This window comes from Leptosomus discolor, chromosome 27, assembly GCF_034619465.1.
Source record: "Leptosomus discolor isolate bLepDis1 chromosome 27, bLepDis1.hap2, whole genome shotgun sequence".
NCBI lineage: Eukaryota > Metazoa > Chordata > Aves > Leptosomiformes > Leptosomidae > Leptosomus > Leptosomus discolor.
Genome location: NC_141417.1, coordinates 3,459,887 through 4,036,602, shown reverse-complemented (window position 1 = coordinate 4,036,602; position 576,716 = coordinate 3,459,887).

Below are 576,716 nucleotides of genomic sequence, written 5' to 3'. Positions count from 1 at the left end.
TTACCTCCAGACGTTGGGCTTTACCTCTAGATATCTGGCTTTACCTCTAGATGTTGGGTTTTACCTCTAGATATTGGTCTTTATCTCTAGATTTTGGGCGTTAGATCTAGAATTTGGGCTTTACATCTAGATTTTGGGCTTTAGATCAAGAAGTTGGGCTTTACATCTAGATTTTGGCCTTTACATCGTGATATTGGGCTTTACCTCTTGATTTTGGGTTTTAAATCTATATATTTGGCTTTTCCTCTAGATGTTGGGCTTTACCCCTAGATATCTGGCTTTACCTCTAGATATCTGGCTTTACCTCTAGATGTTGGTCTTTACCTCTAGATTTTGGGTTTTAAATATATATATATTTGGCTTTTCCTCTAGATGTTGGGCTTTACCTCTAGATTTGGGGTTTTACATCTAGATGTTTGCCTTCACCTCTGTAATTTGGGCTTTACCTGCAGACATTGGGCTGTAGGACTAGATGATGGGCTTTACCTCCAGACGTTGGGCTTTACCTCTAGATATCTGGCTTTACCTCTAGATGTTGGGTTTTACCTCTAGTTATTGGTCTTTACCTCTAGATGTTGGGCTTTAGATCTAGAAGTTGTGCTTTTCATCTAGATTTTGGGCTTTACGTCTAGATATTGGGCTTTAGATCTAGATTTTGGGTTTTATATCTATATATTTGACTTTTCCTCTAGATGTTGGGCTTTACCCCTAGGTATCTGGATTTACCTGTAGATGTTGGGCTTTACCTCTAGATTTTGGGTTTTCCATCTGGATTTTTGGCTTCTCTCTAGAATCTGGGCTTTACCTCCAGACGTTGGGCTTTACCACTAGATGTTGGATTTTACCTCTAGATGTTGGTCTTTAGGTCTAGATATTGGACTTTACCTCTAGATGTAGGGTTTTACATCTAGATGTTTTGCTTTACATTTAGATGTTGGTCTTTAACTCTAGATGTTGGGTTATACCTCTATATGTTGTGCTTCACCTCTAGATGTTAGGCATTACCTCTAGATGTTTGGATTACATCTAGATGTTTTGCTTTACATTTAGATGTTCGGCTTTATCTCTAGATTTTGGGTTTTAAATCTATATATTTGGCTTTTCCTCTAGATGTTGGGCTTTACCGTCAGATATCAGGCTTTACATCTAGATTTTGGGCTTTAGATCTAGAAGTTGGTCTTTACATCTGGATTTTGGGCTTTAGGTCTAGATATTGGGCTTTACCTGTAGATTTTGGGTTTTAAATCTAGATGTTTGCCTTCACCTCTGTCAGTTGGGCTTTACCTGCAGACATTGGGCTGTAGGACTAGATGATGGGCTTTACCTCTAGAAGTTGGGCTTTACATCTAGATTTTGCGCTTTACCTCCAAATGGTGCGCTTAAACTCTAAATATTGGGCTTTACCTCTAGATGTTGGGCTTTAGATTTAGAAGTTGGGCTTTACATCTATATTTTGGGCTTTAGATCTAGAAGTTGGGCTTTACATCTAGATTTTGGGCTTTACGTCTAGATATTGGTCTTTACCTCTTGATTTTGGGTTTTACCTCTAGATGTTGGTCTTTAGGTCTAGATATTGGACTTTACCTCTAGATGTAGGGTTTTACATCTAGATATTTTGCTTTACATTTAGATGTTGGTCTTTATCTCTAGAATTTGGGTTATACCTCTATATGTTGTGCTTCACCTCTAGTTGTTAGGCTTTACGTCTAGATGTTTGGATTACATCTATATGTTTTGCTTTACATTTAGACGTTCGGCTTTATCTCTAGATTTTGGGTTTTAAATCTATATATTTGGCTTTTCCTATAGATGTTGGGCTTTACCCCTAGATTTCTGGCTTGACCTCTAGATGTTGGGCTTTACCTCTAGGTTTTGGGTTTTAAATATATATATATTTGGCTTTTCCTCTAGATGTTGGGCTTTACCTCTAGATTTTGGGTTTTACATCTAGATGTTTGCCTTCACCTCTGTAAGTTGGGCTTTACCTGCAGACATTGGGCTGTAGGACTAGATGATGGGCTTTACCTCCAGACGTTGGGCTTTACCTCTAGATATCTGGCTTTACCTCTAAATGATGCGCCTAAACTCTAAATATTGGGCTTTACCTCTAGATGTTGGGCTTTAGATTTAGAAGTTGGGCTTTACATCTAGATTTTGGGCTTTAGATCTAGAAGTTGGGCTTTACATCTAGATTTTGGGCTTTACGTCTAGATATTGGGCTTCACCTCTAGATTTTGGGGTTTAGATCTATATATCTGGCTTTATCTCTAGATGTTGGGCTTTACCTCTACATTTTGGGCTCTACCTCTAGGTATTGGTATTTACATTTAGATTTTTGACTTTAAATCTGGAAGTTGAGCTTTACATCTAGACTTTGGGATTTAACTCTAGATGTTGGGATTTAACTCTAGAATTTGTGTTTGAAATCTATATATTTTGCTTTTCCTCTAGATGTTGGGCTTTACCTCTAGATATCTGGCTTTAACTCTAGATGTTGGGGTTTACCTCTAGATATTGGTCTTTACCTCTAGATGTTTGGCTTTAGATCTAGAAGTTGTGCTTTTCATCTAGATTTTGGGCTTTACGTCTAGATATTGGGCTTTACCTCTAGATTTTGGGTTTTATATCTATATATTTGGCTTTTCCTCTAGATGTTGGGCTTTACCCCTAGATATCTGGATTTACCTGTAGATGTTGGGCTTTACCTCTAGATTTTGGGTTTTCCATCTGGATTTTTGGCTTCTCTCTAGAATCTGGGCTTTACCTCCAGACGTTGGGCTTTACCACTAGATGTTGGGTTTTACCTCTAGATGTTGGTCTTTAGGTCTAGATATTGGACTTTACCTCTAGATGTAGGGTTTTACATCTAGATGTTTTGCTTTACATTTAGATGTTGGTCTTTATCTCTAGATGTTGGGTTATACCTCTATATGTTGTTCTTCACCTCTAGATGTTAGGCTTTACCTCTAGATGTTTGGATTACATCTAGATGTTTTGCTTTACATTTAGATGTTCGGCTTTATCTCTAGATTTTGGGTTTTAAATCTATATATTTGGCATATCTCTAGATTTTGGGCTCTAACTCTAGGTATTGGTGTTTACCTCTAGATTTTGGACTTTAACTCTGGAAGTTGGGCTTTACCTCTAGATGTTGGGATTGAACTGTTGTATTTGGGTTTGAAATCTATATATTTTGCTTTTCCTCTAGATGTTGGGCTTTACCTCTAGATATCTGGCTTTACCTCTAGATGTTGGGTTTTACCTCTAGATATTGGTCTTTACCTCTAGATTTTGGGTGTTAGATCTAGAATTTGGGCTTTACATCTAGATTTTGGGCTTTAGATCTAGAAGCTGGGCTTTACATCTAGATTTTGGGCTTTACGTCTAGATATTGGGCTTTACCTCTAGATTTTGGGTTTTAAATCTATATATTTGGCTTTTCCTCTAGATGTTGGGCTTTACCCCAAGATATCTGGCTTTACCTCTAAATGTTGGGCTTTACCTCTAGATTTTGGGTTTTAAATATATATATATTTGGCTTTTCCTCTAGATGTTGGGTTATACCTCTATATGTTGTGCTTCACCTCTAGATGTTAGGCTTTACCTCTAGATGTTTGGATTACATCTAGACGTTTTGCTTTACATTTAGATGTTCGGCTTTATCTCTAGATTTTGGGTTTTAAATCTATATATTTGGCATATCTCTAGATTTTGGGCTCTATCTCTAGGTATTGGTGTTTACCTCTAGATTTCGGACTTTAACTCTGGAAGTTGGGGTTTACCCCTAGATGTTGGGATTTAACTCTAGAATTTGGGTTTGAAATCTATATATTTTGCTTTTCCTCTAGATGTTGTGCTTTAACTCTAGATTTTTGGTTTCAAATCTAGATGTTTGCCTTCACCTCTGGAAGTTGGGCTTTACCTGCAGACATTGGGCTGTAGGACTAGATGATGGGCTTTACCTCCAGACGTTGGGCTTTACCTCTAGATATCTGGCTTTACCTCTAAATGATGCGCTTAAACTCTAAATATTGGGCTTTACCTCTAGATGTTGGGCTTTAGATTTAGAAGTTGGGCTTTACATCTAGATTTTGGGCTTTAAATCTAGAAGTTGGGCTTTACATCTAGATTTTGGGCTTTACGTCTAGATATTGGGCTTCATCTCTAGATTTTGGGGTTTAGATATATATATCTGGCTTTATCTCTAGATGTTCGCCTTTACCTCTACATTTTGGGCTCTACCTCTAGGTATTGGTATTTACATTTAGATTTTTGACTTTAAATCTGGAAGTTGAGCTTTACATCTAGACTTTGGGATTTACCTCTAGATGTTGGGATTTAACTCTAGAATTTGGGTTTGAAATCTATATATTTTGCTTTTCCTCTAGATGTTGGGCTTTACCTCTAGATATCTGGCTTTACCTCTAGATGTTGGGTTTTACCTGTAGATATTGGTCTTTACCTCTAGATTTTGGGTGTTAGATCTAGAATTTGGGCTTTACATCTAGATTTTGGGCTTTAGATCTAGAAGCTGGGCTTTACATCTAGATTTTGGCCTTTACGTCTTGATATTGGGATTTACCTCTAGATTTTGGGTTTTAAATCTATATATTTGGCTTTTCCTCTAGATGTTGGGCTTTACCCCTAGATATCTGGCTTTACCTCTAAATGTTGAGCTTTACCTCTAGATTTTGGGTTTTAAATATATATATATTTGGCTTTTCCTCTACATGTTGGGCTTTACCTCTAGATTTTGGGGTTTACATCTAGATGTTTGCCTTCACCTCTGTAAGTTGGGCTTTACCTGCAGACATTGGGCTGTAGGACTAGATGATGGGCTTTACCTCCAGACGTTGGACTTTACCTCTAGATATCTGGCTTTACCTCTAGATGTTGGGTTTTACCTCTAGCTATTGGTCTTTACCTCTAGATGTTGGGATTTAACTCTAGAATTTGGGTTTGAAATCTATATATTTGGCTTTTCCTCTAGATGTTGGGCTTTACCTCTAGATTTTGGGGTTTACATCTAGATGTTTGCCTTCACCTCTGTAAGTTGGGGTTAACCTGCAGACATTGGGCTGTAGGACTAGATGATGGGCTTTACCTCTAGAAGTTGGTCTTTTAATCTAGATTTTGGGTTTTACCTCTAAATGATGCGCTTAAACTCTAAATATTGGGCTTTACCTCTAGATGTTGGGCTTTAGATTTAGAAGTTGGGCTTTACATCTATATTTTGGGCTTTAGATCTAGAAGTTGGGCTTTACATCTAGATTATGGGCTTTACGTCTAGATATTGGGCTTTACCTCTAGATTTTGGGTTTTAAATCTATATAATTGGCTTTTCTCTAGATGTTGGTCTTTACCTCTAGATTTTGGGTTTTAAATCTAGATGTTTGCCTTCACCTCTGTAAGTTGGGCTTTACCTGCAGACATTGGGCTGTAGGACTAGATGATGGGCTTTACCTCTAGAAGTTGGGCTTTACCTCTAGATATCTGGCTTTACCTCTAAATGATGGGCTTAAACTCTAAATATTGGGCTTTACCTCTAGATTTTGGGGTTTAGATCTATATATCTGGCTTTATCTCTAGATGTTGGGCTTTACCTCTACATTTTGGGCTCTACCTCTAGGTATTGGTATTTACATTTAGATTTTTGACTTTAAATCTGGAAGTTGAGCTTTACATCTAGACTTTGGGATTTACCTCTAGATGTTGGGATTGAACTCTAGAATTTGGGTTTGAAATCTATATATTTTGCTTTTCCTCTAGATGTTGGGCTTTACCTCTAGATATCTGGCTTTACCTCTAGATGTTGGGTTTTACCTCTAGATATTGGTCTTTATCTCTAGATGTTGGGCTTTAGATCAAGAAGCTGGGCTTTTCATCTAGATTTTGGGCTTTACGTCTAGATATTGGGCTTTACCTCTAGATTTTGGGTTTTATATCTATATATTTGGCTTTTCCTCTAGATGTTGGGCTTTACCCCTAGATATCTGGATTTACCTGTAGATGTTGGGCTTTACCTCTAGATTTTGGGTTTTCCATCTGGATTTTTGTCTTCTCTCTAGAATCTGGGCTTTACCTCCAGACGTTGGGCTTTACCACTAGATGTTGGGTTTTACCTCTAGATGTTGGTCTTTAGGTCTAGCTATTGGACTTTACCTCTAGATGTAGGGTTCTACATCTAGATGTTTTGCTTTACATTTAGATGTTGGTCAATATCTCTTGATGTTGGGTTATACCTCTATATGTTGTGCTTCACCTCTAGATGTTAGGCTTTACCTCTAGATGTTTGGATTACATCTAGATGTTTTGCTTTACATTTAGGTGTTCGGCTTTATCTCTAGATTTTGGGTTTTAAATCTATATATTTGGCTTTTCCTCTAGATGTTGGGCTTTACCGTCAGATATCTGGCTTTACGTCTAGATGTTGGGCTTTACCTCTAGAAGTTGGGCTTTAACTCTAGAATTTGGGCTTTACCTCAAGACGTTCGTCTTTAACTCTAGCTGTTGGGCTTTAACTCTAGATTTTGGGCCTTACCTCTAGAAGTTGGGGGTTATATCTATATGCTTGGATTTAACTGTAGATGTCAGGCCTTAACACTTGATTTTGGAATTCACCTCTAGATGTTAGGCTTTACATCTAGATTCTGGGCTTTCCCTCTAGATGTTGGGCTTTAACTCTAGATTTTGGGCTTTACTCTAAAGGATGCGCTTTAACTCTAGATATTCGGCTTTACCTCTAGATGTTGGGTTTTACATCTAGATGTTTGGCTTTAACTGTAGGTGTCGGCCTTTAACACTAGATATTGGAATTCACCTCTAGATCTTAGTCTTTACCTCTACATGTTGGGCTTTACCTCTAGAGTATTTGGCTTTAGATCTAGCAATTGGGCTTTACATCTAGATTTGGGGCTATAGCTCTAGATGTTGGGCTTTACCTCCAGATTTTGGATTTTAAATCTATATATCTGGCTTTATCTCTAGATGTTGGGCTTTATCTCTAGATTTTGGGCTCTAACTCTAGGTATTGGTGTTTACCTCTAGATTTTGGACTTTAACTCTGGAAGTTGGGCTTTACCTCTAGATGTTGGGATTGAATGCTAGAATTTGGGTTTGAAATCTATATATTTTGCTTTTCCTCTAGATGTTGGGCTTTACCTCTAGATATCTGGTTTTACCTCTAGATCTTGGGTTTTACCACTAGATATTGGTCTTTACCTCTAGATTTTGGGTGTTAGATCTAGAATTTGGGCTTTACATCTAGATTTTGGGCTTTAGGTCTAGATATTGGGCTTTACCTCTAGATTTTGGGTTTTAAATCTATATATTTGGCTTTTCCTCTAGATGTTGGGCTTTACCTCTAGATTTTGGGTTTTACATCTAGATGTTTGCCTTCACCTCTGTAAGATGTGCTTTACCTGCAGACATTGGGCTGTAGGACTAGATGATGGGCTTTACCTCTAGAAGTTGGGCTTTACATCTAGATTTTGGGCTTTACCTCTAAATGATGCGCTTAAACTCTAAATATTGGGCTTTACCTCTAGATGTTGGGCTTTAGATTTAGAAGTTGGGCTTTACAGCTATATTTTGGGCTTTAGCTCTAGAAGTTGGGCTTTACATCTAGATTTTGGGCTTTACGTCTAGATACTGGGCTTCACCTCTAGATTTTGGGGTTTAGATCTATATATCTGGCTTTATCTCTAGATGTTGGGTTTTACCTCTACATTTTGGGCTCTACCTCTAGGTATTGGTATTTACATTTAGATTTTTGACTTTAAATCTGGAAGTTGAGCTTTACATCTAGACTTTGGGATTTACCTCTAGATGTTGGGATTGAACTCTATAATTTGGGTTTGAAATCTATATATTTTGCTTTTCCTCTAGATGTTGGGCTTTACCTCTAGATATCTGGCTTTACCTCTAGATGTTGGGTTTTACCTCTAGATATTGGTCTTTACCTCTAGATTTTGGGTGTTAGATCTAGAATTTGGGCTTTACATCTAGATTTTGGGCTTTAGATCAAGAAGCTGGGCTTTACATCTAGATTTTGGCCTTTACGTCTTGATGTTGGGCTTTACCTCTAGATTTTGGGTTTTAAATCTATATATTTGGCTTTTCCTCTAGATGTTGGCCTTTACCCCTAGATATCTGGCTTTAACTCTAGATGTTGGGCTTTACCTCTAGATTTGGGGTTTTACATCTAGATGTTTGCCTTCACCTCTGTAAGTTGGGCTTTACCTGCAGACATTGGGCTGTAGGACTAGATGATGGGCTTTACCTCCAGACGTTGGGCTTTACCTCTAGATATCTGGCTTTACCTCTAGATGTTGGGTTTTACCTCTAGCTATTGGTCTTTACCTCTAGATGTTGGGCTTTAGATCTAGAAGTTGTGCTTTTCATCTAGATTTTGGGCTTTACGTCTAGATATTGGGCTTTACCTCTAGATTTTGGGTTTTATATCTATATATTTGGCTTTTCCTCTAGATGTTGGGCTTTACCCCTAGATATCTGGATTTACCTGTAGATGTTGGGCTTTACCTCTAGATGTTGGGTTTTCCATCTGGATTTTTGGCTTCTCTCTAGAATCTGGGCTTTAACTCCAGACGTTGGGCTTTACCACTAGATGTTGGGTTTTACCTCTAGATGTTGGTCTTTAGGTCTAGCTATTGGACTTTACCTCTAGATGTAGGGTTTTACATCTAGATGTTTTGCTTTACATTTAGATGTTGGTCTTTACCTCTAGATGTTGGGTTATACCTCTATATGTTGTGCTTCACCTCTAGATGTTAGGCTTTACCTCTAGATGTTTGGATTACATCTAGATGTTTTGCTTTACATTTAGATGTTCGGCTTTATCTCTAGATTTTGGGTTTTAAATCTATATATTTGGCTTTTCCTCTAGATGTTGGGCTTTACCGTCAGATATCTGGCTTTACGTCTAGATGTTGGGCTTTACCTCTAGAAGTTGGGCTTTAACTCTAGACTTTGGGCTTTACCTCAAGACGTTCGGCTTTAACTCTAGCTGTTGGGCTTTACCTCTAGATTTTGGGCCTTACCTCTAGAAGTTGGGGGTTATATCTATATAGTTGGATTTAACTGTAGATGTTAGGCCTTAACACTTGATTTTGGAATTCACCTCTAGATGTTAGGCTTTACATCTAGATTCTGGGCTTTCCCTCTAGATGTTGGGCTTTAACTCTAGATTTTGGGCTTTACTCTAAAGGATGCGCTTTAACTCTAGATATTCGGCTTTACCTCTAGATGTTGGGTTTTACATCTAGATGTTTGGTTTTAACTGTAGGTGTCGGCCTTTAACACTAGATATTGGAATTCACCTCTAGATCTTAGGCTTTACCTCTACATGTTGGGCTTTACCTCTAGAGTATTTGGCTTTAGATCTAGCAATTGGGCTTTACATCTAGATTTGGGGCTTTAGCTCTAGATGTTGGGCTTTACCTCTACATTTTGGGCTCTACCTCTATGTATTGGTATTTACATTTAGATTTTTGACTTTAAATCTGGAAGTTGAGCTTTATATCTAGACTTTGGGATTTACCTCTAGATGTTGGGATTTAACTCTAGAATTTGGGTTTGAAATCTATATATTTTGCTTTTCCTCTAGATGTTGGGCTTTACCTCTAGATATTGGTCTTTACCTCTAGATTTTGGGTGTTAGATCTAGAATTTGGGCTTTACATCTAGATTTTGGGCTTTAGATCTAGAAGTTGGGCTTTACATCTAGATTTTGGGCTTTAGGTCTAGATATTGGGCTTTACCTCTAGATTTTGGGTTTTAAATCTATATATTTGGCTTTTCCTCTAGATGTTGGGCTTTACCTCTAGATTTTGGGTTTTACATCTAGATGTTTGCCTTCACCTCTGTAAGATGTGCTTTACCTGCAGACATTGGGCTGTAGGACTAGATGATGGGCTTTACCTCTAGAAGTTGGGCTTTACATCTAGATTTTGGGCTTTACCTCTAAATGATGCGCTTAAATTCTAAATATTGGGCTTTACCTCTAGATGTTGGGCTTTAGATTTAGAAGTTGGGCTTTACAGCTATATTTTGGGCTTTAGATCTAGAAGTTGGGCTTTACATCTAGATTTTGGGCTTTACGTCTAGATATTGGGCTTCACCTCTAGATTTTGGGGTTTAGATCTATATATCTGGTTTTATCTCTAGATGTTGGGCTTTACCTCTACATTTTGGGCTCTACCTCTAGGTATTGGTATTTACATTTAGATTTTTGACTTTAAATCTGGAAGTTGAGCTTTACATCTAGACTTTGGGATTTACCTCTAGATGTTGGGATTTAACTCTAGAATTTGGGTTTGAAATCTATATATTTTGCTTTTCCTCTAGATGTTGGGCTTTACCTCTAGATATTGGTCTTTACCTCTAGATTTTGGGTGTTAGATCTAGAATTTGGGCTTTACATCTAGATTTTGGGCTTTAGATCTAGAAGTTGGGCTTTACATCTAGATTTTGGGCTTTAGGTCTAGATATTGGGCTTTACCTCTAGATTTTGGGTTTTAAATCTATATATTTGGCTTTTCCTCTAGATGTTGGGCTTTACCTCTAGATTTTGGGTTTTACATCTAGATGTTTGCCTTCACCTCTGTAAGATGTGCTTTATCTGCAGACATTGGGCTGTAGGACTAGATGATGGGCTTTACCTCTAGAAGTTGGGCTTTACATCTAGATTTTGGGCTTTACCTCTAAATGATGCGCTTAAACTCTAAATATTGGGCTTTACCTCTAGATGTTGGGCTTTAGATTTAGAAGTTGGGCTTTACAGCTATATTTTGGGCTTTAGATCTAGAAGTTGGGCTTTACATCTAGATTTTGGGCTTTACGTCTAGATATTGGGCTTCACCTCTAGATTTTGGGGTTTAGATCTATATATCTGGCTTTATCTCTAGATGTTGGGCTTTACCTCTACATTTTGGGCTCTACCTCTAGGTATTGGTATTTACATTTAGATTTTTGACTTTAAATCTGGAAGTTGAGCTTTACATCTAGACTTTGGGATTTACCTCTAGATGTTGGGATTTAACTCTAGAATTTGGGTTTGAAATCTATATATTTTGCTTTTCCTCTAGATGTTGGGCTTTACCTCTAGATATCTGGCTTTACCTCTAGATGTTGGGTTTTACCTCTAGATATTGGTCTTTATCTCTAGATTTTGGGCATTCGATCTAGAATTTGGGCTTTACATCTAGATTTTGGGCTTTAGATCAAGAAGCTGGGCTTTTCATCTAGATTTTGGGCTTTACGTCTAGATATTGGGCTTTACCTCTAGATTTTGGGTTTTATATCTATATATTTGGCTTTTCCTCTAGATGTTGGGCTTTACCCCTAGATATCTGGATTTACCTGTAGATGTTGGGCTTTACCTCTAGATTTTGGGTTTTCCATCTGGATTTTTGGCTTCTCTCTAGAATCTGGGCTTTACCTCCAGACGTTGGGCTTTACCACTAGATGTTGGGTTTTACCTCTAGATGTTCGTCTTTACCTCTAGATTTTGGGTGTTAGATCTAGAATTTGGGCTTTACATCTATATTTTGGGTTTTAGATCTAGAAGATGGGCTTTACATATAGACTTTGGGCTTTACGTCTAGATATTGGGCTTTACCTCTAGATTTTGGGTTTTAAATCTATATATTTGGCTTTTCCTCTAGATGTTGGGCTTTACCTCTAGATTTTGGGCCTTACCTCTAGAAGTTGGGGGTTATATCTATATGGTTGGCTTTAACTGTAGATGTCAGGCCTTAACACTTGATTTTGGAATTCACCTCTAGATGTTAGGCTTTACATCTAGATTCTGGGCTCTCCCTCTAGATGTTGGGCTTTAACTCTAGATTTTGGGCTTTACTCTAAAGGATGCGCTTTAACTCTAGATATTCGGCTTTACCTCTAGATGTTGGGTTTTACATCTAGATGTTTGGTTTTAACTGTAGGTGTCGGCCTTTAACACTAGATATTGGAATTCACCTCTAGATCTTAGGCTTTACCTCTACATGTTGGGCTTTACCTCTAGAGTATTTGGCTTTAGATCTAGCAATTGGGCTTTACATCTAGATTTGGGGCTTTAGCTCTAGATGTTGGGATTTACCTCTACATTTTGGGCTCTACCTCTATGTATTGGTATTTACATTTAGATTTTTGACTTTAAATCTGGAAGTTGAGCTTTACATCTAGACTTTGGGATTTACCTCTAGATGTTGGGATTTAACTCTAGAATTTGGGTTTGAAATCTATATATTTTGCTTTTCCTCTAGATGTTGGGCTTTACCTCTAGATATTGGTCTTTACCTCTAGATTTTGGGTGTTAGATCTAGAATTTGGGCTTTACATCTAGATTTTGGGCTTTAGATCTAGAAGTTGGGCTTTACATCTAGATTTTGGGCTTTAGGTCTAGATATTGGGCTTTACCTCTAGATTTTGGGTTTTAAATCTATATATTTGGCTTTTCCTCTAGATGTTGGGCTTTACCTCTAGATTTTGGGTTTTACATCTAGATGTTTGCCTTCACCTCTGTAAGTTGGGGTTAACCTGCAGACATTGGGCTGTAGGACTAGATGATGGGCTTTACCTCTAGAAGTTGGGCTTTACATCTAGATTTTGGGCTTTACCTCTAAATGATGCGCTTAAACTCTAAATATTGGGCTTTACCTCTAGATGTTGGGCTTTAGATTTAGAAGTTGGGCTTTACAGCTATATTTTGGGCTTTAGATCTAGAAGTTGGGCTTTACATCTAGATTTTGGGCTTTACGTCTAGATATTGGGCTTCACCTCTAGATTTTGGGGTTTAGATCTATATATCTGGCTTTATCTCTAGATGTTGGGCTTTACCTCTACATTTTGGGCTCTACCTCTAGGTATGGGTATTTACATTAAGATTTTTGACTTTAAATCTGGAAGTTGAGCTTTACATCTAGACTTTGGGATTTACCTCTAGATGTTGGGATTGAACTCTAGAATTTGGGTTTGAAATCTATATATTTTGCTTTTCCGCTAGATGTTGGGCTTTACCTCTAGATATCTGGCTTTACCTCTAGATGTTGGGTTTTACCTCTAGATATTGGTCTTTATCTCTAGATTTTGGGCATTCGATCTAGAATTTGGGCTTTTCATCTAGATTTTGGGCTTTACGTCTAGATATTGGGCTTTACCTCTAGATTTTGGGTTTTATATCTATATATTTGGCTTTTCCTCTAGATGTTGGCCTTTACCCCTAGATATCTGGATTTACCTGTAGATGTTGGGCTTTAACTCTAGATTTTGGGTTTTCCATCTGGATTTTTGGCTTCTCTCTAGAATCTGGGCTTTACCTCCAGACGTTGGGCTTTACCACTAGATGTTGGGTTTTACCTCTAGATGTTGGTCTTTAGGTCTAGATGTTGGGCTTTACCTCTAGATTTGGGGTTTTACATCTAGATGTTTGCCTTCACCTCTGTAAGTTGGGCTTTACCTGCAGACATTGGGCTGTAGGACTAGATGATGGGCTTTACCTCTAGAAGTTGGGCTTTACATCTAGATTTTGGGCTTTACCTCTAAATGATGCGCTTAAACTCTAAATATTGGGCTTTACCTCTAGATTTTGGGCTTTAGATTTAGAAGTTGGGCTTTACAGCTATATTTTGGGCTTTAGATCTAGAAGTTGGGCTTTACATCTAGATTTTGGGCTTTACGTCTAGATATTGGGCTTCACCTCTAGATTTTGGGGTTTAGATCTATATATCTGGCTTTATCTCTAGATGTTGGGCTTTACCTCTACATTTTGGGCTCTACCTCTAGGTATTGGTATTTACATTTAGATTTTTGACTTTAAATCTGGAAGTTGAGCTTTACATCTAGACTTTGGGATTTACCTCTAGATGTTGGGATTGAACTCTAGAATTTGGGTTTGAAATCTATATATTTTGCTTTTCCTCTAGATGTTGGGCTTTACCTCTAGATATCTGGCTTTACCTCTAGATGTTGGGTTTTACCTCTAGATATTGGTCTTTATCTCTAGATTTTGGGTGTTAGATCTAGAATTTGGGCTTTACATCTAGATTTTGGGCTTTAGATCAAGAAGCTGGGCTTTACATCTAGATTTTGGCCTTTACGTCTTGATAATTAAGCTTTACCTCTAGATTTTGGGTTTAAATCTATATATTTGGCTTTTCCTCTAGATGTTGGGCTTTACCCCTAGATTTTGGGTTTTAAATATATATATATTTGGCTTTTCCTCTAGATGTTGGGCTTTACCCCTAGATATCTGGCTTTACCTCTAGATGTTGGGCTTTACCTCTAGATTTTGGGTTTTAAATATATATATATTTGGCTTTTCCTCTAGATGTTGGGCTTTACCTCTAGATTTGGGGTTTTACATCTAGATGTTTGCCTTCACCTCTGTAAGTTGGGCTTTACCTGCAGACATTGGGCTGTAGGACTAGATGATGGGCTTTACCTCCAGACGTTGGGCTTTACCTCTAGATATCTGGCTTTACCTCTAGATGTTGGGTTTTACCTCTAGCTATTGGTCTTTACCTCTAGATGTTGGGCTTTAGATCTAGAAGTTGTGCTTTTCATCTAGATTTTGGGCTTTACCTCCAGAAGTTGGGCTTTACCACTAGATGTTGGGTTTTACCTCTACATGTTGGTCTTTAGGTCTAGATATTGGACTTTACCTCTAGATGTAGGGTTTTACATCTAGATGTTTTGCTTTACATTTAGATGTTGGTCTTTATCTCTAGATGTTGGGTTATACCTCTATATGTTGTGCTTCACCTCTAGATGTTCGGCTTTACCTCTAGATGTTTGGATTACATCTAGATGTTTTGCTTTACATTTAGAAGTTCGGCTTTATCTCTAGATTTGGGTTTTAAATCTATATATTTGGCTTTTCCTCTAGATGTTGGGCTTTACCGTCAGATATCTGGCTTTACCTCTAGATGTTGGGCTTTACCTCTAGAAGTTGGGCTTTAACTCTAGACTTTGGGCTTTACCTCAAGACGTTCGGCTTTAACTCTAGCTGTTGGGCTTTACCTCTAGATTTTGGGCCTTACCTCTAGAAGTTGGGGGTTATATCTATATGGTTGGATTTAACTGTAGATGTCAGGCCTTAACACTTGATTTTGGAATTCACCTCTAGATGTTAGGCTTTACATCTAGATTCTGGGCTTTCCCTCTAGATGTTGGGCTTTAATTCTAGAATTTGGGCTTTACTCTAAAGGATGCGCTTTAACTCTAGATATTCGGCTTTACCTCTAGAAGTTGGGTTTTACATCTAGATGTTTGGCTTTAACTGTAGGTGTCGGCCTTTAACACTAGATATTGGAATTCACCTCTAGATCTTAGTCTTTACCTCTACATGTTGGGCTTTACCTCTAGAGTATTTGGCTTTAGATCTAGCAATTGGGCTTTACATCTAGATTTGGGGCTTTAGCTCTAGATGTTGGGCTTTACCTCCAGATTGTGGATTTTAAATCTATATATCTGGCTTTATCTCTAGATGTTGGGCTTTATCTCTAGATTTTGGGCTCTAACTCTAGGTATTGGTGTTTACCTCTAGATTTTGGACTTTAACTCTGTAAGTTGGGCTTTACCTCTAGATGTTGGGATTGAACTCTAGAATTTGGGTTTGAAGTCTATATATTTTGCTTTTCCTCTAGATGTTGGGCTTTACCTCTAGATATCTGGCTTTACCTCTAGATCTTGGGTTTTACCACTAGATATTGGTCTTTACCTCTAGATTTTGGGTGTTAGATCTAGAATTTGGGCTTTACATCTAGATTTTGGGCTTTATGTCTAGATATTGGGCTTTACCTCTAGATTTTGGGTTTTAAATCTATATATTTGGCTTTTCCTCTAGATGTTGGGCTTTACCTCTAGATTTTGGTCTCTACCTCTAGGTATTGGTATTTACATTTAGATTTTTGACTTTAAATCTGGAAGTTGAGCTTTACATCTAGACTTTGGGATTTACCTCTAGATGTTGGGATTTAACTCTAGAATTTGGGTTTGAAATCTATATATTTTGCTTTTCCTCTAGATGTTGGGCTTTACCTCTAGATATTGGTCTTTACCTCTAGATTTTGGGTGTTAGATCTAGAATTTGGGCTTTACATCTAGATTTTGGGCTTTAGATCTAGAAGTTGGGCTTTACATCTAGATTTTGGGCTTTAGGTCTAGATATTGGGCTTTACCTCTAGATTTTGGGTTTTAAATCTATATATTTGGCTTTTCCTCTAGATGTTGGGCTTTACCTCTAGATTTTGGGTTTTACATCTAGATGTTTGCCTTCACCTCTGTAAGATGTGCTTTATCTGCAGACATTGGGCTGTAGGACTAGATGATGGGCTTTACCTCTAGAAGTTGGGCTTTACATCTAGATTTTGGGCTTTACCTCTAAATGATGCGCTTAAACTCTAAATATTGGGCTTTACCTCTAGATGTTGGGCTTTAGATTTAGAAGTTCGGCTTTACAGCTATATTTTGGGCTTTAGATCTAGAAGTTGGGCTTTACATCTAGATTTTGGGCTTTACGTCTAGATATTGGGCTTCACCTCTAGATTTTGGGGTTTAGATCTATATATCTGGCTTTATCTCTAGATGTTGGGCTTTACCTCTACATTTTGGGCTCTACCTCTAGGTATTGGTATTTACATTTAGATTTTTGACTTTAAATCTGGAAGTTGAGCTTTACATATAGACTTTGGGATTTACCTCTAGATGTTGGGATTTAACTCTAGAATTTGGGTTTGAAATCTATATATTTTGCTTTTCCTCTAGATGTTGGGCTTTACCTCTAGATATCTGGCTTTACCTCTAGATGTTGGGTTTTACCTCTAGATATTGGTCTTTATCTCTAGATTTTGGGCATTCGATCTAGAATTTGGGCTTTACATCTAGATTTTGGGCTTTAGATCAAGAAGCTGGGCTTTTCATCTAGATTTTGGGCTTTACGTCTAGATATTGGGCTTTACCTCTAGATTTTGGGTTTTATATCTATATATTTGGCTTTTCCTCTAGATGTTGGGCTTTACCCCTAGATATCTGGATTTACCTGTAGATGTTGGGCTTTACCTCTAGATGTTGGGTTTTCCATCTGGATTTTTGGCTTCTCTCTAGAATCTGGGCTTTACCTTCAGACGTTGGGCTTTACCACTAGATGTTGGGTTTTACCTCTAGATGTTGGTCTTTAGGTCTAGCTATTGGACTTTACCTCTAGATGTAGGGTTTTACATCTAGATGTTTTGCTTTACATTTAGATGTTGGTCTTTACCTCTAGATGTTGGGTTATACCTCTATATGTTGTGCTTCACCTCTAGATGTTAGGCTTTACCTCTAGATGTTTGGATTACATCTAGATCTTTTGCTTTACATTTAGATGTTCGGCTTTATCTCTAGATTTTGGGTTTTAAATCTATATATTTGGCTTTTCCTCTAGATGTTGGGCTTTACCGTCAGATATCTGGCTTTACGTCTAGATGTTGGGCTTTACCTCTAGAAGTTGGGCTTTAACTCTAGACTTTGGGCTTTACCTCAAGACGTTCGGCTTTAACTCTAGCTGTTGGGCTTTACCTCTAGATTTTGGGCCTTACCTCTAGAAGTTGGGGGTTATATCTATATAGTTGGATTTAACTGTAGATGTTAGGCCTTAACACTTGATTTTGGAATTCACCTCTAGATGTTAGGCTTTACATCTAGATTCTGGGCTTTCCCTCTAGATGTTGGGCTTTAACTCTAGATTTTGGGCTTTACTCTAAAGGATGCGCTTTAACTCTAGATATTCGGCTTTACCTCTAGATGTTGGGTTTTACATCTAGATGTTTGGTTTTAACTGTAGGTGTCGGCCTTTAACACTAGATATTGGAATTCACCTCTAGATCTTAGGCTTTACCTCTACATGTTGGGCTTTACCTCTAGAGTATTTGGCTTTAGATCTAGCAATTGGGCTTTACATCTAGATTTGGGGCTTTAGCTCTAGATGTTGGGCTTTACCTCTACATTTTGGGCTCTACCTCTATGTATTGGTATTTATATTTAGATTTTTGACTTTAAATCTGGAAGTTGAGCTTTACATCTAGACTTTGGGATTTACCTCTAGATGTTGGGATTTAACTCTAGAATTTGGGTTTGAAATCTATATATTTTGCTTTTCCTCTAGATGTTGGGCTTTACCTCTAGATATTGGTCTTTACCTCTAGATTTTGGGCGTTAGATCTAGAATTTGGGCTTTACATCTAGATTTTGGGCTTTAGATCTAGAAGTTGGGCTTTACATCTAGATTTTGGGCTTTAGGTCTAGATATTGGGCTTTACCTCTAGATTTTGGGTTTTAAATCTATATATTTGGCTTTTCCTCTAGATGTTGGGCTTTACCTCTAGATTTTGGGTTTTACATCTAGATGTTTGCCTTCACCTCTGTAAGTTGGGGTTAACCTGCAGACATTGGGCTGTAGGACTAGATGATGGGCTTTACCTCTAGAAGTTGGGCTTTACATCTAGATTTTGGGCTTTACCTCTAAATGATGCGCTTAAACTCTAAATATTGGGCTTTACCTCTAGATGTTGGGCTTTAGATTTAGAAGTTGGGCTTTACAGCTATATTTTGGGCTTTAGATCTAGAAGTTGGGCTTTACATCTAGATTTTGGGCTTTACGTCTAGATATTGGGCTTCACCTCTAGATTTTGGGGTTTAGATCTATATATCTGGCTTTATCTCTAGATGTTGGGCTTTACCTCTACATTTTGGGCTCTACCTCTAGGTATGGGTATTTACATTAAGATTTTTGACTTTAAATCTGGAAGTTGAGCTTTACATCTAGACTTTGGGATTTACCTCTAGATGTTGGGATTGAACTCTAGAATTTGGGTTTGAAATCTATATATTTTGCTTTTCCGCTAGATGTTGGGCTTTACCTCTAGATATCTGGCTTTACCTCTAGATGTTGGGTTTTACCTCTAGATATTGGTCTTTATCTCTAGATTTTGGGCATTCGATCTAGAATTTGGGCTTTTCATCTAGATTTTGGGCTTTACGTCTAGATATTGGGCTTTACCTCTAGATTTTGGGTTTTATATCTATATATTTGGCTTTTCCTCTAGATGTTGGCCTTTACCCCTAGATATCTGGATTTACCTGTAGATGTTGGGCTTTAACTCTAGATTTTGGGTTTTCCATCTGGATTTTTGGCTTCTCTCTAGAATCTGGGCTTTACCTCCAGACGTTGGGCTTTACCACTAGATGTTGGGTTTTACCTCTAGATGTTGGTCTTTAGGTCTAGATGTTGGGCTTTACCTCTAGATTTGGGGTTTTACATCTAGATGTTTGCCTTCACCTCTGTAAGTTGGGCTTTACCTGCAGACATTGGGCTGTAGGACTAGATGATGGGCTTTACCTCTAGAAGTTGGGCTTTACATCTAGATTTTGGGCTTTACCTCTAAATGATGCGCTTAAACTCTAAATATTGGGCTTTACCTCTAGATTTTGGGCTTTAGATTTAGAAGTTGGGCTTTACAGCTATATTTTAGGCTTTAGATCTAGAAGTTGGGCTTTACATCTAGATTTTGGGCTTTACGTCTAGATATTGGGCTTCACCTCTAGATTTTGGGGTTTAGATCTATATATCTGGCTTTATCTCTAGATGTTGGGCTTTACCTCTACATTTTGGGCTCTACCTCTAGGTATTGGTATTTACATTTAGATTTTTGACTTTAAATCTGGAAGTTGAGCTTTACATCTAGACTTTGGGATTTACCTCTAGATGTTGGGATTGAACTCTAGAATTTGGGTTTGAAATCTATATATTTTGCTTTTCCTCTAGATGTTGGGCTTTACCTCTAGATATCTGGCTTTACCTCTAGATGTTGGGTTTTACCTCTAGATATTGGTCTTTATCTCTAGATTTTGGGTGTTAGATCTAGAATTTGGGCTTTACATCTAGATTTTGGGCTTTAGATCAAGAAGCTGGGCTTTACATCTAGATTTTGGCCTTTACGTCTTGATAATTAAGCTTTACCTCTAGATTTTGGGTTTAAATCTATATATTTGGCTTTTCCTCTAGATGTTGGGCTTTACCCCTAGATTTTGGGTTTTAAATATATATATATTTGGCTTTTCCTCTAGATGTTGGGCTTTACCCCTAGATATCTGGCTTTACCTCTAGATGTTGGGCTTTACCTCTAGATTTTGGGTTTTAAATATATATATATTTGGCTTTTCCTCTAGATGTTGGGCTTTACCTCTAGATTTGGGGTTTTACATCTAGATGTTTGCCTTCACCTCTGTAAGTTGGGCTTTACCTGCAGACATTGGGCTGTAGGACTAGATGATGGGCTTTACCTCCAGACGTTGGGCTTTACCTCTAGATATCTGGCTTTACCTCTAGATGTTGGGTTTTACCTCTAGCTATTGGTCTTTACCTCTAGATGTTGGGCTTTAGATCTAGAAGTTGTGCTTTTCATCTAGATTTTGGGCTTTACCTCCAGAAGTTGGGCTTTACCACTAGATGTTGGGTTTTACCTCTACATGTTGGTCTTTAGGTCTAGATATTGGACTTTACCTCTAGATGTAGGGTTTTACATCTAGATGTTTTGCTTTACATTTAGATGTTGGTCTTTATCTCTAGATGTTGGGTTATACCTCTATATGTTATGCTTCACCTCTAGATGTTCGGCTTTACCTCTAGATGTTTGGATTACATCTAGATGTTTTGCTTTACATTTAGATGTTCGGCTTTATCTCTAGATTTTGGGTTTTAAATCTATATATTTGGCTTTTCCTCTAGATGTTGGGCTTTACCGTCAGATATCTGGCTTTACCTCTAGATGTTGGGCTTTACCTCTAGAAGTTGGGCTTTAACTCTAGACTTTGGGCTTTACCTCAAGACGTTCGGCTTTAACTCTAGCTGTTGGGCTTTACCTCTAGATTTTGGGCCTTACCTCTAGAAGTTGGGGGTTATATCTATATGGTTGGATTTAACTGTAGATGTCAGGCCTTAACACTTGATTTTGGAATTCACCTCTAGATGTTAGGCTTTACATCTAGATTCTGGGCTTTCCCTCTAGATGTTGGGCTTTAACTCTAGAATTTGGGCTTTACTCTAAAGGATGCGCTTTAACTCTAGATATTCGGCTTTACCTCTAGAAGTTGGGTTTTACATCTAGATGTTTGGCTTTAACTGTAGGTGTCGGCCTTTAACACTAGATATTGGAATTCACCTCTAGATCTTAGTCTTTACCTCTACATGTTGGGCTTTACCTCTAGAGTATTTGGCTTTAGATCTAGCAATTGGGCTTTACATCTAGATTTGGGGCTTTAGCTCTAGATGTTGGGCTTTACCTCCAGATTGTGGATTTTAAATCTATATATCTGGCTTTATCTCTAGATGTTGGGCTTTATCTCTAGATTTTGGGCTCTAACTCTAGGTATTGGTGTTTACCTCTAGATTTTGGACTTTAACTCTGTAAGTTGGGCTTTACCTCTAGATGTTGGGATTGAACTCTAGAATTTGGGTTTGAAATCTATATATTTTGCTTTTCCTCTAGATGTTGGGCTTTACCTCTAGATATCTGGCTTTACCTCTAGATCTTGGGTTTTACCACTAGATATTGGTCTTTACCTCTAGATTTTGGGTGTTAGATCTAGAATTTGGGCTTTACATCTAGATTTTGGGCTTTATGTCTAGATATTGGGCTTTACCTCTAGATTTTGGGTTTTAAATCTATATATTTGGCTTTTCCTCTAGATGTTGGGCTTTACCTCTAGATTTTGGGTTTTACATCTAGATGTTTGCCTTCACCTCTGTAAGATGTGCTTTACCTGCAGACATTGGGCTGTAGGACTAGATGATGGGCTTTACCTCTAGAAGTTGGGCTTTACATCTAGATTTTGGGCTTTACCTCTAAATGATGCGCTTAAGCTCTAAATATTGGGCTTTACCTCTAGATTTTGGGCTTTAGATTTAGAAGTTGGGCTTTACAGCTATATTTTGGGCTTTAGATCTAGAAGTTGGGCTTTACATCTAGATTTTGGGCTTTACGTCTAGATACTGGGCTTCACCTCTAGATTTTGGGGTTTAGATCTATATATCTGGCTTTATCTCTAGATGTTGGGCTTTACCTCTACATTTTGGGCTCTACCTCTAGGTATTGGTATTTACATTTAGATTTTTGACTTTAAATCTGGAAGTTGAGCTTTACATCTAGACTTTGGGATTTACCTCTAGATGTTGGGATTGAACTCTAGAATTTGGGTTTGAAATCTATATATTTTGCTTTTCCTCTAGATGTTGGGCTTTACCTCTAGATATCTGGCTTTACCTCTAGATGTTGGGTTTTACCTCTAGATATTGGTCTTTACCTCTAGATTTTGGGTGTTAGATCTAGAATTTGGGCTTTACATCTAGATTTTGGGCTTTAGATCAAGAAGCTGGGCTTTACATCTAGATTTTGGCCTTTACGTCTTGATATTGGGCTTTACCTCTAGATTTTGGGTTTTAAATCTATATATTTGGCTTTTCCTCTAGATGTTGGCCTTTACCCCTAGATATCTGGCTTTACCTCTAGATGTTGGGCTTTACCTCTAGATTTGGGGTTTTACATCTAGATGTTTGCCTTCACCTCTGTAAGTTGGGCTTTACCTGCAGACATTGGGCTGTAGGACTAGATGATGGGCTTTACCTCCAGACGTTGGGCTTTACCTCTAGATATCTGGCTTTACCTCTAGATATCTGGCTTTACCTCTAGATGTTGGGTTTTACCTCTAGATATTGGGCTTTACTCTAAAGGATGCGCTTTAATTCTAGATATTCGGCTTTACCTCTAGAAGTTGGGGTTTACATCTAGATGTTTGACTTTAACTGTAGGTGTCGGGTTTTAACACTAGATATTGGAATTCACCTCTAGATCTTAGTCTTTCCCTCTATATGTTGGGCTTTACCTCTAGAGTATTTGGCTTTAGATCTAGCAATTGGGCTTTACATCTAGATTTGGGGCTTTAGCTCTAGATGTTGGGCTTTACCTCCAGATTTTGGATTTTAAATCTGTATATCTGGCTTTATCTCTAGATGTTGGGCTTTATCTCTAGATTTTGGGCTCTAACTCTAGGTATTGGTGTTTACCTCTAGATTTTGGACTTTAACTCTGGAAGTTGGGCTTTAACTCTAGATGTTGGGATTTAACTCTAGAATTTGGGTTTGAAATGTATATATTTTGCTTTTCCTCTAGATGTTGAGCTTTACCTCTAGATATCTGGCTTTACCTCTAGATGTTGGGTTTTACCTCTAGATATTGGTCTTTACCTCTAGATTTTGGGTGTTAGATCTAGAATTTGGGCTTTACATCTAGATTTGGGGCTTTAGATCTAGAAGTTGGGCTTTACATCTAGATTTTGGGCTTTAGGTCTAGATATTGGGCTTTACCTCTAGATTTTGGGTTTTAAATCTATATATTTGGCTTTTCCTCTAGATGTTAGGCTTTACCTCTAGATTTTGGGTTTTACATCTAGATGTTTGCCTTCACCTCTGTAAGTTGGGGTTAACCTGCAGACATTGGGCTGTAGGACTAGATGATGGGCTTTACCTCTAGAAGTTGGGCTTTTAATCTAGATTTTGGGCTTTAACTCTAAATGATGCGCTTAAACTCTAAATATTGGGCTTTACCTCTAGATTTTGGGCTTTAGATTTAGAAGTTGGGCTTTACATCTATATTTTGGGCTTTAGATCTAGAAGTTGGGCTTTACATCTAGATTTTGGGCTTTACGTCTAGATATTGGGCTTTACCTCTAGATTTCGGGGTTTAGATCTATATATCTGGCTTTATCTCTAGATGTTGGCCTTTACCTCTACATTTTGGGCTCTACCTCTAGGTATTGGTATTTACATTTAGATTTTTTGACTTTAAATCTGGAAGTTGAGCTTTACATCTAGACTTTGGGATTTACCTCTAGATGTTGGGATTTAACTCTAGAATTTGGGTTTGAAATCTATATATTTTGCTTTTCCTCTAGATGTTGGGCTTTACCTCTAGATATCTGGCTTTACCTCTAGATGTTGGGTTTTACCTCTAGATATTGGTCTTTATCTCTAGATTTTGGGCTTTAGATCTAGAATTTGGGCTTTACATCTAGATTTTGGTCTTTAGATCAAGAAGTTGGGCTTTACATCTCGATTTTAGCCTTTACGTCTTGATATTGGGCTTTACCTCTAGATTTTGGGTTTTAAATCTATATATTTGGCTTTACCTCTAGATGTTGGGCTTTAGATCTAGAAGTTGTGCTTTTCATCTAGATTTTGGGCTTTACGTCTAGATATTGGGCTTTACCTCTAGATTTTGGGTTTTATATCTATATATTTGGCTTTTCCTCTAGATGTTGGGCTTTACCCCTAGATATCTGGATTTACCTGTAGATGTTGGGCTTTACCTCTAGATTTTGGGTTTTCCATCTGGATTTTTGGCTTCTCTCTAGAATCTGGGCTTTACCTCCAGACGTTGGGCTTTACCACTAGATGTTGGGTTTTACCTCTAGATGTTGGTCTTTAGGTCTAGCTATTGGACTTTACCTCTAGATGTAGGGTTTTACATCTAGATGTTTTGCTTTACATTTAGATGTTGGTCTTTACCTCTAGATGTTGGGTTATACCTCTATATGTTGTGCTTCACCTCTAGATGTTAGGCTTTACCTCTAGATGTTTGGATTACATCTAGATGTTTTGCTTTACATTTAGATGTTCGGCTTTATCTCTAGATTTTGGGTTTTAAATCTATATATTTGGCTTTTCCTCTAGATGTTGGGCTTTACCGTCAGATATCTGGCTTTACGTCTAGATGTTGGGCTTTACCTCTAGAAGTTGGGCTTTAACTCTAGACTTTGGGCTTTACCTCAAGACGTTCGGCTTTAACTCTAGCTGTTGGGCTTTACCTCTAGATTTTGGGCCTTACCTCTAGAAGTTGGGGGTTATATCTATATGGTTGGATTTAACTGTAGATGTCAGGCCTTAACACTTGATTTTGGAATTCACCTCTAGATGTTAGGCTTTACATCTAGATTCTGGGCTTTCCCTCTAGATGTTGGGCTTTAACTCTAGATTTTGGGCTTTACTCGAAAGGATGCGCTTTAACTCTAGATATTCGGCTTTACCTCTAGATGTTGGGTTTTACATCTAGATGTTTGGTTTTAACTGTAGGTGTCGGCCTTTAACACTAGATATTGGAATTCACCTCTAGATCTTAGTCTTTACCTCTACATGTTGGGCTTTACCTCTAGAGTATTTGGCTTTAGATCTAGCAATTGGGCTTTACATCTAGATTTGGGGCTTTAGCTCTAGATGTTGGGCTTTACCTCTACATTTTGGGCTCTACCTCTATGTATTGGTATTTATATTTAGATTTTTGACTTTAAATCTGGAAGTTGAGCTTTACATCTAGACTTTGGGATTTACCTCTAGATGATGGGATTTAACTCTAGAATTTGGGTTTGAAATCTATATATTTTGCTTTTCCTCTAGATGTTGGGCTTTACCTCTAGATATCTGGCTTTATCTCTAGATGTTGGGTTTTACCTCTAGATATTGGTCTTTACCTCTAGATTTTGGGTGTTAGATCTAGAATTTGGGCTTTACATCTAGATTTTGGGCTTTAGGTCTAGATATTGGGCTTTACCTCTAGATTTTGGGTTTTAAATCTATATATTTGGCTTTTCCTCTAGATGTTGGGCTTTACCTCTAGATTTTGGGTTTTACATCTAGATGTTTGCCTTCACCTCTGTAAGTTGGGGTTAACCTGCAGACATTGGGCTGTAGGACTAGATGATGGGCTTTACCTCTAGAAGTTGGGCTTTACATCTAGATTTTGGGCTTTACCTCTAAATGATGCGCTTAAACTCTAAATATTGGGCTTTACCTCTAGATGTTGGGCTTTAGATTTAGAAGTTGGGCTTTACAGCTATATTTTGGGCTTTAGATCTAGAAGTTGGGCTTTACGTCTAGATACTGGGCTTCACCTCTAGATTTTGGGGTTTAGATCTATATATCTGGCTTTATCTCTAGATGTTGGGCTTTACCTCTACATTTTGGGCTCTACCTCTAGGTATTGGTATTTACATTTAGATTTTTGACTTTAAATCTGGAAGTTGAGCTTTACATCTAGACTTTGGGATTTACCTCTAGATGTTGGGATTGAACTCTAGAATTTGGGTTTGAAATCTATATATTTTGCTTTTCCTCTAGATGTTGGGCTTTACCTCTAGATATCTGGCTTTACCTCTAGATGTTGGGTTTTACCTCTAGATATTGATCTTTACCTCTAGATTTTGGGTGTTAGATCTAGAATTTGGGCTTTACATCTAGATTTTGGGCTTTAGATCAAGAAGCTGGGCTTTACATCTAGATTTTGGCCTTTACGTCTTGATATTGGGCTTTACCTCTAGATTTTGGGTTTTAAATCTATATATTTGGCTTTTCCTCTAGATGTTGGGCTTTACCCCTAGATATCTGGCTTTACCTCTAGATGTTGGGCTTTACCTCTAGATTTGGGGTTTTACATCTAGATGTTTGCCTTCACCTCTGTAAGTTGGGCTTTACCTGCAGACATTGGGCTGTAGGACTAGATGATGGGCTTTACCTCCAGACGTTGGGCTTTACCTCTAGATATCTGGCTTTACCTCTAGATGTTGGGTTTTACCTCTAGATATTGGTCTTTACCTCTAGATGTTGGGCTTTAGATCTAGAAGTTGTGCTTTTCATCTAGATTTTGGGCTTTACGTCTAGATATTGGGCTTTACCTCTAGATTTTGGGTTTTATATCTATATATTTGGCTTTTCCTCTAGATGTTGGGCTTTACCCCTAGATATCTGGATTTACCTGTAGATGTTGGGCTTTACCTCTAGATTTTGGGTTTTCCATCTGGATTTTTGGCTTCTCTCTAGAATCTGGGCTTTACCTCCAGACGTTGGGCTTTACCACTAGATGTTGGGTTTTACCTCTAGATGTTGGTCTTTAGGTCTAGCTATTGGACTTTACCTCTAGATGTAGGGTTTTACATCTAGATGTTTTGCTTTACATTTAGATGTTGGTCTTTACCTCTAGATGTTGGGTTATACCTCTATATGTTGTGCTTCACCTCTAGATGTTAGGCTTTACCTCTAGATGTTTGGATTACATCTAGATGTTTTGCTTTACATTTAGATGTTCGGCTTTATCTCTAGATTTTGGGTTTTAAATCTATATATTTGGCTTTTCCTCTAGATGTTGGGCTTTACCGTCAGATATCTGGCTTTACGTCTAGATGTTGGGCTTTACCTCTAGATTTTGGGCCTTACCTCTAGAAGTTGGGGGTTATATATATATGGTTGGATTTAACTGTAGATGTCAGGCCTTAACACTTGATTTTGGAATTCACCTCTAGATGTTAGGCTTTACATCTAGATTCTGGGCTTTCCCTCTAGATGTTGGGCTTTAACTCTAGATTTTGGGCTTTACTCTAAAGGATGCGCTTTAACTCTAGATATTCGGCTTTACCTCTAGATGTTGGGTTTTCCATCTAGATGTTTGGTTTTAACTGTAGGTGTCGGCCTTTAACACTAGATATTGGAATTCACCTCTAGATCTTAGTCTTTACCTCTACATGTTGGGCTTTACCTCTAGAGTATTTGGCTTTAGATCTAGCAATTGGGCTTTACATCTAGATTTGGGGCTTTAGCTCTAGATGTTGGGCTTTACCTCTACATTTTGGGCTCTACCTCTATGTATTGGTATTTATATTTAGATTTTTGACTTTAAATCTGGAAGTTGAGCTTTACATCTAGACTTTGGGATTTACCTCTAGATGATGGGATTTAACTCTAGAATTTGGGTTTGAAATCTATATATTTTGCTTTTCCTCTAGATGTTGGGCTTTACCTCTAGATATCTGGCTTTATCTCTAGATGTTGGGTTTTACCTCTAGATATTGGTCTTTACCTCTAGATTTTGGGTGTTAGATCTAGAATTTGGGCTTTACATCTAGATTTTGGGCTTTAGGTCTAGATATTGGGCTTTACCTCTAGATTTTGGGTTTTAAATCTATATATTTGGCTTTTCCTCTAGATGTTGGGCTTTACCTCTAGATTTTGGGTTTTACATCTAGATGTTTGCCTTCACCTCTGTAAGTTGGGCTTTACCTGCAGACATTGGGCTGTAGGACTAGATGATGGGCTTTACCTCTAGAAGTTGGGCTTTACATCTAGATTTTGGGCTTTACCTCTAAATGATGCGCTTAAACTCTAAATATTGGGCTTTACCTCTAGATGTTGGGCTTTAGATTTAGAAGTTGGGCTTTACAGCTATATTTTGGGCTTTAGATCTAGAAGTTGGGCTTTACATCTAGATTTTGGGCTTTACGTCTAGATACTGGGCTTCACCTCTAGATTTTGGGGTTTAGATCTATATATCTGGCTTTATCTCTAGATGTTGGGCTTTACCTCTACATTTTGGGCTCTACCTCTAGGTATTGGTATTTACATTTAGATTTTTGACTTTAAATCTGGAAGTTGAGCTTTACATCTAGACTTTGGGATTTACCTCTAGATGTTGGGATTGAACTCTAGAATTTGGGTTTGAAATCTATATATTTTGCTTTTCCTCTAGATGTTGGGCTTTACCTCTAGATATCTGGCTTTACCTCTAGATGTTGGGTTTTACCTCTAGATATTGGTCTTTACCTCTAGATTTTGGGTGTTAGATCTAGAATTTGGGCTTTACATCTAGATTTTGGGCTTTAGATCAAGAAGCTGGGCTTTACATCTAGATTTTGGCCTTTACGTCTTGATATTGGGCTTTACCTCTAGATTTTGGGTTTTAAATCTATATATTTGGCTTTTCCTCTAGATGTTGGGCTTTACCCCTAGATATCTGGCTTTACCTCTAGATGTTGGGCTTTACCTCTAGATTTGGGGTTTTACATCTAGATGTTTGCCTTCACCTCTGTAAGTTGGGCTTTACCTGCAGACATTGGGCTGTAGGACTAGATGATGGGCTTTACCTCCAGACGTTGGGCTTTACCTCTAGATATCTGGCTTTACCTCTAGATGTTGGGTTTTACCTCTAGATATTGGTCTTTACCTCTAGATGTTGGGCTTTAGATCTAGAAGTTGTGCTTTTCATCTAGATTTTGGGCTTTACGTCTAGATATTGGGCTTTACCTCTAGATTTTGGGTTTTATATCTATATATTTGGCTTTTCCTCTAGATGTTGGGCTTTACCCCTAGATATCTGGATTTACCTGTAGATGTTGGGCTTTACCTCTAGATTTTGGGTTTTCCATCTGGATTTTTGGCTTCTCTCTAGAATCTGGGCTTTACCTCCAGACGTTGGGCTTTACCACTAGATGTTGGGTTTTACCTCTAGATGTTGGTCTTTAGGTCTAGCTATTGGACTTTACCTCTAGATGTAGGGTTTTACATCTAGATGTTTTGCTTTACATTTAGATGTTGGTCTTTACCTCTAGATGTTGGGTTATACCTCTATATGTTGTGCTTCACCTCTAGATGTTAGGCTTTACCTCTAGATGTTTGGATTACATCTAGATGTTTTGCTTTACATTTAGATGTTCGGCTTTATCTCTAGATTTTGGGTTTTAAATCTATATATTTGGCTTTTCCTCTAGATGTTGGGCTTTACCGTCAGATATCTGGCTTTACGTCTAGATGTTGGGCTTTACCTCTAGATTTTGGGCCTTACCTCTAGAAGTTGGGGGTTATATATATATGGTTGGATTTAACTGTAGATGTCAGGCCTTAACACTTGATTTTGGAATTCACCTCTAGATGTTAGGCTTTACATCTAGATTCTGGGCTTTCCCTCTAGATGTTGGGCTTTAACTCTAGATTTTGGGCTTTACTCTAAAGGATGCGCTTTAACTCTAGATATTCGGCTTTACCTCTAGATGTTGGGTTTTCCATCTAGATGTTTGGTTTTAACTGTAGGTGTCGGCCTTTAACACTAGATATTGGAATTCACCTCTAGATCTTAGTCTTTACCTCTACATGTTGGGCTTTACCTCTAGAGTATTTGGCTTTAGATCTAGCAATTGGGCTTTACATCTAGATTTGGGGCTTTAGCTCTAGATGTTGGGCTTTACCTCTACATTTTGGGCTCTACCTCTATGTATTGGTATTTATATTTAGATTTTTGACTTTAAATCTGGAAGTTGAGCTTTACATCTAGACTTTGGGATTTACCTCTAGATGTTGGGATTTAACTCTAGAATTTGGGTTTGAAATCTATATATTTTGCTTTTCCTCTAGATGTTGGGCTTTACCTCTAGATATCTGGCTTTATCTCTAGATGTTGGGTTTTACCTCTAGATATTGGTCTTTACCTCTAGATTTTGGGTGTTAGATCTAGAATTTGGGCTTTACATCTAGATTTTGGGCTTTAGATCTAGAAGTTGGGCTTTACATCTAGATTTGGGGCTTTAGGTCTAGATATTGGGCTTTACCTCTAGATTTTGGGTTTTAAATCTATATATTTGGCTTTTCCTCTAGATGTTGGGCTTTACCTCTAGATATTGGGTTTTACATCTAGATGTTTGCCTTCACCTCTGTAAGATGTGCTTTACCTGCAGACATTGGGCTGTAGGACTAGATGATGGGCTTTACCTCTAGAAGTTGGGCTTTACATCTAGATTTTGGGCTTTACCTCTAAATGATGCGCTTAAACTCTAAATATTGGGCTTTACCTCTAGATGTTGGGCTTTAGATTTAGAAGTTGGTCTTTACAGCTATATTTTGGGCTTTAGATCTAAAAGTTGGGCTTTACATCTAGATTTTGGGCTTTACGTCTAGATACTGGGCTTCACCTCTAGATTTTGGGGTTTAGATCTATATATCTGGCTTTATCTCTAGATGTTGGGCTTTACCTCTACATTTTGGGCTCTACCTCTAGGTATTGGTATTTACATTTAGATTTTTGACTTTAAATCTGGAAGTTGAGCTTTACATCTAGACTTTGGGATTTACCTCTAGATGTTGGGATTGAACTCTAGAATTTGGGTTTGAAATCTATATATTTTGCTTTTCCTCTAGATGTTGGGCTTTACCTCTAGATATCTGGCTTTACCTCTAGATGTTGGGTTTTACCTCTAGATATTGGTCTTTACCTCTAGATTTTGGGTGTTAGATCTAGAATTTGGGCTTTACATCTAGATTTTGGGCTTTAGATCAAGAAGCTGGGCTTTACATCTAGATTTTGGCCTTTACGTCTTGATATTGGGCTTTACCTCTAGATTTTGGGTTTTAAATCTATATATTTGGCTTTTCCTCTAGATGTTGGGCTTTACCCCTAGATATCTGGCTTTACCTCTAGATGTTGGGCTTTACCTCTAGATTTGGGGTTTTCCATCTAGATGTTTGCCTTCACCTCTGTAAGTTGGGCTTTACCTGCAGACATTGGGCTGTAGGACTAGATGATGGGCTTTACCTCCAGACGTTGGGCTTTACCTCTAGATATCTGGCTTTACCTCTAGATGTTGGGTTTTACCTCTAGATATTGGTCTTTACCTCTAGATTTTGGGTTTTAAATCTATATATTTGGCTTTTCCTCTAGATGTTGGGCTTTACCCCTAGATATCTGGCTTTACCTCTAAATGTTGGGCTTTACCTCTAGATTTTGGGTTTTAAATATATATATATTTGGCTTTTCCTCTAGATGTTGGGCTTTACCTCTAGATTTGGGGTTTTACATCTAGATGTTTGCCTTCACCTCTGTAAGTTGGGCTTTACCTGCAGACATTGGGCTGTAGGACTAGATGATGGGCTTTACCTCCAGACGTTGGGCTTTACCTCTAGATATCTGGCTTTACCTCTAGATATCTGGCTTTACCTCTAGATGTTGGGTTTTACCTCTAGATAATGGTCTTTACCTCTAGATGTTGGGCTTTCGATCTAGAAGTTGTGCTTTTCATCTAGATTTTGGGCTTTACGTCTAGATATTGGGCTTTACCTCTAGATTTTGGGTTTTATATCTATATATTTGGCTTTTCCTCTAGATGTTGGGCTTTACCCCTAGATATCTGGATTTACCTGTAGATGTTGGGCTTTACCTCTAGATTTTGGGTTTTCCATCTGGATTTTTGGCTTCTCTCTAGAATCTGGGCTTTACCTCCAGACGTTGGGCTTTACCTCTAGATGTTGGGTTTTACCTCTAGATGTTGGTCTTTAAGTCTAGATAATGGACTTTACCTCTAGATGTAGGGTTTTACATCGAGAAGTTTTGCTTTACATTTAGATGTTGGGCTTTATCTCTAGATTTTGGGTTTTAAATCTATATATTTGGCTTTTCCTCTAGATGTTGGGCTTTACCGTCAGATATCTGGCTTTACGTCTAGATGTTGGGCTTTACCTCTAGAAGTTGGGCTTTAACTCTAGACTTTGGGCTTTACCTCAAGACGTTCGGCTTTAACTCTAGCTGTTGGGCTTTACCTCTAGATTTTGGGCCTTACCTCTAGAAGTTGGGGGTTATATCTATATGGTTGGATTTAACTGTAGATGTCAGGCCTTAACACTTGATTTTGGAATTCACCTCTAGATGTTAGGCTTTACATCTAGATTCTGGGCTTTCCCTCTAGATGTTGGGCTTTAACTCTAGATTTTGGGCTTTACTCTAAAGGATGCGCTTTAACTCTAGATATTCGGCTTTACCTCTAGAAGTTGGGTTTTACATCTAGATGTTTGGCTTTAACTGTAGGTGTCAGGCTTTAACAGTAGATATTGGAATTCACCTCTAGATCTTAGTCTTTACCTCTACATGTTGGGCTTTACCTCTGGAGTATTTGGCTTTAGATCTAGCAATTGGGCTTTACATCTAGATTTGGGGCTTTAGCTCTAGATGTTGGGCTTTACCTCCAGATTTTGGATTTTAAATCTGTATATCTGGCTTTATCTCTAGATGTTGGGCTTTATCTCTAGATTTTGGGCTCTAACTCTAGGTATTGGTGTTTACCTCTAGATTTTGGACTTTAACTCTGGAAGTTGGGCTTTAACTCTAGATGTTGGGATTTAACTCTAGAATTTGGGTTTGAAATGTATATATTTTGCTTTTCCTCTAGATGTTGAGCTTTACCTCTAGATATCTGGCTTTACCTCTAGATGTTGGGTTTTACCTCTAGATATTGGTCTTTACCTCTAGATTTTGGGTGTTAGATCTAGAATTTGGGCTTTACATCTAGATTTGGGGCTTTAGATCTAGAAGTTGGGCTTTACATCTAGATTTTGGGCTTTAGGTCTAGATATTGGGCTTTACCTCTAGATTTTGGGTTTTAAATCTATATATTTGGCTTTTCCTCTAGATGTTAGGCTTTACCTCTAGATTTTGGGTTTTACATCTAGATGTTTGCCTTCACCTCTGTAAGTTGGGGTTAACCTGCAGACATTGGGCTGTAGGACTAGATGATGGGCTTTACCTCTAGAAGTTGGGCTTTTAATCTAGATTTTGGGCTTTAACTCTAAATGATGCGCTTAAACTCTAAATATTGGGCTTTACCTCTAGATTTTGGGCTTTAGATTTAGAAGTTGGGCTTTACATCTATATTTTGGGCTTTAGATCTAGAAGTTGGGCTTTACATCTAGATTTTGGGCTTTACGTCTAGATATTGGGCTTTACCTCTAGATTTCGGGGTTTAGATCTATATATCTGGCTTTATCTCTAGATGTTGGCCTTTACCTCTACATTTTGGGCTCTACCTCTAGGTATTGGTATTTACATTTAGATTTTTTGACTTTAAATCTGGAAGTTGAGCTTTACATCTAGACTTTGGGATTTACCTCTAGATGTTGGGATTTAACTCTAGAATTTGGGTTTGAAATCTATATATTTTGCTTTTCCTCTAGATGTTGGGCTTTACCTCTAGATATCTGGCTTTACCTCTAGATGTTGGGTTTTACCTCTAGATATTGGTCTTTATCTCTAGATTTTGGGCTTTAGATCTAGAATTTGGGCTTTACATCTAGATTTTGGTCTTTAGATCAAGAAGTTGGGCTTTACATCTCGATTTTAGCCTTTACGTCTTGATATTGGGCTTTACCTCTAGATTTTGGGTTTTAAATCTATATATTTGGCTTTTCCTCTAGATGTTGGGCTTTACCCCTAGATATCTGGCTTTACCTCTAAATGTTGGGCTTTACCTCTAGATTTTGGGTTTTAAATATATATATATTTGGCTTTTCCTCTAGATGTTGGGCTTTACCTCTAGATTTGGGGTTTTACATCTAGATGTTTGCCTTCACCTCTGTAAGTTGGGCTTTACCTGCAGACATTGGGCTGTAGGACTAGATGATGGGCTTTACCTCCAGACGTTGGGCTTTACCTCTAGATATCTGGCTTTACCTCTAGATGTTGGGTTTTACCTCTAGCTATTGGTCTTTACCTCTAGATGTTGGGCTTTAGATCTAGAAGTTGTGCTTTTCATCTAGATTTTGGGCTTTACGTCTAGATATTGGGCTTTACCTCTAGATTTTGGGTTTTATATCTATATATTTGGCTTTTCCTCTAGATGTTGGGCTTTACCCCTAGATATCTGGATTTACCTGTAGATGTTGGGCTTTACCTCTAGATTTTGGGTTTTCCATCTGGATTTTTGGCTTCTCTCTAGAATCTGGGCTTTACCTCCAGACGTTGGGCTTTACCACTAGATGTTGGGTTTTACCTCTAGATGTTGGTCTTTAGGTCTAGCTATTGGACTTTACCTCTAGATGTAGGGTTTTACATCTAGATGTTTTGCTTTACATTTAGATGTTGGTCTTTACCTCTAGATGTTGGGTTATACCTCTATATGTTGTGCTTCACCTCTAGATGTTAGGCTTTACCTCTAGATGTTTGGATTACATCTAGATGTTTTGCTTTACATTTAGATGTTCGGCTTTATCTCTAGATTTTGGGTTTTAAATCTATATATTTGGCTTTTCCTCTAGATGTTGGGCTTTACCGTCAGATATCTGGCTTTACGTCTAGATGTTGGGCTTTACCTCTAGAAGTTGGGCTTTAACTCTAGACTTTGGGCTTTACCTCAAGACGTTCGGCTTTAACTCTAGCTGTTGGGCTTTACCTCTAGATTTTGGGCCTTACCTCTAGAAGTTGGGGGTTATATCTATATGGTTGGATTTAACTGTAGATGTCAGGCCTTAACACTTGATTTTGGAATTCACCTCTAGATGTTAGGCTTTACATCTAGATTCTGGGCTTTCCCTCTAGATGTTGGGCTTTAACTCTAGATTTTGGGCTTTACTCGAAAGGATGCGCTTTAACTCTAGATATTCGGCTTTACCTCTAGATGTTGGGTTTTACATCTAGATGTTTGGTTTTAACTGTAGGTGTCGGCCTTTAACACTAGATATTGGAATTCACCTCTAGATCTTAGTCTTTACCTCTACATGTTGGGCTTTACCTCTAGAGTATTTGGCTTTAGATCTAGCAATTGGGCTTTACATCTAGATTTGGGGCTTTAGCTCTAGATGTTGGGCTTTACCTCTACATTTTGGGCTCTACCTCTATGTATTGGTATTTATATTTAGATTTTTGACTTTAAATCTGGAAGTTGAGCTTTACATCTAGACTTTGGGATTTACCTCTAGATGATGGGATTTAACTCTAGAATTTGGGTTTGAAATCTATATATTTTGCTTTTCCTCTAGATGTTGGGCTTTACCTCTAGATATCTGGCTTTATCTCTAGATGTTGGGTTTTACCTCTAGATATTGGTCTTTACCTCTAGATTTTGGGTGTTAGATCTAGAATTTGGGCTTTACATCTAGATTTTGGGCTTTAGGTCTAGATATTGGGCTTTACCTCTAGATTTTGGGTTTTAAATCTATATATTTGGCTTTTCCTCTAGATGTTGGGCTTTACCTCTAGATTTTGGGTTTTACATCTAGATGTTTGCCTTCACCTCTGTAAGTTGGGCTTTACCTGCAGACATTGGGCTGTAGGACTAGATGATGGGCTTTACCTCTAGAAGTTGGGCTTTACATCTAGATTTTGGGCTTTACCTCTAAATGATGCGCTTAAACTCTAAATATTGGGCTTTACCTCTAGATGTTGGGCTTTAGATTTAGAAGTTGGGCTTTACAGCTATATTTTGGGCTTTAGATCTAGAAGTTGGGCTTTACATCTAGATTTTGGGCTTTACGTCTAGATACTGGGCTTCACCTCTAGATTTTGGGGTTTAGATCTATATATCTGGCTTTATCTCTAGATGTTGGGCTTTACCTCTACATTTTGGGCTCTACCTCTAGGTATTGGTATTTACTTTTAGATTTTTGACTTTAAATCTGGAAGTTGAGCTTTACATCTAGACTTTGGGATTTACCTCTAGATGTTGGGATTGAACTCTAGAATTTGGGTTTGAAATCTATATATTTTGCTTTTCCTCTAGATGTTGGGCTTTACCTCTAGATATCTGGCTTTACCTCTAGATGTTGGGTTTTACCTCTAGATATTGGTCTTTACCTCTAGATTTTGGGTGTTAGATCTAGAATTTGGGCTTTACATCTAGATTTTGGGCTTTAGATCAAGAAGCTGGGCTTTACATCTAGATTTTGGCCTTTACGTCTTGATATTGGGCTTTACCTCTAGATTTTGGGTTTTAAATCTATATATTTGGCTTTTCCTCTAGATGTTGGGCTTTACCCCTAGATATCTGGCTTTACCTCTAGATGTTGGGCTTTACCTCTAGATTTGGGGTTTTACATCTAGATGTTTGCCTTCACCTCTGTAAGTTGGGCTTTACCTGCAGACATTGGGCTGTAGGACTAGATGATGGGCTTTACCTCCAGACGTTGGGCTTTACCTCTAGATATCTGGCTTTACCTCTAGATGTTGGGTTTTACCTCTAGATATTGGTCTTTACCTCTAGATGTTGGGCTTTAGATCTAGAAGTTGTGCTTTTCATCTAGATTTTGGGCTTTACGTCTAGATATTGGGCTTTACCTCTAGATTTTGGGTTTTATATCTATATATTTGGCTTTTCCTCTAGATGTTGGGCTTTACCCCTAGATATCTGGATTTACCTGTAGATGTTGGGCTTTACCTCTAGATTTTGGGTTTTCCATCTGGATTTTTGGCTTCTCTCTAGAATCTGGGCTTTACCTCCAGACGTTGGGCTTTACCACTAGATGTTGGGTTTTACCTCTAGATGTTGGTCTTTAGGTCTAGCTATTGGACTTTACCTCTAGATGTAGGGTTTTACATCTAGATGTTTTGCTTTACATTTAGATGTTGGTCTTTACCTCTAGATGTTGGGTTATACCTCTATATGTTGTGCTTCACCTCTAGATGTTAGGCTTTACCTCTAGATGTTTGGATTACATCTAGATGTTTTGCTTTACATTTAGATGTTCGGCTTTATCTCTAGATTTTGGGTTTTAAATCTATATATTTGGCTTTTCCTCTAGATGTTGGGCTTTACCGTCAGATATCTGGCTTTACGTCTAGATGTTGGGCTTTACCTCTAGATTTTGGGCCTTACCTCTAGAAGTTGGGGGTTATATCTATATGGTTGGATTTAACTGTAGATGTCAGGCCTTAACACTTGATTTTGGAATTCACCTCTAGATGTTAGGCTTTACATCTAGATTCTGGGCTTTCCCTCTAGATGTTGGGCTTTAACTCTAGATTTTGGGCTTTACTCTAAAGGATGCGCTTTAACTCTAGATATTCGGCTTTACCTCTAGATGTTGGGTTTTCCATCTAGATGTTTGGTTTTAACTGTAGGTGTCGGCCTTTAACACTAGATATTGGAATTCACCTCTAGATCTTAGTCTTTACCTCTACATGTTGGGCTTTACCTCTAGAGTATTTGGCTTTAGATCTAGCAATTGGGCTTTACATCTAGATTTGGGGCTTTAGCTCTAGATGTTGGGCTTTACCTCTACATTTTGGGCTCTACCTCTATGTATTGGTATTTATATTTAGATTTTTGACTTTAAATCTGGAAGTTGAGCTTTACATCTAGACTTTGGGATTTACCTCTAGATGTTGGGATTTAACTCTAGAATTTGGGTTTGAAATCTATATATTTTGCTTTTCCTCTAGATGTTGGGCTTTACCTCTAGATATCTGGCTTTATCTCTAGATGTTGGGTTTTACCTCTAGATATTGGTCTTTACCTCTAGATTTTGGGTGTTAGATCTAGAATTTGGGCTTTACATCTAGATTTTGGGCTTTAGGTCTAGATATTGGGCTTTACCTCTAGATTTTGGGTTTTAAATCTATATATTTGGCTTTTCCTCTAGATGTTGGGCTTTACCTCTAGATTTTGGGTTTTACATCTAGATGTTTGCCTTCACCTCTGTAAGTTGGGCTTTACCTGCAGACATTGGGCTGTAGGACTAGATGATGGGCTTTACCTCTAGAAGTTGGGCTTTACATCTAGATTTTGGGCTTTACCTCTAAATGATGCGCTTAAACTCTAAATATTGGGCTTTACCTCTAGATGTTGGGCTTTAGATTTAGAAGTTGGGCTTTACAGCTATATTTTGGGCTTTAGATCTAGAAGTTGGGCTTTACATCTAGATTTTGGGCTTTACGTCTAGATACTGGGCTTCACCTCTAGATTTTGGGGTTTAGATCTATATATCTGGCTTTATCTCTAGATGTTGGGCTTTACCTCTACATTTTGGGCTCTACCTCTAGGTATTGGTATTTACATTTAGATTTTTGACTTTAAATCTGGAAGTTGAGCTTTACATCTAGACTTTGGGATTTACCTCTAGATGTTGGGATTGAACTCTAGAATTTGGGTTTGAAATCTATATATTTTGCTTTTCCTCTAGATGTTGGGCTTTACCTCTAGATATCTGGCTTTACCTCTAGATGTTGGGTTTTACCTCTAGATATTGGTCTTTACCTCTAGATTTTGGGTGTTAGATCTAGAATTTGGGCTTTACATCTAGATTTTGGGCTTTAGATCAAGAAGCTGGGCTTTACATCTAGATTTTGGCCTTTACGTCTTGATATTGGGCTTTACCTCTAGATTTTGGGTTTTAAATCTATATATTTGGCTTTTCCTCTAGATGTTGGGCTTTACCCCTAGATATCTGGCTTTACCTCTAGATGTTGGGCTTTACCTCTAGATTTGGGGTTTTACATCTAGATGTTTGCCTTCACCTCTGTAAGTTGGGCTTTACCTGCAGACATTGGGCTGTAGGACTAGATGATGGGCTTTACCTCCAGACGTTGGGCTTTACCTCTAGATATCTGGCTTTACCTCTAGATGTTGGGTTTTACCTCTAGATATTGGTCTTTACCTCTAGATGTTGGGCTTTAGATCTAGAAGTTGTGCTTTTCATCTAGATTTTGGGCTTTACGTCTAGATATTGGGCTTTACCTCTAGATTTTGGGTTTTATATCTATATATTTGGCTTTTCCTCTAGATGTTGGGCTTTACCCCTAGATATCTGGATTTACCTGTAGATGTTGGGCTTTACCTCTAGATTTTGGGTTTTCCATCTGGATTTTTGGCTTCTCTCTAGAATCTGGGCTTTACCTCCAGACGTTGGGCTTTACCACTAGATGTTGGGTTTTACCTCTAGATGTTGGTCTTTAGGTCTAGCTATTGGACTTTACCTCTAGATGTAGGGTTTTACATCTAGATGTTTTGCTTTACATTTAGATGTTGGTCTTTACCTCTAGATGTTGGGTTATACCTCTATATGTTGTGCTTCACCTCTAGATGTTAGGCTTTACCTCTAGATGTTTGGATTACATCTAGATGTTTTGCTTTACATTTAGATGTTCGGCTTTATCTCTAGATTTTGGGTTTTAAATCTATATATTTGGCTTTTCCTCTAGATGTTGGGCTTTACCGTCAGATATCTGGCTTTAAGTCTAGATGTTGGGCTTTACCTCTAGATTTTGGGCCTTACCTCTAGAAGTTGGGGGTTATATATATATGGTTGGATTTAACTGTAGATGTCAGGACTTAACACTTGATTTTGGAATTCACCTCTAGATGTTAGGCTTTACATCTAGATTCTGGGCTTTCCCTCTAGATGTTGGGCTTTAACTCTAGATTTTGGGCTTTACTCTAAAGGATGCGCTTTAACTCTAGATATTCGGCTTTACCTCTAGATGTTGGGTTTTCCATCTAGATGTTTGGTTTTAACTGTAGGTGTCGGCCTTTAACACTAGATATTGGAATTCACCTCTAGATCTTAGTCTTTACCTCTACATGTTGGGCTTTACCTCTAGAGTATTTGGCTTTAGATCTAGCAATTGGGCTTTACATCTAGATTTGGGGCTTTAGCTCTAGATGTTGGGCTTTACCTCTACATTTTGGGCTCTACCTCTATGTATTGGTATTTATATTTAGATTTTTGACTTTAAATCTGGAAGTTGAGCTTTACATCTAGACTTTGGGATTTACCTCTAGATGTTGGGATTTAACTCTAGAATTTGGGTTTGAAATCTATATATTTTGCTTTTCCTCTAGATGTTGGGCTTTACCTCTAGATATCTGGCTTTATCTCTAGATGTTGGGTTTTACCTCTAGATATTGGTCTTTACCTCTAGATTTTGGGTGTTAGATCTAGAATTTGGGCTTTACATCTAGATTTTGGGCTTTAGATCTAGAAGTTGGGCTTTACATCTAGATTTGGGGCTTTAGGTCTAGATATTGGGCTTTACCTCTAGATTTTGGGTTTTAAATCTATATATTTGGCTTTTCCTCTAGATGTTGGGCTTTACCTCTAGATATTGGGTTTTACATCTAGATGTTTGCCTTCACCTCTGTAAGATGTGCTTTACCTGCAGACATTGGGCTGTAGGACTAGATGATGGGCTTTACCTCTAGAAGTTGGGCTTTACATCTAGATTTTGGGCTTTACCTCTAAATGATGCGCTTAAACTCTAAATATTGGGCTTTACCTCTAGATGTTGGGCTTTAGATTTAGAAGTTGGTCTTTACAGCTATATTTTGGGCTTTAGATCTAAAAGTTGGGCTTTACATCTAGATTTTGGGCTTTACGTCTAGATACTGGGCTTCACCTCTAGATTTTGGGGTTTAGATCTATATATCTGGCTTTATCTCTAGATGTTGGGCTTTACCTCTACATTTTGGGCTCTACCTCTAGGTATTGGTATTTACATTTAGATTTTTGACTTTAAATCTGGAAGTTGAGCTTTACATCTAGACTTTGGGATTTACCTCTAGATGTTGGGATTGAACTCTAGAATTTGGGTTTGAAATCTATATATTTTGCTTTTCCTCTAGATGTTGGGCTTTACCTCTAGATATCTGGCTTTACCTCTAGATGTTGGGTTTTACCTCTAGATATTGGTCTTTACCTCTAGATTTTGGGTGTTAGATCTAGAATTTGGGCTTTACATCTAGATTTTGGGCTTTAGATCAAGAAGCTGGGCTTTACATCTAGATTTTGGCCTTTACGTCTTGATATTGGGCTTTACCTCTAGATTTTGGGTTTTAAATCTATATATTTGGCTTTTCCTCTAGATGTTGGGCTTTACCCCTAGATATCTGGCTTTACCTCTAGATGTTGGGCTTTACCTCTAGATTTGGGGTTTTACATCTAGATGTTTGCCTTCACCTCTGTAAGTTGGGCTTTACCTGCAGACATTGGGCTGTAGGACTAGATGATGGGCTTTACCTCCAGACGTTGGGCTTTACCTCTAGATATCTGGCTTTACCTCTAGATGTTGGGTTTTACCTCTAGCTATTGGTCTTTACCTCTAGATGTTGGGCTTTAGATCTAGAAGTTGTGCTTTTCATCTAGATTTTGGGCTTTATGTCTAGATATTGGGCTTTACCTCTAGATTTTGGGTTTTAAATCTATATATTTGGCTTTTCCTCTAGATGTTGGGCTTTACCCCTAGATATCTGGATTTACCTGTAGATGTTGGGCTTTACCTCTAGATTTTGGGTTTTCCATCTGGATTTTTGGCTTCTCTCTAGAATCTGGCCTTTACCTCCAGACGTTGGGCTTTACCACTAGATGTTGGGTTTTACCTCTAGATGTTGGTCTTTAGGTCTAGCTATTGGACTTTACCTCTAGATGTAGGGTTTTACATCTAGATGTTTTGCTTTACATTTAGATGTTGGTCTTTACCTCTAGATGTTGGGTTATACCTCTATATGTTGTGCTTCACCTCTAGATGTTAGGCTTTACCTCTAGATGTTTGGATTACATCTAGATGTTTTGCTTTACATTTAGATGTTCGGCTTTATCTCTAGATTTTGGGTTTTAAATCTATATATTTGGCTTTTCCTCTAGATGTTGGGCTTTACCGTCAGATATCTGGCTTTACGTCTAGATGTTGGGCTTTACCTCTAGATTTTGGGCCTTACCTCTAGAAGTTGGGGGTTATATCTATATGGTTGGATTTAACTGTAGATGTCAGGCCTTAACACTTGATTTTGGAATTCACCTCTAGATGTTAGGCTTTACATCTAGATTCTGGGCTTTCCCTCTAGATGTTGGGCTTTAACTCTAGATTTTGGGCTTTACTCTAAAGGATGCGCTTTAACTCTAGATATTCGGCTTTACCTCTAGATGTTGGGTTTTCCATCTAGATGTTTGGTTTTAACTGTAGCTGTCGGCCTTTAACACTAGATATTGGAATTCACCTCTAGATCTTAGTCTTTACCTCTACATGTTGGGCTTTACCTCTAGAGTATTTGGCTTTAGATCTAGCAATTGGGCTTTACATCTAGATTTGGGGCTTTAGCTCTAGATGTTGGGCTTTACCTCTACATTTTGGGCTCTACCTCTATGTATTGGTATTTATATTTAGATTTTTGACTTTAAATCTGGAAGTTGAGCTTTACATCTAGACTTTGGGATTTACCTCTAGATGTTGGTATTTAACTCTAGAATTTGGGTTTGAAATCTATATATTTTGCTTTTCCTCTAGATGTTGGGCTTTACCTCTAGATATCTGGCTTTATCTCTAGATGTTGGGTTTTACCTCTAGATATTGGTCTTTACCTCTAGATTTTGGGTGTTAGATCTAGAATTTGGGCTTTACATCTAGATTTTGGGCTTTAGATCTAGAAGTTGGGCTTTACATCTAGATTTTGGGCTTTAGGTCTAGATATTGGGCTTTACAGCTCTAGATTTTGGGTTTTAAATCTATATATTTGGCTTTTCCTCTAGATGTTGGGCTTTACCTCTAGATTTTGGGTTTTACATCTAGATGTTTGCCTTCACCTCTGTAAGATGTGCTTTACCTGCAGACATTGGGCTGTAGGACTAGATAATGGGCTTTACCTCTAGAAGTTGGGCTTTACATCTAGATTTTGGGCTTTACCTCTAAATGATGCGCTTAAACTCTAAATATTGGGCTTTACCTCTAGATGTTGGGCTTTAGATTTAGAAGTTGGGCTTTACAGCTATATTTTGGGCTTTAGATCTAGAAGTTGGGCTTTACATCTAGATTTTGGGCTTTACGTCTAGATATTGGGCTTCACCTCTAGATTTTGGGGTTTAGATCTATATATCTGGCTTTATCTCTAGATGTTGGGCTTTACCTCTACATTTTGGGCTCTACCTCTAGGTATTGGTATTTACATTTAGATTTTTGACTTTAAATCTGGAAGTTGAGCTTTACATCTAGACTTTGGGATTTACCTCTAGATGTTGGGATTGAACTCTAGAATTTGGGTTTGAAATCTATATATTTTGCTTTTCCTCTAGATGTTGGGCTTTACCTCTAGATATCTGGCTTTACCTCTAGATGTTGGGTTTTACCTCTAGATATTGGTCTTTACCTCTAGATTTTGGGTGTTAGATCTAGAATTTGGGCTTTACATCTAGATTTTGGGCTTTAGATCAAGAAGCTGGGCTTTACATCTAGATTTTGGCCTTTACGTCTTGATATTGGGCTTTACCTCTAGATTTTGGGTTTTAAATCTATATATTTGGCTTTTCCTCTAGATGTTGGGCTTTACCCCTAGATATCTGGCTTTACCTCGAGATGTTGGGCTTTACCTCTAGATTTGGGGTTTTACATCTAGATGTTTGCCTTCACCTCTGTAAGTTGGGCTTTACCTGCAGACATTGGGCTGTAGGACTAGATGATGGGCTTTACCTCCAGACGTTGGGCTTTACCTCTAGATATCTGGCTTTACCTCTAGATGTTGGGTTTTACCTCTAGCTATTGGTCTTTACCTCTAGATGTTGGGCTTTAGATCTAGAAGTTGTGCTTTTCATCTAGATTTTGGGCTTTACGTCTAGATATTGGGCTTTACCTCTAGATTTTGGGTTTTATATCTATATATTTGGCTTTTCCTCTAGATGTTGGGCTTTACCCCTAGATATCTGGATTTACCTGTAGATGTTGGGCTTTACCTCTAGATTGTGGGTTTTCCATCTGGATTTTTGGCTTCTCTCTAGAATCTGGGCTTTACCTCCAGACGTTGGGCTTTACCACTAGATGTTGGGTTTTACCTCTAGATGTTGGTCTTTAGGTCTAGCTATTGGACTTTACCTCTAGATGTAGGGTTTTACATCTAGATGTTTTGCTTTACTTTTAGATGTTGGTCTTTATCTCTAGATGTTGGGTTATACCTCTATATGTTGTGCTTCACCTCTAGATGTTAGGCTTTACCTCTAGATGTTTGGATTACATCTAGATGTTTTGCTTTACATTTAGATGTTCGGCTTTATCTCTAGATTTTGGGTTTTAAATCTATATATTTGGCTTTTCCTCTAGATGTTGGGCTTTACCGTCAGATATCTGGCTTTACGTCTAGATGTTGGGCTTTACCTCTAGAAGTTGGGCTTTAACTCTAGACTTTGGGCTTTACCTCAAGACGTTCGGCTTTAACTCCAGCTGTTGGGCTTTACCTCTAGATTTTGGGCCTTACCTCTAGAAGTTGGGGGTTATATCTATATGGTTGGATTTAACTGTAGATGTCAGGCCTTAACACTTGATTTTGGAATTCACCTCTAGATGTTAGGCTTTACATCTAGATTCTGGGCTTTCCCTCTAGATTCTGGGCTTTAACTCTAGATGTTGGGCTTTACTCTAAAGGATGCACTTTAACTCTAGATATTCGGCTTTACCTCTAGAAGTTGGGTTGTACATCTAGATGTTTGGCTTTAACTGTAGGTGTCAGGCTTTAACACTAGATATTGGAATTCACCTCTAGATCTTAGTCTTTACCTCTACATGTTGGGCTTTACCTCTAGAGTATTTGGCTTTAGATCTAGCAATTGTGCTTTACATCTAGATTTGGGGCTTTAGCTCTAGATGTTGGGCTTTACCTCCAGATTTTGGATTTTAAATCTATATATCTGGATTTATCTCTAGATGTTGGGCTTTATCTCTAGATTTTGGGCTCTAACTCTAGGTATTGGTGTTTACCTCTAGATTTTGGACTTTAACTCTGGAAGTTGGGCTTTACCTCTAGATGTTGGGATTGAACTCTAGAATTTGGGTTTGAAATCTATATATTTTGCTTTTCCTCTAGATGTTGGGCTTTACCTCTAGATATCTGGCTTTACCTCTAGATGTTGGGTTTTACCTCTAGATATTGGTCTTTACCTCTAGATTTTGGGTGTTAGATCTAGAATTTGGGCTTTACCTCTAGATTTTGGGCTTTAGGTCTAGATATTGGGCTTTACCTCTATATTTTGGGTTTTAAATCTATATATTTGGCTTTTCCTCTAGATGTTGGGCTTTACCTCTAGATTTTGGGTTTTACATCTAGATGTTTGCCTTCACCTCTGTAAGTTGGGCTTTACCTGCAGACATTGGGCTGTAGGACTAGATGATGGGCTTTACCTCTAGAAGTTGGGCTTTACATCTAGATTTTGGGATTTACCTCTAAATGATGCGCTTAAACTCTAAATATTGGGCTTTACCTCTGGATGTTGGGCTTTAGATTTAGAAGTTGGGCTTTACATCTAGATATTGGGCTTTACATCTAGATATTGGGCTTCACCTCTAGATTTTGGAGTTTAGATCTATATATCTGGCTTTATCTCTAGATGTTGGGCTTTACCTCTAGATTTTGGGTTTTAAATCTATATATTTGGCTTTTCCTCTAGATGTTGGGCTTTACCTCTAGAAGTTGGGTTGTACATCTAGATGTTTGTCTTTAACTGTAGGTGTCGGGCTTTAACACTAGATATTGGAATTCACCTCTAGATCTTAGTCCTTACCTCTGCATGTGGGCTTTACCTCTAGAGTATTTGGCTTTAGCTCTAGATGTTGGGCTTTACCTCCAGATTTTGGATTTTAAATCTATATATCTGGCTTTATCTCTAGATGTTGGGCTTTATCTCTAGATTTTGGGCTCTAAATCTAGGTATTGGTGTTTACTTTTAGATTTTGGACTTTAACTCTGGAAGTTGGGCTTTACCTCTAGATGTTGGGATTGAACTCTAGAATTTGGGTTTGAAATCTATATATTTTGCTTTTCCTCTAGATGTTGGGCTTTACCTTAGATATCTGGCTTTACCACTAGATGTTGGGTTTCACCTCTAGATATTGGTCTTTATCTCTAGATTTTGGGCGTTAGATCTAGAATTTGGGTTTTACATCTAGATTTTGGACTTTAGATCAAGAAGTTGGGCTTTACATCTAGATTTTGGGCTTTACGTCTAGATATTGGGCTTTACCTCTAGATTTTGGGTTTTAAATCTATATATTTGGCTTTTCCTCTAGATGTTGGCCTTTACCCCTAGATATCTGGCTTTACCTCTAGATGTTGGGCTTTACCTCTAGATTTGGGGTTTTACATCTAGATGTTTGCCTTCACCTCTGTAAGTTGGGCTTTACCTGCAAACATTGGGCTGTAGGACTAGATGATGGGCTTTACGTCCAGACGTTGGGCTTTACCTCTAGATATGTGGATTTACTTCTAGATGTTGGTCTTTACCTCTAGATGTTGGTCTTTAGTTCTAGATATTGGACTTTACCTCTAGATGTAGGGTTTTACATCTAGATGTTTTGCTTTACATTTAGATGTTGGTCTTTATCTCTAGATGTTGGGTTATACCTCTATATGTTGTGCTTCACCTCTAGATGTTGGGCTTTACCTCTAGAAGTTGGGCTTTAACTCTGGACTTTGGGCTTTACCTCAAGACGTTCGTCTTTAACTCTAGCTGTTGGGCTTTACCTCTAGATTTTGGGCCTTACCTCTAGAAGTTGGGGGTTATATCTATATGGTTGGATTTAACTGTAGATGTCAGGCCTTAACACTTGATTTTGGAATTCACCTCTAGATGTTAGGCTTTACATCTAGATTCTGGGCTTTCCCTCTAGATGTTGGGCTTTAACTCTAGATTTTGGGCTTTACTCTAAAGGATGCGCTTTAACTCTAGATATTTGGCTTTACCTCTAGAAGTTGGGTTTTACATCTAGATGTTTGGCTTTAAATGTAGGTGTCAGGCTTTAACACTAGATATTGGAATTCACCTCTAGATCTTAGTCTTTACCTCTACATGTTGGGCTTTACCTCTAGAGTATTTGGCTTTAGATCTAGCAATTGGGCTTTACATCTAGATTTGGGGCTTTATCTCGAGATGTTGGGCTTTACCTCCAGATTTTGGATTTTAAATCTATATATCTGGCTTTATCTCTAGATGTTGGGCTTTATCTCTAGGTTTTGGGCTCTAACTCTAGGTATTGGTGTTTACCTCTAGATTTTGGACTTTAACTCTGGAAGTTGGGCTTTACCTCTAGATGTTGGGATTGAACTCTAGAATTTGGGTTTGAAATCTATATATTTTGCTTTTCCTCTAGATGTTGGGCTTTACCTCTAGATATCTGGCTTTACCTCTAGATGTTGGGTTTTACCTCTAGATATTGGTCTTTATCTCTAGATTTTGGGCGTTAGATCTAGAATTTGGGCTTTACATCTAGATTTTGGGCTTTAGATCAAGAAGTTGGGCTTTACATCTAGATTTTGGCCTTTACGTCTTGATATTGGGCTTTACCTCTAGATTTTGGCTTTTAAATCTATATATTTGGTTTTTCCTCTAGATGTTGGCCTTTACCCCTAGATATCTGGCTTTACCTCTAGATGTTGGGCTTTACCTGTAGATTTTGGGTTTTAAATCTATATATTTGGCTTTTCCTCTAGATGTTGGGCTTTACCTCTAGATTTGGGGTTTTACATCTAGATGTTTGCCTTCACCTCTGTAAGTTGGGCTTTACCTGCAGGCATTGGGCTGTAGGACTAGATGATGGGCTTTACCTCCAGACGTTGGGCTTTACCTCTAGATATCTGGCTTTACCTCTAGATGTTGGGTTTTACCTCTAGCTATTGGTCTTTACCTCTAGATGTTGGGCTTTAGATCTAGAAGTTGTGCTTTTCATCTAGATTTTGGTCTTTAGGTCTAGATATTGGGCTTTACCTCTAGATTTTGATTTTAAATCTATATATTTGGCTTTTCCTCTAGATGTTGGGCTTTACCTCTAGATTTTGGGTTTTACATCTAGATGTTTGCCTTCACCTCTGTAAGTTGGGCTTTACCTGCAGACATTGGGCTGTAGGACTAGATGATGGGCTTTACCGCTAGAAGTTGGGCTTTTAATCTAGATTTTGGGCTTTACCTCTAAATCATGCGCTTAAACTCTAAATATTGGGCTTTACCTCTAGATGTTGGGCTTTAGATTTAGAAGTTGGGCTTTACATTTATATTTTGGGCTTTAGATCTAGAAGTTGGGCTTTACATCCAGATTTTGGGCTTTACGTCTAGATATTGGTCTTTACCTCTAGATTTTGGGTTTTACATCTAGATGTTTGCCTTCACCTCTGTAAGTTCGGCTTTACCTGCAGACATTGGGCTGTAGGACTAGATGATGGGCTTTACCTCTAGAAGTTGGGCTTTACATCTAGATTTTGGGCTTTAATTCTAGATATTGGGCTTCACCTCTAGATTTTGGGGTTTAGAGATATATATCTGGCTTTACCTCTAGATGTTGGGATTTAACTCTAGAATTTGGGTTTGAAATCTATATATTTTGCTTTTCCTCTAGATGTTGGGCTTTACCTCTAGATATCTGGCTTTACCTCTAGATCTTGGGTTTTACCTCTAGATATTGGTCTTTATCTCTAGATTTTGGGCGTTAGATCTAGAATTTGGGCTTTACATCTAGATTTTGGGCTTTACGTCTTGATATTGGGCTTTACCTCTAGATTTTGGGTTTTAAATCTATATATTTGGCTTTTCCTCTAGATGTTGGGCTTTACCTCTAGATTTGGGGTTTTACATCTAGATGTTTGCCTTCACCTCTGTAAGTTGGGCTTTACCTGCAGACATTGGGCTGTAGGACTAGATGATGGGCTTTACCTCCAGACGTTGGGCTTTACCTCTAGATATCTGGCTTTACCTCTAGATGTTGGGTTTTACCTCTAGCTATTGGTCTTTACCTCTAGATGTTGGGCTTTAGATCTAGAAGTTGTGCTTTTCATCTAGATTTTGCGCTTTACGTCTAGATATTGGGCTTTACCTCTAGATTTTGGGTTTTATATCTATATATTTGGCTTTTCCTCTAGATGTTGGGCTTTACCCCTAGATATCTGGATTTACCTGTCGATGTTGGGCTTTACCTCTAGATTTTGGGTTTTCCATCTGGATTTTTGGCTATTCTCTAGTATCTGGGCTTTACCTCCAGACGTTGGGCTTTACCACTACATGTTGGGTTTTACCTCTAGATGTTGGTCTTTAGGTCTAGATATTGGACTTTACCTCTAGATGTAGGGTTTTACATCTAGATGTTTTGCTTTACATTTAGATGTTGGTCTTTATCTCTAGATGTTGGGTTATACCTCTATATGTTGTGCTTCACCTCTAGATGTTAGGCTTTACCTCTAGATGTTTGGATTACATCTAGATCTTTTGCTTTACATTTAGATGTTCGGCTTTATCTCCAGATTTTGGGTTTTAAATCTATATATTTGGCTTTTCCTCTAGATGTTGGGCTTTACCGTCAGATATCTGGCTTTACGTCTAGATGTTGGGCTTTACCTCTAGAAGTTGGGCTTTAACTCTAGATTTTGGGCTTTACTCTAAAGGATGCGCTTTAACTCTAGATATTCGGCTTTACCTCTAGAAGTTGGGTTTTACATCTAGATGTTTGGCTTTAACTGTAGGTGTCAGGCTTTAACACTAGATATTGGAATTCACCTCTAGATCTTAGTCTTTACCTCTACATGTTGGGCTTTACCTCTAGAGTATTTGGCTTTAGATCTAGCAATTGGGCTTTACATCTATATTTGGGTCTTTAACTCTAGATGTTGAGCTTTACCTCCAGATTGTGGATTTTAAATCTATATATCTGGCTTTATCTCTAGATGTTGGGCTTTATCTCTAGATTTTGGGCTCTAACTCTAGGTATTGGTATTTACCTCTAGATTTTGGACTTTAACTCTGGAAGTTGGGCTTTACCTCTAGATGTTGGGATTTAACTCTAGAATTTGGGTTTGAAATCTATATATTTTGCTTTTCCTCTAGATGTTGGGCTTTATCTTAGATATCTGACTTTACCTCTAGATGTTGGGTTTTACCTCTAGATATTGGTCTTTATCTCTAGATTTTGGGCGTTAGATCTAGAATTTGGGCTTTACATCTAGATTTTGGGCTTTAGGTCTAGATATTGGGCTTTACCTCTAGATTTTGGGTTTTAAATCTATATATTTGGCTTTTCCTCTAGATGTTGGGCTTTACCTCTAGATTTTGGGTTTTACATCTAGATGTTTGCCCTCACCTCTGTAAGTTGGGCTTTACCTGCAGACATTGGGCTGTAGGACTAGATGATGGGCTTTACCTCTAGAAGTTGGGCTTTTAATCTAGATTTTGGGCTTTACCTCTAAATGATGCGCTTAAACTCTAAATATTGGGCTTTACCTCTAGATGTTGGGCTTTAGATTTAGAAGTTGGGCTTTACATCCAGATTTTGGGCTTTACGTCTAGATATTGGTCTTTACCTTTAGATTTTGGGTTTTACATCTAGATGTTTGCCTTCACCTCTGTAAGTTCGGCTTTACCTGCAGACATTGGGCTGTAGGACTAGATGATGGGCTTTACCTCTAGAAGTTGGGCTTTACATCTAGATTTTGGGCTTTACGTCTAGATATTGGGCTTCACCTCTAGATTTCGGGGTTTAGATATATATATCTGGCTTTACCTCTAGAAGTTGGGATTTAACTCTAGAATTTGGGTTTGAAATCTATATATTTTACTTTTCCTCTAGATGTTGGGCTTTACTTCTAGATATCTGGCTTTTCCTCTAGATGTTGGGTTTTATCTCTAGATATTGGTCTTTACCTCTAGATTTTGGGTGTTAGAATTTGAATTTGGGCTTTAGATCTGGAAGTTGGGCTTTACATCTAGATTTTGGGCTTTACGTCTAGATATTGGGCTTTACCTCTAGATTTTGGGTTTTAAATCTATATATTTGGCTTTTCCTCTAGATGTTGGGCTTTATCTCTAGATTTTGGGCTCTAACTCTAGTGATTGGTGTTTACCACTAGATTTTGGACTTTAACTCTGGGAGTTGGGCTTTACCTCTAGATGTTGGGATTTAACTCTAGAATTTGGGTTTGAAATCTATATATTTTGCTTTTCCTCTAGATGTTGGGCTTTACCTCTAGATATCTGGCTTTACCTCTAGATGTTGGGTTTTACCTCTAGATATTGGTCTTTACCTCTAGATTTTGGGTGTTAGATCTAGAATTTGGGCTTTACATCTAGGTTTTGGGCTTTAGATCTAGAAGCTGGGCTTTACATCTAGTTTTTGGTCTTTAGGTCTAGATATTGGGCTTTACCTCTAGATTTTGGCTTTTAAATCTATATATTTGGCTTTTCCTCTAGATGTTGGTCTTCATCTCTAGATTTTGGGTTTTAAATCTAGATGTTTGCCTTCACCTCTGTAAGTTGGGCTTTACCTGCAGACATTGGGCTGTAGGACTAGATGATGGGCTTTACCTCCAGACGTTGGGCTTTACCTCTAGATATCTGGCTTTACCTCTAGATGTTGGGTTTTACCTCTAGCTATTGGTCTTTACCTCTAGATGTTGGGCTTTAGATCTAGAAATTGTGCTTTTCATCTAGATTTTGGGCTTTACGTCTAGATATTGGGCTTTACCTCTAGATTTTGAGTTTTATATCTATATATTTGGCTTTTCCTCTAGATGTTGGGCTTTACCCCTAGATATCTGGATTTACCTGTAGATGTTGGGCTTTACCTCTAGATTTTGGGTTTTCCATCTGGATTTTTGGCTTCTCTCTAGAATCTGGGCTTTACCTCCAGACGTTGGGCTTTACCACTAGATGTTGGGTTTTACCTCTAGATGTTGGTCTTTAGGTCTAGATATTGGACTTTACCTCTAGATGTAGGGTTTTACATCTAGATGTTTTGCTTTACATTTAGATGTTGGTCTTCATCTCTAGATGTTGGGTTATACCTCTATATGTTGTGCTTCACCTCTAGATGTTAGGCTTTACCTCTAGATGTTTGGATTACATCTAGATCTTTTGCTTTACATTTAGATGTTCGGCTTTATCTCTAGATTTTGGGTTTTAAATCTATATATTTGGCTTTTCCTCTAGATGTTGAGCCTTAACGTCATATATCTGGCTTTACCTCTAGATGTTGGGCTTTACCTCTAGAAGTTGGGCTTTAACTCTAGACTTTGGGCTTTACCTCAAGACGTTCGGCTTTAACTCTAGCTGCTGGGCTTTACCTCTAGATTTTGGGCCTTACCTCTAGAAGTTGGGGGTTATATCTATATGGTTGGATTTAACTGTAGATGTCAATCCTTAACACTTGATTTTGGAATTCACCTCTAGATGTTAGGCTTTACATCTAGATTCTGGGCTTTCCCTCTAGATGTTGGGCTTTAACTCTAGATTTTGGGCTTTACTCTAAAGGATGCGCTTTAACTCTAGATATTCGGCTTTACCTCTAGAAGTTGGGTTTTACATCTAGATGTTTGGCTTTAACTGTAGGTGTCGGGCTTTAACACTAGATATTGGAATTCACCTCTAGATCTTAGTCTTTACCTGTTGGGCTTTACCTCTAGGTCATTTGGTTTAGATCTAGCGATTGGGCTTTAGATCTAGATTTGGGGCTTTAGCTCTAGATGTTGGGCTTTACCTCCAGTTTTGGATTTTAAATCTATATATCTGGCTTTATCTCTAGATGTTGGGCTTTATCTCTAGATTTTGGTCTCTAACTCTAGGTATTGGTGTTTACCTCTAGATTTTGGACTTTAACTCTGGAAGTTGGGCTTTACCTCTAGATGTTGGGATTTAACTCTAGAATTTGGGTTTGAAATCTATATATTTCGCTTTTCCTCTAGATGTTGGGCTTTACCTCTAGATATTGGTCTTTACCTCTAGATTTTGGGTGTTAGATCTAGAATTTGGGCTTTACATCTAGATTTTGGGCTTTAGATCTAGAAGTTGGGCTTTACATCTAGACTTTGGGCTTTACGTCTAGATATTGGGCTTTACCTCTAGATTTTTGGTTTTAAATCTATATATTTGGCTTTTCCTCTAGATGTTGGGCTTTACCTCTAGATTTTGGGTTTTAAATCTAGATGTTTGCCTTCACCTCTGTAAGTTGGTCTTTACCTGCCATCATTGGGCTGTAGGACTAGATGATGGGCTTTACCTCTAGAAGTTGGGCTTTACATCTAGATTTTGGGCTTTACCTCTAAAAGATGCGCTTAAACTCTAAATATTGGGCTGTACATCTATATTTTGGGCTTTACGTCTGGATATTGGGCTTCACCTCTATATTTTGGGGTTTAGATCTATATATCTGGCTTTATCTCTAGATGTTGGTCTTTACCTCTACATTTTGGGCTCTACCTCTATGTATTGGTATTTATATTTAGATTTTTGACTTTAAATCTGGAAGTTGAGCTTTACATCTAGACTTTGGGATTTAACTCTAGATGTTGGGATTTAACTCTAGAATTTGGGTTTGAAATCTATATATTTTGCTTTTCCTCTAGATGTTGGGCTTTACCTCTAGATATCTGGCTTTACCTCTAGATCTTGGGTTTTACCTCTAGATATTGGTCTTTATCTCTAGATTTTGGGCGTTAGATCTAGATTTTGGGCTTTACATCTAGATTTTGGGCTTTAGATCTAGAAGCTGGGCTTTACATCTAGATTTTGGCCTTTACGTCTTGATATTGGGCTTTACCTCTAGATTTTGGGTTTTAAATCTATATATTTGGCTTTTCCTCTAGATGTTGGCCTTTACCCCTAGATATCTGGCTTTACCTCTAGATGTTGGGCTTTACCTCTAGATTTTGGGTTTTCCATCTGGATTTTTGGCTTCTCTCTAGAATCTGGGCTTTACCTCCAGACGTTGGGCTTTACCACTACATGTTGGGTTTTACCTCTAGATGTTGGTCTTTAGGTCTAGCTATTGGACTTTACCTCTAGATGTAGGGTTTTACATCTAGATGTTTTGCTTTACATTTAGATGTTGGTCTTTACCTCTAGATGTTGGGTTATACCTCTATATGTTGTGCTTCACCTCTAGATGTTAGGCTTTACCTCTAGATGTTTGGATTACATCTAGACGTTTTGCTTTACATTTAGATGTTCGGCTTTATCTCTAGATTTTGGTTTTTAAATCTATATATTTGGCATATCTCTAGATTTTGGGCTCTAACTCTAGGTATTGGTGTTTACCTCTAGATTTTGGACTTTAAATCTGGAAGTTGGGGTTTACCCCTAGATGTTGGGATTTAAATCTAGAATTTGGGTTTGAAATCTATATATTTTGCTTTTCCTCTAGATGTTGGGCTTTACCTCTAGATATCTGGCTTTACCTCTAGATGTTGGGTTTTACCTCTAGATATTGGTCTTTACCTCTAGATTTTGGGTGTTAGATCTAGAATTTGTGTTTTATATCTAGATTTTGGGCTTTAGATCTTGAAGCTGGGCTTTACATCTAGATTTTGGGCTTTACGTCTAGATATTGGGCTTTACCTCTAGATTTTGGGGTTTTACATCTAGATGTTTGCCTTCACCTCTGTAAGTTGGGCTTTACCTGTAGACATTGGGCTGTAGGACTAGACGATGGGCTTTACCTCCAGACGTTGGGCTTTACCTCTAGATATCTGGCTTTACCTCTAGATGTTGAGTTTTACCTCTAGCTATTGGTCTTTACCTCTAGATGTTGGACTTTATATCTAGAAGTTGTGCTTTTCATCTAGACTTTGGGCTTTACGTCTAGATATTGGGCTTTACCTCTAGATTTTGGGGTTTATATCTATATATTTGGCTTTTCCTCTAGATGTTGGGCTTTACCCCTAGATATCTGGATTTACCTGTAGATGTTGGGCTTTACCTCTAGATTTTGGGTTTTCCATCTGGATTTTTGGCTTCTCTCTAGAATCTGGGCTTTACCTCCAGACGTTGGGCTTTACCACTAGATGTTGGGTTTTAACTCTAGATGTTGGTCTTTAGGTCTAGATATTGGACTTTACCTCTAGATGTAGGGTTTTACATCTAGATGTTTTGCTTTACACTTAGATGTTGGTCTTTATCTCTAGATGTTGGGCTATACCTCTATATGTTGTGCTTCACCTCTAGATGTTAGGCTTTACCTCTAGATGTTTGGATTACATCTAGATGTTTTGCTTTACATTCAGATGTTCGGCTTTATCTCTAGATTTTGGGTTTTAAATCTATATATTTGGCATATCTCTAGATTTTGGGCTCTAACTCTAGGTATTGGTGTTTACCTCTAGATTTTGGACTTTAACCTGGAAGCTGGGCTTTACCTCTAGATTTTGGGCCTTACCTCTAGAAGTTGGGGGTTATATCTATATGCTTGGATTTAACTGTAGATGTCAGGCCTTAACACTTGATTTTGGAATTCACCTCTAGATGTTAGGCTTTACATCTAGATTCTGGGCTTTCCCTCTAGACGTTGGGCTTACACTCTAGATTTTGGGCTGTACTCGAAAGGATGCGCTTTAACTCTAGATATTCGGCTTTACCTCTAGAAGTTGGGTTGTACATCTAGATGTTTGGTTTTAACTGTAGGTGTCGGCCTTTAACACTAGATATTGGAATTCACCTCTAGATCTTAGTCTTTACCTCTACATGTTGGGCTTTACCTCTAGAGTATTTGGCTTTAGATCTAGCAATTGGGCTTTACATCTAGATTTGGGGCTTTAGCTCTAGATGTTGGGCTTTACCTCCAGATTGTGGATTTTAAATCTATATATCTGACTTTATCTCTAGATGTTGGGCTTTATCTCTAGATTTTGGGCTCTAACTCTAGGTATTGGTGTTTACCTCTAGATTTTGGACTTTAACTCTGGAAGTTGGGGTTTACCCCTAGATGTTGGGATTTAACTCTAGAATTTGGGTTTGAAATCTATATATTTTGCTTTTCTTCTAGATGTTGGGCTTTACCTCTAGATATCTGGATTTACCTCTAGATGTTGGGTTTTACCTCTAGATGTTGGTCTTTAGGTCTAGATATTGGACTTTACCTCCAGATGTAGGGTTTTACATCTAGATGTTTTGCTTTACATTTAGATGTTGGTCTTTATCTCTAGATGTTGGGTTATACCTCTATATGTTGTGCTTCACCTCTAGATGTTAGGCTTTACCTCTAGATGTTTGGATTACATCTAGACGTTTTGCTTTACATTTAGATGTTCGGCTTTATCTCTAGATTTTGGTTTTTAAATCTATATATTTGGCATATCTCTAGATTTTGGGCTCTAACTCTAGGTATTGGTGTTTACCTCTAGATTTTGGACTTTAACTCTGGAAGTTGGGGTTTACCCCTAGATGTTGGGATTTAACTCTAGAATTTGGGTTTGAAATCTATATATTTTGCTTTTCCTCTAGATGTTGGGCTTTACCTCTAGATATCTGGCTTTACCTCTAGATGTTGGGTTTTACCTCTAGATATTGGTCTTTACCTCTAGATTTTGGGTGTTAGATCTAGAATTTGTGTTTTACATCTAGATATTGGGCTTTAGATCTAGAAGCTGGGCTTTACATCTAGATTTTGGGCTTTACGTCTAGATATTGGGCTTTACCTCTAGATTTTGGGTTTTAAATCTATATATTTGACTTTTCCTCTAGATGTTGGGCTTTACCCCTAGATATCTGGCTTTACCTCTAAATGTTGGGCTTTACCTCTAGATTTTGGGTTTTAAATATATATATATTTGGCTTTTCCTCTAGATGTTGGGCTTTACCTCTAGATTTGGGGTTTTACATCTAGATGTTTGCCTTCACCTCTGTAAGTTGGGCTTTACCTGCAGACATTGGTCTGTAGGAATAGATGATGGGCTTTACCTCCAGATGTTGGGCTTTACCTCTAGATATCTGGCTTTACCTCTAGATGTTGGGTTTTACCTCTAGCTATTGGTCTTTACCTCTAGATGCTGGGCTTTAGATCTACAAGTTGGGCTTTACATCTAGATTTTGGCCTTTACGTCTTGATATTGGGTTTTACCTCTAGATTTTGGGTTTTAAATCTATATATTTGGCTTTTCCTCTAGATGTTGGCCTTTACCCCTAGATATCTGGCTTTACCTCTAGATGTTGGGCTTTACCTCTAGATTTTGGGTTTTCCATCTGGATTTTTGGCTTCTCTCTAGAATCTGGGCTTTACCTCCAGATGTTGGGCTTTACCACTAGATGTTGGGTTTTACCTCTAGATGTTGGTCTTTAGGTCTAGCTATTGGACTTTACCTCTAGATGTAGGGTTTTACATCTAGATGTTTTGCTTTACATTTAGATGTTGGTCTTTATCTCTTGATGTTGGGTTATACCTCTATATGTTGTGCTTCACCTCTAGATGTTAGGCTTTACCTCTAGATGTTTGGATTACATCTAGATGTTTTGCTTTACATTTAGATGTTCGGCTTTATCTCTAGATTTTGGGTTTTAAATCTATATATTTGGCTTTTCCTCTAGATGTTGGGCTTTACCGTCAGATATCTGGCTTTACCTCTAGATGTTGGGCTTTACCTCTAGAAGTTGGGCTATAACTCTAGACTTTGGGCTTTACCTCAAGACGTTCGGCTTTAACTCTAGCTGTTGGGCTTTACCTCTAGATTTTGGGCCTTACCTCTAGAAGTTGGGGGTTATATCTATATGGTTGGATTTAACTGTAGATGTCAGGCCTTAACACTTGATTTTGGAATTCACCTCTAGATGTTAGGCTTTACATCTAGATTCTGGGCTTTCCCTCTAGATGTTGGGCTTTAACTCTAGATTTTGGGCTTTACTCTAAAGGATGCGCTTTAACTCTAGATATTCGGCTTTACCTCTAGAAGTTGGGTTTTACATCTAGATGTTTGGCTTGAACTGTAGGTGTCGGCCTTTAACACTAGATATTGGAATTCACCTCTAGATCTTAGTCTTTACCTCTACATGTTGGGCTTTACCTCTAGAGTATTTGGCTTTAGATCTAGCAATTGGGCTTTACATCTAGATTTGGGGCTTTAGCTCTAGATGTTGGGGTTTACCTCCAGATTTTGGATTTTAAATCTATATATCTGGCTTTATCTCTAGATGTTGGACTTTATCTCTAGATTTTGGGCTCTAACTCTAGGTATTGGTGTTTACCTCTAGACTTTGGACTTTAACTCTGGAAGTTGGGCTTTACCTCTAGATGTTGGGATTGAACTCTAGAATTTGGGTTTGAAATCTATATATTTTTCTTTTCCTCTAGATGTTGGGCTTTACCTCTAGATATCTGGCTTTACCTGTAGATGTTGGGTTTTACCTCTAGATATTGGTCTTTACCTCTAGATTTTGGGTGTTAGATCTAGAATTTGGGCTTTACATCTAGATTTTGGGCTTTAGATCTAGAAGTTGGGCTTTACATCTAGACTTTTGGCTTTACGTCTAGATATTGGGCTTTACCTCTAGATTTTGGGTTTTAAATCTATATATTTGGCTTTTCCTCTAGATGTTGGGCTTTACCTCTAGATTTTGGGTTTTACATCTAGATGTTTGCCTTCACCTCTGTAAGTTGGGCTTTACCTGCAGACATTGGGCTGTAGGACTAGATGATGGGCTTTACCTCTAGAAGTTGGGCTTTACATCTAGATTTTGGGCTTTACGTCTGGATATTAGGCTTCACCTCTAGATTTTGGGCTTTAGATCTATATATCTGGCTTTATCTCTAGATATTGGGCTTTACCTCTACATTTTGGGCTCTACCTCTAGGTATTGGTATTTACATTTAGATTTTTGACTTTAAATCTGGAAGTTGAGCTTTACATCTAGACTTTGGGATTTACCTCTAGATATTGGTCTTTACCTCTAGATGTTGGGCTTTAGATCTAGAAGTTGTGCTTTTCATCTAGATTTTGGGCTTTACGTCTAGATATTGGGCTTTACCTCTAGATTTTGGGTTTTATATCTATATATTTGGCTTTTCCTCTAGATGTTGGGCTTTACCCCTAGATATCTGGACTTACCTGTAGATGTTGGGCTTTACCTCTAGATTTTGAGTTTTCCATCTGAATTTTTGGCTTCTCTCTAGAATCTGGGTTTTACCTCCAGACGTTGGGCTTTACCACTACATGTTGGGTTTTACCTCTAGATGTTGGTCTTTAGGTCTAGATATTGGACTTTACCTCTAGATGTAGGGTTTTACATCTAGATGTTTTGCTTTACATTTAGATGTTGGTCTTTATCTCTAGATGTTGGGTTATACCTCTATATGTTGTGCTTCACCTCTAGATGTTAGGCTTTACCTCTAGATGTTTGGATTACATCTAGACGTTTTGCTTTACATTTAGATGTTCGGCTTTATCTCTAGATTTTGGGTTTTAAATCTATATATTTGGCATATCTCTAGATTTTGGGCTCTAACTCTAGGTATTGGTGTTTACCTCTAGATTTTGGACTTTAACTCTGGAAGTTGGGGTTTACCCCTAGATGTTGGGATTTAACTCTAGAATTTGGGTTTGAAATCTATATATTTTGCTTTTCCTCTAGATGTTGGGCTTTACCTCTAGATATCTGGCTTTACCTCTAGATGTTGGGTTTTACCTCTAGATATTGGTCTTTACCTCTAGATTTTGGGTGTTAGATCTAGAATTTGGGCTTTACATCTAGATTTTGGGCTTTAGCTCTAGAAGCTGGGCTTTACATCTAGATTTTGGGCTTTACGTCTAGATATTGGGCTTTACCTCTAGATTTTGGGGTTTTACATCTAGATGTTTGCCTTCACCTCTGTAAGTTGGGCTTTACCTGTAGACATTGGGCTGTAGGACTAGACGATGGGCTTTACCTCCAGACGTTGGGCTTTACCTCTAGATATCTGGCTTTACCTCTAGATGTTGGGTTTTACCTCTAGCTATTGGTCTTTACCTCTAGATGTTGGGCTTTATATCTAGAAGTTGTGCTTTTCATCTAGATTTTGGGCTTTACGTCTTGATATTGGGCTTTACCTCTAGATTTTGGGGTTTATATCTATATATTTGGCTTTTCCTCTAGATGTTGGGCTTTACCCCTAGATATCTGGATTTACCTGTAGATGTTGGGCTTTACCTCTAGATTTTGGGTTTTCCACCTGGATTTTTGGCTTCTCTCTAGAATCTGGGCTTTACCTCCAGACGTTGGGCTTTACCACTAGATGTTGGGTTTTACCTCTAGATGTTGGTCTTTAGGTCTAGATATTGGACTTTACCTCTAGATGTAGGGTTTTACATCTAGATGTTTTGCTTTACACTTAGATGTTGGTCTTTATCTCTAGATGTCGGGCTATACCTCTATATGTTGTGCTTCACCTCTAGATGTTAGGCTTTACCTCTAGATGTTTGGATTACATCTAGATGTTTTGCTTTACATTTAGATGTTCGGCTTTATCTCTAGATTTTGGGTTTTAAATCTATATATTTGGCATATCTCTAGATTTTGGGCTCTAACTCTAGGTATTGGTGTTTACCTCTAGATTTTGGACTTTAACCTGGAAGCTGGGCTTTACCTCTAGATTTTGGGCCTTACCTCTAGAAGTTGGGGGTTATATCTATATGGTTGGATTTAACTGTAGATGTCAGGCCTTAACACTTGATTTTGGAATTCACCTCTAGATGTTAGGCTTTACATCTAGATTCTGGGCTTTCCCTCTAGATGTTGGGCTTTAACTCTAGATTTTGGGCTTTACTCTAAAGGATGCGCTTTAACTCTAGATATTCGGCTTTACCTCTAGAAGTTGGGTTTTACATCTAGATGTTTGGCTTTAACTGTAGATGACAGGCTTTAACACTAGATATTGGAATTCACCTCTAGATCTTAGTCTTTACCTCTACATGTTGGGCTTTACCTCTAGAGTATTTGGCTTTAGATCTAGCAATTGGGCTTTACATCTAGATTTGGGGCTTTAGCTCTAGATGTTGGGCTTTACCTCCAGATTTTGGATTTTAAATCTATATATCTGGCTTTATCTCTAGATGTTGGGCTTTATTTCTAGATTTTGGGCTCTAACTCTAGGTATTGGTGTTTACCTCTAGATTTTGGACTTTAACTCTGGAAGTTGGGCTTTACCTCTAGATGTTGGGATTGAACTCTAGAATTTGGGTTTGAAATCTATATATTTTGCTTTTCCTCTAGATGTTGGGCTTTACCTCTAGATATCTGGCTTTACCTCTAGATCTTGGGTTTTACCACTAGATATTGGTCTTTACCTCTAGATTTTGGGTGTTAGATCTAGAATTTGGGCTTTACCTCTAGATTTTGGGCTTTAGGTCTAGATATTGCGCTTTACCTCTAGATTTTGGGTTTTAAATCTATATATTTGGCTTTTCCTCTAGATGTTGGGCTTTACCTCTAGATTTTGGGTTTTACATCTAGATGTTTGCCTTCACCTCTGTAAGATGTGCTTTACCTGCAGACATTGGGCTGTAGGACTAGATGATGGGCTTTACCTCTAGAAGTTGGGCTTTACATCTAGATTTTGGGCTTTACCTATAAATGATGTGCTTAAACTCTAAATATTGGGCTTTACCTCTAGATGTTGGGCTTTAGATTTAGAAGTCGGGCTTTACATCTAGATTTTGGGCTTTAGATCTAGAAGTTGGGCTTTACATCTAGACTTTGGGCTTTACGTCTAGATATTGGGCTTTACCTCTAGATTTTGGGGTTTACATCTAGATGTTTGCCTTCACCTCTGTAAGTTGGGCTTTACCTGCAGACATTGGGCTGTAGGACTAGATGATGGGCTTTACCTCCAGACGTTGGGCTTTACCTCTAGATATCTGGCTTTACCTCTAGATGTTGGGTTTTATCTCTAGCTATTGGTCTTTACCTCTAGATGTTGGGATTTAACTCTAGAATGTGGGTTTGAAATCTATATATTTGGCTTTTCCTCTGGATGTTGGGCTTTACCTCTAGATATCTGGCTTTACCTCTAGATGTTGGGTTTTACCTCTAGCTATAGGTCTTTACCTCTAGATGTTGGCATTTAACTCTAGAATTTGGGTTTGAAATCTATATATTTGGCTTTTCATCTAGATGTTGGGCTTTACCTCTAGATATCTGGCTTTAACTCTAGATGTTGGGTTTTACCTCTAAATATTGGGCTTTACCTCTAGATGTTGGGCTTTAGATTTAGAAGTTGGGCTTTACATCTAGATTTTGGGCTTTACGTCTAGATATTGGGCTTCACCTCTAGATTTTGGATTTTAGATCTATATATCTGGCTTTATCTCTAGATGTTGGGCTTTATCTCTAGATTTTGGGCTCTACCTCTAGGTATTGGTATTTACATTTAGATTTTTGACTTTAAATCTAGAAGTTGAGCTTTACATCTAGACTTTGGGATTTACCTCTAGATGTTGGGATTGAACTCTAGAATTTGGGTTTGAAATCTATATATTTTGCTTTTCCTCTAGATGTTGGGCTTTACCTCTAGATATCTGCCTTTACCTCTCGATGTTGGGTTTTACCTCTAGATATTGGTCTTTATCTCTAGATTTTGGGCTTTAGATCAAGAAGTTGGGCTTTACATCTAGATTTTGGCCTTTACGTCTAGATATTGGGCTTTACCTCTAGATTTTGGGTTTTAAATCTATATATTTGGCTTTTCCTCTAGATGTTGGGCTTTACCCTTAGATATCTGGCTTTACCTCTAGATGTTGGGCTTTACCTCTAGATATTGGGCTTTATCTCTAGATTTTGGGCTCTAACTCTTTGTATTGGTGTTTACCTCTAGATTTTGGACTTTAACTCTGGAAGTTGGGCTTTACCTCTAGATGTTGGGATTTAACTCTAGAATTTGGGTTTGAAATCTATATATTTTGCTTTTCCTCTAGATTTTGGGCTTTACCTCTAGATATCTGGCTTTACCTCTAGCTGTTGAGTTTTACCTCTAGATATTGGTCTTTACCTCTAGATTTTGGGTGTTAGATCTAGAATTTGGTCTTTACATCTAGATTTTGGGCTTTAGATCTAGAAGTTGGGCTTTACATCTGGATTTTGGGCTTTAGGTCTAGATATTGGGCTTTACATCTAGATTTTGGGCTTTAGGTCTAGATATTGGGCTTTACCTCTAGATTTTGGGTTTTAAATCTATATATTTGGCTTTTCCTCTAGATGTTAGGCTTTAGCTCTAGATTTTGGGTTTTACATCTAGATGTTTGCCTTCACCTCTGTAAGTTGGGCTTTACCTGCAGACATTGGGCTGTAGGACTAGATGATGGGCTTTACCTCTAGAAGTTGGGCTTTACCTCTAGATATCTGGCTTTACCTCTAAATGATGGGCTTAAACTCTAAATATTGGGCTTTACCTCTAGATGTTGGGCTTTAGATTTAGAAGTTGGGCTTTACATCTATATTTTGGGCTTTAGATCTAGAAGCTGGGCTTTACATCTAGCTTTTGGGCTTTACGTCTAGATATTGGGCTTTACCTCTAGATTTTGGGGTTTAGATCTATATATCTGGCTTTATCTCTAGATGTTGGGCTTTACCTCTACATTTTGGGCTCTACCTCTAGGTATTGGTATTTACCTTTAGATTTTTGACTTTAAATCTGGAAGTTGAGCTTTACATCTAGACTTTGGGTTTTAAATCTAGATGTTGGGATTGAACTCTAGAATTTGGGTTTGAAATCTATATATTTTGCTTTTCCTCTAGATGTTGGGCTTTACCTCTAGATATCTGGCTTTACCTCTAGATGTTGGGTTTTACCTCTAGATATTGGTCTTTATCTCTAGATTTTGGGCGTTAGATCTAGAATTTGGGCTTTACATCTAGATTTTGGGCTTTAGATCAAGAAGTTGGGCTTTACATCTAGATTTTGGCCTTTACGTCTTGATATTGGGCTTTACCTCTAGATTTTTGGTTTTAAATCTATATATTTGGCTTTTCCTCTAGATGTTGGCCTTTACCGCTAGATATCTGGCTTTACCTCTAGATTTTGGGTTTTAAATATATATATATTTGGCTTTTCCTCTAGACGTTGGGCTTTACCTCTAGATTTGGGGTTTTATATCTAGATGTTTGCCTTCACCTCTGTAAGTTGGGCTTTACCTGCAGACATTGGGCTGTAGGACTAGATGATGGGCTTTACCTCCAGATGTTGGGCTTTACATCTAGATATCTGGCTTTATCTCTAGATGTTGGGTTTTACCTCTAGCTATTGATCTTTACCTCTAGATGTTGATCTTTAGATCTAGAAGTTGTGCTTTTCATCTAGATTTTGGGCTTTACGTCTAGATATTGGGCTTTACCTCTAGATTTTGGGTTTTATATCTATATATTTGGCTTTTCCTCTAGATGTTGGGCTTTACCCCTAGATATCTGGATTTACCTGTAGATGTTGGGCTTTACCTCTAGATTTTGGGTTTTCCATCTGGATTTTTGGCTTCTCTCTAGAATCTGGGCTTTACCTCCAGACGTTGGGCTTTACCACTAGATGTTGAGTTTTACCTCTAGATGTTGGTCTTTAGGTCTAGCTATTGGACTTTACCTCTAGATGTAGGGTTTTACATCTAGATGTTTTGCTTTACATTTAGATGTTGGTCTTTATCTCTAGATGTTGGGTTATACCTCTATATGTTGTGCTTCACCTCTAGATGTTAGGCTTTACCTCTAGATGTTTGGATTACATCTAGATGTTTTTGCTTTACATTTAGGTGTTCATCTTTATCTCTAGATTTTGGGTTTTAAATCTATATGTTTGGCTTTTCCTCTAGATGTTGGGCTTTACCGTCAGATATCTGGCTTTACGTCTAGATGTTGGGCTTTACCTCTAGAAGTTGGGCTTTAACTCTAGACTTTGGGCTTTACCTCAAGACGTTCGGCTTTAACTCTAGCTGTTGGGCTTTACCTCTAGATGTTGGGCCCTACCTCTAGAAGTTGGGGGTTATATCTATATGCTTGGATTTAACTGTAGATGTCAGGCCTTAACACTTGATTTTGGAATTCACCTCTAGATGTTAGGCTTTACATCTAGATTCTGGGCTTTCCCTCTAGACGTTGGGCTTACACTCTAGATTTTGGGCTGTACTCGAAAGGATGCGCTTTAACTCTAGATATTCGGCTTTACCTCTAGAAGTTGGGTTGTACATCTAGATGTTTGGTTTTAACTGTAGGTGTCGGCCTTTAACACTAGATATTGGAATTCACCTCTAGATCTTAGTCTTTACCTCTACATGTTGGGCTTTACCTCTAGAGTATTTGGCTTTAGATCTAGCAATTGGGCTTTACATCTAGATTTGGGGCTTTAGCTCTAGATGTTGGGCTTTACCTCCAGATTGTGGATTTTAAATCTATATATCTGACTTTATCTCTAGATGTTGGGCTTTATCTCTAGATTTTGGGCTCTAACTCTAGGTATTGGTGTTTACCTCTAGATTTTGGACTTTAACTCTGGAAGTTGGGGTTTACCCCTAGATGTTGGGATTTAACTCTAGAATTTGGGTTTGAAATCTATATATTTTGCTTTTCTTCTAGATGTTGGGCTTTACCTCTAGATATCTGGATTTACCTCTAGATGTTGGGTTTTACCTCTAGATGTTGGTCTTTAGGTCTAGATATTGGACTTTACCTCCAGATGTAGGGTTTTACATCTAGATGTTTTGCTTTACATTTAGATGTTGGTCTTTATCTCTAGATGTTGGGTTATACCTCTATATGTTGTGCTTCACCTCTAGATGTTAGGCTTTACCTCTAGATGTTTGGATTACATCTAGACGTTTTGCTTTACATTTAGATGTTCGGCTTTATCTCTAGATTTTGGTTTTTAAAACTATATATTTGGCATTTCTCTAGATTTTGGGCTCTAACTCTAGGTATTGGTGTTTACCTCTAGATTTTGGACTTTAACTCTGGAAGTTGGGGTTTACCCCTAGATGTTGGGATTTAACTCTAGAATTTGGGTTTGAAATCTATATATTTTGCTTTTCCTCTAGATGTTGGGCTTTACCTCTAGATATCTGGCTTTACCTCTAGATGTTGGGTTTTACCTCTAGATATTGGTCTTTACCTCTAGATTTTGGGTGTTAGATCTAGAATTTGTGTTTTACATCTAGATTTTGGGCTTTAGATCTAGAAGCTGGGCTTTACATCTAGATTTTGGGCTTTACGTCTAGATATTGGGCTTTACCTCTAGATTTTGGGTTTTAAATCTATATATTTGACTTTTCCTCTAGATGTTGGGCTTTACCCCTAGATATCTGGCTTTACCTCTAAATGTTGGGCTTTACCTCTAGATTTTGGGTTTTAAATATATATATATTTGGCTTTTCCTCTAGATGTTGGGCTTTACCTCTAGATTTGGGGTTTTACATCTAGATGTTTGCCTTCACCTCTGTAAGTTGGGCTTTACCTGCAGACATTGGTCTGTAGGAATAGATGATGGGCTTTACCTCCAGATGTTGGGCTTTACCTCTAGATATCTGGCTTTACCTCTAGATGTTGGGTTTTACCTCTAGCTATTGGTCTTTACCTCTAGATGTTGGGCTTTAGATCTAGAAGTTGGGCTTTACATCTAGATTTTGGCCTTTACGTCTTGATATTGGGTTTTACCTCTAGATTTTGGGTTTTAAATCTATATATTTGGCTTTTCCTCTAGATGTTGGCCTTTACCCCTAGATATCTGGCTTTACCTCTAGATGTTGGGCTTTACCTCTAGATTTTGGGTTTTCCATCTGGATTTTTGGCTTCTCTCTAGAATCTGGGCTTTACCTCCAGATGTTGGGCTTTACCACTAGATGTTGGGTTTTACCTCTAGATGTTGGTCTTTAGGTCTAGCTATTGGACTTTACCTCTAGATGTAGGGTTTTACATCTAGATGTTTTGCTTTACATTTAGATGTTGGTCTTTATCTCTTGATGTTGGGTTATACCTCTATATGTTGTGCTTCACCTCTAGATGTTAGGCTTTACCTCTAGATGTTTGGATTACATCTAGATGTTTTGCTTTACATTTAGATGTTCGGCTTTATCTCTAGATTTTGGGTTTTAAATCTATATATTTGGCTTTTCCTCTAGATGTTGGGCTTTACCGTCAGATATCTGGCTTTACCTCTAGATGTTGGGCTTTACCTCTAGAAGTTGGGCTATAACTCTAGACTTTGGGCTTTACCTCAAGACGTTCGGCTTTAACTCTAGCTGTTGGGCTTTACCTCTAGATTTTGGGCCTTACCTCTAGAATTTGGGGGTTATATCTATATGGTTGGATTTAACTGTAGATGTCAGGCCTTAACACTTGATTTTGGAATTCACCTCTAGATGTTAGGCTTTACATCTATATTCTGGTCTTTCCCTCTAGATGTTGGGCTTTAACTCTAGATTTTGGGCTTTACTCTAAAGGATGTGCTTTAACTCTAGATATTCGGCTTTACCTCTAGAAGTTGGGTTTTAAATCTAGATGTTTGGCTTTAACTGTAGGTGTCGGCCTTTAACACTAGATATTGGAATTCACCTCTAGATCTTAGTCTTTACCTCTACATGTTGGGCTTTACCTCTAGAGTATTTGGCTTTAGATCTAGCAATTGGGCTTTACATCTAGATTTGGGGCTTTAGCTCTAGATGTTGGGCTTTACCTCCAGATTGTGGATTTTAAATCTATATATCTGGCTTTATCTCTAGATGTTGGACTTTATCTCTAGATTTTGGGCTCTAACTCTAGGTATTGGTGTTTACCTCTAGACTTTGGACTTTAACTCTGGAAGTTGGGCTTAACCTCTAGATGTTGGGATTTAACTCTAGAATTTGGGTTTGAAATCTATATATTTTGCTTTTCCTCTAGATGTTGGGCTTTACCTCTAGATATCTGGCTTTACCTGTAGATGTTGGGTTTTACCTCTAGATATTGGTCTTTACCTCTAGATTTTGGGTGTTAGATCTAGAATTTGGGCTTTACATCTAGATTTTGGGCTTTAGATCTAGAAGTTGGGCTTTACATCTAGACTTTGGGCTTTACGTCTAGATATTGGGCTTTACCTCTAGATTTTGGGTTTTAAATCTATATATTTGGCTTTTCCTCTAGATGTTGGGCTTTACCTCTAGATTTTGGGTTTTACATCTAGATGTTTGCCTTCACCTCTGTAAGTTGGGCTTTACCTGCAGACATTGGGCTGTAGGACTAGATGATGGGCTTTACCTCTAGAAGTGGGGCTTTACATCTAGATTTTGGGCTTTACGTCTGGATATTAGGCTTCACCTCTAGATTTTGGGCTTTAGATCTATATATCTGGCTTTATCTCTAGATATTGGGCTTTACCTCTACATTTTGGGCTCTACCTCTAGGTATTGGTATTTACATTTAGATTTTTGACTTTAAATCTGGAAGTTGAGCTTTACATCTAGACTTTGGGATTTACCTCTAGATATTGGTCTTTACCTCTAGATGTTGGGCTTTAGATCTAGAAGTTGTGCTTTTCATCTAGATTTTGGGCTTTACGTCTAGATATTGGGCTTTACCTCTAGATTTTGGGTTTTATATCTATATATTTGGCTTTTCCTCTAGATGTTGGGCTTTACCCCTAGATATCTGGACTTACCTGTAGATGTTGGGCTTTACCTCTAGATTTTGGGTTTTCCATCTGAATTTTTGGCTTCTCTCTAGAATCTGGGCTTTACCTCCAGACGTTGGGCTTTACCACTACATGTTGGGTTTTACCTCTAGATGTTGGTCTTTAGGTCTAGATATTGGACTTTACCTCTAGATGTAGGGTTTTACATCTAGATGTTTTGCTTTACATTTAGATGTTGGTCTTTATCTCTAGATGTTGGGTTATACCTCTATATGTTGTGCTTCACCTCTAGATGTTAGGCTTTACCTCTAGATGTTTGGATTACATCTAGACGTTTTGCTTTACATTTAGATGTTCGGCTTTATCTCTAGATTTTGGGTTTTAAATCTATATATTTGGCATATCTCTAGATTTTGGGCTCTAACTCTAGGTATTGGTGTTTACCTCTAGATTTTGGACTTTAACTCTGGAAGTTGGGGTTTACCCCTAGATGTTGGGATTTAACTCTAGAATTTGGGTTTGAAATCTATATATTTTGCTTTTCCTCTAGATGTTGGGCTTTACCTCTAGATATCTGGCTTTACCTCTAGATGTTGGGTTTTACCTCTAGATATTGGTCTTTACCTCTAGATTTTGGGTGTTAGATCTAGAATTTGGGCTTTACATCTAGATTTTGGGCTTTAGCTCTAGAAGCTGGGCTTTACATCTAGATTTTGGGCTTTACGTCTAGATATTGGGCTTTACCTCTAGATTTTGGGGTTTTACATCTAGATGTTTGCCTTCACCTCTGTAAGTTGGGCTTTACCTGTAGACATTGGGCTGTAGGACTAGACGATGGGCTTTACCTCCAGACGTTGGGCTTTACCTCTAGATATCTGGCTTTACCTCTAGATGTTGGGTTTTACCTCTAGCTATTGGTCTTTACCTCTAGATGTTGGGCTTTATATCTAGAAGTTGTGGTTTTCATCTAGATTTTGGTCTTTACGTCTAGATATTGGGCTTTACCTCTAGATTTTGGGGTTTAAATCTATATATTTGGCTTTTCCTCTAGATGTTGGGCTTTACCCCTAGATATCTGGCTTTACCTCTAGATGTTGGGCTTTACCTCTAGATTTTGGGTTTTCCATCTGGATTTTTGGCTTCTCTCTAGAATCTGGGCTTTACCTCCAGACGTTGGGCTTTACCACTAGATGTTGGGTTTTACCTCTAGATGTTGGTCTTTAGGTCTAGATATTGGACTTTACCTCTAGATGTAGGGTTTTACATCTAGATGTTTTGCTTTATACTTAGATGTTGGTCTTTATCTCTAGATGTTGGGCTATACCTCTATATGTTGTGCTTCACCTCTAGATGTTAGGCTTTACCTCTAGATGTTTGGATTACATCTAGATGTTTTGCTTTACATTCAGATGTTCGGCTTTATCTCTAGATTTTGGGTTTTAAATCTATATATTTGGCATATCTCTAGATTTTGGGCTCTAACTCTAGGTATTGGTGTTTACCTCTAGATTTTGGACTTTAACCTGGAAGCTGGGCTTTACCTCTAGATTTTGGGCCTTACCTCTAGAAGTTGGGGGTTATATCTATATGGTTGGATTTAACTGTAGATGTCAGGCCTTAACACTTGATTTTGGAATTCACCTCTAGATGTTAGGCTTTACATCTAGATTCTGGGCTTTCCCTCTAGACGTTGGGCTTACACTCTAGATTTTGGGCTGTAATCGAAAGGATGCGCTTTAACTCTAGATATTCGGCTTTACCTCTAGAAGTTGGGTTGTACATCTAGATGTTTGGTTTTAACTGTAGGTGTCGGCCTTTAACACTAGATATTGGAATTCACCTCTAGATCTTAGTCTTTACCTCTACATGTTGGGCTTTACCTCTAGAGTATTTGGCTTTAGATCTAGCAATTGGGCTTTACATCTAGATTTGGGGCTTTAGCTCTAGATGTTGGGCTTTACCTCCAGATTGTGGATTTTAAATCTATATATCTGGCTTTATCTCTAGATGTTGGGCTTTATTTCTAGATTTTGGGCTCTAACTCTAGGTATTGGTGTTTACCTCTAGATTTTGGACTTTAACTCTGGAAGTTGGGCTTTACCTCTAGATGTTGGGATTGAACTCTAGAATTTGGGTTTGAAATCTATATATTTTGCTTTTCCTCTAGATGTTGGGCTTTACCTCTAGATATCTGGCTTTACCTCTAGATCTTGGGTTTTACCACTAGATATTGGTCTTTACCTCTAGATTTTGGGTGTTAGATCTAGAATTTGGGCTTTACCTCTAGATTTTGGGCTTTAGGTCTAGATATTGCGCTTTACCTCTAGATTTTGGGTTTTAAATCTATATATTTGGCTTTTCCTCTAGATGTTGGGCTTTACCTCTAGATTTTGGGTTTTACATCTAGATGTTTGCCTTCACCTCTGTAAGATGTGCTTTACCTGCAGACATTGGGCTGTAGGACTAGATGATGGGCTTTACCTCTAGAAGTTGGGCTTTACATCTAGATTTTGGGCTTTACCTATAAATGATGTGCTTAAACTCTAAATATTGGGCTTTACCTCTAGATGTTGGGCTTTAGATTTAGAAGTCGGGCTTTACATCTAGATTTTGGGCTTTAGATCTAGAAGTTGGGCTTTACATCTAGACTTTGGGCTTTACGTCTAGATATTGGGCTTTACCTCTAGATTTTGGGGTTTACATCTAGATGTTTGCCTTCACCTCTGTAAGTTGGGCTTTACCTGCAGACATTGGGCTGTAGGACTAGATGATGGGCTTTACCTCCAGACGTTGGGCTTTACCTCTAGATATCTGGCTTTACCTCTAGATGTTGGGTTTTATCTCTAGCTATTGGTCTTTACCTCTAGATGTTGGGATTTAACTCTAGAATGTGGGTTTGAAATCTATATATTTGGCTTTTCCTCTGGATGTTGGGCTTTACCTCTAGATATCTGGCTTTACCTCTAGATGTTGGGTTTTACCTCTAGCTATTGGTCTTTACCTCTAGATGTTGGCATTTAACTCTAGAATTTGGGTTTGAAATCTATATATTTGGCTGTTCCTCTAGATGTTGGGCTTTACCTCTAGATATCTGGCTTTAACTCCAGATGTTGGGTTTTACCTCTAAATATTGGGCTTTACCTCTAGATGTTGGGCTTTAGATTTAGAAGTTGGGCTTTACATCTAGATTTTGGGCTTTACGTCTAGATATTGGGCTTCACCTCTAGATTTTGGATTTTAGATCTATATATCTGGCTTTATCTCTAGATGTTGGGCTTTATCTCTAGATTTTGGGCTCTACCTCTAGGTATTGGTATTTACATTTAGATTTTTGACTTTAAATCTAGAAGTTGAGCTTTACATCTAGACTTTGGGATTTACCTCTAGATGTTGGGATTTAACTCTAGAATTTGGGTTTGAAATCTATATATTTTGCTTTTCCTCTAGATGTTGGGCTTTACCTCTAGATATCTGGCTTTACCTCTCGATGTTGGGTTTTACCTCTAGATATTGGTCTTTATCTCTAGATTTTGGGCTTTAGATCAAGAAGTTGGGCTTTACATCTAGATTTTGGCCTTTACGTCTAGATATTGGGCTTTACCTCTAGATTTTGGGTTTTAAATCTATATATTTGGCTTTTCCTCTAGATGTTGGGCTTTACCCTTAGATATCTGGCTTTACCTCTAGATGTTGGGCTTTACCTCTAGATATTGGGCTTTATCTCTAGATTTTGGGCTCTAACTCTTTGTATTGGTGTTTACCTCTAGATTTTGGACTTTAACTCTGGAAGTTGGGCTTTACCTCTAGATGTTGGGATTTAACTCTAGAATTTGGGTTTGAAATCTATATATTTTGCTTTTCCTCTAGATTTTGGGCTTTACCTCTAGATATCTGGCTTTACCTCTAGATTTTGGGTTTTAAATATATATATATTTGGCTTTTCCTCTAGACGTTGGGCTTTACCTCTAGATTTGGGGTTTTATATCTAGATGTTTGCCTTCACCTCTGTAAGTTGGGCTTTACCTGCAGACATTGGGCTGTAGGACTAGATGATGGGCTTTACCTCCAGATGTTGGGCTTTACATCTAGATATCTGGCTTTATCTCTAGATGTTGGGTTTTACCTCTAGCTATTGATCTTTACCTCTAGATGTTGATCTTTAGATCTAGAAGTTGTGCTTTTCATCTAGATTTTGGGCTTTACGTCTAGATATTGGGCTTTACCTCTAGATTTTGGGTTTTATATCTATATATTTGGCTTTTCCTCTAGATGTTGGGCTTTACCCCTAGATATCTGGATTTACCTGTAGATGTTGGGCTTTACCTCTAGATTTTGGGTTTTCCATCTGGATTTTTGGCTTCTCTCTAGAATCTGGGCTTTACCTCCAGACGTTGGGCTTTACCACTAGATGTTGAGTTTTACCTCTAGATGTTGGTCTTTAGGTCTAGATATTGGACTTTACCTCTAGATGTAGGGTTTTACATCTAGATGTTTTGCTTTACATTTAGATGTTGGTCTTTATCTCTAGATGTTGGGTTATACCTCTATATGTTGTGCTTCACCTCTAGATGTTAGGCTTTACCTCTAGATGTTTGGATTACATCTAGATGTTTTTGCTTTACATTTAGGTGTTCGTCTTTATCTCTAGATTTTGGGTTTTAAATCTATATGTTTGGCTTTTCCTCTAGATGTTGGGCTTTACCGTCAGATATCTGGCTTTACGTCTAGATGTTGGGCTTTACCTCTAGAAGTTGGGCTTTAACTCTAGACTTTGGGCTTTACCTCAAGACGTTCGGCTTTAACTCTAGCTGTTGGGCTTTACCTCTAGATGTTGGGCCCTACCTCTAGAAGTTGGGGGTTATATCTATATGCTTGGATTTAACTGTAGATGTCAGGCCTTAACACTTGATTTTGGAATTCACCTCTAGATGTTAGGCTTTACATCTAGATTCTGGGCTTTCCCTCTAGACGTTGGGCTTACACTCTAGATTTTGGGCTGTACTCGAAAGGATGCGCTTTAACTCTAGATATTCGGCTTTACCTCTAGAAGTTGGGTTGTACATCTAGATGTTTGGTTTTAACTGTAGGTGTCGGCCTTTAACACTAGATATTGGAATTCACCTCTAGATCTTAGTCTTTACCTCTACATGTTGGGCTTTACCTCTAGAGTATTTGGCTTTAGATCTAGCAATTGGGCTTTACATCTAGATTTGGGGCTTTAGCTCTAGATGTTGGGCTTTACCTCCAGATTGTGGATTTTAAATCTATATATCTGACTTTATCTCTAGATGTTGGGCTTTATCTCTAGATTTTGGGCTCTAACTCTAGGTATTGGTGTTTACCTCTAGATTTTGGACTTTAACTCTGGAAGTTGGGGTTTACCCCTAGATGTTGGGATTTAACTCTAGAATTTGGGTTTGAAATCTATATATTTTGCTTTTCCTCTAGATGTTGGGCTTTACCTCTAGATATCTGGCTTTACCTCTAGATGTTGGGTTTTACCTCTAGATATTGGTCTTTACCTCTAGATTTTGGGTGTTAGATCTAGAATTTGTGTTTTACATCTAGATTTTGGGCTTTAGATCTAGAAGCTGGGCTTTACATCTAGATTTTGGGCTTTACGTCTAGATATTGGGCTTTACCTCTAGATTTTGGGTTTTAAATCTATATATTTGACTTTTCCTCTAGATGTTGGGCTTTACCCCTAGATATCTGGCTTTACCTCTAAATGTTGGGCTTTACCTCTAGATTTTGGGTTTTAAATATATATATATTTGGCTTTTCCTCTAGATGTTGGGCTTTACCTCTAGATTTGGGGTTTTACATCTAGATGTTTGCCTTCACCTCTGTAAGTTGGGCTTTACCTGCAGACATTGGTCTGTAGGAATAGATGATGGGCTTTACCTCCAGATGTTGGGCTTTACCTCTAGATATCTGGCTTTACCTCTAGATGTTGGGTTTTACCTCTAGCTATTGGTCTTTACCTCTAGATGTTGGGCTTTAGATCTAGAAGTTGGGCTTTACATCTAGATTTTGGCCTTTACGTCTTGATATTGGGTTTTACCTCTAGATTTTGGTTTTTAAATCTATATATTTGGCTTTTCCTCTAGATGTTGGCCTTTACCCCTAGATATCTGGCTTTACCTCTAGATGTTGGGCTTTACCTCTAGATTTTGGGTTTTCCATCTGGATTTTTGGCTTCTCTCTAGAATCTGGGCTTTACCTCCAGATGTTGGGCTTTACCACTAGATGTTGGGTTTTACCTCTAGATGTTGGTCTTTAGGTCTAGCTATTGGACTTTACCTCTAGATGTAGGGTTTTACATCTAGATGTTTTGCTTTACATTTAGATGTTGGTCTTTATCTCTTGATGTTGGGTTATACCTCTATATGTTGTGCTTCACCTCTAGATGTTAGGCTTTACCTCTAGATGTTTGGATTACATCTAGATGTTTTGCTTTACATTTAGATGTTCGGCTTTATCTCTAGATTTTGGGTTTTAAATCTATATGTTTGGCTTTTCCTCTAGATGTTGGGCTTTACCGTCAGATATCTGGCTTTACCTCTAGATGTTGGGCTTTACCTCTAGAAGTTGGGCTATAACTCTAGACTTTGGGCTTTACCTCAAGACGTTCGGCTTTAACTCTAGCTGTTGGGCTTTACCTCTAGATTTTGGGCCTTACCTCTAGAATTTGGGGGTTATATCTATATGGTTGGATTTAACTGTAGATGTCAGGCCTTAACACTTGATTTTGGAATTCACCTCTAGATGTTAGGCTTTACATCTATATTCTGGTCTTTCCCTCTAGATGTTGGGCTTTAACTCTAGATTTTGGGCTTTACTCTAAAGGATGTGCTTTAACTCTAGATATTCGGCTTTACCTCTAGAAGTTGGGTTTTACATCTAGATGTTTGGCTTTAACTGTAGGTGTCGGCCTTTAACACTAGATATTGGAATTCACCTCTAGATCTTAGTCTTTACCTCTACATGTTGGGCTTTACCTCTAGAGTATTTGGCTTTAGATCTAGCAATTGGGCTTTACATCTAGATTTGGGGCTTTAGCTCTAGATGTTGGGCTTTACCTCCAGATTGTGGATTTTAAATCTATATATCTGGCTTTATCTCTAGATGTTGGTCTTTATCTCTAGATTTTGGGCTCTAACTCTAGGTATTGGTGTTTACCTCTAGACTTTGGACTTTAACTCTGGAAGTTGGGCTTAACCTCTAGATGTTGGGATTTAACTCTAGAATTTGGGTTTGAAATCTATATATTTTGCTTTTCCTCTAGATGTTGGGCTTTACCTCTAGATATCTGGCTTTACCTGTAGATGTTGGGTTTTACCTCTAGATATTGGTCTTTACCTCTAGATTTTGGGTGTTAGATCTAGAATTTGGGCTTTACATCTAGATTTTGGGCTTTAGATCTAGAAGTTGGGCTTTACATCTAGACTTTGGGCTTTACGTCTAGATATTGGGCTTTACCTCTAGATTTTGGGTTTTAAATCTATATATTTGGCTTTTCCTCTAGATGTTGGGCTTTACCTCTAGATTTTGGGTTTTACATCTAGATGTTTGCCTTCACCTCTGTAAGTTGGGCTTTACCTGCAGACATTGGGCTGTAGGACTAGATGATGGGCTTTACCTCTAGAAGTGGGGCTTTACATCTAGATTTTGGGCTTTACGTCTGGATATTAGGCTTCACCTCTAGATTTTGGGCTTTAGATCTATATATCTGGCTTTATCTCTAGATATTGGGCTTTACCTCTACATTTTGGGCTCTACCTCTAGGTATTGGTATTTACATTTAGATTTTTGACTTTAAATCTGGAAGTTGAGCTTTACATCTAGACTTTGGGATTTACCTCTAGATATTGGTCTTTACCTCTAGATGTTGGGCTTTAGATCTAGAAGTTGTGCTTTTCATCTAGATTTTGGGCTTTACGTCTAGATATTGGGCTTTACCTCTAGATTTTGGGTTTTATATCTATATATTTGGCTTTTCCTCTAGATGTTGGGCTTTACCCCTAGATATCTGGACTTACCTGTAGATGTTGGGCTTTACCTCTAGATTTTGGGTTTTCCATCTGAATTTTTGGCTTCTCTCTAGAATCTGGGCTTTACCTCCAGACGTTGGGCTTTACCACTACATGTTGGGTTTTACCTCTAGATGTTGGTCTTTAGGTCTAGATATTGGACTTTACCTCTAGATGTAGGGTTTTACATCTAGATGTTTTGCTTTACATTTAGATGTTGGTCTTTATCTCTAGATGTTGGGTTATACCTCTATATGTTGTGCTTCACCTCTAGATGTTAGGCTTTACCTCTAGATGTTTGGATTACATCTAGACGTTTTGCTTTACATTTAGATGTTCGGCTTTATCTCTAGATTTTGGGTTTTAAATCTATATATTTGGCATATCTCTAGATTTTGGGCTCTAACTCTAGGTATTGGTGTTTACCTCTAGATTTTGGACTTTAACTCTGGAAGTTGGGGTTTACCCCTAGATGTTGGGATTTAACTCTAGAATTTGGGTTTGAAATCTATATATTTTGCTTTTCCTCTAGATGTTGGGCTTTACCTCTAGATATCTGGCTTTACCTCTAGATGTTGGGTTTTACCTCTAGATATTGGTCTTTACCTCTAGATTTTGGGTGTTAGATCTAGAATTTGGGCTTTACATCTAGATTTTGGGCTTTAGCTCTAGAAGCTGGGCTTTACATCTAGATTTTGGGCTTTACGTCTAGATATTGGGCTTTACCTCTAGATTTTGGGGTTTTACATCTAGATGTTTGCCTTCACCTCTGTAAGTTGGGCTTTACCTGTAGACATTGGGCTGTAGGACTAGACGATGGGCTTTACCTCCAGACGTTGGGCTTTACCTCTAGATATCTGGCTTTACCTCTAGATGTTGGGTTTTACCTCTAGCTATTGGTCTTTACCTCTAGATGTTGGGCTTTATATCTAGAAGTTGTGGTTTTCATCTAGATTTTGGGCTTTACGTCTAGATATTGGGCTTTACCTCTAGATTTTGGGGTTTAAATCTATATATTTGGCTTTTCCTCTAGATGTTGGGCTTTACCCCTAGATATCTGGCTTTACCTCTAGATGTTGGGCTTTACCTCTAGATTTTGGGTTTTCCATCTGGATTTTTGGCTTCTCTCTAGAATCTGGGCTTTACCTCCAGACGTTGGGCTTTACCACTAGATGTTGGGTTTTACCTCTAGATGTTGGTCTTTAGGTCTAGATATTGGACTTTACCTCTAGATGTAGGGTTTTACATCTAGATGTTTTGCTTTATACTTAGATGTTGGTCTTTATCTCTAGATGTTGGGCTATACCTCTATATGTTGTGCTTCACCTCTAGATGTTAGGCTTTACCTCTAGATGTTTGGATTACATCTAGATGTTTTGCTTTACATTCAGATGTTCGGCTTTATCTCTAGATTTTGGGTTTTAAATCTATATATTTGGCATATCTCTAGATTTTGGGCTCTAACTCTAGGTATTGGTGTTTACCTCTAGATTTTGGACTTTAACCTGGAAGCTGGGCTTTACCTCTAGATTTTGGGCCTTACCTCTAGAAGTTGGGGGTTATATCTATATGGTTGGATTTAACTGTAGATGTCAGGCCTTAACACTTGATTTTGGAATTCACCTCTAGATGTTAGGCTTTACATCTAGATTCTGGGCTTTCCCTCTAGACGTTGGGCTTACACTCTAGATTTTGGGCTGTAATCGAAAGGATGCGCTTTAACTCTAGATATTCGGCTTTACCTCTAGAAGTTGGGTTGTACATCTAGATGTTTGGTTTTAACTGTAGGTGTCGGCCTTTAACACTAGATATTGGAATTCACCTCTAGATCTTAGTCTTTACCTCTACATGTTGGGCTTTACCTCTAGAGTATTTGGCTTTAGATCTAGCAATTGGGCTTTACATCTAGATTTGGGGCTTTAGCTCTAGATGTTGGGCTTTACCTCCAGATTGTGGATTTTAAATCTATATATCTGGCTTTATCTCTAGATGTTGGACTTTATCTCTAGATTTTGGGCTCTAACTCTAGGTATTGGTGTTTACCTCTAGATTTTGGACTTTAACTCTGGAAGTTGGGCTTTACCTCTAGATGTTGGGATTGAACTCTAGAATTTGGGTTTGAAATCTATATATTTTGCTTTTCCTCTAGATGTTGGGCTTTACCTCTAGATATCTGGCTTTACCTCTAGATCTTGGGTTTTACCACTAGATATTGGTCTTTACCTCTAGATTTTGGGTGTTAGATCTAGAATTTGGGCTTTACCTCTAGATTTTGGGCTTTAGGTCTAGATATTGCGCTTTACCTCTAGATTTTGGGTTTTAAATCTATATATTTGGCTTTTCCTCTAGATGTTGGGCTTTACCTCTAGATTTTGGGTTTTACATCTAGATGTTTGCCTTCACCTCTGTAAGATGTGCTTTACCTGCAGACATTGGGCTGTAGGACTAGATGATGGGCTTTACCTCTAGAAGTTGGGCTTTACATCTAGATTTTGGGCTTTACCTATAAATGATGTGCTTAAACTCTAAATATTGGGCTTTACCTCTAGATGTTGGGCTTTAGATTTAGAAGTCGGGCTTTACATCTAGATTTTGGGCTTTAGATCTAGAAGTTGGGCTTTACATCTAGACTTTGGGCTTTACGTCTAGATATTGGGCTTTACCTCTAGATTTTGGGGTTTACATCTAGATGTTTGCCTTCACCTCTGTAAGTTGGGCTTTACCTGCAGACATTGGGCTGTAGGACTAGATGATGGGCTTTACCTCCAGACGTTGGGCTTTACCTCTAGATATCTGGCTTTACCTCTAGATGTTGGGTTTTATCTCTAGCTATTGGTCTTTACCTCTAGATGTTGGGATTTAACTCTAGAATGTGGGTTTGAAATCTATATATTTGGCTTTTCCTCTGGATGTTGGGCTTTACCTCTAGATATCTGGCTTTACCTCTAGATGTTGGGTTTTACCTCTAGCTATTGGTCTTTACCTCTAGATGTTGGCATTTAACTCTAGAATTTGGGTTTGAAATCTATATATTTGGCTGTTCCTCTAGATGTTGGGCTTTACCTCTAGATATCTGGCTTTAACTCCAGATGTTGGGTTTTACCTCTAAATATTGGGCTTTACCTCTAGATGTTGGGCTTTAGATTTAGAAGTTGGGCTTTACATCTAGATTTTGGGCTTTACGTCTAGATATTGGGCTTCACCTCTAGATTTTGGATTTTAGATCTATATATCTGGCTTTATCTCTAGATGTTGGGCTTTATCTCTAGATTTTGGGCTCTACCTCTAGGTATTGGTATTTACATTTAGATTTTTGACTTTAAATCTAGAAGTTGAGCTTTACATCTAGACTTTGGGATTTACCTCTAGATGTTGGGATTTAACTCTAGAATTTGGGTTTGAAATCTATATATTTTGCTTTTCCTCTAGATGTTGGGCTTTACCTCTAGATATCTGGCTTTACCTCTCGATGTTGGGTTTTACCTCTAGATATTGGTCTTTATCTCTAGATTTTGGGCTTTAGATCAAGAAGTTGGGCTTTACATCTAGATTTTGGCCTTTACGTCTAGATATTGGGCTTTACCTCTAGATTTTGGGTTTTAAATCTATATATTTGGCTTTTCCTCTAGATGTTGGGCTTTACCCTTAGATATCTGGCTTTACCTCTAGATGTTGGGCTTTACCTCTAGATATTGGGCTTTATCTCTAGATTATGGGCTCTAACTCTTTGTATTGGTGTTTACCTCTAGATTTTGGACTTTAACTCTGGAAGTTGGGCTTTACCTCTAGATGTTGGGATTTAACTCTAGAATTTGGGTTTGAAATCTATATATTTTGCTTTTCCTCTAGATTTTGGGCTTTACCTCTAGATATCTGGCTTTACCTCTAGATTTTGGGTTTTAAATATATATATATTTGGCTTTTCCTCTAGACGTTGGGCTTTACCTCTAGATTTGGGGTTTTATATCTAGATGTTTGCCTTCACCTCTGTAAGTTGGGCTTTACCTGCAGACATTGGTCTGTAGGAATAGATGATGGGCTTTACCTCCAGATGTTGGGCTTTACCTCTAGATATCTGGCTTTACCTCTAGATGTTGGGTTTTACCTCTAGCTATTGATCTTTACCTCTAGATGTTGGGCTTTAGATCTAGAAGTTGGGCTTTACATCTAGATTTTGGCCTTTACGTCTTGATATTGGGTTTTACCTCTAGATTTTGGGTTTTAAATCTATATATTTGGCTTTTCCTCTAGATGTTGGCCTTTACCCCTAGATATCTGGCTTTACCTCTAGATGTTGGGCTTTACCTCTAGATTTTGGGTTTTCCATCTGGATTTTTGGCTTCTCTCTAGAATCTGGGCTTTACCTCCAGATGTTGGGCTTTACCACTAGATGTTGGGTTTTACCTCTAGATGTTGGTCTTTAGGTCTAGCTATTGGACTTTACCTCTAGATGTAGGGTTTTACATCTAGATGTTTTGCTTTACATTTAGATGTTGGTCTTTATCTCTTGATGTTGGGTTATACCTCTATATGTTGTGCTTCACCTCTAGATGTTAGGCTTTACCTCTAGATGTTTGGATTACATCTAGATGTTTTGCTTTACATTTAGATGTTCGGCTTTATCTCTAGATTTTGGGTTTTAAATCTATATATTTGGCTTTTCCTCTAGATGTTGGGCTTTACCGTCAGATATCTGGCTTTACCTCTAGATGTTGGGCTTTACCTCTAGAAGTTGGGCTATAACTCTAGACTTTGGGCTTTACCTCAAGACGTTCGGCTTTAACTCTAGCTGTTGGGCTTTACCTCTAGATTTTGGGCCTTACCTCTAGAATTTGGGGGTTATATCTATATGGTTGGATTTAACTGTAGATGTCAGGCCTTAACACTTGATTTTGGAATTCACCTCTAGATGTTAGGCTTTACATCTATATTCTGGTCTTTCCCTCTAGATGTTGGGCTTTAACTCTAGATTTTGGGCTTTACTCTAAAGGATGTGCTTTAACTCTAGATATTCGGCTTTACCTCTAGAAGTTGGGTTTTACATCTAGATGTTTGGCTTTAACTGTAGGTGTCGGCCTTTAACACTAGATATTGGAATTCACCTCTAGATCTTAGTCTTTACCTCTACATGTTGGGCTTTACCTCTAGAGTATTTGGCTTTAGATCTAGCAATTGGGCTTTACATCTAGATTTGGGGCTTTAGCTCTAGATGTTGGGCTTTACCTCCAGATTGTGGATTTTAAATCTATATATCTGGCTTTATCTCTAGATGTTGGACTTTATCTCTAGATTTTGGGCTCTAACTCTAGGTATTGGTGTTTACCTCTAGACTTTGGACTTTAACTCTGGAAGTTGGGCTTAACCTCTAGATGTTGGGATTTAACTCTAGAATTTGGGTTTGAAATCTATATATTTTGCTTTTCCTCTAGATGTTGGGCTTTACCTCTAGATATCTGGCTTTACCTGTAGATGTTGGGTTTTACCTCTAGATATTGGTCTTTACCTCTAGATTTTGGGTGTTAGATCTAGAATTTGGGCTTTACATCTAGATTTTGGGCTTTAGATCTAGAAGTTGGGCTTTACATCTAGACTTTGGGCTTTACGTCTAGATATTGGGCTTTACCTCTAGATTTTGGGTTTTAAATCTATATATTTGGCTTTTCCTCTAGATGTTGGGCTTTACCTCTAGATTTTGGGTTTTACATCTAGATGTTTGCCTTCACCTCTGTAAGTTGGGCTTTACCTGCAGACATTGGGCTGTAGGACTAGATGATGGGCTTTACCTCTAGAAGTGGGGCTTTACATCTAGATTTTGGGCTTTACGTCTGGATATTAGGCTTCACCTCTAGATTTTGGGCTTTAGATCTATATATCTGGCTTTATCTCTAGATATTGGGCTTTACCTCTACATTTTGGGCTCTACCTCTAGGTATTGGTATTTACATTTAGATTTTTGACTTTAAATCTGGAAGTTGAGCTTTACATCTAGACTTTGGGATTTACCTCTAGATATTGGTCTTTACCTCTAGATGTTGGGCTTTAGATCTAGAAGTTGTGCTTTTCATCTAGATTTTGGGCTTTACGTCTAGATATTGGGCTTTACCTCTAGATTTTGGGTTTTATATCTATATATTTGGCTTTTCCTCTAGATGTTGGGCTTTACCCCTAGATATCTGGACTTACCTGTAGATGTTGGGCTTTACCTCTAGATTTTGGGTTTTCCATCTGAATTTTTGGCTTCTCTCTAGAATCTGGGCTTTACCTCCAGACGTTGGGCTTTACCACTACATGTTGGGTTTTACCTCTAGATGTTGGTCTTTAGGTCTAGATATTGGACTTTACCTCTAGATGTAGGGTTTTACATCTAGATGTTTTGCTTTACATTTAGATGTTGGTCTTTATCTCTAGATGTTGGGTTATACCTCTATATGTTGTGCTTCACCTCTAGATGTTAGGCTTTACCTCTAGATGTTTGGATTACATCTAGACGTTTTGCTTTACATTTAGATGTTCGGCTTTATCTCTAGATTTTGGGTTTTAAATCTATATATTTGGCATATCTCTAGATTTTGGGCTCTAACTCTAGGTATTGGTGTTTACCTCTAGATTTTGGACTTTAACTCTGGAAGTTGGGGTTTACCCCTAGATGTTGGGATTTAACTCTAGAATTTGGGTTTGAAATCTATATATTTTGCTTTTCCTCTAGATGTTGGGCTTTACCTCTAGATATCTGGCTTTACCTCTAGATGTTGGGTTTTACCTCTAGATATTGGTCTTTACCTCTAGATTTTGGGTGTTAGATCTAGAATTTGGGCTTTACATCTAGATTTTGGGCTTTAGCTCTAGAAGCTGGGCTTTACATCTAGATTTTGGGCTTTACGTCTAGATATTGGGCTTTACCTCTAGATTTTGGGGTTTTACATCTAGATGTTTGCCTTCACCTCTGTAAGTTGGGCTTTACCTGTAGACATTGGGCTGTAGGACTAGACGATGGGCTTTACCTCCAGACGTTGGGCTTTACCTCTAGATATCTGGCTTTACCTCTAGATGTTGGGTTTTACCTCTAGCTATTGGTCTTTACCTCTAGATGTTGGGCTTTATATCTAGAAGTTGTGGTTTTCATCTAGATTTTGGGCTTTACGTCTAGATATTGGGCTTTACCTCTAGATTTTGGGGTTTAAATCTATATATTTGGCTTTTCCTCTAGATGTTGGGCTTTACCCCTAGATATCTGGCTTTACCTCTAGATGTTGGGCTTTACCTCTAGATTTTGGGTTTTCCATCTGGATTTTTGGCTTCTCTCTAGAATCTGGGCTTTACCTCCAGACGTTGGGCTTTACCACTAGATGTTGGGTTTTACCTCTAGATGTTGGTCTTTAGGTCTAGATATTGGACTTTACCTCTAGATGTAGGGTTTTACATCTAGATGTTTTGCTTTATACTTAGATGTTGGTCTTTATCTCTAGATGTTGGGCTATACCTCTATATGTTGTGCTTCACCTCTAGATGTTAGGCTTTACCTCTAGATGTTTGGATTACATCTAGATGTTTTGCTTTACATTCAGATGTTCGGCTTTATCTCTAGATTTTGGGTTTTAAATCTATATATTTGGCATATCTCTAGATTTTGGGCTCTAACTCTAGGTATTGGTGTTTACCTCTAGATTTTGGACTTTAACCTGGAAGCTGGGCTTTACCTCTAGATTTTGGGCCTTACCTCTAGAAGTTGGGGGTTATATCTATATGGTTGGATTTAACTGTAGATGTCAGGCCTTAACACTTGATTTTGGAATTCACCTCTAGATGTTAGGCTTTACATCTAGATTCTGGGCTTTCCCTCTAGACGTTGGGCTTACACTCTAGATTTTGGGCTGTAATCGAAAGGATGCGCTTTAACTCTAGATATTCGGCTTTACCTCTAGAAGTTGGGTTGTACATCTAGATGTTTGGTTTTAACTGTAGGTGTCGGCCTTTAACACTAGATATTGGAATTCACTTCTAGATCTTAGTCTTTACCTCTACATGTTGGGCTTTACCTCTAGAGTATTTGGCTTTAGATCTAGCAATTGGGCTTTACATCTAGATTTGGGGCTTTAGCTCTAGATGTTGGGCTTTACCTCCAGATTGTGGATTTTAAATCTATATATCTGGCTTTATCTCTAGATGTTGGGCTTTATTTCTAGATTTTGGGCTCTAACTCTAGGTATTGGTGTTTACCTCTAGATTTTGGACTTTAACTCTGGAAGTTGGGCTTTACCTCTAGATGTTGGGATTGAACTCTAGAATTTGGGTTTGAAATCTATATATTTTGCTTTTCCTCTAGATGTTGGGCTTTACCTCTAGATATCTGGCTTTACCTCTAGATCTTGGGTTTTACCACTAGATATTGGTCTTTACCTCTAGATTTTGGGTGTTAGATCTAGAATTTGGGCTTTACCTCTAGATTTTGGGCTTTAGGTCTAGATATTGCGCTTTACCTCTAGATTTTGGGTTTTAAATCTATATATTTGGCTTTTCCTCTAGATGTTGGGCTTTACCTCTAGATTTTGGGTTTTACATCTAGATGTTTGCCTTCACCTCTGTAAGATGTGCTTTACCTGCAGACATTGGGCTGTAGGACTAGATGATGGGCTTTACCTCTAGAAGTTGGGCTTTACATCTAGATTTTGGGCTTTACCTATAAATGATGTGCTTAAACTCTAAATATTGGGCTTTACCTCTAGATGTTGGGCTTTAGATTTAGAAGTCGGGCTTTACATCTAGATTTTGGGCTTTAGATCTAGAAGTTGGGCTTTACATCTAGACTTTGGGCTTTACGTCTAGATATTGGGCTTTACCTCTAGATTTTGGGGTTTACATCTAGATGTTTGCCTTCACCTCTGTAAGTTGGGCTTTACCTGCAGACATTGGGCTGTAGGACTAGATGATGGGCTTTACCTCCAGACGTTGGGCTTTACCTCTAGATATCTGGCTTTACCTCTAGATGTTGGGTTTTATCTCTAGCTATTGGTCTTTACCTCTAGATGTTGGGATTTAACTCTAGAATGTGGGTTTGAAATCTATATATTTGGCTTTTCCTCTGGATGTTGGGCTTTACCTCTAGATATCTGGCTTTACCTCTAGATGTTGGGTTTTACCTCTAGCTATTGGTCTTTACCTCTAGATGTTGGCATTTAACTCTAGAATTTGGGTTTGAAATCTATATATTTGGCTGTTCCTCTAGATGTTGGGCTTTACCTCTAGATATCTGGCTTTAACTCCAGATGTTGGGTTTTACCTCTAAATATTGGGCTTTACCTCTAGATGTTGGGCTTTAGATTTAGAAGTTGGGCTTTACATCTAGATTTTGGGCTTTACGTCTAGATATTGGGCTTCACCTCTAGATTTTGGATTTTAGATCTATATATCTGGCTTTATCTCTAGATGTTGGGCTTTATCTCTAGATTTTGGGCTCTACCTCTAGGTATTGGTATTTACATTTAGATTTTTGACTTTAAATCTAGAAGTTGAGCTTTACATCTAGACTTTGGGATTTACCTCTAGATGTTGGGATTTAACTCTAGAATTTGGGTTTGAAATCTATATATTTTGCTTTTCCTCTAGATGTTGGGCTTTACCTCTAGATATCTGGCTTTACCTCTCGATGTTGGGTTTTACCTCTAGATATTGGTCTTTATCTCTAGATTTTGGGCTTTAGATCAAGAAGTTGGGCTTTACATCTAGATTTTGGCCTTTACGTCTAGATATTGGGCTTTACCTCTAGATTTTGGGTTTTAAATCTATATATTTGGCTTTTCCTCTAGATGTTGGGCTTTACCCTTAGATATCTGGCTTTACCTCTAGATGTTGGGCTTTACCTCTAGATATTGGGCTTTATCTCTAGATTTTGGGCTCTAACTCTTTGTATTGGTGTTTACCTCTAGATTTTGGACTTTAACTCTGGAAGTTGGGCTTTACCTCTAGATGTTGGGATTTAACTCTAGAATTTGGGTTTGAAATCTATATATTTTGCTTTTCCTCTAGATTTTGGGCTTTACCTCTAGATATCTGGCTTTACCTCTAGATTTTGGGTTTTAAATATATATATATTTGGCTTTTCCTCTAGACGTTGGGCTTTACCTCTAGATTTGGGGTTTTATATCTAGATGTTTGCCTTCACCTCTGTAAGTTGGGCTTTACCTGCAGACATTGGGCTGTAGGACTAGATGATGGGCTTTACCTCCAGATGTTGGGCTTTACATCTAGATATCTGGCTTTATCTCTAGATGTTGGGTTTTACCTCTAGCTATTGATCTTTACCTCTAGATGTTGATCTTTAGATCTAGAAGTTGTGCTTTTCATCTAGATTTTGGGCTTTACGTCTAGATATTGGGCTTTACCTCTAGATTTTGGGTTTTATATCTATATATTTGGCTTTTCCTCTAGATGTTGGGCTTTACCCCTAGATATCTGGATTTACCTGTAGATGTTGGGCTTTACCTCTAGATTTTGGGTTTTCCATCTGGATTTTTGGCTTCTCTCTAGAATCTGGGCTTTACCTCCAGACGTTGGGCTTTACCACTAGATGTTGAGTTTTACCTCTAGATGTTGGTCTTTAGGTCTAGATATTGGACTTTACCTCTAGATGTAGGGTTTTACATCTAGATGTTTTGCTTTACATTTAGATGTTGGTCTTTATCTCTAGATGTTGGGTTATACCTCTATATGTTGTGCTTCACCTCTAGATGTTAGGCTTTACCTCTAGATGTTTGGATTACATCTAGATGTTTTTGCTTTACATTTAGGTGTTCGTCTTTATCTCTAGATTTTGGGTTTTAAATCTATATGTTTGGCTTTTCCTCTAGATGTTGGGCTTTACCGTCAGATATCTGGCTTTACGTCTAGATGTTGGGCTTTACCTCTAGAAGTTGGGCTTTAACTCTAGACTTTGGGCTTTACCTCAAGACGTTCGGCTTTAACTCTAGCTGTTGGGCTTTACCTCTAGATGTTGGGCCCTACCTCTAGAAGTTGGGGGTTATATCTATATGCTTGGATTTAACTGTAGATGTCAGGCCTTAACACTTGATTTTGGAATTCACCTCTAGATGTTAGGCTTTACATCTAGATTCTGGGCTTTCCCTCTAGACGTTGGGCTTACACTCTAGATTTTGGGCTGTACTCGAAAGGATGCGCTTTAACTCTAGATATTCGGCTTTACCTCTAGAAGTTGGGTTGTACATCTAGATGTTTGGTTTTAACTGTAGGTGTCGGCCTTTAACACTAGATATTGGAATTCACCTCTAGATCTTAGTCTTTACCTCTACATGTTGGGCTTTACCTCTAGAGTATTTGGCTTTAGATCTAGCAATTGGGCTTTACATCTAGATTTGGGGCTTTAGCTCTAGATGTTGGGCTTTACCTCCAGATTGTGGATTTTAAATCTATATATCTGACTTTATCTCTAGATGTTGGGCTTTATCTCTAGATTTTGGGCTCTAACTCTAGGTATTGGTGTTTACCTCTAGATTTTGGACTTTAACTCTGGAAGTTGGGGTTTACCCCTAGATGTTGGGATTTAACTCTAGAATTTGGGTTTGAAATCTATATATTTTGCTTTTCTTCTAGATGTTGGGCTTTACCTCTAGATATCTGGATTTACCTCTAGATGTTGGGTTTTACCTCTAGATGTTGGTCTTTAGGTCTAGATATTGGACTTTACCTCCAGATGTAGGGTTTTACATCTAGATGTTTTGCTTTACATTTAGATGTTGGTCTTTATCTCTAGATGTTGGGTTATACCTCTATATGTTGTGCTTCACCTCTAGATGTTAGGCTTTACCTCTAGATGTTTGGATTACATCTAGACGTTTTGCTTTACATTTAGATGTTCGGCTTTATCTCTAGATTTTGGTTTTTAAAACTATATATTTGGCATTTCTCTAGATTTTGGGCTCTAACTCTAGGTATTGGTGTTTACCTCTAGATTTTGGACTTTAACTCTGGAAGTTGGGGTTTACCCCTAGATGTTGGGATTTAACTCTAGAATTTGGGTTTGAAATCTATATATTTTGCTTTTCCTCTAGATGTTGGGCTTTACCTCTAGATATCTGGCTTTACCTCTAGATGTTGGGTTTTACCTCTAGATATTGGTCTTTACCTCTAGATTTTGGGTGTTAGATCTAGAATTTGTGTTTTACATCTAGATTTTGGGCTTTAGATCTAGAAGCTGGGCTTTACATCTAGATTTTGGGCTTTACGTCTAGATATTGGGCTTTACCTCTAGATTTTGGGTTTTAAATCTATATATTTGACTTTTCCTCTAGATGTTGGGCTTTACCCCTAGATATCTGGCTTTACCTCTAAATGTTGGGCTTTACCTCTAGATTTTGGGTTTTAAATATATATATATTTGGCTTTTCCTCTAGATGTTGGGCTTTACCTCTAGATTTGGGGTTTTACATCTAGATGTTTGCCTTCACCTCTGTAAGTTGGGCTTTACCTGCAGACATTGGTCTGTAGGAATAGATGATGGGCTTTACCTCCAGATGTTGGGCTTTACCTCTAGATATCTGGCTTTACCTCTAGATGTTGGGTTTTACCTCTAGCTATTGGTCTTTACCTCTAGATGTTGGGCTTTAGATCTAGAAGTTGGGCTTTACATCTAGATTTTGGGCTTTACGTCTTGATATTGGGTTTTACCTCTAGATTTTGGGTTTTAAATCTATATATTTGGCTTTTCCTCTAGATGTTGGCCTTTACCCCTAGATATCTGGCTTTACCTCTAGATGTTGGGCTTTACCTCTAGATTTTGGGTTTTCCATCTGGATTTTTGGCTTCTCTCTAGAATCTGGGCTTTACCTCCAGATGTTGGGCTTTACCACTAGATGTTGGGTTTTACCTCTAGATGTTGGTCTTTAGGTCTAGCTATTGGACTTTACCTCTAGATGTAGGGTTTTACATCTAGATGTTTTGCTTTACATTTAGATGTTGGTCTTTATCTCTTGATGTTGGGTTATACCTCTATATGTTGTGCTTCACCTCTAGATGTTAGGCTTTACCTCTAGATGTTTGGATTACATCTAGATGTTTTGCTTTACATTTAGATGTTCGGCTTTATCTCTAGATTTTGGGTTTTAAATCTATATATTTGGCTTTTCCTCTAGATGTTGGGCTTTACCGTCAGATATCTGGCTTTACCTCTAGATGTTCGGCTTTACCTCTAGAAGTTGGGCTATAACTCTAGACTTTGGGCTTTACCTCAAGACGTTCGGCTTTAACTCTAGCTGTTGGGCTTTACCTCTAGATTTTGGGCCTTACCTCTAGAATTTGGGGGTTATATCTATATGGTTGGATTTAACTGTAGATGTCAGGCCTTAACACTTGATTTTGGAATTCACCTCTAGATGTTAGGCTTTACATCTAGATTCTGGTCTTTCCCTCTAGATGTTGGGCTTTAACTCTAGATTTTGGGCTTTACTCTAAAGGATGTGCTTTAACTCTAGATATTCGGCTTTACCTCTAGAAGTTGGGTTTTACATCTAGATGTTTGGCTTTAACTGTAGGTGTCGGCCTTTAACACTAGATATTGGAATTCACCTCTAGATCTTAGTCTTTCCCTCTACATGTTGGGCTTTACCTCTAGAGTATTTGGCTTTAGATCTAGCAATTGGGCTTTACATCTAGATTTGGGGCTTTAGCTCTAGATGTTGGGCTTTACCTCCAGATTTTGGATTTTAAATCTATATATCTGGCTTTATCTCTAGATGTTGGACTTTATCTCTAGATTTTGGGCTCTAACTCTAGGTATTGGTGTTTACCTCTAGACTTTGGACTTTAACTCTGGAAGTTGGGCTTAACCTCTAGATGTTGGGATTGAACTCTAGAATTTGGGTTTGAAATCTATATATTTTGCTTTTCCTCTAGATGTTGGGCTTTACCTCTAGATATCTGGCTTTACCTCTAGATCTTGGGTTTTACCACTAGATATTGGTCTTTACCTCTAGATTTTGGGTGTTAGATCTAGAATTTGGGCTTTACCTCTAGATTTTGGGCTTTAGGTCTAGATATTGCGCTTTACCTCTAGATTTTGGGTTTTAAATCTATATATTTGGCTTTTCCTCTAGATGTTGGGCTTTACCTCTAGATTTTGGGTTTTACATCTAGATGTTTGCCTTCACCTCTGTAAGATGTGCTTTACCTGCAGACATTGGGCTGTAGGACTAGATGATGGGCTTTACCTCTAGAAGTTGGGCTTTACATCTAGATTTTGGGCTTTACCTATAAATGATGTGCTTAAACTCTAAATATTGGGCTTTACCTCTAGATGTTGGGCTTTAGATTTAGAAGTCGGGCTTTACATCTAGATTTTGGGCTTTAGATCTAGAAGTTGGGCTTTACATCTAGACTTTGGGCTTTACGTCTAGATATTGGGCTTTACCTCTAGATTTTGGGGTTTACATCTAGATGTTTGCCTTCACCTCTGTAAGTTGGGCTTTACCTGCAGACATTGGGCTGTAGGACTAGATGATGGGCTTTACCTCCAGACGTTGGGCTTTACCTCTAGATATCTGGCTTTACCTCTAGATGTTGGGTTTTATCTCTAGCTATTGGTCTTTACCTCTAGATGTTGGGATTTAACTCTAGAATGTGGGTTTGAAATCTATATATTTGGCTTTTCCTCTGGATGTTGGGCTTTACCTCTAGATATCTGGCTTTACCTCTAGATGTTGGGTTTTACCTCTAGCTATTGGTCTTTACCTCTAGATGTTGGCATTTAACTCTAGAATTTGGGTTTGAAATCTATATATTTGGCTGTTCCTCTAGATGTTGGGCTTTACCTCTAGATATCTGGCTTTAACTCCAGATGTTGGGTTTTACCTCTAAATATTGGGCTTTACCTCTAGATGTTGGGCTTTAGATTTAGAAGTTGGGCTTTACATCTAGATTTTGGGCTTTACGTCTAGATATTGGGCTTCACCTCTAGATTTTGGATTTTAGATCTATATATCTGGCTTTATCTCTAGATGTTGGGCTTTATCTCTAGATTTTGGGCTCTACCTCTAGGTATTGGTATTTACATTTAGATTTTTGACTTTAAATCTAGAAGTTGAGCTTTACATCTAGACTTTGGGATTTACCTCTAGATGTTGGGATTTAACTCTAGAATTTGGGTTTGAAATCTATATATTTTGCTTTTCCTCTAGATGTTGGGCTTTACCTCTAGATATCTGGCTTTACCTCTCGATGTTGGGTTTTACCTCTAGATATTGGTCTTTATCTCTAGATTTTGGGCTTTAGATCAAGAAGTTGGGCTTTACATCTAGATTTTGGCCTTTACGTCTAGATATTGGGCTTTACCTCTAGATTTTGGGTTTTAAATCTATATATTTGGCTTTTCCTCTAGATGTTGGGCTTTACCCTTAGATATCTGGCTTTACCTCTAGATGTTGGGCTTTACCTCTAGATATTGGGCTTTATCTCTAGATTTTGGGCTCTAACTCTTTGTATTGGTGTTTACCTCTAGATTTTGGACTTTAACTCTGGAAGTTGGGCTTTACCTCTAGATGTTGGGATTTAACTCTAGAATTTGGGTTTGAAATCTATATATTTTGCTTTTCCTCTAGATTTTGGGCTTTACCTCTAGATATCTGGCTTTACCTCTAGATTTTGGGTTTTAAATATATATATATTTGGCTTTTCCTCTAGACGTTGGGCTTTACCTCTAGATTTGGGGTTTTATATCTAGATGTTTGCCTTCACCTCTGTAAGTTGGGCTTTACCTGCAGACATTGGGCTGTAGGACTAGATGATGGGCTTTACCTCCAGATGTTGGGCTTTACATCTAGATATCTGGCTTTATCTCTAGATGTTGGGTTTTACCTCTAGCTATTGATCTTTACCTCTAGATGTTGATCTTTAGATCTAGAAGTTGTGCTTTTCATCTAGATTTTGGGCTTTACGTCTAGATATTGGGCTTTACCTCTAGATTTTGGGTTTTATATCTATATATTTGGCTTTTCCTCTAGATGTTGGGCTTTACCCCTAGATATCTGGATTTACCTGTAGATGTTGGGCTTTACCTCTAGATTGTGGGTTTTCCATCTGGATTTTTGGCTTCTCTCTAGAATCTGGGCTTTACCTCCAGACGTTGGGCTTTACCACTAGATGTTGGGTTTTACCTCTAGATGTTGGTCTTTAGGTCTAGATATTGGACTTTACCTCTAGATGTAGGGTTTTACATCTAGATGTTTTGCTTTACATTTAGATGTTGGTCTTTATCTCTAGATGTTGGGTTATACCTCTATATGTTGTGCTTCACCTCTAGATGTTAGGCTTTACCTCTAGATGTTTGGATTACATCTAGATGTTTTTGCTTTACATTTAGGTGTTCGTCTTTATCTCTAGATTTTGGGTTTTAAATCTATATGTTTGGCTTTTCCTCTAGATGTTGGGCTTTACCGTCAGATATCTGGCTTTACGTCTAGATGTTGGGCTTTACCTCTAGAAGTTGGGCTTTAACTCTAGACTTTGGGCTTTACCTCAAGACGTTCGGCTTTAACTCTAGCTGTTGGGCTTTACCTCTAGATGTTGGGCCCTACCTCTAGAAGTTGGGGGTTATATCTATATGGTTGGATTTAACTGTAGATGTCAGGCCTTAACACTTGATTTTGGAATTCACCTCTAGATGTTAGGCTTTACATCTAGATTCTGGGCTTTCCCTCTAGACGTTGGGCTTACACTCTAGATTTTGGGCTGTACTCGAAAGGATGCGCTTTAACTCTAGATATTCGGCTTTACCTCTAGAAGTTGGGTTGTACATCTAGATGTTTGGTTTTAACTGTAGGTGTCGGCCTTTAACACTAGATATTGGAATTCACCTCTAGATCTTAGTCTTTACCTCTACATGTTGGGCTTTACCTCTAGAGTATTTGGCTTTAGATCTAGCAATTGGGCTTTACATCTAGATTTGGGGCTTTAGCTCTAGATGTTGGGCTTTACCTCCAGATTGTGGATTTTAAATCTATATATCTGACTTTATCTCTAGATGTTGGGCTTTATCTCTAGATTTTGGGCTCTAACTCTAGGTATTGGTGTTTACCTCTAGATTTTGGACTTTAACTCTGGAAGTTGGGGTTTACCCCTAGATGTTGGGATTTAACTCTAGAATTTGGGTTTGAAATCTATATATTTTGCTTTTCTTCTAGATGTTGGGCTTTACCTCTAGATATCTGGATTTACCTCTAGATGTTGGGTTTTACCTCTAGATGTTGGTCTTTAGGTCTAGATATTGGACTTTACCTCCAGATGTAGGGTTTTACATCTAGATGTTTTGCTTTACATTTAGATGTTGGTCTTTATCTCTAGATGTTGGGTTATACCTCTATATGTTGTGCTTCACCTCTAGATGTTAGGCTTTACCTCTAGATGTTTGGATTACATCTAGACGTTTTGCTTTACATTTAGATGTTCGGCTTTATCTCTAGATTTTGGTTTTTAAAACTATATATTTGGCATTTCTCTAGATTTTGGGCTCTAACTCTAGGTATTGGTGTTTACCTCTAGATTTTGGACTTTAACTCTGGAAGTTGGGGTTTACCCCTATATGTTGGGATTGAACTCTAGAATTTGGGTTTGAAATCTATATATTTTGCTTTTCCTCTAGATGTTGGGCTTTACCTCTAGATATCTGGCTTTACCTCTAGATGTTGGGTTTTACCTCTAGATATTGGTCTTTACCTCTAGATTTTGGGTGTTAGATCTAGAATTTGTGTTTTACATCTAGATTTTGGGCTTTAGATCTAGAAGCTGGGCTTTACATCTAGATTTTGGGCTTTACGTCTAGATATTGGGCTTTACCTCTAGATTTTGGGTTTTAAATCTATATATTTGACTTTTCCTCTAGATGTTGGGCTTTACCCCTAGATATCTGGCTTTACCTCTAAATGTTGGGCTTTACCTCTAGATTTTGGGTTTTAAATATATATATATTTGGCTTTTCCTCTAGATGTTGGGCTTTACCTCTAGATTTGGGGTTTTACATCTAGATGTTTGCCTTCACCTCTGTAAGTTGGGCTTTACCTGCAGACATTGGTCTGTAGGAATAGATGATGGGCTTTACCTCCAGATGTTGGGCTTTACCTCTAGATATCTGGCTTTACCTCTAGATGTTGGGTTTTACCTCTAGCTATTGGTCTTTACCTCTAGATGTTGGGCTTTAGATCTAGAAGTTGGGCTTTACATCTAGATTTTGGGCTTTACGTCTTGATATTGGGTTTTACCTCTAGATTTTGGGTTTTAAATCTATATATTTGGCTTTTCCTCTAGATGTTGGCCTTTACCCCTAGATATCTGGCTTTACCTCTAGATGTTGGGCTTTACCTCTAGATTTTGGGTTTTCCATCTGGATTTTTGGCTTCTCTCTAGAATCTGGGCTTTACCTCCAGATGTTGGGCTTTACCACTAGATGTTGGGTTTTACCTCTAGATGTTGGTCTTTAGGTCTAGCTATTGGACTTTACCTCTAGATGTAGGGTTTTACATCTAGATGTTTTGCTTTACATTTAGATGTTGGTCTTTATCTCTTGATGTTGGGTTATACCTCTATATGTTGTGCTTCACCTCTAGATGTTAGGCTTTACCTCTAGATGTTTGGATTACATCTAGATGTTTTGCTTTACATTTAGATGTTCGGCTTTATCTCTAGATTTTGGGTTTTAAATCTATATATTTGGCTTTTCCTCTAGATGTTGGGCTTTACCGTCAGATATCTGGCTTTACCTCTAGATGTTCGGCTTTACCTCTAGAAGTTGGGCTATAACTCTAGACTTTGGGCTTTACCTCAAGACGTTCGGCTTTAACTCTAGCTGTTGGGCTTTACCTCTAGATTTTGGGCCTTACCTCTAGAATTTGGGGGTTATATCTATATGGTTGGATTTAACTGTAGATGTCAGGCCTTAACACTTGATTTTGGAATTCACCTCTAGATGTTAGGCTTTACATCTATATTCTGGTCTTTCCCTCTAGATGTTGGGCTTTAACTCTAGATTTTGGGCTTTACTCTAAAGGATGTGCTTTAACTCTAGATATTCGGCTTTACCTCTAGAAGTTGGGTTTTACATCTAGATGTTTGGCTTTAACTGTAGGTGTCGGCCTTTAACACTAGATATTGGAATTCACCTCTAGATCTTAGTCTTTCCCTCTACATGTTGGGCTTTACCTCTAGAGTATTTGGCTTTAGATCTAGCAATTGGGCTTTACATCTAGATTTGGGGCTTTAGCTCTAGATGTTGGGCTTTACCTCCAGATTTTGGATTTTAAATCTATATATCTGGCTTTATCTCTAGATGTTGGGCTTTATCTCTAGATTTTGGGCTCTAACTCTAGGTATTGGTGTTTACCTCTAGACTTTGGACTTTAACTCTGGAAGTTGGGCTTAACCTCTAGATGTTGGGATTGAACTCTAGAATTTGGGTTTGAAATCTATATATTTTGCTTTTCCTCTAGATGTTGGGCTTTACCTCTAGATATCTGGCTTTACCTGTAGATGTTGGGTTTTACCTCTAGATATTGGTCTTTACCTCTAGATTTTGGGTGTTAGATCTAGAATTTGGGCTTTACATCTAGATTTTGGGCTTTAGATCTAGAAGTTGGGCTTTACATCTAGACTTTGGGCTTTACGTCTAGATATTGGGCTTTACCTCTAGATTTTGGGTTTTAAATCTATATATTTGGCTTTTCCTCTAGATGTTGGGCTTTACCTCTAGATTTTGGGTTTTACATCGAGATGTTTGCCTTCACCTCTGTAAGTTGGGCTTTACCTGCAGACATTGGGCTGTAGGACTAGATGATGGGCTTTACCTCTAGAAGTTGGGCTTTACATCTAGATTTTGGGCTTTACGTCTGGATATTAGGCTTCACCTCTAGATTTTGGGCTTTAGATCTATATATCTGGCTTTATCTCTAGATATTGGGCTTTACCTCTACATTTTGGGCTCTACCTCTAGGTATTGGTATTTACATTTAGATTTTTGACTTTAAATCTGGAAGTTGAGCTTTACATCTAGACTTTGGGATTTACCTCTAGATATTGGTCTTTACCTCTAGATGTTGGGCTTTAGATCTAGAAGTTGTGCTTTTCATCTAGATTTTGGGCTTTACGTCTAGATATTGGGCTTTACCTCTAGATTTTGGGTTTTATATCTATATATTTGGCTTTTCCTCTAGATGTTGGGCTTTACCCCTAGATATCTGGACTTACCTGTAGATGTTGGGCTTTACCTCTAGATTTTGGGTTTTCCATCTGAATTTTTGGCTTCTCTCTAGAATCTGGGCTTTACCTCCAGACGTTGGGCTTTACCACTACATGTTGGGTTTTACCTCTAGATGTTGGTCTTTAGGTCTAGATATTGGACTTTACCTCTAGATGTAGGGTTTTACATCTAGATGTTTTGCTTTACATTTAGATGTTGGTCTTTATCTCTAGATGTTGGGTTATACCTCTATATGTTGTGCTTCACCTCTAGATGTTAGGCTTTACCTCTAGATGTTTGGATTACATCTAGACGTTTTGCTTTACATTTAGATGTTCGGCTTTATCTCTAGATTTTGGGTTTTAAATCTATATATTTGGCATATCTCTAGATTTTGGGCTCTAACTCTAGGTATTGGTGTTTACCTCTAGATTTTGGACTTTAACTCTGGAAGTTGGGGTTTACCCCTAGATGTTGGGATTTAACTCTAGAATTTGGGTTTGAAATCTATATATTTTGCTTTTCCTCTAGATGTTGGGCTTTACCTCTAGATATCTGGCTTTACCTCTAGATGTTGGGTTTTACCTCTAGATATTGGTCTTTACCTCTAGATTTTGGGTGTTAGATCTAGAATTTGGGCTTTACATCTAGATTTTGGGCTTTAGCTCTAGAAGCTGGGCTTTACATCTAGATTTTGGGCTTTACGTCTAGATATTGGGCTTTACCTCTAGATTTTGGGGTTTTACATCTAGATGTTTGCCTTCACCTCTGTAAGTTGGGCTTTACCTGTAGACATTGGGCTGTAGGACTAGACGATGGGCTTTACCTCCAGACGTTGGGCTTTACCTCTAGATATCTGGCTTTACCTCTAGATGTTGGGTTTTACCTCTAGCTATTGGTCTTTACCTCTAGATGTTGGGCTTTATATCTAGAAGTTGTGGTTTTCATCTAGATTTTGGGCTTTACGTCTAGATATTGGGCTTTACCTCTAGATTTTGGGGTTTATATCTATATATTTGGCTTTTCCTCTAGATGTTGGGCTTTACCCCTAGATATCTGGCTTTACCTCTAGATGTTGGGCTTTACCTCTAGATTTTGGGTTTTCCATCTGGATTTTTGGCTTCTCTCTAGAATCTGGGCTTTACCTCCAGACGTTGGGCTTTACCACTAGATGTTGGGTTTTACCTCTAGATGTTGGTCTTTAGGTCTAGATATTGGACTTTACCTCTAGATGTAGGGTTTTACATCTAGATGTTTTGCTTTATACTTAGATGTTGGTCTTTATCTCTAGATGTTGGGCTATACCTCTATATGTTGTGCTTCACCTCTAGATGTTAGGCTTTACCTCTAGATGTTTGGATTACATCTAGATGTTTTGCTTTACATTCAGATGTTCGGCTTTATCTCTAGATTTTGGGTTTTAAATCTATATATTTGGCATATCTCTAGATTTTGGGCTCTAACTCTAGGTATTGGTGTTTACCTCTAGATTTTGGACTTTAACCTGGAAGCTGGGCTTTACCTCTAGATTTTGGGCCTTACCTCTAGAAGTTGGGGGTTATATCTATATGGTTGGATTTAACTGTAGATGTCAGGCCTTAACACTTGATTTTGGAATTCACCTCTAGATGTTAGGCTTTACATCTAGATTCTGGACTTTCCCTCTAGATGTTGGGTTTTAACTCTAGATTTTGGGCTTTACTCTAAAGGATGCGCTTTAACTCTAGATATTCGGCTTTACCTCTAGAAGTTGGGTTTTACATCTAGATGTTTGGCTTTAACTGTAGATGTCAGGCTTTAACACTAGATATTGGAATTCACCTCTAGATCTTAGTCTTTACCTCTACATGTTGGGCTTTACCTCTAGATTATTTGGCTTTAGATCTAGCAATTGGGCTTTACATCTAGATTTGGGGCTTTAGCTCTAGATGTTGGGCTTTACCTCCAGATTGTGGATTTTAAATCTATATATCTGGCTTTATCTCTAGATGTTGGGCTTTATTTCTAGATTTTGGGCTCTAACTCTAGGTATTGGTGTTTACCTCTAGATTTTGGACTTTAACTCTGGAAGTTGGGCTTTACATCTAGATGTTGGGATTGAACTCTAGAATTTGGGTTTGAAATCTATATATTTTGCTTTTCCTCTAGATGTTGGGCTTTACCTCTAGATATCTGGCTTTACCTCTAGATCTTGGGTTTTACCACTAGATATTGGTCTTTACCTCTAGATTTTGGGTGTTAGATCTAGAATTTGGGCTTTACATCTAGATTTTGGGCTTTAGGTCTAGATACTGCGCTTTACCTCTAGATTTTGGGTTTTAAATCTATATATTTGGCTTTTCCTCTAGATGTTGGGCTTTACCTCTAGATTTTGGGTTTTACATCTAGATGTTTGCCTTCACCTCTGTAAGATGTGCTTTACCTGCAGACATTGGGCTGTAGGACTAGATGATGGGCTTTACCTCTAGAAGTTGGGCTTTACATCTAGATTTTGGGCTTTACCTATAAATGATGTGCTTAAACTCTAAATATTGGGCTTTACCTCTAGATGTTGGGCTTTAGATTTAGAAGTCGGGCTTTACATCTAGATTTTGGGCTTTAGATCTAGAAGTTGGGCTTTACATCTAGACTTTGGGCTTTACGTCTAGATATTGGGCTTTACCTCTAGATTTTGGGGTTTACATCTAGATGTTTGCCTTCACCTCTGTAAGTTGGGCTTTACCTGCAGACATTGGGCTGTAGGACTAGATGATGGGCTTTACCTCCAGACGTTGGGCTTTACCTCTAGATATCTGGCTTTACCTCTAGATGTTGGGTTTTATCTCTAGCTATTGGTCTTTACCTCTAGATGTTGGGATTTAACTCTAGAATGTGGGTTTGAAATCTATATATTTGGCTTTTCCTCTGGATGTTGGGCTTTACCTCTAGATATCTGGCTTTACCTCTAGATGTTGGGTTTTACCTCTAGCTATTGGTCTTTACCTCTAGATGTTGGCATTTAACTCTAGAATTTGGGTTTGAAATCTATATATTTGGCTTTTCCTCTAGATGTTGGGCTTTACCTCTAGATATCTGGCTTTAACTCCAGATGTTGGGTTTTACCTCTAAATATTGGGCTTTACCTCTAGATGTTGGGCTTTAGATTTAGAAGTTGGGCTTTACATCTAGATTTTGGGCTTTACGTCTAGATATTGGGCTTCACCTCTAGATTTTGGATTTTAGATCTATATATCTGGCTTTATCTCTAGATGTTGGGCTTTATCTCTAGATTTTGGGCTCTACCTCTAGGTATTGGTATTTACATTTAGATTTTTGACTTTAAATCTAGAAGTTGAGCTTTACATCTAGACTTTGGGATTTACCTCTAGATGTTGGGATTTAACTCTAGAATTTGGGTTTGAAATCTATATATTTTGCTTTTCCTCTAGATGTTGGGCTTTACCTCTAGATATCTGGCTTTACCTCTCGATGTTGGGTTTTACCTCTAGATATTGGTCTTTATCTCTAGATTTTGGGCTTTAGATCAAGAAGTTGGGCTTTACATCTAGATTTTGGCCTTTACGTCTAGATATTGGGCTTTACCTCTAGATTTTGGGTTTTAAATCTATATATTTGGCTTTTCCTCTAGATGTTGGGCTTTACCCTTAGATATCTGGCTTTACCTCTAGATGTTGGGCTTTACCTCTAGATATTGGGCTTTATCTCTAGATTTTGGGCTCTAACTCTTTGTATTGGTGTTTACCTCTAGATTTTGGACTTTAACTCTGGAAGTTGGGCTTTACCTCTAGATGTTGGGATTTAACTCTAGAATTTGGGTTTGAAATCTATATATTTTGCTTTTCCTCTAGATTTTGGGCTTTACCTCTAGATATTTGGCTTTACCTCTAGCTGTTGAGTTTTACCTCTAGATATTGGTCTTTACCTCTAGATTTTGGGTGTTAGATCTAGAATTTGGGCTTTACATCTAGATTTTGGGCTTTAGATCTAGAAGTTGGGCTTTACATCTAGATTTTGGGCTTTAGGTCTAGATATTGGGCTTTACATCTAGATTTTGGGCTTTAGGTCTAGATATTGGGCTTTACCTCTAGATTTTGGGTTTTAAATCTATATATTTGGCTTTTCCTCTAGATGTTAGGCTTTACCTCTAGATTTTGGGTTTTACATCTAGATGTTTGCCTTCATCTCTGTAAGTTGGGCTTTACCTGCAGACATTGGGCTGTAGGACTAGATGATGGGCTTTACCTCTAGAAGTTGGGCTTTACCTCTAGATATCTGGCTTTACCTCTAAATGATGGGCTTAAACTCTAAATATTGGGCTTTACCTCTAGATGTTGGGCTTTAGATTTAGAAGTTGGGCTTTACATCTATATTTTGGGCTTTAGATCTAGAAGCTGGGCTTTACATCTAGCTTTTGGGCTTTACGTCTAGATATTGGGCTTTACCTCTAGATTTTGGGGTTTAGATCTATATATCTGGCTTTATCTCTAGATGTTGGGCTTTACCTCTACATTTTGGGCTCTACCTCTAGGTATTGGTATTTACCTTTAGATTTTTGACTTTAAATCTGGAAGTTGAGCTTTACATCTAGACTTTGGGTTTTAAATCTAGATGTTGGGATTGAACTCTAGAATTTGGGTTTGAAATCTATATATTTTGCTTTTCCTCTAGATGTTGGGCTTTACCTCTAGATATCTGGCTTTACCTCTAGATGTTGGGTTTTACCTCTAGATATTGGTCTTTATCTCTAGATTTTGGGCGTTATATCTAGAATTTGGGCTTTACATCTAGATTTTGGGCTTTAGATCAAGAAGTTGGGCTTTACATCTAGATTTTGGCCTTTACGTCTTGATATTGGGCTTTACCTCTAGATTTTTGGTTTTAAATCTATATATTTGGCTTTTCCTCTAGATGTTGGCCTTTACCGCTAGATATCTGGCTTTACCTCTAGATTTTGGGTTTTAAATATATATATATTTGGCTTTTCCTCTAGACGTTGGGCTTTACCTCTAGATTTGGGGTTTTATATCTAGATGTTTGCCTTCACCTCTGTAAGTTGGGCTTTACCTGCAGACATTGGGCTGTAGGACTAGATGATGGGCTTTACCTCCAGATGTTGGGCTTTACATCTAGATATCTGGCTTTATCTCTAGATGTTGGGTTTTACCTCTAGCTATTGATCTTTACCTCTAGATGTTGATCTTTAGATCTAGAAGTTGTGCTTTTCATCTAGATTTTGGGCTTTACGTCTAGATATTGGGCTTTACCTCTAGATTTTGGGTTTTATATCTATATATTTGGCTTTTCCTCTAGATGTTGGGCTTTACCCCTAGATATCTGGATTTACCTGTAGATGTTGGGCTTTACCTCTAGATTTTGGGTTTTCCATCTGGATTTTTGGCTTCTCTCTAGAATCTGGGCTTTACCTCCAGATGTTGGGCTTTACCACTAGATGTTGAGTTTTACCTCTAGATGTTGGTCTTTAGGTCTAGATATTGGACTTTACCTCTAGATGTAGGGTTTTACATCTAGATGTTTTGCTTTACATTTAGATGTTGGTCTTTATCTCTAGATGTTGGGTTATACCTCTATATGTTGTGCTTCACCTCTAGATGTTAGGCTTTACCTCTAGATGTTTGGATTACATCTAGATGTTTTGCTTTACATTTAGGTGTTCGTCTTTATCTCTAGATTTTGGGTTTTAAATCTGTATGTTTGGCTTTTCCTCTAGATGTTGGCCTTTACCGTCAGATATCTGGCTTTACGTCTAGATGTTGGGCTTTAACTCTAGACTTTGGGCTTTACCTCAAGACGTTCGGCTTTAAGTCTAGCTGTTGGGCTTTACCTCTAGATGTTGGGCCCTACCTCTAGAAGTTGGGGGTTATATCTATATGCTTGGATTTAACTGTAGATGTCAGGCCTTAACACTTGATTTTGGAATTCACCTCTAGATGTTAGGCTTTACATCTAGATTCTGGGCTTTCCCTCTAGATGTTGGGCTTTAACTCTAGATTTTGGGCTTTACTCTAAAGGATGCGCTTTAACTCTAGATATTCGGCTTTACCTCTAGAAGTTGGGTTTTACATCTAGATGTTTGGCTTTAACTGTAGGTGTCAGACTTTAACAATAGATATTGGAATTCACCTCTAGATCTTAGTCTTTACCTCTACATGTTGGGCTTTACCTCTAGAGTATTTGGCTTTAGATCTAGCAATTGGGCTTTACATCTAGATTTGGGGCTTTAGCTCTAGATGTTGGGCTTTACCTCCAGATTGTGGATTTTAAATCTATATATCTGGCTTTATCTCTAGATGTTGCCCTTTATCTCTAGATTTTGGGCTCTAACTCTAGGTATTGGTGTTTACCTCTAGATTTTGGACTTTAACTCTGGAAGTTGAGCTTTACCTCTAGATGTTGGGATTGAACTCTAGAATTTGGGTTTGAAATCTATATATTTTGCTTTTCCTCTAGATGTTGGGCTTTACCTCTAGATATCTGGCTTTACCTCTCGATGTTGGGTTTTACCTCTAGATATTGGTCTTTATCTCTAGATTTTGGGCTTTAGATCAAGAAGTTGGGCTTTACATCTAGTTTTTGGCCTTTACGTCTAGATATTGGGCTTTACCTCTAGATTTTGGGTTTTAAATCTATATATTTGGCTTTTCCTCTAGATGTTGGGCTTTACCCTTAGATATCTGGCTTTACCTCTAGATGTTGGGCTTTACCTCTAGATATTGGGCTTTATCTCTAGATTTTGGGCTCTAACTCTTTGTATTGGTGTTTACCTCTAGATTTTGGACTTTAACTCTGGAAGTTGGGCTTTACCTCTAGATGTTGGGATTTAACTCTAGAATTTGGGTTTGAAATCTATATATTTTGCTTTTCCTCTAGATTTTGGGCTTTACCTCTAGATATCTGGCTTTACCTCTAGCTGTTGAGTTTTACCTCTAGATATTGGTCTTTACCTCTAGATTTTGGGTGTTAGATCTAGAATTTGGGCTTTACATCTAGATTTTGGGCTTTAGATCTAGAAGTTGGGCTTTACATCTAGATTTTGGGCTTTAGGTCTAGATATTGGGCTTTACATCTAGATTTTGGGCTTTAGGTCTAGATATTGGGCTTTACCTCTAGATTTTGGGTTTTAAATCTATATATTTGGCTTTTCCTCTAGATGTTAGGCTTTACCTCTAGATTTTGGGTTTTACATCTAGATGTTTGCCTTCACCTCTGTAAGTTGGGCTTTACCTGCAGACATTGGGCTGTAGGACTAGATGATGGGCTTTACCTCTAGAAGTTGGGCTTTACCTCTAGATATCTGGCTTTACCTCTAAATGATGGGCTTAAACTCTAAATATTGGGCTTTACCTCTAGATGTTGGGCTTTAGATTTAGAAGTTGGGCTTTACATCTATATTTTGGGCTTTAGATCTAGAAGCTGGGCTTTACATCTAGCTTTTGGGCTTTACGTCTAGATATTGGGCTTTACCTCTAGATTTTGGGGTTTAGATCTATATATCTGGCTTTATCTCTAGATGTTGGGCTTTACCTCTACATTTTGGGCTCTACCTCTAGGTATTGGTATTTACCTTTAGATTTTTGACTTTAAATCTGGAAGTTGAGCTTTACATCTAGACTTTGGGTTTTAAATCTAGATGTTGGGATTGAACTCTAGAATTTGGGTTTGAAATCTATATATTTTGCTTTTCCTCTAGATGTTGGGCTTTACCTCTAGATATCTGGCTTTACCTCTAGATGTTGGGTTTTACCTCTAGATATTGGTCTTTATCTCTAGATTTTGGGCGTTAGATCTAGAATTTGGGCTTTACATCTAGATTTTGGGCTTTAGATCAAGAAGTTGGGCTTTACATCTAGATTTTGGCCTTTACGTCTTGATATTGGGCTTTACCTCTAGATTTTTGGTTTTAAATCTGTATATTTGGCTTTTCCTCTAGATGTTGGCCTTTACCGCTAGATATCTGGCTTTACCTCTAGATTTTGGGTTTTAAATATATATATATTTGGCTTTTCCTCTAGACGTTGGGCTTTACCTCTAGATTTGGGGTTTTATATCTAGATGTTTGCCTTCACCTCTGTAAGTTGGGCTTTACCTGCAGACATTGGGCTGTAGGACTAGATGATGGGCTTTACCTCCAGATGTTGGGCTTTACATCTAGATATCTGGCTTTATCTCTAGATGTTGGGTTTTACCTCTAGCTATTGATCTTTACCTCTAGATGTTGATCTTTAGATCTAGAAGTTGTGCTTTTCATCTAGATTTTGGGCTTTACGTCTAGATATTGGGCTTTACCTCTAGATTTTGGGTTTTATATCTATATATTTGGCTTTTCCTCTAGATGTTGGGCTTTACCCCTAGATATCTGGATTTACCTGTAGATGTTGGGCTTTACCTCTAGATTTTGGGTTTTCCATCTGGATTTTTGGCTTCTCTCTAGAATCTGGGCTTTACCTCCAGACGTTGGGCTTTACCACTAGATGTTGAGTTTTACCTCTAGATGTTGGTCTTTAGGTCTAGATATTGGACTTTACCTCTAGATGTAGGGTTTTACATCTAGATGTTTTGCTTTACATTTAGATGTTGGTCTTTATCTCTAGATGTTGGGTTATACCTCTATATGTTGTGCTTCACCTCTAGATGTTAGGCTTTACCTCTAGATGTTTGGATTACATCTAGATGTTTTGCTTTACATTTAGGTGTTCGTCTTTATCTCTAGATTTTGGGTTTTAAATCTATATGTTTGGCTTTTCCTCTAGATGTTGGCCTTTACCGTCAGATATCTGGCTTTACGTCTAGATGTTGGCTTTACCTCTAGAAGTTGGGCTTTAACTCTAGACTTTGGGCTTTACCTCAAGACGTTCGGCTTTAACTCTAGCTGTTGGGCTTTACCTCTAGATGTTGGGCCCTACCTCTAGAAGTTGGGGGTTATATCTATATGCTTGGATTTAACTGTAGTTGTCAGGCCTTAACACTTGATTTTGGAATTCACCTCTAGATGTTAGGCTTTACATCTAGATTCTGGGCTTTCCCTCTAGATGTTGGGCTTTAACTCTAGATTTTGGGCTTTACTCTAAAGGATGCGCTTTAACTCTAGATATTCGGCTTTACCTCTAGAAGTTGGGTTTTACATCTAGATGTTTGGCTTTAACTGTAGGTGTCAGACTTTAACAATAGATATTGGAATTCACCTCTAGATCTTAGTCTTTACCTCTATATGTTGGGCTTTACCTCTAGAGTATTTGGCTTTAGATCTAGCAATTGGGCTTTACATCTAGATTTGGGGCTTTAGCTCTAGATGTTGGGCTTTACCTCCAGATTGTGGATTTTAAATCTATATATCTGGCTTTATCTCTAGATGTTGCCCTTTATCTCTAGATTTTGGGCTCTAACTATAGGTATTGGTGTTTACCTCTAGATTTTGGACTTTAACTCCGGAAGTTGGGCTTTACCTCTAGATGTTGGGATTGAACTCTAGAATTTGGGTTTGAAATCTATATATTTTGCTTTTCCTCTAGATGTTGGGCTTTACCTCTAGATATCTGGCTTTACCTCTAGATGTTGGGTTTTACCACTAGATATTGGTCTTTACCTCTAGATTTTGGTTTTAGATCTAGAATTTGGGCTTTAGATCTAGAAGTTGGGCTTTAGATCTGGAAGTTGGGCTTTACATCCAGATTTTGGGCTTTACGTCTAGATATTGGGCTTTACCTCTAGATTTTGGGTTTTAAATCTATATATTTGGCTTTTCCTCTAGATGTTAGGCTTTACCTCTAGATTTTGGGTTTTACATCTAGATGTTTGCCTTCACCTCTGTAGGTTGAGCTTTACCTGCAGACATTGGGCTGTAGGACTAGATGATGGGCTTTACCTCCAGATGTTGGGCTTTACATCTAGATATCTGGCTTTATCTCTAGATGTTGGGTTTTACCTCTAGCTATTGATCTTTACCTCTAGATGTTGATCTTTAGATCTAGAAGTTGTGCTTTTCATCTAGATTTTGGGCTTTACGTCTAGATATTGGGCTTTACCTCTAGATTTTGGGTTTTATATCTATATATTTGGCTTTTCCTCTAGATGTTGGGCTTTACCCCTAGATATCTGGATTTACCTGTAGATGTTGGGCTTTACCTCTAGATTTTGGGTTTTCCATCTGGATTTTTGGCTTCTCTCTAGAATCTGGGCTTTACCTCCAGATGTTGGGCTTTACCACTAGATGTTGAGTTTTACCTCTAGATGTTGGTCTTTAGGTCTAGATATTGGACTTTACCTCTAGATGTAGGGTTTTACATCTAGATGTTTTGCTTTACATTTAGATGTTGGTCTTTATCTCTAGATGTTGGGTTATACCTCTATATGTTGTGCTTCACCTCTAGATGTTAGGCTTTACCTCTAGATGTTTGGATTACATCTAGATGTTTTGCTTTACATTTAGGTGTTCGTCTTTATCTCTAGATTTTGGGTTTTAAATCTGTATGTTTGGCTTTTCCTCTAGATGTTGGCCTTTACCGTCAGATATCTGGCTTTACGTCTAGATGTTGGGCTTTAACTCTAGACTTTGGGCTTTACCTCAAGACGTTCGGCTTTAAGTCTAGCTGTTGGGCTTTACCTCTAGATGTTGGGCCCTACCTCTAGAAGTTGGGGGTTATATCTATATGCTTGGATTTAACTGTAGATGTCAGGCCTTAACACTTGATTTTGGAATTCACCTCTAGATGTTAGGCTTTACATCTAGATTCTGGGCTTTCCCTCTAGATGTTGGGCTTTAACTCTAGATTTTGGGCTTTACTCTAAAGGATGCGCTTTAACTCTAGATATTCGGCTTTACCTCTAGAAGTTGGGTTTTACATCTAGATGTTTGGCTTTAACTGTAGGTGTCAGACTTTAACAATAGATATTGGAATTCACCTCTAGATCTTAGTCTTTACCTCTACATGTTGGGCTTTACCTCTAGAGTATTTGGCTTTAGATCTAGCAATTGGGCTTTACATCTAGATTTGGGGCTTTAGCTCTAGATGTTGGGCTTTACCTCCAGATTGTGGATTTTAAATCTATATATCTGGCTTTATCTCTAGATGTTGCCCTTTATCTCTAGATTTTGGGCTCTAACTCTAGGTATTGGTGTTTACCTCTAGATTTTGGACTTTAACTCTGGAAGTTGGGCTTTACCTCTAGATGTTGGGATTGAACTCTAGAATTTGGGTTTGAAATCTATATATTTTGCTTTTCCTCTAGATGTTGGGCTTTACCTCTAGATATCTGGCTTTACCTCTCGATGTTGGGTTTTACCTCTAGATATTGGTCTTTATCTCTAGATTTTGGGCTTTAGATCAAGAAGTTGGGCTTTACATCTAGATTTTGGCCTTTACGTCTAGATATTGGGCTTTACCTCTAGATTTTGGGTTTTAAATCTATATATTTGGCTTTTCCTCTAGATGTTGGGCTTTACCCTTAGATATATGGCTTTACCTCTAGATATTGGGCTTTATCTCTAGATTTTGGGCTCTAACTCTTTGTATTGGTGTTTACCTCTAGATTTTGGACTTTAACTCTGGAAGTTGGGCTTTACCTCTAGATGTTGGGATTTAACTCTAGAATTTGGGTTTGAAATCTATATATTTTGCTTTTCCTCTAGATTTTGGGCTTTACCTCTAGATATCTGGCTTTACCTCTAGCTGTTGAGTTTTACCTCTAGATATTGGTCTTTACCTCTAGATTTTGGGTGTTAGATCTAGAATTTGGGCTTTACATCTAGATTTTGGGCTTTAGATCTAGAAGTTGGGCTTTACATCTAGATTTTGGGCTTTAGGTCTAGATATTGGGCTTTACATCTAGATTTTGGGCTTTAGGTCTAGATATTGGGCTTTACCTCTAGATTTTGGGTTTTAAATCTATATATTTGGCTTTTCCTCTAGATGTTAGGCTTTACCTCTAGATTTGGGGTTTTACATCTAGATGTTTGCCTTCACCTCTGTAAGTTGGGCTTTACCTGCAGACATTGGGCTGTAGGACTAGATGATGGGCTTTACCTCTAGAAGTTGGGCTTTACCTCTAGATATCTGGCTTTACCTCTAAATGATGGGCTTAAACTCTAAATATTGGGCTTTACCTCTAGATGTTGGGCTTTAGATTTAGAAGTTGGGCTTTACATCTATATTTTGGGCTTTAGATCTAGAAGCTGGGCTTTACATCTAGCTTTTGGGCTTTACGTCTAGATATTGGGCTTTACCTCTAGATTTTGGGGTTTAGATCTATATATCTGGCTTTATCTCTAGATGTTGGGCTTTACCTCTACATTTTGGGCTCTACCTCTAGGTATTGGTATTTACCTTTAGATTTTTGACTTTAAATCTGGAAGTTGAGCTTTACATCTAGACTTTGGGTTTTAAATCTAGATGTTGGGATTGAACTCTAGAATTTGGGTTTGAAATCTATATATTTTGCTTTTCCTCTAGATGTTGGGCTTTACCTCTAGATATCTGGCTTTACCTCTAGATGTTGGGTTTTACCTCTAGATATTGGTCTTTATCTCTAGATTTTGGGCGTTAGATCTAGAATTTGGGCTTTACATCTAGATTTTGGGCTTTAGATCAAGAAGTTGGGCTTTACATCTAGATTTTGGCCTTTACGTCTTGATATTGGGCTTTACCTCTAGATTTTTGGTTTTAAATCTGTATATTTGGCTTTTCCTCTAGATGTTGGCCTTTACCGCTAGATATCTGGCTTTACCTCTAGATTTTGGGTTTTAAATATATATATATTTGGCTTTTCCTCTAGACGTTGGGCTTTACCTCTAGATTTGGGGTTTTATATCTAGATGTTTGCCTTCACCTCTGTAAGTTGGGCTTTACCTGCAGACATTGGGCTGTAGGACTAGATGATGGGCTTTACCTCCAGATGTTGGGCTTTACATCTAGATATCTGGCTTTATCTCTAGATGTTGGGTTTTACCTCTAGCTATTGATCTTTACCTCTAGATGTTGATCTTTAGATCTAGAAGTTGTGCTTTTCATCTAGATTTTGGGCTTTACGTCTAGATATTGGGCTTTACCTCTAGATTTTGGGTTTTATATCTATATATTTGGCTTTTCCTCTAGATGTTGGGCTTTACCCCTAGATATCTGGATTTACCTGTAGATGTTGGGCTTTACCTCTAGATTTTGGGTTTTCCATCTGGATTTTTGGCTTCTCTCTAGAATCTGGGCTTTACCTCCAGACGTTGGGCTTTACCACTAGATGTTGAGTTTTACCTCTAGATGTTGGTCTTTAGGTCTAGATATTGGACTTTACCTCTAGATGTAGGGTTTTACATCTAGATGTTTTGCTTTACATTTAGATGTTGGTCTTTATCTCTAGATGTTGGGTTATACCTCTATATGTTGTGCTTCACCTCTAGATGTTAGGCTTTACCTCTAGATGTTTGGATTACATCTAGATGTTTTGCTTTACATTTAGGTGTTCGTCTTTATCTCTAGATTTTGGGTTTTAAATCTATATGTTTGGCTTTTCCTCTAGATGTTGGCCTTTACCGTCAGATATCTGGCTTTACGTCTAGATGTTGGCTTTACCTCTAGAAGTTGGGCTTTAACTCTAGACTTTGGGCTTTACCTCAAGACGTTCGGCTTTAACTCTAGCTGTTGGGCTTTACCTCTAGATGTTGGGCCCTACCTCTAGAAGTTGGGGGTTATATCTATATGCTTGGATTTAACTGTAGTTGTCAGGCCTTAACACTTGATTTTGGAATTCACCTCTAGATGTTAGGCTTTACATCTAGATTCTGGGCTTTCCCTCTAGATGTTGGGCTTTAACTCTAGATTTTGGGCTTTACTCTAAAGGATGCGCTTTAACTCTAGATATTCGGCTTTACCTCTAGAAGTTGGGTTTTACATCTAGATGTTTGGCTTTAACTGTAGGTGTCAGACTTTAACAATAGATATTGGAATTCACCTCTAGATCTTAGTCTTTACCTCTATATGTTGGGCTTTACCTCTAGAGTATTTGGCTTTAGATCTAGCAATTGGGCTTTACATCTAGATTTGGGGCTTTAGCTCTAGATGTTGGGCTTTACCTCCAGATTGTGGATTTTAAATCTATATATCTGGCTTTATCTCTAGATGTTGCCCTTTATCTCTAGATTTTGGGCTCTAACTCTAGGTATTGGTGTTTACCTCTAGATTTTGGACTTTAACTCTGGAAGTTGGGCTTTACCTCTAGATGTTGGGATTGAACTCTAGAATTTGGGTTTGAAATCTATATATTTTGCTTTTCCTCTAGATGTTGGGCTTTACCTCTAGATATCTGGCTTTACCTCTAGATGTTGGGTTTTACCACTAGATATTGGTCTTTACCTCTAGATTTTGGTTTTAGATCTAGAATTTGGGCTTTAGATCTAGAAGTTGGGCTTTAGATCTGGAAGTTGGGCTTTACATCCAGATTTTGGGCTTTACGTCTAGATATTGGGCTTTACCTCTAGATTTTGGGTTTTAAATCTATATATTTGGCTTTTCCTCTAGATGTTGGGCTTTACCTGTAGATATCTGTCTTTACATCTAGATTTTGACTTTACGTCTAGATATTGGTCTTTACCTCTAGATTTTGGGTTTTACATCTAGATGTTTGCCTTCACCTCTGTAGGTTGAGCTTTACCTGCAGACATTGGGCTGTAGGACTAGATGATGGGCTTTACCTCCAGATGTTGGGCTTTACATCTAGATATCTGGCTTTATCTCTAGATGTTGGGTTTTACCTCTAGCTATTGATCTTTACCTCTAGATGTTGATCTTTAGATCTAGAAGTTGTGCTTTTCATCTAGATTTTGGGCTTTACGTCTAGATATTGGGCTTTACCTCTAGATTTTGGGTTTTATATCTATATATTTGGCTTTTCCTCTAGATGTTGGGCTTTACCCCTAGATATCTGGATTTACCTGTAGATGTTGGGCTTTACCTCTAGATTTTGGGTTTTCCATCTGGATTTTTGGCTTCTCTCTAGAATCTGGGCTTTACCTCCAGATGTTGGGCTTTACCACTAGATGTTGAGTTTTACCTCTAGATGTTGGTCTTTAGGTCTAGATATTGGACTTTACCTCTAGATGTAGGGTTTTACATCTAGATGTTTTGCTTTACATTTAGATGTTGGTCTTTATCTCTAGATGTTGGGTTATACCTCTATATGTTGTGCTTCACCTCTAGATGTTAGGCTTTACCTCTAGATGTTTGGATTACATCTAGATGTTTTTGCTTTACATTTAGGTGTTCGTCTTTATCTCTAGATTTTGGGTTTTAAATCTATATGTTTGGCTTTTCCTCTAGATGTTGGGCTTTACCGTCAGATATCTGGCTTTACGTCTAGATGTTGGGCTTTACCTCTAGAAGTTGGGCTTTAACTCTAGACTTTGGGCTTTACCTCAAGACGTTCGGCTTTAACTCTAGCTGTTGGGCTTTACCTCTAGATGTTGGGCCCTACCTCTAGAAGTTGGGGGTTATATCTATATGCTTGGATTTAACTGTAGATGTCAGGCCTTAACACTTGATTTTGGAATTCACCTCTAGATGTTAGGCTTTACATCTAGATTCTGGGCTTTCCCTCTAGACGTTGGGCTTACACTCTAGATTTTGGGCTGTACTCGAAAGGATGCGCTTTAACTCTAGATATTCGGCTTTACCTCTAGAAGTTGGGTTGTACATCTAGATGTTTGGTTTTAACTGTAGGTGTCGGCCTTTAACACTAGATATTGGAATTCACCTCTAGATCTTAGTCTTTACCTCTACATGTTGGGCTTTACCTCTAGAGTATTTGGCTTTAGATCTAGCAATTGGGCTTTACATCTAGATTTGGGGCTTTAGCTCTAGATGTTGGGCTTTACCTCCAGATTGTGGATTTTAAATCTATATATCTGACTTTATCTCTAGATGTTGGGCTTTATCTCTAGATTTTGGGCTCTAACTCTAGGTATTGGTGTTTACCTCTAGATTTTGGACTTTAACTCTGGAAGTTGGGGTTTACCCCTAGATGTTGGGATTTAACTCTAGAATTTGGGTTTGAAATCTATATATTTTGCTTTTCTTCTAGATGTTGGGCTTTACCTCTAGATATCTGGATTTACCTCTAGATGTTGGGTTTTACCTCTAGATGTTGGTCTTTAGGTCTAGATATTGGACTTTACCTCCAGATGTAGGGTTTTACATCTAGATGTTTTGCTTTACATTTAGATGTTGGTCTTTATCTCTAGATGTTGGGTTATACCTCTATATGTTGTGCTTCACCTCTAGATGTTAGGCTTTACCTCTAGATGTTTGGATTACATCTAGACGTTTTGCTTTACATTTAGATGTTCGGCTTTATCTCTAGATTTTGGTTTTTAAAACTATATATTTGACATTTCTCTAGATTTTGGGCTCTAACTCTAGGTATTGGTGTTTACCTCTAGATTTTGGACTTTAACTCTGGAAGTTGGGGTTTACCCCTAGATGTTGGGATTTAACTCTAGAATTTGGGTTTGAAATCTATATATTTTGCTTTTCCTCTAGATGTTGGGCTTTACCTCTAGATATCTGGCTTTACCTCTAGATGTTGGGTTTTACCTCTAGATATTGGTCTTTACCTCTAGATTTTGGGTGTTAGATCTAGAATTTGTGTTTTACATCTAGATTTTGGGCTTTAGATCTAGAAGCTGGGCTTTACATCTAGATTTTGGGCTTTACGTCTAGATATTGGGCTTTACCTCTAGATTTTGGGTTTTAAATCTATATATTTGACTTTTCCTCTAGATGTTGGGCTTTACCCCTAGATATCTGGCTTTACCTCTAAATGTTGGGCTTTACCTCTAGATTTTGGGTTTTAAATATATATATATTTGGCTTTTCCTCTAGATGTTGGGCTTTACCTCTAGATTTGGGGTTTTACATCTAGATGTTTGCCTTCACCTCTGTAAGTTGGGCTTTACCTGCAGACATTGGTCTGTAGGAATAGATGATGGGCTTTACCTCCAGATGTTGGGCTTTACCTCTAGATATCTGGCTTTACCTCTAGATGTTGGGTTTTACCTCTAGCTATTGGTCTTTACCTCTAGATGTTGGGCTTTAGATCTAGAAGTTGGGCTTTACATCTAGATTTTGGCCTTTACGTCTTGATATTGGGTTTTACCTCTAGATTTTGGGTTTTAAATCTATATATTTGGCTTTTCCTCTAGATGTTGGCCTTTACCCCTAGATATCTGGCTTTACCTCTAGATGTTGGGCTTTACCTCTAGATTTTGGGTTTTCCATCTGGATTTTTGGCTTCTCTCTAGAATCTGGACTTTACCTCCAGATGTTGGGCTTTACCACTAGATGTTGGATTTTACCTCTAGATGTTGGTCTTTAGGTCTAGCTATTGGACTTTACCTCTAGATGTAGGGTTTTACATCTAGATGTTTTGCTTTACATTTAGATGTTGGTCTTTATCTCTTGATGTTGGGTTATACCTCTATATGTTGTGCTTCACCTCTAGATGTTAGGCTTTACCTCTAGATGTTTGGATTACATCTAGATGTTTTGCTTTACATTTAGATGTTCGGCTTTATCTCTAGATTTTGGGTTTTAAATCTATATATTTGGCTTTTCCTCTAGATGTTGGGCTTTACCGTCAGATATCTGGCTTTACCTCTAGATGTTGGGCTTTACCTCTAGAAGTTGGGCTATAACTCTAGACTTTGGGCTTTACCTCAAGACGTTCGGCTTTAACTCTAGCTGTTGGGCTTTACCTCTAGATTTTGGGCCTTACCTCTAGAATTTGGGGGTTATATCTATATGGTTGGATTTAACTGTAGATGTCAGGCCTTAACACTTGATTTTGGAATTCACCTCTAGATGTTAGGCTTTACATCTAGATTCTGGGCTTTCCCTCTAGATGTTGGGCTTTAACTCTAGATTTTGGGCTTTACTCTAAAGGATGCGCTTTAACTCTAGATATTCGGCTTTACCTCTAGAAGTTGGGTTTTACATCTAGATGTTTGGCTTTAACTGTAGGTGTCGGCCTTTAACACTAGATATTGGAATTCACCTCTAGATCTTAGTCTTTACCTCTACATGTTGGGCTTTACCTCTAGAGTATTTGGCTTTAGATCTAGCAATTGGGCTTTACATCTAGATTTGGGGCTTTAGCTCTAGATGTTGGGCTTTACCTCCAGATTGTGGATTTTAAATCTATATATCTGGCTTTATCTCTAGATGTTGGACTTTATCTCTAGATTTTGGGCTCTAACTCTAGGTATTGGTGTTTACCTCTAGACTTTGGACTTTAACTCTGGAAGTTGGGCTTAACCTCTAGATGTTGGGATTGAACTCTAGAATTTGGGTTTGAAATCTATATATTTTGCTTTTCCTCTAGATGTTGGGCTTTACCTCTAGATATCTGGCTTTACCTGTAGATGTTGGGTTTTACCTCTAGATATTGGTCTTTACCTCTAGATTTTGGGTGTTAGATCTAGAATTTGGGCTTTACATCTAGATTTTGGGCTTTAGATCTAGAAGTTGGGCTTTACATCTAGACTTTGGGCTTTACGTCTAGATATTGGGCTTTACCTCTAGATTTTGGGTTTTAAATCTATATATTTGGCTTTTCCTCTAGATGTTGGGCTTTACCTCTAGATTTTGGGTTTTACATCTAGATGTTTGCCTTCACCTCTGTAAGTTGGGCTTTACCTGCAGACATTGGGCTGTAGGACTAGATGATGGGCTTTACCTCTAGAAGTGGGGCTTTACATCTAGATTTTGGGCTTTACGTCTGGATATTAGGCTTCACCTCTAGATTTTGGGCTTTAGATCTATATATCTGGCTTTATCTCTAGATATTGGGCTTTACCTCTACATTTTGGGCTCTACCTCTAGGTATTGGTATTTACATTTAGATTTTTGACTTTAAATCTGGAAGTTGAGCTTTACATCTAGACTTTGGGATTTACCTCTAGATATTGGTCTTTACCTCTAGATGTTGGGCTTTAGATCTAGAAGTTGTGCTTTTCATCTAGATTTTGGGCTTTACGTCTAGATATTGGGCTTTACCTCTAGATTTTGGGTTTTATATCTATATATTTGGCTTTTCCTCTAGATGTTGGGCTTTACCCCTAGATATCTGGACTTACCTGTAGATGTTGGGCTTTACCTGTAGATTTTGGGTTTTCCATCTGAATTTTTGGCTTCTCTCTAGAATCTGGGCTTTACCTCCAGACGTTGGGCTTTACCACTACATGTTGGGTTTTACCTCTAGATGTTGGTCTTTAGGTCTAGATATTGGACTTTACCTCTAGATGTAGGGTTTTACATCTAGATGTTTTGCTTTACATTTAGATGTTGGTCTTTATCTCTAGATGTTGGGTTATACCTCTATATGTTGTGCTTCACCTCTAGATGTTAGGCTTTACCTCTAGATGTTTGGATTACATCTAGACGTTTTGCTTTACATTTAGATGTTCGGCTTTATCTCTAGATTTTGGGTTTTAAATCTATATATTTGGCATATCTCTAGATTTTGGGCTCTAACTCTAGGTATTGGTGTTTACCTCTAGATTTTGGACTTTAACTCTGGAAGTTGGGGTTTACCCCTAGATGTTGGGATTTAACTCTAGAATTTGGGTTTGAAATCTATATATTTTGCTTTTCCTCTAGATGTTGGGCTTTACCTCTAGATATCTGGCTTTACCTCTAGATGTTGGGTTTTACCTCTAGATATTGGTCTTTACCTCTAGATTTTGGGTGTTAGATCTAGAATTTGGGCTTTACATCTAGATTTTGGGCTTTAGCTCTAGAAGCTGGGCTTTACATCTAGATTTTGGGCTTTACGTCTAGATATTGGGCTTTACCTCTAGATTTTGGGGTTTTACATCTAGATGTTTGCCTTCACCTCTGTAAGTTGGGCTTTACCTGTAGACATTGGGCTGTAGGACTAGACGATGGGCTTTACCTCCAGACGTTGGGCTTTACCTCTAGATATCTGGCTTTACCTCTAGATGTTGGGTTTTACCTCTAGCTATTGGTCTTTACCTCTAGATGTTGGGCTTTATATCTAGAAGTTGTGGTTTTCATCTAGATTTTGGGCTTTACGTCTAGATATTGGGCTTTACCTCTAGATTTTGGGGTTTAAATCTATATATTTGGCTTTTCCTCTAGATGTTGGGCTTTACCCCTAGATATCTGGCTTTACCTCTAGATGTTGGGCTTTACCTCTAGATTTTGGGTTTTCCATCTGGATTTTTGGCTTCTCTCTAGAATCTGGGCTTTACCTCCAGACGTTGGGCTTTACCACTAGATGTTGGGTTTTACCTCTAGATGTTGGTCTTTAGGTCTAGATATTGGACTTTACCTCTAGATGTAGGGTTTTACATCTAGATGTTTTGCTTTATACTTAGATGTTGGTCTTTATCTCTAGATGTTGGGCTATACCTCTATATGTTGTGCTTCACCTCTAGATGTTAGGCTTTACCTCTAGATGTTTGGATTACATCTAGATGTTTTGCTTTACATTCAGATGTTCGGCTTTATCTCTAGATTTTGGGTTTTAAATCTATATATTTGGCATATCTCTAGATTTTGGGCTCTAACTCTAGGTATTGGTGTTTACCTCTAGATTTTGGACTTTAACCTGGAAGCTGGGCTTTACCTCTAGATTTTGGGCCTTACCTCTAGAAGTTGGGGGTTATATCTATATGGTTGGATTTAACTGTAGATGTCAGGCCTTAACACTTGATTTTGGAATTCACCTCTAGATGTTAGGCTTTACATCTAGATTCTGGACTTTCCCTCTAGATGTTGGGTTTTAACTCTAGATTTTGGGCTTTACTCTAAAGGATGCGCTTTAACTCTAGATATTCGGCTTTACCTCTAGAAGTTGGGTTTTATATCTAGATGTTTGGCTTTAACTGTAGATGTCAGGCTTTAACACTAGATATTGGAATTCACCTCTAGATCTTAGTCTTTACCTCTACATGTTGGGCTTTACCTCTAGATTATTTGGCTTTAGATCTAGCAATTGGGCTTTACATCTAGATTTGGGGCTTTAGCTCTAGATGTTGGGCTTTACCTCCAGATTGTGGATTTTAAATCTATATATCTGGCTTTATCTCTAGATGTTGGGCTTTATTTCTAGATTTTGGGCTCTAACTCTAGGTATTGGTGTTTACCTCTAGATTTTGGACTTTAACTCTGGAAGTTGGGCTTTACCTCTAGATGTTGGGATTGAACTCTAGAATTTGGGTTTGAAATCTATATATTTTGCTTTTCCTCTAGATGTTGGGCTTTACCTCTAGATATCTGGCTTTACCTCTAGATCTTGGGTTTTACCACTAGATATTGGTCTTTACCTCTAGATTTTGGGTGTTAGATCTAGAATTTGGGCTTTACCTCTAGATTTTGGGCTTTAGGTCTAGATATTGCGCTTTACCTCTAGATTTTGGGTTTTAAATCTATATATTTGGCTTTTCCTCTAGATGTTGGGCTTTACCTCTAGATTTTGGGTTTTACATCTAGATGTTTGCCTTCACCTCTGTAAGATGTGCTTTACCTGCAGACATTGGGCTGTAGGACTAGATGATGGGCTTTACCTCTAGAAGTTGGGCTTTACATCTAGATTTTGGGCTTTACCTATAAATGATGTGCTTAAACTCTAAATATTGGGCTTTACCTCTAGATGTTGGGCTTTAGATTTAGAAGTCGGGCTTTACATCTAGATTTTGGGCTTTAGATCTAGAAGTTGGGCTTTACATCTAGACTTTGGGCTTTACGTCTAGATATTGGGCTTTACCTCTAGATTTTGGGGTTTACATCTAGATGTTTGCCTTCACCTCTGTAAGTTGGGCTTTACCTGCAGACATTGGGCTGTAGGACTAGATGATGGGCTTTACCTCCAGACGTTGGGCTTTACCTCTAGATATCTGGCTTTACCTCTAGATGTTGGGTTTTATCTCTAGCTATTGGTCTTTACCTCTAGATGTTGGGATTTAACTCTAGAATGTGGGTTTGAAATCTATATATTTGGCTTTTCCTCTGGATGTTGGGCTTTACCTCTAGATATCTGGCTTTACCTCTAGATGTTGGGTTTTACCTCTAGCTATTGGTCTTTACCTCTAGATGTTGGCATTTAACTCTAGAATTTGGGTTTGAAATCTATATATTTGGCTTTTCCTCTAGATGTTGGGCTTTACCTCTAGATATCTGGCTTTAACTCCAGATGTTGGGTTTTACCTCTAAATATTGGGCTTTACCTCTAGATGTTGGGCTTTAGATTTAGAAGTTGGGCTTTACATCTAGATTTTGGGCTTTACGTCTAGATATTGGGCTTCACCTCTAGATTTTGGATTTTAGATCTATATATCTGGCTTTATCTCTAGATGTTGGGCTTTATCTCTAGATTTTGGGCTCTACCTCTAGGTATTGGTATTTACATTTAGATTTTTGACTTTAAATCTAGAAGTTGAGCTTTACATCTAGACTTTGGGATTTACCTCTAGATGTTGGGATTTAACTCTAGAATGTGGGTTTGAAATCTATATATTTGGCTTTTCCTCTGGATGTTGGGCTTTACCTCTAGATATCTGGCTTTACCTCTCGATGTTGGGTTTTACCTCTAGATATTGGTCTTTATCTCTAGATTTTGGGCTTTAGATCAAGAAGTTGGGCTTTACATCTAGATTTTGGCCTTTACGTCTAGATATTGGGCTTTACCTCTAGATTTTGGGTTTTAAATCTATATATTTGGCTTTACCTCTAGATGTTGGGCTTTACCTCTAGATATTGGGCTTTATCTCTAGATTTTGGGCTCTAACTCTTTGTATTGGTGTTTACCTCTAGATTTTGGACTTTAACTCTGGAAGTTGGGCTTTACCTCTAGATGTTGGGATTTAACTCTAGAATTTGGGTTTGAAATCTATATATTTTGCTTTTCCTCTAGATTTTGGGCTTTACCTCTAGATATCTGGCTTTACCTCTAGCTGTTGAGTTTTACCTCTAGATATTGGTCTTTACCTCTAGATTTTGGGTGTTAGATCTAGAATTTGGGCTTTACATCTAGATTTTGGGCTTTAGATCTAGAAGTTGGGCTTTACATCTAGATTTTGGGCTTTAGGTCTAGATATTGGGCTTTACCTCTAGATTTTGGGTTTTAAATCTATATATTTGGCTTTTCCTCTAGATGTTAGGCTTTACCTCTAGATTTTGGGTTTTACATCTAGATGTTTGCCTTCACCTCTGTAAGTTGGGCTTTACCTGCAGACATTGGGCTGTAGGACTAGATGATGGGCTTTACCTCTAGAAGTTGGGCTTTACCTCTAGATATCTGGCTTTACCTCTAAATGATGGGCTTAAACTCTAAATATTGGGCTTTACCTCTAGATGTTGGGCTTTAGATTTAGAAGTTGGGCTTTACATCTATATTTTGGGCTTTAGATCTAGAAGCTGGGCTTTACATCTAGCTTTTGGGCTTTACGTCTAGATATTGGGCTTTACCTCTAGATTTTGGGGTTTAGATCTATATATCTGGCTTTATCTCTAGATGTTGGGCTTTACCTCTACATTTTGGGCTCTACCTCTAGGTATTGGTATTTACCTTTAGATTTTTGACTTTAAATCTGGAAGTTGAGCTTTACATCTAGACTTTGGGTTTTAAATCTAGATGTTGGGATTGAACTCTAGAATTTGGGTTTGAAATCTATATATTTTGCTTTTCCTCTAGATGTTGGGCTTTACCTCTAGATATCTGGCTTTACCTCTAGATGTTGGGTTTTACCTCTAGATATTGGTCTTTATCTCTAGATTTTGGGCGTTAGATCTAGAATTTGGGCTTTACATCTAGATTTTGGGCTTTAGATCAAGAAGTTGGGCTTTACATCTAGATTTTGGCCTTTACGTCTTGATATTGGGCTTTACCTCTAGATTTTTGGTTTTAAATCTATATATTTGGCTTTTCCTCTAGATGTTGGCCTTTACCGCTAGATATCTGGCTTTACCTCTAGATTTTGGGTTTTAAATATATATATATTTGGCTTTTCCTCTAGACGTTGGGCTTTACCTCTAGATTTGGGGTTTTATATCTAGATGTTTGCCTTCACCTCTGTAAGTTGGGCTTTACCTGCAGACATTGGGCTGTAGGACTAGATGATGGGCTTTACCTCCAGATGTTGGGCTTTACATCTAGATATCTGGCTTTATCTCTAGATGTTGGGTTTTACCTCTAGCTATTGATCTTTACCTCTAGATGTTGATCTTTAGATCTAGAAGTTGTGCTTTTCATCTAGATTTTGGGCTTTACGTCTAGATATTGGGCTTTACCTCTAGATTTTGGGTTTTATATCTATATATTTGGCTTTTCCTCTAGATGTTGGGCTTTACCCCTAGATATCTGGATTTACCTGTAGATGTTGGGCTTTACCTCTAGATTTTGGGTTTTCCATCTGGATTTTTGGCTTCTCTCTAGAATCTGGGCTTTACCTCCAGACGTTGGGCTTTACCACTAGATGTTGAGTTTTACCTCTAGATGTTGGTCTTTAGGTCTAGATATTGGACTTTACCTCTAGATGTAGGGTTTTACATCTAGATGTTTTGCTTTACATTTAGATGTTGGTCTTTATCTCTAGATGTTGGGTTATACCTCTATATGTTGTGCTTCACCTCTAGATGTTAGGCTTTACCTCTAGATGTTTGGATTACATCTAGATGTTTTGCTTTACATTTAGGAGTTCGTCTTTATCTCTAGATTTTGGGTTTTAAATCTGTATGTTTGGCTTTTCCTCTAGATGTTGGCCTTTACCGTCAGATATCTGGCTTTACGTCTAGATGTTGGGCTTTAACTCTAGACTTTGGGCTTTACCTCAAGACGTTCGGCTTTAAGTCTAGCTGTTGGGCTTTACCTCTAGATGTTGGGCCCTACCTCTAGAAGTTGGGGGTTATATCTATATGGTTGGATTTAACTGTAGTTGTCAGGCCTTAACACTTGATTTTGGAATTCACCTCTAGATGTTAGGCTTTACATCTAGATTCTGGGCTTTCCCTCTAGATGTTGGGCTTTAACTCTAGATTTTGGGCTTTACTCTAAAGGATGCGCTTTAACTCTAGATATTCGGCTTTACCTCTAGAAGTTGGGTTTTACATCTAGATGTTTGGCTTTAACTGTAGGTGTCAGACTTTAACAATAGATATTGGAATTCACCTCTAGATCTTAGTCTTTACCTCTACATGTTGGGCTTTACCTCTAGAGTATTTGGCTTTAGATCTAGCAATTGGGCTTTACATCTAGATTTGGGGCTTTAGCTCTAGATGTTGGGCTTTACCTCCAGATTGTGGATTTTAAATCTATATATCTGGCTTTATCTCTAGATGTTGCCCTTTATCTCTAGATTTTGGGCTCTAACTCTAGGTATTGGTGTTTACCTCTAGATTTTGGACTTTAACTCCGGAAGTTGGGCTTTACCTCTAGATGTTGGGATTGAACTCTAGAATTTGGGTTTGAAATCTATATATTTTGCTTTTCCTCTAGATGTTGGGCTTTACCTCTAGATATCTGGCTTTACCTCTAGATGTTGGGTTTTACCACTAGATATTGGTCTTTACCTCTAGATTTTGGTTTTAGATCTAGAATTTGGGCTTTAGATCTAGAAGTTGGGCTTTAGATCTGGAAGTTGGGCTTTACATCCAGATTTTGGGCTTTACGTCTAGATATTGGGCTTTACCTCTAGATTTTGGGTTTTAAATCTATATATTTGGCTTTTCCTCTAGATGTTGGGCTTTACCTGTAGATATCTGTCTTTACATCTAGATTTTGACTTTACGTCTAGATATTGGTCTTTACCTCTAGATTTTGGGTTTTACATCTAGATGTTTGCCTTCACCTCTGTAGGTTGAGCTTTACCTGCAGACATTGGGCTGTAGGACTAGATGATGGGCTTTACCTCTAGAAGTTGGGCTTTACATCTAGATTTTGGGCTTTACCTCTAAATGATGAGCTTAAACTCTAAATATTGGGCCTTGCCTCTAGATGTTGGGCTTTAGATTTAGAAGTTGGGCTTTACATCTATATTTTGGGTTTTAGATCTAGAATTTGGGCTTTACATCTAGATTTTGGGCTTTATGTCTAGATATTGGGCTTCACCTCTAGATTTTGGGTTTTAAATCTATATATTTGGCTTTTCCTCTAGATGTTGGGCTTTACCTGTAGATATCTGTCTTTACATCTAGATTTTGGGCTTTACGTCTAGATATTGGTCTTTACCTCTAGATTTTGGGTTTTACATCTAGATGTTTGCCTTCACCTCTGTAAGTTGGGCTTTACCTGCAGACATTGGGCTGTAGGACTAGATGATGAGCTTTACCTCCAGACGTTGGGCTTTACCTCTAGATATCTGGCTTTACCTCTAGATGTTGGGCTTTACCTCTAGATTTTGGGTTTTAAATATATATATATTTGGCTTTTCCTCTAGACGTTGGGCTTTACCTCTAGATTTTGGGTTTTACATCTAGATGTTTGCCTTCACCTCTGTAAGTTGGGCTTTACCTGCAGACATTGGGCTGTAGGACTAGATGATGGGCTTTACCTCTAGAAGTTGGGCTTTACATCTAGATTTTGGGCTTTACCTCTAAATGATGCGCTTAAACTCTAAATATTGGGCTTTACCTCTAGATGTTGGGCTTTAGATTTAGAAGTTGGGCTTTACAGCTATATTTTGGGCTTTAGATCTAGAAGTTGGGCTTTACATCTAGATTTTGGGCTTTACGTCTAGATATTGGGCTTCACCTCTAGATTTTGGGGTTTAGATCTATATATCTGTCTTTATCTCTAGATGTTGGGCTTTACCTCTACATTTTGGGCTCTACCTCTAGTTATTGGTATTTACATTTAGATTTTTGACTTTAAATCTGGAAGTTGAGCTTTACATCTAGACTTTGGGATTTACCTCTAGATGTTGGGATTTAACTCTAGAATGTGGGTTTGAAATCTATATATTTGGCTTTTCCTCTGGATGTTGGGCTTTACCTCTAGATCTTGGGTTTTACCACTAGATATTGGTCTTTACCTCTAGATTTTGGGTGTTAGATCTAGAATTTGGGCTTTACATCTAGATTTTGGGCTTTAGATCTAGAAGTTGGGCTTTACATCTAGATTTTGGGCTTTAGGTCTAGATATTGGGCTTTACCTCTAGATTTTGGGTTTTAAATCTATATATTTGGCTTTTCCTCTAGATGTTGGGCTTTACCTCTAGATTTTGGGTTTTACATTTGGATGTTTGCCTTCACCTCTGTAAGTTGGGCTTTACCTGCAGACATTGGGCTGTAGGACTAGATGATGGGCTTTACCTCTAGAAGTTGGGCTTTACATTTAGATTTTGGGCTTTACCTCTAAATGATGCGCTTAAAATCTAAATATTGGGCTTTACCTCTAGATGTTGGGCTTTAGATTTAGAAGTTGGGCTTTACAGCTATATTTTGGGCTTTAGATCTAGAAGTTGGGCTTTACATCTAGATTTTGGGCTTTACGTCTAGATATTGGGCTTCACCTCTAGATTTTGGGGTTTAGATCTATATATCTGGCTTTATCTCTAGATGTTGGGCTTTACCTCTACATTTTGGGCTCTACCTCTAGGTATTGGTATTTACATTTAGATTTTTGACTTTAAATCTGGAAGTTGAGCTTTACATCTAGACTTTGGGATTTACCTCTAGATGTTGGGATTGAACTCTAGAATTTGGGTTTGAAATCTATATATTTTGCTTTTCCTCTAGATGTTGGGCTTTACCTCTAGATATCTGGCTTTACCTCTAGATGTTGGGTTTTACCTCTAGATATTGGTCTTTATCTCTAGATTTTGGGTGTTAGATCTAGAATTTGGGCTTTACATCTAGATTTTGGGCTTTAGATCAAGAAGCTGGGCTTTACATCTAGATTTTGGGCTTTACGTCTTGATATTGGGCTTTACCTCTAGATTTTGGGTTTTAAATCTATATATTTGGCTTTTCCTCTAGATGTTGGCCTTTACCCCTAGATATCTGGCTTTACCTCTAGATTTTGGGTTTTAAATATATATATATTTGGCTTTTCCTCTAGATGTTGGGCTTTACCTCTAGATTTGGGGTTTTACATCTAGATGTTTGCCTTCACCTCTGTAAGTTGGGCTTTACCTGCAGACATTGGGCTGTAGGACTAGATGATGGGCTTTACCTCCAGACGTTGGGCTTTACCTCTAGCTATGTGGCTTTACCTCTAGATGTTGGGTTTTACCTCTAGCTATTGGTCTTTACCTCTAGATGTTGGGCTTTAGATCTAGAAGTTGTGCTTTTCATCTAGATTTTGGGCTTTACGTCTAGATATTGGGCTTTACCTCTAGATTTTGGGTTTTATATCTATATATTTGGCTTTTCCTCTAGATGTTGGGCTTTAGCCCTAGATATCTGGATTTACCTGTAGATGTTGGGCTTTACCTCTAGATTTTGGGTTTTCCATCTGGATTTTTGGCTTCTCTCTAGAATCTGGGCTTTACCTCCAGACTTTGGGCTTTACCACTAGATGTTGGGTTTTACCTCTAGATGTTGGTCTTTAGGTCTAGATATTGGACTTTACCTCTAGATGTAGGGTTTTACATCTAGATGTTTTGCTTTACATTTAGATGTTGGTCTTTATCTCTTGATGTTGGGTTATACCTCTATATGTTGTGCTTCACCTCTAGATGTTAGGCTTTACCTCTAGATGTTTGGATTACATCTAGATGTTTTGCTTTACATTTAGATGTTCGGCTTTATCTCTAGATTTTGGATTTTAAATCTATATACTTGGCTTTTCCTCTAGATGTTGGGCTTTACCTCAAGACGTTCGTCTTTAACTCTAGCTGTTGGGCTTTACCTCTAGATGTTGGGCCTTACCTCTAGAAGTTGGGGGTTATATCTATATGGTTGGATTTAACTGTAGATGTCAGGCCTTAACACTTGATTTTGGAATTCACCTCTAGATGTTAGGCTTTACATCTAGATTCTGGGCTTTCCCTCTAGATGTTGGGTTTTAACTCTAGATTTTGGGCTTTACTCTAAAGGATGCGCTTTAACTCTAGATATTCGGCTTTACCTCTAGAAGTTGGGTTTTACATCTAGATGTTTGGCTTTAACTGTAGGTGTCAGGCTTTAACACTAGATATTGGAATTCACCTCTAGATCTTAGTCTTTACCTCTACATGTTGGGCTTTACCTCTAGATTATTTGGCTTTAGATCTAGCAATTGGGCTTTACATCTAGATTTGGGGCTTTAGCTCTAGATGTTGGGCTTTACCTCCAGATTGTGGATTTTAAATCTATATATCTGGCTTTATCTCTAGATGTTGGGCTTTATCTCTAGATTTTGGGCTCTAACTCTAGGTATTGGTGTTTACCTCTAGATTTTGGACTTTAACTCCGGAAGTTGGGCTTTACCTCTAGATGTTGGGATTGAACTCTAGAATTTGGGTTTGAAATCTATATATTTTGCTTTTCCTCTAGATGTTGGGCTTTACCTCTAGATATCTGGCTTTACCTCTAGATGTTGGGTTTTACCTCTTGATATTGGTCTTTACCTCTAGATTTTGGGTGTTAGATCTAGAATTTGGGCTTTAGATCTAGAAGTTGGGCTTTAGATCTGGAAGTTGGGCTTTACATCCAGATTTTGGGCTTTACGTCTAGATATTGGGCTTCACCTCTAGATTTTGGGTTTTAAATCTATATATTTGGCTTTTCCTCTAGATGTTGGGCTTTACCTGTAGATATCTGTCTTTACATCTAGATTTTGGGCTTTACGTCTAGATATTGGTCTTTACCTCTAGATTTTGGGGTTTACATCTAGATGTTTGCCTTCACCTCTGTAAGTTGGGCTTTACCTGCAGACATTGGGCTGTAGGACTAGATGATGGGCTTTACCTCTAGAAGTTGGGCTTTACATCTAGATTTTGGGCTTTACCTCTAAATGATGAGCTTAAACTCTAAATATTGGGCCTTGCCTCTAGATGTTGGGCTTTAGATTTAGAAGTTGGGCTTTACATCTATATTTTGGGCTTTACATCTAGAATTTGGGCTTTACATCTAGATTTTGGGCTTTACGTCTAGATATTGGGCTTCACCTCTAGATTTTGGGTTTTAAATCTATATATTTGGCTTTTCCTCTAGATGTTGGGCTTTACCTGTAGATATCTGTCTTTACATCTAGATTTTGGGCTTTACGTCTAGATATTGGTCTTTACCTCTAGATTTTCGGTTTTACATCTAGATGTTTGCCTTCACCTCTGTAAGTTGGGCTTTACCTGCAGACATTGGGCTGTAGGACTAGATGATGGGCTTTACCTCCAGACGTTGGGCTTTACATCTAGATATCTGGCTTTACCTCTAGATGTTGGGTTTTACCTCTAGCTATTGGTCTTTACCTCTAGATGTTGGGCTTTAGATTTAGAAGTTGGACTTTACAGCTATATTTTGGGCTTTAGATCTAGAAGTTGGGCTTTACATCTAGATTTTGGGCTTTACGTCTAGATATTGGGCTTCACCTCTAGATTTTGGGGTTTAGATCTATATATCTGGCTTTATCTCTAGATGTTGGGCTTTACCTCTACATTTTGGGCTCTACCTCTAGGTATTGGTATTTACATTTAGATTTTTGACTTTAAATCTGGAAGTTGAGCTTTACATCTAGACTTTGGGATTTACCTCTAGATGTTGGGATTTAACTCTAGAATTTGGGTTTGAAATCTATATATTTTGCTTTTCCTCTAGATGTTGGGCTTTACCTCTAGATATCTGGCTTTACCTCTAGATGTTGGGTTTTACCTCTAGATATTGGTCTTTATCTCTAGATTTTGGGCGTTAGATCTAGAATTTGGGCTTTACATCTAGATTTTGGGCTTTAGATCAAGAAGCTGGGCTTTACATCTAGATTTTGGGCTTTACGTCTTGATATTGGGCTTTACCTCTAGATTTTGGGTTTTAAATCTATATATTTGGCTTTTCCTCTAGATGTTGGGCTTTAACCCTAGATATCTGGCTTTACCTCTAGATGTTGGGCTTTACCTCTAGATTTTGGGTTTTAAATATATATATATTTGGCTTTTCCTCTAGATGTTGGGCTTTACCTCTAGATTTGGGGTTTTACATCTAGATGTTTGCCTTCACCTCTGTAAGTTGGGCTTTACCTGCAGACATTGGGCTGTAGGACTAGATGATGGGCTTTACCTCCAGACGTTGGGCTTTACCTCTAGATATCTGGCTTTACCTCTAGATGTTGGGTTTTACCTCTAGCTATTGTTATTTACCTCTAGATGTTGGGCTTTAGATCTAGAAGTTGTGCTTTTCATCTAGATTTTGGGCTTTAAGTCTAGATATTGGGCTTTACCTCTAGATTTTGGGTTTTATATCTATATATTTGGCTTTTCCTCTAGATGTTGGGCTTTACCCCTAGATATCTGGATTTACCTGTAGATGTTGGGCTTTACCTCTAGATTTTGGGTTTTCCATCTGGATTTTTGGCTTCTCTCTAGAATCTGGGCTTTACCTCCAGACGTTGGGCTTTACCACTAGATGTTGGGTTTTACCTCTAGATGTTGGTCTTTAGGTCTAGATATTGGACTTTACCTCTAGATGTAGGGTTTTACATCTAGATGTTTTGCTTTACATTTAGATGTTGGTCTTTATCTCTAGATGTTGGGTTATACCTCTATATGTTGTGCTTCACCTCTAGATGTTAGGCTTTATCTCTAGATGTTGGGTTATACCTCTATATGTTGTGCTTCACCTCTAGATTTTAGGGTTTACCTCTAGATGTTTGGATTACATCTAGATGTTTTGCTTTACATTTAGATGTTCGGCTTTATCTCTAGATTTTGGGTTTTAAATCTATATATTTGGCTTTATCTCTAGATGTTGGGCTTTATCTCTAGATTTTGGGCTCTAACACTAGGTATTGGTGTTTCCCTCTAGATTTTGGACTTTAACTTTGGAAGTTGGGCTTTACATCTAGATGTTGGGATTTAACTCTAGAATTTGGGTTTGAAATCTATATATTTTGCTTTTCCTCTAGATGTTGGGCTTTACCCCTAGATATCTGGCTTTACATCTAAATGTTGGGCTTTACCTCTAGATTTTGGGCCTTACCTCTAGAAGTTGGGGGTTATATCTATATGGTTGGATTTAACTGTAGATGTCAGGCCTTAACACTTGTTTTTGGAATTCACCTCTAGATGTTAGGCTTTACATCTAGATTCTGGGCTTTCCCTCTAGATGTTGGGCTTTAACTCTAGATTTTGGGCTTTACTCTAAAGGATGCGCTTTAAATCTAGATATTTGGCTTTACCTCTAGAAGTTGGGTTTTACATCTAGATGTTTGGTTTTAACTGTAGGTGTCGGCCTTTAACACTAGATATTGGAATTCACCTCTAGATCTTAGTCTTTACCTCTACATGTTGGGCTTTACCTCTAGAGTATTTGGCTTTAGATCTAGCAATTGGGCTTTACATCTAGATTTGGGGCTTTAGCTCTAGATGTTGGGCTTTACCTCCAGATTGTGGATTTTAAATCTATATATCTGGCTTTATCTCTAGATGTTGGGCTTTATCTCTAGATTTTGGGCTCTAACTCTAGGTATTGGTGTTTACCTCTAGATTTTTGACTTTAACTCTGGAAGTTGGGCTTTACCTCTAGATGTTGGGATTGAACTCTAGAATTTGGGTTTGAAATCTATATATTTTGCTTTTCCTCTAGATGTTGGGCTTTACCTCTAGATATCTGGCTTTACCTCTAGATGTTGGGTTTTACCTCTAGATATTGGTCTTTACCTCTAGATTTTGGGTGTTAGATCTAGAATTTGGGCTTTACATCTAGATTTTGGGCTTTAGATCTAGAAGTTGGGCTTTACATCTAGATTTTGGGCTTTAGGTCTAGATATTGGGCTTTACCTCTAGATTCTGGGTTTTAAATCTCTATATTTGGCTTTTCCTCTAGATGTTGGGCTTTACCTCTAGATTTGGGGTTTTACATCTAGATGTTTGCCTTCACCTCTGTAATTTGGGCTTTACCTGCAGACATTGGGCTGTAGGACTAGATGATGGGCTTTACCTCTAGAAGTTGGGCTTTACATCTAGATTTTGGGCTTTACCTCTAAATGATGCGCTTAAACTCTAAATATTGGGCTTTACCTCTAGATGTTGGGCTTTAGATTTAGAAGTTGGGCTTTACATCTATATTTTGGGCTTTAGATCTAGAAGTTGGGCTTTACATCTAGATTTTGGGCTTTACGTCTAGATATTGGGCTTTACGTCTAGATTTTGGGGTTTAGATCTATATATCTGGCTTTATCTCTAGATGTTGGGCTTTACATCTACATTTTGGGCTCTACCTCTAGGTATTGGTATTTACATTTAGATTTTTGACTTTAAATCTGGAAGTTGAGCTTTACATGTAGGCTTTGGGATTTACCTCTAGATGTAGGGATTTAACTCTAGAATTTGGGTTTGAAATCTATATATTTTGCTTTTCCTCTAGATGTTGGGCTTTACCTCTAGATATCTGGCTTTACCTATAGATGTTGGGTTTTACCTCTAGATATTGGTCTTTACCTCTAGATTTTGGGTGTTAGATCTAGAATTTGGGCTTTACATCTAGATTTTGGGCTTTAGATCTACAAGTTGGGCTTTACATCTAGATTTTGGGCTTTAGGTCTAGATATTGGGCTCTACCTCTAGATTCTGGTTTTTAAATCTATATATTTGGCTTTTCCTCTAGATGTTGGGCTTTACCTCTAGATTTTGGGTTTTACATCTAGATGTTTGCCTTCACCTCTGTAAGATGTGCTTTACCTGCAGACATTGGGCTGTAGGACTAGATGATGGGCTTTACCTCTAGAAGTTGGGCTTTACATCTAGATTTTGGGCTTTACCTCTAAATGATGCGCTTAAGCTCTAAATATTGGGCTTTACCTCTAGATGTTGGGCTTTAGATTTCGAAGTTGGGCTTTACAGCTATATTTTGGGCTTTAGATCTAGAAGTTGTGCTTTACATCTAGATTTTGGGCTTTACGTCTTGATATTGGGCTTTACCTCTAGATTTTGGGTTTTAAATCTATATATTTGGCTTTTCCTCTAGATGTTGGCCTTTACCCCTAGATATCTGGCTTTACCTCTAGATGTTGGGCTTTACCTCTACATTTTGGGCTCTACCTCTAGGTATTGGTATTTACATTTAGATTTTTGACTTTAAAACTGGAACTTGAGCTTTACATCTAGACTTTGGGATTTACCTCTAGATGTTGGGATTGAACTCTAGAATTTGGGTTTGAAATCTATATATTTTGCTTTTCCTCTAGATGTTGGGCTTTACCTCTAGATATCTGGCTTTACCTCTCGATGTTGGGTTTTACCTCTAGATATTGGTCTTTACCTCTAGATTTTGGGTGTTAGATCTAGAAGTTGGGCTTTACATCTAGATTTTGGCCTTTACGTCTAGATATTGGGCTTTACCTCTAGATTTTGGGTTTTAAATCTATATATTTGGCTTTTCCTCTAGATGTTGGGCTTTACCCTTAGATATCTGGCTTTACCTCTAGATGTTGGGCTTTACCTCTAGATATTGGGCTTTATCTCTAGATTTTGGGCTCTAACTCTTTGTATTGGTGTTTACCTCTAGATTTTGGACTTTAACTCTGGAAGTTGGGCTTTACCTCTAGATGTTGGGATTTAACTCTAGAATTTGGGTTTGAAATCTATATATTTTGCTTTTCCTCTAGATTTTGGGCTTTACCTCTAGATATCTGGCTTTACCTCTAGCTGTTGAGTTTTACCTCTAGATATTGGTCTTTACCTCTAGATTTTGGGTGTTAGATCTAGAATTTGGGCTTTACATCTAGATTTTGGGCTTTAGATCTAGAAGTTGGGCTTTACATCTAGATTTTGGGCTTTAGGTCTAGATATTGGGCTTTACCTCTAGATTTTGGGTTTTAAATCTATATATTTGGCTTTTCCTCTAGATGTTAGGCTTTACCTCTAGATTTTGGGTTTTACATCTAGATGTTTGCCTTCACCTCTGTAAGTTGGGCTTTACCTGCAGACATTGGGCTGTAGGACTAGATGATGGGCTTTACCTCTAGAAGTTGGGCTTTACCTCTAGATATCTGGCTTTACCTCTAAATGATGGGCTTAAACTCTAAATATTGGGCTTTACCTCTAGATGTTGGGCTTTAGATTTAGAAGTTGGGCTTTACATCTATATTTTGGGCTTTAGATCTAGAAGCTGGGCTTTACATCTAGCTTTTGGGCTTTACGTCTAGATATTGGGCTTTACCTCTAGATTTTGGGGTTTAGATCTATATATCTGGCTTTATCTCTAGATGTTGGGCTTTACCTGTACATTTTGGGCTCTACCTCTAGGTATTGGTATTTACCTTTAGATTTTTGACTTTAAATCTGGAAGTTGAGCTTTACATCTAGACTTTGGGTTTTAAATCTAGATGTTGGGATTGAACTCTAGAATTTGGGTTTGAAATCTATATATTTTGCTTTTCCTCTAGATGTTGGGCTTTACCTCTAGATATCTGGCTTTACCTCTAGATGTTGGGTTTTACCTCTAGATATTGGTCTTTATCTCTAGATTTTGGGCGTTAGATCTAGAATTTGGGCTTTACATCTAGATTTTGGGCTTTAGATCAAGAAGTTGGGCTTTACATCTAGATTTTGGCCTTTACGTCTTGATATTGGGCTTTACCTCTAGATTTTTGGTTTTAAATCTATATATTTGGCTTTTCCTCTAGATGTTGGCCTTTACCGCTAGATATCTGGCTTTACCTCTAGATTTTGGGTTTTAAATATATATATATTTGGCTTTTCCTCTAGACGTTGGGCTTTACCTCTAGATTTGGGGTTTTATATCTAGATGTTTGCCTTCACCTCTGTAAGTTGGGCTTTACCTGCAGACATTGGGCTGTAGGACTAGATGATGGGCTTTACCTCCAGATGTTGGGCTTTACATCTAGATATCTGGCTTTATCTCTAGATGTTGGGTTTTACCTCTAGCTATTGATCTTTACCTCTAGATGTTGATCTTTAGATCTAGAAGTTGTGCTTTTCATCTAGATTTTGGGCTTTACGTCTAGATATTGGGCTTTACCTCTAGATTTTGGGTTTTATATCTATATATTTGACTTTTCCTCTAGATGTTGGGCTTTACCCCTAGATATCTGGATTTACCTGTAGATGTTGGGCTTTACCTCTAGATTTTGGGTTTTCCATCTGGATTTTTGGCTTCTCTCTAGAATCTGGGCTTTACCTCCAGACGTTGGGCTTTACCACTAGATGTTGAGTTTTACCTCTAGATGTTGGTCTTTAGGTCTAGATATTGGACTTTACCTCTAGATGTAGGGTTTTACATCTAGATGTTTTGCTTTACATTTAGATGTTGGTCTTTATCTCTAGATGTTGGGTTATACCTCTATATGTTGTGCTTCACCTCTAGATGTTAGGCTTTACCTCTAGATGTTTGGATTACATCTAGATGTTTTGCTTTACATTTAGGTGTTCGTCTTTATCTCTAGATTTTGGGTTTTAAATCTGTATGTTTGGCTTTTCCTCTAGATGTTGGCCTTTACCGTCAGATATCTGGCTTTACGTCTAGATGTTGGGCTTTAACTCTAGACTTTGGGCTTTACCTCAAGACGTTCGGCTTTAAGTCTAGCTGTTGGGCTTTACCTCTAGATGTTGGGCCCTACCTCTAGAAGTTGGGGGTTATATCTATATGCTTGGATTTAACTGTAGTTGTCAGGCCTTAACACTTGATTTTGGAATTCACCTCTAGATGTTAGGCTTTACATCTAGATTCTGGGCTTTCCCTCTAGATGTTGGGCTTTAACTCTAGATTTTGGGCTTTACTCTAAAGGATGCGCTTTAACTCTAGATATTCGGCTTTACCTCTAGAAGTTGGGTTTTACATCTAGATGTTTGGCTTTAACTGTAGGTGTCAGACTTTAACAATAGATATTGGAATTCACCTCTAGATCTTAGTCTTTACCTCTACATGTTGGGCTTTACCTCTAGAGTATTTGGCTTTAGATCTAGCAATTGGGCTTTACATCTAGATTTGGGGCTTTAGCTCTAGATGTTGGGCTTTACCTCCAGATTGTGGATTTTAAATCTATATATCTGGCTTTATCTCTAGATGTTGCCCTTTATCTCTAGATTTTGGGCTCTAACTCTAGGTATTGGTGTTTACCTCTAGATTTTGGACTTTAACTCCGGAAGTTGGGCTTTACCTCTAGATGTTGGGATTGAACTCTAGAATTTGGGTTTGAAATCTATATATTTTGCTTTTCCTCTAGATGTTGGGCTTTACCTCTAGATATCTGGCTTTACCTCTCGATGTTGGGTTTTACCTCTAGATATTGGTCTTTATCTCTAGATTTTGGGCTTTAGATCAAGAAGTTGGGCTTTACATCTAGATTTTGGCCTTTACGTCTAGATATTGGGCTTTACCTCTAGATTTTGGGTTTTAAATCTATATATTTGGCTTTTCCTCTACATGTTGGGCTTTACCCTTAGATATCTGGCTTTACCTCTAGATGTTGGGCTTTACCTCTAGATATTGGGCTTTATCTCTAGATTTTGGGCTCTAACTCTTTGTATTGGTGTTTACCTCTAGATTTTGGACTTTAACTCTGGAAGTTGGGCTTTACCTCTAGATGTTGGGATTTAACTCTAGAATTTGGGTTTGAAATCTATATATTTTGCTTTTCCTCTAGATTTTGGGCTTTACCTCTAGATATCTGGCTTTACCTCTAGCTGTTGAGTTTTACCTCTATATATTGGTCTTTACCTCTAGATTTTGGGTGTTAGATCTAGAATTTGGGCTTTACATCTAGATTTTGGGCTTTAGATCTAGAATTTGGGCTTTACATCTAGATTTTGGGCTTTAGGTCTAGATATTGGGCTTTACCTCTAGATTTTGGGTTTTAAATCTATATATTTGGCTTTTCCTCTAGATGTTAGGCTTTACCTCTAGATTTTGGGTTTTACATCTAGATGTTTGCCTTCACCTCTGTAAGTTGGGCTTTACCTGCAGACATTGGGCTGTAGGACTAGATGATGGGCTTTACCTCTAGAAGTTGGGCTTTACCTCTAGATATCTGGCTTTACCTCTAAATGATGGGCTTAAACTCTAAATATTGGGCTTTACCTCTAGATGTTGGGCTTTAGATTTAGAAGTTGGGCTTTACATCTATATTTTGGGCTTTAGATCTAGAAGCTGGGCTTTACATCTAGCTTTTGGGCTTTACGTCTAGATATTGGGCTTTACCTCTAGATTTTGGGGTTTAGATCTATATATCTGGCTTTATCTCTAGATGTTGGGCTTTACCTCTACATTTTGGGCTCTACCTCTAGGTATTGGTATTTACCTTTAGATTTTTGACTTTAAATCTGGAAGTTGAGCTTTACATCTAGACTTTGGGTTTTAAATCTAGATGTTGGGATTGAACTCTAGAATTTGGGTTTGAAATCTATATATTTTGCTTTTCCTCTAGATGTTGGGCTTTACCTCTAGATATCTGGCTTTACCTCTAGATGTTGGGTTTTACCTCTAGATATTGGTCTTTATCTCTAGATTTTGGGCGTTAGATCTAGAATTTGGGCTTTACATCTAGATTTTGGGCTTTAGATCAAGAAGTTGGGCTTTACATCTAGATTTTGGCCTTTACGTCTTGATATTGGGCTTTACCTCTAGATTTTTGGTTTTAAATCTATATATTTGGCTTTTCCTCTAGATGTTGGCCTTTACCGCTAGATATCTGGCTTTACCTCTAGATTTTGGGTTTTAAATATATATATATTTGGCTTTTCCTCTAGACGTTGGGCTTTACCTCTAGATTTGGGGTTTTATATCTAGATGTTTGCCTTCACCTCTGTAAGTTGGGCTTTACCTGCAGACATTGGGCTGTAGGACTAGATGATGGGCTTTACCTCCAGATGTTGGGCTTTACATCTAGATATCTGGCTTTATCTCTAGATGTTGGGTTTTACCTCTAGCTATTGATCTTTACCTCTAGATGTTGATCTTTAGATCTAGAAGTTGTGCTTTTCATCTAGATTTTGGGCTTTACGTCTAGATATTGGGCTTTACCTCTAGATTTTGGGTTTTATATCTATATATTTGGCTTTTCCTCTAGATGTTGGGCTTTACCCCTAGATATCTGGATTTACCTGTAGATGTTGGGCTTTACCTCTAGATTTTGGGTTTTCCATCTGGATTTTTGGCTTCTCTCTAGAATCTGGGCTTTACCTCCAGACGTTGGGCTTTACCACTAGATGTTGAGTTTTACCTCTAGATGTTGGTCTTTAGGTCTAGATATTGGACTTTACCTCTAGATGTAGGGTTTTACATCTAGATGTTTTGCTTTACATTTAGATGTTGGTCTTTATCTCTAGATGTTGGGTTATACCTCTATATGTTGTGCTTCACCTCTAGATGTTAGGCTTTACCTCTAGATGTTTGGATTACATCTAGATGTTTTGCTTTACATTTAGGTGTTCGTCTTTATCTCTAGATTTTGGGTTTTAAATCTATATGTTTGGCTTTTCCTCTAGATGTTGGCCTTTACCGTCAGATATCTGGCTTTACGTCTAGATGTTGGGCTTTACCTCTAGAAGTTGGGCTTTAACTCTAGACTTTGGGCTTTACCTCAAGACGTTCGGCTTTAACTCTAGCTGTTGGGCTTTACCTCTAGATGTTGGGCCCTACCTCTAGAAGTTGGGGGTTATATCTATATGCTTGGATTTAACTGTAGTTGTCAGGCCTTAACACTTGATTTTGGAATTCACCTCTAAATGTTAGGCTTTACATCTAGATTCTGGGCTTTCCCTCTAGATGTTGGGCTTTAACTCTAGATTTTGGGCTTTACTCTAAAGGATGCGCTTTAACTCTAGATATTCGGCTTTACCTCTAGAAGTTGGGTTTTACATCTAGATGTTTGGCTTTAACTGTAGGTGTCAGACTTTAACAATAGATATTGGAATTCACCTCTAGATCTTAGTCTTTACCTCTACATGTTGGGCTTTACCTCTAGAGTATTTGGCTTTAGATCTAGCAATTGGGCTTTACATCTAGATTTGGGGCTTTAGCTCTAGATGTTGGGCTTTACCTCCAGATTGTGGATTTTAAATCTATATATCTGGCTTTATCTCTAGATGTTGCCCTTTATCTCTAGATTTTGGGCTCTAACTATAGGTATTGGTGTTTACCTCTAGATTTTGGACTTTAACTCCGGAAGTTGGGCTTTACCTCTAGATGTTGGGATTGAACTCTAGAATTTGGGTTTGAAATCTATATATTTTGCTTTTCCTCTAGATGTTGGGCTTTACCTCTAGATATCTGGCTTTACCTCTAGATGTTGGGTTTTACCACTAGATATTGGTCTTTACCTCTAGATTTTGGTTTTAGATCTAGAATTTGGGCTTTAGATCTAGAAGTTGGGCTTTAGATCTGGAAGTTGGGCTTTACATCCAGATTTTGGGCTTTACGTCTAGATATTGGGCTTTACCTCTAGATTTTGGGTTTTAAATCTATATATTTGGCTTTTCCTCTAGATGTTGGGCTTTACCTGTAGATATCTGTCTTTACATCTAGATTTTGACTTTACGTCTAGATATTGGTCTTTACCTCTAGATTTTGGGTTTTACATCTAGATGTTTGCCTTCACCTCTGTAGGTTGAGCTTTACCTGCAGACATTGGGCTGTAGGACTAGATGATGGGCTTTACCTCTAGAAGTTGGGCTTTACATCTAGATTTTGGGCTTTACCTCTAAATGATGAGCTTAAACTCTAAATATTGGGCCTTGCCTCTAGATGTTGGGCTTTAGATTTAGAAGTTGGGCTTTACATCTATATTTTGGGTTTTAGATCTAGAATTTGGGCTTTACATCTAGATTTTGGGCTTTATGTCTAGATATTGGGCTTCACCTCTAGATTTTGGGTTTTAAATCTATATATTTGGCTTTTCCTCTAGATGTTGGGCTTTACCTGTAGATATCTGTCTTTACATCTAGATTTTGGGCTTTACGTCTAGATATTGGTCTTTACCTCTAGATTTTGGGGTTTACATCTAGATGTTTGCCTTCACCTCTGTAAGTTGGGCTTTACCTGCAGACATTGGGCTGTAGGACTAGATGATGGGCTTTACCTCTAGAAGTTGGGCTTTACATCTAGATTTTGGGCTTTACCTCTAAATGATGAGCTTAAACTCTAAATATTGGGCCTTGCCTCTAGATGTTGGGCTTTAGATTTAGAAGTTGGGCTTTACATCTATATTTTGGGCTTTACATCTAGAATTTGGGCTTTACATCTAGATTTTGGGCTTTACGTCTAGATATTGGGCTTCACCTCTAGATTTTGGGTTTTAAATCTATATATTTGGCTTTTCCTCTAGATGTTGGGCTTTACCTGTAGATATCTGTCTTTACATCTAGATTTTGGGCTTTACGTCTAGATATTGGTCTTTACCTCTAGATTTTCGGTTTTACATCTAGATGTTTGCCTTCACCTCTGTAAGTTGGGCTTTACCTGCAGACATTGGGCTGTAGGACTAGATGATGGGCTTTACCTCCAGACGTTGGGCTTTACATCTAGATATCTGGCTTTACCTCTAGATGTTGGGTTTTACCTCTAGCTATTGGTCTTTACCTCTAGATGTTGGGCTTTAGATTTAGAAGTTGGACTTTACAGCTATATTTTGGGCTTTAGATCTAGAAGTTGGGCTTTACATCTAGATTTTGGGCTTTACGTCTAGATATTGGGCTTCACCTCTAGATTTTGGGGTTTAGATCTATATATCTGGCTTTATCTCTAGATGTTGGGCTTTACCTCTACATTTTGGGCTCTACCTCTAGGTATTGGTATTTACATTTAGATTTTTGACTTTAAATCTGGAAGTTGAGCTTTACATCTAGACTTTGGGATTTACCTCTAGATGTTGGGATTTAACTCTAGAATTTGGGTTTGAAATCTATATATTTTGCTTTTCCTCTAGATGTTGGGCTTTACCTCTAGATATCTGGCTTTACCTCTAGATGTTGGGTTTTACCTCTAGATATTGGTCTTTATCTCTAGATTTTGGGCGTTAGATCTAGAATTTGGGCTTTACATCTAGATTTTGGGCTTTAGATCAAGAAGCTGGGCTTTACATCTAGATTTTGGGCTTTACGTCTTGATATTGGGCTTTACCTCTAGATTTTGGGTTTTAAATCTATATATTTGGCTTTTCCTCTAGATGTTGGGCTTTAACCCTAGATATCTGGCTTTACCTCTAGATGTTGGGCTTTACCTCTAGATTTTGGGTTTTAAATATATATATATTTGGCTTTTCCTCTAGATGTTGGGCTTTACCTCTAGATTTGGGGTTTTACATCTAGATGTTTGCCTTCACCTCTGTAAGTTGGGCTTTACCTGCAGACATTGGGCTGTAGGACTAGATGATGGGCTTTACCTCCAGACGTTGGGCTTTACCTCTAGATATCTGGCTTTACCTCTAGATGTTGGGTTTTACCTCTAGCTATTGTTATTTACCTCTAGATGTTGGGCTTTAGATCTAGAAGTTGTGCTTTTCATCTAGATTTTGGGCTTTAAGTCTAGATATTGGGCTTTACCTCTAGATTTTGGGTTTTATATCTATATATTTGGCTTTTCCTCTAGATGTTGGGCTTTACCCCTAGATATCTGGATTTACCTGTAGATGTTGGGCTTTACCTCTAGATTTTGGGTTTTCCATCTGGATTTTTGGCTTCTCTCTAGAATCTGGGCTTTACCTCCAGACGTTGGGCTTTACCACTAGATGTTGGGTTTTACCTCTAGATGTTGGTCTTTAGGTCTAGATATTGGACTTTACCTCTAGATGTAGGGTTTTACATCTAGATGTTTTGCTTTACATTTAGATGTTGGTCTTTATCTCTAGATGTTGGGTTATACCTCTATATGTTGTGCTTCACCTCTAGATGTTAGGCTTTATCTCTAGATGTTGGGTTATACCTCTATATGTTGTGCTTCACCTCTAGATGTTAGGGTTTACCTCTAGATGTTTGGATTACATCTAGATGTTTTGCTTTACATTTAGATGTTCGGCTTTATCTCTAGATTTTGGGTTTTAAATCTATATATTTGGCTTTATCTCTAGATGTTGGGCTTTATCTCTAGATTTTGGGCTCTAACACTAGGTATTGGTGTTTCCCTCTAGATTTTGGACTTTAACTTTGGAAGTTGGGCTTTACATCTAGATGTTGGGATTTAACTCTAGAATTTGGGTTTGAAATCTATATATTTTGCTTTTCCTCTAGATGTTGGGCTTTACCCCTAGATATCTGGCTTTACATCTAAATGTTGGGCTTTACCTCTAGATTTTGGGCCTTACCTCTAGAAGTTGGGGGTTATATCTATATGGTTGGATTTAACTGTAGATGTCAGGCCTTAACACTTGTTTTTGGAATTCACCTCTAGATGTTAGGCTTTATATCTAGATTCTGGGCTTTCCCTCTAGATGTTGGGCTTTAACTCTAGATTTTGGGCTTTACTCTAAAGGATGCGCTTTAAATCTAGATATTTGGCTTTACCTCTAGAAGTTGGGTTTTACATCTAGATGTTTGGTTTTAACTGTAGGTGTCGGCCTTTAACACTAGATATTGGAATTCACCTCTAGATCTTAGTCTTTACCTCTACATGTTGGGCTTTACCTCTAGAGTATTTGGCTTTAGATCTAGCAATTGGGCTTTACATCTAGATTTGGGGCTTTAGCTCTAGATGTTGGGCTTTACCTCCAGATTTTGGATTTTAAATCTATATATCTGGCTTTATCTCTAGATGTTGGGCTTTATCTCTAGATTTTGGGCTCTAAATCTAGGTATTGGTGTTTACCTCTAGATTTTTGACTTTAACTCTGGAAGTTGGGCTTTACCTCTAGATGTTGGGATTGAACTCTAGAATTTGGGTTTGAAATCTATATATTTTGCTTTTCCTCTAGATGTTGGGCTTTACCTCTAGATATCTGGCTTTACCTCTAGATGTTGGGTTTTACCTCTAGATATTGGTCTTTACCTCTAGATTTTGGGTGTTAGATCTAGAATTTGGGCTTTACATCTAGATTTTGGGCTTTAGATCTACAAGTTGGGCTTTACATCTAGATTTTGGGCTTTAGGTCTAGATATTGGGCTTTACCTCTAGATTCTGGGTTTTAAATCTCTATATTTGGCTTTTCCTCTAGATGTTGGGCTTTACCTCTAGATTTGGGGTTTTACATCTAGATGTTTGCCTTCACCTCTGTAATTTGGGCTTTACCTGCAGACATTGGGCTGTAGGACTAGATGATGGGCTTTACCTCTAGAAGTTGGGCTTTACATCTAGATTTTCGCTTTACCTCTAAATGATGCGCTTAAACTCTAAATATTGGGCTTTACCTCTAGATGTTGGGCTTTAGATTTAGAAGTTGGGCTTTACATCTATATTTTGGGCTTTAGATCTAGAAGTTGGGCTTTACATCTAGATTTTGGGCTTTACGTCTAGATATTGGGCTTTACGTCTAGATTTTGGGGTTTAGATCTATATATCTGGCTTTATCTCTAGATGTTGGGCTTTACATCTACATTTTGGGCTCTACCTCTAGGTATTGGTATTTACATTTAGATTTTTGACTTTAAATCTGGAAGTTGAGCTTTACATGTAGGCTTTGGGATTTACCTCTAGATGTAGGGATTTAACTCTAGAATTTGGGTTTGAAATCTATATATTTTGCTTTTCCTCTAGATGTTGGGCTTTACCTCTAGATATCTGGCTTTACCTATAGATGTTGGGTTTTACCTCTAGATATTGGTCTTTACCTCTAGATTTTGGGTGTTAGATCTAGAATTTGGGCTTTACATCTAGATTTTGGGCTTTAGATCTACAAGTTGGGCTTTACATCTAGATTTTGGGCTTTAGGTCTAGATATTGGGCTCTACCTCTAGATTCTGGTTTTTAAATCTATATATTTGGCTTTTCCTCTAGATGTTGGGCTTTACCTCTAGATTTTGGGTTTTACATCTAGATGTTTGCCTTCACCTCTGTAAGATGTGCTTTACCTGCAGACATTGGGCTGTAGGACTAGATGATGGGCTTTACCTCTAGAAGTTGGGCTTTACATCTAGATTTTGGGCTTTACCTCTAAATGATGCGCTTAAGCTCTAAATATTGGGCTTTACCTCTAGATGTTGGGCTTTAAATTTCGAAGTTGGGCTTTACAGCTATATTTTGGGCTTTAGATCTAGAAGCTGGGCTTTACATCTAGATTTTGGGCTTTACGTCTAGATATTGGGCTTCACCTCTAGATTTTGGGGTTTAGATCTATATATCTGGCTTTACCTCTAGATGTTGGGCTTTACCTCTAGATTTTGGGCTCTACCTCTAGGTATTGGTATTTACATTTAGATTTTTGACTTTAAAACTGGAAGTTGAGCTTTACATCTAGACTTTGGGATTTACCTCTAGATGTTGGGATTGAACTCTAGAATTTGGGTTTGAAATCTATATATTTTGCTTTTCCTCTAGATGTTGGGCTTTACCTCTAGATATCTGGCTTTACCTCTAGATGTTGGGTTTTACCTCTAGATATTGGTCTTTACCTCTAGATTTTGGGTGTTAGATCTAGAATTTGGGCTTTACATATAGCTTTTGGGCTTTAGATCAAGAAGCTGGGCTTTACATCTAGATTTTGGCCTTTATGTCTTGATATTGGGCTTTACCTCTAGATTTTGAGTTTTAAATCTATATATTTGGCTTTTCCTCTAGATGTTGGCCTTTACCCCTAGATATCTGGCTTTACCTCTAGATGTTGGGCTTTACCTCTAGATTTTGGGTTTTAAATATATATATATTTGGCTTTTCCTCTAGATGTTGGGCTTTACCTCTAGATTTGGGGTTTTACATCTAGATGTTTGCCTTCACCTCTGTAAGTTGGGCTTTACCTCCAGACGTTGGGCTTTACCTCTAGATATCTGGTTTTACCTCTAGGTGTTGGGTTTTAGCTCTAGCTATTGGTCTTTACCTCTAGATGTTGGGCTTTAGATCTAGAAGTTGTGCTTTTCATCTAGATTTTGGGCTTTACGTCTAGATATTGGGCTTTACCTCTAGATTTTGGGTTTTATATCTATATATTTGGCTTTTCCTCTAGATGTTGGGCTTTACCCCTAGATATCTGGATTTACCTGTAGATGTTGGGCTTTACCTCTAGATTTTGGGTTTTCCATCTGGATTTTTGGCTTCTCTCTAGAATCTGGGCTTTACCTCCAGACGTTGGGCTTTACCACTAGATGTTGGGTTTTACCTCTAGATGTTGGTCTTTAGGTCTAGATATTGGACTTTACCTCTAGATGTAGGGGTTTACATCTAGATGTTTTGCTTTACATTTAGATGTTGGTCTTTATCTCTAGATGTTGGGTTATACCTCTATATGTTGTGCTTCACCTCTAGATGTTAGGCTTTATCTCTAGATGTTTGGATTACATCTAGATGTTTTGCTTTACATTTAGATGTTCGGCTTTATCTCTAGATTTTGGGTTTTAAATCTATATATTTGGCTTTTCCTCTAGATGTTGGGCTTTACCGTCAGATATCTGGCTTTACGTCTAGATGTTGGGCTTTACCTCTAGAAGTTGGGCTTTAACTCTAGACTTTGGGCTTTACCTCAAGACGTTCGGCTTTAACTCTAGCTGTTGGGCTTTACCTCTAGATTTTGGGCCTTACCTCTAGAAGTTGGGGGTTATATCTATATGGTTGGATTTAACTGTAGATGTCAGGCCTTAACACTTGATTTTGGAATTCACCTCTAGATGTTAGGCTTTACATCTAGATTCTGGGCTTTCCCTCTAGATGTTGGGCTTTAACTCTAGATTTTGGGCTTTACTCTAAAGGATGCGCTTTAACTCTAGATATTCGGCTTTACCTCTAGAAGTTGGGTTTTACATCTAGATGTTTGGTTTTAACTGTAGGTGTCGGCCTTTAACACTAGATATTGGAATTCACCTCTAGATCTTAGTCTTTACCTCTACATGTTGGGCTTTACCTCTAGAGTATTTGGCTTTAGATCTAGCAATTGGGCTTTACATCTAGATTTGGGGCTTTAGCTCTAGATGTTGGGCTTTACCTCCAGATTTTGGATTTTAAATCTATATATCTGGCCTTATCTCTAGATGTTGGGCTTTATCTCTAGATTTTGGGCTCTAACTCTAGGTATTGGTGTTTACCTCTAGATTTTGGACTTTAACTCTGGAACTTGGGCTTTACCTCTAGATGTTGGGATTGAACTCTAGAATTTGGGTTTGAAATCTATATATTTTGCTTTTCCTCTAGATGTTGGGCTTTACCTTAGATATCTGGCTTTACCTCTAGATGTTGGGTTTTACCTCTAGATATTGGTCTTTATCTCTAGATTTTGGGCGTTAGATCTAGAATTTGGGCTTTACATATAGATTTGGGGCTTTAGGTCTAGATATTGGGCTTTACCTCTATATTTTGGGTTTTAAATCTATATATTTGGATTTTCCTCTAGATGTTGGGCTTTACCTCTAGATTTTGGGTTTTACATCTAGATGTTTGCCTTCACCTCTGTAACTTGGGCTTTACCTGCAGACATTGGGCTGTAGGACTAGATGATGGGCTTTACCTCTAGAAGTTGGGCTTTGCATCTAGATTTTGGGCTTTACCTCTAGATGTTGGGATTGAACTCTAGAATCTGGGTTTGAAATCTATATATTTTGCTTTTCCTCTAGATGTTGGGCTTTACCTCTAGATATCTGGCTTTACCTCTAGATGTTGGGTTTTACCTCTAGATATTGGTCTTTACCTCTAGATTTTGGGTGTTAGATCTAGAATTTGGGCTTTACATCTAGATTTTGGGCTTTAGATTTAGAAGTTGGGCTTTACATGTAGATTTTGGCCTTTACGTCTTGATATTGGGCTTTACCTCTAGATTTTGGGTTTTAAATCTATATATTTGGCTTTTCCTCTAGATGTTGGCCTTTACCCCTAGATATCTGGCTTTACCTCTAGATGTTGGGCTTTACCTCTACATTTTGGGCTCTACCTCTAGGTATTGGTATTTACATTTAGATTTTTGACTTTAAATCTGGAAGTTGAGCTTTACATCTAGACTTTGGGATTTACCTCTAGATGTTGGGATTGAACTCTAGAATTTGGGTTTGAAATCTATATATTTTGCTTTTCCTCTAGATGTTGGGCTTTACCTCTAGATATCTGGCTTTATCTCTAGATGTTGGGTTTTACCTCTAGATATTGGTCTTTACCTCTAGATTTTGGGTGTTAGATCTAGAATTTGGGCTTTACATCTAGATTTTGGGCTTTAGATCAAGAAGCTGGGCTTTACATCTAGATTTTGGCCTTTACGTCTTGATATTGGGCTTTACCTCTAGATTTTGGGTTTTAAATATATATATATTTGGCTTTTCCTCTAGATGTTGGGCTTTACCTCTAGATTTGGGGTTTTACATCTAGATGTTTGCCTTCACCTCTGTAAGTTGGGCTTTACCTCCAGACGTTGGGCTTTACCTCTAGATATCTGGTTTTACCTCTAGATGTTGGGTTTTAGCTCTAGCTATTGGTCTTTACCTCTAGATGTTGGGCTTTAGATCTAGAAGTTGTGCTTTTCATCTAGATTTTGGGCTTTACGTCTAGATATTGGGCTTTACCTCTAGATTTTGGGTTTTATATCTATATATTTGGCTTTTCCTCTAGATGTTGGGCTTTACCCCTAGATATCTGGATTTACCTGTAGATGTTGGGCTTTACCTCTAGATTTTGGGTTTTCCATCTGGATTTTTGGCTTCTCTCTAGAATCTGGGCTTTACCTCCAGACGTTGGGCTTTACCACTAGATGTTGGGTTTTACCTCTAGATGTTGGTCTTTAGGTCTAGGTATTGGACTTTACCTCTAGATGTAGGGTTTTACATCTAGATGTTTTGCTTTACATTTAGATGTTGGTCTTTATCTCTAGATTTTGGGTTATACCTCTATATGTTGTGCTTCACCTCTAGATGTTAGGCTTTATCTCTAGATGTTTGGATTACATCTAGATGTTTTGCTTTACATTTAGATGTTCGGCTTTATCTCTAGATTTTGGGTTTTAAATCTATATATTTGGCTTTTCCTCTAGATGTTGGGCTTTACCGTCAGATATCTGGCTTTATGTCTAGATGTTGGGCTTTACCTCTAGAAGTTGGGCTTTAACTCTAGACTTTGGGCTTTACCTCAAGACGTTCGGCTTTAACTCTAGCTGTTGGGCTTTACATCTAGATTTTGGGCTCTACCTCTAGGTATTGGTGTTTACCTCTAGATTTTGGACTTTAACTCTGGAAGTTGGGCTTTACCTCTAGATGTTGGGATTTAACTCTAGAATTTGGGTTTGAAATCTATATATTTTGCTTTTCCTCTAGATGTTGGGCTTTACCTTAGATATCTGGCTTTACCTCTAGATGTTGGGTTTTACCTCTAGATATTGGTCTTTATCTCTAGATTTTGGGCGTTAGATCTAGAATTTGGGCTTTACATATAGATTTGGGGCTTTAGGTCTAGATATTGGGCTTTACCTCTATATTTTGGGTTTTAAATCTATATATTTGGCTTTTCCTCTAGATGTTGGGCTTTACCTCTAGATTTTGGGTTTTACATCTAGATGTTTGCCTTCACCCCTGTAACTTGGGCTTTACCTGCAGACATTGGGCTGTAGGACTCGATGATGGGCTTTACCTCTAGAAGTTGGGCTTTGCATCTAGATTTTGGGCTTTACCTCTAGATGTTGGGATTGAACTCTAGAATTTGGGTTTGAAATCTATATATTTTGCTTTTCCTCTAGATGTTGCGTTTTACCTCTAGATATTGGTCTTTACCTCTAGATTTTGGGTGTTAGATCTAGAATTTGGGCTTTACATCTAGATTTGGGGATTTAGATTTAGAAGTTGGGCTTTACATGTAGATTTTGGCCTTTACGTCTTGATATTGGGCTTTACCTCTAGATTTTGGGTTTTAAATCTATATATTTGGCTTTTCCTCTAGATGTTGGCCTTTACCCCTAGATATCTGGCTTTACCTCTAGATGTTGGGCTTTACCTCTACATTTTGGGCTCTACCTCTAGGTATTGGTATTTACATTTAGATTTTTGACTTTAAATCTGGAAGTTGAGCTTTACATCTAGACTTTGGGATTTACCTCTAGATGTTGGGATTGAACTCTAGAATTTGGGTTTGAAATCTATATATTTTGCTTTTCCTCTAGATGTTGGGCTTTACCTCTAGATATCTGGCTTTATCTCTAGATGTTGGGTTTTACCTCTAGATATTGGTCTTTACCTCTAGATTTTGGGTGTTAGATCTAGAATTTGGGCTTTACATCTAGATTTTGGGCTTTAGATCAAGAAGCTGGGCTTTACATCTAGATTTTGGCCTTTACGTCTTGATATTGGGCTTTACCTCTAGATTTTGGGTTTTAAATATATATATATTTGGCTTTTCCTCTAGATGTTGGGCTTTACCTCTAGATTTGGGGTTTTACATCTAGATGTTTGCCTTCACCTCTGTAAGTTGGGCTTTACCTCCAGACGTTGGGCTTTACCTCTAGATATCTGGTTTTACCTCTAGATGTTGGGTTTTAGCTCTAGCTATTGGTCTTTACCTCTAGATGTTGGGCTTTAGATCCAGAAGTTGTGCTTTTCATCTAGATTTTGGGCTTTACGTCTAGATATTGGGCTTTACCTCTAGATTTTGGGTTTTATATCTATATATTTGGCTTTTCCTCTAGATGTTGGGCTTTACCCCTAGATATCTGGATTTACCTGTAGATGTTGGGCTTTACCTCTAGATTTTAAGTTTTCCATCTGGATTTTTGGCTTCTCTCTAGAATCTGGGCTTTACCTCCAGACCTTGGGCTTTACCACTAGATGTTGGGTTTTACCTCTAGATGTTGGTCTTTAGGTCTAGGTATTGGACTTTACCTCTAGATGTAGGGTTTTACATCTAGATGTTTTGCTTTACATTTAGATGTTGGTCTTTATCTCTAGATTTTGGGTTATACCTCTATATGTTGTGCTTCACCTCTAGATGTTAGGCTTTATCTCTAGATGTTTGGATTACATCTAGATGTTTTGCTTTACATTTAGATGTTCGGCTTTATCTCTAGATTTTGGGTTTTAAATCTATATATTTGGCTTTTCCTCTAGATGTTGGGCTTTACCGTCAGATATCTGGCTTTATGTCTAGATGTTGGGCTTTACCTCTAGAAGTTGGGCTTTAACTCTAGACTTTGGGCTTTACCTCAAGACGTTCGGCTTTAACTCTAGCTGTTGGGCTTTACATCTAGATTTTGGGCTCTAACTCTAGGTATTGGTGTTTACCTCTAGATTTTGGACTTTAACTCTGGAAGTTGGGCTTTACCTCTAGATGTTGGGATTGAACTCTAGAATTTGGGTTTCAAATCTATATATTTTGCTTTTCCTCTAGATGTTGGGCTTTACCTTAGATATCTGGCTTTACCTCTAGATGTTGGGTTTTACCTCTAGATATTGGTCTTTATCTCTAGATTTTGGGCGTTAGATCTAGAATTTGGGCTTTACATATAGATTTGGGGCTTTAGGTCTAGATATTGGGCTTTACCTCTATATTTTGGGTTTTAAATCTATATATTTGGCTTTTCCTCTAGATGTTGGGCTTTACCTCTAGATTTTGGGTTTTACATCTAGATGTTTGCCTTCACCTCTGTAACTTGGGCTTTACCTGCAGACATTGGGCTGTAGGACTAGATGATGGGCTTTACCTCTAGAAGTTGGGCTTTGCATCTAGATTTTGGGCTTTACCTCTAGATGTTGGGATTGAACTCTAGAATTTGGGTTTGAAATCTATATATTTTGCTTTTCCTCTAGATGTTGGGTTTTACCTCTAGATATTGGTCTTTACCTCTAGATTTTGGGTGTTAGATCTAGAATTTGGGCTTTACATCTAGATTTGGGGCTTTAGATTTAGAAGTTGGGCTTTACATGTAGATTTTGGCCTTTACGTCTTGATATTGGGCTTTACCTCTAGATTTTGGGTTTTAAATCTATATATTTGGCTTTTCCTCTAGATGTTGGCCTTTACCCCTAGATATCTGGCTTTACCTCTAGATGTTGGGCTTTACCTCTACATTTTGGGCTCTACCTCTAGGTATTGGTATTTACATTTAGATTTTTGACTTTAAATCTGGAAGTTGAGCTTTACATCTAGACTTTGGGATTTACATCTAGATGTTGGGATTGAACTCTAGAATTTGGGTTTGAAATCTATATATTTTGCTTTTCCTCTAGATGTTGGGCTTTACCTCTAGATATCTGGCTTTATCTCTAGATGTTGGGTTTTACCTCTAGATATTGGTCTTTACCTCTAGATTTTGGGTGTTAGATCTAGAATTTGGGCTTTACATCTAGATTTTGGGCTTTAGATCAAGAAGCTGGGCTTTACATCTAGATTTTGGCCTTTACGTCTTGATATTGGGCTTTACCTCTAGATTTTGGGTTTTAAATATATATATATTTGGCTTTTCCTCTAGATGTTGGGCTTTACCTCTAGATTTGGGGTTTTACATCTAGATGTTTGCCTTCACCTCTGTAAGTTGGGCTTTACCTCCAGACGTTGGGCTTTACCTCTAGATATCTGGTTTTACCTCTAGATGTTGGGTTTTAGCTCTAGCTATTGGTCTTTACCTCTAGATGTTGGGCTTTAGATCTAGAAGTTGTGCTTTTCATCTAGATTTTGGGCTTTACGTCTAGATATTGGGCTTTACCTCTAGATTTTGGGTTTTATATCTATATATTTGGCTTTTCCTCTAGATGTTGGGCTTTACCCCTAGATATCTGGATTTACCTGTAGATGTTGGGCTTTACCTCTAGATTTTGGGTTTTCCATCTGGATTTTTGGCTTCTCTCTAGAATCTGGGCTTTACCTCCAGACGTTGGGCTTTACCACTACATGTTGGGTTTTACCTCTAGATGTTGGTCTTTAGGTCTAGATATTGGACTTTACCTCTAGATGTAGGGTTTTACATCTATATGTTTTGCTTTACATTGAGATGTTGGTCTTTATCTCTAGATGTTGGGTTATACCTCTATATGTTGTGCTTCACCTCTAGATGTTAGGCTTTATCTCTAGATGTTTGGATTACATCTAGATGTTTTGCTTTACATTTAGATGTTCGGCTTTATCTCTAGATTTTGGGTTTTAAATCTATATATTTGGCTTTTCCTCTAGATGTTGGGCTTTACCGTCAGATATCTGGCTTTATGTCTAGATGTTGGGCTTTACCTCTAGAAGTTGGGCTTTAACTCTAGACTTTGGGCTTTACCTCAAGACGTTCGGCTTTAACTCTAGCTGTTGGGCTTTACATCTAGATTTTGGGCTCTAACTCTAGGTATTGGTGTTTACCTCTAGATTTTGGACTTTAACTCTGGAAGTTGGGCTTTACCTCTAGATGTTGGGATTGAACTCTAGAATTTGGGTTTGAAATCTATATATTTTGCTTTTCCTCTAGATGTTGGGCTTTACCTTAGATATCTGGCTTTACCTCTAGATGTTGGGTTTTACCTCTAGATATTGGTCTTTATCTCTAGATTTTGGGCGTTAGATCTAGAATTTGGGCTTTACATATAGATTTGGGGCTTTAGGTCTAGATATTGGGCTTTACCTCTATATTTTGGGTTTTAAATCTATATATTTGGCTTTTCCTCTAGATGTTGGGCTTTACCTCTAGATTTTGGGTTTTACATCTAGATGTTTGCCTTCACCTCTGTAACTTGGGCTTTACCTGCAGACATTGGGCTGTAGGACTAGATGATGGGCTTTACCTCTAGAAGTTGGGCTTTGCATCTAGATTTTGGGCTTTACCTCTAGATGTTGGGATTGAACTCTAGAATCTGGGTTTGAAATCTATATATTTTGCTTTTCCTCTAGATGTTGGGCTTTACCTCTAGATATCTGGCTTTACCTCTAGATGTTGGGTTTTACCTCTAGATATTGGTCTTTACCTCTAGATTTTGGGTGTTAGATCTAGAATTTGGGCTTTACATCTAGATTTTGGGCTTTAGATTTAGAAGTTGGGCTTTACATGTAGATTTTGGCCTTTACGTCTTGATATTGGGCTTTACCTCTAGATTTTGGGTTTTAAATCTATATATTTGGCTTTTCCTCTAGATGTTGGCCTTTACCCCTAGATATCTGGCTTTACCTCTAGATGTTGGGCTTTACCTCTACATTTTGGGCTCTACCTCTATGTATTGGTATTTACATTTAGATTTTTGACGTTAAATCTGGAAGTTGAGCTTTACATCTAGACTTTGGGATTTACCTCTAGATGTTGGGATTGAACTCTAGAATTTGGGTTTGAAATCTATATATTTTGCTTTTCCTCTAGATGTTGGGCTTTACCTCTAGATATCTGGCTTTATCTCTAGATGTTGGGTTTTACCTCTAGATATTGGTCTTTACCTCTAGATTTTGGGTGTTAGATCTAGAATTTGGGCTTTACATCTAGATTTTGGGCTTTAGATCAAGAAGCTGGGCTTTACATCTAGATTTTGGCCTTTACGTCTTGATATTGGGCTTTACCTCTAGATTTTGGGTTTTAAATATATATATATTTGGCTTTTCCTCTAGATGTTGGGCTTTACCTCTAGATTTGGGGTTTTACATCTAGATGTTTGCCTTCACCTCTGTAAGTTGGGCTTTACCTCCAGACGTTGGGCTTTACCTCTAGATATCTGGTTTTACCTCTAGATGTTGGGTTTTAGCTCTAGCTATTGGTCTTTACCTCTAGATGTTGGGCTTTAGATCTAGAAGTTGTGCTTTTCATCTAGATTTTGGGCTTTACGTCTAGATATTGGGCTTTACCTCTAGATTTTGGGTTTTATATCTATATATTTGGCTTTTCCTCTAGATGTTGGGCTTTACCCCTAGATATCTGGATTTACCTGTAGATGTTGGGCTTTACCTCTAGATTTTGGGTTTTCCATCTGGATTTTTGGCTTCTCTCTAGAATCTGGGCTTTACCTCCAGACGTTGGGCTTTACCACTACATGTTGGGTTTTACCTCTAGATGTTGGTCTTTAGGTCTAGATATTGGACTTTACCTCTAGATGTAGGGTTTTACATCTAGATGTTTTGCTTTACATTTAGATGTTGGTCTTTATCTCTAGATTTTGGGTTATACCTCTATATGTTGTGCTTCACCTCTAGATGTTAGGCTTTATCTCTAGATGTTTGGATTACATCTAGATGTTTTGCTTTACATTTAGACGTTCAGCTTTATCTCTAGATTTTGGGTTTTAAATCTATATATTTGGCTTTTCCTCTAGATGTTGGGCTTTACCGTCAGATATCTGGCTTTATGTCTAGATGTTGGGCTTTACCTCTAGAAGTTGGGCTTTAACTCTAGACTTTGGGCTTTACCTCAAGACGTTCGGCTTTAACTCTAGCTGTTGGGCTTTACATCTAGATTTTGGGCTCTAACTCTAGGTATTGGTGTTTACCTCTAGATTTTGGACTTTAACTCTGGAAGTTGGGCTTTACCTCTAGATGTTGGGATTGAACTCTAGAATTTGGGTTTGAAATCTATATATTTTGCTTTTCCTCTAGATGTTGGGCTTTACCTTAGATATCTGGCTTTACCTCTAGATGTTGGGTTTTACCTCTAGATATTGGTCTTTATCTCTAGATTTTGGGCGTTAGATCTAGAATTTGGGCTTTACATATAGATTTGGGGCTTTAGGTCTAGATATTGGGCTTTACCTCTATATTTTGGGTTTTAAATCTATATATTTGGCTTTTCCTCTAGATGTTGGGCTTTACCTCTAGATTTTGGGTTTTACATCTAGATGTTTGCCTTCACCTCTGTAACTTGGGCTTTACCTGCAGACATTGGGCTGTAGGACTAGATGATGGGCTTTACCTCTAGAAGTTGGGCTTTGCATCTAGATTTTGGGCTTTACCTCTAGATGTTGGGATTGAACTCTAGAATCTGGGTTTGAAATCTATATATTTTGCTTTTCCTCTAGATGTTGGGCTTTACCTCTAGATATCTGGCTTTACCTCTAGATGTTGGGTTTTACCTCTAGATATTGGTCTTTACCTCTAGATTTTGGGTGTTAGATCTAGAATTTGGGCTTTACATCTAGATTTTGGGCTTTAGATTTAGAAGTTGGGCTTTACATGTAGATTTTGGCCTTTACGTCTTGATATTGGGCTTTACCTCTAGATTTTGGGTTTTAAATCTATATATTTGGCTTTTCCTCTAGATGTTGGCCTTTACCCCTAGATATCTGGCTTTACCTCTAGATGTTGGGCTTTACCTCTACATTTTGGGCTCTACCTCTAGGTATTGGTATTTACATTTAGATTTTTGACGTTAAATCTGGAAGTTGAGCTTTACATCTAGACTTTGGGATTTACCTCTAGATGTTGGGATTGAACTCTAGAATTTGGGTTTCAAATCTATATATTTTGCTTTTCCTCTAGATGTTGGGCTTTACCTCTAGATATCTGGCTTTACCTCTAGATGTTGGGTTTTACCTCTAGATATTGGACTTTACCTCTAGATTTTGGGTGTTAGATCTAGAATTTGGGCTTTACATCTAGATTTTGGGCTTTAGATCAAGAAGCTGGGCTTTACATCTAGATTTTGGCCTTTACGTCTTGATATTGGGCTTTACCTCTAGATTTTGGGTTTTAAATATATATATATTTGGCTTTTCCTCTAGATGTTGGGCTTTACCTCTAGATTTGGGGTTTTACATCTAGATGTTTGCCTTCACCTCTGTAAGTTGGGCTTTACCTCCAGACGTTGGGCTTTACCTCTAGATATCTGGTTTTACCTCTAGATGTTGGGTTTTAGCTCTAGCTATTGGTCTTTACCTCTAGATGTTGGGCTTTAGATCTAGAAGTTGTGCTTTTCATCTAGATTTTGGGCTTTACGTCTAGATATTGGGCTTTACCTCTAGATTTTGGGTTTTATATCTATATATTTGGCTTTTCCTCTAGATGTTGGGCTTTACCCCTAGATATCTGGATTTACCTGTAGATGTTGGGCTTTACCTCTAGATTTTGGGTTTTCCATCTGGATTTTTGGCTTCTCTCTAGAATCTGGGCTTTACCTCCAGACGTTGGGCTTTACCACTACATGTTGGGTTTTACCTCTAGATGTTGGTCTTTAGGTCTAGATATTGGACTTTACCTCTAGATGTAGGGTTTTACATCTAGATGTTTTGCTTTACATTGAGATGTTGGTCTTTATCTCTAGATGTTGGGTTATACCTCTATATGTTGTGCTTCACCTCTAGATGTTAGGCTTTATCTCTAGATGTTTGGATTACATCTAGATGTTTTGCTTTACATTTAGGTGTTCGGCTTTATCTCTAGATTTTGGGTTTTAAATCTATATATTTGGCTTTTCCTCTAGATGTTGGGCTTTACCGTCAGATATCTGGCTTTATGTCTAGATGTTGGGCTTTACCTCTAGAAGTTGGGCTTTAACTCTAGACTTTGGGCTTTACCTCAAGACGTTCGGCTTTAACTCTAGCTGTTGGGCTTTACATCTAGATTTTGGGCTCTAACTCTAGGTATTGGTGTTTACCTCTAGATTTTGGACTTTAACTCTGGAAGTTGGGCTTTACCTCTAGATGTTGGGATTGAACTCTAGAATTTGGGTTTGAAATCTATATATTTTGCTTTTCCTCTAGATGTTGGGCTTTACCTTTGATATCTGGCTTTACCTCTAGATGTTGGGTTTTACCTCTAGATATTGGTCTTTATCTCTAGATTTTGGGCGTTAGATCTAGAATTTGGGCTTTACATATAGATTTGGGGCTTTAGGTATAGATATTGGGCTTTACCTCTATATTTTGGGTTTTAAATCTATATATTTGGCTTTTCCTCTAGATGTTGGGCTTTACCTCTAGATTTTGAGTTTTACATCTAGATGTTTGCCTTCACCTCTGTAAGTTGGGCTTTACCTGCAGACATTGGGCTGTAGGACTAGATGATGGGCTTTACCTCTAGAAGTTGGGCTTTGCATCTAGATTTTGGGCTTTACCTCTAGATGTTGGGATTGAACTCTAGAATTTGGGTTTGAAATCTATATATTTTGCTTTTCCTCTAGATGTTGGGCTTTACCTCTAGATATCTGGCTTTACCTCTAGATGTTGGGTTTTACCTCTAGATATTGGTCTTTACCTCTAGATTTTGGGTGTTAGATCTAGAATTTGGGCTTTACATCTAGATTTTGGGCTTTAGATTTAGAAGTCGGGCTTTACATGTAGATTTTGGCCTTTACGTCTTGATATTGGGCTTTACCTCTAGATTTTGGGTTTTAAATCTATATATTTGGCTTTTCCTCTAGATGTTGGCCTTTACCCCTAGATATCTGGCTTTACCTCTAGATGTTGGGCTTTACCTCTACATTTTGGGCTCTACCTCTAGGTATTGGTATTCACATTTAGATTTTTGACTTTAAATCTGGAAGTTGAGCTTTACATCTAGACTTTGGGATTTACCTCTAGATGTTGGGATTGAACTCTAGAATTTGGGTTTGAAATCTATATATTTTGCTTTTCCTCTAGATGTTGGGCTTTACCTCTAGATATCTGGCTTTACCTCTAGATGTTGGGTTTTACCTCTAGATATTGGTCTTTACCTCTAGATGTTGGGCTTTACCTCTAGATTTGGGGTTTTACATCTAGATGTTTGCCTTCACCTCTGTAATTTGGGCTTTACCTGCAGACATTGGGCTGTAGGACTAGATGATGGGCTTTACCTCCAGACGTTGGGCTTTACCTCTAGATATCTGGCTTTACCTCTAGATGTTGGGTTTTACCTCTAGCTATTGGTATTTACCTCTAGATGTTGGGCTTTAGATCTAGAAGTTGTGCTTTTCATCTAGATTTTGGGCTTTACGTCTAGATATTGGGCTTTACCTCTAGATTTTGGGGTTTATATCTATATATTTGGCTTTTCCTCTAGATGTTGGGCTTTACCCCTAGATATCTGGATTTACCTGTAGATGTTGGGCTTTACCTCTAGATTTTGGGTTTTCCATCTGGATTTTTGGCTTCTCTCTAGAATCTGGGCTTTACCTCCAGACGTTGGGCTTTACCACTAGATGTTGGGTTTTACCTCTAGATGTTGGTCTTTAAGTCTAGATAATGGACTTTACCTCTAGATGTAGGGGTTTACATCTAGATGTTTTGCTTTACATTTAGATGTTGGTCTTTATCTCTTGATGTTGGGTTATACCTCTATATGTTGTGCTTCACCTCTAGATGTTAGGCTTTACCTCTAGATGTTTGGATTACATCTAGATGTTTTGCTTTACATTTAGATGTTCGGCTTTATCGCTAGATTTTGGGTTTTAAATCTATATATTTGGCTTTTCCTCTAGATGTTGGGCTTTACCGTCAGATATCTGGCTTTACGTCTAGATGTTGGGCTTTACCTCTAGAAGTTGGGCTTTAACTCTAGACTTTGGGCTTTACCTCAAGACTTTCGGCTTTAACTCCAGCTGTTGGGCTTTCCCTCTAGATTTTGGGCCTTACCTCTAGAAGTTGGGGGTTATATCTATATGGTTGGATTTAACTGTAGATGTCAGGCCTTAACACTTGATTTTGGAATTCACCTCTAGATGTTAGGCTTTACATCTAGATTCTGGGCTTTCCCTCTAGATGTTGGGCTTTAACTCTAGATTTTGGGCTTTACTCTAAAGGATGCGCTTTAACTCTAGATATTCGGCTTTACCTCTAGAAGTTGGGTTGTACATCTAGATGTTTGGTTTTAACTGTAGGTGTCAGGCTTTAACACTAGATATTGGAATTCACCTCTAGATCTTAGTCTTTCCCTCTACATGTTGGGCTTTACCTCTAGAGTATTTGGCTTTAGATCTAGCAATTGGGCTTTACATCTAGATTTGGGGCTTTAGCTGTAGATGTTGGGCTTTACCTCCAGATTGTGGATTTTAAATCTATATATCTGGCTTTATCTCTAGATGTTGGGCTTTATATCTAGATTTTGGGCTCTAACTCTAGGTATTGGTGTTTACCTCTAGATTTTGGACTTTAACTCTGGAAGTTGGGCTTTACCTCTAGATGTTGGGATTGAACTCTAGAATTTGGGTTTGAAATCTATATATTTTGCTTTTCCTCTAGATGTTGGGCTTTACCTCTAGATATCTGGCTTTACCTCTAGATGTTGGGTTTTAATTCTAGATATTGGTCTTTATCTCTAGATTTTGGGCGTTAGATCTAGAATTTGAGCTTTACATATACATTTTGGGCTTTAGGTCTAGATATTGGGCTTTACCTCTATATTTTGGGTTTTAAATCTATATATTTGGCTTTTCCTCTAGATGTTGGGCTTTACCTCTAGATTTTGGGTTTTACATCTAGATGTTTGCCTTCACTCTGTAAGTTGGGCTTTACCTGCAGACATTGGGCTGTAGGACTAGATGATGGGCTTTACCTCTAGAAGTTGGGCTTTACATCTAGATTTTGGGCTTTACCTCTAGATGTTGGGATTGAACTCTAGAATTTGGGTTTGAAATCTATATATTTTGCTTTTCCTCTAGATGTTGGGCTTTACCTCTAGATATCTGGCTTTACCTCTAGATGTTGGGTTTTACCTCTAGATATTGGTCTTTACCTCTAGATTTTGGGTGTTAGATCTAGAATTTGGGCTTTACATCTAGATTTTGGGCTTTAGATCTAGAAGTTGGGCTTTACATCTAGATTTTTGGATTTACGTCTAGATATTGGGCTTTACCTCTAGATTCTGGGTTTTAAATCTATATATTTGGCTTTTCCTCTAGATGTTGAGCTTTACCTCTGGATTTTCGGTTTTACATCTAGATGTTTGCCTTCACCTCTGTAAGTTGGGCTTTACCTGCAGACATTGGGCTGTAGGACTAGATGATGGGCTTTACCTCTAGAAGTTGGGCTTTACATCTAGATTTTGGGCTTTACCTCTAAATGATGCGCTTAAACTCTAAATATTGGGCTTTACCTCTAGATGTTGGGCTTTAGATTTAGAAGTTGGGCTTTACAGCTATATTTTGGGCTTTAGATCTAGAAGTTGGGCTTTACATCTAGATTTTGGGCTTTACGTCTAGATATTGGGCTTCACCTCTAGATTTTTGGGGTTTAGATCTATATATCTGGCTTTACCTCTAGATGTTGGGCTTTACCTCTAGATTTTGGGCTCTACCTCTAGGTATAGGTATTTACATTTAGATTTTTGACTTTAAATCTGGAAGTTGAGCTTTGCATCTAGACTTTCGGCTTTACCTCTAGATGTTGGGATTGAACTCTAGAATTTGGGTTTGAAATCTATATATTTTGCTTTTCCTCTAGATGTTGGGCTTTACCTCTAGATATCTGGCTTTACCTCTAGATGTTGGGTTTTACCTCTAGATATTGGTCTTTACCTCTAGATTTTGGGTGTTAGATCTAGAATTTGGGCTTTACATATAGATTTTGGGCTTTAGATCAAGAAGCTGGGCTTTACATCTAGATTTTGGCCTTTATGTCTTGATATTGGGCTTTACCTCTAGATTTTGAGTTTTAAATCTATATATTTGGCTTTTCCTCTAGGTCTTGGCCTTTACCCCTAGATATCTGGCTTTACCTCTAGATGTTGGGCTTTACCTCTAGATTTTGGGTTTTAAATATATATATATTTGGCTTTTCCTCTAGATGTTGGGCTTTACCTCTAGATTTGGGGTTTTACATCTAGATGTTTGCCTTCACCTCTGTAAGTTGGGCTTTACCTCCAGACGTTGGGCTTTACCTCTAGATATCTGGTTTTACCTCTAGGTGTTGGGTTTTAGCTCTAGCTATTGGTCTTTACCTCTAGATGTTGGGCTTTAGATCTAGAAGTTGTGCTTTTCATCTAGATTTTGGGCTTTACGTCTAGATATTGGGCTTTACCTCTAGATTTTGGGTTTTATATCTATATATTTGGCTTTTCCTCTAGATGTTGGGCTTTACCCCTAGATATCTGGATTTACCTGTAGATGTTGGGCTTTACCTCTAGATTTTGGGTTTTCCATCTGGATTTTTGGCTTCTCTCTAGAATCTGGGCTTTACCTCCAGACGTTGGGCTTTACCACTAGATGTTGGGTTTTACCTCTAGATGTTGGTCTTTAGGTCTAGATATTGGACTTTACCTCTAGATGTAGGGGTTTACATCTAGATGTTTTGCTTTACATTTAGATGTTGGTCTTTATCTCTAGATGTTGGGTTATACCTCTATATGTTGTGCTTCACCTCTAGATGTTAGGCTTTATCTCTAGATGTTTGGATTACATCTAGATGTTTTGCTTTACATTTAGATGTTCGGCTTTATCTCTAGATTTTGGGTTTTAAATCTATATATTTGGCTTTTCCTCTAGATGTTGGGCTTTACCGTCAGATATCTGGCTTTACCTCTAGATGTTGGGCTTTACCTCTAGAAGTTGGGCTTTAACTCTAGACTTTGGGCTTTACCTCAAGACGTTCGGCTTTAACTCTAGCTGTTGGGCTTTACCTCTAGATTTTGGGCCTTACCTCTAGAAGTTGGGGGTTATATCTATATGGTTGGATTTAACTGTAGATGTCAGGCCTTAACACTTGATTTTGGAATTCACCTCTAGATGTTAGGCTTTACATCTAGATTCTGGGCTTTCCCTCTAGATGTTGGGCTTTAACTCTAGATTTTGGGCTTTACTCTAAAGGATGCGCTTTAACTCTAGATATTCGGCTTTACCTCTAGAAGTTGGGTTTTACATCTAGATGTTTGGTTTTAACTGTAGGTGTCGGCCTTTAACACTAGATATTGGAATTCACCTCTAGATCTTAGTCTTTACCTCTACATGTTGGGCTTTACCTCTAGAGTATTTGGCTTTAGATCTAGCAATTGGGCTTTACATCTAGATTTGGGGCTTTAGCTCTAGATGTTGGGCTTTACCTCCAGATTGTGGATTTTAAATCTATATATCTGGCCTTATCTCTAGATGTTGGGCTTTATCTCTAGATTTTGGGCTCTAACTCTAGGTATTGGTGTTTACCTCTAGATTTTGGACTTTAACTCTGGAAGTTGGGCTTTACCTCTAGATGTTGGGATTGAACTCTAGAATTTGGGTTTGAAATCTATATATTTTGCTTTTCCTCTAGATGTTGGGCTTTATCTTAGATATCTGGCTTTACCTCTAGATGTTGGGTTTTACCTCTAGATATTGGTCTTTATCTCTAGATTTTGGGCGTTAGATCTAGAATTTGGGCTTTACATATAGATTTGGGGCTTTAGGTCTAGATATTGGGCTTTACCTCTATATTTTGGGTTTTAAATCTATATATTTGGCTTTTCCTCTAGATGTTGGGCTTTACCTCTAGATTTTGGGTTTTACATCTAGATGTTTGCCTTCACCTCTGTAAGTTGGGCTTTACCTGCAGACATTGGGCTGTAGGACTAGATGATGGGCTTTACCTCTAGAAGTTGGGCTTTACACCTAGATTTTGGGCTTTACCTCTAGATGTTCGGATTGAACTCTAGAATTTGGGTTTTAAATCTATATATTTTGCTTTTCCTCTAGATGTTGGGCTTTACCTCTAGATATCTCGCTTTACCTCTAGATGTTGGGTTTTACCTCTAGATATTGGTCTTTACCTCTAGATTTTGGGTGTTAGATCTAGAATTTGGGCTTTACATCTAGATTTTGGGCTTTAGATCTAGAAGTTGGGCTTTACATCTAGATTTTTGGATTTACGTCTAGATATTGGGCTTTACCTCTAGATTCTGGGTTTTAAATCTATATATTTGGCTTTTCCTCTAGATGTTGAGCTTTACCTCTGGATTTTCGGTTTTACATCTAGATGTTTGCCTTCACCTCTGTAAGTTGGGCTTTACCTGCAGACATTGGGCTGTAGGACTAGATGATGGGCTTTACCTCTAGAAGTGGGCTTTACATCTAGATTTTGGGCTTTACCTCTAAATGATGCGCTTAAACACTAAATATTGGGCCTTACCTCTAGATGTTGGGCTTTAGATTTAGAAGTTGGGCTTTACAGCTATATTTTGGGCTTTAGATCTAGAAGTTGGGCTTTACATCTAGATTTTGGGCTTTACGTCTAGATATTGGGCTTTACCTCTAGATTTTGGGGTTTAGATCTATATATCTGGCTTTATCTCTAGATGTTGGGCTTTACCTCTACATTTTGGGCTCTACCTCTAGGTATTGGTATTTACATTTGGATTTTTGACTTTAAATCTGGAAGTTGAGCTTTACATCTAGACTTTGGGATTTACCTCTAGATGTTGGGATTGAACTCTAGAATTTGGGTTTGAAATCTATATATTTTGCTTTTCCTCTAGATGTTGGGCTTTACCTCTAGATATCTGGCTTTACCTCTAGATGTTGGGTTTTACCTCTAGATATTGGTCTTTATCTCTAGATCTTGGGCTTTAGATCTAGAAGTTGTGCTTTACATCTAGATTTTGGGCTTTAGATCAAGAAGCTGGGCTTTACATCTAGATTTTGGGCTTTACGTCTTGATATTGGGCTTTACCTCTAGATTTTGGGTTTTAAATCTATATATTTGGCTTTTCCTCTAGATGTTGGCCTTTAACCCTAGATATCTGGCTTTACCTCTAGATGTTGGGCTTTACCTCTAGATTTTGGGTTTTAAATATATATATATTTGGCTTTTCCTCTAGATGTTGGGCTTTACCTCTAGATTTGGGGTTTTACATCTAGATGTTTGCCTTCACCTCTGTAAGTTGGGCTTTACCTGCAGACATTGGGCTGTAGGACTAGATGATGGGCTTTACCTCCAGACGTTTGGCTTTACCTCTAGATATCTGGCTTTACCTCTAGATGTTGGGTTTTACCTCTAGCTATTGGTCTTTACCTCTAGATGTTGGGCTTTAGATCTAGAAGTTGTGCTTTTCATCTAGATTTTGGGCTTTACGTCTAGATATTGGGCTTTACCTCTAGATTTTGGGGTTTATATCTATATATTTGGCTTTTCCTCTAGATGTTGGGCTTTACCCCTAGATATCTGGATTTACCTGTAGATGTTGGGCTTTACCTCTAGATTTTGGTTTTTCCATCTGGATTTTTGGCTTCTCTCTAGAATCTGGTCTTTACCTCCAGACGTTGGGCTTTACCACTAGATGTTGGGTTTTACCTCTAGATGTTGGTCTTTAGGTCTAGATATTGGACTTTACCTCTAGATGTAGGGGTTTACATCTAGATGTTTTGCTTTACATTTAGATGTTGGTCTTTATCTCTTGATGTTGGTTATACCTCTATATGTTGTGCTTCACCTCTAGATGTTAGGCTTTATCTCTAGATGTTTGGATTACATCTAGATGTTTTGCTTTACATTTAGATGTTCGGCTTTATCTCTAGATTTTGGGTTTTAAATCTATATATTTGGCTTTTCCTCTAGATGTTGGGCTTTACCGTCAGATATCTGGCTTTACGTCTAGATGTTGGGCTTTACCTCTAGATGTTGGGCTTTAACTCTAGATTTTGGGCTTTACTCTAAAGGATGTGCTTTAACTCTAGATATTCGGCTTTACCTCTAGAAGTTGGGTTTTACATCTAGATGTTTGGCTTTAACTGTAGGTGTCGGGCTTTAACACTAGATATTGGAATTCACCTCTAGATCTTAGTCTTTACCTCTACATGTTGGGCTTTACCTCTAGAGTATTTGGCTTTAGATCTAGCAATTGGGCTTTACATCTAGATTTGGGGCTTTAGCTCTAGATGTTGGGCTTTACCTCCAGATTTTGGATTTTAAATCTATATATCTGGCTTTATCTCTAGATGTTGGGCTTTATCTCTAGATTTTGGGCTCTAACTCTAGGTATTGGTGTTTACCTCTAGATTTTGGACTTTAACTCTGGAAGTTGGGCTTTACCTCTAGATGTTGGGATTGAACTCTAGAATTTGGGTTTGAAATCTATATATTTTGCTTTTCCTCTAGATGTTGGGCTTTACCTCTAGATATCTGGCTTTACCTCTAGATGTTGGGTTTTACCTCTAGATATTGGTCTTTACCTCTAGATTTTGGGTGTTAGATCTAGAATTTGGGCTTTACATCTAGATTTTGGGCTTTAGATCTAGAAGTTGGGCTTTACATCTAGATTTTTGGATTTACGTCTAGATATTGGGCTTTACCTCTAGATTCTGGGTTTTAAATCTATATATTTGGCTTTTCCTCTAGATGTTGAGCTTTACCTCTGGATTTTCGGTTTTACATCTAGATGTTTGCCTTCACCTCTGTAAGTTGGGCTTTACCTGCAGACATTGGGCTGTAGGACTAGATGATGGGCTTTACCTCTAGAAGTTGGGCTTTACATCTAGATTTTGGGCTTTACCTCTAAATGATGCGCTTAAACTCTAAATATTGGGCTTTACCTCTAGATGTTGGGCTTTAGATTTAGAAGTTGGGCTTTACAGCTATATTTTGGGCTTTAGATCTAGAAGTTGGGCTTTACATCTAGATTTTGGGCTTTACGTCTAGATATTGGGCTTCACCTCTAGATTTTTGGGGTTTAGATCTATATATCTGGCTTTACCTCTAGATGTTGGGCTTTACCTCTAGATTTTGGGCTCTACCTCTAGGTATAGGTATTTACATTTAGATTTTTGACTTTAAATCTGGAAGTTGAGCTTTGCATCTAGACTTTCGGCTTTACCTCTAGATGTTGGGATTGAACTCTAGAATTTGGGTTTGAAATCTATATATTTTGCTTTTCCTCTAGATGTTGGGCTTTACCTCTAGATATCTGGCTTTACCTCTAGATGTTGGGTTTTACCTCTAGATATTGGTCTTTACCTCTAGATTTTGGGTGTTAGATCTAGAATTTGGGCTTTACATATAGATTTTGGGCTTTAGATCAAGAAGCTGGGCTTTACATCTAGATTTTGGCCTTTATGTCTTGATATTGGGCTTTACCTCTAGATTTTGAGTTTTAAATCTATATATTTGGCTTTTCCTCTAGGTCTTGGCCTTTACCCCTAGATATCTGGCTTTACCTCTAGATGTTGGGCTTTACCTCTAGATTTTGGGTTTTAAATATATATATATTTGGCTTTTCCTCTAGATGTTGGGCTTTACCTCTAGATTTGGGGTTTTACATCTAGATGTTTGCCTTCACCTCTGTAAGTTGGGCTTTACCTCCAGACGTTGGGCTTTACCTCTAGATATCTGGTTTTACCTCTAGGTGTTGGGTTTTAGCTCTAGCTATTGGTCTTTACCTCTAGATGTTGGGCTTTAGATCTAGAAGTTGTGCTTTTCATCTAGATTTTGGGCTTTACGTCTAGATATTGGGCTTTACCTCTAGATTTTGGGTTTTATATCTATATATTTGGCTTTTCCTCTAGATGTTGGGCTTTACCCCTAGATATCTGGATTTACCTGTAGATGTTGGGCTTTACCTCTAGATTTTGGGTTTTCCATCTGGATTTTTGGCTTCTCTCTAGAATCTGGGCTTTACCTCCAGACGTTGGGCTTTACCACTAGATGTTGGGTTTTACCTCTAGATGTTGGTCTTTAGGTCTAGATATTGGACTTTACCTCTAGATGTAGGGGTTTACATCTAGATGTTTTGCTTTACATTTAGATGTTGGTCTTTATCTCTAGATGTTGGGTTATACCTCTATATGTTGTGCTTCACCTCTAGATGTTAGGCTTTATCTCTAGATGTTTGGATTACATCTAGATGTTTTGCTTTACATTTAGATGTTCGGCTTTATCTCTAGATTTTGGGTTTTAAATCTATATATTTGGCTTTTCCTCTAGATGTTGGGCTTTACCGTCAGATATCTGGCTTTACCTCTAGATGTTGGGCTTTACCTCTAGAAGTTGGGCTTTAACTCTAGACTTTGGGCTTTACCTCAAGACGTTCGGCTTTAACTCTAGCTGTTGGGCTTTACCTCTAGATTTTGGGCCTTACCTCTAGAAGTTGGGGGTTATATCTATATGGTTGGATTTAACTGTAGATGTCAGGCCTTAACACTTGATTTTGGAATTCACCTCTAGATGTTAGGCTTTACATCTAGATTCTGGGCTTTCCCTCTAGATGTTGGGCTTTAACTCTAGATTTTGGGCTTTACTCTAAAGGATGCGCTTTAACTCTAGATATTCGGCTTTACCTCTAGAAGTTGGGTTTTACATCTAGATGTTTGGTTTTAACTGTAGGTGTCGGCCTTTAACACTAGATATTGGAATTCACCTCTAGATCTTAGTCTTTACCTCTACATGTTGGGCTTTACCTCTAGAGTATTTGGCTTTAGATCTAGCAATTGGGCTTTACATCTAGATTTGGGGCTTTAGCTCTAGATGTTGGGCTTTACCTCCAGATTGTGGATTTTAAATCTATATATCTGGCCTTATCTCTAGATGTTGGGCTTTATCTCTAGATTTTGGGCTCTAACTCTAGGTATTGGTGTTTACCTCTAGATTTTGGACTTTAACTCTGGAAGTTGGGCTTTACCTCTAGATGTTGGGATTGAACTCTAGAATTTGGGTTTGAAATCTATATATTTTGCTTTTCCTCTAGATGTTGGGCTTTATCTTAGATATCTGGCTTTACCTCTAGATGTTGGGTTTTACCTCTAGATATTGGTCTTTATCTCTAGATTTTGGGCGTTAGATCTAGAATTTGGGCTTTACATATAGATTTGGGGCTTTAGGTCTAGATATTGGGCTTTACCTCTATATTTTGGGTTTTAAATCTATATATTTGGCTTTTCCTCTAGATGTTGGGCTTTACCTCTAGATTTTGGGTTTTACATCTAGATGTTTGCCTTCACCTCTGTAAGTTGGGCTTTACCTGCAGACATTGGGCTGTAGGACTAGATGATGGGCTTTACCTCTAGAAGTTGGGCTTTACACCTAGATTTTGGGCTTTACCTCTAGATGTTCGGATTGAACTCTAGAATTTGGGTTTTAAATCTATATATTTTGCTTTTCCTCTAGATGTTGGGCTTTACCTCTAGATATCTCGCTTTACCTCTAGATGTTGGGTTTTACCTCTAGATATTGGTCTTTACCTCTAGATTTTGGGTGTTAGATCTAGAATTTGGGCTTTACATCTAGATTTTGGGCTTTAGATCTAGAAGTTGGGCTTTACATCTAGATTTTTGGATTTACGTCTAGATATTGGGCTTTACCTCTAGATTCTGGGTTTTAAATCTATATATTTGGCTTTTCCTCTAGATGTTGAGCTTTACCTCTGGATTTTCGGTTTTACATCTAGATGTTTGCCTTCACCTCTGTAAGTTGGGCTTTACCTGCAGACATTGGGCTGTAGGACTAGATGATGGGCTTTACCTCTAGAAGTGGGCTTTACATCTAGATTTTGGGCTTTACCTCTAAATGATGCGCTTAAACACTAAATATTGGGCCTTACCTCTAGATGTTGGGCTTTAGATTTAGAAGTTGGGCTTTACAGCTATATTTTGGGCTTTAGATCTAGAAGTTGGGCTTTACATCTAGATTTTGGGCTTTACGTCTAGATATTGGGCTTTACCTCTAGATTTTGGGGTTTAGATCTATATATCTGGCTTTATCTCTAGATGTTGGGCTTTACCTCTACATTTTGGGCTCTACCTCTAGGTATTGGTATTTACATTTGGATTTTTGACTTTAAATCTGGAAGTTGAGCTTTACATCTAGACTTTGGGATTTACCTCTAGATGTTGGGATTGAACTCTAGAATTTGGGTTTGAAATCTATATATTTTGCTTTTCCTCTAGATGTTGGGCTTTACCTCTAGATATCTGGCTTTACCTCTAGATGTTGGGTTTTACCTCTAGATATTGGTCTTTATCTCTAGATCTTGGGCTTTAGATCTAGAAGTTGTGCTTTACATCTAGATTTTGGGCTTTAGATCAAGAAGCTGGGCTTTACATCTAGATTTTGGGCTTTACGTCTTGATATTGGGCTTTACCTCTAGATTTTGGGTTTTAAATCTATATATTTGGCTTTTCCTCTAGATGTTGGCCTTTAACCCTAGATATCTGGCTTTACCTCTAGATGTTGGGCTTTACCTCTAGATTTTGGGTTTTAAATATATATATATTTGGCTTTTCCTCTAGATGTTGGGCTTTACCTCTAGATTTGGGGTTTTACATCTAGATGTTTGCCTTCACCTCTGTAAGTTGGGCTTTACCTGCAGACATTGGGCTGTAGGACTAGATGATGGGCTTTACCTCCAGACGTTTGGCTTTACCTCTAGATATCTGGCTTTACCTCTAGATGTTGGGTTTTACCTCTAGCTATTGGTCTTTACCTCTAGATGTTGGGCTTTAGATCTAGAAGTTGTGCTTTTCATCTAGATTTTGGGCTTTACGTCTAGATATTGGGCTTTACCTCTAGATTTTGGGGTTTATATCTATATATTTGGCTTTTCCTCTAGATGTTGGGCTTTACCCCTAGATATCTGGATTTACCTGTAGATGTTGGGCTTTACCTCTAGATTTTGGTTTTTCCATCTGGATTTTTGGCTTCTCTCTAGAATCTGGTCTTTACCTCCAGACGTTGGGCTTTACCACTAGATGTTGGGTTTTACCTCTAGATGTTGGTCTTTAGGTCTAGATATTGGACTTTACCTCTAGATGTAGGGGTTTACATCTAGATGTTTTGCTTTACATTTAGATGTTGGTCTTTATCTCTTGATGTTGGTTATACCTCTATATGTTGTGCTTCACCTCTAGATGTTAGGCTTTATCTCTAGATGTTTGGATTACATCTAGATGTTTTGCTTTACATTTAGATGTTCGGCTTTATCTCTAGATTTTGGGTTTTAAATCTATATATTTGGCTTTTCCTCTAGATGTTGGGCTTTACCGTCAGATATCTGGCTTTACGTCTAGATGTTGGGCTTTACCTCTAGATGTTGGGCTTTAACTCTAGATTTTGGGCTTTACTCTAAAGGATGTGCTTTAACTCTAGATATTCGGCTTTACCTCTAGAAGTTGGGTTTTACATCTAGATGTTTGGCTTTAACTGTAGGTGTCGGGCTTTAACACTAGATATTGGAATTCACCTCTAGATCTTAGTCTTTACCTCTACATGTTGGGCTTTACCTCTAGAGTATTTGGCTTTAGATCTAGCAATTGGGCTTTACATCTAGATTTGGGGCTTTAGCTCTAGATGTTGGGCTTTACCTCCAGATTTTGGATTTTAAATCTATATATCTGGCTTTATCTCTAGATGTTGGGCTTTATCTCTAGATTTTGGGCTCTAACTCTAGGTATTGGTGTTTACCTCTAGATTTTGGACTTTAACTCTGGAAGTTGGGCTTTACCTCTAGATGTTGGGATTGAACTCTAGAATTTGGGTTTGAAATCTATATATTTTGCTTTTCCTCTAGATGTTGGGCTTTATCTTAGATATCTGGCTTTACCTCTAGATGTTGGGTTTTACCTCTAGATATTGGTCTTTATCTCTAGATTTTGGGCGTTAGATCTAGAATTTGGGCTTTACATCTAGATTTGGGGCTTTAGGTCTAGATATTGGGCTTTACCTCTATATTTTGGGTTTTAAATCTATATATTTGGCTTTTCCTCTAGATGTTGGGCTTTACCTCTAGATTTTGGGTTTTACGTCTAGATGTTTGCCCTCACCTCTGTAAGTTGGGCTTTACCTGCAGACATTGGGCTGTAGGACTAGATGATGGGCTTTACCTCTAGAAGTTGGGCTTTTAATCTAGATTTTGGGCTTTGCCTCTAAATGATGCGCTTAAACTCTAAATATTGGGCTTTACCTCTAGATGTTGGGCTTTAGATTTAGAAGTTGGGCTTTACATCTATATTTTGGGCTTTAGATCTAGAAGTTGGGCTTTACATCCAGATTTTGGGCTTTACGTCTAGATATTGGTCTTTACCTCTAGATTTTGGGTTTTACATCTAGATGTTTGCCTTCACCTCTGTAAGTTCGGCTTTACCTGCAGACATTGGGCTGTAGGACTAGATGATGGGCTTTACCTCTAGAAGTTGGGCTTTACATCTAGATTTTGGGCTTTACGTCTAGATATTGGGCTTTACCTCTAGATTTTGGGGTTTAGATATATATATTTGGCTTTACCTGTAGATGTTGGGATTTAACTCTAGAATTTGGGTTTGAAATCTATATATTTTGCTTTTCCTCTAGATGTTGGGCTTTACCTCTATATGTTTGGCTTTAGATCTAGAAGTTGTGCTTTTCATCTAGATTTTGGGCTTTACGTCTAGATATTGGGCTTTACCTCTAGATTTTGGGTTTTATATCTATATATTTGGCTTTTCCTCTAGATGTTGGGCTTTACCCCTAGATATCTGGATTTACCTGTAGATGTTGGGCTTTACCTCTAGATTTTGGGTTTTCCATCTGGATTTTTGGCTTCTCTCTAGAATCTGGGCTTTACCTCCAGACGTTGGGCTTTACCACTAGATGTTGGGTTTTACCTCTAGATGTTGGTCTTTAGGTCTAGATATTGGACTTTATCTCTAGATGTAGGGTTTTACATCTAGATGTTTTGCTTTACATTTAGATGTTGGTCTTTATCTCTAGATGTTGGGTTTTACATCTAGATGTTTTGCTTTACATTTAGATGTTGGTCTTTATCTCTAGATGTTGGGTTATACCTCTATATGTTGTGCTTCACCTCTAGATGTTAGGCTTTACCTCTAGATGTTTGGATTACATCTAGATGTTTTGCTTTACATTTAGATGTTCGGCTTTATCTCTAGATTTTGGGTTTTAAATCTATATATTTGGCTTTTCCTCTAGATGTTGGGCTTTACCGTCAGATATCTGGCTTTACCTCTAGATGTTGGGCTTTACCTCTAGAAGTTGGGCTTTAACTCTAGACTTTGGGCTTTACCTCAAGACGTTCGGCTTTAACTCTAGCTGTTGGGCTTTCCCTCTAGATTTTGGGCCTTACCTCTAGAAGTTGGGGGTTATATCTATATGGTTGAATTTAACTGTAGATGTCAGGCCTTAACACTTGATTTTGGAATTCACCTCTAGATGTTAGGCTTTACATCTAGATTCTGGGCTTTCCCTCTAGATGTTGGGCTTTAACTCTAGATTTTGGGCTTTACTCTAAAGGATGTGCTTTAACTCTAGATATTCGGCTTTACCTCTAGAAGTTGGGTTTTACATCTAGATGTTTTGCTTTAACTGTAGGTGTCGGCCTTTAACACTAGATATTGGAATTCACCTCTAGATCTTAGTCTTTACCTCTACATGTTGGGCTTTACCTCTAGAGTATTTGGCTTTAGATCTAGCAATTGGGCTTTACATCTAGATTTGGGGCTTTAGCTCTAGATGTTGGGCTTTACCTCCAGATTTTGGATTTTAAATCTATATATCTGGCCTTATCTCTAGATGTTGGGCTTTATCTCTAGATTTTGGGCTCTAACTCTAGGTATTGGTGTTTACCTCTAGATTTTGAACTTTAACTCTGGGAGTTGGGTTTGAAATCTATATATTTTGCTTTTCCTCTAGATGTTGGGCTTTACCTTAGATATCTGGCTTTACCTCTAGATGTTGGGTTTTACCTCTAGATATTGGTCTTTATCTCTAGATTTTGGGCGTTAGATCTAGAATTTGGGCTTTACATCTAGATTTTGGGCTTTAGATCTAGAAGTTGGGCTTTACATCTAGATTTTGGGCTTTGCCTCTAAATGATGCGCTTAAACTCTAAATATTGGGCTTTACCTCTAGATGTTGGGCTTTAGATTTAGAAGTTGGGCTTTACATCTATATTTTGGGCTTTAGATCTAGAAGTTGGGCTTTACATCCAGATTTTGGGCTTTACGTCTAGATATTGGTCTTTACCTCTAGATTTTGGGTTTTACATCTAGATGTTTGCCTTCACCTCTGTAAGTTCGGCTTTACCTGCAGACATTGGGCTGTAGGACTAGATGATGGGCTTTACCTCTAGAAGTTGGGCTTTACATCTAGATTTTGGGCTTTACGTCTAGATATTGGGCTTTACCTCTAGATTTTGGGGTTTAGATATATATATTTGGCTTTACCTGTAGATGTTGGGATTTAACTCTAGAATTTGGGTTTGAAATCTATATATTTTGCTTTTCCTCTAGATGTTGGGCTTTACCTCTATATGTTTGGCTTTAGATCTAGAAGTTGTGCTTTTCATCTAGATTTTGGGCTTTACGTCTAGATATTGGGCTTTACCTCTAGATTTTGGGTTTTATATCTATATATTTGGCTTTTCCTCTAGATGTTGGGCTTTACCCCTAGATATCTGGATTTACCTGTAGATGTTGGGCTTTACCTCTAGATTTTGGGTTTTCCATCTGGATTTTTGGCTTCTCTCTAGAATCTGGGCTTTACCTCCAGACGTTGGGCTTTACCACTAGATGTTGGGTTTTACCTCTAGATGTTGGTCTTTAGGTCTAGATATTGGACTTTATCTCTAGATGTAGGGTTTTACATCTAGATGTTTTGCTTTACATTTAGATGTTGGTCTTTATCTCTAGATGTTGGGTTTTACATCTAGATGTTTTGCTTTACATTTAGATGTTGGTCTTTATCTCTAGATGTTGGGTTATACCTCTATATGTTGTGCTTCACCTCTAGATGTTAGGCTTTACCTCTAGATGTTTGGATTACATCTAGATGTTTTGCTTTACATTTAGATGTTCGGCTTTATCTCTAGATTTTGGGTTTTAAATCTATATATTTGGCTTTTCCTCTAGATGTTGGGCTTTACCGTCAGATATCTGGCTTTACCTCTAGATGTTGGGCTTTACCTCTAGAAGTTGGGCTTTAACTCTAGACTTTGGGCTTTACCTCAAGACGTTCGGCTTTAACTCTAGCTGTTGGGCTTTCCCTCTAGATTTTGGGCCTTACCTCTAGAAGTTGGGGGTTATATCTATATGGTTGAATTTAACTGTAGATGTCAGGCCTTAACACTTGATTTTGGAATTCACCTCTAGATGTTAGGCTTTACATCTAGATTCTGGGCTTTCCCTCTAGATGTTGGGCTTTAACTCTAGATTTTGGGCTTTACTCTAAAGGATGTGCTTTAACTCTAGATATTCGGCTTTACCTCTAGAAGTTGGGTTTTACATCTAGATGTTTTGCTTTAACTGTAGGTGTCGGCCTTTAACACTAGATATTGGAATTCACCTCTAGATCTTAGTCTTTACCTCTACATGTTGGGCTTTACCTCTAGAGTATTTGGCTTTAGATCTAGCAATTGGGCTTTACATCTAGATTTGGGGCTTTAGCTCTAGATGTTGGGCTTTACCTCCAGATTTTGGATTTTAAATCTATATATCTGGCCTTATCTCTAGATGTTGGGCTTTATCTCTAGATTTTGGGCTCTAACTCTAGGTATTGGTGTTTACCTCTAGATTTTGAACTTTAACTCTGGGAGTTGGGTTTGAAATCTATATATTTTGCTTTTCCTCTAGATGTTGGGCTTTACCTTAGATATCTGGCTTTACCTCTAGATGTTGGGTTTTACCTCTAGATATTGGTCTTTATCTCTAGATTTTGGGCGTTAGATCTAGAATTTGGGCTTTACATCTAGATTTTGGGCTTTAGATCTAGAAGTTGGGCTTTACATCTAGATTTTGGGCTTGACGTCTTGATATTGGGCTTTACCTCTAGATTTTGGGTTTTAGATTTAGAAGTTGGGCTTTACATCTATATTTTGGGCTTTAGATCTAGAATTTTGGCTTTACATCTAGATTTTGGGCTTTACGTCTAGATATTGGGCTTCACCTCTAGATTTTGGGGTTTAGATCTATATATCTGGCTTTATCTCTAGATGTTGGGCTTTACCTCTACATTGTGGGCTCTACCTCTAGGTATTGGTATTTACATTTAGATTTTTGACTTTAAATCTGGAAGTTGAGCTTTACATCTAGACTTTGGGATTTACCTCTAGATGTTGGGATTTAACTCTACAATTTGGGTTTGAAATCTATATATTTTGCTTTTCCTCTAGATGTTGGGCTTTACCCCTAGATATCTGGTTTTACCTCTAGATGTTGGGCTTTACCTCTAGGTTTTGGGTTTTAAATCTATAAATATTTGGCTTTTCCTCTAGATGTTGGGCTTTACCTCTAGATTTGGGGGTTTACATCTAGATGTTTGCCTTCACCTCTGTAAGTTGGGCTTTACCTGCAGACATTGGGCTGTAGGACTAGATGATGGGCTTTACCTCCAGACGTTGGGCTTTACCTCTAGATATCTGGCTTTACCTCTAGATGTTGGGTTTTACCTCTAGCTATTGGTCTTTACCTCTAGATGTTGGGCTTTAGATCTAGAAGTTGTGCTTTTCATCTAGATTTTGGGCTTTACGTCTAGATATTGGGCTTTACCTCTAGATTTTGGGTTTTATATCTATATATTTGGCATATCTCTAGATTTTGGACTCTAACTCTAGGTATTGGTGTTTACCTCTAGATTTTGGACTTTAACTCTGGAAGTTGGGCTTTACCTCTAGAAGTTGGGCTTTAACTCTAGACTTTGGGCTTTACCTCAAGACGTTCGGCTTTAACTCTAGCTGTTGGGCTTTACCTCTAGATTTTGGGCTTTACTCTAAAGGATGCGCTTTAACTCTAGATATTCGGCTTTACCTCTAGAAGTTGGGTTTTACATCTAGATGTTTGGCTTTAACTGTAGGTGTCGGCCTTTAACACTAGATATTGGAATTCACCTCTAGATCTTAGTCTTTACCTCTACATGTTGGGCTTTACCTCTAGAGTATTTGGCTTTAGATCTAGCAATTGGACTTTACATCTAGATTTGGGGCTTTAGCTCTAGATGTTGGGCTTTACCTCCACATTTTGGATTTTAAATCTATATATCTGGCTTTATCTCTAGATGTTGGACTTTATCTCTAGATTTTGGGCTCTAACTCTAGGTATTGGTGTTTACCTCTAGATTTTGGACTTTAACTCTGGGAGTTGGGCTTTACCTCTAGATGTTGGGATTTAACTCTAGAATTTGGGTTTGAAATCTATATATTTTGCTTTTCCTCTAGATGTTGGGCTTTACCTCTAGATATCTGGCTTTACCTCTAGATGTTGGGTTTTACCTCTAGATATTGGTCTTTACCTCTAGATTTTGGGTGTTAGAGCTAGAATTTGGGCTTTACATCTAGATTTTGGGCTTTAGGTCTAGATATTGGGCTTTACCTCTAGATTTTGGGGTTTAAATCTATATATTTGGCTTTTCCTCTAGATGTTGGGCTTTACCTCTAGATTTTGGGTTTTAAATCTAGATGTTTGCCTTCACCTCTGTAAGTTGGGCTTTACCTGCAGACATTGGGCTGTAGGACTAGATGATGGGCTTTACCTCCAGACGTTGGGCTTTACCTCTAGATATCTGGCTTTACCTCTAAATGATGCGCTTAAACTCTAAATATTGGGCTTTACCTCTAGATGTTGGGCTTTAGATTTAGAAGTTGGGCTTTACAGCTATATTTTGGGCTTTAGATCTAAAAGTTGGGCTTTACATCTAGATTTTGGGCTTTACGTCTAGATATTGGGCTTCACCTCTAGATTTTGGGGTTTAGATCTATATATCTGGCTTTATCTCTAGATGTTGGGCTTTACCTCTACATTTTGGGCTCTACCTCTAGGTATTGGTATTTACATTTAGATTTTTGACTTTAAATCTGGAAGTTGAGCTTTACATCTAGACTTTGGGATTTACCTCTAGATGTTGGGATTTAACTCTAGAATTTGGGTTTCAAATCTATATATTTTGCTTTTCCTCTAGATGTTGGGCTTTATCTCTAGATATCTGGCTTTACCTCTAGATGTTGGGTTTTACCTCTAGATATTGGTCTTTATCTCTAGAATTTGGGCGTTAGATCTAGAATTTGGGCTTTACATCTAGATTTTGGGCTTTAGATCAAGAAGTTGGGTTTACATCTAGATTTTGGGCTTTACGTCTTGATATTGGGCTTTACCTCTAGATTTTGTGTTTTAAATCTATATATTTGGCTTTTCCTCTAGATGTTGGCCTTTACCCCTAGATATCTGGCTTTTCCTCTAGATGTTGGGCTTTACCTCTAGATTTGGGGTTTTACATCTAGATATTTGCCTTCACCTCTGTAAGTTCGTCTTTACCTGCAAATATTGGGCTGTAGGACTAGATGATGGGCTTTACGTCCAGATGTTGGGCTTTACCTCTAGATATGTGGATTTACTTCTAGATGTTGGGTTTTACCTCTAGATGTTGTCTTTAGGTCTAGCTATTGGACTTTACCTCTAGATGTAGGGTTTTACATCTAGATGTTTTGCTTTACATTTAGATGTTGGTCTTTTTCTCTAGATGTTGGGTTTTACATCTAGATGTTTCGCTTTACATTTAGATGTTGGTCTTTATCTCTAGATGTTAGGTTATACCTCTATATGTTGTGCTTCACCTCTAGATGTTAGGCTTTACCTCTAGATGTTTGGATTACATCTACATGTTTTGCTTTACATTTAGATGTTCGGCTTTATCTCTAGATTTTGGGTTTTAAATCTATATATCTGGCTTTACCTCTAGCTGTTGGGCTTTACCTCTAGATTTTGGGCCTTACCTCTAGAAGTTGGGGGTTATATCTATATGGTTGGATTTAACTGTAGATGTCAGGCCTTAACACTTGATTTTGGAATTCACCTCTAGATGTTAGGCTTTACATCTAGATTCTGGGCTTTCCCTCTAGATGTTGGGCTTTAACTCTAGATTTTGGGCTTTACTCTAAAGGATGCGCTTTAACTCTAGATATTCGGCTTTACCTCTAGAAGTTGGGTTTTACATCTAGATGTTTGGCTTTAACTGTAGGTGTCGGCCTTTAACACTAGATATTGGAATTCACCTCTAGATCTTAGTCTTTACCTCTACATGTTGGGCTTTACCTCTAGAGTATTTGGCTTTAGATCTAGCAATTGGGCTTTACATCTAGATTTGGGGCTTTAGCTCTAGATGTTGGGCTTTACCTCCAGATTTTGGATTTTAAATCTATATATCTGGCTTTATCTCTAGATGTTGGGCTTTATCTCTAGATTTTGGGCTCTAACTCTAGGTATTGGTGTTTACCTCTAGATTTTGGACTTTAACTCTGGAAGTTGGGCTTTACCTCTAGATGTTGGGATTTAACTCTAGAATTTGGGTTTGAAATCTATATATTTTGCTTTTCCTCTAGATGTTGGGCTTTACCTCTAGATATCTGGCTTTACCTGTAGATGTTGGGTTTTACCTCTAGATATTGGTCTTTACTTCTAGATTTTGGGTGTTAGATCTAGAATTTGGGCTTTACATCTAGATTTTGGGCTTTAGATCTAGAAGTTGGGCTTTACATCTAGACTTTGGGCTTTACGTCTAGATATTGGGCTTTACCTCTAGATTTTGGGTTTTAAATCTATATATTTGGCTTTTCCTCTAGATGTTGGGCTTTACCTCTAGATTTTGGGTTTTAAATCTAGATGTTTGCCTTCACCTCTGTAAGTTGGGCTTTAGCTGCAGACATTGGGCTGTAGGACTAGATGATGGGCTTTACCTCTAGAAGTTGGGCTTTACATCTAGATTTTGGGCTTTACCTCTAAATGATGCGCTTAAACTCTAAATATTGGGCTTTACATCTATATTTTGGGCTTTACGTCTGGATATTGGGCTTCACCTCTAGATTTTGGAGTTTAGATCTATATATCTGGCTTTATCTCTAGATGTTGGGCTTTACCTCTACATTTTGGGCTCTACCTCTATGTATTGGTATTTACATTTAGATTTTTGACTTTAAATCTGGAAGTTGATCTTTACATCTAGACTTTGGGATTTACCTCTAGATGTTGGGATTTAACTCTAGAATTTGGGTTTGAAATCTATATATTTTGCTTTTCCTCTAGATGTTGGGCTTTACCTCTAGATATCTGGCTTTACCTCTAGATGTTGGGTTTTACCTCTAGATATTGGTCTTTATCTCTAGATTTTGGGCGTTAAATCTAGAATTTGGGCTTTACATCTAGATTTTGGGCTTTAGATCTAGAAGTTGTGCTTTACATCTAGATTTTGGGCTTTACGTCTTGATATTGGGCTTTACCTCTAGATTTTGGGTTTTAAATCTATATATTTGGCTTTTCCTCTAGATGTTGGGCTTTACCCCTAGATATGTGGCTTTACCTCTAGATGTTGGGCTTTACCTCTAGATTTTGGGTTTTCCATCTGGATTTTTGGCTTCTCTCTAGAATCTGGGCTTTACCTCCAGACGTTGGGCTTTACCACTAGATGTTGGGTTTTACCTCTAGATGTTGGTCTTTAGGTCTAGCTATTGGACTTTACCTCTAGATGTAGGGTTTTACATCTAGATGTTTTGCTTTACATTTAGATGTTGGTCTTTATCTCTAGATGTTGGGTTATACCTCTATATGTTGTGCTTCACCTCTAGATGTTAGGCTTTACCTCTAGATGTTTAGATTACATCTACATGTTTTGCTTTACATTTAGATGTTCGGCTTTATCTCTAGGTTTTGGGTTTTAAATCTATATATTTGGCTTTTCCTCTAGATGTTGGGCTTTACCTCTAGATTTGGGGTTTTACATCTAGATGTTTGCCTTCACCTCTGTAAGTTGGGCTTTACCTGCAGACATTGGGCTATAGGACTAGATGATGGGCTTTACCTCCAGACGTTGGGCTTTACCTCTAGATATCTGGCTTTACATCTAAATGATGCGCTTAAACTCTAAATATTGGGCTTTACCTCTAGATGTTGGGCTATAGATCTAGAAGTTGTGCTTTTCATCTAGATTTTGGGCTTTACGTCTAGATATTGGGCTTTACCTCTAGATTTTGGGTTTTATATCTATATATTTGGCTTTTCCTCTAGATGTTGGGCTTTACCCCTAGATATCTGGATTTACCTGTAGATGTTGGGCTTTACCTCTAGATTTTGGGTTTTCCATCTGGATTTTTGGCTTCTCTCTAGAATCTGGGCTTTACCTCCAGACGTTGGGCTTTACCACTAGATGTTGGGTTTTACCTCTAGATGTTGGTCTTTAGGTCTAGATATTGGACTTTACCTCTAGATGTAGGGTTTTACATCTAGATGTTTTGCTTTACATTTAAATGTTGGTCTTTATCTCTAGATGTTGGGTTTTACATCTAGATGTTTCGCTTTACATTTAGATGTTGGTCTTTATCTCTAGATGTTGGGTTATACCTCTATATGTTGTGCTTCACCTCTAGATGTTAGGCTTTACCTCTAGATGTTTGGATTACATCTACATGTTTTGCTTTACATTTAGATGTTCGGCTTTATCTCTAGATTTTGGGTTTTAAATCTATATATCTGGCTTTACCTCTAGAAGTTGGGCTTTAACTCTAGACTTTGGGCTTTACCTCAAGACGTTCGGCTTTAACTCTAGCTGTTGGGCTTTACCTCTAGATTTTGGGCCTTACCTCTAGAAGTTGGGGGTTATATCTATATGGTTGGATTTAACTGTAGATGTCAGGCCTTAACACTTGATTTTGGAATTCACCTCTAGATGTTAGGCTTTACATCTAGATTCTGGGCTTTCCCTCTAGATGTTGGGCTTTAACTCTAGATTTTGGGCTTTACTCTAAAGGATGCGCTTTAACTCTAGATATTCGGCTTTACCTCTAGAAGTTGGGTTTTACATCTAGATGTTTGGCTTTAACTGTAGGTGTCGGCCTTTAACACTAGATATTGGAATTCACCTCTAGATCTTAGTCTTTACCTCTACATGTTGGGCTTTACCTCTAGAGTATTTGGCTTTAGATCTAGCAATTGGGCTTTACATCTAGATTTGGGGCTTTAGCTCTAGATGTTGGGCTTTACCTCCAGATTTTGGATTTTAAATCTATATATCTGGCTTTATCTCTAGATGTTGGGCTTTATCTCTAGATTTTGGGCTCTAACTCTAGGTATTGGTGTTTACCTCTAGATTTTGGACTTTAACTCTGGAAGTTGGGCTTTACCTCTAGATGTTGGGATTTAACTCTAGAATTTGGGTTTGAAATCTATATATTTTGCTTTTCCTCTAGATGTTGGGCTTTACCTCTAGATATCTGGCTTTACCTGTAGATGTTGGGTTTTACCTCTAGATATTGGTCTTTACTTCTAGATTTTGGGTGTTAGATCTAGAATTTGGGCTTTACATCTAGATTTTGGGCTTTAGATCTAGAAGTTGGGCTTTACATCTAGACTTTGGGCTTTACGTCTAGATATTGGGCTTTACCTCTAGATTTTGGGTTTTAAATCTATATATTTGGCTTTTCCTCTAGATGTTGGGCTTTACCTCTAGATTTTGGGTTTTAAATCTAGATGTTTGCCTTCACCTCTGTAAGTTGGGCTTTAGCTGCAGACATTGGGCTGTAGGACTAGATGATGGGCTTTACCACTAGAAGTTGGGCTTTACATCTAGATTTTGGGCTTTACCTCTAAAAGATGCGCTTAAACTCTAAATATTGGGCTTTACATCTATATTTTGGGCTTTACGTCTGGATATTGGGCTTCACCTCTAGATTTTGGAGTTTAGATCTATATATCTGGCTTTATCTCTAGATGTTGGGCTTTACCTCTACATTTTGGGCTCTACCTCTATGTATTGGTATTTACATTTAGATTTTTGACTTTAAATCTGGAAGTTGATCTTTACATCTAGACTTTGGGATTTACCTCTAGATGTTGGGATTTAACTCTAGAATTTGGGTTTGAAATCTATATATTTTGCTTTTCCTCTAGATGTTGGGCTTTACCTCTAGATATCTGGCTTTACCTCTAGATGTTGGGTTTTACCTCTAGATATTGGTCTTTATCTCTAGATTTTGGGCGTTAAATCTAGAATTTGGGCTTTACATCTAGATTTTGGGCTTTAGATCTACAAGTTGTGCTTTACATCTAGATTTTGGGCTTTACGTCTTGATATTGGGCTTTACCTCTAGATTTTGGGTTTTAAATCTATATATTTGGCTTTTCCTCTAGATGTTGGGCTTTACCCCTAGATATGTGGCTTTACCTCTAGATGTTGGGCTTTACCTCTAGATTTTGGGTTTTCCATCTGGATTTTTGGCTTCTCTCTAGAATCTGGGCTTTACCTCCAGACGTTGGGCTTTACCACTAGATGTTGGGTTTTACCTCTAGATGTTGGTCTTTAGGTCTAGCTATTGGACTTTACCTCTAGATGTAGGGTTTTACATCTAGATGTTTTGCTTTACATTTAGATGTTGGTCTTTATCTCTTGATGTTGGGTTATACCTCTATATGTTGTGCTTTACCTCTAGATGTTAGGCTTTACCTCTAGATGTTTGGATTACATCTAGATGTTTTGCTTTACATTTAGATGTTCGGCTTTATCTCTAGATTTTGGGTTTTAAATCTATATATTTGGCTTTTCCTCTAGATGTTGGGCTTTACCGTCAGATATCTGGCTTTACCTCTAGATGTTGGGATTTACCTCTAGAAGTTGGGCTTTAACTCTAGAAGTTGGGCTTTAACTCTAGACTTTGGGCTTTACCTCAAGACGTTCGGCTTTAACTCTAGCTGTTGGGCTTTACCTCTAGATTTTGGGCCTTACCTCTAGAAGTTGGGGGTTATATCTATATGGTTGGATTTAACTGTAGATGTCAGGCCTTAACACTTGATTTTGGAATTCACCTCTATATGTTAGGCTTTACATCTAGATTCTGGACTTTCCCTCTAGATTTTGGACTTTAACTCTGGAAGTTGGGCTTTACCTCTAGATGTTGGGATTTAACTCTAGATTTTGGGTTTTATATCTATATATTTGGCTTTTCCTCTAGATGTTGGGCTTTACCTCTAGATATCTGGCTTTACCTCTAGATGTTGGGTTTTACCTCTAGATATTGGTCTTTACTTCTAGATTTTGGGTGTTAGATCTAGAATTTGGGCTTTACATCTAGATTTTGGGCTTTAGATCTAGAAGTTGGGCTTTACATCTAGACTTTGGGCTTTACGTCTAGATATTGGGCTTTACCTCTAGATTTGGGCTTTTAAATCTATATATTTGGCTTTTCCTCTAGATGTTGGGCTTTACCTCTAGATTTTGGGTTTTAAATCTAGATGTTTGCCTTCACCTCTGTAAGTTGGGCTTTACCTGCAGACATTGGGCTGTAGGACTAGATGATGGGCTTTACCTCTAGAAGTTGGGCTTTACATCTAGATTTTGGGCTTTACCTCTAAAAGATGCGCTTAAACTCTAAATATTGGGCTTTACATCTATATTTTGGGCTTTACGTCTGGATATTGGGCTTCACCTCTAGATTTTGGGCTTTAGATCTATATATCTGGCTTTATCTCTAGATGTTGGGCTTTACCTCTACATTTTGGGCTCTACCTCTAGGTATTGGTATTTACATTTAGATTTTTGACTTTAAATCTGGAAGTTGAGCTTTACATCTAGACTTTGGGATTTACCTCTAGATGTTGGGATTTAACTCTAGAATTTGGGTTTGAAATCTATATATTTTGCTTTTCCTCTAGATGTTGGGCTTTACCTCTAGATATCTGGCTTTACCTCTAGATATTGGGTTTTACCTCTAGATATTGGTCTTTATCTCTAGATTTTGGGCTTTAAATCTAGAATTTGGGCTTTACATCTAGATTTTGGGCTTTAGATCTAGAAGTTGTGCTTTACATCTAGATTTTGGGCTTTACGTCTTGATATTGGGCTTTACCTCTAGATTTTGGGTTTTAAATCTATATATTTGGCTTTTCCTCTAGATGTTGGGCTTTACCCCTAGATATCTGGCTTTACCTCTAGATGTTGGGCTTTACCTCTAGATTTTGGGTTTTCCATCTGGATTTTTGGCTTCTCTCTAGAATCTGGGCTTTACCTCCAGACGTTGGGCTTTACCACTAGATGTTGGGTTTTACCTCTAGATGTTGGTCTTTAGGTCTAGATATTGGACTTTACCTCTAGATGTAGGGTTTTACATCTAGATGTTTTGCTTTACATTTAGATGTTGGTCTTTATCTCTAGATGTTGGGTTATACCTCTATATGTTGTGCTTCACCTCTAGATGTTAGTCTTTACCTCTAGATGTTTGGATTACATCTACATGTTTTGCTTTACATTTAGATGTTGGGCTTTATCTCTAGATTTTGGGTTTTAAATCTATATATTTGGCTTTTCCTCTAGATGTTGGGCTTTACCGTCAGATATCTGGCTTTACCTCTAGAAGTTGGGCTTTACCTCTAGAAGTTGGGCTTTAACTCTAGTCTTTGGGCTTTACCTCAAGACGTTCGGCTTTAACTCTAGCTGTTGGGCTTTACCTCTAGATTTTGGGTCTTACCTCTAGAAGTTGGGGGTTATATCTATATGGTTGGATTTAACTGTAGATGTCAGGCCTTAACACTTGATTTTGGAATTCACCTCTAGATGTTAGGCTTTACATCTAGATTCTGGGCTTTCCCTCTAGATTTTGGACTTTAACTCTGGAAGTTGGGCTTTACCTCTAGATGTTAGGATTTAACTCTGGAATTTGGGTTTGAAATCTATATATTTTGCTTTTCCTCTAGATGTTGGGCTTTACCTCTAGATATCTGGCTTTACCTCTAGATGTTGGGTTTTACCTCTAGATATTGGTCTTTACCTCTAGATTTTGGGTGTTAGATCTAGAATTTGGGCTTTACATCTAGATTTTGGGCTTTAGATCTATATATCTGGCTTTATCTCTAGATGTTGGGCTTTACCTCTACATTTTGGGCTCTACCTCTATGTATTGGTATTTACATTTAGATTTTTGACTTTAAATCTGGAAGTTGAGCTTTACATCTAGACTTTGGGATTTACCTCTAGATGTTGGGATTTAACTCTAGAATTTGGGTTTGAAATCTATATATTTTGCTTTTCCTCTAGATGTTGGGCTTTACCTCTAGATATCTGGCTTTACCTCTAGATGTTGGGTTTTACCTCTAGATATTGGTCTTTATCTCTAGATTTTGGGCGTTCGATCTAGAATTTGGGCTTTACATCTAGATTTTGGGCTTTAGATCAAGAAGTTGGGCTTTACATCTGGATATTTGATTTTAAATCTATATATTTGGCTTTTCCTCTAGATGTTGGGCTTTACCCCTAGATATCTGGCTTTACCTCTAGATTTTGGGCTTTACCTCTAGATTTTGGGTTTTACATCTAGATGTTTGCCTTCACCTCTGTAAGTTGGGCTTTACCTGCAGACATTGGGCTGTAGGACTAGATGATGGGCTTTACCTCCAGACGTTCGGCTTTACCTCTAGATATCTGGCTTTACCTCTAGATGTTGGGTTTTACCTCTAGATATTGGTCTTTACCTCTAGATGTTGGGCTTTAGATCTAGAATTTCTGCCTTTCATCTAGATTTTGGGCTTTACATCTAGATATTGGGCTTTACCTCTAGACTTTGGGTTTTATATCTATATATTTCGCTTTTCCTCTAGATGTTGGGCTTTACCCCTAGATATCTGGATTTACCTGTAGATGTTGGGCTTTATCTCTAGATTTTGGGTTTTACATCTGGATTTTTGGCTTCTCTCTAGAATCTGGGCTTTACCTACAGATGTTGGGCTTTACCACTAGATGTTGGGTTTTACCTCTAGATGTTGGTCTTTAGGTCTAGTTATTGGACTTTACCTCTAGATGTAGGGTTTTACATCTAGATGTTTTGCTTTACATTTAGATGTTGGTCTTTATCTCTAGATGTTGGGTTATACCTCTATATGTTGTGCTTCACCTCTAGATGTTAGGCTTTACCTCTAGGTGTTTGGATTACATCTAGATGTTTTGCTTTACATTTAGATGTTCGGCTTTATCTCTAGATTTTGGGTTTTAAATCTATATATTTGACTTTTCCTCTAGATGTTGGGCTTTACCGTTATGTATCTGGCTTTAAGTCTAGATGTTGGGATTTACCTCTAGAAGTTGGGCTTTAACTCTAGACTTTGTGCTTTACCTCAAGACGTTTGGCTTTAACTCTAGCTGTTGGGCTTTACCTCTAGATTTTGGGCCTTACCTCTAGAAGTTCGGGGTTATATCTATATGGTTGGATTTAACTGTAGATGTCAGGCCTTAACACTTGATTTTGGAATTCACCTCTAGATGTTAGGCTTTACATCTAGATTCTGGGCTTTCCCTCTAGATGTTGGGCTTTAACTCTAGATTTTGGGTTTTCCATCTGGATTTTTGTCTTCTCTCTAGAATCTGGGCTTTAACTCCAGACGTTGGGCTTTACCTCTAGATGTTGGGTTTTACCTCTAGATGTTGGTCTTTAAGTCTAGATAATGGACTTTAACTCTAGATGTAGGGTTTTACGTCGAGATGTTTTGCTTTACATTTAGATATTGGGCTTTATCTCTAGATTTTGTGTTTTAAATCTATATATTTGGCTGTTCCTCTAGATGTTAGGCTTTACCTCTAGATGTTTGGCTTTACATCTAGATGTTTGGCTTTACCTCTCTAAGTTTGGCTTTACCTGCAGACATTGGGCTTTACGACTAGATGTTGGGCTTTACCTCTAGATGTTGGGCTTTACCTCTAGACGATGCGCTTTTACTCTAATATTGGGCTTTAACGCTAGATGTTGGGATTTATATCTAGAGGTGGTTCTTTATATCTAGATTTTGGAATTTACCTCCAGGTGTTGGGCTTTACATCTAGATTTTGGGATTTAGCTCTAGATTTTGGGCTTTACCTCCAGATTTTGGGGTTTAAAACTAGATTTCTGGCTTTTCCTCTAGAAGTTGGTCATTACCTCTACATGTTGGGCTTTACGCCTAGATTCTGGGCTTTCCCTCTAGATGTTGCGCTTTACCTGCAGACATTGGGCTGTAGGACTAGATGATGGGCTTTAACTCTAGAAGTTGGGCTTTACATCTCGATTTTGGGCTTTACCTCAAATTGATGCGCTTAAATTCTAAATATTGGGCTTTACCTCTAGATTTTGGGCTTTAGATTTAGAAGTTGGGCTTTACATCTAGATTTTGGGCTTTACGTCTAGATATTGGGCTTTACCTCTAGATTTTGGGTTTTAAATCTATATATTTGTCTTTTCCTCTAGATGTTGGGCTTTACCCCTAGATATCTGGCTTTACCTCTAGATGTTGGGCTTTACCTCTAGATTTTGGGTTTTAAGTATATTTATATTTGGCTTTTCCTCTAGATGTTGGGCTTTACCTCTAGTTTTGGGGTTTTACATCTAGATGTTTGCCTTCACCTCTGTAAGTTGGGCTTTACCTGCAGACATTGGTCTGTAGGACTGGATGATGGGCTTTACGTCCAGACGTTGGGCTTTACCTCTAGATATCTGGATTTACCTCTAGATGTTGGGTTTTACCTCTAGATGTTGGTCTTTACCTCTAGATGTTTGGCTTTAGATCTAGAAGTTGTGCTTTTCATCTAGATTTTGGGCTTTACGTCTAGATATTGGGCTTTACCTCTAGATTTGGGGTTTTAAATCTATATATTTGTCTTTTCCTCTAGATGTTGGGCTTTACCCCTAGATATCTGGCTTTACCTCTAGATGTTGGGCTTTACCTCTAGATTTTGGGTTTTAAATATATATATATTTGGCTTTTCCTCTAGATGTTGGGCTTTACCTCTAAAAGTTGGGCTTTAACTCTAGACTTTGTGCTTTACCTCAAGACGTTCGGCTTTAACTCTAGCTGTTGGGCTTTACCTCTAGATTTTGGGCCTTACCTCTAGAAGTTGGGGGTTATATCTATATGGTTGGATTTAACTGTAGATGTCAGGCCTTAACACTTGATTTTGGAATTCACCTCTAGATGTTAGGCTTTACATCTAGATTCTGGGCTTTCCCTCTAGATGTTGGGCTTTAACTCTAGATTTTGGGCTTTACTCTAAAGGATGCGCTTTAACTCCAGATATTCGGCTTTACCTCTAGAAGTTGGGTTTTACATCTAGATGTTTGGCTTTAACTGTAGGTGTCGGCCTTTAACACTAGATATTGGAATTCACCTCTAGATCTTAGTCTTTCCCTCTACATGTTGGGCTTTACCTCTAGAGTATTTGGCTTTAGATCTAGCAATTGGGCTTTACATCTAGATTTGGGGCTTTAGCTCTAGATGTTGGGCTTCACCTCCAGATTTTGGATTTTAAATCTATATATCTGGCTTTATCTCTAGATGTTGGGCTTTATCTCTAGATTTTGGGCTCTAACTCTAGGTATTGGTGTTTACCTCTAGATTTTGGACTTTAACTCTGGAAGTTGGGCTTTACCTCTAGATGTTGGGATTTAACTCTAGAATTTGGGTTTGAAATCTATATATTTTGCTTTTCCTCTAGATGTTGGGCTTTACCTCTAGATATCTGGCTTTACCTCTAGATGTTAGGTTTTACCTCTAGATATTGGTCTTTACCTCTAGATTTTGGGTGTTAGATCTAAAATTTGGGCTTTACATATAGATTTTGGGCTTTAGATCTAGAAGTTGGGCTTTACATCTAGATTTTGGGCTTTACATCTAGATATTGGGCTTTACCTCTAGATCTTGCGTTTTAAATCTATATATTTGTCTTTTCCTCTAGATGTTGGGCTTTACCCCTAGATATCTGGCTTTACCTCTAGATGTTGGGCTTTACCTCTAGATTTTGGGTTTAAAATATATTTATATTTGGCTTTTCCTCTAGATGTTGGGCTTTACCTCTAGATTTGGGGTTTTACATCTAGATGTTTGCCTTCACCTCTGTAAGTTGGGATTTACCTGCAGACATTGGGCTGTAGGACTAGATGATGGGCTTTACCTCCAGACGTTGGGCTTTACCTCTAGATATCTGGATTTACCTCTAGATGTTGGGTTTTACCTCTAGATGTTGGTCTTTACCTCTAGATGTTGGGCTTTAGATCTAGAAGTTGTGCTTTTCATCTAGATTTTGGGCTTTAGGTCTAGATATTGGGCTTTACCTCTAGATTTTGGGTTTTAAATCTATATAATTTTCTTTTCCTCTAGATGTTGGACTTTATCTCTAGATATCTGGCTTTACCTCTAGATGTTGGGCTTTACCTCTAGATTTTGGGTTTTACATCTAGATGTTTGCCTTCACCTCTGTAAGTTGGGCTTTACCTGCAGACATTGGGCTGTAGGACTAGATGATGGGCTTTACCTCCAGACGTTGGGCTTTACATCTAGATATCTGGATTTACCTCTAGATGTTGGGTTTTACCTCTAGATGTTGGTCTTTAGGTCTAGATATTGGACTTTACCTCTAGATGTAGGGTTTTACATCTAGACGTTTTGCTTTACATTTAGATGTTGGTCTTTATCTCTAGATGTTGTGTTATACCTCTATATGTTGTGCTTCACCTCTAGATGTTAGGCTTTACCTCTAGATCTTTGGATTACATCTAGATGTTTTGCTTTACATTTAGATGTTCGACTTTATCTCTAGTTTTTGGGTTTTAAATATATTTATATTTGGCTTTTCCTCTAGATGTTGGGCTTTACCTCTAGATTTGGGGTTTTACATCTAGATGTTTGCCTTCACCTCTGTAAGTTGGGCTTTACCTGCAGACATTGGGCTGTAGGACTAGATGATGGGCTTTACCTCCAGACGTTGGGCTTTACCTCTAGATATCTGGCTTTACCTCTAGATGTTGGTGTTTACCTCTAGATATTGGTTTATATCTCTAGATTTTGGGCGTTAGAGCTAGAATTTGGGCTTTACATCTAGATTTTGGGCTTTAGATCTAGAAGTTGGTCATTACCTCTAGATCTTGGGCTTTACCTCTAGATGTTGGGCTTTACCTCTAGATTTTGGGGTTTATATCTATATATTTGTCTTTTCCTCTAGATGTTGGGCTTTACCCCTAGATATCTGGCTTTTCCTCTAGATTTTGGGCTTTACCTCTAAAAGTTGGGCTTTAACTCTAGACTTTGGGCTTTACCTCAAGACGTTCGGCTTTACCTCTAGCTGTTGGGCTTTACCTCTAGATTTTGGGCCTTACCTCTAGAAGTTGGGGGTTATATCTATATGGTTGGATTTAACTGTAGATGTCAGGCCTTAACACTTGATTTTGGAATTCACCTCTAGATGTTAGGCTTTACATCTAGGTTCTGGGCTTTCCCTCTAGATGTTGGGCTTTAACTCTAGATTTTGGGCTTTACTCTAAAGGATGCGCTTTAACTCTAGATATTTGGCTTTACCTCTAGAAGTTGGGGTTTACATCTAGATGTTTGGCTTTAACTGTAGGTGTCGGCCTTTAACACTACATATTGGAATTCACCTCTAGATCTTAGTCTTTCCCTCTACATGTTGGGCTTTACCTCTAGAGTATTTGGCTTTAGATCTAGCAATTGGGCTTTACATCTAGATTTGGGGCTTTAGCTCTAGATGTTGGGCTTTACCTCCAGATTGTGGATTTTAAATCTATATATCTGGCTTTATCTCTAGATGTTGGGCTTTACCTCTAGATTTTGGGCCTTACCTCTAGAAGTTGGGGGTTATATCTATATGGTTGGATTTAACTGTAGATGTCAGGCCTTAACACTTGATTTTGGAATTCACCTCTAGATGTTAGGCTTTACATCTAGGTTCTGGGCTTTCCCTCTAGATGTTGGGCTTTAACTCTAGATTTTGGGCTTTACTCTAAAGGATGCGCTTTAACTCTAGATATTTGGCTTTACCTCTAGAAGTTGGGTTTTACATCTAGATGTTTGGCTTTAACTGTAGGTGTCAGGCTTTAACACTAGATATTGGAATTCACCTCTAGATCTTAGTCTTTCCCTCTACATGTTGGGCTTTACCTCTAGAGTATTTGGCTTTAGATCTAGCAATTGGGCTTTACATCTAGATTTGGGGCTTTAGCTCTAGATGTTGGGCTTTACCTCCAGATTTTGGATTTTAAATCTATATATCTGGCTTTATCTCTAGATATTGGACTTTATCTCTAGATTTTGGGCTCTAACTCTAGGTATTGGTGTTTACCTCTAGATTTTGGACTTTAACTCTGGAAGTTGGGCTTTACCTCTAGATGTTGGGATTGAACTCTAGAATTTGGGTTTGAAATCTATATATTTTGCTTTTCCTCTAGATGTTGGGCTTTACCTCTAGATATCTGGCTTTACCTGTAGATGTTTGGTTTTACCTCTAGATATTGGTCTTTACCTCTAGATTTTGGGGTTTACATCTAGATGTTTGCCTTCACCTCTGTAAGTTGGGCTTTACCTGCAGACATTGGGCTGTAGGACTAGATGATGGGCTTTACCTCTAGAAGTTGGGCTTTACATCTAGATTTTGGGCTTTACGTCTGGATATTGGGCTTCACCTCTAGATTTTGGGCTTTAGATCTATATATCTGGCTTTACCTCTAGAAGTTTGGCTTTACATCTAGATTTTGGGCTTTACCTCTAAATGATGCGCTTAAACTCTAAATATTGGGCTTTACCTCTAGATGTTGGGCTTTAGATTTAGAAGTTGGGCTTTACATCTATATTTTGGGCTTTACCTCTAGAAATTGTGCTTTATCTCTAGATGTTGGGCTTTACCTCTACATTTTGGGCTCTACCTCTAGGTATTGGTATTTACATTTAGATTTTTGACTTTAAATCTGGAAGTTGAGCTTTACATCTAGACTTTGGGATTTACCTCTAGATGTTGGGATTTAACTCTAGAATTTGGGTTTGAAATCTATATATTTTGCTTTTCCTGTAGATGTTGGGCTTTACCTCTAGATTTTGGGTTTTCCATCTGGATTTTTGACTTCTCTCTAGAATCTGGGCTTTATCTCCAGACGTTGGGCTTTACCTCTAGATGTTGGGTTTTACGACTAGATGTTGGGCTTTATATCTGGAAGTGGTGCTTTATATCTAGATTTTGGGATTTACCTCCAGATGATGGGCTTTACATCTAGATTTTGGGCTTTAGCTCTAGATTTTGGGCTTTACCTCCAGATTTTGGGTTTTAAATCTAGATTTCTGGCTTTTCCTCTAGAAGTTGGTCATTACCTCTCGACGTTGGGCTTTACCTCTAGATGTTGGTCTTTAAGACTAGATATTGGACTTTACCTCTAGATGTAGGGTTTTACATCGAGATGTTTTGATTTACATTTAGATATTGGGCTTTATCTCTAGATGTTGGGTTATACCTGTATATGTTGTGCTTCACCTCTAGATTTTTGGCTTTACCTCTAAATGATGCGCTTTAACTCTAGATATTGGGCTTTACCTCTTGATGTTGGGCTTTAGATCTAGAAGTTCGGCTTTACATCTAGATTTTGGGCTTTAGATCTAGAAGTTGGGCTTTACATCTAGATTTTGGGCTTTATGTCTAGATATTGGGCTTTACCTCTAGATTTTGGGTTTTAAATTTATATATTTGGCTTTTCCTCTAGATGTTGGGCTTTACCCCTAGATATTGGGTTTTACATCTGGATTTTTGGCTTCTCTCTAGAATCTGGGCTTTACCTCCAGACGTTGGGCTTTACCTCTAGATGTTGCGTTTTACCTCTAGATGTTGGTCTTTAAGTCTAGATAATGGACTTTACCTCTAGATGTAGGGTTTTACATCGAGAAGTTTTGCTTTACATTTAGATGTTGGGCTTTATCTCTAGATTTTGGGTTTTAAATCTATATATTTGGCTGTTCCTCTAGATGTTAGGCTTTACCTCTAGATGTTTCGCTTTACATCTAGATGTTTGGCTTTACCTCTCTAAGTTTGGCTTTACCTGCAGACATTGGGCTTTACGACTAGATGTTGGGCTTTACCTCTAGATGTTGGGCTTTACCTCTAGACGATGCGCTTTTACTCTAATATTGGGCTTTAACGATAGATGTTGGGTTTTACATCTAGATGTTAGGCTTTACTTCTAGAAGTTGGGATTTATCTCTAGATGTAGGGCTTTATATCTAGAGGTGGTTTTTTATATCTAGATTTTGGGATTTACCTCTAGGTGTTGGGCTTTACATCTAGATTTTGGGATTTAGCTCTAGATTTTGGGCTTTACCTCCAGATTTTGGGGTTTAAAACTAGATTTCTGACTTTTCCTCTAGAAGTTGGTCATTACCTCTAGATGTTGGGCTTTACGTCTAGATGTTGGGCTTTACCTCTGTAAGTTGGGCTTTACCTGCAGACATTGGGCTGTAGGACTAGATGATGGGCTTTACCTCTAGAAGTTGGGCTTTACATCTAGATTTTGGGCTTTACCTCTAAATGATGCGCTTAAATTCTAAATATTGGGCTTTACCTCTAGATGTTGGGCTTTAGATTTAGAAGTTGGGCTTTACATCTATATTTTGGGCTTTAGATCTAGAAGTTGGGCTTTACATCTAGATTTTGGTCTTTACGTCTAGATATTGGGCTTCACCTCTAGATTTTGGGGTTTAGATCTATATATCTGGCTTTATCTCTAGATGTTGGGCTTTACCTCTACATTTTGGGCTCTACCTCTAGGTATTGGTATTTACATTTAGATTTTTGACTTTAAATCTGGAAGTTGAGCTTTGCATCTAGACTTTCGGCTTTACCTCTAGATGTTGGGATTTAACTCTAGAATTTGGGTTTGAAATCTATATATTTTGCTTTTCCTCTAGATGTTGGGCTTTACCTCTAGAATTTGGGCTATACCTCTATATGTTGGGCTTTACCTCTAGATTTTGGGGTTTACATCTAGATGTTAGGCTTTACCTCTGTAAGTTTGGCTTTACCTTCAGACATTGGGCTTTACGACTAGATGTTGGGCTTTACCTCTAGATGTTGGGCTTTACCTCCAGATTTTGGATTTTAAATCTATACGTCTGGCTTTATCTCCAGATATTGGGCTTTATCTCTAGATTTTGGGCTCTAACTCTAGGTATTGGTGTTTACCTCTAGATTTTGGACTTTAACTCTGGAAGTTGGGCTTTACCTCTAGATGTTGGGATTTAACTCTAGAATTTGGGTTTGAAATCTATATATTTTGCTTTTCCTCTAGATGTTGGGCTTTACCTCTAGATATCTGGCTTTACCTCTAGATGTTGGGATTTACCTCTGGATATTGGTCTTTATCCCTAGATTTTGGGCGTTAGATCTAGAATTTGGGCTTTACATCTAGATTTTGGGCTTTAGAACAAGAAGTTGGGCTTTACATCTAGATTTTGGGCTTTAGGTCTAGATATTGGGCTTTACCTCTAGATTTTGGGTTTTAAATTTATATATTTGGCTTTTCCCCTAGAAGTTGGCCTTTACCCCTAGATATCTGGCTTTACCTCTAGATGTTGGGCTTTACCGTCAGATATCTGGCTTTACCTCTAGATGTTGGGATTTACCTCTAGAAGTTGGGCTTTACCTCTAGAAGTTGGGCTTTAACTCTAGACTTTGGGCTTTACCTCAAGACGTTCGGCTTTAACTCTAGCTGTTGGGCTTTACCTCTAGATTTTGGGCCTTACCTCTAGAAGTTGGGGGTTATATCTATATGGTTGGATTTAACTGTAGATGTCAGGCCTTAACACTTGATTTTGGAATTCACCTCTATATGTTAGGCTTTACATCTAGATTCTGGACTTTCCCTCTAGATTTTGGACTTTAACTCTGGAAGTTGGGCTTTACCTCTAGATGTTGGGATTTAACTCTAGATTTTGGGTTTTATATCTATATATTTGGCTTTTCCTCTAGATGTTGGGCTTTACCTCTAGATATCTGGCTTTACCTCTAGATGTTGGGTTTTACCTCTAGATATTGGTCTTTACTTCTAGATTTTGGGTGTTAGATCTAGAATTTGGGCTTTACATCTAGATTTTGGGCTTTAGATCTAGAAGTTGGGCTTTACATCTAGACTTTGGGCTTTACGTCTAGATATTGGGCTTTACCTCTAGATTTGGGCTTTTAAATCTATATATTTGGCTTTTCCTCTAGATGTTGGGCTTTACCTCTAGATTTTGGGTTTTAAATCTAGATGTTTGCCTTCACCTCTGTAAGTTGGGCTTTACCTGCAGACATTGGGCTGTAGGACTAGATGATGGGCTTTACCTCTAGAAGTTGGGCTTTACATCTAGATTTTGGGCTTTACCTCTAAAAGATGCGCTTAAACTCTAAATATTGGGCTTTACATCTATATTTTGGGCTTTACGTCTGGATATTGGGCTTCACCTCTAGATTTTGGGCTTTAGATCTATATATCTGGCTTTATCTCTAGATGTTGGGCTTTACCTCTACATTTTGGGCTCTACCTCTAGGTATTGGTATTTACATTTAGATTTTTGACTTTAAATCTGGAAGTTGAGCTTTACATCTAGACTTTGGGATTTACCTCTAGATGTTGGGATTTAACTCTAGAATTTGGGTTTGAAATCTATATATTTTGCTTTTCCTCTAGATGTTGGGCTTTACCTCTAGATATCTGGCTTTACCTCTAGATATTGGGTTTTACCTCTAGATATTGGTCTTTATCTCTAGATTTTGGGCTTTAAATCTAGAATTTGGGCTTTACATCTAGATTTTGGGCTTTAGATCTAGAAGTTGTGCTTTACATCTAGATTTTGGGCTTTACGTCTTGATATTGGGCTTTACCTCTAGATTTTGGGTTTTAAATCTATATATTTGGCTTTTCCTCTAGATGTTGGGCTTTACCCCTAGATATCTGGCTTTACCTCTAGATGTTGGGCTTTACCTCTAGATTTTGGGTTTTCCATCTGGATTTTTGGCTTCTCTCTAGAATCTGGGCTTTACCTCCAGACGTTGGGCTTTACCACTAGATGTTGGGTTTTACCTCTAGATGTTGGTCTTTAGGTCTAGATATTGGACTTTACCTCTAGATGTAGGGTTTTACATCTAGATGTTTTGCTTTACATTTAGATGTTGGTCTTTATCTCTAGATGTTGGGTTATACCTCTATATGTTGTGCTTCACCTCTAGATGTTAGTCTTTACCTCTAGATGTTTGGATTACATCTACATGTTTTGCTTTACATTTAGATGTTGGGCTTTATCTCTAGATTTTGGGTTTTAAATCTATATATTTGGCTTTTCCTCTAGATGTTGGGCTTTACCGTCAGATATCTGGCTTTACCTCTAGAAGTTGGGCTTTACCTCTAGAATTTGGGCTTTAACTCTAGTCTTTGGGCTTTACCTCAAGACGTTCGGCTTTAACTCTAGCTGTTGGGCTTTACCTCTAGATTTTGGGTCTTACCTCTAGAAGTTGGGGGTTATATCTATATGGTTGGATTTAACTGTAGATGTCAGGCCTTAACACTTGATTTTGGAATTCACCTCTAGATGTTAGGCTTTACATCTAGATTCTGGGCTTTCCCTCTAGATTTTGGACTTTAACTCTGGAAGTTGGGCTTTACCTCTAGATGTTAGGATTTAACTCTGGAATTTGGGTTTGAAATCTATATATTTTGCTTTTCCTCTAGATGTTGGGCTTTACCTCTAGATATCTGGCTTTACCTCTAGATGTTGGGTTTTACCTCTAGATATTGGTCTTTACCTCTAGATTTTGGGTGTTAGATCTAGAATTTGGGCTTTACATCTAGATTTTGGGCTTTAGATCTATATATCTGGCTTTATCTCTAGATGTTGGGCTTTACCTCTACATTTTGGGCTCTACCTCTATGTATTGGTATTTACATTTAGATTTTTGACTTTAAATCTGGAAGTTGAGCTTTACATCTAGACTTTGGGATTTACCTCTAGATGTTGGGATTTAACTCTAGAATTTGGGTTTGAAATCTATATATTTTGCTTTTCCTCTAGATGTTGGGCTTTACCTCTAGATATCTGGCTTTACCTCTAGATGTTGGGTTTTACCTCTAGATATTGGTCTTTATCTCTAGATTTTGGGCGTTCGATCTAGAATTTGGGCTTTACATCTAGATTTTGGGCTTTAGATCAAGAAGTTGGGCTTTACATCTGGATATTTGATTTTAAATCTATATATTTGGCTTTTCCTCTAGATGTTGGGCTTTACCCCTAGATATCTGGCTTTACCTCTAGATTTTGGGCTTTACCTCTAGATTTTGGGTTTTACATCTAGATGTTTGCCTTCACCTCTGTAAGTTGGGCTTTACCTGCAGACATTGGGCTGTAGGACTAGATGATGGGCTTTACCTCCAGACGTTCGGCTTTACCTCTAGATATCTGGCTTTACCTCTAGATGTTGGGTTTTACCTCTAGATATTGGTCTTTACCTCTAGATGTTGGGCTTTAGATCTAGAATTTCTGCCTTTCATCTAGATTTTGGGCTTTACATCTAGATATTGGGCTTTACCTCTAGACTTTGGGTTTTATATCTATATATTTCGCTTTTCCTCTAGATGTTGGGCTTTACCCCTAGATATCTGGATTTACCTGTAGATGTTGGGCTTTATCTCTAGATTTTGGGTTTTACATCTGGATTTTTGGCTTCTCTCTAGAATCTGGGCTTTACCTACAGATGTTGGGCTTTACCACTAGATGTTGGGTTTTACCTCTAGATGTTGGTCTTTAGGTCTAGTTATTGGACTTTACCTCTAGATGTAGGGTTTTACATCTAGATGTTTTGCTTTACATTTAGATGTTGGTCTTTATCTCTAGATGTTGGGTTATACCTCTATATGTTGTGCTTCACCTCTAGATGTTAGGCTTTACCTCTAGATGTTTGGATTACATCTAGATGTTTTGCTTTACATTTAGATGTTCGGCTTTATCTCTAGATTTTGGGTTTTAAATCTATATATTTGACTTTTCCTCTAGATGTTGGGCTTTACCGTTATGTATCTGGCTTTAAGTCTAGATGTTGGGATTTAGCTCTAGAAGTTGGGCTTTAACTCTAGACTTTGTGCTTTACCTCAAGACGTTTGGCTTTAACTCTAGCTGTTGGGCTTTACCTCTAGATGTTTGGCTTTACATCTAGATGTTTGGCTTTACCTCTCTAAGTTTGGCTTTACCTGCAGACATTGGGCTTTACGACTAGATGTTGGGCTTTACCTCTAGATGTTGGGCTTTACCTCTAGACGATGCGCTTTTACTCTAATATTGGGCTTTAACGCTAGATGTTGGGATTTATATCTAGAGGTGGTTCTTTATATCTAGATTTTGGAATTTACCTCCAGGTGTTGGGCTTTACATCTAGATTTTGGGATTTAGCTCTAGATTTTGGGCTTTACCTCCAGATTTTGGGGTTTAAAACTAGATTTCTGGCTTTTCCTCTAGAAGTTGGTCATTACCTCTACATGTTGGGCTTTACGCCTAGATTCTGGGCTTTCCCTCTAGATGTTGCGCTTTACCTGCAGACATTGGGCTGTAGGACTAGATGATGGGCTTTAACTCTAGAAGTTGGGCTTTACATCTCGATTTTGGGCTTTACCTCAAATTGATGCGCTTAAATTCTAAATATTGGGCTTTACCTCTAGATTTTGGGCTTTAGATTTAGAAGTTGGGCTTTACATCTAGATTTTGGGCTTTACGTCTAGATATTGGGCTTTACCTCTAGATTTTGGGTTTTAAATCTATATATTTGTCTTTTCCTCTAGATGTTGGGCTTTACCCCTAGATATCTGGCTTTACCTCTAGATGTTGGGCTTTACCTCTAGATTTTGGGTTTTAAGTATATTTATATTTGGCTTTTCCTCTAGATGTTGGGCTTTACCTCTAGTTTTGGGGTTTTACATCTAGATGTTTGCCTTCACCTCTGTAAGTTGGGCTTTACCTGCAGACATTGGTCTGTAGGACTGGATGATGGGCTTTACGTCCAGACGTTGGGCTTTACCTCTAGATATCTGGATTTACCTCTAGATGTTGGGTTTTACCTCTAGATGTTGGTCTTTACCTCTAGATGTTTGGCTTTAGATCTAGAAGTTGTGCTTTTCATCTAGATTTTGGGCTTTACGTCTAGATATTGGGCTTTACCTCTAGATTTGGGGTTTTAAATCTATATATTTGTCTTTTCCTCTAGATGTTGGGCTTTACCCCTAGATATCTGGCTTTACCTCTAGATGTTGGGCTTTACCTCTAGATTTTGGGTTTTAAATATATATATATTTGGCTTTTCCTCTAGATGTTGGGCTTTACCTCTAAAAGTTGGGCTTTAACTCTAGACTTTGTGCTTTACCTCAAGACGTTCGGCTTTAACTCTAGCTGTTGGGCTTTCCCTCTAGATTTTGGGCCTTACCTCTAGAAGTTGGGGGTTATATCTATATGGTTGGATTTAACTGTAGATGTCAGGCCTTAACACTTGATTTTGGAATTCACCTCTAGATGTTAGGCTTTACATCTAGATTCTGGGCTTTCCCTCTAGATGTTGGGCTTTAACTCTAGATTTTGGGCTTTACTCTAAAGGATGCGCTTTAACTCCAGATATTCGGCTTTACCTCTAGAAGTTGGGTTTTACATCTAGATGTTTGGCTTTAACTGTAGGTGTCGGCCTTTAACACTAGATATTGGAATTCACCTCTAGATCTTAGTCTTTCCCTCTACATGTTGGGCTTTACCTCTAGAGTATTTGGCTTTAGATCTAGCAATTGGGCTTTACATCTAGATTTGGGGCTTTAGCTCTAGATGTTGGGCTTCACCTCCAGATTTTGGATTTTAAATCTATATATCTGGCTTTATCTCTAGATGTTGGGCTTTATCTCTAGATTTTGGGCTCTAACTCTAGGTATTGGTGTTTACCTCTAGATTTTGGACTTTAACTCTGGAAGTTGGGCTTTACCTCTAGATGTTGGGATTTAACTCTAGAATTTGGGTTTGAAATCTATATATTTTGCTTTTCCTCTAGATGTTGGGCTTTACCTCTAGATATCTGGCTTTACCTCTAGATGTTAGGTTTTACCTCTAGATATTGGTCTTTACCTCTAGATTTTGGGTGTTAGATCTAAAATTTGGGCTTTACATATAGATTTTGGGCTTTAGATCTAGAAGTTGGGCTTTACATCTAGATTTTGGGCTTTACGTCTAGATATTGGGCTTTACCTCTAGATCTTGCGTTTTAAATCTATATATTTGTCTTTTCCTCTAGATGTTGGGCTTTACCCCTAGATATCTGGCTTTACCTCTAGATGTTGGGCTTTACCTCTAGATTTTGGGTTTAAAATATATTTATATTTGGCTTTTCCTCTAGATGTTGGGCTTTACCTCTAGATTTGGGGTTTTACATCTAGATGTTTGCCTTCACCTCTGTAAGTTGGGATTTACCTGCAGACATTGGGCTGTAGGACTAGATGATGGGCTTTACCTCCAGACGTTGGGCTTTACCTCTAGATATCTGGCTTTACCTCTAGATGTTGGGTTTTACCTCTAGCTATTGGTCTTTACCTCTAGATGTTGGGCTTTAGATCTAGAAGTTGTGCTTTTCATCTAGATTTTGGGCTTTACGTCTAGATATTGGGCTTTAGGTCTAGATATTGGGCTTTACCTCTAGATTTTGGGTTTTACATCCTGGTGTTTGCCTTCACCTCTGTAACTTGGGCTTTACCTGCAGCCATTAGGCTGTAGGACTAGATGATGGGCTTTACCTCTAGAAGTTGAGCTTTACATCTAGATTTTGGGCTTTACCTCTAAATGATGCGCTTAAACTCTAAATATTGGGCTTTACCTCTAGATGTTGGGCTTTAGATTTAGAAGTTGGGATTTACATCTATATTTTGGGCTTTAGATCTAGAAGTTGGGATTTATATCTAGATTTTGATCTTTACGTCTAGATATTGGGCTTTACCTCTAGATTTTGGGTTTTATATCTATATATTTGGCTTTTCCTCTAGATGTTGGGCTTTACCCCTAGATATCTGGATTTACCTGTAGATGTTAGGCTTTACCTCTAGATGTTTGGATTACATCTAGATGTTTTGCTTTACATTTAGATGTTCGGCTTTATCTCTAGATTTTGGGTTTTAAAACTATATATTTGGCATATCTCTAGATGTTGGGCTCTAACTCTAGGTATTGGTGTTTACCTCTAGATTTTGGACTTTAACTCTGGAAGTTGGGGTTTACCCCTAGATGTTGGGATTTAACTCTAGAATTTGGGTTTGAAATCTATATATTTTGCTTTTCCTCTAGATGTTGGGCTTTACCTCTAGATATCTGGCTTTACCTCTAGATGTTGGGTTTTCCCTCTAGATATTGGTCTTTACCTCGAGATTTTGGGTGTTAGACCAAGAATTTGGGCTTTACATCTAGATTTTGGGCTTTAGATCTAGAATTTGGGCTTTACATCTAGATTTTGGGCTTTACGTCTAGATATTGGGTTTTACTCTAGGTTTTGGGTTTTAAATCTATATATATTTGGCTTTTCCTCTAGATGTTGGGCTTTACCCCTAGATATCTGGATTTACCTGTAGATGTTAGGCTTTACCTCTAGATGTTTGGATTACATCTAGATGTTTTGCTTTACATTTAGATGTTCGGCTTTATCTCTAGATTTTGGGTTTTGAAACTATATATTTGGCATATCTCTAGATGTTGGGCTCTAACTCTAGGTATTGGTGTTTACCTCTAGATTTTGGACTTTAACTCTGGAAGTTGGGGTTTACCCCTAGATGTTGGGATTTAACTCTAGAATTTGGGTTTGAAATCTATATATTTTGCTTTTCCTCTAGATGTTGGGCTTTACCTCTAGATATCTGGCTTTACCTCTAGATGTTGGGTTTTACCTCTAGATATTGGTCTTTACCTCTAGATTTTGGGTGTTAGACCAAGAATTTGGGCTTTACATCTAGATTTTGGGCTTTACATCTAAATATTGGGCTTCACCTCTAGATTTTGGGGTTTAGATCTATATATCTGGCTTTATCTCTAGATGTTGGGCTTTACCTCTACATTTTGGGCTCTACCTCTAGGTATTGGTATTTACATTTAAATTTTTGACTTTAAATCTGGAAGTTGAGCTTTACATCTAGACTTTGGGATTTACCTCTAGATTTTGGGATTTAACTCTAGAATTTGGGTTTGAAATCTATATATTTTGCTTTTCCTCTAGATGTTGGGCTTTACCTCTATATATCTGGCTTTACCTCTAGATGTTTGGTTTTACCTCTAGATATTGGTCTTTACCTCTAGATGTTGGGCTTTCGATCTAGAAGTTGTGCTTTTCATCTAGATTTTGGGCTTTACGTCTAGATATTGGGCTTTACCTCTAGATTTTGGGTTTTATATCTATATATTTGGCTTTTCCTCTAGATGTTGGGCTTTACCCCTAGATATCTGGATTTACCTGTAGATTTTGGGCTTTACCTCTAGATGTTGGGATTGAACTCTAGAATTTGGGTTTGAAATCTATATATTTTGCTTTTCCTCTAGATGTTGGGCTTTACCTCTAGATATCTGGCTTTACCTCTAGATGTTGGTTTTTACCTCTAGATATTGGTCTTTACCTCTAGATTTTGGGTGTTAGATCTAGAATTTGGGCTTTACATCTAGATTTTGGGCTTTACATCTAAATATTGGGCTTCACCTCTAGATTTTGGGGTTTAGATCTATATATCTGGCTTTATCTCTAGATGTTGGGCTTTACCTCTACATTTTGGGCTCTACCTCTAGGTATTGGTATTTACATTTAAATTTTTGACTTTAAATCTGGAAGTTGAGCTTTACATCTAGACTTTGCGATTTACCTCTAGATTTTGGGATTTAACTCTAGAATTTGGGTTTGAAATCTATATATTTTGCTTTTCCTCTAGATGTTGGGCTTTACCTCTAGATATCTGGCTTTACCTCTAGATGTTTGGTTTTACCTCTAGATATTGGTCTTTACCTCTAGATGTTGGGCTTTCGATCTAGAAGTTGTGCTTTTCATCTAGATTTTGGGCTTTACGTCTAGATATTGGGCTTTACCTCTAGATTTTGGGTTTTATATCTATATATTTGGCTTTTCCTCTAGATGTTGGGCTTTACCCCTAGATATCTGGATTTACCTGTAGATTTTGGGCTTTACCTCTAGATGTTGGGATTGAACTCTAGAATTTGGGTTTGAAATCTATATATTTTGCTTTTCCTCTAGATGTTGGGCTTTACCTCTAGATATCTGGCTTTACCTCTAGATGTTGGTTTTTACCTCTAGATATTGGTCTTTACCTCTAGATTTTGGGTGTTAGATCTAGAATTTGGGCTTTACATCTAGATTTTGGGCTTTAGATCTAGAAAATGGGCTTTACATCTAGATTTTGGGCTTTACGTCTAGATATTGGGCTTTACCTCTAGATTTTGGGTTTTAAATCTATATATTTGGCTTTTCCTCTAGATGTTGGGCTTTACCTCTAGATTTTGGGTTTTACATCTAGATGTTTGCCTTCACCTCTGTAAGTTGGGCTTTACCTGCAGACATTGGGCTGTAGGACTAGATGATGGGCTTTACCTCCAGACGTTGGGCTTTACCTCTAGATATCTGGCTTTACCTCTAGATGTTGGGCTTTACCTCTAGATTTTGGGTTTTAAATATATATATATTTGGCTTTTCCTCTAGACGTTGGGCTTTACCTCTAGATTTTGTGGTTTACATCTAGATATTTGCCTTCACCTCTGTAAGTTGGGCTTAACTGCAGACATTGGGCTGTAGGACTAGATGATGGGCTTTACCTCCAGACGTTGGGCTTTACCTCTAGATATCTGGCTTTACCTGTAGATGTTGGGTTTTACCTCTAGATATTGGTCTTTACCTCTAGATTTTGGGCTTTAGATCTAGAAGTTGGGATTTTCATCTAGATTTTGGGCTTTACGTCTAGATATCTGGCTTTACGTCTAGATGTTGGGCTTTACCTCTAGAAGTTGGGCTTTAACTCTAGACTTTGGGCTTTACCTCAAGACGTTCGGATTTAACTCTAGCTGTTGGGCTTTACCTCTAGATTTTGGGTTTTCCATCTGGATGTTTGGCTTCTCTCTAGAATCTGGGCTTTACCTCCAGACGTTGGGCTTTACCACCAGATGTTGGGTTTTACCTCTAGATGTTGCTCTTTAGGTCTTGATATTGGACTTTACCTCTAGATGTAGGGTTTTACATCTAGATGTTTTGCTTTACATTTAGATGTTGGTCTTTATCTCTAGATGTTGGGTTATACCTCTATATGTTGTGCTTCACCTCTAGATGTTAGGCTTTACCTCTAGATGTTTGGATTACATCTAGATGTTTTGCTTTACATTTAGATGTTCGGCTTTATCTCTAGATTTTGGGTTTTAAATCTATATATTTGGGTTTATCTCTAGATGTTGGGCTTTATCTCTAGATTTTGGGCTCTAACACTAGGTATTGGTGTTTCCCTCTAGATTTTGGACTTTAACTTTGGAAGTTGGGCTTTACATCTAGATGTTGGGATTTAACTCTAGAATTTGGGTTTGAAATCTATATATTTTGCTTTTCCTCTAGATGTTGGGCTTTACCCCTAGATATCTGGCTTTACATCTAAATGTTGGGCTTTACCTCTAGATTTTGGGTTTTAAATATATATATATTTGGCTTTTCCTCTAGATGTTGGGCTTTACCTCTAGATTTGGGGTTTTACATCTAGATGTTTGCCTTCACCTCTGTAAGTTGGGCTTTACCTGCAGACATTGGGCTGTAGGACTAGATGATGGGCTTTACCTCCAGACGTTGGGCTTTACCTCTAGATATCTGGCTTTACCTCTAGATGTTGGGTTTTACCTCTAGCTATTGGTCTTTACCTCTAGATGTTGGGCTTTAGATCTAGAAGTTGTGCTTTTCATCTAGATTTTGGGCTTTAAGTCTAGATATTGGGCTTTAGGTCTAGATATTGGGCTTTACCTCTAGATTTTGGGTTTTACATCCTGATGTTTGCCTTCACCTCTGTAAGCTGGGCTTTACCTGCAGCCATTAGGCTGTAGGACTAGATGATGGGCTTTACCTCTAGAAGTTGAGCTTTACATCTAGATTTTGGGCTTTACCTCTAAATGATGCGCTTAAACTCTAAATATTGGGCTTTACCTCTAGATGTTGGGCTTTAGATTTAGAAGTTGGGATTTACATCTATATTTTGGGCTTTAGATCTAGAAGTTGGGATTTATATCTAGATTTTGATCTTTACGTCTAGATATTGGGCTTTACCTCTAGATTTTGGGTTTTATATCTATATATTTGGCTTTTCCTCTAGATGTTGGGCTTTACCCCTAGATATCTGGATTTACCTGTAGATGTTAGGCTTTACCTCTAGATGTTTGGATTACATCTAGATGTTTTGCTTTACATTTAGATGTTCGGCTTTATCTCTAGATTTTGGGTTTTGAAACTATATATTTGGCATATCTCTAGATGTTGGGCTCTAACTCTAGGTATTGGTGTTTACCTCTAGATTTTGGACTTTAACTCTGGAAGTTGGGGTTTACCCCTAGATGTTGGGATTTAACTCTAGAATTTGGGTTTGAAATCTATATATTTTGCTTTTCCTCTAGATGTTGGGCTTTACCTCTAGATATCTGGCTTTACCTCTAGATGTTGGGTTTTACCTCTAGATATTGGTCTTTACCTCTAGATTTTGGGTGTTAGACCAAGAATTTGGGCTTTACATCTAGATTTTGGGCTTTACATCTAAATATTGGGCTTCACCTCTAGATTTTGGGGTTTAGATCTATATATCTGGCTTTATCTCTAGATGTTGGGCTTTACCTCTACATTTTGGGCTCTACCTCTAGGTATTGGTATTTACATTTAGATTTTTGACTTTAAATCTGGAAGTTGAGCTTTACATCTAGACTTTGGGATTTACCTCTAGATTTTGGGATTTAACTCTAGAATTTGGGTTTGAAATCTATATATTTTGCTTTTCCTCTAGATGTTGGGCTTTACCTCTAGATATCTGGCTTTACCTCTAGATGTTTGGTTTTACCTCTAGATATTGGTCTTTACCTCTAGATGTTGGGCTTTCGATCTAGAAGTTGTGCTTTTCATCTAGATTTTGGGCTTTACGTCTAGATATTGGGCTTTACCTCTAGATTTTGGGTTTTATATCTATATATTTGGCTTTTCCTCTAGATGTTGGGCTTTACCCCTAGATATCTGGATTTACCTGTAGATTTTGGGCTTTACCTCTAGATGTTGGGATTGAACTCTAGAATTTGGGTTTGAAATCTATATATTTTGCTTTTCCTCTAGATGTTGGGCTTTACCTCTAGATATCTGGCTTTACCTCTAGATGTTGGTTTTTACCTCTAGATATTGGTCTTTACCTCTAGATTTTGGGTGTTAGATCTAGAATTTGGGCTTTACATCTAGATTTTGGGCTTTAGATCTAGAAGTTGGGCTTTACATCTAGATTTTGGGCTTTACGTCTAGATATTGGGCTTTACCTCTAGATTTTGGGTTTTAAATCTATATATTTGGCTTTTCCTCTAGATGTTGGGCTTTACCTCTAGATTTTGGGTTTTACATCTAGATGTTTGCCTTCACCTCTGTAAGTTGGGCTTTACCTGCAGACATTGGGCTGTAGGACTAGATGATGGGCTTTACCTCCAGACGTTGGGCTTTACCTCTAGATATCTGGCTTTACCTCTAGATGTTGGGCTTTACCTCTAGATATTGGTCTTTACCTCTAGATGTTGGGCTTTAGATCTAGAAGTTGTGCTTTTCATCTAGATTTTGGGCTTTACGTCTAGATATTGGGCTTCACCTCTAGATTTTGGGGTTTAGATCTATATATCTGGCTTTATCTCTAGATGTTGGGATTTACCTCTACATTTTGGGCTCTACATCTAGGTATTGGTATTTACATTTAGATTTTTGACTTTAAATCTGGAAGTTGAGCTTTACATCTAGAATTTGGGCTTTACATCTAGACTTTGGGCTTTACCTCTAGATGTTGGGATTTAACTCAGAATTTGGGTTTGAAATCTATATATTTTGCTTTTCCTCTAGATGTTTGGCTTCACCTCTAGATATCTGGCTTTACCTCTAGATGTTGGGTTTTACCTCTAGATATTGGTCTTTATCTCTAGATTTTGGGCGTTAGAGCTAGAATTTGGGCTTTACATCTAGGTTTGGGGCTTTAGATCTAGAAGCTGGTCTTTACATCTAGATTTTGGGCTTTACGTCTAGATGTTGGGCTTTACCTCTAGATTTTGGGTTTTACATCTAGATGTTTGCCTTCACCTCTGTAAGTTGGGCTTTACCTGCAGACATTGGGCTGTAGGACTAGATGATGGGCTTTACCTCTAGAAGTTGGGCTTGACATCTAGATTTTGGGCTTTACCTCTAAATGGTGCGCTTAAATTCTAAATATTGGGCTTTACCTCTAGATGTTGGGCTTTAGATTTAGAAGTTGGGCTTTACATCTAGATGATGGGCTTTACCTCTAGAAGTTGGGCTTTACATCTAGATTTTGGGCTTTACGTCTGGATATTGGGCTTCACCTCTAGATTTTGGGCTTTAGATCTATATATCTGGCTTTATCTCTAGATGTTGGGCTTTACCTCTACATTTTGGGCTCTACCTCTATGTATTGGTATTTACATTTAGATTTTTGACTTTAAATCTGGAAGTTGAGCTTTACATCTAGACTTTGGGATTTACCTCTAGATGTTGGGATTGAACTCTAGAATTTGGGTTTGAAATCTATATATTTTGCTTTTCCTCTAGATGTTGGGCTTTACCTCTAGATATCTGGCTTTACCTCTAGATGTTGGGTTTTACCTCTAGATATTGGTCTTAATCTCTGTATTTTCTGCGTTCGATCTAGAATTTGGGCTTTACATCTAGATTTTGGGCTTTAGATCAAGAAGTTGGGCTTTACATCTATATTTTGGGCTTTACGTCTTGATATTGGGCTTTACCTCTAGATTTTTGGTTTTAAATCTATATATTTGGCTTTTCCTCTAGATGTTGGGCTTTACCTCTAGAAGTTGAGCTTTACATCTAGATTTTGGGCTTTACCTCTAAATGATGCGCTTAAACACTAAATATTGGGCTTTACCTCTAGATGTTGGGCTTTACATCTATATTTTGGGCTTTAGATCTAGAAGTTGGGCTTTACATCTAGATTTTGGGCTTTACGTCTAGATATTGGGCTTCACCTCTAGATTTTGGGGTTTAGATCTATATATCTGGCTTTATCTCTAGATGTTGGGCTTTACCTCTACATTTTGGGCTCTACCTCTAGGTATTGGTATTTACATTTAGATTTTTGACTTTAAATCTGGAAGTTGAGCTTTACATCTAGACTTTGGGCTTTACCTCTAGATGTTGGGATTGAACTCTAGAATTTGGGTTTGAAATTTATATATTTTGCTTTTCCTCTAGATGTTGGGCTTTACCTCTAGATATCTGGCTTTACCACTAGATGTTGGGTTTTACCTCTAGATATTGGTCTTTATCTCTAGATTTTGGGCGTTAGATATAGAATTTGGGCTTTACATCTAGATTTTGGGCTGTAGATCAAGAAGTTGGGCTTTACATCCAGATTTTGGGCTTTACGTCTAGATATTGGGCTTTACCTCTAGATTTTGGTATTTAAATCTATATATTAGGCTTTTCCTCTAGATGTTGGGCTTTACACCTAGATATCTGGCTTTACCTCTAGATGTTGGTCTTTACCTCTAGATTTTGCGTTTTAAATATATATATATTTGGCTTTTCCTCTAGATGTTGGGCTTTACCTCTAGATTTGGGGTTTTACATCTAGATGTTTGCCTTCACCTCTGTAAGTTGGGCTTTACCTGCAGACATTGGGCTGTAGGACTAGATGATGGGCTTTACCTCCAGACGTTCGGCTTTTCCTCTAGATATCTGGCTTTACCTCTAGATGTTGGGTTTTACCTCTAGATACTGGGCTTTACCTCTAGATTTTGGGTGTTAGATCTAGAATTTGGGCTTTACATCTAGATTTTGGGCTTTAGATCTAGAAGTTGGGCTTTACATCTAGATTTTGGGCTTTACGTCTAGATATTGGGCTTTACCTCTAGATTTTGGGTTTTAAATCTATATATTTGTCTTTTCCTCTAGATGTTGGGCTTTACCTCTAGATTTTGAGTTTTCCATCTGGATTTTTGGCTTCTCTCTAGAATCTGGGCTTTACCTCCAGACGTTGGGCTTTACCACTAGATGTTGGGTTTTACCTCTTGATGTTCATCTTTAGGTCTAGCTATTGGACTTTACCTCTAGATGTAGGGTTTTACATCTAGATGTTTTGCTTTACATTTAGATGTTGGTCTTTATCTCTAGATGTTGGGTTATACCTCTATATGTTGTGCTTCACCTCTAGATGTTAGGCTTTGCCTCTAGATGTTTGGATTACATCTAGATGTTTTGCTTTACATTTAGATGTTCGGCTTTATCTCTAGATTTTGGGTTTTAAATCTATATATTTGGCTTTTCCTCTAGATGTTGGGCTTTACCGTCAGATATCTGGCTTTACGTCTAGATGTTGGGCTTTACCTCTAGAAGTTGGGCTTTAACTCTAGACTTTGGGCTTTACCTCAAGACGTTCGGCTTTAACTCTAGCTGTTGGGCTTTACCTCTAGATTTTGGGCCTTACCTCTAGAAGTTGGGGGTTATATCTATATGGTTGGATTTAACTGTAGATGTCAGGCCTTAACACTTGATTTTAGAATTCACCTCTAGATGTTAGGCTTTACATCTAGATTCTGGGCTTTCCCTCTAGATGTTGGGCTTTAACTCTAGATTTTGGGCTTTACTCTAAAGGATGCGCTTTAATTCTAGATATTCGGCTTTACCTCTAGAAGTTGGGGTTTACATCTAGATGTTTGACTTTAACTGTAGGTGTCGGGTTTTAACACTAGATATTGGAATTCACCTCTAGATCTTAGTCTTTCCCTCTATATGTTGGGCTTTACCTCTAGAGTATTTGGCTTTAGATCTAGAAATTGGGCTTTACATCTAGATTTGGGGCTTTAGCTCTAGATGTTGGGCTTTACCTCCAGATTTTGGTTTTTAAATCTATATATCTGGCTTTATCTCTAGATGTTGGACTTTATCTCTAGATTTTGGGCTCTAACTCTAGGTATTGGTGTTTACCTCTAGATTTTGGACTTTACATCTGGAAGTTGGGCTTTACCTCTAGATGTTGGGATTTAACTCTAGAATTTGGGTTTGAAATCTATATATTTTGCTTTTCCTCTAGATGTTGGGCTTTACCTCTAGATATCTGGCTTTACCTGTAGATGTTGGGTTTTACCTCTAGATATTGGTCTTTATCTCTGTATTTTGGGCGTTCGATCTAGAATTTGGGCTTTACATCTAGATTTTGGGCTTTAGATCAAGAAGTTGGGCTTTACATCTAGATTTTGGGCTTAACGTCTAGATATTGGGCTTTACCTCTAGTTTTTTGGTTTTAAATCTATATATTTGGCTTTTCCTCTAGATGTTGGGCTTTACCTCTAGAAGTTGAGCTTTACATCCAGATTTTGGGCTTTACCTCTAAATGATGCGCTTAAACTCTAAATATTGGGCTTTACCTCTAGATGTTGGGCTTTACATCTATATTTTGGGCTTTAGATCTAGAAGTTGGGCTTTACATCTAGATTTTGGGCTTTACGTCTAGATATTGGGCTTCACCTCTAGATTTTGGGGTTTAGATCTATAAATCTGGCTTTATCTCTAGATTTTGGGCTTTACCTCTACATTTTGGGCTCTACCTGTAGGTATTGGTATTTACATTTAGATTTTTGACTTTAAATCTGGAAGTTGAGCTTTACATCTAGACTTTGGGATTTACCTCTAGATGTTGGGATTGAACTCTAGAATTTGGGTTTGAAATCTATATATTTTGCTTTTCCTCTAGATGTTGGGCTTTACCTCTAGATATCTGGCTTTACCTCTAGATGTTGGGTTTTACCTCTAGATATTGGTCTTTATCTCTAGATTTTGGGCGTTAGATCTAGAATTTGGGCTTTACATCTAGATTTTGGGCTTTAGATCAAGAAGTTGGGCTTTACATCTAGATTTTGGCCTTTACGTCTTGATATTGGGCTTTACCTCTAGATTTTGGTTTTTAAATCTATATATTAGGCTTTTCCTCTAGATGTTGGGCTTTACCCCTAGATATCTGGCTTTACCTCTAGATATTGGTCTTTACCTCTAGATTTTGGGTTTTAAATATATATATATTTGGCTTTTCCTCTAGATGTTGGGCTTTACCTCTAGATTTGGGGTTTTACATCTAGATGTTTGCCTTCACCTCTGTAAGTTGGGCTTTACCTGCAGACATTGGGCTGTAGGACTAGATGATGGGCTTTACCTCCAGACGTTGGGCTTTACCTCTAGATATCTGGCTTTACCTCTAGATGTTGGGTTTTACCTCTAGATATTGGTCTTTACCTCTAGATTTTGGATGTTAGATCTAGAATTTGGGCTTTACATCTAGATTTTGGGCTTTAGATCTAGAATTTGGGCTTTACCTCTAGATATTGGGTTTTAAATCTATATATTTGGCTTTTCCTCTAGATGTTGGGTTTTACCTCTAGATATTGGTCTTTACCTCTAGATGTTGGGCTTTAGATTAGAAGTTGTGCTTTACATCTAGATTTTGGGCTTTACGTCTAGATATTGGGCTTTACCTCTAGATTTTGGGGTTTATATCTATATATTTGGCTTTTCCCCTAGATGTTGGGCTTTACCTCTATATTTTGAGTTTTAAATCTATATATTTGGCTTTTCTTCTAGATGTTGGGCTTTACCTCTAGATTTTGGGGTTTACATCTAGATGTTTCCCTTTACCTCTGTAAGTTGGGCTTTACCTGCAGACATTGGGCTGTAGGACTAGATGATGGGCTTTACCTCTAGAAGTTGGGCTTTACATCTAGATTTTGGGCTTTACCTCTAAATGATGCGCTGAAATTCTAAATATTGGGCTTTACCTCTAGATATTGGGCTTTAGATTTAGAAGTTGGGCTTTAAATCTATATATTTGGCTTTTCCTCTAGATGTTGGGTTTTACATCTAGATATTGGTCTTTACCTCTAGATGTTGGGCTTTAGATTAGAAGTTGTGCTTTACATCTAGATTTTGGGCTTTACGTCTAGATATTGGGCTTTACCTCTAGATTTTGGGGTTTATATCTATATATTTGGCTTTTCCCCTAGATGTTGGGCTTTACCTCTATATTTTGAGTTTTAAATCTATATATTTGGCTTTTCTTCTAGATGTTGGGCTTTACCTCTAGATTTTGGGGTTTACATCTAGATGTTTCCCTTTACCTCTGTAAGTTGGGCTTTACCTGCAGACATTGGGCTGTAGGACTAGATGATGGGCTTTACCTCTAGAAGTTGGGCTTTACATCTAGATTTTGGGCTTTACCTCTAAATGATGCGCTGAAATTCTAAATATTGGGCTTTACCTCTAGATATTGGGCTTTAGATTTAGAAGTTGGGCTTTACATCTAGATTTTGGGCTTTAGATCTAGAATTTGGTCTTTACGTCTAGATATTGGGCTTCACCTCTAGATTTTGGGGTTTAGATCTATATATCTGGCTTTATCTCTAGATGTTGGGCTTTACCCCTAGATATCTGGATTTACCTGTAGATGTTGGGCTTTACCTCTAGATTTTGGGTTTTCCATCTGGATTTTTGGCTTCTCTCTAGAATCTGGGCTTTACCTCCAGTCGTTGGGCTTTACCACTAGATGTTGGGTTTTACCTCTAGATATTGGTCTTTACCTCTAGATTTTGGGTGTTAGATCTAGAATTTGGGCTTTACATCTAGATTTTGGGCTTTAGATCTAGAAATTGGGCTTTACATCTAGACTTTGGGCTTTAGGTCTAGATATTGGGCTTTACCTCTAGATTTTGGGTTTTAAATCTATATATTTGGCTTTTCCTCTAGATGTTGGGCTTTACCTCTAGATTTTGGGTTTTACATCTAGATGTTTGCCTTCACCTCTGTAAGTTGAGCTTTACCTGCAGACATTGGGCTGTAGGACTAGATGATGGTCTTTACCTCTAGAAGTTGGGCTTTACATCTAGATTTTGGGCTTTACCTCTAAATGATGCGCTTAAATTCTAAATATTGGGCTTTACCTCTAGATGTTGGGCTTTAGATTTAGAAGTTGGGCTTTACATCTATATTTTGGGCTTTAGATCTAGAAGTTGGGCTTTACATCTAGATTCTGGGCTTTCCCTCTAGATGTTGGGCTTTAACTCTAGATTTAGGCTTTACCTCTAGATTTTGGGCTTTACATCTAGATGTTTGCCTTCACCTCTGTAAGTTGGGCTTTACCTGCAGACATTGGGCTGTAGGACTAGATGATGGGCTTTACCTCTAGAAGTTGGGCTTTACATCTAGATTTTGGGCTTTAGATCAAGAAGTTGGGCTTTACATCTAGATTTTGGGCTTTACGTCTAGATATTGGGCTTTACCTCTAGATTTTTGGTTTTAAATCTGTATATTTGGCTTTTCCCCTAGATGTTGGGCTTTACCTCTAGATGTTGGGCTTTACCTCTAGAATTTGGGCTTTACCTCTAAATGATGCGCTTAAACTCTAAATATTGGGCTTTACCTCTAGATTTTGGGCTTTACATCTGTATTTTGGGCTTTAGATCAAGAAGTTGGGCTTTACGTCTAGATTTTGGGCTTTACGTCTAGATATTGGGCTTCACCTCTAGATTTTGGGGTTTAGATCTATATATCTGGCTTTATCTCTAGATGTTGGGCTTTACCTCTACATTTTGGGCTCTACCTCTAGGTATTGGTATTTACATTTAGATTTTTGACTTTAAATCTGGAAGTTGAGCTTTACATCTAGACTTTGGGATTTACCTCTAGATGTTGGGATTTAACTCTAGAATTTGGGTTTGAAATCTATATATTTTGCTTTTCCTCTAGATGTTGGGCTTTACCTCTAGATATCTGGCTTTACCTCTAGATGTTGGGTTTTACCTCTAGATATTGGTCTTTACCTCTAGATTTTGGGTGTTAGAGCTAGAATTTCGGCTTTACATCTAGATTTTGGGCTTTAGATCTAGAAGTTGGGCTTTACATCTAGATTTTGGGCTTTACGTCTAGATATTGGGCTTTACCTCTTGATTTTGGGTTTTAAATCTACATATTTGGCTTTTCCTCTAGATGTTGGGCTTTACCTCTAGATTTTGGGGTTTACATCTAGATGTTTGCCTTCACCTCTCTAAGTTGGGCTTTACCTGCAGACATTGGGCTGTAGGACTAGATGATGGCCTTTACCTCCAGACGTTGGGCTTTACCTCTAGATATCTGGCTTTACCTCTAAATGTTGGGCTTTACCTCTAGATTTTGGGCTTTATCTCTAAATGATGCGCTTAAAATCTAGATATTAGGCTTTACCTCTAGATTTTGGGTTTTAAATCTCTATTTTGGGCTTTAGATCTAGAAGTTGGGCTTTACATCTAGATTTTGGGCTTTACATCTAGATATTGGGCTTCACCTCTAGATTTTGGGTTTTAGATCTATATATCTGGCTTTATCTCTAGATGTTGGGCTTTACCTCTACATTTTGGGCTCTACCTCTAGGTATTGGTATTTACATTTAGATTTTTGACTTTAAATCTGGAAGTTGAGCTTTACATCTAGACTTTGGGATTTACCTCTAGATGTTGGGATTTAACTCTAGAATTTGGGTTTGAAATCTATATATTTTGCTTTTCCTCTAGATGTTGGGCTTTACCTCTAGATATCTGGCTTTCCCTCTAGATGTTGGGTTTTACCTCTAGATATTGGGTTTTAAATATATATATATTTGGCTTTTCCTCTAGATGTTGGGCTTTACCGTCAGATATCTGGCTTTACGTCTAGATGTTGGGCTTTACCTCTAAAAGTTGGGCTTTAACACTAGACTTTGGGCTTTACCTCAAGACGTTCGGCTTTAACGCTAGCTGTTGGGCTTTACCTCTAGATTTTGGGCCTTACCTCTAGAAGTTGGGGGTTATATCTATATGGTTGGATTTAACTGTAGATGTCAGGCCTTAACACTTGATTTTGGAATTCACCTCTAGATGTTAGGCTTTACATCTAGATTCTGGGCTTTCCCTCTAGATGTTGGGCTTTAACTCTAGATTTTGGGCTTTACTCTAAAGGATGCGCTTTAACTCTAGATATTCGGCTTTACCTCTAGAAGTTGGGTTGTACATCTAGATGTTTGGCTTTAACTGTAGGTGTCGGGCTTTAACACTAGATATTGGAATTCACCTCTAGATCTTAGTCTTTACCTCTACATGTTGGGCTTTACCTCTAGAGTATTTGGCTTTAGATCTAGCAATTGGGCTTTACATCTAGATTTGGGGCTTTAGCTCTAGATGTTGGGCTTTACCTCCAGATTGTGGATTTTAAATCTATATATCTGGCTTTATCTCTAGATGTTGGGCTTTATCTCTAGATTTTGGGCTCTAACTCTAGGTATTGGTGTTTACCTCTAGATTTTGAACTTTAACTCTGGAAGTTGGGCTTTACCTCTAGATGTTGGGATTGAACTCTAGAATTTGGGTTTGAAATCTATATATTTTGCTTTTCCTCTAGATGTTGGGCTTTACCTCTAGATATCTGGCTTTACCTCTAGATGTTGGGTTTTACCTCTAGATATTGGTCTTTACCTCTAGATTTTGGGTGTTAGATCTAGAATTTGGGCTTTACATCTAGATTTTGGGCTTTAGATCTAGAAGTTGGGCTTTACATCTAGACTTTGGGCTTTACGTCTAGATATTGGGCTTTATCTCTAGATGTTGGGCTTTACCTCTACATTTTGGGCTCTACCTCTAGGTATTGGTATTTACATTTAGATTTTTGACTTTAAATCTGGAAGTTGAGCTTTACATCTAGACTTTGGGATTTACCTCTAGATGTTGGGATTTAACTCTAGAATTTGGGTTTGAAATCTATATATTTTGCTTTTCCTCTAGATGTTGGGCTTTACCCCTAGATATCTGGCTTTACCTCTAGATGTTGGGCTTTACCTCTAGATTTTGGGTTTTACATCTAGATGTTTACCTTCACCTCTGTAAGTTGGGCTTTACCTGCAGACATTGGGCTGCAGGACTAGATGATGGGCTTTACCTCCAGACGTTGGGCTTTACCTCTAGATATCTGGCTTTACCTCTAGATGTTGGGTTTTACCTCTAGATATTGGTCTTTACCTCTAGATGTTGGGCTTTAGATCTAGAAGTTGTGCTTTTCATCTAGATTTTGGGCTTTACGTCTAGATATTGGGCTTTACCTCTAGATTTTGGGTTTTATATCTATATATTTGGCTTTTCCTCTAGATGTTGGGCTTTACCCCTAGATATCTGGATTTACCTGTAGATGTTGGGCTTTACCTCTAGATTTTGGGTTTTCCATCTGGATTTTTGGCTTCTCTCTAGAATCTGGGCTTTACCTCCAGTCGTTGGGCTTTACCACTAGATGTTGGGTTTTACCTCTAGATATTGGTCTTTACCTCTAGATTTTGGGTTTTAGATCTAGAATTTGGGCTTTACATCTAGATTTTGGGCTTTAGATCTAGAAATTGGGCTTTAAATCTAGACTTTGGGCTTTAGATCTAGAAATTGGGCTTTACATCTAGACTTTGGGCTTTATGTCTAGATATTGGGCTTTACCTCTAGATTTTGGGTTTTAAATCTATATATTTGGCTTTTCCTCTAGATGTTGGGCTTTACCTCTAGATTTTGGGTTTTACATCTAGATGTTTGCCTTCACCTCTGTAAGTTGAGCTTTACCTGCAGACATTGGGCTGTAGGACTAGATGATGGTCTTTACCTCTAGAAGTTGGGCTTTACATCTAGATTTTGGGCTTTACCTCTAAATGATGCGCTTAAATTCTAAATATTGGGCTTTACCTCTAGATGTTGGGCTTTAGATTTAGAAGTTGGGCTTTACATCTATATTTTGGGCTTTAGATCTAGAAGTTGGGCTTTACATCTAGATTTTGGGCTTTAGATCTAGAAGTTGGGCTTTACATCTAGATTCTGGGCTTTCCCTCTAGATGTTGGGCTTTAACTCTAGATTTAGGCTTTACCTCTAGATTTTGGGCTTTACATCTAGATGTTTGCCTTCACCTCTGTAAGTTGGGCTTTACCTGCAGACATTGGGCTGTAGGACTAGATGATGGGCTTTACCTCTAGAAGTTGGGCTTTACATCTAGATTTTGGGCTTTAGATCAAGAAGTTGGGCTTTACATCTAGATTTTGGGCTTTACGTCTAGATATTGGGCTTTACCTCTAGATTTTGGGTTTTAAATATATATATATTTGGCTTTTCCTCTAGATGTTGGCCTTTACCCCTAGATATCTGGCTTTACCTCTAGATATTGGTCTTTACCTCTAGATTTTGGGTTTTAAATCTATATATTTGGCTTTTCCTCTAGATGTTGGGCTTTACCTCTAGATTTGGGGTTTTACATCTAGATGTTTGCCTTCACCTCTGTAAGTTGGGCTTTACCTGCAGACATTGGGCTGTAGGACTAGATGATGGGCTTTACCTCCAGACGTTGGGCTTTACCTCTAGATATCTGGCTTTACCTCTAGATGTTGGGTTTTACCTCTAGATATTGGTCTTTACCTCTAGATTTTGGATGTTAGATCTAGAATTTGGGCTTTACATCTAGATTTTGGGCTTTAGATCTAGAATTTGGGCTTTACCTCTAGATATTGGGTTTTAAATCTATATATTTGGCTTTTCCTCTAGATGTTGGGTTTTACCTCTAGATATTGGTCTTTACCTCTAGATTTTGGGTGTTAGATCTAGAATTTGGGCTTTACATCTAGATTTTGGGCTTTAGATCTAGAAGTTGGGCTTTACATCTAGACTTTGGGATTTAGGTCTAGATATTGGGCTTTACCTCTAGAATTTGGGTTTTAAATCTATATATTTGGCTTTTCCTCTAGATGTTGGGCTTTATCTCTAGATTTGGGGGTTTACATCTAGATGTTTGCCTTCACCTCTGTAAGTTGGGCTTTACCTGCAGACATTGGGCTGTAGGACTAGATGATGGGCTTTACCTCTAGAAGTTGGGCTTTACATCTAGATTTTGGGCTTTACCTCTAAATGATGCGCTTAAACTCTTAATATTGGGCCTTACCTCTAGATGTTGGGCTTTAGATTTAGAAGTTGGGCTTTACATCTATATTTTGGGCTTTAGATCTAGAAGTTGGGCTTTACATCTAGATTTTGGGCTTTACGTCTAGATATTGGGCTTCACCTCTAGATTTTGGGGTTTAGATCTATATATCTGGCTTTATCTCTAGATGTTGGGCTTTATCTCTACATTTTGGGCTCTACGTCTAAGTACTTGTATTTACATTTAGATTTTTGACTTTAAATCTGGAAGTTGAGCTTTACATCTAGACTTTGGGATTTACCTCTAGATATTGGGATTTAACTCTAGAATTTGGGTTTGAAATCTATATATTTTGCTTTTCCTCTAGATGTTGGGCTTTACCCCTAGATATCTGGCTTTATTTCTAGATGTTGGTCTTTACCTCTAGATTTTGGGTTTTACATCTAGATGTTTGCCTTCACCTCTGTAAGTTGGGCTTTACCTGCAGACATTGGGCTGTAGGGCTAGATGATGGGCTTTACCTCCAGACGTTGGGCTTTACCTCTAGATATCTGGCTTTACCTCTAGATGTTGGGTTTTACCTCTAGATATTGGTCTTTACCTCTAGATGTTGGGCTTTAGATCTAGAAGTTGTGCTTTTCATCTAGATTTTGGGCTTTACGTCTAGATATTGGGCTTTACCTCTAGATTTTGGGGTTTATATCTATATATTTGGCTTTTCCTCTAGATGTTGGGCTTTACCCCTAGATATCTGGATTTACCTGTAGATGTTGGGCTTTACCTCTAGATTTTGGGTTTTCCATCTGGATTTTTGGCTTCTCTCTAGAATCTGGGCTTTACCTCCAGACGTTGGGCTTTACCACTAGATGTTGGGTTTTACCTCTAGATGTTCGTCTTTACCTCTAGATTTTGGGTGTTAGATCTAGAATTTGGGCTTTACAGCTATATTTTGGGGTTTAGATCTAGAAGTTGGGCTTTACATCTAGACTTTGGGCTTTATGTCTAGATATTGGGCTTTACCTCTAGATTTTGGGTTTTAAATCTATATATTTGGCTTTTCCTCTAGATGTTGGGCTTTACCTCTAGATTTTGGGTTTTACATCTAGATGTTTGCCTTCACCTCTGTAAGTTGGGCTTTACCTGCAGACATTGGGCTGTAGGACTAGATGATGGGCTTTACCTCCAGACGTTGGGCTTTACCTCTAGATATCTGGCTTTACCTCTAGATGTTGGGCTTTACCTCTAGATTTTGGGCTTTACCTCTAAATGATGCGCTTAAACTCTAGATATTGGGCTTTACCTCTAGATTTTGGGCTTTAAATCTATATTTTGGGCTTTAGATCTAGAAGTTGGGCTTTACATCTAGATTTTGGGCTTTACATCTAGATATTGGGCTTCACCTCTAGATTTTGGGTTTTAGATCTATATATCTGGCTTTATCTCTAGATGTTGGGCTTTACCTCTACATTTTGGGCTCTACCTCTAGGTATTGGTATTTACATTTAGATTTTTGACTTTAAATCTGGAAGTTGAGCTTTACATCTAGACTTTGGGATTTACCTCTAGATGTTGGGATTTAACTCTAGAATTTGGGTTTGAAATCTATATATTTTGCTTTTCCTCTAGATGTTGGGCTTTACCCCTAGATATCTGGCTTTACCTCTAGATGTTGGGCTTTACCTCTAGATTTTGGGTTTTACATCTAGATGTTTACCTTCACCTCTGTAAGTTCGGCTTTACCTGCAGACATTGGGCTGCAGGACTAGATGATGGGCTTTACCTCCAGACGTTGGGCTTTACCTCTAGATATCTGGCTTTACCTCTAGATGTTGGGTTTTACCTCTAGATATTGGTCTTTACCTCTAGATGTTGGGCTTTAGATCTAGAAGTTGTGCTTTTCATCTAGATTTTGGGCTTTACGTCTAGATTTTGGGCTTTACCTCTAGATTTTGGGATTATATCTATATATTTGGCTTTTCCTCTAGATGTTGGGCTTTACCCCTAGATATCTGGATTTACCTGTAGATGTTGGGCTTTACCTCTAGATTTTGGGTTTTGCATCTGGATTTTTGGCTTCTCTCTAGAATCTGGGCTTTACCTCCAGTCGTTGGGCTTTACCACTAGATGTTGGGTTTTACCTCTAGATATTGGTCTTTACCTCTAGATTTTGGGTGTTAGATCTAGAATTTGGGCTTTACATCTAGATTTTGGGCTTTAGATCTAGAAATTGGGCTTTACATCTAGACTTTGGGCTTTATGTCTAGATATTGGGCTTTACCTCTAGACTTTGGGTTTTAAATCTATATATTTGGCTTTTCCTCTAGATGTTGGGCTTTACCTCTAGATTTTGGGTTTTACATCTAGATGTTTGCCTTCACCTCTGTAAGATGTGCTTTATCTGCAGACATTGGGCTGTAGGACTAGATGATGGTCTTTACCTCTAGAAGTTGGGCTTTACATCTAGATTTTGGGCTTTACCTCTAAATGATGCGCTTAAATTCTAAATATTGGGCTTTACCTCTAGATGTTGGGCTTTAGATTTAGAAGTTGGGCTTTACATCTATATTTTGGGCTTTAGATCTAGAAGTTGGGTTTACATCTAGATTTTGGGCTTTAGATCTAGAAGTTGGGCTTTACATCTAGATTCTGGGCTTTCCCTCTAGATGTTGGGCTTTAACTCTAGATTTAGGCTTTACCTCTAGATTTTGGGCTTTACATCTAGATGTTTGCCTTCACCTCTGTAAGTTGGGCTTTACCTGCAGACATTGGGCTGTAGGACTAGATGATGGGCTTTACCTCTAGAAGTTGGGCTTTACATCTAGATTTTGGGCTTTAGATCAAGAAGTTGGGCTTTACATCTAGATTTTGGGCTTTACGTCTAGATATTGGGCTTTACCTCTAGATTTTGGGTTTTAAATCTGTATATTTGGCTTTTCCCCTAGATGTTGGGCTTTACCTCTAGATGTTGGGCTTTACCTCTAGAATTTGGGCTTTACCTCTAAATGATGCGCTTAAACTCTAAATATTGGGCTTTACCTCTAGATTTTGGGCTTTACATCTATATTTTGGGCTTTAGATCAAGAAGTTGGGCTTTACGTCTACATTTTGGGCTTTACGTCTAGATATTGGGCTTCACCTCTAGATTTTGGGGTTTAGATCTATATATCTGGCTTTATCTCTAGATGTTGGGCTTTACCTCTACATTTTGGGCTCTACCTCTAGGTATTGGTATTTACATTTAGATTTTTGACTTTAAATCTGGAAGTTGAGCTTTACATCTAGACTTTGGGATTTACCTCTAGATGTTGGGATTTAACTCTAGAATTTGGGTTTGAAATCTATATATTTTGCTTTTCCTCTAGATGTTGGGCTTTACCTCTAGATATCTGGCTTTACCTCTAGATGTTGGGTTTTACCTCTAGATATTGGTCTTTACCTCTAGATTTTGGGTGTTAGAGCTAGAATTTCGGCTTTACATCTAGATTTTGGGCTTTAGATCTAGAAGTTGGGCTTTACATCTAGATTTTGGGCTTTACGTCTAGATATTGGGCTTTACCTCTTGATTTTGGGTTTTAAATCTACATATTTGGCTTTTCCTCTAGATGTTGGGCTTTACCTCTAGATTTTGGGTTTTACATCTAGATGTTTGCCTTCACCTCTGTAAGTTGGGGTTTACCTGCAGACATTGGGCTGTAGGACTAGATGATGGCCTTTACCTCCAGACGTTGGGCTTTACCTCTAGATATCTGGCTTTACCTCTAAATGTTGGGCTTTACCTCTAGATTTTGGGCTTTACCTCTAAATGATGCGCTTAAAATCTAGATATTAGGCTTTACCTCTAGATTTTGGGCTTTAAATCTATATTTTGGGCTTTAGATCTAGAAGTTGGGCTTTACATCTAGATTTTGGGCTTTACATCTAGATATTGGGCTTCACCTCTAGATTTTGGGTTTTAGATCTATATATCTGGCTTTATCTCTAGATGTTGGGCTTTACCTCTACATTTTGGGCTCTACCTCTAGGTATTGGTATTTACATTTAGATTTTTGACTTTAAATCTGGAAGTTGAGCTTTACATCTAGACTTTGGGATTTACCTCTAGATGTTGGGATTTAACTCTAGAATTTGGGTTTGAAATCTATATATTTTGCTTTTCCTCTAGATGTTGGGCTTTACCTCTAGATATCTGGCTTTACCTCTAGATGTTGGGTTTTACCTCTAGATATTGGGTTTTAAATATATATATATTTGGCTTTTCCTCTAGATGTTGGGCTTTACCGTCAGATATCTGGCTTTACGTCTAGATGTTGGGCTTTACCTCTAAAAGTTGGGCTTTAACACTAGACTTTGGGCTTTACCTCAAGACGTTCGGCTTTAACGCTAGCTGTTGGGCTTTACCTCTAGATTTTGGGCCTTACCTCTAGAAGTTGGGGGTTATATCTATATGGTTGGATTTAACTGTAGATGTCAGGCCTTAACACTTGATTTTGGAATTCACCTCTAGATGTTAGGCTTTACATCTAGATTCTGGGCTTTCCCTCTAGATGTTGGGCTTTAACTCTAGATTTTGGGCTTTACTCTAAAGGATGCGCTTTAACTCTAGATATTCGGCTTTACCTCTAGAAGTTGGGTTGTACATCTAGATGTTTGGCTTTAACTGTAGGTGTCGGGCTTTAACACTAGATATTGGAATTCACCTCTAGATCTTAGTCTTTACCTCTACATGTTGGGCTTTACCTCTAGAGTATTTGGCTTTAGATCTAGCAATTGGGCTTTACATCTAGATTTGGGGCTTTAGCTCTAGATGTTGGGCTTTACCTCCAGATTGTGGATTTTAAATCTATATATCTGGCTTTATCTCTAGATGTTGGGCTTTATCTCTAGATTTTGGGCTCTAACTCTAGGTATTGGTGTTTACCTCTAGATTTTGAACTTTAACTCTGGAAGTTGGGCTTTACCTCTAGATGTTGGGATTGAACTCTAGAATTTGGGTTTGAAATCTATATATTTTGCTTTTCCTCTAGATGTTGGGCTTTACCTCTAGATATCTGGCTTTACCTCTAGATGTTGGGTTTTACCTCTAGATATTGGTCTTTACCTCTAGATTTTGGGTGTTAGATCTAGAATTTGGGCTTTACATCTAGATTTTGGGCTTTAGATCTAGAAGTTGGGCTTTACATCTAGACTTTGGGCTTTACGTCTAGATATTGGGCTTTATCTCTAGATGTTGGGCTTTACCTCTACATTTTGGGCTCTACCTCTAGGTATTGGTATTTACATTTAGATTTTTGACTTTAAATCTGGAAGTTGAGCTTTACATCTAGACTTTGGGATTTACCTCTAGATGTTGGGATTTAACTCTAGAATTTGGGTTTGAAATCTATATATTTTGCTTTTCCTCTAGATGTTGGGCTTTACCTCTAGATATCTGGCTTTACCTCTAGATGTTGGGTTTTACCTCTAGATATTGGGTTTTAAATATATATATATATTTGGCTTTTCCTCTAGATGTTGGGCTTTACCCCTAGATATCTGGCTTTACCTCTAGATGTTGGGCTTTACCTCTAGATTTTGGGTTTTACATCTAGATGTTTACCTTCACCTCTGTAAGTTGGGCTTTACCTGCAGACATTGGGCTGCAGGACTAGATGATGGGCTTTACCTCCAGACGTTGGGCTTTACCTCTAGATATCTGGCTTTACCTCTAGATGTTGGGTTTTACCTCTAGATATTGGTCTTTACCTCTAGATGTTGGGCTTTAGATCTAGAAGTTGTGCTTTTCATCTAGATTTTGGGCTTTACGTCTAGATATTGGGCTTTACCTCTAGATTTTGGTTTTTATATCTATATATTTGGCTTTTCCTCTAGATGTTGGGCTTTACCCCTAGATATCTGGATTTACCTGTAGATGTTGGGCTTTACCTCTAGATTTTGGGTTTTCCATCTGGATTTTTGGCTTCTCTCTAGAATCTGGGCTTTACCTCCAGTCGTTGGGCTTTACCACTAGATGTTGGGTTTTACCTCTAGATATTGGTCTTTACCTCTAGATTTTGGGTTTTAGATCTAGAATTTGGGCTTTACATCTAGATTTTGGGCTTTAGATCTAGAAATTGGGCTTTAAATCTAGACTTTGGGCTTTAGATCTAGAAATTGGGCTTTACATCTAGACTTTGGGCTTTATGTCTAGATATTGGGCTTTACCTCTAGATTTTGGGTTTTAAATCTATATATTTGGCTTTTCCTCTAGATGTTGGGCTTTACCTCTAGATTTTGGGTTTTACATCTAGATGTTTGCCTTCACCTCTGTAAGTTGAGCTTTACCTGCAGACATTGGGCTGTAGGACTAGATGATGGTCTTTACCTCTAGAAGTTGGGCTTTACATCTAGATTTTGGGCTTTACCTCTAAATGATGCGCTTAAATTCTAAATATTGGGCTTTACCTCTAGATGTTGGGCTTTAGATTTAGAAGTTGGGCTTTACATCTAGATGTTGGGCTTTACCTCTAGATGTTGGGCTTTACCTCTAGAATTTGGGCTTTACCTCTAAATGATGCGCTTAAACTCTAAATATTGGGCTTTACCTCTAGATTTTGGGCTTTACATCTATATTTTGGGCTTTAGATCAAGAAGTTGGGCTTTACGTCTAGATTTTGGGCTTTACGTCTAGATATTGGGCTTCACCTCTAGATTTTGGGGTTTAGATCTATATATCTGGCTTTATCTCTAGATGTTGGGCTTTACCTCTACATTTTGGGCTCTACCTCTAGGTATTGGTATTTACATTTAGATTTTTGACTTTAAATGTGGAAGTTGAGCTTTACATCTAGACTTTGGGATTTACCTCTAGATGTTGGGATTTAACTCTAGAATTTGGGTTTGAAATCTATATATTTTGCTTTTCCTCTAGATGTTGGGCTTTACCTCTAGATATCTGGCTTTACCTCTAGATGTTGGGTTTTACCTCTAGATATTGGTCTTTACCTCTAGATTTTGGGTGTTAGAGCTAGAATTTCGGCTTTACATCTAGATTTTGGGCTTTAGATCTAGAAGTTGGGCTTTACATCTAGATTTTGGGCTTTACGTCTAGATATTGGGCTTTACCTCTTGATTTTGGGTTTTAAATCTACATATTTGGCTTTTCCTCTAGATGTTGGGCTTTACCTCTAGATTTTGGGTTTTACATCTAGATGTTTGCCTTCACCTCTGTAAGTTGGGCTTTACCTGCAGACATTGGGCTGTAGGACTAGATGATGGCCTTTACCTCCAGACGTTGGGCTTTACCTCTAGATATCTGGCTTTACCTCTAAATGTTGGGCTTTACCTCTAGATTTTGGGCTTTACCTCTAAATGATGCGCTTAAAATCTAGATATTAGGCTTTACCTCTAGATTTTGGGCTTTAAATCTATATTTTGGGCTTTAGATCTAGAAGTTGGGCTTTACATCTAGATTTTGGGCTTTACATCTAGATATTGGGCTTCACCTCTAGATTTTGGGTTTTAGATCTATATATCTGGCTTTATCTCTAGATGTTGGGCTTTACCTCTACATTTTGGGCTCTACCTCTAGGTATTGGTATTTACATTTAGATTTTTGACTTTAAATCTGGAAGTTGAGCTTTACATCTAGACTTTGGGATTTACCTCTAGATGTTGGGATTTAACTCTAGAATTTGGGTTTGAAATCTATATATTTTGCTTTTCCTCTAGATGTTGGGCTTTACCTCTAGATATCTGGCTTTCCCTCTAGATGTTGGGTTTTACCTCTAGATATTGGGTTTTAAATATATATATATTTGGCTTTTCCTCTAGATGTTGGGCTTTACCGTCAGATATCTGGCTTTACATCTAGATGTTGGGCTTTACCTCTAAAAGTTGGGCTTTAACACTAGACTTTGGGCTTTACCTCAAGACGTTCGGCTTTAACGCTAGCTGTTGGGCTTTACCTCTAGATTTTGGACCTTACCTCTAGAAGTTGGGGGTTATATCTATATGGTTGGCTTTAACTGTAGATGTCAGGCCTTAACACTTGATTTTGGAATTCACCTCTAGATGTTAGGCTTTACATCTAGATTCTGGGCTTTCCCTCTAGATGTTGGGCTTTAACTCTAGATTTTGGGCTTTACTCTAAAGGATGCGCTTTAACTCTAGATATTCGGCTTTACCTCTAGAAGTTGGGTTGTACATCTAGATGTTTGGCTTTAACTGTAGGTGTCGGGCTTTAACACTAGATATTGGAATTCACCTCTAGATCTTAGTCTTTACCTCTACATGTTGGGCTTTACCTCTAGAGTATTTGGCTTTAGATCTAGCAATTGGGCTTTACATCTAGATTTGGGGCTTTAGCTCTAGATGTTGGGCTTTACCTCCAGATTGTGGATTTTAAATCTATATATCTGGCTTTATCTCTAGATGTTGGGCTTTATCTCTAGATTTTGGGCTCTAACTCTAGGTATTGGTGTTTACCTCTAGATTTTGAACTTTAACTCTGGAAGTTGGGTTTTACCTCTAGATGTTGGGATTGAACTCTAGAATTTGGGTTTGAAATCTATATATTTTGCTTTTCCTCTAGATGTTGGGCTTTACCTCTAGATATCTGTCTTTACCTCTAGATGTTGGGTTTTACCTCTAGATATTGGTCTTTACCTCTAGATTTTGGGTGTTAGATCTAGAATTTGGGCTTTACATCTAGATTTTGGGCTTTAGATCTAGAAGTTGGGCTTTACATCTAGACTTTGGGATTTAGGTCTAGATATTGGGCTTTACCTCTAGAATTTGGGTTTTAAATCTATATATTTGGCTTTTCCTCTAGATGTTGGGCTTTATCTCTAGATTTGGGGGTTTACATCTAGATGTTTGCCTTCACCTCTGTAAGTTGAGCTTTACCTGCAGACATTGGGCTGTAGGACTAGATGATGGGCTTTACCTCTAGAAGTTGGGCTTTACATCTAGATTTTGGGCTTTACCTCTAAATGATGCGCTTAAACTCTTAATATTGGGCCTTACCTCTAGATGTTGGGCTTTAGATTTAGAAGTTGGGCTTTACAGCTATATTTTGGGCTTTAGATCTAAAAGTTGGGCTTTACATCTAGATTTTGGGCTTTACGTCTAGATATTGGGCTTCACCTCTAGATTTTGGGGTTTAGATCTATATATCTGGCTTTATCTCTAGATGTTGGTCTTTATCTCTACATTTTGGGCTCTACGTCTAAGTACTTGTATTTACATTTAGATTTTTGACTTTAAATCTGGAAGTTGAGCTTTACATCTAGACTTTGGGATTTACCTCTAGATATTGGGATTTAACTCTAGAATTTGGGTTTGAAATCTATATATTTTGCTTTTCCTCTAGATGTTGGGCTTTACCCCTAGATATCTGGCTTTATCTCTAGATGTTGGTCTTTACCTCTAGATTTTGGGTTTTACATCTAGATGTTTGCCTTCACCTCTGTAAGTTGGGCTTTACCTGCAGACATTGGGCTGTAGGGCTAGATGATGGGCTTTACCTCCAGACGTTGGGCTTTACCTCTAGATATCTGGCTTTACCTCTAGATGTTGGGTTTTACCTCTAGCTATTGGTCTTTACCTCTAGATGTTGGGCTTTAGATCTAGAAGTTGTGCTTTTCATCTAGATTTTGGGCTTTACGTCTAGATATTGGGCTTTAACTCTAGATTTTGGGGTTTATATCTATATATTTGGCTTTTCCTCTAGATGTTGGGCTTTACCCCTAGATATCTGGCTTTACCTCTAGATGTTGGGCTTTACCTCTAGGTTTTGGGTTTTAAATATATATATATTTGGCTTTTCCTCTAGATTTTGGGCTTTACCTCTAGAGTTTGGGTTTTACATCTAGATGTTTGCCTTCACCTCTGTAAGTTGGGCTTTAGCTGCAGACATTGGGCTGTAGGACTAGATGATGGGCTTTACCTCTGGAAGTTGGGCTTTACATCTAGATTTTGGGCTTTACCTCTAAATGATGCGCTTAAACTCTAAATATTGGATTTTACCGCTAGATGTTGGGCTTTAGATTTAGAAGTTGGTCTTTACATCTAGATTTTGGGCTTTACGTCTAGATATTGGGCTTCACCTCTAGATTTTGGGGTTTAGATCTATATATCTGGCTTTATCTCTAGATGTTGAGCTTTATCTCTAGATTTTGGGCTCTACCTCTAGGTATTGGTATTTACATTTAGATTTTTGACTTTAAATCTGGAAGTTGAGCTTTACATCTAGACTTTGGGATTTACCTCTAGATGTTGGGATTTAACTCTAGAATTTGGGTTTGAAAACTATATATTTTGCTTTTCCTCTAGATGTTGGGCTTTACCCCTAGATATCTGGCTTTACCTCTAGATATTGGGCTTCACCTCTAGATTCTGGGGTTTAGATCTATATATCTGGCTTTATCTCTAGATGTTGGGCTTTATCTCTAGATTTTGGGCTCTACCTCTAGGTATTGGTATTTACATTTAGATTTTTGACTTTAAATCTGGAAGTTGAGCTTTATATCTAGACTTTGGGATTTACCTCTAGATGTTGGAATTGAACTCTAGAATTTGGGTTTGAAATCTATATATTTTGCTTTTCCTCTAGATGTTGGGCTTTACCTCTAGATATCTGGCCTTACCTCTAGATGTTGGGTTTTACCTCTAGATATTGGTCTTTATCTCTAGATGTTGGGCTATTGATCTAGAATTTGGGCTTTACATCTAGATTTTGGGCTTTAGATCTAGAAGTTGGGCTTTACATCTAGACTTTGGGCTTTAGGTCTAGATATTGGGCTTTACCTCTAGATTTTGGGTTTTAAATCTATATATTTGGCTTTTCCTCTAGATGTTGGGCTTTACCTCTAGATTTTGGGTTTTACATCTAGATGTTTGCCTTCACCTCTGTAAGTTGGGCTTTACTTGCAGACATTGGGCTGTAGGACTAGATGATGGGCTTTACCTCCAGACGTTGGGCTTTACCTCTAGATATCTGGCTTTACCTCTAAATGATGGGCTTAAACTCTAAATATTGGGCTTTACCTCTAGATGTTGGGCTTTAGATTTAGAAGTTGGGTTTACATCTAGATTTTGGGCTTTAGATCTAGAAGTTGGGCTTTACATCTAGATTTTGGGCTTTACGTCTAGATATTGGGCTTCACCTCTAGATTTTGGGGTTTAGATCTATATATCTGGCTTTATCTCTAGATGTTGGGCTTTACCTCTACATTTTGGGCTCTACCTCTAGGTATTGGTATTTACATTTAGATTTTTGACTTTAAATCTGGAAGTTGAGCTTTACATCTAGACTTTGGGATTTACCTCTAGATGTTGGGATTTAACTCTAGAATTTGGGTTTGAAATCTATATATTTTGCTTTTCCTCTAGATGTTGGGCTTTACCTCTAGATATCTGGCTTTACCTCTAGATGTTGGGCTTTACCTCTAGATATTGGTCTTTACCTCTAGATGTTTGGCTTTAGATCTAGAAGTTGTGCTTTTCATCTAGATTTTGGGCTTTACGTCTAGATATTGGGCTTTACCTCTAGATTTTGGGTTTTATATCTATATATTTGGCTTTTCCTCTAGATGTTGGGCTTTACCCCTAGATATCTGGATTTACCTGTAGATGTTGGGCTTTACCTCTAGATTTTGGGTTTTCCATCTGGATTTTTGGCTTCTCTCTAGAATCTGGGCTTTACCTCCAGACGTTGGGCTTTACCACTAGATGTTGGGTTTTACCTCTAGATGTTGGTCTTTAGGTCTAGATATTGGACTTTACCTCTAGATGTAGGGTTTTACATCTAGATGTTTTGCTTTACATTTAGATGTTGGTCTTTATCTCTAGATGTTGGGTTATACCTCTATATGTTGTTCTTCACCTCTAGATGTTAGGCTTTACCTCTAGATGTTTGGATTACATCTAGATGTTTTGCTTTACATTTAGATGTTCGGCTTTATCTCTAGATTTTGGGTTTTAAATCTATATATTTGGCATATCTCTAGATTTTGGGCTCTAACTCTAGGTATTGGTGTTTACCTCTAGATTTTGGACTTTAACTCTGGAAGTTGGGCTTTACCTCTAGATGTTGGGATTGAACTGTTGTATTTGGGTTTGAAATCTATATATTTTGCTTTTCCTCTAGATGTTGGGCTTTACCTCTAGATATCTGGCTTTACCTCTAGATGTTGGGTTTTACCTCTAGATATTGGTCTTTACCTCTAGATTTTGGGTGTTAGATCTAGAATTTGGGCTTTACATCTAGATTTTGGGCTTTAGATCTAGAAGCTGGGCTTTACATCTAGATTTTGGGCTTTACGTCTAGATATTGGGCTTTACCTCTAGATTTTGGGTTTTAAATCTATATATTTGGCTTTTCCTCTAGATGTTGGGCTTTACCCCAAGATATCTGGCTTTACCTCTAAATGTTGGGCTTTACCTCTAGATTTTGGGTTTTAAATATATATATATTTGGCTTTTCCTCTAGATGTTGGGTTATACCTCTATATGTTGTGCTTCACCTCTAGATGTTAGGCTTTACCTCTAGATGTTTGGATTACATCTAGACGTTTTGCTTTACATTTAGATGTTCGGCTTTATCTCTAGATTTTGGGTTTTAAATCTATATATTTGGCATATCTCTAGATTTTGGGCTCTATCTCTAGGTATTGGTGTTTACCTCTAGATTTCGGACTTTAACTCTGGAAGTTGGGGTTTACCCCTAGATGTTGGGATTTAACTCTAGAATTTGGGTTTGAAATCTATATATTTTGCTTTTCCTCTAGATGTTGTGCTTTAACTCTAGATTTTTGGTTTCAAATCTAGATGTTTGCCTTCACCTCTGGAAGTTGGGCTTTACCTGCAGACATTGGGCTGTAGGACTAGATGATGGGCTTTACCTCCAGACGTTGGGCTTTACCTCTAGATATCTGGCTTTACCTCTAAATGATGCGCTTAAACTCTAAATATTGGGCTTTACCTCTAGATGTTGGGCTTTAGATTTAGAAGTTGGGCTTTACATCTAGATTTTGGGCTTTAAATCTAGAAGTTGGGCTTTACATCTAGATTTTGGGCTTTACGTCTAGATATTGGGCTTCATCTCTAGATTTTGGGGTTTAGATATATATATCTGGCTTTATCTCTAGATGTTCGCCTTTACCTCTACATTTTGGGCTCTACCTCTAGGTATTGGTATTTACATTTAGATTTTTGACTTTAAATCTGGAAGTTGAGCTTTACATCTAGACTTTGGGATTTACCTCTAGATGTTGGGATTTAACTCTAGAATTTGGGTTTGAAATCTATATATTTTGCTTTTCCTCTAGATGTTGGGCTTTACCTCTAGATATCTGGCTTTACCTCTAGATGTTGGGTTTTACCTGTAGATATTGGTCTTTACCTCTAGATTTTGGGTGTTAGATCTAGAATTTGGGCTTTACATCTAGATTTTGGGCTTTAGATCTAGAAGCTGGGCTTTACATCTAGATTTTGGCCTTTACGTCTTGATATTGGGATTTACCTCTAGATTTTGGGTTTTAAATCTATATATTTGGCTTTTCCTCTAGATGTTGGGCTTTACCCCTAGATATCTGGCTTTACCTCTAAATGTTGAGCTTTACCTCTAGATTTTGGGTTTTAAATATATATATATTTGGCTTTTCCTCTACATGTTGGGCTTTACCTCTAGATTTTGGGGTTTACATCTAGATGTTTGCCTTCACCTCTGTAAGTTGGGCTTTACCTGCAGACATTGGGCTGTAGGACTAGATGATGGGCTTTACCTCCAGACGTTGGACTTTACCTCTAGATATCTGGCTTTACCTCTAGATGTTGGGTTTTACCTCTAGCTATTGGTCTTTACCTCTAGATGTTGGGATTTAACTCTAGAATTTGGGTTTGAAATCTATATATTTGGCTTTTCCTCTAGATGTTGGGCTTTACCTCTAGATATCTGGCTTTACCTCTAGATGTTGGGTTTTACCTCTAGCTATTGGTCTTTACCTGTAGGTGTTGGGATTTAACTCTAGAATTTGGGTTTGAAATCTATATATTTGGCTTTTCCTCTAGATGTTTGGCTTTACCTCTAGATATCTGGCTTTAACTCTAGATGGTGGGTTTTACCTCTAAATATTGGGCTTTACCTATAGATGTTGGGCTTTAGATTTAGAAGTTGGGCTTTACATCTAGATTTTGGGCTTTACGTCTAGATATTGGGCTTCACCTCTAAATTTTGGATTTTAGATCTATATATCTGGCTTTATCTCTAGATGTTGGGCTTTATCTCTAGATTTTGGGCTCTAACTCTAGGTATTGGTGTTTACCTCTAGATTTTGGACTTTAACTCTGGAAGTTGGGCTTTACCTCTAGATGTTGGGATTTAACTCTAGAATTTGGGTTTGAAATCTATATATTTTGCTTTTCCTCTAGATGTTGGGCTTTACCTCTAGATATCTGGCTTTACCTCTAGCTGTTGGGTTTTACCTCTAGATATTGGTCTTTACCTCTAGATTTTGGGTGTTAGATCTAGAATTTGGGCTTTACATCTAGATTTTGGGCTTTAGATCTAGAAGTTGGGCTTTACATCTAGATTTTGGGCTTTAGGTCTAGATATTGGGCTTTACCTCTAGATTTTGGGTTTTAAATCTATATATTTGGCTTTTCCTCTAGATGTTAGGCTTTACCTCTAGATTTTGGGGTTTACATCTAGATGTTTGCCTTCACCTCTGTAAGTTGGGGTTAACCTGCAGACATTGGGCTGTAGGACTAGATGATGGGCTTTACCTCTAGAAGTTGGTCTTTTAATCTAGATTTTGGGTTTTACCTCTAAATGATGCGCTTAAACTCTAAATATTGGGCTTTACCTCTAGATGTTGGGCTTTAGATTTAGAAGTTGGGCTTTACATCTATATTTTGGGCTTTAGATCTAGAAGTTGGGCTTTACATCTAGATTATGGGCTTTACGTCTAGATATTGGGCTTTACCTCTAGATTTTGGGTTTTAAATCTATATAATTGGCTTTTCTCTAGATGTTGGTCTTTACCTCTAGATTTTGGGTTTTAAATCTAGATGTTTGCCTTCACCTCTGTAAGTTGGGCTTTACCTGCAGACATTGGGCTGTAGGACTAGATGATGGGCTTTACCTCTAGAAGTTGGGCTTTACCTCTAGATATCTGGCTTTACCTCTAAATGATGGGCTTAAACTCTAAATATTGGGCTTTACCTCTAGATTTTGGGGTTTAGATCTATATATCTGGCTTTATCTCTAGATGTTGGGCTTTACCTCTACATTTTGGGCTCTACCTCTAGGTATTGGTATTTACATTTAGATTTTTGACTTTAAATCTGGAAGTTGAGCTTTACATCTAGACTTTGGGATTTACCTCTAGATGTTGGGATTGAACTCTAGAATTTGGGTTTGAAATCTATATATTTTGCTTTTCCTCTAGATGTTGGGCTTTACCTCTAGATATCTGGCTTTACCTCTAGATGTTGGGTTTTACCTCTAGATATTGGTCTTTATCTCTAGATGTTGGGCTTTAGATCAAGAAGCTGGGCTTTTCATCTAGATTTTGGGCTTTACGTCTAGATATTGGGCTTTACCTCTAGATTTTGGGTTTTATATCTATATATTTGGCTTTTCCTCTAGATGTTGGGCTTTACCCCTAGATATCTGGATTTACCTGTAGATGTTGGGCTTTACCTCTAGATTTTGGGTTTTCCATCTGGATTTTTGTCTTCTCTCTAGAATCTGGGCTTTACCTCCAGACGTTGGGCTTTACCACTAGATGTTGGGTTTTACCTCTAGATGTTGGTCTTTAGGTCTAGCTATTGGACTTTACCTCTAGATGTAGGGTTCTACATCTAGATGTTTTGCTTTACATTTAGATGTTGGTCAATATCTCTTGATGTTGGGTTATACCTCTATATGTTGTGCTTCACCTCTAGATGTTAGGCTTTACCTCTAGATGTTTGGATTACATCTAGATGTTTTGCTTTACATTTAGGTGTTCGGCTTTATCTCTAGATTTTGGGTTTTAAATCTATATATTTGGCTTTTCCTCTAGATGTTGGGCTTTACCGTCAGATATCTGGCTTTACGTCTAGATGTTGGGCTTTACCTCTAGAAGTTGGGCTTTAACTCTAGAATTTGGGCTTTACCTCAAGACGTTCGTCTTTAACTCTAGCTGTTGGGCTTTAACTCTAGATTTTGGGCCTTACCTCTAGAAGTTGGGGGTTATATCTATATGCTTGGATTTAACTGTAGATGTCAGGCCTTAACACTTGATTTTGGAATTCACCTCTAGATGTTAGGCTTTACATCTAGATTCTGGGCTTTCCCTCTAGATGTTGGGCTTTAACTCTAGATTTTGGGCTTTACTCTAAAGGATGCGCTTTAACTCTAGATATTCGGCTTTACCTCTAGATGTTGGGTTTTACATCTAGATGTTTGGCTTTAACTGTAGGTGTCGGCCTTTAACACTAGATATTGGAATTCACCTCTAGATCTTAGTCTTTACCTCTACATGTTGGGCTTTACCTCTAGAGTATTTGGCTTTAGATCTAGCAATTGGGCTTTACATCTAGATTTGGGGCTATAGCTCTAGATGTTGGGCTTTACCTCCAGATTTTGGATTTTAAATCTATATATCTGGCTTTATCTCTAGATGTTGGGCTTTATCTCTAGATTTTGGGCTCTAACTCTAGGTATTGGTGTTTACCTCTAGATTTTGGACTTTAACTCTGGAAGTTGGGCTTTACCTCTAGATGTTGGGATTGAATGCTAGAATTTGGGTTTGAAATCTATATATTTTGCTTTTCCTCTAGATGTTGGGCTTTACCTCTAGATATCTGGTTTTACCTCTAGATCTTGGGTTTTACCACTAGATATTGGTCTTTACCTCTAGATTTTGGGTGTTAGATCTAGAATTTGGGCTTTACATCTAGATTTTGGGCTTTAGGTCTAGATATTGGGCTTTACCTCTAGATTTTGGGTTTTAAATCTATATATTTGGCTTTTCCTCTAGATGTTGGGCTTTACCTCTAGATTTTGGGTTTTACATCTAGATGTTTGCCTTCACCTCTGTAAGATGTGCTTTACCTGCAGACATTGGGCTGTAGGACTAGATGATGGGCTTTACCTCTAGAAGTTGGGCTTTACATCTAGATTTTGGGCTTTACCTCTAAATGATGCGCTTAAACTCTAAATATTGGGCTTTACCTCTAGATGTTGGGCTTTAGATTTAGAAGTTGGGCTTTACAGCTATATTTTGGGCTTTAGCTCTAGAAGTTGGGCTTTACATCTAGATTTTGGGCTTTACGTCTAGATACTGGGCTTCACCTCTAGATTTTGGGGTTTAGATCTATATATCTGGCTTTATCTCTAGATGTTGGGTTTTACCTCTACATTTTGGGCTCTACCTCTAGGTATTGGTATTTACATTTAGATTTTTGACTTTAAATCTGGAAGTTGAGCTTTACATCTAGACTTTGGGATTTACCTCTAGATGTTGGGATTGAACTCTATAATTTGGGTTTGAAATCTATATATTTTGCTTTTCCTCTAGATGTTGGGCTTTACCTCTAGATATCTGGCTTTACCTCTAGATGTTGGGTTTTACCTCTAGATATTGGTCTTTACCTCTAGATTTTGGGTGTTAGATCTAGAATTTGGGCTTTACATCTAGATTTTGGGCTTTAGATCAAGAAGCTGGGCTTTACATCTAGATTTTGGCCTTTACGTCTTGATGTTGGGCTTTACCTCTAGATTTTGGGTTTTAAATCTATATATTTGGCTTTTCCTCTAGATGTTGGCCTTTACCCCTAGATATCTGGCTTTAACTCTAGATGTTGGGCTTTACCTCTAGATTTGGGGTTTTACATCTAGATGTTTGCCTTCACCTCTGTAAGTTGGGCTTTACCTGCAGACATTGGGCTGTAGGACTAGATGATGGGCTTTACCTCCAGACGTTGGGCTTTACCTCTAGATATCTGGCTTTACCTCTAGATGTTGGGTTTTACCTCTAGCTATTGGTCTTTACCTCTAGATGTTGGGCTTTAGATCTAGAAGTTGTGCTTTTCATCTAGATTTTGGGCTTTACGTCTAGATATTGGGCTTTACCTCTAGATTTTGGGTTTTATATCTATATATTTGGCTTTTCCTCTAGATGTTGGGCTTTACCCCTAGATATCTGGATTTACCTGTAGATGTTGGGCTTTACCTCTAGATGTTGGGTTTTCCATCTGGATTTTTGGCTTCTCTCTAGAATCTGGGCTTTAACTCCAGACGTTGGGCTTTACCACTAGATGTTGGGTTTTACCTCTAGATGTTGGTCTTTAGGTCTAGCTATTGGACTTTACCTCTAGATGTAGGGTTTTACATCTAGATGTTTTGCTTTACATTTAGATGTTGGTCTTTACCTCTAGATGTTGGGTTATACCTCTATATGTTGTGCTTCACCTCTAGATGTTAGGCTTTACCTCTAGATGTTTGGATTACATCTAGATGTTTTGCTTTACATTTAGATGTTCGGCTTTATCTCTAGATTTTGGGTTTTAAATCTATATATTTGGCTTTTCCTCTAGATGTTGGGCTTTACCGTCAGATATCTGGCTTTACGTCTAGATGTTGGGCTTTACCTCTAGAAGTTGGGCTTTAACTCTAGACTTTGGGCTTTACCTCAAGACGTTCGGCTTTAACTCTAGCTGTTGGGCTTTACCTCTAGATTTTGGGCCTTACCTCTAGAAGTTGGGGGTTATATCTATATAGTTGGATTTAACTGTAGATGTTAGGCCTTAACACTTGATTTTGGAATTCACCTCTAGATGTTAGGCTTTACATCTAGATTCTGGGCTTTCCCTCTAGATGTTGGGCTTTAACTCTAGATTTTGGGCTTTACTCTAAAGGATGCGCTTTAACTCTAGATATTCGGCTTTACCTCTAGATGTTGGGTTTTACATCTAGATGTTTGGTTTTAACTGTAGGTGTCGGCCTTTAACACTAGATATTGGAATTCACCTCTAGATCTTAGGCTTTACCTCTACATGTTGGGCTTTACCTCTAGAGTATTTGGCTTTAGATCTAGCAATTGGGCTTTACATCTAGATTTGGGGCTTTAGCTCTAGATGTTGGGCTTTACCTCTACATTTTGGGCTCTACCTCTATGTATTGGTATTTATATTTAGATTTTTGACTTTAAATCTGGAAGTTGAGCTTTACATCTAGACTTTGGGATTTACCTCTAGATGTTGGGATTTAACTCTAGAATTTGGGTTTGAAATCTATATATTTTGCTTTTCCTCTAGATGTTGGGCTTTACCTCTAGATATTGGTCTTTACCTCTAGATTTTGGGTGTTAGATCTAGAATTTGGGCTTTACATCTAGATTTTGGGCTTTAGATCTAGAAGTTGGGCTTTACATCTAGATTTTGGGCTTTAGGTCTAGATATTGGGCTTTACCTCTAGATTTTGGGTTTTAAATCTATATATTTGGCTTTTCCTCTAGATGTTGGGCTTTACCTCTAGATTTTGGGTTTTACATCTAGATGTTTGCCTTCACCTCTGTAAGATGTGCTTTACCTGCAGACATTGGGCTGTAGGACTAGATGATGGGCTTTACCTCTAGAAGTTGGGCTTTACATCTAGATTTTGGGCTTTACCTCTAAATGATGCGCTTAAATTCTAAATATTGGGCTTTACCTCTAGATGTTGGGCTTTAGATTTAGAAGTTGGGCTTTACAGCTATATTTTGGGCTTTAGATCTAGAAGTTGGGCTTTACATCTAGATTTTGGGCTTTACGTCTAGATATTGGGCTTCACCTCTAGATTTTGGGGTTTAGATCTATATATCTGGTTTTATCTCTAGATGTTGGGCTTTACCTCTACATTTTGGGCTCTACCTCTAGGTATTGGTATTTACATTTAGATTTTTGACTTTAAATCTGGAAGTTGAGCTTTACATCTAGACTTTGGGATTTACCTCTAGATGTTGGGATTTAACTCTAGAATTTGGGTTTGAAATCTATATATTTTGCTTTTCCTCTAGATGTTGGGCTTTACCTCTAGATATTGGTCTTTACCTCTAGATTTTGGGTGTTAGATCTAGAATTTGGGCTTTACATCTAGATTTTGGGCTTTAGATCTAGAAGTTGGGCTTTACATCTAGATTTTGGGCTTTAGGTCTAGATATTGGGCTTTACCTCTAGATTTTGGGTTTTAAATCTATATATTTGGCTTTTCCTCTAGATGTTGGGCTTTACCTCTAGATTTTGGGTTTTACATCTAGATGTTTGCCTTCACCTCTGTAAGATGTGCTTTATCTGCAGACATTGGGCTGTAGGACTAGATGATGGGCTTTACCTCTAGAAGTTGGGCTTTACATCTAGATTTTGGGCTTTACCTCTAAATGATGCGCTTAAACTCTAAATATTGGGCTTTACCTCTAGATGTTGGGCTTTAGATTTAGAAGTTGGGCTTTACAGCTATATTTTGGGCTTTAGATCTAGAAGTTGGGCTTTACATCTAGATTTTGGGCTTTACGTCTAGATATTGGGCTTCACCTCTAGATTTTGGGGTTTAGATCTATATATCTGGCTTTATCTCTAGATGTTGGGCTTTACCTCTACATTTTGGGCTCTACCTCTAGGTATTGGTATTTACATTTAGATTTTTGACTTTAAATCTGGAAGTTGAGCTTTACATCTAGACTTTGGGATTTACCTCTAGATGTTGGGATTTAACTCTAGAATTTGGGTTTGAAATCTATATATTTTGCTTTTCCTCTAGATGTTGGGCTTTACCTCTAGATATCTGGCTTTACCTCTAGATGTTGGGTTTTACCTCTAGATATTGGTCTTTATCTCTAGATTTTGGGCATTCGATCTAGAATTTGGGCTTTACATCTAGATTTTGGGCTTTAGATCAAGAAGCTGGGCTTTTCATCTAGATTTTGGGCTTTACGTCTAGATATTGGGCTTTACCTCTAGATTTTGGGTTTTATATCTATATATTTGGCTTTTCCTCTAGATGTTGGGCTTTACCCCTAGATATCTGGATTTACCTGTAGATGTTGGGCTTTACCTCTAGATGTTGGGTTTTCCATCTGGATTTTTGGCTTCTCTCTAGAATCTGGGCTTTACCTTCAGACGTTGGGCTTTACCACTAGATGTTGGGTTTTACCTCTAGATGTTGGTCTTTAGGTCTAGCTATTGGACTTTACCTCTAGATGTAGGGTTTTACATCTAGATGTTTTGCTTTACATTTAGATGTTGGTCTTTACCTCTAGATGTTGGGTTATACCTCTATATGTTGTGCTTCACCTCTAGATGTTAGGCTTTACCTCTAGATGTTTGGATTACATCTAGATGTTTTGCTTTACATTTAGATGTTCGCCTTTATCTCTAGATTTTGGGTTTTAAATCTATATATTTGGCTTTTCCTCTAGATGTTGGGCTTTACCGTCAGATATCTGGCTTTACGTCTAGATGTTGGGCTTTACCTCTAGAAGTTGGGCTTTAACTCTAGACTTTGGGCTTTACCTCAAGACGTTCGGCTTTAACTCTAGCTGTTGGGCTTTACCTCTAGATTTTGGGCCTTACCTCTAGAAGTTGGGGGTTATATCTATATAGTTGGATTTAACTGTAGATGTTAGGCCTTAACACTTGATTTTGGAATTCACCTCTAGATGTTAGGCTTTACATCTAGATTCTGGGCTTTCCCTCTAGATGTTGGGCTTTAACTCTAGATTTTGGGCTTTACTCTAAAGGATGCGCTTTAACTCTAGATATTCGGCTTTACCTCTAGATGTTGGGTTTTACATCTAGATGTTTGGTTTTAACTGTAGGTGTCGGCCTTTAACACTAGATATTGGAATTCACCTCTAGATCTTAGGCTTTACCTCTACATGTTGGGCTTTACCTCTAGAGTATTTGGCTTTAGATCTAGCAATTGGGCTTTACATCTAGATTTGGGGCTTTAGCTCTAGATGTTGGGCTTTACCTCTACATTTTGGGCTCTACCTCTATGTATTGGTATTTATATTTAGATTTTTGACTTTAAATCTGGAAGTTGAGCTTTACATCTAGACTTTGGGATTTACCTCTAGATGTTGGGATTTAACTCTAGAATTTGGGTTTGAAATCTATATATTTTGCTTTTCCTCTAGATGTTGGGCTTTACCTCTAGATATTGGTCTTTACCTCTAGATTTTGGGCGTTAGATCTAGAATTTGGGCTTTACATCTAGATTTTGGGCTTTAGATCTAGAAGTTGGGCTTTACATCTAGATTTTGGGCTTTAGGTCTAGATATTGGGCTTTACCTCTAGATTTTGGGTTTTAAATCTATATATTTGGCTTTTCCTCTAGATGTTGGGCTTTACCTCTAGATTTTGGGTTTTACATCTAGATGTTTGCCTTCACCTCTGTAAGTTGGGGTTAACCTGCAGACATTGGGCTGTAGGACTAGATGATGGGCTTTACCTCTAGAAGTTGGGCTTTACATCTAGATTTTGGGCTTTACCTCTAAATGATGCGCTTAAACTCTAAATATTGGGCTTTACCTCTAGATGTTGGGCTTTAGATTTAGAAGTTGGGCTTTACAGCTATATTTTGGGCTTTAGATCTAGAAGTTGGGCTTTACATCTAGATTTTGGGCTTTACGTCTAGATATTGGGCTTCACCTCTAGATTTTGGGGTTTAGATCTATATATCTGGCTTTATCTCTAGATGTTGGGCTTTACCTCTACATTTTGGGCTCTACCTCTAGGTATGGGTATTTACATTAAGATTTTTGACTTTAAATCTGGAAGTTGAGCTTTACATCTAGACTTTGGGATTTACCTCTAGATGTTGGGATTGAACTCTAGAATTTGGGTTTGAAATCTATATATTTTGCTTTTCCGCTAGATGTTGGGCTTTACCTCTAGATATCTGGCTTTACCTCTAGATGTTGGGTTTTACCTCTAGATATTGGTCTTTATCTCTAGATTTTGGGCATTCGATCTAGAATTTGGGCTTTTCATCTAGATTTTGGGCTTTACGTCTAGATATTGGGCTTTACCTCTAGATTTTGGGTTTTATATCTATATATTTGGCTTTTCCTCTAGATGTTGGCCTTTACCCCTAGATATCTGGATTTACCTGTAGATGTTGGGCTTTAACTCTAGATTTTGGGTTTTCCATCTGGATTTTTGGCTTCTCTCTAGAATCTGGGCTTTACCTCCAGACGTTGGGCTTTACCACTAGATGTTGGGTTTTACCTCTAGATGTTGGTCTTTAGGTCTAGATGTTGGGCTTTACCTCTAGATTTGGGGTTTTACATCTAGATGTTTGCCTTCACCTCTGTAAGTTGGGCTTTACCTGCAGACATTGGGCTGTAGGACTAGATGATGGGCTTTACCTCTAGAAGTTGGGCTTTACATCTAGATTTTGGGCTTTACCTCTAAATGATGCGCTTAAACTCTAAATATTGGGCTTTACCTCTAGATTTTGGGCTTTAGATTTAGAAGTTGGGCTTTACAGCTATATTTTAGGCTTTAGATCTAGAAGTTGGGCTTTACATCTAGATTTTGGGCTTTACGTCTAGATATTGGGCTTCACCTCTAGATTTTGGGGTTTAGATCTATATATCTGGCTTTATCTCTAGATGTTGGGCTTTACCTCTACATTTTGGGCTCTACCTCTAGGTATTGGTATTTACATTTAGATTTTTGACTTTAAATCTGGAAGTTGAGCTTTACATCTAGACTTTGGGATTTACCTCTAGATGTTGGGATTGAACTCTAGAATTTGGGTTTGAAATCTATATATTTTGCTTTTCCTCTAGATGTTGGGCTTTACCTCTAGATATTGGTCTTTACCTCTAGATTTTGGGTGTTAGATCTAGAATTTGGGCTTTACATCTAGATTTTGGGCTTTAGATCTAGAAGTTGGGCTTTACATCTAGATTTTGGGCTTTAGGTCTAGATATTGGGCTTTACCTCTAGATTTTGGGTTTTAAATCTATATATTTGGCTTTTCCTCTAGATGTTGGGCTTTACCTCTAGATTTTGGGTTTTACATCTAGATGTTTGCCTTCACCTCTGTAAGATGTGCTTTATCTGCAGACATTGGGCTGTAGGACTAGATGATGGGCTTTACCTCTAGAAGTTGGGCTTTACATCTAGATTTTGGGCTTTACCTCTAAATGATGCGCTTAAACTCTAAATATTGGGCTTTACCTCTAGATGTTGGGCTTTAGATTTAGAAGTTGGGCTTTACAGCTATATTTTGGGCTTTAGATCTAGAAGTTGGGCTTTACATCTAGATTTTGGGCTTTACGTCTAGATATTGGGCTTCACCTCTAGATTTTGGGGTTTAGATCTATATATCTGGCTTTATCTCTAGATGTTGGGCTTTACCTCTACATTTTGGGCTCTACCTCTAGGTATTGGTATTTACATTTAGATTTTTGACTTTAAATCTGGAAGTTGAGCTTTACATCTAGACTTTGGGATTTACCTCTAGATGTTGGGATTTAACTCTAGAATTTGGGTTTGAAATCTATATATTTTGCTTTTCCTCTAGATGTTGGGCTTTACCTCTAGATATCTGGCTTTACCTCTAGATGTTGGGTTTTACCTCTAGATATTGGTCTTTATCTCTAGATTTTGGGCATTCGATCTAGAATTTGGGCTTTACATCTAGATTTTGGGCTTTAGATCAAGAAGCTGGGCTTTTCATCTAGATTTTGGGCTTTACGTCTAGATATTGGGCTTTACCTCTAGATTTTGGGTTTTATATCTATATATTTGGCTTTTCCTCTAGATGTTGGGCTTTACCCCTAGATATCTGGATTTACCTGTAGATGTTGGGCTTTACCTCTAGATGTTGGGTTTTCCATCTGGATTTTTGGCTTCTCTCTAGAATCTGGGCTTTACCTTCAGACGTTGGGCTTTACCACTAGATGTTGGGTTTTACCTCTAGATGTTGGTCTTTAGGTCTAGCTATTGGACTTTACCTCTAGATGTAGGGTTTTACATCTAGATGTTTTGCTTTACATTTAGATGTTGGTCTTTACCTCTAGATGTTGGGTTATACCTCTATATGTTGTGCTTCACCTCTAGATGTTAGGCTTTACCTCTAGATGTTTGGATTACATCTAGATGTTTTGCTTTACATTTAGATGTTCGCCTTTATCTCTAGATTTTGGGTTTTAAATCTATATATTTGGCTTTTCCTCTAGATGTTGGGCTTTACCGTCAGATATCTGGCTTTACGTCTAGATGTTGGGCTTTACCTCTAGAAGTTGGGCTTTAACTCTAGACTTTGGGCTTTACCTCAAGACGTTCGGCTTTAACTCTAGCTGTTGGGCTTTACCTCTAGATTTTGGGCCTTACCTCTAGAAGTTGGGGGTTATATCTATATAGTTGGATTTAACTGTAGATGTTAGGCCTTAACACTTGATTTTGGAATTCACCTCTAGATGTTAGGCTTTACATCTAGATTCTGGGCTTTCCCTCTAGATGTTGGGCTTTAACTCTAGATTTTGGGCTTTACTCTAAAGGATGCGCTTTAACTCTAGATATTCGGCTTTACCTCTAGATGTTGGGTTTTACATCTAGATGTTTGGTTTTAACTGTAGGTGTCGGCCTTTAACACTAGATATTGGAATTCACCTCTAGATCTTAGGCTTTACCTCTACATGTTCGGCTTTACCTCTAGAGTATTTGGCTTTAGATCTAGCAATTGGGCTTTACATCTAGATTTGGGGCTTTAGCTCTAGATGTTGGGCTTTACCTCTACATTTTGGGCTCTACCTCTATGTATTGGTATTTATATTTAGATTTTTGACTTTAAATCTGGAAGTTGAGCTTTACATCTAGACTTTGGGATTTACCTCTAGATGTTGGGATTTAACTCTAGAATTTGGGTTTGAAATCTATATATTTTGCTTTTCCTCTAGATGTTGGGCTTTACCTCTAGATATTGGTCTTTACCTCTAGATTTTGGGCGTTAGATCTAGAATTTGGGCTTTACATCTAGATTTTGGGCTTTAGATCTAGAAGTTGGGCTTTACATCTAGATTTTGGGCTTTAGGTCTAGATATTGGGCTTTACCTCTAGATTTTGGGTTTTAAATCTATATATTTGGCTTTTCCTCTAGATGTTGGGCTTTACCTCTAGATTTTGGGTTTTACATCTAGATGTTTGCCTTCACCTCTGTAAGTTGGGGTTAACCTGCAGACATTGGGCTGTAGGACTAGATGATGGGCTTTACCTCTAGAAGTTGGGCTTTACATCTAGATTTTGGGCTTTACCTCTAAATGATGCGCTTAAACTCTAAATATTGGGCTTTACCTCTAGATGTTGGGCTTTAGATTTAGAAGTTGGGCTTTACAGCTATATTTTGGGCTTTAGATCTAGAAGTTGGGCTTTACATCTAGATTTTGGGCTTTACGTCTAGATATTGGGCTTCACCTCTAGATTTTGGGGTTTAGATCTATATATCTGGCTTTATCTCTAGATGTTGGGCTTTACCTCTACATTTTGGGCTCTACCTCTAGGTATGGGTATTTACATTAAGATTTTTGACTTTAAATCTGGAAGTTGAGCTTTACATCTAGACTTTGGGATTTACCTCTAGATGTTGGGATTGAACTCTAGAATTTGGGTTTGAAATCTATATATTTTGCTTTTCCGCTAGATGTTGGGCTTTACCTCTAGATATCTGGCTTTACCTCTAGATGTTGGGTTTTACCTCTAGATATTGGTCTTTATCTCTAGATTTTGGGCATTCGATCTAGAATTTGGGCTTTTCATCTAGATTTTGGGCTTTACGTCTAGATATTGGGCTTTACCTCTAGATTTTGGGTTTTATATCTATATATTTGGCTTTTCCTCTAGATGTTGGCCTTTACCCCTAGATATCTGGATTTACCTGTAGATGTTGGGCTTTAACTCTAGATTTTGGGTTTTCCATCTGGATTTTTGGCTTCTCTCTAGAATCTGGGCTTTACCTCCAGACGTTGGGCTTTACCACTAGATGTTGGGTTTTACCTCTAGATGTTGGTCTTTAGGTCTAGATGTTGGGCTTTACCTCTAGATTTGGGGTTTTACATCTAGATGTTTGCCTTCACCTCTGTAAGTTGGGCTTTACCTGCAGACATTGGGCTGTAGGACTAGATGATGGGCTTTACCTCTAGAAGTTGGGCTTTACATCTAGATTTTGGGCTTTACCTCTAAATGATGCGCTTAAACTCTAAATATTGGGCTTTACCTCTAGATTTTGGGCTTTAGATTTAGAAGTTGGGCTTTACAGCTATATTTTAGGCTTTAGATCTAGAAGTTGGGCTTTACATCTAGATTTTGGGCTTTACGTCTAGATATTGGGCTTCACCTCTAGATTTTGGGGTTTAGATCTATATATCTGGCTTTATCTCTAGATGTTGGGCTTTACCTCTACATTTTGGGCTCTACCTCTAGGTATTGGTATTTACATTTAGATTTTTGACTTTAAATCTGGAAGTTGAGCTTTACATCTAGACTTTGGGATTTACCTCTAGATGTTGGGATTGAACTCTAGAATTTGGGTTTGAAATCTATATATTTTGCTTTTCCTCTAGATGTTGGGCTTTACCTCTAGATATCTGGCTTTACCTCTAGATGTTGGGTTTTACCTCTAGATATTGGTCTTTATCTCTAGATTTTGGGTGTTAGATCTAGAATTTGGGCTTTACATCTAGATTTTGGGCTTTAGATCAAGAAGCTGGGCTTTACATCTAGATTTTGGCCTTTACGTCTTGATAATTAAGCTTTACCTCTAGATTTTGGGTTTAAATCTATATATTTGGCTTTTCCTCTAGATGTTGGGCTTTACCCCTAGATTTTGGGTTTTAAATATATATATATTTGGCTTTTCCTCTAGATGTTGGGCTTTACCCCTAGATATCTGGCTTTACCTCTAGATGTTGGGCTTTACCTCTAGATTTTGGGTTTTAAATATATATATATTTGGCTTTTCCTATAGATGTTGGGCTTTACCTCTAGATTTGGGGTTTTACATCTAGATGTTTGCCTTCACCTCTGTAAGTTGGGCTTTACCTGCAGACATTGGGCTGTAGGACTAGATGATGGGCTTTACCTCCAGACGTTGGGCTTTACCTCTAGATATCTGGCTTTACCTCTAGATGTTGGGTTTTACCTCTAGCTATTGGTCTTTACCTCTAGATGTTGGGCTTTAGATCTAGAAGTTGTGCTTTTCATCTAGATTTTGGGCTTTACCTCCAGAAGTTGGGCTTTACCACTAGATGTTGGGTTTTACCTCTACATGTTGGTCTTTAGGTCTAGATATTGGACTTTACCTCTAGATGTAGGGTTTTACATCTAGATGTTTTGCTTTACATTTAGATGTTGGTCTTTATCTCTAGATGTTGGGTTATACCTCTATATGTTGTGCTTCACCTCTAGATGTTCGGCTTTACCTCTAGATGTTTGGATTACATCTAGATGTTTTGCTTTACATTTAGATGTTCGGCTTTATCTCTAGATTTTGGGTTTTAAATCTATATATTTGGCTTTTCCTCTAGATGTTGGGCTTTACCGTCAGATATCTGGCTTTACCTCTAGATGTTGGGCTTTACCTCTAGAAGTTGGGCTTTAACTCTAGACTTTGGGCTTTACCTCAAGACGTTCGGCTTTAACTCTAGCTGTTGGGCTTTACCTCTAGATTTTGGGCCTTACCTCTAGAAGTTGGGGGTTATATCTATATGGTTGGATTTAACTGTAGATGTCAGGCCTTAACACTTGATTTTGGAATTCACCTCTAGATGTTAGGCTTTACATCTAGATTCTGGGCTTTCCCTCTAGATGTTGGGCTTTAACTCTAGAATTTGGGCTTTACTCTAAAGGATGCGCTTTAACTCTAGATATTCGGCTTTACCTCTAGAAGTTGGGTTTTACATCTAGATGTTTGGCTTTAACTGTAGGTGTCGGCCTTTAACACTAGATATTGGAATTCACCTCTAGATCTTAGTCTTTACCTCTACATGTTGGGCTTTACCTCTAGAGTATTTGGCTTTAGATCTAGCAATTGGGCTTTACATCTAGATTTGGGGCTTTAGCTCTAGATGTTGGGCTTTACCTCCAGATTGTGGATTTTAAATCTATATATCTGGCTTTATCTCTAGATGTTGGGCTTTATCTCTAGATTTTGGGCTCTAACTCTAGGTATTGGTGTTTACCTCTAGATTTTGGACTTTAACTCTGTAAGTTGGGCTTTACCTCTAGATGTTGGGATTGAACTCTAGAATTTGGGTTTGAAATCTATATATTTTGCTTTTCCTCTAGATGTTGGGCTTTACCTCTAGATATCTGGCTTTACCTCTAGATCTTGGGTTTTACCACTAGATATTGGTCTTTACCTCTAGATTTTGGGTGTTAGATCTAGAATTTGGGCTTTACATCTAGATTTTGGGCTTTATGTCTAGATATTGGGCTTTACCTCTAGATTTTGGGTTTTAAATCTATATATTTGGCTTTTCCTCTAGATGTTGGGCTTTACCTCTAGATTTTGGGTTTTACATCTAGATGTTTGCCTTCACCTCTGTAAGATGTGCTTTACCTGCAGACATTGGGCTGTAGGACTAGATGATGGGCTTTACCTCTAGAAGTTGGGCTTTACATCTAGATTTTGGGCTTTACCTCTAAATGATGCGCTTAAGCTCTAAATATTGGGCTTTACCTCTAGATTTTGGGCTTTAGATTTAGAAGTTGGGCTTTACAGCTATATTTTGGGCTTTAGATCTAGAAGTTGGGCTTTACATCTAGATTTTGGGCTTTACGTCTAGATACTGGGCTTCACCTCTAGATTTTGGGGTTTAGATCTATATATCTGGCTTTATCTCTAGATGTTGGGCTTTACCTCTACATTTTGGGCTCTACCTCTAGGTATTGGTATTTACATTTAGATTTTTGACTTTAAATCTGGAAGTTGAGCTTTACATCTAGACTTTGGGATTTACCTCTAGATGTTGGGATTGAACTCTAGAATTTGGGTTTGAAATCTATATATTTTGCTTTTCCTCTAGATGTTGGGCTTTACCTCTAGATATCTGGCTTTACCTCTAGATGTTGGGTTTTACCTCTAGATATTGGTCTTTACCTCTAGATTTTGGGTGTTAGATCTAGAATTTGGGCTTTACATCTAGATTTTGGGCTTTAGATCAAGAAGCTGGGCTTTACATCTAGATTTTGGCCTTTACGTCTTGATATTGGGCTTTACCTCTAGATTTTGGGTTTTAAATCTATATATTTGGCTTTTCCTCTAGATGTTGGCCTTTACCCCTAGATATCTGGCTTTACCTCTAGATGTTGGGCTTTACCTCTAGATTTGGGGTTTTACATCTAGATGTTTGCCTTCACCTCTGTAAGTTGGGCTTTACCTGCAGACATTGGGCTGTAGGACTAGATGATGGGCTTTACCTCCAGACGTTGGGCTTTACCTCTAGATATCTGGCTTTACCTCTAGATATCTGGCTTTACCTCTAGATGTTGGGTTTTACCTCTAGATATTGGGCTTTACTCTAAAGGATGCGCTTTAATTCTAGATATTCGGCTTTACCTCTAGAAGTTGGGGTTTACATCTAGATGTTTGACTTTAACTGTAGGTGTCGGGTTTTAACACTAGATATTGGAATTCACCTCTAGATCTTAGTCTTTCCCTCTATATGTTGGGCTTTACCTCTAGAGTATTTGGCTTTAGATCTAGCAATTGGGCTTTACATCTAGATTTGGGGCTTTAGCTCTAGATGTTGGGCTTTACCTCCAGATTTTGGATTTTAAATCTGTATATCTGGCTTTATCTCTAGATGTTGGGCTTTATCTCTAGATTTTGGGCTCTAACTCTAGGTATTGGTGTTTACCTCTAGATTTTGGACTTTAACTCTGGAAGTTGGGCTTTAACTCTAGATGTTGGGATTTAACTCTAGAATTTGGGTTTGAAATGTATATATTTTGCTTTTCCTCTAGATGTTGAGCTTTACCTCTAGATATCTGGCTTTACCTCTAGATGTTGGGTTTTACCTCTAGATATTGGTCTTTACCTCTAGATTTTGGGTGTTAGATCTAGAATTTGGGCTTTACATCTAGATTTGGGGCTTTAGATCTAGAAGTTGGGCTTTACATCTAGATTTTGGGCTTTAGGTCTAGATATTGGGCTTTACCTCTAGATTTTGGGTTTTAAATCTATATATTTGGCTTTTCCTCTAGATGTTAGGCTTTACCTCTAGATTTTGGGTTTTACATCTAGATGTTTGCCTTCACCTCTGTAAGTTGGGGTTAACCTGCAGACATTGGGCTGTAGGACTAGATGATGGGCTTTACCTCTAGAAGTTGGGCTTTTAATCTAGATTTTGGGCTTTAACTCTAAATGATGCGCTTAAACTCTAAATATTGGGCTTTACCTCTAGATTTTGGGCTTTAGATTTAGAAGTTGGGCTTTACATCTATATTTTGGGCTTTAGATCTAGAAGTTGGGCTTTACATCTAGATTTTGGGCTTTACGTCTAGATATTGGGCTTTACCTCTAGATTTCGGGGTTTAGATCTATATATCTGGCTTTATCTCTAGATGTTGGCCTTTACCTCTACATTTTGGGCTCTACCTCTAGGTATTGGTATTTACATTTAGATTTTTTGACTTTAAATCTGGAAGTTGAGCTTTACATCTAGACTTTGGGATTTACCTCTAGATGTTGGGATTTAACTCTAGAATTTGGGTTTGAAATCTATATATTTTGCTTTTCCTCTAGATGTTGGGCTTTACCTCTAGATATCTGGCTTTACCTCTAGATGTTGGGTTTTACCTCTAGATATTGGTCTTTATCTCTAGATTTTGGGCTTTAGATCTAGAATTTGGGCTTTACATCTAGATTTTGGTCTTTAGATCAAGAAGTTGGGCTTTACATCTCGATTTTAGCCTTTACGTCTTGATATTGGGCTTTACCTCTAGATTTTGGGTTTTAAATCTATATATTTGGCTTTTCCTCTAGATGTTGGGCTTTACCCCTAGATATCTGGCTTTACCTCTAAATGTTGGGCTTTACCTCTAGATTTTGGGTTTTAAATATATATATATTTGGCTTTTCCTCTAGATGTTGGGCTTTACCTCTAGATTTGGGGTTTTACATCTAGATGTTTGCCTTCACCTCTGTAAGTTGGGCTTTACCTGCAGACATTGGGCTGTAGGACTAGATGATGGGCTTTACCTCCAGACGTTGGGCTTTACCTCTAGATATCTGGCTTTACCTCTAGATGTTGGGTTTTACCTCTAGCTATTGGTCTTTACCTCTAGATGTTGGGCTTTAGATCTAGAAGTTGTGCTTTTCATCTAGATTTTGGGCTTTACGTCTAGATATTGGGCTTTACCTCTAGATTTTGGGTTTTATATCTATATATTTGGCTTTTCCTCTAGATGTTGGGCTTTACCCCTAGATATCTGGATTTACCTGTAGATGTTGGGCTTTACCTCTAGATTTTGGGTTTTCCATCTGGATTTTTGGCTTCTCTCTAGAATCTGGGCTTTACCTCCAGACGTTGGGCTTTACCACTAGATGTTGGGTTTTACCTCTAGATGTTGGTCTTTAGGTCTAGCTATTGGACTTTACCTCTAGATGTAGGGTTTTACATCTAGATGTTTTGCTTTACATTTAGATGTTGGTCTTTACCTCTAGATGTTGGGTTATACCTCTATATGTTGTGCTTCACCTCTAGATGTTAGGCTTTACCTCTAGATGTTTGGATTACATCTAGATGTTTTGCTTTACATTTAGATGTTCGGCTTTATCTCTAGATTTTGGGTTTTAAATCTATATATTTGGCTTTTCCTCTAGATGTTGGGCTTTACCGTCAGATATCTGGCTTTACGTCTAGATGTTGGGCTTTACCTCTAGAAGTTGGGCTTTAACTCTAGACTTTGGGCTTTACCTCAAGACGTTCGGCTTTAACTCTAGCTGTTGGGCTTTACCTCTAGATTTTGGGCCTTACCTCTAGAAGTTGGGGGTTATATCTATATGGTTGGATTTAACTGTAGATGTCAGGCCTTAACACTTGATTTTGGAATTCACCTCTAGATGTTAGGCTTTACATCTAGATTCTGGGCTTTCCCTCTAGATGTTGGGCTTTAACTCTAGATTTTGGGCTTTACTCGAAAGGATGCGCTTTAACTCTAGATATTCGGCTTTACCTCTAGATGTTGGGTTTTCCATCTAGATGTTTGGTTTTAACTGTAGGTGTCGGCCTTTAACACTAGATATTGGAATTCACCTCTAGATCTTAGTCTTTACCTCTACATGTTGGGCTTTACCTCTAGAGTATTTGGCTTTAGATCTAGCAATTGGGCTTTACATCTAGATTTGGGGCTTTAGCTCTAGATGTTGGGCTTTACCTCTACATTTTGGGCTCTACCTCTATGTATTGGTATTTATATTTAGATTTTTGACTTTAAATCTGGAAGTTGAGCTTTACATCTAGACTTTGGGATTTACCTCTAGATGATGGGATTTAACTCTAGAATTTGGGTTTGAAATCTATATATTTTGCTTTTCCTCTAGATGTTGGGCTTTACCTCTAGATATCTGGATTTATCTCTAGATGTTGGGTTTTACCTCTAGATATTGGTCTTTACCTCTAGATTTTGGGTGTTAGATCTAGAATTTGGGCTTTACATCTAGATTTTGGGCTTTAGGTCTAGATATTGGGCTTTACCTCTAGATTTTGGGTTTTAAATCTATATATTTGGCTTTTCCTCTAGATGTTGGGCTTTACCTCTAGATTTTGGGTTTTACATCTAGATGTTTGCCTTCACCTCTGTAAGTTGGGCTTTACCTGCAGACATTGGGCTGTAGGACTAGATGATGGGCTTTACCTCTAGAAGTTGGGCTTTACATCTAGATTTTGGGCTTTACCTCTAAATGATGCGCTTAAACTCTAAATATTGGGCTTTACCTCTAGATGTTGGGCTTTAGATTTAGAAGTTGGGCTTTACAGCTATATTTTGGGCTTTAGATCTAGAAGTTGGGCTTTACATCTAGATTTTGGGCTTTACGTCTAGATACTGGGCTTCACCTCTAGATTTTGGGGTTTAGATCTATATATCTGGCTTTATCTCTAGATGTTGGGCTTTACCTCTACATTTTGGGCTCTACCTCTAGGTATTGGTATTTACATTTAGATTTTTGACTTTAAATCTGGAAGTTGAGCTTTACATCTAGACTTTGGGATTTACCTCTAGATGTTGGGATTGAACTCTAGAATTTGGGTTTGAAATCTATATATTTTGCTTTTCCTCTAGATGTTGGGCTTTACCTCTAGATATCTGGCTTTACCTCTAGATGTTGGGTTTTACCTCTAGATATTGGTCTTTACCTCTAGATTTTGGGTGTTAGATCTAGAATTTGGGCTTTACATCTAGATTTTGGGCTTTAGATCAAGAAGCTGGGCTTTACATCTAGATTTTGGCCTTTACGTCTTGATATTGGGCTTTACCTCTAGATTTTGGGTTTTAAATCTATATATTTGGCTTTTCCTCTAGATGTTGGGCTTTACCCCTAGATATCTGGCTTTACCTCTAGATGTTGGGCTTTACCTCTAGATTTGGGGTTTTACATCTAGATGTTTGCCTTCACCTCTGTAAGTTGGGCTTTACCTGCAGACATTGGGCTGTAGGACTAGATGATGGGCTTTACCTCCAGACGTTGGGCTTTACCTCTAGATATCTGGCTTTACCTCTAGATGTTGGGTTTTACCTCTAGATATTGGTCTTTACCTCTAGATGTTGGGCTTTAGATCTAGAAGTTGTGCTTTTCATCTAGATTTTGGGCTTTACGTCTAGATATTGGGCTTTACCTCTAGATTTTGGGTTTTATATCTATATATTTGGCTTTTCCTCTAGATGTTGGGCTTTACCCCTAGATATCTGGATTTACCTGTAGATGTTGGGCTTTACCTCTAGATTTTGGGTTTTCCATCTGGATTTTTGGCTTCTCTCTAGAATCTGGGCTTTACCTCCAGACGTTGGGCTTTACCACTAGATGTTGGGTTTTACCTCTAGATGTTGGTCTTTAGGTCTAGCTATTGGACTTTACCTCTAGATGTAGGGTTTTACATCTAGATGTTTTGCTTTACATTTAGATGTTGGTCTTTACCTCTAGATGTTGGGTTATACCTCTATATGTTGTGCTTCACCTCTAGATGTTAGGCTTTACCTCTAGATGTTTGGATTACATCTAGATGTTTTGCTTTACATTTAGATGTTCGGCTTTATCTCTAGATTTTGGGTTTTAAATCTATATATTTGGCTTTTCCTCTAGATGTTGGGCTTTACCGTCAGATATCTGGCTTTACGTCTAGATGTTGGGCTTTACCTCTAGATTTTGGGCCTTACCTCTAGAAGTTGGGGGTTATATATATATGGTTGGATTTAACTGTAGATGTCAGGCCTTAACACTTGATTTTGGAATTCACCTCTAGATGTTAGGCTTTACATCTAGATTCTGGGCTTTCCCTCTAGATGTTGGGCTTTAACTCTAGATTTTGGGCTTTACTCTAAAGGATGCGCTTTAACTCTAGATATTCGGCTTTACCTCTAGATGTTGGGTTTTCCATCTAGATGTTTGGTTTTAACTGTAGGTGTCGGCCTTTAACACTAGATATTGGAATTCACCTCTAGATCTTAGTCTTTACCTCTACATGTTGGGCTTTACCTCTAGAGTATTTGGCTTTAGATCTAGCAATTGGGCTTTACATCTAGATTTGGGGCTTTAGCTCTAGATGTTGGGCTTTACCTCTACATTTTGGGCTCTACCTCTATGTATTGGTATTTATATTTAGATTTTTGACTTTAAATCTGGAAGTTGAGCTTTACATCTAGACTTTGGGATTTACCTCTAGATGTTGGGATTTAACTCTAGAATTTGGGTTTGAAATCTATATATTTTGCTTTTCCTCTAGATGTTGGGCTTTACCTCTAGATATCTGGCTTTATCTCTAGATGTTGGGTTTTACCTCTAGATATTGGTCTTTACCTCTAGATTTTGGGTGTTAGATCTAGAATTTGGGCTTTACATCTAGATTTTGGGCTTTAGATCTAGAAGTTGGGCTTTACATCTAGATTTGGGGCTTTAGGTCTAGATATTGGGCTTTACCTCTAGATTTTGGGTTTTAAATCTATATATTTGGCTTTTCCTCTAGATGTTGGGCTTTACCTCTAGATATTGGGTTTTACATCTAGATGTTTGCCTTCACCTCTGTAAGATGTGCTTTACCTGCAGACATTGGGCTGTAGGACTAGATGATGGGCTTTACCTCTAGAAGTTGGGCTTTACATCTAGATTTTGGGCTTTACCTCTAAATGATGCGCTTAAACTCTAAATATTGGGCTTTACCTCTAGATGTTGGGCTTTAGATTTAGAAGTTGGTCTTTACAGCTATATTTTGGGCTTTAGATCTAAAAGTTGGGCTTTACATCTAGATTTTGGGCTTTACGTCTAGATACTGGGCTTCACCTCTAGATTTTGGGGTTTAGATCTATATATCTGGCTTTATCTCTAGATGTTGGGCTTTACCTCTACATTTTGGGCTCTACCTCTAGGTATTGGTATTTACATTTAGATTTTTGACTTTAAATCTGGAAGTTGAGCTTTACATCTAGACTTTGGGATTTACCTCTAGATGTTGGGATTGAACTCTAGAATTTGGGTTTGAAATCTATATATTTTGCTTTTCCTCTAGATGTTGGGCTTTACCTCTAGATATCTGGCTTTACCTCTAGATGTTGGGTTTTACCTCTAGATATTGGTCTTTACCTCTAGATTTTGGGTGTTAGATCTAGAATTTGGGCTTTACATCTAGATTTTGGGCTTTAGATCAAGAAGCTGGGCTTTACATCTAGATTTTGGCCTTTACGTCTTGATATTGGGCTTTACCTCTAGATTTTGGGTTTTAAATCTATATATTTGGCTTTTCCTCTAGATGTTGGGCTTTACCCCTAGATATCTGGCTTTACCTCTAGATGTTGGGCTTTACCTCTAGATTTGGGGTTTTCCATCTAGATGTTTGCCTTCACCTCTGTAAGTTGGGCTTTACCTGCAGACATTGGGCTGTAGGACTAGATGATGGGCTTTACCTCCAGACGTTGGGCTTTACCTCTAGATATCTGGCTTTACCTCTAGATGTTGGGTTTTACCTCTAGATATTGGTCTTTACCTCTAGATTTTGGGTTTTAAATCTATATATTTGGCTTTTCCTCTAGATGTTGGGCTTTACCCCTAGATATCTGGCTTTACCTCTAAATGTTGGGCTTTACCTCTAGATTTTGGGTTTTAAATATATATATATTTGGCTTTTCCTCTAGATGTTGGGCTTTACCTCTAGATTTGGGGTTTTACATCTAGATGTTTGCCTTCACCTCTGTAAGTTGGGCTTTACCTGCAGACATTGGGCTGTAGGACTAGATGATGGGCTTTACCTCCAGACGTTGGGCTTTACCTCTAGATATCTGGCTTTACCTCTAGATATCTGGCTTTACCTCTAGATGTTGGGTTTTACCTCTAGATAATGGTCTTTACCTCTAGATGTTGGGCTTTCGATCTAGAAGTTGTGCTTTTCATCTAGATTTTGGGCTTTACGTCTAGATATTGGGCTTTACCTCTAGATTTTGGGTTTTATATCTATATATTTGGCTTTTCCTCTAGATGTTGGGCTTTACCCCTAGATATCTGGATTTACCTGTAGATGTTGGGCTTTACCTCTAGATTTTGGGTTTTCCATCTGGATTTTTGGCTTCTCTCTAGAATCTGGGCTTTACCTCCAGACGTTGGGCTTTACCTCTAGATGTTGGGTTTTACCTCTAGATGTTGGTCTTTAAGTCTAGATAATGGACTTTACCTCTAGATGTAGGGTTTTACATCGAGAAGTTTTGCTTTACATTTAGATGTTGGGCTTTATCTCTAGATTTTGGGTTTTAAATCTATATATTTGGCTTTTCCTCTAGATGTTGGGCTTTACCGTCAGATATCTGGCTTTACGTCTAGATGTTGGGCTTTACCTCTAGAAGTTGGGCTTTAACTCTAGACTTTGGGCCTTACCTCAAGACGTTCGGCTTTAACTCTAGCTGTTGGGCTTTACCTCTAGATTTTGGGCCTTACCTCTAGAAGTTGGGGGTTATATCTATATGGTTGGATTTAACTGTAGATGTCAGGCCTTAACACTTGATTTTGGAATTCACCTCTAGATGTTAGGCTTTACATCTAGATTCTGGGCTTTCCCTCTAGATGTTGGGCTTTAACTCTAGATTTTGGGCTTTACTCTAAAGGATGCGCTTTAACTCTAGATATTCGGCTTTACCTCTAGAAGTTGGGTTTTACATCTAGATGTTTGGCTTTAACTGTAGGTGTCAGGCTTTAACAGTAGATATTGGAATTCACCTCTAGATCTTAGTCTTTACCTCTACATGTTGGGCTTTACCTCTGGAGTATTTGGCTTTAGATCTAGCAATTGGGCTTTACATCTAGATTTGGGGCTTTAGCTCTAGATGTTGGGCTTTACCTCCAGATTTTGGATTTTAAATCTGTATATCTGGCTTTATCTCTAGATGTTGGGCTTTATCTCTAGATTTTGGGCTCTAACTCTAGGTATTGGTGTTTACCTCTAGATTTTGGACTTTAACTCTGGAAGTTGGGCTTTAACTCTAGATGTTGGGATTTAACTCTAGAATTTGGGTTTGAAATGTATATATTTTGCTTTTCCTCTAGATGTTGAGCTTTACCTCTAGATATCTGGCTTTACCTCTAGATGTTGGGTTTTACCTCTAGATATTGGTCTTTACCTCTAGATTTTGGGTGTTAGATCTAGAATTTGGGCTTTACATCTAGATTTGGGGCTTTAGATCTAGAAGTTGGGCTTTACATCTAGATTTTGGGCTTTAGGTCTAGATATTGGGCTTTACCTCTAGATTTTGGGTTTTAAATCTATATATTTGGCTTTTCCTCTAGATGTTAGGCTTTACCTCTAGATTTTGGGTTTTACATCTAGATGTTTGCCTTCACCTCTGTAAGTTGGGGTTAACCTGCAGACATTGGGCTGTAGGACTAGATGATGGGCTTTACCTCTAGAAGTTGGGCTTTTAATCTAGATTTTGGGCTTTAACTCTAAATGATGCGCTTAAACTCTAAATATTGGGCTTTACCTCTAGATTTTGGGCTTTAGATTTAGAAGTTGGGCTTTACATCTATATTTTGGGCTTTAGATCTAGAAGTTGGGCTTTACATCTAGATTTTGGGCTTTACGTCTAGATATTGGGCTTTACCTCTAGATTTCGGGGTTTAGATCTATATATCTGGCTTTATCTCTAGATGTTGGGCTTTACCTCTACATTTTGGGCTCTACCTCTAGGTATTGGTATTTACCTTTAGATTTTTGACTTTAAATCTGGAAGTTGAGCTTTACATCTAGACTTTGGGATTTACCTCTAGATGTTGGGATTTAACTCTAGAATTTGGGTTTGAAATCTATATATTTTGCTTTTCCTCTAGATGTTGGGCTTTACCTCTAGATATCTGGCTTTACCTCTAGATGTTGGGTTTTACCTCTAGATATTGGTCTTTATCTCTAGATTTTGGGCTTTAGATCTAGAATTTGGGCTTTACATCTAGATTTTGGTCTTTAGATCAAGAAGTTGGGCTTTACATCTCGATTTTAGCCTTTACGTCTTGATATTGGGCTTTACCTCTAGATTTTGGGTTTTAAATCTATATATTTGGCTTTTCCTCTAGATGTTGGGCTTTACCCCTAGATATCTGGCTTTACCTCTAAATGTTGGGCTTTACCTCTAGATTTTGGGTTTTAAATATATATATATTTGGCTTTTCCTCTAGATGTTGGGCTTTACCTCTAGATTTGGGGTTTTACATCTAGATGTTTGCCTTCACCTCTGTAAGTTGGGCTTTACCTGCAGACATTGGGCTGTAGGACTAGATGATGGGCTTTACCTCCAGACGTTGGGCTTTACCTCTAGATATCTGGCTTTACCTCTAGATGTTGGGTTTTACCTCTAGCTATTGGTCTTTACCTCTAGATGTTGGGCTTTAGATCTAGAAGTTGTGCTTTTCATCTAGATTTTGGGCTTTACGTCTCGATATTGGGCTTTACCTCTAGATTTTGGGTTTTATATCGATATATTTGGCTTTTCCTCTAGATGTTGGGCTTTACCCCTAGATATCTGGATTTACCTGTAGATGTTGGGCTTTACCTCTAGATTTTGGGTTTTCCATCTGGATTTTTGGCTTCTCTCTAGAATCTGGGCTTTACCTCCAGACGTTGGGCTTTACCACTAGATGTTGGGTTTTACCTCTAGATGTTGGTCTTTAGGTCTAGCTATTGGACTTTACCTCTAGATGTAGGGTTTTACATCTAGATGTTTTGCTTTACATTTAGATGTTGGTCTTTACCTCTAGATGTTGGGTTATACCTCTATATGTTGTGCTTCACCTCTAGATGTTAGGCTTTACCTCTAGATGTTTGGATTACATCTAGATGTTTTGCTTTACATTTAGATGTTCGGCTTTATCTCTAGATTTTGGGTTTTAAATCTATATATTTGGCTTTTCCTCTAGATGTTGGGCTTTACCGTCAGATATCTGGCTTTACGTCTAGATGTTGGGCTTTACCTCTAGAAGTTGGGCTTTAACTCTAGACTTTGGGCTTTACCTCAAGACGTTCGGCTTTAACTCTAGCTGTTGGGCTTTACCTCTAGATTTTGGGCCTTACCTCTAGAAGTTGGGGGTTATATCTATATGGTTGGATTTAACTGTAGATGTCAGGCCTTAACACTTGATTTTGGAATTCACCTCTAGATGTTAGGCTTTACATCTAGATTCTGGGCTTTCCCTCTAGATGTTGGGCTTTAACTCTAGATTTTGGGCTTTACTCGAAAGGATGCGCTTTAACTCTAGATATTCGGCTTTACCTCTAGATGTTGGGTTTTACATCTAGATGTTTGGTTTTAACTGTAGGTGTCGGCCTTTAACACTAGATATTGGAATTCACCTCTAGATCTTAGTCTTTACCTCTACATGTTGGGCTTTACCTCTAGAGTATTTGGCTTTAGATCTAGCAATTGGGCTTTACATCTAGATTTGGGGCTTTAGCTCTAGATGTTGGGCTTTACCTCTACATTTTGGGCTCTACCTCTATGTATTGGTATTTATATTTAGATTTTTGACTTTAAATCTGGAAGTTGAGCTTTACATCTAGACTTTGGGATTTACCTCTAGATGATGGGATTTAACTCTAGAATTTGGGTTTGAAATCTATATATTTTGCTTTTCCTCTAGATGTTGGGCTTTACCTCTAGATATCTGGATTTATCTCTAGATGTTGGGTTTTACCTCTAGATATTGGTCTTTACCTCTAGATTTTGGGTGTTAGATCTAGAATTTGGGCTTTACATCTAGATTTTGGGCTTTAGGTCTAGATATTGGGCTTTACCTCTAGATTTTGGGTTTTAAATCTATATATTTGGCTTTTCCTCTAGATGTTGGGCTTTACCTCTAGATTTTGGGTTTTACATCTAGATGTTTGCCTTCACCTCTGTAAGTTGGGCTTTACCTGCAGACATTGGGCTGTAGGACTAGATGATGGGCTTTACCTCTAGAAGTTGGGCTTTACATCTAGATTTTGGGCTTTACCTCTAAATGATGCGCTTAAACTCTAAATATTGGGCTTTACCTCTAGATGTTGGGCTTTAGATTTAGAAGTTGGGCTTTACAGCTATATTTTGGGCTTTAGATCTAGAAGTTGGGCTTTACATCTAGATTTTGGGCTTTACGTCTAGATACTGGGCTTCACCTCTAGATTTTGGGGTTTAGATCTATATATCTGGCTTTATCTCTAGATGTTGGGCTTTACCTCTACATTTTGGGCTCTACCTCTAGGTATTGGTATTTACATTTAGATTTTTGACTTTAAATCTGGAAGTTGAGCTTTACATCTAGACTTTGGGATTTACCTCTAGATGTTGGGATTGAACTCTAGAATTTGGGTTTGAAATCTATATATTTTGCTTTTCCTCTAGATGTTGGGCTTTACCTCTAGATATCTGGCTTTACCTCTAGATGTTGGGTTTTACCTCTAGATATTGGTCTTTACCTCTAGATTTTGGGTGTTAGATCTAGAATTTGGGCTTTACATCTAGATTTTGGGCTTTAGATCAAGAAGCTGGGCTTTACATCTAGATTTTGGCCTTTACGTCTTGATATTGGGCTTTACCTCTAGATTTTGGGTTTTAAATCTATATATTTGGCTTTTCCTCTAGATGTTGGGCTTTACCCCTAGATATCTGGCTTTACCTCTAGATGTTGGGCTTTACCTCTAGATTTGGGGTTTTACATCTAGATGTTTGCCTTCACCTCTGTAAGTTGGGCTTTACCTGCAGACATTGGGCTGTAGGACTAGATGATGGGCTTTACCTCCAGACGTTGGGCTTTACCTCTAGATATCTGGCTTTACCTCTAGATGTTGGGTTTTACCTCTAGATATTGGTCTTTACCTCTAGATGTTGGGCTTTAGATCTAGAAGTTGTGCTTTTCATCTAGATTTTGGGCTTTACGTCTAGATATTGGGCTTTACCTCTAGATTTTGGGTTTTATATCTATATATTTGGCTTTTCCTCTAGATGTTGGGCTTTACCCCTAGATATCTGGATTTACCTGTAGATGTTGGGCTTTACCTCTAGATTTTGGGTTTTCCATCTGGATTTTTGGCTTCTCTCTAGAATCTGGGCTTTACCTCCAGACGTTGGGCTTTACCACTAGATGTTGGGTTTTACCTCTAGATGTTGGTCTTTAGGTCTAGCTATTGGACTTTACCTCTAGATGTAGGGTTTTACATCTAGATGTTTTGCTTTACATTTAGATGTTGGTCTTTACCTCTAGATGTTGGGTTATACCTCTATATGTTGTGCTTCACCTCTAGATGTTAGGCTTTACCTCTAGATGTTTGGATTACATCTAGATGTTTTGCTTTACATTTAGATGTTCGGCTTTATCTCTAGATTTTGGGTTTTAAATCTATATATTTGGCTTTTCCTCTAGATGTTGGGCTTTACCGTCAGATATCTGGCTTTACGTCTAGATGTTGGGCTTTACCTCTAGATTTTGGGCCTTACCTCTAGAAGTTGGGGGTTATATATATATGGTTGGATTTAACTGTAGATGTCAGGCCTTAACACTTGATTTTGGAATTCACCTCTAGATGTTAGGCTTTACATCTAGATTCTGGGCTTTCCCTCTAGATGTTGGGCTTTAACTCTAGATTTTGGGCTTTACTCTAAAGGATGCGCTTTAACTCTAGATATTCGGCTTTACCTCTAGATGTTGGGTTTTCCATCTAGATGTTTGGTTTTAACTGTAGGTGTCGGCCTTTAACACTAGATATTGGAATTCACCTCTAGATCTTAGTCTTTACCTCTACATGTTGGGCTTTACCTCTAGAGTATTTGGCTTTAGATCTAGCAATTGGGCTTTACATCTAGATTTGGGGCTTTAGCTCTAGATGTTGGGCTTTACCTCTACATTTTGGGCTCTACCTCTATGTATTGGTATTTATATTTAGATTTTTGACTTTAAATCTGGAAGTTGAGCTTTACATCTAGACTTTGGGATTTACCTCTAGATGTTGGGATTTAACTCTAGAATTTGGGTTTGAAATCTATATATTTTGCTTTTCCTCTAGATGTTGGGCTTTACCTCTAGATATCTGGCTTTATCTCTAGATGTTGGGTTTTACCTCTAGATATTGGTCTTTACCTCTAGATTTTGGGTGTTAGATCTAGAATTTGGGCTTTACATCTAGATTTTGGGCTTTAGGTCTAGATATTGGGCTTTACCTCTAGATTTTGGGTTTTAAATCTATATATTTGGCTTTTCCTCTAGATGTTGGGCTTTACCTCTAGATTTTGGGTTTTACATCTAGATGTTTGCCTTCACCTCTGTAAGTTGGGCTTTACCTGCAGACATTGGGCTGTAGGACTAGATGATGGGCTTTACCTCTAGAAGTTGGGCTTTACATCTAGATTTTGGGCTTTACCTCTAAATGATGCGCTTAAACTCTAAATATTGGGCTTTACCTCTAGATGTTGGGCTTTAGATTTAGAAGTTGGGCTTTACAGCTATATTTTGGGCTTTAGATCTAGAAGTTGGGCTTTACATCTAGATTTTGGGCTTTACGTCTAGATACTGGGCTTCACCTCTAGATTTTGGGGTTTAGATCTATATATCTGGCTTTATCTCTAGATGTTGGGCTTTACCTCTACATTTTGGGCTCTACCTCTAGGTATTGGTATTTACATTTAGATTTTTGACTTTAAATCTGGAAGTTGAGCTTTACATCTAGACTTTGGGATTTACCTCTAGATGTTGGGATTGAACTCTAGAATTTGGGTTTGAAATCTATATATTTTGCTTTTCCTCTAGATGTTGGGCTTTACCTCTAGATATCTGGCTTTACCTCTAGATGTTGGGTTTTACCTCTAGATATTGGTCTTTACCTCTAGATTTTGGGTGTTAGATCTAGAATTTGGGCTTTACATCTAGATTTTGGGCTTTAGATCAAGAAGCTGGGCTTTACATCTAGATTTTGGCCTTTACGTCTTGATATTGGGCTTTACCTCTAGATTTTGGGTTTTAAATCTATATATTTGGCTTTTCCTCTAGATGTTGGGCTTTACCCCTAGATATCTGGCTTTACCTCTAGATGTTGGGCTTTACCTCTAGATTTGGGGTTTTCCATCTAGATGTTTGCCTTCACCTCTGTAAGTTGGGCTTTACCTGCAGACATTGGGCTGTAGGACTAGATGATGGGCTTTACCTCCAGACGTTGGGCTTTACCTCTAGATATCTGGCTTTACCTCTAGATGTTGGGTTTTACCTCTAGATATTGGTCTTTACCTCTAGATGTTGGGCTTTAGATCTAGAAGTTGTGCTTTTCATCTAGATTTTGGGCTTTACGTCTAGATATTGGGCTTTACCTCTAGATTTTGGGTTTTATATCTATATATTTGGCTTTTCCTCTAGATGTTGGGCTTTACCCCTAGATATCTGGATTTACCTGTAGATGTTGGGCTTTACCTCTAGATTTTGGGTTTTCCATCTGGATTTTTGGCTTCTCTCTAGAATCTGGGCTTTACCTCCAGACGTTGGGCTTTACCACTAGATGTTGGGTTTTACCTCTAGATGTTGGTCTTTAGGTCTAGCTATTGGACTTTACCTCTAGATGTAGGGTTTTACATCTAGATGTTTTGCTTTACATTTAGATGTTGGTCTTTACCTCTAGATGTTGGGTTATACCTCTATATGTTGTGCTTCACCTCTAGATGTTAGGCTTTACCTCTAGATGTTTGGATTACATCTAGATGTTTTGCTTTACATTTAGATGTTCGGCTTTATCTCTAGATTTTGGGTTTTAAATCTATATATTTGGCTTTTCCTCTAGATGTTGGGCTTTACCGTCAGATATCTGGCTTTACGTCTAGATGTTGGGCTTTACCTCTAGATTTTGGGCCTTACCTCTAGAAGTTGGGGGTTATATATATATGGTTGGATTTAACTGTAGATGTCAGGCCTTAACACTTGATTTTGGAATTCACCTCTAGATGTTAGGCTTTACATCTAGATTCTGGGCTTTCCCTCTAGATGTTGGGCTTTAACTCTAGATTTTGGGCTTTACTCTAAAGGATGCGCTTTAACTCTAGATATTCGGCTTTACCTCTAGATGTTGGGTTTTCCATCTAGATGTTTGGTTTTAACTGTAGGTGTCGGCCTTTAACACTAGATATTGGAATTCACCTCTAGATCTTAGTCTTTACCTCTACATGTTGGGCTTTACCTCTAGAGTATTTGGCTTTAGATCTAGCAATTGGGCTTTACATCTAGATTTGGGGCTTTAGCTCTAGATGTTGGGCTTTACCTCTACATTTTGGGCTCTACCTCTATGTATTGGTATTTATATTTAGATTTTTGACTTTAAATCTGGAAGTTGAGCTTTACATCTAGACTTTGGGATTTACCTCTAGATGTTGGGATTTAACTCTAGAATTTGGGTTTGAAATCTATATATTTTGCTTTTCCTCTAGATGTTGGGCTTTACCTCTAGATATCTGGCTTTATCTCTAGATGTTGGGTTTTACCTCTAGATATTGGTCTTTACCTCTAGATTTTGGGTGTTAGATCTAGAATTTGGGCTTTACATCTAGATTTTGGGCTTTAGGTCTAGATATTGGGCTTTACCTCTAGATTTTGGGTTTTAAATCTATATATTTGGCTTTTCCTCTAGATGTTGGGCTTTACCTCTAGATTTTGGGTTTTACATCTAGATGTTTGCCTTCACCTCTGTAAGTTGGGCTTTACCTGCAGACATTGGGCTGTAGGACTAGATGATGGGCTTTACCTCTAGAAGTTGGGCTTTACATCTAGATTTTGGGCTTTACCTCTAAATGATGCGCTTAAACTCTAAATATTGGGCTTTACCTCTAGATGTTGGGCTTTAGATTTAGAAGTTGGGCTTTACAGCTATATTTTGGGCTTTAGATCTAGAAGTTGGGCTTTACATCTAGATTTTGGGCTTTACGTCTAGATACTGGGCTTCACCTCTAGATTTTGGGGTTTAGATCTATATATCTGGCTTTATCTCTAGATGTTGGGCTTTACCTCTACATTTTGGGCTCTACCTCTAGGTATTGGTATTTACATTTAGATTTTTGACTTTAAATCTGGAAGTTGAGCTTTACATCTAGACTTTGGGATTTACCTCTAGATGTTGGGATTGAACTCTAGAATTTGGGTTTGAAATCTATATATTTTGCTTTTCCTCTAGATGTTGGGCTTTACCTCTAGATATCTGGCTTTACCTCTAGATGTTGGGTTTTACCTCTAGATATTGGTCTTTACCTCTAGATTTTGGGTGTTAGATCTAGAATTTGGGCTTTACATCTAGATTTTGGGCTTTAGATCAAGAAGCTGGGCTTTACATCTAGATTTTGGCCTTTACGTCTTGATATTGGGCTTTACCTCTAGATTTTGGGTTTTAAATCTATATATTTGGCTTTTCCTCTAGATGTTGGGCTTTACCCCTAGATATCTGGCTTTACCTCTAGATGTTGGGCTTTACCTCTAGATTTGGGGTTTTCCATCTAGATGTTTGCCTTCACCTCTGTAAGTTGGGCTTTACCTGCAGACATTGGGCTGTAGGACTAGATGATGGGCTTTACCTCCAGACGTTGGGCTTTACCTCTAGATATCTGGCTTTACCTCTAGATGTTGGGTTTTACCTCTAGATATTGGTCTTTACCTCTAGATGTTGGGCTTTAGATCTAGAAGTTGTGCTTTTCATCTAGATTTTGGGCTTTACGTCTAGATATTGGGCTTTACCTCTAGATTTTGGGTTTTATATCTATATATTTGGCTTTTCCTCTAGATGTTGGGCTTTACCCCTAGATATCTGGATTTACCTGTAGATGTTGGGCTTTACCTCTAGATTTTGGGTTTTCCATCTGGATTTTTGGCTTCTCTCTAGAATCTGGGCTTTACCTCCAGACGTTGGGCTTTACCACTAGATGTTGGGTTTTACCTCTAGATGTTGGTCTTTAGGTCTAGCTATTGGACTTTACCTCTAGATGTAGGGTTTTACATCTAGATGTTTTGCTTTACATTTAGATGTTGGTCTTTACCTCTAGATGTTGGGTTATACCTCTATATGTTGTGCTTCACCTCTAGATGTTAGGCTTTACCTCTAGATGTTTGGATTACATCTAGATGTTTTGCTTTACATTTAGATGTTCGGCTTTATCTCTAGATTTTGGGTTTTAAATCTATATATTTGGCTTTTCCTCTAGATGTTGGGCTTTACCGTCAGATATCTGGCTTTAAGTCTAGATGTTGGGCTTTACCTCTAGATTTTGGGCCTTACCTCTAGAAGTTGGGGGTTATATATATATGGTTGGATTTAACTGTAGATGTCAGGACTTAACACTTGATTTTGGAATTCACCTCTAGATGTTAGGCTTTACATCTAGATTCTGGGCTTTCCCTCTAGATGTTGGGCTTTAACTCTAGATTTTGGGCTTTACTCTAAAGGATGCGCTTTAACTCTAGATATTCGGCTTTACCTCTAGATGTTGGGTTTTCCATCTAGATGTTTGGTTTTAACTGTAGGTGTCGGCCTTTAACACTAGATATTGGAATTCACCTCTAGATCTTAGTCTTTACCTCTACATGTTGGGCTTTACCTCTAGAGTATTTGGCTTTAGATCTAGCAATTGGGCTTTACATCTAGATTTGGGGCTTTAGCTCTAGATGTTGGGCTTTACCTCTACATTTTGGGCTCTACCTCTATGTATTGGTATTTATATTTAGATTTTTGACTTTAAATCTGGAAGTTGAGCTTTACATCTAGACTTTGGGATTTACCTCTAGATGTTGGGATTTAACTCTAGAATTTGGGTTTGAAATCTATATATTTTGCTTTTCCTCTAGATGTTGGGCTTTACCTCTAGATATCTGGCTTTATCTCTAGATGTTGGGTTTTACCTCTAGATATTGGTCTTTACCTCTAGATTTTGGGTGTTAGATCTAGAATTTGGGCTTTACATCTAGATTTTGGGCTTTAGATCTAGAAGTTGGGCTTTACATCTAGATTTGGGGCTTTAGGTCTAGATATTGGGCTTTACCTCTAGATTTTGGGTTTTAAATCTATATATTTGGCTTTTCCTCTAGATGTTGGGCTTTACCTCTAGATATTGGGTTTTACATCTAGATGTTTGCCTTCACCTCTGTAAGATGTGCTTTACCTGCAGACATTGGGCTGTAGGACTAGATGATGGGCTTTACCTCTAGAAGTTGGGCTTTACATCTAGATTTTGGGCTTTACCTCTAAATGATGCGCTTAAACTCTAAATATTGGGCTTTACCTCTAGATGTTGGGCTTTAGATTTAGAAGTTGGTCTTTACAGCTATATTTTGGGCTTTAGATCTAAAAGTTGGGCTTTACATCTAGATTTTGGGCTTTACGTCTAGATACTGGGCTTCACCTCTAGATTTTGGGGTTTAGATCTATATATCTGGCTTTATCTCTAGATGTTGGGCTTTACCTCTACATTTTGGGCTCTACCTCTAGGTATTGGTATTTACATTTAGATTTTTGACTTTAAATCTGGAAGTTGAGCTTTACATCTAGACTTTGGGATTTACCTCTAGATGTTGGGATTGAACTCTAGAATTTGGGTTTGAAATCTATATATTTTGCTTTTCCTCTAGATGTTGGGCTTTACCTCTAGATATCTGGCTTTACCTCTAGATGTTGGGTTTTACCTCTAGATATTGGTCTTTACCTCTAGATTTTGGGTGTTAGATCTAGAATTTGGGCTTTACATCTAGATTTTGGGCTTTAGATCAAGAAGCTGGGCTTTACATCTAGATTTTGGCCTTTACGTCTTGATATTGGGCTTTACCTCTAGATTTTGGGTTTTAAATCTATATATTTGGCTTTTCCTCTAGATGTTGGGCTTTACCCCTAGATATCTGGCTTTACCTCTAGATGTTGGGCTTTACCTCTAGATTTTGGGTTTTAAATATATATATATTTGGCTTTTCCTCTAGATGTTGGTCTTTACCTCTAGATTTGGGGTTTTACATCTAGATGTTTGCCTTCACCTCTCTAAGTTGGGCTTTACCTGCAGACATTGGGCTGTAGGACTCGATGATGGGCTTTACCTCCAGACGTTGGGCTTTACCTCTAGATATCTGGCTTTACCTCTAGATGTTGGGATTTACCTCTAGCTATTGGTCTTTACCTCTAGATGTTGGGCTTTAGATCTAGAAGTTGTGCTTTTCATCTAGATTTTGGGCTTTACGTCTAGATATTGGGCTTTACCTCTAGATTTTGGGTTTTATATCTATATATTTGGCTTTTCCTCTAGATGTTGGGCTTTACCCCTACATATCTGGATTTACCTGTAGATGTTGGGCTTTACCTCTAGATTTTGGGTTTTCCATCTGGATTTTTGGCTTCTCTCTAGAATCTGGGCTTTACCTCCAGACGTTGGGCTTTACCACTAGATGTTGGGTTTTACCTCTAGATGTTGGTCTTTAGGTCTAGATATTGGACTTTACCTCTAGATGTAGGGTTTTACATCTAGATGTTTTGCTTTACATTTAGATGTTGGTCTTTATCTCTTGATGTTGGGTTATAACTCTATATGTTGTGCTTTACATACAACATAGATGTTGGGTTATACCTCTATATGTTGTGCTTTACATACAATAGATCTATTAATATAGATGTTGGGTTTTACCTCTAGATATTGGTCTTTACCTCTAGATTTTGGGTGTTAGATCTAGAATTTGGGCTTTACATCTACATTCTGGGCTTTCCCTCTAGATGTTGGGCTTTAACTCTAGATTTTGGGCTTTACTCGAAAGGATGCGCTTTAACTCTAGATATTCGGCTTTACCTCTAGAAGTTGGGTTTTACATCTAGATGTTTGGCTTTAACTGTAGGTGTCGGCCTTTAACACTAGATATTGGAATTCACCTCTAGATCTTAGTCTTTACCTCTACATGTTGGGCTTTACCTCTAGAGTATTTGGCTTTAGATCTAGCAATTGGGCTTTACATCTAGATTTGGGGCTTTAGCTCTAGATGTTGGGCTTTACCTCCAGATTGTGGATTTTAAATCTATATATCTGGCTTTATCTCTAGATGTTGGGCTTTATCTCTAGATTTTGGGCTCTAACTCTAGGTATTGGTGTTAAACCTCTAGATTTTGGACTTTAACTCTGGAAGTTGGGCTTTACCTCTAGATGTTGGGATTGAACTCTAGAATTTGGGTTTGAAATCTATATATTTTGCTTTTCCTCTAGATGTTGGGCTTTACCTCTAGATATCTGGCTTTACCTCTAGATCTTGGGTTTTACCTCTAGATATTGGTCTTTACCTCTAGATTTTGGGTGTTAGATCTAGAATTTGGGCTTTACATCTAGATTTTGGGCTTTAGGTCTAGATATTGGGCTTTACCTCTAGATTTTGGGTTTTAAATCTATATATTTGGCTTTTCCTCTAGATGTTGGGCTTTACCTATAGATTTTGGGGTTTACATCTAGATGTTTGCCTTCACCTCTGTAAGATGTGCTTTACCTGCAGACATTGGGCTGTAGGACTAGATGATGGGCTTTACCTCTAGAAGTTGGGCTTTACATCTAGATTTTGGGCTTTACCTCTAAATGATGCGCTTAAACTCTAAATATTGGGCTTTACCTCTAGATGTTGGGCTTTAGATTTAGAAGTTGGGCTTTACAGCTATATTTTGGGCTTTAGATCTAAAAGTTGGGCTTTACATCTAGATTTTGGGCTTTACGTCTAGATACTGGGCTTCACCTCTAGATTTTGGGGTTTAGATCTATATATCTGGCTTTATCTCTAGATGTTGGGCTTTACCTCTACATTTTGGGCTCTACCTCTAGGTATTGGTATTTACATTTAGATTTTTGACTTTAAATCTGGAAGTTGAGCTTTACATCTAGACTTTGGGATTTACCTCTAGATGTTGGGATTGAACTCTAGAATTTGGGTTTGAAATCTATATATTTTGCTTTTCCTCTAGATGTTGGGCTTTACCTCTAGATATCTGGCTTTACCTCTAGATGTTGGGTTTTACCTCTAGATATTGGTCTTTACCTCTAGATTTTGGGTGTTAGATCTAGAATTTGGGCTTTACATCTAGATTTTGGGCTTTAGATCAAGAAGCTGGGCTTTACATCTAGATTTTGGCCTTTACGTCTTGATATTGGGCTTTACCTCTAGATTTTGGGTTTTAAATCTATATATTTGGCTTTTCCTCTAGATGTTGGGCTTTACCCCTAGATATCTGGCTTTACCTCGAGATGTTGGGCTTTACCTCTAGATTTGGGGTTTTACATCTAGATGTTTGCCTTCACCTCTGTAAGTTGGGCTTTACCTGCAGACATTGGGCTGTAGGACTAGATGATGGGCTTTACCTCCAGACGTTGGGCTTTACCTCTAGATATCTGGCTTTACCTCTAGATGTTGGGTTTTACCTCTAGCTATTGGTCTTTACCTCTAGATGTTGGGCTTTAGATCTAGAAGTTGTGCTTTTCATCTAGATTTTGGGCTTTACGTCTAGATATTGGGCTTTACCTCTAGATTTTGGGTTTTATATCTATATATTTGGCTTTTCCTCTAGATGTTGGGCTTTACCCCTAGATATCTGGATTTACCTGTAGATGTTGGGCTTTACCTCTAGATTGTGGGTTTTCCATCTGGATTTTTGGCTTCTCTCTAGAATCTGGGCTTTACCTCCAGACGTTGGGCTTTACCACTAGATGTTGGGTTTTACCTCTAGATGTTGGTCTTTAGGTCTAGCTATTGGACTTTACCTCTAGATGTAGGGTTTTACATCTAGATGTTTTGCTTTACTTTTAGATGTTGGTCTTTATCTCTAGATGTTGGGTTATACCTCTATATGTTGTGCTTCACCTCTAGATGTTAGGCTTTACCTCTAGATGTTTGGATTACATCTAGATGTTTTGCTTTACATTTAGATGTTCGGCTTTATCTCTAGATTTTGGGTTTTAAATCTATATATTTGGCTTTTCCTCTAGATGTTGGGCTTTACCGTCAGATATCTGGCTTTACGTCTAGATGTTGGGCTTTACCTCTAGAAGTTGGGCTTTAACTCTAGACTTTGGGCTTTACCTCAAGACGTTCGGCTTTAACTCCAGCTGTTGGGCTTTACCTCTAGATTTTGGGCCTTACCTCTAGAAGTTGGGGGTTATATCTATATGGTTGGATTTAACTGTAGATGTCAGGCCTTAACACTTGATTTTGGAATTCACCTCTAGATGTTAGGCTTTACATCTAGATTCTGGGCTTTCCCTCTAGATTCTGGGCTTTAACTCTAGATGTTGGGCTTTACTCTAAAGGATGCACTTTAACTCTAGATATTCGGCTTTACCTCTAGAAGTTGGGTTGTACATCTAGATGTTTGGCTTTAACTGTAGGTGTCAGGCTTTAACACTAGATATTGGAATTCACCTCTAGATCTTAGTCTTTACCTCTACATGTTGGGCTTTACCTCTAGAGTATTTGGCTTTAGATCTAGCAATTGGGCTTTACATCTAGATTTGGGGCTTTAGCTCTAGATGTTGGGCTTTACCTCCAGATTTTGGATTTTAAATCTATATATCTGGATTTATCTCTAGATGTTGGGCTTTATCTCTAGATTTTGGGCTCTAACTCTAGGTATTGGTGTTTACCTCTAGATTTTGGACTTTAACTCTGGAAGTTGGGCTTTACCTCTAGATGTTGGGATTGAACTCTAGAATTTGGGTTTGAAATCTATATATTTTGCTTTTCCTCTAGATGTTGGGCTTTACCTCTAGATATCTGGCTTTACCTCTAGATGTTGGGTTTTACCTCTAGATATTGGTCTTTACCTCTAGATTTTGGGTGTTAGATCTAGAATTTGGGCTTTACATCTAGATTTTGGGCTTTAGGTCTAGATATTGGGCTTTACCTCTATATTTTGGGTTTTAAATCTATATATTTGGCTTTTCCTCTAGATGTTGGGCTTTACCTCTAGATTTTGGGTTTTACATCTAGATGTTTGCCTTCACCTCTGTAAGTTGGGCTTTACCTGCAGACATTGGGCTGTAGGACTAGATGATGGGCTTTACCTCTAGAAGTTGGGCTTTACATCTAGATTTTGGGATTTACCTCTAAATGATGCGCTTAAACTCTAAATATTGGGCTTTACCTCTGGATGTTGGGCTTTAGATTTAGAAGTTGGGCTTTACATCTAGATATTGGGCTTTACATCTAGATATTGGGCTTCACCTCTAGATTTTGGAGTTTAGATCTATATATCTGGCTTTATCTCTAGATGTTGGGCTTTACCTCTAGATTTTGGGTTTTAAATCTATATATTTGGCTTTTCCTCTAGATGTTGGGCTTTACCTCTAGAAGTTGGGTTGTACATCTAGATGTTTGTCTTTAACTGTAGGTGTCGGGCTTTAACACTAGATATTGGAATTCACCTCTAGATCTTAGTCCTTACCTCTGCATGTGGGCTTTACCTCTAGAGTATTTGGCTTTAGCTCTAGATGTTGGGCTTTACCTCCAGATTTTGGATTTTAAATCTATATATCTGGCTTTATCTCTAGATGTTGGGCTTTATCTCTAGATTTTGGGCTCTAAATCTAGGTATTGGTGTTTACTTTTAGATTTTGGACTTTAACTCTGGAAGTTGGGCTTTACCTCTAGATGTTGGGATTGAACTCTAGAATTTGGGTTTGAAATCTATATATTTTGCTTTTCCTCTAGATGTTGGGCTTTACCTTAGATATCTGGCTTTACCACTAGATGTTGGGTTTCACCTCTAGATATTGGTCTTTATCTCTAGATTTTGGGCGTTAGATCTAGAATTTGGGTTTTACATCTAGATTTTGGACTTTAGATCAAGAAGTTGGGCTTTACATCTAGATTTTGGGCTTTACGTCTAGATATTGGGCTTTACCTCTAGATTTTGGGTTTTAAATCTATATATTTGGCTTTTCCTCTAGATGTTGGCCTTTACCCCTAGATATCTGGCTTTACCTCTAGATGTTGGGCTTTACCTCTAGATTTGGGGTTTTACATCTAGATGTTTGCCTTCACCTCTGTAAGTTGGGCTTTACCTGCAAACATTGGGCTGTAGGACTAGATGATGGGCTTTACGTCCAGACGTTGGGCTTTACCTCTAGATATGTGGATTTACTTCTAGATGTTGGTCTTTACCTCTAGATGTTGGTCTTTAGTTCTAGATATTGGACTTTACCTCTAGATGTAGGGTTTTACATCTAGATGTTTTGCTTTACATTTAGATGTTGGTCTTTATCTCTAGATGTTGGGTTATACCTCTATATGTTGTGCTTCACCTCTAGATGTTGGGCTTTACCTCTAGAAGTTGGGCTTTAACTCTGGACTTTGGGCTTTACCTCAAGACGTTCGTCTTTAACTCTAGCTGTTGGGCTTTACCTCTAGATTTTGGGCCTTACCTCTAGAAGTTGGGGGTTATATCTATATGGTTGGATTTAACTGTAGATGTCAGGCCTTAACACTTGATTTTGGAATTCACCTCTAGATGTTAGGCTTTACATCTAGATTCTGGGCTTTCCCTCTAGATGTTGGGCTTTAACTCTAGATTTTGGGCTTTACTCTAAAGGATGCGCTTTAACTCTAGATATTTGGCTTTACCTCTAGAAGTTGGGTTTTACATCTAGATGTTTGGCTTTAACTGTAGGTGTCAGGCTTTAACACTAGATATTGGAATTCACCTCTAGATCTTAGTCTTTACCTCTACATGTTGGGCTTTACCTCTAGAGTATTTGGCTTTAGATCTAGCAATTGGGCTTTACATCTAGATTTGGGGCTTTATCTCGAGATGTTGGGCTTTACCTCCAGATTTTGGATTTTAAATCTATATATCTGGCTTTATCTCTAGATGTTGGGCTTTATCTCTAGGTTTTGGGCTCTAACTCTAGGTATTGGTGTTTACCTCTAGATTTTGGACTTTAACTCTGGAAGTTGGGCTTTACCTCTAGATGTTGGGATTGAACTCTAGAATTTGGGTTTGAAATCTATATATTTTGCTTTTCCTCTAGATGTTGGGCTTTACCTCTAGATATCTGGCTTTACCTCTAGATGTTGGGTTTTACCTCTAGATATTGGTCTTTATTTCTAGATTTTGGGCGTTAGATCTAGAATTTGGGCTTTACATCTAGATTTTGGGCTTTAGATCAAGAAGTTGGGCTTTACATCTAGATTTTGGCCTTTACGTCTTGATATTGGGCTTTACCTCTAGATTTTGGCTTTTAAATCTATATATTTGGTTTTTCCTCTAGATGTTGGCCTTTACCCCTAGATATCTGGCTTTACCTCTAGATGTTGGGCTTTACCTGTAGATTTTGGGTTTTAAATCTATATATTTGGCTTTTCCTCTAGATGTTGGGCTTTACCTCTAGATTTGGGGTTTTACATCTAGATGTTTGCCTTCACCTCTGTAAGTTGGGCTTTACCTGCAGGCATTGGGCTGTAGGACTAGATGATGGGCTTTACCTCCAGACGTTGGGCTTTACCTCTAGATATCTGGCTTTACCTCTAGATGTTGGGTTTTACCTCTAGCTATTGGTCTTTACCTCTAGATGTTGGGCTTTAGATCTAGAAGTTGTGCTTTTCATCTAGATTTTGGTCTTTAGGTCTAGATATTGGGCTTTACCTCTAGATTTTGATTTTAAATCTATATATTTGGCTTTTCCTCTAGATGTTGGGCTTTACCTCTAGATTTTGGGTTTTACATCTAGATGTTTGCCTTCACCTCTGTAAGTTGGGCTTTACCTGCAGACATTGGGCTGTAGGACTAGATGATGGGCTTTACCGCTAGAAGTTGGGCTTTTAATCTAGATTTTGGGCTTTACCTCTAAATCATGCGCTTAAACTCTAAATATTGGGCTTTACCTCTAGATGTTGGGCTTTAGATTTAGAAGTTGGGCTTTACATTTATATTTTGGGCTTTAGATCTAGAAGTTGGGCTTTACATCCAGATTTTGGGCTTTACGTCTAGATATTGGTCTTTACCTCTAGATTTTGGGTTTTACATCTAGATGTTTGCCTTCACCTCTGTAAGTTCGGCTTTACCTGCAGACATTGGGCTGTAGGACTAGATGATGGGCTTTACCTCTAGAAGTTGGGCTTTACATCTAGATTTTGGGCTTTAATTCTAGATATTGGGCTTCACCTCTAGATTTTGGGGTTTAGAGATATATATCTGGCTTTACCTCTAGATGTTGGGATTTAACTCTAGAATTTGGGTTTGAAATCTATATATTTTGCTTTTCCTCTAGATGTTGGGCTTTACCTCTAGATATCTGGCTTTACCTCTAGATCTTGGGTTTTACCTCTAGATATTGGTCTTTATCTCTAGATTTTGGGCGTTAGATCTAGAATTTGGGCTTTACATCTAGATTTTGGGCTTTACGTCTTGATATTGGGCTTTACCTCTAGATTTTGGGTTTTAAATCTATATATTTGGCTTTTCCTCTAGATGTTGGGCTTTACCTCTAGATTTGGGGTTTTACATCTAGATGTTTGCCTTCACCTCTGTAAGTTGGGCTTTACCTGCAGACATTGGGCTGTAGGACTAGATGATGGGCTTTACCTCCAGACGTTGGGCTTTACCTCTAGATATCTGGCTTTACCTCTAGATGTTGGGTTTTACCTCTAGCTATTGGTCTTTACCTCTAGATGTTGGGCTTTAGATCTAGAAGTTGTGCTTTTCATCTAGATTTTGGGCTTTACGTCTAGATATTGGGCTTTACCTCTAGATTTTGGGTTTTATATCTATATATTTGGCTTTTCCTCTAGATGTTGGGCTTTACCCCTAGATATCTGGATTTACCTGTCGATGTTGGGCTTTACCTCTAGATTTTGGGTTTTCCATCTGGATTTTTGGCTATTCTCTAGTATCTGGGCTTTACCTCCAGACGTTGGGCTTTACCACTACATGTTGGGTTTTACCTCTAGATGTTGGTCTTTAGGTCTAGATATTGGACTTTACCTCTAGATGTAGGGTTTTACATCTAGATGTTTTGCTTTACATTTAGATGTTGGTCTTTATCTCTAGATGTTGGGTTATACCTCTATATGTTGTGCTTCACCTCTAGATGTTAGGCTTTACCTCTAGATGTTTGGATTACATCTAGATCTTTTGCTTTACATTTAGATGTTCGGCTTTATCTCCAGATTTTGGGTTTTAAATCTATATATTTGGCTTTTCCTCTAGATGTTGGGCTTTACCGTCAGATATCTGGCTTTACGTCTAGATGTTGGGCTTTACCTCTAGAAGTTGGGCTTTAACTCTAGATTTTGGGCTTTACTCTAAAGGATGCGCTTTAACTCTAGATATTCGGCTTTACCTCTAGAAGTTGGGTTTTACATCTAGATGTTTGGCTTTAACTGTAGGTGTCAGGCTTTAACACTAGATATTGGAATTCACCTCTAGATCTTAGTCTTTACCTCTACATGTTGGGCTTTACCTCTAGAGTATTTGGCTTTAGATCTAGCAATTGGGCTTTACATCTATATTTGGGTCTTTAACTCTAGATGTTGAGCTTTACCTCCAGATTGTGGATTTTAAATCTATATATCTGGCTTTATCTCTAGATGTTGGGCTTTATCTCTAGATTTTGGGCTCTAACTCTAGGTATTGGTATTTACCTCTAGATTTTGGACTTTAACTCTGGAAGTTGGGCTTTACCTCTAGATGTTGGGATTTAACTCTAGAATTTGGGTTTGAAATCTATATATTTTGCTTTTCCTCTAGATGTTGGGCTTTATCTTAGATATCTGACTTTACCTCTAGATGTTGGGTTTTACCTCTAGATATTGGTCTTTATCTCTAGATTTTGGGCGTTAGATCTAGAATTTGGGCTTTACATCTAGATTTTGGGCTTTAGGTCTAGATATTGGGCTTTACCTCTAGATTTTGGGTTTTAAATCTATATATTTGGCTTTTCCTCTAGATGTTGGGCTTTACCTCTAGATTTTGGGTTTTACATCTAGATGTTTGCCCTCACCTCTGTAAGTTGGGCTTTACCTGCAGACATTGGGCTGTAGGACTAGATGATGGGCTTTACCTCTAGAAGTTGGGCTTTTAATCTAGATTTTGGGCTTTACCTCTAAATGATGCGCTTAAACTCTAAATATTGGGCTTTACCTCTAGATGTTGGGCTTTAGATTTAGAAGTTGGGCTTTACATCCAGATTTTGGGCTTTACGTCTAGATATTGGTCTTTACCTTTAGATTTTGGGTTTTACATCTAGATGTTTGCCTTCACCTCTGTAAGTTCGGCTTTACCTGCAGACATTGGGCTGTAGGACTAGATGATGGGCTTTACCTCTAGAAGTTGGGCTTTACATCTAGATTTTGGGCTTTACGTCTAGATATTGGGCTTCACCTCTAGATTTCGGGGTTTAGATATATATATCTGGCTTTACCTCTAGAAGTTGGGATTTAACTCTAGAATTTGGGTTTGAAATCTATATATTTTACTTTTCCTCTAGATGTTGGGCTTTACTTCTAGATATCTGGCTTTTCCTCTAGATGTTGGGTTTTATCTCTAGATATTGGTCTTTACCTCTAGATTTTGGGTGTTAGAATTTGAATTTGGGCTTTAGATCTGGAAGTTGGGCTTTACATCTAGATTTTGGGCTTTACGTCTAGATATTGGGCTTTACCTCTAGATTTTGGGTTTTAAATCTATATATTTGGCTTTTCCTCTAGATGTTGGGCTTTATCTCTAGATTTTGGGCTCTAACTCTAGTGATTGGTGTTTACCACTAGATTTTGGACTTTAACTCTGGGAGTTGGGCTTTACCTCTAGATGTTGGGATTTAACTCTAGAATTTGGGTTTGAAATCTATATATTTTGCTTTTCCTCTAGATGTTGGGCTTTACCTCTAGATATCTGGCTTTACCTCTAGATGTTGGGTTTTACCTCTAGATATTGGTCTTTACCTCTAGATTTTGGGTGTTAGATCTAGAATTTGGGCTTTACATCTAGGTTTTGGGCTTTAGATCTAGAAGCTGGGCTTTACATCTAGTTTTTGGTCTTTAGGTCTAGATATTGGGCTTTACCTCTAGATTTTGGCTTTTAAATCTATATATTTGGCTTTTCCTCTAGATGTTGGTCTTCACCTCTAGATTTTGGGTTTTAAATCTAGATGTTTGCCTTCACCTCTGTAAGTTGGGCTTTACCTGCAGACATTGGGCTGTAGGACTAGATGATGGGCTTTACCTCCAGACGTTGGGCTTTACCTCTAGATATCTGGCTTTACCTCTAGATGTTGGGTTTTACCTCTAGCTATTGGTCTTTACCTCTAGATGTTGGGCTTTAGATCTAGAAATTGTGCTTTTCATCTAGATTTTGGGCTTTACGTCTAGATATTGGGCTTTACCTCTAGATTTTGAGTTTTATATCTATATATTTGGCTTTTCCTCTAGATGTTGGGCTTTACCCCTAGATATCTGGATTTACCTGTAGATGTTGGGCTTTACCTCTAGATTTTGGGTTTTCCATCTGGATTTTTGGCTTCTCTCTAGAATCTGGGCTTTACCTCCAGACGTTGGGCTTTACCACTAGATGTTGGGTTTTACCTCTAGATGTTGGTCTTTAGGTCTAGATATTGGACTTTACCTCTAGATGTAGGGTTTTACATCTAGATGTTTTGCTTTACATTTAGATGTTGGTCTTCATCTCTAGATGTTGGGTTATACCTCTATATGTTGTGCTTCACCTCTAGATGTTAGGCTTTACCTCTAGATGTTTGGATTACATCTAGATCTTTTGCTTTACATTTAGATGTTCGGCTTTATCTCTAGATTTTGGGTTTTAAATCTATATATTTGGCTTTTCCTCTAGATGTTGAGCCTTAACGTCATATATCTGGCTTTACCTCTAGATGTTGGGCTTTACCTCTAGAAGTTGGGCTTTAACTCTAGACTTTGGGCTTTACCTCAAGACGTTCGGCTTTAACTCTAGCTGCTGGGCTTTACCTCTAGATTTTGGGCCTTACCTCTAGAAGTTGGGGGTTATATCTATATGGTTGGATTTAACTGTAGATGTCAATCCTTAACACTTGATTTTGGAATTCACCTCTAGATGTTAGGCTTTACATCTAGATTCTGGGCTTTCCCTCTAGATGTTGGGCTTTAACTCTAGATTTTGGGCTTTACTCTAAAGGATGCGCTTTAACTCTAGATATTCGGCTTTACCTCTAGAAGTTGGGTTTTACATCTAGATGTTTGGCTTTAACTGTAGGTGTCGGGCTTTAACACTAGATATTGGAATTCACCTCTAGATCTTAGTCTTTACCTGTTGGGCTTTACCTCTAGGTCATTTGGTTTAGATCTAGCGATTGGGCTTTAGATCTAGATTTGGGGCTTTAGCTCTAGATGTTGGGCTTTACCTCCAGTTTTGGATTTTAAATCTATATATCTGGCTTTATCTCTAGATGTTGGGCTTTATCTCTAGATTTTGGTCTCTAACTCTAGGTATTGGTGTTTACCTCTAGATTTTGGACTTTAACTCTGGAAGTTGGGCTTTACCTCTAGATGTTGGGATTTAACTCTAGAATTTGGGTTTGAAATCTATATATTTCGCTTTTCCTCTAGATGTTGGGCTTTACCTCTAGATATTGGTCTTTACCTCTAGATTTTGGGTGTTAGATCTAGAATTTGGGCTTTACATCTAGATTTTGGGCTTTAGATCTAGAAGTTGGGCTTTACATCTAGACTTTGGGCTTTACGTCTAGATATTGGGCTTTACCTCTAGATTTTTGGTTTTAAATCTATATATTTGGCTTTTCCTCTAGATGTTGGGCTTTACCTCTAGATTTTGGGTTTTAAATCTAGATGTTTGCCTTCACCTCTGTAAGTTGGTCTTTACCTGCCATCATTGGGCTGTAGGACTAGATGATGGGCTTTACCTCTAGAAGTTGGGCTTTACATCTAGATTTTGGGCTTTACCTCTAAAAGATGCGCTTAAACTCTAAATATTGGGCTGTACATCTATATTTTGGGCTTTACGTCTGGATATTGGGCTTCACCTCTATATTTTGGGGTTTAGATCTATATATCTGGCTTTATCTCTAGATGTTGGTCTTTACCTCTACATTTTGGGCTCTACCTCTATGTATTGGTATTTATATTTAGATTTTTGACTTTAAATCTGGAAGTTGAGCTTTACATCTAGACTTTGGGATTTAACTCTAGATGTTGGGATTTAACTCTAGAATTTGGGTTTGAAATCTATATATTTTGCTTTTCCTCTAGATGTTGGGCTTTACCTCTAGATATCTGGCTTTACCTCTAGATCTTGGGTTTTACCTCTAGATATTGGTCTTTATCTCTAGATTTTGGGCGTTAGATCTAGATTTTGGGCTTTACATCTAGATTTTGGGCTTTAGATCTAGAAGCTGGGCTTTACATCTAGATTTTGGCCTTTACGTCTTGATATTGGGCTTTACCTCTAGATTTTGGGTTTTAAATCTATATATTTGGCTTTTCCTCTAGATGTTGGCCTTTACCCCTAGATATCTGGCTTTACCTCTAGATGTTGGGCTTTACCTCTAGATTTTGGGTTTTCCATCTGGATTTTTGGCTTCTCTCTAGAATCTGGGCTTTACCTCCAGATGTTGGGCTTTACCACTAGATGTTGGGTTTTACCTCTAGATGTTGGTCTTTAGGTCTAGCTATTGGACTTTACCTCTAGATGTAGGGTTTTACATCTAGATGTTTTGCTTTACATTTAGATGTTGGTCTTTACCTCTAGATGTTGGGTTATACCTCTATATGTTGTGCTTCACCTCTAGATGTTAGGCTTTACCTCTAGATGTTTGGATTACATCTAGACGTTTTGCTTTACATTTAGATGTTCGGCTTTATCTCTAGATTTTGGTTTTTAAATCTATATATTTGGCATATCTCTAGATTTTGGGCTCTAACTCTAGGTATTGGTGTTTACCTCTAGATTTTGGACTTTAACTCTGGAAGTTGGGGTTTACCCCTAGATGTTGGGATTTAACTCTAGAATTTGGGTTTGAAATCTATATATTTTGCTTTTCCTCTAGATGTTGGGCTTTACCTCTAGATATCTGGCTTTACCTCTAGATGTTGGGTTTTACCTCTAGATATTGGTCTTTACCTCTAGATTTTGGGTGTTAGATCTAGAATTTGTGTTTTATATCTAGATTTTGGGCTTTAGATCTTGAAGCTGGGCTTTACATCTAGATTTTGGGCTTTACGTCTAGATATTGGGCTTTACCTCTAGATTTTGGGGTTTTACATCTAGATGTTTGCCTTCACCTCTGTAAGTTGGGCTTTACCTGTAGACATTGGGCTGTAGGACTAGACGATGGGCTTTACCTCCAGACGTTGGGCTTTACCTCTAGATATCTGGCTTTACCTCTAGATGTTGAGTTTTACCTCTAGCTATTGGTCTTTACCTCTAGATGTTGGACTTTATATCTAGAAGTTGTGCTTTTCATCTAGACTTTGGGCTTTACGTCTAGATATTGGGCTTTACCTCTAGATTTTGGGGTTTATATCTATATATTTGGCTTTTCCTCTAGATGTTGGGCTTTACCCCTAGATATCTGGATTTACCTGTAGATGTTGGGCTTTACCTCTAGATTTTGGGTTTTCCATCTGGATTTTTGGCTTCTCTCTAGAATCTGGGCTTTACCTCCAGACGTTGGGCTTTACCACTAGATGTTGGGTTTTAACTCTAGATGTTGGTCTTTAGGTCTAGATATTGGACTTTACCTCTAGATGTAGGGTTTTACATCTAGATGTTTTGCTTTACACTTAGATGTTGGTCTTTATCTCTAGATGTTGGGCTATACCTCTATATGTTGTGCTTCACCTCTAGATGTTAGGCTTTACCTCTAGATGTTTGGATTACATCTAGATGTTTTGCTTTACATTCAGATGTTCGGCTTTATCTCTAGATTTTGGGTTTTAAATCTATATATTTGGCATATCTCTAGATTTTGGGCTCTAACTCTAGGTATTGGTGTTTACCTCTAGATTTTGGACTTTAACCTGGAAGCTGGGCTTTACCTCTAGATTTTGGGCCTTACCTCTAGAAGTTGGGGGTTATATCTATATGGTTGGCTTTAACTGTAGATGTCAGGCCTTAACACTTGATTTTGGAATTCACCTCTAGATGTTAGGCTTTACATCTAGATTCTGGGCTTTCCCTCTAGACGTTGGGCTTACACTCTAGATTTTGGGCTGTACTCGAAAGGATGCGCTTTAACTCTAGATATTCGGCTTTACCTCTAGAAGTTGGGTTGTACATCTAGATGTTTGGTTTTAACTGTAGGTGTCGGCCTTTAACACTAGATATTGGAATTCACCTCTAGATCTTAGTCTTTACCTCTACATGTTGGGCTTTACCTCTAGAGTATTTGGCTTTAGATCTAGCAATTGGGCTTTACATCTAGATTTGGGGCTTTAGCTCTAGATGTTGGGCTTTACCTCCAGATTGTGGATTTTAAATCTATATATCTGACTTTATCTCTAGATGTTGGGCTTTATCTCTAGATTTTGGGCTCTAACTCTAGGTATTGGTGTTTACCTCTAGATTTTGGACTTTAACTCTGGAAGTTGGGGTTTACCCCTAGATGTTGGGATTTAACTCTAGAATTTGGGTTTGAAATCTATATATTTTGCTTTTCTTCTAGATGTTGGGCTTTACCTCTAGATATCTGGATTTACCTCTAGATGTTGGGTTTTACCTCTAGATGTTGGTCTTTAGGTCTAGATATTGGACTTTACCTCCAGATGTAGGGTTTTACATCTAGATGTTTTGCTTTACATTTAGATGTTGGTCTTTATCTCTAGATGTTGGGTTATACCTCTATATGTTGTGCTTCACCTCTAGATGTTAGGCTTTACCTCTAGATGTTTGGATTACATCTAGACGTTTTGCTTTACATTTAGATGTTCGGCTTTATCTCTAGATTTTGGTTTTTAAATCTATATATTTGGCATATCTCTAGATTTTGGGCTCTAACTCTAGGTATTGGTGTTTACCTCTAGATTTTGGACTTTAACTCTGGAAGTTGGGGTTTACCCCTAGATGTTGGGATTTAACTCTAGAATTTGGGTTTGAAATCTATATATTTTGCTTTTCCTCTAGATGTTGGGCTTTACCTCTAGATATCTGGCTTTACCTCTAGATGTTGGGTTTTACCTCTAGATATTGGTCTTTACCTCTAGATTTTGGGTGTTAGATCTAGAATTTGTGTTTTACATCTAGATATTGGGCTTTAGATCTAGAAGCTGGGCTTTACATCTAGATTTTGGGCTTTACGTCTAGATATTGGGCTTTACCTCTAGATTTTGGGTTTTAAATCTATATATTTGACTTTTCCTCTAGATGTTGGGCTTTACCCCTAGATATCTGGCTTTACCTCTAAATGTTGGGCTTTACCTCTAGATTTTGGGTTTTAAATATATATATATTTGGCTTTTCCTCTAGATGTTGGGCTTTACCTCTAGATTTGGGGTTTTACATCTAGATGTTTGCCTTCACCTCTGTAAGTTGGGCTTTACCTGCAGACATTGGTCTGTAGGAATAGATGATGGGCTTTACCTCCAGATGTTGGGCTTTACCTCTAGATATCTGGCTTTACCTCTAGATGTTGGGTTTTACCTCTAGCTATTGGTCTTTACCTCTAGATGTTGGGCTTTAGATCTACAAGTTGGGCTTTACATCTAGATTTTGGCCTTTACGTCTTGATATTGGGTTTTACCTCTAGATTTTGGGTTTTAAATCTATATATTTGGCTTTTCCTCTAGATGTTGGCCTTTACCCCTAGATATCTGGCTTTACCTCTAGATGTTGGGCTTTACCTCTAGATTTTGGGTTTTCCATCTGGATTTTTGGCTTCTCTCTAGAATCTGGGCTTTACCTCCAGATGTTGGGCTTTACCACTAGATGTTGGGTTTTACCTCTAGATGTTGGTCTTTAGGTCTAGCTATTGGACTTTACCTCTAGATGTAGGGTTTTACATCTAGATGTTTTGCTTTACATTTAGATGTTGGTCTTTATCTCTTGATGTTGGGTTATACCTCTATATGTTGTGCTTCACCTCTAGATGTTAGGCTTTACCTCTAGATGTTTGGATTACATCTAGATGTTTTGCTTTACATTTAGATGTTCGGCTTTATCTCTAGATTTTGGGTTTTAAATCTATATATTTGGCTTTTCCTCTAGATGTTGGGCTTTACCGTCAGATATCTGGCTTTACCTCTAGATGTTGGGCTTTACCTCTAGAAGTTGGGCTATAACTCTAGACTTTGGGCTTTACCTCAAGACGTTCGGCTTTAACTCTAGCTGTTGGGCTTTACCTCTAGATTTTGGGCCTTACCTCTAGAAGTTGGGGGTTATATCTATATGGTTGGATTTAACTGTAGATGTCAGGCCTTAACACTTGATTTTGGAATTCACCTCTAGATGTTAGGCTTTACATCTAGATTCTGGGCTTTCCCTCTAGATGTTGGGCTTTAACTCTAGATTTTGGGCTTTACTCTAAAGGATGCGCTTTAACTCTAGATATTCGGCTTTACCTCTAGAAGTTGGGTTTTACATCTAGATGTTTGGCTTGAACTGTAGGTGTCGGCCTTTAACACTAGATATTGGAATTCACCTCTAGATCTTAGTCTTTACCTCTACATGTTGGGCTTTACCTCTAGAGTATTTGGCTTTAGATCTAGCAATTGGGCTTTACATCTAGATTTGGGGCTTTAGCTCTAGATGTTGGGCTTTACCTCCAGATTTTGGATTTTAAATCTATATATCTGGCTTTATCTCTAGATGTTGGACTTTATCTCTAGATTTTGGGCTCTAACTCTAGGTATTGGTGTTTACCTCTAGACTTTGGACTTTAACTCTGGAAGTTGGGCTTTACCTCTAGATGTTGGGATTGAACTCTAGAATTTGGGTTTGAAATCTATATATTTTTCTTTTCCTCTAGATGTTGGGCTTTACCTCTAGATATCTGGCTTTACCTGTAGATGTTGGGTTTTACCTCTAGATATTGGTCTTTACCTCTAGATTTTGGGTGTTAGATCTAGAATTTGGGCTTTACATCTAGATTTTGGGCTTTAGATCTAGAAGTTGGGCTTTACATCTAGACTTTTGGCTTTACGTCTAGATATTGGGCTTTACCTCTAGATTTTGGGTTTTAAATCTATATATTTGGCTTTTCCTCTAGATGTTGGGCTTTACCTCTAGATTTTGGGTTTTACATCTAGATGTTTGCCTTCACCTCTGTAAGTTGGGCTTTACCTGCAGACATTGGGCTGTAGGACTAGATGATGGGCTTTACCTCTAGAAGTTGGGCTTTACATCTAGATTTTGGGCTTTACGTCTGGATATTAGGCTTCACCTCTAGATTTTGGGCTTTAGATCTATATATCTGGCTTTATCTCTAGATATTGGGCTTTACCTCTACATTTTGGGCTCTACCTCTAGGTATTGGTATTTACATTTAGATTTTTGACTTTAAATCTGGAAGTTGAGCTTTACATCTAGACTTTGGGATTTACCTCTAGATATTGGTCTTTACCTCTAGATGTTGGGCTTTAGATCTAGAAGTTGTGCTTTTCATCTAGATTTTGGGCTTTACGTCTAGATATTGGGCTTTACCTCTAGATTTTGGGTTTTATATCTATATATTTGGCTTTTCCTCTAGATGTTGGGCTTTACCCCTAGATATCTGGACTTACCTGTAGATGTTGGGCTTTACCTCTAGATTTTGAGTTTTCCATCTGAATTTTTGGCTTCTCTCTAGAATCTGGGTTTTACCTCCAGACGTTGGGCTTTACCACTACATGTTGGGTTTTACCTCTAGATGTTGGTCTTTAGGTCTAGATATTGGACTTTACCTCTAGATGTAGGGTTTTACATCTAGATGTTTTGCTTTACATTTAGATGTTGGTCTTTATCTCTAGATGTTGGGTTATACCTCTATATGTTGTGCTTCACCTCTAGATGTTAGGCTTTACCTCTAGATGTTTGGATTACATCTAGACGTTTTGCTTTACATTTAGATGTTCGGCTTTATCTCTAGATTTTGGGTTTTAAATCTATATATTTGGCATATCTCTAGATTTTGGGCTCTAACTCTAGGTATTGGTGTTTACCTCTAGATTTTGGACTTTAACTCTGGAAGTTGGGGTTTACCCCTAGATGTTGGGATTTAACTCTAGAATTTGGGTTTGAAATCTATATATTTTGCTTTTCCTCTAGATGTTGGGCTTTACCTCTAGATATCTGGCTTTACCTCTAGATGTTGGGTTTTACCTCTAGATATTGGTCTTTACCTCTAGATTTTGGGTGTTAGATCTAGAATTTGGGCTTTACATCTAGATTTTGGGCTTTAGCTCTAGAAGCTGGGCTTTACATCTAGATTTTGGGCTTTACGTCTAGATATTGGGCTTTACCTCTAGATTTTGGGGTTTTACATCTAGATGTTTGCCTTCACCTCTGTAAGTTGGGCTTTACCTGTAGACATTGGGCTGTAGGACTAGACGATGGGCTTTACCTCCAGACGTTGGGCTTTACCTCTAGATATCTGGCTTTACCTCTAGATGTTGGGTTTTACCTCTAGCTATTGGTCTTTACCTCTAGATGTTGGGCTTTATATCTAGAAGTTGTGCTTTTCATCTAGATTTTGGGCTTTACGTCTTGATATTGGGCTTTACCTCTAGATTTTGGGGTTTATATCTATATATTTGGCTTTTCCTCTAGATGTTGGGCTTTACCCCTAGATATCTGGATTTACCTGTAGATGTTGGGCTTTACCTCTAGATTTTGGGTTTTCCACCTGGATTTTTGGCTTCTCTCTAGAATCTGGGCTTTACCTCCAGACGTTGGGCTTTACCACTAGATGTTGGGTTTTACCTCTAGATGTTGGTCTTTAGGTCTAGATATTGGACTTTACCTCTAGATGTAGGGTTTTACATCTAGATGTTTTGCTTTACACTTAGATGTTGGTCTTTATCTCTAGATGTCGGGCTATACCTCTATATGTTGTGCTTCACCTCTAGATGTTAGGCTTTACCTCTAGATGTTTGGATTACATCTAGATGTTTTGCTTTACATTTAGATGTTCGGCTTTATCTCTAGATTTTGGGTTTTAAATCTATATATTTGGCATATCTCTAGATTTTGGGCTCTAACTCTAGGTATTGGTGTTTACCTCTAGATTTTGGACTTTAACCTGGAAGCTGGGCTTTACCTCTAGATTTTGGGCCTTACCTCTAGAAGTTGGGGGTTATATCTATATGGTTGGATTTAACTGTAGATGTCAGGCCTTAACACTTGATTTTGGAATTCACCTCTAGATGTTAGGCTTTACATCTAGATTCTGGGCTTTCCCTCTAGATGTTGGGCTTTAACTCTAGATTTTGGGCTTTACTCTAAAGGATGCGCTTTAACTCTAGATATTCGGCTTTACCTCTAGAAGTTGGGTTTTACATCTAGATGTTTGGCTTTAACTGTAGATGACAGGCTTTAACACTAGATATTGGAATTCACCTCTAGATCTTAGTCTTTACCTCTACATGTTGGGCTTTACCTCTAGAGTATTTGGCTTTAGATCTAGCAATTGGGCTTTACATCTAGATTTGGGGCTTTAGCTCTAGATGTTGGGCTTTACCTCCAGATTTTGGATTTTAAATCTATATATCTGGCTTTATCTCTAGATGTTGGGCTTTATTTCTAGATTTTGGGCTCTAACTCTAGGTATTGGTGTTTACCTCTAGATTTTGGACTTTAACTCTGGAAGTTGGGCTTTACCTCTAGATGTTGGGATTGAACTCTAGAATTTGGGTTTGAAATCTATATATTTTGCTTTTCCTCTAGATGTTGGGCTTTACCTCTAGATATCTGGCTTTACCTCTAGATCTTGGGTTTTACCACTAGATATTGGTCTTTACCTCTAGATTTTGGGTGTTAGATCTAGAATTTGGGCTTTACCTCTAGATTTTGGGCTTTAGGTCTAGATATTGCGCTTTACCTCTAGATTTTGGGTTTTAAATCTATATATTTGGCTTTTCCTCTAGATGTTGGGCTTTACCTCTAGATTTTGGGTTTTACATCTAGATGTTTGCCTTCACCTCTGTAAGATGTGCTTTACCTGCAGACATTGGGCTGTAGGACTAGATGATGGGCTTTACCTCTAGAAGTTGGGCTTTACATCTAGATTTTGGGCTTTACCTATAAATGATGTGCTTAAACTCTAAATATTGGGCTTTACCTCTAGATGTTGGGCTTTAGATTTAGAAGTCGGGCTTTACATCTAGATTTTGGGCTTTAGATCTAGAAGTTGGGCTTTACATCTAGACTTTGGGCTTTACGTCTAGATATTGGGCTTTACCTCTAGATTTTGGGGTTTACATCTAGATGTTTGCCTTCACCTCTGTAAGTTGGGCTTTACCTGCAGACATTGGGCTGTAGGACTAGATGATGGGCTTTACCTCCAGACGTTGGGCTTTACCTCTAGATATCTGGCTTTACCTCTAGATGTTGGGTTTTATCTCTAGCTATTGGTCTTTACCTCTAGATGTTGGGATTTAACTCTAGAATGTGGGTTTGAAATCTATATATTTGGCTTTTCCTCTGGATGTTGGGCTTTACCTCTAGATATCTGGCTTTACCTCTAGATGTTGGGTTTTACCTCTAGCTATAGGTCTTTACCTCTAGATGTTGGCATTTAACTCTAGAATTTGGGTTTGAAATCTATATATTTGGCTTTTCATCTAGATGTTGGGCTTTACCTCTAGATATCTGGCTTTAACTCTAGATGTTGGGTTTTACCTCTAAATATTGGGCTTTACCTCTAGATGTTGGGCTTTAGATTTAGAAGTTGGGCTTTACATCTAGATTTTGGGCTTTACGTCTAGATATTGGGCTTCACCTCTAGATTTTGGATTTTAGATCTATATATCTGGCTTTATCTCTAGATGTTGGGCTTTATCTCTAGATTTTGGGCTCTACCTCTAGGTATTGGTATTTACATTTAGATTTTTGACTTTAAATCTAGAAGTTGAGCTTTACATCTAGACTTTGGGATTTACCTCTAGATGTTGGGATTGAACTCTAGAATTTGGGTTTGAAATCTATATATTTTGCTTTTCCTCTAGATGTTGGGCTTTACCTCTAGATATCTGCCTTTACCTCTCGATGTTGGGTTTTACCTCTAGATATTGGTCTTTATCTCTAGATTTTGGGCTTTAGATCAAGAAGTTGGGCTTTACATCTAGATTTTGGCCTTTACGTCTAGATATTGGGCTTTACCTCTAGATTTTGGGTTTTAAATCTATATATTTGGCTTTTCCTCTAGATGTTGGGCTTTACCCTTAGATATCTGGCTTTACCTCTAGATGTTGGGCTTTACCTCTAGATATTGGGCTTTATCTCTAGATTTTGGGCTCTAACTCTTTGTATTGGTGTTTACCTCTAGATTTTGGACTTTAACTCTGGAAGTTGGGCTTTACCTCTAGATGTTGGGATTTAACTCTAGAATTTGGGTTTGAAATCTATATATTTTGCTTTTCCTCTAGATTTTGGGCTTTACCTCTAGATATCTGGCTTTACCTCTAGCTGTTGAGTTTTACCTCTAGATATTGGTCTTTACCTCTAGATTTTGGGTGTTAGATCTAGAATTTGGGCTTTACATCTAGATTTTGGGCTTTAGATCTAGAAGTTGGGCTTTACATCTAGATTTTGGGCTTTAGGTCTAGATATTGGGCTTTACATCTAGATTTTGGGCTTTAGGTCTAGATATTGGGCTTTACCTCTAGATTTTGGGTTTTAAATCTATATATTTGGCTTTTCCTCTAGATGTTAGGCTTTAGCTCTAGATTTTGGGTTTTACATCTAGATGTTTGCCTTCACCTCTGTAAGTTGGGCTTTACCTGCAGACATTGGGCTGTAGGACTAGATGATGGGCTTTACCTCTAGAAGTTGGGCTTTACCTCTAGATATCTGGCTTTACCTCTAAATGATGGGCTTAAACTCTAAATATTGGGCTTTACCTCTAGATGTTGGGCTTTAGATTTAGAAGTTGGGCTTTACATCTATATTTTGGGCTTTAGATCTAGAAGCTGGGCTTTACATCTAGCTTTTGGGCTTTACGTCTAGATATTGGGCTTTACCTCTAGATTTTGGGGTTTAGATCTATATATCTGGCTTTATCTCTAGATGTTGGGCTTTACCTCTACATTTTGGGCTCTACCTCTAGGTATTGGTATTTACCTTTAGATTTTTGACTTTAAATCTGGAAGTTGAGCTTTACATCTAGACTTTGGGTTTTAAATCTAGATGTTGGGATTGAACTCTAGAATTTGGGTTTGAAATCTATATATTTTGCTTTTCCTCTAGATGTTGGGCTTTACCTCTAGATATCTGGCTTTACCTCTAGATGTTGGGTTTTACCTCTAGATATTGGTCTTTATCTCTAGATTTTGGGCGTTAGATCTAGAATTTGGGCTTTACATCTAGATTTTGGGCTTTAGATCAAGAAGTTGGGCTTTACATCTAGATTTTGGCCTTTACGTCTTGATATTGGGCTTTACCTCTAGATTTTTGGTTTTAAATCTATATATTTGGCTTTTCCTCTAGATGTTGGCCTTTACCGCTAGATATCTGGCTTTACCTCTAGATTTTGGGTTTTAAATATATATATATTTGGCTTTTCCTCTAGACGTTGGGCTTTACCTCTAGATTTGGGGTTTTATATCTAGATGTTTGCCTTCACCTCTGTAAGTTGGGCTTTACCTGCAGACATTGGGCTGTAGGACTAGATGATGGGCTTTACCTCCAGATGTTGGGCTTTACATCTAGATATCTGGCTTTATCTCTAGATGTTGGGTTTTACCTCTAGCTATTGATCTTTACCTCTAGATGTTGATCTTTAGATCTAGAAGTTGTGCTTTTCATCTAGATTTTGGGCTTTACGTCTAGATATTGGGCTTTACCTCTAGATTTTGGGTTTTATATCTATATATTTGGCTTTTCCTCTAGATGTTGGGCTTTACCCCTAGATATCTGGATTTACCTGTAGATGTTGGGCTTTACCTCTAGATTTTGGGTTTTCCATCTGGATTTTTGGCTTCTCTCTAGAATCTGGGCTTTACCTCCAGACGTTGGGCTTTACCACTAGATGTTGAGTTTTACCTCTAGATGTTGGTCTTTAGGTCTAGCTATTGGACTTTACCTCTAGATGTAGGGTTTTACATCTAGATGTTTTGCTTTACATTTAGATGTTGGTCTTTATCTCTAGATGTTGGGTTATACCTCTATATGTTGTGCTTCACCTCTAGATGTTAGGCTTTACCTCTAGATGTTTGGATTACATCTAGATGTTTTTGCTTTACATTTAGGTGTTCGTCTTTATCTCTAGATTTTGGGTTTTAAATCTATATGTTTGGCTTTTCCTCTAGATGTTGGGCTTTACCGTCAGATATCTGGCTTTACGTCTAGATGTTGGGCTTTACCTCTAGAAGTTGGGCTTTAACTCTAGACTTTGGGCTTTACCTCAAGACGTTCGGCTTTAACTCTAGCTGTTGGGCTTTACCTCTAGATGTTGGGCCCTACCTCTAGAAGTTGGGGGTTATATCTATATGCTTGGATTTAACTGTAGATGTCAGGCCTTAACACTTGATTTTGGAATTCACCTCTAGATGTTAGGCTTTACATCTAGATTCTGGGCTTTCCCTCTAGACGTTGGGCTTACACTCTAGATTTTGGGCTGTACTCGAAAGGATGCGCTTTAACTCTAGATATTCGGCTTTACCTCTAGAAGTTGGGTTGTACATCTAGATGTTTGGTTTTAACTGTAGGTGTCGGCCTTTAACACTAGATATTGGAATTCACCTCTAGATCTTAGTCTTTACCTCTACATGTTGGGCTTTACCTCTAGAGTATTTGGCTTTAGATCTAGCAATTGGGCTTTACATCTAGATTTGGGGCTTTAGCTCTAGATGTTGGGCTTTACCTCCAGATTGTGGATTTTAAATCTATATATCTGACTTTATCTCTAGATGTTGGGCTTTATCTCTAGATTTTGGGCTCTAACTCTAGGTATTGGTGTTTACCTCTAGATTTTGGACTTTAACTCTGGAAGTTGGGGTTTACCCCTAGATGTTGGGATTTAACTCTAGAATTTGGGTTTGAAATCTATATATTTTGCTTTTCTTCTAGATGTTGGGCTTTACCTCTAGATATCTGGATTTACCTCTAGATGTTGGGTTTTACCTCTAGATGTTGGTCTTTAGGTCTAGATATTGGACTTTACCTCCAGATGTAGGGTTTTACATCTAGATGTTTTGCTTTACATTTAGATGTTGGTCTTTATCTCTAGATGTTGGGTTATACCTCTATATGTTGTGCTTCACCTCTAGATGTTAGGCTTTACCTCTAGATGTTTGGATTACATCTAGACGTTTTGCTTTACATTTAGATGTTCGGCTTTATCTCTAGATTTTGGTTTTTAAAACTATATATTTGGCATTTCTCTAGATTTTGGGCTCTAACTCTAGGTATTGGTGTTTACCTCTAGATTTTGGACTTTAACTCTGGAAGTTGGGGTTTACCCCTAGATGTTGGGATTTAACTCTAGAATTTGGGTTTGAAATCTATATATTTTGCTTTTCCTCTAGATGTTGGGCTTTACCTCTAGATATCTGGCTTTACCTCTAGATGTTGGGTTTTACCTCTAGATATTGGTCTTTACCTCTAGATTTTGGGTGTTAGATCTAGAATTTGTGTTTTACATCTAGATTTTGGGCTTTAGATCTAGAAGCTGGGCTTTACATCTAGATTTTGGGCTTTACGTCTAGATATTGGGCTTTACCTCTAGATTTTGGGTTTTAAATCTATATATTTGACTTTTCCTCTAGATGTTGGGCTTTACCCCTAGATATCTGGCTTTACCTCTAAATGTTGGGCTTTACCTCTAGATTTTGGGTTTTAAATATATATATATTTGGCTTTTCCTCTAGATGTTGGGCTTTACCTCTAGATTTGGGGTTTTACATCTAGATGTTTGCCTTCACCTCTGTAAGTTGGGCTTTACCTGCAGACATTGGTCTGTAGGAATAGATGATGGGCTTTACCTCCAGATGTTGGGCTTTACCTCTAGATATCTGGCTTTACCTCTAGATGTTGGGTTTTACCTCTAGCTATTGGTCTTTACCTCTAGATGTTGGGCTTTAGATCTAGAAGTTGGGCTTTACATCTAGATTTTGGCCTTTACGTCTTGATATTGGGTTTTACCTCTAGATTTTGGGTTTTAAATCTATATATTTGGCTTTTCCTCTAGATGTTGGCCTTTACCCCTAGATATCTGGCTTTACCTCTAGATGTTGGGCTTTACCTCTAGATTTTGGGTTTTCCATCTGGATTTTTGGCTTCTCTCTAGAATCTGGGCTTTACCTCCAGATGTTGGGCTTTACCACTAGATGTTGGGTTTTACCTCTAGATGTTGGTCTTTAGGTCTAGCTATTGGACTTTACCTCTAGATGTAGGGTTTTACATCTAGATGTTTTGCTTTACATTTAGATGTTGGTCTTTATCTCTTGATGTTGGGTTATACCTCTATATGTTGTGCTTCACCTCTAGATGTTAGGCTTTACCTCTAGATGTTTGGATTACATCTAGATGTTTTGCTTTACATTTAGATGTTCGGCTTTATCTCTAGATTTTGGGTTTTAAATCTATATATTTGGCTTTTCCTCTAGATGTTGGGCTTTACCGTCAGATATCTGGCTTTACCTCTAGATGTTGGGCTTTACCTCTAGAAGTTGGGCTATAACTCTAGACTTTGGGCTTTACCTCAAGACGTTCGGCTTTAACTCTAGCTGTTGGGCTTTACCTCTAGATTTTGGGCCTTACCTCTAGAATTTGGGGGTTATATCTATATGGTTGGATTTAACTGTAGATGTCAGGCCTTAACACTTGATTTTGGAATTCACCTCTAGATGTTAGGCTTTACATCTAGATTCTGGTCTTTCCCTCTAGATGTTGGGCTTTAACTCTAGATTTTGGGCTTTACTCTAAAGGATGTGCTTTAACTCTAGATATTCGGCTTTACCTCTAGAAGTTGGGTTTTACATCTAGATGTTTGGCTTTAACTGTAGGTGTCGGCCTTTAACACTAGATATTGGAATTCACCTCTAGATCTTAGTCTTTACCTCTACATGTTGGGCTTTACCTCTAGAGTATTTGGCTTTAGATCTAGCAATTGGGCTTTACATCTAGATTTGGGGCTTTAGCTCTAGATGTTGGGCTTTACCTCCAGATTGTGGATTTTAAATCTATATATCTGGCTTTATCTCTAGATGTTGGACTTTATCTCTAGATTTTGGGCTCTAACTCTAGGTATTGGTGTTTACCTCTAGACTTTGGACTTTAACTCTGGAAGTTGGGCTTAACCTCTAGATGTTGGGATTTAACTCTAGAATTTGGGTTTGAAATCTATATATTTTGCTTTTCCTCTAGATGTTGGGCTTTACCTCTAGATATCTGGCTTTACCTGTAGATGTTGGGTTTTACCTCTAGATATTGGTCTTTACCTCTAGATTTTGGGTGTTAGATCTAGAATTTGGGCTTTACATCTAGATTTTGGGCTTTAGATCTAGAAGTTGGGCTTTACATCTAGACTTTGGGCTTTACGTCTAGATATTGGGCTTTACCTCTAGATTTTGGGTTTTAAATCTATATATTTGGCTTTTCCTCTAGATGTTGGGCTTTACCTCTAGATTTTGGGTTTTACATCTAGATGTTTGCCTTCACCTCTGTAAGTTGGGCTTTACCTGCAGACATTGGGCTGTAGGACTAGATGATGGGCTTTACCTCTAGAAGTGGGGCTTTACATCTAGATTTTGGGCTTTACGTCTGGATATTAGGCTTCACCTCTAGATTTTGGGCTTTAGATCTATATATCTGGCTTTATCTCTAGATATTGGGCTTTACCTCTACATTTTGGGCTCTACCTCTAGGTATTGGTATTTACATTTAGATTTTTGACTTTAAATCTGGAAGTTGAGCTTTACATCTAGACTTTGGGATTTACCTCTAGATATTGGTCTTTACCTCTAGATGTTGGGCTTTAGATCTAGAAGTTGTGCTTTTCATCTAGATTTTGGGCTTTACGTCTAGATATTGGGCTTTACCTCTAGATTTTGGGTTTTATATCTATATATTTGGCTTTTCCTCTAGATGTTGGGCTTTACCCCTAGATATCTGGACTTACCTGTAGATGTTGGGCTTTACCTCTAGATTTTGGGTTTTCCATCTGAATTTTTGGCTTCTCTCTAGAATCTGGGCTTTACCTCCAGACGTTGGGCTTTACCACTACATGTTGGGTTTTACCTCTAGATGTTGGTCTTTAGGTCTAGATATTGGACTTTACCTCTAGATGTAGGGTTTTACATCTAGATGTTTTGCTTTACATTTAGATGTTGGTCTTTATCTCTAGATGTTGGGTTATACCTCTATATGTTGTGCTTCACCTCTAGATGTTAGGCTTTACCTCTAGATGTTTGGATTACATCTAGACGTTTTGCTTTACATTTAGATGTTCGGCTTTATCTCTAGATTTTGGGTTTTAAATCTATATATTTGGCATATCTCTAGATTTTGGGCTCTAACTCTAGGTATTGGTGTTTACCTCTAGATTTTGGACTTTAACTCTGGAAGTTGGGGTTTACCCCTAGATGTTGGGATTTAACTCTAGAATTTGGGTTTGAAATCTATATATTTTGCTTTTCCTCTAGATGTTGGGCTTTACCTCTAGATATCTGGCTTTACCTCTAGATGTTGGGTTTTACCTCTAGATATTGGTCTTTACCTCTAGATTTTGGGTGTTAGATCTAGAATTTGGGCTTTACATCTAGATTTTGGGCTTTAGCTCTAGAAGCTGGGCTTTACATCTAGATTTTGGGCTTTACGTCTAGATATTGGGCTTTACCTCTAGATTTTGGGGTTTTACATCTAGATGTTTGCCTTCACCTCTGTAAGTTGGGCTTTACCTGTAGACATTGGGCTGTAGGACTAGACGATGGGCTTTACCTCCAGACGTTGGGCTTTACCTCTAGATATCTGGCTTTACCTCTAGATGTTGGGTTTTACCTCTAGCTATTGGTCTTTACCTCTAGATGTTGGGCTTTATATCTAGAAGTTGTGGTTTTCATCTAGATTTTGGGCTTTACGTCTAGATATTGGGCTTTACCTCTAGATTTTGGGGTTTAAATCTATATATTTGGCTTTTCCTCTAGATGTTGGGCTTTACCCCTAGATATCTGGCTTTACCTCTAGATGTTGGGCTTTACCTCTAGATTTTGGGTTTTCCATCTGGATTTTTGGCTTCTCTCTAGAATCTGGGCTTTACCTCCAGACGTTGGGCTTTACCACTAGATGTTGGGTTTTACCTCTAGATGTTGGTCTTTAGGTCTAGATATTGGACTTTACCTCTAGATGTAGGGTTTTACATCTAGATGTTTTGCTTTATACTTAGATGTTGGTCTTTATCTCTAGATGTTGGGCTATACCTCTATATGTTGTGCTTCACCTCTAGATGTTAGGCTTTACCTCTAGATGTTTGGATTACATCTAGATGTTTTGCTTTACATTCAGATGTTCGGCTTTATCTCTAGATTTTGGGTTTTAAATCTATATATTTGGCATATCTCTAGATTTTGGGCTCTAACTCTAGGTATTGGTGTTTACCTCTAGATTTTGGACTTTAACCTGGAAGCTGGGCTTTACCTCTAGATTTTGGGCCTTACCTCTAGAAGTTGGGGGTTATATCTATATGGTTGGATTTAACTGTAGATGTCAGGCCTTAACACTTGATTTTGGAATTCACCTCTAGATGTTAGGCTTTACATCTAGATTCTGGGCTTTCCCTCTAGACGTTGGGCTTACACTCTAGATTTTGGGCTGTAATCGAAAGGATGCGCTTTAACTCTAGATATTCGGCTTTACCTCTAGAAGTTGGGTTGTACATCTAGATGTTTGGTTTTAACTGTAGGTGTCGGCCTTTAACACTAGATATTGGAATTCACCTCTAGATCTTAGTCTTTACCTCTACATGTTGGGCTTTACCTCTAGAGTATTTGGCTTTAGATCTAGCAATTGGGCTTTACATCTAGATTTGGGGCTTTAGCTCTAGATGTTGGGCTTTACCTCCAGATTGTGGATTTTAAATCTATATATCTGGCTTTATCTCTAGATGTTGGGCTTTATTTCTAGATTTTGGGCTCTAACTCTAGGTATTGGTGTTTACCTCTAGATTTTGGACTTTAACTCTGGAAGTTGGGCTTTACCTCTAGATGTTGGGATTGAACTCTAGAATTTGGGTTTGAAATCTATATATTTTGCTTTTCCTCTAGATGTTGGGCTTTACCTCTAGATATCTGGCTTTACCTCTAGATCTTGGGTTTTACCACTAGATATTGGTCTTTACCTCTAGATTTTGGGTGTTAGATCTAGAATTTGGGCTTTACCTCTAGATTTTGGGCTTTAGGTCTAGATATTGCGCTTTACCTCTAGATTTTGGGTTTTAAATCTATATATTTGGCTTTTCCTCTAGATGTTGGGCTTTACCTCTAGATTTTGGGTTTTACATCTAGATGTTTGCCTTCACCTCTGTAAGATGTGCTTTACCTGCAGACATTGGGCTGTAGGACTAGATGATGGGCTTTACCTCTAGAAGTTGGGCTTTACATCTAGATTTTGGGCTTTACCTATAAATGATGTGCTTAAACTCTAAATATTGGGCTTTACCTCTAGATGTTGGGCTTTAGATTTAGAAGTCGGGCTTTACATCTAGATTTTGGGCTTTAGATCTAGAAGTTGGGCTTTACATCTAGACTTTGGGCTTTACGTCTAGATATTGGGCTTTACCTCTAGATTTTGGGGTTTACATCTAGATGTTTGCCTTCACCTCTGTAAGTTGGGCTTTACCTGCAGACATTGGGCTGTAGGACTAGATGATGGGCTTTACCTCCAGACGTTGGGCTTTACCTCTAGATATCTGGCTTTACCTCTAGATGTTGGGTTTTATCTCTAGCTATTGGTCTTTACCTCTAGATGTTGGGATTTAACTCTAGAATGTGGGTTTGAAATCTATATATTTGGCTTTTCCTCTGGATGTTGGGCTTTACCTCTAGATATCTGGCTTTACCTCTAGATGTTGGGTTTTACCTCTAGCTATTGGTCTTTACCTCTAGATGTTGGCATTTAACTCTAGAATTTGGGTTTGAAATCTATATATTTGGCTGTTCCTCTAGATGTTGGGCTTTACCTCTAGATATCTGGCTTTAACTCCAGATGTTGGGTTTTACCTCTAAATATTGGGCTTTACCTCTAGATGTTGGGCTTTAGATTTAGAAGTTGGGCTTTACATCTAGATTTTGGGCTTTACGTCTAGATATTGGGCTTCACCTCTAGATTTTGGATTTTAGATCTATATATCTGGCTTTATCTCTAGATGTTGGGCTTTATCTCTAGATTTTGGGCTCTACCTCTAGGTATTGGTATTTACATTTAGATTTTTGACTTTAAATCTAGAAGTTGAGCTTTACATCTAGACTTTGGGATTTACCTCTAGATGTTGGGATTTAACTCTAGAATTTGGGTTTGAAATCTATATATTTTGCTTTTCCTCTAGATGTTGGGCTTTACCTCTAGATATCTGGCTTTACCTCTCGATGTTGGGTTTTACCTCTAGATATTGGTCTTTATCTCTAGATTTTGGGCTTTAGATCAAGAAGTTGGGCTTTACATCTAGATTTTGGCCTTTACGTCTAGATATTGGGCTTTACCTCTAGATTTTGGGTTTTAAATCTATATATTTGGCTTTTCCTCTAGATGTTGGGCTTTACCCTTAGATATCTGGCTTTACCTCTAGATGTTGGGCTTTACCTCTAGATATTGGGCTTTATCTCTAGATTTTGGGCTCTAACTCTTTGTATTGGTGTTTACCTCTAGATTTTGGACTTTAACTCTGGAAGTTGGGCTTTACCTCTAGATGTTGGGATTTAACTCTAGAATTTGGGTTTGAAATCTATATATTTTGCTTTTCCTCTAGATTTTGGGCTTTACCTCTAGATATCTGGCTTTACCTCTAGATTTTGGGTTTTAAATATATATATATTTGGCTTTTCCTCTAGACGTTGGGCTTTACCTCTAGATTTGGGGTTTTATATCTAGATGTTTGCCTTCACCTCTGTAAGTTGGGCTTTACCTGCAGACATTGGGCTGTAGGACTAGATGATGGGCTTTACCTCCAGATGTTGGGCTTTACATCTAGATATCTGGCTTTATCTCTAGATGTTGGGTTTTACCTCTAGCTATTGATCTTTACCTCTAGATGTTGATCTTTAGATCTAGAAGTTGTGCTTTTCATCTAGATTTTGGGCTTTACGTCTAGATATTGGGCTTTACCTCTAGATTTTGGGTTTTATATCTATATATTTGGCTTTTCCTCTAGATGTTGGGCTTTACCCCTAGATATCTGGATTTACCTGTAGATGTTGGGCTTTACCTCTAGATTTTGGGTTTTCCATCTGGATTTTTGGCTTCTCTCTAGAATCTGGGCTTTACCTCCAGACGTTGGGCTTTACCACTAGATGTTGAGTTTTACCTCTAGATGTTGGTCTTTAGGTCTAGATATTGGACTTTACCTCTAGATGTAGGGTTTTACATCTAGATGTTTTGCTTTACATTTAGATGTTGGTCTTTATCTCTAGATGTTGGGTTATACCTCTATATGTTGTGCTTCACCTCTAGATGTTAGGCTTTACCTCTAGATGTTTGGATTACATCTAGATGTTTTTGCTTTACATTTAGGTGTTCGTCTTTATCTCTAGATTTTGGGTTTTAAATCTATATGTTTGGCTTTTCCTCTAGATGTTGGGCTTTACCGTCAGATATCTGGCTTTACGTCTAGATGTTGGGCTTTACCTCTAGAAGTTGGGCTTTAACTCTAGACTTTGGGCTTTACCTCAAGACGTTCGGCTTTAACTCTAGCTGTTGGGCTTTACCTCTAGATGTTGGGCCCTACCTCTAGAAGTTGGGGGTTATATCTATATGCTTGGATTTAACTGTAGATGTCAGGCCTTAACACTTGATTTTGGAATTCACCTCTAGATGTTAGGCTTTACATCTAGATTCTGGGCTTTCCCTCTAGACGTTGGGCTTACACTCTAGATTTTGGGCTGTACTCGAAAGGATGCGCTTTAACTCTAGATATTCGGCTTTACCTCTAGAAGTTGGGTTGTACATCTAGATGTTTGGTTTTAACTGTAGGTGTCGGCCTTTAACACTAGATATTGGAATTCACCTCTAGATCTTAGTCTTTACCTCTACATGTTGGGCTTTACCTCTAGAGTATTTGGCTTTAGATCTAGCAATTGGGCTTTACATCTAGATTTGGGGCTTTAGCTCTAGATGTTGGGCTTTACCTCCAGATTGTGGATTTTAAATCTATATATCTGACTTTATCTCTAGATGTTGGGCTTTATCTCTAGATTTTGGGCTCTAACTCTAGGTATTGGTGTTTACCTCTAGATTTTGGACTTTAACTCTGGAAGTTGGGGTTTACCCCTAGATGTTGGGATTTAACTCTAGAATTTGGGTTTGAAATCTATATATTTTGCTTTTCCTCTAGATGTTGGGCTTTACCTCTAGATATCTGGCTTTACCTCTAGATGTTGGGTTTTACCTCTAGATATTGGTCTTTACCTCTAGATTTTGGGTGTTAGATCTAGAATTTGTGTTTTACATCTAGATTTTGGGCTTTAGATCTAGAAGCTGGGCTTTACATCTAGATTTTGGGCTTTACGTCTAGATATTGGGCTTTACCTCTAGATTTTGGGTTTTAAATCTATATATTTGACTTTTCCTCTAGATGTTGGGCTTTACCCCTAGATATCTGGCTTTACCTCTAAATGTTGGGCTTTACCTCTAGATTTTGGGTTTTAAATATATATATATTTGGCTTTTCCTCTAGATGTTGGGCTTTACCTCTAGATTTGGGGTTTTACATCTAGATGTTTGCCTTCACCTCTGTAAGTTGGGCTTTACCTGCAGACATTGGTCTGTAGGAATAGATGATGGGCTTTACCTCCAGATGTTGGGCTTTACCTCTAGATATCTGGCTTTACCTCTAGATGTTGGGTTTTACCTCTAGCTATTGGTCTTTACCTCTAGATGTTGGGCTTTAGATCTAGAAGTTGGGCTTTACATCTAGATTTTGGCCTTTACGTCTTGATATTGGGTTTTACCTCTAGATTTTGGGTTTTAAATCTATATATTTGGCTTTTCCTCTAGATGTTGGCCTTTACCCCTAGATATCTGGCTTTACCTCTAGATGTTGGGCTTTACCTCTAGATTTTGGGTTTTCCATCTGGATTTTTGGCTTCTCTCTAGAATCTGGGCTTTACCTCCAGATGTTGGGCTTTACCACTAGATGTTGGGTTTTACCTCTAGATGTTGGTCTTTAGGTCTAGCTATTGGACTTTACCTCTAGATGTAGGGTTTTACATCTAGATGTTTTGCTTTACATTTAGATGTTGGTCTTTATCTCTTGATGTTGGGTTATACCTCTATATGTTGTGCTTCACCTCTAGATGTTAGGCTTTACCTCTAGATGTTTGGATTACATCTAGATGTTTTGCTTTACATTTAGATGTTCGGCTTTATCTCTAGATTTTGGGTTTTAAATCTATATATTTGGCTTTTCCTCTAGATGTTGGGCTTTACCGTCAGATATCTGGCTTTACCTCTAGATGTTGGGCTTTACCTCTAGAAGTTGGGCTATAACTCTAGACTTTGGGCTTTACCTCAAGACGTTCGGCTTTAACTCTAGCTGTTGGGCTTTACCTCTAGATTTTGGGCCTTACCTCTAGAATTTGGGGGTTATATCTATATGGTTGGATTTAACTGTAGATGTCAGGCCTTAACACTTGATTTTGGAATTCACCTCTAGATGTTAGGCTTTACATCTATATTCTGGTCTTTCCCTCTAGATGTTGGGCTTTAACTCTAGATTTTGGGCTTTACTCTAAAGGATGTGCTTTAACTCTAGATATTCGGCTTTACCTCTAGAAGTTGGGTTTTACATCTAGATGTTTGGCTTTAACTGTAGGTGTCGGCCTTTAACACTAGATATTGGAATTCACCTCTAGATCTTAGTCTTTACCTCTACATGTTGGGCTTTACCTCTAGAGTATTTGGCTTTAGATCTAGCAATTGGGCTTTACATCTAGATTTGGGGCTTTAGCTCTAGATGTTGGGCTTTACCTCCAGATTGTGGATTTTAAATCTATATATCTGGCTTTATCTCTAGATGTTGGACTTTATCTCTAGATTTTGGGCTCTAACTCTAGGTATTGGTGTTTACCTCTAGACTTTGGACTTTAACTCTGGAAGTTGGGCTTAACCTCTAGATGTTGGGATTTAACTCTAGAATTTGGGTTTGAAATCTATATATTTTGCTTTTCCTCTAGATGTTGGGCTTTACCTCTAGATATCTGGCTTTACCTGTAGATGTTGGGTTTTACCTCTAGATATTGGTCTTTACCTCTAGATTTTGGGTGTTAGATCTAGAATTTGGGCTTTACATCTAGATTTTGGGCTTTAGATCTAGAAGTTGGGCTTTACATCTAGACTTTGGGCTTTACGTCTAGATATTGGGCTTTACCTCTAGATTTTGGGTTTTAAATCTATATATTTGGCTTTTCCTCTAGATGTTGGGCTTTACCTCTAGATTTTGGGTTTTACATCTAGATGTTTGCCTTCACCTCTGTAAGTTGGGCTTTACCTGCAGACATTGGGCTGTAGGACTAGATGATGGGCTTTACCTCTAGAAGTGGGGCTTTACATCTAGATTTTGGGCTTTACGTCTGGATATTAGGCTTCACCTCTAGATTTTGGGCTTTAGATCTATATATCTGGCTTTATCTCTAGATATTGGGCTTTACCTCTACATTTTGGGCTCTACCTCTAGGTATTGGTATTTACATTTAGATTTTTGACTTTAAATCTGGAAGTTGAGCTTTACATCTAGACTTTGGGATTTACCTCTAGATATTGGTCTTTACCTCTAGATGTTGGGCTTTAGATCTAGAAGTTGTGCTTTTCATCTAGATTTTGGGCTTTACGTCTAGATATTGGGCTTTACCTCTAGATTTTGGGTTTTATATCTATATATTTGGCTTTTCCTCTAGATGTTGGGCTTTACCCCTAGATATCTGGACTTACCTGTAGATGTTGGGCTTTACCTCTAGATTTTGGGTTTTCCATCTGAATTTTTGGCTTCTCTCTAGAATCTGGGCTTTACCTCCAGACGTTGGGCTTTACCACTACATGTTGGGTTTTACCTCTAGATGTTGGTCTTTAGGTCTAGATATTGGACTTTACCTCTAGATGTAGGGTTTTACATCTAGATGTTTTGCTTTACATTTAGATGTTGGTCTTTATCTCTAGATGTTGGGTTATACCTCTATATGTTGTGCTTCACCTCTAGATGTTAGGCTTTACCTCTAGATGTTTGGATTACATCTAGACGTTTTGCTTTACATTTAGATGTTCGGCTTTATCTCTAGATTTTGGGTTTTAAATCTATATATTTGGCATATCTCTAGATTTTGGGCTCTAACTCTAGGTATTGGTGTTTACCTCTAGATTTTGGACTTTAACTCTGGAAGTTGGGGTTTACCCCTAGATGTTGGGATTTAACTCTAGAATTTGGGTTTGAAATCTATATATTTTGCTTTTCCTCTAGATGTTGGGCTTTACCTCTAGATATCTGGCTTTACCTCTAGATGTTGGGTTTTACCTCTAGATATTGGTCTTTACCTCTAGATTTTGGGTGTTAGATCTAGAATTTGGGCTTTACATCTAGATTTTGGGCTTTAGCTCTAGAAGCTGGGCTTTACATCTAGATTTTGGGCTTTACGTCTAGATATTGGGCTTTACCTCTAGATTTTGGGGTTTTACATCTAGATGTTTGCCTTCACCTCTGTAAGTTGGGCTTTACCTGTAGACATTGGGCTGTAGGACTAGACGATGGGCTTTACCTCCAGACGTTGGGCTTTACCTCTAGATATCTGGCTTTACCTCTAGATGTTGGGTTTTACCTCTAGCTATTGGTCTTTACCTCTAGATGTTGGGCTTTATATCTAGAAGTTGTGGTTTTCATCTAGATTTTGGGCTTTACGTCTAGATATTGGGCTTTACCTCTAGATTTTGGGGTTTAAATCTATATATTTGGCTTTTCCTCTAGATGTTGGGCTTTACCCCTAGATATCTGGCTTTACCTCTAGATGTTGGGCTTTACCTCTAGATTTTGGGTTTTCCATCTGGATTTTTGGCTTCTCTCTAGAATCTGGGCTTTACCTCCAGACGTTGGGCTTTACCACTAGATGTTGGGTTTTACCTCTAGATGTTGGTCTTTAGGTCTAGATATTGGACTTTACCTCTAGATGTAGGGTTTTACATCTAGATGTTTTGCTTTATACTTAGATGTTGGTCTTTATCTCTAGATGTTGGGCTATACCTCTATATGTTGTGCTTCACCTCTAGATGTTAGGCTTTACCTCTAGATGTTTGGATTACATCTAGATGTTTTGCTTTACATTCAGATGTTCGGCTTTATCTCTAGATTTTGGGTTTTAAATCTATATATTTGGCATATCTCTAGATTTTGGGCTCTAACTCTAGGTATTGGTGTTTACCTCTAGATTTTGGACTTTAACCTGGAAGCTGGGCTTTACCTCTAGATTTTGGGCCTTACCTCTAGAAGTTGGGGGTTATATCTATATGGTTGGATTTAACTGTAGATGTCAGGCCTTAACACTTGATTTTGGAATTCACCTCTAGATGTTAGGCTTTACATCTAGATTCTGGGCTTTCCCTCTAGACGTTGGGCTTACACTCTAGATTTTGGGCTGTAATCGAAAGGATGCGCTTTAACTCTAGATATTCGGCTTTACCTCTAGAAGTTGGGTTGTACATCTAGATGTTTGGTTTTAACTGTAGGTGTCGGCCTTTAACACTAGATATTGGAATTCACCTCTAGATCTTAGTCTTTACCTCTACATGTTGGGCTTTACCTCTAGAGTATTTGGCTTTAGATCTAGCAATTGGGCTTTACATCTAGATTTGGGGCTTTAGCTCTAGATGTTGGGCTTTACCTCCAGATTGTGGATTTTAAATCTATATATCTGGCTTTATCTCTAGATGTTGGGCTTTATTTCTAGATTTTGGGCTCTAACTCTAGGTATTGGTGTTTACCTCTAGATTTTGGACTTTAACTCTGGAAGTTGGGCTTTACCTCTAGATGTTGGGATTGAACTCTAGAATTTGGGTTTGAAATCTATATATTTTGCTTTTCCTCTAGATGTTGGGCTTTACCTCTAGATATCTGGCTTTACCTCTAGATCTTGGGTTTTACCACTAGATATTGGTCTTTACCTCTAGATTTTGGGTGTTAGATCTAGAATTTGGGCTTTACCTCTAGATTTTGGGCTTTAGGTCTAGATATTGCGCTTTACCTCTAGATTTTGGGTTTTAAATCTATATATTTGGCTTTTCCTCTAGATGTTGGGCTTTACCTCTAGATTTTGGGTTTTACATCTAGATGTTTGCCTTCACCTCTGTAAGATGTGCTTTACCTGCAGACATTGGGCTGTAGGACTAGATGATGGGCTTTACCTCTAGAAGTTGGGCTTTACATCTAGATTTTGGGCTTTACCTATAAATGATGTGCTTAAACTCTAAATATTGGGCTTTACCTCTAGATGTTGGGCTTTAGATTTAGAAGTCGGGCTTTACATCTAGATTTTGGGCTTTAGATCTAGAAGTTGGGCTTTACATCTAGACTTTGGGCTTTACGTCTAGATATTGGGCTTTACCTCTAGATTTTGGGGTTTACATCTAGATGTTTGCCTTCACCTCTGTAAGTTGGGCTTTACCTGCAGACATTGGGCTGTAGGACTAGATGATGGGCTTTACCTCCAGACGTTGGGCTTTACCTCTAGATATCTGGCTTTACCTCTAGATGTTGGGTTTTATCTCTAGCTATTGGTCTTTACCTCTAGATGTTGGGATTTAACTCTAGAATGTGGGTTTGAAATCTATATATTTGGCTTTTCCTCTGGATGTTGGGCTTTACCTCTAGATATCTGGCTTTACCTCTAGATGTTGGGTTTTACCTCTAGCTATTGGTCTTTACCTCTAGATGTTGGCATTTAACTCTAGAATTTGGGTTTGAAATCTATATATTTGGCTGTTCCTCTAGATGTTGGGCTTTACCTCTAGATATCTGGCTTTAACTCCAGATGTTGGGTTTTACCTCTAAATATTGGGCTTTACCTCTAGATGTTGGGCTTTAGATTTAGAAGTTGGGCTTTACATCTAGATTTTGGGCTTTACGTCTAGATATTGGGCTTCACCTCTAGATTTTGGATTTTAGATCTATATATCTGGCTTTATCTCTAGATGTTGGGCTTTATCTCTAGATTTTGGGCTCTACCTCTAGGTATTGGTATTTACATTTAGATTTTTGACTTTAAATCTAGAAGTTGAGCTTTACATCTAGACTTTGGGATTTACCTCTAGATGTTGGGATTTAACTCTAGAATTTGGGTTTGAAATCTATATATTTTGCTTTTCCTCTAGATGTTGGGCTTTACCTCTAGATATCTGGCTTTACCTCTCGATGTTGGGTTTTACCTCTAGATATTGGTCTTTATCTCTAGATTTTGGGCTTTAGATCAAGAAGTTGGGCTTTACATCTAGATTTTGGCCTTTACGTCTAGATATTGGGCTTTACCTCTAGATTTTGGGTTTTAAATCTATATATTTGGCTTTTCCTCTAGATGTTGGGCTTTACCCTTAGATATCTGGCTTTACCTCTAGATGTTGGGCTTTACCTCTAGATATTGGGCTTTATCTCTAGATTTTGGGCTCTAACTCTTTGTATTGGTGTTTACCTCTAGATTTTGGACTTTAACTCTGGAAGTTGGGCTTTACCTCTAGATGTTGGGATTTAACTCTAGAATTTGGGTTTGAAATCTATATATTTTGCTTTTCCTCTAGATTTTGGGCTTTACCTCTAGATATCTGGCTTTACCTCTAGATTTTGGGTTTTAAATATATATATATTTGGCTTTTCCTCTAGACGTTGGGCTTTACCTCTAGATTTGGGGTTTTATATCTAGATGTTTGCCTTCACCTCTGTAAGTTGGGCTTTACCTGCAGACATTGGGCTGTAGGACTAGATGATGGGCTTTACCTCCAGATGTTGGGCTTTACATCTAGATATCTGGCTTTATCTCTAGATGTTGGGTTTTACCTCTAGCTATTGATCTTTACCTCTAGATGTTGATCTTTAGATCTAGAAGTTGTGCTTTTCATCTAGATTTTGGGCTTTACGTCTAGATATTGGGCTTTACCTCTAGATTTTGGGTTTTATATCTATATATTTGGCTTTTCCTCTAGATGTTGGGCTTTACCCCTAGATATCTGGATTTACCTGTAGATGTTGGGCTTTACCTCTAGATTTTGGGTTTTCCATCTGGATTTTTGGCTTCTCTCTAGAATCTGGGCTTTACCTCCAGACGTTGGGCTTTACCACTAGATGTTGAGTTTTACCTCTAGATGTTGGTCTTTAGGTCTAGATATTGGACTTTACCTCTAGATGTAGGGTTTTACATCTAGATGTTTTGCTTTACATTTAGATGTTGGTCTTTATCTCTAGATGTTGGGTTATACCTCTATATGTTGTGCTTCACCTCTAGATGTTAGGCTTTACCTCTAGATGTTTGGATTACATCTAGATGTTTTTGCTTTACATTTAGGTGTTCGTCTTTATCTCTAGATTTTGGGTTTTAAATCTATATGTTTGGCTTTTCCTCTAGATGTTGGGCTTTACCGTCAGATATCTGGCTTTACGTCTAGATGTTGGGCTTTACCTCTAGAAGTTGGGCTTTAACTCTAGACTTTGGGCTTTACCTCAAGACGTTCGGCTTTAACTCTAGCTGTTGGGCTTTACCTCTAGATGTTGGGCCCTACCTCTAGAAGTTGGGGGTTATATCTATATGCTTGGATTTAACTGTAGATGTCAGGCCTTAACACTTGATTTTGGAATTCACCTCTAGATGTTAGGCTTTACATCTAGATTCTGGGCTTTCCCTCTAGACGTTGGGCTTACACTCTAGATTTTGGGCTGTACTCGAAAGGATGCGCTTTAACTCTAGATATTCGGCTTTACCTCTAGAAGTTGGGTTGTACATCTAGATGTTTGGTTTTAACTGTAGGTGTCGGCCTTTAACACTAGATATTGGAATTCACCTCTAGATCTTAGTCTTTACCTCTACATGTTGGGCTTTACCTCTAGAGTATTTGGCTTTAGATCTAGCAATTGGGCTTTACATCTAGATTTGGGGCTTTAGCTCTAGATGTTGGGCTTTACCTCCAGATTGTGGATTTTAAATCTATATATCTGACTTTATCTCTAGATGTTGGGCTTTATCTCTAGATTTTGGGCTCTAACTCTAGGTATTGGTGTTTACCTCTAGATTTTGGACTTTAACTCTGGAAGTTGGGGTTTACCCCTAGATGTTGGGATTTAACTCTAGAATTTGGGTTTGAAATCTATATATTTTGCTTTTCTTCTAGATGTTGGGCTTTACCTCTAGATATCTGGATTTACCTCTAGATGTTGGGTTTTACCTCTAGATGTTGGTCTTTAGGTCTAGATATTGGACTTTACCTCCAGATGTAGGGTTTTACATCTAGATGTTTTGCTTTACATTTAGATGTTGGTCTTTATCTCTAGATGTTGGGTTATACCTCTATATGTTGTGCTTCACCTCTAGATGTTAGGCTTTACCTCTAGATGTTTGGATTACATCTAGACGTTTTGCTTTACATTTAGATGTTCGGCTTTATCTCTAGATTTTGGTTTTTAAAACTATATATTTGGCATTTCTCTAGATTTTGGGCTCTAACTCTAGGTATTGGTGTTTACCTCTAGATTTTGGACTTTAACTCTGGAAGTTGGGGTTTACCCCTAGATGTTGGGATTTAACTCTAGAATTTGGGTTTGAAATCTATATATTTTGCTTTTCCTCTAGATGTTGGGCTTTACCTCTAGATATCTGGCTTTACCTCTAGATGTTGGGTTTTACCTCTAGATATTGGTCTTTACCTCTAGATTTTGGGTGTTAGATCTAGAATTTGTGTTTTACATCTAGATTTTGGGCTTTAGATCTAGAAGCTGGGCTTTACATCTAGATTTTGGGCTTTACGTCTAGATATTGGGCTTTACCTCTAGATTTTGGGTTTTAAATCTATATATTTGACTTTTCCTCTAGATGTTGGGCTTTACCCCTAGATATCTGGCTTTACCTCTAAATGTTGGGCTTTACCTCTAGATTTTGGGTTTTAAATATATATATATTTGGCTTTTCCTCTAGATGTTGGGCTTTACCTCTAGATTTGGGGTTTTACATCTAGATGTTTGCCTTCACCTCTGTAAGTTGGGCTTTACCTGCAGACATTGGTCTGTAGGAATAGATGATGGGCTTTACCTCCAGATGTTGGGCTTTACCTCTAGATATCTGGCTTTACCTCTAGATGTTGGGTTTTACCTCTAGCTATTGGTCTTTACCTCTAGATGTTGGGCTTTAGATCTAGAAGTTGGGCTTTACATCTAGATTTTGGCCTTTACGTCTTGATATTGGGTTTTACCTCTAGATTTTGGGTTTTAAATCTATATATTTGGCTTTTCCTCTAGATGTTGGCCTTTACCCCTAGATATCTGGCTTTACCTCTAGATGTTGGGCTTTACCTCTAGATTTTGGGTTTTCCATCTGGATTTTTGGCTTCTCTCTAGAATCTGGGCTTTACCTCCAGATGTTGGGCTTTACCACTAGATGTTGGGTTTTACCTCTAGATGTTGGTCTTTAGGTCTAGCTATTGGACTTTACCTCTAGATGTAGGGTTTTACATCTAGATGTTTTGCTTTACATTTAGATGTTGGTCTTTATCTCTTGATGTTGGGTTATACCTCTATATGTTGTGCTTCACCTCTAGATGTTAGGCTTTACCTCTAGATGTTTGGATTACATCTAGATGTTTTGCTTTACATTTAGATGTTCGGCTTTATCTCTAGATTTTGGGTTTTAAATCTATATATTTGGCTTTTCCTCTAGATGTTGGGCTTTACCGTCAGATATCTGGCTTTACCTCTAGATGTTGGGCTTTACCTCTAGAAGTTGGGCTATAACTCTAGACTTTGGGCTTTACCTCAAGACGTTCGGCTTTAACTCTAGCTGTTGGGCTTTACCTCTAGATTTTGGGCCTTACCTCTAGAATTTGGGGGTTATATCTATATGGTTGGATTTAACTGTAGATGTCAGGCCTTAACACTTGATTTTGGAATTCACCTCTAGATGTTAGGCTTTACATCTAGATTCTGGTCTTTCCCTCTAGATGTTGGGCTTTAACTCTAGATTTTGGGCTTTACTCTAAAGGATGTGCTTTAACTCTAGATATTCGGCTTTACCTCTAGAAGTTGGGTTTTACATCTAGATGTTTGGCTTTAACTGTAGGTGTCGGCCTTTAACACTAGATATTGGAATTCACCTCTAGATCTTAGTCTTTACCTCTACATGTTGGGCTTTACCTCTAGAGTATTTGGCTTTAGATCTAGCAATTGGGCTTTACATCTAGATTTGGGGCTTTAGCTCTAGATGTTGGGCTTTACCTCCAGATTGTGGATTTTAAATCTATATATCTGGCTTTATCTCTAGATGTTGGACTTTATCTCTAGATTTTGGGCTCTAACTCTAGGTATTGGTGTTTACCTCTAGACTTTGGACTTTAACTCTGGAAGTTGGGCTTAACCTCTAGATGTTGGGATTTAACTCTAGAATTTGGGTTTGAAATCTATATATTTTGCTTTTCCTCTAGATGTTGGGCTTTACCTCTAGATATCTGGCTTTACCTGTAGATGTTGGGTTTTACCTCTAGATATTGGTCTTTACCTCTAGATTTTGGGTGTTAGATCTAGAATTTGGGCTTTACATCTAGATTTTGGGCTTTAGATCTAGAAGTTGGGCTTTACATCTAGACTTTGGGCTTTACGTCTAGATATTGGGCTTTACCTCTAGATTTTGGGTTTTAAATCTATATATTTGGCTTTTCCTCTAGATGTTGGGCTTTACCTCTAGATTTTGGGTTTTACATCTAGATGTTTGCCTTCACCTCTGTAAGTTGGGCTTTACCTGCAGACATTGGGCTGTAGGACTAGATGATGGGCTTTACCTCTAGAAGTGGGGCTTTACATCTAGATTTTGGGCTTTACGTCTGGATATTAGGCTTCACCTCTAGATTTTGGGCTTTAGATCTATATATCTGGCTTTATCTCTAGATATTGGGCTTTACCTCTACATTTTGGGCTCTACCTCTAGGTATTGGTATTTACATTTAGATTTTTGACTTTAAATCTGGAAGTTGAGCTTTACATCTAGACTTTGGGATTTACCTCTAGATATTGGTCTTTACCTCTAGATGTTGGGCTTTAGATCTAGAAGTTGTGCTTTTCATCTAGATTTTGGGCTTTACGTCTAGATATTGGGCTTTACCTCTAGATTTTGGGTTTTATATCTATATATTTGGCTTTTCCTCTAGATGTTGGGCTTTACCCCTAGATATCTGGACTTACCTGTAGATGTTGGGCTTTACCTCTAGATTTTGGGTTTTCCATCTGAATTTTTGGCTTCTCTCTAGAATCTGGGCTTTACCTCCAGACGTTGGGCTTTACCACTACATGTTGGGTTTTACCTCTAGATGTTGGTCTTTAGGTCTAGATATTGGACTTTACCTCTAGATGTAGGGTTTTACATCTAGATGTTTTGCTTTACATTTAGATGTTGGTCTTTATCTCTAGATGTTGGGTTATACCTCTATATGTTGTGCTTCACCTCTAGATGTTAGGCTTTACCTCTAGATGTTTGGATTACATCTAGACGTTTTGCTTTACATTTAGATGTTCGGCTTTATCTCTAGATTTTGGGTTTTAAATCTATATATTTGGCATATCTCTAGATTTTGGGCTCTAACTCTAGGTATTGGTGTTTACCTCTAGATTTTGGACTTTAACTCTGGAAGTTGGGGTTTACCCCTAGATGTTGGGATTTAACTCTAGAATTTGGGTTTGAAATCTATATATTTTGCTTTTCCTCTAGATGTTGGGCTTTACCTCTAGATATCTGGCTTTACCTCTAGATGTTGGGTTTTACCTCTAGATATTGGTCTTTACCTCTAGATTTTGGGTGTTAGATCTAGAATTTGGGCTTTACATCTAGATTTTGGGCTTTAGCTCTAGAAGCTGGGCTTTACATCTAGATTTTGGGCTTTACGTCTAGATATTGGGCTTTACCTCTAGATTTTGGGGTTTTACATCTAGATGTTTGCCTTCACCTCTGTAAGTTGGGCTTTACCTGTAGACATTGGGCTGTAGGACTAGACGATGGGCTTTACCTCCAGACGTTGGGCTTTACCTCTAGATATCTGGCTTTACCTCTAGATGTTGGGTTTTACCTCTAGCTATTGGTCTTTACCTCTAGATGTTGGGCTTTATATCTAGAAGTTGTGGTTTTCATCTAGATTTTGGGCTTTACGTCTAGATATTGGGCTTTACCTCTAGATTTTGGGGTTTAAATCTATATATTTGGCTTTTCCTCTAGATGTTGGGCTTTACCCCTAGATATCTGGCTTTACCTCTAGATGTTGGGCTTTACCTCTAGATTTTGGGTTTTCCATCTGGATTTTTGGCTTCTCTCTAGAATCTGGGCTTTACCTCCAGACGTTGGGCTTTACCACTAGATGTTGGGTTTTACCTCTAGATGTTGGTCTTTAGGTCTAGATATTGGACTTTACCTCTAGATGTAGGGTTTTACATCTAGATGTTTTGCTTTATACTTAGATGTTGGTCTTTATCTCTAGATGTTGGGCTATACCTCTATATGTTGTGCTTCACCTCTAGATGTTAGGCTTTACCTCTAGATGTTTGGATTACATCTAGATGTTTTGCTTTACATTCAGATGTTCGGCTTTATCTCTAGATTTTGGGTTTTAAATCTATATATTTGGCATATCTCTAGATTTTGGGCTCTAACTCTAGGTATTGGTGTTTACCTCTAGATTTTGGACTTTAACCTGGAAGCTGGGCTTTACCTCTAGATTTTGGGCCTTACCTCTAGAAGTTGGGGGTTATATCTATATGGTTGGATTTAACTGTAGATGTCAGGCCTTAACACTTGATTTTGGAATTCACCTCTAGATGTTAGGCTTTACATCTAGATTCTGGGCTTTCCCTCTAGACGTTGGGCTTACACTCTAGATTTTGGGCTGTAATCGAAAGGATGCGCTTTAACTCTAGATATTCGGCTTTACCTCTAGAAGTTGGGTTGTACATCTAGATGTTTGGTTTTAACTGTAGGTGTCGGCCTTTAACACTAGATATTGGAATTCACTTCTAGATCTTAGTCTTTACCTCTACATGTTGGGCTTTACCTCTAGAGTATTTGGCTTTAGATCTAGCAATTGGGCTTTACATCTAGATTTGGGGCTTTAGCTCTAGATGTTGGGCTTTACCTCCAGATTGTGGATTTTAAATCTATATATCTGGCTTTATCTCTAGATGTTGGGCTTTATTTCTAGATTTTGGGCTCTAACTCTAGGTATTGGTGTTTACCTCTAGATTTTGGACTTTAACTCTGGAAGTTGGGCTTTACCTCTAGATGTTGGGATTGAACTCTAGAATTTGGGTTTGAAATCTATATATTTTGCTTTTCCTCTAGATGTTGGGCTTTACCTCTAGATATCTGGCTTTACCTCTAGATCTTGGGTTTTACCACTAGATATTGGTCTTTACCTCTAGATTTTGGGTGTTAGATCTAGAATTTGGGCTTTACCTCTAGATTTTGGGCTTTAGGTCTAGATATTGCGCTTTACCTCTAGATTTTGGGTTTTAAATCTATATATTTGGCTTTTCCTCTAGATGTTGGGCTTTACCTCTAGATTTTGGGTTTTACATCTAGATGTTTGCCTTCACCTCTGTAAGATGTGCTTTACCTGCAGACATTGGGCTGTAGGACTAGATGATGGGCTTTACCTCTAGAAGTTGGGCTTTACATCTAGATTTTGGGCTTTACCTATAAATGATGTGCTTAAACTCTAAATATTGGGCTTTACCTCTAGATGTTGGGCTTTAGATTTAGAAGTCGGGCTTTACATCTAGATTTTGGGCTTTAGATCTAGAAGTTGGGCTTTACATCTAGACTTTGGGCTTTACGTCTAGATATTGGGCTTTACCTCTAGATTTTGGGGTTTACATCTAGATGTTTGCCTTCACCTCTGTAAGTTGGGCTTTACCTGCAGACATTGGGCTGTAGGACTAGATGATGGGCTTTACCTCCAGACGTTGGGCTTTACGTCTAGATATCTGGCTTTACCTCTAGATGTTGGGTTTTATCTCTAGCTATTGGTCTTTACCTCTAGATGTTGGGATTTAACTCTAGAATGTGGGTTTGAAATCTATATATTTGGCTTTTCCTCTGGATGTTGGGCTTTACCTCTAGATATCTGGCTTTACCTCTAGATGTTGGGTTTTACCTCTAGCTATTGGTCTTTACCTCTAGATGTTGGCATTTAACTCTAGAATTTGGGTTTGAAATCTATATATTTGGCTGTTCCTCTAGATGTTGGGCTTTACCTCTAGATATCTGGCTTTAACTCCAGATGTTGGGTTTTACCTCTAAATATTGGGCTTTACCTCTAGATGTTGGGCTTTAGATTTAGAAGTTGGGCTTTACATCTAGATTTTGGGCTTTACGTCTAGATATTGGGCTTCACCTCTAGATTTTGGATTTTAGATCTATATATCTGGCTTTATCTCTAGATGTTGGGCTTTATCTCTAGATTTTGGGCTCTACCTCTAGGTATTGGTATTTACATTTAGATTTTTGACTTTAAATCTAGAAGTTGAGCTTTACATCTAGACTTTGGGATTTACCTCTAGATGTTGGGATTTAACTCTAGAATTTGGGTTTGAAATCTATATATTTTGCTTTTCCTCTAGATGTTGGGCTTTACCTCTAGATATCTGGCTTTACCTCTCGATGTTGGGTTTTACCTCTAGATATTGGTCTTTATCTCTAGATTTTGGGCTTTAGATCAAGAAGTTGGGCTTTACATCTAGATTTTGGCCTTTACGTCTAGATATTGGGCTTTACCTCTAGATTTTGGGTTTTAAATCTATATATTTGGCTTTTCCTCTAGATGTTGGGCTTTACCCTTAGATATCTGGCTTTACCTCTAGATGTTGGGCTTTACCTCTAGATATTGGGCTTTATCTCTAGATTTTGGGCTCTAACTCTTTGTATTGGTGTTTACCTCTAGATTTTGGACTTTAACTCTGGAAGTTGGGCTTTACCTCTAGATGTTGGGATTTAACTCTAGAATTTGGGTTTGAAATCTATATATTTTGCTTTTCCTCTAGATTTTGGGCTTTACCTCTAGATATCTGGCTTTACCTCTAGATTTTGGGTTTTAAATATATATATATTTGGCTTTTCCTCTAGACGTTGGGCTTTACCTCTAGATTTGGGGTTTTATATCTAGATGTTTGCCTTCACCTCTGTAAGTTGGGCTTTACCTGCAGACATTGGTCTGTAGGAATAGATGATGGGCTTTACCTCCAGATGTTGGGCTTTACCTCTAGATATCTGGCTTTACCTCTAGATGTTGGGTTTTACCTCTAGCTATTGATCTTTACCTCTAGATGTTGGGCTTTAGATCTAGAAGTTGGGCTTTACATCTAGATTTTGGCCTTTACGTCTTGATATTGGGTTTTACCTCTAGATTTTGGGTTTTAAATCTATATATTTGGCTTTTCCTCTAGATGTTGGCCTTTACCCCTAGATATCTGGCTTTACCTCTAGATGTTGGGCTTTACCTCTAGATTTTGGGTTTTCCATCTGGATTTTTGGCTTCTCTCTAGAATCTGGGCTTTACCTCCAGATGTTGGGCTTTACCACTAGATGTTGGGTTTTACCTCTAGATGTTGGTCTTTAGGTCTAGCTATTGGACTTTACCTCTAGATGTAGGGTTTTACATCTAGATGTTTTGCTTTACATTTAGATGTTGGTCTTTATCTCTTGATGTTGGGTTATACCTCTATATGTTGTGCTTCACCTCTAGATGTTAGGCTTTACCTCTAGATGTTTGGATTACATCTAGATGTTTTGCTTTACATTTAGATGTTCGGCTTTATCTCTAGATTTTGGGTTTTAAATCTATATATTTGGCTTTTCCTCTAGATGTTGGGCTTTACCGTCAGATATCTGGCTTTACCTCTAGATGTTGGGCTTTACCTCTAGAAGTTGGGCTATAACTCTAGACTTTGGGCTTTACCTCAAGACGTTCGGCTTTAACTCTAGCTGTTGGGCTTTACCTCTAGATTTTGGGCCTTACCTCTAGAATTTGGGGGTTATATCTATATGGTTGGATTTAACTGTAGATGTCAGGCCTTAACACTTGATTTTGGAATTCACCTCTAGATGTTAGGCTTTACATCTATATTCTGGTCTTTCCCTCTAGATGTTGGGCTTTAACTCTAGATTTTGGGCTTTACTCTAAAGGATGTGCTTTAACTCTAGATATTCGGCTTTACCTCTAGAAGTTGGGTTTTACATCTAGATGTTTGGCTTTAACTGTAGGTGTCGGCCTTTAACACTAGATATTGGAATTCACCTCTAGATCTTAGTCTTTACCTCTACATGTTGGGCTTTACCTCTAGAGTATTTGGCTTTAGATCTAGCAATTGGGCTTTACATCTAGATTTGGGGCTTTAGCTCTAGATGTTGGGCTTTACCTCCAGATTGTGGATTTTAAATCTATATATCTGGCTTTATCTCTAGATGTTGGACTTTATCTCTAGATTTTGGGCTCTAACTCTAGGTATTGGTGTTTACCTCTAGACTTTGGACTTTAACTCTGGAAGTTGGGCTTAACCTCTAGATGTTGGGATTTAACTCTAGAATTTGGGTTTGAAATCTATATATTTTGCTTTTCCTCTAGATGTTGGGCTTTACCTCTAGATATCTGGCTTTACCTGTAGATGTTGGGTTTTACCTCTAGATATTGGTCTTTACCTCTAGATTTTGGGTGTTAGATCTAGAATTTGGGCTTTACATCTAGATTTTGGGCTTTAGATCTAGAAGTTGGGCTTTACATCTAGACTTTGGGCTTTACGTCTAGATATTGGGCTTTACCTCTAGATTTTGGGTTTTAAATCTATATATTTGGCTTTTCCTCTAGATGTTGGGCTTTACCTCTAGATTTTGGGTTTTACATCTAGATGTTTGCCTTCACCTCTGTAAGTTGGGCTTTACCTGCAGACATTGGGCTGTAGGACTAGATGATGGGCTTTACCTCTAGAAGTGGGGCTTTACATCTAGATTTTGGGCTTTACGTCTGGATATTAGGCTTCACCTCTAGATTTTGGGCTTTAGATCTATATATCTGGCTTTATCTCTAGATATTGGGCTTTACCTCTACATTTTGGGCTCTACCTCTAGGTATTGGTATTTACATTTAGATTTTTGACTTTAAATCTGGAAGTTGAGCTTTACATCTAGACTTTGGGATTTACCTCTAGATATTGGTCTTTACCTCTAGATGTTGGGCTTTAGATCTAGAAGTTGTGCTTTTCATCTAGATTTTGGGCTTTACGTCTAGATATTGGGCTTTACCTCTAGATTTTGGGTTTTATATCTATATATTTGGCTTTTCCTCTAGATGTTGGGCTTTACCCCTAGATATCTGGACTTACCTGTAGATGTTGGGCTTTACCTCTAGATTTTGGGTTTTCCATCTGAATTTTTGGCTTCTCTCTAGAATCTGGGCTTTACCTCCAGACGTTGGGCTTTACCACTACATGTTGGGTTTTACCTCTAGATGTTGGTCTTTAGGTCTAGATATTGGACTTTACCTCTAGATGTAGGGTTTTACATCTAGATGTTTTGCTTTACATTTAGATGTTGGTCTTTATCTCTAGATGTTGGGTTATACCTCTATATGTTGTGCTTCACCTCTAGATGTTAGGCTTTACCTCTAGATGTTTGGATTACATCTAGACGTTTTGCTTTACATTTAGATGTTCGGCTTTATCTCTAGATTTTGGGTTTTAAATCTATATATTTGGCATATCTCTAGATTTTGGGCTCTAACTCTAGGTATTGGTGTTTACCTCTAGATTTTGGACTTTAACTCTGGAAGTTGGGGTTTACCCCTAGATGTTGGGATTTAACTCTAGAATTTGGGTTTGAAATCTATATATTTTGCTTTTCCTCTAGATGTTGGGCTTTACCTCTAGATATCTGGCTTTACCTCTAGATGTTGGGTTTTACCTCTAGATATTGGTCTTTACCTCTAGATTTTGGGTGTTAGATCTAGAATTTGGGCTTTACATCTAGATTTTGGGCTTTAGCTCTAGAAGCTGGGCTTTACATCTAGATTTTGGGCTTTACGTCTAGATATTGGGCTTTACCTCTAGATTTTGGGGTTTTACATCTAGATGTTTGCCTTCACCTCTGTAAGTTGGGCTTTACCTGTAGACATTGGGCTGTAGGACTAGACGATGGGCTTTACCTCCAGACGTTGGGCTTTACCTCTAGATATCTGGCTTTACCTCTAGATGTTGGGTTTTACCTCTAGCTATTGGTCTTTACCTCTAGATGTTGGGCTTTATATCTAGAAGTTGTGGTTTTCATCTAGATTTTGGGCTTTACGTCTAGATATTGGGCTTTACCTCTAGATTTTGGGGTTTAAATCTATATATTTGGCTTTTCCTCTAGATGTTGGGCTTTACCCCTAGATATCTGGCTTTACCTCTAGATGTTGGGCTTTACCTCTAGATTTTGGGTTTTCCATCTGGATTTTTGGCTTCTCTCTAGAATCTGGGCTTTACCTCCAGACGTTGGGCTTTACCACTAGATGTTGGGTTTTACCTCTAGATGTTGGTCTTTAGGTCTAGATATTGGACTTTACCTCTAGATGTAGGGTTTTACATCTAGATGTTTTGCTTTATACTTAGATGTTGGTCTTTATCTCTAGATGTTGGGCTATACCTCTATATGTTGTGCTTCACCTCTAGATGTTAGGCTTTACCTCTAGATGTTTGGATTACATCTAGATGTTTTGCTTTACATTCAGATGTTCGGCTTTATCTCTAGATTTTGGGTTTTAAATCTATATATTTGGCATATCTCTAGATTTTGGGCTCTAACTCTAGGTATTGGTGTTTACCTCTAGATTTTGGACTTTAACCTGGAAGCTGGGCTTTACCTCTAGATTTTGGGCCTTACCTCTAGAAGTTGGGGGTTATATCTATATGGTTGGATTTAACTGTAGATGTCAGGCCTTAACACTTGATTTTGGAATTCACCTCTAGATGTTAGGCTTTACATCTAGATTCTGGGCTTTCCCTCTAGACGTTGGGCTTACACTCTAGATTTTGGGCTGTAATCGAAAGGATGCGCTTTAACTCTAGATATTCGGCTTTACCTCTAGAAGTTGGGTTGTACATCTAGATGTTTGGTTTTAACTGTAGGTGTCGGCCTTTAACACTAGATATTGGAATTCACTTCTAGATCTTAGTCTTTACCTCTACATGTTGGGCTTTACCTCTAGAGTATTTGGCTTTAGATCTAGCAATTGGGCTTTACATCTAGATTTGGGGCTTTAGCTCTAGATGTTGGGCTTTACCTCCAGATTGTGGATTTTAAATCTATATATCTGGCTTTATCTCTAGATGTTGGGCTTTATTTCTAGATTTTGGGCTCTAACTCTAGGTATTGGTGTTTACCTCTAGATTTTGGACTTTAACTCTGGAAGTTGGGCTTTACCTCTAGATGTTGGGATTGAACTCTAGAATTTGGGTTTGAAATCTATATATTTTGCTTTTCCTCTAGATGTTGGGCTTTACCTCTAGATATCTGGCTTTACCTCTAGATCTTGGGTTTTACCACTAGATATTGGTCTTTACCTCTAGATTTTGGGTGTTAGATCTAGAATTTGGGCTTTACCTCTAGATTTTGGGCTTTAGGTCTAGATATTGCGCTTTACCTCTAGATTTTGGGTTTTAAATCTATATATTTGGCTTTTCCTCTAGATGTTGGGCTTTACCTCTAGATTTTGGGTTTTACATCTAGATGTTTGCCTTCACCTCTGTAAGATGTGCTTTACCTGCAGACATTGGGCTGTAGGACTAGATGATGGGCTTTACCTCTAGAAGTTGGGCTTTACATCTAGATTTTGGGCTTTACCTATAAATGATGTGCTTAAACTCTAAATATTGGGCTTTACCTCTAGATGTTGGGCTTTAGATTTAGAAGTCGGGCTTTACATCTAGATTTTGGGCTTTAGATCTAGAAGTTGGGCTTTACATCTAGACTTTGGGCTTTACGTCTAGATATTGGGCTTTACCTCTAGATTTTGGGGTTTACATCTAGATGTTTGCCTTCACCTCTGTAAGTTGGGCTTTACCTGCAGACATTGGGCTGTAGGACTAGATGATGGGCTTTACCTCCAGACGTTGGGCTTTACCTCTAGATATCTGGCTTTACCTCTAGATGTTGGGTTTTATCTCTAGCTATTGGTCTTTACCTCTAGATGTTGGGATTTAACTCTAGAATGTGGGTTTGAAATCTATATATTTGGCTTTTCCTCTGGATGTTGGGCTTTACCTCTAGATATCTGGCTTTACCTCTAGATGTTGGGTTTTACCTCTAGCTATTGGTCTTTACCTCTAGATGTTGGCATTTAACTCTAGAATTTGGGTTTGAAATCTATATATTTGGCTGTTCCTCTAGATGTTGGGCTTTACCTCTAGATATCTGGCTTTAACTCCAGATGTTGGGTTTTACCTCTAAATATTGGGCTTTACCTCTAGATGTTGGGCTTTAGATTTAGAAGTTGGGCTTTACATCTAGATTTTGGGCTTTACGTCTAGATATTGGGCTTCACCTCTAGATTTTGGATTTTAGATCTATATATCTGGCTTTATCTCTAGATGTTGGGCTTTATCTCTAGATTTTGGGCTCTACCTCTAGGTATTGGTATTTACATTTAGATTTTTGACTTTAAATCTAGAAGTTGAGCTTTACATCTAGACTTTGGGATTTACCTCTAGATGTTGGGATTTAACTCTAGAATTTGGGTTTGAAATCTATATATTTTGCTTTTCCTCTAGATGTTGGGCTTTACCTCTAGATATCTGGCTTTACCTCTCGATGTTGGGTTTTACCTCTAGATATTGGTCTTTATCTCTAGATTTTGGGCTTTAGATCAAGAAGTTGGGCTTTACATCTAGATTTTGGCCTTTACGTCTAGATATTGGGCTTTACCTCTAGATTTTGGGTTTTAAATCTATATATTTGGCTTTTCCTCTAGATGTTGGGCTTTACCCTTAGATATCTGGCTTTACCTCTAGATGTTGGGCTTTACCTCTAGATATTGGGCTTTATCTCTAGATTTTGGGCTCTAACTCTTTGTATTGGTGTTTACCTCTAGATTTTGGACTTTAAATCTAGAAGTTGAGCTTTACATCTAGACTTTGGGATTTACCTCTAGATGTTGGGATTTACCTCTAGATGTTGGGATTTAACTCTATATATTTTGCTTTTCCTCTAGATGTTGGGCTTTACCTCTAGATATCTGGCTTTACCTCTCGATGTTGGGTTTTACCTCTAGATATTGGTCTTTATCTCTAGATTTTGGGCTTTAGATCAAGAAGTTGGGCTTTACATCTAGATTTTGGCCTTTACGTCTAGATATTGGGCTTTACCTCTAGATTTTGGGTTTTAAATCTATATATTTGGCTTTTCCTCTAGATGTTGGGCTTTACCCTTAGATATCTGGCTTTACCTCTAGATGTTGGGCTTTACCTCTAGATATTGGGCTTTATCTCTAGATTTTGGGCTCTAACTCTTTGTATTGGTGTTTACCTCTAGATTTTGGACTTTAACTCTGGAAGTTGGGCTTTACCTCTAGATGTTGGGATTTAACTCTAGAATTTGGGTTTGAAATCTATATATTTTGCTTTTCCTCTAGATTTTGGGCTTTACCTCTAGATATCTGGCTTTACCTCTAGATTTTGGGTTTTAAATATATATATATTTGGCTTTTCCTCTAGACGTTGGGCTTTACCTCTAGATTTGGGGTTTTATATCTAGATGTTTGCCTTCACCTCTGTAAGTTGGGCTTTACCTGCAGACATTGGGCTGTAGGACTAGATGATGGGCTTTACCTCCAGATGTTGGGCTTTACATCTAGATATCTGGCTTTATCTCTAGATGTTGGGTTTTACCTCTAGCTATTGATCTTTACCTCTAGATGTTGATCTTTAGATCTAGAAGTTGTGCTTTTCATCTAGATTTTGGGCTTTACGTCTAGATATTGGGCTTTACCTCTAGATTTTGGGTTTTATATCTATATATTTGGCTTTTCCTCTAGATGTTGGGCTTTACCCCTAGATATCTGGATTTACCTGTAGATGTTGGGCTTTACCTCTAGATTTTGGGTTTTCCATCTGGATTTTTGGCTTCTCTCTAGAATCTGGGCTTTACCTCCAGACGTTGGGCTTTACCACTAGATGTTGAGTTTTACCTCTAGATGTTGGTCTTTAGGTCTAGATATTGGACTTTACCTCTAGATGTAGGGTTTTACATCTAGATGTTTTGCTTTACATTTAGATGTTGGTCTTTATCTCTAGATGTTGGGTTATACCTCTATATGTTGTGCTTCACCTCTAGATGTTAGGCTTTACCTCTAGATGTTTGGATTACATCTAGATGTTTTTGCTTTACATTTAGGTGTTCGTCTTTATCTCTAGATTTTGGGTTTTAAATCTATATGTTTGGCTTTTCCTCTAGATGTTGGGCTTTACCGTCAGATATCTGGCTTTACGTCTAGATGTTGGGCTTTACCTCTAGAAGTTGGGCTTTAACTCTAGACTTTGGGCTTTACCTCAAGACGTTCGGCTTTAACTCTAGCTGTTGGGCTTTACCTCTAGATGTTGGGCCCTACCTCTAGAAGTTGGGGGTTATATCTATATGCTTGGATTTAACTGTAGATGTCAGGCCTTAACACTTGATTTTGGAATTCACCTCTAGATGTTAGGCTTTACATCTAGATTCTGGGCTTTCCCTCTAGACGTTGGGCTTACACTCTAGATTTTGGGCTGTACTCGAAAGGATGCGCTTTAACTCTAGATATTCGGCTTTACCTCTAGAAGTTGGGTTGTACATCTAGATGTTTGGTTTTAACTGTAGGTGTCGGCCTTTAACACTAGATATTGGAATTCACCTCTAGATCTTAGTCTTTACCTCTACATGTTGGGCTTTACCTCTAGAGTATTTGGCTTTAGATCTAGCAATTGGGCTTTACATCTAGATTTGGGGCTTTAGCTCTAGATGTTGGGCTTTACCTCCAGATTGTGGATTTTAAATCTATATATCTGACTTTATCTCTAGATGTTGGGCTTTATCTCTAGATTTTGGGCTCTAACTCTAGGTATTGGTGTTTACCTCTAGATTTTGGACTTTAACTCTGGAAGTTGGGGTTTACCCCTAGATGTTGGGATTTAACTCTAGAATTTGGGTTTGAAATCTATATATTTTGCTTTTCTTCTAGATGTTGGGCTTTACCTCTAGATATCTGGATTTACCTCTAGATGTTGGGTTTTACCTCTAGATGTTGGTCTTTAGGTCTAGATATTGGACTTTACCTCCAGATGTAGGGTTTTACATCTAGATGTTTTGCTTTACATTTAGATGTTGGTCTTTATCTCTAGATGTTGGGTTATACCTCTATATGTTGTGCTTCACCTCTAGATGTTAGGCTTTACCTCTAGATGTTTGGATTACATCTAGACGTTTTGCTTTACATTTAGATGTTCGGCTTTATCTCTAGATTTTGGTTTTTAAAACTATATATTTGGCATTTCTCTAGATTTTGGGCTCTAACTCTAGGTATTGGTGTTTACCTCTAGATTTTGGACTTTAACTCTGGAAGTTGGGGTTTACCCCTATATGTTGGGATTTAACTCTAGAATTTGGGTTTGAAATCTATATATTTTGCTTTTCCTCTAGATGTTGGGCTTTACCTCTAGATATCTGGCTTTACCTCTAGATGTTGGGTTTTACCTCTAGATATTGGTCTTTACCTCTAGATTTTGGGTGTTAGATCTAGAATTTGTGTTTTACATCTAGATTTTGGGCTTTAGATCTAGAAGCTGGGCTTTACATCTAGATTTTGGGCTTTACGTCTAGATATTGGGCTTTACCTCTAGATTTTGGGTTTTAAATCTATATATTTGACTTTTCCTCTAGATGTTGGGCTTTACCCCTAGATATCTGGCTTTACCTCTAAATGTTGGGCTTTACCTCTAGATTTTGGGTTTTAAATATATATATATTTGGCTTTTCCTCTAGATGTTGGGCTTTACCTCTAGATTTGGGGTTTTACATCTAGATGTTTGCCTTCACCTCTGTAAGTTGGGCTTTACCTGCAGACATTGGTCTGTAGGAATAGATGATGGGCTTTACCTCCAGATGTTGGGCTTTACCTCTAGATATCTGGCTTTACCTCTAGATGTTGGGTTTTACCTCTAGCTATTGGTCTTTACCTCTAGATGTTGGGCTTTAGATCTAGAAGTTGGGCTTTACATCTAGATTTTGGGCTTTACGTCTTGATATTGGGTTTTACCTCTAGATTTTGGGTTTTAAATCTATATATTTGGCTTTTCCTCTAGATGTTGGCCTTTACCCCTAGATATCTGGCTTTACCTCTAGATGTTGGGCTTTACCTCTAGATTTTGGGTTTTCCATCTGGATTTTTGGCTTCTCTCTAGAATCTGGGCTTTACCTCCAGATGTTGGGCTTTACCACTAGATGTTGGGTTTTACCTCTAGATGTTGGTCTTTAGGTCTAGCTATTGGACTTTACCTCTAGATGTAGGGTTTTACATCTAGATGTTTTGCTTTACATTTAGATGTTGGTCTTTATCTCTTGATGTTGGGTTATACCTCTATATGTTGTGCTTCACCTCTAGATGTTAGGCTTTGCCTCTAGATGTTTGGATTACATCTAGATGTTTTGCTTTACATTTAGATGTTCGGCTTTATCTCTAGATTTTGGGTTTTAAATCTATATATTTGGCTTTTCCTCTAGATGTTGGGCTTTACCGTCAGATATCTGGCTTTACCTCTAGATGTTCGGCTTTACCTCTAGAAGTTGGGCTATAACTCTAGACTTTGGGCTTTACCTCAAGACGTTCGGCTTTAACTCTAGCTGTTGGGCTTTACCTCTAGATTTTGGGCCTTACCTCTAGAATTTGGGGGTTATATCTATATGGTTGGATTTAACTGTAGATGTCAGGCCTTAACACTTGATTTTGGAATTCACCTCTAGATGTTAGGCTTTACATCTATATTCTGGTCTTTCCCTCTAGATGTTGGGCTTTAACTCTAGATTTTGGGCTTTACTCTAAAGGATGTGCTTTAACTCTAGATATTCGGCTTTACCTCTAGAAGTTGGGTTTTACATCTAGATGTTTGGCTTTAACTGTAGGTGTCGGCCTTTAACACTAGATATTGGAATTCACCTCTAGATCTTAGTCTTTCCCTCTACATGTTGGGCTTTACCTCTAGAGTATTTGGCTTTAGATCTAGCAATTGGGCTTTACATCTAGATTTGGGGCTTTAGCTCTAGATGTTGGGCTTTACCTCCAGATTTTGGATTTTAAATCTATATATCTGGCTTTATCTCTAGATGTTGGACTTTATCTCTAGATTTTGGGCTCTAACTCTAGGTATTGGTGTTTACCTCTAGACTTTGGACTTTAACTCTGGAAGTTGGGCTTAACCTCTAGATGTTGGGATTGAACTCTAGAATTTGGGTTTGAAATCTATATATTTTGCTTTTCCTCTAGATGTTGGGCTTTACCTCTAGATATCTGGCTTTACCTCTAGATCTTGGGTTTTACCACTAGATATTGGTCTTTACCTCTAGATTTTGGGTGTTAGATCTAGAATTTGGGCTTTACCTCTAGATTTTGGGCTTTAGGTCTAGATATTGCGCTTTACCTCTAGATTTTGGGTTTTAAATCTATATATTTGGCTTTTCCTCTAGATGTTGGGCTTTACCTCTAGATTTGGGGTTTTACATCTAGATGTTTGCCTTCACCTCTGTAAGATGTGCTTTACCTGCAGACATTGGGCTGTAGGACTAGATGATGGGCTTTACCTCTAGAAGTTGGGCTTTACATCTAGATTTTGGGCTTTACCTATAAATGATGTGCTTAAACTCTAAATATTGGGCTTTACCTCTAGATGTTGGGCTTTAGATTTAGAAGTCGGGCTTTACATCTAGATTTTGGGCTTTAGATCTAGAAGTTGGGCTTTACATCTAGACTTTGGGCTTTACGTCTAGATATTGGGCTTTACCTCTAGATTTTGGGGTTTACATCTAGATGTTTGCCTTCACCTCTGTAAGTTGGGCTTTACCTGCAGACATTGGGCTGTAGGACTAGATGATGGGCTTTACCTCCAGACGTTGGGCTTTACCTCTAGATATCTGGCTTTACCTCTAGATGTTGGGTTTTATCTCTAGCTATTGGTCTTTACCTCTAGATGTTGGGATTTAACTCTAGAATGTGGGTTTGAAATCTATATATTTGGCTTTTCCTCTGGATGTTGGGCTTTACCTCTAGATATCTGGCTTTACCTCTAGATGTTGGGTTTTACCTCTAGCTATTGGTCTTTACCTCTAGATGTTGGCATTTAACTCTAGAATTTGGGTTTGAAATCTATATATTTGGCTGTTCCTCTAGATGTTGGGCTTTACCTCTAGATATCTGGCTTTAACTCCAGATGTTGGGTTTTACCTCTAAATATTGGGCTTTACCTCTAGATGTTGGGCTTTAGATTTAGAAGTTGGGCTTTACATCTAGATTTTGGGCTTTACGTCTAGATATTGGGCTTCACCTCTAGATTTTGGATTTTAGATCTATATATCTGGCTTTATCTCTAGATGTTGGGCTTTATCTCTAGATTTTGGGCTCTACCTCTAGGTATTGGTATTTACATTTAGATTTTTGACTTTAAATCTAGAAGTTGAGCTTTACATCTAGACTTTGGGATTTACCTCTAGATGTTGGGATTTAACTCTAGAATTTGGGTTTGAAATCTATATATTTTGCTTTTCCTCTAGATGTTGGGCTTTACCTCTAGATATCTGGCTTTACCTCTCGATGTTGGGTTTTACCTCTAGATATTGGTCTTTATCTCTAGATTTTGGGCTTTAGATCAAGAAGTTGGGCTTTACATCTAGATTTTGGCCTTTACGTCTAGATATTGGGCTTTACCTCTAGATTTTGGGTTTTAAATCTATATATTTGGCTTTTCCTCTAGATGTTGGGCTTTACCCTTAGATATCTGGCTTTACCTCTAGATGTTGGGCTTTACCTCTAGATATTGGGCTTTATCTCTAGATTTTGGGCTCTAACTCTTTGTATTGGTGTTTACCTCTAGATTTTGGACTTTAACTCTGGAAGTTGGGCTTTACCTCTAGATGTTGGGATTTAACTCTAGAATTTGGGTTTGAAATCTATATATTTTGCTTTTCCTCTAGATTTTGGGCTTTACCTCTAGATATCTGGCTTTACCTCTAGATTTTGGGTTTTAAATATATATATATTTGGCTTTTCCTCTAGACGTTGGGCTTTACCTCTAGATTTGGGGTTTTATATCTAGATGTTTGCCTTCACCTCTGTAAGTTGGGCTTTACCTGCAGACATTGGGCTGTAGGACTAGATGATGGGCTTTACCTCCAGATGTTGGGCTTTACATCTAGATATCTGGCTTTATCTCTAGATGTTGGGTTTTACCTCTAGCTATTGATCTTTACCTCTAGATGTTGATCTTTAGATCTAGAAGTTGTGCTTTTCATCTAGATTTTGGGCTTTACGTCTAGATATTGGGCTTTACCTCTAGATTTTGGGTTTTATATCTATATATTTGGCTTTTCCTCTAGATGTTGGGCTTTACCCCTAGATATCTGGATTTACCTGTAGATGTTGGGCTTTACCTCTAGATTTTGGGTTTTCCATCTGGATTTTTGGCTTCTCTCTAGAATCTGGGCTTTACCTCCAGACGTTGGGCTTTACCACTAGATGTTGAGTTTTACCTCTAGATGTTGGTCTTTAGGTCTAGATATTGGACTTTACCTCTAGATGTAGGGTTTTACATCTAGATGTTTTGCTTTACATTTAGATGTTGGTCTTTATCTCTAGATGTTGGGTTATACCTCTATATGTTGTGCTTCACCTCTAGATGTTAGGCTTTACCTCTAGATGTTTGGATTACATCTAGATGTTTTTGCTTTACATTTAGGTGTTCGTCTTTATCTCTAGATTTTGGGTTTTAAATCTATATGTTTGGCTTTTCCTCTAGATGTTGGGCTTTACCGTCAGATATCTGGCTTTACGTCTAGATGTTGGGCTTTACCTCTAGAAGTTGGGCTTTAACTCTAGACTTTGGGCTTTACCTCAAGACGTTCGGCTTTAACTCTAGCTGTTGGGCTTTACCTCTAGATGTTGGGCCCTACCTCTAGAAGTTGGGGGTTATATCTATATGCTTGGATTTAACTGTAGATGTCAGGCCTTAACACTTGATTTTGGAATTCACCTCTAGATGTTAGGCTTTACATCTAGATTCTGGGCTTTCCCTCTAGACGTTGGGCTTACACTCTAGATTTTGGGCTGTACTCGAAAGGATGCGCTTTAACTCTAGATATTCGGCTTTACCTCTAGAAGTTGGGTTGTACATCTAGATGTTTGGTTTTAACTGTAGGTGTCGGCCTTTAACACTAGATATTGGAATTCACCTCTAGATCTTAGTCTTTACCTCTACATGTTGGGCTTTACCTCTAGAGTATTTGGCTTTAGATCTAGCAATTGGGCTTTACATCTAGATTTGGGGCTTTAGCTCTAGATGTTGGGCTTTACCTCCAGATTGTGGATTTTAAATCTATATATCTGACTTTATCTCTAGATGTTGGGCTTTATCTCTAGATTTTGGGCTCTAACTCTAGGTATTGGTGTTTACCTCTAGATTTTGGACTTTAACTCTGGAAGTTGGGGTTTACCCCTAGATGTTGGGATTTAACTCTAGAATTTGGGTTTGAAATCTATATATTTTGCTTTTCTTCTAGATGTTGGGCTTTACCTCTAGATATCTGGATTTACCTCTAGATGTTGGGTTTTACCTCTAGATGTTGGTCTTTAGGTCTAGATATTGGACTTTACCTCCAGATGTAGGGTTTTACATCTAGATGTTTTGCTTTACATTTAGATGTTGGTCTTTATCTCTAGATGTTGGGTTATACCTCTATATGTTGTGCTTCACCTCTAGATGTTAGGCTTTACCTCTAGATGTTTGGATTACATCTAGACGTTTTGCTTTACATTTAGATGTTCGGCTTTATCTCTAGATTTTGGTTTTTAAAACTATATATTTGGCATTTCTCTAGATTTTGGGCTCTAACTCTAGGTATTGGTGTTTACCTCTAGATTTTGGACTTTAACTCTGGAAGTTGGGGTTTACCCCTATATGTTGGGATTTAACTCTAGAATTTGGGTTTGAAATCTATATATTTTGCTTTTCCTCTAGATGTTGGGCTTTACCTCTAGATATCTGGCTTTACCTCTAGATGTTGGGTTTTACCTCTAGATATTGGTCTTTACCTCTAGATTTTGGGTGTTAGATCTAGAATTTGTGTTTTACATCTAGATTTTGGGCTTTAGATCTAGAAGCTGGGCTTTACATCTAGATTTTGGGCTTTACGTCTAGATATTGGGCTTTACCTCTAGATTTTGGGTTTTAAATCTATATATTTGACTTTTCCTCTAGATGTTGGGCTTTACCCCTAGATATCTGGCTTTACCTCTAAATGTTGGGCTTTACCTCTAGATTTTGGGTTTTAAATATATATATATTTGGCTTTTCCTCTAGATGTTGGGCTTTACCTCTAGATTTGGGGTTTTACATCTAGATGTTTGCCTTCACCTCTGTAAGTTGGGCTTTACCTGCAGACATTGGTCTGTAGGAATAGATGATGGGCTTTACCTCCAGATGTTGGGCTTTACCTCTAGATATCTGGCTTTACCTCTAGATGTTGGGTTTTACCTCTAGCTATTGGTCTTTACCTCTAGATGTTGGGCTTTAGATCTAGAAGTTGGGCTTTACATCTAGATTTTGGGCTTTACGTCTTGATATTGGGTTTTACCTCTAGATTTTGGGTTTTAAATCTATATATTTGGCTTTTCCTCTAGATGTTGGCCTTTACCCCTAGATATCTGGCTTTACCTCTAGATGTTGGGCTTTACCTCTAGATTTTGGGTTTTCCATCTGGATTTTTGGCTTCTCTCTAGAATCTGGGCTTTACCTCCAGATGTTGGGCTTTACCACTAGATGTTGGGTTTTACCTCTAGATGTTGGTCTTTAGGTCTAGCTATTGGACTTTACCTCTAGATGTAGGGTTTTACATCTAGATGTTTTGCTTTACATTTAGATGTTGGTCTTTATCTCTTGATGTTGGGTTATACCTCTATATGTTGTGCTTCACCTCTAGATGTTAGGCTTTACCTCTAGATGTTTGGATTACATCTAGATGTTTTGCTTTACATTTAGATGTTCGGCTTTATCTCTAGATTTTGGGTTTTAAATCTATATATTTGGCTTTTCCTCTAGATGTTGGGCTTTACCGTCAGATATCTGGCTTTACCTCTAGATGTTCGGCTTTACCTCTAGAAGTTGGGCTATAACTCTAGACTTTGGGCTTTACCTCAAGACGTTCGGCTTTAACTCTAGCTGTTGGGCTTTACCTCTAGATTTTGGGCCTTACCTCTAGAATTTGGGGGTTATATCTATATGGTTGGATTTAACTGTAGATGTCAGGCCTTAACACTTGATTTTGGAATTCACCTCTAGATGTTAGGCTTTACATCTATATTCTGGTCTTTCCCTCTAGATGTTGGGCTTTAACTCTAGATTTTGGGCTTTACTCTAAAGGATGTGCTTTAACTCTAGATATTCGGCTTTACCTCTAGAAGTTGGGTTTTACATCTAGATGTTTGGCTTTAACTGTAGGTGTCGGCCTTTAACACTAGATATTGGAATTCACCTCTAGATCTTAGTCTTTCCCTCTACATGTTGGGCTTTACCTCTAGAGTATTTGGCTTTAGATCTAGCAATTGGGCTTTACATCTAGATTTGGGGCTTTAGCTCTAGATGTTGGGCTTTACCTCCAGATTTTGGATTTTAAATCTATATATCTGGCTTTATCTCTAGATGTTGGACTTTATCTCTAGATTTTGGGCTCTAACTCTAGGTATTGGTGTTTACCTCTAGACTTTGGACTTTAACTCTGGAAGTTGGGCTTAACCTCTAGATGTTGGGATTGAACTCTAGAATTTGGGTTTGAAATCTATATATTTTGCTTTTCCTCTAGATGTTGGGCTTTACCTCTAGATATCTGGCTTTACCTGTAGATGTTGGGTTTTACCTCTAGATATTGGTCTTTACCTCTAGATTTTGGGTGTTAGATCTAGAATTTGGGCTTTACATCTAGATTTTGGGCTTTAGATCTAGAAGTTGGGCTTTACATCTAGACTTTGGGCTTTACGTCTAGATATTGGGCTTTACCTCTAGATTTTGGGTTTTAAATCTATATATTTGGCTTTTCCTCTAGATGTTGGGTTTTACCTCTAGATTTTGGGTTTTACATCGAGATGTTTGCCTTCACCTCTGTAAGTTGGGCTTTACCTGCAGACATTGGGCTGTAGGACTAGATGATGGGCTTTACCTCTAGAAGTTGGGCTTTACATCTAGATTTTGGGCTTTACGTCTGGATATTAGGCTTCACCTCTAGATTTTGGGCTTTAGATCTATATATCTGGCTTTATCTCTAGATATTGGGCTTTACCTCTACATTTTGGGCTCTACCTCTAGGTATTGGTATTTACATTTAGATTTTTGACTTTAAATCTGGAAGTTGAGCTTTACATCTAGACTTTGGGATTTACCTCTAGATATTGGTCTTTACCTCTAGATGTTGGGCTTTAGATCTAGAAGTTGTGCTTTTCATCTAGATTTTGGGCTTTACGTCTAGATATTGGGCTTTACCTCTAGATTTTGGGTTTTATATCTATATATTTGGCTTTTCCTCTAGATGTTGGGCTTTACCCCTAGATATCTGGACTTACCTGTAGATGTTGGGCTTTACCTCTAGATTTTGGGTTTTCCATCTGAATTTTTGGCTTCTCTCTAGAATCTGGGCTTTACCTCCAGACGTTGGGCTTTACCACTACATGTTGGGTTTTACCTCTAGATGTTGGTCTTTAGGTCTAGATATTGGACTTTACCTCTAGATGTAGGGTTTTACATCTAGATGTTTTGCTTTACATTTAGATGTTGGTCTTTATCTCTAGATGTTGGGTTATACCTCTATATGTTGTGCTTCACCTCTAGATGTTAGGCTTTACCTCTAGATGTTTGGATTACATCTAGACGTTTTGCTTTACATTTAGATGTTCGGCTTTATCTCTAGATTTTGGGTTTTAAATCTATATATTTGGCATATCTCTAGATTTTGGGCTCTAACTCTAGGTATTGGTGTTTACCTCTAGATTTTGGACTTTAACTCTGGAAGTTGGGGTTTACCCCTAGATGTTGGGATTTAACTCTAGAATTTGGGTTTGAAATCTATATATTTTGCTTTTCCTCTAGATGTTGGGCTTTACCTCTAGATATCTGGCTTTACCTCTAGATGTTGGGTTTTACCTCTAGATATTGGTCTTTACCTCTAGATTTTGGGTGTTAGATCTAGAATTTGGGCTTTACATCTAGATTTTGGGCTTTAGCTCTAGAAGCTGGGCTTTACATCTAGATTTTGGGCTTTACGTCTAGATATTGGGCTTTACCTCTAGATTTTGGGGTTTTACATCTAGATGTTTGCCTTCACCTCTGTAAGTTGGGCTTTACCTGTAGACATTGGGCTGTAGGACTAGACGATGGGCTTTACCTCCAGACGTTGGGCTTTACCTCTAGATATCTGGCTTTACCTCTAGATGTTGGGTTTTACCTCTAGCTATTGGTCTTTACCTCTAGATGTTGGGCTTTATATCTAGAAGTTGTGGTTTTCATCTAGATTTTGGGCTTTACGTCTAGATATTGGGCTTTACCTCTAGATTTTGGGGTTTATATCTATATATTTGGCTTTTCCTCCAGATGTTGGGCTTTACCCCTAGATATCTGGCTTTACCTCTAGATGTTGGGCTTTACCTCTAGATTTTGGGTTTTCCATCTGGATTTTTGGCTTCTCTCTAGAATCTGGGCTTTACCTCCAGACGTTGGGCTTTACCACTAGATGTTGGGTTTTACCTCTAGATGTTGGTCTTTAGGTCTAGATATTGGACTTTACCTCTAGATGTAGGGTTTTACATCTAGATGTTTTGCTTTATACTTAGATGTTGGTCTTTATCTCTAGATGTTGGGCTATACCTCTATATGTTGTGCTTCACCTCTAGATGTTAGGCTTTACCTCTAGATGTTTGGATTACATCTAGATGTTTTGCTTTACATTCAGATGTTCGGCTTTATCTCTAGATTTTGGGTTTTAAATCTATATATTTGGCATATCTCTAGATTTTGGGCTCTAACTCTAGGTATTGGTGTTTACCTCTAGATTTTGGACTTTAACCTGGAAGCTGGGCTTTACCTCTAGATTTTGGGCCTTACCTCTAGAAGTTGGGGGTTATATCTATATGGTTGGATTTAACTGTAGATGTCAGGCCTTAACACTTGATTTTGGAATTCACCTCTAGATGTTAGGCTTTACATCTAGATTCTGGACTTTCCCTCTAGATGTTGGGTTTTAACTCTAGATTTTGGGCTTTACTCTAAAGGATGCGCTTTAACTCTAGATATTCGGCTTTACCTCTAGAAGTTGGGTTTTACATCTAGATGTTTGGCTTTAACTGTAGATGTCAGGCTTTAACACTAGATATTGGAATTCACCTCTAGATCTTAGTCTTTACCTCTACATGTTGGGCTTTACCTCTAGATTATTTGGCTTTAGATCTAGCAATTGGGCTTTACATCTAGATTTGGGGCTTTAGCTCTAGATGTTGGGCTTTACCTCCAGATTGTGGATTTTAAATCTATATATCTGGCTTTATCTCTAGATGTTGGGCTTTATTTCTAGATTTTGGGCTCTAACTCTAGGTATTGGTGTTTACCTCTAGATTTTGGACTTTAACTCTGGAAGTTGGGCTTTACATCTAGATGTTGGGATTGAACTCTAGAATTTGGGTTTGAAATCTATATATTTTGCTTTTCCTCTAGATGTTGGGCTTTACCTCTAGATATCTGGCTTTACCTCTAGATCTTGGGTTTTACCACTAGATATTGGTCTTTACCTCTAGATTTTGGGTGTTAGATCTAGAATTTGGGCTTTACATCTAGATTTTGGGCTTTAGGTCTAGATACTGCGCTTTACCTCTAGATTTTGGGTTTTAAATCTATATATTTGGCTTTTCCTCTAGATGTTGGGCTTTACCTCTAGATTTTGGGTTTTACATCTAGATGTTTGCCTTCACCTCTGTAAGATGTGCTTTACCTGCAGACATTGGGCTGTAGGACTAGATGATGGGCTTTACCTCTAGAAGTTGGGCTTTACATCTAGATTTTGGGCTTTACCTATAAATGATGTGCTTAAACTCTAAATATTGGGCTTTACCTCTAGATGTTGGGCTTTAGATTTAGAAGTCGGGCTTTACATCTAGATTTTGGGCTTTAGATCTAGAAGTTGGGCTTTACATCTAGACTTTGGGCTTTACGTCTAGATATTGGGCTTTACCTCTAGATTTTGGGGTTTACATCTAGATGTTTGCCTTCACCTCTGTAAGTTGGGCTTTACCTGCAGACATTGGGCTGTAGGACTAGATGATGGGCTTTACCTCCAGACGTTGGGCTTTACCTCTAGATATCTGGCTTTACCTCTAGATGTTGGGTTTTATCTCTAGCTATTGGTCTTTACCTCTAGATGTTGGGATTTAACTCTAGAATGTGGGTTTGAAATCTATATATTTGGCTTTTCCTCTGGATGTTGGGCTTTACCTCTAGATATCTGGCTTTACCTCTAGATGTTGGGTTTTACCTCTAGCTATTGGTCTTTACCTCTAGATGTTGGCATTTAACTCTAGAATTTGGGTTTGAAATCTATATATTTGGCTTTTCCTCTAGATGTTGGGCTTTACCTCTAGATATCTGGCTTTAACTCCAGATGTTGGGTTTTACCTCTAAATATTGGGCTTTACCTCTAGATGTTGGGCTTTAGATTTAGAAGTTGGGCTTTACATCTAGATTTTGGGCTTTACGTCTAGATATTGGGCTTCACCTCTAGATTTTGGATTTTAGATCTATATATCTGGCTTTATCTCTAGATGTTGGGCTTTATCTCTAGATTTTGGGCTCTACCTCTAGGTATTGGTATTTACATTTAGATTTTTGACTTTAAATCTAGAAGTTGAGCTTTACATCTAGACTTTGGGATTTACCTCTAGATGTTGGGATTTAACTCTAGAATTTGGGTTTGAAATCTATATATTTTGCTTTTCCTCTAGATGTTGGGCTTTACCTCTAGATATCTGGCTTTACCTCTCGATGTTGGGTTTTACCTCTAGATATTGGTCTTTATCTCTAGATTTTGGGCTTTAGATCAAGAAGTTGGGCTTTACATCTAGATTTTGGCCTTTACGTCTAGATATTGGGCTTTACCTCTAGATTTTGGGGTTTAGATCTATATATCTGGCTTTATCTCTAGATGTTGGGCTTTACCTCTACATTTTGGGCTCTACCTCTAGGTATTGGTATTTACCTTTAGATTTTTGACTTTAAATCTGGAAGTTGAGCTTTACATCTAGACTTTGGGTTTTAAATCTAGATGTTGGGATTGAACTCTAGAATTTGGGTTTGAAATCTATATATTTTGCTTTTCCTCTAGATGTTGGGCTTTACCTCTAGATATCTGGCTTTACCTCTAGATGTTGGGTTTTACCTCTAGATATTGGTCTTTATCTCTAGATTTTGGGCGTTATATCTAGAATTTGGGCTTTACATCTAGATTTTGGGCTTTAGATCAAGAAGTTGGGCTTTACATCTAGATTTTGGCCTTTACGTCTTGATATTGGGCTTTACCTCTAGATTTTGGGTTTTCCATCTGGATTTTTGGCTTCTCTCTAGAATCTGGGCTTTACCTCCAGATGTTGGGCTTTACCACTAGATGTTGAGTTTTACCTCTAGATGTTGGTCTTTAGGTCTAGATATTGGACTTTACCTCTAGATGTAGGGTTTTACATCTAGATGTTTTGCTTTACATTTAGATGTTGGTCTTTATCTCTAGATGTTGGGTTATACCTCTATATGTTGTGCTTCACCTCTAGATGTTAGGCTTTACCTCTAGATGTTTGGATTACATCTAGATGTTTTGCTTTACATTTAGGTGTTCGTCTTTATCTCTAGATTTTGGGTTTTAAATCTGTATGTTTGGCTTTTCCTCTAGATGTTGGCCTTTACCGTCAGATATCTGGCTTTACGTCTAGATGTTGGGCTTTAACTCTAGACTTTGGGCTTTACCTCAAGACGTTCGGCTTTAAGTCTAGCTGTTGGGCTTTACCTCTAGATGTTGGGCCCTACCTCTAGAAGTTGGGGGTTATATCTATATGCTTGGATTTAACTGTAGATGTCAGGCCTTAACACTTGATTTTGGAATTCACCTCTAGATGTTAGGCTTTACATCTAGATTCTGGGCTTTCCCTCTAGATGTTGGGCTTTAACTCTAGATTTTGGGCTTTACTCTAAAGGATGCGCTTTAACTCTAGATATTCGGCTTTACCTCTAGAAGTTGGGTTTTACATCTAGATGTTTGGCTTTAACTGTAGGTGTCAGACTTTAACAATAGATATTGGAATTCACCTCTAGATCTTAGTCTTTACCTCTACATGTTGGGCTTTACCTCTAGAGTATTTGGCTTTAGATCTAGCAATTGGGCTTTACATCTAGATTTGGGGCTTTAGCTCTAGATGTTGGGCTTTACCTCCAGATTGTGGATTTTAAATCTATATATCTGGCTTTATCTCTAGATGTTGCCCTTTATCTCTAGATTTTGGGCTCTAACTCTAGGTATTGGTGTTTACCTCTAGATTTTGGACTTTAACTCTGGAAGTTGAGCTTTACCTCTAGATGTTGGGATTGAACTCTAGAATTTGGGTTTGAAATCTATATATTTTGCTTTTCCTCTAGATGTTGGGCTTTACCTCTAGATATCTGGCTTTACCTCTCGATGTTGGGTTTTACCTCTAGATATTGGTCTTTATCTCTAGATTTTGGGCTTTAGATCAAGAAGTTGGGCTTTACATCTAGTTTTTGGCCTTTACGTCTAGATATTGGGCTTTACCTCTAGATTTTGGGTTTTAAATCTATATATTTGGCTTTTCCTCTAGATGTTGGGCTTTACCCTTAGATATCTGGCTTTACCTCTAGATGTTGGGCTTTACCTCTAGATATTGGGCTTTATCTCTAGATTTTGGGCTCTAACTCTTTGTATTGGTGTTTACCTCTAGATTTTGGACTTTAACTCTGGAAGTTGGGCTTTACCTCTAGATGTTGGGATTTAACTCTAGAATTTGGGTTTGAAATCTATATATTTTGCTTTTCCTCTAGATTTTGGGCTTTACCTCTAGATATCTGGCTTTACCTCTAGCTGTTGAGTTTTACCTCTAGATATTGGTCTTTACCTCTAGATTTTGGGTGTTAGATCTAGAATTTGGGCTTTACATCTAGATTTTGGGCTTTAGATCTAGAAGTTGGGCTTTACATCTAGATTTTGGGCTTTAGGTCTAGATATTGGGCTTTACATCTAGATTTTGGGCTTTAGGTCTAGATATTGGGCTTTACCTCTAGATTTTGGGTTTTAAATCTATATATTTGGCTTTTCCTCTAGATGTTAGGCTTTACCTCTAGATTTTGGGTTTTACATCTAGATGTTTGCCTTCACCTCTGTAAGTTGGGCTTTACCTGCAGACATTGGGCTGTAGGACTAGATGATGGGCTTTACCTCTAGAAGTTGGGCTTTACCTCTAGATATCTGGCTTTACCTCTAAATGATGGGCTTAAACTCTAAATATTGGGCTTTACCTCTAGATGTTGGGCTTTAGATTTAGAAGTTGGGCTTTACATCTATATTTTGGGCTTTAGATCTAGAAGCTGGGCTTTACATCTAGCTTTTGGGCTTTACGTCTAGATATTGGGCTTTACCTCTAGATTTTGGGGTTTAGATCTATATATCTGGCTTTATCTCTAGATGTTGGGCTTTACCTCTACATTTTGGGCTCTACCTCTAGGTATTGGTATTTACCTTTAGATTTTTGACTTTAAATCTGGAAGTTGAGCTTTACATCTAGACTTTGGGTTTTAAATCTAGATGTTGGGATTGAACTCTAGAATTTGGGTTTGAAATCTATATATTTTGCTTTTCCTCTAGATGTTGGGCTTTACCTCTAGATATCTGGCTTTACCTCTAGATGTTGGGTTTTACCTCTAGATATTGGTCTTTATCTCTAGATTTTGGGCGTTAGATCTAGAATTTGGGCTTTACATCTAGATTTTGGGCTTTAGATCAAGAAGTTGGGCTTTACATCTAGATTTTGGCCTTTACGTCTTGATATTGGGCTTTACCTCTAGATTTTTGGTTTTAAATCTGTATATTTGGCTTTTCCTCTAGATGTTGGCCTTTACCGCTAGATATCTGGCTTTACCTCTAGATTTTGGGTTTTAAATATATATATATTTGGCTTTTCCTCTAGACGTTGGGCTTTACCTCTAGATTTGGGGTTTTATATCTAGATGTTTGCCTTCACCTCTGTAAGTTGGGCTTTACCTGCAGACATTGGGCTGTAGGACTAGATGATGGGCTTTACCTCCAGATGTTGGGCTTTACATCTAGATATCTGGCTTTATCTCTAGATGTTGGGTTTTACCTCTAGCTATTGATCTTTACCTCTAGATGTTGATCTTTAGATCTAGAAGTTGTGCTTTTCATCTAGATTTTGGGCTTTACGTCTAGATATTGGGCTTTACCTCTAGATTTTGGGTTTTATATCTATATATTTGGCTTTTCCTCTAGATGTTGGGCTTTACCCCTAGATATCTGGATTTACCTGTAGATGTTGGGCTTTACCTCTAGATTTTGGGTTTTCCATCTGGATTTTTGGCTTCTCTCTAGAATCTGGGCTTTACCTCCAGACGTTGGGCTTTACCACTAGATGTTGAGTTTTACCTCTAGATGTTGGTCTTTAGGTCTAGATATTGGACTTTACCTCTAGATGTAGGGTTTTACATCTAGATGTTTTGCTTTACATTTAGATGTTGGTCTTTATCTCTAGATGTTGGGTTATACCTCTATATGTTGTGCTTCACCTCTAGATGTTAGGCTTTACCTCTAGATGTTTGGATTACATCTAGATGTTTTGCTTTACATTTAGGTGTTCGTCTTTATCTCTAGATTTTGGGTTTTAAATCTATATGTTTGGCTTTTCCTCTAGATGTTGGCCTTTACCGTCAGATATCTGGCTTTACGTCTAGATGTTGGCTTTACCTCTAGAAGTTGGGCTTTAACTCTAGACTTTGGGCTTTACCTCAAGACGTTCGGCTTTAACTCTAGCTGTTGGGCTTTACCTCTAGATGTTGGGCCCTACCTCTAGAAGTTGGGGGTTATATCTATATGCTTGGATTTAACTGTAGTTGTCAGGCCTTAACACTTGATTTTGGAATTCACCTCTAGATGTTAGGCTTTACATCTAGATTCTGGGCTTTCCCTCTAGATGTTGGGCTTTAACTCTAGATTTTGGGCTTTACTCTAAAGGATGCGCTTTAACTCTAGATATTCGGCTTTACCTCTAGAAGTTGGGTTTTACATCTAGATGTTTGGCTTTAACTGTAGGTGTCAGACTTTAACAATAGATATTGGAATTCACCTCTAGATCTTAGTCTTTACCTCTATATGTTGGGCTTTACCTCTAGAGTATTTGGCTTTAGATCTAGCAATTGGGCTTTACATCTAGATTTGGGGCTTTAGCTCTAGATGTTGGGCTTTACCTCCAGATTGTGGATTTTAAATCTATATATCTGGCTTTATCTCTAGATGTTGCCCTTTATCTCTAGATTTTGGGCTCTAACTATAGGTATTGGTGTTTACCTCTAGATTTTGGACTTTAACTCCGGAAGTTGGGCTTTACCTCTAGATGTTGGGATTGAACTCTAGAATTTGGGTTTGAAATCTATATATTTTGCTTTTCCTCTAGATGTTGGGCTTTACCTCTAGATATCTGGCTTTACCTCTAGATGTTGGGTTTTACCACTAGATATTGGTCTTTACCTCTAGATTTTGGTTTTAGATCTAGAATTTGGGCTTTAGATCTAGAAGTTGGGCTTTAGATCTGGAAGTTGGGCTTTACATCCAGATTTTGGGCTTTACGTCTAGATATTGGGCTTTACCTCTAGATTTTGGGTTTTAAATCTATATATTTGGCTTTTCCTCTAGATGTTAGGCTTTACCTCTAGATTTTGGGTTTTACATCTAGATGTTTGCCTTCACCTCTGTAGGTTGAGCTTTACCTGCAGACATTGGGCTGTAGGACTAGATGATGGGCTTTACCTCCAGATGTTGGGCTTTACATCTAGATATCTGGCTTTATCTCTAGATGTTGGGTTTTACCTCTAGCTATTGATCTTTACCTCTAGATGTTGATCTTTAGATCTAGAAGTTGTGCTTTTCATCTAGATTTTGGGCTTTACGTCTAGATATTGGGCTTTACCTCTAGATTTTGGGTTTTATATCTATATATTTGGCTTTTCCTCTAGATGTTGGGCTTTACCCCTAGATATCTGGATTTACCTGTAGATGTTGGGCTTTACCTCTAGATTTTGGGTTTTCCATCTGGATTTTTGGCTTCTCTCTAGAATCTGGGCTTTACCTCCAGATGTTGGGCTTTACCACTAGATGTTGAGTTTTACCTCTAGATGTTGGTCTTTAGGTCTAGATATTGGACTTTACCTCTAGATGTAGGGTTTTACATCTAGATGTTTTGCTTTACATTTAGATGTTGGTCTTTATCTCTAGATGTTGGGTTATACCTCTATATGTTGTGCTTCACCTCTAGATGTTAGGCTTTACCTCTAGATGTTTGGATTACATCTAGATGTTTTGCTTTACATTTAGGTGTTCGTCTTTATCTCTAGATTTTGGGTTTTAAATCTGTATGTTTGGCTTTTCCTCTAGATGTTGGCCTTTACCGTCAGATATCTGGCTTTACGTCTAGATGTTGGGCTTTAACTCTAGACTTTGGGCTTTACCTCAAGACGTTCGGCTTTAAGTCTAGCTGTTGGGCTTTACCTCTAGATGTTGGGCCCTACCTCTAGAAGTTGGGGGTTATATCTATATGCTTGGATTTAACTGTAGATGTCAGGCCTTAACACTTGATTTTGGAATTCACCTCTAGATGTTAGGCTTTACATCTAGATTCTGGGCTTTCCCTCTAGATGTTGGGCTTTAACTCTAGATTTTGGGCTTTACTCTAAAGGATGCGCTTTAACTCTAGATATTCGGCTTTACCTCTAGAAGTTGGGTTTTACATCTAGATGTTTGGCTTTAACTGTAGGTGTCAGACTTTAACAATAGATATTGGAATTCACCTCTAGATCTTAGTCTTTACCTCTACATGTTGGGCTTTACCTCTAGAGTATTTGGCTTTAGATCTAGCAATTGGGCTTTACATCTAGATTTGGGGCTTTAGCTCTAGATGTTGGGCTTTACCTCCAGATTGTGGATTTTAAATCTATATATCTGGCTTTATCTCTAGATGTTGCCCTTTATCTCTAGATTTTGGGCTCTAACTCTAGGTATTGGTGTTTACCTCTAGATTTTGGACTTTAACTCTGGAAGTTGGGCTTTACCTCTAGATGTTGGGATTGAACTCTAGAATTTGGGTTTGAAATCTATATATTTTGCTTTTCCTCTAGATGTTGGGCTTTACCTCTAGATATCTGGCTTTACCTCTCGATGTTGGGTTTTACCTCTAGATATTGGTCTTTATCTCTAGATTTTGGGCTTTAGATCAAGAAGTTGGGCTTTACATCTAGATTTTGGCCTTTACGTCTAGATATTGGGCTTTACCTCTAGATTTTGGGTTTTAAATCTATATATTTGGCTTTTCCTCTAGATGTTGGGCTTTACCCTTAGATATATGGCTTTACCTCTAGATATTGGGCTTTATCTCTAGATTTTGGGCTCTAACTCTTTGTATTGGTGTTTACCTCCAGATTTTGGACTTTAACTCTGGAAGTTGGGCTTTACCTCTAGATGTTGGGATTTAACTCTAGAATTTGGGTTTGAAATCTATATATTTTGCTTTTCCTCTAGATTTTGGGCTTTACCTCTAGATATCTGGCTTTACCTCTAGCTGTTGAGTTTTACCTCTAGATATTGGTCTTTACCTCTAGATTTTGGGTGTTAGATCTAGAATTTGGGCTTTACATCTAGATTTTGGGCTTTAGATCTAGAAGTTGGGCTTTACATCTAGATTTTGGGCTTTAGGTCTAGATATTGGGCTTTACATCTAGATTTTGGGCTTTAGGTCTAGATATTGGGCTTTACCTCTAGATTTTGGGTTTTAAATCTATATATTTGGCTTTTCCTCTAGATGTTAGGCTTTACCTCTAGATTTGGGGTTTTACATCTAGATGTTTGCCTTCACCTCTGTAAGTTGGGCTTTACCTGCAGACATTGGGCTGTAGGACTAGATGATGGGCTTTACCTCTAGAAGTTGGGCTTTACCTCTAGATATCTGGCTTTACCTCTAAATGATGGGCTTAAACTCTAAATATTGGGCTTTACCTCTAGATGTTGGGCTTTAGATTTAGAAGTTGGGCTTTACATCTATATTTTGGGCTTTAGATCTAGAAGCTGGGCTTTACATCTAGCTTTTGGGCTTTACGTCTAGATATTGGGCTTTACCTCTAGATTTTGGGGTTTAGATCTATATATCTGGCTTTATCTCTAGATGTTGGGCTTTACCTCTACATTTTGGGCTCTACCTCTAGGTATTGGTATTTACCTTTAGATTTTTGACTTTAAATCTGGAAGTTGAGCTTTACATCTAGACTTTGGGTTTTAAATCTAGATGTTGGGATTGAACTCTAGAATTTGGGTTTGAAATCTATATATTTTGCTTTTCCTCTAGATGTTGGGCTTTACCTCTAGATATCTGGCTTTACCTCTAGATGTTGGGTTTTACCTCTAGATATTGGTCTTTATCTCTAGATTTTGGGCGTTAGATCTAGAATTTGGGCTTTACATCTAGATTTTGGGCTTTAGATCAAGAAGTTGGGCTTTACATCTAGATTTTGGCCTTTACGTCTTGATATTGGGCTTTACCTCTAGATTTTTGGTTTTAAATCTGTATATTTGGCTTTTCCTCTAGATGTTGGCCTTTACCGCTAGATATCTGGCTTTACCTCTAGATTTTGGGTTTTAAATATATATATATTTGGCTTTTCCTCTAGACGTTGGGCTTTACCTCTAGATTTGGGGTTTTATATCTAGATGTTTGCCTTCACCTCTGTAAGTTGGGCTTTACCTGCAGACATTGGGCTGTAGGACTAGATGATGGGCTTTACCTCCAGATGTTGGGCTTTACATCTAGATATCTGGCTTTATCTCTAGATGTTGGGTTTTACCTCTAGCTATTGATCTTTACCTCTAGATGTTGATCTTTAGATCTAGAAGTTGTGCTTTTCATCTAGATTTTGGGCTTTACGTCTAGATATTGGGCTTTACCTCTAGATTTTGGGTTTTATATCTATATATTTGGCTTTTCCTCTAGATGTTGGGCTTTACCCCTAGATATCTGGATTTACCTGTAGATGTTGGGCTTTACCTCTAGATTTTGGGTTTTCCATCTGGATTTTTGGCTTCTCTCTAGAATCTGGGCTTTACCTCCAGACGTTGGGCTTTACCACTAGATGTTGAGTTTTACCTCTAGATGTTGGTCTTTAGGTCTAGATATTGGACTTTACCTCTAGATGTAGGGTTTTACATCTAGATGTTTTGCTTTACATTTAGATGTTGGTCTTTATCTCTAGATGTTGGGTTATACCTCTATATGTTGTGCTTCACCTCTAGATGTTAGGCTTTACCTCTAGATGTTTGGATTACATCTAGATGTTTTGCTTTACATTTAGGTGTTCGTCTTTATCTCTAGATTTTGGGTTTTAAATCTATATGTTTGGCTTTTCCTCTAGATGTTGGCCTTTACCGTCAGATATCTGGCTTTACGTCTAGATGTTGGCTTTACCTCTAGAAGTTGGGCTTTAACTCTAGACTTTGGGCTTTACCTCAAGACGTTCGGCTTTAACTCTAGCTGTTGGGCTTTACCTCTAGATGTTGGGCCCTACCTCTAGAAGTTGGGGGTTATATCTATATGCTTGGATTTAACTGTAGTTGTCAGGCCTTAACACTTGATTTTGGAATTCACCTCTAGATGTTAGGCTTTACATCTAGATTCTGGGCTTTCCCTCTAGATGTTGGGCTTTAACTCTAGATTTTGGGCTTTACTCTAAAGGATGCGCTTTAACTCTAGATATTCGGCTTTACCTCTAGAAGTTGGGTTTTACATCTAGATGTTTGGCTTTAACTGTAGGTGTCAGACTTTAACAATAGATATTGGAATTCACCTCTAGATCTTAGTCTTTACCTCTATATGTTGGGCTTTACCTCTAGAGTATTTGGCTTTAGATCTAGCAATTGGGCTTTACATCTAGATTTGGGGCTTTAGCTCTAGATGTTGGGCTTTACCTCCAGATTGTGGATTTTAAATCTATATATCTGGCTTTATCTCTAGATGTTGCCCTTTATCTCTAGATTTTGGGCTCTAACTCTAGGTATTGGTGTTTACCTCTAGATTTTGGACTTTAACTCTGGAAGTTGGGCTTTACCTCTAGATGTTGGGATTGAACTCTAGAATTTGGGTTTGAAATCTATATATTTTGCTTTTCCTCTAGATGTTGGGCTTTACCTCTAGATATCTGGCTTTACCTCTAGATGTTGGGTTTTACCACTAGATATTGGTCTTTACCTCTAGATTTTGGTTTTAGATCTAGAATTTGGGCTTTAGATCTAGAAGTTGGGCTTTAGATCTGGAAGTTGGGCTTTACATCCAGATTTTGGGCTTTACGTCTAGATATTGGGCTTTACCTCTAGATTTTGGGTTTTAAATCTATATATTTGGCTTTTCCTCTAGATGTTGGGCTTTACCTGTAGATATCTGTCTTTACATCTAGATTTTGACTTTACGTCTAGATATTGGTCTTTACCTCTAGATTTTGGGTTTTACATCTAGATGTTTGCCTTCACCTCTGTAGGTTGAGCTTTACCTGCAGACATTGGGCTGTAGGACTAGATGATGGGCTTTACCTCCAGATGTTGGGCTTTACATCTAGATATCTGGCTTTATCTCTAGATGTTGGGTTTTACCTCTAGCTATTGATCTTTACCTCTAGATGTTGATCTTTAGATCTAGAAGTTGTGCTTTTCATCTAGATTTTGGGCTTTACGTCTAGATATTGGGCTTTACCTCTAGATTTTGGGTTTTATATCTATATATTTGGCTTTTCCTCTAGATGTTGGGCTTTACCCCTAGATATCTGGATTTACCTGTAGATGTTGGGCTTTACCTCTAGATTTTGGGTTTTCCATCTGGATTTTTGGCTTCTCTCTAGAATCTGGGCTTTACCTCCAGATGTTGGGCTTTACCACTAGATGTTGAGTTTTACCTCTAGATGTTGGTCTTTAGGTCTAGATATTGGACTTTACCTCTAGATGTAGGGTTTTACATCTAGATGTTTTGCTTTACATTTAGATGTTGGTCTTTATCTCTAGATGTTGGGTTATACCTCTATATGTTGTGCTTCACCTCTAGATGTTAGGCTTTACCTCTAGATGTTTGGATTACATCTAGATGTTTTTGCTTTACATTTAGGTGTTCGTCTTTATCTCTAGATTTTGGGTTTTAAATCTATATGTTTGGCTTTTCCTCTAGATGTTGGGCTTTACCGTCAGATATCTGGCTTTACGTCTAGATGTTGGGCTTTACCTCTAGAAGTTGGGCTTTAACTCTAGACTTTGGGCTTTACCTCAAGACGTTCGGCTTTAACTCTAGCTGTTGGGCTTTACCTCTAGATGTTGGGCCCTACCTCTAGAAGTTGGGGGTTATATCTATATGCTTGGATTTAACTGTAGATGTCAGGCCTTAACACTTGATTTTGGAATTCACCTCTAGATGTTAGGCTTTACATCTAGATTCTGGGCTTTCCCTCTAGACGTTGGGCTTACACTCTAGATTTTGGGCTGTACTCGAAAGGATGCGCTTTAACTCTAGATATTCGGCTTTACCTCTAGAAGTTGGGTTGTACATCTAGATGTTTGGTTTTAACTGTAGGTGTCGGCCTTTAACACTAGATATTGGAATTCACCTCTAGATCTTAGTCTTTACCTCTACATGTTGGGCTTTACCTCTAGAGTATTTGGCTTTAGATCTAGCAATTGGGCTTTACATCTAGATTTGGGGCTTTAGCTCTAGATGTTGGGCTTTACCTCCAGATTGTGGATTTTAAATCTATATATCTGACTTTATCTCTAGATGTTGGGCTTTATCTCTAGATTTTGGGCTCTAACTCTAGGTATTGGTGTTTACCTCTAGATTTTGGACTTTAACTCTGGAAGTTGGGGTTTACCCCTAGATGTTGGGATTTAACTCTAGAATTTGGGTTTGAAATCTATATATTTTGCTTTTCTTCTAGATGTTGGGCTTTACCTCTAGATATCTGGATTTACCTCTAGATGTTGGGTTTTACCTCTAGATGTTGGTCTTTAGGTCTAGATATTGGACTTTACCTCCAGATGTAGGGTTTTACATCTAGATGTTTTGCTTTACATTTAGATGTTGGTCTTTATCTCTAGATGTTGGGTTATACCTCTATATGTTGTGCTTCACCTCTAGATGTTAGGCTTTACCTCTAGATGTTTGGATTACATCTAGACGTTTTGCTTTACATTTAGATGTTCGGCTTTATCTCTAGATTTTGGTTTTTAAAACTATATATTTGACATTTCTCTAGATTTTGGGCTCTAACTCTAGGTATTGGTGTTTACCTCTAGATTTTGGACTTTAACTCTGGAAGTTGGGGTTTACCCCTAGATGTTGGGATTTAACTCTAGAATTTGGGTTTGAAATCTATATATTTTGCTTTTCCTCTAGATGTTGGGCTTTACCTCTAGATATCTGGCTTTACCTCTAGATGTTGGGTTTTACCTCTAGATATTGGTCTTTACCTCTAGATTTTGGGTGTTAGATCTAGAATTTGTGTTTTACATCTAGATTTTGGGCTTTAGATCTAGAAGCTGGGCTTTACATCTAGATTTTGGGCTTTACGTCTAGATATTGGGCTTTACCTCTAGATTTTGGGTTTTAAATCTATATATTTGACTTTTCCTCTAGATGTTGGGCTTTACCCCTAGATATCTGGCTTTACCTCTAAATGTTGGGCTTTACCTCTAGATTTTGGGTTTTAAATATATATATATTTGGCTTTTCCTCTAGATGTTGGGCTTTACCTCTAGATTTGGGGTTTTACATCTAGATGTTTGCCTTCACCTCTGTAAGTTGGGCTTTACCTGCAGACATTGGTCTGTAGGAATAGATGATGGGCTTTACCTCCAGATGTTGGGCTTTACCTCTAGATATCTGGCTTTACCTCTAGATGTTGGGTTTTACCTCTAGCTATTGGTCTTTACCTCTAGATGTTGGGCTTTAGATCTAGAAGTTGGGCTTTACATCTAGATTTTGGCCTTTACGTCTTGATATTGGGTTTTACCTCTAGATTTTGGGTTTTAAATCTATATATTTGGCTTTTCCTCTAGATGTTGGCCTTTACCCCTAGATATCTGGCTTTACCTCTAGATGTTGGGCTTTACCTCTAGATTTTGGGTTTTCCATCTGGATTTTTGGCTTCTCTCTAGAATCTGGACTTTACCTCCAGATGTTGGGCTTTACCACTAGATGTTGGATTTTACCTCTAGATGTTGGTCTTTAGGTCTAGCTATTGGACTTTACCTCTAGATGTAGGGTTTTACATCTAGATGTTTTGCTTTACATTTAGATGTTGGTCTTTATCTCTTGATGTTGGGTTATACCTCTATATGTTGTGCTTCACCTCTAGATGTTAGGCTTTACCTCTAGATGTTTGGATTACATCTAGATGTTTTGCTTTACATTTAGATGTTCGGCTTTATCTCTAGATTTTGGGTTTTAAATCTATATATTTGGCTTTTCCTCTAGATGTTGGGCTTTACCGTCAGATATCTGGCTTTACCTCTAGATGTTGGGCTTTACCTCTAGAAGTTGGGCTATAACTCTAGACTTTGGGCTTTACCTCAAGACGTTCGGCTTTAACTCTAGCTGTTGGGCTTTACCTCTAGATTTTGGGCCTTACCTCTAGAATTTGGGGGTTATATCTATATGGTTGGATTTAACTGTAGATGTCAGGCCTTAACACTTGATTTTGGAATTCACCTCTAGATGTTAGGCTTTACATCTAGATTCTGGGCTTTCCCTCTAGATGTTGGGCTTTAACTCTAGATTTTGGGCTTTACTCTAAAGGATGCGCTTTAACTCTAGATATTCGGCTTTACCTCTAGAAGTTGGGTTTTACATCTAGATGTTTGGCTTTAACTGTAGGTGTCGGCCTTTAACACTAGATATTGGAATTCACCTCTAGATCTTAGTCTTTACCTCTACATGTTGGGCTTTACCTCTAGAGTATTTGGCTTTAGATCTAGCAATTGGGCTTTACATCTAGATTTGGGGCTTTAGCTCTAGATGTTGGGCTTTACCTCCAGATTGTGGATTTTAAATCTATATATCTGGCTTTATCTCTAGATGTTGGACTTTATCTCTAGATTTTGGGCTCTAACTCTAGGTATTGGTGTTTACCTCTAGACTTTGGACTTTAACTCTGGAAGTTGGGCTTAACCTCTAGATGTTGGGATTGAACTCTAGAATTTGGGTTTGAAATCTATATATTTTGCTTTTCCTCTAGATGTTGGGCTTTACCTCTAGATATCTGGCTTTACCTGTAGATGTTGGGTTTTACCTCTAGATATTGGTCTTTACCTCTAGATTTTGGGTGTTAGATCTAGAATTTGGGCTTTACATCTAGATTTTGGGCTTTAGATCTAGAAGTTGGGCTTTACATCTAGACTTTGGGCTTTACGTCTAGATATTGGGCTTTACCTCTAGATTTTGGGTTTTAAATCTATATATTTGGCTTTTCCTCTAGATGTTGGGCTTTACCTCTAGATTTTGGGTTTTACATCTAGATGTTTGCCTTCACCTCTGTAAGTTGGGCTTTACCTGCAGACATTGGGCTGTAGGACTAGATGATGGGCTTTACCTCTAGAAGTGGGGCTTTACATCTAGATTTTGGGCTTTACGTCTGGATATTAGGCTTCACCTCTAGATTTTGGGCTTTAGATCTATATATCTGGCTTTATCTCTAGATATTGGGCTTTACCTCTACATTTTGGGCTCTACCTCTAGGTATTGGTATTTACATTTAGATTTTTGACTTTAAATCTGGAAGTTGAGCTTTACATCTAGACTTTGGGATTTACCTCTAGATATTGGTCTTTACCTCTAGATGTTGGGCTTTAGATCTAGAAGTTGTGCTTTTCATCTAGATTTTGGGCTTTACGTCTAGATATTGGGCTTTACCTCTAGATTTTGGGTTTTATATCTATATATTTGGCTTTTCCTCTAGATGTTGGGCTTTACCCCTAGATATCTGGACTTACCTGTAGATGTTGGGCTTTACCTGTAGATTTTGGGTTTTCCATCTGAATTTTTGGCTTCTCTCTAGAATCTGGGCTTTACCTCCAGACGTTGGGCTTTACCACTACATGTTGGGTTTTACCTCTAGATGTTGGTCTTTAGGTCTAGATATTGGACTTTACCTCTAGATGTAGGGTTTTACATCTAGATGTTTTGCTTTACATTTAGATGTTGGTCTTTATCTCTAGATGTTGGGTTATACCTCTATATGTTGTGCTTCACCTCTAGATGTTAGGCTTTACCTCTAGATGTTTGGATTACATCTAGACGTTTTGCTTTACATTTAGATGTTCGGCTTTATCTCTAGATTTTGGGTTTTAAATCTATATATTTGGCATATCTCTAGATTTTGGGCTCTAACTCTAGGTATTGGTGTTTACCTCTAGATTTTGGACTTTAACTCTGGAAGTTGGGGTTTACCCCTAGATGTTGGGATTTAACTCTAGAATTTGGGTTTGAAATCTATATATTTTGCTTTTCCTCTAGATGTTGGGCTTTACCTCTAGATATCTGGCTTTACCTCTAGATGTTGGGTTTTACCTCTAGATATTGGTCTTTACCTCTAGATTTTGGGTGTTAGATCTAGAATTTGGGCTTTACATCTAGATTTTGGGCTTTAGCTCTAGAAGCTGGGCTTTACATCTAGATTTTGGGCTTTACGTCTAGATATTGGGCTTTACCTCTAGATTTTGGGGTTTTACATCTAGATGTTTGCCTTCACCTCTGTAAGTTGGGCTTTACCTGTAGACATTGGGCTGTAGGACTAGACGATGGGCTTTACCTCCAGACGTTGGGCTTTACCTCTAGATATCTGGCTTTACCTCTAGATGTTGGGTTTTACCTCTAGCTATTGGTCTTTACCTCTAGATGTTGGGCTTTATATCTAGAAGTTGTGGTTTTCATCTAGATTTTGGGCTTTACGTCTAGATATTGGGCTTTACCTCTAGATTTTGGGGTTTAAATCTATATATTTGGCTTTTCCTCTAGATGTTGGGCTTTACCCCTAGATATCTGGCTTTACCTCTAGATGTTGGGCTTTACCTCTAGATTTTGGGTTTTCCATCTGGATTTTTGGCTTCTCTCTAGAATCTGGGCTTTACCTCCAGACGTTGGGCTTTACCACTAGATGTTGGGTTTTACCTCTAGATGTTGGTCTTTAGGTCTAGATATTGGACTTTACCTCTAGATGTAGGGTTTTACATCTAGATGTTTTGCTTTATACTTAGATGTTGGTCTTTATCTCTAGATGTTGGGCTATACCTCTATATGTTGTGCTTCACCTCTAGATGTTAGGCTTTACCTCTAGATGTTTGGATTACATCTAGATGTTTTGCTTTACATTTAGGAGTTCGTCTTTATCTCTAGATTTTGGGTTTTAAATCTGTATGTTTGGCTTTTCCTGTAGATGTTGGCCTTTACCGTCAGATATCTGGCTTTACGTCTAGATGTTGGGCTTTAACTCTAGACTTTGGGCTTTACCTCAAGACGTTCGGCTTTAAGTCTAGCTGTTGGGCTTTACCTCTAGATGTTGGGCCCTACCTCTAGAAGTTGGGGGTTATATCTATATGGTTGGATTTAACTGTAGTTGTCAGGCCTTAACACTTGATTTTGGAATTCACCTCTAGATGTTAGGCTTTACATCTAGATTCTGGGCTTTCCCTCTAGATGTTGGGCTTTAACTCTAGATTTTGGGCTTTACTCTAAAGGATGCGCTTTAACTCTAGATATTCGGCTTTACCTCTAGAAGTTGGGTTTTACATCTAGATGTTTGGCTTTAACTGTAGGTGTCAGACTTTAACAATAGATATTGGAATTCACCTCTAGATCTTAGTCTTTACCTCTACATGTTGGGCTTTACCTCTAGAGTATTTGGCTTTAGATCTAGCAATTGGGCTTTACATCTAGATTTGGGGCTTTAGCTCTAGATGTTGGGCTTTACCTCCAGATTGTGGATTTTAAATCTATATATCTGGCTTTATCTCTAGATGTTGCCCTTTATCTCTAGATTTTGGGCTCTAACTCTAGGTATTGGTGTTTACCTCTAGATTTTGGACTTTAACTCCGGAAGTTGGGCTTTACCTCTAGATGTTGGGATTGAACTCTAGAATTTGGGTTTGAAATCTATATATTTTGCTTTTCCTCTAGATGTTGGGCTTTACCTCTAGATATCTGGCTTTACCTCTAGATGTTGGGTTTTACCACTAGATATTGGTCTTTACCTCTAGATTTTGGTTTTAGATCTAGAATTTGGGCTTTAGATCTAGAAGTTGGGCTTTAGATCTGGAAGTTGGGCTTTACATCCAGATTTTGGGCTTTACGTCTAGATATTGGGCTTTACCTCTAGATTTTGGGTTTTAAATCTATATATTTGGCTTTTCCTCTAGATGTTGGGCTTTACCTGTAGATATCTGTCTTTACATCTAGATTTTGACTTTACGTCTAGATATTGGTCTTTACCTCTAGATTTTGGGTTTTACATCTAGATGTTTGCCTTCACCTCTGTAGGTTGAGCTTTACCTGCAGACATTGGGCTGTAGGACTAGATGATGGGCTTTACCTCTAGAAGTTGGGCTTTACATCTAGATTTTGGGCTTTACCTCTAAATGATGAGCTTAAACTCTAAATATTGGGCCTTGCCTCTAGATGTTGGGCTTTAGATTTAGAAGTTGGGCTTTACATCTATATTTTGGGTTTTAGATCTAGAATTTGGGCTTTACATCTAGATTTTGGGCTTTATGTCTAGATATTGGGCTTCACCTCTAGATTTTGGGTTTTAAATCTATATATTTGGCTTTTCCTCTAGATGTTGGGCTTTACCTGTAGATATCTGGCTTTACATCTAGATTTTGGGCTTTACGTCTAGATATTGGTCTTTACCTCTAGATTTTGGGTTTTACATCTAGATGTTTGCCTTCACCTCTGTAAGTTGGGCTTTACCTGCAGACATTGGGCTGTAGGACTAGATGATGGGCTTTACCTCCAGACGTTGGGCTTTACCTCTAGATATCTGGCTTTACCTCTAGATGTTGGGCTTTACCTCTAGATTTTGGGTTTTAAATATATATATATTTGGCTTTTCCTCTAGACGTTGGGCTTTACCTCTAGATTTTGGGTTTTACATCTAGATGTTTGCCTTCACCTCTGTAAGTTGGGCTTTACCTGCAGACATTGGGCTGTAGGACTAGATGATGGGCTTTACCTCTAGAAGTTGGGCTTTACATCTAGATTTTGGGCTTTACCTCTAAATGATGCGCTTAAACTCTAAATATTGGGCTTTACCTCTAGATGTTGGGCTTTAGATTTAGAAGTTGGGCTTTACAGCTATATTTTGGGCTTTAGATCTAGAAGTTGGGCTTTACATCTAGATTTTGGGCTTTACGTCTAGATATTGGGCTTCACCTCTAGATTTTGGGGTTTAGATCTATATATCTGTCTTTATCTCTAGATGTTGGGCTTTACCTCTACATTTTGGGCTCTACCTCTAGTTATTGGTATTTACATTTAGATTTTTGACTTTAAATCTGGAAGTTGAGCTTTACATCTAGACTTTGGGATTTACCTCTAGATGTTGGGATTGAACTCTAGAATTTGGGTTTGAAATCTATATATTTTGCTTTTCCTCTAGATGTTGGGCTTTACCTCTAGATCTTGGGTTTTACCACTAGATATTGGTCTTTACCTCTAGATTTTGGGTGTTAGATCTAGAATTTGGGCTTTACATCTAGATTTTGGGCTTTAGATCTAGAAGTTGGGCTTTACATCTAGATTTTGGGCTTTAGGTCTAGATATTGGGCTTTACCTCTAGATTTTGGGTTTTAAATCTATATATTTGGCTTTTCCTCTAGATGTTGGGCTTTACCTCTAGATTTTGGGTTTTACATTTGGATGTTTGCCTTCACCTCTGTAAGTTGGGCTTTACCTGCAGACATTGGGCTGTAGGACTAGATGATGGGCTTTACCTCTAGAAGTTGGGCTTTACATTTAGATTTTGGGCTTTACCTCTAAATGATGCGCTTAAAATCTAAATATTGGGCTTTACCTCTAGATGTTGGGCTTTAGATTTAGAAGTTGGGCTTTACAGCTATATTTTGGGCTTTAGATCTAGAAGTTGGGCTTTACATCTAGATTTTGGGCTTTACGTCTAGATATTGGGCTTCACCTCTAGATTTTGGGGTTTAGATCTATATATCTGGCTTTATCTCTAGATGTTGGGCTTTACCTCTACATTTTGGGCTCTACCTCTAGGTATTGGTATTTACATTTAGATTTTTGACTTTAAATCTGGAAGTTGAGCTTTACATCTAGACTTTGGGATTTACCTCTAGATGTTGGGATTGAACTCTAGAATTTGGGTTTGAAATCTATATATTTTGCTTTTCCTCTAGATGTTGGGCTTTACCTCTAGATATCTGGCTTTACCTCTAGATGTTGGGTTTTACCTCTAGATATTGGTCTTTATCTCTAGATTTTGGGTGTTAGATCTAGAATTTGGGCTTTACATCTAGATTTTGGGCTTTAGATCAAGAAGCTGGGCTTTACATCTAGATTTTGGGCTTTACGTCTTGATATTGGGCTTTACCTCTAGATTTTGGGTTTTAAATCTATATATTTGGCTTTTCCTCTAGATGTTGGCCTTTACCCCTAGATATCTGGCTTTACCTCTAGATTTTGGGTTTTAAATATATATATATTTGGCTTTTCCTCTAGATGTTGGGCTTTACCTCTAGATTTGGGGTTTTACATCTAGATGTTTGCCTTCACCTCTGTAAGTTGGGCTTTACCTGCAGACATTGGGCTGTAGGACTAGATGATGGGCTTTACCTCCAGACGTTGGGCTTTACCTCTAGCTATGTGGCTTTACCTCTAGATGTTGGGTTTTACCTCTAGCTATTGGTCTTTACCTCTAGATGTTGGGCTTTAGATCTAGAAGTTGTGCTTTTCATCTAGATTTTGGGCTTTACGTCTAGATATTGGGCTTTACCTCTAGATTTTGGGTTTTATATCTATATATTTGGCTTTTCCTCTAGATGTTGGGCTTTAGCCCTAGATATCTGGATTTACCTGTAGATGTTGGGCTTTACCTCTAGATTTTGGGTTTTCCATCTGGATTTTTGGCTTCTCTCTAGAATCTGGGCTTTACCTCCAGACTTTGGGCTTTACCACTAGATGTTGGGTTTTACCTCTAGATGTTGGTCTTTAGGTCTAGATATTGGACTTTACCTCTAGATGTAGGGTTTTACATCTAGATGTTTTGCTTTACATTTAGATGTTGGTCTTTATCTCTTGATGTTGGGTTATACCTCTATATGTTGTGCTTCACCTCTAGATGTTAGGCTTTACCTCTAGATGTTTGGATTACATCTAGATGTTTTGCTTTACATTTAGATGTTCGGCTTTATCTCTAGATTTTGGATTTTAAATCTATATACTTGGCTTTTCCTCTAGATGTTGGGCTTTACCTCAAGACGTTCGTCTTTAACTCTAGCTGTTGGGCTTTACCTCTAGATGTTGGGCCTTACCTCTAGAAGTTGGGGGTTATATCTATATGGTTGGATTTAACTGTAGATGTCAGGCCTTAACACTTGATTTTGGAATTCACCTCTAGATGTTAGGCTTTACATCTAGATTCTGGGCTTTCCCTCTAGATGTTGGGTTTTAACTCTAGATTTTGGGCTTTACTCTAAAGGATGCGCTTTAACTCTAGATATTCGGCTTTACCTCTAGAAGTTGGGTTTTACATCTAGATGTTTGGCTTTAACTGTAGGTGTCAGGCTTTAACACTAGATATTGGAATTCACCTCTAGATCTTAGTCTTTACCTCTACATGTTGGGCTTTACCTCTAGATTATTTGGCTTTAGATCTAGCAATTGGGCTTTACATCTAGATTTGGGGCTTTAGCTCTAGATGTTGGGCTTTACCTCCAGATTGTGGATTTTAAATCTATATATCTGGCTTTATCTCTAGATGTTGGGCTTTATCTCTAGATTTTGGGCTCTAACTCTAGGTATTGGTGTTTACCTCTAGATTTTGGACTTTAACTCCGGAAGTTGGGCTTTACCTCTAGATGTTGGGATTGAACTCTAGAATTTGGGTTTGAAATCTATATATTTTGCTTTTCCTCTAGATGTTGGGCTTTACCTCTAGATATCTGGCTTTACCTCTAGATGTTGGGTTTTACCTCTTGATATTGGTCTTTACCTCTAGATTTTGGGTGTTAGATCTAGAATTTGGGCTTTAGATCTAGAAGTTGGGCTTTAGATCTGGAAGTTGGGCTTTACATCCAGATTTTGGGCTTTACGTCTAGATATTGGGCTTCACCTCTAGATTTTGGGTTTTAAATCTATATATTTGGCTTTTCCTCTAGATGTTGGGCTTTACCTGTAGATATCTGTCTTTACATCTAGATTTTGGGCTTTACGTCTAGATATTGGTCTTTACCTCTAGATTTTGGGGTTTACATCTAGATGTTTGCCTTCACCTCTGTAAGTTGGGCTTTACCTGCAGACATTGGGCTGTAGGACTAGATGATGGGCTTTACCTCTAGAAGTTGGGCTTTACATCTAGATTTTGGGCTTTACCTCTAAATGATGAGCTTAAACTCTAAATATTGGGCCTTGCCTCTAGATGTTGGGCTTTAGATTTAGAAGTTGGGCTTTACATCTATATTTTGGGCTTTACATCTAGAATTTGGGCTTTACATCTAGATTTTGGGCTTTACGTCTAGATATTGGGCTTCACCTCTAGATTTTGGGTTTTAAATCTATATATTTGGCTTTTCCTCTAGATGTTGGGCTTTACCTGTAGATATCTGTCTTTACATCTAGATTTTGGGCTTTACGTCTAGATATTGGTCTTTACCTCTAGATTTTCGGTTTTACATCTAGATGTTTGCCTTCACCTCTGTAAGTTGGGCTTTACCTGCAGACATTGGGCTGTAGGACTAGATGATGGGCTTTACCTCCAGACGTTGGGCTTTACATCTAGATATCTGGCTTTACCTCTAGATGTTGGGTTTTACCTCTAGCTATTGGTCTTTACCTCTAGATGTTGGGCTTTAGATTTAGAAGTTGGACTTTACAGCTATATTTTGGGCTTTAGATCTAGAAGTTGGGCTTTACATCTAGATTTTGGGCTTTACGTCTAGATATTGGGCTTCACCTCTAGATTTTGGGGTTTAGATCTATATATCTGGCTTTATCTCTAGATGTTGGGCTTTACCTCTACATTTTGGGCTCTACCTCTAGGTATTGGTATTTACATTTAGATTTTTGACTTTAAATCTGGAAGTTGAGCTTTACATCTAGACTTTGGGATTTACCTCTAGATGTTGGGATTTAACTCTAGAATTTGGGTTTGAAATCTATATATTTTGCTTTTCCTCTAGATGTTGGGCTTTACCTCTAGATATCTGGCTTTACCTCTAGATGTTGGGTTTTACCTCTAGATATTGGTCTTTATCTCTAGATTTTGGGCGTTAGATCTAGAATTTGGGCTTTACATCTAGATTTTGGGCTTTAGATCAAGAAGCTGGGCTTTACATCTAGATTTTGGGCTTTACGTCTTGATATTGGGCTTTACCTCTAGATTTTGGGTTTTAAATCTATATATTTGGCTTTTCCTCTAGATGTTGGGCTTTAACCCTAGATATCTGGCTTTACCTCTAGATGTTGGGCTTTACCTCTAGATTTTGGGTTTTAAATATATATATATTTGGCTTTTCCTCTAGATGTTGGGCTTTACCTCTAGATTTGGGGTTTTACATCTAGATGTTTGCCTTCACCTCTGTAAGTTGGGCTTTACCTGCAGACATTGGGCTGTAGGACTAGATGATGGGCTTTACCTCCAGACGTTGGGCTTTACCTCTAGATATCTGGCTTTACCTCTAGATGTTGGGTTTTACCTCTAGCTATTGTTATTTACCTCTAGATGTTGGGCTTTAGATCTAGAAGTTGTGCTTTTCATCTAGATTTTGGGCTTTAAGTCTAGATATTGGGCTTTACCTCTAGATTTTGGGTTTTATATCTATATATTTGGCTTTTCCTCTAGATGTTGGGCTTTACCCCTAGATATCTGGATTTACCTGTAGATGTTGGGCTTTACCTCTAGATTTTGGGTTTTCCATCTGGATTTTTGGCTTCTCTCTAGAATCTGGGCTTTACCTCCAGACGTTGGGCTTTACCACTAGATGTTGGGTTTTACCTCTAGATGTTGGTCTTTAGGTCTAGATATTGGACTTTACCTCTAGATGTAGGGTTTTACATCTAGATGTTTTGCTTTACATTTAGATGTTGGTCTTTATCTCTAGATGTTGGGTTATACCTCTATATGTTGTGCTTCACCTCTAGATGTTAGGCTTTATCTCTAGATGTTGGGTTATACCTCTATATGTTGTGCTTCACCTCTAGATTTTAGGGTTTACCTCTAGATGTTTGGATTACATCTAGATGTTTTGCTTTACATTTAGATGTTCGGCTTTATCTCTAGATTTTGGGTTTTAAATCTATATATTTGGCTTTATCTCTAGATGTTGGGCTTTATCTCTAGATTTTGGGCTCTAACACTAGGTATTGGTGTTTCCCTCTAGATTTTGGACTTTAACTTTGGAAGTTGGGCTTTACATCTAGATGTTGGGATTTAACTCTAGAATTTGGGTTTGAAATCTATATATTTTGCTTTTCCTCTAGATGTTGGGCTTTACCCCTAGATATCTGGCTTTACATCTAAATGTTGGGCTTTACCTCTAGATTTTGGGCCTTACCTCTAGAAGTTGGGGGTTATATCTATATGGTTGGATTTAACTGTAGATGTCAGGCCTTAACACTTGTTTTTGGAATTCACCTCTAGATGTTAGGCTTTACATCTAGATTCTGGGCTTTCCCTCTAGATGTTGGGCTTTAACTCTAGATTTTGGGCTTTACTCTAAAGGATGCGCTTTAAATCTAGATATTTGGCTTTACCTCTAGAAGTTGGGTTTTACATCTAGATGTTTGGTTTTAACTGTAGGTGTCGGCCTTTAACACTAGATATTGGAATTCACCTCTAGATCTTAGTCTTTACCTCTACATGTTGGGCTTTACCTCTAGAGTATTTGGCTTTAGATCTAGCAATTGGGCTTTACATCTAGATTTGGGGCTTTAGCTCTAGATGTTGGGCTTTACCTCCAGATTGTGGATTTTAAATCTATATATCTGGCTTTATCTCTAGATGTTGGGCTTTATCTCTAGATTTTGGGCTCTAACTCTAGGTATTGGTGTTTACCTCTAGATTTTTGACTTTAACTCTGGAAGTTGGGCTTTACCTCTAGATGTTGGGATTGAACTCTAGAATTTGGGTTTGAAATCTATATATTTTGCTTTTCCTCTAGATGTTGGGCTTTACCTCTAGATATCTGGCTTTACCTCTAGATGTTGGGTTTTACCTCTAGATATTGGTCTTTACCTCTAGATTTTGGGTGTTAGATCTAGAATTTGGGCTTTACATCTAGATTTTGGGCTTTAGATCTAGAAGTTGGGCTTTACATCTAGATTTTGGGCTTTAGGTCTAGATATTGGGCTTTACCTCTAGATTCTGGGTTTTAAATCTCTATATTTGGCTTTTCCTCTAGATGTTGGGCTTTACCTCTAGATTTGGGGTTTTACATCTAGATGTTTGCCTTCACCTCTGTAATTTGGGCTTTACCTGCAGACATTGGGCTGTAGGACTAGATGATGGGCTTTACCTCTAGAAGTTGGGCTTTACATCTAGATTTTGGGCTTTACCTCTAAATGATGCGCTTAAACTCTAAATATTGGGCTTTACCTCTAGATGTTGGGCTTTAGATTTAGAAGTTGGGCTTTACATCTATATTTTGGGCTTTAGATCTAGAAGTTGGGCTTTACATCTAGATTTTGGGCTTTACGTCTAGATATTGGGCTTTACGTCTAGATTTTGGGGTTTAGATCTATATATCTGGCTTTATCTCTAGATGTTGGGCTTTACATCTACATTTTGGGCTCTACCTCTAGGTATTGGTATTTACATTTAGATTTTTGACTTTAAATCTGGAAGTTGAGCTTTACATGTAGGCTTTGGGATTTACCTCTAGATGTAGGGATTTAACTCTAGAATTTGGGTTTGAAATCTATATATTTTGCTTTTCCTCTAGATGTTGGGCTTTACCTCTAGATATCTGGCTTTACCTATAGATGTTGGGTTTTACCTCTAGATATTGGTCTTTACCTCTAGATTTTGGGTGTTAGATCTAGAATTTGGGCTTTACATCTAGATTTTGGGCTTTAGATCTACAAGTTGGGCTTTACATCTAGATTTTGGGCTTTAGGTCTAGATATTGGGCTCTACCTCTAGATTCTGGTTTTTAAATCTATATATTTGGCTTTTCCTCTAGATGTTGGGCTTTACCTCTAGATTTTGGGTTTTACATCTAGATGTTTGCCTTCACCTCTGTAAGATGTGCTTTACCTGCAGACATTGGGCTGTAGGACTAGATGATGGGCTTTACCTCTAGAAGTTGGGCTTTACATCTAGATTTTGGGCTTTACCTCTAAATGATGCGCTTAAGCTCTAAATATTGGGCTTTACCTCTAGATGTTGGGCTTTAGATTTCGAAGTTGGGCTTTACAGCTATATTTTGGGCTTTAGATCTAGAAGTTGTGCTTTACATCTAGATTTTGGGCTTTACGTCTTGATATTGGGCTTTACCTCTAGATTTTGGGTTTTAAATCTATATATTTGGCTTTTCCTCTAGATGTTGGCCTTTACCCCTAGATATCTGGCTTTACCTCTAGATGTTGGGCTTTACCTCTACATTTTGGGCTCTACCTCTAGGTATTGGTATTTACATTTAGATTTTTGACTTTAAAACTGGAACTTGAGCTTTACATCTAGACTTTGGGATTTACCTCTAGATGTTGGGATTGAACTCTAGAATTTGGGTTTGAAATCTATATATTTTGCTTTTCCTCTAGATGTTGGGCTTTACCTCTAGATATCTGGCTTTACCTCTCGATGTTGGGTTTTACCTCTAGATATTGGTCTTTACCTCTAGATTTTGGGTGTTAGATCTAGAAGTTGGGCTTTACATCTAGATTTTGGCCTTTACGTCTAGATATTGGGCTTTACCTCTAGATTTTGGGTTTTAAATCTATATATTTGGCTTTTCCTCTAGATGTTGGGCTTTACCCTTAGATATCTGGCTTTACCTCTAGATGTTGGGCTTTACCTCTAGATATTGGGCTTTATCTCTAGATTTTGGGCTCTAACTCTTTGTATTGGTGTTTACCTCTAGATTTTGGACTTTAACTCTGGAAGTTGGGCTTTACCTCTAGATGTTGGGATTTAACTCTAGAATTTGGGTTTGAAATCTATATATTTTGCTTTTCCTCTAGATTTTGGGCTTTACCTCTAGATATCTGGCTTTACCTCTAGCTGTTGAGTTTTACCTCTAGATATTGGTCTTTACCTCTAGATTTTGGGTGTTAGATCTAGAATTTGGGCTTTACATCTAGATTTTGGGCTTTAGATCTAGAAGTTGGGCTTTACATCTAGATTTTGGGCTTTAGGTCTAGATATTGGGCTTTACCTCTAGATTTTGGGTTTTAAATCTATATATTTGGCTTTTCCTCTAGATGTTAGGCTTTACCTCTAGATTTTGGGTTTTACATCTAGATGTTTGCCTTCACCTCTGTAAGTTGGGCTTTACCTGCAGACATTGGGCTGTAGGACTAGATGATGGGCTTTACCTCTAGAAGTTGGGCTTTACCTCTAGATATCTGGCTTTACCTCTAAATGATGGGCTTAAACTCTAAATATTGGGCTTTACCTCTAGATGTTGGGCTTTAGATTTAGAAGTTGGGCTTTACATCTATATTTTGGGCTTTAGATCTAGAAGCTGGGCTTTACATCTAGCTTTTGGGCTTTACGTCTAGATATTGGGCTTTACCTCTAGATTTTGGGGTTTAGATCTATATATCTGGCTTTATCTCTAGATGTTGGGCTTTACCTCTACATTTTGGGCTCTACCTCTAGGTATTGGTATTTACCTTTAGATTTTTGACTTTAAATCTGGAAGTTGAGCTTTACATCTAGACTTTGGGTTTTAAATCTAGATGTTGGGATTGAACTCTAGAATTTGGGTTTGAAATCTATATATTTTGCTTTTCCTCTAGATGTTGGGCTTTACCTCTAGATATCTGGCTTTACCTCTAGATGTTGGGTTTTACCTCTAGATATTGGTCTTTATCTCTAGATTTTGGGCGTTAGATCTAGAATTTGGGCTTTACATCTAGATTTTGGGCTTTAGATCAAGAAGTTGGGCTTTACATCTAGATTTTGGCCTTTACGTCTTGATATTGGGCTTTACCTCTAGATTTTTGGTTTTAAATCTATATATTTGGCTTTTCCTCTAGATGTTGGCCTTTACCGCTAGATATCTGGCTTTACCTCTAGATTTTGGGTTTTAAATATATATATATTTGGCTTTTCCTCTAGACGTTGGGCTTTACCTCTAGATTTGGGGTTTTATATCTAGATGTTTGCCTTCACCTCTGTAAGTTGGGCTTTACCTGCAGACATTGGGCTGTAGGACTAGATGATGGGCTTTACCTCCAGATGTTGGGCTTTACATCTAGATATCTGGCTTTATCTCTAGATGTTGGGTTTTACCTCTAGCTATTGATCTTTACCTCTAGATGTTGATCTTTAGATCTAGAAGTTGTGCTTTTCATCTAGATTTTGGGCTTTACGTCTAGATATTGGGCTTTACCTCTAGATTTTGGGTTTTATATCTATATATTTGGCTTTTCCTCTAGATGTTGGGCTTTACCCCTAGATATCTGGATTTACCTGTAGATGTTGGGCTTTACCTCTAGATTTTGGGTTTTCCATCTGGATTTTTGGCTTCTCTCTAGAATCTGGGCTTTACCTCCAGACGTTGGGCTTTACCACTAGATGTTGAGTTTTACCTCTAGATGTTGGTCTTTAGGTCTAGATATTGGACTTTACCTCTAGATGTAGGGTTTTACATCTAGATGTTTTGCTTTACATTTAGATGTTGGTCTTTATCTCTAGATGTTGGGTTATACCTCTATATGTTGTGCTTCACCTCTAGATGTTAGGCTTTACCTCTAGATGTTTGGATTACATCTAGATGTTTTGCTTTACATTTAGGTGTTCGTCTTTATCTCTAGATTTTGGGTTTTAAATCTATATGTTTGGCTTTTCCTCTAGATGTTGGCCTTTACCGTCAGATATCTGGCTTTACGTCTAGATGTTGGCTTTACCTCTAGAAGTTGGGCTTTAACTCTAGACTTTGGGCTTTACCTCAAGACGTTCGGCTTTAACTCTAGCTGTTGGGCTTTACCTCTAGATGTTGGGCCCTACCTCTAGAAGTTGGGGGTTATATCTATATGCTTGGATTTAACTGTAGTTGTCAGGCCTTAACACTTGATTTTGGAATTCACCTCTAAATGTTAGGCTTTACATCTAGATTCTGGGCTTTCCCTCTAGATGTTGGGCTTTAACTCTAGATTTTGGGCTTTACTCTAAAGGATGCGCTTTAACTCTAGATATTCGGCTTTACCTCTAGAAGTTGGGTTTTACATCTAGATGTTTGGCTTTAACTGTAGGTGTCAGACTTTAACAATAGATATTGGAATTCACCTCTAGATCTTAGTCTTTACCTCTACATGTTGGGCTTTACCTCTAGAGTATTTGGCTTTAGATCTAGCAATTGGGCTTTACATCTAGATTTGGGGCTTTAGCTCTAGATGTTGGGCTTTACCTCCAGATTGTGGATTTTAAATCTATATATCTGGCTTTATCTCTAGATGTTGCCCTTTATCTCTAGATTTTGGGCTCTAACTATAGGTATTGGTGTTTACCTCTAGATTTTGGACTTTAACTCCGGAAGTTGGGCTTTACCTCTAGATGTTGGGATTGAACTCTAGAATTTGGGTTTGAAATCTATATATTTTGCTTTTCCTCTAGATGTTGGGCTTTACCTCTAGATATCTGGCTTTACCTCTAGATGTTGGGTTTTACCACTAGATATTGGTCTTTACCTCTAGATTTTGGTTTTAGATCTAGAATTTGGGCTTTAGATCTAGAAGTTGGGCTTTAGATCTGGAAGTTGGGCTTTACATCCAGATTTTGGGCTTTACGTCTAGATATTGGGCTTTACCTCTAGATTTTGGGTTTTAAATCTATATATTTGGCTTTTCCTCTAGATGTTGGGCTTTACCTGTAGATATCTGTCTTTACATCTAGATTTTGACTTTACGTCTAGATATTGGTCTTTACCTCTAGATTTTGGGTTTTACATCTAGATGTTTGCCTTCACCTCTGTAGGTTGAGCTTTACCTGCAGACATTGGGCTGTAGGACTAGATGATGGGCTTTACCTCTAGAAGTTGGGCTTTACATCTAGATTTTGGGCTTTACCTCTAAATGATGAGCTTAAACTCTAAATATTGGGCCTTGCCTCTAGATGTTGGGCTTTAGATTTAGAAGTTGGGCTTTACATCTATATTTTGGGTTTTAGATCTAGAATTTGGGCTTTACATCTAGATTTTGGGCTTTATGTCTAGATATTGGGCTTCACCTCTAGATTTTGGGTTTTAAATCTATATATTTGGCTTTTCCTCTAGATGTTGGGCTTTACCTGTAGATATCTGTCTTTACATCTAGATTTTGGGCTTTACGTCTAGATATTGGTCTTTACCTCTAGATTTTGGGGTTTACATCTAGATGTTTGCCTTCACCTCTGTAAGTTGGGCTTTACCTGCAGACATTGGGCTGTAGGACTAGATGATGGGCTTTACCTCTAGAAGTTGGGCTTTACATCTAGATTTTGGGCTTTACCTCTAAATGATGAGCTTAAACTCTAAATATTGGGCCTTGCCTCTAGATGTTGGGCTTTAGATTTAGAAGTTGGGCTTTACATCTATATTTTGGGCTTTACATCTAGAATTTGGGCTTTACATCTAGATTTTGGGCTTTACGTCTAGATATTGGGCTTCACCTCTAGATTTTGGGTTTTAAATCTATATATTTGGCTTTTCCTCTAGATGTTGGGCTTTACCTGTAGATATCTGTCTTTACATCTAGATTTTGGGCTTTACGTCTAGATATTGGTCTTTACCTCTAGATTTTCGGTTTTACATCTAGATGTTTGCCTTCACCTCTGTAAGTTGGGCTTTACCTGCAGACATTGGGCTGTAGGACTAGATGATGGGCTTTACCTCCAGACGTTGGGCTTTACATCTAGATATCTGGCTTTACCTCTAGATGTTGGGTTTTACCTCTAGCTATTGGTCTTTACCTCTAGATGTTGGGCTTTAGATTTAGAAGTTGGACTTTACAGCTATATTTTGGGCTTTAGATCTAGAAGTTGGGCTTTACATCTAGATTTTGGGCTTTACGTCTAGATATTGGGCTTCACCTCTAGATTTTGGGGTTTAGATCTATATATCTGGCTTTATCTCTAGATGTTGGGCTTTACCTCTACATTTTGGGCTCTACCTCTAGGTATTGGTATTTACATTTAGATTTTTGACTTTAAATCTGGAAGTTGAGCTTTACATCTAGACTTTGGGATTTACCTCTAGATGTTGGGATTTAACTCTAGAATTTGGGTTTGAAATCTATATATTTTGCTTTTCCTCTAGATGTTGGGCTTTACCTCTAGATATCTGGCTTTACCTCTAGATGTTGGGTTTTACCTCTAGATATTGGTCTTTATCTCTAGATTTTGGGCGTTAGATCTAGAATTTGGGCTTTACATCTAGATTTTGGGCTTTAGATCAAGAAGCTGGGCTTTACATCTAGATTTTGGGCTTTACGTCTTGATATTGGGCTTTACCTCTAGATTTTGGGTTTTAAATCTATATATTTGGCTTTTCCTCTAGATGTTGGGCTTTAACCCTAGATATCTGGCTTTACCTCTAGATGTTGGGCTTTACCTCTAGATTTTGGGTTTTAAATATATATATATTTGGCTTTTCCTCTAGATGTTGGGCTTTACCTCTAGATTTGGGGTTTTACATCTAGATGTTTGCCTTCACCTCTGTAAGTTGGGCTTTACCTGCAGACATTGGGCTGTAGGACTAGATGATGGGCTTTACCTCCAGACGTTGGGCTTTACCTCTAGATATCTGGCTTTACCTCTAGATGTTGGGTTTTACCTCTAGCTATTGTTATTTACCTCTAGATGTTGGGCTTTAGATCTAGAAGTTGTGCTTTTCATCTAGATTTTGGGCTTTAAGTCTAGATATTGGGCTTTACCTCTAGATTTTGGGTTTTATATCTATATATTTGGCTTTTCCTCTAGATGTTGGGCTTTACCCCTAGATATCTGGATTTACCTGTAGATGTTGGGCTTTACCTCTAGATTTTGGGTTTTCCATCTGGATTTTTGGCTTCTCTCTAGAATCTGGGCTTTACCTCCAGACGTTGGGCTTTACCACTAGATGTTGGGTTTTACCTCTAGATGTTGGTCTTTAGGTCTAGATATTGGACTTTACCTCTAGATGTAGGGTTTTACATCTAGATGTTTTGCTTTACATTTAGATGTTGGTCTTTATCTCTAGATGTTGGGTTATACCTCTATATGTTGTGCTTCACCTCTAGATGTTAGGCTTTATCTCTAGATGTTGGGTTATACCTCTATATGTTGTGCTTCACCTCTAGATGTTAGGGTTTACCTCTAGATGTTTGGATTACATCTAGATGTTTTGCTTTACATTTAGATGTTCGGCTTTATCTCTAGATTTTGGGTTTTAAATCTATATATTTGGCTTTATCTCTAGATGTTGGGCTTTATCTCTAGATTTTGGGCTCTAACACTAGGTATTGGTGTTTCCCTCTAGATTTTGGACTTTAACTTTGGAAGTTGGGCTTTACATCTAGATGTTGGGATTTAACTCTAGAATTTGGGTTTGAAATCTATATATTTTGCTTTTCCTCTAGATGTTGGGCTTTACCCCTAGATATCTGGCTTTACATCTAAATGTTGGGCTTTACCTCTAGATTTTGGGCCTTACCTCTAGAAGTTGGGGGTTATATCTATATGGTTGGATTTAACTGTAGATGTCAGGCCTTAACACTTGTTTTTGGAATTCACCTCTAGATGTTAGGCTTTATATCTAGATTCTGGGCTTTCCCTCTAGATGTTGGGCTTTAACTCTAGATTTTGGGCTTTACTCTAAAGGATGCGCTTTAAATCTAGATATTTGGCTTTACCTCTAGAAGTTGGGTTTTACATCTAGATGTTTGGTTTTAACTGTAGGTGTCGGCCTTTAACACTAGATATTGGAATTCACCTCTAGATCTTAGTCTTTACCTCTACATGTTGGGCTTTACCTCTAGAGTATTTGGCTTTAGATCTAGCAATTGGGCTTTACATCTAGATTTGGGGCTTTAGCTCTAGATGTTGGGCTTTACCTCCAGATTTTGGATTTTAAATCTATATATCTGGCTTTATCTCTAGATGTTGGGCTTTATCTCTAGATTTTGGGCTCTAAATCTAGGTATTGGTGTTTACCTCTAGATTTTTGACTTTAACTCTGGAAGTTGGGCTTTACCTCTAGATGTTGGGATTGAACTCTAGAATTTGGGTTTGAAATCTATATATTTTGCTTTTCCTCTAGATGTTGGGCTTTACCTCTAGATATCTGGCTTTACCTCTAGATGTTGGGTTTTACCTCTAGATATTGGTCTTTACCTCTAGATTTTGGGTGTTAGATCTAGAATTTGGGCTTTACATCTAGATTTTGGGCTTTAGATCTACAAGTTGGGCTTTACATCTAGATTTTGGGCTTTAGGTCTAGATATTGGGCTTTACCTCTAGATTCTGGGTTTTAAATCTCTATATTTGGCTTTTCCTCTAGATGTTGGGCTTTACCTCTAGATTTGGGGTTTTACATCTAGATGTTTGCCTTCACCTCTGTAAGTTGGGCTTTACCTGCAGACATTGGGCTGTAGGACTAGATGATGGGCTTTACCTCTAGAAGTTGGGCTTTACCTCTAGATATCTGGCTTTACCTCTAAATGATGGGCTTAAACTCTAAATATTGGGCTTTACCTCTAGATGTTGGGCTTTAGATTTAGAAGTTGGGCTTTACATCTATATTTTGGGCTTTAGATCTAGAAGTTGGGCTTTACATCTAGATTTTGGGCTTTACGTCTAGATATTGGGCTTTACGTCTAGATTTTGGGGTTTAGATCTATATATCTGGCTTTATCTCTAGATGTTGGGCTTTACATCTACATTTTGGGCTCTACCTCTAGGTATTGGTATTTACATTTAGATTTTTGACTTTAAATCTGGAAGTTGAGCTTTACATGTAGGCTTTGGGATTTACCTCTAGATGTAGGGATTTAACTCTAGAATTTGGGTTTGAAATCTATATATTTTGCTTTTCCTCTAGATGTTGGGCTTTACCTCTAGATATCTGGCTTTACCTATAGATGTTGGGTTTTACCTCTAGATATTGGTCTTTACCTCTAGATTTTGGGTGTTAGATCTAGAATTTGGGCTTTACATCTAGATTTTGGGCTTTAGATCTACAAGTTGGGCTTTACATCTAGATTTTGGGCTTTAGGTCTAGATATTGGGCTCTACCTCTAGATTCTGGTTTTTAAATCTATATATTTGGCTTTTCCTCTAGATGTTGGGCTTTACCTCTAGATTTTGGGTTTTACATCTAGATGTTTGCCTTCACCTCTGTAAGATGTGCTTTACCTGCAGACATTGGGCTGTAGGACTAGATGATGGGCTTTACCTCTAGAAGTTGGGCTTTACATCTAGATTTTGGGCTTTACCTCTAAATGATGCGCTTAAGCTCTAAATATTGGGCTTTACCTCTAGATGTTGGGCTTTAAATTTCGAAGTTGGGCTTTACAGCTATATTTTGGGCTTTAGATCTAGAAGCTGGGCTTTACATCTAGATTTTGGGCTTTACGTCTAGATATTGGGCTTCACCTCTAGATTTTGGGGTTTAGATCTATATATCTGGCTTTACCTCTAGATGTTGGGCTTTACCTCTAGATTTTGGGCTCTACCTCTAGGTATTGGTATTTACATTTAGATTTTTGACTTTAAAACTGGAAGTTGAGCTTTACATCTAGACTTTGGGATTTACCTCTAGATGTTGGGATTGAACTCTAGAATTTGGGTTTGAAATCTATATATTTTGCTTTTCCTCTAGATGTTGGGCTTTACCTCTAGATATCTGGCTTTACCTCTAGATGTTGGGTTTTACCTCTAGATATTGGTCTTTACCTCTAGATTTTGGGTGTTAGATCTAGAATTTGGGCTTTACATCTAGATTTTGGGCTTTAGATCAAGAAGCTGGGCTTTACATCTAGATTTTGGCCTTTATGTCTTGATATTGGGCTTTACCTCTAGATTTTGAGTTTTAAATCTATATATTTGGCTTTTCCTCTAGATGTTGGCCTTTACCCCTAGATATCTGGCTTTACCTCTAGATGTTGGGCTTTACCTCTAGATTTTGGGTTTTAAATATATATATATTTGGCTTTTCCTCTAGATGTTGGGCTTTACCTCTAGATTTGGGGTTTTACATCTAGATGTTTGCCTTCACCTCTGTAAGTTGGGCTTTACCTCCAGACGTTGGGCTTTACCTCTAGATATCTGGTTTTACCTCTAGGTGTTGGGTTTTAGCTCTAGCTATTGGTCTTTACCTCTAGATGTTGGGCTTTAGATCTAGAAGTTGTGCTTTTCATCTAGATTTTGGGCTTTACGTCTAGATATTGGGCTTTACCTCTAGATTTTGGGTTTTATATCTATATATTTGGCTTTTCCTCTAGATGTTGGGCTTTACCCCTAGATATCTGGATTTACCTGTAGATGTTGGGCTTTACCTCTAGATTTTGGGTTTTCCATCTGGATTTTTGGCTTCTCTCTAGAATCTGGGCTTTACCTCCAGACGTTGGGCTTTACCACTAGATGTTGGGTTTTACCTCTAGATGTTGGTCTTTAGGTCTAGATATTGGACTTTACCTCTAGATGTAGGGGTTTACATCTAGATGTTTTGCTTTACATTTAGATGTTGGTCTTTATCTCTAGATGTTGGGTTATACCTCTATATGTTGTGCTTCACCTCTAGATGTTAGGCTTTATCTCTAGATGTTTGGATTACATCTAGATGTTTTGCTTTACATTTAGATGTTCGGCTTTATCTCTAGATTTTGGGTTTTAAATCTATATATTTGGCTTTTCCTCTAGATGTTGGGCTTTACCGTCAGATATCTGGCTTTACGTCTAGATGTTGGGCTTTACCTCTAGAAGTTGGGCTTTAACTCTAGACTTTGGGCTTTACCTCAAGACGTTCGGCTTTAACTCTAGCTGTTGGGCTTTACCTCTAGATTTTGGGCCTTACCTCTAGAAGTTGGGGGTTATATCTATATGGTTGGATTTAACTGTAGATGTCAGGCCTTAACACTTGATTTTGGAATTCACCTCTAGATGTTAGGCTTTACATCTAGATTCTGGGCTTTCCCTCTAGATGTTGGGCTTTAACTCTAGATTTTGGGCTTTACTCTAAAGGATGCGCTTTAACTCTAGATATTCGGCTTTACCTCTAGAAGTTGGGTTTTACATCTAGATGTTTGGTTTTAACTGTAGGTGTCGGCCTTTAACACTAGATATTGGAATTCACCTCTAGATCTTAGTCTTTCCCTCTACATGTTGGGCTTTACCTCTAGAGTATTTGGCTTTAGATCTAGCAATTGGGCTTTACATCTAGATTTGGGGCTTTAGCTCTAGATGTTGGGCTTTACCTCCAGATTTTGGATTTTAAATCTATATATCTGGCCTTATCTCTAGATGTTGGGCTTTATCTCTAGATTTTGGGCTCTAACTCTAGGTATTGGTGTTTACCTCTAGATTTTGGACTTTAACTCTGGAACTTGGGCTTTACCTCTAGATGTTGGGATTGAACTCTAGAATTTGGGTTTGAAATCTATATATTTTGCTTTTCCTCTAGATGTTGGGCTTTACCTTAGATATCTGGCTTTACCTCTAGATGTTGGGTTTTACCTCTAGATATTGGTCTTTATCTCTAGATTTTGGGCGTTAGATCTAGAATTTGGGCTTTACATATAGATTTGGGGCTTTAGGTCTAGATATTGGGCTTTACCTCTATATTTTGGGTTTTAAATCTATATATTTGGATTTTCCTCTAGATGTTGGGCTTTACCTCTAGATTTTGGGTTTTACATCTAGATGTTTGCCTTCACCTCTGTAACTTGGGCTTTACCTGCAGACATTGGGCTGTAGGACTAGATGATGGGCTTTACCTCTAGAAGTTGGGCTTTGCATCTAGATTTTGGGCTTTACCTCTAGATGTTGGGATTGAACTCTAGAATCTGGGTTTGAAATCTATATATTTTGCTTTTCCTCTAGATGTTGGGCTTTACCTCTAGATATCTGGCTTTACCTCTAGATGTTGGGTTTTACCTCTAGATATTGGTCTTTACCTCTAGATTTTGGGTGTTAGATCTAGAATTTGGGCTTTACATCTAGATTTTGGGCTTTAGATTTAGAAGTTGGGCTTTACATGTAGATTTTGGCCTTTACGTCTTGATATTGGGCTTTACCTCTAGATTTTGGGTTTTAAATCTATATATTTGGCTTTTCCTCTAGATGTTGGCCTTTACCCCTAGATATCTGGCTTTACCTCTAGATGTTGGGCTTTACCTCTACATTTTGGGCTCTACCTCTAGGTATTGGTATTTACATTTAGATTTTTGACTTTAAATCTGGAAGTTGAGCTTTACATCTAGACTTTGGGATTTACCTCTAGATGTTGGGATTGAACTCTAGAATTTGGGTTTGAAATCTATATATTTTGCTTTTCCTCTAGATGTTGGGCTTTACCTCTAGATATCTGGCTTTATCTCTAGATGTTGGGTTTTACCTCTAGATATTGGTCTTTACCTCTAGATTTTGGGTGTTAGATCTAGAATTTGGGCTTTACATCTAGATTTTGGGCTTTAGATCAAGAAGCTGGGCTTTACATCTAGATTTTGGCCTTTACGTCTTGATATTGGGCTTTACCTCTAGATTTTGGGTTTTAAATATATATATATTTGGCTTTTCCTCTAGATGTTGGGCTTTACCTCTAGATTTGGGGTTTTACATCTAGATGTTTGCCTTCACCTCTGTAAGTTGGGCTTTACCTCCAGACGTTGGGCTTTACCTCTAGATATCTGGTTTTACCTCTAGATGTTGGGTTTTAGCTCTAGCTATTGGTCTTTACCTCTAGATGTTGGGCTTTAGATCTAGAAGTTGTGCTTTTCATCTAGATTTTGGGCTTTACGTCTAGATATTGGGCTTTACCTCTAGATTTTGGGTTTTATATCTATATATTTGGCTTTTCCTCTAGATGTTGGGCTTTACCCCTAGATATCTGGATTTACCTGTAGATGTTGGGCTTTACCTCTAGATTTTGGGTTTTCCATCTGGATTTTTGGCTTCTCTCTAGAATCTGGGCTTTACCTCCAGACGTTGGGCTTTACCACTACATGTTGGGTTTTACCTCTAGATGTTGGTCTTTAGGTCTAGATATTGGACTTTACCTCTAGATGTAGGGTTTTACATCTAGATGTTTTGCTTTACATTGAGATGTTGGTCTTTATCTCTAGATGTTGGGTTATACCTCTATATGTTGTGCTTCACCTCTAGATGTTAGGCTTTATCTCTAGATGTTTGGATTACATCTAGATGTTTTGCTTTACATTTAGGTGTTCGGCTTTATCTCTAGATTTTGGGTTTTAAATCTATATATTTGGCTTTTCCTCTAGATGTTGGGCTTTACCGTCAGATATCTGGCTTTATGTCTAGATGTTGGGCTTTACCTCTAGAAGTTGGGCTTTAACTCTAGACTTTGGGCTTTACCTCAAGACGTTCGGCTTTAACTCTAGCTGTTGGGCTTTACATCTAGATTTTGGGCTCTAACTCTAGGTATTGGTGTTTACCTCTAGATTTTGGACTTTAACTCTGGAAGTTGGGCTTTACCTCTAGATGTTGGGATTGAACTCTAGAATTTGGGTTTGAAATCTATATATTTTGCTTTTCCTCTAGATGTTGGGCTTTACCTTTGATATCTGGCTTTACCTCTAGATGTTGGGTTTTACCTCTAGATATTGGTCTTTATCTCTAGATTTTGGGCGTTAGATCTAGAATTTGGGCTTTACATATAGATTTGGGGCTTTAGGTCTAGATATTGGGCTTTACCTCTATATTTTGGGTTTTAAATCTATATATTTGGCTTTTCCTCTAGATGTTGGGCTTTACCTCTAGATTTTGAGTTTTACATCTAGATGTTTGCCTTCACCTCTGTAAGTTGGGCTTTACCTGCAGACATTGGGCTGTAGGACTAGATGATGGGCTTTACCTCTAGAAGTTGGGCTTTGCATCTAGATTTTGGGCTTTACCTCTAGATGTTGGGATTGAACTCTAGAATTTGGGTTTGAAATCTATATATTTTGCTTTTCCTCTAGATGTTGGGCTTTACCTCTAGATATCTGGCTTTACCTCTAGATGTTGGGTTTTACCTCTAGATATTGGTCTTTACCTCTAGATTTTGGGTGTTAGATCTAGAATTTGGGCTTTACATCTAGATTTTGGGCTTTAGATTTAGAAGTCGGGCTTTACATGTAGATTTTGGCCTTTACGTCTTGATATTGGGCTTTACCTCTAGATTTTGGGTTTTAAATCTATATATTTGGCTTTTCCTCTAGATGTTGGCCTTTACCCCTAGATATCTGGCTTTACCTCTAGATGTTGGGCTTTACCTCTACATTTTGGGCTCTACCTCTAGGTATTGGTATTCACATTTAGATTTTTGACTTTAAATCTGGAAGTTGAGCTTTACATCTAGACTTTGGGATTTACCTCTAGATGTTGGGATTGAACTCTAGAATTTGGGTTTGAAATCTATATATTTTGCTTTTCCTCTAGATGTTGGGCTTTACCTCTAGATATCTGGCTTTACCTCTAGATGTTGGGTTTTACCTCTAGATATTGGTCTTTACCTCTAGATGTTGGGCTTTACCTCTAGATTTGGGGTTTTACATCTAGATGTTTGCCTTCACCTCTGTAATTTGGGCTTTACCTGCAGACATTGGGCTGTAGGACTAGATGATGGGCTTTACCTCCAGACGTTGGGCTTTACCTCTAGATATCTGGCTTTACCTCTAGATGTTGGGTTTTACCTCTAGCTATTGGTATTTACCTCTAGATGTTGGGCTTTAGATCTAGAAGTTGTGCTTTTCATCTAGATTTTGGGCTTTACGTCTAGATATTGGGCTTTACCTCTAGATTTTGGGGTTTATATCTATATATTTGGCTTTTCCTCTAGATGTTGGGCTTTACCCCTAGATATCTGGATTTACCTGTAGATGTTGGGCTTTACCTCTAGATTTTGGGTTTTCCATCTGGATTTTTGGCTTCTCTCTAGAATCTGGGCTTTACCTCCAGACGTTGGGCTTTACCACTAGATGTTGGGTTTTACCTCTAGATGTTGGTCTTTAAGTCTAGATAATGGACTTTACCTCTAGATGTAGGGGTTTACATCTAGATGTTTTGCTTTACATTTAGATGTTGGTCTTTATCTCTTGATGTTGGGTTATACCTCTATATGTTGTGCTTCACCTCTAGATGTTAGGCTTTACCTCTAGATGTTTGGATTACATCTAGATGTTTTGCTTTACATTTAGATGTTCGGCTTTATCTCTAGATTTTGGGTTTTAAATCTATATATTTGGCTTTTCCTCTAGATGTTGGGCTTTACCGTCAGATATCTGGCTTTACGTCTAGATGTTGGGCTTTACCTCTAGAAGTTGGGCTTTAACTCTAGACTTTGGGCTTTACCTCAAGACTTTCGGCTTTAACTCCAGCTGTTGGGCTTTCCCTCTAGATTTTGGGCCTTACCTCTAGAAGTTGGGGGTTATATCTATATGGTTGGATTTAACTGTAGATGTCAGGCCTTAACACTTGATTTTGGAATTCACCTCTAGATGTTAGGCTTTACATCTAGATTCTGGGCTTTCCCTCTAGATGTTGGGCTTTAACTCTAGATTTTGGGCTTTACTCTAAAGGATGCGCTTTAACTCTAGATATTCGGCTTTACCTCTAGAAGTTGGGTTGTACATCTAGATGTTTGGTTTTAACTGTAGGTGTCAGGCTTTAACACTAGATATTGGAATTCACCTCTAGATCTTAGTCTTTCCCTCTACATGTTGGGCTTTACCTCTAGAGTATTTGGCTTTAGATCTAGCAATTGGGCTTTACATCTAGATTTGGGGCTTTAGCTGTAGATGTTGGGCTTTACCTCCAGATTGTGGATTTTAAATCTATATATCTGGCTTTATCTCTAGATGTTGGGCTTTATATCTAGATTTTGGGCTCTAACTCTAGGTATTGGTGTTTACCTCTAGATTTTGGACTTTAACTCTGGAAGTTGGGCTTTACCTCTAGATGTTGGGATTGAACTCTAGAATTTGGGTTTGAAATCTATATATTTTGCTTTTCCTCTAGATGTTGGGCTTTACCTCTAGATATCTGGCTTTACCTCTAGATGTTGGGTTTTAATTCTAGATATTGGTCTTTATCTCTAGATTTTGGGCGTTAGATCTAGAATTTGAGCTTTACATATACATTTTGGGCTTTAGGTCTAGATATTGGGCTTTACCTCTATATTTTGGGTTTTAAATCTATATATTTGGCTTTTCCTCTAGATGTTGGGCTTTACCTCTAGATTTTGGGTTTTACATCTAGATGTTTGCCTTCACTCTGTAAGTTGGGCTTTACCTGCAGACATTGGGCTGTAGGACTAGATGATGGGCTTTACCTCTAGAAGTTGGGCTTTACATCTAGATTTTGGGCTTTACCTCTAGATGTTGGGATTGAACTCTAGAATTTGGGTTTGAAATCTATATATTTTGCTTTTCCTCTAGATGTTGGGCTTTACCTCTAGATATCTGGCTTTACCTCTAGATGTTGGGTTTTACCTCTAGATATTGGTCTTTACCTCTAGATTTTGAGTGTTAGATCTAGAATTTGGGCTTTACATCTAGATTTTGGGCTTTAGATCTAGAAGTTGGGCTTTACATCTAGATTTTTGGATTTACGTCTAGATATTGGGCTTTACCTCTAGATTCTGGGTTTTAAATCTATATATTTGGCTTTTCCTCTAGATGTTGAGCTTTACCTCTGGATTTTCGGTTTTACATCTAGATGTTTGCCTTCACCTCTGTAAGTTGGGCTTTACCTGCAGACATTGGGCTGTAGGACTAGATGATGGGCTTTACCTCTAGAAGTTGGGCTTTACATCTAGATTTTGGGCTTTACCTCTAAATGATGCGCTTAAACTCTAAATATTGGGCTTTACCTCTAGATGTTGGGCTTTAGATTTAGAAGTTGGGCTTTACAGCTATATTTTGGGCTTTAGATCTAGAAGTTGGGCTTTACATCTAGATTTTGGGCTTTACGTCTAGATATTGGGCTTCACCTCTAGATTTTTGGGGTTTAGATCTATATATCTGGCTTTACCTCTAGATGTTGGGCTTTACCTCTAGATTTTGGGCTCTACCTCTAGGTATAGGTATTTACATTTAGATTTTTGACTTTAAATCTGGAAGTTGAGCTTTGCATCTAGACTTTCGGCTTTACCTCTAGATGTTGGGATTGAACTCTAGAATTTGAGTTTGAAATCTATATATTTTGCTTTTCCTCTAGATGTTGGGCTTTACCTCTAGATATCTGGCTTTACCTCTAGATGTTGGGTTTTACCTCTAGATATTGGTCTTTACCTCTAGATTTTGGGTGTTAGATCTAGAATTTGGGCTTTACATATAGATTTTGGGCTTTAGATCAAGAAGCTGGGCTTTACATCTAGATTTTGGCCTTTATGTCTTGATATTGGGCTTTACCTCTAGATTTTGAGTTTTAAATCTATATATTTGGCTTTTCCTCTAGGTCTTGGCCTTTACCCCTAGATATCTGGCTTTACCTCTAGATGTTGGGCTTTACCTCTAGATTTTGGGTTTTAAATATATATATATTTGGCTTTTCCTCTAGATGTTGGGCTTTACCTCTAGATTTGGGGTTTTACATCTAGATGTTTGCCTTCACCTCTGTAAGTTGGGCTTTACCTCCAGACGTTGGGCTTTACCTCTAGATATCTGGTTTTACCTCTAGGTGTTGGGTTTTAGCTCTAGCTATTGGTCTTTACCTCTAGATGTTGGGCTTTAGATCTAGAAGTTGTGCTTTTCATCTAGATTTTGGGCTTTACGTCTAGATATTGGGCTTTACCTCTAGATTTTGGGTTTTATATCTATATATTTGGCTTTTCCTCTAGATGTTGGGCTTTACCCCTAGATATCTGGATTTACCTGTAGATGTTGGGCTTTACCTCTAGATTTTGGGTTTTCCATCTGGATTTTTGGCTTCTCTCTAGAATCTGGGCTTTACCTCCAGACGTTGGGCTTTACCACTAGATGTTGGGTTTTACCTCTAGATGTTGGTCTTTAGGTCTAGATATTGGACTTTACCTCTAGATGTAGGGGTTTACATCTAGATGTTTTGCTTTACATTTAGATGTTGGTCTTTATCTCTAGATGTTGGGTTATACCTCTATATGTTGTGCTTCACCTCTAGATGTTAGGCTTTATCTCTAGATGTTTGGATTACATCTAGATGTTTTGCTTTACATTTAGATGTTCGGCTTTATCTCTAGATTTTGGGTTTTAAATCTATATATTTGGCTTTTCCTCTAGATGTTGGGCTTTACCGTCAGATATCTGGCTTTACGTCTAGATGTTGGGCTTTACCTCTAGAAGTTGGGCTTTAACTCTAGACTTTGGGCTTTACCTCAAGACGTTCGGCTTTAACTCTAGCTGTTGGGCTTTACCTCTAGATTTTGGGCCTTACCTCTAGAAGTTGGGGGTTATATCTATATGGTTGGATTTAACTGTAGATGTCAGGCCTTAACACTTGATTTTGGAATTCACCTCTAGATGTTAGGCTTTACATCTAGATTCTGGGCTTTCCCTCTAGATGTTGGGCTTTAACTCTAGATTTTGGGCTTTACTCTAAAGGATGCGCTTTAACTCTAGATATTCGGCTTTACCTCTAGAAGTTGGGTTTTACATCTAGATGTTTGGTTTTAACTGTAGGTGTCGGCCTTTAACACTAGATATTGGAATTCACCTCTAGATCTTAGTCTTTACCTCTACATGTTGGGCTTTACCTCTAGAGTATTTGGCTTTAGATCTAGCAATTGGGCTTTACATCTAGATTTGGGGCTTTAGCTCTAGATGTTGGGCTTTACCTCCAGATTTTGGATTTTAAATCTATATATCTGGCCTTATCTCTAGATGTTGGGCTTTATCTCTAGATTTTGGGCTCTAACTCTAGGTATTGGTGTTTACCTCTAGATTTTGGACTTTAACTCTGGAAGTTGGGCTTTACCTCTAGATGTTGGGATTGAACTCTAGAATTTGGGTTTGAAATCTATATATTTTGCTTTTCCTCTAGATGTTGGGCTTTATCTTAGATATCTGGCTTTACCTCTAGATGTTGGGTTTTACCTCTAGATATTGGTCTTTATCTCTAGATTTTGGGCGTTAGATCTAGAATTTGGGCTTTACATATAGATTTGGGGCTTTAGGTCTAGATATTGGGCTTTACCTCTATATTTTGGGTTTTAAATCTATATATTTGGCTTTTCCTCTAGATGTTGGGCTTTACCTCTAGATTTTGGGTTTTACATCTAGATGTTTGCCTTCACCTCTGTAAGTTGGGCTTTACCTGCAGACATTGGGCTGTAGGACTAGATGATGGGCTTTACCTCTAGAAGTTGGGCTTTACACCTAGATTTTGGGCTTTACCTCTAGATGTTCGGATTGAACTCTAGAATTTGGGTTTTAAATCTATATATTTTGCTTTTCCTCTAGATGTTGGGCTTTACCTCTAGATATCTCGCTTTACCTCTAGATGTTGGGTTTTACCTCTAGATATTGGTCTTTACCTCTAGATTTTGGGTGTTAGATCTAGAATTTGGGCTTTACATCTAGATTTTGGGCTTTAGATCTAGAAGTTGGGCTTTACATCTAGATTTTTGGATTTACGTCTAGATATTGGGCTTTACCTCTAGATTCTGGGTTTTAAATCTATATATTTGGCTTTTCCTCTAGATGTTGAGCTTTACCTCTGGATTTTCGGTTTTACATCTAGATGTTTGCCTTCACCTCTGTAAGTTGGGCTTTACCTGCAGACATTGGGCTGTAGGACTAGATGATGGGCTTTACCTCTAGAAGTGGGCTTTACATCTAGATTTTGGGCTTTACCTCTAAATGATGCGCTTAAACACTAAATATTGGGCCTTACCTCTAGATGTTGGGCTTTAGATTTAGAAGTTGGGCTTTACAGCTATATTTTGGGCTTTAGATCTAGAAGTTGGGCTTTACATCTAGATTTTGGGCTTTACGTCTAGATATTGGGCTTTACCTCTAGATTTTGGGGTTTAGATCTATATATCTGGCTTTATCTCTAGATGTTGGGCTTTACCTCTACATTTTGGGCTCTACCTCTAGGTATTGGTATTTACATTTGGATTTTTGACTTTAAATCTGGAAGTTGAGCTTTACATCTAGACTTTGGGATTTACCTCTAGATGTTGGGATTGAACTCTAGAATTTGGGTTTGAAATCTATATATTTTGCTTTTCCTCTAGATGTTGGGCTTTACCTCTAGATATCTGGCTTTACCTCTAGATGTTGGGTTTTACCTCTAGATATTGGTCTTTATCTCTAGATCTTGGGCTTTAGATCTAGAAGTTGTGCTTTACATCTAGATTTTGGGCTTTAGATCAAGAAGCTGGGCTTTACATCTAGATTTTGGGCTTTACGTCTTGATATTGGGCTTTACCTCTAGATTTTGGGTTTTAAATCTATATATTTGGCTTTTCCTCTAGATGTTGGCCTTTAACCCTAGATATCTGGCTTTACCTCTAGATGTTGGGCTTTACCTCTAGATTTTGGGTTTTAAATATATATATATTTGGCTTTTCCTCTAGATGTTGGGCTTTACCTCTAGATTTGGGGTTTTACATCTAGATGTTTGCCTTCACCTCTGTAAGTTGGGCTTTACCTGCAGACATTGGGCTGTAGGACTAGATGATGGGCTTTACCTCCAGACGTTTGGCTTTACCTCTAGATATCTGGCTTTTCCTCTAGATGTTGGGCTTTACCTCTAGATTTTGGGTTTTACATCTAGATGTTTGCCTTCACCTCTGTAAGTTGGGCTTTACCTGCAGACATTGGGCTGTAGGACTAGATGATGGGCTTTACCTCTAGAAGTTGGGCTTTACACCTAGATTTTGGGCTTTACCTCTAGATGTTCGGATTGAACTCTAGAATTTGGGTTTTAAATCTATATATTTTGCTTTTCCTCTAGATGTTGGGCTTTACCTCTAGATATCTCGCTTTACCTCTAGATGTTGGGTTTTACCTCTAGATATTGGTCTTTACCTCTAGATTTTGGGTGTTAGATCTAGAATTTGGGCTTTACATCTAGATTTTGGGCTTTAGATCTAGAAGTTGGGCTTTACATCTAGATTTTTGGATTTACGTCTAGATATTGGGCTTTACCTCTAGATTCTGGGTTTTAAATCTATATATTTGGCTTTTCCTCTAGATGTTGAGCTTTACCTCTGGATTTTCGGTTTTACATCTAGATGTTTGCCTTCACCTCTGTAAGTTGGGCTTTACCTGCAGACATTGGGCTGTAGGACTAGATGATGGGCTTTACCTCTAGAAGTGGGCTTTACATCTAGATTTTGGGCTTTACCTCTAAATGATGCGCTTAAACACTAAATATTGGGCCTTACCTCTAGATGTTGGGCTTTAGATTTAGAAGTTGGGCTTTACAGCTATATTTTGGGCTTTAGATCTAGAAGTTGGGCTTTACATCTAGATTTTGGGCTTTACGTCTAGATATTGGGCTTTACCTCTAGATTTTGGGGTTTAGATCTATATATCTGGCTTTATCTCTAGATGTTGGGCTTTACCTCTACATTTTGGGCTCTACCTCTAGGTATTGGTATTTACATTTGGATTTTTGACTTTAAATCTGGAAGTTGAGCTTTACATCTAGACTTTGGGATTTACCTCTAGATGTTGGGATTGAACTCTAGAATTTGGGTTTGAAATCTATATATTTTGCTTTTCCTCTAGATGTTGGGCTTTACCTCTAGATATCTGGCTTTACCTCTAGATGTTGGGTTTTACCTCTAGATATTGGTCTTTATCTCTAGATCTTGGGCTTTAGATCTAGAAGTTGTGCTTTACATCTAGATTTTGGGCTTTAGATCAAGAAGCTGGGCTTTACATCTAGATTTTGGGCTTTACGTCTTGATATTGGGCTTTACCTCTAGATTTTGGGTTTTAAATCTATATATTTGGCTTTTCCTCTAGATGTTGGCCTTTAACCCTAGATATCTGGCTTTACCTCTAGATGTTGGGCTTTACCTCTAGATTTTGGGTTTTAAATATATATATATTTGGCTTTTCCTCTAGATGTTGGGCTTTACCTCTAGATTTGGGGTTTTACATCTAGATGTTTGCCTTCACCTCTGTAAGTTGGGCTTTACCTGCAGACATTGGGCTGTAGGACTAGATGATGGGCTTTACCTCCAGACGTTTGGCTTTACCTCTAGATATCTGGCTTTACCTCTAGATGTTGGGTTTTACCTCTAGCTATTGGTCTTTACCTCTAGATGTTGGGCTTTAGATCTAGAAGTTGTGCTTTTCATCTAGATTTTGGGCTTTACGTCTAGATATTGGGCTTTACCTCTAGATTTTGGGGTTTATATCTATATATTTGGCTTTTCCTCTAGATGTTGGGCTTTACCCCTAGATATCTGGATTTACCTGTAGATGTTGGGCTTTACCTCTAGATTTTGGTTTTTCCATCTGGATTTTTGGCTTCTCTCTAGAATCTGGTCTTTACCTCCAGACGTTGGGCTTTACCACTAGATGTTGGGTTTTACCTCTAGATGTTGGTCTTTAGGTCTAGATATTGGACTTTACCTCTAGATGTAGGGGTTTACATCTAGATGTTTTGCTTTACATTTAGATGTTGGTCTTTATCTCTTGATGTTGGTTATACCTCTATATGTTGTGCTTCACCTCTAGATGTTAGGCTTTACCTCTAGATGTTTGGATTACATCTAGATGTTTTGCTTTACATTTAGATGTTCGGCTTTATCTCTAGATTTTGGGTTTTAAATCTATATATTTGGCTTTTCCTCTAGATGTTGGGCTTTACCGTCAGATATCTGGCTTTACGTCTAGATGTTGGGCTTTACCTCTAGATGTTGGGCTTTAACTCTAGATTTTGGGCTTTACTCTAAAGGATGTGCTTTAACTCTAGATATTCGGCTTTACCTCTAGAAGTTGGGTTTTACATCTAGATGTTTGGCTTTAACTGTAGGTGTCGGGCTTTAACACTAGATATTGGAATTCACCTCTAGATCTTAGTCTTTACCTCTACATGTTGGGCTTTACCTCTAGAGTATTTGGCTTTAGATCTAGCAATTGGGCTTTACATCTAGATTTGGGGCTTTAGCTCTAGATGTTGGGCTTTACCTCCAGATTTTGGATTTTAAATCTATATATCTGGCTTTATCTCTAGATGTTGGGCTTTATCTCTAGATTTTGGGCTCTAACTCTAGGTATTGGTGTTTACCTCTAGATTTTGGACTTTAACTCTGGAAGTTGGGCTTTACCTCTAGATGTTGGGATTGAACTCTAGAATTTGGGTTTGAAATCTATATATTTTGCTTTTCCTCTAGATGTTGGGCTTTATCTTAGATATCTGGCTTTACCTCTAGATGTTGGGTTTTACCTCTAGATATTGGTCTTTATCTCTAGATTTTGGGCGTTAGATCTAGAATTTGGGCTTTACATCTAGATTTGGGGCTTTAGGTCTAGATATTGGGCTTTACCTCTATATTTTGGGTTTTAAATCTATATATTTGGCTTTTCCTCTAGATGTTGGGCTTTACCTCTAGATTTTGGGTTTTACGTCTAGATGTTTGCCCTCACCTCTGTAAGTTGGGCTTTACCTGCAGACATTGGGCTGTAGGACTAGATGATGGGCTTTACCTCTAGAAGTTGGGCTTTTAATCTAGATTTTGGGCTTTGCCTCTAAATGATGCGCTTAAACTCTAAATATTGGGCTTTACCTCTAGATGTTGGGCTTTAGATTTAGAAGTTGGGCTTTACATCTATATTTTGGGCTTTAGATCTAGAAGTTGGGCTTTACATCCAGATTTTGGGCTTTACGTCTAGATATTGGTCTTTACCTCTAGATTTTGGGTTTTACATCTAGATGTTTGCCTTCACCTCTGTAAGTTCGGCTTTACCTGCAGACATTGGGCTGTAGGACTAGATGATGGGCTTTACCTCTAGAAGTTGGGCTTTACATCTAGATTTTGGGCTTTACGTCTAGATATTGGGCTTTACCTCTAGATTTTGGGGTTTAGATATATATATTTGGCTTTACCTGTAGATGTTGGGATTTAACTCTAGAATTTGGGTTTGAAATCTATATATTTTGCTTTTCCTCTAGATGTTGGGCTTTACCTCTATATGTTTGGCTTTAGATCTAGAAGTTGTGCTTTTCATCTAGATTTTGGGCTTTACGTCTAGATATTGGGCTTTACCTCTAGATTTTGGGTTTTATATCTATATATTTGGCTTTTCCTCTAGATGTTGGGCTTTACCCCTAGATATCTGGATTTACCTGTAGATGTTGGGCTTTACCTCTAGATTTTGGGTTTTCCATCTGGATTTTTGGCTTCTCTCTAGAATCTGGGCTTTACCTCCAGACGTTGGGCTTTACCACTAGATGTTGGGTTTTACCTCTAGATGTTGGTCTTTAGGTCTAGATATTGGACTTTATCTCTAGATGTAGGGTTTTACATCTAGATGTTTTGCTTTACATTTAGATGTTGGTCTTTATCTCTAGATGTTGGGTTTTACATCTAGATGTTTTGCTTTACATTTAGATGTTGGTCTTTATCTCTAGATGTTGGGTTATACCTCTATATGTTGTGCTTCACCTCTAGATGTTAGGCTTTACCTCTAGATGTTTGGATTACATCTAGATGTTTTGCTTTACATTTAGATGTTCGGCTTTATCTCTAGATTTTGGGTTTTAAATCTATATATTTGGCTTTTCCTCTAGATGTTGGGCTTTACCGTCAGATATCTGGCTTTACCTCTAGATGTTGGGCTTTACCTCTAGAAGTTGGGCTTTAACTCTAGACTTTGGGCTTTACCTCAAGACGTTCGGCTTTAACTCTAGCTGTTGGGCTTTCCCTCTAGATTTTGGGCCTTACCTCTAGAAGTTGGGGGTTATATCTATATGGTTGAATTTAACTGTAGATGTCAGGCCTTAACACTTGATTTTGGAATTCACCTCTAGATGTTAGGCTTTACATCTAGATTCTGGGCTTTCCCTCTAGATGTTGGGCTTTAACTCTAGATTTTGGGCTTTACTCTAAAGGATGTGCTTTAACTCTAGATATTCGGCTTTACCTCTAGAAGTTGGGTTTTACATCTAGATGTTTTGCTTTAACTGTAGGTGTCGGCCTTTAACACTAGATATTGGAATTCACCTCTAGATCTTAGTCTTTACCTCTACATGTTGGGCTTTACCTCTAGAGTATTTGGCTTTAGATCTAGCAATTGGGCTTTACATCTAGATTTGGGGCTTTAGCTCTAGATGTTGGGCTTTACCTCCAGATTTTGGATTTTAAATCTATATATCTGGCCTTATCTCTAGATGTTGGGCTTTATCTCTAGATTTTGGGCTCTAACTCTAGGTATTGGTGTTTACCTCTAGATTTTGAACTTTAACTCTGGGAGTTGGGTTTGAAATCTATATATTTTGCTTTTCCTCTAGATGTTGGGCTTTACCTTAGATATCTGGCTTTACCTCTAGATGTTGGGTTTTACCTCTAGATATTGGTCTTTATCTCTAGATTTTGGGCGTTAGATCTAGAATTTGGGCTTTACATCTAGATTTTGGGCTTTAGATCTAGAAGTTGGGCTTTACATCTAGATTTTGGGCTTTGCCTCTAAATGATGCGCTTAAACTCTAAATATTGGGCTTTACCTCTAGATGTTGGGCTTTAGATTTAGAAGTTGGGCTTTACATCTATATTTTGGGCTTTAGATCTAGAAGTTGGGCTTTACATCCAGATTTTGGGCTTTACGTCTAGATATTGGTCTTTACCTCTAGATTTTGGGTTTTACATCTAGATGTTTGCCTTCACCTCTGTAAGTTCGGCTTTACCTGCAGACATTGGGCTGTAGGACTAGATGATGGGCTTTACCTCTAGAAGTTGGGCTTTACATCTAGATTTTGGGCTTTACGTCTAGATATTGGGCTTTACCTCTAGATTTTGGGGTTTAGATATATATATTTGGCTTTACCTGTAGATGTTGGGATTTAACTCTAGAATTTGGGTTTGAAATCTATATATTTTGCTTTTCCTCTAGATGTTGGGCTTTACCTCTATATGTTTGGCTTTAGATCTAGAAGTTGTGCTTTTCATCTAGATTTTGGGCTTTACGTCTAGATATTGGGCTTTACCTCTAGATTTTGGGTTTTATATCTATATATTTGGCTTTTCCTCTAGATGTTGGGCTTTACCCCTAGATATCTGGATTTACCTGTAGATGTTGGGCTTTACCTCTAGATTTTGGGTTTTCCATCTGGATTTTTGGCTTCTCTCTAGAATCTGGGCTTTACCTCCAGACGTTGGGCTTTACCACTAGATGTTGGGTTTTACCTCTAGATGTTGGTCTTTAGGTCTAGATATTGGACTTTATCTCTAGATGTAGGGTTTTACATCTAGATGTTTTGCTTTACATTTAGATGTTGGTCTTTATCTCTAGATGTTGGGTTTTACATCTAGATGTTTTGCTTTACATTTAGATGTTGGTCTTTATCTCTAGATGTTGGGTTATACCTCTATATGTTGTGCTTCACCTCTAGATGTTAGGCTTTACCTCTAGATGTTTGGATTACATCTAGATGTTTTGCTTTACATTTAGATGTTCGGCTTTATCTCTAGATTTTGGGTTTTAAATCTATATATTTGGCTTTTCCTCTAGATGTTGGGCTTTACCGTCAGATATCTGGCTTTACCTCTAGATGTTGGGCTTTACCTCTAGAAGTTGGGCTTTAACTCTAGACTTTGGGCTTTACCTCAAGACGTTCGGCTTTAACTCTAGCTGTTGGGCTTTCCCTCTAGATTTTGGGCCTTACCTCTAGAAGTTGGGGGTTATATCTATATGGTTGAATTTAACTGTAGATGTCAGGCCTTAACACTTGATTTTGGAATTCACCTCTAGATGTTAGGCTTTACATCTAGATTCTGGGCTTTCCCTCTAGATGTTGGGCTTTAACTCTAGATTTTGGGCTTTACTCTAAAGGATGTGCTTTAACTCTAGATATTCGGCTTTACCTCTAGAAGTTGGGTTTTACATCTAGATGTTTTGCTTTAACTGTAGGTGTCGGCCTTTAACACTAGATATTGGAATTCACCTCTAGATCTTAGTCTTTACCTCTACATGTTGGGCTTTACCTCTAGAGTATTTGGCTTTAGATCTAGCAATTGGGCTTTACATCTAGATTTGGGGCTTTAGCTCTAGATGTTGGGCTTTACCTCCAGATTTTGGATTTTAAATCTATATATCTGGCCTTATCTCTAGATGTTGGGCTTTATCTCTAGATTTTGGGCTCTAACTCTAGGTATTGGTGTTTACCTCTAGATTTTGAACTTTAACTCTGGGAGTTGGGTTTGAAATCTATATATTTTGCTTTTCCTCTAGATGTTGGGCTTTACCTTAGATATCTGGCTTTACCTCTAGATGTTGGGTTTTACCTCTAGATATTGGTCTTTATCTCTAGATTTTGGGCGTTAGATCTAGAATTTGGGCTTTACATCTAGATTTTGGGCTTTAGATCTAGAAGTTGGGCTTTACATCTAGATTTTGGGCTTGACGTCTTGATATTGGGCTTTACCTCTAGATTTTGGGTTTTAGATTTAGAAGTTGGGCTTTACATCTATATTTTGGGCTTTAGATCTAGAATTTTGGCTTTACATCTAGATTTTGGGCTTTACGTCTAGATATTGGGCTTCACCTCTAGATTTTGGGGTTTAGATCTATATATCTGGCTTTATCTCTAGATGTTGGGCTTTACCTCTACATTGTGGGCTCTACCTCTAGGTATTGGTATTTACATTTATATTTTTGACTTTAAATCTGGAAGTTGAGCTTTACATCTAGACTTTGGGATTTACCTCTAGATGTTGGGATTTAACTCTACAATTTGGGTTTGAAATATATATATTTTGCTTTTCCTCTAGATGTTGGGCTTTACCTCTAGATATCTGGCTTTACCTCTAGATGTTGGTCTTTACCTCTAGATTTTGGGTGTTAGATCTAGAATTTGGGCTTTACATCTAGGTTTTGGGCTTTAGATCTAGAAGCTGGGCTTTACATCTAGATTTTGGGCTTTAGGTCTAGATATTGGGCTTTACCTCTAGATTTTGGGTTTTAAATCTATATATTTGGCTTTTCCTCTAGATGTTGGTCTTTACCTCTAGATTTTGGGTTTTAAATCTAGATGTTTGCCTTCACCTCTGTAAGTTGGGCTTTACTTGCAGACATTGGGCTGTAGGACTAGATGATGGGCTTTACCTCTAGAAGTTGGGCTTTACCTCTAGATATCTGGCTTTACCTCTAAATGATGCGCTTAAACTCTAAATATTGGGCTTTACCTCTAGATGTTGGGCTTTAGATTTAGAAGTTGGGCTTTACATTTATATTTTTTGGCTTTAGATCAAGAAGTTGGGCTTTACATCTAGATTTTGGGCTTTACGTCTTGATATTGGGCTTTAATTCTAGATTTTGGGATTTAAATCTATATATTTGGCTTTTCCTCTAGATGTTGGGCTTTACCCCTAGATATCTGGTTTTACCTCTAGATGTTGGGCTTTACCTCTAGGTTTTGGGTTTTAAATCTATAAATATTTGGCTTTTCCTCTAGATGTTGGGCTTTACCTCTAGATTTGGGGGTTTACATCTAGATGTTTGCCTTCACCTCTGTAAGTTGGGCTTTACCTGCAGACATTGGGCTGTAGGACTAGATGATGGGCTTTACCTCCAGACGTTGGGCTTTACCTCTAGATATCTGGCTTTACCTCTAGATGTTGGGTTTTACCTCTAGCTATTGGTCTTTACCTCTAGATGTTGGGCTTTAGATCTAGAAGTTGTGCTTTTCATCTAGATTTTGGGCTTTACGTCTAGATATTGGGCTTTACCTCTAGATTTTGGGTTTTATATCTATATATTTGGCATATCTCTAGATTTTGGACTCTAACTCTAGGTATTGGTGTTTACCTCTAGATTTTGGACTTTAACTCTGGAAGTTGGGCTTTACCTCTAGAAGTTGGGCTTTAACTCTAGACTTTGGGCTTTACCTCAAGACGTTCGGCTTTAACTCTAGCTGTTGGGCTTTACCTCTAGATTTTGGGCTTTACTCTAAAGGATGCGCTTTAACTCTAGATATTCGGCTTTACCTCTAGAAGTTGGGTTTTACATCTAGATGTTTGGCTTTAACTGTAGGTGTCGGCCTTTAACACTAGATATTGGAATTCACCTCTAGATCTTAGTCTTTACCTCTACATGTTGGGCTTTACCTCTAGAGTATTTGGCTTTAGATCTAGCAATTGGACTTTACATCTAGATTTGGGGCTTTAGCTCTAGATGTTGGGCTTTACCTCCACATTTTGGATTTTAAATCTATATATCTGGCTTTATCTCTAGATGTTGGACTTTATCTCTAGATTTTGGGCTCTAACTCTAGGTATTGGTGTTTACCTCTAGATTTTGGACTTTAACTCTGGGAGTTGGGCTTTACCTCTAGATGTTGGGATTTAACTCTAGAATTTGGGTTTGAAATCTATATATTTTGCTTTTCCTCTAGATGTTGGGCTTTACCTCTAGATATCTGGCTTTACCTCTAGATGTTGGGTTTTACCTCTAGATATTGGTCTTTACCTCTAGATTTTGGGTGTTAGAGCTAGAATTTGGGCTTTACATCTAGATTTTGGGCTTTAGGTCTAGATATTGGGCTTTACCTCTAGATTTTGGGGTTTAAATCTATATATTTGGCTTTTCCTCTAGATGTTGGGCTTTACCTCTAGATTTTGGGTTTTAAATCTAGATGTTTGCCTTCACCTCTGTAAGTTGGGCTTTACCTGCAGACATTGGGCTGTAGGACTAGATGATGGGCTTTACCTCCAGACGTTGGGCTTTACCTCTAGATATCTGGCTTTACCTCTAAATGATGCGCTTAAACTCTAAATATTGGGCTTTACCTCTAGATGTTGGGCTTTAGATTTAGAAGTTGGGCTTTACAGCTATATTTTGGGCTTTAGATCTAAAAGTTGGGCTTTACATCTAGATTTTGGGCTTTACGTCTAGATATTGGGCTTCACCTCTAGATTTTGGGGTTTAGATCTATATATCTGGCTTTATCTCTAGATGTTGGGCTTTACCTCTACATTTTGGGCTCTACCTCTAGGTATTGGTATTTACATTTAGATTTTTGACTTTAAATCTGGAAGTTGAGCTTTACATCTAGACTTTGGGATTTACCTCTAGATGTTGGGATTTAACTCTAGAATTTGGGTTTCAAATCTATATATTTTGCTTTTCCTCTAGATGTTGGGCTTTATCTCTAGATATCTGGCTTTACCTCTAGATGTTGGGTTTTACCTCTAGATATTGGTCTTTATCTCTAGAATTTGGGCGTTAGATCTAGAATTTGGGCTTTACATCTAGATTTTGGGCTTTAGATCAAGAAGTTGGGTTTACATCTAGATTTTGGGCTTTACGTCTTGATATTGGGCTTTACCTCTAGATTTTGTGTTTTAAATCTATATATTTGGCTTTTCCTCTAGATGTTGGCCTTTACCCCTAGATATCTGGCTTTTCCTCTAGATGTTGGGCTTTACCTCTAGATTTGGGGTTTTACATCTAGATATTTGCCTTCACCTCTGTAAGTTCGTCTTTACCTGCAAATATTGGGCTGTAGGACTAGATGATGGGCTTTACGTCCAGATGTTGGGCTTTACCTCTAGATATGTGGATTTACTTCTAGATGTTGGGTTTTACCTCTAGATGTTGTCTTTAGGTCTAGCTATTGGACTTTACCTCTAGATGTAGGGTTTTACATCTAGATGTTTTGCTTTACATTTAGATGTTGGTCTTTTTCTCTAGATGTTGGGTTTTACATCTAGATGTTTCGCTTTACATTTAGATGTTGGTCTTTATCTCTAGATGTTAGGTTATACCTCTATATGTTGTGCTTCACCTCTAGATGTTAGGCTTTACCTCTAGATGTTTGGATTACATCTACATGTTTTGCTTTACATTTAGATGTTCGGCTTTATCTCTAGATTTTGGGTTTTAAATCTATATATCTGGCTTTACCTCTAGCTGTTGGGCTTTACCTCTAGATTTTGGGCCTTACCTCTAGAAGTTGGGGGTTATATCTATATGGTTGGATTTAACTGTAGATGTCAGGCCTTAACACTTGATTTTGGAATTCACCTCTAGATGTTAGGCTTTACATCTAGATTCTGGGCTTTCCCTCTAGATGTTGGGCTTTAACTCTAGATTTTGGGCTTTACTCTAAAGGATGCGCTTTAACTCTAGATATTCGGCTTTACCTCTAGAAGTTGGGTTTTACATCTAGATGTTTGGCTTTAACTGTAGGTGTCGGCCTTTAACACTAGATATTGGAATTCACCTCTAGATCTTAGTCTTTACCTCTACATGTTGGGCTTTACCTCTAGAGTATTTGGCTTTAGATCTAGCAATTGGGCTTTACATCTAGATTTGGGGCTTTAGCTCTAGATGTTGGGCTTTACCTCCAGATTTTGGATTTTAAATCTATATATCTGGCTTTATCTCTAGATGTTGGGCTTTATCTCTAGATTTTGGGCTCTAACTCTAGGTATTGGTGTTTACCTCTAGATTTTGGACTTTAACTCTGGAAGTTGGGCTTTACCTCTAGATGTTGGGATTTAACTCTAGAATTTGGGTTTGAAATCTATATATTTTGCTTTTCCTCTAGATGTTGGGCTTTACCTCTAGATATCTGGCTTTACCTGTAGATGTTGGGTTTTACCTCTAGATATTGGTCTTTACTTCTAGATTTTGGGTGTTAGATCTAGAATTTGGGCTTTACATCTAGATTTTGGGCTTTAGATCTAGAAGTTGGGCTTTACATCTAGACTTTGGGCTTTACGTCTAGATATTGGGCTTTACCTCTAGATTTTGGGTTTTAAATCTATATATTTGGCTTTTCCTCTAGATGTTGGGCTTTACCTCTAGATTTTGGGTTTTAAATCTAGATGTTTGCCTTCACCTCTGTAAGTTGGGCTTTAGCTGCAGACATTGGGCTGTAGGACTAGATGATGGGCTTTACCTCTAGAAGTTGGGCTTTACATCTAGATTTTGGGCTTTACCTCTAAAAGATGCGCTTAAACTCTAAATATTGGGCTTTACATCTATATTTTGGGCTTTACGTCTGGATATTGGGCTTCACCTCTAGATTTTGGAGTTTAGATCTATATATCTGGCTTTATCTCTAGATGTTGGGCTTTACCTCTACATTTTGGGCTCTACCTCTATGTATTGGTATTTACATTTAGATTTTTGACTTTAAATCTGGAAGTTGATCTTTACATCTAGACTTTGGGATTTACCTCTAGATGTTGGGATTTAACTCTAGAATTTGGGTTTGAAATCTATATATTTTGCTTTTCCTCTAGATGTTGGGCTTTACCTCTAGATATCTGGCTTTACCTCTAGATGTTGGGTTTTACCTCTAGATATTGGTCTTTATCTCTAGATTTTGGGCGTTAAATCTAGAATTTGGGCTTTACATCTAGATTTTGGGCTTTAGATCTAGAAGTTGTGCTTTACATCTAGATTTTGGGCTTTACGTCTTGATATTGGGCTTTACCTCTAGATTTTGGGTTTTAAATCTATATATTTGGCTTTTCCTCTAGATGTTGGGCTTTACCCCTAGATATGTGGCTTTACCTCTAGATGTTGGGCTTTACCTCTAGATTTTGGGTTTTCCATCTGGATTTTTGGCTTCTCTCTAGAATCTGGGCTTTACCTCCAGACGTTGGGCTTTACCACTAGATGTTGGGTTTTACCTCTAGATGTTGGTCTTTAGGTCTAGCTATTGGACTTTACCTCTAGATGTAGGGTTTTACATCTAGATGTTTTGCTTTACATTTAGATGTTGGTCTTTATCTCTAGATGTTGGGTTATACCTCTATATGTTGTGCTTCACCTCTAGATGTTAGGCTTTACCTCTAGATGTTTAGATTACATCTACATGTTTTGCTTTACATTTAGATGTTCGGCTTTATCTCTAGGTTTTGGGTTTTAAATCTATATATTTGGCTTTTCCTCTAGATGTTGGGCTTTACCTCTAGATTTGGGGTTTTACATCTAGATGTTTGCCTTCACCTCTGTAAGTTGGGCTTTACCTGCAGACATTGGGCTATAGGACTAGATGATGGGCTTTACCTCCAGACGTTGGGCTTTACCTCTAGATATCTGGCTTTACATCTAAATGATGCGCTTAAACTCTAAATATTGGGCTTTACCTCTAGATGTTGGGCTATAGATCTAGAAGTTGTGCTTTTCATCTAGATTTTGGGCTTTACGTCTAGATATTGGGCTTTACCTCTAGATTTTGGGTTTTATATCTATATATTTGGCTTTTCCTCTAGATGTTGGGCTTTACCCCTAGATATCTGGATTTACCTGTAGATGTTGGGCTTTACCTCTAGATTTTGGGTTTTCCATCTGGATTTTTGGCTTCTCTCTAGAATCTGGGCTTTACCTCCAGACGTTGGGCTTTACCACTAGATGTTGGGTTTTACCTCTAGATGTTGGTCTTTAGGTCTAGATATTGGACTTTACCTCTAGATGTAGGGTTTTACATCTAGATGTTTTGCTTTACATTTAAATGTTGGTCTTTATCTCTAGATGTTGGGTTTTACATCTAGATGTTTCGCTTTACATTTAGATGTTGGTCTTTATCTCTAGATGTTGGGTTATACCTCTATATGTTGTGCTTCACCTCTAGATGTTAGGCTTTACCTCTAGATGTTTGGATTACATCTACATGTTTTGCTTTACATTTAGATGTTCGGCTTTATCTCTAGATTTTGGGTTTTAAATCTATATATCTGGCTTTACCTCTAGAAGTTGGGCTTTAACTCTAGACTTTGGGCTTTACCTCAAGACGTTCGGCTTTAACTCTAGCTGTTGGGCTTTACCTCTAGATTTTGGGCCTTACCTCTAGAAGTTGGGGGTTATATCTATATGGTTGGATTTAACTGTAGATGTCAGGCCTTAACACTTGATTTTGGAATTCACCTCTAGATGTTAGGCTTTACATCTAGATTCTGGGCTTTCCCTCTAGATGTTGGGCTTTAACTCTAGATTTTGGGCTTTACTCTAAAGGATGCGCTTTAACTCTAGATATTCGGCTTTACCTCTAGAAGTTGGGTTTTACATCTAGATGTTTGGCTTTAACTGTAGGTGTCGGCCTTTAACACTAGATATTGGAATTCACCTCTAGATCTTAGTCTTTACCTCTACATGTTGGGCTTTACCTCTAGAGTATTTGGCTTTAGATCTAGCAATTGGGCTTTACATCTAGATTTGGGGCTTTAGCTCTAGATGTTGGGCTTTACCTCCAGATTTTGGATTTTAAATCTATATATCTGGCTTTATCTCTAGATGTTGGGCTTTATCTCTAGATTTTGGGCTCTAACTTTAGGTATTGGTGTTTACCTCTAGATTTTGGACTTTAACTCTGGAAGTTGGGCTTTACCTCTAGATGTTGGGATTTAACTCTAGAATTTGGGTTTGAAATCTATATATTTTGCTTTTCCTCTAGATGTTGGGCTTTACCTCTAGATATCTGGCTTTACCTGTAGATGTTGGGTTTTACCTCTAGATATTGGTCTTTACTTCTAGATTTTGGGTGTTAGATCTAGAATTTGGGCTTTACATCTAGATTTTGGGCTTTAGATCTAGAAGTTGGGCTTTACATCTAGACTTTGGGCTTTACGTCTAGATATTGGGCTTTACCTCTAGATTTTGGGTTTTAAATCTATATATTTGGCTTTTCCTCTAGATGTTGGGCTTTACCTCTAGATTTTGGGTTTTAAATCTAGATGTTTGCCTTCACCTCTGTAAGTTGGGCTTTACCTGCAGACATTGGGCTGTAGGACTAGATGATGGGCTTTACCACTAGAAGTTGGGCTTTACATCTAGATTTTGGGCTTTACCTCTAAAAGATGCGCTTAAACTCTAAATATTGGGCTTTACATCTATATTTTGGGCTTTACGTCTGGATATTGGGCTTCACCTCTAGATTTTGGAGTTTAGATCTATATATCTGGCTTTATCTCTAGATGTTGGGCTTTACCTCTACATTTTGGGCTCTACCTCTATGTATTGGTATTTACATTTAGATTTTTGACTTTAAATCTGGAAGTTGATCTTTACATCTAGACTTTGGGATTTACCTCTAGATGTTGGGATTTAACTCTAGAATTTGGGTTTGAAATCTATATATTTTGCTTTTCCTCTAGATGTTGGGCTTTACCTCTAGATATCTGGCTTTACCTCTAGATGTTGGGTTTTACCTCTAGATATTGGTCTTTATCTCTAGATTTTGGGCGTTAAATCTAGAATTTGGGCTTTACATCTAGATTTTGGGCTTTAGATCTACAAGTTGTGCTTTACATCTAGATTTTGGGCTTTACGTCTTGATATTGGGCTTTACCTCTAGATTTTGGGTTTTAAATCTATATATTTGGCTTTTCCTCTAGATGTTGGGCTTTACCCCTAGATATGTGGCTTTACCTCTAGATGTTGGGCTTTACCTCTAGATTTTGGGTTTTCCATCTGGATTTTTGGCTTCTCTCTAGAATCTGGGCTTTACCTCCAGACGTTGGGCTTTACCACTAGATGTTGGGTTTTACCTCTAGATGTTGGTCTTTAGGTCTAGCTATTGGACTTTACCTCTAGATGTAGGGTTTTACATCTAGATGTTTTGCTTTACATTTAGATGTTGGTCTTTATCTCTTGATGTTGGGTTATACCTCTATATGTTGTGCTTTACCTCTAGATGTTAGGCTTTACCTCTAGATGTTTGGATTACATCTAGATGTTTTGCTTTACATTTAGATGTTCGGCTTTATCTCTAGATTTTGGGTTTTAAATCTATATATTTGGCTTTTCCTCTAGATGTTGGGCTTTACCGTCAGATATCTGGCTTTACCTCTAGATGTTGGGATTTACCTCTAGAAGTTGGGCTTTAACTCTAGAAGTTGGGCTTTAACTCTAGACTTTGGGCTTTACCTCAAGACGTTCGGCTTTAACTCTAGCTGTTGGGCTTTACCTCTAGATTTTGGGCCTTACCTCTAGAAGTTGGGGGTTATATCTATATGGTTGGATTTAACTGTAGATGTCAGGCCTTAACACTTGATTTTGGAATTCACCTCTATATGTTAGGCTTTACATCTAGATTCTGGACTTTCCCTCTAGATTTTGGACTTTAACTCTGGAAGTTGGGCTTTACCTCTAGATGTTGGGATTTAACTCTAGATTTTGGGTTTTATATCTATATATTTGGCTTTTCCTCTAGATGTTGGGCTTTACCTCTAGATATCTGGCTTTACCTCTAGATGTTGGGTTTTACCTCTAGATATTGGTCTTTACTTCTAGATTTTGGGTGTTAGATCTAGAATTTGGGCTTTACATCTAGATTTTGGGCTTTAGATCTAGAAGTTGGGCTTTACATCTAGACTTTGGGCTTTACGTCTAGATATTGGGCTTTACCTCTAGATTTGGGCTTTTAAATCTATATATTTGGCTTTTCCTCTAGATGTTGGGCTTTACCTCTAGATTTTGGGTTTTAAATCTAGATGTTTGCCTTCACCTCTGTAAGTTGGGCTTTACCTGCAGACATTGGGCTGTAGGACTAGATGATGGGCTTTACCTCTAGAAGTTGGGCTTTACATCTAGATTTTGGGCTTTACCTCTAAAAGATGCGCTTAAACTCTAAATATTGGGCTTTACATCTATATTTTGGGCTTTACGTCTGGATATTGGGCTTCACCTCTAGATTTTGGGCTTTAGATCTATATATCTGGCTTTATCTCTAGATGTTGGGCTTTACCTCTACATTTTGGGCTCTACCTCTAGGTATTGGTATTTACATTTAGATTTTTGACTTTAAATCTGGAAGTTGAGCTTTACATCTAGACTTTGGGATTTACCTCTAGATGTTGGGATTTAACTCTAGAATTTGGGTTTGAAATCTATATATTTTGCTTTTCCTCTAGATGTTGGGCTTTACCTCTAGATATCTGGCTTTACCTCTAGATATTGGGTTTTACCTCTAGATATTGGTCTTTATCTCTAGATTTTGGGCTTTAAATCTAGAATTTGGGCTTTACATCTAGATTTTGGGCTTTAGATCTAGAAGTTGTGCTTTACATCTAGATTTTGGGCTTTACGTCTTGATATTGGGCTTTACCTCTAGATTTTGGGTTTTAAATCTATATATTTGGCTTTTCCTCTAGATGTTGGGCTTTACCCCTAGATATCTGGCTTTACCTCTAGATGTTGGGCTTTACCTCTAGATTTTGGGTTTTCCATCTGGATTTTTGGCTTCTCTCTAGAATCTGGGCTTTACCTCCAGACGTTGGGCTTTACCACTAGATGTTGGGTTTTACCTCTAGATGTTGGTCTTTAGGTCTAGATATTGGACTTTACCTCTAGATGTAGGGTTTTACATCTAGATGTTTTGCTTTACATTTAGATGTTGGTCTTTATCTCTAGATGTTGGGTTATACCTCTATATGTTGTGCTTCACCTCTAGATGTTAGTCTTTACCTCTAGATGTTTGGATTACATCTACATGTTTTGCTTTACATTTAGATGTTGGGCTTTATCTCTAGATTTTGGGTTTTAAATCTATATATTTGGCTTTTCCTCTAGATGTTGGGCTTTACCGTCAGATATCTGGCTTTACCTCTAGAAGTTGGGCTTTACCTCTAGAAGTTGGGCTTTAACTCTAGTCTTTGGGCTTTACCTCAAGACGTTCGGCTTTAACTCTAGCTGTTGGGCTTTACCTCTAGATTTTGGGTCTTACCTCTAGAAGTTGGGGGTTATATCTATATGGTTGGATTTAACTGTAGATGTCAGGCCTTAACACTTGATTTTGGAATTCACCTCTAGATGTTAGGCTTTACATCTAGATTCTGGGCTTTCCCTCTAGATTTTGGACTTTAACTCTGGAAGTTGGGCTTTACCTCTAGATGTTAGGATTTAACTCTGGAATTTGGGTTTGAAATCTATATATTTTGCTTTTCCTCTAGATGTTGGGCTTTACCTCTAGATATCTGGCTTTACCTCTAGATGTTGGGTTTTACCTCTAGATATTGGTCTTTACCTCTAGATTTTGGGTGTTAGATCTAGAATTTGGGCTTTACATCTAGATTTTGGGCTTTAGATCTATATATCTGGCTTTATCTCTAGATGTTGGGCTTTACCTCTACATTTTGGGCTCTACCTCTATGTATTGGTATTTACATTTAGATTTTTGACTTTAAATCTGGAAGTTGAGCTTTACATCTAGACTTTGGGATTTACCTCTAGATGTTGGGATTTAACTCTAGAATTTGGGTTTGAAATCTATATATTTTGCTTTTCCTCTAGATGTTGGGCTTTACCTCTAGATATCTGGCTTTACCTCTAGATGTTGGGTTTTACCTCTAGATATTGGTCTTTATCTCTAGATTTTGGGCGTTCGATCTAGAATTTGGGCTTTACATCTAGATTTTGGGCTTTAGATCAAGAAGTTGGGCTTTACATCTGGATATTTGATTTTAAATCTATATATTTGGCTTTTCCTCTAGATGTTGGGCTTTACCCCTAGATATCTGGCTTTACCTCTAGATTTTGGGCTTTACCTCTAGATTTTGGGTTTTACATCTAGATGTTTGCCTTCACCTCTGTAAGTTGGGCTTTACCTGCAGACATTGGGCTGTAGGACTAGATGATGGGCTTTACCTCCAGACGTTCGGCTTTACCTCTAGATATCTGGCTTTACCTCTAGATGTTGGGTTTTACCTCTAGATATTGGTCTTTACCTCTAGATGTTGGGCTTTAGATCTAGAATTTCTGCCTTTCATCTAGATTTTGGGCTTTACATCTAGATATTGGGCTTTACCTCTAGACTTTGGGTTTTATATCTATATATTTCGCTTTTCCTCTAGATGTTGGGCTTTACCCCTAGATATCTGGATTTACCTGTAGATGTTGGGCTTTATCTCTAGATTTTGGGTTTTACATCTGGATTTTTGGCTTCTCTCTAGAATCTGGGCTTTACCTACAGATGTTGGGCTTTACCACTAGATGTTGGGTTTTACCTCTAGATGTTGGTCTTTAGGTCTAGTTATTGGACTTTACCTCTAGATGTAGGGTTTTACATCTAGATGTTTTGCTTTACATTTAGATGTTGGTCTTTATCTCTAGATGTTGGGTTATACCTCTATATGTTGTGCTTCACCTCTAGATGTTAGGCTTTACCTCTAGGTGTTTGGATTACATCTAGATGTTTTGCTTTACATTTAGATGTTCGGCTTTATCTCTAGATTTTGGGTTTTAAATCTATATATTTGACTTTTCCTCTAGATGTTGGGCTTTACCGTTATGTATCTGGCTTTAAGTCTAGATGTTGGGATTTACCTCTAGAAGTTGGGCTTTAACTCTAGACTTTGTGCTTTACCTCAAGACGTTCGGCTTTAACTCTAGCTGTTGGGCTTTACCTCTAGATTTTGGGCCTTACCTCTAGAAGTTCGGGGTTATATCTATATGGTTGGATTTAACTGTAGATGTCAGGCCTTAACACTTGATTTTGGAATTCACCTCTAGATGTTAGGCTTTACATCTAGATTCTGGGCTTTCCCTCTAGATGTTGGGCTTTAACTCTAGATTTTGGGTTTTCCATCTGGATTTTTGTCTTCTCTCTAGAATCTGGGCTTTAACTCCAGACGTTGGGCTTTACCTCTAGATGTTGGGTTTTACCTCTAGATGTTGGTCTTTAAGTCTAGATAATGGACTTTAACTCTAGATGTAGGGTTTTACGTCGAGATGTTTTGCTTTACATTTAGATATTGGGCTTTATCTCTAGATTTTGTGTTTTAAATCTATATATTTGGCTGTTCCTCTAGATGTTAGGCTTTACCTCTAGATGTTTGGCTTTACATCTAGATGTTTGGCTTTACCTCTCTAAGTTTGGCTTTACCTGCAGACATTGGGCTTTACGACTAGATGTTGGGCTTTACCTCTAGATGTTGGGCTTTACCTCTAGACGATGCGCTTTTACTCTAATATTGGGCTTTAACGCTAGATGTTGGGATTTATATCTAGAGGTGGTTCTTTATATCTAGATTTTGGAATTTACCTCCAGGTGTTGGGCTTTACATCTAGATTTTGGGATTTAGCTCTAGATTTTGGGCTTTACCTCCAGATTTTGGGGTTTAAAACTAGATTTCTGGCTTTTCCTCTAGAAGTTGGTCATTACCTCTACATGTTGGGCTTTACGCCTAGATTCTGGGCTTTCCCTCTAGATGTTGCGCTTTACCTGCAGACATTGGGCTGTAGGACTAGATGATGGGCTTTAACTCTAGAAGTTGGGCTTTACATCTCGATTTTGGGCTTTACCTCAAATTGATGCGCTTAAATTCTAAATATTGGGCTTTACCTCTAGATTTTGGGCTTTAGATTTAGAAGTTGGGCTTTACATCTAGATTTTGGGCTTTACGTCTAGATATTGGGCTTTACCTCTAGATTTTGGGTTTTAAATCTATATATTTGTCTTTTCCTCTAGATGTTGGGCTTTACCCCTAGATATCTGGCTTTACCTCTAGATGTTGGGCTTTACCTCTAGATTTTGGGTTTTAAGTATATTTATATTTGGCTTTTCCTCTAGATGTTGGGCTTTACCTCTAGTTTTGGGGTTTTACATCTAGATGTTTGCCTTCACCTCTGTAAGTTGGGCTTTACCTGCAGACATTGGTCTGTAGGACTGGATGATGGGCTTTACGTCCAGACGTTGGGCTTTACCTCTAGATATCTGGATTTACCTCTAGATGTTGGGTTTTACCTCTAGATGTTGGTCTTTACCTCTAGATGTTTGGCTTTAGATCTAGAAGTTGTGCTTTTCATCTAGATTTTGGGCTTTACGTCTAGATATTGGGCTTTACCTCTAGATTTGGGGTTTTAAATCTATATATTTGTCTTTTCCTCTAGATGTTGGGCTTTACCCCTAGATATCTGGCTTTACCTCTAGATGTTGGGCTTTACCTCTAGATTTTGGGTTTTAAATATATATATATTTGGCTTTTCCTCTAGATGTTGGGCTTTACCTCTAAAAGTTGGGCTTTAACTCTAGACTTTGTGCTTTACCTCAAGACGTTCGGCTTTAACTCTAGCTGTTGGGCTTTACCTCTAGATTTTGGGCCTTACCTCTAGAAGTTGGGGGTTATATCTATATGGTTGGATTTAACTGTAGATGTCAGGCCTTAACACTTGATTTTGGAATTCACCTCTAGATGTTAGGCTTTACATCTAGATTCTGGGCTTTCCCTCTAGATGTTGGGCTTTAACTCTAGATTTTGGGCTTTACTCTAAAGGATGCGCTTTAACTCCAGATATTCGGCTTTACCTCTAGAAGTTGGGTTTTACATCTAGATGTTTGGCTTTAACTGTAGGTGTCGGCCTTTAACACTAGATATTGGAATTCACCTCTAGATCTTAGTCTTTCCCTCTACATGTTGGGCTTTACCTCTAGAGTATTTGGCTTTAGATCTAGCAATTGGGCTTTACATCTAGATTTGGGGCTTTAGCTCTAGATGTTGGGCTTCACCTCCAGATTTTGGATTTTAAATCTATATATCTGGCTTTATCTCTAGATGTTGGGCTTTATCTCTAGATTTTGGGCTCTAACTCTAGGTATTGGTGTTTACCTCTAGATTTTGGACTTTAACTCTGGAAGTTGGGCTTTACCTCTAGATGTTGGGATTTAACTCTAGAATTTGGGTTTGAAATCTATATATTTTGCTTTTCCTCTAGATGTTGGGCTTTACCTCTAGATATCTGGCTTTACCTCTAGATGTTAGGTTTTACCTCTAGATATTGGTCTTTACCTCTAGATTTTGGGTGTTAGATCTAAAATTTGGGATTTACATCTAGATTTTGGGCTTTAGATCTAGAAGTTGGGCTTTACATCTAGATTTTGGGCTTTACATCTAGATATTGGGCTTTACCTCTAGATCTTGCGTCTTAAATCTATATATTTGTCTTTTCCTCTAGATGTTGGGCTTTACCCCTAGATATCTGGCTTTACCTCTAGATGTTGGGCTTTACCTCTAGATTTTGGGTTTAAAATATATTTATGTTTGGCTTTTCCTCTAGATGTTGGGCTTTACCTCTAGATTTGGGGTTTTACATCTAGATGTTTGCCTTCACCTCTGTAAGTTGGGATTTACCTGCAGACATTGGGCTGTAGGACTAGATGATGGGCTTTACCTCCAGACGTTGGGCTTTACCTCTAGATATCTGGATTTACCTCTAGATGTTGGGTTTTACCTCTAGATGTTGGTCTTTACCTCTAGATGTTGGGCTTTAGATCTAGAAGTTGTGCTTTTCATCTAGATTTTGGGCTTTAGGTCTAGATATTGGGCTTTACCTCTAGATTTTGGGTTTTAAATCTATATAATTTTCTTTTCCTCTAGATGTTGGACTTTATCTCTAGATATCTGGCTTTACCTCTAGATGTTGGGCTTTACCTCTAGATTTTGGGTTTTACATCTAGATGTTTGCCTTCACCTCTGTAAGTTGGGCTTTACCTGCAGACATTGGGCTGTAGGACTAGATGATGGGCTTTACCTCCAGACGTTGGGCTTTACATCTAGATATCTGGATTTACCTCTAGATGTTGGGTTTTACCTCTAGATGTTGGTCTTTAGGTCTAGATATTGGACTTTACCTCTAGATGTAGGGTTTTACATCTAGACGTTTTGCTTTACATTTAGATGTTGGTCTTTATCTCTAGATGTTGTGTTATACCTCTATATGTTGTGCTTCACCTCTAGATGTTAGGCTTTACCTCTAGATCTTTGGATTACATCTAGATGTTTTGCTTTACATTTAGATGTTCGACTTTATCTCTAGTTTTTGGGTTTTAAATATATTTATATTTGGCTTTTCCTCTAGATGTTGGGCTTTACCTCTAGATTTGGGGTTTTACATCTAGATGTTTGCCTTCACCTCTGTAAGTTGGGCTTTACCTGCAGACATTGGGCTGTAGGACTAGATGATGGGCTTTACCTCCAGACGTTGGGCTTTACCTCTAGATATCTGGCTTTACCTCTAAATGATGCGCTTAAACTCTAAATATTGGGCTTTACCTCTAGATGTTGGGCTTTAGATTTAGAAGTTGGGCTTTACAGCTATATTTTGGGCTTTAGATCTAAAAGTTGGGCTTTACATCTAGATTTTGGGCTTTACGTCTAGATATTGGGCTTCACCTCTAGATTTTGGGGTTTAGATCTATATATCTGGCTTTATCTCTAGATGTTGGGCTTTACCTCTACATTTTGGGCTCTACCTCTAGGTATTGGTATTTACATTTAGATTTTTGACTTTAAATCTGGAAGTTGAGCTTTACATCTAGACTTTGGGATTTACCTCTAGATGTTGGGATTTAACTCTAGAATTTGGGTTTCAAATCTATATATTTTGCTTTTCCTCTAGATGTTGGGCTTTATCTCTAGATATCTGGCTTTACCTCTAGATGTTGGGTTTTACCTCTAGATATTGGTCTTTATCTCTAGAATTTGGGCGTTAGATCTAGAATTTGGGCTTTACATCTAGATTTTGGGCTTTAGATCAAGAAGTTGGGTTTACATCTAGATTTTGGGCTTTACGTCTTGATATTGGGCTTTACCTCTAGATTTTGTGTTTTAAATCTATATATTTGGCTTTTCCTCTAGATGTTGGCCTTTACCCCTAGATATCTGGCTTTTCCTCTAGATGTTGGGCTTTACCTCTAGATTTGGGGTTTTACATCTAGATATTTGCCTTCACCTCTGTAAGTTCGTCTTTACCTGCAAATATTGGGCTGTAGGACTAGATGATGGGCTTTACGTCCAGATGTTGGGCTTTACCTCTAGATATGTGGATTTACTTCTAGATGTTGGGTTTTACCTCTAGATGTTGTCTTTAGGTCTAGCTATTGGACTTTACCTCTAGATGTAGGGTTTTACATCTAGATGTTTTGCTTTACATTTAGATGTTGGTCTTTTTCTCTAGATGTTGGGTTTTACATCTAGATGTTTCGCTTTACATTTAGATGTTGGTCTTTATCTCTAGATGTTAGGTTATACCTCTATATGTTGTGCTTCACCTCTAGATGTTAGGCTTTACCTCTAGATGTTTGGATTACATCTACATGTTTTGCTTTACATTTAGATGTTCGGCTTTATCTCTAGATTTTGGGTTTTAAATCTATATATCTGGCTTTACCTCTAGCTGTTGGGCTTTACCTCTAGATTTTGGGCCTTACCTCTAGAAGTTGGGGGTTATATCTATATGGTTGGATTTAACTGTAGATGTCAGGCCTTAACACTTGATTTTGGAATTCACCTCTAGATGTTAGGCTTTACATCTAGATTCTGGGCTTTCCCTCTAGATGTTGGGCTTTAACTCTAGATTTTGGGCTTTACTCTAAAGGATGCGCTTTAACTCTAGATATTCGGCTTTACCTCTAGAAGTTGGGTTTTACATCTAGATGTTTGGCTTTAACTGTAGGTGTCGGCCTTTAACACTAGATATTGGAATTCACCTCTAGATCTTAGTCTTTACCTCTACATGTTGGGCTTTACCTCTAGAGTATTTGGCTTTAGATCTAGCAATTGGGCTTTACATCTAGATTTGGGGCTTTAGCTCTAGATGTTGGGCTTTACCTCCAGATTTTGGATTTTAAATCTATATATCTGGCTTTATCTCTAGATGTTGGGCTTTATCTCTAGATTTTGGGCTCTAACTCTAGGTATTGGTGTTTACCTCTAGATTTTGGACTTTAACTCTGGAAGTTGGGCTTTACCTCTAGATGTTGGGATTTAACTCTAGAATTTGGGTTTGAAATCTATATATTTTGCTTTTCCTCTAGATGTTGGGCTTTACCTCTAGATATCTGGCTTTACCTGTAGATGTTGGGTTTTACCTCTAGATATTGGTCTTTACTTCTAGATTTTGGGTGTTAGATCTAGAATTTGGGCTTTACATCTAGATTTTGGGCTTTAGATCTAGAAGTTGGGCTTTACATCTAGACTTTGGGCTTTACGTCTAGATATTGGGCTTTACCTCTAGATTTTGGGTTTTAAATCTATATATTTGGCTTTTCCTCTAGATGTTGGGCTTTACCTCTAGATTTTGGGTTTTAAATCTAGATGTTTGCCTTCACCTCTGTAAGTTGGGCTTTAGCTGCAGACATTGGGCTGTAGGACTAGATGATGGGCTTTACCTCTAGAAGTTGGGCTTTACATCTAGATTTTGGGCTTTACCTCTAAAAGATGCGCTTAAACTCTAAATATTGGGCTTTACATCTATATTTTGGGCTTTACGTCTGGATATTGGGCTTCACCTCTAGATTTTGGAGTTTAGATCTATATATCTGGCTTTATCTCTAGATGTTGGGCTTTACCTCTACATTTTGGGCTCTACCTCTATGTATTGGTATTTACATTTAGATTTTTGACTTTAAATCTGGAAGTTGATCTTTACATCTAGACTTTGGGATTTACCTCTAGATGTTGGGATTTAACTCTAGAATTTGGGTTTGAAATCTATATATTTTGCTTTTCCTCTAGATGTTGGGCTTTACCTCTAGATATCTGGCTTTACCTCTAGATGTTGGGTTTTACCTCTAGATATTGGTCTTTATCTCTAGATTTTGGGCGTTAAATCTAGAATTTGGGCTTTACATCTAGATTTTGGGCTTTAGATCTAGAAGTTGTGCTTTACATCTAGATTTTGGGCTTTACGTCTTGATATTGGGCTTTACCTCTAGATTTTGGGTTTTAAATCTATATATTTGGCTTTTCCTCTAGATGTTGGGCTTTACCCCTAGATATGTGGCTTTACCTCTAGATGTTGGGCTTTACCTCTAGATTTTGGGTTTTCCATCTGGATTTTTGGCTTCTCTCTAGAATCTGGGCTTTACCTCCAGACGTTGGGCTTTACCACTAGATGTTGGGTTTTACCTCTAGATGTTGGTCTTTAGGTCTAGCTATTGGACTTTACCTCTAGATGTAGGGTTTTACATCTAGATGTTTTGCTTTACATTTAGATGTTGGTCTTTATCTCTTGATGTTGGGTTATACCTCTATATGTTGTGCTTTACCTCTAGATGTTAGGCTTTACCTCTAGATGTTTGGATTACATCTAGATGTTTTGCTTTACATTTAGATGTTCGGCTTTATCTCTAGATTTTGGGTTTTAAATCTATATATTTGGCTTTTCCTCTAGATGTTGGGCTTTACCGTCAGATATCTGGCTTTACCTCTAGATGTTGGGATTTACCTCTAGAAGTTGGGCTTTAACTCTAGAAGTTGGGCTTTAACTCTAGACTTTGGGCTTTACCTCAAGACGTTCGGCTTTAACTCTAGCTGTTGGGCTTTACCTCTAGATTTTGGGCCTTACCTCTAGAAGTTGGGGGTTATATCTATATGGTTGGATTTAACTGTAGATGTCAGGCCTTAACACTTGATTTTGGAATTCACCTCTATATGTTAGGCTTTACATCTAGATTCTGGACTTTCCCTCTAGATTTTGGACTTTAACTCTGGAAGTTGGGCTTTACCTCTAGATGTTGGGATTTAACTCTAGATTTTGGGTTTTATATCTATATATTTGGCTTTTCCTCTAGATGTTGGGCTTTACCTCTAGATATCTGGCTTTACCTCTAGATGTTGGGTTTTACCTCTAGATATTGGTCTTTACTTCTAGATTTTGGGTGTTAGATCTAGAATTTGGGCTTTACATCTAGATTTTGGGCTTTAGATCTAGAAGTTGGGCTTTACATCTAGACTTTGGGCTTTACGTCTAGATATTGGGCTTTACCTCTAGATTTGGGCTTTTAAATCTATATATTTGGCTTTTCCTCTAGATGTTGGGCTTTACCTCTAGATTTTGGGTTTTAAATCTAGATGTTTGCCTTCACCTCTGTAAGTTGGGCTTTACCTGCAGACATTGGGCTGTAGGACTAGATGATGGGCTTTACCTCTAGAAGTTGGGCTTTACATCTAGATTTTGGGCTTTACCTCTAAAAGATGCGCTTAAACTCTAAATATTGGGCTTTACATCTATATTTTGGGCTTTACGTCTGGATATTGGGCTTCACCTCTAGATTTTGGGCTTTAGATCTATATATCTGGCTTTATCTCTAGATGTTGGGCTTTACCTCTACATTTTGGGCTCTACCTCTAGGTATTGGTATTTACATTTAGATTTTTGACTTTAAATCTGGAAGTTGAGCTTTACATCTAGACTTTGGGATTTACCTCTAGATGTTGGGATTTAACTCTAGAATTTGGGTTTGAAATCTATATATTTTGCTTTTCCTCTAGATGTTGGGCTTTACCTCTAGATATCTGGCTTTACCTCTAGATATTGGGTTTTACCTCTAGATATTGGTCTTTATCTCTAGATTTTGGGCTTTAAATCTAGAATTTGGGCTTTACATCTAGATTTTGGGCTTTAGATCTAGAAGTTGTGCTTTACATCTAGATTTTGGGCTTTACGTCTTGATATTGGGCTTTACCTCTAGATTTTGGGTTTTAAATCTATATATTTGGCTTTTCCTCTAGATGTTGGGCTTTACCCCTAGATATCTGGCTTTACCTCTAGATGTTGGGCTTTACCTCTAGATTTTGGGTTTTCCATCTGGATTTTTGGCTTCTCTCTAGAATCTGGGCTTTACCTCCAGACGTTGGGCTTTACCACTAGATGTTGGGTTTTACCTCTAGATGTTGGTCTTTAGGTCTAGATATTGGACTTTACCTCTAGATGTAGGGTTTTACATCTAGATGTTTTGCTTTACATTTAGATGTTGGTCTTTATCTCTAGATGTTGGGTTATACCTCTATATGTTGTGCTTCACCTCTAGATGTTAGTCTTTACCTCTAGATGTTTGGATTACATCTACATGTTTTGCTTTACATTTAGATGTTGGGCTTTATCTCTAGATTTTGGGTTTTAAATCTATATATTTGGCTTTTCCTCTAGATGTTGGGCTTTACCGTCAGATATCTGGCTTTACCTCTAGAAGTTGGGCTTTACCTCTAGAAGTTGGGCTTTAACTCTAGTCTTTGGGCTTTACCTCAAGACGTTCGGCTTTAACTCTAGCTGTTGGGCTTTACCTCTAGATTTTGGGTCTTACCTCTAGAAGTTGGGGGTTATATCTATATGGTTGGATTTAACTGTAGATGTCAGGCCTTAACACTTGATTTTGGAATTCACCTCTAGATGTTAGGCTTTACATCTAGATTCTGGGCTTTCCCTCTAGATTTTGGACTTTAACTCTGGAAGTTGGGCTTTACCTCTAGATGTTAGGATTTAACTCTGGAATTTGGGTTTGAAATCTATATATTTTGCTTTTCCTCTAGATGTTGGGCTTTACCTCTAGATATCTGGCTTTACCTCTAGATGTTGGGTTTTACCTCTAGATATTGGTCTTTACCTCTAGATTTTGGGTGTTAGATCTAGAATTTGGGCTTTACATCTAGATTTTGGGCTTTAGATCTATATATCTGGCTTTATCTCTAGATGTTGGGCTTTACCTCTACATTTTGGGCTCTACCTCTATGTATTGGTATTTACATTTAGATTTTTGACTTTAAATCTGGAAGTTGAGCTTTACATCTAGACTTTGGGATTTACCTCTAGATGTTGGGATTTAACTCTAGAATTTGGGTTTGAAATCTATATATTTTGCTTTTCCTCTAGATGTTGGGCTTTACCTCTAGATATCTGGCTTTACCTCTAGATGTTGGGTTTTACCTCTAGATATTGGTCTTTATCTCTAGATTTTGGGCGTTCGATCTAGAATTTGGGCTTTACATCTAGATTTTGGGCTTTAGATCAAGAAGTTGGGCTTTACATCTGGATATTTGATTTTAAATCTATATATTTGGCTTTTCCTCTAGATGTTGGGCTTTACCCCTAGATATCTGGCTTTACCTCTAGATTTTGGGCTTTACCTCTAGATTTTGGGTTTTACATCTAGATGTTTGCCTTCACCTCTGTAAGTTGGGCTTTACCTGCAGACATTGGGCTGTAGGACTAGATGATGGGCTTTACCTCCAGACGTTCGGCTTTACCTCTAGATATCTGGCTTTACCTCTAGATGTTGGGTTTTACCTCTAGATATTGGTCTTTACCTCTAGATGTTGGGCTTTAGATCTAGAATTTCTGCCTTTCATCTAGATTTTGGGCTTTACATCTAGATATTGGGCTTTACCTCTAGACTTTGGGTTTTATATCTATATATTTCGCTTTTCCTCTAGATGTTGGGCTTTACCCCTAGATATCTGGATTTACCTGTAGATGTTGGGCTTTATCTCTAGATTTTGGGTTTTACATCTGGATTTTTGGCTTCTCTCTAGAATCTGGGCTTTACCTACAGATGTTGGGCTTTACCACTAGATGTTGGGTTTTACCTCTAGATGTTGGTCTTTAGGTCTAGTTATTGGACTTTACCTCTAGATGTAGGGTTTTACATCTAGATGTTTTGCTTTACATTTAGATGTTGGTCTTTATCTCTAGATGTTGGGTTATACCTCTATATGTTGTGCTTCACCTCTAGATGTTAGGCTTTACCTCTAGGTGTTTGGATTACATCTAGATGTTTTGCTTTACATTTAGATGTTCGGCTTTATCTCTAGATTTTGGGTTTTAAATCTATATATTTGACTTTTCCTCTAGATGTTGGGCTTTACCGTTATGTATCTGGCTTTAAGTCTAGATGTTGGGATTTACCTCTAGAAGTTGGGCTTTAACTCTAGACTTTGTGCTTTACCTCAAGACGTTTGGCTTTAACTCTAGCTGTTGGGCTTTACCTCTAGATTTTGGGCCTTACCTCTAGAAGTTCGGGGTTATATCTATATGGTTGGATTTAACTGTAGATGTCAGGCCTTAACACTTGATTTTGGAATTCACCTCTAGATGTTAGGCTTTACATCTAGATTCTGGGCTTTCCCTCTAGATGTTGGGCTTTAACTCTAGATTTTGGGTTTTCCATCTGGATTTTTGTCTTCTCTCTAGAATCTGGGCTTTAACTCCAGACGTTGGGCTTTACCTCTAGATGTTGGGTTTTACCTCTAGATGTTGGTCTTTAAGTCTAGATAATGGACTTTAACTCTAGATGTAGGGTTTTACGTCGAGATGTTTTGCTTTACATTTAGATATTGGGCTTTATCTCTAGATTTTGTGTTTTAAATCTATATATTTGGCTGTTCCTCTAGATGTTAGGCTTTACCTCTAGATGTTTGGCTTTACATCTAGATGTTTGGCTTTACCTCTCTAAGTTTGGCTTTACCTGCAGACATTGGGCTTTACGACTAGATGTTGGGCTTTACCTCTAGATGTTGGGCTTTACCTCTAGACGATGCGCTTTTACTCTAATATTGGGCTTTAACGCTAGATGTTGGGATTTATATCTAGAGGTGGTTCTTTATATCTAGATTTTGGAATTTACCTCCAGGTGTTGGGCTTTACATCTAGATTTTGGGATTTAGCTCTAGATTTTGGGCTTTACCTCCAGATTTTGGGGTTTAAAACTAGATTTCTGGCTTTTCCTCTAGAAGTTGGTCATTACCTCTACATGTTGGGCTTTACGCCTAGATTCTGGGCTTTCCCTCTAGATGTTGCGCTTTACCTGCAGACATTGGGCTGTAGGACTAGATGATGGGCTTTAACTCTAGAAGTTGGGCTTTACATCTCGATTTTGGGCTTTACCTCAAATTGATGCGCTTAAATTCTAAATATTGGGCTTTACCTCTAGATTTTGGGCTTTAGATTTAGAAGTTGGGCTTTACATCTAGATTTTGGGCTTTACGTCTAGATATTGGGCTTTACCTCTAGATTTTGGGTTTTAAATCTATATATTTGTCTTTTCCTCTAGATGTTGGGCTTTACCCCTAGATATCTGGCTTTACCTCTAGATGTTGGGCTTTACCTCTAGATTTTGGGTTTTAAGTATATTTATATTTGGCTTTTCCTCTAGATGTTGGGCTTTACCTCTAGTTTTGGGGTTTTACATCTAGATGTTTGCCTTCACCTCTGTAAGTTGGGCTTTACCTGCAGACATTGGTCTGTAGGACTGGATGATGGGCTTTACGTCCAGACGTTGGGCTTTACCTCTAGATATCTGGATTTACCTCTAGATGTTGGGTTTTACCTCTAGATGTTGGTCTTTACCTCTAGATGTTTGGCTTTAGATCTAGAAGTTGTGCTTTTCATCTAGATTTTGGGCTTTACGTCTAGATATTGGGCTTTACCTCTAGATTTGGGGTTTTAAATCTATATATTTGTCTTTTCCTCTAGATGTTGGGCTTTACCCCTAGATATCTGGCTTTACCTCTAGATGTTGGGCTTTACCTCTAGATTTTGGGTTTTAAATATATATATATTTGGCTTTTCCTCTAGATGTTGGGCTTTACCTCTAAAAGTTGGGCTTTAACTCTAGACTTTGTGCTTTACCTCAAGACGTTCGGCTTTAACTCTAGCTGTTGGGCTTTACCTCTAGATTTTGGGCCTTACCTCTAGAAGTTGGGGGTTATATCTATATGGTTGGATTTAACTGTAGATGTCAGGCCTTAACACTTGATTTTGGAATTCACCTCTAGATGTTAGGCTTTACATCTAGATTCTGGGCTTTCCCTCTAGATGTTGGGCTTTAACTCTAGATTTTGGGCTTTACTCTAAAGGATGCGCTTTAACTCTAGATATTCGGCTTTACCTCTAGAAGTTGGGTTTTACATCTAGATGTTTGGCTTTAACTGTAGGTGTCGGCCTTTAACACTAGATATTGGAATTCACCTCTAGATCTTAGTCTTTCCCTCTACATGTTGGGCTTTACCTCTAGAGTATTTGGCTTTAGATCTAGCAATTGGGCTTTACATCTAGATTTGGGGCTTTAGCTCTAGATGTTGGGCTTCACCTCCAGATTTTGGATTTTAAATCTATATATCTGGCTTTATCTCTAGATGTTGGGCTTTATCTCTAGATTTTGGGCTCTAACTCTAGGTATTGGTGTTTACCTCTAGATTTTGGACTTTAACTCTGGAAGTTGGGCTTTACCTCTAGATGTTGGGATTTAACTCTAGAATTTGGGTTTGAAATCTATATATTTTGCTTTTCCTCTAGATGTTGGGCTTTACCTCTAGATATCTGGCTTTACCTCTAGATGTTAGGTTTTACCTCTAGATATTGGTCTTTACCTCTAGATTTTGGGTGTTAGATCTAAAATTTGGGCTTTACATATAGATTTTGGGCTTTAGATCTAGAAGTTGGGCTTTACATCTAGATTTTGGGCTTTACATCTAGATATTGGGCTTTACCTCTAGATCTTGCGTTTTAAATCTATATATTTGTCTTTTCCTCTAGATGTTGGGCTTTACCCCTAGATATCTGGCTTTACCTCTAGATGTTGGGCTTTACCTCTAGATTTTGGGTTTAAAATATATTTATATTTGGCTTTTCCTCTAGATGTTGGGCTTTACCTCTAGATTTGGGGTTTTACATCTAGATGTTTGCCTTCACCTCTGTAAGTTGGGATTTACCTGCAGACATTGGGCTGTAGGACTAGATGATGGGCTTTACCTCCAGACGTTGGGCTTTACCTCTAGATATCTGGATTTACCTCTAGATGTTGGGTTTTACCTCTAGATGTTGGTCTTTACCTCTAGATGTTGGGCTTTAGATCTAGAAGTTGTGCTTTTCATCTAGATTTTGGGCTTTAGGTCTAGATATTGGGCTTTACCTCTAGATTTTGGGTTTTAAATCTATATAATTTTCTTTTCCTCTAGATGTTGGACTTTATCTCTAGATATCTGGCTTTACCTCTAGATGTTGGGCTTTACCTCTAGATTTTGGGTTTTACATCTAGATGTTTGCCTTCACCTCTGTAAGTTGGGCTTTACCTGCAGACATTGGGCTGTAGGACTAGATGATGGGCTTTACCTCCAGACGTTGGGCTTTACATCTAGATATCTGGATTTACCTCTAGATGTTGGGTTTTACCTCTAGATGTTGGTCTTTAGGTCTAGATATTGGACTTTACCTCTAGATGTAGGGTTTTACATCTAGACGTTTTGCTTTACATTTAGATGTTGGTCTTTATCTCTAGATGTTGTGTTATACCTCTATATGTTGTGCTTCACCTCTAGATGTTAGGCTTTACCTCTAGATCTTTGGATTACATCTAGATGTTTTGCTTTACATTTAGATGTTCGACTTTATCTCTAGTTTTTGGGTTTTAAATATATTTATATTTGGCTTTTCCTCTAGATGTTGGGCTTTACCTCTAGATTTGGGGTTTTACATCTAGATGTTTGCCTTCACCTCTGTAAGTTGGGCTTTACCTGCAGACATTGGGCTGTAGGACTAGATGATGGGCTTTACCTCCAGACGTTGGGCTTTACCTCTAGATATCTGGCTTTACCTCTAGATGTTGGTGTTTACCTCTAGATATTGGTTTATATCTCTAGATTTTGGGCGTTAGAGCTAGAATTTGGGCTTTACATCTAGATTTTGGGCTTTAGATCTAGAAGTTGGTCATTACCTCTAGATCTTGGGCTTTACCTCTAGATGTTGGGCTTTACCTCTAGATTTTGGGGTTTATATCTATATATTTGTCTTTTCCTCTAGATGTTGGGCTTTACCCCTAGATATCTGGCTTTTCCTCTAGATTTTGGGCTTTACCTCTAAAAGTTGGGCTTTAACTCTAGACTTTGGGCTTTACCTCAAGACGTTCGGCTTTACCTCTAGCTGTTGGGCTTTACCTCTAGATTTTGGGCCTTACCTCTAGAAGTTGGGGGTTATATCTATATGGTTGGATTTAACTGTAGATGTCAGGCCTTAACACTTGATTTTGGAATTCACCTCTAGATGTTAGGCTTTACATCTAGGTTCTGGGCTTTCCCTCTAGATGTTGGGCTTTAACTCTAGATTTTGGGCTTTACTCTAAAGGATGCGCTTTAACTCTAGATATTTGGCTTTACCTCTAGAAGTTGGGGTTTACATCTAGATGTTTGGCTTTAACTGTAGGTGTCGGCCTTTAACACTACATATTGGAATTCACCTCTAGATCTTAGTCTTTCCCTCTACATGTTGGGCTTTACCTCTAGAGTATTTGGCTTTAGATCTAGCAATTGGGCTTTACATCTAGATTTGGGGCTTTAGCTCTAGATGTTGGGCTTTACCTCCAGATTGTGGATTTTAAATCTATATATCTGGCTTTATCTCTAGATGTTGGGCTTTACCTCTAGATTTTGGGCCTTACCTCTAGAAGTTGGGGGTTATATCTATATGGTTGGATTTAACTGTAGATGTCAGGCCTTAACACTTGATTTTGGAATTCACCTCTAGATGTTAGGCTTTACATCTAGGTTCTGGGCTTTCCCTCTAGATGTTGGGCTTTAACTCTAGATTTTGGGCTTTACTCTAAAGGATGCGCTTTAACTCTAGATATTTGGCTTTACCTCTAGAAGTTGGGTTTTACATCTAGATGTTTGGCTTTAACTGTAGGTGTCAGGCTTTAACACTAGATATTGGAATTCACCTCTAGATCTTAGTCTTTCCCTCTACATGTTGGGCTTTACCTCTAGAGTATTTGGCTTTAGATCTAGCAATTGGGCTTTACATCTAGATTTGGGGCTTTAGCTCTAGATGTTGGGCTTTACCTCCAGATTTTGGATTTTAAATCTATATATCTGGCTTTATCTCTAGATATTGGACTTTATCTCTAGATTTTGGGCTCTAACTCTAGGTATTGGTGTTTACCTCTAGATTTTGGACTTTAACTCTGGAAGTTGGGCTTTACCTCTAGATGTTGGGATTGAACTCTAGAATTTGGGTTTGAAATCTATATATTTTGCTTTTCCTCTAGATGTTGGGCTTTACCTCTAGATATCTGGCTTTACCTGTAGATGTTTGGTTTTACCTCTAGATATTGGTCTTTACCTCTAGATTTTGGGGTTTACATCTAGATGTTTGCCTTCACCTCTGTAAGTTGGGCTTTACCTGCAGACATTGGGCTGTAGGACTAGATGATGGGCTTTACCTCTAGAAGTTGGGCTTTACATCTAGATTTTGGGCTTTACGTCTGGATATTGGGCTTCACCTCTAGATTTTGGGCTTTAGATCTATATATCTGGCTTTACCTCTAGAAGTTTGGCTTTACATCTAGATTTTGGGCTTTACCTCTAAATGATGCGCTTAAACTCTAAATATTGGGCTTTACCTCTAGATGTTGGGCTTTAGATTTAGAAGTTGGGCTTTACATCTATATTTTGGGCTTTACCTCTAGAAATTGTGCTTTATCTCTAGATGTTGGGCTTTACCTCTACATTTTGGGCTCTACCTCTAGGTATTGGTATTTACATTTAGATTTTTGACTTTAAATCTGGAAGTTGAGCTTTACATCTAGACTTTGGGATTTACCTCTAGATGTTGGGATTTAACTCTAGAATTTGGGTTTGAAATCTATATATTTTGCTTTTCCTGTAGATGTTGGGCTTTACCTCTAGATTTTGGGTTTTCCATCTGGATTTTTGACTTCTCTCTAGAATCTGGGCTTTATCTCCAGACGTTGGGCTTTACCTCTAGATGTTGGGTTTTACGACTAGATGTTGGGCTTTATATCTGGAAGTGGTGCTTTATATCTAGATTTTGGGATTTACCTCCAGATGATGGGCTTTACATCTAGATTTTGGGCTTTAGCTCTAGATTTTGGGCTTTACCTCCAGATTTTGGGTTTTAAATCTAGATTTCTGGCTTTTCCTCTAGAAGTTGGTCATTACCTCTCGACGTTGGGCTTTACCTCTAGATGTTGGTCTTTAAGACTAGATATTGGACTTTACCTCTAGATGTAGGGTTTTACATCGAGATGTTTTGATTTACATTTAGATATTGGGCTTTATCTCTAGATGTTGGGTTATACCTGTATATGTTGTGCTTCACCTCTAGATTTTTGGCTTTACCTCTAAATGATGCGCTTTAACTCTAGATATTGGGCTTTACCTCTTGATGTTGGGCTTTAGATCTAGAAGTTCGGCTTTACATCTAGATTTTGGGCTTTAGATCTAGAAGTTGGGCTTTACATCTAGATTTTGGGCTTTATGTCTAGATATTGGGCTTTACCTCTAGATTTTGGGTTTTAAATTTATATATTTGGCTTTTCCTCTAGATGTTGGGCTTTACCCCTAGATATTGGGTTTTACATCTGGATTTTTGGCTTCTCTCTAGAATCTGGGCTTTACCTCCAGACGTTGGGCTTTACCTCTAGATGTTGGGTTTTACCTCTAGATGTTGGTCTTTAAGTCTAGATAATGGACTTTACCTCTAGATGTAGGGTTTTACATCGAGAAGTTTTGCTTTACATTTAGATGTTGGGCTTTATCTCTAGATTTTGGGTTTTAAATCTATATATTTGGCTGTTCCTCTAGATGTTAGGCTTTACCTCTAGATGTTTCGCTTTACATCTAGATGTTTGGCTTTACCTCTCTAAGTTTGGCTTTACCTGCAGACATTGGGCTTTACGACTAGATGTTGGGCTTTACCTCTAGATGTTGGGCTTTACCTCTAGACGATGCGCTTTTACTCTAATATTGGGCTTTAACGATAGATGTTGGGTTTTACATCTAGATGTTAGGCTTTACTTCTAGAAGTTGGGATTTATCTCTAGATGTAGGGCTTTATATCTAGAGGTGGTTTTTTATATCTAGATTTTGGGATTTACCTCTAGGTGTTGGGCTTTACATCTAGATTTTGGGATTTAGCTCTAGATTTTGGGCTTTACCTCCAGATTTTGGGGTTTAAAACTAGATTTCTGACTTTTCCTCTAGAAGTTGGTCATTACCTCTAGATGTTGGGCTTTACGTCTAGATGTTGGGCTTTACCTCTGTAAGTTGGGCTTTACCTGCAGACATTGGGCTGTAGGACTAGATGATGAGCTTTACCTCTAGAAGTTGGGCTTTACATCTAGATTTTGGGCTTTACCTCTAAATGATGCGCTTAAATTCTAAATATTGGGCTTTACCTCTAGATGTTGGGCTTTAGATTTAGAAGTTGGGCTTTACATCTATATTTTGGGCTTTAGATCTAGAAGTTGGGCTTTACATCTAGATTTTGGTCTTTACGTCTAGATATTGGGCTTCACCTCTAGATTTTGGGGTTTAGATCTATATATCTGGCTTTATCTCTAGATGTTGGGCTTTACCTCTACATTTTGGGCTCTACCTCTAGGTATTGGTATTTACATTTAGATTTTTGACTTTAAATCTGGAAGTTGAGCTTTGCATCTAGACTTTCGGCTTTACCTCTAGATGTTGGGATTTAACTCTAGAATTTGGGTTTGAAATCTATATATTTTGCTTTTCCTCTAGATGTTGGGCTTTACCTCTAGAATTTGGGCTATACCTCTATATGTTGGGCTTTACCTCTAGATTTTGGGGTTTACATCTAGATGTTAGGCTTTACCTCTGTAAGTTTGGCTTTACCTTCAGACATTGGGCTTTACGACTAGATGTTGGGCTTTACCTCTAGATGTTGGGCTTTACCTCCAGATTTTGGATTTTAAATCTATACGTCTGGCTTTATCTCCAGATATTGGGCTTTATCTCTAGATTTTGGGCTCTAACTCTAGGTATTGGTGTTTACCTCTAGATTTTGGACTTTAACTCTGGAAGTTGGGCTTTACCTCTAGATGTTGGGATTTAACTCTAGAATTTGGGTTTGAAATCTATATATTTTGCTTTTCCTCTAGATGTTGGGCTTTACCTCTAGATATCTGGCTTTACCTCTAGATGTTGGGATTTACCTCTGGATATTGGTCTTTATCCCTAGATTTTGGGCGTTAGATCTAGAATTTGGGCTTTACATCTAGATTTTGGGCTTTAGAACAAGAAGTTGGGCTTTACATCTAGATTTTGGGCTTTAGGTCTAGATATTGGGCTTTACCTCTAGATTTTGGGTTTTAAATTTATATATTTGGCTTTTCCCCTAGAAGTTGGCCTTTACCCCTAGATATCTGGCTTTACCTCTAGATGTTGGGCTTTACCGTCAGATATCTGGCTTTACCTCTAGATGTTGGGATTTACCTCTAGAAGTTGGGCTTTACCTCTAGAAGTTGGGCTTTAACTCTAGACTTTGGGCTTTACCTCAAGACGTTCGGCTTTAACTCTAGCTGTTGGGCTTTACCTCTAGATTTTGGGCCTTACCTCTAGAAGTTGGGGGTTATATCTATATGGTTGGATTTAACTGTAGATGTCAGGCCTTAACACTTGATTTTGGAATTCACCTCTATATGTTAGGCTTTACATCTAGATTCTGGACTTTCCCTCTAGATTTTGGACTTTAACTCTGGAAGTTGGGCTTTACCTCTAGATGTTGGGATTTAACTCTAGATTTTGGGTTTTATATCTATATATTTGGCTTTTCCTCTAGATGTTGGGCTTTACCTCTAGATATCTGGCTTTACCTCTAGATGTTGGGTTTTACCTCTAGATATTGGTCTTTACTTCTAGATTTTGGGTGTTAGATCTAGAATTTGGGCTTTACATCTAGATTTTGGGCTTTAGATCTAGAAGTTGGGCTTTACATCTAGACTTTGGGCTTTACGTCTAGATATTGGGCTTTACCTCTAGATTTGGGCTTTTAAATCTATATATTTGGCTTTTCCTCTAGATGTTGGGCTTTACCTCTAGATTTTGGGTTTTAAATCTAGATGTTTGCCTTCACCTCTGTAAGTTGGGCTTTACCTGCAGACATTGGGCTGTAGGACTAGATGATGGGCTTTACCTCTAGAAGTTGGGCTTTACATCTAGATTTTGGGCTTTACCTCTAAAAGATGCGCTTAAACTCTAAATATTGGGCTTTACATCTATATTTTGGGCTTTACGTCTGGATATTGGGCTTCACCTCTAGATTTTGGGCTTTAGATCTATATATCTGGCTTTATCTCTAGATGTTGGGCTTTACCTCTACATTTTGGGCTCTACCTCTAGGTATTGGTATTTACATTTAGATTTTTGACTTTAAATCTGGAAGTTGAGCTTTACATCTAGACTTTGGGATTTACCTCTAGATGTTGGGATTTAACTCTAGAATTTGGGTTTGAAATCTATATATTTTGCTTTTCCTCTAGATGTTGGGCTTTACCTCTAGATATCTGGCTTTACCTCTAGATATTGGGTTTTACCTCTAGATATTGGTCTTTATCTCTAGATTTTGGGCTTTAAATCTAGAATTTGGGCTTTACATCTAGATTTTGGGCTTTAGATCTAGAAGTTGTGCTTTACATCTAGATTTTGGGCTTTACGTCTTGATATTGGGCTTTACCTCTAGATTTTGGGTTTTAAATCTATATATTTGGCTTTTCCTCTAGATGTTGGGCTTTACCCCTAGATATCTGGCTTTACCTCTAGATGTTGGGCTTTACCTCTAGATTTTGGGTTTTCCATCTGGATTTTTGGCTTCTCTCTAGAATCTGGGCTTTACCTCCAGACGTTGGGCTTTACCACTAGATGTTGGGTTTTACCTCTAGATGTTGGTCTTTAGGTCTAGATATTGGACTTTACCTCTAGATGTAGGGTTTTACATCTAGATGTTTTGCTTTACATTTAAATGTTGGTCTTTATCTCTAGATGTTGGGTTATACCTCTATATGTTGTGCTTCACCTCTAGATGTTAGTCTTTACCTCTAGATGTTTGGATTACATCTACATGTTTTGCTTTACATTTAGATGTTGGGCTTTATCTCTAGATTTTGGGTTTTAAATCTATATATTTGGCTTTTCCTCTAGATGTTGGGCTTTACCGTCAGATATCTGGCTTTACCTCTAGAAGTTGGGCTTTACCTCTAGAAGTTGGGCTTTAACTCTAGTCTTTGGGCTTTACCTCAAGACGTTCGGCTTTAACTCTAGCTGTTGGGCTTTACCTCTAGATTTTGGGTCTTACCTCTAGAAGTTGGGGGTTATATCTATATGGTTGGATTTAACTGTAGATGTCAGGCCTTAACACTTGATTTTGGAATTCACCTCTAGATGTTAGGCTTTACATCTAGATTCTGGGCTTTCCCTCTAGATTTTGGACTTTAACTCTGGAAGTTGGGCTTTACCTCTAGATGTTAGGATTTAACTCTGGAATTTGGGTTTGAAATCTATATATTTTGCTTTTCCTCTAGATGTTGGGCTTTACCTCTAGATATCTGGCTTTACCTCTAGATGTTGGGTTTTACCTCTAGATATTGGTCTTTACCTCTAGATTTTGGGTGTTAGATCTAGAATTTGGGCTTTACATCTAGATTTTGGGCTTTAGATCTATATATCTGGCTTTATCTCTAGATGTTGGGCTTTACCTCTACATTTTGGGCTCTACCTCTATGTATTGGTATTTACATTTAGATTTTTGACTTTAAATCTGGAAGTTGAGCTTTACATCTAGACTTTGGGATTTACCTCTAGATGTTGGGATTTAACTCTAGAATTTGGGTTTGAAATCTATATATTTTGCTTTTCCTCTGGATGTTGGGCTTTACCTCTAGATATCTGGCTTTACCTCTAGATGTTGGGTTTTACCTCTAGATATTGGTCTTTATCTCTAGATTTTGGGCGTTCGATCTAGAATTTGGGCTTTACATCTAGATTTTGGGCTTTAGATCAAGAAGTTGGGCTTTACATCTGGATATTTGATTTTAAATCTATATATTTGGCTTTTCCTCTAGATGTTGGGCTTTACCCCTAGATATCTGGCTTTACCTCTAGATTTTGGGCTTTACCTCTAGATTTTGGGTTTTACATCTAGATGTTTGCCTTCACCTCTGTAAGTTGGGCTTTACCTGCAGACATTGGGCTGTAGGACTAGATGATGGGCTTTACCTCCAGACGTTCGGCTTTACCTCTAGATATCTGGCTTTACCTCTAGATGTTGGGTTTTACCTCTAGATATTGGTCTTTACCTCTAGATGTTGGGCTTTAGATCTAGAATTTCTGCCTTTCATCTAGATTTTGGGCTTTACATCTAGATATTGGGCTTTACCTCTAGACTTTGGGTTTTATATCTATATATTTCGCTTTTCCTCTAGATGTTGGGCTTTACCCCTAGATATCTGGATTTACCTGTAGATGTTGGGCTTTATCTCTAGATTTTGGGTTTTACATCTGGATTTTTGGCTTCTCTCTAGAATCTGGGCTTTACCTACAGATGTTGGGCTTTACCACTAGATGTTGGGTTTTACCTCTAGATGTTGGTCTTTAGGTCTAGTTATTGGACTTTACCTCTAGATGTAGGGTTTTACATCTAGATGTTTTGCTTTACATTTAGATGTTGGTCTTTATCTCTAGATGTTGGGTTATACCTCTATATGTTGTGCTTCACCTCTAGATGTTAGACTATACCTCTAGATGTTTGGATTACATCTAGATGTTTTGCTTTACATTTAGATGTTCGGCTTTATCTCTAGATTTTGGGTTTTAAATCTATATATTTGACTTTTCCTCTAGATGTTGGGCTTTACCGTTATGTATCTGGCTTTAAGTCTAGATGTTGGGATTTAGCTCTAGAAGTTGGGCTTTAACTCTAGACTTTGTGCTTTACCTCAAGACGTTTGGCTTTAACTCTAGCTGTTGGGCTTTACCTCTAGATGTTTGGCTTTACATCTAGATGTTTGGCTTTACCTCTCTAAGTTTGGCTTTACCTGCAGACATTGGGCTTTACGACTAGATGTTGGGCTTTACCTCTAGATGTTGGGCTTTACCTCTAGACGATGCGCTTTTACTCTAATATTGGGCTTTAACGCTAGATGTTGGGATTTATATCTAGAGGTGGTTCTTTATATCTAGATTTTGGAATTTACCTCCAGGTGTTGGGCTTTACATCTAGATTTTGGGATTTAGCTCTAGATTTTGGGCTTTACCTCCAGATTTTGGGGTTTAAAACTAGATTTCTGGCTTTTCCTCTAGAAGTTGGTCATTACCTCTACATGTTGGGCTTTACGCCTAGATTCTGGGCTTTCCCTCTAGATGTTGCGCTTTACCTGCAGACATTGGGCTGTAGGACTAGATGATGGGCTTTAACTCTAGAAGTTGGGCTTTACATCTCGATTTTGGGCTTTACCTCAAATTGATGCGCTTAAATTCTAAATATTGGGCTTTACCTCTAGATTTTGGGCTTTAGATTTAGAAGTTGGGCTTTACATCTAGATTTTGGGCTTTACGTCTAGATATTGGGCTTTACCTCTAGATTTTGGGTTTTAAATCTATATATTTGTCTTTTCCTCTAGATGTTGGGCTTTACCCCTAGATATCTGGCTTTACCTCTAGATGTTGGGCTTTACCTCTAGATTTTGGGTTTTAAGTATATTTATATTTGGCTTTTCCTCTAGATGTTGGGCTTTACCTCTAGTTTTGGGGTTTTACATCTAGATGTTTGCCTTCACCTCTGTAAGTTGGGCTTTACCTGCAGACATTGGTCTGTAGGACTGGATGATGGGCTTTACGTCCAGACGTTGGGCTTTACCTCTAGATATCTGGATTTACCTCTAGATGTTGGGTTTTACCTCTAGATGTTGGTCTTTACCTCTAGATGTTTGGCTTTAGATCTAGAAGTTGTGCTTTTCATCTAGATTTTGGGCTTTACGTCTAGATATTGGGCTTTACCTCTAGATTTGGGGTTTTAAATCTATATATTTGTCTTTTCCTCTAGATGTTGGGCTTTACCCCTAGATATCTGGCTTTACCTCTAGATGTTGGGCTTTACCTCTAGATTTTGGGTTTTAAATATATATATATTTGGCTTTTCCTCTAGATGTTGGGCTTTACCTCTAAAAGTTGGGCTTTAACTCTAGACTTTGTGCTTTACCTCAAGACGTTCGGCTTTAACTCTAGCTGTTGGGCTTTCCCTCTAGATTTTGGGCCTTACCTCTAGAAGTTGGGGGTTATATCTATATGGTTGGATTTAACTGTAGATGTCAGGCCTTAACACTTGATTTTGGAATTCACCTCTAGATGTTAGGCTTTACATCTAGATTCTGGGCTTTCCCTCTAGATGTTGGGCTTTAACTCTAGATTTTGGGCTTTACTCTAAAGGATGCGCTTTAACTCCAGATATTCGGCTTTACCTCTAGAAGTTGGGTTTTACATCTAGATGTTTGGCTTTAACTGTAGGTGTCGGCCTTTAACACTAGATATTGGAATTCACCTCTAGATCTTAGTCTTTCCCTCTACATGTTGGGCTTTACCTCTAGAGTATTTGGCTTTAGATCTAGCAATTGGGCTTTACATCTAGATTTGGGGCTTTAGCTCTAGATGTTGGGCTTCACCTCCAGATTTTGGATTTTAAATCTATATATCTGGCTTTATCTCTAGATGTTGGGCTTTATCTCTAGATTTTGGGCTCTAACTCTAGGTATTGGTGTTTACCTCTAGATTTTGGACTTTAACTCTGGAAGTTGGGCTTTACCTCTAGATGTTGGGATTTAACTCTAGAATTTGGGTTTGAAATCTATATATTTTGCTTTTCCTCTAGATGTTGGGCTTTACCTCTAGATATCTGGCTTTACCTCTAGATGTTAGGTTTTACCTCTAGATATTGGTCTTTACCTCTAGATTTTGGGTGTTAGATCTAAAATTTGGGCTTTACATATAGATTTTGGGCTTTAGATCTAGAAGTTGGGCTTTACATCTAGATTTTGGGCTTTACGTCTAGATATTGGGCTTTACCTCTAGATCTTGCGTTTTAAATCTATATATTTGTCTTTTCCTCTAGATGTTGGGCTTTACCCCTAGATATCTGGCTTTACCTCTAGATGTTGGGCTTTACCTCTAGATTTTGGGTTTAAAATATATTTATATTTGGCTTTTCCTCTAGATGTTGGGCTTTACCTCTAGATTTGGGGTTTTACATCTAGATGTTTGCCTTCACCTCTGTAAGTTGGGATTTACCTGCAGACATTGGGCTGTAGGACTAGATGATGGGCTTTACCTCCAGACGTTGGGCTTTACCTCTAGATATCTGGATTTACCTCTAGATGTTGGGTTTTACCTCTAGATGTTGGTCTTTACCTCTAGATGTTGGGCTTTAGATCTAGAAGTTGTGCTTTTCATCTAGATTTTGGGCTTTAGGTCTAGATATTGGGCTTTACCTCTAGATTTTGGGTTTTAAATCTATATAATTTTCTTTTCCTCTAGATGTTGGACTTTATCTCTAGATATCTGGCTTTACCTCTAGATGTTGGGCTTTACCTCTAGATTTTGGGTTTTACATCTAGATGTTTGCCTTCACCTCTGTAAGTTGGGCTTTACCTGCAGACATTGGGCTGTAGGACTAGATGATGGGCTTTACCTCCAGACGTTGGGCTTTACATCTAGATATCTGGATTTACCTCTAGATGTTGGGTTTTACCTCTAGATGTTGGTCTTTAGGTCTAGATATTGGACTTTACCTCTAGATGTAGGGTTTTACATCTAGACGTTTTGCTTTACATTTAGATGTTGGTCTTTATCTCTAGATGTTGTGTTATACCTCTATATGTTGTGCTTCACCTCTAGATGTTAGGCTTTACCTCTAGATCTTTGGATTACATCTAGATGTTTTGCTTTACATTTAGATGTTCGACTTTATCTCTAGTTTTTGGGTTTTAAATATATTTATATTTGGCTTTTCCTCTAGATGTTGGGCTTTACCTCTAGATTTGGGGTTTTACATCTAGATGTTTGCCTTCACCTCTGTAAGTTGGGCTTTACCTGCAGACATTGGGCTGTAGGACTAGATGATGGGCTTTACCTCCAGACGTTGGGCTTTACCTCTAGATATCTGGCTTTACCTCTAGATGTTGGTGTTTACCTCTAGATATTGGTTTATATCTCTAGATTTTGGGCGTTAGAGCTAGAATTTGGGCTTTACATCTAGATTTTGGGCTTTAGATCTAGAAGTTGGTCATTACCTCTAGATCTTGGGCTTTACCTCTAGATGTTGGGCTTTACCTCTAGATTTTGGGGTTTATATCTATATATTTGTCTTTTCCTCTAGATGTTGGGCTTTACCCCTAGATATCTGGCTTTTCCTCTAGATTTTGGGCTTTACCTCTAAAAGTTGGGCTTTAACTCTAGACTTTGGGCTTTACCTCAAGACGTTCGGCTTTACCTCTAGCTGTTGGGCTTTACCTCTAGATTTTGGGCCTTACCTCTAGAAGTTGGGGGTTATATCTATATGGTTGGATTTAACTGTAGATGTCAGGCCTTAACACTTGATTTTGGAATTCACCTCTAGATGTTAGGCTTTACATCTAGGTTCTGGGCTTTCCCTCTAGATGTTGGGCTTTAACTCTAGATTTTGGGCTTTACTCTAAAGGATGCGCTTTAACTCTAGATATTTGGCTTTACCTCTAGAAGTTGGGGTTTACATCTAGATGTTTGGCTTTAACTGTAGGTGTCGGCCTTTAACACTACATATTGGAATTCACCTCTAGATCTTAGTCTTTCCCTCTACATGTTGGGCTTTACCTCTAGAGTATTTGGCTTTAGATCTAGCAATTGGGCTTTACATCTAGATTTGGGGCTTTAGCTCTAGATGTTGGGCTTTACCTCCAGATTGTGGATTTTAAATCTATATATCTGGCTTTATCTCTAGATGTTGGGCTTTACCTCTAGATTTTGGGCCTTACCTCTAGAAGTTGGGGGTTATATCTATATGGTTGGATTTAACTGTAGATGTCAGGCCTTAACACTTGATTTTGGAATTCACCTCTAGATGTTAGGCTTTACATCTAGGTTCTGGGCTTTCCCTCTAGATGTTGGGCTTTAACTCTAGATTTTGGGCTTTACTCTAAAGGATGCGCTTTAACTCTAGATATTTGGCTTTACCTCTAGAAGTTGGGTTTTACATCTAGATGTTTGGCTTTAACTGTAGGTGTCAGGCTTTAACACTAGATATTGGAATTCACCTCTAGATCTTAGTCTTTCCCTCTACATGTTGGGCTTTACCTCTAGAGTATTTGGCTTTAGATCTAGCAATTGGGCTTTACATCTAGATTTGGGGCTTTAGCTCTAGATGTTGGGCTTTACCTCCAGATTTTGGATTTTAAATCTATATATCTGGCTTTATCTCTAGATATTGGACTTTATCTCTAGATTTTGGGCTCTAACTCTAGGTATTGGTGTTTACCTCTAGATTTTGGACTTTAACTCTGGAAGTTGGGCTTTACCTCTAGATGTTGGGATTGAACTCTAGAATTTGGGTTTGAAATCTATATATTTTGCTTTTCCTCTAGATGTTGGGCTTTACCTCTAGATATCTGGCTTTACCTGTAGATGTTTGGTTTTACCTCTAGATATTGGTCTTTACCTCTAGATTTTGGGGTTTACATCTAGATGTTTGCCTTCACCTCTGTAAGTTGGGCTTTACCTGCAGACATTGGGCTGTAGGACTAGATGATGGGCTTTACCTCTAGAAGTTGGGCTTTACATCTAGATTTTGGGCTTTACGTCTGGATATTGGGCTTCACCTCTAGATTTTGGGCTTTAGATCTATATATCTGGCTTTACCTCTAGAAGTTTGGCTTTACATCTAGATTTTGGGCTTTACCTCTAAATGATGCGCTTAAACTCTAAATATTGGGCTTTACCTCTAGATGTTGGGCTTTAGATTTAGAAGTTGGGCTTTACATCTATATTTTGGGCTTTACCTCTAGAAATTGTGCTTTATCTCTAGATGTTGGGCTTTACCTCTACATTTTGGGCTCTACCTCTAGGTATTGGTATTTACATTTAGATTTTTGACTTTAAATCTGGAAGTTGAGCTTTACATCTAGACTTTGGGATTTACCTCTAGATGTTGGGATTTAACTCTAGAATTTGGGTTTGAAATCTATATATTTTGCTTTTCCTGTAGATGTTGGGCTTTACCTCTAGATTTTGGGTTTTCCATCTGGATTTTTGACTTCTCTCTAGAATCTGGGCTTTATCTCCAGACGTTGGGCTTTACCTCTAGATGTTGGGTTTTACGACTAGATGTTGGGCTTTATATCTGGAAGTGGTGCTTTATATCTAGATTTTGGGATTTACCTCCAGATGATGGGCTTTACATCTAGATTTTGGGCTTTAGCTCTAGATTTTGGGCTTTACCTCCAGATTTTGGGTTTTAAATCTAGATTTCTGGCTTTTCCTCTAGAAGTTGGTCATTACCTCTCGACGTTGGGCTTTACCTCTAGATGTTGGTCTTTAAGACTAGATATTGGACTTTACCTCTAGATGTAGGGTTTTACATCGAGATGTTTTGATTTACATTTAGATATTGGGCTTTATCTCTAGATGTTGGGTTATACCTGTATATGTTGTGCTTCACCTCTAGATTTTTGGCTTTACCTCTAAATGATGCGCTTTAACTCTAGATATTGGGCTTTACCTCTTGATGTTGGGCTTTAGATCTAGAAGTTCGGCTTTACATCTAGATTTTGGGCTTTAGATCTAGAAGTTGGGCTTTACATCTAGATTTTGGGCTTTATGTCTAGATATTGGGCTTTACCTCTAGATTTTGGGTTTTAAATTTATATATTTGGCTTTTCCTCTAGATGTTGGGCTTTACCCCTAGATATTGGGTTTTACATCTGGATTTTTGGCTTCTCTCTAGAATCTGGGCTTTACCTCCAGACGTTGGGCTTTACCTCTAGATGTTGCGTTTTACCTCTAGATGTTGGTCTTTAAGTCTAGATAATGGACTTTACCTCTAGATGTAGGGTTTTACATCGAGAAGTTTTGCTTTACATTTAGATGTTGGGCTTTATCTCTAGATTTTGGGTTTTAAATCTATATATTTGGCTGTTCCTCTAGATGTTAGGCTTTACCTCTAGATGTTTCGCTTTACATCTAGATGTTTGGCTTTACCTCTCTAAGTTTGGCTTTACCTGCAGACATTGGGCTTTACGACTAGATGTTGGGCTTTACCTCTAGATGTTGGGCTTTACCTCTAGACGATGCGCTTTTACTCTAATATTGGGCTTTAACGATAGATGTTGGGTTTTACATCTAGATGTTAGGCTTTACTTCTAGAAGTTGGGATTTATCTCTAGATGTAGGGCTTTATATCTAGAGGTGGTTTTTTATATCTAGATTTTGGGATTTACCTCTAGGTGTTGGGCTTTACATCTAGATTTTGGGATTTAGCTCTAGATTTTGGGCTTTACCTCCAGATTTTGGGGTTTAAAACTAGATTTCTGACTTTTCCTCTAGAAGTTGGTCATTACCTCTAGATGTTGGGCTTTACGTCTAGATGTTGGGCTTTACCTCTGTAAGTTGGGCTTTACCTGCAGACATTGGGCTGTAGGACTAGATGATGGGCTTTACCTCTAGAAGTTGGGCTTTACATCTAGATTTTGGGCTTTACCTCTAAATGATGCGCTTAAATTCTAAATATTGGGCTTTACCTCTAGATGTTGGGCTTTAGATTTAGAAGTTGGGCTTTACATCTATATTTTGGGCTTTAGATCTAGAAGTTGGGCTTTACATCTAGATTTTGGTCTTTACGTCTAGATATTGGGCTTCACCTCTAGATTTTGGGGTTTAGATCTATATATCTGGCTTTATCTCTAGATGTTGGGCTTTACCTCTACATTTTGGGCTCTACCTCTAGGTATTGGTATTTACATTTAGATTTTTGACTTTAAATCTGGAAGTTGAGCTTTGCATCTAGACTTTCGGCTTTACCTCTAGATGTTGGGATTTAACTCTAGAATTTGGGTTTGAAATCTATATATTTTGCTTTTCCTCTAGATGTTGGGCTTTACCTCTAGAATTTGGGCTATACCTCTATATGTTGGGCTTTACCTCTAGATTTTGGGGTTTACATCTAGATGTTAGGCTTTACCTCTGTAAGTTTGGCTTTACCTTCAGACATTGGGCTTTACGACTAGATGTTGGGCTTTACCTCTAGATGTTGGGCTTTACCTCCAGATTTTGGATTTTAAATCTATATGTCTGGCTTTATCTCCAGATATTGGGCTTTATCTCTAGATTTTGGGCTCTAACTCTAGGTATTGGTGTTTACCTCTAGATTTTGGACTTTAACTCTGGAAGTTGGGCTTTACCTCTAGATGTTGGGATTGAACTCTAGAATTTGGGTTTGAAATCTATATATTTTGCTTTTCCTCTAGATGTTGGGCTTTACCTCTAGATATCTGGCTTTACCTCTAGATGTTGGGATTTACCTCTGGATATTGGTCTTTATCTCTAGATTTTGGGCGTTAGATCTAGAATTTGGGCTTTACATCTAGATTTTGGGCTTTAGAACAAGAAGTTGGGCTTTACATCTAGATTTTGGGCTTTAGGTCTAGATATTGGGCTTTACCTCTAGATTTTGGGTTTTAAATTTATATATTTGGCTTTTCCTCTAGAAGTTGGGCTTTACCCCTAGATATCTGGCTTTACCTCTAGATGTTGGGCTTTACCTCTAGATTTTGGGTTTTCCATCTGGATTTTTGGCTTCTCTCTAGAATCTGGGCTTTACCTCCAGACGTTGGGCTTTACCTCTAGATGTTGGTTTTTACCTCTAGATGTTGGTCTTTAAGTCTAGATAATGGACTTTACCTCTAGATGTAGGGTTTTACATCGAGATGTTTTGCTTTACATTTAGATGTTGGGCTTTATCTCTAGATTTTGGCTTTTAAATCTATATATTTGGCTGTTCCTCTAGATGTTAGGCTTTACCTCTAGATGTTTGGCTTTACATCTAGATGTTTGGCTTTACATCTAGATGTTTGGCTTTACCTCTCTAAGTTTGGCTTTACCTGCAGACATTGGGCTTTACGACTAGATGTTGGGCTTTACCTCTAGATGTTGGGCTTTACCTCTGGACGATGCGCTTTTACTCTAATATTGGGCTTTAACGATAGATGTTGGGTTTTACATCTAGATGTTAGGCTTTACTTCTAGAAGTTGGGATTTATCTCTAGATGTTGGGCTTTAGATCTAGAGGTGGTTCTTTATATCTAGTTTTTGGGATTTACCTCCAGGTGTTGGGCTTTACATCTAGATTTTTGGATTTAGCTCTAGATTTTGGGCTTTACCTCCAGATTTTGGGGTTTAAAACTAGATTTCTGACTTTTCCTCTAGAAGTTGGTCATTACCTCTAGATGTTGGGCTTTACGTCTAGATGTTGGGCTTTACCTCTGTAAGTTGGGCTTTACCTGCAGACATTGGGCTGTAGGACTAGATGATGGGCTTTACCTCTAGAAGTTGGGCTTTACATCTAGATTTTGGGCTTTACCTCTAAATGATGCGCTTAAATTCTAAATATTGGGCTTTACCTCTAGATGTTGGGCTTTAGATTTAGAAGTTGGGCTTTACATCTATATTTTGGGCTTTAGATCTAGAAGTTGGGCTTTACATCTAGATTTTGGTCTTTACGTCTAGATATTGGGCTTCACCTCTAGATTTTGGGGTTTAGATCTATATATCTGGCTTTATCTCTAGATGTTGGGCTTTACCTCTACATTTTGGGCTCTACCTCTAGGTATTGGTATTTACATTTAGATTTTTGACTTTAAATCTGGAAGTTGAGCTTTGCATCTAGACTTTCGGCTTTACCTCTAGATGTTGGGATTTAACTCTAGAATTTGGGTTTGAAATCTATATATTTTGCTTTTCCTCTAGATGTTGGGCTTTACCTCTAGATATCTGGCTTTACCTCTAGATGTTGGGTTTTACCTCTAGATATTGGTCTTTACCTCTAGATTTTGGGTGTTAGATCTAGAATTTGGGCTTTACATCTAGATTTTGGGCTTTAGAACTAGAAGTTGTGCCTTTCATCTAGATTTTGGGCTTTACATCTAGATATTGGGCTTTACCTCTAGATTTTGGGTTTTATATCTATATATTTGGCTTTTCCTCTAGATGTTGGGCTTTACCCCTAGATATCTGGATTTACCTGTAGATGTTGGGCTTTACCTCTAGATTTTGGGTTTTACATCTGGATTTTTGGCTTCTCTCTAGAATCTGGGCTTTACCTCCAGACGTTGGGCTTTACCACTAAATGTTGGGTTTTACCTCTAGATGTTGGTCTTTAGGTCTAGATATTGGACTTTACCTCTAGATGTAGGGTTTTACATCTAGATGTTTTGCTTTACATTTAGATGTTCGGCTTTACCTCTAGATTTTTGGTTTTAAATCTATATATTTGGCTTTTCCTCTAGATGTTGGGCTTTACCTCTAGATTTTGGGCCTTACCTCTAGATGTTGGGCTTTACCTCTAAATGATGCGCTTAAATTCTAAATATTGGGCTTTACCTCTAGATGTTGGGCTTTAGATTTAGAAGTTGGGCTTTACATCTATATTTTGGGCTTTAGATCTAGAAGTTGGGCTTTACATCTAGATTTTGGGCTTTAGATCTAGAAGTTGGGCTTTACATCTAGATTCTGGGCTTTCCCTCTAGATGTTGGGCTTTAACTCTAGATTTTGGGCTTTACATCTAGATGTTTGCCTTCACCTCTGTAAGTTGGGCTTTACCTGCAGACATTGGGCTGTAGGACTAGATGATGGGCTTTACCTCCAGACGTTGGGCTTTACCTCTAGATATCTGGCTTTACCTCTAGATTTTGGGCTTTAGATCTAGAAGTTGGGCTTTAAATCTAGATGTTGGGCTTTAGATCTAGAAGTTGGGCTTTACATTTAGATTTTGGTCTTTACGTCTAGATATTGTGCTTTACCTCTAGATTTTGGGTTTTAAATCTATATATTTGGCTTTTTCACTAGAAGTTAGGCTTTACCTCTAGACTTTGGGCTTTACCTCTAGATGTTGGGCTTTACCTCTAGAATTTGGGCTATACCTCTATATGTTGGGCTTTACCTCTAGATTTTGGGGTTTACATCTAGATGTTAGGCTTTACCTCTGTAAGTTTGGCTTTACCTTCAGACATTGGGCTTTACGACTAGATGTTGGGCTTTACCTCTAGATGTAGGGTTTTACATCTAGATGTTTTGCTTTGCATTTAGATGTTCGGCTTTACCTCTAGATTTTTGGTTTTAAATCTATATATTTGGCTTTTCCTCTAGATGTTGGGCTTTACCTCTAGATTTTGGGCCTTACCTCTAGATGTTGGGCTTTACCTTTAAATGATGCGCTTAAATTCTAAATATTGGGCTTTACCTCTAGATGTTGGGCTTTAGATTTAGAAGTTGGGCTTTACATCTATATTTTGGGCTTTAGATCTAGAAGTTGGGCTTTACATCTAGATTTTGGGCTTTAGATCTAGAAGTTGGGCTTTACATCTAGATTCTGGGCTTTCCCTCTAGATGTTGGGCTTTAACTCTAGATTTTGGGCTTTACATCTAGATGTTTGCCTTCACCTCTGTAAGTTGGGCTTTACCTGCAGACATTGGGCTGTAGGACTAGATGATGGGCTTTACCTCCAGACGTTGGGCTTTACCTCTAGATATCTGGCTTTACCTCTAGATTTTGGGATTTAGATCTAGAAGTTGGGCTTTAATTCTAGATGTTGGGCTTTAGATCTAGAAGTTGGGCTTTACATTTAGATTTTGGTCTTTACGTCTAGATATTGTGCTTTACCTCTAGATTTTGGGTTTTAAATCTATATATTTGGCTTTTTCACTAGAAGTTAGGCTTTACCTCTAGACTTTGGGCTTTACCTCTAGATGTTGGGCTTTACCTCTAGAATTTGGGCTATACCTCTATATGTTGGGCTTTACCTCTAGATTTTGGGGTTTACATCTAGATGTTAGGCTTTACCTCTGTAAGTTTGGCTTTACCTTCAGACATTGGGCTTTACGACTAGATGTTGGGCTTTACCTCTAGATGTTGGGATTTACCTCTGGATATTGGTCTTTATCTCTAGATTTTGGGCGTTAGATCTAGAATTTGGGCTTTACATCTAGATTTTGGGCTTTAGAACAAGAAGTTGGGCTTTACATCTAGATTTTGGGCTTTAGGTCTAGATATTGGGCTTTACCTCTAGATTTTGGGTTTTAAATTTATATATTTGGCTTTTCCTCTAGAAGTTGGGCTTTACCCCTAGATATCTGGCTTTACCTCTAGATGTTGGGCTTTACCTCTAGATTTTGGGTTTTCCATCTGGATTTTTGGCTTCTCTCTAGAATCTGGGCTTTACCTCCAGACGTTGGGCTTTACCTCTAGATGTTGGTTTTTACCTCTAGATGTTGGTCTTTAAGTCTAGATAATGGACTTTACCTCTAGATGTAGGGTTTTACATCGAGATGTTTTGCTTTACATTTAGATGTTGGGCTTTATCTCTAGATTTTGGCTTTTAAATCTATATATTTGGCTGTTCCTCTAGATGTTAGGCTTTACCTCTAGATGTTTGGCTTTACATCTAGATGTTTGGCTTTACATCTAGATGTTTGGCTTTACCTCTCTAAGTTTGGCTTTACCTGCAGACATTGGGCTTTACGACTAGATGTTGGGCTTTACCTCTAGATGTTGGGCTTTACCTCTGGACGATGCGCTTTTACTCTAATATTGGGCTTTAACGATAGATGTTGGGTTTTACATCTAGATGTTAGGCTTTACTTCTAGAAGTTGGGATTTATCTCTAGATGTTGGGCTTTAGATCTAGAGGTGGTTCTTTATATCTAGTTTTTGGGATTTACCTCCAGGTGTTGGGCTTTACATCTAGATTTTGGGATTTAGCTCTAGATTATGAGCTTTACCTCCAGATTTTGGGGTTTAAAACTAGATTTCTGACTTTTCCTCTAGAAGTTGGTCATTACCTCTAGATGTTGGGCTTTACGTCTAGATGTTGGGCTTTACCTCTGTAAGTTGGGCTTTACCTGCAGACATTGGGCTGTAGGACTAGATGATGGGCTTTACCTCTAGAAGTTGGGCTTTACATCTAGATTTTGGGCTTTACCTCTAAATGATGCGCTTAAATTCTAAATATTGGGCTTTACCTCTAGATGTTGGGCTTTAGATTTAGAAGTTGGGCTTTACATCTATATTTTGGGCTTTAGATCTAGAAGTTGGGCTTTACATCTAGATTTTGGTCTTTACGTCTAGATATTGGGCTTCACCTCTAGATTTTGGGGTTTAGATCTATATATCTGGCTTTATCTCTAGATGTTGGGCTTTACCTCTACATTTTGGGCTCTACCTCTAGGTATTGGTATTTACATTTAGATTTTTGACTTTAAATCTGGAAGTTGAGCTTTGCATCTAGACTTTCGGCTTTACCTCTAGATGTTGGGATTTAACTCTAGAATTTGGGTTTGAAATCTATATATTTTGCTTTTCCTCTAGATGTTGGGCTTTACCTCTAGAATTTGGGCTATACCTCTATATGTTGGGCTTTACCTCTAGATTTTGGGGTTTACATCTAGATGTTAGGCTTTACCTCTGTAAGTTTGGCTTTACCTTCAGACATTGGGCTTTACGACTAGATGTTGGGCTTTACCTCTAGATGTTGGGCTTTACCTCCAGATTTTGGATTTTAAATCTATATGTCTGGCTTTATCTCCAGATATTGGGCTTTATCTCTAGATTTTGGGCTCTAACTCTAGGTATTGGTGTTTACCTCTAGATTTTGGACTTTAACTCTGGAAGTTGGGCTTTACCTCTAGATGTTGGGATTTAACTCTAGAATTTGGGTTTGAAATCTATATATTTTGCTTTTCCTCTAGATGTTGGGCTTTACCTCTAGATATCTGGCTTTACCTCTAGATGTTGGGATTTACCTCTGGATATTGGTCTTTATCTCTAGATTTTGGGCGTTAGATCTAGAATTTGGGCTTTACATCTAGATTTTGGGCTTTAGAATAAGAAGTTGGGCTTTACATCTAGATTTTGGGCTTTAGGTCTAGATATTGGGCTTTACCTCTAGATTTTGGGTTTTAAATTTATATATTTGGCTTTTCCTCTAGAAGTTGGGCTTTACCCCTAGATATCTGGCTTTACCTCTAGATGTTGGGCTTTACCTCTAGATTTTGGGTTTTCCATCTGGATTTTTGGCTTCTCTCTAGAATCTGGGCTTTACCTCCAGGCGTTGGGCTTTACCTCTAGATGTTGGTTTTTACCTCTAGATGTTGGTCTTTAGGTCTAGATAATGGACTTTACCTCTAGATGTAGGGTTTTACATCTAGATGTTTTGCTTTACATTTAGATGTTGGTCTTTATCTCTAGATGTTGGGTTATACCTCTATATGTTGTGCTTCACCTCTAGATGTTAGGCTTTACCTCTAGATGTTTGGATTACATCTAGATGTTTTGCTTTACATTTAGATGTTGGGCTTTATCTCTAGATTTGGGGTTTTAAATCTACATATTTGGCTTTTCCTCTAGCTGTTGGGCTTTACCTCTAGATATCTGGCTTTACCTCTAGATGTTGGTCTTTACCTCTGATTTTGGGCTCTACCACTAGGTGTTGATATTTACCTGTAGATTTTGGACTTTACCTCTAGAAGTTGGGCTTTACAACTAGGTTTTGGTCTTTACCTCTAGATTTTGGGATTTAAATCTCGATATTTGGCTTTACCTCTAGAAGTTGGGCTTTACATCTAGATGTTTGGCTTTAACTGTAGATGTCGGGCCTTAACACTAGATTTTGGAATTCACCTCTATATGTTAGGCTTTACATCTAGATTCTAGGCTTTACCTCTAGATGTTGGGATTTACCTATAGATCTTGCGTTTTCAATCTGGATTTTTGACTTCTCTCTAGAATCTGGGCTTTATCTCCAGACGTTGGGCTTTACCTCTAGATGTTGGGTTTTACGACTAGATGTTGGGCTTTATATCTGGAAGTGGTGCTTTGTATCTAGATTTTGGGATTTACCTCCAGATGATGGGCTTTACATCTAGATTTTGGGCTTTAGATCTAGAAGTTGGGCTTTACATCTAGATTTTGGGCTTTACGTCTAGATATTGGGCTTTACCTCTAGATTTGGGGTTTTACATCTAGATGTTTGCCTTCACCTCTGTAAGTTGGGCTTTACCTGCAGACATTGGGCTGTAGGACTAGATGATGGGCTTTCCCTCCAGACGTTGGGCTTTACCTCTAGATATCTGGCTTTACCTCTAGATGTTGGGTTTTACCTCTAGCTACTGGTCTTTACCTCTAGATGTTGGGCTTTAGATCTAGAAGTTGTGCTTTTCATCTAGATTTTGGGCTTTACGTCTAGATATTGGGCTTTACTTCTAGATTTTGGGGTTTAAATCTATATATTTGGCTTTTTCACTAGAAGTTGGGCTTTACCTCTAGACTTTTGGCTTTACCTCTAGATGTTGGGCTTTACATCTAGACGTTGGACTTTACCTCTAGAATTTCGGCTATACCACCATATGTTGGTCTTTACCTCTAGATGTTGCGCTTTAGATCTAGAAGTCGGGCTTTACCTCTACATGTTGGGCTTTACCTCTATATGTTTGGCTTCAGATCTAGAAATTGGGCTTTGCATCTAGATTTTGGGCTTTACCTCTAGATGTTGGTCTTTACCTCTAGATATTGGGCTTTAGATCTAGACGTTGGGCTTTACATCTAGATTTTGAGCTTTACCTCTGGAAGGTGGGCTTTCCATCTAGAATTTGGACTTTACATCTAGATGTTGGGATTTACCTCTAGATTTTGGGCTTTAGATCTAGAACTTGGGCTTTACATCTAGATGTTGGGCTTTAGATCTAGAAGTTGGGCTTTACATTTAGATTTTGGTCTTTACGTCTAGATATTGTGCTTTACCTCTAGATTTTGGGTTTTAAATCTATATATTTGGCTTTTTCACTAGAAGTTAGGCTTTACCTCTAGACTTTGGGCTTTACCTCTAGATGTTGGGCTTTACCTCTAGAATTTGGGCTATACCTCTATATGTTGGGCTTTACCTCTAGATTTTGGGGTTTACATCTAGATGTTAGGCTTTACCTCTGTAAGTTTGGCTTTACCTTCAGACATTGGGCTTTACGACTAGATGTTGGGCTTTACCTCTAGATGTTGGGCTTTACCTCCAGATTTTGGATTTTAAATCTATATGTCTGGCTTTATCTCTAGATATTGGGCTTTATCTCTAGATTTTGGGCTCTAACTCTAGGTATTGGTGTTTACCTCTAGATTTTGGACTTTAACTCTGGAAGTTGGGCTTTACCTCTAGATGTTGGGATTTAACTCTAGAATTTGGGTTTGAAATCTATATATTTTGCTTTTCCTCTAGATGTTGGGCTTTACCTCTAGATATCTGACTTGACCTCTAGATGTTGGGTTTTACCTCTAGATATTGGTCTTTACCTCTAGATTTTGGGTGTTAGATCTAGAATTTGGGCTTTACATCTAGATTTTGGGCTTTAAAACAAGAAGTTGGGCTTTACATCTAGATTTTGGGCTTTAGGTCTAGATATTGGGCTTTACCTCTAGATTCTGGGTTTTAAATCTCTATATTTGGCTTTTCCTCTAGATGTTGGGCTTTAACTCTAGATTTTGGGTTTTACATCTAGATGTTTGCCTTCACCTCTGTACGTTGGGCTTTACATGCAGACATTGGGCTGTAGGACTAGATGATGGGCTTTACTTCTAGAAGTTGGGCTTTACATCTAGATTTTGGGCTTTACCTCTAAATGATGCGCTTAAACTCTAAATATTGGGCTTTACCTCTAGATGTTGGGCTTTAGATTTAGAAGTTGGGCTTTACATCTAGATTTTGTGCTTTACGTCTAGATATTGGGCTTCACCTCTAGATGTTTGGCTTTACCTCTAGATATCTGGCTTTATCTCTAGATGTTGGGCTTTACATCTACATTTTGGGCTCTACCTCTAGGTATTGGTAATTACATTTAGATTTTTGACTTTAAATCTGGAAGTTGGGCTTTACATCTATACTTTGGGCTATACCTCTAGATGTTGGGATTTAACTCTAGAATTTGGGTTTGAAATCTATATATTTTCCTTTTCCTCTACATGTTGTGCTTTACCTCTAGATATCTGGCTTTACCTCTAGATGTTGGGATTTACCTCTGGATATTGGTCTTTATCTCTAGATTTTGGGCGTTAGATCTAGAATTTGGGCTTTACATCTAGATTTTGGGCTTTATGTCTAGATATTGGGCTTTACCTCTAGATTTTGGGTTTTAAATTTATATATTTGGCTTTTCCTCTAGATGTTGGGCTTTACCCCTAGATATCTGGCTTTACCTCTAGATGTTGGGCTTTACCTCTAGATTTTGGGTTTTACATCTGGATTTTTGGCTTCTCTCTAGAATCTGGGCTTTACCTCCAGACGTTGGGCCTTACCTCTAGATGTTGGGTTTTACCTCTAGATGTTGGTCTTTAAGTCTAGATATTGGACTTTACCTCTAGATGTAGGGTTTTACATCGAGATGTTTAGCTTTACATCTAGATTTTGGGCTTTATCTCTAGATTTTGGGTTTTAAATCTATATATTTGGTTGTTCCTCTAGATGTTAGGCTTTACCTCTAGATGTTTGGATTACATCTAGATGTTTTGCTTTACATTTAGATGTTCGGCTTTATCTCTAGATTTTGGGTTTTAAATCTATATATTTGGCTTTTCCTCTAGATGTTGGGCTTTACCGTCAGTTATCTGGCTTTACGTCTAGATGTTGGGCTTTACCTCTAGAAGTTGGGCTTTAACTCTAGACTTTGGGCTTTACCTCAAGACGTTCGGCTTTAACTCTAGCTGTTGGGCTTTACCTCTAGATTTTGGGCCTTACCTCTAGAAGTTGGGGTGTACATCTATATGTTTGGCTTTAACTGTAGGTGTCGGGCCTTAACACTAGATTTTGGAATTCACCTCTAGATTTAGGCTTTACATCTAGATTCTGGGCTTTCCCTCTAGATGTTGTGATTTACCTCTAGATTTTGGGTTTTCAATTTGGATTTTTGGCTTCTCTCTAGAATCTTGGCTTTAGCTCCAGACGTTGGGCTTTACCTCTAGATGTTGGGTTTTACCTCTAGATGTTTAGCTTTACATTTAGATATTAGGCTTTATCTCTAGATTAGGGGTTTTAAATCTATATATTTGGCATTACCTCTAGATGTTGGGCTTTAGATCTAGAAGTTGGACTTTACATCTAGATTTTGGTCTTTAAGTCTAGATATTGGGCTTTACCTCTAGATTTTGGGTTTTAAATCTATATATTTGGCTTTTCCTATAGATGTTGGTCTTTACTTCTAGATATATGGCTTTACGTCTAGATGTTGGGCTTTACCTCTAGATTTTGGGCTCTACCACTGGGTCTTGTTCTTTACCTCTAGATTTTGGACTTTATCTCTAGAAGTTGGACTTTACTTCTAGACTTTGGGCTTTACCTCAAGACGTTCGGCTTTAAGTCTAGATGTTGGGCTTTATCTCTAGATTTTGGGCCTTACCTCTAGAAGTTTGGGGTTTCATCTATATGTTTGGCTTTAACTGTAGATTTCGGGCCTTAACATATGATATTGGAATTCACTTCTAGACCTTAGTCTTTACTTCTACATGTTGGGCTTTACCTCTAGACGTTGGGCTTTAGATCTAGAAGTTGGGCTTCAAATTTAGATTTTCGGCTTTACGTCTAGGTATTCGGCTTTACCTATAGATTTTGGGATTTAAATCTATATATTAGGCTTTTCCTCTAGATGTTGGGCTTTACCTCTAGATTTTGGGCTCTACCTCTAGAGGTTGGGCTTTGCCTCTAGAATTTGGACTTTACCTCTAGAATTTGGGCTTTAACTCTAGATTTTGGGATTTAAATCTAGATATTTGGCTTTACCTCTAGAATTTGGGGTTTACCTCTAGAATTTTGGCTTAACCTCAAGACGTTGGGCTTAATCTCTAGATGTTGGGCTTTACCTCTAGATTATGTGGCTTTAGATCTAGAAATTGGGTTTACATCTAGATTTTGGGCTTTAGCTCTATATGTTGGGCTTTACCTCCAGATTTTGGGTTATAAATCTATATATCTGGCTTTATCTCTGGAAGTTGGGCTTTACATCTGGACTTTAGGGTTTACCTCTAGATGTTGGGATTTAACTCTAGATTTTGGGTTTGAAATCTATATATTTTGCTTTTCCTCTAGATGTTGGGCTTTAAGTCTAGATATCCAGCTGTACCTCTAGATGTTGGGTTTTACCTCTAGATATTGGTCTTTACCTCTAGATGTTGGGCTTTAGATCTAGAATTTGGGCTTTACATCTAGATTTTGGGCTTTAGATCTAGAAGTTGGGCTTTACATCTAGATTTTGAGCTTTACGTCTAGGTGTTGGGCTTTACCTCTAGATGTTTGGCTTAAATCTAGAAGTTGGGCTTTATCTCTAGATGTTGGGGTTTAAATCTAGATTTGGGGTTTTAGCTCTAGAAGTTGGTCATTACCTCTAGACATTGGGCTTTACCTCCAGATGTTGGTCTTTAAGTCTAGATATTGGACTTTACCTCTAGATGTAGGGTTTTACATCTAGATGTTTTGCTTTACATTTAGATGTTGGTCTTTATCTCTAGATGTTGGGTTATAACTCTATATGTTGTGCTTCACCTCTAGATGTTAGGCTTTACCTCTAGATGTTCGGATTACATCTAGACGTTGGACTTTATCTCTAGAATTTGGGCTATACGTCTACATCTTTGGCTTTACCTCTAGATTTTGGGTTTTACATCTAGATGTTTGCCTTTACCTCTGTAAGTTATGCTTTAACTGCAGACATTGGGCTGTAGGACTAGATGATGGGCTTTACCTCTAAATGATGCGCTTAAACTCTAAATATTGGGCTTTACCTCTAGATGTTGGGCTTTAGATTTAGAAGTTGGGCTTTACATCTATATTTTGGGCTTTAGATCTAGAAGTTGGCTTTACATCTATATTTTGGTCTTTAACTCTAGATGTTGGGCTTTACCTCTAGATATCTGGCTTTACCTCTAGATGTTGGGCTTTAGATCTAGAAGTTGGGCTTTACATCTATATTTTGGGCTTTACGTCTAGGTGTTGGGCTTTACCTCTAGATTTTGGGCCTTACCTCTAGAAGTTGAGGTTTACATCTATATGGTTGGCTTTAATTTTAGATGTCGGGTCTTAAGACTAGATTTTGGAATTCACTTCTAGATATTAGTCTTTACCTCTAGATCCTGGGCTTTACCTCTAGATGTTGGGCTTTACCTCTAGATTTTGGGGTTTAAATCTATATATTTGGCTTTTCCTATAGATGTTGTGCTTTACTACTATATATCTGGCTTTATTTCTAGATTTTGGGATTTACCTCTAGATTTTGGGTTTTCCATCTGGATTTTTCGCTTCTCTCTAGAATCTGGGATTTACCTCCTGACGTTGGGCTTTACCTCTTGATGTTGGGTTTTACCTTTAGATGTTGGTCTTTAAGTCTAGATAATGGACTTTACCTCTCGATGTAGGGTTTTACATCTAGATGTTTTACTTTACGTTTACATGTTTTGCTTTTGTCTTGGTTTGGAAAGACAGGTGTCTGTGGAGGAAGGCAGGAGCCTCCCTTGAAATGGAGAGTGCAACCCCCTTCCCTCCAAACTATTATAATTTTGAAATTAACGGGCCTTCAGGCAAAGATATGGGGAATAGGAATAACAGTTCTTTACTAATATATATATATATATAACACAAGGCAGGGAAAAACAAGCAACCCACTGGTTTACACTGACAGAGTCAGGAATACAACCTGACCCCCTGTTAGGGTGGCAGTAGCAGTCCGATAAGATGCTGGCTGCAGTCCTCCTGAAGTGATGGGTGTAGTTCTGTGGAAGCAGCAATCAGGTAAAAGAGTCTGGTCTTCCTCCGAAGGTCCAGTGGTCGGCAGGTAGCTCTTGTCCTCTGGAACTCCAGTGGGGGGAAAAACTCCTCTGGGAATCCAGTGGAAGAAAGGCTGCTAGGGTGTTCAAAATCTCCGTTTTTATTTGGCATGGACTGCTTGGCTCCTTCCCCCCCCTCCCCGGGCGGAGCATCTCACAATGGGATGGGGAGTCCTGAGGCAGTTCCTTGATGGGCCATTAACAGGAGATAGCCCAGGAGCGAGTTATCGATGGGTCAGGCGATAAGGCATTGTTGTGCCCAGTAACAGGAGATAGTCCAGAGGGGGGAGGCAGGGAGCACCGCCCCACCTGGTCTCAACAGCCCCTGAAGATGGTAATAGAATATATTTTTTTTCTTTTGGCACATTTTACACTGTAAACCAGGACAGTCGGGACGTCTGTTGGGCTCTACATCGGGACGTGTGTTGGGCAATACATCAGGATTTAGCTTACTTTCAGCTCTACGTCGGGACGTATGTTGGGCTCTACGTCGGGGTGCTGTTGGGCTCTACATCAGGATTTAGATTACTTTCAGCTCTACGTCGGGACGTGTGTTGGGCTCTACGTCGGGACGTCTCTTGGGCTCTACGTCGGGACGTCTGTTGGGCTCTACATCAGGATATAGCTTACTTTCAGCTCTACATCGGGATGTCTGTTGGGCTCTACGTCAGGATGTCTGTTGGGCTCTACATCAGGATTTAGCTTACTTTCAGCTCTACGTCGGGACGTCTGTTGGGCTCTACGTCGGGACGTCTGTTGGGCTCTACGTCGGGACGTCTGTTGGGCTCTACATCAGGATATAGCTTACATTCAGCTCAACGTTGGGACGTGTGTTAGGCTCTACGTCGGGACGTGTGTTGGGCTCTACGTCGGGACGTGTGTTGGGCTCTACTTCGGGACGTGTGTTGGGCTCTACTTCGGGACGTGTGTTGGGCTAAATGTCGGGACGTCTGTTGGGCTCTACGTCGGGACGTGTGTTGGGCTCTACATCGGGACATCTGTTGAGCTCTACGTCGGGACGTGTGTTGGGCTCTACATCAGGATATAGCTTACTTTCAGCTCTACGTCGGGACATGTGATGGCTCTACGTCGAGACGTGTGTTGGGCTCTACGTCGGGACGTCTGTTGGGCTCTACGTCGGGATGTCTGTTGGGCTCTACGTCGGGACGTGTGTTGGGCTCTACATCAGGATTTAGCTTTCTTTCAGCTCTACGTCAGGACGTCTGTAGGGCTCTACATCGGGACGTATGTTGGGCTCTACGTCGGGACGTCTGTTGGGCTCTACGTCGGGACGTCTGTTGGGATCTACGTCGGGACGTCTGTTGGGCTCTACATCATGATTTTGCTTACATTCAGCTCTACGTCGGGACGTGTATTAGGCTCTACGTCGGGACGTGTGTTGGGCCCTACGTCGGGACGTCTGTTGGGCTCTACGTCGGGACGTGTGTTGGGCTAAATGTCAAGACGTGTGTTGGGCTCTATGTCGGGACGTCTGTTGGGCTCTACATCGAGACGTCTGTTGGGCTCTTCGTCAGGACGTTTGTTGGGCTCTACATCAGGATTTAGCATACTTTCAGCTCTACGTCGGGACGTGTGTTGGGCTCTGCGTCGGGACGTGTGTTGGGCTCTACGTCGGGACGTCTGTTGGGCTCTACGTCGGGACGTCTGTTGGGCTCTACGTCGGGACGTCTGCTGGGCTCTACGTGGGGACGTCTGCTGGGCTCTACGTCGGGACGTGTGTTGGGCTCTACATCGGGACGTCTCTTAGGGTCTACGTCGGGACGTCTGTTGGGCTCTACATCAGGATATAGCTTACATTCAGCTCAACGTCGGGACGTGTGTTGGTCTCTACGTCGGGACGTGTGTTGGGCTCTACGTCGGGACATGTGTTGGGCTCTACGTCGGGACGTCTGTTGGGCTCTACGTCGGGACGTCTGTTGGGATCTACGTCGAGACTTCTGTTGGGCTCTACGTCGGGACGTTTGTTGGGCTCTACATCAGGATTTAGCTTACTTTCAGCTCTACGTCGGGACGTCTGTTGGGCTCTATGTCGGGACGTCTGTTGGGCTCTACGTCGGGACGTCTGTTGGGCTCTACGTCGAGACTTCTGTTGGGCCCTTCGTCGGGACGTTTGTTGGGCTCTACATCAGGATTTAGCTTACTTTCAGCTCTACGTCAGGTCGTGTGTTGGGCTCTATTCGGGACCTCTGTTGGGCTCTACGTCTGGATGTCTGTTGGACTCTACATCAGGGTTTAGCTTACTTTCAGCTCTAAGTCGGGACGTGTGTTGGGCTCTATGTCAAAACGTGTGTTGTGCTCTACGTCGGGATGTGTGTTGGGCTCTACGTCGGGACGTGTGTTGGGCTCTACGTCGGGACGTGTGTTGGGCTAAATGTCAAGACGTGTGTTGGGCTCTATGTCGGGACGTCTGTTGGGCTCTACATCGAGACGTCTGTTGGGCTCTTCGTCAGGACGTTTGTTGGGCTCTACATCAGGATTTAGCATACTTTCAGCTCTACGTCGGGACGTGTGTTGGGCTCTGCGTCGGGACGTGTGTTGGGCTCTACGTCGGGACGTCTGTTGGGCTCTACGTCGGGACGTCTGTTGGGCTCTACGTCGGGACGTGTGTTGGGCTCTACGTGGGGACGTCTGCTGGGCTCTACGTCGGGACGTGTGTTGGGCTCTACGTCGGGACATCTGATGGGCTCTACGTCAGGACCTCTGTTGGGCTATACATCAGGGTTTAGCTTACTTTCAGCTCTAAGTCGGGACGTGTGTTGGGCTCTACGTCAAAACGTGTGTTGGGCTCTACGTCGGGACGTGTGTTGGGCTCTACGTCGGGACGTCGGTTGGGCTCTACATCCAGATTTAGCTTACATTCAGCTCTACGTCGGGACGTGTGTTGGCCTCTACGTCGGGACGTGTGTTGGGCTCTACGTCTGGACGTCTGCTGGGCTCTACGTCGGGACATCTCTTGGGCTCTACGTCGGGACGTCTGTTGGGCTCTATTCGGGACCTCTGTTGGGCTCTACGTCTGGATGTCTGTTGGGCTCTACAGCAGGGTTTAGCTTAATTTCAGCTCTATGTCGGGACGTGTGTTGGGCTCTACGTCAGAACGTGTGTTGTGCTCTACGTCGGGACGTGTGTTGGGCTCTACGTCGGGACCTGTGTTGGGCTCTACCAAAGGGTTTAGCTTAATTTCAGCTCTACGTCGGGACATGTGTTGGGCTCTAAGTCGGGACGTGTGTTGGGCTCTACGTCGGGACGTCTGATGGGCTCTACGTCAGGACCTCTGTTGGGCTATACATCAGGGTTTAGCTTACTTTCAGCTCTACGTCGGGACATGTGTAGGGCTCTTAGTCGGGACGTGTGTTGGGCTCTACGTCGGGACGTCTGATGGGCTCTACGTCAGGACCTCTGTTGGGCTATACATCAGGGTTTAGCTTACTTTCAGCTCTACGTAGGGACGTCTGTTGGGCTCTACATCAGGGTTAAGCTTACTTTCAGCTCTAAGTCGGGACATCTATTGGGCTCTACGTCGGGACGTGTGTTGGGCTCTACGTCGGGACGTCTGTTGGGATCTACGTCGGGATATATGTTGGGCTCTACGTCGGGACGTCTGTTGGGCTCTACGTCGGGACGTGTGTTGGGCTCTACGTCGGGACATCTGTTGGGCTCTACGTCGGGACGTCTGTTGGGCTCTACATCGGGACGTGAGTTGGGCAATACATCAGGATTTAGCTTACTTTCAGATCTACGTCGGGACGTCTCTTGGGCTCTACGTCCGGACGTCTGTTGGGCTCAACATCAGGATATAGCTTACTTTCAGCTCTACGTCGGGACGTCTGTTGGGCTCTACGTCGGGATTTCTGTTGGGCTCTACATCAGGATTTAGCTTACATTCAGCTCAATGTGGGGACGTGTGTTAGGCTCTACGTCGGGACCTGTGTTGGGCTCTACGTCGGGACGTGTGTTGGGCTCTACTTTGGGACGTGTGTTGGGCTCTACTTCGGGACGTGTGTTGGGCTAAATGTCGGGACGTCTGTTGGGCTCTACGTCGGGACGTGTGTTGGGCTCTACATCGGGACATCTGTTGAGCTCTACGTCGGGACGTGTGTTGGGCTCTACATCAGGATATAGCTTACTTTCAGCTCTACGTCGGGACATGTGATGGCTCTACGTCGGGACGTGTGTTGGGCTCTACGTCGGGACGTCTGTTGGGCTCTACGTCGGGACGTCTGTTGGGCTCTACATCAGGATTTAGCTTTCTTATAGCTCTACGTCAGGACGTCTGTAGGGCTCTACATCGGGACGTATGTTGGGCTCTACGTCGGGACGTGTGTTGGACTCTACGTCGGGACGTCTGTTGGGATCTACGTCGGGACGTCTGTTGGGCTCTACATCATGATTTTGCTTACATTCAGCTCTACGTCGGGACGTGTATTAGGCTCTACGTCGGGACGTGTGTTGGGCTCAATGCCAAGACGTGTGTTGGGCTCTATGTCGGGACGTCTGTTGGGCTCTACATCGAGACGTCTGTTGGGCTCTTCGTCGGGACGTTTGTTGGGCTCTACATCAGGATTTAGCATACTTTCAGCTCTACGTCGGGACGTGTGTTGGGCTCTACGTCGGGACGTGTGTTGGGCTCTACATCGGGACGTCTGTTGGGCTCTACGTCGGGACGTCTGTTGGGCTCTACGTCGGGACATGTGTTGGGCTCTACGTGGGGACGTCTGCTGGGCTCTACGTCGGGACGTGTGTTGGGCTCTACATCGGGACATCTCTTAGGGTCTACGTCGGGACGTCTGTTGGACTCTACATCAGGATTTAGCTTACTTTCAGCTCTAAGTCGGGACGTGTGTTGGGCTCTACGTCGGGACGTGTGTTGGGCTCTACGTCGGGACGTGTTTTGGGCTCTACGTCGGGACGTCTGTTGGGCTCTACGTCGGGACGTCTGTTGGGATCTACGTCGAGACCTCTGTTGGGCTCTTCGTCGGGACGTTTGTTGGGCTCTATATCAGGATTTAGCTTACTTTCAGCTCTACGTCGGGACGTCTGTTGGGCTCTATGTCGGGACGTCTGTTGGGCTCTACGTCGGGACGTCTATTGGGCTCTACATCGAGACTTCTGTTGGGCCCTTCGTCGGGACGTTTGTTGGGCTCTACATCAGGATTTAGCTTACTTTCAGCTCTACGTCGTGTCGTGTGTTGGGCTCTATTCGGGACCTCTGTTGGGCTCTACGTCTGGATGTCTGTTGGGCTCTACATCAGGGTTTAGATTACTTTCAGGTCTAAGTCGGGACGTGTGTTGGGCTCTACGTCAAAACGTGTGTTGTGCTCTACGTCGGGACGTGTGTTGAGCTCTAAGTCAGGACCTGTGTTGGGCTCTACCAAAGGGTTTAGCTTACTTTCAGCTCTACGTCGGGACATGTGTTGGTCTCTACGTCGGGACGTGTGTTGGGCTCTAAGTCGGGACGTCTGTTGGTCTCTATGTCGGGACGTCTGTTGGGCTCTACGTCGAGACGTCTGTTGGGCTCTTCGTCGGGACGTGTGTTGGGCTCTACTTCGGGACGTCTGTTGGGCTCTACGTCAGGACCTCTGTTGGGCTCTACATCAGGGTTTAGCTTACTTTCAGCTCTACGCCGGGACGTCTGTTTGGCTCTACATCAGGGTTTAGCTTACTTTCAGCTCTAAGTCGGGACGTCTGTTGGGCTCTACGTCGGGACGTCTGTTGGGCTCTACGTCGGGACGTGTGTTGGGCTCTACGGCGGAACGTCGGTTGGGCTCTATGTCGGGACGTCTGTTGGGCTCTACATCCAGATTTAGCTTACATTCAGCTCTACGTCGGGACGTGTGTTGGGCTCTAGGTCGGGACGTCTCTTGGGCTCTACGTCGGGACGTCTGTTGGGCTCCACGTCGGGACGTCTGTTGGGCTCTACGTCGAGTCGTCTGTTGGGCTCTTCATCGGGACATTTGTTGGGCTCTACATCAGGATTTAGCTTACATTCAGCTCTACGTCGGGACGTGTGTTGGGCTCTACGTCGGGACGTGTGTTGGGCTCTACGTCGGGACGTCTGTTGGGCTCTACGTCGGGACGTCTGTTGGGCTCTACGTCGGGACGTGTGTTGGGCTCTACGTCGGGTTGTGTGTTGGGCTCTATTCGGGACCTCTGTTGGGCTCTACGTCTGGATGTCTGTTGGGCTCTACATCAGGGTTTAGCTTAATTTCAGCTCTACGTCGGGACGTGTGTTGGGCTCTACGTCGGGACGTCTGTTGGGCTCTACGTCGGGACGTGTGTTGGGCTCTACGGCGGAACGTCGGTTGGGCTCTATGTCGGGACGTCTGTTGGGCTCTACATCCAGATTTAGCTTACATTCAGCTCTACGTCGGGACGTGTGTTGGGCTCTACGTCGGGACGTCTCTTGGGCTCTACGTCGGGACGTCTGTTGGGCTCCACGTCGAGACGTCTGTTGGGCTCTACGTCGAGTCGTCTGTTGGGCTCTTCATCGGGACATTTGTTGGGCTCTACATCAGGATTTAGCTTACATTCAGCTCTACGTCGGGACGTGTGTTGGGCTCTACGTCGGGACGTGTGTTGGGCTCTACGTCGGGACGTCTGTTGGGCTCTACGTCGGGACGTCTGTTGGGCTCTACGTCGGGACGTGTGTTGGGCTCTACGTCGGGTTGTGTGTTGGGCTCTATTCGGGACCTCTGTTGGGCTCTACGTCTGGATGTCTGTTGGGCTCTACATCAGGGTTTAGCTTAATTTCAGCTCTACGTCGGGACGTGTGTTGGGCTCTACGTCAGAACGTGTGTTGTGCTCTACGTCGGGACGTGTGTTGGGCTCTATTCGGGACCTCTGTTGGGCTCTACGTCTCGATGTCTGTTGGGCTCTACCAAAGGGTTTAGCTTACTTTCAGCTCTACGTCGGGACATGTGTTGGGCTCTAAGTCGGGACGTGTGTTGGGCTCTACGTCGGGACGTCTGATGGGCTCTACGTCAGGACCTCTGTTGGGCTATACATCAGGGTTTAGCTAACTTTCAGCTCTACGTCGGGACGTCTGTTGGGCTCTACATCAGGGTTTAGCTTAATTTCAGCTCTAAGTCGTGACATCTATTGGGCTCTACGTCGGGACGTGTGTTGGGCTCTACGTCAGGACGTGTGTTGGGCTCTACGTCGGGACGTCTGTTGGGCTCTACGTCGGGACGTCGGTTGGGCTCTACGTCGGGACGTCTGTTGGGCTCTACATCCAGATTTAGCTTACTTTCAGCTCTACGACGGGACGTGTGTTGGGCTCTACGTCGGGACGTGTGTTGGGCTCTACGTCAGGACGTCTGTTGGGCTCTACATCAGGATTTAGCTTACTTTCAGCTCTGCATCGGGACGTGTCTTGGATCAACGTCGGGATGTTTCTTGGGCTCTACATCGCGACTTCTGTTGGGCTCTACATCAGGGTTTAGCTTACTTTCAGCTCTAGGTCGGGACGTGTGTTGGGCTCTACGTCGGGACGTGTGTTGAGCTGTACGTCGGGATGTCTGTTGGGCTCTACGTCGTGACGTCTGTTGGGTTCTACTTCGAGACGTCTGTTGGGCTCTTCGTCAGGACGGTTGTTGGGCTCTACATCAGGATTTCGCTTACTTTCAGCTCTACGTCGGGACGTGTGTTGGGCTCTACGTCGGGACGTATGTTGGGCTATACATCAGGGTTTAGCTTACTTTCAGCTCTACGTCGGGACGTGTGTTGGGCTATACATCAGGGTTTAGCTTACTTTCAGCTCTACGTCGGGACGTGTGTTGGGCTCTACGTCGCGACTTCTGTTGGGCTCTACGTCAGAACATCAGTTGGGCTCTACGTCGGGACGTCTGTTGGGCTATACATCAGGTTTTAGCTTACTTTCAGCTCTACGTGGGGACGTCTGTTGGGCTCTACATCAGGATTTAGCTTACTTTCAGCTCTGCATCGGGACGTGTCTTGGCTCAACGTCGGGACGTTTGTTGGGCTCTACGTCGCGACTTCTGTTGGGCTCTACATCAGGATTTAGCTTACTTTCAGCTCTACGTCGGGACGTGTGTTGGGCTCTACGTCGGGACGTGTGTTGGGCTCTAAGTCGGGACGAGTGTTGGGCTCTAAACCAGGACCTGTGTTGGGCTCTACCTCAGGGTTTAGCTTAATTTCATCTCTACGTCTGGACGTCTGTTGGGCTCTACATCAGGGTTTAGCTTACTTTCAGCTCTACGTCGGGACGTCTGTTGGGCTCTACTTCGGGACGTGTGTTGGGCTCTACGTCAGGACGTCAGTTGGGCTCTACGTCGGGACGTCTGTTGGGCTATAGATGAGGGTTTAGCTTACTTTCATCTCTACGTAGGGATGTCTGTTGGGCTCTACATCTGGGTTTAGCTTACTTTCAGCTCTACGTCGGGACGTCTGTTGGGCTCAACTTCGGGACGTGTGTTGGGCTCTACGTCGGGACGTGTGTTGGGCTCTACGTCGGGACATCTGTTGGGCTCTACGTCGGGACGTCTGTTGGGCTCTACATCGGGACGTGAGTTGGGCAATACATCAGGATTTAGCTTACTTTCAGATCTACGTCGGGACGTCTCTTGGGCTCTACGTCGGGACGTCTGTTGGGCTCAACATCAGGATATAGCTTACTTTCAGCTCTACGTCGGGACGTCTGTTGGGCTCTACGTCGGGATTTCTGTTGGGCTCTACATCAGGATTTAGCTTACATTCAGCTCAATGTGGGGACGTGTGTTAGGCTCTACGTCGGGACCTGTGTTGGGCTCTACGTCGGGACGTGTGTTGGGCTCTACTTTGGGACGTGTGTTGGGCTCTACTTCGGGACGTGTGTTGGGCTAAATGTCGGGACGTCTGTTGGGCTCTACGTCGGGACGTGTGTTGGGCTCTACATCGGGACATCTGTTGAGCTCTACGTCGGGACGTGTGTTGGGCTCTACATCAGGATATAGCTTACTTTCAGCTCTACGTCGGGACATGTGATGGCTCTACGTCGGGACGTGTGTTGGGCTCTACGTCGGGACGTCTGTTGGGCTCTACGTCGGGACGTCTGTTGGGCTCTACATCAGGATTTAGCTTTCTTATAGCTCTACGTCAGGACGTCTGTAGGGCTCTACATCGGGACGTATGTTGGGCTCTACGTCGGGACGTGTGTTGGACTCTACGTCGGGACGTCTGTTGGGATCTACGTCGGGACGTCTGTTGGGCTCTACATCATGATTTTGCTTACATTCAGCTCTACGTCGGGACGTGTATTAGGCTCTACGTCGGGACGTGTGTTGGGCTCAATGCCAAGACGTGTGTTGGGCTCTATGTCGGGACGTCTGTTGGGCTCTACATCGAGACGTCTGTTGGGCTCTTCGTCGGGACGTTTGTTGGGCTCTACATCAGGATTTAGCATACTTTCAGCTCTACGTCGGGACGTGTGTTGGGCTCTACGTCGGGACGTGTGTTGGGCTCTACATCGGGACGTCTGTTGGGCTCTACGTCGGGACGTCTGTTGGGCTCTACGTCGGGACATGTGTTGGGCTCTACGTGGGGACGTCTGCTGGGCTCTACGTCGGGACGTGTGTTGGGCTCTACATCGGGACATCTCTTAGGGTCTACGTCGGGACGTCTGTTGGACTCTACATCAGGATTTAGCTTACTTTCAGCTCTAAGTCGGGACGTGTGTTGGGCTCTACGTCGGGACGTGTGTTGGGCTCTACGTCGGGACGTGTTTTGGGCTCTACGTCGGGACGTCTGTTGGGCTCTACGTCGGGACGTCTGTTGGGATCTACGTCGAGACCTCTGTTGGGCTCTTCGTCGGGACGTTTGTTGGGCTCTACATCAGGATTTAGCTTACTTTCAGCTCTACGTCGGGACGTCTGTTGGGCTCTATGTCGGGACGTCTGTTGGGCTCTACGTCGGGACGTCTATTGGGCTCTACATCGAGACTTCTGTTGGGCCCTTCGTCGGGACGTTTGTTGGGCTCTACATCAGGATTTAGCTTACTTTCAGCTCTACGTCGTGTCGTGTGTTGGGCTCTATTCGGGACCTCTGTTGGGCTCTACGTCTGGATGTCTGTTGGGCTCTACATCAGGGTTTAGATTACTTTCAGGTCTAAGTCGGGACGTGTGTTGGGCTCTACGTCAAAACGTGTGTTGTGCTCTACGTCGGGACGTGTGTTGAGCTCTAAGTCAGGACCTGTGTTGGGCTCTACCAAAGGGTTTAGCTTACTTTCAGCTCTACGTCGGGACATGTGTTGGTCTCTACGTCGGGACGTGTGTTGGGCTCTAAGTCGGGACGTCTGTTGGGCTCTATGTCGGGACGTCTGTTGGGCTCTACGTCGAGACGTCTGTTGGGCTCTTCGTCGGGACGTGTGTTGGGCTCTACTTCGGGACGTCTGTTGGGCTCTACGTCAGGACCTCTGTTGGGCTCTACATCAGGGTTTAGCTTACTTTCAGCTCTACGCCGGGACGTCTGTTTGGCTCTACATCAGGGTTTAGCTTACTTTCAGCTCTAAGTCGGGACGTCTGTTGGGCTCTACGTCGGGACGTCTGTTGGGCTCTACGTCGGGACGTGTGTTGGGCTCTACGGCGGAACGTCGGTTGGGCTCTATGTCGGGACGTCTGTTGGGCTCTACATCCAGATTTAGCTTACATTCAGCTCTACGTCGGGACGTGTGTTGGGCTCTAGGTCGGGACGTCTCTTGGGCTCTACGTCGGGACGTCTGTTGGGCTCCACGTCGGGACGTCTGTTGGGCTCTACGTCGAGTCGTCTGTTGGGCTCTTCATCGGGACATTTGTTGGGCTCTACATCAGGATTTAGCTTACATTCAGCTCTACGTCGGGACGTGTGTTGGGCTCTACGTCGGGACGTGTGTTGGGCTCTACGTCGGGACGTCTGTTGGGCTCTACGTCGGGACGTCTGTTGGGCTCTACGTCGGGACGTGTGTTGGGCTCTACGTCGGGTTGTGTGTTGGGCTCTATTCGGGACCTCTGTTGGGCTCTACGTCTGGATGTCTGTTGGGCTCTACATCAGGGTTTAGCTTAATTTCAGCTCTACGTCGGGACGTGTGTTGGGCTCTACGTCGGGACGTCTGTTGGGCTCTACGTCGGGACGTGTGTTGGGCTCTACGGCGGAACGTCGGTTGGGCTCTATGTCGGGACGTCTGTTGGGCTCTACATCCAGATTTAGCTTACATTCAGCTCTACGTCGGGACGTGTGTTGGGCTCTACGTCGGGACGTCTCTTGGGCTCTACGTCGGGACGTCTGTTGGGCTCCACGTCGAGACGTCTGTTGGGCTCTACGTCGAGTCGTCTGTTGGGCTCTTCATCGGGACATTTGTTGGGCTCTACATCAAGATTTAGCTTACATTCAGCTCTACGTCGGGACGTGTGTTGGGCTCTACGTCGGGACGTGTGTTGGGCTCTACGTCGGGACGTCTGTTGGGCTCTACGTCGGGACGTCTGTTGGGCTCTACGTCGGGACGTGTGTTGGGCTCTACGTCGGGTTGTGTGTTGGGCTCTATTCGGGACCTCTGTTGGGCTCTACGTCTGGATGTCTGTTGGGCTCTACATCAGGGTTTAGCTTAATTTCAGCTCTACGTCGGGACGTGTGTTGGGCTCTACGTCAGAACGTGTGTTGTGCTCTACGTCGGGACGTGTGTTGGGCTCTATTCGGGACCTCTGTTGGGCTCTACGTCTGGATGTCTGTTGGGCTCTACCAAAGGGTTTAGCTTACTTTCAGCTCTACGTCGGGACATGTGTTGGGCTCTAAGTCGGGACGTGTGTTGGGCTCTACGTCGGGACGTCTGATGGGCTCTACGTCAGGACCTCTGTTGGGCTATACATCAGGGTTTAGCTAACTTTCAGCTCTACGTCGGGACGTCTGTTGGGCTCTACATCAGGGTTTAGCTTAATTTCAGCTCTAAGTCGTGACATCTATTGGGCTCTACGTCGGGACGTGTGTTGGGCTCTACGTCAGGACGTGTGTTGGGCTCTACGTCGGGACGTCTGTTGGGCTCTACGTCGGGACGTCGGTTGGGCTCTACGTCGGGACGTCTGTTGGGCTCTACATCCAGATTTAGCTTACTTTCAGCTCTACGACGGGACGTGTGTTGGGCTCTACGTCGGGACGTGTGTTGGGCTCTACGTCAGGACGTCTGTTGGGCTCTACATCAGGATTTAGCTTACTTTCAGCTCTGCATCGGGACGTGTCTTGGATCAACGTCGGGATGTTTCTTGGGCTCTACATCGCGACTTCTGTTGGGCTCTACATCAGGGTTTAGCTTACTTTCAGCTCTAGGTCGGGACGTGTGTTGGGCTCTACGTCGGGACGTGTGTTGAGCTGTACGTCGGGATGTCTGTTGGGCTCTACATCGTGACGTCTGTTGGGTTCTACTTCGAGACGTCTGTTGGGCTCTTCGTCAGGACGGTTGTTGGGCTCTACATCAGGATTTCGCTTACTTTCAGCTCTACGTCGGGACGTGTGTTGGGCTCTACGTCGGGACGTATGTTGGGCTATACATCAGGGTTTAGCTTACTTTCAGCTCTACGTCGGGACGTGTGTTGGGCTATACATCAGGGTTTAGCTTACTTTCAGCTCTACGTCGGGACGTGTGTTGGGCTCTACGTCGCGACTTCTGTTGGGCTCTACGTCAGAACATCAGTTGGGCTCTACGTCGGGACGTCTGTTGGGCTATACATCAGGTTTTAGCTTACTTTCAGCTCTACGTGGGGACGTCTGTTGGGCTCTACATCAGGATTTAGCTTACTTTCAGCTCTGCATCGGGACGTGTCTTGGCTCAACGTCGGGACGTTTGTTGGGCTCTACGTCGCGACTTCTGTTGGGCTCTACATCAGGATTTAGCTTACTTTCAGCTCTACGTCGGGACGTGTGTTGGGCTCTACGTCGGGACGTGTGTTGGGCTCTAAGTCGGGACGAGTGTTGGGCTCTAAACCAGGACCTGTGTTGGGCTCTACCTCAGGGTTTAGCTTAATTTCATCTCTACGTCTGGACGTCTGTTGGGCTCTACATCAGGGTTTAGCTTACTTTCAGCTCTACGTCGGGACGTCTGTTGGGCTCTACTTCGGGACGTGTGTTGGGCTCTACGTCAGGACGTCAGTTGGGCTCTACGTCGGGACGTCTGTTGGGCTATAGATGAGGGTTTAGCTTACTTTCATCTCTACGTAGGGATGTCTGTTGGGCTCTACATCTGGGTTTAGCTTACTTTCAGCTCTACGTCGGGACGTCTGTTGGGCTCAACTTCGGGACGTGTGTTGGGCTCTACGTCAGGACGTCAGTTGGGCTCTACGTCGGGACGTCTGTTGGGCTATAGATGAGGGTTTAGCTTACTTTCATCTCTACGTAGGGATGTCTGTTGGGCTCTACATCAGGGATTAGCTTACTTTCAGCTCTACGTCGGGACGTCTGTTGGGCTCTACGTCGGGACGTGTGTTGGGCTCTACATATGGACGTGTGTTGGGCTCTACATCAGGGTTTAGCTCTCTTTCAGCTCTACGTCAGGACCTTTGTTGGGCTCTACGTCCGGACCTGTTTTGGGCTCTACCTCAGGGTTTAGCTTAATTTCCGCTCTACGTCGGGACGTCTGTTGGGCTCTACACCAGGGTTTAGCTTAATTCCAGCTCTACGTCGGGACGTCTGCTGGGCTCTACGTCGGAACGTGTGTTGGGCTCTACGTCGGGACGTCTGTTGGGCTCTACGTCGGGACGTCTGTTGGGATCTACATCGGGGTTTAGCTTATTTTCAGCTCTACCTCCGGACGTGTGTTGGGCTCTATGTCGGGACGTCTGTTGGGCTCTACATCAGGATTTAGCTTACTTTCAGCTCTGCATCGGGACGTGTCTTGGCTCAACGTCGGGACGTTTGTTGGGCTCTACGTCGCGACTTCTGTTGGGCTCTACATCAGGATTTAGCTTACTTTCAGCTCTACGTCGGGACGTGTGTTGGGCTCTACGTCGGGACGTGTGTTGGGCTCTAAGTCGGGACGAGTGTTGGGCTCTAAACCAGGACCTGTGTTGGGCTCTACCTCAGGGTTTAGCTTAATTTCATCTCTACGTCTGGACGTCTGTTGGGCTCTACATCAGGGTTTAGCTTACTTTCAGCTCTACGTCGGGACGTCTGTTGGGCTCTACTTCGGGACGTGTGTTGGGCTCTACGTCAGGACGTCAGTTGGGCTCTACGTCGGGACGTCTGTTGGGCTATAGATGAGGGTTTAGCTTACTTTCATCTCTACGTAGGGATGTCTGTTGGGCTCTACATCTGGGTTTAGCTTACTTTCAGCTCTACGTCGGGACGTCTGTTGGGCTCAACTTCGGGACGTGTGTTGGGCTCTACGTCAGGACGTCAGTTGGGCTCTACGTCGGGACGTCTGTTGGGCTATAGATGAGGGTTTAGCTTACTTTCATCTCTACGTAGGGATGTCTGTTGGGCTCTACATCAGGGTTTAGCTTACTTTCAGCTCTACGTCGGGACGTCTGTTGGGCTCTACGTCGGGACGTGTGTTGGGCTCTACATATGGACGTGTGTTGGGCTCTACATCAGGGTTTAGCTCTCTTTCAGCTCTACGTCAGGACCTTTGTTGGGCTCTACGTCCGGACCTGTTTTGGGCTCTACCTCAGGGTTTAGCTTAATTTCCGCTCTACGTCGGGACGTCTGTTGGGCTCTACACCAGGGTTTAGCTTAATTCCAGCTCTACGTCGGGACGTCTGCTGGGCTCTACGTCGGAACGTGTGTTGGGCTCTACGTCGGGACGTCTGTTGGGCTCTACGTCGGGACGTCTGTTGGGATCTACATCGGGGTTTAGCTTATTTTCAGCTCTACCTCCGGACGTGTGTTGGGCTCTATGTCGGGACGTGTGTTGGGCTCTACATCAAAGTTTAGTTTACTTTCAGCTCTTCGTCGGGACGTCTGATGGGCTCTAGTTCAGGACCTCTGTTGGGCTCTACATCAGGGTTTAGCTTACTTTCAGCTCTAAATCGGGACATCTATTGGGCTCTACGTCGGGACGTGTGTTGGGCTCTACGTCGGGACGTGTGTTGGGCTCTAAGTCGGGACGTCAGTTGGGCTCTACGTCGGGACGTCGGTTGGGCTCTACGTCGGGACGTCTGTTGAGCTCTACATCCAGATTTAGCTTACTTTCAGCTCTACGTCGGGACGTGTGTTGGGCTCTACGTTGGGACGTGTGTTGGACTCTACGTCGGGACGTCTGTTGGGCTCTACGTCGGGACGTCTGTTGGGCTCTACGTCGGGACGTCTGTTGGGCTCATCGTCGGGACCTGTGTTGGGCTCTACATCAGGACGTCAGTTGGGCTCTACATCGGGACGTCTTTTGGGCTATACATCAGGGTTTAGCTTACTTTCAGCTCTACGTCGGGACGTGTGTTGGGCCCTATGTCGGGACGTGTGTTGGGGTCTACGTCAGGACGTCAGTTGGGCTCTGCGTCGGGACGTCTGTAGGGCTATACATCAGCGTTTAGCTTACTTTCAGCTCTGCATCGGGACGTGTCTTGGCTCAACGTCGGGACGTTTGTTGGGCTCTACGTCGCGACTTCTGTTGGGCTCTACATCAGGATTTAGCTTACTTCCAGCTCTACGTCGGGACGTGTGTTGGACTCTACATCGGGACGTCTGTTGGGCTCTACGTGGGGACGTGTGTTGGGCTCTACTTCGAGACGTCTGTTGGGCTCTTCGTCAGGACGGTTGTTGGTCTCTACATCAGGATTTCGCTTACTTTCAGCTCTACGTCGGGACGTGTGTTGGGCTCTACGTCGGGACGGGTGTTGGGCTCATCGTCGGGACGTCTGTTGGGCTCTACGTCAGGACGTCAGTTCGGCTCTACGTCGGGACGTCTGTTGGGCATTACATCAGGGTTTAGCTTACTTTCAGCTCTACGTCGGGACGTGTGTTGGGCTCTACGTCGGGACGTGTGTTGGGCTCTACGTCAGGACGTAAGTTGGGCTCTACGTCGGGACATCTGTTGGGCTATACATCAGGGTTTAGCTTACTTTCAGCTCTACGTCGGGACGTGTGTTGGGCTCTACGTCGGGACGTGTGTTGGGCTCTAAGTCGGGACCTCTGTTGGGCTCTACGTCTGGATGTCTGTTGGGCTCTACCAAAGGGTTTAGCTTACTTTCAGCTCTAAGTCGGGACATGTGTTGGGCTCTAAGTCGGGACGTGTGTTGGGCTCTACGTCGGGACGTCTGTTGGGCTCTACGTCAGGACCTCTGTTGGGCTATACATCAGGGTTTAGCTAACTTTCAGCTCTACGTCGGGACGTCTGTTGGGCTCTACATCAGGGTTTAGCTTAATTTCAGCTCTAAGTCGGGAGATCTATTGGGCTCTACGTCGGGACGTGTGTTGGGCTCTACGTCGGGACGTGTGTTGGGCTCTACGTCGGGACGTAGGTTGGGCTCTATGTCGGGACGTCTGTTGGGCTCTACATCAGGATTTAGCTTACTTCCAGCTCTACGTCGGGACGTGTGTTGGACTCTACATCGGGACGTCTGTTGGGCTCTACGTGGGGACGTGTGTTGGGCTCTAATTCGAGACGTCTGTTGGGCTCTTCGTCAGGACGGTTGTTGGTCTCTACATCAGGATTTCGCTTACTTTCAGCTCTACGTCGGGACGTGTGTTGGGCTCTACGTCGGGACGGGTGTTGGGCTCATCGTCGGGACGTCTGTTGGGCTCTACCTCAGGACGTCAGTTCGGCTCTACGTCGGGACGTCTGTTGGGCATTACATCAGGGTTTAGCTTACTTTCAGCTCTACGTCGGGACGTGTGTTGGGCTCTACGTCGGGACGTGTGTTGGGCTCTACGTCAGGACGTAAGTTGGGCTCTACGTCGGGACATCTGTTGGGCTATACATCAGGGTTTAGCTTACTTTCAGCTCTACGTCGGGACGTGTGTTGGGCTCTACGTCGGGACGTGTGTTGGGCTCTAAGTCGGGACCTCTGTTGGGCTCTACGTCTGGATGTCTGTTGGGCTCTACCAAAGGGTTTAGCTTACTTTCAGCTCTAAGTCGGGACATGTGTTGGGCTCTAAGTCGGGACGTGTGTTGGGCTCTACGTCGGGACGTCTGTTGGGCTCTACGTCAGGACCTCTGTTGGGCTATACATCAGGGTTTAGCTAACTTTCAGCTCTACGTCGGGACGTCTGTTGGGCTCTACATCAGGGTTTAGCTTAATTTCAGCTCTAAGTCGGGAGATCTATCGGGCTCTACGTCGGGACGTGTGTGGGGCTCTACGTCGGGACGTGTGTTGGGCTCTACGTCGGGACGTAGGTTGGGCTCTATGTCGGGACGTCTGTTGGGCTCTACATCCAGATTTAGCTTACATTCAGCTCTACGTCGGGATGTGTGTTGGGCTCTACGTCGGGACATGTGTTGGGCTCTACGTCGGGACGTCTGTTGGGCTCTACGTCGGGACGTCTTTTGGGCTCTACGTCGAGACGTCTGTTGGGCTCTTCGTCGGGAGGTTTGTTGGGCTCTACATCAGGATTTAGCTTACTTTCAGCTCTACGTCGGGACGTCTGTTGGGCTATACATCAGGTTTTAGCTTACTTTCAGCTCTACGTAGGGACGTCTGTTGGGCTCTACATCAGGATTTAGCTTACTTTCAGCTCTGCATCGGGACGTGTCTTGGCTCAACGTCGGGACGTTTGTTGGGCTCTACGTCGCGACTTCTGTTGGGCTCTACATCAGGGTTTAGCTTACTTTCAGCTCTACGTCGGGACGTGTGTTGGGCTCTACGTCGGGACGTGTGTTGGGCTCTAAGTCGGGACGAGTGTTGGGCTCTAAACCAGGACCTGTGTTGGGCTCTACCTCAGGGTTTAGCTTAATTTCAGCTCTACGTCTGGACGTCTGTTGGGCTCTACATCAGGGTTTAGCTTACTTTCAGCTCTACGTCGGGACGTCTGTTGGGCTCTACGTCGGGACGTGTGTTGGGCTCTAAGTCAGGACGTCAGTTGGGCTCTACGTCGGGACGTCTGTTGGGCTATAGATGAGGGTTTAGCTTACTTTCATCTCTACGTAGTGATGTCTGTTGCGCTCTACATCAGGGTTTAGCTTACTTTCAGCTCTACGTCGGGACGTCTGTTGGGCTCTACGTCGGGACGTCTGTTGGGCTCTACATATGAACGTGTGTTGGGCTTTACATCAGGGTTTAGCTCTCTTTCAGCTCTACGTCAGGACCTTTGTTGGGCTCTACGTCCGGACCTGTTTTCGGCTCTACCTCAGGGTTTAGCTTAATTTCCGCTCTACGTCGCGACGTCTGTTGGGCTCTACACCAGGGTTTAGCTTAATTCCAGCTCTACGTCGGGACGTCTGCTGGGCTCTACGTCGGGACGTGTGTTGGGCTCTACGTCGGGACGTCTGTTGGGCTCTACGTCGGGACGTCTGTTGGGATCTACATCGGGGTTTAGCTTATTTTCAGCTCTACCTCCGGACGTGTGTTGGGCTCTATGTCGGGACGTGTGTTGGGCTCTACATCAAAGTTTAGTTTACTTTCAGCTCTTCGTCGGGATGTCTGTTGGGGTCTACGTGGGGACGTCTGTTGGGCTGTACGTCGCGACGTCTGTCCGGCTCTACATCAGGATTTAGCTTACTTTCAGCTCTACGTCGGGACGTGTGTTGGGCTCTAAGTCGGGACGTGTCTTGGGCTCTATGTCAGGACATCGGTTGGGCTCTAAGTCAGGACGTCTGTTGGGCTCTACGTCGGGACGTGTGTTGGGCTCTACGTCGGGACGTGTGTTGGGCTCTACGTCGGGACGTCTGTTGGGCTCTACATCCAGATTTAGCTTACATTCAGCTCTACGTCGGGACGTGTGTTGGGCTCTACGTCGGGACGTGTGTTGGGCTCTACGTCGGGACGTCTGTAGGGCTATACATCAGGGTTTAGCTTACTTTCAGCTCTGCATCGGGACGTGTCTTGGCTCAACGTCGGGACGTTTGTTGGGCTCTACGTCGCGACTTCTGTTGGGCTCTACATCAGGGTTTAGCTTACTTTCAGCTCTACGTCGGGACGTGTGTTGGGCTCTACGTCGGGACGTCTGTTGGGCTCTACGTCAGGACGTCAGTTGGGCTCTACGTCGGTACGTCTGTTGGGCTCTACATCAGGATTTAGCTAACTTTCAGCTCTGCATCGGGACGTGTCTTAGATCAACGTCGGGATGTTTGTTGGGCTCTACATCGCGACTTCTGTTGGGCTCTACATCAGGGTTTAGCTTACTTTCAGCTCTACGTCGGGACGTGTGTTGGGCTCTACGTCGGGACGTGTGTTGGGCTCTACATCGGGACGTCTCTTGGGGTCTACGTCGGGACGTCTGTTGGACTCTACATCGGGATTTAGCTTACTTTCAGCTCTAAGTCGGGACGTCTGTTGGGCTCTACGTCGGGACGTGTGTTGGGCTCTACGTCGGGACGTCTGTTGGGATCTACGTCGAGACTTCTGTTGGGCTCTTCGTCGGGACGTTTGTTGGGCTCTACATCAGGATTTAGCTTACTTTCAGCTCTACGTCGGGACGTCTGTTGGGCTCTATGTCGGGACGTCTGTTGGGCTCTACGTCGGGACGTCTGTTGGGCTCTACGTCGAGACTTCTGTTGGGCTCTACGTCGGGACGTGTGTTGGGCAATACATCAGGATTTAGCTTACTTTCAGCTCTACGTCGGGATGTCTGTTGGGCTCTACGTCGGGATGTCTGTTGGGCTCTACATCAGGATTTAGCTTACTTTCAGCTCTACGTCGGGACGTCTGTTGGGCTCTACGTCGGGACGTCTGTTGGGCTCTACATCAGGATATAGCTTACATTCAGCTCAACGTTGGGACATGTGTTAGGCTCAACGTCGGGACGTGTGTTGGGCTCTACGTTGGGACGTGTGTTGGGCTCTACTTCGGGACGTGTGTTGGGCTCTACTTCGGGACGCGTGTTGGGCTAAATGTCGGGACGTCTGTTGGGCTCTACGTCGGGACGTGTGTTGGGTTCTACATCGGGACATCTGTTGAGCTCTACGTCGGGACGTGTGTTGGGCTCTACATCAGGATATAGCTTACTTTCAGCTCTACGTCAGGACATGTGATGGCTCTACGTCGGGACGTGTGTTGGGCTCTACGTCGGGACGTCTGTTGGGCTCTACGTCGGGATGTCTGTTGGGCTCTACGTCGGGACGTGTGTTGGGCTCTACATCAGGATTTAGCTTTCTTTCAGCTCTACGTCAGGACGTCTGTAGGGCTCTACGTCGGGACGTCTGTTGGGCTCTACGTCGGGACGTGTGTTGGGCTCTACGTTGGGACGTCTGTTCGGCTCTACGTCGGGACGTCTGTTGGGCTCTACGTCGGGATGTCTCTTGGGCTCTACATCAGGATTTAGCTTACTTTCAGCTCTACGTCGGGACGTGTGTTGGGCTCAATGTCAAGACGTGTGTTGGGCTCTTTGTCGGGACGTCTGTTGGGCTCTATATCGAGACGTCGGTTGGGCTCTTCGTCAGGACGTTTGTTGGGCTCTACATCAGGATTTAGCATACTTTCAGCTCTACGTCGGGACGTGTGTTGGGCTCTACGTCGGGACGTGTGTTGGGCTCTACATCGGGACGTCTGTTGGGCTCTTCGTCGGGACGTCTGTTGGGCTCTACGTCGGGACGTGTGTTGGGCTCTACGTCGGGACGTCTGCTGGGCTCTACGTCGGGACGTGTGTTGGGCTCTACATCGGGACGTCTCTTGGGGTCTACGTCGGGACGTCTGTTGGGCTCTACATCAGGGTTTAGCTTACTTTCAGCTCTAAGTCGGGACGTCTGTTGGGCTCTACGTCGGGACGTTTGTTGGGCACTACGTCGGGACGTCTGTTGGGCTCTACGTCGGGACGTCTGTTGAGATCTACATCGAGACTTCTGTTGGGCTCTTCGTCGGGACGTTTGTTGGGCTCTACATCAGGATTTAGCTTACTTTCAGCTCTACGTCGGGACGTCTGTTGGGCTCTATGTCGGGACGTCTGTTGGGCTCTACGTCGGGACGTCTGTTGGGCTCTACGACGAGACTTCTGTTGGGCCCTTCGTCGGGACGTTTGTTGGGCTCTACATCAGGATTTAGCTTAATTTCGGCTCTACGTCGGGACGTGTGTTGGGCTCTACGTCGGGACGTCTGTTGGGCTCTACGTCGGGACGTGTGTTGGGCTCTATTCGGGACCTCTGTTGGGCTCTACGTCTGGATGTCTGTTGGGCTCTACATCAGGGTTTAGCTTACTTTCAGCTCTAAGTCGGGACGTGTGTTGGGCTCTACGTCAAAACGTGTGTTGTGCTCTACGTCGGGACGTGTGTTGGGCTCTACGTCGGGACCTGTGTTGGGCTCTAAGTCGGGACGTCTGTTGGGCTCTACGTCGGGACGTCTCTTGGGCTCTACGTCGGGACGTGTGTTGGGCTCTACGTCGTGTCGTGTGTTGGGCTCTATTCGGGACCTCTGTTGGGCTCTACGTCTGGATGTCTGTTGGGCTCTACATCAGGGTTTAGCTTAATTTCAGCTCTACGTCGGGACGTGTGTTGGGCTCTACGTCGGTACGTCTGTTGGGCTCTACCAAAGGGATTAGCTTACTTTCAGCTCTACGTCGGGACATGTGTTGAGCTCTACGTTGGGACGTGTGTTGGGCTCTACGTCGGGACGTCTGATGGGCTCTACGTCAGGACCTCTGTTGGGCTATACATCAGGGTTTAGCTTACTTTCAGCTCTACGTCGGGACGTCTGTTGGGCTCTACATCAGGGTTTAGCTTACTTTCAGCTCTAAGTCGGGACGTGTGTTGGGCTCTACGTCAAAACGTGTGTTGGGCTCTACGTCGGGACGTGTGTTGGGCTCTACGTCGGGACGTCGGTTGGGATCTACATCCAGATTTAGCTTACATTCAGCTCTACGTCGGGACGTGTGTTGGGCTCTACGTCGGGACGTGTGTTGGGCTCTACGTCGGGACGTCTGTTGGGCTCCACGTCGGGACGTCTGTTGGGCTCTACATCGAGTCATCTGTTGGGCTCTTCATCGGGACATTTGTTGGGCTCTACATCAGGATTTAGCTTACATTAAGCTCTACGTCGGGACGTGTGTTGGGCTCTACGTCGGGACGTCTGTTGGGCTCTACGTCGGGACGTCTGTTGGGCTCTACGTCGGGACGTCTGTTGGGCTCTTCATCCGGATTTAGCTTACTTTCAGCTCTACGTCGGGACGTGTGTTGGGCTCTACGTCGGGACGTGTGTTGGGCTCTATGTCGGGACGTCTGTTGGGCTCTACGTCGGGACCTGTGTTGGGCTCTGCCTGAGGCTTTAGCTTACTGTCAGCTCTACGTCGGGACATGTGTTGGGTTCTATGTCGGAACATGTGTTGGGCTCTACGTCGGGACGTCTGTTGGGCTCTACGTCGGGACGTCTGTTTAGCTCTACATCAGGGTTTAGCTTACTTTCAGCTCTACGTCGGGACGTCTGTTGGGCTCTACGTCGGGACGTGTGTTGGGCTCTACGTCGGTACGTCTGTTGGGCTCTACGTCGGGACGTGTGTTGGGCTCTACGTCGGGACGTGTGATGGGCTCTAAGTCGGGACGTGTGTTGGGCTCTGCGTCGGGACGTGTGTTGGGCTCTACGTCGGGACGTCTGTTGGGCTCTACGTCGGGACGTCTGTTGGGCTCTATGTTGGGACGTGTGTTGGGCTCTACATCGGGACGTCTGTTGGGCTCTACGTCGGGACGTATGTTGGGCTCTACGTCGGGGCGTCTGTTGGGCTCTACATACGGATTTAGATTAATTTGAGCTCTACGTCGGGACGTGTGATGGGCTCTACGTCGGGACGTGTGTTCGGCTCTACTTCACGAAATGTGTTGGGCTCTACCTCATGGTTTAGCTTACTTTCAGCTCTACGTCGGGACATGTGTTGGGCTCTATGTCGGGACGTCTGTTGAGCTCTACATCGGGACCTGTATTGGGCTCTACGTCGGGACATGTGTTGGGCTCTACGTCGGGACGTCTGTTGCGCTCTACATCAGGGTTTAGCTTACTTTCAGCTCTACGTCACGACGTATGTCGGGATCTACATCAGAGTTTAGCTTAATTTCAGCTCTACTTCGGGACATGTGTTGGGCTCTACATCAGGGTTTAGCTTACTTTCAGCTCCACGTCGGGAAGTAGATTGGGCTCTACATCAGGGTTTAGCTTAATTTCAGCTCTACGTTGGGACGTCTGTTGGGCTCTGCGTCGGGACGTCTGTTAGGCTCTACGTCGGGACGTCTGTTGGGCTCTACGTCGGGAAGTCTGTTAGGCTCTACATCAGGGTTTAGCTTAATTTCTGCTCTACGTCTGGACGTCTGTTGGGCTCTAAGTCGGGACGTGTCTTGGGCTCTACCTCGGGACGTGTCTTGGGCTCTACGACGGGACGTCTGTTGGGCTCTACGTCAGGACGTCTGTTGGGCTCTACGTCGGGACGTGTGTTGGGCTCTACGTCGGGACGTCTGTTGGGCTCTACGTCGGGACGTTTGTTGGGCTCTACATCCGGATTTAACTTACTTTCAGCTCTACCTCTGGACGTCTGTTGGGCTCTACGTTGGGACGTGTGTTGGGCTCTACGTCGGGACGCGTGTTGGGCTCTTCGTCGGGATGTGTGTTGGGCTCTATGTCTAGACGTATGTTGGGCTCTACGTCGAGACGTCTGTTGGGCTCTACATCTGGGTTTATCTTACTTTCTGCTCCTCGTCGGGACGTCTGTTGGGCTCTAAGTCGGAACGTGTGTTGGGCTCTACATCAAAGTTTAGCTTACTTTCAGCTCTACGTCGGGACGTCTCTTGGGCTCTACGTCGGGACGTCTGTTGGGCTCTACGTCGGGACGTGTGTTGGGCAATACATCAGGATTTAGCTTACTTTCAGCTCTACGTCGGGACGTATGTTGGGCTCTACGTCGGGGTTCTGTTGGGCTCTACATCAAAGTTTAGCTTACTTTCAGCTCTACGTCGGGACGTCTGTTGGGCTCTACGTCGGGACGTCTGTTGGGCTCTACGTCGGGACGTGTGTTGGGCAATACATCAGGATTTAACTTACTTTCAGCTCTACGTCGGGATGTCTGTTGGGCTCTACGTCGGGATGTCTGTTGGGCTCTACATCAGGATTTAGCTTACTTTCAGCTCTACGTCTGGACGTCTGTTGGGCTCTACGTCGGGACGTGTGTTGGGCTCTACGTCGGGACGTCTGTTGGGCTCTACATCAGGGTTTAGCTTACTTTCAGCTCTACGTCGGGACGTGTGTTGGGCTCTACGTCGGGATGTCTGTTGGGCTCTACGTCGTGACGTCTGTTGGGCTCTACTTCGAGACGTCTGTTGGGCTCTTCGTCAGGACGGTTGTTGGGCTCTACATCAGGATTTCGCTTACTTTCAGCTCTACATCGGGACGTGTGTTGGGCTCTACGTCGGGACCTGTGTTGGGCTCTAAGTCGGGACGAGTTTTGGGCTCTAAACCAGGACCTGTGTTGGGCTCTACCTCAGGGTTTAGCTTAATTTCAGCTCTACGTCTGGACGTCTGTTGGGCTCTACATCAGGGTTTAGCTTACTTTCAGCTCTACGTCGGGACGTCTGTTGGGCTCTACGTCGGGACGTGTGTTGGGCTCTACGTCAGGACGTCAGTTGGGCTCTACGTTGGGACGTCTGTTGGGCTATAGATGAGGGTTTAGCTTACTTTCATCTCTACGTAGGGTTGTCTGTTGGGCTCTACATCAGGGTTTAGCTTACTTTCAGCTCTACGTCGGGACGTCTGTTGGACTCTACGTCGGGACGTGTGTTGGGCTCTACGTCGGGACATCGGTTGGGCTCTACGTCAGGACGTCTGTTGGGCTCTACGTCGGGACGTGTGTTTGGCTCTACGTCGGGACGTGTGTTGGGCTCTACGTCGGGACGTCGGTTGGGCTCTACATCCAGATTTAGCTTACATTCAGCTCTACGTCAGGACGTCTGTTGGGCTCTACGTCGGGACGTGTGTTGGGCTCTACGTCGGGACGTGTGTTGGGCTCTATGTCGGGACGTCGGTTGGGCTCTACATCCAGATTTAGCTTACATTCAGCTCTACGTCGAGACGTGTGTTGGGCTCTACATCGGGACGTGTGTTGGGCTCTACGTCGGGACGTCTGTAGGGCTATACATCAGGGTTTAGCTTACTTTCAGCTCTACGTTGGGACATGTGTTGGGCTCTACATCAGGGTTTAGCTTACTTTCAGCTCCACGTCGGAAAGTAGATTGGGCTCTACATCAGGGTTTACCTTAATTTGAGCTCTGCGTCGGGACGTCTGTTAGGCTCTACGTCGGGACGTCTGTTGGGCTCTACGTCGGGAAGTCTATTAGGCTCTACATCAGGGTTTAGCTTAATTTCTGCTCTACGTCTGGACGTGTGTTGGGCTCTAAGTCGGGACGTGTCTTGGGCTCTACCTCGGGACGTGTCTTGGGCTCTACGACGGGATGTCTGTTGGGCTCTACGTCGGGACGTGTGTTGGGCTCTACGTCGGGACGTGTGTTGGGCTCTACGTCGGGACGTCTGTTGGGCTCTACGTCAGGACGTTTGTTGGGCTCTACATCCGGATTTAACTTACTTTCAGCTCTACGTCTGGACGTGTGTTGGGCTCTACGTCGGGACGTGTGTTTTGCTCTACGTCGGGACGTGTGATGGGCTCTAAGTCGGGACGTCTGTTGGGCTCTCCGTCGGGACGTGTGTTGGGCTCTACGTCGGGACGTCTGTTGGGCTCTACGTCGGGACGTCTGTTGGGCTCTACATCCGGATTTAGCTTACTGTCAGCTCTACGTCGGGACATGTGTTGGGTTCTATGTCGGGACGTGTGTTGGGCTCTACGTCGGGACGTCTGTTGGGCTCTACGTCGGGACGTCTGTTTAGCTCTACATCAGGGTTTATCTTACTTTCAGCTCTACGTCGGGACGTCTGTTGGGCTCTACGTCGGGACGTATGTTGATCTCTACGTCGGTACGTCTGTTGGGCTCTACGTCGGGACGTCTGTTGAGATCTACATTGGATTTAGCTTCCTTTCAGCTCTACGTCAGGACGTGTGTTGGGCTCTACGTCGGAACGTGTGTTGGGCTCTACGTTGGGACGTGTGATGGGCTCTAAGTCGGGACGTGTGTTGGGCTCTACGTCGGGACGTGTGTTGGGCTCTACGTCGGGACGTGTGTTGGGCTCTACGTCGGGACGTCTGTTGGGCTCTACGTCGGGACGTCTGTTGGGCTCTATGTTGGGACGTGTGTTGGGCTCTACATCGGGACGTCTGTTGGGCTCTACGTCGGGACGTGTGTTGGGCTCTGCGTCGGGACGTGTTTTGGGCTCTACCTCAGGGTTTAGCTTACTTTCAGGTCTACGTCGGGACATGTGTTGGCATCTATGTCGGGACGTGTGTTGGGATATACTTCGGGACTTGTGTTGGGCTCTACGTCGGGACGTCTGTTCGGCTCTACTTCGGGACGTCTGTTGGGCTCTACATACGGATTTAGATTAATTTCAGCTCTACGTCGGGACGTGTGTTGGGCTCTACGTCGGGACGTGTGTTCGGCTCTACTTCGGGACATGTGTTGGGCTCTACCTCAGGGTTTAGCTTACTTTCAGCTCTACATCGGGACATGTGTTGGGCTCTATGTCGGGATGTGTGTTGCGCTCTACGTCGGGACCTGTATTGGGCTCTACGTCGGGACATGTGTTGGGCTCTACGTCGGGGCGTCTGTTGGGCTCTACGTCGGGACGTCTGTTGGGCTCTACATACGGATTTAGATTAATTTGAGCTCTACGTCGGGACGTGTGATGGGCTCTACGTCGAGACATGTGTTGGGCTCTACGTCGGGACGTCTGTTGCGCTCTACATCAGGGTTTAGCTTACTTTCAGCTCTACGTTACGACGTATGTCGGGATCTACATCAGAGTTTAGCTTACTTTCAGCTCTACTTCGGGACATGTGTTGGGCTCTACATCAGGGTTTAGCTTACTTTCAGCTCCACGTCGGGAAGTAGATTGGGCTCTACATCAGGGTTCAGCTTAATTTCAGCTCTACGTTGGGACGTCTCTTGGGCTCTGCGTCGGGACGTCTGTTAGGCTCTATGTCGGGACGTCTGTTGGGCTCTACGTCGGGAAGTCTGTTAAGCTCTACATCAGGGTTTAGCTTAATTTCTGCTCTACGTCTGGACGTCTGTTGGGCTCTAAGTCGGGACGTGTCTTGGGCTCTACCTCGGGACGTGTCTTGGGCTCTACGACGGGATGTCTGTTGGGCTCTACGTCAGGACGTCTGTTGGGCTCTACGTCGGGACGTGTGTTGGGCTCTACGTCGGGACGTCTGTTGGGCTCTACGTCGGGACGTTTGTTGGGCTCTACATCCGGATTTAACTTACTTTCAGCTCTACCTCTGGACGTCTGTTGGGCTCTACGTTGGGACGTGTGTTGGGCTCTACGTCGGGACGCGTGTTGGGCTCTATGTCTAGACGTATGTTGGGCTCTACGTCGAGACGTTTGTTGGGCTCTACATCTGGGTTTATCTTACTTTCTGCTCCTCGTCGGGACGTCTGTTGGGCTCTAAGTCGGAACGTGTGTTGGGCTCTACATCAAAGTTTAGATTACTTTCAGCTCTACGTCGGGACGTCTCTTGGGCTCTACGTCGGGACGTCTGTTGGGCTCTACGTCGGGACGTGTGTTGGGCAATACATCAGGATTTAGCTTACTTTCAGCTCTACGTCGGGATGTCTGTTGGGCTCTACGTCGGGATGTCTGTTGGGCTCTACATCAGGATTTAGCTTACTTTCAGCTCTACGTCGGGACGTCTGTTGGGCTCTACGTCTGGACGTCTGTTGGGCTCTACGTCGGGACGTCTGTTGGGCTCTACATCAGGATATAGCTTACATTCAGCTCAACGTTGGGACGTGTGTTAGGCTCTACGTCGGGACGTGTGTTGGGCTCTACGTCGGGACGTCTGTTGGGCTCTACATCAGGGTTTAGCTTACTTTCAGCTCTACGTCGGGACGTGTGTTGGGCTCTACGTCGGGACGTGTGTTGGGCTCTACGTCGCGATGTCTGTTGGGCTCTACGTCGTGACGTCTGTTGGGCTCTAATTCGAGACGTCTGTTGGGCTCTTCGTCAGGACGGTTGTTGGGCTCTACATCAGGATTTCGCTTACTTTCAGCTCTACATCGGGACGTGTGTTGGGCTCTACGTCGGGACCTGTGTTGGGCTCTAAGTCGGGACGAGTGTTGGGCTCTAAACCAGGACCTGTGTTGGGCTCTACCTCAGGGTTTAGCTTAATTTCAGCTCTACGTCTGGACGTCTGTTGGGCTCTACATCAGGGTTTAGCTTACTTTCAGCTCTACGTCGGGACGTCTGTTGGGCTCTACGTCGGGACGTGTGTTGGGCTCTACGTCAGGACGTCAGTTGGGCTCTACGTCGGGACGTCTGTTGGGCTATAGATGAGGGTTTAGCTTACTTTCATCTCTACGTAGGGTTGTCTGTTGGGCTCTACATCAGGGTTTAGCTTACTTTCAGCTCTACGTCGGGACATCGGTTGGGCTCTACGTCAGGACGTCTGTTGGGCTCTACGTCGGGACGTGTGTTTGGCTCTACGTCGGGACATGTGTTGGGCTCTACGTCGGGACGTCGGTTGGGCTCTACATCCAGATTTAGCTTACATTCAGCTCTACGTCAGGACGTCTGTTGGGCTCTACGTCGGGACGTGTGTTGGGCTCTACGTCGGGACGTGTGTTGGGCTCTACGTCGGGACGTCGGTTGGGCTCTACATCCAGATTTAGCTTACATTCAGCTCTACGTCGGGACGTGTGTTGGGCTCTACGTCGGGACGTGTGTTGGGCTCTACGTCGGGACGTCTGTAGGGCTATACATCAGGGTTTAGCTTACTTTCAGCTCTGCATCGGGACGTGTCTTGGCTCAACGTCGGGACGTTTGTTGGGCTCTACGTCGCGACTTCTGTTGGGCTCTACATCAGGGTTTAGCTTACTTTCAGCGCTACGTCTGGACATGTGTTGGGCTCTACGTCGGGATGTCTGTTGGGCTCTACGTGGGATGTCTGTTGGGCTCTACTTCGGGATGTTGTTGGGCTCTACGTCGGGACGTGTGTTGGGCTCTACATCAGGGTTTAGCTTACTTTCAGCTCTACGTCGGGACGTGTGTTGGGCTCTATGTCGGGACGTGTGTTGGGGTCTATGTCGGGACGTGTGTTGGGCTCTACGTCGGAACGTGTGTTGGGCTCTACATCAGGGTTTAGCTTACTTTCAGCGCTACGTCTGGACGTGTGTTTTGCTCTACGTCGGGACCTCTGTTGGGCTCTACATCAGGACGTCTGTTGGGCTCTACGTCGGGACGTCTGTTGGGCTCTACGTCGGGACGTGTGTTGGGCTCTACGTCGGGACGTGTGTTGGGCTCTACGTCTGTAGTTAGCTTACTTTCAGCTCTACGTCGGGATGTGTGTTGGGCTCTACATCAGGATTTAGCTTACTTTCAGCTCTATGTCGGGACGTGTGTTGGGCTCTATGTCGGGACTTGTGTTGGGCTCTACGACGGGACGTGTATTGGGCTCTACGTCGGGACGTGTGTTGGGCTTTACATCAGGATTTAGCTTACTTTCAGCTCTACGTCGGGACGTGTGTTGGGCTCTACGTCGGGACGTGTGTTGGGCTCCACATCAGTATTTAGCTTACTTCCAGCTCTTCGTCGGGACGTGTGTTGGGCTCTACGTCGGGACGTGTGTTGGGCTCTACGTCGGGACGTCTGTTGGGCTCTACTTCGGGACGTCTGTTGGGCTTTACGTCGGGACGTCTGTTGGGCTCTAGGTCGGGACGTGTATTGGGCTCTACGTCGGGAGGTGTGTTGGGCTCGAAGTCGGGAGGTGTGTTGGGATCTACATCAGGATTTAGCTTACTTTCAGCTCTACGTCGGAACATGTGTTGGGCCCTACATCAGGGTTTAGCTTACTTTCAGCTCTACGTCGGGACGTGTGTTGGGTTCTACGTCGGGACGTGTGTTGGGCTCTACATCAGGGTTTAGCTTACTTTCAGCTCTACGTCTGGACGTGAGTTGGGCTCTACGTCGATACGTGTGTTGGGCTCTACGTCGGGACGTGTGTTGGGCTCTACGTCGGGACGTCTGTTGGGCTCTACTTCGGGACGTCTGTTGGGCTCTACATACGGATTTAGATTATTTTGAGCTCTACGTCGGGACGTGTGTTGGGCTCTACGTCGGGACGTGTGTTCGGCTCTACTTCGGGACATGTGTTGGGCTCTACCTCAGGGTTTAGCTTACTTTCAGCTCTACATCGGGACATGTGTTGGGCTCTATGTCGGGACGTGTGTTGAGCTCTACGTCGGGACCTGTATTGGGCTCTACGTCGGGACATGTGTTGGGCTCTACGTCGGGGCGTCTGTTGGGCTCTACGTTGGGACGTCTGTTGGGCTCTACATACGGATTTAGATTAATTTGAGCTCTACGTCGGGACGTGTGATGGGCTCTACGTCGGGACGTGTGTTCGGCTCTACTTCACGAAATGTGTTGGGCTCTACCTCATGGTTTAGCTTACTTTCAGCTCTACGTCGGGACATGTGTTGGGCTCTATGTCGGGACGTCTGTTGAGCTCTACGTCGGGACCTGTATTGGGCTCTACGTCGAGACATGTGTTGGGCTCTACGTCGGGACGTCTGTTGCGCTCTACATCAGGGTTTAGCTTACTTTCAGCTCTACGTTACGACGTATGTCGGGATCTACATCAGAGTTTAGCTTACTTTCAGCTCTACTTCGGGACATGTGTTGGGCTCTACATCAGGGTTTAGCTTACTTTCAGCTCCACGTCGGGAACTAGATTGGGCTCTACATCAGGGTTCAGCTTAATTTCAGCTCTACGTTGGGACGTCTCTTGGGCTCTGCGTCGGGACGTCTGTTAGGCTCTATGTCGGGACGTCTGTTGGGCTCTACGTCGGGAAGTCTGTTAAGCTCTACATCAGGGTTTAGCTTAATTTCTGCTCTACGTCTGGACGTCTGTTGGGCTCTAAGTCGGGACGTGTCTTGGGCTCTACCTCGGGACGTGTCTTGGGCTCTACGACGGGATGTCTGTTGGGCTCTACGTCAGGACGTCTGTTGGGCTCTACGTCGGGACGTGTGTTGGGCTCTACGTCGGGACGTCTGTTGGGCTCTACGTCGGGACGTTTGTTGGGCTCTACATCCGGATTTAACTTACTTTCAGCTCTACCTCTGGACGTCTGTTGGGCTCTACGTTGGGACGTGTGTTGGGCTCTACGTCGGGACGCGTGTTGGGCTCTATGTCTAGACGTATGTTGGGCTCTACGTCGAGACGTTTGTTGGGCTCTACATCTGGGTTTATCTTACTTTCTGCTCCTCGTCGGGACGTCTGTTGGGCTCTAAGTCGGAACGTGTGTTGGGCTCTACATCAAAGTTTAGCTTACTTTCAGCTCTACGTCGGGACGTCTCTTGGGCTCTACGTCGGGACGTCTGTTGGGCTCTACGTCGGGACGTGTGTTGGGCAATACATCAGGATTTAGCTTACTTTCAGCTCTACGTCGGGATGTCTGTTGGGCTTTACGTCGGGATGTCTGTTGGGCTCTACATCAGGATTTAGCTTACTTTCAGCTCTACGTCGGGACGTCTGTTGGGCTCTACGTCTGGACGTCTGTTGGGCTCTACGTCGGGACGTCTGTTGGGCTCTACATCAGGATATAGCTTACATTCAGCTCAACGTTGGGACGTGTGTTAGGCTCTACGTCGGGACGTGTGTTGGGCTCTACGTCGGGACGTCTGTTGGGCTCTACATCAGGGTTTAGCTTACTTTCAGCTCTACGTCGGGACGTGTGTTGGGCTCTACGTCGGGACGTGTGTTGGGCTCTACGTCGCGATGTCTGTTGGGCTCTACGTCGTGACGTCTGTTGGGCTCTAATTCGAGACGTCTGTTGGGCTCTTCGTCAGGACGGTTGTTGGGCTCTACATCAGGATTTCGCTTACTTTCAGCTCTACATCGGGACGTGTGTTGGGCTCTACGTCGGGACCTGTGTTGGGCTCTAAGTCGGGACGAGTGTTGGGCTCTAAACCAGGACCTGTGTTGGGCTCTACCTCAGGGTTTAGCTTAATTTCAGCTCTACGTCTGGACGTCTGTTGGGCTCTACATCAGGGTTTAGCTTACTTTCAGCTCTACGTCGGGACGTCTGTTGGGCTCTACGTCGGGACGTGTGTTGGGCTCTACGTCAGGACGTCAGTTGGGCTCTACGTCGGGACGTCTGTTGGGCTATAGATGAGGGTTTAGCTTACTTTCATCTCTACGTAGGGTTGTCTGTTGGGCTCTACATCAGGGTTTAGCTTACTTTCAGCTCTACGTCGGGACGTCTGTTGGACTCTACGTCGGGACGTGTGTTGGGCTCTACGTCGGGACATCGGTTGGGCTCTACGTCAGGACGTCTGTTGGGCTCTACGTCGGGACGTGTGTTGGGCTCTACATCAGTATTTAGCTTACTTCCAGCTCTTCATCGGGACGTGTGTTGGGCTCTACGTCGGGACGTGTGTTGGGCTCTACGTCGGCACGTCTGTTTGGCTCTACGTCGGGACTTCTGTTGGCCTCTACGTCGGGTCGTCTATTGGGCTCTATGTCGGGACGTGTGTTGGGGTCTATGTTGGGACGTTTGTTGGGCTCTACGTCGGGATGTGTGTTGGGCTCTACGTCGGGTCGTTGTTAGGCTCTACATCAGGGTTTAGCTTACTTTCAGCTCTACGTCGGGACGTCTGTTGGGCTCTACGTCGGGACGTCTGTTGGGCTCTACGTCGAGACGTCTGTTGGGCTCTACTTCGGGATGTTGTTGGGCTCTACGTCGGGACGTGTGTTGGTCTCTACATCAGGGTTTAGCTTACTTTCAGCTCTACGTCGGGTGTGTGTGTGGGCTCTATGTCGGGACGTGTGTTGGGCTCTACATCAGTATTTAGCTTACTTCCAGCTCTTCGTCGGGACGTGTGTTGGGCTCTACGTCGGGACATGTGTTGGGCTCTACGTCGGCACGTCTGTTTGGCTCTACGTCGGGACTTCTGTTGGGCTCTACGTCGGGTCGTCTGTTGGGCTCTATGTCGGGACGTGTGTTGGGGTCTATGTCGGGACGTGTGTTGGGCTCTTCGTCGGGACGTGTGTTGGGCTCTACGTCGGGTCGTGTGTTGGGCTCTACGTCAGGGTTTAGCTTACTTTCAGCTCTACAACGGGACGTGTGTTAGGCTCTACATCAGGACGTGTGTTGGGTTCTACATCAGGAATTAGCTTACTTTCAGCTCTACGTCGGGACGTCTGTTGGGCTCTACGTCGGGACGTGTGTTAGGCTCTACGTCGGGACGTGTGTTGGACTCTACATCAGGGTTTAGCTTACTTTCAGCGCTACGTCTGGACGTGTGTTGGGCTCTACGTCGGGACGTCTGTTGGGCTCTACGTCGGGACGTCTGTTGGGCTCTACGTCGGGACGTGTGTTGGGCTCTACATCAGGGTTTAGCTTACTTTCAGCTCTACGTCGGGACGTGTGTTGGGATCTACGTCGGGACCTTTGTTGGGCTCTACGTCGGGACGTGTGTTGGGCTCTACGTCGGGATGTGTGTTGGGCTCTACATCAGTATTTAGCTTACTTCCAGCTCTTCGGCGGTACGTGTGTTGGACTCTACGTCGGGACGTGTGTTGGGCTCTACGTCGGGACGTCTGTTGGGCTCTACTTCGGGACGTCTGTTGGGCTTTACGTCGGGACGTCTGTTGGGCTCTACGTCGGGACGTGTGTTGGGCTCTACGTCGGGACGTGTGTTGGGGTCTACGTCGGGACGTGTGTTTGGATCTACATCAGGATTTAGCTTACTTTCAGCTCTACGTTGGGACATGTGTTGGGCTCTACGTCGGGACGTGTGTTGGGCTCTACGTCGGGACGTGTGTTGGTCTCTTCGTCAGGGTTTAGCTTACTTTCAGCTCTACATCTGGACATGTGTTGGGCTCTACGTCGGGACGTATGTTGGGCTCTACATCAGGGTTTAGCTTACTTTCAGCGCTACGTCTGGATGTGTGTTGGGCTCTACGTCGGGACGTCTGTTGGTCTCTACGTCGGGACGTGTGTTGGGCTCTACGTCGGGACGTGTGTTGGGCTCTACGTCGGGACGTCTGTTGGGCTCTACGTCGGGATGTCTGTTGGGCTCTACGTCGGGACGTCTGTTGGGCTCTAAGTCGGGACGTGTGCTGGGCTCTAAGTCGGGATGTCTGTTGTGCTCTATATCTGAATGTAGCTTACTTTCATCTCTACGTCAGGACGTGTGCTGAGTTCTACTTCGGGACGTGTGTTGGGCTCTACGTCGGGACGTGTGTTGGGCTCTACGTCGGGACGTGTGTTGGGATCTACATAAGGGTTTAGCTTACTTACAGCTCTGCGTCAGGACGTGTGTTAAGATCTACGTCGGGACGTGTGTTGGGCTCTACATCAGGGTTTAGCTTACTTTCAGCTCTGCGTCGGGACATGTGTTGGGCTCTACGTCGGGACGTGTGTTGGGCTCTACGTCGGGACGTGTGTTGGGCTCTACATCAGTATTTAGCTTACTTCCAGCTCTTCGTCGGGACGTGTGTTGGGCTCTACGTCGGGACGTGTGTTGGCCTCTACGTCGGCACGTCTGTTTGGCTCTACGTCGGGACTTCTTTTGGGCTCTACGTCGGGTCGTCTGTTGGGCTCTATGTCGGGACGTGTGTTGGGGTCTATGTCGGGACGTGTGTTGGGCTCTACGTCGGGACGTGTGTTGGGCTCTACGTCGGGACTTGTGTTGGGCTCTACATCAGGGTTTAGCTAACTTTCAGCGCTACGTCTGGACGTGTGTTGGGCTCTACGTCGGGACGTCTGTTGGGCTCTACGTCGGGACGTCTGTTGCGCTCTACTTCGGGATGTTGTTGGGCTCTACGTCGGGACGTGTGTTGGGCTCTACATCATGGTTTAGCTTACTTTCAGCTCTACGTCGGGTGTGTGTTTGGGCTCTATGTCGGGACGTGTGTTGGGCTCTACATCAGTATTTAGCTTACTTCCAGCTCTTCGTCGGGACGTGTGTTGGGCTCTACGTCGGGACATGTGTTGGGCTCTACGTCGGCACGTCTGTTTGGCTCTACGTCGGGACTTCTGTTGGGCTCTACGTCGGGTCGTCTGTTGGGCTCTATGTCGGGACGTGTGTTGGGGTCTATGTCGGGACGTGTGTTGGGCTCTTCGTCGGGACGTGTGTTGGGCTCTACGTCGGGTCGTGTGTTGGGCTCTACGTCAGGGTTTAGCTTACTTTCAGCTCTACAACGGGACGTGTGTTAGGCTCTACATCGGGACGTGTGTTGGGTTCTACATCAGGAATTAGCTTACTTTCAGCTCTACGTCGGGACGTCTGTTGGGCTCTACGTCGGGACGTGTGTTAGGCTCTACGTCGGGACGTGTGTTGGACTCTACATCATGGTTTAGCTTACTTTCAGCGCTACGTCTGGACGTGTGTTGGGCTCTACGTCGGGACGTCTGTTGGGCTCTACGTCGGGACGTCTGTTGGGCTCTACGTCGGGACGTGTGTTGGGCTCTACATCAGGGTTTAGCTTACTTTCAGCTCTACGTCGGGACGTGTGTTGGGATCTACGTCGGGACCTTTGTTGGGCTCTACGTCGGGACGTGTGTTGGGCTCTACGTCGGGATGTGTGTTGGGCTCTACATCAGTATTTAGCTTACTTCCAGCTCTTCGGCGGTACGTGTGTTGGACTCTACGTCGGGACGTGTGTTGGGCTCTACGTCGGGACGTCTGTTGGGCTCTACTTCGGGACGTCTGTTGGGCTTTACGTCGGGACGTCTGTTGGGCTCTACGTCGGGACGTGTGTTGGGCTCTACGTCGGGACGTGTGTTGGGGTCTACGTCGGGACGTGTGTTTGGATCTACATCAGGATTTAGCTTACTTTCAGCTCTACGTTGGGACATGTGTTGGGCTCTACGTCGGGACGTGTGTTGGGCTCTACGTCGGGACGTGTGTTGGTCTCTTCGTCAGGGTTTAGCTTACTTTCAGCTCTACATCGGGACATGTGTTGGGCTCTACGTCGGGACGTATGTTGGGCTCTACATCAGGGTTTAGCTTACTTTCAGCGCTACGTCTGGATGTGTGTTGGGCTCTACGTCGGGACGTCTGTTGGTCTCTACGTCGGGACGTGTGTTGGGCTCTACGTCGGGACGTCTGTTGGGCTCTACGTCGGGACGTCTGTTGGGCTCTACGTCGGGATGTCTGTTGGGCTCTACGTCGGGACGTCTGTTGGGCTCTAAGTCGGGACGTGTGCTGGGCTCTAAGTCGGGATGTCTGTTGTGCTCTATATCTGAATGTAGCTTACTTTCATCTCTACGTCAAGACGTGTGCTGAGCTCTACTTCGGGACATGTGTTGGGCTCTACGTCGGGACGTGTGTTAGGGTCTACGTCGGGACGTGTGTTGGACTCTACATCAGGGTTTAGCTTACTTTCAGCGCTACGTCTGGACGTGTGTTGGGCTCTACGTCGGGACGTCTGTTGGGCTCTACGTCGGGACGTGTGTTGGGCTCTACGTCGGGACGTCTATTGGGCTCTACGTCGGGACGTCTGTTGGACTCTACGTCGAGACGTATGTTGGGCTCTACGTCGGGATGTTGTTGGGCTCTACGTCGGGACGTGTGTTGGGCTCTACATCAGGGTTTAGCTTACTTTCAGCTCTACTTCGGGACGTGTGTTGGGCTCTATGTCTTGACTTGTGTTGGGCTCTACGACGGGACGTGTGTTGGGCTCTACGTCGGGACGTCTGTTGGGCTTTACATCAGGATTTAGCTTACTTTCAGCTCTACGTCGGGACGTGTGTTGGGTTCTACGTCGGGACGTGTGTTGGGCTCTACATCAGGGTTTAGCTTACTTTCAGCTCTACGTCGGGACGTGTGTTGGGCTCTACGTCGGGACGTGTGTTGGGCTCTACGTCGGGACGTGTTTTGGGCTCTACATCAGTATTTAGCTTACTTCCAGCTCTTCGTCGGGACGTGTGTTGGGCTCTACGTCGGGACGTGTGTTGGGCTCTACGTCGGGACGTCTGTTAGGCTCTACTTCGGGACGTCTGTTGGGCTTTACGTCGGGACGTCTTTTGGGCTCTAGGTCGGGACGTGTGTTGGGCTCTACGTCGGGAGGTGTGTTGAGCTCGAAGTCGGGACGTGTGTTGGGCTCTACGTCGGGACGTGTGTTGGGTTCTACGTCGGGACGTGTGTTGGGCTCTACATCAGGGTTTAGCTTACTTTCAGCTCTACGTCGGGACGTGTGTTGGGATCTACGTCGGGACCTGTGTTGGGCTCTACGTCGGCACGTCTGTTGGGCTCTACGTCGGGACGTGTGTTAAGCTCTACGTCGGGATGTGTGTTGGGCTCTACGTCGGGACGTGTGTTGGGCTCTACGTCGGGATATCTGTTGGGCTCTACGTCGGGATGTCTGTTGGGCTCTACGTCGGGACGTGTGTTGGGCTCTACGTCTGGACATCTGTTCGGCTCTAGGTCGGGACGTGTGTTGGGCTCTACATCAGGGTTTATCTTACTTTCAGCTCTACGTCGGGACGTGTGTTGGGCTCTACGTCGGGACGTCTGTTGGGCTCTACGTCGGGACGTGTGTTGGGCTCTACGTCGGGACGTCTGTTGGGTTCTACGTCGGGACGTCTGTTGGGCTCTACGTCGGGACCTCTGTTGGGCTCTACTTCAGCACGTCTGTTGGGCTCTACGTCGGGACGTGTATTGGGCTCTATGTCGGGACGTGTGTTGGGCTCTACGTCGGGTCGTGTGTTTGGCTCTATATCAGGGTTTAGCTTACTTTCAGCTCTACGTCGGGACGTGTGTTGGGCTCTACGTTGGGACGTGTGTTGTGCTCTACGTCGGGACGTGTGTTGGGCTCTACGTCGGGATGTCTGTTGGGCTCTACGTCAGGATGTCTGTTGGGCTCTACGTCGGGACGTCTGTTGGGCTATACATCAGGATTTAGCTTACTTTCAGCTCTACAATGGGACGTGTGTTAGGCTCTATATCGGGAAGTGTGTTGGGTTCTACATCAGGATTTAGCTTACTTTCAGCTCTACGTCGGGACTTGTGTTGGACTCTACGTCGGGACGCGTGTTGGGCTCTACGTCGGGACGCGTGTTGGGCTCTACGTCGGGACGCGTGTTGGGCTCTACGTCGGGACGCGCGTTGGGCTCTACGTCTGTAGTTAGCTAACTTTCAGCTCTACGTCGGGACGCGCGTTGGGCTCTACGTCGGGACGCGCGTTGGGCTCTACGTCTGTAGTTAGCTAACTTTCAGCTCTACGTCGGGACGTGCGTTGGGCGCTACGTCGGGACGTGCGTTGGGCGCTACGTCGGGATTTAGCTTACTTTCAGCTCTACGTCGGGACGTGCATTGGGCTCTACGTAGGGACGTGCGTTGGGCTCTACGTCGGGACGTGCGTTGGCCTCTACGTCGGGACGTGGGTTGGCCTCTACGTCGGGATTTAGCTTACTTTCAGCTCTACGTCGGGACGTGCGTTGGCCTCCACGTCGGGATTTAGCTTACTTTCACCTCTACGTCGGGACGTGCGTTGGGCTCTACGTCTGTAGTTAGCTAACTTTCAGCTCTACGTCGGGACGTGCGTTGGGCGCTACGTCGGGACGTGCGTTGGGCGCTACGTCGGGATTTAGCTTACTTTCAGCTCTACGTCGGGACGTGCATTGGGCTCTACGTCGGGACGAGCGTTGGGCTCTACGTCGGGACGTGCGTTGGCCTCTACATCGGGATTTAGCTTACTTTCAGCTCTACGTCGGGACGTGCGTTGGGCTCTACGTCGGGACGTGCGTTGGGCTCTACGTCGGGACGTGCGTTGGGCTCTACGTCTGTAGTTAGCTAACCTTCAGATCTACATCGGGACGTGCGTTGGGCTCTACGTCGGGACGTGCGTTGGGCTCTACGTCTGTAGTTAGCCAACTTTCATCTCTACGTCGGGACGTGCGTTGGGCTCTACGTCGGGACGTGCGTTGGGCTCTACGTCGGGACGTGCGTTGGGCTCTACGTCGGGATTTAGCTTACTTTCAGCTCTACGTCGGGACGTGCGTTGGGCTCTACGTCGGGCCGTGCGTTGGGCTCTACGTCTGTAGTTAGCTAACTTTCAGCTCTACGTCGGGACGTGCGTTGGGCTCTACGTCGGGACGTGCGTTGGGCTCTACGTCGGGACGTGCGTTGGGCTTTACGTCGGGACGTGCGTTGGTCTCTACATCGGGATTTAGTCTACTTTCAGCTCCACGTCGGGACGCGCGTTGGGCTCTACGTCGGGACGCGCGTTGGGCTCTACGTCGGGACGTGCGTTGGGCTCTACGTCTGTAGTTAGCTAACTTTCAGCTCTACGTCGGGACGTGCGTTGGGCTCTACGTCTGTAGTTAGCTAACTTTCAGCTCTACGTCGGGACGTGCGTTGGGCTCTACGTCTGTAGTTAGCTAACTTTGAGCTCTACGTCGGGACGTGCGTTGGGCGCTACGTCGGGACGTGCGTTGGGCTCTACGTCGGGACGTGCGTTGGGCTCTACGTCGGGATTTAGCTTACTTTCAGCTCTACGTCGGGAAGTGCGTTGGGCTCTACGTCGGGACGTGCGTTGGGCTCAACGTTTGTAGTTAGCTAACTTTCAGCTCTACGTCCGGACGTGCGTTGGGCGCTACGTCGGGACGTGCGTTGGGCTCTACGTCGGGACGTGCCTTGGGCTTTACGTCGGGATTTAGCTTACTTTCAGTTCCACGTCGGGACGTGCGTTGGGCACTACGTCGGGATGTGCGTTGGGCTCTACGTCGGGACGCGCGTTGGGCTATACGTCGGCACGCGCGTTGGGCTCTATGTCGGGACGCGCGTTGGGCTCTATGTCGGGACGCGCGTTGGGCTCTACGTCGGGACGTGCGTTGGGCTCTACGTCGGGACGTGCGTTGGGCTCTACGTTGGGACGTGCGTTGGGCTCTACGTCTGTAGTTAGCTAACTTTCAGCTCTACGTCGGGACGTGCGTTGGGCTCTACGTCGGGACGTGCGTTGGGTTCTACGTCGGGACGTGCGTTGGGCTCTACGTCGGGATTTAGCTTACTTTCAGCTCTACGTCGGGACGTGCGTTGGGCTCTATGTCGGGACGTGCGTTGGGCTCTACGTCGGGACGTGCGTTGTCCTCTACATCGGGACGTGCGTTGGGCTCTACGTCTGTAGTTAGCTAACTTTCAGCTCTACGTCGGGACGTGCGTTGGGCTCTACGTCTGTAGTTAGCTAACTTTCAGCTCTACGTCGGGAGGTGCGTTGGGCGCTACGTCGGGACGTGCGTTGGGCTCTACGTCGGGACGTGCGTTGGGCGCTACGTCGGGACGTGCGTTGGGCTCTACGTCGGGACGTGCGTTGGGCTCTACGTCGGGACGCGCGTTGGGCGCTACGTCGGGACGCGCGTTGGGCGCTACGTCGGGACGCGTGTTGGGCTCTACGTCGGGACGCGTGTTGGGCTCTACGTCGGGACGCGCGTTGGGCTCTACGTCTGTAGTTAGCTAACTTTCAGCTCTACGTCGGGACGTGCGTTGGCCTCTACGTCGGGATGTGCGTTGGCCTCTACGTCGGGATTTAGCTTACTTTCAGCTCTACGTCGGGACGTGCGTTGGCCTCTACGTCGGGACGTGCGTTGGCCTCTACGTCGGGATTTAGCTTACTTTCAGCTCTACGTCGGGACGTGCGTTGGCCTCTACGTCGGGATTTAGCTTACTTTCAGCTCTACGTCGGGACGTGCGTTGGGCTCTACGTCTGTAGTTAGCTAACTTTCAGCTCTACGTCGGGACGTGCGTTGGGCGCTACGTCGGGACGTCCGTTGGGCGCTACGTCGGGACGTGCGTTGGCCTCTACGTCGGGACGTGCGTTGGCCTCTACGTCGGGATTTAGCTTACTTTCAGCTCTACGTCGGGACGTGCGTTGGCCTCTACGTCGGGACGTGCGTTGGGCTCTACGTCGGGACACGCGTTGGGGTCTACGTCGGGACGCGCGTTGGGCTCTACGTCTGTAGTTAGCTAACTTTCAGCTCTACGTCGGGACGCGCGTTGGGCTCTTCTTCTGTAGTTAGCTAACTTTCAGCTCTACGTCGGGACGTGCGTTGGGCTCTACGTCGGGACGTGCGTTGGGCTCTACGTCGGGATTTAGCTTACTTTCAGCTCTACGTCGGGACGTGCGTTGGGCTCTACGTCGGGACGTGCGTTGGGCTCTACGTCGGGACGTGCGTTGGGCTCTACGTCGGGATTTAGCTTACTTTCAGGTCTACGTCGGGACGTGCGTTGGGCTCTACGTCGGGACATGCGTTGGGCTCTACGTCGGGATTTAGCTTACTTTCAGCTCTACGTCGGGACGTGCGTTGGGCTCTACGTCGGGACGTGCGTTGGGCTCTACATCGGGACGTGCGTTGGGCTCTACGTTGGGATTTAGCTTACTTTCAGCTCTACGTCGGGACGTTCATTGGGCTCTACGTCGGGACGTGCGTTGGGCTCTACGTCGGGACGTGCGTTGGCCTCTACATCGGGATTTATCTTACTTTCAGCTCTATGTCGGGACGTGCGTTGGGCTCTACGTCGGGACGTGCGTTGGGCTCTACGTTGGGACGTGCGTTGGGCTCTACGTCGGAACGTGCGTTGGGCTCTACGTCTGTAGTTAGCTAACTTTCAGCTCTACGTCGGGACGTGCGTTGGGCGCTACGTCGGGACGTGCGTTGGGCGCTACGTCGGGACGTGCGTTGGCCTCTACGTCGGGACGTGCGTTGGCCTCTACGTCGGGATTTAGCTTACTTTCAGCTCTACGTCGGGACGTGCGTTGGCCTCTACGTCGGGACGTGCGTTGGGCTCTACGTCGGGACACGCGTTGGGGTCTACGTCGGGACGCGCGTTGGGCTCTACGTCTGTAGTTAGCTAACTTTCAGCTCTACGTCGGGACGCGCGTTGAGCTCTTCTTCTGTAGTTAGCTAACTTTCAGCTCTACGTCGGGACGTGCGTTGGGCTCTACGTCGGGACGTGCGTTGGGCTCTACATCGGGATTTAGCTTACTTTCAGCTCTACGTCGGGACGTGCGTTGGGCTCTAGGTCGGGACGTGCGTTGGGCTCTACGTCGGGACGTGCGTTGGGCTCTACGTCGGGATTTAGCTTACTTTCAGGTCTACGTCGGGACGTGCGTTGGGCTCTACGTCGGGACGTGCGTTGGGCTCTACGTCGGGACATGCGTTGGGCTCTACGTCGGGATTTAGCTTACTTTCAGCTCTACGTCGGGACGTGCGTTGGGCTCTACGTCGGGACGTGCGTTGGGCTCTACATCGGGACGTGCGTTGGGCTCTACGTTGGGATTTAGCTTACTTTCAGCTCTACGTCGGGACGTGCATTGGGCTCTACGTCGGGACGTGCGTTGGGCTCTACGTCGGGACGTGCGTTGGCCTCTACATCGGGATTTATCTTACTTTCAGCTCTACGTCGGGACGTGCGTTGGGCTCTACGTCGGGACGTGCGTTGGGCTCTACGTTGGGACGTGCGTTGGGCTCTACGTCGGGACGTGCGTTGGGCTCTACGTCTGTAGTTAGCTAACCTTCAGCTCTACATCGGGACGTGCGTTGGGCTCTACGTCGGGACGTGCGTTGGGCTCTATGTCGGGACGTGCGTTGGGCTCTACGTCGGGACGTGCGTTGGGCTCTACGTCGGGATTTAGCTTACTTTCAGCTCTACGTCGAGACGTGCGTTGGCCTCTACGTCGGGATTTAGCTTACTTTCAGCTCTACGTCGGGACGTGCGTTGGGCTCTACGTCGGGCCGTGCGTTGGGCTCTACGTCTGTAGTTAGCTAACTTTCAGCTCTACGTCGGGACGTGCGTTGGGCTCTACGTCTGTAGTTAGCTAACTTTCAGCTCTACGTCGGGACGTGCGTTGGGCTCTACGTCTGTAGTTAGCTAACTTTCAGCTCTACGTTGGGACGTGCGTTGGGCGCTACGTTGGGACGTGCGTTGGGCTCTACGTCGGGACGTGCGTTGGGCTCTACGTTGGGATTTAGCTTACTTTCAGCTCTACGTCGGGACGTGCGTTGGGCTCTACGTCGGGACGTGCGTTGGGCTCTACGTCTGTAGTTAGCTAACTTTCAGCTCTACGTCCGGACGTGCGTTGGGCGCTACGTCGGGACGTGCGTTGGGCACTACGTCGGGACGTGCGCTGGGCTCTACGTCGGGACGTGTGTTGGGCTCTACGTCGGGACGTGCGTTGGGCTCTACGTCGGGATTTAGCTTACTTTCAGTTCCACGTCGGGACGTGCGTTGGGCACTACGTCGGGACGTGCGTTGGGCTCTACGTCGGGACGCGCGTTGGGCTCTACGTCGGGACACGTGTTGGGCTCTACGTCGGGACGCGCGTTGGGCTCTACGTCTCTAGTTAGCTAACTTTCAGCTCTACGTCGGGACGCGCGTTGGGATCTAAGTCGAGACGCGCGTTGGGCTCTACGTCAGGACGTGCATTGGGTTCTACTTCGGGACGTGCGTTGGGCTCTACGTCTGTAGTTAGCTAACTTTCTGCTCTACGTTGGGACGTGCGTTGGGCTCTACGTCTGTAGTTAGCTAACTTTCAGCTCTACGTCGGGACGTGCGTTGGGCTCTACGTCGGGACGTGCGTTGGGCTCTACGTCGGGATTTAGCTTACTTTCAGCTCTACGTCGGGACGTGCGTTGGCCTCTACGTCGGGACGTGCGTTGGGCGCTACGTCGGGACGTGCGTTGGCCTCTACGTCGGGACTTGCGTTAGTCTCTACGTTGGGATTTAGCTTACTTTCAGCTCTACGTCGGGACGTGCGTTGGGCTCTACGTCGGGACGTGCGTTGGGCTCTACGTCGGGACGTGCGTTGGGCTCTACGTCGGCACGCGCGTTGGGCTCTACGTCTGTAGTTAGCTAACTTTCAGCTCTACGTCGGGACGCGCGTTAGGCTCTTCGTCTGTAGTTAGCTAACTTTCAGCTCTACGTCGGGACGTGCGTTGGGCTCTACGTCGGGACGTGCGTTGGGCTCTACGTCGGGACGTTCGTTGGGCTCTACGTCGGGACGTGCGTTGGGCTCTAGGTCGGGATTTAGCTTACTTTCAGCTCTACGTCGGGACGTGCGTTGGGCTCTACGTCGGGACGTGCGTCGGGCTCTACGTCTGTAGTTAGCTAACTTTCAGCTCTACGTCGGGACGTGCGTTGGGCTCTACGTCTGTAGTTAGCTAACTTTCAGCTCTACGTCGGGACGTGCGTTGGGCGCTACGTCGGGACGTGCGTTGGGCGCTACGTCGGGACGTGCGTTGGCCTCTACGTCGGGACGTGCGTTGGCCTCTACGTCGGGATTTAGCTTACTTTCAGCTCTACGTCGGGACGTGCGTTGGCCTCTACGTCGGGACGTGCGTTGGGCTCTACTTCGGGACACGCGTTGGGGTCTACGTCGGGACGCGCGTTGGGCTCTACGTCTGTAGTTAGCTAACTTTCAGCTCTACGTCGGGACGCGCGTTGGGCTGTTCTTCTGTAGTTAGCTAACTTTCAGCTCTACGTCGGGACGTGCGTTGGGCTCTACGTCGGGACGTGCGTTGGGCTCTACGTCGGGATTTAGCTTACTTTCAGCTCTACGTCGGGACGTGCGTTGGGCTCTACGTCGGGACGTGCGTTGGGCTCTACGTCGGGACGTGCGTTGGGCTCTACGTCGGGTTTTAGCTTACTTTCAGGTCTACGTCGGGACGTGCGTTGGGCTCTACGTCGGGACGTGCGTTGGGCTCTACGTCGGGATATGCGTTGGGCTCTACGTCGGGATTTAGCTTACTTTCAGCTCTACGTCGGGACGTGCGTTGGGCTCTACGTCGGGACGTGCGTTGGGCTCTACATCGGGACGTGCGTTGGGCTCTACGTTGGGATTTAGCTTACTTTCAGCTCTACGTCGGGACGTGCATTGGGCTCTACGTCGGGACGTGCGTTGGGCTCTACGTCGGGACGTGCGTTGGCCTCTACATCGGGATTTATCTTACTTTCAGCTCTACGTCGGGACGTGCGTTGGGCTCTACGTCGGGACGTGCGTTGGGCTCTACGTTGGGACGTGCGTTGGGCTCTACGTCGGGACGTGCGTTGGGCTCTACGTCTGTAGTTAGCTAACCTTCAGCTCTACATCGGGACGTGCGTTGGGCTCTACGTCGGGACGTGCGTTGGGCTCTATGTCGGGACGTGCGTTGGGCTCTACGTCGGGACGTGCGTTGGGCTCTACGTCTGTAGTTAGCTAACTTTCAGCTCTACGTCGGGACGTGCGTTGGGCTCTACGTCTGTAGTTAGCTAACTTTCAGCTCTACGTCGGGACGTGCGTTGGGCGATACGTTGGGACGTGCGTTGGACTCTACGTCGGGACGTGCGTTGGGCTCTACGTTGGGATTTAGCTTACTTTCAGCTCTACGTCGGGACGTGCGTTGGGCTCTACGTCGGGACGTGCGTTGGGCTCTACGTCTGTAGTTAGCTAACTTTCAGCTCTACGTCCGGACGTGCGTTGGGCGCTACGTCGGGACGTGCGTTGGGCACTACGTCGGGACATGCGCTGGGCTCTACGTCGGGACGTGTGTTGGGCTCTACGTCGGGACGTGCGTTGGGCTCTACGTCGGGATTTAGCTTACTTTCAGTTCCACGTCGGGACGTGCGTTGGGCACTACGTCGGGACGTGCGTTGGGCTCTACGTCGGGACGCGCGTTGGGCTCTACGTCGGGACGCGCGTTGGGCTCTACGTCGGGACGCGCGTTGGGATCTAAGTCGGGACGCGCGTTGGGCTCTACGTCAGGACGTGCATTGGGTTCTACTTCGGGACGTGCGTTGGGCTCTACGTCTGTAGTTAGCTAACCTTCAGCTCTACATCGGGACGTGCGTTGGGCTCTACGTCGGGACGTGCGTTGGGCTCTACGTCGGGATTTAGCTTGCTTTCAGCTCTACGTCGGGACGTGCGTTGGGCTCTACGTCGGGACGTGCGTTGGGCTCTATGTCGGGACGTGCGTTGGGCTCTACGTCGGGACGTGCGTTGCCCTCTACGTCGGGATTTAGCTTACTTTCAGCTCTACGTCGGGACGTGCGTTGGGCTCTACGTCGGGCCGTGCGTTGGGCTCTACGTCTGTAGTTAGCTAACTTTCAGCTCTACGTCGGGCCGTGCGTTGGGCTCTACGTCTGTAGTTAGCTAACTTTCAGCTCTACGTCGGGACGTGCGTTGGGCGCTACGTCGGGACGTGCGTTGGGCGCTACGTTGGGACGTGCGTTGGGCTCTACGTCGGGACGTGCGTTGGGCTCTACGTTGGGATTTAGCTTACTTTCAGCTCTATGTCGGGACGTGCTTTGGGCTCTACGTCTGTAGTTAGCTAACTTTCAGCTCTACGTCCGGACGTGCGTTGGGCGCTACGTCGGGACGTGCGTTGGGCACTACGTCGGGACGTGCGCTGGGCTCTACGTCGGGACGTGTTTTGGGCTCTACGTCGGGACGTGCGTTGGGCTCTACGTCGGGATTTAGCTTACTTTCAGTTCCACGTCGGGACGTGCGTTGGGCACTACGTCGGGACGTGCGTTGGGCTCTACGTCGGGACGCGCGTTGGGCTCTACGTCGGGACACGTGTTGGGCTCTACGTCGGGACGCGCGTTGGGCTCTACGTCTCTAGTTAGCTAACTTTCAGCTCTACGTCGGGACGCGCGTTGGGATCTAAGTCGAGACGCGCGTTGGGCTCTACGTCAGGACGTGCATTGGGTTCTACTTCGGGACGTGCGTTGGGCTCTACGTCTGTAGTTAGCTAACTTTCTGCTCTACGTTGGGACGTGCGTTGGGCTCTACGTCTGTAGTTAGCTAACTTTCAGCTCTACGTCGGGACGTGCGTTGGGCTCTACGTCGGGACGTGCGTTGGGCTCTACGTCGGGATTTAGCTTACTTTCAGCTCTATGTCGGGACGTGCGTTGGCCTCTACGTCGGGACGTGCGTTGGGCGCTACGTCGGGACGTGCGTTGGCCTCTACGTCGGGACTTGCGTTGGCCTCTACGTTGGGATTTAGCTTACTTTCAGCTCTACGTCGGGACGTGCGTTGGGCTCTACGTCGGGACGTGCGTTGGGCTCTACGTCGGGACGTGCGTTGGGCTCTACGTCGGCACGCGCGTTGGGCTCTACGTCTGTAGTTAGCTAACTTTCAGCTCTACGTCGGGACGCGCGTTAGGCTCTTCGTCTGTAGTTAGCTAACTTTCAGCTCTACATCGGGACGTGCGTTGGGCTCTACGTCGGGACGTGCGTTGGGCTCTACGTCGGGACGTTCGTTGGGCTCTACGTCGGGACGTGCGTTGGGCTCTACGTCGGGATTTAGCTTACTTTCAGCTCTACGTCGGGACGTGCGTTGGGCTCTACGTCGGGACGTGCGTTGGGCTCTACGTCTGTAGTTAGCTAACTTTCAGCTCTACGTCGGGACGTGCGTTGGGCTCTACGTCGGGACGCGCGTTGGGCTCTACGTCGGGACGCGTGTTGGGCTCTACGTCGGGACGCGAGTTGGGCTCTACGTCTGTAGTTAGCTAACTTTCAGCTCTACGTCGGGACGCGCGTTGGGCTCTACGTCGGGACGTGCGTTGGGCTCTACGTCTGGATTTAGCTTACTTTCAGCTCTACGTCGGGACGTGCGTTGGGCTCTACGTCGGGACGTGCGTTGGGCTCTACGTCGGGATTTAGCTTACTTTCAGCTCTACGTCGGGACGTGCGTTGGCCTCTAAGTCGGCATTTAGCTTACTTTCAGCTCTACGTCGGGACGTGCGTTGGGCTCTACGTCGGGACGTGCGTTGGGCTCTACGTCGGGACGTGCGTTGGGCTCTACGTCAGGACGTGCGTTGGGTTCTACGTCGGGACGTGCGTTGGGCTCTACGTCTGTAGTTAGCTAACTTTCTGCTCTACGTCGGGACGTGCGTTGGGCTCTACGTCTGTAGTTAGCTAACTTTCAGCTCTACGTCGGGACGTGCGTTGGGCTCTACGTCGGGACGTGCGTTGGGCTCTACGTCGGGACGTGCGTTGGGCGCTACTTCGGGACGTGCGTTGGCCTCTACGTCGGGAAGTGCGTTGACCTCTACGTCGGGATTTAGCTTACTTTCAGCTCTACATCGGGACGTGAGTTGGCCTCTACGTCGGGACGTGCGTTGGGCTCTACGTCGGGACGTGCGTTGGGCTCTACGTCGGGATTTAGCTTACTTTCAGCTCTACGTCGGGACGTGCGTTGGGCTCTACGTCGGGACGTGCGTTGGGCTCTACGTCGGGATTTAGCTTACTTTCAGCTCTACGTCGGGACGTGCGTTGGCCTCTACGTCGGCATTTAGCTTACTTTCAGCTCTACGTCGGGACGTGCGTTGGGCTCTACGTCGGGACGTGTGTTGGGCTCTACGTAGGGACGTGCGTTGGGCTCTACGTCGGGATTTAGCTTACTTTCAGCTCTACGTCGGGACGTGCGTTGGCCTCTACATCGGGACGTGCGTTGGCCTCTACGTCGGAATTTAGCTTACTTTCAGCTCGACGTCGGGACGTGCGTTGGGCTCTACGTCGGGACGTGCGTTGGGCTCTACGTCTGTAGTTAGCTAACTTTCAGCTCTACGTCGGGACGTGCGTTGGGCTCTACGTCGGGACATGAGTTGGGCTCTATGTCGGGACGTGCGTTGGGCTGTACGTCGGGATTTAGCTTACTTTCAGCTCTACGTCGGGACGTGCGTTGGCCTCTACGTCGGCATTTAGCTTACTTTCAGCTCTACGTCGGGACGTGCGTTGGGCTCTACGTCGGGACGTGCGTTGGGCTCTACGTCGGGACGTGCCTTGGGTTCTACGTCGGGACGTGCGTTGGGCTCTACGTCTGTAGTTAGCTAACTTTCTGCTCTACGTCGGGACGTGCGTTAGGCTCTACGTCTGTAGTTAGCTAACTTTCAGCTCTACGTCGGGACGTGCGTTGGGCGCTACGTCGGGACGTGCGTTGGGCTCTACGTCGGGACGTGCGTTGGGCTCTACGTCGGGACGTGCGTTGGGCTCTACGTCGGGATTTAGGTTACTTTCAGCTCTACGTCGGGACGTCCGTTGGCCTCTACGTCGGGACGTGCGTTGGCCTCTACGTCGGGACGTGCGTTGGGCGCTACGTCGGGACGTGCGTTGGCCTCTACGTCGGGACGTGCGTTGGCCTCTACGTCGGGACGTGCGTTGGGCGCTACGTCGGGACGTGCGTTGGCCTCTACGTCGGGACGTGCGTTGGCCTCTACGTCGGGACGTGCGTTGGGCTCTACGTCGGGATTTAGCTTACTTTCAGCTCTACGTCGGGACGTGCGTTGGGCTCTACGTCGGGACGTGCGTTGGGCTCTACGTCGGGACGTGCGTTGGGCTCTACGTCTGGACACGCGTTGGGCTCTACGTCGGGACGCGCGTTGGCCTCTACGTCTGTAGTTAGCTAACTTTCAGCTCTACGTCGGCACGCGCGTTGGGCTCTTCGTCTGTAGTTACCTAACTTTCAGCTCTACGTCGGGACGTGCGTTGGGCTCTACGTCGGGACGTGCGTTGGGGTCTACGTCGGAACGTGCTTTGGGCTCTACGTCGGGATTTAGCTTACTTTCAGGTCTACGTCGGGACGTGCGTTGGGATATACGTCGGGACGTGCGTTGGGCTCTACGTCGGGACATGCGTTGGGCTCTACGTCGGGACGTGCGTTGAGTCTACGTCGGGATTTAGCTTACTTCAGGTCTACGTCGGGACGTGCGTTGGCCTCTACATCGGGACGTGCGGTGGGCTCTACGTCGGGATTTAGCTTACTTTCAGGTCTACGTCGGGACGTGCGTTGGGCTCTATGTCGGGACGTGCGTTGGGCTCTACGTCGGGATTTAGCTTACTTTCAGCTCTACGTCGGGACGTGCGTTGGGCTCTACGTCGGGACGTGCGTTGGGCTCTACGTCGGGACGTGCGTTGGGCTCTACGTCGGGATTTAGCTTACTTCAGGTCTATGCCAGGACGTGCGTTGGGCTCTACGTCGGGACGTGCGTTGGGCTCTACGTCGGGACGTGCGTTGGGCGCTACGTCGGGATTTAGCTTACTTTCAGCTCCACGTCGGAACGCGCGTTGGGCTCTACGTCTGTAGTTAGCTAACTTTCAGCTCTACGTCGGGACGTGCGTTGGGCGCTACGTCGGGACGTGCGTTGGGCTCTACGTCGGGACGTGCGTTGGGCTCTACGTCGGGACGTGCGTTGGGCTCTACGTCGGGATTTAGCTTACTTTCAGCTCTACGTCGGGACGTGCGTTGGCCTCTACGTCGGGACGTGCGTTGGGCTCTAAGTCGGAACGTGCGTTGGCCTCTACGTCGGGATTTAGCTTACTTTCAGCTCTACGTCGGGACGTGCGTTGGGCGCTACGTCGGGACGTGCGTTGGGCGCTACTTCGGGACGTGCGTTGGGCGCTACGTCGGGATTTAGCTTACTTTCAGCTCTACGTCGGGACGTGCGTTGGCCTCTACGTCGGCATTTAGCTTACTTTCACTCTACGTCGGGACGTGCGTTGGGCTCTACGTCGGGACGTGCGTTGGGCTCTACGTCGGGACGTGCCTTGGGCTCTACATCGGGACGTGCCTTGGGCTCCACGTCGGGACGTGCGTTGGGTTCTACGTCGGGACGTGCGTTGGGCTCTACGTCGGGACGTGCGTTGGGCTCTACGTCGGGATTTAGCTTACTTCAGGTCTATGTCAGGACGTGCGTTGGGCTCTACGTCGGGACGTGCGTTGGGCTCTACGTCGGGACGTGCGTTGGCCTCTACGTCGGGATTTAGCTTACTTTCAGCTCCACATCGGAACGCGCGTTGGGCTCTACGTCTGTAGTTAGCTAACTTTCAGCTCTACGTCGGGACGTGCGTTGGGCGCTACGTCGGGACGTGCGTTGGGCTCTACGTCGGGATTTAGCTTACTTTCAGCTCTACGTCGGGACGTGCGTTGGGCGCTACGTCGGGACGTGCGTTGGGCGCTACTTCGGGACGTGCGTTGGGCGCTACGTCGGGATTTAGCTTACTTTCAGCTCTACGTCGGGACGTGCGTTGGGCTCTACGTCGGGACGTGCGTTGGGCTCTACGTCGGGATTTAGCTTACTTTCAGCTCTACGTCGGGACGTGCGTTGGGCTCTACGTCGGGACGTGCGTTGGGCTCTACGTCTGTAGTTAGCTAACTTTCTGTTCTACGTCGGGACGTGCGTTGGGCTCTACGTCTGTAGTTAGCTAACTTTCAGCTCTACGTCGGGACGTGCTTTGGGCTCTACGTCGGGATTTAGCTTACTTTCAGGTCTACGTCGGGACGTGCGTTGGGCTCTACGTCGGGACGTGCGTTGGGCTCTACGTCGGGACGTGCGTTGGGCTCTACGTCGGGACGTGCGTTGAGTCTACGTCGGGATTTAGCTTACTTCAGGTCTACGTCGGGACGTGCGTTGGCCTCTACATCGGGACGTGCGTTGGGCTCTACGTCGGGATTTAGCTTACTTTCAGGTCTACGTCGGGACGTGCGTTGGGATATACCTCGGGACGTGCGTTGGGCTCTACGTCGGGACATGAGTTGGGCTCTACGTCGGGACGTGCGTTGGGCTCTACGTCGGGATTTAGCTTACTTTCAGCTCTACGTCGGGACGTGCGTTGGGCTCTACGTCGGGACGTGCGTTGGGCTCTACCTCGGGACGTGCATTGGGCTCTACGTCGGGATTTAGCTTACTTCAGGTCTATGCCAGGACGTGCGTTGGGCTCTACGTCGGGACGTGCGTTGGGCTCTACGTCGGGACGTGCGTTGGCCTCTACGTCGGGATTTAGCTTACTTTCAGCTCCACGTCGGAACGCGCGTTGGGCTCTACGTCTGTAGTTAGCTAACTTTCAGCACTACGTCGGGACGTGCGTTGGGCGCTACGTCGGGACATGCGTTGGGCTCTACGTCGGGACGTGCGTTGTGCTCTACGTCGGGACGTGCGTTGGCCTCTACGTCGGGATTTTGCTTACTTTCAGCTCTACGTCGGGACGTGCGTTGGGCGCTACGTCGGGACGTGCGTTGGGCGCTACTTCGGGACGTGCGTTGGGCGCTACGTCGGGATTTATCTTACTTTCAGCTCTACGTCGGGACGTGCGTTGGGCTCTACGTCGGGACGTGCGTTGGGCTCTACGTCGGGACGTGCGTTGGGCTCTACGTCGGGATTTAGCTTACTTTCAGCTCTACGTCGGGACGTGCGTTGGCCTCTACATCGGGACGTGCGTTGGCCTCTACATCGGGACGTGCGTTGGCCTCTACGTCGGGATTTAGCTTACTTTCAGCTCTACGTCGGGACGTGCGTTGGGCTCTACGTCGGGACGTTCGTTGGGCTCTACGTCTGTAGTTAGCTAACTTTCAGCTCAACGTCGGGACGTGCGTTGGGCTCTACGTCGGGACATGAGTTGGGCTCTACGTCGGGACGTGCGTTGGCCTCTACGTCGGCATTTAGCTTACTTTCACTCTACATCGGGACGTGCGTTGGGCTCTACGTCGGGACGTGCGTTGGGCTCTACGTCGGGACGTGCCTTGGGCTCTACGTCGGGACGTGCCTTGGGCTCTACGTCGGGACGTGCATTGGGTTGTACGTCGGGACGTGCGTTGGGCTCTACGTCGGGACGTGCGTTGGGCTCTACGTCGGGATTTAGCTTACTTCAGGTCTATGTCAGGACGTGCGTTGGGCTCTACGTCGGGACGTGCGTTGGGCTCTACGTCGGGACGTGCGTTGGCCTCTACGTCTGTAGTTAGCTAACTTTCAGCTCTACGTCGGGACGTGCGTTGGGCTCTACGTCTGTAGTTAGCTAACTTTCTGCTCTACGTCGGGACGTGCGTTGGGCTCTACGTCTGTAGTTAGCTAACTTTCAGCTCTACGTCGGGACGTGCTTTGGGCTCTACGTCGGGATTTAGCTTACTTTCAGGTCTACGTCGGGACGTGCGTTGGGATATACGTCGGGACGTGCGTTGGGCTCTACGTCGGGACGTGCGTTGGGCTCTACGTCGGGACGTGCGTTGAGTCTACGTCGGGATTTAGCTTACTTCAGGTCTACGTCGGGACGTGCGTTGGCCTCTACATCGGGACGTGCGTTGGGCTCTACGTCGGGATTTAGCTTACTTTCAGGTCTACGTCGGGACGTGCGTTGGGATATACCTCGGGACGTGCGTTGGGCTCTACGTCGGGACATGAGTTGGGCTCTACGTCGGGACGTGCGTTGGGCTCTACGTCGGGATTTAGCTTACTTTCACTCTACGTCGGGACATGCGTTGGGCTCTACGTCGGGACGTGCCTTGGGCTCTACGTCGGGACGTGCGTTGGGTTCTACGTCGGGACGTGCGTTGGGCTCTACGTCTGTAGTTAGCTAACTTTCTGCTCTACGTCGGGACGTGCGTTCGGCTCTACGTCTGTAGTTAGCTAACTTTCAGCTCTACGTCGGGACGTGCGTTGGGCGCTACGTCGGGACCTGCGTTGGGCTCTACGTCGGGATTTAGGTTACTTTCAGCTCTACGTCGGGACGTGCGTTGGCCTCTACGTCGGGACGTGTGTTGGGCGCTACGTCGGGACGTGCGTTGGCCTCTACGTCGGGACGTGCGTTGGCCTCTACGTCGGGACGTACGTTGGCCTCTACGTCGGGATTTAGCTTACTTTCAGCTCTACGTCGGGACGTGCGTTGGGCTCTACGTCAGGACGTGCGTTGGGCTCTACGTCGGGACACGCGTTGGGCTCTACGTCGGGACGCGCGTTGGCCTCTACGTCTGTAGTTAGCTAACTTTCAGCTCTACGTCGGGACGCGCGTTGGGCTCTTCGTCTGTAGTTAGCTAACTTTCAGCTCTACGTCGGGACGTGCGTTGGGCTCTACGTCGGGACGTGCGTTGGGCTCTACGTCTGGATTTAGCTTATTTTCAGCTCTACGTCGGGACGTGCGTTGGGCTCTACGTCGGGACGTGCGTTGGGCTCTACGTCGGAACGTGCGTTGGGCTCTACGTCGGGATTTAGCTTACTTTCAGGTCTACGTCGGGACGTGCGTTGGGCTCTACGTCGGGACGTGCGTTGGGCTCTACGTCGGGACGTGCGTTGGGCTCTACGTCGGGACGTGCGTTGAGTCTACGTCGGGATTTAGCTTACTTCAGGTCTACGTCGGGACGTGCGTTGGCCTCTACATCGGGACGTGCGTTGGGCTCTACGTCGGGATTTAGCTTACTTTCAGGTCTACGTCGGGACGTGCGTTGGGCTCTACGTCTGGACGTGCGTTGGGCTCTACGTCGGGACATGAGTTGGGCTCTACGTCGGGACGTGCGTTGGGCTCTACGTCGGGATTTAGCTTACTTTCAGCTCTACGTCGGGACGTGCGTTGGGCTCTATGTCGGGACGTGCGTTGGGCTCTACGTCGGGACGTGCGTTGGGCTCTACGTCGGGATTTAGCTTACTTCAGGTCTATGCCAGGACGTGCGTTGGGCTCTACGTCGGGACGTGCGTTGGGCTCTACGTCGGGACGTGCGTTGGCCTCTACGTCGGGATTTAGCTTACTTTCAGCTCCACGTCGGAACGCGCGTTGGGGTCTACGTCTGTAGTTAGCTAACTTTCAGCTCTACGTCGGGACGTGCGTTGGGCGCTACGTCGGGACGTGCGTTGGGCTCTACGTCGGGACGTGCGTTGTGCTCTACGTCGGGACGTGCGTTGGGCTCTACGTCGGGATTTAGCTTACTTTCAGCTCTACGTCGGGACGTGCGTTGGCCTCTACGTCGGGACGTGCGTTGGCCTCTACGTCGGGACGTGCGTTGGCCTCTACGTCGGGATTTAGCTTACTTTCAGCTCTACGTCGGGACGTGCGTTGGGCGCTACGTCGGGACGTGCGTTGGGCGCTACTTCGGGACGTGCGTTGGGCGCTACGTCGGGATTTAGCTTACTTTCAGCTCTACGTCGGGACGTGCGTTGGCCTCTACATCGGGACGTGCGTTGGCCTCTACGTCGGGATTTAGCTTACTTTCAGCTCTACGTCGGGACGTGCGTTGGGCTCTACGTCGGGACGTTCGTTGGGCTCTACGTCTGTAGTTAGCTAACTTTCAGCTCAACGTCGGGACGTGCGTTGGGCTCTACGTCGGGACATGAGTTGGGCTCTATGTCGGGACGTGCGTTGGGCTCTACGTCGGGATTTAGCTTACTTTCAGCTCTACGTCGGGACGTGCGTTGGCCTCTACGTCGGCCTTTAGCTTACTTTCACTCTACGTTGGGACGTGCGTTGGGCTCTACGTCGGGACGTGCGTTGGGCTCTACGTCGGGACTTGCCTTGGGCTCTACGTCGGGACGTGCGTTGGGTTCTACGTCGGGACGTGCGTTGGGCTCTACGTCTGTAGTTAGCTAACTTTCAGCTCTACGTCGGGACGTGCGTTGGGCGCTACGTCGGGACGTGCTTTGGGCTCTACGTCGGGATTTAGGTTACTTTCAGCTCTACGTCGGGACGTGCGTTGGCCTCTACGTCGGGACGTGGGTTGGGCGCTACGTCGGGACGTGCGTTGGCCTTTACGTCGGGACGTGCGTTGGCCTCTACGTCGGGACGTACGTTGGCCTCTACGTCGGGACGTACGTTGGCCTCTACGTCGGGATTTAGCTTACTTTCAGCTCTACGTCGGGACGTGCGTTGGGCTCTACGTCAGGACGTGCGTTGGGCTCTACGTCGGGACACGCGTTGGGCTCTACGTCGGGACGCGCGTTGGCCTCTACGTCTGTAGTTAGCTAACTTTCAGCTCTACGTCGGGACGCGCGTTGGGCTCTTCGTCTGTAGTTAGCTAACTTTCAGCTCTACGTCGGGACGTGCGTTGGGCTCTACGTCGGGACGTGCGTTGGGCTCTACGTCTGGATTTAGCTTATTTTCAGCTCTACGTCGGGACGTGCGTTGGGCTCTACGTCGGGACGTGCGTTGGGCTCTACGTCGGAACGTGCGTTGGGCTCTACGTCGGGATTTAGCTTACTTTCAGGTCTACGTCGGGACGTGCGTTGGGCTCTACGTCTGGACGTGCGTTGGGCTCTACGTCGGGAGTGCGTTGGGCTCTACGTCTGTAGTTAGCTAACTTTCAGCTCTACGTCGGGACGTGCGTTGGGCTCTACGTCTGTAGTTAGCTAACTTTCAGCTCTACGTCGGGACGTGCGTTGGTCTCTAAATCTGTAGTTAGCTAACTTTCAGCTCTACGTCGGGACGTGCGTTGGGCTCTACGTCGGGACGTGCGTTGGGCTCTACGTCGGGACGTGCGTTGGGCTCTACGTCGGGATTTAGCTTACTTTCAGCTCTATGTCGGGACGTGCGTTGGCCTCTACGTCGGGACGTGCGTTGGCCTCTACGTCGGGATGTGCGTTGGCCTCTACGTCGGGATTTAGCTTACTTTCAGCTCTACGTGGGGACGTACCTTGGCCTCTACGTCGGGATTTAGCTTACTTTCAGCTCTACGTCGGGACGTGCGTTGGGCTCTACGTCGGGACGTGCGTTGGGCTCTACGTCGGGACGCGCGTTGGGCTCTACGTCGGGACGCGCGTTGGCCTCTTCGTCTGTAGTTAGCTAACTTTCAGCTCTACGTCGGCACGCGCGTTGGGCTCTTTGTCTGTAGTTAACTAACTTTCAGCTCTACGTCGGGACGTGCGTTGGGCTCTATGTCGGGACGTGCGTTGGGCTCTACGTCAGGATGTGCGTTGGGCTCTACGTCGGGACGTGCGTTGGGCTCTACGTCGGTACGTGCGTTGGGCTCTACGTCGGGATTTAGCTTACTTTCAGCTCTAAGTCGGGACGTGCGTTGGCCTCTACGTCGGGACGTGCGTTGGCCTCTACGTCGGGACGTGCGTTGGCCTCTACGTCGGGACGTGCGTTGGCCTCTACGTCGGGATTTAGCTTACTTTCAGCTCTACGTCGGGACGTGCGTTGGGCTCTACGTCGGGATTTAGCTTACTTTCAGCTCTACGTCGGGACGTGCGTTGGGCTCTACGTCGGGACGTGCGTTGGGCTCTACGTCTGTAGTTAGCTAACTTTCAGCTCTACGTCGGGACGTGCGTTGGGCTCTACGTCGGGACGTGCGTTGGGCTCTACGTCGGGACGTGCGTTGGGCTCTACGTCTGTAGTTAGCTAACTTACAGCTCTACGTCGGGACGTTCGTTGGGCTCTACGTCGGGACGTGCGTTGGGCTATACGTCGGGACGTGCGTTGGGCTCTACGTCGGGATTTAGCTTACTTTCAGCTCTACATCGGGACGTGCGTTGGCCTCTACGTCGGGTTTTAGCTTACTTTCAGCTCTACGTCGGGACGTGCGTTGGGCTCTACTTCGGGACGTGCGTTGGGCTCTACGTCGGGACGTGCGTTGGGTTCTACGTCGGGACGTGCGTTGGGCTCTACGTCTGTAGTTAGCTAACTTCCTGCTCTACGTCGGGACGTGCGTTGGGCTCTACGTCGGGACATGAGTTGGGCTCTACGTCGGGACGTGCGTTGGGCTCTACGTCGGGATTTAGCTTACTTTCAGCTCTACGTCGGGACGTGCGTTGGCCTCTACGTCGGCATTTAGCTTACTTTCACTCTACGTCGGGACGTGCGTTGGGCTCTACGTCGGGACGTGCGTTGGGCTCTACGTCGGGACGTGCCTTGGGCTCTACGTCGGGATTTAACTTACTTTCAGCTCTACGTCGGGACGTGCGTTGGCCTCTACGTCGGGACGTGCGTTGGGCGCTACGTCGGGACGTGCGTTGGCCTCTACGTCGGGACGTGCGTTGGCCTCTACGTCGGGACGTACGTTGGCCTCTACGTCGGGATTTAGCTTACTTTCAGCTCTACGTCGGGACGTGCGTTGGGCTCTACGTCAGGACGTGCGTTGGGCTCTACGTCGGGACACACGTTGGGCTCTACGTCGGGACGCGCGTTGGCCTCTACTTCTGTAGTTAGCTAACTTTCAGCTCTACGTCGGGACGCGCGTTGGGCTCTTCGTCTGTAGTTAGCTAACTTTCAGCTCTACGTCGGGACGTGCGTTGGGCTCTACGTCGGGACGTGCGTTGGGCTCTACGTCGGAACGTGCGTTGGGCTCTACGTCGGGATTTAGCTTACTTTCAGGTCTACGTCGGGACGTGCGTTGGGCTCTACGTCGGGACGTGCGTTGGGCTCTACGTCTGTAGTTAGCTAACTTTCAGCTCTACGTCGGGACGTGCGTTGGGCTCTACGTCTGTAGTTAGCTAACTTTCAGCTCTACGTCGGGACGTGCGTTGGTCTCTAAATCTGTAGTTAGCTAACTTTCAGCTCTACGTCGGGACGTGCGTTGGGCTCTACGTCGGGACGTGCGTTGGGCTCTCCGTCGGGATTTAGCTTACTTTCAGCTCTATGTCGGGACGTGCGTTGGCCTCTACGTCGGGACGTGCGTTGGCCTCTACGTCGGGACGTGCGTTGGCCTCTACGTCGGGATTTAGCTTACTTTCAGCTCTACGTGGGGACGTACGTTGGCCTCTACGTCGGGATTTAGCTTACTTTCAGCTCTACGTCGGGACGTGCGTTGGGCTCTACGTCGGGACGTGCGTTGTGCTCTACGTCGGGACGCGCGTTGGGCTCTACGTCGGGACGCGCGTTGGCCTCTACGTCTGTAGTTAGCTAACTTTCAGCTCTACGTCGGCACGCGCGTTGGGCTCTTTGTCTGTAGTTACCTAACTTTCAGCTCTACGTCGGGACGTGCGTTGGGCTCTATGTCGGGACGTGCGTTGGGCTCTACGTCAGGATGTGCGTTGGGCTCTACGTCGGGACGTGCGTTGGGCTCTACGTCGGTACGTGCGTTGGGCTCTACGTCGGGATTTAGCTTACTTTCAGCTCTAAGTCGGGACGTGCGTTGGGCTCTACGTCGGGATTTAGCTTACTTTCAGCTCTACGTCGGGACGTGCGTTGGGCTCTACGTTGGGACGTGCGTTGGGCTCTACGTCTGTAGTTAGCTAACTTTCAGCTCTAAATCGGGACGTGCGTTGGGCTCTACGTCGGGTCATGCGTTGGGCTCTACGTCTATAGTTAGCTAACTTCCAGCTCTTCGACGGGATGTGCGTTGGGCGCTACGTTGGGAATTGCGTTGGGCGCTACGTCGGGACGTGCGTTGGGCGCTACATCAGGATTTACCTTACTTTCAGTTCTACGTCGGGACGTGCGTTGGGCTTTACGTCGGGCCGTGCGTTGGGCTCTACGTCGGGACGTGCGTTGGGCTCTACGTCTGTAGTGAGCTAACTTTCAGCTCTTCGTCGGGACGTGCGTTGGGCGCTAGGTCGGGACGTGCGTTGGGCTCTACGTCGGGACGTGCGTTGGGCTCTACATCAGGAATTAGCTTACTTTCAGCTCTACGTCGGGACGTGCGTTGGGCTCTACTTCGAGACGTGCGTTGGCCTCTACGTCGGGACGTGCGTTGGGCTCTACGTCGGGACGTGCGTTGGGCTCTACTTCTGTAGTGACCTAACTTTCAGCTCTACGTCGGGACGTGCGTTGGACTCTACGTCGGGATGTGCGTTGTGCTCTACGTCGTGACGTGTGTTGGGCTCTGCGTCGGGACGTGCGTTGGGCTCTACGTCTGTAGTGAGCTAACTTTCAGCTCTACGTCGGGACGTCCGTTGGGCTCTCCATCGGGATTTAGCTTACTTTCAGCTCTACATCGGGACGTGCGTTGGGCTCTACGTCGGGACGTGCCTTGGGCTCTACGTCGGGACGTTCGTTGGGCTCTACCTCGGGACGTGCGTTGGGCTCTACGTCGGGATGTGCGTTGGGCTCTACGTCAGGATTTAGCTTACTTTCAGCTCTACGTCGGGACGTGCGTTGGGCTCTACGTCGGGACGTGCGTTGGGCTCTACGTTCGGATTTAGCTTACTTTCAGCTCTACGTCGGGACGTGCGTTGGGCTCTACGTCGGGACGTGCGTTGGGCTCTACGTCGGGATTTAGCTTACTTTCAGCTCTACGTCGGGACGTGCGTTGGGTTCTACGTCGGGACGTGTGTTGGGCTCTACGTCGGGACGTGCGTTGGGCTCTACGTCGGGATTTAGCTTACTTTCAGCTCTACGTCGGGACGTGCATTGGGCTCTACGTCTGTAGTTAGCTAACTTTCAGCTCTACGTCGGGACGTGCGTTGGGCTCTACGTCGGGACGTGCGTTGGGCTCTACGTCGGGACGTGCGTTGGGCTCTACGTCAGGATTTAGCTTACTTTCAGCTCTTCGTCGGGACGTGCGTTGGGCTCTACGTCTGTAGTTAGCTAACTTTCGGCGCTACGTTGGGACGTGCGTTGGGCTCTACGTCTGTAGTTAGCTAACTTTCAGCTCTACATCGGGACGTGCGTTGGGCTCTACGTCGGGTCGTGCGTTGGGCTCTACGTCTATAGTTAGCTAACTTCCAGCTCTTCGACGGGATGTGCGTTGGGCGCTACGTTGGGAATTGCGTTGGGCGCTACGTCGGGACGTGCGTTGGGCGCTACATCAGGATTTAGCTTACTTTCAGTTCTACGTCGGGACGTGCGTTGGGCTTTACGTCGGGCCGTGCGTTGGGCTCTACGTCGGGACGTGCGTTGGGCTCTACGTCTGTAGTGAGCTAACTTTCAGCTCTTCGTCGGGACGTGCGTTGGGCGCTATGTCGGGACGTGCGTTGGGCTCTTCGTCGGGACGTGCGTTGGGCTCTACATCAGGAATTAGCTTACTTTCAGCTCTACGTCGGGACGTGCGTTGGGCTCTACGTCGGGACGTGCGTTGGCCTCTACGTCGGGACGTGCGTTGGGCTCTACGTCTGTAGTGACCTAACTTTCAGCTCTACGTCGGGACGTGCGTTGGACTCTACGTCGGGACGTGCGTTGGCCTCTACGTCGGGACGTGCGTTGGGCTCTACGTCTGTAGTGACCTAACTTTCAGCTCTACGTCGGGACGTGCGTTGGACTCTACGTCGGGACGTGCGTTGTGCTCTACGTCGGGACGTGCGTTGGGCTCTCCGTCGTGACGTGCGTTGGGCTCTACGTCTGTAGTGAGCTAACTTTCAGCTCTACGTCGGGACGTGCGTTGGGCTCTCCATCGGGATTTAGCTTACTTTCAGCTCTACATCGGGATGTGCGTTGGGCTCTACGTCAGGATTTAGCTTACTTTCAGCTCTACGTCGGGACGTGCGTTGGGCTCTACGTCGGGACGTGCGTTGGGCTCTACGTCGGGACGTGCATTGGGCTCTACGTCGGGACGTGCGTTGGGCTCTACGTCAGGATTTAGCTTACTTTCAGCTCTACGACGGGACGTGCGTTGGACTCTACGTCGGGACGTGCGTTGGGCTCTACGTCGGGACGTGGGTTGGGCTCTACGTCGGGACGTCTGTCGGGCTCTACGTCGGGACGTCTGTCGGGCTCTACGTCGGGACGTCTGTCGGGCTCTATGTCGGGACGTCTGTTGGGCTCTACGTCGTGACGTGTGTTGGGCTCTGCGTCGGGACGTGTGTTGGTCTCTACATCAGGATTTAGCTTACTTTCAGCTCTACGTCGGGACGTGTGTTGAGCTCTTCGTCGGGACGTGTGTTGGGCTCTACGTCTGGACGTGTGTTTGGCTCTACATCAGGACTTAGCTTAATTTCAGCTCTACGTAGGGACGTGTGTTGGGCTCTACATCGGGACGTGTGTTGGGCTCTACGTCGGGACGAGTGTTGGGCTCTACGTCGGGACGAGTGTTGGGCTCTACATCTGTAGTTAGATAACTTTCAGCTCTACATCGGGACGTGCGTTGGGTTCTACGTCGGGACGTGCGCTGGGCTCTACGTCGGGACGTGCGTTGGGCTGTACGTCGGGACATGCGTTGGGCTCTACATTAGGGTTTAGCTTACTTTCACCTCTACGTCGGGACGTGTGTTGGGCTCTATGTCGGGAGGTGTGTTGGGCTCTACTTCGGGACGTGTGTTCCTCTCTACGTCGGGACTTGTGTTGGGCTCTACGTTGGGACGTGTGTTGGGCTCTACGTCGGGACGTGTGTTGGGCTCTACGTCGGGACGTGTGTTGGGCTCTACATCAGGATTTAGCTTACTTTCAGCTCTACGTCGGGACGTGTGTTGGGCTCTACGTCGGGACGTGTGTTGGGCTCTACGTCGGGACGTGTGTTGGGCTCTACATCAGGACTTAGCTTACTTTCAGCTCTACGTCGGGACGTGTGTTGGGCTCTACGTCGGGAAGTGTGTTGGGCTCTACGTCGGGACGAGTGTTGGGCTCTACGTCGGGACGAGTGTTGGGCTCTACATCTGTAGTTAGATAACTTTCACCTCTACGTCGGACGTGTGTTGGGCTCTAGGTCGGGACGTGTGTTGGGCTCGACATCAGGATTTAGATTACTTTCAGCTCTACGTCGGGACGTGTGTTGGGCTCTACATCAGGATTTAGATTACTTTCAGCTCTACGTCGGGACGTGTGTTGGGCTCTACGTCGGGACGTGTGTTTGGCTCTACATCAGGATTTAGATTACTTTCAGCTCTACGTCGGGACGTGTGTTGGGCTCTACGTCGGGACGTGTGTTGGGCTCTACATCAGGATTTAAATTACTTTCAGCTCTACGTCGGGACGTGTGTTGGGCTCTAAGTCGGGACGTGTGTTGGGCTCTACATCAGGATTTAGCTTATTTTCAGCTCTACGTCGGGACATGTGTTAGGGTGTACATCAGGTTTTAGCTTGTTTTCAGCTCTACGTCGGGACGTGTGTTGGGCTCTACGTCGGGACGTGTGTTGGGCTCTACGTCGGGACGTGTGTTGGGCTCTACATCATGATTTAGCATACTTTCAGCTCTACGTCGGGAAAAGTGTTATGCTCTTTGTCGGGACGTGTGTTGGTCTCTACATCAGATTTAGCTTGTTTTCAGCTCTACGTTGGGACGTGTGTTGGGCTGTACGTCGGGACGTGTGTTGGGCTCTACGTCGGGACGTGTGTTGGGCTCTACATCAGGTTTAGCTTATATTCAGCTCTACGTCGGGACGTGTGTTGGGCTCTACGTTGGGACGTGTCTTGGGCTCTACGTCGGGACGTGTGTTGGGCTCTACATCAGTGTTTAGCTTACTTTCACCTCTACGTCGGGACTTGTGTTGGGCTCTACGTCGGGACGTGTGTTGGGCTCTACGTGGGGACGTGTGTTGGGCTCGACATCAGGATGTAGCTTACTTTCAGCTCTACTTCGGGACGTGTCTTGGGCTCTACGTCGGGACGTGTGCTGGGCTCTACTTCGGGACGTGTGTTGGGCTCTTCTTCGGGACGTCTGTTCGGCTCTACGTTGGGATTTAGCTTACTTTCAGCTCTACGTCGGGACTTGTGTTGGGCTCTACGTCGCGACGTGTGTTGGGCTCTACGTCGCGACGTGTGTTGGGCTCTACGTCGCGACGTGTGTTGGGCTCTACCTCGGGACGTGTGTTGGGCTCTACGTCGCAACGTGAGTTGGGCTCTACGTCGGGACGTGTGTTGGGCTCTACGTCGCAACGTGTGTTGGGCTCTACGTCGGGACGTGTGCTGGGCTCTACGTCGAGACGTATGTTGGGCTCTACATCAGGGTTTACCTTACTTTCAGCTCTACGTCGGGACGTGTGCTGGGCTCTACGTCGGGACGTGTGCTGGGCTCTACGTCGCGACGTGTGTTGGAGTCTGCCTCGGGACGTGTGTTGGGCTCTACGTCGGGACGTGTGTTGGACTCTACATCAGGATTTAGCTTACTTTCAGCTCTACGTCGGGACGTGTGTTGGGCTCTACATCAAGATTTAGCTTACTTTCAGCTCTACGTCTGGACGTGTGTTGGGCTCTACATCAGGATTTAGCTTGTTTTCAGCTCTACCTCGAGACGTGCGTTGGGCTCTACGTCGGGACGTGCGCTGGGCTCTACGTCGGGACGTGCGCTGGGCTCTACGTCGGGACGTGCGTTGGGCTCTACATCGGGACGTGCGTTGGGCTCTACGTCGGGACATGCGTTGTGCTCTACATCAGGGTTTAGCTTACTTTCACCTCTACGTCGGGACGTGTGTTGGGCTCTACGTCGGGACGTGTGTTGGGCTCTACGTCGGGACGTGTGTTGAGCTCTACGTCGGGACGTGTGTTGGGCTCTACGTCGGGACGTGTGTTGGGCTCTACGTCGGGACGAGTGTTGGGCTCTACTTCGGGACGTGTGTTGGTCTCTACATAAGGATTTAGCTTACTTTCATCTCTACGTCGGGACGTGTGTTGGGCTCTACGTCGGGACGTGCGTTGGGCTCTACGTCTTGACGTGCATTGGGCTCTACGTCGGGACGTGCGTTGGGCTCTACGTCGGGACTTGCGTTGGGCTCTACGTCGGGATGTGCGTTGGGCTCTACGTCAGGATTTAGCTTAGTTTCAGCTCTACGTCGGGACGTGCGTTGGGCTCTAGGTCGGGACGTGCTTTGGGCTCTACGTCGGGACGTGCGTTGGGCTCTTCGTCGGGACGTGTGTTGGGCTCTACGTCTGTAGTGAGCTAACTTTCAGCTCTACGTCGGGACGTGCGTTGGGCTCTACGTCGCAACGTGCGTTGGGCTCTACGTCGGGACGTGCGTTGGGCTCTACGTCAGGATTTAGCTTAATGTAAGCTCTACGTCGGGACGTGCGTTGGGCTCTACGTCGGGACGTGCGTTGGGCTCTACGTCGGGACGTGCGTTGGGCTCTATGTCGGGTCATGCGTTGGGCTCTACGTCAGGATTTAGCTTACTTTCAGCTCTACGTCGGGACGTGCGTTGGGCTCTACGTCGGGACGTGCGTTGGGCTCTACGTCGGGACGTGCGTTGGGCTCTACGTAGGGATTTAGCTTACTTTCAGCTCTACGTCAGGACGTGCGTTGGGCTCTACGTCGGGACGTGCGTTGGGCTCTACGTCGGGACGTGCGTTGGGCTCTACGTCGGGATGTGCGTTGGGCTCTACGTCAGGATATAGCTTACTTTCAGTTCTACGTCGGGACGTGCGTTGGGCTCTACGTCGGGACGTGCGTTGGGCTCTACGTCGGGACGTGCGTTGGGCTCTACGTCATGATTTAGCTTACTTTCAGCTCTACGTCGGGACGTGCGTTGGGCTCTACGTCGGGACGTGCGTTGGGCTCTACGTCGGGACGTGCGTTGGGCTCTACGTCGGGACGTGCGTTGGGCTCTACGTCTGTAGTGAGCTAACTTTCAGCTCTACGTCGGGACGTGCGTTGGGCTCTACGTCGGGACGTGCGTTGGGCTCTACGTCGAGACATGCGTTGGGCTCTACGTCGGGACGTGCGTTGGGCTCTACGTCGGGACGTGCGTTGGGCTGTACGTCTATAGTTAGCTAACTTTTAGCCCTAAGTCGGGACGTGCGTTGGGCTCTACGTCAGGACGTGCGTTGGGGTCTACGTCTATAGTTAGCTAACTTTCAGCTCTTCGACTAGATGTGCGTTGGACGCTACGTCGGGACGTGCGTTGGGCGCTACATCAGGATTTAGCTTACTTTCAGCTCTACGTCGGGACGTGCGTTGGGCTCTACGTCGGGACGTGCGTTGGGCTCTACGTCTGTAATGACCTAACTTTCAGCTCTACGTCGGGACGTGCGTTGGGCTCTACGTCCGGACGTGCGTTGGGCTCTACGTCTGTAGTTAGCTAACTTTCAGCTCTACGTCGGGACGTGCGTTGGGCTCTACGTCGGGACGTGCGTTGGGCTCTACGTCGGGACGTGCGTTGGGCTCTACGTCGGGATTTAGCTTACTTTCAGCTCTACGTCGGGACGTGCGTTGGGCTCTACGTCGGGACGTGCATTGGGCTCTCGTCGGGACGTGCGTTGGGCTCTACGTCTGTAGTTAGCTAACTTTCAGTTCTACGTCGGGACGTGCGTTGGGCTCTACGTCGGGATTTAGCTTACTTTCAGCTCTACGTCGGGACGTGCGTTGGGCTCTACATCGGGACGTGCGTTGGGCTCTACGTCGGGACGTGCATTGGGCTCTACGTCTATAGTTAGCTAACTTTCAGCTCTTCGTCGGGACGTGCGTTGGGCGCTACGTCGGGACGTGCGTTGGGCTCTACGTCTGTAGTTAGCTAACTTTCGGTGCTACGTCGGGACGTGCGTTGGGCTCCACTTCTGTAGTTAGCTAACTTTTAGCTCTACGTCGGGACGTGCATTGGGCTCTACGTCTGTAGTTAGCTAACTTTCAGCTCTACGTCGGGACGTGCGTTGAGCTCTACGTCGGGACGTGCGTTGGGCTCTACGTCTATAGTTAGCTAACTTTCAGCTCTACGTCGGGACGTGCGTTGGGCTCTACGTCGGGACGTTCGTTGGGCTCTACGTCTATAGTTAGCTAACTTCCAGCTGTTCGACGGGATGTGCGTTGGGCGCTACGTCGGGACGTGCGTTGGGCGCTACATCAGGATTTAGCTTACTTTCAGCTCTACGTCGGGACGTGCGTTGGGCTCTACGTCGGGACGTGCGTTGGGCTCTACGTCGGGACGTGCGTTGGGCTCTACGTCGGGACGTGCGTTGGCCTCTACGTCAAGACGTGCGTTGCGCTCTACGTCTGTAGTGAGCTAACTTTCAGCTCTACTTCGGGACGTGCGTTGGGCTCTACGTCGGGACGTGCGTTGGGCTCTACATCAGGAATTAGCTTACTTTCAGCTCTACGTTGGCACGTGCGTTGGGCTCTACGTCGGGACGTGCGTTGGGCTCTACGTCTGTATTGACCTAACTTTCAGCTCTACGTCGGGACGTGCGTTGGGCTCTACGTCGGGACGTGCGTTGGGCTCTACGTCGGGACGTGCGTTGGGCTCTACGTCTCTAGTGAGCTAACTTTCAGCTCTACGTCGGGACGTGCGTTGGGCTCTACGTCGGGACGTGCGTTGGGCGCTACGTCGGCACGTGCGTTGGGCGCTACATCAGGATTTAGCTTACTTTCAGCTCTACGTCGGGACGTGCGTTGCGCTCTACGTCGGGACGTGCGTTGGGCTCTACGTCGGGACGTGCGTTGGGCTGTACGTCTGGATTTAGCTTACTTTCAGCTCTACGTCGGGACGTGCGTTGGGCTCTACGTCGGGACGTGCGTTGGGCTCTACGTCGGGACGTGCGTTGGGCTCTACGTCAGGATTTAGATTAGTTTCGGCTCTACGTCGGGACGTGCGTTGGGCTCTACCTCAGGATGTAGCTTACTTTCCGCTCTACGTCGGGACGTGCGTTGGGCTCTACGTCGGGACGTGCGTTGGGCTCTACGTCGGGACGTGCGTTGGGCTCTACGTCTGTAGTGAGCTAACTTTCAGCTCTACGTCGGGACGTGCGTTGGGCTCTACGTCGGGACGTGGGTTGGGCTGTACGTCGGGACGTGCGTTGGGCTCTACGTCGGGACGTGAGTTGGGCTCTACGTCGGGACGCGCGTTGGGCTCTACGTCGGGACATGAGATGGGCTCTACGTCAGGATTAGCTTACTTTCAGCTCTACGTCGGGACGTGAGTTTGGCTCTACGTCGGGACGTGCGTTAGGCTGTACGTCGGGACGTGCGTTGGGCTCTACGTTGGGACGTGCGTTGGGCTCTACATCAGGATTTAGCTTACTTTCAGCTCTACGTCGGGACGTGCGTTGGGTTCTACGTCGGGACGTGCGTTGGACTCTACGTCGGGACGTGCGTTGGGCTCTACGTCGGGACGTGAGTTGGGCTCTACGTCAGGATTTAGCTTACTTTCAGCTCTACGTCAGGACGTGCGTTGGGCTCTACGTCGGGACGTGCGTTGGGCTCTACGTCGGGACGTGTGTTGGGCTCTACATCAGGGTTTACCTTACTTTCAGCTCTACGTCGGGACGTGTGCTGGGCTCTACGTCGAGACGTATGTTGGGCTCTACATCAGGGTTTACCTTACTTTCAGCTCTACGTCGGGACGTGTGCTGGGCTCTACGTCGGGACGTGTGCTGGGCTCTACGTCGCGACGTGTGTTGGAGTCTGCCTCGGGACGTGTGTTGGGCTCTACGTCGGGACGTGTGTTGGACTCTACATCAGGATTTAGCTTACTTTCAGCTCTACGTCGGGACGTGTGTTGGGCTCTACGTCGGGACGTGCGTTGGGCTCTACGTCTTGACGTGCATTGGGCTCTACGTCGGGACGTGCGTTGGGCTCTACGTCGGGACGTGTGTTGGGATCTACATCAAAATTTAGGTTAATTTCAGCACTACGTCGGGTCGTATGTTGGGCACTACGTCGGGACGTGTGTTGGGCTCTAAATCAGGTTTTAGCTTACTTTCAGCTCTACGTCGGGACGTGTGTTGGGCTCTACGTCAGGACGTGTGTTGGGCTCTACATCAGGATTTGGATTACTTTCAGCTCTTCGTCGGGAGGTGTGTTGGGCTGTACGTCGGGACATGTGTTGGGCTGTACATCAGGATTTAGCTTACTTTTAGCTCTACGTGGGGACGTGTGTTGGGCTCGACATCAGGATTTAGCTTACTTTTAGCTCTACGTCGGGACATGTGTTGGGCTCTACGTCGGGACGTGTGTTGGGCTGTACATCAGGATTTAGCTTACTTTAAGCTCTACGTCGGGACGTGCGTTGAGCTCTACGTCGGGACGTGCGTTGGGCTCTACGTCGGGACGTGCGTTGGGCTCTACGTCAGGATTTAGCTTACTTTCAGCTCTACGTCGGGACGTGCGTTGGGCTCTACGTCAGGATTTACCTTACTTTCATCTCTACGTCGGGACGTGCGTTGGGCTCTACGTCGGGACGTGTGTTGGGCTCTACGTCGGGACGTGCGTTAGGCTCTACGTCTGTAGTTAGTTAACTTTCAGCTCTACGTCGGGATGTGCGTTGGGCTCTACGTCGGGACGTGCGTTGGGCTGTACGTCGGGACGTGCGTTGGGCTCTACGTCGGGACGTACGTTGGGCTCTATGTAGGGACGTGTGTTGGGCTCTACGTCGAGACGTGTGTTGGGCTCTACGTCAGGATTTAGGTTAATTTCAGCCCTACGTCGGGTCTTGCGTTGGGCACTACGTCGGGACGTGCGTTGGGCTCTACGTCGGGACGTGCGTTGGGCTCTATGTCGGGACGTGTGTTGGGCTCTACGTCGGGACGTGTGTTGGGCTCTACATCAGGGTTTACCTTACTTTCAGCTCTACGTCGGGACGTGTGCTGGGCTCTACGTCGAGACGTATGTTGGGCTCTACATCAGGATTTACCTTACTTTCAGTTCTACGTCGGGACGTGCGTTGGGCTTTACGTCGGGCCGTGCGTTGGGCTCTACGTCGGGACGTGCGTTGGGCTCTACGTCTGTAGTGAGCTAACTTTCAGCTCTTCGTCGGGACGTGCGTTGGGCGCTAGGTCGGGACGTGCGTTGGGCTCTACGTCGGGACGTGCGTTGGGCTCTACATCAGGAATTAGCTTACTTTCAGCTCTACGTCGGGACGTGCGTTGGGCTCTACTTCGGGACGTGCGTTGGCCTCTACGTCGGGACGTGCGTTGGGCTCTACGTCGGGACGTGCGTTGGGCTCTACTTCTGTAGTGACCTAACTTTCAGCTCTACGTCGGGACGTGCGTTGGACTCTACGTCGGGATGTGCGTTGTGCTCTACGTCGTGACGTGTGTTGGGCTCTGCGTCGGGACGTGCGTTGGGCTCTACGTCTGTAGTGAGCTAACTTTCAGCTCTACGTCGGGACGTCCGTTGGGCTCTCCATCGGGATTTAGCTTACTTTCAGCTCTACATCGGGACGTGCGTTGGGCTCTACGTCGGGACGTGCCTTGGGCTCTACGTCGGGACGTTCGTTGGGCTCTACCTCGGGACGTGCGTTGGGCTCTACGTCGGGATGTGCGTTGGGCTCTACGTCAGGATTTAGCTTACTTTCAGCTCTACGTCGGGACGTGCGTTGGGCTCTACGTCGGGACGTGCGTTGGGCTCTACGTTCGGATTTAGCTTACTTTCAGCTCTACGTCGGGACGTGCGTTGGGCTCTACGTCGGGACGTGCGTTGGGCTCTACGTCGGGATTTAGCTTACTTTCAGCTCTACGTCGGGACGTGCGTTGGGTTCTACGTCGGGACGTGTGTTGGGCTCTACGTCGGGACGTGCGTTGGGCTCTACGTCGGGATTTAGCTTACTTTCAGCTCTACGTCGGGACGTGCATTGGGCTCTACGTCTGTAGTTAGCTAACTTTCAGCTCTACGTCGGGACGTGCGTTGGGCTCTACGTCGGGACGTGCGTTGGGCTCTACGTCGGGACGTGCGTTGGGCTCTACGTCAGGATTTAGCTTACTTTCAGCTCTTCGTCGGGACGTGCGTTGGGCTCTACGTCTGTAGTTAGCTAACTTTCGGCGCTACGTTGGGACGTGCGTTGGGCTCTACGTCTGTAGTTAGCTAACTTTCAGCTCTACATCGGGACGTGCGTTGGGCTCTACGTCGGGTCGTGCGTTGGGCTCTACGTCTATAGTTAGCTAACTTCCAGCTCTTCGACGGGATGTGCGTTGGGCGCTACGTTGGGAATTGCGTTGGGCGCTACGTCGGGACGTGCGTTGGGCGCTACATCAGGATTTAGCTTACTTTCAGTTCTACGTCGGGACGTGCGTTGGGCTTTACGTCGGGCCGTGCGTTGGGCTCTACGTCGGGACGTGCGTTGGGCTCTACGTCTGTAGTGAGCTAACTTTCAGCTCTTCGTCGGGACGTGCGTTGGGCGCTATGTCGGGACGTGCGTTGGGCTCTTCGTCGGGACGTGCGTTGGGCTCTACATCAGGAATTAGCTTACTTTCAGCTCTACGTCGGGACGTGCGTTGGGCTCTACGTCGGGACGTGCGTTGGCCTCTACGTCGGGACGTGCGTTGGGCTCTACGTCTGTAGTGACCTAACTTTCAGCTCTACGTCGGGACGTGCGTTGGACTCTACGTCGGGACGTGCGTTGGCCTCTACGTCGGGACGTGCGTTGGGCTCTACGTCTGTAGTGACCTAACTTTCAGCTCTACGTCGGGACGTGCGTTGGACTCTACGTCGGGACGTGCGTTGTGCTCTACGTCGGGACGTGCGTTGGGCTCTCCGTCGTGACGTGCGTTGGGCTCTACGTCTGTAGTGAGCTAACTTTCAGCTCTACGTCGGGACGTGCGTTGGGCTCTCCATCGGGATTTAGCTTACTTTCAGCTCTACATCGGGATGTGCGTTGGGCTCCACGTCAGGATTTAGCTTACTTTCAGCTCTACGTCGGGACGTGCGTTGGGCTCTACGTCGGGACGTGCGTTGGGCTCTACGTCGGGACGTGCATTGGGCTCTACGTCGGGACGTGCGTTGGGCTCTACGTCAGGATTTAGCTTACTTTCAGCTCTACGACGGGACGTGCGTTGGACTCTACGTCGGGACGTGCGTTGGGCTCTACGTCGGGACGTGGGTTGGGCTCTACGTCGGGACGTCTGTCGGGCTCTACGTCGGGACGTCTGTCGGGCTCTACGTCGGGACGTCTGTCGGGCTCTATGTCGGGACGTCTGTTGGGCTCTACGTCGTGACGTGTGTTGGGCTCTGCGTCGGGACGTGTGTTGGTCTCTACATCAGGATTTAGCTTACTTTCAGCTCTACGTCGGGACGTGTGTTGAGCTCTTCGTCGGGACGTGTGTTGGGCTCTACGTCTGGACGTGTGTTTGGCTCTACATCAGGACTTAGCTTAATTTCAGCTCTACGTAGGGACGTGTGTTGGGCTCTACATCGGGACGTGTGTTGGGCTCTACGTCGGGACGAGTGTTGGGCTCTACGTCGGGACGAGTGTTGGGCTCTACATCTGTAGTTAGATAACTTTCAGCTCTACATCGGGACGTGCGTTGGGTTCTACGTCGGGACGTGCGCTGGGCTCTACGTCGGGACGTGCGTTGGGCTGTACGTCGGGACATGCGTTGGGCTCTACATTAGGGTTTAGCTTACTTTCACCTCTACGTCGGGACGTGTGTTGGGCTCTATGTCGGGAGGTGTGTTGGGCTCTACTTCGGGACGTGTGTTCCTCTCTACGTCGGGACTTGTGTTGGGCTCTACGTTGGGACGTGTGTTGGGCTCTACGTCGGGACGTGTGTTGGGCTCTACGTCGGGACGTGTGTTGGGCTCTACATCAGGATTTAGCTTACTTTCAGCTCTACGTCGGGACGTGTGTTGGGCTCTACGTCGGGACGTGTGTTGGGCTCTACGTCGGGACGTGTGTTGGGCTCTACATCAGGACTTAGCTTACTTTCAGCTCTACGTCGGGACGTGTGTTGGGCTCTACGTCGGGAAGTGTGTTGGGCTCTACGTCGGGACGAGTGTTGGGCTCTACGTCGGGACGAGTGTTGGGCTCTACATCTGTAGTTAGATAACTTTCACCTCTACGTCGGACGTGTGTTGGGCTCTAGGTCGGGACGTGTGTTGGGCTCGACATCAGGATTTAGATTACTTTCAGCTCTACGTCGGGACGTGTGTTGGGCTCTACATCAGGATTTAGATTACTTTCAGCTCTACGTCGGGACGTGTGTTGGGCTCTACGTCGGGACGTGTGTTTGGCTCTACATCAGGATTTAGATTACTTTCAGCTCTACGTCGGGACGTGTGTTGGGCTCTACGTCGGGACGTGTGTTGGGCTCTACATCAGGATTTAAATTACTTTCAGCTCTACGTCGGGACGTGTGTTGGGCTCTAAGTCGGGACGTGTGTTGGGCTCTACATCAGGATTTAGCTTATTTTCAGCTCTACGTCGGGACATGTGTTAGGGTGTACATCAGGTTTTAGCTTGTTTTCAGCTCTACGTCGGGACGTGTGTTGGGCTCTACGTCGGGACGTGTGTTGGGCTCTACGTCGGGACGTGTGTTGGGCTCTACATCATGATTTAGCATACTTTCAGCTCTACGTCGGGAAAAGTGTTATGCTCTTTGTCGGGACGTGTGTTGGTCTCTACATCAGATTTAGCTTGTTTTCAGCTCTACGTTGGGACGTGTGTTGGGCTGTACGTCGGGACGTGTGTTGGGCTCTACGTCGGGACGTGTGTTGGGCTCTACATCAGGTTTAGCTTATATTCAGCTCTACGTCGGGACGTGTGTTGGGCTCTACGTTGGGACGTGTCTTGGGCTCTACGTCGGGACGTGTGTTGGGCTCTACATCAGTGTTTAGCTTACTTTCACCTCTACGTCGGGACTTGTGTTGGGCTCTACGTCGGGACGTGTGTTGGGCTCTACGTGGGGACGTGTGTTGGGCTCGACATCAGGATGTAGCTTACTTTCAGCTCTACTTCGGGACGTGTCTTGGGCTCTACGTCGGGACGTGTGCTGGGCTCTACTTCGGGACGTGTGTTGGGCTCTTCTTCGGGACGTCTGTTCGGCTCTACGTTGGGATTTAGCTTACTTTCAGCTCTACGTCGGGACTTGTGTTGGGCTCTACGTCGCGACGTGTGTTGGGCTCTACGTCGCGACGTGTGTTGGGCTCTACGTCGCGACGTGTGTTGGGCTCTACGTCGGGACGTGTGTTGGGCTCTACGTCGCAACGTGAGTTGGGCTCTACGTCGGGACGTGTGTTGGGCTCTACGTCGCAACGTGTGTTGGGCTCTACGTCGGGACGTGTGCTGGGCTCTACGTCGAGACGTATGTTGGGCTCTACATCAGGGTTTACCTTACTTTCAGCTCTACGTCGGGACGTGTGCTGGGCTCTACGTCGGGACGTGTGCTGGGCTCTACGTCGCGACGTGTGTTGGAGTCTGCCTCGGGACGTGTGTTGGGCTCTACGTCGGGACGTGTGTTGGACTCTACATCAGGATTTAGCTTACTTTCAGCTCTACGTCGGGACGTGTGTTGGGCTCTACATCAAGATTTAGCTTACTTTCAGCTCTACGTCTGGACGTGTGTTGGGCTCTACATCAGGATTTAGCTTGTTTTCAGCTCTACCTCGAGACGTGCGTTGGGCTCTACGTCGGGACGTGCGCTGGGCTCTACGTCGGGACGTGCGCTGGGCTCTACGTCGGGACGTGCGTTGGGCTCTACATCGGGACGTGCGTTGGGCTCTACGTCGGGACATGCGTTGTGCTCTACATCAGGGTTTAGCTTACTTTCACCTCTACGTCGGGACGTGTGTTGGGCTCTACGTCGGGACGTGTGTTGGGCTCTACGTCGGGACGTGTGTTGAGCTCTACGTCGGGACGTGTGTTGGGCTCTACGTCGGGACGTGTGTTGGGCTCTACGTCGGGACGAGTGTTGGGCTCTACTTCGGGACGTGTGTTGGTCTCTACATAAGGATTTAGCTTACTTTCATCTCTACGTCGGGACGTGTGTTGGGCTCTACGTCGGGACGTGCGTTGGGCTCTACGTCTTGACGTGCATTGGGCTCTACGTCGGGACGTGCGTTGGGCTCTACGTCGGGACTTGCGTTGGGCTCTACGTCGGGATGTGCGTTGGGCTCTACGTCAGGATTTAGCTTAGTTTCAGCTCTACGTCGGGACGTGCGTTGGGCTCTAGGTCGGGACGTGCTTTGGGCTCTACGTCGGGACGTGCGTTGGGCTCTTCGTCGGGACGTGTGTTGGGCTCTACGTCTGTAGTGAGCTAACTTTCAGCTCTACGTCGGGACGTGCGTTGGGCTCTACGTCGCAACGTGCGTTGGGCTCTACGTCGGGACGTGCGTTGGGCTCTACGTCAGGATTTAGCTTAATGTAAGCTCTACGTCGGGACGTGCGTTGGGCTCTACGTCGGGACGTGCGTTGGGCTCTACGTCGGGACGTGCGTTGGGCTCTATGTCGGGTCATGCGTTGGGCTCTACGTCAGGATTTAGCTTACTTTCAGCTCTACGTCGGGACGTGCGTTGGGCTCTACGTCGGGACGTGCGTTGGGCTCTACGTCGGGACGTGCGTTGGGCTCTACGTAGGGATTTAGCTTACTTTCAGCTCTACGTCAGGACGTGCGTTGGGCTCTACGTCGGGACGTGCGTTGGGCTCTACGTCGGGACGTGCGTTGGGCTCTACGTCGGGATGTGCGTTGGGCTCTACGTCAGGATATAGCTTACTTTCAGTTCTACGTCGGGACGTGCGTTGGGCTCTACGTCGGGACGTGCGTTGGGCTCTACGTCGGGACGTGCGTTGGGCTCTACGTCATGATTTAGCTTACTTTCAGCTCTACGTGGGGACGTGCGTTGGGCTCTACGTCGGGACGTGCGTTGGGCTCTACGTCGGGACGTGCGTTGGGCTCTACGTCGGGACGTGCGTTGGGCTCTACGTCTGTAGTGAGCTAACTTTCAGCTCTACGTCGGGACGTGCGTTGGGCTCTACGTCGGGACGTGCGTTGGGCTCTACGTCGAGACATGCGTTGGGCTCTACGTCGGGACGTGCGTTGGGCTCTACGTCGGGACGTGCGTTGGGCTGTACGTCTATAGTTAGCTAACTTTTAGCCCTAAGTCGGGACGTGCGTTGGGCTCTACGTCAGGACGTGCGTTGGGGTCTACGTCTATAGTTAGCTAACTTTCAGCTCTTCGACTAGATGTGCGTTGGACGCTACGTCGGGACGTGCGTTGGGCGCTACATCAGGATTTAGCTTACTTTCAGCTCTACGTCGGGACGTGCGTTGGGCTCTACGTCGGGACGTGCGTTGGGCTCTACGTCTGTAATGACCTAACTTTCAGCTCTACGTCGGGACGTGCGTTGGGCTCTACGTCCGGACGTGCGTTGGGCTCTACGTCTGTAGTTAGCTAACTTTCAGCTCTACGTCGGGACGTGCGTTGGGCTCTACGTCGGGACGTGCGTTGGGCTCTACGTCGGGACGTGCGTTGGGCTCTACGTCGGGATTTAGCTTACTTTCAGCTCTACGTCGGGACGTGCGTTGGGCTCTACGTCGGGACGTGCATTGGGCTCTCGTCGGGACGTGCGTTGGGCTCTACGTCTGTAGTTAGCTAACTTTCAGTTCTACGTCGGGACGTGCGTTGGGCTCTACGTCGGGATTTAGCTTACTTTCAGCTCTACGTCGGGACGTGCGTTGGGCTCTACATCGGGACGTGCGTTGGGCTCTACGTCGGGACGTGCATTGGGCTCTACGTCTATAGTTAGCTAACTTTCAGCTCTTCGTCGGGACGTGCGTTGGGCGCTACGTCGGGACGTGCGTTGGGCTCTACGTCTGTAGTTAGCTAACTTTCGGTGCTACGTCGGGACGTGCGTTGGGCTCCACTTCTGTAGTTAGCTAACTTTTAGCTCTACGTCGGGACGTGCATTGGGCTCTACGTCTGTAGTTAGCTAACTTTCAGCTCTACGTCGGGACGTGCGTTGAGCTCTACGTCGGGACGTGCGTTGGGCTCTACGTCTATAGTTAGCTAACTTTCAGCTCTACGTCGGGACGTGCGTTGGGCTCTACGTCGGGACGTTCGTTGGGCTCTACGTCTATAGTTAGCTAACTTCCAGCTGTTCGACGGGATGTGCGTTGGGCGCTACGTCGGGACGTGCGTTGGGCGCTACATCAGGATTTAGCTTACTTTCAGCTCTACGTCGGGACGTGCGTTGGGCTCTACGTCGGGACGTGCGTTGGGCTCTACGTCGGGACGTGCGTTGGGCTCTACGTCGGGACGTGCGTTGGCCTCTACGTCAAGACGTGCGTTGCGCTCTACGTCTGTAGTGAGCTAACTTTCAGCTCTACTTCGGGACGTGCGTTGGGCTCTACGTCGGGACGTGCGTTGGGCTCTACATCAGGAATTAGCTTACTTTCAGCTCTACGTTGGCACGTGCGTTGGGCTCTACGTCGGGACGTGCGTTGGGCTCTACGTCTGTATTGACCTAACTTTCAGCTCTACGTCGGGACGTGCGTTGGGCTCTACGTCGGGACGTGCGTTGGGCTCTACGTCGGGACGTGCGTTGGGCTCTACGTCTCTAGTGAGCTAACTTTCAGCTCTACGTCGGGACGTGCGTTGGGCTCTACGTCGGGACGTGCGTTGGGCGCTACGTCGGCACGTGCGTTGGGCGCTACATCAGGATTTAGCTTACTTTCAGCTCTACGTCGGGACGTGCGTTGCGCTCTACGTCGGGACGTGCGTTGGGCTCTACGTCGGGACGTGCGTTGGGCTGTACGTCTGGATTTAGCTTACTTTCAGCTCTACGTCGGGACGTGCGTTGGGCTCTACGTCGGGACGTGCGTTGGGCTCTACGTCGGGACGTGCGTTGGGCTCTACGTCAGGATTTAGATTAGTTTCGGCTCTACGTCGGGACGTGCGTTGGGCTCTACCTCAGGATGTAGCTTACTTTCCGCTCTACGTCGGGACGTGCGTTGGGCTCTACGTCGGGACGTGCGTTGGGCTCTACGTCGGGACGTGCGTTGGGCTCTACGTCTGTAGTGAGCTAACTTTCAGCTCTACGTCGGGACGTGCGTTGGGCTCTACGTCGGGACGTGGGTTGGGCTGTACGTCGGGACGTGCGTTGGGCTCTACGTCGGGACGTGAGTTGGGCTCTACGTCGGGACGCGCGTTGGGCTCTACGTCGGGACATGAGATGGGCTCTACGTCAGGATTAGCTTACTTTCAGCTCTACGTCGGGACGTGAGTTTGGCTCTACGTCGGGACGTGCGTTAGGCTGTACGTCGGGACGTGCGTTGGGCTCTACGTTGGGACGTGCGTTGGGCTCTACATCAGGATTTAGCTTACTTTCAGCTCTACGTCGGGACGTGCGTTGGGTTCTACGTCGGGACGTGCGTTGGACTCTACGTCGGGACGTGCGTTGGGCTCTACGTCGGGACGTGAGTTGGGCTCTACGTCAGGATTTAGCTTACTTTCAGCTCTACGTCAGGACGTGCGTTGGGCTCTACGTCGGGACGTGCGTTGGGCTCTACGTCGGGACGTGTGTTGGGCTCTACATCAGGGTTTACCTTACTTTCAGCTCTACGTCGGGACGTGTGCTGGGCTCTACGTCGAGACGTATGTTGGGCTCTACATCAGGGTTTACCTTACTTTCAGCTCTACGTCGGGACGTGTGCTGGGCTCTACGTCGGGACGTGTGCTGGGCTCTACGTCGCGACGTGTGTTGGAGTCTGCCTCGGGACGTGTGTTGGGCTCTACGTCGGGACGTGTGTTGGACTCTACATCAGGATTTAGCTTACTTTCAGCTCTACGTCGGGACGTGTGTTGGGCTCTACGTCGGGACGTGCGTTGGGCTCTACGTCTTGACGTGCATTGGGCTCTACGTCGGGACGTGCGTTGGGCTCTACGTCGGGACGTGTGTTGGGATCTACATCAAAATTTAGGTTAATTTCAGCACTACGTCGGGTCGTATGTTGGGCACTACGTCGGGACGTGTGTTGGGCTCTAAATCAGGTTTTAGCTTACTTTCAGCTCTACGTCGGGACGTGTGTTGGGCTCTACGTCAGGACGTGTGTTGGGCTCTACATCAGGATTTGGATTACTTTCAGCTCTTCGTCGGGAGGTGTGTTGGGCTGTACGTCGGGACATGTGTTGGGCTGTACATCAGGATTTAGCTTACTTTTAGCTCTACGTGGGGACGTGTGTTGGGCTCGACATCAGGATTTAGCTTACTTTTAGCTCTACGTCGGGACATGTGTTGGGCTCTACGTCGGGACGTGTGTTGGGCTGTACATCAGGATTTAGCTTACTTTAAGCTCTACGTCGGGACGTGCGTTGAGCTCTACGTCGGGACGTGCGTTGGGCTCTACGTCGGGACGTGCGTTGGGCTCTACGTCAGGATTTAGCTTACTTTCAGCTCTACGTCGGGACGTGCGTTGGGCTCTACGTCAGGATTTACCTTACTTTCATCTCTACGTCGGGACGTGCGTTGGGCTCTACGTCGGGACGTGTGTTGGGCTCTACGTCGGGACGTGCGTTAGGCTCTACGTCTGTAGTTAGTTAACTTTCAGCTCTACGTCGGGATGTGCGTTGGGCTCTACGTCGGGACGTGCGTTGGGCTGTACGTCGGGACGTGCGTTGGGCTCTACGTCGGGACGTACGTTGGGCTCTATGTAGGGACGTGTGTTGGGCTCTACGTCGAGACGTGTGTTGGGCTCTACGTCAGGATTTAGGTTAATTTCAGCCCTACGTCGGGTCTTGCGTTGGGCACTACGTCGGGACGTGCGTTGGGCTCTACGTCGGGACGTGCGTTGGGCTCTATGTCGGGACGTGTGTTGGGCTCTACGTCGGGACGTGTGTTGGGCTCTACATCAGGGTTTACCTTACTTTCAGCTCTACGTCGGGACGTGTGCTGGGCTCTACGTCGAGACGTATGTTGGGCTCTACATCAGGGTTTACCTTACTTTCAGCTCTACGTCGGGACGTGTGCTGGGCTCTACGTCGCGACGTGTGCTGGGCTCTACGTCGGGACGTGTGCTGGGCTCTACGTCGCGACGTGTGTTGGAGTCTGCCTCGGGACGTGTGTTGGGCTCTACGTCGGGACTTGTGTTGGACTCTACATCAGGATTTAGCTTACTTTCAGCTCTACGTCGGGACGTATGTTGGGCTCTACATCAGGATTTAGCTTACTTTCAGCTCTACGTCGGGACGTGTGTTGGGCTCTACATCAGGATTTAGCTTGTTTTCAGCTCTACCTCGGGACGTGCGTTGGGCTCTACGTCGGGACGTGCGCTGGGCTCTACGTCGGGACGTGCGTTGGGATCTACGTCGGGACGTGCGTTGGGCTCTACGTCGGGACGTGCGTTGTGCTCTACATCAGGGTTTAGCTTACTTTCACCTCTACGTCGGGACGTGTGTTGGGCTCTACGTCGGGACGTGTGTTGCGCTCTACGTCGGGACGTGTGTTGGGCTCTACGTCGGGACGTGTGTTGGGCTCTACGTCGGGACGAGTGTTGGGCTCTACTTCGGGACGTGTGTTGGTCTCCACATAAGGATTTAACTTACTTTCAGCTCTACGTCGGGACGTGTGTTGGGCTCTACGTCGGGACGTGCGTTGGGCTCTACGTCTTGACGTGCGTTGGGCTCTACGTCGGGACGTGCGTTGGGCTCTACGTCGGGACGTGTGTTGGGATCTACATCAGGATTTAGGTTAATTTCAGCACTACGTCGGGTCGTGTGTTGGGCATTACGTCGGGACGTGCGTTGGGCTCTACGTCAGGATTTAGCTTACTTACAGCTCTACGTCGGGACGTGCGTTGGGCTCTACGTCGGGACGTGCGTTGGGCTCTACGTCGGGACGTGCGTTGGGCTCTACGTCTGTAGTGAGCTAACTTTCAGCTCTAAGTCGGGACGTGCGTTGGGCTCTACATCGGGATTTAGCTTACTTTCAGCTCTACGTCGGGACGTGCGTTGGGCTCTACGTCGGGACGTGCGTTGGGCTCTACGTCGGGATGTGCGTTGGGCTCTACGTCAGGATTTAGCTTAGTTTCAGCTCTACGTCGGGACGTGCGTTGGGCTCTAGGTCGGGACGTGCTTTGGGCTCTACGTCGGGACGTGCGTTGGGCTCTTCGTCGGGACGTGTGTTGGGCTCTACGTCTGTAGTGAGCTAACTTTCAGCTCTACGTCGGGACGTGCGTTGGGCTCTACGTCGCAACGTGCGTTGGGCTCTACGTCGGGACGTGCGTTGGGCTCTACGTCAGGATTTAGCTTAATGTAAGCTCTACGTCGGGACGTGCGTTGGGCTCTACGTCGGGACGTGCGTTGGGCTCTATGTCGGGACATGCGTTGGGCTCTACGTCAGGATTTAGCTTACTTTCAGCTCTACGTCGGGACGTGCGTTGGGCTCTACGTCGGGACGTGCGTTGGGCTCTACGTCGGGACGTGCGTTGGGCTCTACGTCGGGATTTAGCTTACTTTCAGCTCTACGTCAGGACGTGCGTTGGGCTCTACGTCGGGACGTGCGTTGGGCTCTACGTCGGGACGTGCGTTGGGCTCTACGTCGGGACGTGTGTTGGGCTCTACATCAGGGTTTACCTTACTTTCAGCTCTACGTCGGGACGTGTGTTGGGCTCTACATCAGGATTTAGCTTACTTTCAGCTCTACGTCGGGACGTGTGTTGGGCTCTACATCAGGATTTAGCTTGTTTTCAGCTCTACCTCGGGACGTGCGTTGGGCTCTACGTCGGGACGTGCGCTGGGCTCTATGTCGGGACGTGCGCTGGGCTCTACGTCGGGACGTGCGTTGGGCTTTACGTCGGGACGTGCGTTGGGCTCTACGTCGGGACATGCGTTGTGCTCTACATCAGGGTTTAGCTTACTTCCACCTCTACGTCGGGACGTGTGTTGGGCTCTACGTCGGGACGTGTGTTGCGCTCTACGTCGGGACGTGTGTTGGGCTCTACGTCGGGACGTGTGTTGGGCTCTACGTCAGGACGAGTGTTGGGCACTACTTCGGGACGTGTGTTGGGCTCTACATAAGGATTTAGCTTACTTTCAGCTCTACGTCGGGACGTGTGTTGGGCTCTACGTCGGGACGTGTGTTGGGCTCTACGTCTTGACGTGCGTTGGGCTCTACGTCGGGACGTGCGTTGGGCTCTATGTCTGGACGTGTGTTGGGCTCTACATCAGGATTTAACTTACATTCAGCTCTTCGTCGGGACGTGTGTTGGGCTCTACGTCGGGACGTGTGTTGGGCTTTACTTCAGGATTTATCTTACTTTCAGCTCTACGTCGGGACGTGTGTTGGGAATTCGTCGGGACGTGTGTTGGGCTCTACGTCGCGACGTCTGTTGGGCTCTACGTCGGGACGTGTGTTGGACTCTACGTCGGGACGTGTGTTGGGCTCTACGTCGGGAGGTCTGTTGGGCTCCACGTCGGGAATTAGCTTACTTTCAGCTCTTCATCGGGACGTGTGTTGGGCTCTACGTCGGGACGTGTGTTAGGCTCTATGTCGGGACGTGTGTTGGGCTCTACATCAGGGTTTAGCTTACTTTCAGCTCTACGTCGCGACGTGTGCTGGGCTCTACGTCGGGACGTCTGCTGGGCTCTGCATCCGGACGTGTGTTGGGCTCTACGTTGGGACGTGTGCTGGGCTCTACATCCGGACGTGTGTTGGGCTCTACTTCGGGGTTTAGCTTATATTCACCTCTACGTCGGACGTGTGTTGGGCTCTAGGTCGGGACGTGTGTTGGGCTCGACATCAGGATTTAGATTACTTTCAGCTCTACGTCGGGACGTGTGTTGGGCTCTACATCAGGATTTAGATTACTTTCAGCTCTACGTCGGGACGTGTGTTGGGCTCTACGTCGGGACGTGTGTTTGGCTCTACATCAGGATTTAGATTACTTTCAGCTCTACGTCGGGACGTGTGTTGGGCTCTACGTCGGGACGTGTGTTGGGCTCTACATCAGGATTTAAATTACTTTCAGCTCTACGTCGGGAAGGGTGTTGGGCTCTAAGTCGGGACGTGTGTTGGGCTCTACATCAGGATTTAGCTTATTTTCAGCTCTACGTCGGGACATGTGTTAGGGTCTACATCAGGTTTTAGCTTGTTTTCAGCTCTACGTCGGGACGTGTTTTGGGCTCTACGTCGGGACGTGTGTTGGGCTCTACGTCGGGACGTGTGTTGGGCTCTACATCATGATTTAGCATACTTTCAGCTCTACGTCGGGAAAAGTGTTATGCTCTTTGTCGGGACGTGTGTTGGTCTCTACATCAGATTTAGCTTGTTTTCAGCTCTACGTTGGGACGTGTGTTGGGCTCTACGTCGGGACGTGTGTTGGGCTCTACGTCGCGACGTGTGTTGGGCTCTACATCAGGTTTAGCTTATATTCAGCTCTACGTCGGGACGTGTGTTGGGCTCTACGTTGGGACGTGTCTTGGGCTCTACGTCGGGACGTGTGTTGGGCTCTACATCAGTGTTTAGCTTACTTTCACCTCTACGTCGGGACTTGTGTTGGGCTCTACGTCGGGACGTGTGTTGGGCTCTACGTGGGGACGTGTGTTGGGCTCGACATCAGGATTTAGCTTACTTTCAGCTCTACTTCGGGACGTGTCTTGGGCTCTACGTCAGGACGTGTGCTGGGCTCTACTTCGGGACGTGTGTTGGGCTCTTCTTCGGGACGTCTGTTCGGCTCTACGTTGGGATTTAGCTTACTTTCAGCTCTACGTCGGGACGTGCGTTGGGCTCTACGTCGGGACGTGCGTTGGGCTCTACGTCGGGACGTGCGTTGGGCTCTACGTCGGGATGTGCGTTGGGCTCTACGTCAGGATTTAGCTTAGTTTCAGCTCTACGTCGGGACGTGCGTTGGGCTCTAGGTCGGGACGTGCTTTGGGCTCTACGTCGGGACGTGCGTTGGGCTCTTCGTCGGGACGTGTGTTGGGCTCTACGTCTGTAGTGAGCTAACTTTCAGCTCTACGTCGGGACGTGCGTTGGGCTCTACGTCGCAACGTGCGTTGGGCTCTACGTCGGGACGTGCGTTGGGCTCTACGTCGGGATTTAGCTTACTTTCAGCTCTACGTCGGGACGTGCGTTGGGCTCTACGTCGGGACGTGCGTTGGGCTCTACGTCGGGACGTGCGTTGGGCTCTACGTCAGGATTTAGCTTACTTTCAGCTCTACGTCGGGTCGTGCGTTGGGCTCTACGTCGGGACGTGCGTTGGGCTCTACGTCGGGACGTGCGTTGGGCTCTACGTCGGGATTTAGCTTACTTTCAGCTCTACATCAGGACGTGCGTTGGGCTCTACGTCGGGACGTGCGTTGGGCTCTACGTCAGGATTTAGCTTACATTCAGCTCTACGTCGGGACGTGCGTTGGGCTCTACGTCGGGACGTGCGTTGGGCTCTACGTCGGGATGTGCGTTGGGCTCTACGTCGGGACGTGTGTTGGGCTCTACATCAGGGTTTACCTTACTTTCAGCTCTACGTCGGGACGTGTGCTGGGCTCTACGTCGAGACGTATGTTGGGCTCTACATCAGGGTTTACCTTACTTTCAGCTCTACGTCGGGACGTGTGCTGGGCTCTACGTCGGGAAGTGTGCTGGGCTCTACGTGGGGACGTGTGCTGGGCTCTACGTCGCGACGTGTGTTGGAGTCTGCCTCGGGACGTGTGTTGGGCTCTACGTCGGGACGTGTGTTGGACTCTACATCAGGATTTAGCTTACGTTCAGCTCTACGTCGGGACGTGTGTTGGGCTCTACATCAGGATTTAGCTTACTTTCAGCTCTACGTCGGGACGTGTGTTGGGCTCTACGTCGGGACGTGTGTTGGGCTCTACGTCGGGACGTGTGTTGGGCTCTACATCATGATTTAGCATACTTTCAGCTCTACGTCGGGAAAAGTGTTATGCTCTTTGTCGGGACGTGTGTTGGTCTCTACATCAGATTTAGCTTGTTTTCAGCTCTACGTTGGGACGTGTGTTGGGCTCTACGTCGGGACGTGTGTTGGGCTCTACGTCGCGACGTGTGTTGGGCTCTACATCAGGTTTAGCTTATATTCAGCTCTACGTCGGGACGTGTGTTGGGCTCTACGTTGGGACGTGTCTTGGGCTCTACGTCGGGACGTGTGTTGGGCTCTACATCAGTGTTTAGCTTACTTTCACCTCTACGTCGGGACTTGTGTTGGGCTCTACGTCGGGACGTGTGTTGGGCTCTACGTGGGGACGTGTGTTGGGCTCGACATCAGGATTTAGCTTACTTTCAGCTCTACTTCGGGACGTGTCTTGGGCTCTACGTCAGGACGTGTGCTGGGCTCTACTTCGGGACGTGTGTTGGGCTCTTCTTCGGGACGTCTGTTCGGCTCTACGTTGGGATTTAGCTTACTTTCAGCTCTACGTCGGGACGTGCGTTGGGCTCTACGTCGGGACGTGCGTTGGGCTCTACGTCGGGACGTGCGTTGGGCTCTACGTCGGGATGTGCGTTGGGCTCTACGTCAGGATTTAGCTTAGTTTCAGCTCTACGTCGGGACGTGCGTTGGGCTCTAGGTCGGGACGTGCTTTGGGCTCTACGTCGGGACGTGCGTTGGGCTCTTCGTCGGGACGTGTGTTGGGCTCTACGTCTGTAGTGAGCTAACTTTCAGCTCTACGTCGGGACGTGCGTTGGGCTCTACGTCGCAACGTGCGTTGGGCTCTACGTCGGGACGTGCGTTGGGCTCTACGTCGGGATTTAGCTTACTTTCAGCTCTACGTCGGGACGTGCGTTGGGCTCTACGTCGGGACGTGCGTTGGGCTCTACGTCGGGACGTGCGTTGGGCTCTACGTCAGGATTTAGCTTACTTTCAGCTCTACGTCGGGTCGTGCGTTGGGGTCTACGTCGGGACGTGCGTTGGGCTCTACGTCGGGACGTGCGTTGGGCTCTACGTCGGGATTTAGCTTACTTTCAGCTCTACATCAGGACGTGCGTTGGGCTCTACGTCGGGACGTGCGTTGGGCTCTACGTCAGGATTTAGCTTACATTCAGCTCTACGTCGGGACGTGCGTTGGGCTCTACGTCGGGACGTGCGTTGGGCTCTACGTCGGGATGTGCGTTGGGCTCTACGTCGGGACGTGTGTTGGGCTCTACATCAGGGTTTACCTTACTTTCAGCTCTACGTCGGGACGTGTGCTGGGCTCTACGTCGAGACGTATGTTGGGCTCTACATCAGGGTTTACCTTACTTTCAGCTCTACGTCGGGACGTGTGCTGGGCTCTACGTCGGGAAGTGTGCTGGGCTCTACGTGGGGACGTGTGCTGGGCTCTACGTCGCGACGTGTGTTGGAGTCTGCCTCGGGACGTGTGTTGGGCTCTACGTCGGGACGTGTGTTGGACTCTACATCAGGATTTAGCTTACGTTCAGCTCTACGTCGGGACGTGTGTTGGGCTCTACATCAGGATTTAGCTTACTTTCAGCTCTACGTCGGGACGTGTGTTGGGCTCTACGTCGGGACGTGTGTTTGGCTCTACATCAGGATTTAACTTACTTTCAGCTCTATTTCGGGACGTGTGTTGGGCTCTACGTCGGGACGTGTGTTGTGCTCTACGTCGGGACGTGTGTTGCGCTCTACTTCGGGACGTGTGTTGGGCTCTACGTCGGGATATGTGTTGGGCTCTACGTCTGTAGTTAGCTAACTTTCAGCTCTACGTTGGGACGTTTGTTGGGCTCTACGTCGTGACGTGTGTTGGGCTCTACGTCGGGGTTTAGCTTACATTCATCTCTACGTCGGGACGTGTGTTGGGCTCTACGTCGGGACGTGTGCTGGGCTCTACGTCGGGACGTGTGCTGGGCTCTACGTCAGGACGTGTGTTGGGCTCTACGTCGGACGTGTGTTGGGCTCTACGTCGGGACGTGTGTTGGGCTCTACGTCGGGACGTGTGTTGGGCTCTACATCAGGATTATCTTACTTTCAGCTCTACGTCGGGATGTGTGTTGGGCTCTACGTCTGGACGTGTGTTGGGCTCTACATCAGGATTTAGTTTACTTTCAGCTCTACGTCGGGACGTGTGTTGGGCTCTAAGTCGGGACGTGTTTTGGGCTCTACATCAGGATTTAACTTACTTTCAGCTCCACGTTGGGAGGTGTGTTGGGAATACGTCGGGACGTGTGTTGGGCTCTATGTCGGTACGTGTGTTGGGCTCTACGTCGGGACGTCTGTTGGGCTCTACGTCGGGACGTCTGTTGGGCTCTACGTCGGGACGTGCGTTGGGCTCTACATCCGGACGTGTGTTGGGCTCTACTTCGGGGTTTAGCTTACATTCAGCTCTACGTCGGGACGTGTGTTGAGCTCTACGTTGGGACGTGTGTTGGGCTCTACGTCGGGACGTGTGTTGGGTTCTACATCAGGATTTAGCTTACTTTCAGCTCTACGTCGGGACATGTGTTGGGCTCTACGTCGGGACGTGTGTTGGGCTCTACATCTGGATTTAGCTTACTTTCAGCTCTACGTCGCGACGTGTGTTGGGCTCTGCGTCGTGACGTGTGTTGGGCTCTACATCAGGATTTAGCTTACTTTCAGCTCTACGTCGGGACGTGTGTTGGGCTCTACGTCGGGACGTGTTTTGGGCTCTACGTGGGGACGTGTGTTGGGCTCTACGTGGGGACGTGTGTTGGGCACTACGTTGGGACGTGTGTTGGGCTATACGTCGGGACATGTGTTCGGCTCTACGTCGGGACGTGTGTTGTGCTCTACATCAGGATTTAGCTTACTTTCAGCTCTACGTCGGGACGTGTGTTGGGCTCTACGTCGGGACGTGTGTTGGGCTCTACGTCGGGACGTGTGTTGGGCTCTACATCAGGATTTAGCTTACTTTCAGCTCTATGTCGGGACGTGTGTTGGGCTCTACTTCGGGACGTGTGTTGGGCTCTACGTCGGGACGTGTGTTGGGCTCTACATCAGGATTTAGCTGACTTTCAGCTCTACTTAGGGACGTGTGTTGGGCTCTACGTCGGGACGTGTGTTGTGCTCTACGTCGGGACGTGTGTTGGGCTCTACGTCGGGACGTGTGTTGGGCTCTACATCAGGATTTATCTTACTTTCACCTCTACGTCGGGACGTGTGTTGGGCTCTACGTCTGGACGTCTGTTGGGCTCTACATCAGGATTTAACTTACATTCAGGTCTACGTCGGGACGTGTGTTGGGCTCTACGTCGGGACGTGTGTTGGGCTCTACATCAGGATTTAACTTACTTTCAGCTCTACGTCGGGACGTGTGTTGGGAATACGTCGGGACGTGTGTTGGCCTCTTCGTCGGGACGTGTGTTGGGCTCTACGTCGGGACGTGTGTTGGGCTCTACTTCGGGACGTGTGTTGTGCTCTACATCAGGATTTAGCTTACTTTCAGCTCTACGTCGGGACGTCTGTTGGGCTCTACATCAGGATTTAGCTTACTTTCAGCTCTACGTCGGGACGTGCGTTGGGCTCTACGTCGAGACATGCGTTGGGCTCTACGTCGGGACGTGCGTTGGGCTCTACGTCGGGACGTGCGTTGGCCTCTACGTCGGGACGTGCGTTGGCCTCTACGTTCGGACGTGCGTTGGGCTCTACGTCTGTAGTTAGCTAACTTTCAGCTCTACGTCGGGACGTGCGTTGGGCTCTACGTCTGTAGTTAGCTAACTTTCAGCTCTACGTCGGGACGCGCGTTGGGCTCTACGTCTGTAGTTAGCTAACTTTCAGCTCTACGTCGGGACGCGCGTTGGGCTCTACGTCTGTAGTTAGCTAACTTTCAGCTCTACGTCGGGACGCGCGTTGGGCTCTACGTCTGTAGTTAGCTAACTTTCAGCTCTACGTCGGGACGCGCGTTGGGCTCTACGTCTGTAGTTAGCTAACTTTCAGCTCTACGTCGGGACGCGCGTTGGGCTCTACGTCTGTAGTTAGCTAACTTTCAGCTCTACGTCGGGACGCGCGTTGGGCTCTACGTCGGGACGTGCGTTGGGCTCTACGTCGGGACGCGCGTTGGGCTCTACGTCGGGATTTAGCTTACTTTAAGCTCTACGTCGGGACGTGCGTTGGGCTCTACGTCGGGACGTGCATTGGGCTCTACGTCGGGACGCGCGTTTGGCTCTACGTTAGGATTTAGCTTACTTTCAGCTCCACGTTGGGACGTGCGTTGGGCTCTACGTCGGGACGTGCGTTGGGCTCTACGTCGGGACGTGCGTTGGGCTCTACGTCTGTAGTTAGCTAACTTTCAGCTCTACGTCGGGACGTCTGTTGGGCTCTACATCGGGAATTAGCTTACTTTCAGCTCTACTTCGGGACGTGTGTTGGGCTCTACGTCGGGACGTGTGTTGGGCTCTACGTCGGGACGTTTGTTGGGCTCTACATCAGGGTTTAGCTTACTTTCAGCTCTACGTCGGGACGTGTGCTGGGCTCTACATCCGGACGAGTGTTGGGCTCTACTTCGGGGTTTAGCTTACATTCAGCTCTACGTCGGGACGTGTGTTGGGCTCTACGTTGCGACGTGTGTTGGGCTCTACGTCGGGACGTGTGTTGGGCTATACGTCGGGACTTGGGTTGGGCCCTACGTCGGGACGTCTGTTGGGCTCTACGTCGGGACGTGTGTTGGGCTCTACGTCGGGACATCTGTTGGGCTCTGCGTCGTTACGTGTGTTGGGCTCTACATCTGGATTTAGCTTACTTTCAGCTCTACGTCGCGACGTGTGTTGGGCTCTGCGTCGTGACGTGTGTTGGGCTCTACATCAGGATTTAGCTTACTTTCAGCTCTACGTCGGGACGTGTGTTGGGCTCTACGTCGGGACGTGTTTTGGGCTCTACGTGGGGACGTGTGTTGGGCTCTACGTGGGGACGTATGTTGGGCACTACGTCGGGACGTGTGTTGGGCTATACGTCGGGACATGTGTTCGGCTCTACGTCGGGACGTGTGTTGTGCTCTACATCAGGATTTAACTTACATTCAGGTCTACGTCGGGACGTGTGTTGGGCTCTACGTCGGGACGTGTGTTGGGCTCTACATCAGGATTTAGCTTACTTTCAGCTCTACGTCTGGACGTGTGTTGGGCTCTACGTCGGGACGTGTGTTGGGCTCTACGTCGGGACGTGTGTTGGTCTCTACGTCTGTAGGTAGCTAATTTTCAGCTCTACGTCGGGACGTGTGTTGAGCTCTACGTCGGGACGTGTGTTGGGCTCTACGTCGGGACGTGTGTTGGGCTCTACGTCGGGACGTGTGTTGGGCTCTACATCAGGATTTAGCTTACTTTCAGCTCTACGTCGGGACGTGTGTTGGGCTCTACGTCGGGACGTGTGTTGGGATCTACGTCGGGAAGTCTGTTGGGCTCTACGTCGGGACGTCTGTTGGGCTCTACATCAGGTTTTAGCTTACTTTCAGCTCTACGTCGGGATGTGTGTTGGCTCTATGTCGGGACGTGTGTTGGGCTCTACATCTGTAGTTAGCTGAATTTCAGCTCTACATCGGTACGTGTGTTGGGCTCTACGTCGGGACGTGTGTTGCGCTCTACGTCGGGACGTGTGTTGGGCTCTACATCGGGACGTGTGTTGGGCTCTACATCGGGATTTAGCTTAATTTCAGCTCTACGTCGGGACGTGTGTTGGGCTCTACGTCGGGACGAGTGTTGGGCTCTACGTCGGGATGTCTGTTGGGCTCCACGTCGGGACGTCTGTTGGGCTCTACGTCGGGACGTCTGTTGGGCTCTACGTCGGGACGTCTTTTGGGCTCTATGTCGAGACGTGTGTTGGGCTCTACATCTGTAGTTAGCTAACTTTCAGCTCTACGTCGGGACGTCTGTTGGGCTCTACGTCGGAACGTGTGTTGGGCACTACGTCGGGACATGTGTTGGGCTCTACTTCACGACGTCTGTTGGGCTCTACCTCAGGATTTAGCTTATTTTAGCTCTACGTCGGGACGTGTGTTGGGCTCAACTTCGGGACGTATCTTGGGCTCTTTGTCGGGACGTGTGTTGGGCTCTACATCAGGATTTATCTTACTTTAAGCTCTATGTCAGGACGTGTGTCGGGCTCTACGTCTGTAGTTAGCTAACTTTCAGCTCTACGTCGGGGCGTGTGTTGGGCTCTACGTCGGGATGTGTGTTGGGCTCCACGTCTGTAGTTAGCTAACTTTCAGCTCTACGTCGGGACGTGTGTTGGGCTCTACGTCGGGACGTGTGTTGGGCTCTACGTCGGGACGTGTGTTGGTCTATACCTCAGGATTTAGCTTACTTTCAGCTCTACGTCGGGACGTGTGTTGGGCTCTACGTCGGGACGTGTGTTGAGCTCTACGTCGGGACGTGGGTTGGGCTCTACGTCGGGACGTGTGTTGGGCTCTACATCGGGACGTGTGTTGGGCTCTACGTCTGTAGTTACCTAACTTTCATCTCTACGTCGGGACGTGTGTTGGGCTCTACGTCGGGAGGTGTTTTGGGCTCTACGTCTGTAGTTAGCTAACTTTCAGATCTACGTCGCGACGTGTGTTGGGCTCTACGTCGGGACGTGTGTTGGGCTCTACATCGGGACGTGTGTTGGGCTCTACATCAGAATTTAGCTTACTTTCAGCTCTACGTCGGGACGTGTGTTGGGCTCTACGTTGGGACGTGTGTTGGGCTCTACGTCGGGACGTCTGTTGGGCTCTACGTCGGGACGTCTGTTGGGCTCTACGTCGGGACATCTTTTGGGCTCTATGTCGGGACGTATATTGGGCTCTACATCTGTAGATAGCTAACTTTCAGCTCTACGTCGGGACGTGTGTTGGGCTCTACGTCGGGACGTGTGTTGGGCTCTACGTCTGTAGTTAGCTAAATTTCAGCTCTACGTCGGGACGTTTGTTGGGCTCTACGTCGGGACGTGTGTTGGGCTCTACATCAGGATTTAGCTTACTTTCAGCTCTACGTCTGGACGTGTGTTGGGCTCTACGTCGGGACGTGTGTTGGGCTCTACGTCGGGACGTGTGTTGGTCTCTACGTCTGTAGGTAGCTAATTTTCAGCTCTACGTCGGGACGTGTGTTGAGCTCTACGTCGGGACGTGTGTTGGGCTCTACGTCGGGACGTGTGTTGGGCTCTACGTCGGGACGTGTGTTGGGCTCTACGTCGGGACGTGTGTTGGGCTCTATGTCTGTAGTTAGCTAACTTTCATCTCTACGTCAGGACGTGTGTTGGGCTCTACGTCGAGACGTGTGTTGGGCTCCAGGTCGGGACGTGTGTTGGGCTCCACGTCGGGACGTGTGTTGGGCTCTACCTCAGGATTTAGCATATTCAGCTCTACGTCCGGACTTGTGTTGGGCTGTACGTCGGGACGTGTGTTGGGCTCTACATCAGGATTTAGCTTACTTTCACCTCTACGTCGGGACGTCTGTTGGGCTCTTCTAGGGACGTGTGTTGGTCTCTACATAGGGACGTGTGTTGGGCTCTACATAGGGACGTGTGTTGGGCTCTACATAGGGACGTGTGTTGGGCTCTACATCAGGGTTTAGCTTACTTTCAGCTCTACATCAGGACGTGTGTTGCGCACTACTTTGGGACGTTTGTTGGGCTCTACGTCGGTACGTGTGTTGGGCTCTACGTCGGGACGTGTGTTGGGCTCTACATCAGGATTTAGCTTACTTTCAGCTCTACGTCGGCACATCTGCTGGGCTCTACGTTGGGACGTCTGTTGGGCTCTACGTCAAGTTTTATCTTACCTTCAGCTCTACGTAGGTACGTCTGTTGGGGTCTACGTCAGGATTTCGCTTACTTTCCGCTCTACATCGGGACGTCTGTTGCGCTCTACGTCGGGACATCTGTTGGGCTCTACATCAGGGTTTAGCTTACTTTCAGCTCTACGTCGGGACGTCTGTTGGGCTCTACGTCGGGACATGTATTCGGCTCTACGTCGGGACTTCTGTTGGGCTCTACATCAGGGTTTAGCTTACTTTCAGCTCTACGTCGGCACGTGTGTTGGGCTCAACATCGGGCCGTGTGTTGGGCTCTACGTCGGGACATCTGTTGGGCTCTACGTCGGGACGTCTGTTGGGCTCTACCTCAGGATTTAGTTTACTTTCAGCTCTACATCGGTGCGTCTGTTGGGCTCTACATCAGGGTTTATCTTAATTTCAGCTCTACGTTAGGACGTCTGTTGGGCTCTACATCAGGGTTTAGCTTACTTTCAGCTCTACGACGGCACGTCTGTTGGGCTCTACATCAGGGTTTAGCTTACTTACAGCTCTACGTCGGGACTTCTGTTGGGCTCTACGTCGGAATGTGTGTTGGACTCTACGTTGGGACATCTTTTGGAACTACGTCGGGACGTCTATTGGGCTCTACGTCGGGACGTGTGTTGGGGTCTACGTCTGGACCTCTGTTGAGCTCTACATCGGGACGTCTGTTGGGCTCTACGTCAGGATTTATCTTAATTTCCGCTCTAAGTCGGAACGTCTGTTGCGCTCTACGTTGGGACATGTGTTGGGCTCTACGTTGGGTCGTGTGTTGGGCTCTTCGTCGGGACATCTGTAGGGCTCTACACGGGACGTGCGTTGGGCTCTACGTCGCGACGTGTGTTGGGCTCTGCGTCGTGACGTGTGTTGGGCTCTACATCAGGGTTTAGCTTACTTTCAGCTCTATGTCGGGACGTCTGTTGGGCTCTATGTCGGGACATGTGTTGGGCTCTACGTATGGACGTCTGTTGGGCTCTACATCAGGGTTTAGCTTACTTTCAGCTCTACGTCGGCACGTGTGTTGGGCTCAACATCGGGACGTTTGTTGGACTCTACGTCGGGACGTGTGTTGGGCTCTACGTCAAGACGTCTGTTGGGCTCTACCTCAGGATTTAGTTTACTTTCAGCTCTACGTCGGGACGTCTGTTGGGCTCTACATCAGGGTTTAGCTTACTTTCAGCTCTACGTCGGGACGTCTGTTGAGCTCTACTTCGGGACATCTGTTGGGCTCTACGTCGGGACGTCTGTTGGGCTCTACGTCTGTAGTTAGCTAACTTTCAGCTCTACGTCGGGACGTGTGTTGAGCTCTACCTCGGGACGTGTGTTGGGCTCTACTTCGGGACGTCTGTTGGGCTCTACGTCGGGACGTCTGTTGGGCTCTACATCAGGGTTTAGCTTACTTTCAGCTCTACGTCTGCACGTGTGTTGGACTCAACATCGGGACATGTGTTGGACTCTACGTCGGGACGTCTGTTGGGCTCTACGTCGGGACGTCTTTTGAAACTACATCGGGACGACTGTTGGGCTGTAAGTCGGGACGTCTGTTGGGCTCTACGTCGGGACGTCTGTTGGGCTCTACTTCAGGGTTTAGCTTACTTTCAGCTCTTCGTCGGGACATCTGTTGGGCTCTACGTCTGGACGTATGTTGGGCTCTACGTCGGGACGTCTGTTGGAATCTACGTCAGGATTTAGCTTAATTTCCGCTCTACGTCGGAACGTCTGTTCGGCTCTACTTTGGGATATCTGTTGGGCTCTACGTTGGGATGTCTGGCTTGAGCTCGCTTTTGTCTCTATGTTGGGACGTCTGTTGGGCTTTATGTGGGGATATCTGTTGATCTCTACGTCGGGACGTGTGTAGGTCTCTACGTTGGGACGTATGTTGGGCTCTGCGTCGGGACGTGTGTTGGGCTCTACGTCAGGACGTCTGTTTTGCTCTACGTCAGGACGTCTGTTGGGCTCTACGTCGGGACGTCTGTTGGGTTCGACGTCGGGACGTCTGTTGGGTTCGACGTCGGGACGCCTGTTGGACTCTACATCAGGGTTTAGCTTACTTTCAGCTCTAAGTCGGGACGTCTGTTGGGCTCTACGTCGGGACGACTGTTGGGTTCGACGTCGGGACGCCTGTTGGGCTCTACGTTGGGACACCTGTTGGGCTCTGCATTGGGACGGCTGTTGGGCATACGTCGGGACGGCTGTTGGGCTCTACGTCGGGACGGCTGTTGGGGTTTACGTCGGGACGTCTGTTGGGCTCTAAATCAGGATTTAGCTTACATTCAGCTCTACGTCGAGACGTGTGTTGGGCTCTACGTCGGGACGTGTTTTGGGCTCTACGTCGGGGTTTAGCTTCCTTCCAGGTCTACATGGGGACGTCTGTGGGCTCTACGTTGGGACGTGTGTTGGGCTCTACTTCGGGACGTCTGTTGGGCTCTACATCAGGGTTTAGCTTACTATGAACTCTACGTCGGGACGTGTGTTGGGCTCTACGTCGGGACGTCTGTTTGTCTCTACGTCGGGACGGCTGCTGGACTCTACGTCAAGACGTCTGTTGGGTTCTATGTCGGGACGTTTGTTGGGCTCTACTTCAGGGTTTAGCATACTGTCAATTCTACATCGGGACATCTGTTGGGCTCTACGTCGGGACGTATGTTTGGCTCTACATCACGGTTTAGCTTACTTTCAGCTCTACGTCGGGACGTCTATTGGGCTCTACGTCGGGACGTCTGTTGGGCACTACGTCGGGACGTCTGTTGCGTTCTACGTCGGGACGTCTGTTGGGCTCTACGTCGGGACGTCTGTTGGGTTCTAAGTCGGGACGTCTGTTGGGATCTACAACAGGGTTTAGCTTACTTTCAGCTCTACGTCGGGACGTCTGTTGGGCTCTACGTCGGGACACCTGTTGGGCAGTACGTCGGAAGGTCTGTTGGGCTCTACGTCGGGACGTGTGTTGGGCTCTACGTCGAGACGCCTCTTGGGCTCTGCGTCGGGACGGCTGTTGGGCAGTACGTCGGGACGGCTGTTGGGCTCTAGGTCGGAAGGGCTGTTGGGCTCTACGTCGGGACGTCTGTTGGGCTCTACATCAGGGTTTAGCTTAGTTTCAGCTCTACTTCGGGACGTCTGTTGGGCTCTACGTCGGGACGTCTGTTGGGCTCTACGTCGGGACGTCTGTTGGGCTCTACCTCAGGATTTAGTTTACTTTCAGCTCTACATCGGTGCGTCTGTTGGGCTCTACATCAGGGTTTATCTTAATTTCAGCTCTACGTTAGGACGTCTGTTGGGCTCTACATCAGGGTTTAGCTTACTTTCAGCTCTACGACGGCACGTCTGTTGGGCTCTACATCAGGGTTTAGCTTACTTACAGCTCTACGTCGGGACTTCTGTTGGGCTCTACGTCGGAATGTGTGTTGGACTCTACGTTGGGACATCTTTTGGAACTACGTCGGGACGTCTATTGGGCTCTACGTCGGGACGTGTGTTGGGCTCTACGTCTGGACCTCTGTTGAGCTCTACATCGGGACGTCTGTTGGGCTCTACGTCAGGATTTATCTTAATTTCCGCTCTAAGTCGGAACGTCTGTTGCGCTCTACGTTGGGACATGTGTTGGGCTCTACGTCGGGTCGTGTGTTGGGCTCTTCGTCGGGACATCTGTAGGGCTCTACACGGGACGTGCGTTGGGCTCTACGTCGGGACGTGTGTTGGGCTCTACGTCGGGACGTGTGTTGGGCTCTACGTCAGGACGTGTGTTGGGCTCTACGTCGGGACGTGTGTTCGGCTGTACATCAGGGTTTAGCTTACTTTCAGCTCTACGTCGGAACGTCTGTTGGGCTCTACATCAGGGTTTACCTAATTTCAACTCTACATCGGGAAGTCTGTTGGGCTCTATGTCGGGACGTCTGTTGGGCTCTACGTTGGGACGTGTGTTGGGATCTACCTCAGGGTTTAGCTTACTTTCAGCTCTACATCGGGACGTGTGTTGCGCTTTACGTTGGGACGTGTGTTGGGCTCTACGTCGGGACGTGTTTTGGGCTCTACGTCGGGACGTGTGTTAGGCTCTACATGAGGGTTTAGATTACTTTCGTCTCTACGTCGGGACGTGTTTTGGGCTCTACGTTGGGACGTGTGTTGGGGTCTACATCAATACGTGTGTTTGGCTCTACGCTGGGACGTGTGTTGGCCTCTACGTCGGGACGTCTGTTGGGCTCTACGTCGGGACGTCTGTTCGGCTCTACGTTAGGTATTAGCTTACCTTCAGCTCTACGTAGGGATGTCTGTTGGGCTCTACGTCAGGATTTCACTTAGTTTCCGCTCTACTTCGGGACGTCTGTTGCGCTCTACGTCAGGATTTAGCTTATTCCGCTCTACTTCGGGAAGTCTGTTGGGCTCTACGTTGGGACATCTGTTGGGCTCTATGTTGGGATGTCTGGCTTGTGCTCGACTTTGTCTCTAAGTTGGGACTTCTTTTGGGCTTTAATTCGGAATATCTGTTGATCTCTACGTCGGGACGTGTGTTGGGCTCTACGTCGGGACTACTTCTTGAGCTCGCTTTCGGCTTTACGTCGGGACGTGTTTTGGGCTCTACTTCAGGACTTCTGTTGGGCTCTACGTCGGGACGTCTGTTGGGCTCTACATCAGGGTTTAGCTTACTTTCAGCTCTATGTCGGGACGTCTGTTGGGCTCTATGTCGGGACATGTGTTGGGCTCTACGTATGGACGTCTGTTGGGCTCTACATCAGGGTTTAGCTTACTTTCAGCTCTACGTCGGCACGTGTGTTGGGCTCAACATCGGGACGTTTGTTGGACTCTACGTCGGGACGTGTGTTGGGCTCTACGTCAAGACGTCTGTTGGGCTCTACCTCAGGATTTAGTTTACTTTCAGCTCTACGTCGGGACGTCTGTTGGGCTCTACATCAGGGTTTAGCTTACTTTCAGCTCTACGTCGGGACGTCTGTTGAGCTCTACTTCGGGACATCTGTTGGGCTCTACGTCTGTAGTTAGCTAACTTTCAGCTCTACGTCGGGACGTGTGTTGAGCTCTACCTCGGGACGTCTGTTGGGCTCTACTTCGGGACGTCTGTTGGGCTCTACGTCGGGACGTCTGTTGGGCTCTACATCAGGGTTTAGCTTACTTTCAGCTCTACGTCGGCACGTGTGTTGGACTCAACATCGGGACATGTGTTGGACTCTACGTCGGGACGTCTGTTGGGCTCTACGTCGGGACGTCTTTTGGAACTACATCGGGACGTCTGTTGGGTTCTAAGTCGGGACGTCTGTTGGGATCTACATCAGGGTTTAGCTTACTTTCAGCTCTACGTCGGGACGTCTGTTGGGCTCTACGTCGGGACACCTGTTGGGCAGTAAGTCGGAAGGTCTGTTGGGCTCTACGTCGGGACGTGTGTTGGGCTCTACGTCGAGACGCCTCTTGGGCTCTGCGTCGGGACGGCTGTTGGGCAGTACGTCAGGAGGGCTGTTGGGCTGTACGTCGGGACACCTATTGGGCTCTGCGTCGGGACGGCTGTTGGGTAGTATGTCGGGACGGCTGTTGGGCTCTACGTGTGGACGGCTGTTGGTCTCTACATCAGGGTTTAGCTTACTTTCAGCTCTACTTCGGGACGTCTGTTGGGCTCTACGTCGGGACGGCTGTAGGGCAGTACGTCGGAACGGCTGTTGGGCTCTGCTTCGGGACGGCTGTTGGGCTCTACGTCGGGACGTCTGTTGGGCTCTACGTCGGGACTTCTGGTGGGCTCTACATCAGGGTTTAGCTAACTTTCAGCTATACTTCGGGACGTCTGTTGGGCTCTACGTCGGGAGGTCTTTTGGGATCCACATCAGGGTTTAGCTTACTATCAGCTCTACGTTGCGACTTTTGTTGGGCTCTACGTTCGGATGTGTGTTGGGCTCTACGTCGGGACGCCTGTTGGGCTCTAAGTCGGGACGCCTGTTGGGCTCTACGTCGGGATGTTTGTTGGGCTCTACGTTAGGATTTAGCTTACTTTCAGCTCTACTTCGGGACGTCTGCTGGGATCTACGTCGGGACGTCTGTTGAGCTCTACGTCGGGATGTATGTTGGGCTCTACATCAGTGTTTAGCTTACTTTCAGCTCTACTTCGGGAAGTCTGATGGGCTCTAAGTTGGCACGTCTGTTGGTCTCTATGTCGGGAAGTATGTTGGGCTCTGCATGAGGGTTTAGCTTTCTTTCAGCTCTACGTCGGGACGCCTGTTGGGCTGTACGTCGGGACGTCTGTTGGGCTCTACGTCGGGACGTGTGTTGGGCTCTACGTCGGGAGGTCTGTTGGGCTCTACGTCGGGACGTCTGATGGGCTCTACGTCGGGATGTCTGTTGGGCTCTACATCAGGGTTTAGCATACTATCAGCTCTACGTCAGGATGTGTGTTGGGCTGTACATCGGGACGCCTGTTGGGTCTGCGTCGGGACGCCTGTTGGGCTCTGCGTCGGGACGCCTGTTGGGCTCTGCGTCGGAACGTCTGTTGGGCTCTACATCAGGGTTTAGCATACTATCAGCTCTACGTCAGGATGTGTGTTGGGCTCTACGTCGGGACGTCTGTTGGGCTCTACGTCGGGACGTCTGTTGGGTTCTACGTTGGGACGTCTGTTGGGATCTACATCAGGGTTTAGCTTATTTCAGCTCTACGTCGGGGCGTGTGTTGGGCTCTACGTCGGGATGTCTGTTGGGCTCTACGTCGGTACGTCTGTTGGGCTCTACGTTGGGACGTGTATTGGGCTCTACATCAGGGTTTAGCTTACTTTAGCTCTACATCGTGACGTCTGTTGGACTCTACGTCGGGACGTCTGTTGGGCTCTACATCAGGGTTTAGCTTATTTTCAGCTCTACTTCGGGACGTCTGTTTGGCTCTACATCGGGACGCCTGTTGGGCTCTAAGTCAGGACACATATTGGGCTCTGCGTCGGGACGGCTGTTGGGCAGTATGTCGGGACGGCTGTTGGGCTCTACGTGTGGACGGCTGTTGGTCTCTACATCAGGGTTTAGCTAACTTTCAGCTCTACTTCAGGACGTCTGTTGGGCTCTACGTCGGGACGCCTGTTGGGCTCTGCGTCGGGACGGCTGTAGGGCAGTACGTCGGAACGGCTGTTGGGCTCTGCTTCGGGACGGCTGTTGGGCTCTACGTCGGGACTTCTGTTGGGCTCTACATCAGGGTTTAGCTTACTTTCAGCTCTACTTCGGGACGTCTGATGGGCTCTACGTCGGGACGTCTTTTGGGATCCACATCAGGGTTTAGCTTACTATCAGCTCTACGTTGGGACGTTTGTTGGGCTCTACGTTCGGATGTGTGTTGGGCTCTACGTCAGGACGCCTGTTGGGCTCTAACTCGGGAAGCCTGTTGGACTCTGCGTCGGGACGGTTGTTGGGCAGTACGTCGGGACGGCTCTTGGGCTCTACATCAGGGTTTAGCTTACTTTCAGCTCTTCTTCGAAACGTCTGTTGGGCTCTACGTCGGGAAGTCTGTTGGGCTCTACATCAGGGTTTAGCTTACTTCCAGCTCTACGTCGGGACGTCTGTTGGGCTCTACGTCGGGACGTCTCTTGGGCTCTACATCAGGGTTTAGCTTACTTTCAGCTCTACATCGGGACGTCTCTTGGGCTCTACGTCGGGACGTCTGTTGGGCTCTACCTCGGGACATCTGTTGGGCTCTACGTCGGGACATCTGTTGGGCTCTACGTTGGGACGTCTCTTGGCTTCTACGTCGGGAAGTCTGTTAGGCTGTACATCAGGGTTTAGCTTACTTTCAGCTCTACATCGGGACGACTGTTGGGCTCTACGTCGAGACGTGTGTTGGGCTCTACGTCGGGACATCTGTTGGGCTCTACGTCGGGACGTCTGTAGGGCTCTACGTCGGGACGTCTGTAGGGCTCTACGTAGAGACGTCTGTTGCGCTCTTCGTCGGGACGTTTGTTGGGCTCCACATCAGGATTTAGCTTACTTTCAGCTCTACGTCGGGACGTGTGTTGGGCTCTACGTCGGGACGTGTGTTGTTCTCTACTTTGGGACTTCTGTTGGGCTCGACGTCGGGACGTCTGTTGGGCTCTACGTCGGGACGTCTGTAGGGCTCTACGTCGGGACGTCTGTAGGGCTCTACGTCGAGACGTCTGTTGCGCTCTTCGTCGGGACGTTTGTTGGGCTCCACATCAGGATTTAGCTTACTTTCAGCTCTACGTCGGGACGTGTGTTGGGCTCTACGTCGGGACGTGTGTTGTTCTCTACTTTGGGACTTCTGTTGGGCTCGACGACGGGACGTCTGTTGGGCTCTACGTCAGGACCTGTGTTGGTCTCTACCAAAGGGTTTAGCTTACTTTCAGCTCTACGTCGGGACATGTGTTGGGCTCTACGTCGGGACGTCTGTTGGGCTCTACGTCGGGACGTCTGTTGGGCTCTACGTCAGGACCTCTGTTGGGCTATACATCAGGGTTTAGCTTACTTTCAGCTCTACGTCGGGACGTCTGTTGGGCTCTACATCAGGGTTTAGCTTACTTTCAGCTCTAAGTTGGGCGTGTGTTGGGCTCTACGTCGGGACGTGTGTTGGGCTCTACGTCGGGAAGTCTGTTGGGCTCTACGTCGGGACCTGTGTTGGTCTCTACCAAATTGTTTAGCTTACTTTCAGCTCTACGTCGGGACATGTGTTGGGCTCTACGTTGGGACGTCTGTTGGGCTCTACGTCGGTACGTCTGTTGGGCTCTACCTCAGGACCTCTGTTGGGCTATACATCAGGGTTTAGCTTACTTTCAGCTCTACGTCGGGACGTGTATTGGGCTCTACATCGGGACTGCTGTTGGGCTCTACGTCGGGACGTCTATTGGGATCTACGTCGGGACGTCTGTTGGGCTCTACATCCAGATTTAGCTTACTTTCAGCTCTACGTCGGGACGTCTGTTGGGCTCTATTCGGGACGTCTGTTGGGCTCTAAGTCAGGACGTTTGTTGGGCTCTACGTCAGGATTTAGCTTACTTTCAGCTCTACGTCGGGACGTCTGCTGGGCTCTACGTCGGAACGTGTGTTGTGCTCAACGTCAGGACGTGTGTTGGGCTCTACGTCGGGATGTGTGTTGGGCTCTACGTCGGGACCTGTGTTGGGCTCTACCTCAGGGTTTAACTTACTTTCAGCTCTACGTCGGGACATGTGTTGGGCTCTACATCGGGACGTGTGTTAGGCTCTACGTCGGGACGTGTGTTGGGCGCTACGTCGGGACATGTGTTACGTTCTACGTCGGGACTTCTGTTGGGCTATACATCAGGGTTTAGCTTACTTTCAGCTCTTCGTAGGGACGTCTGTTGGGCTCTACATAAGGTTTTAGCTTACTTTCAACTCTACGTCGGGAAGTCTTTTGGGCTCTACGTCGGGACGTGTCTTGGGCTCTACATCGGGACGTGTGTTGGGCTCTACATCAGGGTTTAGCTTACTTTCAGCTCTTCGTAGGGACGTCTGTTGGGCTCTACGTCGGGACGTCTGTTGGGCTCTACGTCGGGACGAGTGTTGGGCTCTACGTCGGGATGTCTGTTGGGCTCTACGTCGGGACCTGTGTTGGGCTCTACGTCGGGACATCTGTTAGGCTATACGTCAGGACGGGTGTTGGGCTCTACCTCAGGGTTTAGCTTAATTTCAGATCTACGTCGGGCCGTCTGTTGGGATCTACATCGGGACGTCTGTTGGGCTCTACGTCGGGATGTCTGTTGGGCTCTACGTCCGGACGTCTGTATGGCTCTACATCGGGACGTATGTTGGGCTCTACGTCGGGACGTGTGCTGGGCTCTACGTCGGGACGTCTGTTGGGATCTACGTCGGGACGTCTGTTGGGCTCTACATCGGGATTTAGCTTACTATCAGCTCTACGTCGGGACGTGTGTTGGGCTCAACGTCGGGACGTGTGTTAGGCTCTACGTCGGGACGTGTGTTGGGCTCTACGTCGGGACTGCTTTTGGGCTCTATGTCGGGACGTCTGTTGGGATCTACGTCGGGACGTCTGTTGGGCTCTACATCAGGATTTAGCTTACTTTCAGCTCTACGTCGTGTCGTGTGATGGGCTCTACGTCGGGTCGTGTGATGGGCTCTACGTCGGGACGTGTGTTGGGCTCTACGTCGGGACGTATGTTAGGCTCTACGTCGGGACGTCTGTTGGGCTCTACGTCGGGACGTCTGTTGGGCTCTACATCAGGGTTTAGCTTACTTTCAGCTCTACGTCAGTACGTGTGTTGGGCTCTACGAAGGGACGTGTGTTGGGCTCTACGTGGGGACGTGTGTTGGGCTCTACGTCGGGACGTGTGTTGGGCTCTACGTCGGGAAGTCTGTTGGGCTCTACGTCGGAACGTCTGTTGGGCTCTACATCAGGGTTTAGCTTACTTTCATCTCTACGTCTGGACGTCTGTTGGGCTCTACGTCACTACGTGTGTTGGGCTCTACGTCGGGACGTCTGTTGGGCTCTGCATCCGGATTTAGCTTACTTTCAGCTCTACGTCGGGACGTGTGTTCGGCTCTACGTCGGACGTGTGTTGGGCTCTACGTCGGGACGTCTGTTGGGCTATACGTCGAGACGTCTGTTGGACTCTACATCCCGATTAGGCTTAATTTCAGCTCTACGTCGGGACGAGTGTTGGGCTCTACGTCGGGACGTCTGTTGGGCTCTACGTCAGTACGTGTGTTGGGCTCTACGTCGGGACGTGTGATGGGCTCTAAGTCGGGACGTGTGTTGGGCACTACGTCGGGACGTGTGTTGGGCTCTACCTCAGGGTTTAGCTTACTTTCAGCTCTACGTCGGGACACGTGTTGGGCTCTACATCGGGACGTGTGTTGGGATCTACGTCGGGACGTCTGTTGGGCTCTACGTCGGGACGTCTGTTGGGCTCTACATCAGGGTTTAGCTTACTTTCAGCTCTACGTCGGGATATGTGTTGGGCTCTACGTCGGGACCTCTGTTGGGCTCTACATCAGGGTTTAGCTTACTTTCAGCTCTACGTCGGGACGTCTGTTGGGCTCTACATCAGGGTTTAGCTTACTTTCTGCTCTACTTCCGGACGTCTCTTGGGCTCTACGTCGGGACGTGTGTTGGGCTCTACGTGGGGACGTGTGTTGGGCTCTACGTCGGGACGTTTGTTGGGCTCTACATCAGGATTTAGCTTACTTTCAGCTCTACGTCGGGACGTGTGTTGGGCTCTACGTCGGGACGTGTGTTGGGCTCTATTACGGGACGTGTTTTGGGCTCTACGTCGGGACGTATGTTGGGCTTTACGTCGGGACGTGTGTTGAGCTCTACTTCGGGACGTGTGTTGGGATCTACGTCAGGACGTCTGTTGGGCTCTACATCAGGATTTAGCTTACTTTCAGCTCAACGTCGGGACGTGTGTTGGGCTTTACGTCGGGAAGTATTTTAGGCTCTACGTCGAGACGTCTGTTGGGCTCTACGTCGGGACATTTGTTGGGCTGTACATCAGGATTTAGCTTACTTTCAGCTCTACGTCGGTAAGTGTGTTGGGCTCTACGTCTGGATGTGTGTTTGGCTCTACGTCGGGACGTGTGTTGGGCTCTACGTCGGGAATGTGTTTGACTCTATGCTGGACGTGTGTTGGGCTCTACGTCGGGACATGTGTTGGGCTCTACTTCAGGGTTTAGCTTACTTTCAGCTCTACGTCGGGACGTCTGTTGGGCTCTACGTCGGGACGTGTGTTGGGCTCTATGTCTGTAGTTAGCTAACATTCATCTCTACGTCAGGACGTGTGTTCGGCTCTACGTCGGGACGTGTGTTGGGCTGTACGTCAGGACCTGTGTTGGGCTCTACGTCGCGGCGTGTGTTGGGCTCTACATCAGGATTTAGCTTACTTTCAGGTCTACGTCGGGACGTGTGTTGGGCTAAAGGTCGGGACGTGTCTTGGGCTCCACGTTGGGACGTGTGTTGGGCTCTACGTCGGGATGTGTGTTAGGCTCTACGTCGGGACGTGTGTTGGGCTCTACGTCGGGACGTGTGTTGGGCACTATGCGGGACGTGTGTTGGGCTCTACGTCGGGACGTCTGTAGGGCTCTACATCAGGTTTTAGCTTACTTTCAACTCTCCGTCGGGACGTGTGTTCGGCTCTACGTCGGGACGTGTGTTGGGCTTTACGTCGGGACGTCTGTTGGGCTCTACGTCGGGACGTCTGTTGGGCTCTACATTCGGATTTAGCTTACTTTCAGCTCTACGTCGGGACAAGTGTTGGGCTCTACGTCGGGACGTGTGTTGGGCTCTACGTCGGGACGTCTGTTGGGTTCTACGTCGGGACGTGTGTTGAGATCTACGTCGGGACGTGAGTTGGGCTCTATTGTGGACGTGTGTTGAGCTCTACGTCGGGACGTGTGTTGGGCTCTACATCAGGGTTTAGCTTACTTGCAGCTCTACGTCGGGACTTCTGTTGGGCTCTCCGTCGGGTCGTGTGTTGGGCTCTATGTCGGGATTGTGTTGGGCTCTACGTCAGGACGTGTGTTGGGCTCTACGTCAGGAAGTGTGTTGGGCTGTACGTCGCGACGTGTGTTGGGCTCTACATCAGGATTTAGCTTACTTTCAGGTCTACGTCGGGACGTGTGTTGGGCTCCAGGTCGGGACGTGTGTTGGGCTCCACGTCGGGACGTGTGTTGGGCTGTACGTCGGGATGTCTGTTGGGCTCTACGTCGGGACGTGTTTTGGTCTCTACCTCAGGATTTAGCTTATTCAGCTCTTAGTCGGGTCTTGTGTTGAGCTCTACGTCGGGACGTGTGTTGGGCTCTACGTCGGGACTTGTGTTGGGCTCTACCTCAGGATTTAGCTTACTTTCAGCTCTACGTCGGGACGTGTGTTGGGCTCTACGTCGGGACGTCTGTTGGGCTCTACATCAGGGGTTAGCTTACTTTCAGCTCTACGTCAGCACGTCTCTTGGGCTCTACATCAGGGTTTAGCTTACTTTCTGCTCTACTTCCGGACGTGTGTTGGGCTCTACGTCGGGACGTGTGTTGGGCTCTACGACGGGACGTCTGTTGGACTCTACGTCGGGACGTCTGTTGGGCTCTACATCAGGGTTTTGCTTACTTTCAGGTCTACGTCGGGACGTGTGTTGGGCTCCAGTCGGGACGTGTGTTGGGCTCCACGTCGGGACGTGTGTTGGGCTCTACGTCGGGACATGTGTTGGGCTCTACGTCTGTAGTTAGCTAACTTTCAGGTCTACATCGGGACGTGTGTTGGGCTCTACGTCTGGACGTATGTTGGGCTCTACGTCGGGACGTGTGTTGGGCTCTACGTCTCTACTTAGCTAAATTTCAGCTCTACGTCGGGTCGTGTGTTGGGCTCTACGTTGGGTCGTGTGTTTGGCTCTACGTTGGGATGTGTGTTGGGCTCTACGTCGGGACTTCTGTTGGGCTTTACATTCGAATTTAGCTTACTTTCAGCTCTACGTCGGGACGTTTGTTGGGCTCTACGTTGGGACGTATGTTGGGCTCTACGTCGGGACATCTGTTGGGCTTTACGTCGCGACGTGTGTTGGGCTCTACGTCGGGACGTGTGTTGGGCTATACTTCGGGACGTGTGTTGGGCTCTCCGTCGGGACGTATGTTGGGCTTTACGTCGTGACGTGTGTTGGGCTCTACTTCGGGACGTGTGTTGGCTCTACGTCGGGACGTGTGTTGGGATCTACGTCGGTACGTCTGTTGGGCTCTACGTCGGGACGTGTGTTGGGCTCTACGTCGGGACGTGTGTTGGTCTCTACCTCAGGATTTAGCTTACTTTCAGCTCTACGTCGGGACGTGTGTTGAGCTCTACGTCGGGACGTGTGTTGGGCTCTACGTCGGGACGTGAGTTGGGCTCTACATCAGGATTTAGCTTACTTTCAGGTGTACGTCGGGACGTGTGTTGGGCTCTACGTCGGGACGTGTCTTGGACTCTACGTCTGTAGTTAGCTAACTTTCAGCTCTAAGTCGGGACGTGTGTTGGGCTCTGCGTCGGAACATGTGTTGGGCTCTACTTCGGGACGTGTGTTGGGCTCTACGTCTGTAGTTAGCTAACATTCAGGTCTACATCGGGACGTGTGTTGGGCTCTACGTCGGGACGTATGTTGGGCTCTACGTCGGGATGTGTGTTGGGCTCTACGTCTCTAGTTAGCTAACTTTCAGCTCTACGTCGGGTCGTGTGTTGGGCTCTACGTCGGGTCGTGTGTTGGGCTTTACGTCGGGACATGTGTTGGGCTCTACGTCGGGACGTGTGTTGGGCTCTACGTCTGTAGTTAGCTAACTTTCAGGTCTACATCGGGACGTGTGTTGGGCACTACATCGCGACGTGTGTTGTCTCTACATCAGGATTTAGCTTTCTTTCAGCTCTAAGTCGGGACGTGTGTTGGGTTCTACATCGGGACGTGTGTTGGGCTCTACGTCGGGACGTGTGTTGGGATCTTCCTCAGCATTTAGCTTACTTTCAGCTCTACGTCGGGACGTGTGTTGGGCTCTACGTCTGTAGTTAGCTAACTTTCAGCTCTACGTCGGTACGTGTGTTGGGCTCTACGTCGGGACGTGCGTTTGGCTCCACGTCTGTAGTTAGCTAACTTTCAGCTCTACGTCGGGACGTGTGTTGGGCTCTACGTCGGGACGTGTGTTGGGCTCTACATCAGGATTTAGCTTACTTTCAGCTCTACGTCGGGACGTGTGTTGGGCTATACGTCGGGACGTGTGTTGGGCTCTACGTCGGGACTTCTGTTGGGCTCTAGGTCAGGACGTGTTTTGGGCTCTACATCAAGACGCGTGTTGGGCTCTACGTCGGGACGTGTGTTGGGCTCTACTTCGGGACGTCTGTTGGGATCTACGTCGGGACGTCTGTTGGGCTCTACATCGGGACGTCTGTTGGGCTCTACATTCGGATTTAGCTTACTTTCAGCTCTACGTCGGGACGTCTGTTGGGCTCTACCTCGGGATGTGTGTTGGGCTCTACTTCGGGACGTCTGTTGGGCTCTACGTCGGGACGTGTGTTGGGCTCTACGTCGGGACGTCTGTTGGGCTCTACGTCGGGACGTCTGTTGGGCTCTACATCCGGATTTAGCTTACTTTCAGCTCTACGTCGGGACGTGTGTTGGGCTCTACGTTGGAACGTGTGTTAGGCTCTACGTCGGGACGTGTGTTGGGCTATTCTTCGGGACGTGTGTTGGGCTCTACGACGGGACGTATGTTGCTCTTTACGTCGGGACGTTTGTTGGGATCTACGTCGCGACGTCTGTTGTGCTCTACATCAGGATTTAGCTTACTTTCAACTCTACGTCGGGATGTCTTTTGGGATCTACATCAGGGTTTAGCTTACTTTCAGCTCTACGTCAGGACGTCTGTAGGGCTCTACGTCGGGACGTCTGTTGGGATCTACGTCGGGACGTGTGGTGGGCTGTACTTCGGGACGTGTGTTGGGCTCTACGTCGGGAAGTCTGTTAGGCTCTACGTCGGGACGTTTGTTGGGCTCTATATAAGGATTTAGCTTACTTTCAGCTCTACGTCGGGACGTCTGTTGGGCTCTACGTCGGGACGTCTGTTCGGCTTTACGTCAAGACGTCTGTTGGACTCTACTTCGGGACGTCTGTTGGGCTCTACGTCGGGACATCTGTAGGGCTCTACATCAGGTTTTAGCTTACTTTAAACTCTACGTCGGGACATGTTTTGGGCTCTACGTTGGGAAGTCTGTTGGGCTCTACATTCGGATTTAGCTTACTTTCAGCTCTACGTCGGGACGTCTGTTGGGCTCTACGTCGGGACGTGTCTTGGGCTCTACGTCGGGACGTCTGTTGGGCTTTACATTCGGATTTAGCTTACTTTCAGCTCTACGTCGGGACGTCTGTTGGGCTCTACGTCGGGACGTGTGTTGGGCTCCACATCGGGACGTCTGTTGGGCTCTACGTCGGGACGTGTGTTGGGCTCTACGTCGGGACGTCTGTTGGGCTCTACGTCGGGACGTCTGTTGGGCTCTACATCCGGATTTAGCTTACTTTCAGCTCTACGTCGGGACGTGTGTTGGGCTCTACGTCGGGACGTGTGTTGGTCTCTACGTCGGGACGTGTGTTGGGCTCTGCGTCGGGACGTGTGTTGGGCTCTACGTCTGTAGTTCTCTAACTTTCAGGTCTACATCGGGACGTGTGTTGGGCTCTACGTCGGGACGTGTGTTGGGCTCTACGTCGGGACGTGTGTTGGGCTCTACGTCTGTAGTTAGCTAACTTTCCGCTCTACGTCGGGACGTGTGTTGGTCTCTAAGGGGGGATGTGTGTTGGGCTCTACGTGGGGACGTGTGTTGGGTTCTATGCGGGACGTGTGTTGGGCTCTACGTCGGGACGTCTGTTGGGCTCTACATCAGGGTTTAGCTTACTTTCAGCTCTACGTCGGGACGTCTGTTGGGCTCTACGTCGGGACGTCTGTTGGTCTCTACGTCGGGACGACTGTAGGGCTCTATATCAGGTTTTAGCTTACTTTCAACTCTACGTCGGGACGTGTGTTCGGCTCTACGTCGGGACGTGTGTTGGGCTCTAAGTCAGGACGTCTGTTGGGCTCTACGTCGGGACGTGTGTTGGGCTCTACGTCGGGACGTCTGTTGGGCTCTACATTCGGATTTAGCTTACTTTCAGCTCTACGTCGGGACGTCTGTTGGGCTCTACATTCGGATTTGGCTTACTTTCAGCTCTACGTCGGGACGTGTGTTGGGCTCTACGTGGGGACGTGTGTTGGGCTCTACGTGGGGACGTGTGTTGGGCTCTACGTCGGGACGTGTGTTGGGCTCTACGTCGGGAAGTCTGTTGGGCTCTACGTCGGGACGTCTGTTGGGCTCTACATCAGGGTTTAGCTTACTTTCAGCTCTACGTCTGGACGTTTGTTGGGCTCTATGTCGGGACGTCTGTTGGGCTCTACGTCGAGACGTCTGTTGGGCTCTACATCAGGGTTTAGCTTACTTTCAGCTCTACGTCGGGACATCAGTTGGGCCCTACATCAGGGTTTATCTTACTTTCTGCTCTACGTCGGGTCATCTGTTGGGGTCTACGTCGGGACGTCTGTTGGGCTCTACGTCGGGGCGTGTGTTGGTCTCTACCTCAGGACGTCTTTTGGGCTCTACGTCGGGACGTCTGTTGGGCTCTACATCGGGATGTCTGTTGGGCTCTACATCAGGATTTAGCTTACTTTCAGCTCTACGTCGGGACGTGTGTTGAGCTCTGCGTCGGGACGTGTGTTGGGCTCTACGTCGGGAGGTGTGTTGGGCTCTACGTCTGTAGTTAGCTAACTTTCAGCTCTACGTCGGGACGTGTGTTGGGCTCTACGTCGGGACTTGTGTCTACGTCGGGACGTTTGTTGGGTTCTACATCAGGATTTAGCTTACTTTCAACTCTACGTCAGGACGTGTGTTCGGCTCTACGTTGGGACATGTGTTGGGCTCTACGTCGGGATGTGTGTTGGGCTCTACGTCGGGACGTGTGTTGGGCTCTGCATCTGTTCTTGTGTTGGGCTTTACGTCGGGACATGTGTTGGGCTCTACGTCGGGACGTGTGTTGGGCTCTACGTCTGTAGTTTGCTAACTTTCAGGTCTACATAGGGACGTGTGTTGGGCTCTACGTCTGTAGTTAGCTAACTTTCAGCTCTACGTCGGGACGTGTGTCGGGCTCTACGTCTGTAGTTAGCTAACTTTCAGCTCTACGTCGGTACGTGTGTTGGGCTCTACGTCGGGACGTGTGTTTGGCTCCACGTCTGTAGTTAGCTAACTTTCAGCTCTACGTCGGGACGTGTGTTGGGCTCTACGTCGGGACGTGTGTTGGGCTCTACCTCAGGATTTAGCTTACTTTCAGATCTACGTCGGGACGTGTGTTGGGCTATACGTCGGGACGTGTGTTGGGCTCTACATCTGTAGTTAGCTAAATTTCAGCTCTACATCGGGACGTCTGTTGGGCTCTACGTCGGGACGTGTGTTGAGCTCTATGTCGGGACGTCTGTTGGGCTCTACGTCGGGACGTCTGTTGGGCTCTACGTCGGGACGTCTGTTGGGCTCTACGTCGGGACGTGTGTTGGGCTCTACATCGGGACGTGTGTTGGGCTCTGCGTCTGTAGTTAGCTAACTTTCATCTCTACGTCGGGACGTGTGTTGGGCTCTACGTCAGGACGTGTGTTGGGCTCTACGTCGCGACTTGTGTTGGGCTCTACATCAGGATTTAGCTTACTTTCATGTCTACGTCGGGACGTGTGTTGGGCTCCACGTCGGGACGTGTATTGGGCTCCACGTCGGGACGTGTGTTGGGCTCTACGTCGGGATGTGTCTTAGGCTCTACGTCGGGACGTATGTTGGGCTCTACGTCGGGACGTGTGTTGGGCTCTACATCAGGATTTAGCTTACTTTCAGCTCTACGTCGGGACGTGTGTTGGGCTCTACGTCGGGATATCTGTTGGGCTCTACGTCAGGACGTGTGTTGGGCTCTGCATCTGTAGTTAGCTAAATTTCAGCTTTACATTGGGACGTGTGTTGGGCTCTACGTCGGGACGTGTGTTGGGCTCTGCATCTGTAGTTAGCTAAATTTCACCTTTACATTGGGACGTGTGTTGGGCTCTACGTCGGGACGTGTGTTGGGCTCTACGTCGGGACGTGTTTTGGGCTCTACATCAAGACGCGTGTTGGGCTCTACGTCGGGACGTGTGTTGGGCTCTACGTCTGTAGTTACCTAACTTTCATCTCTACGTCGGGACGTGTGTTGGGCTCTACGTCGGGACTTGTCTTGGGCTCTACTTCGGGACGTGTGTTGGGCTCTACGTCTGTAGTTAGCTAACATTCAGGTCTACATCGGGACGTGTGTTGGGCTCTACCTCGGGACGTATGTTGGGCTCTACGTCGGGATGTGTGTTGGGCTCTACGTCTCTAGTTAGCTAACTTTCAGCTCTACGTCAGGTCGTGTGTTGGGCTCTACGTCGGGTCATATCTTGGGCTTTACGTCGGGACATGTGTTGGGCTCTACGTCGGGACTTGTGTTGGGCTCTAGGTCGGGAAGTCTGTTGGGCTCTACGTCGGGACGTCTGTTGGGCTCTACATCAGGGTTTAGCTTACTTTCAGCTCTACGTCTGGACCGCTGTTGGGCTCTATGTCGGGACGTCTGTTGGGCTCTACGTCGAGACGTCTCTTGGGCTCTACATCAGGGTTTATTTTCTTTCTGCTCTACGTCGGGTCGTCTGTTGGGCTGTACGTAGGGACGTCTGTTGGGTCTACGTCGGGACGTGTGTTGGGCTCTACATCGGGATGTCTGTTGGGCTTTACATGAGGATTTAGCTTACTTTCACCTCTACGTCGGGACGTGTGTTGGGCTCTACGTCGGGACGTGTGTTGGGCTCTACGTCGGGACGTCTGTTGGGCTCTACATTCGGATTTAGCTTACTTTCAGCTCTACGTCGGGACTTGTGTTGGGCTCTACGTCGGGACGTGTGTTGGGCTCTACGTCGGGACGTCTGTTGGGCTCTACATTCGGATTTGGCTTACTTTCAGATCTACGTCGGGACGTGTATTGGGCTCTACGTGGGGACGTGTGTTGGGCTCTACGTGGGGACGTGTATTGGGCTCTACGTCGCGACGTGTGTTGGGCTCTACGTCGGGAAGTCTGTTGGGCTGTACTTCGGGACGTCTTTTGGGCTCTACGTCGGGACGTCTGTTGGGCTCTACATCGGGATGTCTGTTGGGCTCTACATGAGGATTTAGCTTACTTTCACCTCTACGTCGGGACGTGTGTTGGGCTCTAAGTCGGGACGTCTGTTGGGCTCTACGTTGGGACGTGTGTTGGTCTCTACCTCAGGATTTAGCTTACTTTCAGCTCTACGTCGGGACGTGTGTTGGGCTATACGTCGGGACGTGTGTTGGGCTCTACGTCGGGACGTGTGTTGGGCTCTGCATCTGTAGTTAGCTAAATTTCAGCTTTACATTGGGACGTGTGTTGGGCTCTACGTCGGGACTTCTGTTGGGCTCTAGGTCAGGACGTGTTTTGGGCTCTACATCAAGACGCGTGTTGGGCTCTACGTCGGGACGTGTGTTGGGCTCTACTTCGGGACGTCTGTTGGGATCTACGTCGGGACGTCTGTTGGGCTCTACATCGGGACGTCTGTTGGGCTCTACATTCGGATTTAGCTTACTTTCAGCTCTACGTCGGGACGTCTGTTGGGCTCTACGTCGGGACGTGTGTTGGGCTCTACTTCGGGACGTCTGTTGGGCTCTACGTCGGGACGTGTGTTGGGCTCTACGTCGGGACGTCTGTTGGGCTCTACGTCGGGACGTCTGTTGGGCTCTACATCCGGATTTAGCTTACTTTCAGCTCTACGTCGGGACGTGTGTTGGGCTCTACGTTGGAACGTGTGTTAGGCTTTACGTCGGGACGTGTGTTGGGCTATTCTTCGGGACGTGTGTTGGGCTCTACGACGGGACGTATGTTGCGCTTTACGTCGGGACGTTTGTTGGGATCTACGTCGCGACGTCTGTTGTGCTCTACATCAGGATTTAGCTTACTTTCAGCTCTACGTCGGGATGTCTTTTGGGCTCTACATCAGGGTTTAGCTTACTTTCAGCTCTACGTCAGGACGTCTGTAGGGCTCTACGTCGGGACGTCTGTTGGGATCTACGTCGGGACGTGTGGTGGGCTGTACTTCGGGACGTGTGTTGGGCTCTACGTCGGGACGTATGTTGGGCTTTACGTCGGGACGTCTGTTGGGCTCTACTTCGGGCCGTGTGTTGGGATCTACGTCGCGACGTCTGTTGGGCTCTACATCAGGGTTTAGCTTACTTTCAGCTCTACGTCAGGACGTCTGTAGGGCTCTACGTCGGGACGTCTGTTGGGATCTACGTCGGGACGTGTGGTGGGCTGTACTTCGGGACGTGTTTTGGGCTCTATGTCGGGACGTATGTTGGGCTTTACGTCGGGACGTCTGTTGGGCTCTACATCAGGATTTAGCTTACTTTCAGCTCTACGTCGGGACGTGTGTTGGGCTCAACGTCGGGAAGTCTGTTAGGCTCTACGTCGGGACGTTTGTTGGGCTCTATATAAGGATTTAGCTTACTTTCAGCTCTACGTCGGGACGTCTGTTGGGCTCTACGTCGGGACGTCTGTTCGGCTTTACGTCAAGACGTCTGTTGGACTCTACTTCGGGACGTCTGTTGGGCTCTACGTCGGGACGTCTGTAGGGCTCTACATCAGGTTTTAGCTTACTTTAAACTCTACGTCGGGACATGTTTTGGGCTCTACGTTGGGAAGTCTGTTGGGCTCTACATTCGGATTTAGCTTACTTTCAGCTCTACGTCGGGACGTCTGTTGGGCTCTACGTCGGGACGTGTCTTGGGCTCTACGTCGGGACGTCTGTTGGGCTCTACATTCGGATTTAGCTTACTTACAGCTCTACGTCGGGACGTCTGTTGGGCTCTACGTCGGGACGTGTGTTGGGCTCCACATCGGGACGTCTGTTGGGCTCTACGTCGGGACGTGTGTTGGGCTCTACGTCGGGACGTCTGTTGGGCTCTACGTCGGGACGTCTGTTGGGCTCTACATCCGGATTTAGCTTACTTTCAGCTCTACGTCGGGACATGTGTTGGGCTCTATGTCGGGACGTGTGTTGGGCTCTACGTCGGGACGTCTGTTGGGCTCTACATCAGGTTTTAGCTTATTTTCACCTCTACATCGGGACGTCTGTTGGGCTCTACATCGGGACGTCTGTTCGGCTCTACATCAGGTTTTAGCTTACTTTCAGCTCTACGTCGGGACGTGTGTTGGGCTCTACGTCGGGACGTGTGTTGGTCTCTACGTCGGGACGTGTGTTGGGCTCTGCGTCGGGACGTGTGTTGGGCTCTACGTCTGTAGTTCGCTAACTTTCAGGTCTACATCGGGACGTGTGTTGGGCTCTACGTCGGGAAGTGTGTTGGGCTCTACGTCGGGACGTGTGTTGGGCTCTACGTCTGTAGTTAGCTAACTTTCCGCTCTACGTCGGGACGTGTGTTGGTCTCTACGTGGGGATGTGTGTTGGGCTCTACGTGGGGACGTGTGTTGGGTTCTATGCGGGACGTGTGTTGGGCTCTACGTCGGGACGTCTGTTGGGCTCTACATCAGGGTTTAGCTTACTTTCAGCTCTACGTCGGGACGTCTGTTGGGCTCTACGTCGGGATGTGTGTTGGGCTCTACGTCGGGACGTGTGTTGGGCTCTGCATCTGTAGTTAGCTAAATTTCAGCTTTACATTGGGACGTGTGTTGGGCTCTACTTCGGGACCTGTGTTGGGCTCTACGTCGGGACGTCTGTTGGGCTCTACGTCGGGACTTCTGTTGGGCTCTACATCCGGATTTAGCTTACTTCATCTCTACGTCGGGACGTCTGTTGGGCTCTACGTCGGGACATCTGTTGGGCTCTACGTCGGGACGTGTGTTGGGCTCTACGTCGGGACGTCTGTTGGGCTCTATGTCGGGACGTGTGTTGGGCTCTACGTCGCGACGTGTGTTGGGCTCTACATCAGGTTTTAGCTTACTTTCAGGTCTACGTCGGGACGTGTGTTGGGCTCTACGTCAGGACGTGTGTTGGGCTCTACGTCTGTAGTTAGCTAACTTTCAGCTCTAAGTCGGGACGTGTGTTGGGCTCTACGTCGGGACATGTGTTGGGCTCTACTTCGGGACGTGTGTTGGGCTCTACGTCTGTAGTTAGCTAACATTCAGGTCTACATCGGGACGTGTGTTGGGCTCTACGTCGGGACGTATGTTGGGCTCTACGTCGGAATGTGTGTTGGGCTCTACGTCGGAATGTGTGTTGGGCTCTACGTCTCTAGTTAGCTAACTTTCAGCTCTACGTCGGGTCGTGTGTTGGACTCTACGTCGGGTCGTGTGTTTGGCTCTACGTCGGGTCGTGTGTTGGGCTTTACATCGGGACATGTGTTGGGCTCTACGTCGGGACGTGTGTTGGGCTCTACGTCTGTAGTTTGCTAACTTTCAGGTCTACATAGGGACGTGTGTTGGGCTCTACGTCTGTAGTTAGCTAACTTTCAGCTCTACGTCGGGACGTGTGTCGGGCTCTACGTCTGTAGTTAGCTAACTTTCAGCTCTACGTCGGTACGTGTGTTGGGCTCCACGTCGGGACGTGTATTGGGCTCCACGTCGGGACGTGTGTTGGGCTCTACGTCGGGATGTGTCTTAGGCTCTACGTCGGGACGTATGTTGGGCTCTTCGTCGGGACGTGTGTTGGGCTCTACATCAGGATTTAGCTTACTTTCAGCTCTACGTCGGGACGTGTGTTGGGCTCTACGTCGGGATATCTGTTGGGCTCTACGTCAGGACGTGTGTTGAGCTCTGCATCTGTAGTTAGCTAAATTTCAGCTTTACATTGGGACGTGTGTCGGGCTCTACGTCGCGACGTCTGTTGGGCTCTACGTCAGGACGTGTTTTGGGCTCTACATCAAGACGCGTGTTGGGCTCTACTTCGGGCCGTGTGTTGGGCTCTACGTCTGTAGTTACCTAATTTTCATCTCTACGTCGGGACGTGTGTTGGGCTCTACGTCGGGACGTCTGTTGGGCTCTATGTCGGGACGTGTGTTGGGCTCTACGTCGCGACGTGTGTTGGGCTCTACATCAGGTTTTAGCTTACTTTCAGGTCTACGTCGGGACGTGTGTTGGGCTCTACGTCAGGACGTGTGTTGGGCTCTACGTCTGTAGTTAGCTAACTTTCAGCTCTAAGTCGGGACGTGTGTTGGGCTCTACGTCGGGACATGTGTTGGGCTCTACTTCGGGACGTGTGTTGGGCTCTACGTCTGTAGTTAGCTAACATTCAGGTCTACATCGGGACGTGTGTTGGGCTCTACGTCGGGACGTATGTTGGGCTCTACGTCGGAATGTGTGTTGGGCTCTACGTCGGAATGTGTGTTGGGCTCTACGTCTCTAGTTAGCTAACTTTCAGCTCTACGTCGGGTCGTGTGTTGGACTCTACGTCGGGTCGTGTGTTTGGCTCTACGTCGGGTCGTGTGTTGGGCTTTACATCGGGACATGTGTTGGGCTCTACGTCGGGACGTGTGTTGGGCTCTACGTCTGTAGTTTGCTAACTTTCAGGTCTACATAGGGACGTGTGTTGGGCTCTACGTCTGTAGTTAGCTAACTTTCAGCTCTACGTCGGGACGTGTGTCGGGCTCTACGTCTGTAGTTAGCTAACTTTCAGCTCTACGTCGGTACGTGTGTTGGGCTCCACGTCGGGACGTGTATTGGGCTCCACGTCGGGACGTGTGTTGGGCTCTACGTCGGGATGTGTCTTAGGCTCTACGTCGGGACGTATGTTGGGCTCTTCGTCGGGACGTGTGTTGGGCTCTACATCAGGATTTAGCTTACTTTCAGCTCTACGTCGGGACGTGTGTTGGGCTCTACGTCGGGATATCTGTTGGGCTCTACGTCAGGACGTGTGTTGAGCTCTGCATCTGTAGTTAGCTAAATTTCAGCTTTACATTGGGACGTGTGTCGGGCTCTACGTCGTGACGTCTGTTGGGCTCTACGTCAGGACGTGTTTTGGGCTCTACATCAAGACGCGTGTTGGGCTCTACTTCGGGCCGTGTGTTGGGCTCTACGTCTGTAGTTACCTAATTTTCATCTCTACGTCGGGACGTGTGTTGGGCTCTACTTCGGGACGTATTTTGGGCTCTATGTCGGGACGTCTGTTGGGCTCTACGTCGGGACGTCTGTTGGGCTCTACATTGGGATGTCTGTTGGGCTCTACATCAGGATTTAGCTTACTTTCACCTCTACGTCGGGACGTGTGTTGGGCTCTAAGTCGGGACGTGTGTTAGGCTCTACGTCGGGAGGTGTGTTGGGCTCTACGTCTGTAGTTAGCTAACTTTCAGCTTTACGTCGGGACGTGTGTTGGGCTCTACGTCGGGACTTGTGTCTACGTCGTGACGTGTGTTGGGTTCTACATCAGGATTTAGCTTACTTTCAACTCTACGTCAGGACGTGTGTTTGGCTCTACGTTGGGACGTGTGTTGGGCTCTAAGTCGGGACGTGTGTTGGGCTCTACGTCGGGACGTGTGTTGGGCTCTGCATCTGTAGATAGCTAAATTTCACCTTTACATTGGGACGTGTGTTGGGCTCTACGTCGGGACGTGTGTTGGGCTCTACGTCGGGACGTGTTTTGGGCTCTACATCAAGACGCGTGTTGGGCTCTACGTCGGGACGTGTGTTGGGCTCTACGTCTGTAGTTACCTAACTTTCATCTCTACGTCGGGACGTGTGTTGGCCTCTACGTCGGGACTTGTCTTGGGCTCTACTTCGGGACGTGTGTTGGGCTCTACATCAGGGTTTAGCTTTCATCTCTACGTCGGGACGGCTGTTGGGCTCTACATCAGGGTTTAGCTTACTTTCAGGTCTACGTCGGGACGTCTGTTGGGCTCTACATCAGGGTTTAGCTTACTTTCAGCTCTACGTCAGGACGTCTGTAGGGCTCTATGTCGGGACGTCTGTTGGGCTCTACGTTGGGACGTGTGTTGGGCTGTACTTCGGGACATCTGTTGGGCTCTACGTCGGGACGTATGTTGGGCTTTACGTCGGGACTTGTGTTGGGCTCTACTTCGGGACGTCTGTTGGGATATACGTAGGGACGTCTGTTGGGCTCTACGTCGAGACGTCTGTTGGGCTCTACTTCGGGACGTCTGTTGGGATATACGTCGGGACGTGTGTTGGACTCTACGTCGGGACGTGTGTTGGGCTCTACGTCGGGAAGTGTGTTGAGCTCTACGTCGGGACGTGTGTTGGGCCATACCTCAGGGTTTAGCTTACTTTCAGCTCTACGTCGGGACATGTGTTGGGCTCTACGTCGGGACGTCTGTTGGGCTCTACATCAGGGTTTAGCTTACTTTCAGATTTACGTCAGGACGTCTGTACGGCTCTACGTCAGGACGTCTGTTGGGCTCTACGTCGGGACGTGTGTTGGGCTGTACTTCGGGACGTCTGTTGTGCTCTACGTCGGGACGTATGTTGGGCTTTACGTCGGGACGTGTGTTGGCCTCTACTTCTGGACGTCTGTTGGGATCTACGTCGGGACGTTTGTTGGGCTCTACATCAGGATTTAGCTTACTTTCAGCTCTACGTCGGGACGTGTGTTGGGCTCTAAGTCGGGACCTGTGTTGGGCTCTACGTCGGGATGTGTGTTGGGCTCTAGGTCGGGACGTGTGTTGGGCTCTACGTCGGGACGTGTGTTGGGCTCTATGCTGGACGTGTGTTGGGCTCTACGTCGGGACGTCTGTTGGGCTCTACATCAGGGTTTAGCTTACTTTCAGCTCTACGTCGGGACGTCTGTTGGGCTCTACATCCGGGTTTATCTTACTTTCAGATCTACGTCAGGACGTCTGTAAGGCTCTACGTCGGGACGTCTGTTGGGCTCTACGTCGTGACGTGTGTTGGGCTGTATTCGGGACGTGTGTTGGGCTCTACGTCGGGATGTCTGTTGGGCTTTACGTCGGGACGTGTGTTGGCCTCTACTTCTGGACGTCTTTTGGGATCTACGTCGGGACGTTTGTTGGGCACTGCATCAGGATTTAGCTTACTTTCAGCTCTACGTCGGGATGTGTGTTGGGCTCTACGTCGAAACGTCTGTTGGGCTCTACGTCGGGACGTGTATTGGGGTCTATGCTGGACGTGTGTTGGGCTCTACGTCGGGACGTCTGTTGGGCTCTACATCAGGATTTAGCTTACTTTCAGCTCTACGTCGGGACGTCTGTTGGGCTCTACGTCGGGACGTCCGTTGGGCTCTACGTCGGGACGTCTGTAGGGCTCTACATCCGGTTTTAGCTTACTTTCAACTCTACGTCGGGACGTGTGTTGGGCTCTACGTCGGGACGTGTGTTGGGCTCTACGTCGGGACGTCTGTTGGGCTCTACATTCGGATTTAGCTTACTTTCAGCTCTACGTCGGGAGTTGTGTTGGACTCTACGTCGGGACGTGTGTTGGGCTCTACGTCGGGACGTCTCTTGGGCTCTACATTCGGATTTGGCTTACTTTCAGATCTACGTCGGGACGTGTGTTGGGCTCCACGTCGGGACGTGTATTGGGCTCCACGTCGGGACGTGTGTTGGGCTCTACGTCGGGATGTGTCTTAGGCTCTACGTCGGGACGTATGTTGGGCTCTTCGTCGGGACGTGTGTTGGGCTCTACATCAGGATTTAGCTTACTTTCAGCTCTACGTCGGGACGTGTGTTGGGCTCTACGTCGGGATATCTGTTGGGCTCTACGTCAGGACGTGTGTTGAGCTCTGCATCTGTAGTTAGCTAAATTTCAGCTTTACATTGGGACGTGTGTCGGGCTCTACGTCGCGACGTCTGTTGGGCTCTACGTCAGGACGTGTTTTGGGCTCTACATCAAGACGCGTGTTGGGCTCTACTTCGGGCCGTGTGTTGGGCTCTACGTCTGTAGTTACCTAATTTTCATCTCTACGTCGGGACGTGTGTTGGGCTCTACTTCGGGACGTATTTTGGGCTCTATGTCGGGACGTCTGTTGGGCTCTACGTCGGGACGTCTGTTGGGCTCTACATTGGGATGTCTGTTGGGCTCTACATCAGGATTTAGCTTACTTTCACCTCTACGTCGGGACGTGTGTTGGGCTCTAAGTCGGGACGTGTGTTAGGCTCTACGTCGGGAGGTGTGTTGGGCTCTACGTCTGTAGTTAGCTAACTTTCAGCTTTACGTCGGGACGTGTGTTGGGCTCTACGTCGGGACTTGTGTCTACGTCGTGACGTGTGTTGGGTTCTACATCAGGATTTAGCTTACTTTCAACTCTACGTCAGGACGTGTGTTTGGCTCTACGTTGGGACGTGTGTTGGGCTCTAAGTCGGGACGTGTGTTGGGCTCTACGTCGGGACGTGTGTTGGGCTCTGCATCTGTAGATAGCTAAATTTCACCTTTACATTGGGACGTGTGTTGGGCTCTACGTCGGGACGTGTGTTGGGCTCTACGTCGGGACGTGTTTTGGGCTCTACATCAAGACGCGTGTTGGGCTCTACGTCGGGACGTGTGTTGGGCTCTACGTCTGTAGTTACCTAACTTTCATCTCTACGTCGGGACGTGTGTTGGCCTCTACGTCGGGACTTGTCTTGGGCTCTACTTCGGGACGTGTGTTGGGCTCTACATCAGGGTTTAGCTTTCATCTCTACGTCGGGACGGCTGTTGGGCTCTACATCAGGGTTTAGCTTACTTTCAGGTCTACGTCGGGACGTCTGTTGGGCTCTACATCAGGGTTTAGCTTACTTTCAGCTCTACGTCAGGACGTCTGTAGGGCTCTATGTCGGGACGTCTGTTGGGCTCTACGTTGGGACGTGTGTTGGGCTGTACTTCGGGACATCTGTTGGGCTCTACGTCGGGACGTATGTTGGGCTTTACGTCGGGACTTGTGTTGGGCTCTACTTCGGGACGTCTGTTGGGATATACGTAGGGACGTCTGTTGGGCTCTACGTCGAGACGTCTGTTGGGCTCTACTTCGGGACGTCTGTTGGGATATACGTCGGGACGTGTGTTGGACTCTACGTCGGGACGTGTGTTGGGCTCTACGTCGGGAAGTGTGTTGAGCTCTACGTCGGGACGTGTGTTGGGCCATACCTCAGGGTTTAGCTTACTTTCAGCTCTACGTCGGGACATGTGTTGGGCTCTACGTCGGGACGTCTGTTGGGCTCTACATCAGGGTTTAGCTTACTTTCAGATTTACGTCAGGACGTCTGTACGGCTCTACGTCAGGACGTCTGTTGGGCTCTACGTCGGGACGTGTGTTGGGCTGTACTTCGGGACGTCTGTTGTGCTCTACGTCGGGACGTATGTTGGGCTTTACGTCGGGACGTGTGTTGGCCTCTACTTCTGGACGTCTGTTGGGATCTACGTCGGGACGTTTGTTGGGCTCTACATCAGGATTTAGCTTACTTTCAGCTCTACGTCGGGACGTGTGTTGGGCTCTAAGTCGGGACCTGTGTTGGGCTCTACGTCGGGATGTGTGTTGGGCTCTAGGTTGGGACGTGTGTTGGGCTCTACGTCGGGACGTGTGTTGGGCTCTATGCTGGACGTGTGTTGGGCTCTACGTCGGGACGTCTGTTGGGCTCTACATCAGGGTTTAGCTTACTTTCAGCTCTACGTCGGGACGTCTGTTGGGCTCTACATCCGGGTTTATCTTACTTTCAGATCTACGTCAGGACGTCTGTAAGGCTCTACGTCGGGACGTCTGTTGGGCTCTACGTCGTGACGTGTGTTGGGCTGTATTCGGGACGTGTGTTGGGCTCTACGTCGGGATGTCTGTTGGGCTTTACGTCGGGACGTGTGTTGGCCTCTACTTCTGGACGTCTTTTGGGATCTACGTCGGGACGTTTGTTGGGCACTGCATCAGGATTTAGCTTACTTTCAGCTCTACGTCGGGACGTGTGTTAGGCTCTAAGTCGGGACCTGTGTTGGGCTCTACGTCGGGATGTGTGTTGGGCTCTACGTCGAAACGTCTGTTGGGCTCTACGTCGGGACGTGTATTGGGGTCTATGCTGGACGTGTGTTGGGCTCTACGTCGGGACGTCTGTTGGGCTCTACATCAGGATTTAGCTTACTTTCAGCTCTACGTCGGGACGTCTGTTGGGCTCTACGTCGGGACGTCCGTTGGGCTCTACGTCGGGACGTCTGTAGGGCTCTACATCCGGTTTTAGCTTACTTTCAACTCTACGTCGGGACGTGTGTTGGGCTCTACGTCGGGACGTGTGTTGGGCTCTACGTCGGGACGTCTGTTGGGCTCTACATTCGGATTTAGCTTACTTTCAGCTCTACGTCGGGAGTTGTGTTGGACTCTACGTCGGGACGTGTGTTGGGCTCTACGTCGGGACGTCTCTTGGGCTCTACATTCGGATTTGGCTTACTTTCAGATCTACGTCGGGACGTGTATTGGGCTCTACGTGGGGACGTGTGTTGGGCTCTACGTGGGGACGTGTGTTGGGCTCTACGTCGGGACGTGTGTTGGGCTCTACATCAGGGTTTAGCTTACTTTCAGCTCTACGTCTGGACCGCTGTTGGGCTCTATGTCGGGACGTCTGTTGGGCTATACGTCGAGACGTCTCTTGGGCTCTACATCAGGGTTTAGCTTACTTTCAGCTCTACGTCATGACGTCAGTTGATCTCTACATCAGGGTTTATTTTCTTTCTGCTCTACGTCGGGTCGTCTGTTGGGCTGTACGTAGTGACGTCTGTTGGGTCTACGTCGGGACGTGTGTTGGTCTCTACCTCAGGATTTAGCTTATTTCAGCTCTACGTCGGGACGTGTGTTGGGCTCTACGTCGGGACGTGTGTTGGGCTCTACATCTGTAGTTAGCTAAATCTCACCTCTACATCGGGACGTGTGTTGGGCTCTACGTCGGGACGTGTGTTGAGCTCTTTGTCGGGACGTGTGTTGGGCTCTACGTCGGGACGTTTGTTGGGCTCTACGTCGGGACGTGTGTTGGGCTCTACGTCGGGACGTGTGTTGGGCTCTATGTCGGGACGTGTGTTGGGCTCTGCATCTGTAGTTAGCTAAATTTCAGCTTTACATTCGGACGTGTGTTGGGCTCCTCGTCGGGACGTCTGTTGGGCTCTACGTCAGGACGTGTTTTGGGCTCTACATCGAGACGCGTGTTGGGCTCTACGTCGGGACGTGTGTTGGGCTCTACGTCTGTAGTTACCTAACTTTCATCTCTACGTCGGGACGTGTGTTGGGCTCTACTTCGGGACGTCTTTTGGGCTGTACGTCGGGACGTCTGTTGGGCTGTACGTCGGGACGTCTTTTGGGCTCTACGTCGGGACGTCTGTTGGGCTCTACATCAGGATTTAGCTTATTTCAGCTCTACGTCGGGACGTCTGTTGGGCTCTAAGTCGGGACGTCTGTTGGGCTCTACGTCGGGATATCTGTTGGGCTCTACGTTGGGACGTGTGTTGGGCTCTACTTCAGGACGTGTGTTGGGCTCTACGTCGGGACGTGTGTTGGACTCTACGTCGGAACGTGTGTTGGGCTCTACGTCGGGACGTGTGTTGGGCTCTACGTCGGGACGTGTGTTGGGCTCTACGTCTGTAGTTAGCTAACTTTCAGCTCTACGTTGGGACGTGTTTTGGGCTCTACGTCTGGACGTGTGTTGGGCTCTACGTCGGGACGTCTGTTGGGCTCTACGTCGGGACGTCTGTTGGTCTCTACGTTCGGACGTCTGTAGGGCTCTACATCAGGTTTTAGCTTACTTTCAACTTTACGTCGGGACGTGTGTTGGTCTCTACGTCGGGACGTGTGTTGGGCTCTACGTCGGGACTTGTGTTGGGCTCTACGTCGGGATGTGTGTTGGGTTCTATGCGGGACGTGTGTTGGGCTCTACGTCGGGACGTGTGTTGGGCTCTACGTCGGGACGTCTGTTGGGCTCTACGTCGGGATGTGTGTTGGGTTCTATGCGGGACGTGTGTTGGGCTCTACGTTGGGACGTCTGTTGGGCTCTACATCTGGGTTTAGCTTACTTTCAGCTCTACGTTGGACGTCTGTTGGGCTCTACGTCGGGACGTCTGTTGGGCTCTACGTCGGGAAGTCTTAGGGCTCAACATCACGTTTTAACTTACTTGCAACTCTACGTCTGGACGTGTGTTCGGCTCTACGTCGGGACGTGTGTTGGGCTCTACGTCGGGACGTGTGTTGGGCTCTACGTCGGGACGTCTGTTGGGCTCTACGTCGGGATGTGTGTTGGGCTTTACATTCGAATTTAGCTTACTTTCAGCTCTACGTCGGGACGTTTGTTGGGCTCTACGTCGGGACGTCTGTTGGGCTCTACGTCGGGACGTGTGTTGGGCTCTACGTCGGGACGTCTGTTGGGCTCTACGTCGGGACGTGTGTTGGGCTCTACGTCGGGACGTGTGTTGGTCTCTACCTCAGGATTTAGCTTACTTTCAGCTCTACGTCGGGACGTGTGTTGAGCTCTACGTCGGGACGTGTGTTGGGCTCTACGTCGGGACGTGTGTTGGGCTCTACGTCGGGATGTGTGTTGGGCTCTAGTCGGGACGTCTGTTGGGCTCTACGTCGGGACTTCTGTTGGGCTTTACATTCGAATTTAGCTTACTTTCAGCTCTATGTCGGGACGTGTGTTGGGCTCTGCATCTGTAGTTAGCTAAATTTCAGCTTTACATTCGGACGTGTGTTGGGCTCCTCGTCGGGACGTCTGTTGGGCTCTACGTCAGGACGTGTTTTGGGCTCTACATCGAGACGCGTGTTGGGCTCTACGTCGGGACGTGTGTTGGGCTCTACGTCTGTAGTTACCTAACTTTCATCTCTACGTCGGGACGTGTGTTGGGCTCTACTTCGGGACGTCTTTTGGGCTGTACGTCGGGACGTCTGTTGGGCTGTACGTCGGGACGTCTTTTGGGCTCTACGTCGGGACGTCTGTTGGGCTCTACATCAGGATTTAGCTTATTTCAGCTCTACGTCGGGACGTCTGTTGGGCTCTAAGTCGGGACGTCTGTTGGGCTCTACGTCGGGATATCTGTTGGGCTCTACGTTGGGACGTGTGTTGGGCTCTACTTCAGGACGTGTGTTGGGCTCTACGTCGGGACGTGTGTTGGACTCTACGTCGGAACGTGTGTTGGGCTCTACGTCGGGACGTGTGTTGGGCTCTACGTCGGGACGTGTGTTGGGCTCTACGTCTGTAGTTAGCTAACTTTCAGCTCTACGTTGGGACGTGTTTTGGGCTCTACGTCTGGACGTGTGTTGGGCTCTACGTCGGGACGTCTGTTGGGCTCTACGTCGGGACGTCTGTTGGTCTCTACGTTCGGACGTCTGTAGGGCTCTACATCAGGTTTTAGCTTACTTTCAACTTTACGTCGGGACGTGTGTTGGTCTCTACGTCGGGACGTGTGTTGGGCTCTACGTCGGGACTTGTGTTGGGCTCTACGTCGGGATGTGTGTTGGGTTCTATGCGGGACGTGTGTTGGGCTCTACGTCGGGACGTGTGTTGGGCTCTACGTCGGGACGTCTGTTGGGCTCTACGTCGGGATGTGTGTTGGGTTCTATGCGGGACGTGTGTTGGGCTCTACGTTGGGACGTCTGTTGGGCTCTACATCTGGGTTTAGCTTACTTTCAGCTCTACGTTGGACGTCTGTTGGGCTCTACGTCGGGACGTCTGTTGGGCTCTACGTCGGGAAGTCTTAGGGCTCAACATCACGTTTTAACTTACTTGCAACTCTACGTCTGGACGTGTGTTCGGCTCTACGTCGGGACGTGTGTTGGGCTCTACGTCGGGACGTGTGTTGGGCTCTACGTCGGGACGTCTGTTGGGCTCTACGTCGGGATGTGTGTTGGGCTTTACATTCGAATTTAGCTTACTTTCAGCTCTACGTCGGGACGTATGTTGGGCTCTACGTCGGGACGTCTGTTGGGCTCTACGTCGGGACGTGTGTTGGGCTCTACGTCGGGACGTCTGTTGGGCTCTACGTCGGGACGTGTGTTGGGCTCTACGTCGGGACGTGTGTTGGTCTCTACCTCAGGATTTAGCTTACTTTCAGCTCTACGTCGGGACGTGTGTTGAGCTCTACGTCGGGACGTGTGTTGGGCTCTACGTCGGGACGTGTGTTGGGCTCTACGTCGGGATGTGTGTTGGGCTCTAGTCGGGACGTCTGTTGGGCTCTACGTCGGGACTTCTGTTGGGCTTTACATTCGAATTTAGCTTACTTTCAGCTCTACGTCGGGACGTGTGTTGGGCTCTACGTTGGGACGTGTGTTGGGCTCTACGTCGGGACATCTGTTGGGCTTTACATTCGAATTTAGCTTACTTTCAGCTCTACGTCGGGACGTGTGTTGGGCTATACTTCGGGACGTGTCTTGGGCTCTCCGTCGGGACGTATGTTGGGATTTACATCGTGACGTGTGTTGGGCTCTACTTCGGGACATGTGTTGAGCTCTACTTTGGGACGTGTGTTGGGCTCTACGTTGGGACGTGTGTTGGGCTCTACGTCGGGACGTGTGTTGGGCTATACTTCGGGACGTGTGTTGGGCTCTCCGTCGGGACGTATGTTGGGCTTTACGTCGTGACGTGTGTTGGGCTCTACATCGGGATGTGTGTTGGGCTCTACATCAGGGTTTAGCTTACTTTCAGCTCTACGTCGGGTCGTCTGTTGGGCTGTACGTAGGGACGTCTGTTGGGTCTATGTCGGGACGTCTGTTGGGCTCTACGTCGGGACGTGTGTTTGGCTCTACATCACAGTTTAGCTTAATTTCAGCTCTACGCCGGGACTTCTGTTGGGCTCTACGTCGGGACGTGTGTTGACCTCTATGTCGGGACGTCTGTTGGGCTGTACGTCCGGACGTCTTTTGGGCTCTACGTCGGGACGTCTGTTGGGCTCTACATCGGGATGTCTGTTGGGCTCTACATCAGGATATATCTTACTTTCAGCTCTACGTCGGGACGTGTATTGGGCTCTAAGTCGGGACGTGTGTTGTGCTCTAAGTCGGGACATGTGTTGGGCTCTACGTCGGGACATCTGTTGGGCTCTGCGTCGGGACGTGTGTTGGGCTCTACGTCGGGACCTGTGTTGGGCTCTACATCAGGATTTAGCTTACTTTCAGGTGTACGTCGGGACGTGTGTTGGGCTCTACGTCGGGACGTGTCTTGGACTCTACGTCTGTAGTTAATTAACTTTCAGCTCTAAGTCGGGAGGTGTGTTGGGCTCTACGTCGGGACATGTGTTGGGCTCTACTTCGGGACGTGTGTTGGGTTCTACGTCTGTAGTTAGCTAACATTCAGGTCTACATCGGGACGTGTGTTGGGCTCTACGTCGGGACGTATGTTGGGCTCTACGTCGGGATGTGTGTTGGGCTCTACGTCTCTAGTTAGCTAACTTTCAGCTCTACGTCGGGTCGTGTGTTGGGCTCTACGTCGGTTCGTGTGTTGGGCTTTACGTCGGGACATGTGTTGGGCTCTACGTCGGGACGTGTGTTGGGCTCTACGTCTGTAGTTAGCTAACTTCCAGGTCTACATCGGGACGTGTGTTGTGCTCTACGTCGCGACGTGTGTTGTCTCTACATCAGGATTTAGCTTTCTTTCAGCTCTAAGTCGGGACGTGTGTTGGGTTCTACATCGGGACGTGTGTTGGGCTCTACGTCGGGACGTGTGTTGGGATCTACCTCAGCATTTAGCTTACTTTCAGCTCTACGTCGGGACGTGTGTTGTGCTCAACGTCGGGACGTATCTTGGGCTCTACGTCGGGACGTGTGTTGGGCTCTACATCAGGATTTAGCTTACTTTCAGCTCTACGTCGGGACGTGTGTTGGGCTCTACGTCTGTAGTTAGCTAACTTTCAGCTCTACGTCGGTACGTGTGTTGGGCTCTACGTCGGGACGTGTGTTTGGCTCCACGTCTGTAGTTAGCTAACTTTCAGCTCTACGTCGGGACGTGTGTTGGGCTCTACGTCGGGACGTGTGTTAGTCTCTACGTCGCGACGTGTGTTGGGCTCTACATCAGGAATTAGTATACTTTCAGGTCTACGTCGGGACGTGTGTTGGGCTCCAGGTCGGGATGTGTGTTGGGCTCCACGTCGGGACGTGTGCTGGGCTCTACGTCGGGACGTGTGCTGGGCTCTACGTCGGGACGTCTGTTGGGCTCAACATCAGGTTTTAGCTTACTTTCAGCTGTATGTCGGGACGACTGTTGTTCTCTACCTCGGGACGTGTGTTGGGCTCTACGTCGGGACCTCTGTTGGGCTCTACATCGGGACGTCTGTTGGGCTCTACATCAGGTTTTAGCTTACTTTCAGCTCTACGTCGGGATGTGTGTTGGGCTCTACGTCGGGACGTGTGTTGGTCTCTACGTCGGGACGTGTGTTGGGCTCTACATCTGTACTTAGCTAACTTTCAGCTCTACGTCGGGACGTGTGTTGGGCTCTACGTCGGGACTTGTGTTGGGCTCTACGTCGGGACGTGTGTTAAGCTCTATGTCTGTAGTTAGCTAACTTTCCGGTCTACATCGGGACGTGTGTTGGGCTCTACGTCGGGACGTGTGTTGGGCTCTACGTCGGGACGTCTGTTGGGCTCTACGTCGGGATGTGTGTTGGGTTCTATGCGGGACGTGTGTTGGGCTCTACGTCGGGACGTCTGTTGGGCTCTACATCAGGGTTTAGCTTACTTTCAGCTCTACGTCTGGACGTCTGTTGGGCTCTACGTCGGGACGTCTGTTGGGCTCTACGTCGGGAAGTCTTAGGGCTCAACATCACGTTTTAACTTACTTTCAACTCTACGTCGGGACGTGTGTTCGGCTCTACGTCGGGACGTGTGTTGGGCTCTCCGTCGGGACGTATGTTGGGCTCTACATCAGGTTTTAGCTTACTTTCAGCTGTATGTCGGGACGACTGTTGTTCTCTACCTCGGGACGTGTGTTGGGCTCTACGTCGGGACGTCTGTTGGGCTCTACATCGGGACGTCTGTTGGGCTCTACATCAGGTTTTAGCTTACTTTCAGCTCTACGTCGGGATGTGTGTTGGGCTCTACGTCGGGACTTGTGTTGGTCTCTACGTCGGGACGTGTGTTGGGCTCTACATCTGTACTTAGCTAACTTTGAGCTCTACGTCGGGACGTGTGTTGGGCTCTACGTCGGGACGTGTGTTGGGCTCTACGTCGGGACGTGTGTTAAGCTCTATGTCTGTAGTTAGCTAACTTTCCGGTCTACATCGGGACGTGTGTTGGGCTCTACGTCGGGACGTGTGTTGGGCTCTACGTCGGGACGTCTGTTGGGCTCTACGTCGGGATGTGTGTTGGGTTCTATGCGGGACGTGTGTTGGGCTCTACGTCGGGACGTCTGTTGGGCTCTACATCAGGGTTTAGCTTACTTTCAGCTCTACGTCTGGACGTCTGTTGGGCTCTACGTCGGGACGTCTGTTGGGCTCTACGTCGGGAAGTCTTAGGGCTCAACATCACGTTTTAACTTACTTTCAACTCTACGTCGGGACGTGTGTTCGGCTCTACGTCGGGACGTGTATTGGGCTCTCCGTCGGGACGTATGTTGGGCTTTACATCGGGACGTGTGTTGGGCTCTACGTCGGGAAGTCTGTTGGGCTCTACGTCGGGACGTCTGTTGGGCTCTACATCAGGGTTTATCTTTCATCTCTACGTCGGGACGTCTGTTGGGCTCTACATCAGGGTTTAGCTTACTTTCATCTCTACGTCAGGACGTCTGTAGGGCTCTACGTCGGGACGTCTGTTGGGCTCTACGTCGGGACGTGTGTTGGGCTGTACTTCGGGACGTCTGTTGGGATATACGTCGGGACGTCTCTGGGGCTCTACGTCGAGACGTCTGTTGGGCTCTACTTCGGGACGTCTGTTGGTATATACGCCGGGACGTGTGTTGGGCTCTACGTCGGGACGTGTGTTGAGCTCAACGTCGGGACGTGTGTTGGGATCTACGTCGGGACGTCTGTTGGGCTCTACCTCAAAACGTGTGTTGGTCTCTACGTCGGGACGTCTGTTGTTCTCTAGTCGGGACGTCCGTTGGGCTCTACATCTGGTTTTAGCTTACTTTCAGCTCTACGTCGGGACGTGTGTTGGGCTCTACGTCAGGACGTGTGTTGGGCTCTACGTCGGGACGTCTGTTGGGCTCTACATCAGGTTTTAGCTTACTTTCAGCTCTACGTCGGGACGTCTGTTGGTCTCTACCTCGGGACGTGTGTTGGGCTCTATGTCGGGACGTCTGTTGGGCTCTACATCGGGACGTGTGCTGGGCTCTACATATGTAGTTAGCTAACTTTCAGCTCTACGTTGGGACGTGTGTTGGGCTCTACTTCGGGACGTCTGTTGGGCTCTACGTCGGGACGTGTGTTGGACTCTATGTCGGGACGTCTGTTGGGCTCTACGTCGGGACGTCTGTTGGGCTCTACGTCGAGACGTCTGTTGTGCTCTACGTCGGGACGTTTGTTGGGCTCTACATCAGGATTTAGCTTACTTTCAGCTCTACGTCGGGACGTGAATTGGGCTCTACGTCGGGACGTGTGTTGGGCTCTATGCGGGACGTCTGTTGGGCTCTACGTCGGGACGTCTGTTGGGCTCTACATCAGGGTTTAGCTTACTTTCAGCTCTACGTCAGGACGTCTGTAGGGCTCTACGTTGGGACGTGTGTTGGGATCTACATCGGGACGTCTGTTGGGCTCTACCTCGGGACGTCTGTTGGGCTCTACATTCGGATTTAGCTTACTTTCAGCTCTACGTCGGGACGTGTGTTGGGCTCTACGTTGGGACGTCTGTTGGGCTCTACGTCGGGACGTGTGTTGGGCTGTTCTTCCGGACGTGTGTTGCGCTCTACGTCGGGACGTATGTTGGGCTATACCTCAGGGTTTAGCTTACTTTCAGCTCTACGTCAGGACATGTGTTCGGCTCTACGTCGCGACGTCTGTTGGGCTCTACATCAGGATTTAGCTTACTTTCAGCTCTACGTCGGGACGTCTGTTGGGCTCTACATCAGGGTTTAGCTAACTTTCAGCTCTACGTCAGGACGTCTGTAGGGCTCTACGTCAGGACGTCTGTTGGGATCTACGTCGGGACGTGTGGTGGGCTGTACTTCGGGACGTGTGTTGGGCTCTACGTCGGGACGTATGTTGGGCTCAACGTCGGGACGTCTGTTGGGCTCTACATCAGGATTAAGCTTACTTTCAGCTCTACGTCGGGACGTGTGTTGGGCTCAACGTCGGGAAGTCTGTTAGGCTCTACGTCGGGACGTTTGTTGGGCTCTATATCAGGATTTAGCTTACTTTCAGCTCTACGTCGGGACGTCTGTTGGGCTCTACGTCGGGACGTCTGTTCGGCTTTACGTCAAGACGTGTGTTGGACTCTACTTCGGGACGTCTGTTGGGCTCTACGTCGGGACATCTGTAGGGCTCTACATCAGCTTTTAGCTTACTTTAAACTCTACGTCGGGACATGTTTTGGGCTCTACGTTGGGACGTCTGTTGGGCTCTACATTCGGATTTAGCTTACTTTCAGCTCTACGTCGGGACGTCTGTTGGGCTCTACGTCGTGACGTCTGTTGGGCTCTACATCAGGGTTTAGCTTACTTTCAGCTCTACGTCTGGACGTCTGTTGGGCTCTACGTCGGGACGTCTGATGGGCTCTACGTCGGGAAGTCTTAGGGCTCAACATCACGTTTTAACTTACTTTCAACTCTACGTCGGGACGTGTGTTCGGCTCTACGTCGGGACGTGTGTTGGGCTCTCCGTCGGGACGTATGTTGGGCTCTACATCAGGTTTTAGCTTACTTTCAGCTGTATGTCGGGACGACTGTTGTTCTCTACCTCGGGACGTGTGTTGGGCTCTACGTCGGGACGTCTGTTGGGCTCTACATCGGGACGTCTGTTGGGCTCTACATCAGGTTTTAGCTTACTTTCAGCTCTACGTCGGGATGTGTGTTGGGCTCTACGTCGGGACGTGTGTTGGTCTCTACGTCGGGACGTGTGTTGGGCTCTACATCTGTACTTAGCTAACTTTGAGCTCTACGTCGGGACGTGTGTTGGGCTCTACGTCGGGACGTGTGTTAAGCTCTATGTCTGTAGTTAGCTAACTTTCCGGTCTACATCGGGACGTGTGTTGGGCTCTACGTCGGGACGTGTGTTGGGCTCTACGTCGGGACGTCTGTTGGGCTCTACGTCGGGATGTGTGTTGGGTTCTATGCGGGACGTGTGTTGGGCTCTACGTCGGGACGTCTGTTGGGCTCTACATCAGGGTTTAGCTTACTTTCAGCTCTACGTCTGGACGTCTGTTGGGCTCTACGTCGGGAAGTCTGTTGGGCTCTACGTCGGGACGTCTGTTGGGCTCTACATCAGGGTTTATCTTTCATCTCTACGTCGGGACGTCTGTTGGCTCTACATCAGGGTTTAGCTTACTTTCATCTCTACGTCAGGACGTCTGTAGGGCTCTACGTCGGGACGTCTGTTGGGCTCTACGTCGGGACGTGTGTTGGGCTGTACTTCGGGACGTCTGTTGGGATATACGTCGGGACGTCTCTGGGGCTCTACGTCGAGACGTCTGTTGGGCTCTACTTCGGGACGTCTGTTGGGATATACGCCGGGACGTGTGTTGGGCTCTACGTCGGGACGTAAGTTGGGCTCTACGTCGGGACCTCTGTTGGGCTCTATGTCAGGACGTCTGTTGGGCTCTACATCAGGTTTTAGCTTACTTTCAGCTCTGCGTCGGGACGTGTGTTGGGCTCTATGTCGAGACGTTTGTTGGGCTCTACCTCTGTAGTTAGCTTTTTTTCAGGTCTACATCGGGACGTGTGTTGGGCTCTACGTCGGGACGTATCTTTGGCTCTACGTCGGGACGTGTGTTGGGCTCTACGTCTCTAGTTAGCTAACTTTCAGCTCTACGTCTGGAGATGTGTTGGGCTCTACGTCGGGTCGTGTGTTGGGCTCTACGTCGGGACATGTGTTGGGCTTTACGTGGGACGTGTGTTGGGCTCTACGTCGGGACGTGTGCTGGGCTCTACGTCTGTAGTTAGCTAACTTTCAGTTCTACGTCAGGACGTGTGTTGGGTTCTACGTTTGTAGTTAGATAACTTCCAGCTCTACGTCGGGACGTGTGTTGGGCACTACGTCGGGACGTGTGTTGGGCTCTACGTCTGTAGTTAGCTAACTTTCAGCTCTACCTTGGGATGTGTGTTGGGCTCTACGTTTGTAGTTAGCTAACTTTCAGCTCTACGTCGGGACGTGTGTTGGGCTCTACGTTGGGACATGTGTTGGGCTGTACATCTGTAGACAGCTAACTTTCATCTCTACGTCGGGACGTGTGTTGGGCTCTACGTCGGGACATGTGTTGGGCTCTACGTCGGGACGTGTTTTGGGCTCTACATCTGTAGTTAGCTAAATTTCAGCTCTACATCGGGACGTGTGTTGGGCTCTACGTCGGGACGTGAGTTGGGCTCTACGTTGGGACGTGTCTTGGGCTCTACGTCTGTAGTTAGCTAAATTTCAGCTCTACGGCGGGACGTGTGCTGGGCTCTACATCGGGACGTATGCTGGGCTCTACGTCGGGACGTGTCTTGGGCTCTACATCAGGATTTAGCTTACTTTAAGCTGTATGTCGGGACGAGTGTTGGGCTCTACGTCGGGACGTGTGTTGGGCTCTACGTCTGTAGTTAGCTAAATTTCAGCTCTACGTCGGGACTTTTGTTGGGCTCTACGTCGGGACGTGTGTTGGGCTCTATGACGGGACGTGTGTTGGGCTCTACATCAGCATTTAGCTTACTTTCAGCTCTACGTCGGGACGTATGTTGGGCTCTATGTCGGGACGTGTGTTGGGCTCTACGTCTGTATTAGCTAATTTGCAGCTCTACATCTGGACGTGTTTTGGGCTCTACATCGGGACGTGTGTTCGGCTCTACATCGGGACGTGTGTTGGGCTCTACGTCGGGACGTGTGTTGGGCTCTACGTCTGTAGTTAGCTAACCTTCATCTATACGTCGGGACGTGTGTTGGGCTCTACGTCGGGACGTGTGTTGGGCTCTACGTCCGGAGGTGTGTTGGGCTCTATGTCGGGACGTGAGTTGGGCTCTACGTTGGGACGTGTGTTGGGCTCTACGTCTGTAGTTAGCTAAATTTCAGCTCTACGTCAGGACGTGTGCTGGGCTCTACATTGGGACGTATGTTGGGCTCTACGTCGGGACGTGTGTTGGGCGCTACGTCGCGACATGTGTTGGGCTCTACGTCGGGACGTGTATTGGGCTCTACGTCGGGACGTGTGTTGTGCTCTACGTCTGTAGTTAGCTAAATTTCAGCTCTACGTCGGGACGTTTGTTGGGCTCTACGTCGGGACGTGTGTTGGGCTCTACGACGGGACGTGTGTTGGGCTCTACATCAGGATTTAGCTTACTTTCAGCTCTACGTTGGGACGTCTGTTGGGCTCTACGTCTGTAGTTAGCTAACTTTCAGCTCTACGTCGGGACGTGTGTTGGGCTCTACGTCGGGACGTGTGTTGGGCTCTACGTCGCGACGTGTGTTGGGCTCTACATCCGGATTTAGCTTACTTTCAGCACTACGTCGGGACGTGTGTTGGGCTCTACGTCGGGACGTGTGTTGGGCTCTACGTCGGGAAGTCCGTTGGGCAATACGTCGGGACGTCTTTTGGGCTCTACGTCGGGACATGTGTTGGGCTCTACATCAGGATTTAGCTTACTTTCAGCTCTACGTCGGGACGTGTGTTGGGCTCTACGTCGGGACGTGTGTTGGGCTCTACGTCTGTAGTTAGCTAATTTTCAGCTCTACGTCGGGAAGTGCGTTGGGCTCTACGTCGGGACGTGTGTTGGGCTCTACGTCTGTAGTTAGCTAATTTTAAGCTCTACGTCGGGACGTGTGTTGGGTTCTACGTCGGGACGTGTGTTGGGCTCTACGTCTGTAGTTAGCTAATTTTAAGCTCTACGTCGGGACGTGTGTTGGGCTCTACGTCGGGATGTCCCTTGGGCTCTATGTCGGGACGTCTGTTGGGCTCTACATCAGGGTTTAGCTTACTTTCAGCTCTACGTCGGGACGTGTGTTGGGCTCTACGTCGGGACGTGTGTTGGGCTCTACGTCGGGACGTCTGTTCGGCTCTACATCAGGGTTTAGCTTACTTTCAGCTCTATGTCGAGACGTCTGTTGGGCTCTGCGTCAGCGTTTAGTTTACTTTCAGCTCTACGTGGGGATGTCTGTTGGGCTCTACGTCGGGACGTGTGTTGGGCTCTACGTCGGGACGTCTGTTGGGCTCTACGTCGGGACGTCTGTTGGGCTCTCCGTCGGGACGTCTGTTGGGCTCTACGTCGGGACGTCTGTTGAGCTCTACGTCGGGATGCCTGTTGGGCTCTACGTCAGACGCCTGTTGGGCTCCACGTCGGGACGGCTGTTGGCCTCTACGTCGGGACATCTCTTGGGCTCTACATCAGGGTTTAGCTTACTTTCAGCTCTACGTCGGGACGTCGGTTGAGCTATGTGTCGGGACGTCGGTTGGGCTCTACTTCGGGACGTCTGTTCGGCTCTACACCAGGGTTTAGCTTAATTTCAGCTCTACGTGGGGACGTCTTTTGAGCTCTACTTCGGGACGTTTGTTGGGCTCTACGTCGGGACCTCTGTTGGGCTCTACGTCGGGACGTCTGTTGGGCTCTACATCAGGGTTTATCTCAATTTCAGCTCTACGTCGCGACGTCTTTTGGGCTCTACGTCGGGACGTCTGTTGGACTCTACGTCGGGACGTCTGTTGGTCTCTACATCAGGGTTTAGCTTACTTTCAGCTCTACGTCGGGACGTCTGTTGGGCTCTACGTCGGGACGTCTGTTGGGCTCTACGTCAGTTCGTCTGTTGGGCTCTACATCAGGGTTTAGCTTACTTTCAGCTCTACGTCGGGACGTCTTTTGGGCTCTACTTTGGGACGTCTGTTGGGCTCTACGTCGGGAAGTGTGTTGGGCTCTACGTCGGGACGTCTGTTGGACTCTACGTAGGGACGTCTGTTGGACTCTACGTAGGGACCTCTGTTGGGCTCTACGTCGGGACGTCTGTTGGGCTCTACATCAGGGTTTATCTTAATTTCAGCTCTACGTCGGGAGGTCTGTTGGGCTCTACGTCGGGAGGACTGTTGGGCTCTACGTCGGGACGTCTGTTGGGCTCTACGTCGGGATGTCTCTTGGGCTCTACATCAGGGTTTAGCTTACTTTCAGCTCTACGTCGGGACGTCTGTTGGGCTCTACATCAGGATTTAGCTTACTTTCAGCTTTACGTCGGGACGTCTGTTGGGCTCTCGTCGGGACGTCTGTTGGGCTCTACGTCGGGACGCCTGTTTGGCTCTACATCGGGATGTCTGTTGGGCTCTACGTCAGGAAGTCTCTTGGGCTCTACATCGGGACGTCTCTTGGGTTCTACGTCGGGACGTCTTTTGGGCTCTACATCAGGGTTTAGCTTACTTTCAGCTCTACGTCGGGACGTCTGTTGGGCTCTACATCAGGATTTAGCTTACTTTCAGCTTTACGTCGGGACGTCTGTTGGGCTCTACGTCGGGACGTCTGTTGGGCTCTACGTCGGGACGCCTGTTGGGCTCTACATCGGGACGCCTGTTGGGCTCTACATCGGGACGTCTGTTGGGCTATACATCGGGACGTCTTTTGGGCTCTACATCAGGGTTTAGCTTACATTCAGCTCTACGTCGGGAGGTCTGTTTGGCTCTACGTCGGGATGTCTGTTCGGTTCTACGTCGGGACGTCTGTTGGGCTTTACATCAGGGTTTAGCTTACTTTCAGCTCTACATCGGGACGTGTGTTGAGCTCCACTTCGGGACGTGTGTTGGGCTCTACGTCGGGACGTCTGTTGGGCTCTACGTCGGGACGCCTGTTGGGCTCTACGTCGGGACGCCTGTTGGGCTCTACTTCGGGACGCCTGTTGGGATCTGCATCAGGGTTTAGCTTACTTTCAGCTCTACGTCGGGACGTCTGTTGGGCTCTACGTCGGGACGTCTGTTGGGCTCTACGTCGGGACGTCTGTTGGGCTCTGCATCAGGGTTTAGCTTACTTTCAGCTCTACGTCGAGAGGTCTGTTGGGCTCTACGTCGGGACGTCTGTTGGTCTCTACGTCGGGACGGCTGTTGGCCTCTACGTCGGGACATCTCTTGGGCTCTACATCAGGGTTTAGCTTATTTTCAGCTCTACGTCGGGACGTCGGTTGAACTCTATGTCGGGACGTCGGTTGGGCTCTACGTCGGGACGTCTGTTGGGCTCTACGTCGGGACGTCTGTTGGGCTCTACATCAGGGTTTAGCTTACTTTCAGCTCTACGTCGGGACGTCTGTTGGTCTCTACGTCGGGACGTGTGTTGGGCTCTACGTCGGGTCGTGTGTTGGGCTCTACATCAGGGTTTAGCTTTTTTTCAGCTCTACGTCGGGACGTCTGTTGGGCTCTACGTTGGGATGTCTGTTGGTCTCAACTTCGAGACGTCTGTTGAGCTCTACGTCGGGACGTGTCTTGGATTCTACTTTAAGAAGTCTGGCTTGAGCTCGCTTTCGGCTCTACGTTGAGGCGTCTGTTGGGCTCTACGTCGGGACGTCTGTTGGGCTCTAGTTTGAGAAGTGTGTCTTGAGCTCTCTTTCGGATCTACGTCAGGACAACTGTTGGGCTCTACGTCGGGACGTATATTGGGCTCTACATCTGGCTTTAGCTCATTTGCGGCTATATGTCGGGATGTCTTCTGACCTCTACGTGGGGACGTCTGTTGGTTTCTACGTCGGAACGTATGTTGGTTTCTACGTCTGGCTTGAGTTTAATTTCGGCTCTACGTCGGGACGTCTGTTGGGCACTACGTCGGGACGTCTCTCGGGCTCCACGTCACGACGTCTTTTGGGCTCTACGTCTGGCTATAGCTCACTTTCTGCTCTACGTCGGAACATCTGTTCGTCTCTATGTCGGGATGTATGTTGGACTCTACGTCGGGACGTCTG